The following is a 460,978-nucleotide window of genomic DNA, read 5'->3' as shown; positions in this document are numbered from 1 at the left end:
CAGGTCTCCGTCAGGATCACTGGGATGGGAGTGTAGTGGTCGTTGGGTGGCGCCCAAGCTTTGATGTTTTTAAAAGTACCCCGTGTAATCGCCAGGGTTAAGAAGCCCTGGTAAAACCTGGAACTGACAAAGACACTCTCCTTGGACCAAAACTTGAGTCAGGCTCCTCTGCTGGACTAGGCCTGACCTTGGGCTTCCCTGTAGAATCCAGTTTGAGCAAGAATCCTGCTAAGTCAGTCTGGTGAGAATCCCCCACCCAATTTGGTATCTGATCACCTTCCATATCTTACCACCCTGGCCTTTAGCAAGAATTCTGAGACCTTCCTAGCATTGCTATCCGTGGTATGAATGTTTTGTGTGTCTCAGAAATTCACACACTGAAATACCTCCAGAGGTGATGGTGCTAGGAAGCAGGGCCTTTGAGAAGTGATAAATCTCTTGAGGCACATGAATTGGACTAGTGCTCTTAGGGAAGACATCTCTCAGAAGTCCCTAGCCCAATCCACATCTGGAGAAGGGAGCCTCACCATGCTGGCACTCTGATCTGGGATTTCTAGCCTCCAGAACTGTGAGAAATAAATTTCTGTTGTTTATAAGCTACAGAATCATATTATAGCTGTCTGCAAAGACCAAAGACTAATTTTGTATCCGCTGACCCCTACTCTGCCCCTTGGCTATAAAATGCCCACTGTGCTTTTTGGTGTTTGAGTTGAGCTCAGCCTCCCCTACTGCAAGATTCCATTGCAATGGGTCCCATACCTATTGTGATGCTCCTTAAGGTCTGCCTTACCATCTTTAACAAGTGTCAAGAATTTTTTTTTTTTTTTCTTTAAGAGAACTCATGCTCTTCTGCTTCTCATGGCAGGCAGGATGTATGTGGGACTTTGAGGATCTGTTGTCTCCTTCTTCCAGCCAAAGTGGGGGGAGGGCAGGCAGTCATTCAGCAAATAATTAGCTCACTTGGTTCCATGCTCAGTGAAAGAGTTAGAGACTGAGATCCTACCACTCACATAGTTTTGGGTCAAAGTCAAAATGTTATACTGTGTAATGCATCCTCAGGTTTCACAGAAGTTTTGAAGAATGAGTAGGAGATAAAAGGTGTGGGGAAATCAGCGCGTGCAAAAGAACAGAGTAGCAAAATAACTGATATGATTGAAGTGTGGGATACAATGGAGAGAGCACAGCAGAAATGGTCAGGTGTGTGTTGAAGAACCTCCTATGACATACTAAAGAGTTATGGGTCATCCTGTAAGCAGTGGAGAGACACTGAGGGGCTTTACGCAGTCAGAGGAATGACAAGTCAAATTTGAATTTTAGAAATAAAATTCTGAGGGGGACGTGGAGAGGGCTAGGACTGCTAGTAGGGAGACCAGTCAAAAGCTGTATGCTTGTATAGTTAAGTGGTCCAGGAGAGGGACTTAACCCAAACTAGGCCAATTGAATCCCTTCCCTGAGAATTTGGAATTGGGGCAGAGCTATACCCTTACTCATGGTTGGACTTACAATGGAAATTTGAGAGCCGTGACCATCTTTTACTTTCCAAATGGCCTAAGTAGCAAAGAAAAAACCAGTTTGCTGAGAACGATCAATCTGTTGCAAAGAGAGGAGCCAAGTCTAGATACAAAGAGACTACTCCTCAGGTTCTTGGGTGATCTTCTAGCAGTGGGTTCCACTTCTGAGGTTCAGCTTGATTCCTGCCTTGAGTTCATGGCACATCTTTCTATCCTTTCATATAGTCTCATTTTTGTCTTCAGGAAGCATAGGTTACCCCTGTTATTTGTGTTAAGGGATACTTTTTAACAAGGTAAAATCATGAGTCTTATACAAAAGAAACAAAAACAAAAAAAGCCCACATATTAAATTCACTAATTAGTGAGGAAGCCAGTAAGATACTAAAACTGATTCAGATGAGGATTTGACTTTTGTAAATGTGTATTTTCTACCAGACAAAATTGATTTGCATCATCAGGAAAAGGAATCATTTGCATTGTCATGGGCAGAAACATTTTGCATCATTACCAGTACTGAAACAGATTTGCACTTTAGAAATCTCACTCTAGTAGGAGTGTGGATATTGAATTAGAGGAAGGTAAAGAGACCCAATTAGAAGATTCTGTGGTAATTATGATGAGAAGTGAGAAGGTCTAAATTAGAGCAGTAGCCGAGGGGTTAGAAAAGAGGTAGATTTAGGATACAGAATCAATAGGTCTTAACGGTTAATTAAATGTGTTGTTGGAGGCAGGGGGCAAAATAGAGCAAATAGAGCAAATGACTAGGATGACTCCCAGAGTATTCCAGGGCTGAATCTTCTCAAAAACTCTGAACATATCTTAAAATATTTGGGGCTAGAATTTCAGGAAAATGTTGGGGCTAAGAGTTGCTCCCTTGTTTCTCTCTTTCTGAAGATGGTAAATAAGGTTATTTCCTCTTCAAATTCTTAAAGAAAAAGGTGCAGGGTGAGCCAGTTGATCCTGTGACATTTCCCCATTCCTAAGAGGCTATAAATGAAGAAAGAGTGTAAACCTGGCCTGTGTAAACTGGAATTGTCTCTGTGATTCTGCTATTAGCAGCTATTCAATCTAGTTCAAGGAAAAAGATGACCTTACTGAACCCAACTTACTGAGCCCTCATGTGAAAGAGTGCCTAGTCTCTCTTTGGACATCTGCTTCATTCTTCTAATACAGGCTGGGTTTTTTGGCTCACTTACCTTTATAAAGCAAATCATGGCCACTTTAAAATGGAGGCCCCACTTCCTGAAACTCTATGACCTTTCAACTACTGTCCTCATCACTGACCTAGTTTATTGGAGTTATAATTCTAATTTCTAGAGAGACAGAAGCTATAGTGAGTTATATATCCATTCTTGGCCAAGTGTGGCTAGGGGTAGTAGAGTCAACTGGCATCAAACGTGACCATCTAAATTCACCCCCCCCCCATCAGGAGCTGTATGGGAAGGGTCAGTAATCCATGAATTTAGTACCCTAATTATCTGAGAAGAAGCCATTTCGAAAATCCATAGGATCATTTGATAAACCAGTGCTTGCATCTTTGGTAGTCAATCCATGAAATTCTTTGATTCTACCTTCAAATATATCCTCTATTCATCCACTTATTTCTCTGCTATTCTAAGACACCACCATGCCATACTTGGACAACTTTAATTGCTTCCTAGTTTTCCTGATGTCACTTTTGCACCTCTATGGTCCATAGTATAGCCTGAGCAATCTTTCAAACTGCCTTTAAAGCCCTCCACTGTTTTCCATCATATCTATCTAACTGCTCTACTCTCTGCTCACCATGTTTTGTCTACATTGGCTTCTTTTTCATTCACACAAAGCTCCTATCTGAGGGACTTTTAACTAGCTTTTTATTCTGCCTATAAGGCCTTTCCATCAGGTTTTTGCAGGGCTAGGTACTTCTAGTCATTTAGGTCTCATTTCACATGCTACTTTCCTCACAGAAAGGACTTTTGTGACTACTAAAGTAGCGCCCCCTTCCTCTTCAAAGTCCCTCACCGTTAAAGTATCTTCATAGCACTTATTATCTGAATGATCTTGTTTACTTTGTTATTGTCTCTCTTACTAGAATGTAAGATACATGATGAAACCTTTTTGGCTTTCCTTTCTTTCCTTTCTTTCTTTCCTTTCTCTCCTTCCTTCCTTTCCTTTCTTTCTTTTCTTTCTTTCTTTCCTTTTTCTCTTTCTTTCTTTTCTTTTCTTTTCTTCTTTTCTCTTCTCTTCTCTTCTCTTTTCTCTTCTTTTCTTCTTTTCTCTTCTCTTCTCTTCTCTTTTCTCTTCTCTTTTTCTTTTCTCTTCTTTTTCTTTTCTTTTCTCTTTCTTTTCTTTTCTTTTCTTTCTTTTCTTTTCTTTTCTTTCTTCCTTAAGATTTAAGCCCAAGGTGGGACTCCATCTCAGGTCTCCAGGATCAGGCCATGGGCTGAAGGCAGTGCTAAACCACTGAGCCACCCGGGCTGCCCCCTTTTTGGCTTTCACTGTATCTCCACATCTACAACAGTGCCTATATCATGGTGGATGCTCAATAAATATTTGTTGTATGTATAGATGAATGTGATGAAGGGAGGGAGTAAGGGAGAGAGAGAAAGAGAGAGAGAAACTGGAACCTTGAAAGAATGGGATTTGTGGGATGACTATAAAACCGTTTTATTTTGTCTTCCACTCTTTAAACCCATTCTATGAGACTGCATACTTTGAATTTTCTGGTCATTTTTAGGTAGCAACCAGTATTAATCAATTTATTTTACCTTAATAATTAAAATAGCCAGACCATGAAATAGTTTTTTAAATTTCAAACTTTAAAAATTACGGTTTTTCCTATCTCTGAGCTTGGCCCTACTATAGGTGCCCATGTTAGGTGGGAAAAGGGAGTGAGGCTTAGTAGATGTCTATCTCTTCTCCCTTACCCCACTTCTTCAGAGTTTGAGCAGGGTGGAGGGAGAAGAGATAAGGAAGGTTCCTACTTGTCTAATGCTACCACAAACTAGTTTTAGTGGTTGACAAGTATCTAAAAAGCGGACTCTTTCTCAAGGAGCCCTTTTGTAGGTTCTTCAGAGATTCCTTCTCTGTTGGCGGAGATATTTCTCCTATATTCTAATCACTTTAATGTAGGTGAATTCAGCTCTAATTGGTCACTTACAGCTCCTTTAGAAATCTCTAAGAATCAGCGGTGCCTGGGTGGCTCAGTCAGTTGCACATCAGATTCTTGGTAGTCTACTTCTCTCCCTCTGCCTGTCCCCTCTGCTTGTGAGCACTCGCTCTCTCTCTAAAATAAATACATGAATCTTTAAAAAAAATTCTAAGAATTAAAAAAAATCAACTTTATTGAAGTATAATCTATATACAATAAAATTCACAGATATTAAATGTACAGTTTGAGGAGTTTTGACAAATACATGTACCCATTTAAACACTTCCAAAATCAAGATATAGAAAATTCACCTCATGCCCCTTTACAGTCAATCACACCCTCAGGCAACCTTTAATCTAATCAGAAATCTCTAAGCATTTGATAGCAGATCTATTGCTTTTTTCTGCTGAGATCTCTTCAACTTTTCAGATGGTCTCTCTAACAGAATAAAGAAACCCTAACTAGGTCTGTTACATGGCCCATATGTGGTCTATGGGGAGTTCCCATTAATCCCTTTGTCCTGAAAAACAGTGGGAGTGTGGGCCAATCTCACCATAGCCACCTCTTCTATCTGGCCATAAAACAGATAGCTAGTTGTTCTCCTGCTTTTTAGATTTTCCAGGTACGAGTTAGGTATGAGTTCTCTGTATCCCCCAAACACATTTATTATATCAGTCTCTCCAAATAATATCCTTAAAACTCTCACAACTTGAACTGAGCTGCGGGTGGGACTCAAAACCCACTAGCAATTCTCTCTAAAGATCCCTTATGAATGTCTGAATTTTTGGCTCTTTTCTCAAAGTGGGTGAGGTGATTAAAAGTTGCATACTTGTTTTTCACATTCCCCTTTTTCAAGTCTTGCATGGTCATCTCACCCCTCAGTTTGGAATGTGGCATGTTCTCCTCTGCACAGATAGAGACTCCTATATCCTAAGATACATTTAAACCACCAGTAGAGGATGCTGATTGTTCAGGAGCTTTGGCAGATATTGTAGATTCAAACTATTTTCTTTTCTTTTTTTTTTAATTTTTATTTATTTATGATAGTCACAGAGAGAGAGAGAGGCAGAGACATAGGCAGAGGGAGAAGCAGGCTCCATGCACCGAGAGCCCAACGTGGGGTTCCATCCCGGGTCTCCAGGATCGCGCCCTGGGCCAAAGGCAGGCGCCAAACCGCTGCACCACCCAGGGATCCCTCTTTTCTTTTTTTTAAAAAAATATTTTATTTATTTATTATTTATTTATTTATTTATTTGAAAGGGAGAGAGTGAGTGGGAGAGAGGAGTTGGGGTGGGGGATGCAGAGGGAGAAGCAGACTCCCTGCCAAGCAGGGAGCCTGACTCAGAGTTCGATCCTGGGACTTCATTGTGACCTGAGCTGAAGGCAGATGCTCAACCGACTGACCCACACAGGTGCCCCTCCAAACTATTCTCTTACAAATGGCTTATAAGGGAGACCATGAGTGACCATATTTCATAAAAAGAGACCCCTAAAGTATAACTGAATACTAGATATCAAAGGATAAGATTCGTTTTGAAAGGACAGGGTAAGAGGCAAGTTTAGGACAAATGCAAGGTAGTAGATTTTATTAATTTACTATTTTCCTGAAAAACATTAAAAATCTAAATGTGAGTAGTGAATACAATAATGAAACAAAGTTCTTGTCCTTAAGGAGATGACCATGGTCTAGTAGAGAAGATGGAGAAGTAAACCACAACTAAAATAGGCATCTGAGTAATAATACATTCAAATCTTGGGAACTAAAAATAAGAAAAATGTACAAGGTGGTCCATACAAGGAAGGTCTGGAGCAAGGAAGAAGCACCCAACTCAGCATAGGAGGTTGGGTGTCAGTGAAGGCCCTTGGGGAAGTGACCAAAGCTGAGAATGAAGAGCAGTTAGAATTCACTAGACAAAGGAGGGAAGTTTATTCTAAGAGGAGAGAATACAAAGAGACAAAGCATAGAGGCTTCTGAAGACAATGAAATCTTTGAAGAATTACAAATAGTTTGGGCAGAAATGAGATCATATGGAGCAGAAAGTGATGATGAAGCTGGAGAGGTAGGCAGCATAGAGGTAGGAAAGCTATGATGAGTCATTAAAGGATTTTAAATTGGCAAATGACACGATCTGATTTGTATTTTGAAAGGTCATTCTCTGTGGTATGGATAATGGATTGGAAAGAAACAGTCCGAGGCAGGAGACCAGAGAGGCAGATGTTGCCATAATCTAGACAAAAAATGATGAAAGCAGTGGGACTGGGGACGAGTAGTAAGGGATTTGAAGGGATTGAAGATTTGAGGACATTTCTAAGATAGAGTATATGTAACTTGGTAAAGAATGGGCTAGATTAGAAGAAGGAAAGGGAGGAGTCCAGGAAGACTTCCAGGTTTCTGGTTTGAGCTAGTGGGAGGTGATGCTGCTCAGGAAAAGGATTAAAAATAATAATAATAACAGGCAGAGAAGCAGATCTCAATATCCTTTCATTTGTTCATTCATTCAACAACATTTGCTAAAGGCCTATTATATGCTGTGAACAGACAAGTATATCAATGATTCCGATGCCCTGTGATAAGTGTCAGTGAGAAAGGTATGCACAGGGAAACAAGTAAATAAAAACGACAGGTATATAAGTCACACTGAGGAATTAGAGTAAGCTCTTGGTGGAGACTGCCTAATCTGATCTTTCAAAAAAATATTGAAGGGAAATTCAATATAACATAAAATTCACCATTTTAAAGTATACAACTCAGTAGCATTTAGTACATTCATTATGTTGGGGTTTGACATGATCAAGTTTGCTGTTTATAAAGATTACTCTGGAAGTAGTACTGGTGATACTTTAGACAGGGGAAAACCAGGAACATGAGTTGGGAGATTTTATGCAACAATTCAGGTGAGAGATGATAAAAGTCTGAACAAGAGTAGTGATAATGAAGGGAATGGAAAACAAAACATAAAAAAGATGCAAAGTTTAAATTACTTGATGACTTATTAGACATTAGAGGGAGAATATAGGATGATTTCCATCACTGCCTGGGGTGACTGGGATGATGGTGATGGCATCCTGGGTGGAGTTTTGGGGAAAAGTGATTAATACAAGTTGGTGGATTGAGTATGAATTTCCTAAGATTCAAATAAATGAAGGATTTCAGAATCAGTTTAATAAATGGATCTGGTTCTAAGATAGAAAGCTCTAAGAAAGAGAGTTGAGAATCTTCTTTCTGTTGGTAAATGAACTCATGCATTCACTTGGGAAAAGCATACTAAGAAAGATAAGCAGAAAATCTAGTACTAAGCTTTGGGAACCAATATTTAAGGTGTGTAAAGGGGATAAAGCTATATGGTTAAAGGATATGGTCATACTGAGGCCGAGATAGAGTTTAGCAACAAAGGGCAGAAAAGTGAAATGGAGCTGAAGAAGGAGAAAAAGGAGGTGGGGAGGGTGGTGGGGATCTGTGGGCTAGTGATACTGTTTGGACATTATTGTCATTGAGATCCAACAGATCATACACATCTCTCCACTCCAAAATAAGCAATTTATTACTCCATAAACTTCTCAGAAACATTTCCCAAATACATACAATTTCTTTTCAAAGTAATTTTACAGGATGAAGAAAAATGTTCATCAATTGTGGCTTATACCACCCTCAAGAAAGATTTTTAAGCATTCCCAGCAGTCTCCTTCTCCCAGTTCTGATGCCTGAAAAGGTGTCAATTCTTGGGTCAAAGGGGTCAAAGAAGGGAAGAAGTCGAAATCTTGAGCTGTCTTAACAAGGCAGGAATCAGCTCCTTTTTTTGGGGGGGGGTATCCAGAAACTCTCCTTCAGCTTTTTATGACCAACTTGTCATAGCTGCCTCCTCCTTTTGAGATCCAAGGCCAGTAAAAGACTCACCCTGAATCCCCCAGTTAAACCTGAGAAGGGTGCCTGGGTGGGATATGTTTGTGTGGGGCCCTGGCAAGGTTTATGGTTGCTCTGGGTATAGGAAACAGCGCCCAAAGTAAGATTCTTAGGTCATATTTTCTTTTCTCTTTCCCACATTGCCCCCTTTACCCATCATTTCCATATTTGCTTCTGGATTAAAACTTGGAAGGGTTGGTGGGAGGCCTGACATCACTTTTTCTTGAAATTGTACAACTCTGACAGATATCTGGGGGCTCTTTCTTTACTGTTCCTTGCCTTACCTGGGCACAACCATCTAGGGAATGAAGAGGCTGAGCCTCTGGAGTGAGAGCAGAAGGGCAGGAGTGTGCTGGTTTCCCTGGGACTCTAATTCATCCTTATTAAGTTGTGTGAATACAAGGGATGAAGAGCAATGATTCCTTTGGGATTTTCCTAAGGGCCTCTACTTTTTAAAAAGATAGCTGCTTTTTTTTGAATACCTTGGACTTCATTGTCTTGCCAGAAGTGATGAGGGCCCCAAAGCCCTGTTTGTGGGAGAATGCATAGGCAGAACGTCGAGTACTTGCATGTTTTAGCTTAGTCCGCTTAGGGAGTGGCAGTAGAGGTCTTGTGCATTGATGAATTCTGTCCATAATCTGCAGCCAGAGCAGAGAGGACAGGGTTTTTATCCACAGAGGCAAAGACAAAGGCAAAGGCAAAGAAGGGCCATGAATTATATCTGGGTAGATTCCTTGTTCCACTCACCTTGTCCACGTTGGCAGGCCAGAATAGTGGTTTGAGAAACTGGTAACCAATCACGGGCAAAATACAGAGGACTACACTGAGGACAATACTCAGCCATATTTGTGGCAGGTTCAGAGTGTTTCTGGCCACACCTGTAAACAATAAGGTATGGGAGGGAGGCTGTCAGCCAGAACTTATCAATGCAGAAGAATTATAGTGAAGTCCTTTGTACAGCCAAAGTCTCTGTAAATTCACATACTTTTCTCCTTCTAAAGGCATGTGAATTCACAGAGTTCTACAGGGTTTTGGAGGGGAAAAATGAGTGGCTTGATGAGAGGTGAGAGCTAGATACATCTAATATCTACTTTCTCTACATTTTTTTCCCACCAAAGTAGAATGAAAGATAGGGAAATTAATGTGGGAGATAATAAAGCAGTATGCCACAGTAGAAAGGATATTGGACTGGGAACCAGGAGAGCTAGATTTGAGTAATTTAATTTTTAAAAACCCTCAGTCTCTAAAATGGTACCCTTTCTACCTCAAAGGATGCTTACAAAGATTAAGTTAGATAAGAAATTTGAAAATATCTTAGAAAACCTAATAGGATAAAATATTTCTCTAGATAGATTTTGAGTCCTTTTGGGGCAGAGACAATGTCTTATTCCTATCTATGAGCCTAGCACATAGTAATAACTGCTCAGTGAACATTTATTAAACAAATATACTTGGTTCACACTTCCCAACCCTAACCCCCACCTCCTTGTCACACACTGGGTGGGCATAGACTTACCTAGGAATTGGAAGACGTTGGGGAACATTAGGCACAAGCCATCACTGTACAGGAAGAATAAGATGCAAAAGTAGAAACCCAGGCTACCCCAGGTGAAGATGTGGCTTATTATCGTCCAATAGGTTGTATCCAAGGCAATCTGAAAAACACTCTCTTATGTGCAATACTCTACAACCTGGGATATATCAGCTACCTCCCTTCTCCAGCCTCATAGTAGAGGATGATCCCTCCTCACTTTCCCTCCCTCCTTCTTTCCCTCCCTTCCAGACAGGCGGCCCACCCAAGCCTCCCAGCCCCCTACTCCCCACTCCCCCAGCCACACCTGCATTGTGACCACCCAGAGCAAGGCAGTCTGCACTATCAGGGAGAAGGACTGGTAATCAGAGATCTCTTTCCCATCTTTGCGCACTGAGTTGTAAATGGTCCCCATAGGGATAAAGAACAGCACGAAGGAACTATAGATCCCATGCATTAAACACTTCACAAATTCCTTCTTGTTGAAATAGAGGTTGTGCTGGCCTGGATCATACAGCTCTGGGAAGCGTAGACTCCATGTTTCATTCACATCCTGGAAGTACCAGAGGGTAAGGAGGAAGGCTCAGGGTCTCTCCATAGAAGGTCCCATCTCTATCAGAGTAGAAGTTTCTCGCCTGACTGAGTCTGCTGACAGTCTGCCTAGGAACTTCCTCATGGATTATTTGAGAAGTGGAACCAGAGAACAGAGCAGTGGCCACAGACCCTTCCTGAAATCCTACACTCTAGGCAATGATCTAAGTACAGAAGAAAGCTAGGAGAAGGTCAAGATGGTGATAAGGACCTGGAAGCAATCAGAGTTGGGGAGATAGAGGGTAATTAGGGTTGGGGGTAGCTGGAAGGGAGAATGGGAGCTTGGGATGAGGGGGCAGTTGTGACATTAGTCCCCAGTTTTAAGTGTTCCTTTTGTGGAATATATATATATATATATATATATATATATATATATATATATATTTTTTTTTTTTTTTTTTTGCCTCAAAAGCCAGCGAAAGAAGAGGGGGAAGCAAATGGGGACCAGCTAATCACATGGGGGTATCCATGTTCTGTGATGCTCCTCCCATTCCCATACTACTAGTGAACTCAGATAACAGGATTCTCTATGTGGATGCCATTGGATCATCTTCATCTCCTAAATCTGAAACTTTGAATAACAAAGCTTGGGGCTTGTTTTTGAGAGGTTGTAGATCACTAGAATTAGCCAACTGAAGCTGCATAGGACAAAACTTGTCCCTCTTTTTGCTCTGTGGCTAGCAGCTACCTTGTGGAGAATTTTCCTTCCTACTCTGATGGAGACCAGGAACCATGATTTCACCATGTCCTCTTTTAGCTATTTTATTCCTCTTTGGAGGTTCTTTTCTATTCATTGTGCCCAAGACTAGAGGTTGGGATAGAAAAGGAGGGAGAGGTATGGTACCAGGACCCCCAATACCCAGGAAATTTCTGACAGGGACAGATGATATCCCCTAGACTGACTCCCTATGACTCAAAATATACCCACATTCTCATGCTTGGCCTTCAGAACTCTCAACTAGGCCATCCTGCATTGGCTTATCTTATCATCTATGTATGGGTCTCTCCTTTCTCTGTTTTTGTTTTTGTTTTTGTTTTTGGTCTCTCCTTTCTTGAAGCATCTTGCTTTACCTAGTCTTACCCTAGTAACTCTATTTCCTTTTACTACCTTTTATTTACACTCAGTTTACTATAAAGCACAATTTCTATGTTTCTTTTTATAAAAATAAAATTGACATAGAAAACTTGGATTTCTAAAACTGATGATTATTCTCTGGGAGGAATATTCTTTACTTTATCCCATGATACTTCTCCAGGTAATGAGCTCCCTTCCTTGCTCTATAAATTATTCCATTTACAATTGACTTTGTAGAACTCAGCTCTTGTTGTTCTCCCCACTCTTGAGAATACTCCTCAAGGGCACAGGGGCTTAGCCCTGAAGAGAAGCTTGCTGCTGGTCTTACCTGGTCAAACAGACTCAAGCCCAGGACAGGGAGGCAGGTGTAGACCAGGTTGTAGAAAGTGATAAACCAGGTATCATAAACCGTCTAAGAGAATACCAAAGAGATTTCTTAGATTCCTCTCTTTTCCAAAGTCCCAGCTCCACTTCCCAGGTTCAAGAGAGCCCCTTCTGGCCCCCACTTACCCACCACTACATTAACCTAGAGCAAGATTTGGATTTCAGGAATCTGATAAGGAGGCTGACCCCAGTCTCTATTTGGTCCTACTCTATTTAGAACCTTGGGTTACAGGCTGGGGCAAGGCCACATCAAGCTTGTTTGTGGCCAACCCTACAAGGTTGATTTGGACCAACTCTTCCATGATCTGCACTGCCCATCCCTGCACAGAGAAGATCTACAGTGCCTGTGAGGGAATGCTAGCTGTATCCCTCCACTCTCAGGCATATAAGCCTCTGGGTTCTTTTATCTGATTTATGGCATTCAGTAGCTTCTATAACACTGGACACTTTCAAACACAAGTAGGTATAATAGACTCAATGACTCTTTCCCAGCTGGGTGCTCCATCCTGGGGCCCAGAGAGGGCTCCTTTACTAGCCACAAGAGGTCAGCAAAACACATACATATACTTCACCTCTCACAAACTAGAATGGCTTTGTTAGACACTGGGGATATACAAGTCTATTTTCTGCTCAATAGTCTGTTTCCCCTGGAGCCCAAGGCAACAGAGGTAATAGGGATCTCTTAAGGTAATCGTTCCTGAGGTTGTTTTTCTTGGGAATCTTGGAGAACCCTGAAAAACTTCTCATAGGAAAGAGGAATTCTTATAGAACATCAAAATCCAAGTGCCACTTCCCAGGTGGGGGAGATTTCATACTCAAATGTGGAGTTAACTCATTAGAGCGACAACAATGTATATTTGGGGCAGGGAGAAGGGCTGTTGGGGTGGGGAAGTAGAAGTAAGGGGAGCTGTATTCTGAAGTATGGCTACAGGTGAACACCATAGCCAGCATGTCTGGCAAGACTCAGAAGCCCTTTGAGACTTAGCTTGTTCCATAAAGATTGCTTTGGATACTAAACAAAACAAAACAAAACAAAACAAAACAAAACAAAAACAAAAACAAACCCTCCAGGATCCAAGCATTTCCCCATATTATCTATTTTTGGAAACCAGGTCTCTCTGTCAGGTAAAAGGTCAAAATATCTCATGGGAGTTTCGGAGGTAAGAGTTAAGTCTAAGTTAGAGCCAAGCCAGAAAAAGTTAAGGTTTGGAAATCTAAGTTTCAGTTTAAGGCTAGGAGATGGGATCAGCATGGGTAAGGAGTTTTGTGCTTAACCAACTGAGCCACCCAGGTGCCCCCACTTGAGGAGCTTTATGGATGGATGGCAACATGTCTCTAGAAAAGAAACATGAGCTGGCTGAAGTGGGGGTGAGTACAGAAGATCCAGTTGACCAGAGTGGGGAATGCCATCTGACCTCCTACCTGTGCAGAGAACCCGCTGAAGAAGGCATACCAGAAGTGCACCAGGGTGAAGGCAAAGTTTTTGTAAAAGAAGTAGCTGAGAAACTTGCACATGCGATTATAGGACCAGCGGCCATGGACCAAGAGTAGACGCTGAAGATAGTGGAACTGGGAGAAGGCGTAGTCACTGTTGAGCATGGCCTGCATTCCCTCCTGGCCACTGATGCCAACTCCAATGTGAGCAGCTGAAAAGAAATCCCAGAAGCTTCTCAACCTCAGAGCTACTCTGCTGGGCTCCCAGGCTGGGAAGTGTAAAAGAAAGGCTGAGATCATGTTGTACAAACTCCTTATTTTACATTTGGAAAACACTGTTACGCTCAGCTCAAAATGGCATTTATTTAGTGGAGCCTTTTCTCCTCAGTGGATTGCTCTTTTCCCTAGTGGACTGTCAAAAACCAGCTCCTTCATCTTCACTTTGTTTTGGATGCTGCCACTCAGGAATGCCTGGCATGGCTAGTACTAGAAAGCTCTCCTGGATGGTCATGGCCTACTATAGCCACCTTGGCTCTTTCCTGCTGTCCAGATGCTGAGGTAAAAACCTCTTGTTATCTCTTGAAGCCTTTTACATCAATTATAGATGCAGGATGGATGTCAATCTAACATAATATTTAATTACCTAAGTTTATCTAAAGAGCTAAAATCCAACTGTTAGGAGGAAATAAGTGATGTTCATACTTTGTTAGTGAGAAGCAAGTTCTCCAGGAGGCCTCACTTTTCTGAATGACTTTTCTGAATAAAACAAGGATTATACTTGATGGAAAATAAGATTGAAGTTCCTAAAAGTTTTAATTAGTATGTTGTAGTGTAGGGTACATTCATTGATCTTCTGGTATATACCTGTGGCATTGCTTAATGGAATAATTGAAGCCTCTAAGGCCCTAAAAACCAGAGAAGTTCTAGAAAGTGGGGAAGAGAGCAAGAACATTTTCTAGAACTAAAGCTGAGGCTAGAATATCTGCTAGTGTTTCCTGGATGGGGAGAAAGTTTAGATTAGAGGACCTCTAGATGTTGTCCGTATTTCACAGAACCACAAGTTGCTGGAAGCTAACAACATTCAGCTAAAATTAAAACCAGTGTCAGCCATTTGCTTCTATTAGTCCAGAGCATCAGTAAGTCTGCTATTCTTTTCCAGTCAGGGGAGTCAGGGGAAGTACTCATGAACATTGCCTTAGGGAAGAAGAGATCCCTACACTGTGCCTCACAGCTAATTCTCTGGTTGGGCAGTCCTGTCTTTTGCCTAACATTGCTCAGGCATACATCTATCAGAAAAGCAACAGACTGTGACTCCCGCCCAGGGGTTCTTTACGTAGCCTTTGATGCCATCTTGGAAAGATGGTATGGTAGTTGCACATCCGGTTCTGTAAATACATGCATATGATTTTATGGGAGCCATCTGTATTTGTGTGTGTTAAGTGCATGAATTTGAATGTGTGTGTGTGTGTGTGTGTGTGCGCGCGCATATAGACTGATATATGCATGTGTAAATAAGTGGGAATGCAGGTATAGAGGAGCATAAATAAAGTTGCAAAACATTATAAACATACAATACATATATACATGAGTGAACCAACAACACAATGTCACCCAGGTTGGTCTTTGCCCATAGAGAAAGGAAAGGGCAAGCCCTTGGTTGAAGGTTACTGTTCCCCATCCCTCACATGCCTTTGATCATGCTGACGTCATTGGCCCCATCCCCGATGGCCAGTGTCACCACCTTCTTGTATCTCTTCACCAGCTCTACCACCTGGGCCTTCTGAAGGGGTGTCATCCGGCAGCAGATCACCCCCTTGCACATGCACGCTGTTCTCAGCAGTTCCAACTCCAGGTTCCCTTCTAGAGCATAGGCCTGCAGCACCAGGATACATCCACATTTCAGGTTGCCCAAAAAGGCTCTCAGGACAGGATCTTCCTAAGTCCTTCCCCCTCTCCATTCTCTCCTATACTATATAGGTCAGACATAGTGGCTCCCAGGTGCTCCACTCCCAAGGGAGGCCAAGTCCCCAAGTCAGTTCTAGGCATCCTTACATCTGACCCTGACTCCAATGGGAAACTAGTCAGCCTCTCTCACTAGGTCAAATCAGTTGATTAGGCTATAAGGCCAGCTGACCTTTTTGGAGGACCTGGTTCTGTTCACTTCCCCCTTTCCCCTAAGTGACAGGCCACATCAGTAATAGAATTTAGATAAGGAAGGAACATGCCTTTGGCTTCTCTTTCCTCATTATTCCTGTCTAGAGAAGGATAGGGAAAGGTGTCTGTCAGGAAAGAACACCAGAAGAGAGGGGAAGAGGTGACTCATGAAATAGAGAAGGGGTCTTAAAATTTCTCTGGAGTGGACTGGACCTAGGAAAAAAAACTCCTTGGGAGAAGAAGATAGAATTGTAGCTCTGTGTTGCCCACCAGACTGCAGCCATTGATGATCAAGCCATAGTTGCCATTGGGCACCTCCTCAGGTAATCTGAAGGACATTTGGGGCTTCGTGGTGAGGTAAATGTTTACTGGGTCTGATTCCAGTAGAGCCTCAGGTTTCATCTTGTCCCTTGCCGACCTGAAAGCCAAGAGGAGTGGTTAATATCTGACTGGAAGCTCCAGATTTTAGAAAGGAAAAAGTGTCCCAGAATGAAAATGGGCAAGGTGGATACAGAACCTCTACTAAACATCAGCCAGGACCTCAAACTCAATTGCCTTCTGAGAACTGCCATTGTCTTAGGTCCCTATACCTGAGTTCTTGCCGAATGGTCTCATCATTCTTGCCTTCCACAATAAACATCCCATCCATTTCATCCTCAAATATGTTACAGGCATAAGCAATGTTCACAGCAGTCTCTGCAGGAAATGGGGAACAAACATCACATTTTGGCCAGGACAGGGACTTTATGAAAGTGTACACATATATAGGCAGTAATGGTGGGCAGCAGAGCCCATTTGTCCACATTTGTTATGGATGTATCCAAATGTATTTTTCATGAGTCTGTGGAGACCATATTCAAACACACAGGAGACTGTCAACCTAGTGCAGACTTGTGAGTCACTTATCAATAACTAGGATCATTCTGGCTTAGCCTTTCTTTTTCTTTCATTTTTAAATTCATTTTCATGAATTTTTATGTCATCCTTGTGTAGAGGCCATGCTAACCTTTTCTGTATCATTCCAATTTCAGGATATGTGCTCCTGAAGTGAGCATCATTCTGGCTTAGCCTTCCAACAGAGCCTTCCCTTATTTCCTAAAACAATTCCAGTCTGTGTCCACTTCTCCAAACAGTCAGGATATATTTCCCTGTGCCTGTTTTTATGACAGATTTTATGGCAGACTGAGATAAGTTTCAGTTATGGTCTTTTCTTTACATTGAGAACTCTGAAATTTGAATAAATTCATACTAAGGAAAAAATTTACAAAAATTAAATCCTGAAGCCTTGCTGCAAGTGGTATCAAAATTCAGAGGAGAAACTTCAATTGTCATAGAAACTTTCTTGGAAAAAAGACTTTGAAGGATGTGTAAGACTTGTTTTGGGAAGGAAAAAACATTTCAAAGGGGAAACAACCAAACGGAGGCTGTGGAGTAGAAGCTGGATTGTTTGGGACACACTAAAGATAACAGTCACATCAGGATGGAGATAACTATATGTAGGCAGCAACAGATTATCAAGATCTTGAAGACCAGACAGTGGAATCTGACTTTACCACATAGAGCTGCTGAAGATACCTGGGCAGAGGAATAATATATAAAAGTCGTATATTTTAGTAAGATTAAACTGATGGTTGTATGTAGGCTATATTGAAATCAATAAGGAAATGAGACAGATATCAGTTTAAAAGTTTTTGCAAAAGTACAATCAATGGGGGACAAAGCATGAACTAGGGTGATGGCATAGTCAAGGGGATCATCAGAAGATTTGGTGGGACACAGTGAGACAATTAATCTTTGGGACAACAGAGAGGGTATAGTCATAGATAATTCCAAGGTTTTTAGCAAATGGGTTCCTGGATGACGAGGTCATGTCTGATTGAATCATCTCTGTGTCCTTAATACCTAATACAGCATCCAGTATAAAGTGTACTCTTAGCAAACCATGTACAAGACTGGGAAGGAAGGTGTCCTATCAGAACTTGACCTGGGTTATAAGGTATTTGTCAAATATATGGCTAAGAAGAAAAGAATATATAAAATAAAGAAATGGCTAAAGTGGATAGGGAGGAGGATTGGTCATGTGAGAACTCCCCTTTACCTTGCTTATCTCCAGTTAGGACCCAAATTTTAATTTTGGCTTTGTTCAGGGTGGCGATTGTCTCAGGTACACCATCCTGCAGCTTGTCTTCTATGGCTGTGGCCCCTAACAGCTTTGAACAGAGAGAGCAGTGAGTGAGGAAAAGGAAGAATGTCACAGCATTTAGTGCTACCCAACAACTCAACTGGCATCTTATCATCCTCTTTAGCAAGCTGGCTGTATCCTGACATGAGGATCCAAATAGTATAAAATTCAGCATATTCTGCCTCTCGATAGCTGTAGCTTTTCAACCACATAAATCAAATTTAGAAACAGAATATTAGGGGTCAAAGAGGGACAAGACTTGCCCAAGTCATACATGAAGCTGTGTGCCACTTCTAAACCATCTTTTTCTCAACACACTTTCACTTCTTTCTTGCTTCATTCACAGCATACTTCTTGGCTTCCAGTGTTGACCACAGGATGGGCATCATGACTCAGTCTGAGGAACTGACGGACAAATAACTGGCTGATTTCTCCTAGGCCTTCAGAAGGACAGACTAGAAATACTAACCATAGAACTGATTATGAAATGAGATTGACCTTTGGGATCTCTATGTTTTCCCATTTGGTATCAGTTATTTCTCTTATAGCAGATCCAGCCTGTATAAGTCTGCTCAGAAACTTTGGAGTCATCTTTAACTTTTCTCTCTCATATCCTATAATCTAATCCATTAGCAAATTCTGTTGGCTCTACCTTTAAAAAATGTACAGAATTTGACTACTCCTCACCACTTCCACTACTTGTATCTGGTCCAAGCCATCATCATCTCTCACCTGCACTATTGCAATTATCTTCTAATTGGTCTCCCTGGGTCTGTGCTTGCTCCCCTACAGTATAATCTTAACACAGCAGCCAGAGTGATTGTTTTAAAAAGCTAACTCATCGGAGTGCCTGGGTGGCTCAGTCAGTTAGGCGACTGACTCTTGATTTTGGCTCAGGTCATGATCTCAGGGTCCTGGGATTGAGCCCTGTGTCTGGCTCTGCACTCAGAGTCTGGTTGTCCCTCTCCCTATGTTCCTCCCCCTATTTGCACTGACTCTCTCTCTCTCAAATAAATAAAATCTTTTGAAAAAAGCTATCACATCACTTTTTTAAAAAAAATATTTTTATTTATTTATTTGAGAGAAAGAGCAAGAGGATCACAGAGGGAGAGGGAGAAGCTGACATATACCACAGAGTACAATATAGGGCTCGATCCCAGGATCCTGAGATCATGACCTGAGCCAAAGGCAGATGCTTAACCACCTAAGCTACCCAGGCATGTATATCACATCACTTCTTTGGTTGAACTCTTCAATGGCTTTCCATATCTCATTGTAAGATCTTACACTGGCTCATGAAGGCACTCTACTACTTCTCTGTCTCATGTCCTTTTATTCTCTCCTCCTTACTTACACCATGCCAGCCACACTAGCTGCCTTGCTGTTCAACTAGTTAGGCCTACTCCTGTTTTAGGGCTTTCATTCATGCCATTTCTTCTGTCTGCTTAGTTTGCCAGACTATTTCCCTATTTATTTTTTTTAAGATTATTTATTCGTAGAGACACACAGAGAGAGAGAGAGAGAGAGAGAGAGAGAGAGAGAGAGAGAGGCAGAGATACAGGCAGAGGGAGAAGCAGGCTCCATACAGAGAGCCTGACATGGGACTCGATCCAGGGTCTCCAGGATCATGCCTGCCATGGGCTGCAGGCGGCGCTAAACCGCTGCGCCACCGGGGCTGCCCTTTCCCTATTTCTTTAGGTCTCTACTCAGACTAAAGGAAGACTAACCATCCTATAAAAAAATACTAACTATACTCTGCCCTCTCCAAAACATACATGCATATGCTGATGCAGATACATCAGCTTTCTGATGCTTTCTCCCTAGCTTTCTTCCTGGATTTATTTCCTACCATAGCACTTTCATTATCTAACATACTATATGTGTTACTTTTTTGCCTATTTTGTCTGTTGCTGGAACATAGGAAGCACCTAATATAAGTATGTTGAATGAATGAGTGAGTATTTTTGTCTTTATTATTCTTTTAGTTCATTCTGGATTATCTAATCTGTGCATTCATTATTCAGATCCTCATTTCTCCCAGGTTACTTAGCTTCTGTGAGCAGCTTTGGGATAAAATTTACAACTAGTGCATTATCCTCCCCCGCACCACACCCCGTATGGATTTCAAAAATCCAGGACATCCTGAATCAGCTTGGATGCCAATATCCTGTATCCAGAGAGAGTCTGAACCTATTGATTTTCTGCAAGCCATTCTCAGAGACCTTGCTCAGTCTACTGACTGCCACTACCCATCCTGCTCCCAATCTGTGCCTGGCTTCCTCATACCAACCATTAAGTCTTTTTCTATCTCTTCATAGACATCTGATATCTTATCTTCCCGATTCTCCAAAGACAGGCAGGCTTCACTGTGCCTCTTGCTCCAGGCCTGGAAGAACGCATTATCCAATTCTCGGTAGGCCACCATGAGAGTGCGGAGGCCTTCAATGGCAAAATCCTAGAAGACATGTGTGTGTGCTGAGTAGGTCTGGGGTGGGTTAGGGTTGAGTTTAGGGAGAAGCAGACTGATCCCACCAGCCGAATGCCTACAAAATAGGGTCTAATGGCTAGTACCATGGGGTGGGAGGAACACCTAGCCTAGCCAGAAAACAACTACAGAGCTTTCTCAGCCAAATGTCCTAACGGTGGGGCCGGCATAAGTACTTACGAAATATAAAGTTCTAGCTTTTACCTGTAGTTAGATAATTTGCTGTATGACTCTGGGAAAAATTAAGCCTTCTAGATTTCTTTGTTGTAAAATTGGGATAATAATTCACTGCCTACAGAGAGGATAATGATGTCTATGAGAATGGAATACTAAAGTAAAAGGAAGTTGTTATAAAACATAAAGGAGCAACTATTTTTTATAAGCACACATTGATTTTATTTTCCTCTTTCCCTGCCTTCCTTCAAGCATCTAACAGGCACCTCAAAAGCACACACACGTGTATATTTGTCTACAGCTGATTGGCTCAATTGATTAGTCACAGCCAGTAGTGTTAATGATATTTCACTACTGAAATGCTCTCTGGGTGAATTAGTATTGTTTTGTTCTGTGTCCACCAATATATCCTAAATAACCACAGTTAACTATCTTGCAAGTATAGTCTTGGTCATAAGGAGAACTAGATTAGAGTGAGTAGTTTAAGGGCAGAACTCTAATCCAACTGAGGGTGGGTTAGGAGATTTTATGTACTGAGAACTGCACATGAATAAAAATTCTACATGATCACTATCATAGTGAACTGCATGCAAAATAATTCACTTTAGCATTATAAGAACAAAGAGAAAAAGAATTTATCATCTTGATATTCTGTATTAGTTCCCTGTGAAACTCCTGAGTGACATTAGCTGTCAGGTAAAATGAACATAAAACAGTGCATGTATGGAATGCCATCCCTTAAACCTCTGTAGTGTTAGCAGATGAAGCTATGAAAAGAAGCCTGAGAGAAGATCTCGGAGACTTCCTAGAAGGAAAAAATATGGCAGAAGCTGCTCTTGCATAGGATAGTAAATGAGATCTTATAAGCTAACAACACACTGATTCTTTTTAAAAGATTTTATTTACTTATTTGAGAGAGAGAGAGAGAGAGAGAGAGAGAACAAGCAGGGGGTAGGGGCAGAGAGAGAAGCAGACTCTTCACTGAGCAGGGAGCCTGACATGGGGCTGGATCCCAGGACCCTGAGGTAATGATCTGAACTGAAGGCAGACACTTAACCAACTGAGCCACCCAGGAGCCCCATACAGAGTCTTAATCCATTTAACAAATAATTTAGAGATCTCTGGGTGGCTCAGCGGTTTAGCACCTGCCTTCGGCCCAGGGCATGATCCGGCAGTCCTAGGATCGAGTCCCACAAAGCTCCCTGCATGGACCCTGCTTCTCCCTCTGCCTGTGTCTCTTCCTCTCTCTGTCTGCATCTCTCATGAATAAATAAATAAATAAAATATTTAAGAAACAAACCAAAAAAAAAAAAAAACCCACAAATAATTTAGCAGTTATTTCTTACCCTTTACTTGTGTTTTTTTTTCCTTTTCTATTATGGTGGGTAAATTAGGGCGCTGAGGCCAAATCCTGACTGCTCCTTGCTTTTTTTTTTTTTTTAAGATCTTATTTATTTATTCATGAAAGACACACACACACACACACACACACACACACACAGAGGCAGAGAGAGACACAGGCAGAGGGAAAAGCAGGCTCCATGCTGGGAGCCTGATGTGGGACTTGATCCTGGTACTCCAGGATCACTCCCTGAGCCGAAGGCAGGCGCTAAACCCCTGAGCCACCCAGGGTTCCCTGCCCCAAAATCACTGTTTGGTGATTCCTGTCTTAGAGGGCTTAGAGCTGTGCTTTTGTAGGAGTTTTTGAAGCTTGACTCCTAAGTATAAGCTTCACTCTTACAAGTTTATCATCAGCAGTTAACATATTGTAGTGTAGTCAGGCTCCATTATGAGTGTCGATTAAAATGGGTGGCAGGATGTAGGTTAAAAGACCTGAAACAATTTTATGCCCCCTTTGGAGCCAGCCTGCTCTCTGAGAAGACACTCTAATTAATGTGTTGTGGAAGGTTAAAAGATAAGTTTTTCAGAGTAGCCCATAAAAAATACTGAGGCCTCTGGGAACCAGGATAGGACATAAGAACTGTCCTGTATGGAATACTGCATGGACTTTTTTGAAAACTTGAAATATAATGTATAGATCATAAAATTCACACTTTTAAGGTATATAATTCAGTGGTTAAAAAATTATACTCATAAAGTTGTGCATCCATCACTACTATCTAATTCCAGAATACTTTGATCACTCCCAAAGGAAATCCTGTACCCACTAGCCTTCATTCCCATTTTCTTTTCCCCTAGCACTTGGCAATCACTAACCTACTTATTTCTATAGATTTGCTTATTCTGAATATTTCATATAAATTAAATTATACAATATGTGGCCTTTTGTGATTCTCTTATTTCACTTAACATAATGTTTCAAGACTCATACACATGTATCAGTATGTCATTCCTTTTTGGGACTGAATAATATTTGTTTAGACATACATTTTATTGACCTATTTATCCATGCCATTCATGATGGGCATTTGGGTTGTTTCTACTTTTTCACTATTATAGATAATGCTGCTCTAAACATTTGTGTACAAATTTTTGTGTGGATGTATATTTTCATTTCTTTTGGACTACACCTAGGACTGGAATTGCTAGGTCACATGATTACTCTATGTTTAACTTTTTCTGCCAGACTGTTTTCTAAAATGGCTGCCTCATGGAGTGCCTGGGTGGCTTAGTCCATTAAAATGGTTGCATCATTTTATATTTCCATCAGCAATGTATGAAGGTTACAGTTTTTCTATATCTTTGCCATTAATTATTATTATCTGATCATCTAGCTATCCTGGCAGTTGTGAAGTAGTCTCTTGAGGTTTTGATTTGCAGTTCCCTATGGGCAAATTAAACTGGGTATCTTTTCATGTGCTTATTGACTATGTGTTCTTTGACTTCTGATGAATTGTTAATGTGGATCAAGCCAAGCATTTTCTCCAACCTATTTCTTCTTAAAAAAAATTTTTTTTTCTGATCTGCCCTCCCATCCCATCCCATCCTCGGTACTATTCCCTTAATCCTTTATATACCTAGGTTTCTACTCATGAATAGAAATCTTGGAGGGTATAGATTTAGTTTTCCTTTCCAGTGCCAGAAGGCTGGAGCCAGTGTCTTTCAGATAGATCTCAAATCCTACTAACTAGATGGTGGAAGTAGGGTAGGGTAGTCGGGGCGAGAGGTGGAGGGGGGGAGTTACCCCTGGGGATTCTAATCTTGTGCTAACAGAAGACAGTGACAAAAAACATTTCCCTAAATAGCCCACATCTGGTGCTTTCTGCTCCATGCCTTCAAAGATGTGTATTCTCATCATAGTTGGTGAGATAGGGCCTCCCATATCAATATGCCCAATTCCAAAGCAAATTCTAGGTCTGACCATGGGACCTCTTGAGCCAGGAATCACAGAGAATACTAGTTGACTGTGGTAAGTGCTCCTACAGACAAACTCCTCATCCTGTGTCATCTAACTTCTTGACACAGAAATTGGCAATGTAGTCAGTAGGTGTACCACAGAATGAAGTAGTTTTTATTCTTGTCAATTAAAGAGACATAAACACATCCATACAGAAATACATGGATGTAAAGACATATGTGAAAACATAATCCATGTACAAAGAGCCACCCACAGCTTCCCTCCCCTGCAACCTTAACACTTACATCTAAATGTTCCATAGTCACATCTCTGAGGGATCCACAGGATGGATGGAGCAGCTGACAGAGGATGGTGTCTGCACCCTTGCAGAACAACATTACTCGATCTTCAGGTGTCCTCACTAAGAATAAACAAATAAAGCAGAGTAACTATATACATCCATTGTTACAAGAACTTGTTTGGGCCACTGAGGGATGGCATGAGGCTGTTCCCATGATATTTGTTTCTGATTCTTCTGGGGGCTAAGCACTCAATGAGTGGTCACAGAAGGTAAGGACTGGTGAGAGTGGGAGGAGACCTTACGGAACCAGCTTTTCTATGGGTTCAATATCATCTGTGGAAGTCTGATGCAGAATCACATTTAGCTTCCCAAGTCCAAGTTCCAGACCAAGGTCCAGATCCAGTAAGGACCAAGAATTAAAAATGACCTTCTTCCTCTTCAGTCTGAGGCTCAAACTAATTGAGAGTAAGACAGTATGAATTTCTCTTATATTGTGTGCCCCTATCTCTAAGTTCAGGGTTTATGGATTTATTCTCTGTTCTTATCTTAGCTTTGGGGGTTCAGACAAGCCATGACTCAGGAACAATAAAGAAGTATATGGTAGCAGACTCCCAAGGAGAAAACATATAGAGTATGTGAGGGAGAAAGTAGGAATGGCTATGTGTTTGTATTTGAGGCATAATACCTTTGAGAAAGCATGTGAGTGGAAGAAAACATTTGTGTGCATATAAAAGGAAGTCTGTATATGAATGTGTATAAAAGACAAATAAGGGGAGAGGACTGACTAGGAGGGGCACCTACCAATAACAGACATCCTCTTGCGCACATTGTTGAAGTCCAAAATAGCCAGCAGTTGGTAGACTTTGGTCTCACCCATTTCAACTACCATGATTGTCTCAGATGTGCGGGAACAGAACACAAAGCCAAAGTTCCTGGCTGCAGTGACAAGGGCACCTTCATCTGGGGACTGAGCCTGGTACACCAGGTTACCTGGAAGGAGAGAAGATGGCAACCAGAACCCACAGAGATGTGCAGCTGAAATCAATCCAGAAGGGACACCAAGGGGCTTATATAAAGATAGAGCCCAAGGGGGGCATTTTTCTTCAAACTTCCTCACAAGTTTGGCTCTAAGAGGCCAGGTTGTATACAGGTCAGTTTTTTTTTTTTTCCTCCTTTCCAATATTTTCAGTGTATTTCACAGACCTGAGTCAGTATTACAGAGGTACATGGGACATGCAATATACACAAATGAACAAAACATAGTTCATTCTCTGATTTTAATGGGTAAAGATGGGTCAGGGCGCTTGTTAAAATGCAAGTTCCTGGGCCCTACTCAAACTTACTGAATCTAGAATCATGAAACTTGGGAGGAGGGAGGAGGAAACTGAATTTTTAACAAATCTCCTGGGTGAGTTTCATGTAGGTTGTTCTGTGTAAATTGTTCCTACATAAGACTGGCTACACTTTGATGAACACTCCTATAAAATAGGACAATAAGGATAGGATATATAGAACATGACAAATGGAATGATGATAATAAGACTGAAAAAATATATATATGAGTATTGTGGGAGTAGGAGACCTTAGTTTTGTCTGGTCCCAGGAATTCAGCTAGGTAGCTATTAAGTCATTTTAAACACCTGCAAACTCAACTGGAAATCTAAGAAAAGAATAGCTGCAACCCTTTTCCAGGCGGCCGGGAAGATGGCAGACATTCAGACCGAGCGTGCCTACCAAAAGCAGCCAACCGTCTTTCAAAATAAGAAGAGGGTCCTACTTGGAGAAACTGGCAAGGAGAAGCTCCTGCGGTACTACAAAAACATCGGTCTGGGCTTCAAGACGCCCAAGGAGGCCATTGAGGGCACCTATATTGACAAGAAATGCCCCTTTACTGGCAATGTCTCCATCCGAGGGCGGATTTTGTCTGGTGTGGTGACCAAAATGAAGATGCAGAGGACTATTGTCATCTGCCAAGACTACCTCCACTACATCCGAAAATACAACCGCTTTGAGAAAACCCACAAGAACATGTTGGTGCACTTGTCTCCTTGCTTCAGGGATGTCCAGATCGGCGACATTGTCACAGTGGGTGAGTGCCGCCCCTTGAGCAAGACTGTGCGTTTCAATGTGCTCAAAGTCACAAAAGCTGCTGGCACAAAGAAGCAGTTCCAGAAGTTTTGAGGCAAGACTTCTGTCTATACCCCTGAAGAAAATAAAACTGTCTACACCCCTGAAAAAAAAAAAAAAAGAATAGCTGCAACTCTACAAAGAGAAAAGTGATCACTTTCTGCAAGGTAGGAGGTGTGAAGAAGTGAATCTGAGGTGATACATGGGAAAATAAACCTTGCGGGGAGGGACTGAGGGGGAGGGATCCTCCATCAGTTAGCTACCGGGACATGACATAGCAGCTGAGTGCAAATCAGAACTTTTAGAAGTCTGCTTCGGTGAGGGATGCCCATGCCTGAAAGGTGCTCAGGCAGTGAAGCAGAGGCAGAATCCTAGGTGGGACAGTGTGTTTCAGGAAGACCGAGGGGCGCCTGAGTGCACAGAGTTCCTAGACATTGGAGCGGGGAAGCCAGCTGGAATCAGTGAGCCCAGAAGTGGGCTCTCAGCTTGTGGCTGCCATAAACCTGGAACTGTCACAGTTGGCATGTCTGCTTTCAGAGCAGGGGCCTAACAAACAGCAGAACCAGTGAGACTTCCCTTCCTCCCCTGGGAAGAATGGTGCAGAAGTGTGTTGCAAGGCACACAAACAGGGTTGTGTGCCTGAGAAAGAAATGCTCAGTCATGGGTTGGGTGAGCACAGAGTGCAGACAGAAACCAGGGAGACAGGAGTGACTGACTGCTTTTCCCTGAGGGTGCACAGAAGGGGGGGCAAGCTTCCCGCTAGAGGCTAGAGATTGGGAGGCTGCCATTTGCATTCTCATCCTTTAAAGCTACACAGAAAGCCTTTGGGAAACAAAAGCCACATAGAGCAATCTGGAGCTGATTACTTAGCCTGACACCCTAGCCAGGGCAGTGCAATCTATGCTTCCTGCCTCCTCACCCCCATCACGGCCAAAGACACTTGAGAATCATCGCAAAAGGCCATGCCCTCAGAATATCAGTGAAAATATCCAGCCAAGACCATGTTTGCCAATCATTGAGAACTGCAAAAAACTCCAATGCCAGGGGAATATAGCATATAGAATTCATTGTTTATTTCCCCATGATTCTTTAGTCTTTAAATTTTAATCTTTTTCTCTTTCCTCTTTCAACCAATTTCTTATTGTATCAACTTTAAAAAAACTTTTTTAATTTTCATTTTTATAGTTATATTCTATCCTTTCATTGCATTTAATTTTATTTTTGTATATATGTAAGTTTTTCTTTACAATTTTGGGATGCAGTTTCTTCTAAGAGGCCAAAATTTAACCAGAATCTATTGTATGGCTCTGTTCTCTTCACCTGTCTGATCATATTTGCTTTTTTTCCTTTTTTTCTTTCTCCTTCTTTTCTGTTTTGTTCAACTTTTTATTTTATTTTTTTTTAGATTTTATTTATTTATTCATGAGAGTCACAGAGAGGCAGAGACACAGGCAGGGGAGAAGGAGGCTCCCTGTGGGGAGCCTGATGTGGTACTTGATCACAGGATCCCGGGATCATGACCTGAGCCAAAGGCAGACTGGTCAACTGCTGAGCCACCGAGGCATCCCTAGAGTTTTTTTTTTTTTAAGATTTTATTTATTTATTTATTCATGATAGACAGAGAGAGAGAGAGAGAGAGAGAGGCAGAGACACAGGCAGAGGGAGAAGCAGGCTCCATGATGGGAGCCCGACGTGGGACTTGATCCTGGGACTCCAGGATCACGCCCTGGGCCAAAGGCAGGTGCTGAACCACTGAGCCTCCCAGGGATCCCCCTAAAGTCTTTTTTAAAAAGATTTATTCATGAGAGACACAGAGGGAGACAGGCAGAGACATAGGCAGAGGGAGAAGCAGGCTCCCTGCAGGGAGCCCCATGGGGGACTCGATCCCTGGACCCAGGATCATACCCTGAGCTGAATGCAGATGCTCAACTGCTAAGCCACCCAGGCATCCCTTTGTTAAAATATTTTTAGATTTTCATCTTTACAGTCACATTTTATCCTTTCAATGTATTTAATTTTATTTTTGTATATATATGTTTTCTTTCTTTACAATTTTGAGATGTAGTGTCTTCTAACAGACCAAAATACACTCGGGATATAGTATATTGCTCTGTTCTGTTCACCTATATGTTTATATTCCTTTTTTTGTCTTTTAATTTTTACTTTTATAGTTACATTCTATCCTTTCATTGTATTTAATTTTTATGGACATATAAAGGTTATGGACATATAAAGGTTTTGGACATATAAGATTTTCTTTCATTAAAATTTTGGGATCTAGTTTTCTAACAAATGGACCAAAATACACACAAGATCCAGTGAATTGCTCTATTGTGTTCACCTGTCTGATTATATTTTGTTTAAAAAAATTTTCTTTTCAGTTTCAAATCTCTTCTGAGTTGTTTAGTGTATATTTCTCTGAGGTCATTGTTGCCATTTTAGTATTTAAAAAAAATTTTTTTTTTAATTTTTTATTGGAATTCAATTTGCCAACATATAGCATAACACCCAGTGCTCATCCCGTCAAGTGCCCCGCTCAGTGCCCATCACTATTTTAGTATTTTGTTATCTCATTCATCTATTCTTCTCTGGAAAGAATGAGAAGATGGAGAAACTCACCTCAAAAAAAGAGAACAAGAGGCAGTACTGACTGCCAGGGAACTAATCAATATAGACATAAGTAAGATGTCAGAACTAGAGTTCAGAATAACAATTATAAAGATACTAGCTGGGCTGGAAAAAAAGTATAGATGACACTAGAAAATCCCTTTTGGGAGAAATAAAAGAATTAAAATCTAGTTAAGTTGAAATAAAAAAGGCTATTAATAAAATGCAATAAAAATGGAGGCCCTAACTGCTAGTATAAATTAGGCAGAAGAGAGAATTAGTGACATAAAAGAGAAAATGATGGAGAATAAAGAAGCTGAGAAAAAAGAGAGATAAGCAACAACTGGATCACGAGAGGAGAATTTGAGAGATAATACCATAAAGTGAAACAATATTAGAATAATTGGGATCCCAGAAGAAGAGAAGAGAGAAGAGGGAAGAAAGTAAACTGGAGCAAATTATAGCAGAGAACTTCCCTAATCTGGGGAAGGAAACAGGCATTCAAATCTGGGAGGAACAGAGAACCCTCCTCAAAATCAGTAAAAATAGGTCAACATCCCAACATACAACAGTGAAACTTGCAAATCTCAGAGACAAAGAGAAAATCCTGAAAGCAGCTAGGGACAAGAGGTCTGTAACCTACAAGGGTAGAAATAGTAGACTGGCACCTGACCTATCCACAGAGAGCTGGTAGGTCAGAAAGGACCAGTATGATATATTCAGGGTGCTAAATGAGAAAAATACACAGCCAACAATACATTATCCAGCTAGGATGTCATTCAAAATAGAAGGAGAAATAAAAAACTTCCAGAACAAACAGAAACTAAAAGAATGTGTGATAACCAAACCAGCCCTACAAGAAATATTAAAAGGAATCCTTTAAGTGAAGAGAGAGTCCTGAAGTAACACAGACCAGAAAGGAACAGAGACAATATACAGAAACAATGACTTTACAGGTAATATAATGGCACTAAATTCATATCTTTCAATAGTTACTCTGAATGTAAATGCATTAAATTCCCCAATCAAAAGACACAGGGTATCAGATTGGATAAAAATGCAAGACCCACTGATATGCTGTCTGTAAGAGACTCATTTTAGACCCAAAGACATCTTTAGACTGAAAGTGAGGGGGTGGAGAACCATTTATCATGCTAATGGACATCAAAAGAAAGTTGGGGTGGCAATCCTTATATCAGACAAATTAGATTTTAAGCTAAAGACTATAATAAGAGATGAGGAAGGACACTATATCATAAAGGGTCTATCCAACAAGAATTTCTAACAATTGTAAATATTTATGCCCTAACATGGGAACAGCCAATTATATAAGCCAATTAATAACAAAATTAAAGAAACATATCAATAATAATACAGTAATAGTTGAGGACTTTAACACCGCACTCACTGCAATGGACAGATACTCTAAGCAGAAGATCAACAAGGAAACAAGGGCTTTGAATAACACACTGGACCAGATGGACTTCTCAGATATATTCAGAACATTCCATTCTAAAGCAATAGAATACACATTCTTCTTGAGTGCATATGGAAAATTCTCCAAAACAGATCACATACTGGGTCACAAATCAGGTCTCACCTAGTACCAAAGAATTGGAATCATTCCCTGCATATTTTCATACCACAATGGTTTGAAACTGAAAATCACAGAAGGAAATACGGAAAGCACTCAAATACATGGAGGCCAAAGAACATCCTACTAAAGAATGAATGGGTCAACCAGGAAATTAAAGAAGAATTTAAAAAATTAACAGAAACAAATGAAAATGAAAACACAACTGTTCAAAACCTTTGGGATGCAACAATGGTGGTCCTAAGAGGGAAGTATATAGCAATACAAGCCTTTCTTAAGAAATAAGAACCTTATACCTAAAGGGGCTGGAGAAAGAACAGCAAATAAAGCCTAAACCCAGCAGAAGAGAATTAATAAAGATTTTAGAGCAGAAATCAATGAAATAGAAACCAAAAGAACAGTAGAATAGATTAATGAAACTAAGAGGTGGTTCTCTGAATGAATTGAATGAATTAATAAAATTGATAAACCCCTGGCCAAACTTATCAAAAAGAAAAGAGAAAGGACCCAAATGACCCAAATAAATAAAATCATGAATGAAAGATGGGAGATCACAACCAACACTGAAGAAGTACAAACAATTATAAAAGCATAATATGAGTTACTATATGCCAACAAATTAGGCATTCTAAAAGGAATGGATGCAATCCTAGAGACATATAAACCACCAAAACTGAAACAGGAAGAAATAGAAAACAGGAAGAAATAGAAAAGAAATAGAAAACTCAGCAGACCTCTAACCAGAAAGGAAATTGAAGCAGTAATTAAGAGTCTTCCAACAAGAGTCCAGGGTCAGATGACTTCCCATCTTGGAATTCTACCAAAAGGGAATTCTACCCAAGGGGAATTCTACCAAACATTTAAAGAATTAATACCTATTATTCTGAAGCTGTTTCAAAAAAATAGAGATGGAGGAAAACTTCTAAACTCATTCTATACAGCCAGCATTATCTTGATCCCAAAACCAAAGACCCCACAAAAAAGGAGAATTACGGACCAGTATCCCTGATGAACATGGATGCAAAAATTCTCACCAAAATACTAGCCAATATGATCCAACAGTTCATTAAAAGGATTTTCACCATGACCAAGTAGGATTTATTCCTGGGCTGCAAGCATGGCTCAATATCTGCAAATCAATCAATGGGATACACTACATTAATAAAAGAAAGGATGAGAACAATGTGATCCCCTTAACTGATGCAGAATAAACATATGATAAAGTACAGCATCTTTTCCTCAGTAAAGCTCTTCATAGAAGGAACATCCCTCAATATCATAAAAGCCATCTATAAAAAAACCACAGTAAATATCATTATTAATGGGGAAAAACTGAGAGCATTTCCCCTAAGATCAGGAACATGGCAGGGATGTCCACTACCACCACCACTGTTCAACATAGTACTAGAAGTCCTAGCCTCGGCAATCAGACAAAAGAAATAAAAAGCATCTGAATTAGCAAAGAAGACATGAAACTTTCACTCTCTGCAGATGATGTAATACTCTATATGGAAAACCCAAAAGACTCCACCCCCAAAATTGCTAGAACTCATGTAAGGTTCAGCAAAGTCACAGGATATAAAATCAACGCACAGAAATCAGTTGCATTTCAATACACTGACAATGAGACAGAAGAAAGAAATTACGGAGTCAATCCCAAATACAATTGCACCAAAACCCATAAGATACCTAGGAATAAACCTAACCAAAGAGGTAAAGAATCTGTACTCAGAAAACTATAGAACACTCAAGAAAGAAATTAAGGAAAACAAAAAGAAATAGAAAAACATTCTATGCTCATGGATTGGAAGAACAAACATTGTTAAAATGTCTATGCTACCTAAAGCAATCAATGCATTCAATGCAATCCCTATCAAAATTCCATCAATTTATTTCATACAGTTGGAACAAATAATTCTAAAATTTGTATGGAACCAGAGAAAGATCCCAAATAGCCAAAGGAATATTGAAAAAGAAAACCAAAACTGGTGGCATCAGCATTCTGGCCTTCAAGCTGTATTACAAAGCTATAATCATCAAGACAGTATGGTAGTGGCACAAAAACAGACACATAGATCAATGGAACAGAATAGAGAACCCAGAAATGGACCCTCAACTCTGTAGTCGACTAACCTTTGACAAAGCAGAAAAGACTATCCAATGGGAAAGACAGTCTCTTCAACAAATGGTGTTGGGAAAATTAGATAGCCACGTGCAGAAGAATGAAACTGGACCATTTTCTTTCACAGTACACAAAAATAAATTCAAAAGGGATGACAAACCTAAATGTGAAACAAGAATTCATCAAAATCCTAGAGGAGAACACAGGCAGCAACCTTTATGACCTTGGCTGCAGCAACATCGTACTAGGCATGTCTCCAAAGGCAAAGGAACAAAAACAAGAATGAACTATTGGAACTTCATCAAGATAAAAAGCTTTTGCACAGCAAAGGAAACAGTTGACAAAACCAAAAGGCAACCTACAGGATGGGAGAAGATATTTGCAAATGACTTGTCAGATAAAGGGCTAGTATCCAAAATCTATAAAGAACTTATCAAACTCAGCACCCAAAGAACAAAAAATCCAGTCAAGAAATGGGCAGAAGACATGCACAGACATTTCTCCAAAGACTACAAATAAATGGCCAACAGACACATGAAAAACTACTCCACATCACTCAGCATCAAGGAAATACAAATGAAAACCACAATGAAATACCATCTCACACTAGTCAGAATGACTAAAATGAGGAAACAACAGGTATTGATGAAGATGTGGAGAAAGGGGAACCCTCTTACACTGTTGGTTTGAATGCAAGCTAGAGCAGCCACTCTGGAAAACAGTACGGAAGTTCCTCAAAAAGTTGAAAGCAGTGCTACCCTATGACCCAGCAATTGCACTACTGGGTATTTATGCCAAAGATACAAATACAGTGATCTGAAGGGGCACCTGCACCCCAGTGTTTATAGCAGCAATGTCCACAATAGCCAAACTATGGCAAGAGCCCAGATGTCCACCAACAGATGAATGGATAAAGAAGATGTGGTATATATATATAATGAACTCAGCAATAAAGGAAGAAGAAAGAAAGAAAGAAAGAAAGAAAGAAAGAAAGAAAGAAGGAAAGAAAGAAAGAAAGAAAGGAAGAAGAAATGTTGCTATTTGCAACAATATGTTTGGAACTAGAGGATATTATGCTAAGCGAAATAAATCAATCAGAGAAATACAATTATCATATGATCTCACTCATATGTGGAACTTAAGAAACAAAACAGAGGATCTAGGGGAAGCGAGGAAAAAATAAAACAAGATGAAATCCGAGAGGGAGACAAACCATAAGAGACTCTTAGTCATAGGAAAAAGCTGGAGTGGAGCAGGATGGGATGGCATAACTGGGTGATGGACATTAAGGAGGGCATGTGATGTAATGAGTACTGAGTATTATATAAGATTGATGAATCACTGATCTCTACGTCTGAAACCAATAATACATTATATGTTAATTACCTGAATTTAAATAAAATTCAAAAAATAAATGACTATTTTTACCTTTGAAACTCTTACCCTGGGAAGCTAAATGACTCACTCTGTTGAATCAGTCTTTCAACTTGATGGGATGAGCACTGGGTGTTATTCTGTATGTTGGCAAATTGAACACCAATAAAAAATAAATTTATTATTAAAAAAAAAGAATGAGTCTTTCAATCTTACGTTACTCAAGGTATTTCTGTAACTCTTCTTTAATTTTTTTTACAGCAGAGTAAATTAAAATTTATTCTTTCCCATTTTGCCATTTATAAGGTGATTTTAACTCATAGTTTTCAGTGTCCATAGTTGAAAAAATACTTTCCTAGATTGTGAAGAAACATTTCAGAAAATTAACAACAAAAATCCTTGAATTCAATCCTCAGTTGTGACATATACTATTTTTTTCTCTCACAAACCACTGTATTCTAATAACTGCTTTAAATTATTTTGGTCAAAAAATTATTTTGGTCATAAAGAGAATGGAATGAAAAACTGCACTGTGGGGATCCCTGGGTGTCTCAGTGGTTTAGTGCCTGCCTTTGGCCCAGGGCGCAATCCTGGAGTTCCGGGATCGAGTCTTGCATCAGGCTCCTGGCATGGAGCCTGCTTCTCCCTCTGCCTGTGTCTCTGCCTCTCTCTATGTCTATCATGAATAAATAAATAAAATCTTTAAAAATAAAAATAAAAGAAAAACTGCACTGATCAATGCAAACAATGTAGCACCGAAAAATGCATAACCCATCTTTTAAAATATCACCACAACCTGAGGTATATTTTGGATCATTTCTCTTCTGAAGGTTAATTTGAGTTTTAAAAACAGTTATGTATCATTATAGTCTTATAATTGTGAATAAGGCATATGGGACATATATTTTGGGTCAGACATAAGATGTATCTATGGGATAATGAGACTATTTACTTGTTTCCTACCTTGTCGCTTAAGGCAATAAACAAGGACAATTCCAAATATAATTCAAATAATAGCAACTTGCTAGACCATCAGGTCCAGAGACACCTGTGGTGGGGTGGGATCTCATGGTGTCAAGAGACATGAGATTTGGCTTCTTATCTCTGCCTTCTTAACTATAGGATTTTAGGCAAGTCATTTAATCTCTTTTAGCTTCAGTGTCCTTCTCTATACTACTGAGGTCATTTTTCTTGTTCTGTTTACTTAAGAGGGCTGTTATGAAGATTGTGGATATAACATAAATGCAATCAATTTGTAAAACTCTAAAGTTATATACAAATATAAGGTATTACTAAGGGTAGTATTATATTAAAGGTATATTGCCTTTAAAGGATATAATTTATTTGGTTGCCTAAATTCTTATTTGTTACACACACACACACACACACACACATACACGTCTTCCTAAATTTTTAAAAAATTTTTATTTATTTATGATAGTCACACACACACAGAAAGAGAGGCAGAGACATAGGCAGAGGGAGAAGCAGGCTCCATGCACCGGGAGCCCGACGTGGGATTTGATCCCGGGTCTCCAGGATCGCGCCCTGGGCCAAAGGCAGGTGCTAAACCGCTGGGCCACCCAGGGATCCCCAGTTTTTTTTTTTTTTTTTTTAGTAGATTCCATATCCAGTGCAGAGCTCAACCTGGGGCCTGTATCTATGACCCTGAGATCAAGACCGGAATCAAGACCTAGAGTCAGATGCTCAACTGACTGAGCCACCCAAGTGCCCCAAAAGCCTTAATTTTTAATCAGTCATTTCCCATTCATTATTTCTAAAAAAGGTTTGAATAAATTCATGGATGTCATAGTCATATTGATTACTAAAGAAACTAGAAACTAGGATATGTGGGGATACTGTAAAAATGTGAAGCAAGAAGAGGACAACTGAACTCATCCTTTAGGAAGTCTTGTCAGAGAAAATGGGGCTGATCTTGGGGACAATTCAGATAGGGTCTGTGACAGAACACTGCTGAATCTCAAGAGCAGAAGCTCTCTAGGTATTATCAAGTTTGACCCCTATCCAATGACTGAATCTTCTTTAAGAATAAGAGGTTGTCTTCTACATGAATATCTCTAGTGACTATAAACTCACTACTTGCCTATCCATTTCATTGCTAGACAATGTTCCCTATTAGAAAGCTCTTAGATTAAGTCATTACAAATGATATCAAACCAAGCCCCCTTTAGCCATCCTAGATTCTATGACATATGCTCAGTCAGTGAGGCCTTAGACCCCTCCTCACCTTCCACTTTTTCTTCCGACATCACAGTATGGCACAATGAGAGTGAGAGGAAAAACAGGTGCACCCAGCGGTCTCCTGTTTTCACTGCTTCCACCAAAGTCTTGTCATAAAATGAAAACTTAGGATCAGCCAGTTTGTTGTAGGAGAAGTCGACCTTTTCCCTTTCCTGGAACATAAAAGCCAGAACAAACTTCTCAGTGGCAGTCTGATACTTTACAGAAGACCGATGTGGGGACAACTTCTGTAATATGATGAGAACTCTGAACTCTTAGGAGGAGGATGGGAAGAGAAAATCAAGATAAATGGAGGAAATTCTGTGCTGGTTTCTAAGGCCTTTGTAGCTCTGACCTGGACCATCCATTCACTTGGGCCAGAAAAGATCCATCCCACAGAAGACAAACTGAGCACTGCTTGGCAGACCCTTCTGGTTCACTTTCTTCCCCAGCTACCCGGAATGATCAGTGGCCATCTTTAGGTTCTACTCTTCCAAGTCCCAAATCCATGATAATCAAACCTGAGGATATAAGGGTAGGTAATTGCTCCATAATAGTAAATGGGGTCTGGAAAAAGTTTTTTCTCTAGCTGCCCTGATTTTGGGTGCTGAAAAGGGAACAGAATTTTAAGTACAGTGATATCACTGTGTTGCACTACTTCTATTTAACTCCACACAGGGTTAGAGAGGAATACTGTATGATAGAGGTAAGGTTGTATCATTTTACTTAACCCATCAGCATACCTGGTTCCTTATTGCTTCTAATCCTCATGGTCATTGCCCTTGTCTCAATCTTTGGACCTAATATTCACTAACATTTTCCTGGCCCCTTTAGATACAGACTCTCATTCTCCATTTCAGCTAGGCTTTTAGGTACCTTGGGTAAATATTTTTTCTGACTCAATTTGGCCCGAAACACTATTATCTCCATCCTGGAGTGTCATGTTAGTAACAGACTTCTCCAATCCATACCAGAACTCTCAAGGATATTTCTCCAGTTCTTTGTAGTTGTGGTGCTACCTGTGTTGGGCCCCAATATGTCAAGTACAGTCAGAACTGTCCTCGTTCATGCTATGTTGGGAAAAGGGAGTTTGTATTAAGCTATATTGGCTCTTTTCTATATCCCGCCTAGAAGGAGTTTTGTCATAGCAGTGATCAAGTATGGTCAGGTTCAGAGCCAAGCCCCAGACCTGACCAATCACAGAATTGTGAGCTCTGGAAGTTTGTGAGTTCAGTAATTTAAGATAATTCATTACTTAGCATCTCCTGAGGCTTTTCTAGAATTGGGCTCTTAAACTGGCATGTTCTTTGAAACTGAAGCTGGTGAGTGATGAGAGAAAAGTTGGAGAGGTAGGCATGAGGTAGATCCTGCATTGCCATTTACATGCAGTCCCTAGTCATAGCAATTTTCTGCTGGAAGTGACATAATAGATTTGTGTCAGAGAAAGTCCTCTGGTAGCAGCATGGAGAATATATTGGAACTAGCAAGATGAGAAGCAGGGAGACCAGTTAGGAGGCCATTCAGTAATTCACAAGAGAAATGGTGCAGTAACAATAAATACTAAATTAAGGTGATGATTTGAAAATATAGGAAGGTAGAATTGATACAACATGGTATGAGGGGTGACAGAGGCAAAGAGTTAAGAAAAATTTATATTTCTAATTGGGCCCCTGGATAGATGATAACACTATTCACTGAGATAGGATACCTATCAGGAAGAAGTTTTTGACAGGCTGAATTGGAGATACTTGAAGGACTTACAGATAGCAATGAAAGTAGACGTATATAGTTTTGAAGCTTAGGTAAGATGTCTGAGCTGGTTTCTAATCTCCCCTTCCAGACAAGTAATGTTTGAGAACATTGGACCTGGCTGGATACAGGAGTGAGGCAGGGTGGGCTTGGAGCTGCAGTATAGCACAATCTGAGAGGCAGCATTTATGCATAATTCTGAAACTGAAATCAAACATCCAGTTAAGGTTGAAAGGCAAATCCAGGTACTAGACAAAAGGATGGAAACTGGGATATCAGGTGAGAGGAAGGGGATTCAGAATGGAGGGTAGAGGTGGCAACTGAGGAAACTCCTTGAGGTGCTGTGACATAGCTATAGACAGTTTTTATAAAATATTTTTAGTTTTGGCTGTGGGTGGGAGAGAGCTACAAAGGATTCCTTGGATAGATGGATTTGGAGGTCATTAGTAAGTAGGTGGTAGCTAAAGCCATGTAAATACATGAGATTATTCAGGGGAATTATACAGATGGGGAAGAGGTTCAATAAGAGAGGCTTGAAGAACACCAGTACCTATGGCCAAGCTGATAGGAAAAAGCAATCAAATAGGAAGAAAAAAACAAGCATTATTTAACAGAAGCCAATGGACAAGAAAACTTTAAGAAAAAGTGGAGTTTAAGTGTTAAAATCTGCAGAGAAGTTGGGTAAGGACATAAGAGCAAGGTAGTCATTAGTGACCTTGGCTAGGATAGTTTCAGTGGATATGACAGGACAGAGTCTGATTACAGAGAGTAGGTTGAAGAATGAAAGAAAGGTGAGGAGTTAGAGATCTCTGTAATTGCCTGTTTACTTATATGGCTCCTCCTTGAGTAGGCCAAGTCTTTGAAGGTAGGGAACAAGTCTCTTTTGTTTTCCTCCAACCACTAATATTTACTCAAAGTCTGACATATGGTTGATGCTCAGTAAGTATTTTGGACTGATGGAGACAGGTAATGGCCAGAGGGTAATGCAGGAATCGCTCTAAGTGCTTTTAAAAATATATGAATAAAGTAAAATATAAAAATTATTATTACTGGTTGCCTCTGGCTAATGGACTAAGGGTTATTTTAACTATTTTATTTTAAATTAATAGTCTTTTTATTTTTATCTATTTATTTATTTTTAAAGATTTTATTTATTTATTCATGAGAGACACACAGAGAGGCAGAGACACAGGCAGAGGGACAAGCAGGCTCCCTGCAGAGAGCCCAATGCAGGATTTGATCCTGGGATCGCATCCTGAGCTGAAGGCAGATGCTCAACCACTGAGCCACCCAGGCACCTCTAAATTAAGTCTTTTTTAAAATAGTCTTAGGTTATAGAAAAATTGAGCAGAAGTACATGGAGTTCGTTATACTCTCTCCTTTCTACTCCAATATCCCACATTAGTGTAGCACATTTGTTACAATTGAGGAACCAATATTGATACATTAGTATGAACTAAAGTCTATCGTTTACATTAGAATTTATTCTGCATTGTATAATTCTATGGGTTTTGAAACATGCATATTGTAATTAATCCACCATGATAATATCACACAGAATAGTTTCACTGCCCTAAAAATCTCCGGTGCACCAATGCTTCATCTCTCTCTCCACCTCTCCCTAAACCCCTGGCAACCACTGATCTTTTTACTGTCTTTACTGTTTTACCCTTTCCAGAATGTCATATAGTTGGAATCATACAGTATATATAGCCTTTTCAGTTTGGCTTCTTTCATTTAACAATATGCATATTTTAAAAGATTTTGTTTATTTATTCATGAGAGACACACAGAGAGAGGCAGAGACATAGGCAGAGGGAGAGAAGCAAGCTTTCAGCAGGGAGCGTGATGTGGGACTCAATCTCAGTACCCCAGGATCACGACCTGAATCAAAGGCAGATACTCAACCACTGAGCCACCCAGGCATCCCTAGCAATATGCATTTAAAGTTCTTCCTTTTGTGTCTGTGTGTGGCTTGATAGTTCATTTCTTTTTACTGCTGAATAATATTCCATTTTATGGATGTGCTAAGTATTTTTTTAAAGAAAGGGAAAACTTGAACTGAGGTGAAAAAACCACATAGGAAGATAAGTTTCAGGTATTAAGAAGGAGAACATAGGAGGTTCCTGCTGAAGTAGGAAGGGATGGAATCTAGAATACAGAGATGAGTATTGAAAGAAAAAGTGATACCCTTTCCGGGGATGTAAACGTAGGCTATTTATGAATGGAAAAGGGTATTTAGCTGATAGTTGGAATTTTTCTCAGTAAAGTTGAAGACTATCATCTGCTGCATATTGAGGGTAGACAGGGGCATGGTAGAAGGCCTGAGAGTGGTGAATTCTTTAATAGTTAATGTGCAGAATTAAGTATGAAGCTGATCACAAATTAGTAAAAAATCATCCAAGTGGCACTGGAAGCCTAGAAGTTGTTGGAGTCTCCGAGTTTTTAATGAGTCTCTGACCTCCAAAAACTGCTTGGTACTCTGAGATTAGGAACAGAGGTTTGGTTACTTAAAAGATGAGATTTGCTTGGTGATTAAAGAGAACAAGGAGTAGTAAGGTATTGAGAATGTTTATGATCTTGGTACGGACAGGGGGCAAGAAAGGAAAGGAAGTCAAGTCATGAAGGATTGACAGACTGGAGAAAAAGAGAGTTGAGGGTTTGTAAATCTTCCTAAGATAAGAAAGCAGGCATAGCAGGAGTCAAGTACCAATAGGGATGGACAAATAAAGTGTGTGATCAGAGATCATGACAAGGGAGTACCATTCTGGATGGTGACGTGGAAATGGGAGATTAAGGTTTTTTGAGTACAAGAGATCACCTGAAAGACATATTTTTTCAGACATCTGAAATCATCCACGGTGATAGATCTTGCATAAAAGAAGCCAACACTACCTAAGATAATAGTAGGGATTGAGTGGAGAGGGAGAATAGGAGCCAAGTTTCAAAGTCCTCAGTGAATGAGGTGAAGAAGCCAGAGGCTGTGTAGATGTCAACGACAAGAAGAATGAAAAAGGAGTATTGGCAGAAGTCATAAGCATCACAGGAGGAAAGACTATATGAGGAAGAAAAAGTAATGGTTTAAAAGTGGTACAGGATAATGAAGGCAGTATTTTCAGGCTTTTGGTATGTGGAATAGGAGAGATGGAAGAAAAGGGATGTTCTCAGGGAAATTCATGTTTGAATCAAGGCAGGGAGAAAAAAGCATTTTTTTAATGAAGAACTAAGTCTATAGGTAAGCTTGTTTATAAGAGAACAAAGATTCTACTGATCCAGTGGAAAACATGTTATGGTTAGTCAGTAATGGAAAGAAGAGGTAGTGGAAAGAAACTCCAGAATAAGTACTTACTCTCTACAAACTATAACTTTGTTTATATTACCAAGGTCATTATCAGAGTGCCTGGAAGAAGACTGAAGGCAAAACAAAACAAAACAAAAAAAGGATTTTCTTTCCCTTTTCCAATCTCTTTGGATAGATATGGATGAGGCAGTAGTTGGGAGCTGGAGTTAGCTATTTGGTACATAAGTCAAGTGGCTGAGGGTATAGAATTGGTTCTAGAAGGAAAGGGATAGAGTGAGGAGTACCATGAAGGTAACAGAGAAAGCCCTATGAAGGGATGTTAAAATCAAATCCATAAACAAAAGCTGAGATCCCATACTGCAGAAAATAGTCAAAATGAACTAGTTAGAAAGAGAAAAGAATGAAAAGGAAGATATTTTTATAATTGTGTGGGTTAGGACTATTGAATATGTCACAAATCCTAAAGCTATAAATCCTTAAAAGCACAAATCCTAAAAAGACGGACAGATTCGATCACATATATTAGAAACTTCTACACAGAAAAAAATATATAAACAAAAAACAAAAGACAAAAATGGGGAAAGTAACTGTAATGTATGTGCCAAAAGAAGAGCTATTATTTTTTACTATATACAGAGTACTTTCAAATAAGAAAAAAGGGCAAATAATATGAACAGGTGACTCACAAAATAACTATAAATAGGAAATAAAGTGGGTAGAGGAAGGAAAATAAACACAAAAAATGATTCAACCTGATTAGTGATCAAAGAAAGGTAAGTTACATGAGATGCCATTTTGCACCAATTAAATTTCTAAAGATTAAAGGATTATTAATATCCAGTACTGATAAGGATGTGGGGAAAAAAGAATTCTCATATATTTTTGGTGGGATTATAAATTTATGTAATCTATCTAGAGAGCAATATGGCAATATTAAGTGCATTAAGGGATCCCTGGGTGGCGCAGCGGTTTGGCGCCTGCCTTTGGCCCAGGGCGCGATCCTGGAGACCCGGGATCGAATCCCACATCAGGCTCCCGGTGCATGGAGCCTGCTTCTCCCTCTGCCTGTGTCTCTGTGCCTCTCTCTCTCTCTCTGTGACTATCATAAATAAATAAAAATTAAAAAAAAATGCAGCTACCCTTTCACAAGTAAACTTCACTTCTAGGACTTTATTCTAAGGAAATAATTATCAGAAGAGACAAAAAAATGTATGTACCAGGGCTCTTTCCACAAATGGTATTTATGTTAGCAAAAGAAAATGAAACAAAAATAGGGGATTAGTTAAATAAATTAAGGTACACCAACACAACTGGATATGCCACTCTTTCAAAATGATGTTAGAGACCTAAATTTTTTTTATAGACCTAAATTTATGGACATGGAAAGAAGACTACAATATATAACCAGTAAATAAAAAGGAAGCTGAAAACATGCTATAATGTTTCCTCTTCCTTCCTTTTTTTCCCTCCCATTTTCTTTCTTCCCACCTCTCTCCCATCCTCCATATATCTATCATCAGATCTCTATGTATACATGTATGCATATATACACATGAAAACTATCTGAAAGAATATATTCCCAAATTTTACATTGGTTTTCTACAAGGGATTGAGTAATTTAAACTTTTTCTTCATACATTTCTGTATTGTTTGGACTTACTGAGCATAGATTTTATCTTTTAAACAGAAAAAAACCAAGAACATTATTTTCATTTTATTTTATTTTTATTTTTATTTTTTTAAAGATTTTATTTATTTATTCATGAGAGACACACACACAGAGAGAGAGGCTGAGACACAGGCAGAGGGAGAAGCAGGCTTCATGCAAGGAGCCTGATGTGGGACTTGATCCTGGGTCCCCAGGATCACACTCTGGGCTGCAGGCGGCGCTAAACAGCTGCACCACCGGGGCTGCCCCATTATTTTCATTTTAAAACATGAATCCAAATACCCTCAAATAGACATAGGCCACTTAATATAATGCTTTCTGATATTTTGGGGTCAATAAAAACTTTACTATTTCAGGGGCTAAGGGACTCCCAATTTGTGTCAAAGATGCTGCTATGCAGCATGGCCTCAGCAACCACATGCATTTCACAGGGAGCTTTTTTTTTTTTTAAGATTTTATTCATTTATTCATGAGAGACAGAGAGAGAGAGGCAGAGACACAGGCAGAGGGAGAAGCAGGCTCCATGCAAGGAGCCCGATGTGGGACTTGATCCTGGGACTCCAGGATCATGCCTGGGCCAAAGGCAGGTGCCAAACCCCTAAGCCACCCAGGGATCCCCCTTGCAGGGAGCTTTAATCACTCACATCAGAGACATCCACATTCTGTTCATTCTTATAGCCACCACCTGTTGGTAAGGAAATAAAACAGAGACTTGACAAGGGTTTTAGAGAAAGGTTTAAATTTTGTTGTGTGGTAAAATATATATAAAATTTTAATCCTTTTTTAGTGTACAATTCAGTGGCATTAATTACATTCACAATGTGCAACAATCACCATTACATATTTCCAAACTTTGTTTAGCATCCTAAACAGAAAGTCTCCAATTCCTCCCAGTCTGTGGTGAACTCTACTTTTTGTCTCTGTGAATTTGTCTATTCTAGATATTTCATGTAAGTAGAATCATGCAATATTTCCTTTTGTGTTTGGTTTATTTCACTTAACATAAAGTTTTCAAGAATCATTCATGTTGGAGCATGTCTCAGAACTTCATTACTTTTTATGACTGAATAATATTCCTATGCACGGATATACTGCAATTTGTTTATCCATTCAACTGATGTTGGAAACATGGTTGTTTTTACCTTTGGGCTATTGTGAAAAATGCTGCAATGAATGTCAGCATAGATCTATCTGTTTGAATCCCTGTTTTCAATTTTTTGAGAGGAATAAACCTAGGAAACAGCTTATTTCTTCTGATTCTATCATCCTAGACTTCCAGTCAAGCTACTTCGAATACCCTCAGGCCACCTAGTCCTCTGTGCCCTGATATGATCTACTCCCCAAGCCAATAGTAAGAAAAGGTCATTTTCTTGGGCCCCAATTCTTCTATCTTAAGTGCAAGTGAGGTTAGGTTGGAAGTTATCGCTGGATCTTGGAAAGACCTTCTACCTCAGGAAGACTTCCAATCAGAAAAGTTACCTAGAAGAGATATGAAAATAGTGCAAGAATGTTTAGAATTCTTGGCTAGGAGATAGTACAGACAGAATGGTGGTGGAAGACAGTCTGATGTCAACCACACACAGAAACACTCATGGCCCTTTCAACTTTATCCAGTATATTGTCACATCTTACAATGAGCCAAGGAATTAAGATCCTCACTCAAATCAACTCATCTAAAAATAGGCTTTCAGAATTTATACATATGAAAACTTGTTTGACAGGGATAACAGGAAATAGTAGAGTGCGCTAGCTTTTTTTAACCTTAAATTTTTAAGTTTTTTTTTTTTTTTAAATTTTTTTCTTTATTTATTTATGATAGTCACAGAGAGAGAGAGAGAGAGAGAGAGAGAGGCAGAGACACAGGCAGAGGGAGAAGCAGGCTCCATGCACCGGGAGCCTGACGTGGGACTCGATCCCGGGTCTCCAGGATCCTGCCCTGGGCCAAAGGCAGGCGCCAAACCGCTGCGCCACCCAGGAATCCCATTTTTTTAATTGAGGTAAAATACACATAACATACAATTAGCCATTTTAAAGGGTACAATTCAGAGGCAGCTAGTGCATCCACAATGTGTAACTACACATCTCTCTAGTTTCAAAGCTTTTTCATCACCCCAGAAGAATGTCCCATGTGCTTTAGCTTTTTAGAGGTAATCACCCTTCTCAGCTAGTTAGTGCACTGGGCATGAATGTTCACATACTAGAAGACTTAACATTGTCACAAAAATAAATTTATGCTTAAGGCATGAAATGAATATGGAATTGGTCATCAGAGACACTGACCAAAATGACTATCCTTTGATGGCTTCTCTCAAGACTGATTATTGGTCAAAAGGGGAACCAGGAGATTAGCAGCTTCAACAATATGCTGGTTTCTCTGTCTGATTTAATAAGCGAGTGAACTGATACTCTCAAGACATCAGGAATTTCTCTGAGGACAGAGATTAAGTCTTGTACATCTTGGTATTTCCAATGTCCAACACAATGGATTACTTCTATAAGGTGTTAAATAAATACTTTTTGGTAAGCAACTGAATAGAGTAGGCGATCTTTGCCTAGTGAATAGAGAAGGTTGTGAGAATAAGAGGTAAATGTGAATTTCAGAAGCATATAGATTTAGAGGTAGATTAGTCCTGAAAACAATTTGCAAAGCAGAATTTCCCGAGGACTCAGGGAAATCAGGAAGACATGCATACCGTAGAATATCCCATTAATAGAACACTTATTGAAAACCATGATGTTCTGAGTCAGGGTTCCTGTTTTGTCAGAGAACACGTATTTGACCTGGCCGAGCTCTTCATTAAGAGTGGTGGTGCGAGCCCGTGCTGGTGTGTTCTTTGGTGCATAAAACATCTTCCGATCCCAGTTGATATAGCAACTGTTGCCCAATCTTATTATCTCAACACTATAAAGAAAGCAAGAAAAGAAGGGTCCTGCATTAGAACAGATCAAATACATCATCCTGGTTTCCTTCTTAATAGTCCTGTGATAGGTCAGGGTGAGCATCTGAAAATCAGAATATCTTCCTTGGGAACCTACCATGGATTTTGAAGGATCCTTCCCACCAGCCAACCCAATATAATTCTGATTTTGATCATTATTCAGGGCTTTCCTACCTGAGGCATACCTGATTACTTTTGTTGGGGCATAAGCCTCCTTTCATTCTTTCTTCTTTCAAAACATACCCAGGAAAAGTAAAATATTTTGAATTTCTACAGTAATACAAGGCCTGATAGAATTAAGAATTAACTAACAAAAGGCTGCCTAGGTCTAATTAGAGGATTACTGTGGCTGTCATGTTAATCCACTGGTGAGGAAGAGAGGGAAACTTGAAACACTTAGAAGCTTCTTTGTTTCAGAAGAAGAGAAGGATCTGTGAAAATCAGAAACAGCTATGGAAGCAGACCTTCTGATAAATTTCCTGGCTGACCTAATCTGCCTGTGGGGTAGCTTCTCCCTCTTTCCCACCCTCAAAAGTGTCCTCTTCACTTTATCTGAATTTTCCCTATTGTCTTTGTCAGATTCCTCATCTGTTCCAAATAAGGTACATTATAGATTTTTTATGGTTATCAAGCATCTGCATTTTAAAACAGTTAAGATTTTAAAGGGGCCTCCTTCCTATCATCATTCATGCTTAATGTGTGTTTGTTCAGGTTGCTTCTAAGAGACAGCTGCATTGAGCAACATGATTTTTTAACTTAGGGGAGGTAGGTGGGCTCTAGCCTGCATTATTGACTACTAGACCTTATGCATTGAATCTTGATCCCTCCCTTCCTTTGCTATACTAACCATCATAGCAATTTATCTAAAATCAAACATTTAGTCATATTATTTCTTTCCTTAGAAAGATCTTTGCTGCTTTTAGGATAAAATCCAAACTGCCTGGCCTGGCATTTAAGGCCATCTAACACTTTAGCCTAGGCTACTCACTTGTTCTATGACCAGATCAAGCTTTTAAAAAATACCAAACCTTCCTACATGCTGATCTTCCTGTTTACAATATTGTTTTGTTATTTTATACTTGGTGAATTCTACTCTTTTCTCAAATACCAGTTTATTACTTTTTCTGTAACCCCCCAAGGTTCCAGGTAGAACCAACCCATTCCTTTTCTAGTCTCCCATAGCATTCCCATACATATTTCTATTACATCATTTTCCATATTGTACCATAATTATTTAAGTATTTGTTTCCATGTCTACATGTTTATCTAGAGAAACAGTTGCCTTATTATTCACATTTCTATTCTAGCACCTAATATAGTGCTTGGCACATAGTACGTGCTTAATCAATATTAAATTAATAAGATAGTCGTTTATGGTACTTTTAAGATTGGAATGTCACAGAGCAGAGTTTAAGAAACTTGGGAAGAAGGATGCGAAAACATGTCTGGGTGTGCGTATGTGAAAGGGAATGTTGAAAACAGAAAAAGGAGATCAAAGATTTCTTTTACCTATTTCAAATTTTTGCTCATGAAAAAGAGGAGGAAACATCCTTCTTTTATTCAACTATTTTTTAAAAAGATTTTATTTATTTATTTGAGAGAGAGAGAGAGAAAGAGCATAAGCAGAGGAAGAGGGAGAAGCAGACTCTCTCACTAAGCGGGGAGCTCGATGTGGGGCTTGATCCCAGGTCTCCGGGATCATGACCTGAGCCAAACACCTAACCAACTGAGCTACCCAGGTGCCCCTCTTCTCCAACTTTTAGAAACCAGAATTTAGGTCATAATTATACTTACCTACCATTTGCCACATTGTTTCTACGGGAAAACAAATTGTGAGTTCTGATGAACTGATTTACAAATGAATGTTTGGAACCTATCTCACTGATTAACTAGGGGCTGCCTGGTTTGTGCTTCAACATCACCAAATTTTTGTGCATTTTTTCTAATTATCGCATATGTTTATATGTCTTATTTAGCCATTTACATTATAAGCTATTTGAGGGCAGGGACAATTTTCTTTTTGTTTAACTCACATAGTATCTAGCACAGTATTCTGGATATGGAAAGTACTTAATACAATCTCTAGACATTTTTTTAAGCACTTGGACAAGAAGTTTGGCAGTTTCTTATTATCTTTTTTTTAAGATTTATTTATTTTATTTTGGTTTTTTTTTTTTTTTGGAAATCTTGCATAATGGATTTTACTTTAAATCTAGACATGTGCCAGATAAGCATCAGGTAAGGAACTATGTGCACAGAATTAAATCTAGAGGAATTACAAATTTTCATTCATCCCCAAGATTTTGTCTTGGTAGTCCTTGCTTAGTTGTTGTCATATGGCTACTGTTGATGCATAGATGACATATCCCAGGAGAGCAATACAATGGAGAGGAACAACACTGAATAAATCCAGTCTAGGGTGCAGACTAACTGGCTTTATAGTAAGGAGGTCGTGCCCTGGGGAACAGAGGGAAACATCAAGTCCTTTAGGTCCCTCTGGGCTGTGGCTGCCTAGTGGTTACAGCCATCTTTCAGCCGGGCGTTTATTTATTTATTTCAGAGAGAAAGAGAGTGAGAGCAAGCACAAAGCAGGAGGGAGAGAGAGAGAGAATCCCAAGTAGACTCCACACTGAGGGTGGAGCCACATGTGGGGCTCAATCTCAGGACCCTGAGATCATGACCTGAGCTGAAACCAAGAGTCAGATACTAACTGACTGTGCCACCCAGGAAACCCTATCTCTAGACATTTCTCAGAGTGTTTTATACACTCAGCACTGTGGAAAGTAAAGAGTTAAGGAGCACACCATCTATGCTTTCTTTAAAAATGTTTCTTAACGCACTCTATTTGGGGAATTAAGCAGGAAGTGTAAAGTCAGCTCCCTCCCCCTATAACACAAAGTAGTCAAAAAAAGCCTACCTGACATAAAGGGAAATGGGCACCATAGTGTTGAGAATAATGAAGTAGGACCAGAATATGAGGATGGCAGAGGCAACTGATGAAGACACATATTTTTTCCATGGCAGAAAACTCTGGAAGTAGTAGCCTTTCTTGTGCTCCCAAATGCCATGTCCAATTGCTAGGATAAAACACATGCTGCCTAAAAACAGGAAAATCTGGAAATCAAAAAAAGAATTAAATTAACATTTCATCCAAGGTATATGGTGCTTCAGATCTACCTTTTGGAGACTTATCTCTCAACAAACTTCCCTCTGTTCTTTGAGGTCAGGGGGGCCCTATAGGTCATAGGCTTTAGGCAGTAGCGTACTGGATGAAAAGAAAGCCTAGCAGGAGCCATCTTTGAGATCTTGAAGGGAGATAAAAGTAACTAAACTATATTAAATACCAATGAAGTATCAGGAACTGTGCTAAGAACTTTACATATATTATTTAATATTTATAATACCTATCTTTTAGTAATATATGAAGAACTTGATATTAAGAGTAGAAAAGTATTTTGCTTCATGTCACTTAGCTACTAACTAGGAGAGACAGGTTTGTTTATTTATTTATTTATTTATTTTAGTAATCTCTACACCCAATGTAGGGATTGAGCTCATGACTCCAAGAGCAAAAGTCACATGTTCCTCTGGCTGAGCCAACCAGGCAGGCTGAGGGGACAGGTTTTAAAACAGTTCCAGAACCCAAGTTTTCAATCATTCCATTATTGAAGTTAGGTGCAGTTTTAGCCAAAGTCTAGAATACGTAGCAATGGCTTAACAGTTGGAGGTAGGTGGGTGGTAAGGAAATGGATAAAAAGGCTGAAAATATGGCAATTATGTCTCTAGTAAAGATTTGGTAAAACTGGAGGACAGATCATGTGCTTCCTGAGCCTACAGCTCTGAAGGAAGTGGTTAGAAATAATTAGAATATTAGTGTGTGTTGGCTGCCTCTGAACAAAGGGAGTAATTGACCAGTTGATAAACAGAAATGAAAAGGAATAGAGAGAAATTTGGGTCATCAAAGGACTGGAAAAGCCTATTGCTTTTAGACACCAAAGATGAAGAGATAAAATTGAGATCTTAAGCAAACAAGGCCTAATAATTATTTCCAATTGAATAAAGTGATTCAGCCTGGAGGCAAAGTTCAGATTAAAGATGACACCATTTTTTTTTTTAAAGATTTACTTGAGGGAAAGAGAGAGAAGAGGAGGAACGGGAGGGGCAGAGGGAGAGGGAGAAAGAATCTCAAGCAGACTCTGCATTAAGTGCAGAACCTGATGTGGAGCTCAATCTCACGACCCTGAGATCATGACCTGAACCAAAACCAAGAGTCAGCCACTTAACTGACTGTGCTACTCAGGTGCCCCTAAACCTTCTTACCCAAGGTTATAGTTTCAAATAATCTCAATCTGCTATCAGGTTGAGAGAAAAGGACATAGAGGGACAAAGAAGCAAAAAAAAAAAAAAAAAAAAAAAAGACAAATTTGAGAATGATGATTGGAAAAGAAGTTTGGGAAGAGGAGATAACTTTTCTGAACTCATTTTACAAGGCCAGCATTACCCTGGTACCAAAGCCAAACAAGGATACTACAAGAAAAGAAAACTGTAAGCCAATATTCTTGATGAATATAGATGTAAAACTTCTCAACAAAATAGTAGCAAACAAATTCAACAACACATTACAAGAATCATACACCATGATCCAGTGGAATTTAGACATTAATGAGAGAAAGTGAAGACACAAATAAATGGAAAGATATTCTATGTTCATGGATTGGAATAGTAAACATTGTTAAAATGTCCATAATACCCACAACTATCTATAGAGTCAATGTAATCCTAATCAAGATTCCAATGGCATTTTTTTTTTTTGCAGAAACTGAAAAAATCATCCTAAAATTTCTATGGAATCCTGAAAGATCCTGAATAGCCAAAGTAATCTTGGGAAAGAAAACAAAGCTGGATGTATCACATGTCCTGATTTCAAACTACATTACAAAGCTATACTAAGCAAAATAGTACTGGTATAAACACAGGTATGTACACCAATGGAACATAATCAAGAGTCCAGAAATAAACCCATGCACATATCTCCAATATTGGACAAGGGAGGTAAGAACATGCAATGGATAAAAGGCAGACTCCTCAATAAATGGTGCTGGAAAAACTAGATAATCATATGTAAAATAATGAAACTGAACCTCTATCTTATACTACTCATAAAAATTAACTCAAAATGGATTAAAGACTTAAATATAAGACCTTAAACCACAAAACTCCTAGGTAAAAAACAGAGCAAAGCTCTTTGATATCAGTGGCAATGCTTTTATGGATGTGACAACCAAAAACCACAAGAAACAAAAGCAAAAATAAACAAGTAGGATTACATCAAATTAAAGGCTTCTGTGCAGCAAAAGAAATAAACAAAAGGCAATCCATGGAGAGAATATATTTGCAAACCACATATCTGATAAGAGGTTAATATTAAATATATATATAGAAGTCATACAACTCAATAGCAAATAACAACAACAACAAAAAAACCCCAAATAATTTGATTTAAAAAATGGGTGAAAGACCTACACAGATAATAGATTTCAAATATTTATTTTATATTTAGATTTCAAATGCCCAATAGGTACATGAAAAGATAATCAACTAATCATCAGGGAAATGCAAATCAAAACCACAATGAGATGTCACCTTAGAAAGGTATAATCAAAGAATGTTAGAATGGGTATAATAATAATAAAAAAAAAAAAACAAGAGATAACAGGTACTAGGGAAGATGTACACTGCTGGTGGGAATGTAAATTGGTATAGTCACTATGAAAACAGTATAGATGCTCCTGAGAAAATTAAAACCAGAACTACCATATGATCTAGTAATTCCACTTCTGAGTATATACCCAAAGGAAATTAAATCACTGCCTTGAGAAGATATCTGCACCTCCATGTTCACTGTGTCATTATTTATAACAGCCAAGACATGGAAGTCACCTAAGTGTCCACTAACAGATAAATAGATAAAGAAAATGTCACACACACACATACACGAACACACACACACTGGAATATTATTCAGCCATAAAAAATAAGAAAATTCAGCCATTTGTGATAACAGGGATGAACTCTGATGGCATTATGCTAAGTAGAGTAAGAGAAAAACAAATACCCTGATAGTCTATATGTGGAATCTAAAACAAAAACAAGGGCAGCCTGGGTGGCTCAGTGGTTTAGCACTGCCTTTAGCCCAGAGCATGATCCTGGACCCCAGGATTGGGTCCCACATCGGGTTTCCTGCATGGAGCCTGCGTCTCCCTCTGCCTGTGTCTCTGCCTCTCTCTCTCTCCTCTCTGTATATTCTCATGAATAAATAAATAAATAAAATCTTTAAAAATAAAATAAAATAAAACAAAAACAAAACATTGTAAAAACAGAGAACAGACTGGTGGTTGCCAGGTGCCAAGGGTAAGTGAAGAGGAGTGGGGTGAAGATGGTCAAAGAGTATAAACTTCCAGTTTTAAGACAATTAAATTCTGGACATGTAATGAACAGCTTGGTGACTATACCTAACAATCTATACCTAACAATTTGAAAGTCACTAAGAGAGTAGATCTTAAAAGTTCTTACCACCAAATAAACAAAAGAACTGTAACTCTGTGAGGTGATGGATGTGTTAATATATCCTTATTGTAGTAATTATTTCACTACATATTTGATATACACATATATCAAATCACAGTATCGTACACCTTAAACCTATACAATGTTATATATCAATTATATGTTAAAGATGAAAAAATATCAAAAAAATTTTATATGAATGTAATCATATAGTACATGCTCTCCTTTTGACGAGATTCATATACTCAGCATAATTATTTTGGGATTCATGTATGTTTTTACATCTACTGATGGTATTCCATTGTATGGATACTGCACAATTTGTTTACTAATTTATCTTTTGTTGGACATTTGAGTTTTTCCAGTTAATGGCTATTATAAACAGCTGCACTGAACATATGTGAACAAGATTTTGCATGGATATATTCATTTCCTTAGTGAACATCTAGAAGTGGAATTGCTGGATCCTACAGTAAATTTATATTTAACTTTTTAAGAAACTGCCAAATGCTTTCCAAAGTGGTTGTACAATTTTACATTCCACTAACATTACATGTCCACATACCGCTAGAGCAAATAGATGTGATGTTATTATTGAACCACCTCTAAGTCTAATCAATTGTCCTCACACCTGTGTTCTTTGTCACAAAGTGTGGCTAGCTCAAAGCAACACATCCCCACTGTTAGATGACTGGAGTTCTCATCTTTGAGTCACTGACAGGAAAAGTGTTTTTGATGGGAAAGTCTTTGAAAAGAAGAATATAAGAGGCAGGAGGAGTAGGTCTGAGACTATTCTCAGAAAATGAGATTTTAAAAAAACTTATTATGAAAAATTTCAAGCACATATTAAGCTATTTAAATAGTATAATGAATCCCTATGTACCCATCACCCAGCTTTAACTACTATCAATTCAGGGTCAGTCTTATTTCATCCAAGCCCTCTCTTCTCCTTTTGTTTTAAGCAAATTTCTCACATTATATAATTTTTTAAAGATTTCTTTATTTATTCATGAGAGACACAGAGAGAGAAAGAGAGGCAGAAACACAGACAGTGAGAGAAGCAAAGCATCTCCACAGAGGGAGCCCAACACGGGACTCGATCTCGTGTCTCCAGGATCACACCCTCGGCTGAAGGCAGGCACTGAACCGCTAAGCCACCAGGGATCCCCTCACATTATATAATTTTATCTGTAAACTGTTTAATATATACCTTTAAAGGGTATTATTTAAATACATAGCCATGTGTTTAACATTAATTTTATCACTTAAAAAATTAAAAATAAATCCTTAGTATCATTCAATATTTGAGATTTGAGTGTTGAGTGAGTAATAGGATTGGGGAGAACAAAACAGAGGAGGGTTGAGAAAAAAAAGGTAAAACCTACCTTTATTTCTAGCCAAATGCAGATTCATACTGAGTAGTTCAGCTATTTGTAATGGTCTCTCTGGGGCCATAAACCTTTCCTTCTTAATCTTATTCCTACTTCTTATCCTTTTCTTCAATGAGTCATGTGGGAGCAAGGCTATCCTCATTATTTAGATCAAACCTCAATGATGAATTTGACAATTCATCAAATTCCTTTTTGGATAGTCTATATGGCCAACATTAAATTGGGGTCCATATTTTTCTACCTGCCACTCTTCCAGGCCCTATATCATCAGCTCTAACGGGAAAAAATGGGACAGGTGAAGTGATTAGAAAAAAGTATTATTTATAACTAGAAACTTATTTATAATTTATTTGTTATAAATTATTAAAATAAATGATTTATTTCAAAGTTGTGGGAAAATATTGCAGGGGGACCTTCAGCATACTCCATCTCTGTTGCCTGGATAACTGAGAATTACCCATGATTTCCAGTGATATGTCCTGCCTTACTGTTGGACCAGATCTTTCTGCTCAGATTAAGCCACCAGAAAGGAAAATTATGTCTATCAGACCAAATCCCTTAGGGCAGGACTTGTCCATCGGTGTGAGGCTACCAGGGGCAGGACACAGTTTGCTCTTTCCTCATTCCCAGAACTTTTCCTGCCATCTCAAGGCTTTCTAAGTCCTTGTAGATGTTCTATGTCTCTTATTATTGTGATGGAGTTTATTGGTACATAGTTTCTAAAGATTCACCTCGCTTCCATTCTACAGTAAGAAACAAGTAAGAAATTGGTTGTGGCTACAAACCCTAGAGGTTGCTTGTTTATTATCAGAGCCAGTCAGAACCAAGAAGAGTGGACAGACTTCCATTGAGCAAAAAGTGATACCAGTAAATCACTGTTGACAAAACTGACAGAGAACTAGTAAGGCTGTCACTGTCACAGGGGAGCTCCCAGGCTTCATAGGCAGCAGGTAAAAAGAAAGTACTCCTTGATTCTTTGACCTTCACATCTGTGCTTTTCATTGTTCTTCACCCCAAAAGTAGATCCTGGATTTCTGGCACCACTCAAATTTCAAACACTCTGCTTCTTCTTCTTCTTCTTTTTTTTAGATCTTTAAAAAATTTATTTATTCATGAAAGACAGAGAGAGAGAGAGGCAGAGACACAGGCAGAGGGAGAAGCAGGCTCCATGCAGGGATCCTGGGACTCCAGGATCACGCCCTGAGCCGAAGGCAGGTGCTAAACCACTGAGCCACCCAGGGATCCCTAACACTCTGCTTCTTTACCCAACAGACATACTCTTACTTAATAGACTAGGGTTCAGGAAGCATTGTCACTGTGAGCTCTGGTCACTGGGGAGAGAATGGGGATCAAACTTCATCTCAGCTCTGGGCTCATCAGGAAGCAGCTTGGCTAAATACGCTTCTTGTATCTGCCAGATTTTCCCCGAAGAAACATTTCCAAAAATGCAGAAAAAAAATGAAGTGTTTAAGCCAGGAAAGATTTCTGCTGCAGCTTCAAGAAATGAAAGTGCATTACATCAAACTACATTAACAATGTTCTGGTGAAAAATAGCAAAATACTGCACCTCGCTAATTCAAGAACTTTCCTCATTTAATAACCACTCAAAAGATACTTGTTGAGCACTATTTTGTGTAAGACATTTCCAAGAATATAGAGATGGCTATGATCTAATTTCTACCTTAGAGGCTTATAATTTGGTAGCTCATATTTTCATTCATTTTTTTCCCCCAACAAATAATAATAAAGCTCTGTTATATGTTGGGGATAGTTCTAGGGGCTGAAGATAAAGTGGTTAAAAAAAAAAGACAATGTCTTTACTCTCAAAGAATTTACAATCCTGTGGAGATAGGTGGCCAAGAGGTAAGAAATTAAAAAAAAATTAACTAGTGCTAAGTGCTGTGATGAAAATAAAATAGGTTAATAGAATAAAGAAGGTATTGGTAAGGGTGGTTACTTTAGATAGAAAAGTAGCTTCTCTGAAAAGGTGGCATCGAATGACAAATAAGAAATAAGCCATGTAAAGATGTGGGGCAGGCACTGTCAGCAAGGGTAAAGGTTTAAAGGTAGGAACAAGTTTGCTTTCTCACTTGATTTGTAGTTTTCCTAGGTATAGATTTCTAAGTCAAATAACTTTCACTAAGAACTCTGAAGGGATGACCTTACTAATTCCTAGGATCCAGTGGCATGGGTAAGAAGTCTAATGTCAATCTATTGTTCAATTTTTGGGTTGATATCTTTATTCTTAACCCCGTGAAAATTTTGAGGGACTTTTGAATACCCTTGGAGCTCTAAAAAATCATGAATTCTTGTTGGACACGTTACACTTTCTTCAATTCTAGGAAATATACTTCTGTTTCTCTTTGACAATGTCATCCCCTCCGTTTTCTCTGGTAGATTATGTTGGGGGCTCTTTGTTTGGTTTTATATTAAAAAGAAGTATTTACCTCATATATTTTATCTTTTTATTAGAGAGTTCTTTGACTCTTTTTTCTAGTTCTTTTATTGACTTAAATTTCAGCTAATTTTACTTCCCCAAATTCTTTTTTTGTCTTTAGATTGCTTTTTTCCTTTCCTTTTTTTAGCAACCCTATTCTTATTTTATTTATGCAATTGTGTCTTCTAAGAATAGTGATAAGAATTTTTGGAAGTTCTCTTCTTTTCTCTTCCCTGAATTGTATCTTTTCCTGGGTCAGTTATTCTATTTGTTCATCTTCATCCTCCTCGTTTGTGTTCCTGACTTCCCTCTGGTCCACTTAAAGATGGGAGTAAAAGAGTAGCTTAATTATTATAGGTTGGCTTAGTTTCCTTTGGTTAATTTTGTTTCCCCAATAGGCCACTCTCCTGAATGGGAACAAGTAAGCACGAATTTTGTATAGGTAGGCAGCATGTGTCATTTGACGGGTCTCACCCTCAAGTGCGCAAGGAGCATGCAAGCACATGTGAGCCCCATAAATTAATTAATGATATTATTTATTTATTTGAGAGAGAGTGAACATGCGTATGTGTACATGCACATGTGTGGAGGGGGGATAGAGGGAGAGGGACAGTCCAAAGCAGATTCCCGCTGAGCACGGAGCCTGATGATCCCACAATCCATGAGATTATGACCTTAGCCAAAATCACCAGTTGGATGAACCACCCAGATGCTCTGCCCCTTAAATTGAACCACCAGGGTGCTCAACCAACTGAACCACCCAGGTGCTCTGCCCCTTAAATTGAAAATAAAGTGGGTTTTACTCTGAAGTGATGATACCCACATTAGAAGGCCTTGTTCTCTGAGATGTCTCAGAGTCTGCTGATAGTTCATCCTCTGGCAGGACTATTAGGTATTTATTTCCTATTTGTACTTCTCTACAGTCATTTCATTAAACTTCTCAATGTACTTCTTCTTCTTCTTCTTTTTTTTTAAGATTTTACTTATGTTCTTCTTAAACTGGATGCCCCAAAGTGAACACAGGTACCCCAGATAATATTTCATATTTTCTGTATATGTGCTGCCGAAGCAAGCACTATTTCATATTTTCCGAATGAAAGATTGATAACATGAATGGCCATGCAAATATAGGAATTTATAACAGCTACTCTGCCAGCTTTGCTGCCCCAGCATTTGCACTGACTCTCTGTTGCCTCTATCTTGTGAGAACCTGAGCAGAGAACTATATTCTCTCTCTGGAGACCTCCACTGCAGGTACCAGTATGTTCCTGCTCTAATCGGCATTGGAGTTCTCCAGGCCTGCTATTCAGCTATCATCCTAGGACTTCCTTTCACTTGCTCCCATGTTTCCTGGCTTCCTTATCTTCTTTCTTACTTTACTTTCTTGTTTTGCCTGAGTATACACACTAGGAGCTTCCTAAAAGAGGAGACATGATGAATAAATTTTTTTGAATCTTTACACATATGGATATTTCTTTATACTTGAATTTATTGATAGTTTCACTACATTTAGAATTATAGGTTGCAAATAATTTTCTTGCACACTCGGCTATTCTGACTTTTGATCCTGGTATATGGATATGGAGGCTTGTGGGATTTTCTTTTTAGTCTTATAATTTCTTCATATGTGGCCAATCTGCCTTTTAAACAGGACTTGTCTTTTAGTTTTGTTGACTGTATCCTTTGCTGTGGAAAAGCTTCTTATCTTGATGAAGTCCCAATAGTTCATTTTTGCTTTTGTTTCTTTTGCCTTCGTGGATGTATCTTGCAAGAAGTTACTGTGGCCAAGTTCAAAAAGGGTGTTGCCTGTGTTCTCCTCTAGGATTTTGATGGAATCTTGTCTCACATTTAGATCTTTCATCCATTTTGAGTTTATCTTTGTGTATGGTGAAAGAGAGTGGTCTAGTTTCATTCTTCTGCATGTGGATGTCCAATTTTCCGAGCACCATTTATTGAAGAGACTTTCTTCCAATGGATAGTCTTTTAGTCTTTCCTCCTTTATCGAATATTAGTTGACCATAAAGTTGAGGGTCCACTTCTGGGTTCTCTATTCTGTTCCATTGATCTATGTGTCTGTTTTTGTGCCAGTACCACACTGTCTTGATGACCACAGCTTTGTAGTAAACCTGAAATCTGGCATTGTGATGCCTCCAGATATGGTTTTCTTTTTTAAAATTCCCCTGGCTATTCGGGGTCTTTTCTGATTCCACACAAATCTTAAAATAATTTGTTCTAACTCTCTGAAGAAAGTCCATGGTATTCTGATAGGGATTGCATTAAACGTGTAAATTGCCCTGGGTAACATTGACATTTTCACAATATTAATTCTGCTAATCCATGAGCATGGAATATTTTTCCATCTCTTTGTGTCTTCCTCAATTTCTTTCAGAAGTGTTCTATAGTTTTTAGGGTATAGATCCTTTACCTCTTTGGTTAGGTTTATTCCTAGGTATCTTATGCTTTTGGGTGCAATTGTAAATGGGACTGACTCCTTAATTTCTCTTTCTTCAGCCTCATTGTTAGTGTATAGAAATGCCATTGATTTCTGGGCATTGATTTTGTATCCTGCCACGCTACCAAAACTAAAAGACAACCTACAGAATGGGAGAAGATATTTGCAAATGACATATCAGATAAAGGGCTAGTTTCCAAGATCTATAAATAACTTCTTAAACTCAACACCAAAGAAACAAACAATCCAATCATGAAATGGGCAAAAGACATGAAGAGAAATCTCACAGAGGAAGACATAGACATGGCCAACATGCACATGAGAAAATGCTCTGCATCACTTGCCATCAGGGAAATACAAATCAAAACCACAATGAGATACCACCTCACACCAGTGAGAATGGGGAAAATTAACAAGGCAGGAAACCACAAATGTTGGAGAGGATGTGGAGAAAAGGGAACCCTCTTACACTGTTGGTGGGAATGTGAACTGGTGCAGCCACTCTGGAAAACTGTGTGGAGGTTCCTCAAAGAGTTAAAAATAGACCTGCCCTACGACCCAGCAATTGCACTGTTGGGGATTTACCCCAAAGATTCAGATGCAATGAAACGCCGGGACACCTGCACCCCGATGTTTCTAGCAGCAATGTCCACAATTGCCAAACTGTGGAAGGAGCCTCGGTGTCCATCGAAAGATGAATGGATAAAGAAGATGTGGTTTATGTATACAATGGACTATTACTCAGCCATTAGAAACGACAAATACCCACCATTTGCTTCAACGTGGATGGAACTGGAGGGTATTATGCTGAGTGAAGTAAGTCAATCGGAGAAGGACAAACAGTGTATGTTCTCATTCATTTGGGGAATATAAATAGTAGTGAAAGGGAATATAAAGGAAGGGAGAAGAAATGTGTGGGAAATATCAGAAAAGGAGACAGAACATAAAGACTCCTAACTCTGGGAAATGAACTAGGGGTGGTGGAAGGGGAGGAGAGGGGTGTGGGGATGAATGGGTGACGGGCACTGAGGGGGGCACTTGACTGGGTGTTATTCTGTATGTTGGTAAATTGAACACCAATAAAAAATTAATTTATTAAAAAAAATAAAAATAAATAAACAGGACTTGTCATGTGTTTTAATTTTGTCCCTGCAGAGAGACAGCAAGTATAGCAGAAAGAGCATTGATTCTGAAAAGTGATGCCTAGATGGATAGATGTGATAATTAAATAAAATTATATATGTAAAGCATATGGCACAAAATAATGCCCTTTTATATAGAGGGCTACACCCAGATCTTGTAAATCTTTAAGATTCTCACATCTGGCACATACTAGGCACATAATAGATTCTCAATAAATATGAGTTGATGAGTCTTAGATCTGTCTCTGCCATTATTTATGATATTTATCTTTACTGTGTCTTAATTTGCTTATTTGCAAATGAGGAAAATACTTCTTGTTTATTGTCATGGATGCAGTGAGGCTCCAGTAAGTGAATGATGAATATTCTAAAAAGTTAATATCACCCTAACAGATGTCAAGTATTGTCACTGACCTTCAGATAGGTAAATAAGTACGTGCACCTTCCTAGGCATATGGGAGACATCCCATTTTGAAAACAAGCCAACCCTAAATGACCTAACTTAGTGCTTAATGATACATGTTTCAAATACTCTCAGAGGCATATTTACCTATGTCACCTTCCTGAATCCTCAAATATGATTGTCTTCCTCATTAAGAAACCAGAAAATGTCACTTAGTTTCAATTGCTGAAAGCTATGCAGACAGTAGTAGAAAGAGAAAAAGTGGATACTAGCTTCTGGTCTCAAAGCTGAATAAACTTTCCTATTTTTCTAAAACCCCATTTACTAAATCCAAAGGATTTAGGAAAGAACTGTGATATTTCCCATAATAAATAATAGAGGAGAGGCAGTTTCTAATTCAGATATTAATGAGAGATATACAGAAAGTAAAGGCATTTTTGAAAATTTCAGAGTCTAAGCAATAGAGTAAAAATAAAAATGAAAAATCATTGAGTTAAGTATAGGAAGCCCTGAAACTGCTCAGTTATGCAAACAAGTCTATATCTAACAAGAATAAAGATAACCTGTATAGGACAGCATGGAAATAAGTCTTCATTTTAAACTCTTATCAAGCTGAGTGAAGTAAGTCAGTCGGAGAAGGACAAACATTATATGTTCTCATTCATTTGGGGAATATAAATAATAGTGAAAGGGAATATAAGGGAAGGGAGAAGAAATGTGTGGGAAATATCAGAAAGGGAGACAGAACGTAAAGACTGCTAACTCTGGGAAACGAACCAGGGGTGGTGGAAGGGGAGGAGGGCGGGGGGTGGGAGTGAATGGGTGACGGGCACTGGGGGTTATTCTGTATGTTAGTAAATTGAACACCAATAAAAAATTAAAAAAAAAAAAACTCTTATCAAAGTTATTACTGTCTATTGAGTGCTTTTCAAATTTCATTTCTTAGCAGCGGAAGATCTATTTTCCAACTGAAATCTTATAGTACAGACAAATGTGAAGTTGCTCTTCTGGAAGTAAGAACATCAGAATGAGGGGAGCCAGAACAGAACTCACTTGATCCTCTCTATTTTTCCTACAGCCGACCTTAGACTTACTTCTCTAAGAAAACAGTTTGAAAATCACCCAGCTTAATTAAGTTAAGGTGTTATACTAGTCCAAATAAAGTTTTATTAAAGGGCTCATGGGTAAAACAGGCTATGAGGAAATAAAAATGTGTCAGTTTCTTAGGCAGGGTCCTTGATCCATTCCAGCAGCACTAATCAGAGCATGAGATCTTAAACAAATTTTGACTGTCCTGTACAACAGAGGTGTAAATTAGAGATTCCTTGTCAATTGGGTCTGTTCTTTTCTGCTTCTGGCATTAGTAAATAGGGTACCAAAACTGCCTGAGTTTTTCAAACAACTAAAGTCTAAGTCGGAAATGTCAGCTACTGCCATGGAAGGAAGAGAAGAATGTCTATTTATTTATTTTTTTTTAATTTTTATTTATTTATGATAGTCACACAGAGAGAGAGAGAGAGAGAGGCAGAGACACAGGCAGAGGGAGAAGCAGGCTCCATGCACCAGGAGCCCGACATGGGAATCGATCCAGGGTCTCCTGGATCGGGCCCTGGGCCAAAGGCAGGCGCCAAACCGCTGCGCCACCCAGGGATCCCAGAATGTCTATTTATAAAGAAGCAGAAAAATGACTTTAACTTACCCAGAGCACAAGGACATTCAAGAGATGGTCCATGTGTGTCCGTTTAAAGGTGGACTTTCCACAGTTCTGCATTAATTTGGTGTCTGGTCCTAAGTGAAACACAGAGGTCAGCCCTTAGAATCACTGAATATACTCAGATGATTGAACATTGATTGAATTATACCTTTATGATCATCTAATGAAACCTCTTGCCAGGGGATAAAGCCCTGGAGAAAGGCTCATAGTTGGTGCCAATAACTCAAAAGATAAAAATTTTGTTTCTAAGGATAATTCCAACTATTTACGCAAAGTGCATCAATGCTGACCCATCTTTTTGCAGCACCTTAGAGAGTCTAGTCTTTCATAGATGAGTTAAGTCAGAAGAGGAGCCCACAAGCTTCTTCTTTTTTTTAATTTTAATTTTAATTCCAGTTAGTTTAAATAGTGTCATATTAGTTTCAGGTATACAATATAGTAATTCAACAGTAGAAGCCACAAGTTTCTTTCTCATCATCATCCAGTTTATTTAGTTTAGAAAAGAGATTTTTTGATAAAGCAATCTCTACCTTCTTTTGAGGAAACTCTTTGCTGAGACAGGATCCATTTCAAGTTTCTAATTGGGAAAGGAAGAACAGAAAAGGCAATGGCAGTGGCTTCTTCTGAGGTGGAAGCTGGGACTTTTCTGGGGCTGCGAGACAGAGGCTGTATTTCTTCATATTAGGACAAATGGTAAGTAGAAGTAAAGAGTTCTTTTATTTTTTTTTTTTTTAGAAGTAAAGAGTTCTTAGTGGACAATGGGACTAGAGTTGATATTACTGAACAGAGATATGGCTGTAGAGAAAATGTAAGAAGTGGGCAGCCCTGGTGGCGCAGCGGTTTAGCGCCGCCTTGCAGCCTAGGGCGTGATCCTGGAGGCCCTGGATCTAGTCCCACGTCAGGCTCTCTGCATTGTGCCTGCTTCTCCATCTGCCTGTGTCTCTGCCCGCCCTGCTTGGCGTGTGTCTCTATCAATAAATAAATAAATAATCTTTTAAAAAAATGTAAGAAGTTTAGAAGAAAGTGTAAGTAGCAATTTCCTTGGGAATGTTACTCTTACATATACTCTAATGAAGGAATTTCATTAATGTTTACACAGGAGCGAATTGGAACTTCCCTGACAATGTGGGCAAACCCTGAGAATGGAGGGCACAGCTACACTATTCATTCCTTCTAAGGTATTTTGTGAAGGCCTGAAGTCATGAGAAGTTTGGCTCAAAGCCAGGAAGCTACAAGGGACAGAATCTTCCAGGGATCCTTAGAAAGAATGACCTACCTCATGTTTCAAGAAGAATGTGGAGCTCATGGTAGAATGTGGGTATCATGAGCAGGAAAAGCAACTAAATTCTGCACTGAATACTCAAGATGCTCTTAAGTGGTGTCAGTTCTCTTCTGCTGAGTTTCCCAAAGTCCCCAAAGATTTCTCACTACCGTGTAAACCAAGAGTCAGAGAGAAACCTTAACTAAGTTTGTGCTTGTTGGCAACCTCACTGCCATTGCTTAGGGAGAAAAATCTTTTGTTGAAAAATGAGCTTTTTTTGAATGGCAATGTGTAGGGGTAGCTGCCAAAGTACAGTGAAGAAAATAAATGTACTTCAAATCTTTTGAGTTTGGGACTAGAAGTTGTCACTATAGCTCAAGAACCAATGAAAAAATTCCACCGAGGCCTCCTTGGACTCTAAAGCTTCTTTTTAGGGGTTTGATCCCATTAATCTCCACAGAAGTAAAGCAGCTAGGACTCCCATGTCCAGGAATGAATTCTCTAGAAAGGGAGCTCAGAGTTGGATAGTAGTCACTGTGGTAAATCTTCCCTGATGCTTTCTTCAGTGTTCCCCATCTTCTTCCTACAGTTATGTCATCAATGCCCATTATCACCAAGGGCACAAGGTGGCACAGAGGCTTCCTCCATTTTCCCAAACACATAATCCCCTCCCCCAAATCCCTCACTAAGCATAAGGGACTATGGCTCTAAATGACTTCTCAAGAGGGGCCACTGCTAATGATTCACATGTGCCTTTTCTGTGGCATGAATCCCTCACATTTTATTTTATATTCTTCTCCATAGTGAGCATTCTCACCAAGAGCATTCTATGTGTATTCTCTGCTCGAAGTAATCCACATATATATACACTCTCCTCTCATATGTTCCCCTTTCACATGTTAACTCCATGTGTACTCTTTCTATATGTATACCTTCTTTTGTGTCCAGATATGACTGGAAAGACTCATAAGTGCCCTGTGCTCTTTGAACACAAAGACTGCCTTTAACAAAGGCAGAGCTGATAATGTTAGCAGCTCATTGCTTGGGGGAAATGTCTTTTTTTTCTTTTTTCTCAGAAGAAAGGTTTTTCTTAAACCTTCCATCCATTCATCTATCCATCTACTTACTTCCTTCCCTTTCTATCTGTTTCAAAGCCATAGTGTGTATGTATGTGTGGTGGTGGTGGTGGTGGTGGTGGTGGTGGTGTGTGTCTATCTCGCATATCTACATCCTGGAAACTGAGTACCCACAAATTGATCATGAATGGAATCTAGCATGTTGGGGGTCTGACTGTGACTGAAAGGAGACTCACCAGTATAAATCACCAAGCCATAGCACCAATCTGTATTCCTGATGACACAGCCTCGGAGTAGCAGCTTGTCATGGTTCAGGAGGTAGTTTTTTCCCTTATAAGTCAGTATTCCTGTGAATTTGTCCAACTTGTTATTGGGAGACTCACATTTCACTTTTCCTAAAGAAAAATGAAGGAGTGAGAATTCTGCTTCTGTAATCTTAGGCCTTTCCTAATAGGAGGCTTAACAGAAAAGAAGAAAAAATCTTCTTTCAAAATACATACACATCTTTTTCCTATCTTCTCTCAGTTGCTGCCCATTTCTCACCAGCTCCCTTTAGAAAGGCAAAGGTTTCTGGGCATCAAAGAAGAGTAATTCTGTATGTGATATGGGTCATCCAGAGAGAGAAAAACCCACATGATAACTTATCACCTATCAGTACTGTCAGATCATATGAGCTCTGAATCTAAAGAAATTTTAAAAACTACTTAACTTAAAGCAAATCTAGTATTTTTTTTTCAAAATGGAAATAATTTGGCTTTTTCCTAATCACTGAAGTAAAATATGTCCCTTGTAAATACATATACAATACTAAGAGGAGAAAGTAAAATTGCCTAGAGATATATGCTATTAATCTTTTGAAGTACATCCTTCAAGTTTTTCTATACATGGATTTGTAAACATGTATGTTTCCAAAACTAAGCTCAGTTTATAGACACTATGCATAGTTGGCTGTAATCCATTTTTTTTCACTTATTAATATGTTGTGAATATTTTTCCATGTAAATAAATATCAACTTGCATATTATTCTTAATAAGTTATGAAGGATTCACTGTATGGATGTACTATATTTAACCAGTCCTCTACTGATAAACATGTGAGTGGACAAACTTATTTTCTGACTTACCATCAAAGGCAGAGAGCAGCCCCAGGTTATCTTCCAAGTTGCTGGTAACTGAGATGGCCTGCTTCACTTTCAGGTTGGTTTCGCTAGAGCAAAGGGAACACAGTCATCAGAGCATAGGAAACATGCATAATTACAACAGCACAGGGCCAGCTTCTCCCATTTCATCTTGGGATTTTAAGAATATAGATACTGCCTATAGAGCTTGGACTACAGGTTTGAGCTTTAAGAGTCACCTCCACTCTGTTCTCTCTCAAAGACAGTACTGAGACAGACAGCTCTACAAGGAAGCCAAGTGTTAGCCCACTTGCTCCCCTCTCTCTGCTCTCATTCCCTGAAACACACCACCACTGCTTTAACTGATCCATGAAATCTTGCTGTTTAGGTGCTCTATCTAGAGGTTGAAGAGACACCACAAAACAACCTGAAGGTGGCACTGCTCCCTTCAAGAATAAGGAGCAGCTCTTAGAATAAGAACCTTGTACACATTTCCAAGTAAAAATACTCCTCACTTCATAAATATTTATAAGACCCATGAAGGAATTCCAGTTAACCATTTGCGGATATAGGAATTCAGAGACAGAAACAAAAATGGAAGCCACATTTCAAAAAGCTTGCAGGTAACCAAGAGGAATAGTTGTAAGAATGCAATTGATAGAAAACCCCAGAGGACAAGCTCTCTGAAGATGGCTTCTATTCTCCTAAGACCTTAGCTTTTGCATGTTAATGAATTTCTACCTTAAATCCTTTATAGAACGTGGTATTTCATCAGTAAATAATTACCTCCATACTCATCATCCCCATGCCTTTAACCCCCACTGGAAACTTCAGAACTCTATTCTGAAATTTTACATTCTATTAACCTCTTTCCTGTCACTCAACATTAGTGAATACAGCCAGAGTGTCTCCATTTTAGAGACGGAGAAAATGGAGTTTATATGTCCAGATTCTTTACCCAGTGGATGTTTGATCATGGAATGTTAAGTGCTCAGCCTTAGACTTGAGATCCCAAGGGTCTGGCTTCCTATTTTTTCTTATCTGAATATTTCTAGCATCTTTGGCACTTCCATCTGGGAATAAAATTTATTCTCTGCATCATGCTCTCCCTCTCAGTGAGAAGTTAAGCTGGATCAATGGTCTTAAATGATTATCAGGAAGAAACACTTACCCATCCAGTTCTGCTGTTTCTATGTATGTCAGACCGTATGGCTCACTGCTAGAGAGTAACAGTACATCAGCCTGTAGTCAGAAAAGCCAGAGAAGATGAGGAAAGCAGGAAGGAGAGTTTTAACATTACAGTGTGACAGAAGCAACTACCTCAGGAACAGATGTTCATCCTAAAACCTTATAGATATTTGGTTTATTTCGTCTAGGGCCTGCTGCTGCTACTACACACTAGTCATATTTTATCTGTAGCTGTGGTAAGACGCTGGCAAAAACAAGCTTACCACATGTGCTCTCCACATGTGAAGTAATGCAGACAGAGGTCACCAAAAGCAGTGGCAGCAGAAGTGCTAAAATAGTTCCTTTGTACTCACTCAAGCAAAAAAAGAAAAAAGCCACAGTCCAAAGAGGTACTCACCGTGACAGACTGATTATTTTTTAGTTTTATTATATCTCCCACTTGAATATTCATCCATTTGTCCTCCTTTATCCTGTAAGAAAATGAGCCTTGAATACCTGCTTTGAGAATTTCCCCATAGCCCTGCTTTGACAATCTAATTAATTAATTAATTAAAATAAAAAGAAAATAAGCTGAGATGAAATCAAGGCTTATAGGAAACTCAAACTGGTTTGTGAGACATCCTTGCTATAATCAAGAATGGGGGCCATTTCTCTTGACTTCAGGTTACAAGGGTTTTCTAAAACTCTATAAAAGCATATGTAGTCATATGTGCACATAATTATTCTTTAACTAAAAGTAATATATGCATATGGTAAAAAATATTTCAAATAATAAAGAAGTATGAAAAGGAAAAACTCTCTCCCCATATTTTAGTTTTTCTTCTCAAGTAACAACTGTAATTTTTTTCTTTTTTTTTTTTTAAGATTTTATTTATTTATTCATGGGACACACAGAGTGAGAGAGAGAGAGAGGCAGAGACACAGGCAGAGGGAGAAGCAGGCTCCATGCAGGGAGCTGGGACATGGGACTCAATCCTGAGTCTCCAGGATCACTGGAACTGAAGGTAGCGCTAAACCGCTGAGCCATCTGGGCTGCCCTATTTTTTTTTTTTTATTTCTGTCTAGAAAATATCAATCCAAATAATATCCAAATAATACAAGACATACATTTCAAAGTTATATACTAGATACATAATTTGCTGTACTTTCCATTTTTAATGTAATAACATATCTTGCAGAGGACTTATAGAAAATGCAGCTCATTCTTTTTTGATAGATTGTATTCTATAATATGGTTGTAACCACTTTTATTTACTTATACAAAAATTGGATTACTTTTTAAAAAAATTTCAAGTAGTTAACATGTAGTTTATTACTAGTTTCAGGGTAGAGTTTAGAGATTCATCAAGTTGCATATAATGGCCAGGGCTCATTCTATCATGTGACCTTAAAATTGGATTACTTTTGCCTCCTCAAATCCTCACTTCCCACAAATGGCAGCTGGCAATAGGAGTAGATTCCACAATAATACTGGCTCTCTTCCTTTCTCTTTTTTGTACCTCAATTTCCCCAATTGCACAGGCCATGAAGCTTTCCTTCCTGATAAAGGACTAAGCAGTGCCACGAGCATATTGGAAATACGAGCTACTTCTCTGCAACAATTCTATTATGTCAAGCACCCAAAATGCTGACATAGAGAAGGCATACCTGGACACCATCACTTGTTTCGCATTTGAATGATGCCTTGTTATCTGCAGGCATGACACACATCACTACTTTACCAGACACAAAAAAGGCATCAGTTTTCCCAGAAAATCTTTTCTGGGAAGATAACTTCTTTAACAAGGGCCAAATTTCTTTTATAAAAAAAAAAAATTTTTTTTCTTTTATTTAAATTCACTTTATTTTAGATAATTTTCTTCCAATTCCTGAACTATATTTCTTCATGTCTTATTCAATCCAATTTTCTCTGCACATTATTATGTTTTTAAAGATATATTTATTTATTATGGGGGAGAGGGGCAGAGGGAAAGCACGAGAGAGTCTTAAGCACTTTCACAACCCTGAGTACATGACCGGAGTAGAAACCAAGAGTCAGAGGCCCAAACAACTGCATCACCCAGGTGCCCCTTCTTGCATTTTATAATACAAAAGTCTTTCTTGTAAAACCACTATTTATATATCCTTGTATCTCCTTCCCTTGGATTCAAGTGTCATCTCTCTGCAGATAAAATCCGATATGTTTACTAATTTTTGTCACTAATTTTCAAATCTGCTTTATAGTACTGAAAGGGAGTAGCTACAAGACTTGAAGAAAAACATCTGAATATCTGTTTTTGCTTTGTTTTGATTCCATGTTCACTTTTGCTAGTTCTCTGGCATTCTGTCTGTCATGATTTTCATCAGTAAAATGTAGTAAGAAGGGCTACATCCTGGCTTCTCCTGAAGATTTAAAAGCTTATATTTTATTGCATAAGTGTCAAACTATTACTAATCTGTTTCTAGACATTATAACAATCATGTGTCTTAGATTTAAGAGAGGAGAAGATGTTTCCTTCCAACTTAAAATATTCAATCCTGTTGTGCCATAAGCATATTTTTAATTTCCACACATTGCATTCTAACTTTTGGTTTAGAAAATACGATCAGAGAGCTAGAGAAGGCAGTCCTTTGACTCCAGAGGAAACTGTTCACAGTATATTGTTTTAATGTGAATGGTACTTCCTAGAATTCTGTAACACTGGTATTTTTCCTACTACAAACACTTAGAAATGCTAGATATACTAAGGCAAACATTCTTTCAAAGGCATGGCTACGCTTACCATACAGTAAGGAGCCAGGAGGAGAAAAAAAAGTCTGAAATCCAGAACAGTCAGCATGTTCTAAAGTTGTTCTTGCTCTGAGTGAAGGAAGGAATTACCAATCTAAATTAGTGACTTGAGTTTTATTTTAGCACACTGAGGGACAGGATATGAAGCCTTAGGATCTTGAGAGGTAGTGAGATGCAACTAAGAACCCCTCATAAAGCCAGGACTCTGAAAGGGCAACACCATTAGGGAAAGGGTGATCTAAAACAAATCAACCCACTGGCAAGAAAGTTTGTCTATCTTACTCTGGAGGGCTGAGGGTTAGAGAGTAGAGAACTCTCCTCCAAGAATTTATAACCTTGTGAGGTATGGGATTCAAATTTATAACTCTTCAAAATTAGGTCTCATTAGGTGATATCCTTGAGTTACCTGGCGGAAGTAAACACAAACCCCTCAAAAGGGATACAACCTCAACTCGGTACTTTTTAAAAAGATTTTTTTATTTGAGAGAGAGAGAAAGAAAGCACAAGCAGGGGATGAAAGAGAAGGAGAAGGAAAAGCAGACTTTCTGCTGAGCAGGGAGCCCAATGTGATGCAATGCAGGGTTCCACCCAGGACCCCAGATCATGACCTGAAAGAAGGCAGACACTTAACTGACTGAGCCACTCAGGTGCTCCCTACTCAGGGCATTTAGAATTCTCATAAAGAAAGTTCCGCTAATGATATACTTGTGTGTGTGTGTGCGTTTTAAGATTTTATTTATTCATTCATGAGAGACACAGGGCGAGAGGCAGAGACATAGGGAGAGGGAGAAGCAGGCTCCCTGCGAGCCCGATGTGGGACTCAATCCCAGGACCCTGGGATCACGCCCTGAGCTGAAAGCAGATGCTCGCTGGTTAAGCCACCCAGGCGTCCCTAATGATGCACTTATAACCAAAATTATTGAGAAATGAAATGACAGAAATTTGAACTTGCAAAACAGACAAACCTTTTCAATAGCAGCTCTACTCAAAACCACGTGTACTAGAAAAAGAAAGCTACTGAATATGGACTATTTCAACAACAGCCTCATTGAGTATTAAATTGAACACTGGCTTATAAAGTCTAACCAGGGCCCTACTTCTGATCTCCCACCCTAAAACCACTCTATGACAAATGCTTTTCCAAGTTTTTTCAAAACCCAAGTGCTCAAACTACTTGGGGAGTTCATTCACCTAAATCCATTTGGTCAGTGACTCCCTACCCTTGCAAATTTCTAATACACTCAGTTTTGTCTTTTCTTTTTCTTTCCTTTCTTCCTTTAAATTTTCTTTTTAATCACAACTGACTTTTTTTGTGGTATCTTATGAGAGGCTTAAACAGACCAAAAAACACTTGAGGAAATAATCCACTACAAGTAAGAATCAGCAGCCACAACAAATAACAGGATTAGGTGCCCAAGAACCTCACATAAAAGAATTAAATATGATTAAAACTATAGCACTTGGATGTTCTGTAAGGCCACTGTGAACAAAGACTGGACTTCAATTTTGAATTCCTTCAGGTCTGTACTTATTTGCAATCATGCTACTGTATACACTGGTCATTTTTCCTGTTTTTTAATCTCTATTTGTTGAATTCTTCCCCATCCCTTAAGGCCTAGTACAGATATTACCTCCTCCAGAAAGTCTTGATTCCTTTAATCAGCCATGGTTGCTCATTTTTATTAATTCCTATAACTTTTTGTATCTCTTATGATAGTCTCCATTATTTTGTTTTATATAGGAATTATGTCTGCCTCCCGCATTCCTGCCAAAGGTAAATTGCTCAAATTTTGTAGGACACCATCAAATACTTATCCATTGAAAACACTTGAGACAGCATGACCAAGCTCCACAGCAATGGGGTCAACACCAATACTTTATTTTATTTTATTTTATTTTTATTATTAGTTTTTAACCAATACTTTCTTTAGATTGTTAACAACAAAAAATAACCTGATCAAAAGTTATACAGTAGAATGGCCATAGAAGCCGTGCCAGAATTAGATGATGTTCTAAAGACAGATATCTCCATGCTGAACACTACACTAATAATAATCACTTGTATGTCATAAATTGTTAATTGTCTTAATATCTATTATTTCATTTTAACCTTTACAACATCCTCTAAGGTAAAGAATATTATCTTCATTTTATAGATAAGAAATATGAGGATCAGAGAGGTCTGAGGTCACATGGCAAAATCAGGGTATACTAGACCTAGAAACAAATTCTTATGTTCAAACTTAAGTTCTTTTCACTTTCCTGAATTACCTTTCCAAAGCACCCAACCCCATCAAGCTTTAGCAAGGACAACCTTCTTCCAGAGCTGGTCCTATCTAAACTGGTTTCCCTATGACTTACCTGCCATTCATCACCACCATAACAGAACGGTTGTTGACTTGATTGTCATTTTGATGCCTTTTCTAAAATTACACAAAAAAATGTTAAAGAAATTGGCAAAGAGCAAATAGCATGTAAAAGGTTAATAAATACTACTCAATGTAGTTCTCTTTATTTATAATTTTCCTTTAGCTTCCAAGCCTTTCTATCACTAAAACCAGGGTAAGAGGTTGGTTGTCTCAGAGAAGCTGGGAAAAGAGTTCAGAGAAAGAACCCAGAAAGAAGAGACAAAATCTTGGCTCTGAATTTCAAAAGCCAGAGCCTGGGGGAAGGAGAACAAACAACTTAGTCAACACCACAGAGGAGAGAATAAAAAAAATGATAGACAGGACTAGAGTCTCACACACCTTGGTAGGAGCAGGGAAAGTTAAGAATTCTCAAGCATATGCCCATCATAGTCAACATACAGAAGCTTCTACAGTAGATGCACTAAGGAAAGAGCAACAGAGGTCTTCTATTCAAAGACCAAATAAAAGGGGGACAAATACAAGGCATGTCCTGATGCTCACATAAATCTTCTACTTCCAGTTGAGATTACTCCCTGGGAAAAAGGCAGGACTAGGAAGAGGGCAGAAAGAATCTTGAATTTGTCAGCATGTGTATCTAAAGAAATGGAGTTCTAACTCAGGAGTAACTGGGTTATTCTGAATTGGCAAATTTAGCTTTAAGCTCTCATTAAAAAAGTTTGGGAGGGTAGGGTAGTAGTTGTGAGATAGATTGAGTTTAGTTATAGAAAAATAAAGTTAACATTTTTGCACATCTGAGTTGGGACTAAAATTTCAACCACTACATGGCTAATTCTGAATTTAAAAGAGTTGCAGAGTTAAAAAGCTAGAGGAATATCAAGCTTGTAAACTTTGATCTAAAAATCTATCCTAAAAGAAAAACAAAACAAAACAAAACACGGAAGTTCCTTGACTTTCCCTGGAACTTGTCCGTCTAGCTGGTCTTCTACGACCCAGCAATTGCACTGTTGGGGATTTACCCCAAAGATACAGATGCAATGAAACGCCAGGACACCTGCACCCCGATGTTTCTAGCAGCAATGTCCACAATAGCCAAACTGTGGAAGGAGCCTCGGTGTCCATCGAAAGATGAATGGAGGGATCCCTGGGTGGCGCAGCGGTTTGGCGCCTGCCTTTGGCCCAGGGCGCGATCCTGGAGACCCGGGATCGAATCCCACATCGGGCTCCCGGTGCATAGAGCCTGCTTCTCCCTCTGCCTGTGTCTCTGCCTCTCTCTCTCTCTCTGTGACTATCATAAATAAATAAAAATTAAAAAAAAAAAAAAAGAAAGATGAATGGATAAAGAAGATGTGGTCTATGTATACAATGGGATATTACTCAGCCATTAGAAACGACAAATACCCACCATTTGCTTCGACGTGGATGGAACTGGAGGGTATTTTGCTGAGTGAAATAAGTCAATCGGAGAAGGACAACATTATATGGTCTCATTCATTTGGGGAATATAAATAATAGTGAAAGGGAATAGAAGGGAAGGGAGAAGAAATGGGTAGGAAATATCAGAAAGGGAGACAGAACATAAAGACTCCTAACTCTGGGAAACGAACTAGGGGTGGTGGAAGGGGAGGAGGGCGGGGGGTGGGGGTGAATGGGTGACGGGCACTGAGGGGGGGCACTTGATGGGATGAGCACTGGGTGTTATTCCGTATGTTGGCAAATTGAACTCCAATAAAAAATAAATTTATTATTAAGAAAAAGAGGAAAAAAAATAAAAAATAAAAAAGAGGGAAACAATAAAAGTAAATGTTCTAGAAGAAAAAAAATTAAAAAAATAAAAATCTATCCTAACAAAATGAGAGGACACTCTTAGGGAAGCTGGAGGCAGGTCAATAGGTCTGACTTCCCAAATCCCACTAGTAGGCATGGTCCTGGGGCCTCACCTGGCCTTCTATAAGGAGCAAAGGGGATGCCAAGCAGCACTCACTGGGAGCCAGTTTCTCCCTCCAAAGCCAGGAAAGGAGTTGGCCTCTGTTTATGACCTAAGGTGTTCTAAACCCAAGGGGTTCCTACTGTACATATCTGATGGAAGTGAAAGTTGGAAATAGGGAGAGTTAGAGAGGAGAAGGGGATGTGGAAAGGGAAGAAGAAAACTAAGAACAGGACAAAGAGGGAAGAGGGGACAGGAAGAGAAGATGAATATAAAAATGGGAGAAGGGGGAATGGAGGAAGAAAGATGAGAGCAAACTCGGAGAAAGCCAAGTGAAGGAAAAGGTGGGTTATTAAAAAGGACCTGGAACCTGCTGGGGATTTATCCCAAAGATACAGATGCAGTGAAACACCGGGACACCTGCACCCCAATGTTTATAGCAGCAATGTCCACAATAGCCCAACTGTGGAAGGAGCCTCGGTGTCCATCAAAAGATGAATGGATAAAGAAGATGTGGTCTATGTATACGATGGAATATTACTCAGCCATTAGAAATGACAAATACCCACTATTTGCTTTGACGTGGATGGAACTGGAGGGTATTGTGCTGAGTGAAATAAGTCAATTGGAAAAGGACAAGCATTATTGGTCTCATTCATTTGGGGAATATAAAAATTAGTGAAAGGGAATAAAGGGAAAGGAGAGAAAATGAGTGAAAATATCAGTGAGGGTAACAAAACATGAGAGACACCTAACTCTGGGAAATGAACAAGGGGTAGTGGAAGGGGAAGTGGGCAGGGGGTTGGGGTGACTGGGTGATGGGCACTGAGGGGGGCACTTGGTGGGATGAGCACTGGGTGTTATGCTATATGTTGGCAAATTGAACTCCAATTAAAAAAAAAAAAAAAAAAGGAGCTGGAAGGAAGCCTGGGAAAGGGAATAAATAGTGGCAATGGAAGACAGAGAAAGGCCTCACACTGCCCCTTTCTGGAAGACAGAGAAAGGCCTCACACTGCCCCTTTCTGGCCATGCATAGACTACAAATCTTGAGGCTCAGGGAATTACATTTTCTTCTGGGATGGATAAGAAAGCAAGGAAAGGAAACATCTCTTTCCATTCAGTGCTTCTTCCTTACACTAGGTAGTTTTGAGAAGTTTTTTTGCACTCCCCGCCCGCCCCCCCGCCCCAAACTAGGTAGAGTGAAGGACTAGAAGTCAAGGAAGCCATTTCACCATGTCATCGATGGCATCCTTCACTGCTGTTATGGACAGCACCACCAGCAGGGGTATCACAGTTGTGTACCATGCCAAGGAGGAGATCTGGGGAATCAACTGTGAGAGGGAAAAAGAAGAAACTCTGGTCAGAAAGTTTAAAGGACAATATATTTCCTCCCAGCATCACACCCCCCACCTCTTTCACCGCCACAGGTTCCTAATAAATTCAACTATCCTAGTTGCTTTCCATTGTTTTGGAAACATAAGCAATATAAGTAAATATATAATAGAGAAGTAAATATAGGTAAACCTCTCTAAGAAAAGACGAAAGAATAGGAGATGATAAGTTGCCACCTATCCGTCTTAAACTCCACTACTTTTGTCTTGACAGCAAAGGGCTATTTATTTCTCCTCTGATAATAAATGTTCTGGTGAAAGGTAGGGTAAGAGTGCACTTCGGAAAAGAACATCCCCTCCCTCATCCCTTAGCATAAGGGAAAATGAGACAATCTTTCCCTCACTAAATTGGGCTTACCCTGCCCTGCTTCCTTGCCCTGTGCTGGTACTTTTATGTTCTAAACCATTCCCTTTCTCAGAATTCCTGCATGTTAACTTTCTCTCAGGGAGGCTGGGACAATGAATGAGAAATGGAGTTGTAGTTGTGGTTGGGGTGAAGAGTCTGTGACCTCCTGTAGTCAACCTGAAGAGTGGACATGGAGACATGATGAGGGAGCTCCACTTCACTGGGATTCAGTGACCTTTTGTCCTTCCTCTTATAGAGATTGTTTCATCCTGCCTAATCCTGACCTATTCTATTGGACTGTCATGACACTCCAGTCCATCCACTTGCCTGTTACCTAAAGAGACATTTCTTAGTTTAGGGAGGAGAAGAACTGATTACACAATCAGATCCCAGAGGTATTGATAAAATGCTCTGTGGAAAAGATCCCAAAAGTTAATACCTGTAGGAATAGCAAAATGAGGAAATATGCATTTGCAAGTCTCTGGAATTGTTCGAATAGGTTCAGAGGCAAAAAGTTAAAGACATTATATCTTGAGGTCTTGATGGTATTGTTCTGTGAGTGAAAAAAAAACAAAAAACAAACAACAACAAACCCAAGCACAATTAGAAGAAAAAAAGACCCCATCTCCCACTCTTAACAAAAAGCTCCAAGACCCACTCCTTGAAATAGGGAAAAGCCACAGTTCTTCCACCATGGGGTGAAGGGGAGGGTGGGAAGAAGTGTTTGTCCCGGACTTTTCTTGGAGACCTAGAGAATGCAAAGAAGGCAAGGCTGATAAATATGGGATTTTTTTGAGGCACAGAGTTCTTTGTTTATTGATACTATTAATAATAATGATAATAAAATCAACAATAAAAACTTACATTTATTGAATACTACATGCAAAGCATTGTTTTTTTTTTTTTTAAGATTTTATTTATTTGTGAGAGACACACAGAGAGAGACAGAGGCAGAGACACAGGCAGAGGGAGAAGCAGGCTCCATGCAGGGAGCCCAACATGGGACTCTATCCCGGGTCTCCAGGATCACGCCCAGGGCCGAAGGTGGTGCCAAACCACTGAGCCACCTGGGCTGCCCACAAAGCATTGTTCTAAAACATTTTATATGTAGCAGTTTATTTATTCCTCACAATAACCCTATAAAGAGAAGACTATATGATTGCTTTTTAAGGATAAAGAAACTGAGGCACTGAGGTTATTTGCCAAAGACCACATAGTCAATTGCAGAGTCAGGACTGTGCTGTCCTGGGTTCAAGTTCACTTGTATAGCTATCCAAATGCCTTCTTATCATAGAATCAGAGATCTTTCAGTATTATCTTACCTCTCACCCACTAGTCCTTCTCAGTCCTAAATAGTAGGCAAGTCTGTCATTTTTACTAGCTCTTTTCCAGAGCTAAGAAGTTTTTCTAAGCCTGGCAAATTCAGTTTGGTCTGCCTTTTCATACTGTTTTCAATACTGAAGGATGTCAGATGCCAAAAACAAATTACTCTTTCAACTTTAGGCCACTGGGGGTTCCTACACTGGTCCCTGTCATCACTGTGAAGTCACTTGCCTTTTAATTGTCCTGAGAAGGTCTGAATAGTTTTGGTTTACATCTGAGCTATGATTTTGTTGAGTGAAAATGGGAACTTGCTACCTCCTCAATCCTAATCTCAAGATGTTGACAGGGTCATTTTACTTTCTATCCTTGAGTCTTCAATAATTTGACTTAAGACATCAGAGCTTAAATATAAGAGCTCAAGAAAAGCAAAAGAATAAGACCAAACAATTTCCTAAGGACAGGGCTTCTCCCCTACCTCCTCCATCTATAAGGCCAAAACAGGAAAACCCCACATGCAGTCCTAAAGTTTAGATACTGCTCAAGTATTAAGAATCTTGCTGGATTGCCTTGGGAAAGCATCAGAGACCTTCTCCTGGAGAACCAAAACCATTCAGTCTTAAGGCTAAAACTTGCCTAAGAGGGCTAGCTAGATAGGCTTTTTAGTCAAGACTTACCTGTCTATTTCCCTAAGGAAGAGAAGCTGGTCATAGAGCTTATTAGGAATTTAGAGATCCAAGCTACAACTAAGATTTCCTTGGTGTCTTCTCTATGATTTTCTAGTTAATAATCAAACACTATAGATTTCTCAAGGCTTGCTCTGCTCACAGCCCTATTCTGGGCTATCTTAGTAGAGGCTGGAAATAAAATTAAATAAGGTTTCTCTCAGAGAAGCACATAGGTCTGTCTTGAATGAAGTTCTAACTAAATGATCTCTATCGGCCCTTCTAACCCTGACAAAATGTTATCCTAACATAGAAATAGTTTTCTTTGATCATGAGATACTCTGAATTTGTCAGCTTCTAAGCCCAGATGGTTCTGATACTTGGAACCAAAGACCATTTTTGATCTTTTGCCTGACTGAAGCACCTGGCCTTCACTACTGATTTTCCATTTGATTTCATAACTAATTATCATATTTCAGATTTCTACTCACTTGGTAGCATTTGTTTAGCAAACAAAGGTAAAAAAGCCTTGCTGATTTTATCTCAAGATAGAAATATCAGTACTTCTTTACTAACTTGGCAACCAGAGTGTTCTGCTCTATTCTTTAATGTCAAACCAGAAACAATATCCAAAGAATGTAGAACATTCTGCTTAAGTATGAATTTCTTCAGTGTTTAGTTTATTTTTTGGCAGAGCTATAAAATGTAAGCATGATAGAGGTGGTGGATTTTGGTTTGGGCTGTTTGTTTATTTATTTAGATAGTAAAACCTGACCATTGGCTAAATGGGGGAATAGAGAAGAACATAAGGTCAAAGTTGTAATGGGAATCAGAAGTTAGGGGTTGGGAAGAGGAAAAGAAGTAGGAATGGAAAAAAGTAGAGAAATAGGAGGAAAATTAGCAATGGGCCATGGAAATTAAATGGTTGTTAAATACATAAGAAAAGGTCAGATCTGCTTATTTATTCAGCATATATATATATATATATTTTAAATTTTTATTTATTTATGATAGTCACACAGAGAGAGAGAGAGAGAGAGAGAGAGAGGCAGAGACATAGGCAGAAGGAGAAGCAGGCTCCATGCACCGGGAGCCCGATGTGGGATTCGATCCCAGGTCTCCAGGATCGCGCCCTGGACCAATGCGCCACCCAGGGATCCCCTATTCAGCATATATTTATCAAATGTCATTTATGTGCCAAATATTGTGATACAAACTATGGATACAGAGATGAACAAACTTGTACCCTTTCTTCAAGGGTCAATGGTTTCCTGGAGAAAGAGAGAGAACATTATTCACAACTATATCTAACTCCTACAACCACCATGTAAGCTGAGTTAGGCTCTTTTCATAAATGAGGAAACTCAAAGGATAGAGAAGTTAAATAAAACATGCCTAAAGATGCAAGTTTAGTAAGGAGTAGAGTTGTGCTCAAATTCAGGTCTGTCTGATTGTCAAAACCTAGTTTTATTGCACTATAGTGCCTCTCACACATGTCTAGAAAATAGAAAGGGGGAAAGAAGGGGTACCTGGGTGGCCTTCGGCTCAGGTCATCATCCCTGCAGAGTCCTGAGACTGAGCCCTGCATCAAGGCTCTCTGCTCTGTGGGGAACCTGCTTCTCCCTCTCCCTCTGTCTGCTTCTCCCTCTGTCTCTGCCTGCTTCTCTCTCTCCCTCTAGTTCTCCTTCTCCCTCTGCCTGCTTCTCCCACTCACTCTGCTTTTCCCTCTCCCTCTGTCTGCTTCTTCCTCTCCTTTTGTCTGCTTCTCCCTCTCCCTCTGCTTGCCATTCTACTTATACGTGAGCTCTCTCTGCTAAATAAATAAATAAAATCTTTTGAAAAAGGAGGGGGGAGAAAATCTGTTCCCATGGCCATACCCTGAACACTGTTATTATCCAGAACCTAACTCAGAAATCATAAACTAATGTCTTACAGAGACTACAAATATGTATAGTTATGTATGTATTTATATACCTATAGCTATAGATAGATAGAGCTGCACATGCACAAAATAATGCATATAAAAACATTGCTTGCAACTGTAAACAACTGGAAACAACCCAAAAGTCAATTTTAAGAAACTGGTTACATAAACTATGCTATATTCTACATAGGAAATACTGTGCAGGTAAAGAAAGAAAAGAAGGAAAAACATCTATTATGAAAATATCTTCAGGAGATATTGTTAAGGTTCAGAATAGTGTAGGAAAGTGGATTTATCTGCACAAAGAAACACTGGTGACTATACAAGAAAGTAACAAAAGTAATTCCCTACAGAGAGCAGATAAGGCCAAGGATGGGTGCTGGAGTATGAATTTTAAATATCTGTCTTTCTTGAGTTATTAATAAAAAAGTGAAAAATAAACAATCTGAAAATGCCCAATAGAAAATGGACAAAGAGATAGTTTCCATAAGAAGAAATACAAAAGGTTAATTAACATGGAGAGATTATTGAACTGACTTGAAATTAAGGAAAGACAGATAACAAAATATCTTGGGGTCCTGAGATGGACCTCAGCAGGGAGTCTGTTTCCCCTCCCTCACCCCACCCCCTCTTCCCACTCTTACATTCTTTCTCTAACATAAACTTATCTTTAAAAAAAAGGATATATTCACACAAATATGCCAAAATATATGTATAGTGGAGTTCATTCAGAAACATTTATCATAGAAAAAAAAAAGAAGATTATTATTTTTTTGAGGGGGTGCCTAGATATGAAGGGAAGCATTTTATTTTATTAAGATTTATTTGTTTTAGAGAGAAAGAGTGTGTGCGTGAGCCAAGGGAGGGGCAGAGGAAGAAGGAGAGAGAAAATCTCAAGCAGACTCCGCCCTGATGTGAGGATCAATCTCACAACCTGAAGATCATGACCTGAGCCAAAACCAAAAGTTGGACACTTAACTGACCAAGCCACCCAAGTGCCCCTGAATGGAAACATTTAAAATGTTCATCAATAGGATACTGGTAAAATAAACTAAGGTATGTTGAAAATAGTGGAAAACTATGCCACTGTTAGATCTGTATGTATTGCCATAGATGTTGAAGTAGAAAAATATTGTTGAATTATTATTTCATTTGTTCAAGAAAAAGTCACAGTATCTCTTTTCTAGAAGTTATATATGAAACTCCAAATCTGAATATATTCTCTCATGAGCCTAGGTCACTAGAATCAATTTTGGTTTCTGATCCCTCACTATACCAGCTTGAAAAAAGTAGAATCTATGTTGTAGGATCTACATATACGATGAATTCTTGTCCCAGTCACAGAAGGGAATATTAGAGGAGAATATCAGCCTCCTTCCGAAGTAACTAGAGGCCTGATACTCACAGGATATCCAAACACAATGTTGAGTTCTCTGCTGTTGGCTTGCAGATATCTCCCTTGTTCTGAAAAAGAAGAGAGAAATAATGAGAGGGATAACCCTCTATAGATCAACCTGGGATGCTGGCTGCAGGACAAGAAGCTGTTGACAGGTTTTGTACCATGAATGTCTCTAGTAATCTAGATTATGTTTCCACAGACAACAGGATGGCTGTACCAATGTTACTGCTAAACATAGAAACCCAAGACCTCTTCAATTAGTCAATTCCAGCACCTTATTTTAAGGTATCTGAGATTCTTTCCAAGGCAGCTTTTCCTAAGTCTTGCTTAATGAAATTTAAATCAATATATCATTATTAGGCATTTATTGCATAGAGGCCAGGGTGTTTGATGCTATGGGGGGATAAAAAGATGAGTAAGACACAGCCCCTGATTTCAAGGGACCTGCGGTTTTGTAGGAGTGAGCCTGATAACTATAACACATGACAAAACCATCACATCAAAACGCTTTGTTCATTCAGAACAAAAAGATCTATTGATAGAATATATTTTAAAATATATTAAAATATATTTTAAGGTTTTTCAAAACACAATTATGGGCTCACTATTTGTAACAGTTCATAACACCTATGTGTTTTATTTTAACCATCTGAGTGGACATGAAGTAGTATCTCATTGTGGTCCTGATTTTCATGTTCTCTAGTGACTAATGATAATGTTGAGTATATTTTCATGTGCTTATTGAATATTTATATATTTATTTATTTTAAAAATATTTTAATTTATTCATTCATGAGAGACAGACAGAGAGAGAGAGGCAGAGATGCAGGCAGAGGAAGAAGCAGGCTCCATGCAGGGAGCCTGAGGTGGGGCTTAATCCTGGGACTCCAGGATCATGTCCTGGGCCAAAGGCAGGCGCTAAACCACTGAGCCACCCACGTATCCCCTATTTTATATATTTATATAGTTTTTTTTTTGGAGATATGTCTCTTCAGATTCTTTGCCTTTTTTTAAACTGGGTTGTTTTTTTTTTAATTTTTTTAAATTTTTATTTATTTATGATAGTCACAGAGAGAGAGAGAGAGGCAGAGGGAGAAGCAGGCTCCATGCACCGGGAGCCCGACGTGGGATTCGATCCCGGGTCTCCAGGATCGCGCCCTGGGCCAAAGGCAGGCGCTAAACCGCTGCGCCACCCAGGGATCCCTAAACTGGGTTAATTATCTTTCTATCACTGAGTTATAAGAGTTCTTTACATATTCTGCATAGAAGTCACTTATCACATATATGATTTGCAAATATTTTTCTCTTACTCTGGTTTCAAATGTCATTTTTATAATGTACTACATTATAATGTATTGAATATTATTTAGATTTTCTATTTGTTCCATTGTTCTACCCATCGTTTAAATTATGTAACTTTTTAAAAATTAGTTTCCGGGGTAGAATTTAATGATTCATCAGTTGCATGTAACAGCCGGTGCTCATTACATCAAGTGCCCTCCTTAATATCCATCACTTAATTACCCCATCCCCACTACCACCTCCCCTTCAGCAACCCTCAGTTTGTTTCCTATAGTCAAGAGTGTCTTATGGTTTGTCTCTCTCTGTTTCACCTTACTTCTCCTTCCCTTCCCTTACATTCATCTGTTTGTTTCCTAAATTACACATGAGTGAAATCATATAGCATTTGTCTTTATCTGACTTATTTCACTTAGTATAATATCCTGCAGTTCCATCTATGTCATTCAAATGGGAAGATTTCATTCTTTTTTATGGCTGAGTAATAGTTCAGTGTGTGTGTGTGTGTGTGTGTGTGTGTGTGTCTTCTTTATCCACATCTTCTTTCATTCATCTCTTGATGGACATTTAGGCTCTTGCCATAGTTTGGCTATTGTGGACATTGCTGCTATAAACATTGAGGTACATGTGTCCCTTCAGATCACTATATTTGTATCCTTTGGATAAATACCTAGTAGTGCAATTCTGGGTCATATGGTAGTTCTATTTTTAACTTTTTGAGGAACTTCCATACTGTTTTCCAGAGTGGTTGAACTAGTTTGCATTCCTACCAACAGTGTAAGAGGGTTCCCCTTTCTCTGCATCTTCATCAACATCTGTTGTTTCCTCATTTAAGCCATTCTGATCAGTGTGAAGTGGTATCTCGTTGTGGTTTTGATTTGTATTTCCCTAACGCTGAGTGATGTGGAGCATTTTTTCATGTGTCCATTGGCCATTTGTATGTCTTCTTTGGAGAAATGTTTGTTTAGGTCTTCTGCCCATTTCTTGACTGGATTTTTTGGTGTGTTGAGTTTGATAAGTTCTTTATAGAATTTGGATACCAGCCCTTTACTGACAAGTCATTTGCAAATATCTTCTCCCATCCTATAGGTTGCCTTTTAGTTTTGTCAACTGTTATCTTTGCCGTGCAAAAGCTTTTTATCCTGATGAAGTTCCAATAGTTAATTTTTGTTTTTGTTTCCCTCGCTTTTGGAGATGTGTCTAGCAAGAAATCGCTGTGGCTGAGGTCAAAGAGATTGGTGCCTATGTTCTCCTCTATGATTTTGATGAATTCCTGTCTCACACTTAGGCTTTTCATCCCTTTTGAGTTTATTTTGATGTATGTAAGAAAATGGTCCAGTTTTATTCTTCTGCATGTGGCTATCTAATTTTCCCAACACCATTTGTTGAAGAGACTGTGTTTTTTCCATTGGATATTCTTTTCTGCTTTGTTGAAGATTAGTTGACCATAGAGTTGAGGGTCCATTTCCAGGTTCTCTAGTCTGTTCCATTGATCTATGTTCTGTTTTTGTGCCACTACCATACTGTCTTGATGATTACAGCTTTGTAATAGAGTTTGAAATCTGTAATTGTGATGCCTCCAGCTTTGGTTTTCTTTCTTCAACATTCTTTTGGCTATTCGGGCTTTTTTCTGGTTCCATACAAATTTAAGAATTGTTACAGTTCTATGAAAAATGCTGATGGTATTTTGATAGGGATTGCATTGAATGTGTAGATTGCTTGGGTAGCATAGACATTTTCACGATAGGTAACAATAGTTGATTCTTCCAATCCATGAGTTTTTCCTCAAATTTCTTTCATAAATGTTCTACAGTTTTCAGAGGACAGATAGATACTTTACCTCTTTGGTTAGGTTTATTCCTCAGTATCTTATGGTTTTGGGTACAATCATAAATGGGACTGATAACTTGATTTCTCTTTTTTCTGTCTCATTACTGTTAATGTAATATAAACAGTATTTACATTACTGTTAATGTAATGTAAATGTAACTGCATTTCTGTTAGTGTATAGAAATGCAATTGACTTCTCTGCATTGATTTTTATCCTGTGATTTTGTCAAATTCCTGTATCAGTTCTAGCAATTTTGTGGTGGCACATTTTGGTTTGCTAGAGTATCATGTTGTCTGCGAAGAGTGAAAGTTTAACTTCTTTGCTGATTTGGATGCCTTTTATTTCTTTTGTTATCTATGTTGAACAACAGTATGGAGAGTGGACATCCCTGCCATGTTCCTGACCTTAGGGGGAAAGCTCTCAGTTTCTTCCCATTGAGGATATTTGCTGTGGGTCTTTCATATATGGCTTTTTTCTCCCTTTTTCTTATGCACTTTATTTTTTATTTTTTAAATATATAGTTTATTTAAAATCAATTTGCCAACATATAGTATAATACCCAGTGCTCATCTCATCATGTGTCCTCCTTAACACCTATTACCCTATCCCTGAACCCACCTTCCCTTCTGCAACCCTTTGTTTCCCAGAGTTAGGAGTCTGTCATGGTTTGTCTTCCTCTTTAATTTATCCCCCTCTCAATTCCCCCTCTTCCTCTATGGTCCCTTTCACTATTTCTTATATTCCACAGGAGTGACATTTGTAATTGTCTTTCTCGGATTGACTTATTTCACTCAGCATAAAACCCTCCAGTTCCATCCATGTCAATGTAAATGGTAGGTATTCAACCCTTCTCCTGACTCAGTAATATTCCATTGTATATATGTACCACATCTTCTTTATCCATTCATCTATTGATGAATACTGTGGCTCCTTCTACAGTTTTGCTATTGTGGACATTGCTGCTATGAATACCGGGGTGCATGTGTCCTGTTGTTTCACTACATCTGTATCTTTGGTGTAAATATTCATATACAGCTTTTATGATAGTAATGTATGTTTCCTCTATTCCTACACAATGGAGAGCTTTTATCAAGAAAGGATGCTATATTTTGTCAAAAGCCTTTTCTGTATCTGTTGAGAAGATCATATGGTTCTTATCCTTTCTTTTATTAATGCGGTGTATCACATTGATTGATTTGTGAATGTTGAACCACTCCTGTAGCCCAGGAATAAATCTTGCTTGGTCATGGTGAATAATCCTTTTAATGTACTGTTGGATCCTATTAGCTAGTATCTTGGTAAGAATTTTTGCATCCATGTTTATCAGGGATATTGGTCACTTTTTTAGTGGGGTCTTTGGTTTTGGAGTCAAGATAATGCTGGCCTCATAGAATGAGTTTGGAAGTTTTCCTTCCATTTCTCTTTTTTGGAACAGTTTCAGAAGAATAGGTATTCATTCTTCTTTAAATGTTTGGTAGAATTCCCTTAGGAATCCATCTGGCCCTGGACTCTTGTTTGTTGGGAGATTTTTGATTACTGATTAAATTTCTTTGCTGGTTTATGGGTCTGTTCAGCTTTTCTATTTCTTCCTGTTTCCTTTTTTTTGGTAGTTTATATGTTGCTAAGAATTTATCATTTCTTCTACACTGCCTAATTTGTTGGCATATAATTGCTCATAATATTCACTTCTATTTTATATCTTCTATGTTGGTTGTGATGTCTCTTCTTTCATTCATGATTTTATTTATTTGGGTCCTTTCTCTTTTCTTTTTGATAAGTCAGGCTAGGGGTTTATCAATCTTATTAATTCTTTCAAAGAACCAACTCCTAGTTTCATTGATATGTTCTACTATTCTTTTTATTTCTATATCATTGATTTCTGCTCTAATCTTTATTAATTCTCTTCTGCTGGATGTAGGCTTTATTTGCTGTTATTTTTTTTTAGCTCCTTTAGGGTATAAGATTAGGTTGTGTATTTGAGACTTTTCTTGTTTCTTGTGGAAGGCCTGTATTGCTATATATTTCCCTCTTAGAACTGCTTTTGCTGCATCCCAAAGCTTTCGAACAGTTGTGTTTTCATTTTCATTTGCTTCCATGTATTTTTAAAATTCTTCTTTAATTTCCTAGTTGACCCATTCATTCTTTAGTAGGTTGCTCTTTACCCTCCATGTATTTGTGATCCTTCTAAATTTTTTTTCTTGCAGTTGCTTCAAGTTTTATAGCATTGTGATCTGAAGATTATGCAGAGAGTGATCTCAATCTTTTTGTACTGGTTGAGACCTGATTTGTGACCCACTATGTGGTCTATTCTGGAGAATGTTCTATGTGCACTTGAGAAGGATGTGCATTCTGCTGCTTTAGGATGAAATGCTTTGAATATATCTGTTAAGTCCTTTGGGTCCAGTGTGTCATTCAAAGCCCTTGTTTCCTTGTTGATCTTCTGCTTAGATGATCTATTGCCATGCATGGGGTGTTAAAGTGCCCTACTATTATTATATTATTATCAATGAGTTTCTTTAATTTTATTATTAATTGGTTTATATATTTGGCTGCTCTCAAGTTAGAGGCATAAATATTTGCAATTGTTAGATCTTCTTGTTGGATAGACCCTTCAACTATAATATAGTGTTCTTCTTCATCTCTTGTTACAGTCTTTGGTTTAAAATCTAATTTGTCTCCTATAAGGTTGGCTACTCCAGCTTTCTTTTGACACTCATTAGCATGATAAATGGTTCTCCACCCCCTCACTTTCAATCTGGAAGTGTCTTTGGGCCTAAAATGAGTCTCTTGTAGGCAGCATATTGATGGGTATTTTTTTGTTGTTGTTTTTTGTTTTGTTTTGTTTTTTACCCATTCTGATACCCTATGTCTTTTAATTGGAGCATTTAGTTCATTAAACTCAGAGTAATTATTGAAAGATATGAATTTAGTGCCATTTTATTTCCTGTAAAGTCACTGTTCATGTAGATTGTCTCTGTTCCTTTCTTGTGTCTGTTACTTTTAGGCTCTCTCTTCACTTAAAGGATCCTTTTTAATATTTCTTGCAGGGTTGGTTTAGTGTTCACAAATTCTTCTAATTTTTGTTTGTCCTAGAAACTCTTTTTCACTTTTTCCATTGTGAATGACAGCCTTGCTGGCTGCATATTCTTGGCTGCGTATTTTTCCCATTCAGCAATTTGAATATATCATGCCAGTCATTTCTGGCCTGCCAGGTCTCTGTAAGACAGGTCTGTTCCCAGCGTTATGTGTCTACCCTTGTAGGTTAAGGACTTCTTGTCCTGAGCTGCTTTCAGGATTTTCTCTTCATCTTTGAAATTTGCAATCAGCACTACAAAATGTTGAGGTGTAGACCTATTTTTGTTGATTTTGAGAGGGTTCTCTGTGCCTCCTGGACTTGAATGCCTGTTTCCTTCCTCAGATTAGAGAAGTTCTAATAATTAATCTTTTGTCTGTTTTTCCCACTTCTCATCTTCTGGGACCTCTATAGTATGGATAGACATTATTTGCTGGGTCACAAAATAGTTATATATATATTTTTTAAGTAAGGTCCACACCTAGCGCAGAGCCCAATGCAGGACTTGAACTCACAACCCTGTTGTTTATGGACATTATTTATAAGTCTCCCTTCATGATCTAATAGTTTTCTTTCTCTCTTCAGTTTTCTTATTTTCTATCTTCTGTATCACTGATTCACTCTTCTAATTCGTTCATCCTCATTTTTATGGCCTCCACTTGGGACTGCATCTCAGTAATAGCATTTTTAATTTTGACCTGACTAAATTTTAGTTCTTTTATTTCTACAGTAAGGGATTCTCTAGTGTCTTCTATGTTTTCAAGCCCAGCTAGTGTCTTTATAATCATTGTTTTAAACTCTAGTTCAGGGGTACCTGTGTGGCTTAGTAGTTGAGTGTCTGCCTTTGGCTCAGGCCATGATCCCGGGGTCCTGGGATTGAGTCCTGCAGCAGGGTCCTCACAGGGAGCCTGCTTCTCCCTCTGCCTATGTCTCAGCCTCTCTCTGTCTCTCATGAATAAATAAATAAAATCTTAAAAAAAAACCCTCTAGATGTTCAAATACCTTACTTATATCCATATTGATTAAATCCCTGGCAGTGAGTACTACCTTCTGTTCTTTCTTTTGAAGTGAATTTCTCCATCTCATCATTTTGTCCAGAAAAGTAGAAAGATAAAAAACAATAATAACAACAGAAAATAAAACAAAAACAAACAAAAATACTAGACCCTGAGTGTGTTTTGGTCTGCTTGTTAAAAGAAATTAGATCCCAAAATAAGAAAGTAAAACTTACATATATATAAAAATAAAATACAATTAAAGAAAACAAAAAATAAAAAGAATATAACGTATATATAAAATAAAATTTAAAAATAATTTAAAAAGAACCGAATAAATAGGAAAATAACTGAAAAATAATGCTGCAAGACTAAAGAATAAAAATACAAAGGATGCCATATACTATTTTATCCAAAAGCTGAGGTTTTGCAGCCCTCTGTGATGAGTAAACTTGGTACTATCTAGTTGTTTGTGCTGATCTTCTCATGGAGGAGCCTGTTGCCCTTATTCACCTTATTCTCAGGTGGAATTGCCTTATTGGAAATGTGTCTCTCTTGCACAGAGGCTAGGCTTAGTGTAAGCAGCTCTGGATTCCACTAGTTCACTATGTAGCCTGTTTTGCTCTTTTGCTCCTCTCAGCACCAATGGGCAGGGTGAACATGGAAGTGTCCCACTTTCTAGCCCTGAGCTGGAAGTTCGCACCCTCCATTCTTCAGTGAGCCCTCACAGAAAAGCAATTAATCACTTTTGTCTCCCTGGTTTCCATCAGAACTCTGTGTTCACCTGACCTGTGACTTAATGTTTTGATCTCAGGCACACGACCGAATTTCAAAACTCCAAATTTCATGGATTCCTTTGGTGCAGACTTGTGCTGTTCCTCTGGGGGGAGGAAGGAGGATCTCACTACCCTCTGCCTTATGCTGGATCCTTCCCAGGAAGGAAAGTGAAGTGGGGTAGAATCTCAGGTGTGACAGCATGGTCTCAGGATCCCCAGATCACAAGAAGTTGGGGGGTACCTAGTGGAACAGAGTGCCCAGACATAGGAGTGGGGAAGCCATCTGAAAACAGTAAGTCTAGGTGCCAGCTTTCTGCTCTATGTTGCCATAAACTGGGAACTGCTGCATAGTCATGCACCCACTTTCCTGGGAAGGATCTAGCATAAGGCAAAGGTAGTGAGACCCTCCTTCCTGTCCCTGGAGGAACATCCCTCACTGTAGGAGACTTGTAAAATTCCCAATTTTGCACTCCACTGCTTGTAATACTTCGTAGTAGCCTCTGTAAGCAGGCTCCATTCTCTCCACCATATCCTCAGCTATATCACCGCTGATTCAAGTCTCCACACTTCCTACCTTCTAAAAGGTGGCCACTTTTCTGCTTATAGACTTACAGCATTTCTTTTCTAGATCTGTGATTGGTTTTCAGGTGTTCAGAATGATTTGGTAACTAGCTGTATTCAAGGGATGAGACAAATTTAGAGTCCCCTTACTCCTCGGTTATCTTAACTCCTCTCCATTTTTTTTTTTAAGAGAGAAAGGGAGGACAGAAAAGGGGAGGAAGAACCCTAAGCAGGCTCTACACCCAGAATGGAGCCCAATGTGGGGCTTAATCTCATGACCCCGAGATCATGACCTGAGCTGATATCAAGAGTCAGATGCTTAACCAACTAGCCACTCAGGTGCCCCTAAATCATGTAACTTTTTTTTTTTAAGATTTTATTGATTTATTCATGAGAGACACAGAGAGAGAGAGGCAGAGACACAGACAGAGGGAGAAGCAGGCTCCACGCAGGGAGCCCGATGTGAGACTTGATCCTGGGTCTCCAGGATCATGCCCTGGGGCCGAGGTGGCGCTAAACATCTGAGCCACCTGGGCTGCCCTAAATCATGTAACTTTTAATACAGGATAGCAAGTCTTGTTTAAAGACTTCTTGGCTCTTTTGTTTATTTTCTCTTCTAGATCAACTTCAGAATAATTCTATCCAGTTCCGTTGAGATTGGGGTTTTGATGAGAGATAAAGACAGAAAATTGTATTCACTAGAATTCTGGGGATGAGTGAAAGTAGGTTATTAGATGAGGCAGAACTATGTCCCATGAGAGAAATAGTCAGCTCTGGGAAACTACATCGCATTTTATTTGAATTCCTGTTAGTTAACACTTAGTGCTGTATCAGTTTCAGGTATACAATATAGTGATTAAACAATTCCATATATTCCGCTAATGCTCATCACCAATTTTACCCATCCCGTACCTACCATCTCTCTTGTAACCATCAGTTTGTTCTCTATAGTTAAGAGTCTGTTGCTTGGTTTCTTTTATCTCTTTTTCCCCTTGCTTATTTGTTTCTTAAATTCCATATGAGTGAAATCATATGGTATTTGTTTATCTCTGATTTATTTTGCTTAGCATATCTGGCCTCCATCCATGTCACTGCAAATGGCAAAGATTTCATTGCTTTTTATGGCTGAATAACATTCCATTGTATATGTATACCACATCTTCTTTATCTATTCATTCATCAGTGGACTCTTGGGCTGCTTCCATACCTTGGCTATTGTAAATAATGCTACTATAAACAAAGGGATGCATGTATCCCTTTAGATTGGTGTTTTGTATACTTTGGGTTAATATCCAGTAGTGCAATTGCTGGATCATAGACTAGTTCTATTGTTTTTGAATGAGCCCTGTTTAATGCAGGGCTTGAACTCACGACCCTGAGATTGACACCTGAGCTGAGATCAATAGTTGGACTCTTAACCTACTGAGCCACTAAGGTGCTCCAGGGTAGTTCTGTTTTTAACTTTAAGGAATCTTCATAATGTTTTCTAGAGTGACTGGACCAGTCTGCATTCCTCCTAACAGTGTACAAGGATTCCTTTTTCTCCACGTCCTCGCCAACACCTATTGTTTGGATCACAGACTTTTGAAAAATTGCTGAGGAGATTTTACGGCAATGATAAGGCAGGGACTTTTATGGTTTGTCATGTAATCTCCTCTGCTCTTCTGGCCATCAGCAAAATTTACTAAACATCATGATGTCATAACATGAGTAAATTTCTTACAGAAAATACCTATGTGGCCAAAGTCTGCACATTGGGCAATACAAAAATAGAGAATTATGAGGAAGTTTAGGGATTTGCACAAATTATAGGAAAAGTGAAACGGGGATGTCCAGTTACTTTTACCCCAGGATTTGAGAGATTATAAAGATTAAGTAGGAAGGAGCTGACATTTTTGCACTACTAGTCCCCCACTTAGTGACATATTATAAATCCCTGTGAGGAAGATAGACAGTTGTTGGCGTACCTCTGGGAAGCCATTCTTTTTTTTTTTTTTCTTAAAGATCTTATTAATTTATTCATGAGAGACACACAAGAGAGAGGCAGAGACATAGGCAGAGGGAGAAGCAGGCTCCATGCAGGGAGCCTGATGTGGAACTTGATCCCGGGACTTCAGGATTGCGCCCTGACAAAGGCAGGCACTCAACTGTTGAGCCACCCAAGTGTCCCTGGGAAGCTATTCTTTTGTGCATTATGATCATGTCTGTATAGTTATGTTGCTAGCAATACATATGAGTCTTCCTTGGGCTAGGTTTCCCATCCAGCTATGCATCTTGTAGTATGTTCTACTGAACTAGTGCATTTCTTTCTTAAGGTTTCATTCTAGTGATTACTAGGATTACATGAACAAAGATGGGCAGAGTTGAAAAGGAACTGATAGAATCTTTTGTTGTGCATTGTTTTGACTAGTTAGTAGCTTATTTACAACCTTGTGATACAAGAGCTTCAGCTAACCATTGTGGCATAGGTTACCCAAAGAAGTGGAAGATGTATGGCTCAGATAATTTAGTCACATCTAGGATTTAGAACTGCTAGTTGGCCCTTGCTATTTGTGCAGGGTCTTTTTTAGGGTCCCAGTAGCTGTCTGATTAGGGCAGAGTATCAGGGCAGTGTTGGTGTTTCTACCAGTGTTAAGGTTATTCAATCCCTGAGTAGGCTAATCTACTATGTTCATACTCAATCAGTTTAGGCAATGATAAGTGAAATCAGTCTCCCCCATGACATTTGCCCCTCTAATCATACCCAACAGATCAGCATAGCCTCTCCATTTATTAAAAATATTATTTTAAAACTCTTCATAAAGTTCTAATATTTTCTTATTGAATCTTACATTTCTTATCAAATTTAATCCTAGTTTTTACTGCTTATTTTTTAATTTACAAAGGTCTAACAGGTTTTTCCAGCAATTTATCTGGGTGTAGCAGACTAGTCTCTCTAAGCCCCCCCAGCCCCAAAGATGTACATGGAGTCCAGGCTCTGTACAGCAACTTAATACAAACCTCCCTGTTTGAGAGTAAAGTAAAGCAGGTAGATCCCAAAGTTCAGAGCCTGAGTTCATGGAGACAGACTGAGACTCCAAAGTAGGGACAGGAGTAATCTTCATCTAGTTCTGGCTCTTTGATATTAGATCTTCCGTGAAAGAGAAAGGAGAAAAGAAAGTAGGATTTCCAACAGGAAAGGAAGAGGAATTGAGGGCTACAAAGTCAGACTTCTGAAGATGTCTCTAAAAAGGGAAAAAACAAGAATGACAAGAAAAGTGGTTAAAATGTCAGTTGGCACAATCATCTAGGAGAAGAAACTCAAAGTTTGAGGGAGACAGAAGACAAGTGTAAGGAAAGAAAGTAGCCAGTCATGTTTGAGATAATAAAGGCAGGTAGACAGATTCCAGACTGGATAATAAAAGATTAATTCAAGATTCACCAAAACAACAATGACAACAACACCGATTTGCTAGGGCTTGTGACTATCATTGAAAAAAGATTGGGATGACTAAGTGTTTTCCCCATTACTTGTTAATTCTGGGTTTATTTCTGTTTGGCTGAGACAAGAGTGACAAAATGTAAATTATGGATGAGAAGTTAGAACTATGGAAGACTAGAAATTAGTTTAGACAAGGAGAGTCTAAAAGATAGTCTAGTTGAAGAGGTCCGGACTATGGAATTCAAGGTCACAAACACTAGTTCAGACTCAGGTGACTAGAAAATGCATCCATCTTTGGTAACTAAGGGTTGAATCTACAGCTTATTGAGTAAAGGCCTGGTTTCAAAGGGATCTGTGTTGAGATCAGAGCTGGACTGTGGGTGGTAAAATAATTGAACTGAAAGTGCCAGACATCTTGGTGAAGCAAGGCAACTTGGTATTATAAAATGTGCAATGGACCTAGAGTTTAAAACTATGGTAGCCTCCAACAGTGGTTAACATGAGCAACTGAGCAGGTTGCTAGGGTTCAAATCTCAGTCCTCCACTTACCAGTTATGTAGCCTTGAGGAAGTTACTTAACCTAAGACTCATTTTCTTCATCTGTAAAATTGAAGTGATAATAATACCTACTCATAAGGTTTTTGTGAAGATTAATAAATTAAGGCATACAAAGCATTATTTTATTTTATTTTATTTTATTTTATTTTATTTTATTTTTTATTTATTTTCTTTTTTCAAAGCATCATTTTAGACCAACTGTTGACATAAAAATTGCTCAGAAAATTCTGGCTATTCTAGATTGGGCTTTGTGACTAAATTGTTAAGTGATTTAGAGCAAGTCAGTTTCTGTTTCTGGGCTTTAGTTTCCTCATGTATAAAATGGGGTTGTAAAATGTATTTAATATGCTAATGTAAGGGTTAAATGAGACGTTAATTAGAGTGCCTATATAATTTCTGACACATCAAAAATGCTCACTAACTGATATTTTTTGTCCTTTATCTTATACTATGTCAAAGAGAGTCCATAACCATCACTGATGGTTTATGCCCAATGGATTTTGAACTTCAAGCTATCTCCTGTGGATATACAAAGCTGATCTAGTCAGTAGAGAAGGAAGGGTACAAAAACCACAGTCTGGGGAGAGGAACTCTACTCAATCTCTTGGTGGCATGGTAGTAGAAAGGAAGTGTTAAAATAGAAGAAGCCTCTGTCTAATAGTGTTCTTAGCATTTTGATTCAAATACCAGGGTGAAAAAACTTAGTTCTTATTCAATCTTGATATAATCCAATCTCAGGTTTTAAGGGTTAAAACTACAGAAGATTGGAGATTAGCCTAGACAACAAATAGCAGAAACTAAAAAGGAAAATGAGCTCTGTAGGAGGGAACTAGAGAAAAAGGCACACTGAAAAATAAGTAACCAGGAAGAAGGTGGAGGAAGGGAGAAAAAGGGAGGAAGGCCAGTTGGTCAGGTGGCAATCAGGCTTAGAAAGATCTCAGCAAATATCTCCTTGCTCACAGTGGGAACTCAATCACAAATGGAATTTTCCAGCTAAGAAAAAAAAGCAGTAAGATGATTTTTAGGAGTGCAAGTTTCTAGTAGATTCTCCAGGCCCTCTCTCCTTATACCATCAGACTCCCAAATAGAAACTCAATCATGACCCCTTGTTGTCATTCTAGATCAACAGGCCTACCTGATTTCACCCAAGTCACCTAATTTATGTGACTAAAATTTTCCCATCTCTAAAAAGTGAGGATAGTTGACAGAGGAAGGATAATTGGCCAATTTCTGGTCAGATTAGTCAGCATCAGTTTGCTTTACGAATATTGTAATTTCTTAGATTCCAAATGATCACAATTTATCCTTTTGTAGTCAAATAGTATAATCTAAAACATGATAGCTACGGGTAAATTTAGCTAACCATATGACTTCCAGTCTTGGGTACACATAAAAAAAAACTTCTATTTCCTCTCCTCAGACTACATCTCTGAAATATCTGGTGTTTAGCCAACAGATGATATCTCCATCTAAGGAATGGTAAGTAGAATAGCTAAATGACATAGAAGAGAGTCACCATAAGAAAGGTCAGGGCCTGTAGTCCTACAGAATAAACAGTAACTCATTTGTTTTCTCATCACCACTTCATTATATTTCAGGTTCAGTCTATTCACTGCTATGTCTCATGGTTTACATTTAGCTCTTTTATCATATTTATTTATAACATCATCTTCTCCCTCTAAACAAAGAACTGCTTAAAGGTAGAGATCCTATCTTTCTTTCTTTCTTTCTTTTTTTTTTTTTCTTTAAATCTCTGTATCCCATTACTTAGATTAGGCCTTGGAGGGCAGCCCCGGTGGCACAGCGGTTTGGCGCCGCCTGGGGTGTGATCCTGGAGACCCGGGATCGAGTCCCACATCGGGCTCCCTGCATGAAGCCTGCTTCTCCCTCTGTCTGTGTCTCTGCCCCTCTCCTCTCTCTGTGCCTATGAATAAATAAATAAAATCTTAAAAAAAAAAGATTAGGCCTTGGATTTAATAAAGATTCATCAAATGAACAAGCACACAAGTAAATGTTTAAAAACATGTTTTGTTAAATTGTGCTCAGATTTCTGTCTAAACCTCTCCAATGGAGGATAATCACCTCCTCCTTGTGGGAGTATCTACACAATCACAGAACAGCTGGGCTGAAAGAGAAATCTCAGCTAATTCTTTGTTGATATTTCTATGCTCAGGTCAGCAAACAGGAGGATATTCAGCATGGTTGAAGAGGATGGTTAGAGTGCAGTGTCAAAAAGGACCTAGAGATTTATTCATTCCATAACAGGAAGCCTGTATTTCCTAAATAAGTCATGGGAATAAAAAGCACAGCATCAGGAATATAGTCAATAATATTGTAATAGCAATGTATCAGGATAGATGCAGGCTACACTTGTAAATGTAGCATAATGTATAAACATGTCCAATCACTATGTTGTACACCTGACATTAATGTAACATTATGCATCAGCTATACTCAAAAAGAAAGAAGGAAAAAAGTTAAAAAAAAAAAAAAGAGGTAAAACTCTTGAGGACATGAAAAGCAAGGAAAAATAAAGAACAGTTTCGCACTGGAGGAGGCAGAAGAGATAACAGTAATACATGTTACTGGAAGGTATAGTGTGCCTGAAAGGAAGAAGAGACATTATGAGGGAGGTTGGTAAAATTTAAATGGGGGTGAGGTCAGGGGTATAAGAGTCTATAAATTGTATGATGGTTTTCTAGTAATGCTGATTTCCTAACGTGGAGGGTTATATGGTAGTTAAAGTAGCAAAATGTCCTCGATGTGGAGAAATACACACTCAAGTATTTAGGGGTGGTAAGACATCATGGATGCAACTTGTTCTCAAAAGGCTCAGAAAATGGAGCACCTAGGTGGCTCAATCAGTTAAGCATCTGCCTTTGGCTCAGGTCATGATCCTGGGGTTCTGGAATCCAGCCCCACCTTGGGCTTCCTGCTCAGCTTCTCTCTCTCCCTCTGCCCCTTCCCCCTACTCCAGCTTTCTCTCACTCACTCACTCAAATAAATAAATTCTTTTAAAAAGGTTCAGAAAATAAGTAATTATTATACATAGTTATATAATAATGTTACATATAAATATAATATATGTGGTATGTATACTCACACAGATGGAGCAAATGTGGTAAGATATTAGCAATTAGGAATCTGGATGAGAAGATTCTGGATATACTTTGCATTATACTTACAATTTTTTTGAAAGTTTAAAAATAAAATCAAATTTATTTTTAATTAAGAAAAAAAAGAATCTGGAGAGGAAGCTCACCAAAGTCTGGAATGTCATGAGAAGTTCAGTTCTTGAGCTACTACAGCTTTTCTGTTACCTCTGCCTCTGCCCATCCCCTCCATACCTTCACTAACTTTCCTATCCAAGTTGAACAGAAACAAGACTAGAATTGCTCAAAGGGTAATCAAAATAGTAATAAAGAAAATAAAATAGCAATAAAACAAATGGAAAATCAAAATTGTAATAAAAGCAAACAAAACAAAACAAAACACCCACCAAATTCTAATTTAATAACAGAGTGCCATAGAAGATTGGTCAGTTGGCACAGTTCAGAACATGATCAAAACTAAAGAGGGGGGGGGGGCACCTGAGTAGTTTGGTCAGTTAGGGGTCTAATTCTTGATTTCAGCTCAAGTCATGACCTCAGGGTCAGAGAGATGGAGCCCAGCATCAGGCTCCATGCTCAGCAGAGAATCTGCTTGAAATTCTCTCTCTCCTCTCTTTCTCTCTGCTCCTCTACCTTACCCCCCACTCATGCTCTCTCAAATTCTAAAATAAATAAATTAAAAAAAAAAAAACAAAGTGTTGGGATGCGTGGGTGGCTTTGAGCGCTGAGCATCTGCCTTTGCCTCAGGGTGTGATCCCAGAGTCCCAGGATCAAGTCCCACATCGGGCTCCCTACATGGAGCCTGCTTCTCCCTCTGCCTAGGTCTCTGCCTCTGTGTGTGTGTGTGTGTGTGTGTGTGTGTGTGTGTCTCATGAATAAATAAATAAAATCATTTAAAACAACAACAACAAAGTGTTGCAGAAGGGGAGGTGGGGGAATGGGGGTAACTGGGTGATGGGCACTAAGGAAGGCACATGATGAGATGAACACTGGGTGTTGTACTATATGTTAGCAAATTGAATTTAAATAAAATATTTTGAAAATTTAAAAAAAAAACACCCAAAACAAAACTAAAGGCCCTTCCCACTATTCCTGTTGGAGATCTTTGGTTTCTTTCTTCTCCTATCAAGGGAGATGCTGACAGGAATATTATTCATATCGCTCCACATAGATATAAATTGGGTGGTGGGCTTTGCCATTCTGACATCATTTGGAAAGTGGAACCATGATTTTTTTTTTTTATCAATGTGGTAAAGGTAAAATTAATCATGTTTGATTGAACTGCTAGATATCATTTTCAGGGCTTCCCAATCATAAAACCTTTCTTGGGATAGGAGAGGAGAGGTTGGGAAGCTTACAATAAAGGCTATCAGTTAGAAACAAAATGCTAGTTGCACAAAGCTGGATCTAATAGTAAATCATGGTGATGCTAAAGAAGCAACTTCACTCTAAGAGATTCAAAATTTAATTCCCTTTGGGGTTGCCAGATTTAGCAAATAAAAATACAAAAATAAAGCATGTCCCAAATATTTACATAGGACATATTTACACTTAAAAATTATTATTTATTGAGATTCAAATTTAATTGGGAATCATGTATTTTATCTTTTTACCCTGCTCCTGTTACTGAGGTCAGGAAAAGTTCCTACAAATTCACTTGTTGCTTTAAATTTTCTAAAGAAACATAATTCTAGGGCAGCCCGGGTGGCTCAGCAGTTTAGGGCCGCCTTCAGCCTGGGCCCGATCCTAGAGACCCAGGATCGAATCCCATATCGGGCTCCCTGCATGGAGCGTGCTTCTCCCTCTGACTGTGTCTCTGCCTCTCTCTCTCTGGGTCTCACATGAATAAATAAATAAAATCTTAAAAAAAAAAAAAAAGAAACAGAATTCTAGAAACTAACTCTAAAAACTTTAGATGTCTTTTTTATTCTAAATAACTTTATTGAGATGTACATACCACATAATTCACTTATTTAAAATAAAATGTACAATCAATGGTTTGTAGTATGTTCACAGTTATGTAACATGTACGTCTACTTTTTTGTGTTTAAAAGTGGTATTGTATAGGATTCTATTACTAAAGCTCTGATTAATTTTCTGCTCTAAATGCCATAATATCTATGCCCCTCCTCCTTCATATTTTTTCCTTTTTTTCTTTTTCTGCCCTTTCCTTTTAGTTTCTCCAACTTCTTTCCCTTTGTGATTATACTATCTTCTTTAATGATTTTTTAAATAATCCAAAATAATACATAAATATATTTTAACTGTAAAAGATCTAAAATCAGAAATATAAAGAGAAACTAAGTTTCTTTTCCTCTCTTTCTCCATTTCCCAAGGAGAGCACCATTAACAGATTGCTGTATATCCTTTGCATCTCTTCCTTTTCAGGGTATTTATATATATAAATGTATACATACTTACTTTCCAGAACAGAGGGAAATCTGTAGGCACTGTGCTAGGCAAACAATTTAGTAGAATTATACAAGATATATCCCAAACAGCAAAGCAACAATTCAAAATAGGATATAAATAAGACTTAAAATGAATTGTAGAGACCTAAGAGAATTGAAATGATATGTTCACAAAAAAGCTTATACATTAATGGCTATAGCAGTATTATTTGTAATAGCCGCAACATGGAAACAACCCAAATGTCTATCAACTGGTAAATGGATAAATTGTGGTATATACATATATTGGAATGGTATTCAGCCTTACAAAGGAATGGAGTACTGATACATGCTACAACATGAGCCTTGAAAATATCAAGTGAAAGAAGCCAGTCACAAAAACCCAGATATTATATGATTCTATTTATGTTGTGTCCAGCATAGGCAATTCGATAAAGATAGAAAATAAATTAGTGGTTACTAGGGGCAGGGGAAGGCAGGAATTGGGAGTGACTGCTAATAGGTATGAGGTTTCTTATTGGGGTGATGAAAATGTTCTAAAATTAAATCATGGTCATAGTGGTACAATTCTGTTCATTATTTAAAAAAATCATTAAATTGTATTCTTTAAAAGGGTAATTTTATGGCATGTAAATTATACCTCAATAAGGTTATTATTTTTTTATTTTTGAAAAGATTTATTTACTTGAGAGAAAGAGAGAATGAACAGTGGGGAGGGGCAAAGGGAGAGAGGGAAAGAGGGAGGAAGGGAGAGAAAGAGAAAGAGAGGCAGATTCCTTGTTGAGCACGAAGCCCAATGCAGGGCTCAATCCCAGGACCCAGAGATCATAACCTGAACCAAAGGCAGATGCTTAACTGACTGAGCCACCTGGGCGTCCCAAGGCTATTATTTTTTAAAACTGCAAAGGCCAAGCACTGTAAGAATTCAAGATGGAAAGATAATGAGGGGGATGGGGCAGGGAAAGTCAGTGGCTGGAATTGCTGGAGAAGGCTTCATGGAAAAAAACTTGGACTAAACCTAGAAAAATAAATATAGGTCCAATATAAATATAGGAGACAGGCATGTAGGTAGGAAGATGCACCTAATGAAAAGTTTGCATTGATATTAGACAAGTTTATGACAGTACAGAGGTAAGAAGAGTCTAAAGGAGGCAGGAAACAAGACTATAAAGTCAGGGTTTTAATGTTAGGCTTATGACCTTAAAATGATTAGTAGCTGACAAGGAATCCCAGAAAGATTTTGAGCAGAGAAGAATACAATAAAATTGGAATTTCAGAAGGTTTATATGACAGATTTATAGAGGAACAGATTACAGATATAACGACTTGAAAGATTGCTGTAATAATAGTCAACACTTCAAAATGATGACAGCCTGAACTAAGAAAGTGGTGAAAAATAGAAAGGAAAGGGTAGATAAGCAAGATACTAGAACCAGTCTATATTCACTTTAAGGTACTGTAAGTTTTCCAAACAGAATAGGCTGATAGCCTAGATAAGGGCAGAAGCCAATTACTGGGTTTGCCACTCTTATTTTGTTGACTAAAGTCAAAAGGCCAACATCTTGGATGAACCAGTATTAATTGCTCACTGCTCAAAACAGCACAAGCAATAACTCTATCGTAGTTGGTAGGCCAAGCTTACTCAAAGGGGTGCAGGCCAGGAAAAGTGTTTTCAATTATGTTTCACTGGCAAAACTTTGGACTTTTGAAATAACTTCAGAAATAATTTTATCAATGTTCAAGTTCTTAATTACCTTCCTGAACAACAATAACAACAAAAGCATCAAAGCTCCTATTAACTATTTTTTATATAAACTACTGTACCAGGTACTGTCCTAAGTGCTTTACAAATATTGCTTCATTTAATCCTCACAACATACTTATGAGGTAGCATTATTGTTAGACTGGTTGCATAGATGAGAAACTATAGCATAGAAAAATTAAGAGATTTGCCCAAGATAATGTAGTAAGTGGCAGAGCTAGGATTCAAACCTAAACAGTATGGCTCCCGAGTCCATGTCCTTAACCACTACGCCCCTCATATGATTTTTACTTCATCGCATTTATTGTAGATATAATTTGATATTTTTCTGTGCTATTACTTGATGTGCTATCACTTAAAGGCTGTCTTTCACTAAACCTTAATTTCCACAAGAATAGGGATTCTGTTGAGTTTTGTTGCCATTATATTGCCAGCGTGTAGCACAGTAGCTCACATTCATTTGGTGATCAATAAATATTTGTTGAATAAGTATATCAGTCTTTATTGATGATTGCCACATTTTTCTTCTGCCTTGAATTTACTACTGCCTAGAGTGTCTGCTCTTCCAGATTTTATGTTCATAAGAAGATACAGGAGAAACTGGTCAGTTAACTTGTTTTCCCTAGCCTTCTTTCCTTTAGCAGTTCTGAAAGTTGGAAAGGACTCTCTGGTTTTTTCCTTCAGTTGGGATGGTCCCTGACTTCTTCTTCCTAGAACTAATGCCTGTACCTTTGGGATGGAATTCTTTCTGGAACTAGGGCTTGTGCTCTTGAAATGAGTTCCCTCCAGGAATCAGAAAATTGCATAATGGCATAAAAAACGTTTAATATGACCCAAAATCAGTGACCTAATTTCATTTTCTACACCTTCTTCATTCCTCAAAAGGAAGCCTAAATATAGAACTACATTCTGGCTTGCTTTTTCAAAGTTTTATGTTAGAATTTTTTTTTTTTATGTCAGGCAGTTCTAAATATAGAACTACATTCTGGCTTCCTTTTTGAAAATTTCATGTCAGAAAAAATTTCTTTTTCTTTTCTTTTTTTGAATTTCTTTTTCTTATATCAGGCTTGGGTGTGATTACCCCAGCTCCCTAAGTACTTGCATTCACCACAGGAGAGCATGGAATTGGTATAGAAATCCTAGCACCATAGTCAGATCTATTTGCTCTAGGCACAAAGAGGCTGCAAAGGATAACCTTACCCATTTCAGCAACCTCTTTTCAAAATGACCACTTCTTTTTAGCAGAAGGCAGTTGTGAAGGATGGGGAGAGGAAAAGGAACACAGACCTTTCTGGTGAGCTTCCAAATAAAAGTACAAAATAAAATGAAAATAGAAATAGAAGTACAAAAGGTAAAAGACTGGAACTACTCAAATAGAATTTTCAGATAACCAAACAGTAGGGCTTGTACTTTGTAAGTACAAAGTATTTACTTCTGCAAAATATATTCCCTTTCCTGGTAAGTTGTTTGGTAGATTGGTGGTTTGACTGATAGATTGGCCAGTCTTTTTATCTGTCATATGCACACTCACATGCACACACATTTGCTTTTTAGAGGCAATAATGACATACAGACTTAGATATTTACTGAGTTCACCCACCTTCATTTTGTCTGTCCTCACTTTTGCTTTCAAATAGAGACATTGCAGAATAGTACCAATTATAATTCCATGGAATTTCTGTAAAGGAAATAAAAATATTCAGAATCAGAATTTCTCATTCCAATACCATTTCACTTAAATATGTGCTTAAGAAACTTGGAACTTGTTCTCTGAAATCCAAAATAATCTACCTCTAAGACATATATGCTAAATTTTAGAATTCATTTCATACGTGTTCATCAGAAAGTTATAATTTCAAAGCTTGGCAAACAGATTCCACTTTCTGGCAATCAAATCTAGGCTAATAACTACACTTTGTCAGAAAAATCTGTAACAGATCGTTGGAAACAGGCAAAAGAATTATTGGGTGGTCTCTTAGTGCACCACTTCTGGATTTCTGCCTTTGATTAATTTTCTGTTTATTTAAGTATCTTATAATTCTGTAGGCAGAGATTAATTTATAGATTTTAATCCCATGGGGATAAAAATATTTTATGTCTGGTGAAAAAGATAACCTCAAAGACTATGACTTAGGCACTACAGGACTTCAATTAGTTTTATGTATGATTCAGAAATCTTTCTTAACCTTTTTTTATAAAACTGCCTGTAAATACTTACCTCTTACATTTTCATTTGAATTGGTCTTAACATCTTACTGATTACCTCATTAATCAGTGAGTTCAATAAAATATTTGACACCTGCTCATTGTATTTATATGAGTCATGTTTTTCAACCTTTTGAAAATTATACTTTATCAAACCCCATGAGTTTGATACACAGGAAAACTCTTCTCTTTATCCTTTTTTTTTTTTAATGATTTTATTTATTTTATTCATGAGAGATACACAGAGAGAGGCAGAGACATAGGCAGAAGAAGCAGGCTCCCTGTGGGAAGCCTGATACAGGACTCAATCCCAGGACTCCGGGATCATGACCCCAGCCAAAGGCAGACACTCAACCACTGAGCCACACAAATGCCCCTCTTTCTCCTTAACTCAACCCAGAAAAGATCAATAAAGTATATTTTAATAAGTTTCTTTCAGGTCTCCCAAGCCGCTAAGTATGGATAAGCAAAGACTAGAAAACCTTATAGGTGTTTTCATCTTAATCATCCCAAACAGGATTAGATGGGAAAAAATTCAAATCTTTAGGGAAATGTAATCTAAGTAAAAGGTTATTTCTAGCCAAAAGATCTTTAGCTATCAGAAAAAAAAAAAAAAAAACTAGCTGGACAACTGTGATTTGGAGTAACAATGTATCTTCCAACTAGTTCTGCTCTCTGTGAGGCTCAAGTGACCTCATTAAGGATAAAATTCTTATTTTGGGACGCTTGGGTGGCTTAGCGGTTGGGCATCTGCCTTTGGCTCAGGGCGTGATCCTGGGGTGCCGGGATTGAGTCCCACATTGGGCTCCCTGCATGGAGCCTGCTTCTCCCTCTGCCTGTGTCTCTGTCTCTCTTTCTGTGCCTCTCATGAATAAATAAAATCTTTAAAATAAAAAAACAATTTAAAGGATAAAATTCATATTTCAATAATCTAGGCATAGTTGCATCAAATAACTTTAGAAGCCAGGAAGTTAATAGCAGTTAGATGTAAAACAATTGGAAATGAAATTCTGGCTACTGTGACAAATTGGAGAGTTCCTATAAAAGTATCCAAATGAAAAAGAAAGAAAATTAAATATTGTGCAGGCCAAACAAAATTATTTGTGCTTGTTGGCTACAAGGTTTATTCCAACCCAATGTCTGTTTCCTCTGTCAACAGAATCAGTGTTTTCCTAACAATATTTTCAGCTATAATATCACCATTCTCTAGGCACCCAGTACTATTGTAAGTTGCCTACACCTTCACAGTAGGCTTGGGGTTTCTACAGCTGCCAAGAAAGAAGAGCCAAGGATGGGATGTCCTGAAATTCTGCTTCTCTCCATCACCTACAAGGCCATCAGCAGCTTTGAGAGGGAAGTCTGGCCAAATCCACACAAGAATCATAGCTAGGAATGTGAAATGGTTATAAGGCACTTAATGGGGCCTGAGTAATGACTGTTTAGCTAGAATCAGGAACTCACCCAATGTGGTGACATTCTCTGCATGTACATCACATTACATAGCAGCCAACTAGAAAGTATATTTAAACTGTTAAATTCAGAGGAGGAAAAGAAAAACAAAACAAAAAAAACCCAGAGGAGAAGAATGTGAGGAAAGGGAGAAAGAAATGGAATGTGGGAGGAAAAAAGGAAGAGAAGGAGGAAGAAAGGAAAAGAGAAAAAAAAAATTAGGAGCTAGAGAACCAGGTTTAATTTCAGTCTGCTCATAATTAATGACAATGTGACCTGAAGCAAGATACTAATTACTTGGAAACCAGAGAACCTTCCCTCAAATTTTTTCAAAGTGAGATTTTAAAAAAAGAAACAGGAGATAAATTAGGGAGATACAAGATGGAGAAGACCCGCTAAGGAATAAATTTGTCAGGGACGCCTGGGTGGCTCAGCAGTTGAGCATCTGTCTTCCGCTTGGGGTGTGATCACGGGATCTGGGATCGAGTTGGCTCCCTGTGAGGAGCCTTCTTCTGCCTCTGCCTGTGTCTCTGCCTCTCTCTGTGTCTCTCATGAATAAATATAGCAGCAATGTCCACAATAGCCAAACTGTGGAAGGAGCCTCGGTGTCCATCGAAAGGTGAATGGATAAAGAAGATGTGGTCTATGTATACAATGGAATATTCCTCAGCCATTAGAAGCGACAAATACCCACCATTTGCTTCGACATGGATGGAACTGGAGGGTATTATGCTGAGTGAAGTAAGTCAACCGGAGAAGGACAAACATTATATGTTCTCATTCATTTGGGGAATATAAATAATGGTGAAAGGGAATATAAGGGAAGGGAGAAGAAATGTGTGGGAAATATCAGAAAGGGAGACAGAACATGGAAGACTCCTAACTCTGAGAAACGAACTAGGGGTGGTGGAAGGGGAGGTGGTCAGGGGGTGGGGGTGACTGGGTGGCCGGCACTGAGGGGGGCACTTGATGGGATGAACACTGGGTGTTATTCTGTATGTTGGCAAATTGAACACCAATAAAAAATAAATTATTAAAAAAATAAAATAAAATCTTGGGAAAAAAATAAATTCATCAGAGAGACAGAGTTGGGGGTACTTTTGTATTACAAACTAAGTACATTAGTTTTCATTATAGGACTGAGAAGAAGAGTTATCAGAGGATTAAGTTAAATAAGGCATGAAAATGTCTGCCACAGGGCTTGATCCAAAAAAGTCAGTCAATAAATGGCAGTGTTTTAATTTTATTTTTATTTTATTTATGATAGTCACACACACAGAGAGAGAGAGAGAGAGAGAGAGGCAGAGACATAGGCAGAGGGAGAAGCAGGCTCCATGCACCGGGAGCCCCACGTGGGATTCGATCCCGGGTCTCCAGGATCGCACCCTGGGCCAAAGGCAGGTGCCAAACCGCTACGCCACCCAGGATCCCAGTGTTTTAATTTTTTTTTTAAGATTTTTATTTATTTATTCATGAGAGACACCGAGAGAGAGAGAGAGAGAGAGAGAGAGGGAGAGAGACAGGCAAAGGAAGGGAGAAGCAGGCTCCTCGCCGGGAGGCCAATGTGGGACTCGATCCCTGATCCCGGGATCACGCTGAGACAAAGGCAGATGCCCAACCGCTGAGCCACTCAGGCGTCCCGCGTTTTAAATTTTTAATATACATGCCCACTAAATTGGTTTTAAAAAAAGTTTAATACTGTGCTAGAGAAAAAGTGAAACCAGTGGAACATTTACAAACTGTTGATGGTATTGAAAATTGGACAACTACTCTGGAAAACAATTTGGCTTTATCTTACAGAGTTCATGGGGGGCATTTAACCCTCTAACCTCGACAGTCCATTTTTTGTATATAACCTAGGGAGACTCTCATAATATGTCATATACAAGAATATATATGGTAGCATTCCTCATAACAGCCAAAATTAGAAACCAACCAAAAAGCTATTAATGGTAGAATAAAGAAGTAACCTACGGTATGTTCATACAATGGAAAGCTATATAGTAGCAAAAATGAATGAACTACAGTTAAACACATTAACATGATTAAATTTCAGGAATACAATATTTAGGGGAAAATTGTAAAAGAATACATATGATATTCCACTTACATGAAGTTAAAAATTATGCAAAACTCTATCATTAAGGACACATACTTTCAAGGTAAACCTATAAAGAGAAATAAGAGAATGAAAAGTATAAAATTCAGGATAAAAGTTAGGGAGAGAGGGTGGGGAGCATGGAAAAGGCATACTGAGAACTTCAAGCTACACCTGTGTTCATGTTATTGTTACTTTTTACAAGTTACACATTTGTTATAAACTTTACATCCATTCAACAAATAATAACAAGAGAACTGAAAAATTAAAGTGAATATACCAATCATAGGAAATACTCTTCCTATCTTATTCAGGAGAGTAATTTTTTAATAACCCTTATTGAAAGAATAGGCCAATTTGGGTCACCATATTTAAAAGAAAAATATTTTGAGAGAATTTTAAACTTAGGGAAGAGTTGAAAAAATTGTATAGGGAATTTCCATATACCCTTTACCCACTGTATTCTTATGTTAACATCTTACATACCATTATGGAGCAATTATACACTAAGAAATTAACCTTCGTATAATACTATAAACTGAAGTCCAGAAATGTTTGTTTTTTAACCATTTCTTTCCACTAATGTCCTTTTTTTTTGTCCCCGCCTCCTCCAGGACCCAATCCAGGATCCTACATTGCATTTAGCTGTATGTGTTCTTCAACTTGTGAATGTTCCTGATTCTTTCCTTGTCTTTCATGATCTTGACACTTTTTAAATATACTGCCCAACTGTTTTGTAGAGTGTGCCTCAACCTGAGTTTATCTGATGTGCCCTTCTCAGAGCATCCTATTAGGGGATACATGCTGTCATGTGTATTCCTGGTGACATAAGCCTAGCTTGCATGGTTAAGATGATGTCTGCCAAAACTCTCCACTGTAAACTTACTTTTTTTCTTTTTGTAATGACTAAATATTGAGGGGGGGGGGGACTTATTACCTTTTAAAAAGAAGGTTGAAAAACACTAGAGTCATAAGAAGAGGTCTCAAAGAGAAATCAAGGAATAGCATCAGCTTCTATAAACCATAGTGATAGGATACGGGAGCCTAGGTGACTCCATAAGCAACCAACTCTTGATTTCAGCTCAGATCATGATCTCAGTTATGGGGTCAAGTCCATGTCAGGCCCTGAGCTGAGCATGAAGACTGCTTGAGATTCTCTCTCTCCTTCCCCTCTTCCACAACTCTCGCATGTGTGTGCATGTTCTCTCTTTCTCTCTCTCTCAAAAAAAAAAAAAAGTCATGGTTATAGGATCTAAAACTCTTTCATTTAGACTTGAGAATCAAAGGTAGAAATAACAGGTCCCATCTTCACCTGATAATCTCTAAGCTGCCTAGACCTTAAATGAGTCATATAACATAGAAATAAAGACAACCTTACTGAAACTTGGGGCTCAGGGTGGAGTATGGAACTATCAATTCCCAGTCTTCCAACTGGCAAAACAGTGCAAACCAACTTCGAGTTCCTTTAAGCCCTAGCTGTGATTCTGTGCTTCCAGCATTCTGCATTCCTCCAGTTATTATACACACAAAAAAATAGTAAATTTAGTAAGTATAAAGGTTTGGAAAAAGTCTTTATATTTAGTTCAGTCCAAAAACTACATAAATTATAATAAACACAATCATGTCTGGCAGTGGTGTATTTGTGATACTAGCATAGTTGATGACTCTTAGTACTAGAATGTCATAGACTGCATGCATATAAGTCATAACTGGCTCTCAGTGAACAAATCTGTCTTTCAGAGAATAGAGTTCTTCACCAGCAAAGGAACAAATTTCTGCATATTGGAATCTGAGGATAGGACTCTCACACAGAACCAGATGTGCCCATCATCCCCTGATAAAACTAAGAGCTATTTTTCCCCCAACTGTTGTATAAAATCATGAAAGCTTTCAGTCTATTCCATTAAGGTTTCTCAGAGTTAGCTATCATAACCAACGCACAAATCCCGTTACTCCAGAAATCAGGTTCCCTATCCCAATTCATATCACATGAATCTCATCAAACCTAACAAAAGTTTTTTTTTTAAAGCAACAGAAGCACATACACAGAAAAATTAAGTTTACCCCAAAATGCTTTCAAGAGTCACAGTCCAAAACTCAACAGCGCTCCATACTCTGTCTTTATTCTCAGTTATAGTTCCCACTTCATTTTATTTCAATCACAACTACTTTCTGACAGGAAAACACTTTAGAAAAACAAGAATCTTCTTTAAAATTCTGGGAGGTTGGGCAGCCCGGGTGGCTCAGTGGTTTAGCACTGCCTTCAGCTCAGGGCCTGATTCTGGAGACCTAGGATTGAGTCCCACATAGGGCTCCCAGCATGGAGCCTGCTTCTCCCTCTGCCTGTCTCTGCCTCTCTCTTTCTCTGTCTCTGTCTCTCATGAATAAATAAATAAATCTTTAAAAAATAAAATAAAATTCTGGGAGGGGTGGGAGGATGTTGAAACATCCACTAGTCTATGAGGCCATTTAAATTACTAAATTTCCTTCAGTTTTCTACTTCTAACAGCTTCTTGGCTTTTAAGAACTTGCCACATTGCTTTCTTGTGGATTTTTTTTCTTCTGTTTCCTCTTGATAAGGAAATTAAAGTGCTAAATAAATATAATATAATATAAAATATAAAATATAATATAAAATTAAATAAATCTTAGTACCATGATTTACAACCTGCTTCTTCCAAAGGTGATTTATGGACCTCTAATAACCTTTCAATTAGCTTCAGGTGGTTTAAAACAAAATAAAGATTGATATAAAATAAACTTAAAATACAAAATCCTTTCCTGTAAAAAGGAACCTACAAAATACTACAGTTTCTTCCTAAATTATTTGTCTCTAAAGCAAATGGCTTTTTCCTTCAGTTTTCTAATCCATAAAAATAATCACTTCCTTTTCTAAAAAAAAAAGAAAGAAAGAAAGAAAGAAAGAAAGAAAGAAAGAAAGAAAGAAAGAAAGAAAAGAAAAAGTACAGCAGGGATTTTCAAATGGTGTTATGCAAAGCAGGCAGGTTTCTTGGGCTGAAATACAGTTATGGGTAGGAGCATGTAGAGGGCACTTCCTTTCTCTCAACCTGAATAAATCTACTACTTTCTGGGATTTTCCTATATTTTATATTTTCCTATATTTTATATTTAAAAAAAGAAATTTCTCCTGCTAAAAACAAAGTTGGAAAATCATCTGGATGCTTCTAGGATAAGTGTTTGAATAAATTAAAATGTACAATTGCAGATGGAACTCAACCTCTAGCTAGACCAAGCACAGTTCAAAGTCCCAGGCAGCCTTTCTTAATATACCTAAGTCTGCCATCTATGTGGCCTTGGCACCAATTCCTAGCAAAAGCTGGAGCTCCTGGGAGCCATTTGAAGACATTCATCTCCTTACCTCAGTCTTTTCTATCCCATGGACATCATATAGTTCATTTCTTTCTTTGTTCTCATGACAATTCATTTTCCTCATTTTTCTTCCCATACCTCTTTGATTGCTTTGCAATGTGACATAGCAGTTAGGCTGACCTAAATTTAAACCCTCGAGCCAACACTCATTAAATACGTAACCTTTGGGTAATGAGATAATCACTCTGAACTTCAGTCTTTCATCTCTTACATGAAGATAATTGCCTCACCTTGGTTGCAAAGATTATATAAAGTATACCAAGCATTTTCTACAGTGCCTCGCACATGGGCTATTCCCCAAAGGATTGTTCTCATCCCTGTTGTCTGTGTGCGCTTTCCCTGAATTATGATATCAAATCCTCTCATTGCATCACTACCCCTGGCTCCTAAAACCATCTTTAGTCCCAAACCCATACTGTTGGACATTTCCTCTTAGGTGCTCACTAGTGTCTCAGGACAATCATGTTCCAAAATGATGTTTCTCACCTTCTCTGATCTTATTATTTTAAAGTGTTCATGAAATCTAAGAATCACCTTCAGTTCCTCCTCTGATTACCTGCCAGGTCCAAATATTCCATCTGAGGATCTCTTAAAGCTATTACTTCCCAACTATACCATTTCAGATTCTTTTTACATTCCTTCTGGATTCAATGCCCTGTTATCTGTTTCTGGCTTTTATAAACTATCCACTGCTGCCCAGAGTGGAACACTGATCATGTCTTCTTGACCAGCTCAAAGCCCACAGTGGCTTCCCATGGATTACTGAATGAAGTCCAGATACCAGCCACACATTCAAGATGCTATTTGAACTCTATTCTTTCATCTTTCTTTTCCACTATTTGTCTTTATTCAAACTGGCCTATGTACAATTCCCTAAATACAGCCCAGATTTTCCTGTATCTATGCCATTACTCACCTTCCGAGAGTAATGCCCTTACTCTTATCAGTCAAAATCCTTCAGGCTATCTTAACAAAGATAAGCTCAAATTTCATGAATCCAATCTAGTTTCTCCCTTTCTCTGATCCAGAAATAACTCACCACAACTGCCATTTACTTCATTGGTATTATTCTCCTAATCATTTGTTCTTCCTTGTATCATAATTATTTTCTGAATTTTATCTCCTCTATCGGATTGGCTGGTGTGAACATGTCTAACTAATTTCTGTGTCTTCTAAAGAGACACAGAGCCTGGCTTCTAAGTAAGGGATTGGATAAACTTGAAAAAAAAGAATGAAGACAAGCAATAGGTAATTATTAAGAATAATAGCCTTTCTGAAAAATACAAGTTATAAGATGTGATAACTTCATCAAGACAATTGCTATAAAGAATACAAAACTTTGTCTAGTGATATTTAAAATAAGCTCTGGGATCTGTACACCTCTCAATTAAAACCAATCCAAAGACACATTAGCTTAGCTTAATTACCTAAGCTGCCCTACATAATTTTTTATTTATTTTATTTTATTTAAATTCAATTTGCCAACATATGGTATAACACCCAGTCTTCATGTCAACATGTGCCCTCCTTAATGCCTGTCACCCTGCTCTACTTTATTAGATATACATGTGGCAGCCATGAAGTGGGGAGTATCTGTGATTCACAGGATCCAAAATTCTAAATTGTTAGGAATTTTCTGGGCCCCACATGTCAGTTCTTTGCTAGTAATTTGTACTCTACTACTCTACTCCATAGCAGAAGGCAGAACATTCTTAATGCCACCAGGTCAACAAGCTGTGGGAGCTTGTCACTCCAGCATTAATTAGGCTTCCTGCCCCTTATATCCCCAGGAAATGCTGGCTTTGAGACTAAACTGGGAATATTCCTGGACCAGAGTGCCAACTGGAGTTGCTAAGTGGTTTTCTCATATCATAAGGGGTTTTACTGTGTCTAAGGAGAGTCACTGAATTACCAGAGTGAACTAAATCAAACTAAGCCCAAGTAAAAATAATTACTTGAGCAATTTCAGAATTGCCCTCCATTCCAATAGGAATGTCTGTGCTAGGGCAGCCCGGGTGGCTCAGTGGTTTAGCGCTGCCTTCGACCCAGGGCGTGACCCTGGAGATCCGGGATCAAGTCCCGCATTGGGTCCCCGCATGGGGCCTGCTTCTCCCTCTGCCTGTGCCTCTGCCTCTCTGTCTGTCTGTCTGTCATGAATAAGTAAATAAAATCTTTAAAAAAAAATGTCTGTGCTAGGAGCCACCTCGGATCTTGGATAGCTTCTCAGAGTTACTCTGATCCTGGAAATTACAGAATTTCACAACTCGAAAGGGACTGAGAGATACCTAATCATCCTCCCTCCAGAGCAGTCATTCCTTGTGTTTAGCAACCCTGGCTGCCTTGCTTAAATACTTCCATTGCAGAAAAAAATCATTCTTTTAGGATGGTCTCTACATTTTCATACAGCTCTATTTATAAATTCCTTTATTCATTAAATTGCTATAGATTCCTATAAGTCTTGGAGGCAAGTGAGAGCCAAAAGTAAAGCCTGCATAAGTTCTATCTTTATCTCTTCCCAGCTGGTGAGTACTGAAATGAATAAACACCTAGTACTTGAGCGTGCTACTTAATATAGTGCCATCCTCACCTTCCAGCATATGGTAATTGTGGTGACTGCACTAGGTGTCCAGGGTCCTGAGCCCTAAAAGTGGCTGATCCACTTACTTACTGTATGAGCAGCAGCCAATAAAATGAATTATGAGCACTCTACTAGTTTCTCAGTGTAGATCTAGGACATCTTACCTTTGCTGCCTAAATGCACTCAACTCCAAGCTTATTTGACCTCATACTCTTTTAGGAATTTCAATTCTCCAATTTATCTTTCAGATATTTCCAATATCATTACTGACATTCACTTTACATATTTTCATTCTAGTTCAAGAATTCCAAATCACGTGGTAGCCCGTCAGTTAAGCCCAACCAGACAAATGCTGTCTAAAGCAAGAGTAACAGTTCTAACAAAAGATTGAGCATGTGCACATGATTTTTTTTAAATTTTTATTTATTTATGATAGTCACACAGAGAGAGAGAGGCAGAGACATAGGCAGAGGGAGAAACAGGCTCCATGCACCAGGAGCCCGACGTGGGATTCGATCCCAGGTCTCCAGGATCGCACCCTGGGCCAAAGGCAGGCACTAAACCGCTGCGCCACCCAGGGATCCCTGCACATGATTTTTAATTCCTACAGGCTTCCTCAGTAACTCCACCCTAACAGAGAATCCTAACAATCCCTGAATTTCAGTAATTTCAGGCTGTGCTTAGTGATCAGTTTTATAGTTGATGTCAAGCTATGTTATGTTTGATAGGGAGGCTATAGGACCCAAAAAAGGTATATATATTGAATTTAGGAAGCAGATTTTTAAACATACCCACTTATGCCCTTGAAAGGCAGTTAACAAGAATCAACATTAATAAATGTCTAACCCATATATGGAAATATTTCTGAAGTAATCTACTTAAGAGATGATGGGGTCCCTGGGTGGTTCAGTCAGTTGGGCATCTGATTCTTGATTTTGGTTCAGTTCATGATCTCACATGCTCCACAATGAGTGTGGAGCATGGAGCCTGCTTGGGATTCTCTTTCTTCCTCTTCTTCTACTCCTCCTCCCCCAAATAAGTAAGTAAGTAAGTAAGTAAATAAGCAAGCAAGCAAGCAAGCAAACTGGTAAGATTAAATTATAGCCCAAATCCATTTCAGCAAGGGGCTTAGGGTTCCTCTCTAGAAAGGAAGCCATGAAGTTAAAATAGAGCTAATCTAAGAGAAGCGCTACTCTTTAAAACTAACAGGTTGGTCAGGAGAGAGTGAAGGAATGACAGTTTTTAGAACAAAAGATACTGAAACATTTATCACTCTTTCAGCCTTTGCCTGAGGAAAGGGTTCTCTGATTGTAGTGCTTATCAGAGTTATTTGGAAAGATAGAGCATTAGATATTTATGTAATATCATCATTAGAACAGTAAAGCTTATCAGATTATCAGAATACCACACCTTAATGTAAATACCATATAAAACATCCAGTTTCTCTTTGCTATAATTCTGGGATCTCTAATTTGGTCTCCTGGGTAGAGCTAGCCGGGAGAAGACAATGCCCTGGATGTTATTAGATTTCCCATGTGAAACTTCCAACTTAGCTGTCTTGTTGATAAATTAGTCTTTCCAGAAAGAAAGGAGTGAATTGATTTCCTAACCCCTGGTCACTCCTAAGACAAGCTGTATGTTGAATTTCTGAATTTGTAAAGCTTGGATTGGTTATAACCACATCAAGATGCAGATTTGAGAGATCCAACCTTAGTAGGCTGTTGTCTCAGTCTTGCTCCCTCACTTCTTTACCATATTTTGTCAAACTCAATGTCTAGAGATTCATAAGATCTAAGATTTCAATTCAAACCTGTTTGGACTACTCTGAGTCTTATCTGTACATGAGAAAGTTGGACAAGAAAATTTCCACTGCCCTTTCCAATCTTAGAACTATTCCATGACTCTAGAAATTATTAGAAATAACAAGATTTTGGTAAAATGCCCAGTTGCACAATAAATTTACAATGAAATAGTCTTTTTAGATACTTATAATAATTAATTAGAAAAAATAATGGAGAGAGTACCACTTAAATAGCAACAAAATTTAAAATATTTAGGAATAAGCTTAAGATACAAAATTTTACAGAGAGCTACAGAAGATCTGAATTAATTTTTAAAAATACCATGTTTCTTGATAGGGAGACTCAACATTGCAGAAATACAAATTATCCCTCAGATTAATCTATAAATCTAATGCAATCACATTCATTATTCAATAATTTAAAATTATAAATAATTAAAAAGGTATCTGTAAAGAGAGCATTCATTTACTGCCTTTTCCAAATAGGATTTCCTAGAGGAGGCAGAAATTCATAAGTCCTTTGAATAAAGGGAAATACCTGTACACTTGAGGTAAAAAACAATCATAACTTACATTGTTTTAAAACATCATTAAGCCTAGCATATACATGTAGTACTGTAAACCTACCATTCTCAGATTTAATGTTTGTATAACTTCTGTAAACAATCTTGAAAGCTCACAACACCCTAAAAATCACTTCATTTTTTGTTATTTTTTAAAGATTTTACTTATTCATGAGCGACACAGAGAGGCAGAGACATAGACGGAGGGAGAAGCAAGCTCCTTGCAGGGAGCCTGATGCAGGGCTCAATCCCCAGACCCAGTATCATGATCTGAGCTGAAGGCAGATGCTCAACCACTGAGCTACCCAGGCATCCCTGAAAATAACTTAAGAGTGATTTTGCTGAAGTATAAATCTCAATTGGATGCTCTGTGTAGTATGAAGCATTAAGGTAGTGGGTGAGCCTAGCCAATTGCTTAGGATTTGCATCTCAAATATATATATATATATATATATATATTTTTTTTTTTTGGTCTACTTGGTATCCTTTGTGTAGTAATTTTCATTTAAGAGCCAGAGGTTACCTACATTTTCAATTACATTTTATCTAAATTATTTTTATTCAGTCATACTATATTCCATGGGAGGAATTATATATTAAAATGATATTTCACAAACTTAGTGATACCTGACAACCTCATTCGTTAATGGATACACATGCACACATGGTGGTTTGTTGGTCATACGGCTCTGAAGAAACAGAGCATGACATTCAAAGTGGGGAAAAAGTAGCTAGGGATAAATGTTCAAGGATCAAGAAGGAAGTGCAGATTGGAAGAGATGAAAGGAGACTGCAGAAACTTGCTGGAGTTTAAATGAAATGAATAAAGTTATGAGAGGTTCTTAAATTCATTTAAGAAATAATCAAGTATTATACTAAGAGCTAGGGAATATAGAAAAGAATCAGACAATATACCCATCACTGCCTTGAACAAATCACTGTAGGGAAGCCATATGAGTAAACAATTGCTCTACAGTGCAGTGGATAGTATGATAGAGGTAAGGATGAGGTATCATGGAAGTGCTAAAGAGGAGAATCTAAACTAGATTTTGGGGTCAGGTAAAGTTCTTGGGGCAGATCCTCAGCTGAGTCTTAAAGTATAAATATAAGTTAGCTTAATGAATATAGGGGATAGAATTTTCCAGACAGGGCTGAGTAACAACATATGAAACAACATAGTACATTGCAGAATGTCATTAAATACTTTAAAAGTTAATGTAATGAGACTTAGGGTTAAAAAAAACATTTTTTTTAAGGATTCTATTTATTTATTCATTAGAGACACACAGAGAGAGGCAGAGATATAGGCAGAAAGAGAAGCAGGCTCCCTGCAGGAAGTCTAATGCAGAATTTGATCCCAGGACAACCTGAGCCAAAGGCAAACATTAAACCACTGAGCCACCCAGGTGCCCTGACACTTAGGATTTAAAGATGTATCAGTGTAGAGTCTAGTTTGACTGATGACCAGAAGATGAGCTGAGATGCTATGATTGTAATCCAGAGGAAAAATAATAAACAGATAAATTAAGGCACTGGCAATGGGGAAGGTGTAGAGGGGTTCCTTTGACAACTACATGAGGTAAAATTCAACAAAGTAGAATTTATCTTGTTGAATTCACTGAAGTACAGGATCTAGACTTCAGCTTTTAGGCTCAGAAACTTGGTTTTGGTTCTCTACTGAGATAGAATCCACAATTCAAACTAACATTAAAAAGAGTTCAGAGGCTGATATAAAACCAGAATGGTAGATGATTATTTGCAATGAAATAGATTGACTGTCATAGTGAGAATAATATTTGCTTTGGTATGAAGTTGAGACATTTTCTCCTTATAAAAAGATACACCTGAGTAATGAGTCATAATCAGAAAGAAAGTTGCTTGAACATGGAATTTGTGGTAGGGAAATTAAAGTGCATTTTTCAAAGGTTTAATAGCATCAGGCCACAGATGGGAATGTTCAAGTTGATTGGCTATATTCTCTCCCTTGGACAGTTAGATAGACACAAAAAAATATGCTTCTTGCTTTCCTGTTTGTATGTTGCCACTGCTAACCAATAGTGCTTCAATGAATATTCTTTATATAAATATCTCTACTCAAGTCTTAACATGTCCAGTTTTCCTGTTTAAGGTGGTTTTTTGATAACTTTGCCTTGATATATGTTAATGCTACAATTTAATTCTCAGTCACAAATCTAATTTCCCTTATTTCCAAGATCTTAGAGATGGTGGAGTAACAATTGGCTTTTCAGTCACTATTTACTTCCTACAAACTCCAGGTGAAAGATGAAAGACAATGAGATAGAAAGGGAAATGGGCAGGATCCAAAGAAAATGTAGTTTACAAACAGAAGGCTCTTCAAGTTGCCTGGGCCATTCAATAAGCTGAACATGCAACTCTTGATCTCAGTTTGTAAATTAAGCCCCATGGAGAGTGTAGATTACTTTAAACAAAACAGAAAACAAAAAACAAAACCCAAAACAACAACGATAAAATAAATAAAGAGAAGGTTCTTTTTTTTTTTTTTTTTTAAGAATTAAGAAAGAGAAGATTCTTAAGGGTAATGAGCCATACCATAGGCTGAATACATAAATTCATCATTTAAGTGAATCAAATCCTAATCCACATTTTACCACTTAGCCATCTGAAGAGATTGTCCTTGGTATAGTCATCTAGCCAGAATCCTTGTCAAAATATACCTTATTTATATTAACACCTCTATCATTTATTAAATACCCACAATGTCCCAGTCCCAGGAACTATGGGGAAAGTGGAAATTATGAACACATAATCTTTATCCTTAAAAAGCTCACTATTTAGGAGGGAAGACAAACACATAAAGTAATTATACAACAGTGGAATAACAGAAGCTACTTCTGTATATCACTTCTGTCTGGGGAAAGACAGGATGAGGACCGTAAAGAGTTATGTCACAAAGGACATAATGGCTATGTGCTGACTCATTATCACTAAAGTTAAACTTGGCAATTGGTTTATTGAAAAGCTCTAACTGAACGGCTACCGCTAACATAACAGAAGGATTTAAACCACAACCTCTAACCCTGGTCATAAAACACTTCAAACTGTTCTAGCTTTTTCTCAAAGAATGAAGAGATCCTAAAAATTAAATCTATTAAAGTTCACATTTTAGCTTATTAAAAATGATAGAAATAACAGTAGCAGTCATATGGGATCATTTTAGGGAGTTTGATAAGGGGCACTATACTATCAAAATCATAGTTATAGGACATCACAGCTGCAAAAATGATAGGAATCCCTGACAATCTTATTTTCTTCATTTTCTAATTTAATCCTTAGTCTATTAAATATTCGCTTAGGACCTACTACATGCATCCGGCAATATATATCATACATCTTAAACCTACACAATGTTGTATGTTAATTATATCTCAGTAAAGCTGGGGACAAACAAACAAAAACCCTGCCAAGTACACTACAACAAGACACAAGGAGATACAAAAATGAAGTCTGTGAATGGGGAAGGGAATTAGACCTAATGGTACTAACAGATATAATGCAAATGGTAATTGCCTTAAGGAACTTGGAAGAGGGGATAGTAAACAAAGTGCCAAAATGATAGCCTGGAAACTCTCCCAACGCCACATAGAATTTCATGGAGGCTTCCTCACCTAGGCCTGACCAATTATTAATTCCGTTTCAACTCTCTGGAGGATGGGGGAGTAGTGTGGAGCTGAAAATTCATGTAGGCCTTACAGAAAAGGTGAGATTCAGCAAAAACTTGGAGTGGACAAGGGAGTTAGCCAAAGGCCTATCTGGAGGAAGATTGTCTGCAATCAGAAGGAATAATGACAACAAAGATTGTTTAAGGAACAGCAGGAAAGCCAGCATAGCTGGAGCAGTGAGGTAAGAAGCAGAATGGTAGGAGAGAAGAGATCAGGGAAGGAGGGGCAGAACACGCTCGGTCTGAAAGGCTATTGCGAGGACCTCAACCTTCTTTTTTAATTGAAGCATAATATACAGTGTTATATTAGTTTCAGATGTATGCTATAATGTTCAACAATTCTCTACATAGTGCTCATTACGCTAAGTGTACTCTTGATCCCCTTTATCCGTTTCACTCCTCACTCCATCCACCTCCCCTCTGGCAGCCGCCAGTTGGTTCTCTGTATTTTAAAGGTCTCCGAGTTGTTTGGTAAGGACTTTGGCTTCTACTCTGAGTGAAAATGGGAGCCACTGTATATCACTGAGGAGCATGCTCTGTTTTGCCATTTATTCAGGCCAACTTTTTGTCCCTTAGTAGTCTTACAATTTTTTTTTCACATAGGTTTTGGGCATTTCTTTTCATGCTTAGTCTTAGGTATTTTAAGGTTTGGTTGCTAATATGAATGGAATCTTTCTTGCATTATATTCTCTAATTGGTAGTTGATATTAAGAAAACTCGATCTCAGGACTCGGTCCCGAGTCTCCAGGATCAGGCCCTGGGCTGAAGGCGGTGCTAAACCGCTGAGCCACCTGGGCTGCCCAAGCATTTGACTCTTGATTTCAGCTCAGGTCATAATCTCAGGGTCATGAGATCCAGCCCCACAGAGAGCAGATTCAGATACTAATAACCACTTAAGCCAGGGGTAAAGTTGATAACCTCCTTGTGAAAATTAAGAGACCTCCAGATATACAATCAATATACAAATCAGTTTTTTTTTTGTTTTTAAGATTTATTTATTCCAGGGACGCCTGAGTGACTCAGCAGTTGAGCATCTGCCTTCTGCACAGGGCGTGATCCTGGAGTCCCCGGATCAAGTCCCACATTGGGCTCCTTGCATGAAGCCTGCTTCTCCTTCTGCCTATGTCTCTGCCTCTCTCTGTATCTCTCATGAAGAAATAAATAAAATCTTAAAAAAAAAAAAAAGAAAGATTTATTTATTCCAGATAGAGAAAGAGCACACAAGTGAGCAGGGGATAGGGCAGAGGCGGAGAATCTCCAGCAAATTCCCTGCTGAGCATGGAGCTCAATCCCCAACCCTGAAATCATGACCTAAATAGAAACCAAGAGTTAGTTGTTCCACTGACTGAGCCACCCAGGCACCACTCAGGGTTTTTTGTTGTTGTTGTTGTTGTTAATCTTATTTTATTTTTTGAAGATTTTATTTATTTATTTAGCGCTTGCACGCACATGTGCACAAATAGGAAGAGGGGCAGAAAGGAGGAAAAATCTCAAGCAAACTGTGCTGCAAAATCCAATGACCCTGAGATCATGACCTGAGCCCAAACCAAGAGTCCAAAGCTTGACTGACTAAGCCAACCAGGTGCCCCTGCTTTGTGCTCTTAATACCTCCTTCCTCATACACTGGTGTCTTAAAAAGTTCTTAAAATGTGCTATAGTCTCAGAGTATCTTTCCAAGTTTTTTGTCCCAAACCTACTCCATTGCACCCATTAGGATCACTACTGTTAAAAAAATAATAAATACTATCAAAGATGAGGCGAAATTAGAACACTGTGCACTGTTGGTGGGAATGTAAAATGGTACAGCTGTTATGGAAAACAGAATGGTGGGTCCTCAAAAAATTAAAAACAGAATTGCCACAATCTAGCAATTTTGCTTCTTGGCTTATGTCCAAAAGAATCGAAAGCAGGACTGGAAGAGGTATTTGTACACTCATGTTCATAGCAGCACTATTCATAGTAGCCAAGGAGCAGAAGCAACCCAAATGCCCAATAACACATGAATGGATAAATGAAATGTGGTATATACATACAATGTAATATTCAGTCTTAAAAAGGATATTATGACATGATACAACATAGGTGAACACTGAGAACATTATGTTGAAATAAGCCAGTCACAGGAAAGATCTATCACATGATTCTACTTATATGAGGCACCTACAGTAGTCAAATTCACAGAGACAAAAAGATTAATGGTGACTGCCAAGGACCAGGGGTTGGAGGAATGGGGAGTTAGTGCTTAATGGGTACAGAGTTTCACTAATAAGATGAAAAGAGTTCTGAGATGAATGATGATAATGGTTGCCCAACAGTGTGAACACACTCAATGCCACTTAACTGCACACTTAAAAATGGTTAAGATGGTAATATTATGTTTTAAAAATAAAAAAAAATAAAACCTTTTCCATCAGTAATTTTGTGTTTCTTGTTGCCTTTTTTATTCTGTGAGGCCCAGTTTTATCCTCTGCCTAGTGCTTTGAACTTAACCTTCCTCACTGACCTTTGTCTCTAATGTCTCCTCTATCTGGGCCTGGAACTCCTTGAGTCCCTCAACACTCATTTTTGCCTGGATTATGGTTTGTTCCCCTTTTCTTGGAGCTTGTCAGCTTTTTTTTTTTTTTTTTTTTTTTTTTTTTTAAGTCCAATCTTGCTCCTAAGACCCTCAATTTGGGCCAATCTCACTTTTAAAGAAAGATCTGAGAAATAAAGCACACAATTCTAGAATACAGACTATCTGTATTCCAGGTATAACTACAAACTTAATGCTGTTTAATATAAATTGGGAAATAATATTTATGGAGAATTGCTTAAAGGATATACTATTTATCCACTGCTCAGAATCAGTGTTTCCTTATTTTTGTTTTCTATTTTTTTTTAAGTTTTTTATTTTAGTAATCTCTATACCCAACATGGGACTTGAACTAAGAACCCCAAGATCAAGAGTCAAATGCTCAGGACACCTGGGTGGCTCAGTGGTTGAATGTCTGCCTTCAGCTCAGGGCATGATCCTGGGATCCAGTTTTGAGTCCCACATCAGGCTCCTGTCATGGAGCCTGCTTCTTCCTCTGCCTATGTCTCTGCCTCTCTCTGTGTGTCTCTCATAATTAAAATAAAATAAAATAAAATAAAATAAAATAAAATAAAATAAGAAATAAATAAATAAAATCTAAAAAAAAAAAAAAAGAGTCATAATGCTCTATAGACTGAGCCAGCCAGGCACCCATTTGTTTTCATTTTTTAAGCCAAGGCTCAACAGGTGAGCTCTAGAAACATTGTGAACTTCCAAAAATTGTCTGTAAAAATCTGTGCATTTTTTTTAGAGGTCCCAAGATTTTAAAAGTTTTAATATGCTCTATTATCTACCCCCCAAAGAGTTAAGAATCTCTATATATATTCTAAAATTTTTTATCTCTTGGATTGAAACAGATTATCAAACCCTTACCTCAACTGAAATGTTCTGCCTCAAGCTCAGAATGGCTTTTGCTGAACAATGCTTTGGCACTATGCCAACAACCCACATTGAAGGACATTTAAAGGAAACAGCCACAGGCCTAAAAATCTGTTGAGGAAACTATCATAAAAGCAAAGAAAGCAAGACAAAGATGGGCACAGATCTGCCTGGATATCTCAAGATCTTAACCAGGTAATATGTCTGTAAAGGCAGAAATATGCTGATGTTGGGACATCTGGGTGGCTCAGTCAGCTGATTGTCTGTCTTTGGCTCAGGTCAAGATCCCAGGGTCCTGGGAATGAGCCCCACATTGGGCTCCCTGCTCAGTGGGGAGCCTGCTTCTTCTCCCTCTGCTACTCCCCTTGCTTGCGCCCTCCTCTGTCCTCTGTGTCAAATAAATAAAATCTTAAAAAAAAAAAAAAAAGAAATATGCTGATGCTATCATGAGAAGAACAGATTTGGAACAAGCCCAAAGAGAATTACATACCCCATGTAAAAACTGAGTGAAATGTAATGGCAACACTAAAGGTTCTTCCTTCATAAACGTAAGCATGGGATTTGGAGAGCCAGCAATGCAGATATTAATGGCAATTTTTAGATAAATGTATATAACATTTTACATATATGTTGAGTATACCTAAGTTAAAGAAAGGTTCAAACTATAAAAGATATCATGTGAAATTTTTAACAATTCTCCCTTCCCAATTTCAGGGTAATTTTCTTTTATGTAACTCTCACATTCCTTGATTTAGCTAAAATCCATCCACCCATTCTTCAAAGCTCAGTTTTTAAATTTTATTATTTTCTTAAAGGCTCCACACCCAGAGTCTCATACTTTACTGACTGAGCCAGCTAGACACCCCATCACCTTTTAAGATTATGACAAATGTAGTTCAAGTAGAATTGTTTTTGTTTCATTAAACTAAATGGAGCTACTCTCTCCTCCTCCTCCTCAAACACATATACTTATAGCTCTTATACTCTTTAAAATTTTTAAAAAACATATCCACAAAGAACTATGACAAAAAGTTTTCTTTTTGTTGGAGGTCATCCTCCCAAATAGTCAGCAGTCATTTGGTTGAAATTTTGTAGAGAGGAATGCCTGGGTGGCTCAGAGGTTGGGTGTCTGCCTTCAGCCCAGGGAATGATCCTGGGGTCCCAGGGTCGGGTCCCGCATCGGGCTCCCTGCATGGAGTGTCTGCCTGTGTCTCTGCACTGCCCCCCCCCCCACCCCGTGTGTGCGTGTCTCTCATGAATAAATAAATAAAATTTAAAAAATTTATTTATTTATTCATTCAGAGAGAGCGAGAGAGAGGCAGAGACACAGGCAGAGGGAGAAGCAGGCCCTATGCAGGAAGCCGGATTCGGGACTCGATCCCGGGTCTCCAGGATCACACCCCAGGCTGCAGGCGGCACTAAACCGCTGCGCCACCGGGGCTGCCCAATAAATAAAATTTTATAAAAATTTTGTAGACAGTTTAGTTCCAGATCTTGGTAGCAAGTCTGAAATTTCTCCAAATTAGCCACAACATTAGCTGCAACAGAAACTAATATTAATGAGGCAACCTGTGATATAAGGATACAAAGTATATGTTCTGAGATTGGCAAAATGAGTTATTAAGTTACATCTTTATAGAAAGGGAAACAAATTCAACAAGACTGTTTTGATCATCTTAAACTCACATGGAAAAAGGAAGAATGCTGAGTGTTCAAATCATGATTCATCTTACTATAATATCAATAATTACAATTAAATCAATTAGCCCAGTGAAGGTCCGTTGGACTATTCCTATTTCCCTCTGAAAGTACACAGATGAGATACACTCACTCAACTTTACCTTTTGCTAAAGATACTTACACCATGGTTTTCACAGCAGAACTTTGGCTTTCTGTTTAAACATCTTCAAAATTAAATCACTTACCTGTCTGCCTCAAGTCTTTAGGTAGAATGTTTCTCTCACTGCCCTCTAAAAAAAACCACTCAAACATTACTCTTTATGTGAATTAATGTGAACTAGTATCATCAGTGATTATAACCAAAGACTTTCTATAAAAACCTCAAGTTCAATTTTTTAATTTTTTTCCCTTCCACTCTTGTAGCAACAATAGTCACAAAGCCAGGTCAGAGGGAAGTCTAGCCTGTGTCCTCCCCTATGAAGTTTCTTTGAGATCCAAAATTTTAAGAAGCTTCTTGATGGGCTTCAGTCCCTTAATGAGTGATAAGCAACCAACTTCCTGGCTTTGTCGATAGAACATGGTACTGTATAGTAGTAAGCAAAGATCATTATTGATGTTGAACTTGAGAATCTCAGCAGATATAAGCTAAGCACTTACCTGAAATAAAACATTTCATGTATTTCATTTCAGAGAAACACCACCTAAGGATAAAACAAAAACTCCTTATCAGTCCCTGCCCTGCTGATATAATACTATTTATCAAAATTCACTGTGTGCTGGACACTTTACTATGTGTTTTACATAGATCTTATTTAATTTTCACTAAAATCTGGGCCTAGAGAGTTCAATTCTTTCCTACAGATGAAAACCCTGAGGCCTAAGATTAAACTGCTTGCTCAGGGTCATATAATCAGAGAGCAGCAGAAAAGTCACAGCGGTAGAGATTCAAGTCCCAGCTTGCTTGACTGTTCTTGACCACAATTATCATCTCTCTTGTAGACTTGGCCACAGATGAAGAGACAACTGTCAAGTGCATTTCTAGGGCGGTAACTGAGAACTGTGGTCAAATGCTATGGTTCAGAAGTACAATTTACTGTGGTCAAATGCTATGGTTCAGAAGTACAATTTAAGGTCTTAAATGCCCACATGCTTCTCTTTGGTAGATCTGGCAATGAGCTCAGGAGAAAATCCACTCTTCCTCTATGCACCCACATTTTAGCACCCCTTATTTCTTTACTTTTGACTGAGAATCTCTTCGAGCAATCATTCCCAAAAGCATGGTCCATGAACCAATTGTTTCAAAAACATGAAAAGTCTTTGTGGAAAATATAGACACCTGGCCCCCACTCTGGAAATACTGACTCAGAATCTCTGGGAGGGGTGGCAACAAGAAATCCAGGAGGTCCTCTTGCCTATTAAATTTTATACTGTTCATTGCCTTGCAGCAAAAGAGCTAGTGAGGTAAATTGAAAGCTAGCCTCCTTAATAATCAGTCTGACATTGGGTCAGATTGGTGTTAAGTCAAAGATAGGACAGAGATCTTATGAGAAGGCATAGGATGATAACACTGATTTGGAGCTGGAAGAGATTTTGGAAATGTTTTTCTAACAGTGTTCTATGAAGCCTTAGGAGTTCTAAAATGGGATATGGGGAAAAAAAAGATTGGCAGTCAGGGCTTAAAGTGCTTAAAAAATGACTGCAGAAGCTCCACTCATAACCTGAATTTTTGTGTAAGATTGTATCTGAATAACGGTTTTGCTAATTTAAACAAATAAACAAACAAACTTTGGCTGTAGAAGAGGAGTAAAGAAAAAAATTGAGGCCCAACATGTATCCCAAACCAATTAAATCACTTATGCTAGTTTGTTCCAGGCACCAGCATTTTTCAGTACCAGATGATTTCAATGTGTAACTAAGGATGGGAACTACCATATCAATTTGTTCTGTCCTTCCTCATTTGAGATAAAAGAAAATTAAGACCCAAAGAATCTAAAGGAGATCAGGATTAAAACCAGCATCTCGACTTTTAGCTCACTGTACTGTTGTTCTCTCCACTCCAGAATGAACCAATTATTCCTCTAAAATAGTGTATAAACCAAGACTATTTTGTAACCTCACATTTATAGAGTTCTCTGGACGTTTAAAGAGTATTTTACATATATTTCCTTTTTAGATTCTTATAAAGATACTGGGAAGTAGGCAGGGCAAAACTATATCTGTTTCGGATGTGAGGAAAACAGAGGTCAATTAAGTTAACTCAGTGACTTAGCAGTAAAGCCAGAATTAAACTCTTTATTTTCTAACTTCTAGATTAAGTAAATCTAATTTGGCAAGTGTTTGAGTGCCTAGTATGTGCTAGTTAAAACATGGTCAAAGATAAGACATCATCCATGCCCTCAACTAGTGTACAATCTTCTTAGAAAAACAGAAGTAACTAAAATACTGTGCTGTCTGGCTTATCCCTTGGACTAGCAGAAGGGGAAAACACTCCCTGATTGGCCTTGATAACAAAGTCCAATTCTTTTCAAATTCATTCTGTAGCTTCTAATTTCTTTCTGACAATGGTAACTAAGATTACTTAAGGGATTTGTATATAGCTATTGCATCTCTAGGCAAGGCCACATAGCTGAGAAATGTCTTTTTTTTTTTTTTTTTTTTTTTTTTATGATAGAGAGAGAGAGAGAGAGAGAGAGGCAGAGACACAGGCAGAGGGAGAAGCAGGCTCCATGCACCGGGAGCCTGATGTGGGATTCGATCCCGGGTCTCCAGGATCGCGCCCTGGGCCAAAGGCAGGCGCCAAACCGCTGCGCCACCCAGGGATCCTGAGAAATGTCTTGATAGGGGTAGAGAAGAGAGAAGAATGCAATTTCAGTGAGGTCCATTTCATAATCTCTGAAGCCAAGGGTATGACTCAGCAGAAGACTAGGAGATTCCAAAACAAAGGGCTGAATGGATGAGAGTATTCACATAAATAATTATTTCCTTTTCCAAAGCATTTTAATAACTAGACAATTTATAATTTACATTGAAGATAAGTACTACACACCAAAGGTAATACTATGTAGGTAATAGTATTTGTGTTAGTAATTCAGTGGTGGAGAAGGTCATAGACAAGAATGTTCAGTCAGCCTTTTTCATGAGGAACTCATCAGACATTGCAAAATGTTGCCATCCATATTTTACCAAATAAAGGTAACAAAATAATGAGGAAACCATGTTTTATTTATGTACTGAAACAAGTTAGCCAGGAATGGTCTACCACAGTTGTTCTCAAACTTTAACTTGCATCAGAACCACCTGGAAAGCTGGGTCCCCTGAGTTTCTGATTCAGCAGGTCTGTAATAGGGCCCAACAATTTATTTTTCTTACAAATTCAGGTAATGCTGATGCTGTTGGTTCTGGTTCCATACTTTGAAAATTGCTGGTTTATCATAAAGTCCATAATATACTAGACACACAGAGGTACGCACACACGCTTATTGCAAATTATGGTAATTTAGTCAATTCTCTATTATTGACTTTGTAAATGATACTCTCCCCACTAACCTAATGGCCAAAAATAAGACTAAATCAGGAAGAAGTTATGGCTAGTCACCTAAATAGACCATCTATTTAAGAGCACAAATGAATGAGTTTATGAAATGAATGGGTGTTTGACAAAGGCAACAAGTGAGGTCTATCTAAAAACTAGGAAATGACATTGCCCTTTAAAAGCCTTCACTCATCTTGAAGAAGACATGAATTTTAATTCTTGTGTTTAGACTTCTTACTTCCCTTTGGACCTCTCTATACCTTAAATGTTCCCCAAGGTTTCATCTTCATTCTTTTCTCATTACTCACTTTCCCTAAGTTTTCTTAACCACTTCCCCCCACACTCCTCCCGGCTTTATTTACTATATAACCATCAGTGGTTAGTAACTTTGTTCAGGTTAAGGAATTCTTTTGAGAGAATTTTCTTCATAAAAATAAACATACATACCTATCTACATTTTACATCCAATTCAAGACATTCAGAGATTTTCAATCAAGTCCAAAGGTCTCAGGTTAAGAACTCCCTCTTTACATGATAATGATTCAAAAATCTATATCCTTTAGGCTGAATTTTTATCCCGAGCTTCAGAATTACATATCCAAATAGCTACTTATTGTCGGTTTTTGGATGTTACACAAATGTCTCAAAATAATAATGAGGGACTGCTTAATATGGATGGGGTTTCCTTTTGGGGTGCTAAAAAATGTCTGGAACAAGTACTAGGGATGAATGTACAATATTGTTAATATACTTAATTTACCAAATTCTGGTTATATTTTTATATGGTTAAAGTAGTAAGTTTCACACATGTATTTTACAATAAAAAAAAATCTACACTTACAAAACTGAAATAATTTCTATTCTACATCTCTCACACACCCCAAATCTGTGCTTTCTCTTCTATTTCCTGTCTTTGAACATCAGTTACCCGTCTTACCATTCACCTAGTGGCCCAAGCCAGTAACCTAAGAGTCATCTTTGACCATGCTCTTTCACTCTCCCATTTGTAATTAATCACAAAGTTCCATACATTCTCCCTCATGAATAAAGAGTTAACTTGGGCTAGTCATCTACTTCCTCTATCCCCAAAGCTTCTACCTAAGTTCAGGCCACTGTCATTAACCTCAGAGTCTCGTTTTATTCCTTCCCACCCTCCATAGAATCCTCACAATCATCCTGGGACAAAGGCATTACTATCCCCATTTCACAGCTAAGGAGACTAAGCCTTAAAGTGGATTTTGTTTTTTGTTTATTTATTTATTTATTTATTTATTTATTTATTTATTTATTTTAAAAATTTTTTAAATTATATTTATTTATTTATTTATTTATTTATTTATTTATTTATTTATTTTTAAAGTGGATTTTGAATTTGAACTTAGGTTGAACTTTCTTGGGAAGAGCCTATGTGGTGACTTTTCCTCCCTAGATCCCTTGTATGCTGGTTATTCTGTGTGCTGTGTCTCTTCCCACCTAACTCCCCTGCCCTGTTCTGGGAAGCTGACCTCTATGAACTATGTCATTCAGACTATCTTGCCTCTAGGTTTCTATTTGGCTTTTGCCAAAGGAAAGTACTTGTTAGAGACCAGAGAGCAGGAAGAGAGAGAATGATTAGAGAGCATTTATTTCTTTACTTCATTTCTGCTTATAGCAGCTGCTTAGTCCTTATGGCCATAGCTCTTGTCAGGCAGTCCGTCTTCCAGATTGTAGCTGTAGGTAGGCTCTCGTAACAACACTCCCTTCCCTTTTTCTTCAGGTCAAGAAATCCTGCTAACTTGGCACTCACTCTTGGTGTGTTTTGCCATTCTTCTCTAGTTCTTGTGAATACTCATCATCTGTAAACAGCCCTTTGGTTCAACTCTCTACAGTTAAACCCTTTTGAATGCACTAGCTGTTTTTCTCCAAGGATTCTGAAGGATAAACTAGGAAAACAATAAATGGCATGTTCTTGCACTTCCATTCATTCAATTTCTAATATCTACAATAGAGTTTCTTTCCTTTCCTCTGATCCAAAGTTTTCCATCCTTGTGGGACTCCCTGGTCTTCCAAAAAGCCTCTCTGTTACCTACAGAAAAACACTGTTGTTACCACTATTGTGCTGTATCTAGTATGACATTAGTACTCTATTCTCCTACGGTTCTATGATCATTCAGTTTTGTCAGTCTGATCATCCCTGTAAGGCAATAAGCTCTTAGCAGTAGGGAACTTCAGAAATTAGAATCTCTAATGAATGACAAACATATTTTAGAAGGAAACTTAGAGGTTACCTTGTCTAACTTACTTATTTTATAGATGTGGAGGTTTAGGTTTATGCAGCTATAAAATAGTGGCAAACCTAAACCCATAATCTAGATTCTTCCTATTGCCTAATCATACCGTGATACTGCAATGAGTATTAGTGGGCACTCAATATGCTAATTACTCACTCTTAAATTTATACAGCTTTTGTTTTGTTCAATGGTAGGCCCTGTGCCTAATTATCTCACACATAGTATGCGCCCAGCAAATATTTGCTTATTTTGAACCTGCGACACAAGACTAATTTCTTAGAAGTTAATCAGAACTTGAAGGATCATTTATAATAATCATCCCTTATACACCTAGAGAAAGTGTATAGTTTGCCAAGTGCTTTCACATTTAAATGAGCCCATTTGTCCCTCTGAGGCAGACACGGCAGGAATCATTAGTTTAACAGCTGCAGATAATTGAGCTTCTGAGAAGTTAAAAATCAAGGTCCCTTTATTAGTATGTAGTAGAGCTGATACCAGTATTCATCTTTCTTTGACTTCCACTTCAATACCATTTCCATTATTCCATGTTCCTTCTTCAGCTTTGCTATTCTACTTCTAGGTATAGCAGTTTCATTCAGGGTGTGAGTCTGAATATTCACAATGAATAGGTAGATCATACACTTGTGCTCAAAGAAGTGATTTTACTTCTTTAAAAATCTGTTGAGGCACTTGGATGGTTGGTTAAGCAAAGAACTCTTGGTTTCTGCTCAGGTGGTCATCTCAGGGTCATGAGATGTCAGGCTCTGCGCTCAGCATGGAGTCTGCTTGCGATTCTCTCTCCTCCTGCCCTTCCCCTTCATGTTCTCTCTCCCTCTAAAATAAATACAATTTTTTAAAAAATTCACTTCTATTCTACTTCTGTTTAGAAGTAGACTGCAGATTATCACCATTCTTGATTATTATGAGGCCTGTTATTTCCCTCAGGGAGGAAGGAGGGTTACTATCTGTCTGTTTTGGAACAAGGGAGGCAGCACTTTTCAGACATTACTTCCTATACAGACCAGAGTCAGGCACTTTTATAACTAGGTGTTCAAATAATCTCTTGTCCTTGGCCTGACCTCACCAGAGATGGGTTGGGTACACTGGCTTTCTTCAAGATCAAATGCACCAGAGAGCTACCTATAAATATTTTTTTTTATTTTTTATTTTTTTTATTCATGATAGGCACACAGTGAGAGAGAGAGAGGCAGAGACACAGGCAGAGGGAGAAGCAGGCTCCATGCACCGGGAGCCTGATGTGGGATTCGATCCCGGATCTCCAGGATCGCGCCCTGGGCCAAAGGCAGGCGCCAAACCGCTGCGCCACCCAGGGATCCCATACCTATAAATATTTTGATTGAATTCTTACCACAAAGACTTTGGTATAGATTTCACCCTGGGTTTTAGCTACTAGGACAATTTCTGATCCTAATCAAAACATTGCAGAAACCAAAAAGAATCTAAACATGTATTAGCCGTCTTCTTTGGATTTCAGTTTCCATTAAGAGCTCAAAAATACTGGGTCAAAAAAAAAATGACCCAAACCAAAGTCCTACATCAGGGGCACAAACTCAAATGCCTGTCACATGCCAGGCAAATAAAGCAAAGCCTACTGCAAGAAAATGAGTAATGGAGTCTGTAATAAACTACTGTAATTTAACAGTTGCTTCTCAGCTCCAATCACCAGTTACTTTGTGGGAATGTGAGTTAAAAGTTAGCAGGTCCTCCCACCCCTTTTAAACTAGAAATCTGCATTTTTAAAATGTAAAATCTGGTTTTAAATAGCTACTAATTCAAACTTGCAAGGCTGTTGCAAGCCATGGGTAGCCAGCCAGAATTGGACTTTTCTTTACCAAGTAGGTCTCCTGTGCCATATGAGAGAAGGATAGCAAATGTGCCACTTTCAATTCAAATGTGGTATAAGATTGATGCTGCTTCTCAGTGAATCTGGATAGTGCTGGAGAAGTGGACAAACTCCATGAGTTAATAGGAATGCGCCTTAGCTAGGGACTTGGGGGTATCTGTTTCATGAGTAACCGGATAAATGTGTCCCACTTTGGGAAGTATTTGGTGGAGGATAAAGATCCCCTTTGCTAGGTATCTGGGCAAAAATATCTTCTCTGGGGTGTCTGGGAAACATGTATACTCAAGTACGGGGAGGGAGCAATAATCTCGGGAAGTATCAGGAGAACAGTTACAAGAAAGTGAGAGGCTGGACAGTATTACTGGGAAGTTCAAATAGCTGTACGAGTGTCAGTTAGTATGAGGGTAGTCTCTTCAGTGCTGGGAGGGAGAAGGCAGTAACCAATTCCTCCGGCGCCACCTTCGGGCGCTTCTTGCTCACCATTCCGCTGCGGGCGCCAACTCCAGCAACCTCCATCTTAACGCTTTCTGCGCTGGCGCCCTAAAGCCCCAGGTTCAAGCCTAGAGCAGAGCCCCGCCTCTGACCACGCCCCTCCCACCACCACCTCCAGCCACGCCCCACGTCCCAGGCGCCCGCCAACGGCCCCTCCCCGCCGCCCCTCCCCTCGGGGTTTCCCCAAAGGATCCTGCAGCTGTTGGCCCGGCTCAGTACCTGAGTGCCCTCTGTGCTAGCCACTGGGGAACAGAGATGAAATACTATGACCCTGCCTTTGTGGATAGATCACACACAGGCTTATGAAGGAAGACAGTGAATTAAATTATAACTATGTAAAGTGCTCTGTGAAGGGGGATCAGGGTTGGTTGGGTCCTAATGGCTGCCAGGAAGTTTCAGAACTCAGCAGGCCATGGAAAAGTCTGCAAGGGGAAACAAGTGCAAAGGCACACAGGGTAGGAGTGCACAGGGTGGGGGTGCGGTTGGAACTAGGGGTAAGTGCTTTAGAATAGCCACAGGGGGGGGAAAAAAAAAAAGAATAGCCACAGGATGGTGAGGGGATTTATGCACTGTCTTGGAGGGTCTTAGAACTTCAGCATGAAGGCTATGATAAGGTAACCACCCAGTAGCTTTAACAGGAGGAAGATTAACCAGAGTATGTGAAGAGGGCAGCAGAACAGAACAGAGGCGGGTGATTATCAGTCAAGAGAAACTAAAAGCCACTATTCCAGTTGTGGTACTGTGAACTGAGGTAAGAATGGATTCAACAGGTAGGTTTGAGGCAGAAATGACTGAGGGCAAATGATTTGGGAAAGAAGGAGGAAGTTTAAAAATAACTGGGGAACTGAATCGCAAGGATTTATTTAGCAAGTAAATGGAAATGAGAAACTGGAAGGCTGGAGTTAATCCCCTGTCCTGTGCTCTCACTCAGCCCCCACCCTGCAAGGGCTAAGAAATTAAGCAAGCACTTCTTGTGTGTCAGCTTCTCTGATTCCCATGCCAGGAGGCCTCACTATTGTCTTGTTTTTTCCAATATCAGGGGTGATTTTCTACTCCAGCTTTCCTTCCTTGAATTTTCCCAAATGAAAGGCCAATTTCTACTCCTAGGCCTACTTCTCTGTCCTGTACATGGCAGCCCTCTACCAATCCCCAGAGGCACACTTTTCCCCAGGAGACCCTTACTTTGTCCTCACAACATGGACTAGTTTTCACTGGCACATGACATCTCTTCTCGATCTACTCTTCTTGATCTTCTGCAGGAAGCCGATACTTTGGGTCCCATGACTCTGTTAATTGGGGTGGTGGTCTCTAGTCAAGGCCAAGATACTAGTCCATTACCTGCTTTACTGCTTGGTGCTTATCCAGAGCTGCTTTAGGTTCCATCATTTGTCAGGAGGAGGAGGCAGTGAAGGGCCAGATACAAAATCTACCATTTTACAGGGTTATACAAGATAGTCATTTCTACAACTTTCCACACCTTAACAGAATTACCAGACCCCAGAGGTTGCTATAAGAGAATTTATTAGAGACTAGCCAAAAATGTTCTGTAACAATGGCACATACAATAATTAACAACAGCAAAGATGCTTGGTTTGTTGTTTCATGTAATGGCCAGTACAGCTGTGGACAACACAGAGTCCTCAGGAGGTCCAGGAGGCTGCTACTAAGGATATCCAAGAACCACGTCACATCTCTGATCAAGGGCCTGAGAAGTCCATATGACCTCCTGAAAGAGTTTGTCTCTGACTTCCCAGAGAATGTTGAAGCCTCCTCCATCCAGCCTTGTAAAAGGGATGATAGATAGTCCAAGCTCCTTCTGTAGGGTTGAACATCTGTGAGGGGAACAGCAGCTGACCTAGATGAAGAGGGGTGAGGCCAAAGACTAGATTCTTTCTGCAAAGTGGAGGACAACCAGAAGGCAGGAGCCTTAGGTAAGGAGGACTGCTTCTAGACTGGTTTCTACAATTTTTGGCTTTTTTCAGAGCCTACCCAAGAAGAAAACACAACCCTCTCTCCTGGATCCTTCAACTAGCCCTCAGGTACATACACAAAGGAACAGCCTCTCATGTCTGAAAACATCATTGCTCCCCTTCTTACAGGAGTGAGGGAGGGGGCTCCTGAGCAGGGGGCCTCTGGTGCCTGGGTTCCAAAAGTATTCGAGCTCAGGGCTCGAAGTACCATGTGAACCTCATTCTACTCATGACATATAATTTGGGGGAAAGGATTAGCACAGCTCATTTCTAGAAGGTATCTTGTTCAGTCTCAAAGCCTTGTTTTCTTTTTCTTTTTTTTTTTTTTTTAAAGATTTTATTTATTTATTCATGAGAGACACAGAGAGGCAGAGACACAGGCAGAGGGAGAAGTAGGCTCCATGCAGGGAGCCCGATGTGGGACTGGATCCCAGGTCTCCAGGATCAGGCCCTGAGCTGAAGGCGGCACTAAACCGCTGAGCCACCCGGGCTGCCCTCAAAGCCTTGTTTTCATGGAGCTCCACAAAACTAGTGGATCCTGCTCCCAAGGTATGGTCTAAATTCTGTTCTGTATGTTCGTGCCCTGGTCATACTCCCAATCCAGACTATAGGGCTCAGCAACAACTGTAGGCTCAACTGACTATTTAGCTAACCAGGTACATGCTCCAGGCTCTCTGTGTTCTTCTAATGGTTGATATGGATAAGTCTAACTGGATAATGTATGGCATGGAGAGGGGTAGAGATGGGGTGTGGGGTGAAGGGGTGTCTACCAAGAATGGCTAACACTCTTAGAAATGCCTGTCCCTCCCTTTATGGAAAACCTCCCTATGCAGTAGCCCCCACAGCCCAGCTCCTAGCACCACAGACCTACTGGTCAGGGATTTGTGACTCTTTCTATGAAAAGACATATTCTGATCACCCCAATTTTTCCTTAAATTTCCTTAAACTGAAGGAGTCAGCCCCTTGACTATGAGGACCCTAAGCTGGCTACATAGTAACTCTCACTGGCCCTGACTTGTGGAACTGATGCCATTTGGTTGGCACAGGAATCTAGGTGCTCAGCTCCCCTCTTCCATGGAACGAGACTCCGATTTGAGCTTCACAAACTCTCGAGCCACTTCGTCATTGCTCCTTTGAGATAGAATCCGGAGAATAGTCATGCCTGTCTCATCCATGTGGATCTTCCGGCCCAAGGGACACCAGCAAGCACAGCTGCCCTTGGCTGCTACATCCCTCAGAGGCATCACAGCCAGCCCCAAAACACGATCCTCACGGGCAAAGCAGTAATCCTTCACACATATTTGCAATTCATAGGCTTCTGGCCCTTCTTCATTTCCCAGGAGGCTGTGAGCACAGGGTAGGAGGAAGGGAGGAGGCCAGAGCTGAATGTGTTCAACTGAATTTACCCCATTCAACCCATCCCTCCTCTCTCCTCTCAAGTCTTACTCCCCAACTCACCCCCACCCCAGAGTCCTGCAGGTTCCCTACCCCATAACTCACAAGTGAAATGTCTCATTGTACTTGGGAGCCCAGTTGTTGCTTTTTGACTTGGTTGTGAACTTCCTCTTCTTTTCACTTTGGTGTGGGCCAACCATGGTCACTTCCACAAAGGGCCGGAACATACCCGCTGTCTGCCACTTGAGGTCATTGGCAGCTACCACTGCCCAAACAAGGGAAGTCTGTCAGAGATCCCACCAAGTGTTCCCAGTTCTGGAGCCCCCAGGTGGCATTCCAAGGGGGCTAAGTTGGAGGACTGGGATAAAGCAGACTCTGCCTTCAACTGTTAAGGCCACTGCATAAGAAAAGATCTGAGACCTCTAAGTCTGTGCACTCACCTTTCACTGTGACCTTGTGCTCCCCAGTTCCAGGATGTGTAAACAAGTCCACCTGAATAGAGACTTCTCCCACAGGATCATCCACACCAGATCCTGAAGGACAGATGGACAGTTGTTCCTATACTGGAGAACTCTAAAACTTCAGGCCTATTATCCCAGGTAAAACTGAGGAGTTATAAGGCTACCACCTTATTCCCTAAAGCCTAAAGCAATCACTCAAAGTAGCCATGGGGAAGTAAGCAATGGGAGAAGGGAAAGCAAGGGGATAAAGAATGAGGCTGTGTATTAAAATGCATTAGGCTGACAACATCTTAGGTGAAATGTTTCAAAAATGCACCAGGAATCTCTTAACATTCCCCAAACCTCTTTTATATCCTAGACTGAAGAATTTTTCATTGGAAGATACTGGAGGATAGTATTGCCACCCTGTATCTTTGGAAATCATGTCCACCCCATGGTATCTCAAGGGAAAAATGTGGATCCCTTCTAGTCAAAGGCAGTATACTCTGCCACCTATCCTCAGATTCCAGAAGGCCTCCAGTTGGGAGGCTGCCTTGCTCAGACTATGTCCTATTAACACCTGGACCTCTCTACAAGCAACTTCCCAGTCCCAATCTCTGGCCAGTTTGTAGGCTCCCCTCAGCAGAGGCTTCAGTCTTTTTTGAGAAAATACCGGTTCCATGCACCCCAGATAAAACTTCTTTGTCCTCAGGTATAGGAGCAGGGGAATCCTGAGGACAGTACTACTGTTAACCTAGTCTGAGACTGTATGAATACATCACTCATCTCTGAGACTTAGGATAGAGCTTCTGAACTTTGACACATGGCTCCCCTACTGTCAGCCTAAGCAGCTCATTCTAGTTCACAGGGAACAGTGTTAGCCTATGTTAAATTCACATGTGAAGGTGTACAACATACCCTTTTCCGGCCGAATGTCCTCATTAGCAGTAAACCTAATACCTTTCCCATCATGCACTGAGTGAGAACAGGCAAGTCAAGAGGTAGTAGCAGCAGCAGGACAGAGAAAGAAGAATCAGTTAGAGGTCTAAGGAGTTAACAGCCATTCAGCGCAGCTCTACATATATCCTGAGGGAGCACAGAGATGAGGTGGAGAAAGACAAAGTGCTGGGGTCAAAGCCTGAATGCTCTAATTTAGACTTCATAGGTCAAAGATCAATCAGATCATGGGGAAAACAGAAGAACATACAGAGAGAAGGTATTTGAGACCAGCAGGGCAGGAAAGAAAAACATAGGCTCTAATCTCCTTGGCTTTAAATGAAAGGGTAAAAAGCAATGTGTATAAAATGTACACACATACACTCGGATCCTCCCTGCAGTACCCACCCCTGCTCTTACTGCATATATGTCCATTTCAGTCTTTCCTCATCTTTACATGTAGTCTAAAGCTCAGGTTTTCTAAAGACTTAAATCCTTTCTGGATTAACTCAGATCCTCCTCTGATGTTACAAGTCTTTCCACATACAGCTATGTAAAAGATCTCCCCGTCCCCTTGACCAAGGTTTGTAACTTCTTGACCAAGGTTTGTAACTTCTTTACTCTCTCTTCTTCCCACCCAGACTTTAAATAAGAACAGATGTGGAAAATGGAGCAGTACTGCAGGTCCCTTGCATCTTTTCACCTTTCATCTACTCTAGTCTAACTGCCTAGATCCCTCCTTCCCCATCAGGTCAGCTCTGGATCCACAGCTCAGAAGGCCTAAGTCCTCTTACTCCCTCAATCAGATTCACTACTCCAGGTATCACACCTGGGTTTCCCTGGAAGAAGAAATAACAGATGTGTCTGAATGTCTTTCCTGGGAGGGCCGTGCTCCAGGGCCAGGGGCAGAATTTCAATCTAAATCAAATCTAGGTCGATGTGTTTTGTTATAGAGAGGCCTGCCTAGAGACAGGGAGGGGTTCTGAGAACTAGAAGTCGCAGGGAGAAAACTAGCTGACTGCGTCCCTGTGCATTAGCATTACCCATGAGGCTGGAGCCTCAGCTATGCACAGAGGCCCATGATCCACATCCTCTCTTCAAATGCTCCCATAGTATGCCTCTTCTAGTCTTTTTTCTCATCCACACTAGACTATAGTATTCTGCTTTCTCTCCCCAGGACAATTTCTAAAAAGATTTCCAAAGCTGAGTTTTCACGAGTGTCTCAACCACTCATTCTCAAGGCTTCCTGACAGATACTTCCTAAAAGATAGGGTACACTCCTTGATAAACATGCACTAGCCAAGCAATGTCTGAGAAAAGAGTCTCAGGCACATTTCCCAGGTCCCTATGATATACCTGTCTGGTATGGGTATGCTGTGAGAGTGAGTACTGGGGTCCCTCAAGAAATCCTGGGGATCAGAGTCTGGCTCTCAGAAGAAGTAGCTGGATCCTCCCTAAAGGCTGGAAGATACTGACTCCCTAGAGGCAGAAATGTTGCAAGAAGTAGAGACAGGGACTCAAAGTCCTTAGGCCTTACCCTGGGCAGTCTGTGAGCGTACAAAGGTTTTGATGAGTGTATCTGTGGTCTGTGTGTAGAGAGACAGGGCATAGCGTAGAGACTGCAGATCTGAGCTCTTCTCCAGGAAGGTTTTCTTCAGCCCATTACCTCCTGCATGAAAGTATTGCTGAAAGACAAAAGAACACCTGCTATAGCCTCCTCCCCTTATAGAGAGGCAGCTTTCAACACCGTCCTCAGAGAAATCACACAGAAGCTCAATGAAGATGCCAAAAGAGGATGATGAGGACAATAAACCATAAACAACAAGATCTGAATGCCACGTAGAGTCAGAACCTCTCAGGTGAAGAGTATTACTTGAGTAGGAGCAGTAAGGGATGACCACACTCCTGGATGTGGTCTTTAAAGTATGGATCTACCCAGACAGGCAAAGATATGCCCTTTTACCCCCCTGAACCCTTAGAAAAGTGCCCTTTTACCCCCCTGAACCCTTAGAGAATATTATACTTACGACATACCTCTCCCAAGTGACCTGCATCACAGTTCATGTGTATCTTCCTTATTACAGCCTTACCAAATTATAAGCTTCTTAAGGCTAGGAACTATATCTGATTCTCTCTGTATCCTTTATAGCACACAGTGCCATGTGCATATGTTGCCTGGTTGAATGAATGAATGGGTAGTAGGAAAAAAATAATTTAAAAACCCAAGCAAATTTATGCTAAAGTGGAAGAGGGAAATTTCTGCCAGATCTAGGGTATAAGGATATGAAAGATTAATTCCCAGTGGAAAATATTCAGGAATAGCAATGAGGAACCAAGTAAACTGAACTGTACTCAAAACCCAAGAAAAAGTGGTGCTCTGGTCTGTGGTAAGTCATCTGAGACCATAAAGGAGGTAACTTTTGGTTGCTTCCAAGCAGCAATATGGACATAGCAAAGAAAGAAACAGACATAAAAATCACTCCCTTCTGGATGTGAGGGGGCAAAAGCCCATGGGACACCAGTCTGGCAGACTAGAATGCCAGCGCCAAGAGGTGGTGTTACTGAGGTAGGGTAGTATGACTGTCTGAAGAAGGGGGAGGTCTCCACCTTGATAGTGTCCAGAGCGAGGTCAAGGACTTCACACTGCTTTGGAGTGAGACTCCGTGTTTCCTCTCGCACCATGTGGTCCTGGAACCGCAGAGAAAGCAATAGCATCAGGACAGCTTGGGGTTATCATGGAAGTTTTTCCCCCACCCACCAGCTCACACTACATGTTCCTCTCATTCTCTTCCTCTTCTGTTTCCAAAGCTCACATTTCCTTTCTCCTGGCACCCTGTCACCCTCAGCCTCAGAAGGACTCCATACATCCATATACCTTGAGCTTAGAAAGATGGCTCAGCTCCTTGGCAGCAGTAAAGATCAGCTGGGTGCCCTGGACAGACAGAGGATTAGTCGAAAGCAGAGGACTCCAAACTCAGGAAGTGTGGAGCAAGGTAGGGGAGACAGAAGGACAAAGTGGAAGGGGAGTGTCCTTACCGTCTGGTCAGTGAGTGGGGGCAGAACAATCATTCTTTCCATTGTGTTCATGACCACCCTCCAGAGCTCCTTCAGTACACGCTTCAGGACTGTCTTCTCACACACAGTGGCAAAGAGTGTGAGGCTGCAGGCCCATGTAACAGGTAAGACTGGGGTGAGGATTTGAGAGCCCTCCCTCCTTGACAGCTCCCCCATCTGATTGCCTCTGCCTTGCTTGTCCCACAGGACAGTTGAATGCTGTACTCACTTGCCATCCAGGAAGTCCATGAGAGGCCGGAGCACACTATCTGCATCCTGAGCCACAGAGGCCCTGGCGTTGGGGGATGCATTCCCTGGGCCTCGCACCTGGCCCAGGATGTCAGCCATTTGTCGAACACACTCATCAATCCGCACCTGAAAACTACACATGTGCCCGCAGTGCAGCCCTTCCCTGCCCAAACACACAAAGTCCTTGGAACAGCACCAGCTATTCAGGCCCATTCCAGCACACTCCTGGTACAGCTCCAGCAGGGACAGCCAACAGGAGGAAAGGGAAGATCCACACACCTGCACTGGATGGAGGGTGTGGAGCAGGGGCTTTGGGATTGGCCAGGGGCCATAGCTGGCTCTTATGACTGTGTGGGGACACTGACCTGTTTCCAAATACCATGCTGAGCTCATCCAGAACTGTATTCAGTTTCACCTGCAGCTCCTTCAAACTGTCTGCAGCTTCAGGGTCCAACTGTATCCAAAGAAGGTGTGCTTGGCTGAGCTGGTTTTTGTGTCTTTTGTTCCCCTCCTGTGCCACTAACTCCTCCCTCCAAGAGCCTTTACCCCAATGCCTACTTTGATCCTTCAGCTTAACCCAGCCTAGACCCTCAGCTAAATTGCTGATGAGTTCTACACCCAGGGAGCTCAGGAACAAAGGGAAAGTGCAGCAATTCCACACCCTGAGACCTACCTCCTTGCCTCCCATGGCCTCAAACATTTTCTCCAGCTGGACCCTCAGTTGCTGCATGTTGTTCATCAGGATGCAGGGCTTTGGGGACAAATGGAGCTGGTGAGTCTTGGCTCCTTTTAACATAGGACCTATCTAGCCTAGGATACCTCTCTCATACTACTTCAAAAGCCACAGGGAATTTATAATTCATATTTTATGCATCTGTTCCTAAGCACTGAGATCTAGAACCAGTTAAGACAGTTCTCCTTGAATGAAGAATAGAAGCAAATGTTTCTGTTTTTAAGCTGGGTGGTGGGTCTCAGGTGTTCATGGTATTATCCTTTATTTACTCTTTGAACGTCTTAAATTTTATTTTTTTATTAAAAAAGAAAGAAGGAAAGATTAAGCAAAGCTCTAGCTTAGTAGAAAATAAAGTACCAAATGGAGACTCAGAGGAACTCCTAGTCAAGTTCTTATTTTGTGACATAATCTCAAAAGAAGCCCCATTGGGAATCAAGTCAGAAGAAGCATCACCCCACCCTCAGCTTTGAGAAGAGACAGCCTCAAAAGCAAGGATTCAAATGTCTTTCACTTCTACCCAAACATCTTTAAGGCCGCAGGGCCTAACCCTCACCATTTTCTCCTTTGTGCAATAATCTGGGAAGCTCTTTGATAAGATGTTTGCATACTGCATCAACACCTTCCCGATGGTCTGGGGGAAAAAAGAAAAGGAAAGGAGTGGGACCCTTTAGCTCTCCCTACAGGGATCTTGCCTGAGGTCATACCTCTCATCCCAGAACAATAGGGAAGTAGAGGGGAATCTCACAGTAAAGGACAAAACCCCCTCTCAACCCCAGAACAGCACCAAGACAAACCCACCAGTCTGTCCCAGACACAAGCAAATGAGAATCCTTCATTCATTTGAAAACTAGACTTCACCTGAAGGCCACCATGGAGAGGAATTGAGCTCAGGCCTATGATGAGGTTGTGAACATGGTAAAGGCGAATGAAAGGGAGAAAGGAGGGTCATGGTCACCTTAGCAAATCTCCTCATGTAGTGGGCAAGGATGTTGGGGTCTGGGCACTCCAGCTTCCGGATGATCTCAAAGCTCTGGTTGAGCTGTGTGAAGACATCCACCACAGAGCAGGAAAAGAGTGCATGCTCTGATGTCTGCTGGAACTAAGGAAGGCCAACAACAGGATCATCATCTTCAGCCACTACCCTTTCCCAAGTGTGTAGGGTACAAAAGGGCTCTGCCCAGCAGGGATGACTCTTTGGCCCTCAAAAGTCCTCCTTATGAACTCAAAGGGAAGAAAATAAAGCCCTGGAACTTCTGCTGGCTGCTAATTGCTGGGAAACCTGGCCTGACCTCTGTGTAGTCCAAGCCTCCAACTTACCCCATCCTTCTTATCTCGTTCCAGAGCCCCACGCAGGAATTCCAGGGACACATCCTCATTTTCATCCAGCCATTGCAGAACAAACTGCTCAAACCACCTGCAGCCAGACAGGAGAAATGGGGGTAGGAGCCAGTGGCTGGCATATGCCATGTGTCTAATAGCTCCCCCAGACTAGGGTCTTCTGGAAGGTAGGGCATGGTTTGATGCTTTTCTCTTTCTACAACAGAGCCTAGAACTGGCAGTCTCAACACTGGCTTGCTAAACTGAATTGAAGACACAAGTCCTGCCCACCTTGCCCTCTAAGATGGAGGGACCCCCCCCCCCTTCCCTGTGTAGGGCCCAAAGGATGACTCACACTGGGTACTCAGGCACCTGCCCCTGCAGGGCAGGCAGATCTCGCACGTATTCATTGTGGAGCCACTTCACCTTGAAGTGCAGGTTCATGTAGTCAGCACTCTTACATAGCCGGTCCTTCTCATGCTCTAGTGATGGGGAATGAGGCTGGGTCAGGTCCCAGCAGTAGAGGCCATGGTTCCTGAGCTTTCCCAAAGCAGCAGATCTGGTCAGGCAGCTCTATCAGATGTCTTAGAACAAGGTGACTCCCAACCACTTCCTCACAACCATCTCCCCCTACCAGTACTCTGCTTTCCAAGAGCCTGGCCCAAATCTTCCTTCAGAAACTAAGCCAAACTCCCAGACAAGGTCAGTAGTTTTCTTGCTCTACCTTCTGGAAGTATCAACTGAGATACTGGCCTCTGGTGAAGAAGAAGAGAAAGGGATGTGGGGGAAAAAAAAAAAAAAAAAGAAAGGGATGTGGGTGCTAATGTTGATTAGTGGGGAGACTGCCCAGGACTAGAGAGGGATGGTGGTTTCCTAGGACTTCTCTAATCCTAGTAGCCTCAAATAGGCTTAGATGCATCAATGAGGAGCTATACATGGCATGATGGGTCAATGACAACTACACAGAGACAGGAAAAACCAAAGTGGGCCCAAGCTGGTAGCAGTTAAGCAGCCAGAGTTTAAGAGCATCTTGAGGTAAACTGAAAGACCCCAGAACAAAGCTGAGTCACTTAGAAAATGAACTCTCTAAGAGGTATGCAAATAAGAATAGTCAGTTTGGAAACCATGGAAACACAGCCAGATGAAAGGGCTATCATGCTGGAAAGAATGGGATGCTTATTATGGACTTTTAAGGTCATGTAGTTGGATCTCGAGTCTTCTGGAGAATCCAGGGCAAACATCACCTCTGCCCAGAATCCCTGGAGCGCTGGCTACAACCACAAGTTCTCTGTACCCACCCCCTTTATAGATAAAACTTTAACTTGAATAATAAAAGCCAACTGTGTGCTTACATATAACGGTAAAAGTAGACAAATGGGAAAGAGTACCGAGCAACAGAGAAATGGTCAGGGTCCTTGTGAACTCTCTGCTCAACTGTGAGTTGCTATGGGTGATGCTCCTTCACATCAAGGCAGAAATCCAATCTGGGGCAGTTGGCCCTTGTGAATTAGTACAACAGACACTTGAGGAGATGGGAGCCTAGGATTCCTCAAAAGGCTCCCAGTCCCAGGAAATTTCACCTCCTGGCATGGCAGGCAGCACCACCTCTGGGGACATCAGAGAGGCTTCTCAGGGCTTGCCCCTTCTCCTCCACCCCATACTCTACTATCCCTAAAGCAGTCCATAGTCCATGAACCTGGAGATATAAAAAGGTACCATGAGGAGGGGTCTCCTTCCTTCCAGTTCAGTAACCCACTAGCAATGGAGGCAGTATTGCTCTATCAACCCAAAACTCTCTAATTGCTTCCTTCTAGGGACTGTCAAGTTACTGTATTTATATAATTTTCTCTTTTTCTGTCAATCCTTTATCTGTACTCTGGTCCCAAAACCCAATTTCTCTATTAATTTCTGCGGTATAGAAAGTAACAGAAAGACCACTGAAACACTGGTCATACTTTATTCTAACAAGTCCCATACAGTCATGCTCCAGTAAAGTTGCTTGAGGTTGCTGTTGTGGGGTAGTAGTACAGGGGTGGTTAATCTGTCAAAAGGGCCAAGGGCAATCAAGTCTCTAAACCTTCTCTTGGGGACACCTGGGTGGCTCAGCAGTAGAGCATCTGCTTTCTGCTCAGGGCGTGATCCCTGAGTCCTGGAATTGAGAACTGATCCCTGAGATCGAGTTCTGCATCGGGCTCCCTGCAGGGAGCCTGCTTTTCCCTCTGCCTATGTGTCTGCCTCTCTGTGTATCTCTCATGAATAAATAAATAAAATCTTAAAACAAAACAAAACAAAACAACAACCACCTTCTCCTGCCCCTGATTTCCACATTCTTCCTTCTATGCATCTTTGATCTTTGAAGAGTTCTTTCAACCTCAAGATTTCAATTATCCAGCTTCCTGATATCTCCCCCAAATCTCTCTTTGGTTCTGGTACTATTTGTCTAAGGCTTTGATGGAACATCTCACTTTGCCAGAATTTAACTCTAGTCCCCATCTTTCGCCATTTAACATCTCCAGCTGAAGCTGAACAGAGTATACACACACTAATTATAGCCTCTTGTTCAATGCTGAGCAGCATCCTCAAGTCTTCTGTTTTGCTCTTTATTCCCATCCAATTAAATCACCAATCCCTATTGATTTCACCTCCAAAACTCTAGAATCTATCCATTTTTTTACACAGTCACCTGCTTAGGTCTTGTTCCCACCATCTTTAATCTGTATTACTACAATAGTCACCAATCTGGATTTCCTCCTCCAAACCATTTTCCATACCATAGCCACAATGAGTGGCCTTTCTACGTTATACACTTGATACACATGGGATTGCTGTTCAGTGACTCCAAACTGCCTTAGGATGGAGTCTAAAAGCTTAAACATGGCTTACCACCTTCTTTATGATCTGGATGTCCTACTTTTCTATCTTCATCTCCTATTTATCTCTTCCCCCTACACTGTAATGTGCCAGTCATACTAAACTACTGCTTCCAGTTCCTCAAGCATGACAGGTCTTTCTAGACCTCACATCTCTGAACATACTGTATCCTCTGCCTAAAATGTTCTGCGTCTCTCCTTCCCATAGCCTACAACCTCCCTTCCCTACTGGCCAAGTCCTACCATCCTTCAGGTTTCAGTTTGTATATCACTCCTCCAGGAAGCCTTCCCAGGTCCTCCTAGAAGCCTTCCCAGGTGTGGATTACACTGTTCTCTCAGCACCTTACCCTTATTCCTTTTGTGACATTTATAATTTTGAACTAGAACTGCCAATTTATATGTCTGTTGTCTAGACTGGTGTGTGAGCTTCTCAAAGGGCTGGGTCTATGCCTCATTCATCTCAATGGGGTTCCAGCAATTAGCACAGTACCTGACATAAAGCAAAATATTCAATAAGCCCTTAAGTGAATGGTCTGAGGATCTGCTGCCAAAGGGCATGAAGAAACTTTGTTCTATATTTTAATTAGGATAGTGGTTATACAAGGGTGTATATTTGTCAAACTCATCAAATTATACTCAGGGTATTTTCATTTTATGTATGTATATTATACCTCAATAAAACGGACTTAAAAAAATTGGGCGAATGATAGCATTTTCACAGTTGGAGTCAACACTATCCTTTTATCATCCCGGTCTCCAAACTCTTCCCATTCTCTTGCTCTCCACTTTCTGACAATCATGAAGTCTTGTTACAACTTCCAGTGGCTATCAAAACCCATTCTTCCCTTTCCAATTCTCTGCTCTAACCCCAACCCCATCCCCTCAGCCCTAAATTACTACAGTATCATTTGCAGTCGCTGTTTCTAATCTCTCCTTGTTCCAGGTGCCCCATTTTCCACTGAGGTGAAATCTTATAAAAATGCTACTGTGTAGGATGCTTGGGTGGCTCAGTCAGTTAAGTGTCTGCCTCTTGGTTTTAGCTCAGGTCATAATCTCAGGGTCATGAGATTGAGCCCTGTATGGGGCTCTGCACTGGGTATAGAAACTGCTTAAAATTCTCTTTCTGCCTCTCATGAATAAATAAATAAAATCTTAAAAAGAGGGGGAGAAAGAATTTTTTTTTAAAGATTTTACTTATTTATTCATGAGAGACAGAGAGAGAAAGAGAGAGAAAGAGAGAGAGAGAGAGAGAGGCAAAGACATAGGCAGAGGGAGAAGCAGGCTCCTCGCAGGGAGCCCAATGTGGAACTTGATCTCCGGATCGGGATCATGCCTTGAGCCAAAGGCAGATGCTCAACCACTGAGCCACCCAGGCATCCCTCTCCCTCTGCTCCTCCCCACTCACACACACTCTCAAAAACAAAAAAATGCTATTTGGCTCACACTGCATCTTTGCTCATGAGCCTATGGGGTTTCTTACTGTCTTTAGTAAGATGTATTCAGTGCCAAGTAAATGCCAAGCAATATGCTAAGCATGTTACATGTTACTTCGTCAGCTCAATGAAACAGATTTTATGGATAAAAAATGCAAGTTCACAAAAATTGGTCTAAGAACATATTGCTGATTAGGTGGTGAAAGTGAGATTTGAAACCAGGTCAACATTATTTCTTTTAAAGCAGCTTTCAATCCTTTTGTGTTTGTTGTAAACATTAGCAGAACTCCCCCTTCAAAAGAAATCTCACCTAGAACTCCATGTAAGATTGATAAAAGCAGAACTGACTTAACTAGCACCAGGTAAAAGGCCTGAAGCCTAGTAGCCCTCTCTTCTCTCACCCAGGTATTCCCTTTTCACTTAGCTCCTAAGATACCTGTTTGAAAACCCCTGCCCTACCTCATACTATCTGTCTTGTGAAATTGATTCACTTTTCAGGGGTATTTATCTCCCCCCACCCCCAAAAAAGAAAAACCCCACCAGAGCTGAGCTTCTTTAAGAACTGGGACCATGCTACCACTATACCCCCGCCCCCCATTTTAGGCTTACTGAGTGCTACTTGCAGAGGGGACAAGTGACTTCTTCACTGACCTGAAAGGCTAAGGCCTGGGCTACAGCCACAAGCTTGAACCGGTGTGGGCAAGAGGGAGCCACTGCTCTGGGGCAGAGTTACAGAAGATGCATGTTCAGTCTCTGGCTGTCTCAAACTTAACACAGATCTTCACGGTTTCTTTTGACCTCAAAACTTACTGCTCCTAAACCTCAGAAGTTTAAGTCTGAGGGTTACCCATTTTCCCTGCCACTCCACCAACATAAAAAATCCTAACTCTGCTTTGTCCTTGCCTCAGACTGCTCCCCTTCCTTTTAGGTCCACTTGCACAGATTGAGGAGACAGACTAACATATAAAGACAACGAGAATGGCAATAAATAAGTGAACACAGAAGGGTACAAATGGGAAGACTGGATACAAGCAGACCGTGGTATCTTTGTGAACCAAAGTGGGAAATGAATAAAAGAATAAGCTGAATGAACAAGATGAATAATAATTTTTCCATGATTCTGCTTTATATGAGAAGAGAGGGAAGGAGTATCTTTCTGGCTCCATCATACCAATCTAGAACAGCTTTTAAGGAAAGCCAGGCCAGGCAGTCTCTAATAAGAGAAAATAATCTTATCTGTGTATTTTAGGTTCTATGATTCTTTAAGACTATAAGGATAAACCTCATAAGATGTTTCATACTCCAGGGAGGGGGCCACTTGAGAATACCCAGCATAGGAAGAGTTGATCTTTGGGCTGGCGAAAGTCTTAAACAGGCACTTGCTCTAAAGCTGGAAGGGGGGATCCCTGGGTGGCGCAGCAGTTTGGCGCCTGCCTTTGGCCCAGGGCGCGATCCTGGAGACCCGGGATCGAATCCCACGTCGGGCTCCCGGTGCATGGAGCCTGCTTCTCCCTCTGCCTATGTCTCTGCCTGTCTCTCTCTCTCTCTCTCTCTCTCTCTCTCTCTCTCTCTCTCTGTGTGTGTGTGTGTGTGTGACTATCATAAATAAATAAAATTAAAAAAAAAAACTTTAAAAAAAAAATAAAAAAATAAAGCTGGAAGGGAAAATCCATATCTACACAGCCATTTCTATTATTAATTTAGCTGAACCTCTGCCTACCTAAGGACTCCTAAGGGGTAGGCCTGAAATTTCTCTTTTCTCACCATACCATGCACCCAGAATTTGTAATTGTCTGGGAGAGTAAAGGGATAGAAAACAAGGTGCTTGGGCTGGAGGCCTACAGCTCATTGCCTTGGGCACACCCTTACCCTCCAGTGCATATTTCATGTCTTGGGCAAAGAGCTGCCACATCACTTCTGCGCTGACTTTTCCCACATTCAATTCCTGAGGAAACCTGGATGATGGAAGAAGCCACAGTCAGAGAAAAAAGCAAGAACTATTTGATTTGACTGATTCCAAAGCTAATGTGCCTAATCTCATAGAGGTCAAGTTGAAGAGAGGAGAAGCCTGGGAAACAGGACTAGGCTCAATCTGGAGAAAAGGGACCTAGGAGCCAGTGGAAGGACAAGTGGGGGCAAAGGATTTCCTCAGGCAAGTTGGGCCCAGGGAAGAGGATGCCCAGGAAGCAGGGATTTGAGGCCCAGAGGAGGAGTTGAGGCTAGAAGGCAGGCCCAGTGTAAAGAAGATGGACGAGAAAGTGCAAGGAGGTGGGCATCAGAAAGCCCACTTTATTCACAGTGGACAGACACATACACACATGGTCTCTGGATCCCCTGGGACTCCTATGGTAGCCATTCCCAGGGGCCTCTCACTCCAGGGAGGCTGGCTCAGTCTGGGCAGGGCCCCCCATTACATTTCCACACCTGTCTCCAGAAACAGTTACTCAAACAGATACAAGGACAGAGGGACAGATGGACGTACAGGAGGAAGAGGTGGCACTGCAAACACACAGAGATAGGAAAGAAAGAGGCTGTTAGACAGATCAACAAGCCAACCACCAACCACATAGGGCCAAGTGGGTTGATACGCACTGGTTCAGAACGAGTGTGTAGGAATTCTTATCTTCCTCTATGATTGACACAATGAGCGTGATGAGTTTGGGCCAAAAATCCAGGTTCCGAATGCTGGGTCCTTGTTCCTCTGGAGGTAGCTCCTGTTTCTTGTTCCAAAGGAGATAGTGAGAGTCAGAGTAGAATGCGGAGAATGCCTCCAATCTTCCTCTTTCTCATCCCTTACCCATACCCCTTCCTCTAGAATCAGGTACCATTCTTCTCCTAGGGCCCATCTTCCTCAAAACTGCCTATGTCTGTCAGAGGGGTGACTGTTGGGAGGTCCTCATACACAGAGAGTCCATCCGAGAGAACTTCTCTCCCCAGCTCAAGGGGAGACATGATATGATAAACTTTATCAGTCTAGGAGACATAAGAATGCCTGTCCCCCTTCCTCATTCTCTCAGTAGCTGTGAGTATAGTGACTCCTCAGCCAAAGTAAGTTGCCCCTCCAACCTCACTAAATAGGTCTAGTTCTGGGTGACCCCTACTGGCAGTCTCCTGTGACACCTCCCCTACATCATCATATACACACATGTATATATATATACATCTCATCTTCAAGTTCTACAGGAACTACTGCACAGACCTAGCATGCAACTGGTCCAACCTTCAGTGGGTTTAGAACTTCCCTTAACCTCATGAATGCTATTAAGAGGAAGAACTATATCTAGGAAGGTATTTGCCTAGCTGGATAAGAAAAGGTCTTGAGGAGCCAAGAATATTCAATGGGACAGGATAGTTTCTTCAATAAATGGTGCTGGGATAACCAGATATTCACATGCAAAAGAATGAACCTGGACCCCTATCTTATATCACTCACAAAAATTAACACCAAATGGATTAGGGACTTAAATACAAGACTTGAAATCATAAACCTCCCAGAAGAAAACATTGGGGAAAAAGCTCCTTGACAATGGTCTTGGCAATGATTTTTTGGATATGACACCAAAAGTACAAACATCAAAAGCAAAAATCAACATTTGAAACTACATTAAACTAAAAAGTTTCTGTAGAGCAAAAAGAAACAATCAACAAAATGAAAAGGCAACCTACAGAATGGGAGAAAACATTTGCCAACCATATCTGGTAAGGGATGAATATCCAAAATATAATATCCAAAATATTAGCAGCAAAAAAAAAAAAAAAGACTCTGATTTAAAAATAGGTAGAAAACTTGAATAGACATTTCTCCAAAGAAGACATACAAATGCCCAGCAAGGGGTACCTGGATGGCTCAGTCAGTTAAAGACCTGACTTTGGCTCAGGTCATGATCTCAGGGTTCTGGGAGGGAACCCTGCATTGGGCTTCCCACTCAGCAGGTAGTCTGTTGTCCTTATCCCTCTGCCCCTCCCCTCTTTGTCCAACCCCAACCCCCTCAAATAAACCAACAAACAAACAACAACAAATGCCCAGCAAATACATAAAGAAGTACTTAGTATCACTAAACGTCAGGAAAATGCAAATAAAACCACAAAGAGAGGTCACCTCACAACTGTTAGAATAAATATTTTCAAAAAGGTAGGAGATAACAAATGCTGGCCAGGATATGGAGAAAAGGGAATCCTGGTGCACTGCTGGCAGGAAATGTAAATTGGTAGAGCCACTATGGAAAACAGTACTGGAAGTTCCTCAAAAAATTAAAAAGAAAACTACCCTATGATTCAGCAATCCTACTTCTAGGTATATATTTAAAGGAAATGAAATAACTATCTTTTTTTTTTTTTAATTTATGATAGAGAGAGAGAGAGAGAGAGAAAGAGGCAGAGACACAGGCAGAGGGAGAAGCAGGCTCCATGCAGGGAGCCCAATGTGGGATTCGATCCCGGGTCTCCAGGATCGCGCCCTGGGCCAAAGGCAGGTGCTAAACCGCTGCGCCACCCAGGGATCCCTGAAATAACTATCTTAAAGAGATATTAGAACCTCCATGTTTATTGTAGCATTATTCACAAGAGCCAAGACATGGAAACAACCTAATTGTTCACCAGTAGATGAATGGATTAAAAAAATGTGGTATATAAATATAGCAGATTATTGCTCAGCCATAAAAAGACGGAAAACCTGTCATGTGTAATAACATGATGGACCTTGAAGGCATTATGCTAAATTAAATAAGTCAGAAAGAGAGATAAATACTGTGTGATCTCATTTCTATGAAAAAATCTAAAAACATCAAACCCATAGAAAGAGTGGAATGGTATTTGGCAGAAGATGAGGGGTAGGGGAAATGATGATGATGCTGGTCAGTTCAGATGAGTAAGTTCTGGGGATCTACAGTACAGCATGGTTGACTACAGCTAACAGTACTGTACTATATACTGGAAAAATGCTGTGAGGGTAGAGCTTTAATGTTCTCACTGTAACAACCAATTATGATAATTATGTGAGGTGCAGACCCTACAGTGGTAAACCTCTCACAATATATACTTGTATCAAATCATTACATTGTACACCTTAAACTTACACAATGTTATGTGTCAATTATATCCCAGTAAAGATGGGGGAAGAAAAAAGACTTGGTTGGGTAGAGGTAAAGGAATACAGTGGTGAATCTCAGGAAAACTCTACATTCAGATCCTAGACAGGACAAGTAGGGGACACTGCACAGACACTGGAATGGACATTTATCTCTCACCAGGACAGAAGCAAAGTTGGAACCATCCAGAAGAAGAGGAATAGGACTTTTACGTGGGATGTCATCACAGTTTCCACAGTCCTTAATAAGCCTGTATTACAAGGAAGTTACTAGAAACCAGGACAGCACCCACAGAATGTGGATTCTGCCTGCTTAATATAACTTAAATACATCTCTTCAACTTTTTCTGCCACTATCTATCCTTATTATTCGATGGTCTCCTAATTGGTCTTTAATCTGCATTCCTGTCCTCTTCCACAGTTAGTAATCTTTCTGCAAGAAGAATCTCACAGTGTGACTCCTCTGCCTTCAATGCCCTTCAGTCAAGGCCTTTAATAAGTTTAAACTCCACTCCTTGACACAAAAGGCCTTCAGGATATGACCTCTCTCACAACCCCACACCTTACCAACTCTCTTTCCTTATAGCCATTACCACCCCCCCCCCCACCACTTAGTGCTTATTAGGTGCCAGGCACCCTAAGAACATGCATTATTTCATTTAATCCTCCCAACAACTCCATTGGGTAGAAATTATCATCTTCATTTGACTGAAAAGGAGACTGAAGGCAGTGAGGTTATATGACTTGCCCAAGGTTGTGTAGCTATAAGTAGTAGTACCAAGATCTGATCGCAGATAGCTGAACTCTAAAGCCTGACACTGTAACTACTCTAATTAAATTGCTTATATTTCTTCAAAGTAACATACTCATTCACAATTCTGTCCCTCCAAATGTTCCACTACCTCTATCTGGTATCCCTCTCTTCCCCAACCCCTTTCATTAGCCAACTCCTACTCATTCCTCAAAATTCAGGTTGAGCTTTACCTTTTCTGAAAAGTTTTTCCTGATACCCCTGGTCTGGTAAGATGCCTCTCTTCTGGGTTCCCAGAACACCCTCCATGAACCTTTGGCAACTACAGTGAAATGCAGTAATAATAAATAAAAAACAATAAATCTAGTAATTTGTGTCCCTACCCCCCAACAAACAATGAGCTTGCCAAAAAAGAGATGTGTCTTAACCAACTTTATATCCCTACATGTTCAATTTGTTAAGGGAAGAGATGGATGAATGAACCAATGACTGAAGGTGAGTAGAAGGGAAAAAAAGACACCAATGGTTAACTTCAGTGTAAATATACTGAGAAAAATGAGTAAAAAAGTTGGTAAGATTCAAAGGCTAAATAAAGTGCCTGAATGGTTTATAAGCTCTCTTTCAAAGTCTAGGTTCATCTCATTTAGGGAATAGAGACTATTCAGATAGATCCCTGCATAGTTGAAAAATCAAAGCTGACAACAGTGTCTTCAAAGCTGAGAACAGTGTCTTCCCCAACCATAGATGAGTGACAGGAGTCCAGAGTGTGGCAAGCTAAACAAAGGCCCCGGAAAATCTCCCATGAATTTCAGAATAAATGGGATGTTTTACAAAACGTAAAAGGAGGAAGCCTTAAAGATAGGGCTGACACAAAAAATACACTTGGGAACAGGAGAAGGCAGTGTGAATCAGATTTTAGTCTTTACTGAGGTGTTCCAAGGAAGCATTACAAACTGGATATATTCACCAAAGGGTAAATAAATGTCCAAGAGATTTAAGTTGTCCTCCCATCATTTGCTGTCCAAATCCTACTGCCTTTTAAGGTATATGTCAAATGTCTGTGTTTTATGTAGCTTTTCCCAATACCTGATCAAAAGTGACTTCTTTCTTCTTGGAATTCCTTTAATTTTATTCTCCTTTCAAGGCACTTCAAACAGACTGCTTTCATTAGAGTGATATATATGCTTATGGACTTATTGAAGGAGCACTATGCTTTCCTCAGACCTGATTCAATGCAATACATATTTATTGGACTAAAGGAAATCTGTTTTGCAAATGTATGGTCTGCAAGAATTATTAACACAGAAACTCTAATCTAGTCCTAGACCCAAAAAGAAGTCCTGGCTTTGAAATGAGAAAATAAAAGATACTATTTGGAAGGATCTAGAGAAATAGACACAGTCACCAGGTACTAGGTTAGGATGTCAGCGTAAAACAGGTGAAGCAGCTCAGCCTCACAGAAGGATAGAGTCAGCCTTGATAGTCAGCTGATGAATATATCTCAGAAGACCATGCAGTGCAGAGAGAAGTGGTCAGAGGGAAAATAAAACTTCCACAAGCAAGTAGAGAGACAGCTATGGATCTCAGAGGAAGGCAGCCTGGAACAAATTAAGCTTGGGGGAGAAAACAGATTTTGAGATGGACTGAGAATTCACCTACTCACCCCCTAAAACTGCTGAAATTTTGGTCATTTACATTAGCACCAAACTAAAACTTACTGTTGCCACTTCTGTTCAACTCAGTTATGTCACATCTTGTCCAATGGTGCTTTATCAATCCACAAATGCCTCACATGGTCTTGAAGGTCCTCACTCTACACTTTATTCACCCTCAAGAACATCAAGGACTTTGTCTTGAGCTCCCTTCCACCATAACCACAGTAAAGAAAAACTGAGGATCCAAGAGCCACTGACAGTCCCTCCTGATCTTGAACCTCTTACCAGCTGGTACTGGCGACTATACAAGTCATGGCAGTTGTTGAAGATATACTCATATGTGGAGTTCAAACAGGCCTTCACACAATCCTTTACCACTTGGCTGGCTCTTGGAGGGCTCTGCAGTTCTTGTACCTGCCAATTAATAAAAGAAATATGGGCCCATGGTCCTCCTCATCTGAGTGGGATCTCCTCCTAGAATTCCCCTCAAACTACTCCAGATCCCATCATCTCTCGATGGGTCCCTGGACCTTGCCCTAGGATGAAATTGCTAGGATATCTGATTGACAGAAACACCCAGTCCATCCCTGTTGATCCATGGTCTTCTCAGATGTAACCCAGGGGACAAGTGTATGGAAATGTGGACTTAGAGGTGATGAATACCATAGCCTCAGATTGTGCCCAATGATTCTTATTCTCCATGTTCCCATGCCCAGGTGCCCAGTCCACCATCATCTAGCCCAGTTTATCTCTTACCTTCATTCTGAAGAAAGTAATGCTGGTCAGCAAATCCACTGTTGACTTTAAGTCCTGAAGCCGCTCAGGGCTTCCAGCAGGGAAATTATTCTGTTGCAAATCAAGCACATTTAAGAAAGGAACAGAGAAATATGACAGCCTTCCTTGCCAAAAGCAATGACATAAAAAGCTTCCTTAACTGCTACCCACTGGGATTTTCCCCAGTTAAGCTGAACAAAAAAGCTGTAAAATTACAGGTCTTTCTCTATTTTCTACTGACACAGAGAGGCTCTTGCCAAAACAAGGGGTTAATAATCCCCAGCCCCGAAAACAACATTTACTACACCAGCCCTACTTCCCCTGCAATGTGTGAGCATTTGCACAAATCAACACAGAGACACATATACACTTATATACACACACTTTTCTTGGGTGAAGATTCTTATACTCAAAAGTTCTTCAAAAGTTACAATGTAACTGTATATTCCACAATATAAGTGGAGCCACACTATAGACCAGACTGAGATCAAGGATATATACTTTCTATGCAAGAGACCCTATCTATTCCACATTCCAGAGCCAGAAAATGAAAATGGCAGAGCTCTGAGCAGATCTGCTTTGGATTGAGTTCCTTAGGACCTTCCCACCATGCCTCACTTCATTCCCCTTGGCATGAGTTTTAGGAGGAAGCTGCCAAGGAGAGCTGAAGGGAGATATTGAGCCACTCTCCATTTTAAGGGTTGCTTTTTTAAACCTTCAAATGGCTACTTATATGCCAAATATAAGATACACAGTCAACTCTCCATTATTCATGCAAATGGAGGACACTGAAATTGCAGATAATTAAAACTCCACTTCTTTTTGACTTTGAGGTTATTTTTATACTTACTTTTTAATGTGGATATATTGCCTGTTCCGGAAATTCACTTTAAGGCAAGTAACAAAGCCATTCTAAGAAGATCTAACTTAGGAAGAATTGGGAAAGGGAAACTGCCTATTTTCCTGTCCTGCCCTGTCCCAGGTACCCACCCTCCTAGTAAATCTATTTCCTCTCTCCATTCTAGGAATGGACATGACCTCTGCTTGCCCAAGCCAAGCTACTCTTTCTTTCCCCTTAGTCAAATTCTCATACCTCCCTTGAAAACTAAGGAGAATATGGAAAAATACAAAAAAGAAATATATGTATCTAATTTTTAAAGGGGCATTTCTGGAAGAGATTATCCTCAGGAGACTCCCTAATGAGAATGTCATCAGAAAGTTTGATAGAGGGACATTAGTGTGGTTGGAAAGCCAACTACCCATTAAAAAAAAAAAAAAAATCAGCCACACCTGCTACTATTTACACACTGAATGCACGGTCCTTGGAGTTTGAAGAACCACAGACATCAGTGGCACTGGCCATTTATGTAGGTGTGATGACAGGGACCAATTTTTCTTGCCTTCAATCTTTATAGCCAAGATTGGACTAGTCTCCCTAGACAGAGCTTGATATTATCTGTTTTTCCAACTCACAGTCATGTCTTCACTCACCCTGTAGGTAGAGAGGTCAATCCTCAGTGAGTTGTGCAGCTGGTCCAGTAGTTTTACAAATCTCTCTTTCTGAGGGTAGGAAATAATAGGGAAGAGAGAAATAATCTGAGTTCCCTAGACTGTAGCAGAAACAAAACCATCTCTGGATGAGGAAACAACTCTTTCTATATAAGAGTCAACAGGAGATGACCCATGTACCTTCATCCTTTTGGGACTCTAACTTCTCTGAGTCAAATAAAAGGAAATTCAAAACACATTCTCCAACTTGTTCCTGAGTCTGTGGTCTCGTGACTTACCTTGAGGTAGCTCTTACCAGTTAAATAGCCACAGCCTACCAGTAATGGTAAGAGGAGGAATAGTGATTCATTTGGAAGGTGATCAAGCAGACCAGAGAGTATCTCTCTAAACCATGTTCCACATCATTTTCCCTAGTTTATACTTTTTTAATGTTAAAACAAGTAATACACACTTTTAATAGTTGATTTTTATAGAAAAGGTCTAATTAAATGTGGAATCACATGTTATATAGGCTGTTGGTATAGCACTCCTAGAATTCATATGTTGATTATATTATAGATCATTAGGTCTTAAGTAAATATATATAATGGGATAAGATAATGGAATACATATTTGAGTAGGTTAATCAATGATGTTAATTATCCATAGACTCTATCAAAATAAGAGAAGGTGGTTACTAACAAAAAACAGGGCTCAGAGACCCAGTAGACTTGGGAGTATCAGTAATATTATTCCTAAAGAGGTAATCTTTGTGGTGGGTCAAAGATATTTCATTCAGTTTATACTGAATTTATGTCAGGTGACATTCCAAATAAAGATTCAACTTCTCAAGTGACTTAAAACAAGGAAAGGACATATCCTAGATAGGGTAAATAGTCCAAACACTAGGAGATGGGACAGGCTCAGGAATATACTGGTATCTTCACTTAGACATCAGTTTTGAGTGGTATGAGTCAGAGTGAAACAAAATAATGTTAAGAAAGGTCCATTTGTGGACTTGCAGGACTAAGCACTTTGGTGACTCAACCAAATTCTTGGCCTAGAGAGGTTCTGCTTGAGCCCAGGTGGCGCTCCCATAACCACAGTGATGCTATTCCACTTTCTCTCATTTATCCATATCTGAGGAGAATCCATTAGGTCTACCTATCTATAATGAAATAAGGATAGTCTATCAGCATAGTCTACATACCCATAAGGAAACAAGTTAATCTAAGTGGCAGCTCTCTGAATTTTAGGCAAATCAAACAACTCTATAATACCCACTGGGAAAAATCAAATTTTATTAACTGATAACAAATGAGTAAGTAAATTTTTACATCACACTCACCCCAAAGTTGGAGGCTGCAAAGCGATCAGATGCAGAGACGTTGGTAGAGGCAGTTGTATGGGCATAGTAGGCATTGATGTTGGCCAATAAGGTGCTCATCACCGCAGGCACACCAGGACACATGTACTTGGATGACAAACATGCAAAGTGCCTGAAAAATAGCATCATCAGCCTCAAAGACTCTTCAGGACTTGCAGCAAAAAACAAGTAATTAAAAGAGCTCACTGGTATGTATAAGCTTCTAATCACCTTGGCATACATGGATCTTCATAATTTATTCATTCAAATATACAATCAATGAATGCCTACTACGTGCCAGGCCCTGTGCTAGGTGCTAGAATCCAAATATGTGATAGCCTGGCAGAAAAAGCAAGTTTCAGAAAGTCAATAAGCCAAAGCATGCTATACAAAACCACTGTAAAAACATACAAGATGATCACCTCAATCAGAATGGCTGGGGGCTGAAAGGGATTAGAATAAGGCTTCTCAAAGAAGAGAGGGTTGAACCAAGTCTTAAAGGATTAGTAGTAAATAATCAAATGGAGAATGTACAGGCAAAGGCAAACTGAATTGCAAAGACAAATATATTCATGAGGTGGATTCATTTGGGAAACCTTAGTTATGGCTACTGTTCAGGTGTTTGATAGAGAAAGACCAATAAATGAGAGAAGTGAGGCATAGAATAGTTAATAGAAGAGTTTATCCTCAATACCATGGTAAATTTTAATATGAGGCACAGTGTGATCAGATTAGTCTTTCAGAAAGGTCCCTTTGATGATAAATTGGAAAAGAAGGCTTGGAAAGAGATAAGACTAGGAAAGAAAGAGCAGTTGAAGAGTTACTGCAATCATTCAGAAAAGAAGCAATGAAGCACTAAATGGAACAGAGAAATGGTTAAAAATACAGACTCTAGAGCAAGAGTGGGTTTGAATCTCAGCTCTACCATTTACTCGGTGACTTTGGATAAATTACTTAAGCTTCTCTATGCCTGTTTTCCTACGTATAAAATGGGAAAGATAATGATACCCCCTCATAGGGTTAATATGAGAATTAAATGAGTTAAAATTCATAAAGTGCTTAAGCCAGTGCCTGGGACATAAGTAAATGCACAAGGGAGCCTGTTATTATTACCATTATTATTGTGCTATAGCAACAGTGATAGATTAAAAACATTTTTAGGAAATAGAATCCAGGTTTTAGAGTTTGGATGTTAAGAGTTAAAGAAGTAGTAATTAATATTGAAAAGTTTAGGCTGATTCCTAAATTTGTTTGGACACCTGCACAGAAAATTGTTCCATTTACTAAAATAGGAAATAAAGGAAGATATCAAGTATTTGGTGGAAATGATGTTGATTTGAAATTTAGCCATACTGAGGAAGCAGCTGACAATGATCTGAAATTCAGGAAAGGGTGTGATTTGGAAAAAGAAATTGGGAGTCCCAAGCCCAGAAGTAGTGGTTAAGGTCATAGGTTTGGAGGAGATCATACAGGGAGAATAAACAGTAAGAATGGTAGTGAAGCCATTCTCAAACCTCAACCCTCACCATATTTCTTCTCTCCATCTATAATGAACTTGTAATTCCTTGAATATGCTATGGTTGGCTGTATCTAAGTACTCTAGCACATGCACTACCAGAAATGCTTTTCTACCTTTCTTATTCTTCAAGACTCAGCTCAAATATCAACTCTTTAATGGCTTCTCTTACATGCCTCCCCTAAAAATTTTGATGCTTTCATAATATCCTGTTATTACTTCTATCATAGTACTTATCAAATTATATTGTAATTGTTTGTTTACTAGTCTCTCTTTCCTACTAGACTGAGTTCCCCAAGCACAGAGGCCCTATCTTATTCATCTTTGTGTTCTCAGCACCTAGCACAATGTATGACACATAGAAGGAACTTGATAAAAGTCTATAGAATAAATGAAGCACATCCAAGGCAATAGTTATCCTCTGCTTACCTGGGGCTGCTTCTTGAGCACAGCTCTAGTGGCAGCCTCAGCAATACACAAACAATACCTCTTCTCATAGTAGGCAAAAATTTCTGGCATAGGAGTCTTGGTCAACTCCAGATACAGCTGCTTTCCCTATAGTTTAGTGACCTCTGTGACATCTAGGCCAACCTATGAAAGCTTGTCTATCACATACATATACATAAGCACACATGTGGTACTTCCTCAGGCATGTGATGTTTGGGCAAGTTTGTCCTGGCATACTCTCTTATGCCCTCTGCCCCTCTTATCTCTGACCTGTGGGGGAGACAGATAAATACCTTCTACTTGAATTAATGATAAACATACTCCCTTTATACATATGTTTTCTTTGCCTTGGGGTATAGATTTGTCTCACCTCTTCTCAGGGAGGAAAGCAGCAAGTCACTGCATTCTATCCCACTAAGGACTTGTTTACTCTCTCGGTGTGCCTTCATTAGCCTCCCCAAAAGTTAGCCACCACTTCCCAAAGCCCCAGGAGAGTCTCACGTCATGGCCTGATATATGGACTCGATGCCATAGCGCATGGCAAATTCATCCACAATTTCTTGGGCAGTCTCATCAAAGTACACCTTCCATGCATCGTCTCCGCGAGCCTCAGGGATCAGGACTCCTCCACTACCCTGAATGTCTGTGAGGTAATGGAAAAGGTTCTGCAGGAGACAAAGCAAAGGGAAGAGTTAAATACATATCAAAAACAAAACCAAAATCTGGTGGTAAAGTCCAGGAGAATGTGAATAGAGTTCCAAAGAAATTCTGTCTTTCAAGTCATTGATAGTTCCTCCTGTGGACCCAATAGGCTGTTTTTATATTAGTGAAAGAAAACTAAGGCTAGGACTATTACTTGGGCTGTCCAGGGTAACACAGTGAATAAAAAACAGGACTCAGATCTTCAACCATCCAGCAATCTCATATACTGTCAAGGGCCCTTCCCAGCACAGTTTTCTGAAACCCCATCTACCAATAGCTGGCTCACCTCATGGAGACACGTATACTGCACATGATATGGCGCTACTTTCTCCTCTCCCTTGATCTCCACACTGATTTGCAGTCGGATAGCCCCTGAGACAGCTGATTTATCTGTCCTCTTCTCTAGGAAGAAAAGAAGACCCGAGATTGACGCCAATGCAACTACAGATAGCACAGACAGCCCCCATCCTGGCTTAACCCAAACAAAAAGAGGCACTGATCTAAGGGTTCACCTAGTAGGGTGAACTTACTTCAGCAACCACATCGTCCACAAATACCCCAAATATTCCCCATAGAAATTCTCTTATGCCAATAAGAGAATAAGGACCTAAAGACATTAGAAGTGAGCATGAAAATTAAAAGGGCTTCTGAAATCTGAAGAATGTTCAGCCAGAGTAAGTTCCAGCCATTTCCACTCTTCTGTCCTCCATCTCTACTCATGATCAGTTCTCTGTTGGTAAGGCAGACTCTGTATAGAGGAATGCTGTAGGGACTAAAATCATCATGGTTTTAGTAGATAGGATTTTCCCTAGATTTTCCATTCATGCTGTCCCTTCTCAGCAACTTTCTCTGGTCCTCTTTTCTTACCCAAGTTGTACCAGACGTCCATTTCGCCACTCAGTGTCCGAACCTCAATAATGGTTTGGCCAAGGAAATCATCGGACTCTCGCTTTAGCCGTTGCTTTACTCTTGACTTGATGTCATCATCCTCATCCCATACACGTACCTTAATGCGGTCAGAAGAGTTGTGGCACTCACTGTGAAAGAAACAGGCCAGCTCTGTTAGGGACCTTGATGGAGTTTTGGGAGGGAAATGGAAGTACTAGGAATGGGTGCTGCTTGATTGGTCCGTCTGCAGAGGAAGAGAGGAGTCAGGGAATAGTGGTACTAAAGTCGCAAGTGAGTCAAACTATCCTAGTCAGCCTGGGTGGCTCTACATACCATTATCCAGTCCTTATTTCCTTGACACAAGAAGAGTCGGGGGGGGGGGGGGTGAGTAATTAGGATCAATTCTGATTACCTCCACAGCTAGCTGTATTAATACAAACAACAGGTGGACAAATGCTATACAGCCCTAGGAAGCAATTGCTAGTTCCCTTCCCAGTCAAGGTGTTACTGGTCATGATATGTTGACCTGGTCATATCTGCTTAGGATTCCATGTAGCTCCTCCCATCTATCTAAGTAAGTGCTTGTGAACTTCAATCATTCTTTAAAACCCAGTTGAACTGTCATTTTTCTCTATGATGTTTGCTATGGAAAAGGAGTTTGGCCAGGTACACCCCCATGCTCTCCTTCCCTCTCAGGTGCTTACTGGGTCTTATTGCCTCATTCAAGAGTTATACTGGATAGAATTTGCTGCCTCTTTCTCTGTGTTCTCATATCTTTGCACATTCCATTAAAATAATATAACTAATGGTCTACTGAAAAATGGGCAAATCAACAAGGAGCTTCTTGAAGGCAGGAACTATCTTACACATTTTTTTTTAAGATTTAATTTATTTGAGAGAGTGCATGTAAGCAAGCACAAGCAGATGGAGGGGTAGGAGGAGAGAGAGCAGCAGATTCCTCACTGAGTAGGAAGGCAGACACAGGGCTCAATCCTAGGACCCCGGGATCATGACCTGAGCTGAAGGCAGATGCTTAACTGACTGAGTCACTCAGGCGCTCCACATCTTATATATTTTAGATACACAATATCATCTAGTGTCTTATATGGAATAGAGGTTTAATACGGTGTTTGCTAACTGGATAAAAGCAGGCAAAAGTGACTACAGAGTCAATTCATTTAATCATAAAAATAATTCAAGCAGAAACCACTCAGATTCTCAAAGAAACTGTGTTTGCCCCCACCCCCAAACTGCTGCCTCTGGAGTGGAGGCCCATTGTACTAGGCCCCAATCTCTTTCCACATGAGTTCTCCAAGAAGCCAACAGAAGAAGGTCTCTACATAACCAGCCTGCTTAGACTCATTCAGACTCTAAGTCCTGGTCCTAGGCCTTGGTGTAACAAAGCATCTGGATTCTCCAAACATTAGTCCATGTCGTAGACTAGAGCATGCCATTTTTCAACAACCATCCCTTAATGTCTTATGAACTAGTCTGTAATAAAGTGAAACAATGGAAAAGGAGCAGGAGTAAGAGCTGAGGCACGAAAAAAAGCAGAGCCTCTTAAAGGAAATGGAAACTTCTCCAGATCCCAGATTTCTATCTTTAAGACAGAATTACCCAGTTGTAGGACACAGACATTCCTTCCCAACTCCCCAGAAGAGTCTAATCCTTCCTAGGCAGGATGGCAAGGCTGAGAGATACACAATAGGTTAGCCCTTGGTTTTGTCATTGAGCAGAAGGAAAATCTTTCTAATACTAGAAAAAGCAGTATGGAGTACCCATAGGCCCCTTTAATAGCCCTAGTTAAGACAAGGCCTGGATAAACTAACCCTGATACAATAGTCCATTCAAAGAAACCCAGGAAATAAATGGTTGCTGTCAATTGAAGCCTGCAAGAAATGGGTTTTCTTCAGTGCCTCTGCCCCATCTCTCTTAGAATCCAAGCCAAGAAAAATAGGATTTAATGCTGCTTCTAAAATACATACAGTCCCAGGTAAGACAAAGCTCTCTGTGACTTACAAATGGAACTTCTCTTCCCAAACAGGATTCAGGTTCCCAAAAATAGTCTTGGTACGCTTCTTGGTTTTGCCCACTTGCACAGTCACATAAGGGTCACTGGATCCTGTCTTGTCCTTGGCTTGTAGGCCCTGGGCACACACCACTGCAACCCAAATAACAGAGGAGGAGGCTTTACAGTATGCTCTAGAAGTCAGAAGTCCTCCATAGCACCACTCATATGTTCTCCATCTTAGAGCAGTCTCTATCTGCTCCTTCAAACGAATGCCAATCTCATTCTTCCACAGCTACGCTTAGTCCTGGGCCACCAGTCTTTCTCTCAAAGGTAGGCCCAGAATCCCACCTCCTCATCAGAGCCCTAACTGACCACTTATCCCTGTCTTGATACATACATGCTTCAGCCACACCCACTCAACTAGTAAGCACTAGTTTAACTATTTCCTGATCTCCTACCTAACTTCTTTCCTCCACCTTCAGCTCTTGTAATATCAGTATATAACATCAGATTGTTACCAAATCCTTCATTGTCATTCATATTATTTGTAGATGCTACTCTTGTTCTCCCAATATCTAATGGCTCCAGGGTCTCGGAGAGGAGGGAAGCCCTCCCTCTTCCCTCAGTTCTATCTTCTTTCTCTCTAGCTCCTTGCTCCCTCAAACTCAGGATGCTTCTTCCCCAGGTCCCTCCCCATAACCTGGCTCTTCCTGTCCCCTCAAACTGTGGTCTACTCACCAGTGATGGTAATTTTGGCTGACCATTTGGAGGTGCCATCCAGTACACTCTGCTTCACTGTTTTCATCTGTTGCACATGGGCAACTTTGCTCACGGTAAAGACATCTCGGATAACCTCAAAGATCTCTGGCTTATTCCGCTCTCGGATCTTCATGCGGTCCTTCATCGCCATGATTATGTTCTGGGTCCGGTCCTCAGCTCCATGTTTAGAACTCTTTTCTGCAGCCCCTGAAGGATGGCCAGAGATGGAAAGTAAGTAACAACAGGCCACCGATCAGACCAAGGGTCAAGCTGAGGAATGAGGCCTGGGAGAGGTCACTGAAAAATGGAAAAAGCTTAAGAAGACTGGGATAGCTCTGGGAAAAGTTTTTTTTAAAGATTTATTTATTTATTCATGAGAGACACACAGAGAGAGGCAGAGAAGCAGGCTCCTAGCAGGGAGCCCGATGTGGGACTCGATCCTGGATCCCGGGATCACGCCCTGAGCCGAAGGCAAACGCTCAACTGCTGAGCCACCCAGGCACTGAGTGCCTATTCTCCCAATTCCATGATAGCAGCACAAATTGTTTAATTGTTTAATTATTTAATTATTTAATCAGAGCCTTGGGAGTCTGGCACATTCTCCTCTGGGACCTCTCTGCCTGATCCATTTGATGCTTCTGTTCCTGACACTGTTGTCTAAAAGCTGCCTCTATAAGCAAGGAAAAAATGCTGCCTTCTCCAGGTCCTAGAGTCTGTACTTCAAGAAGTTCTTCTGTGAAGCCTGGAACCTCACAGAACTCTCTCTTCTCATTAGTTTTGGTTCCCAATTGATGCTCTAGTAAGTGGGCAATATGGCCACTGCAGTGTGTATAGTACTCAAGCAGATTCTCATTCATCTGAATCCTAGAAGAGATCTAGTTCTGCCAATGGTTACAGAAACCACAAAATATATTTTTCTAAAGGAGTCAAGAGTGCAGTAAGACCTGTTATTTGGAAAGGAAATGCCCTTTGACTCAGGACCCTAGTTTCTTTGAAAAAAAAAGAGCTTCATAATCAGGTAGACCAGAGTCATGACAGTTTAGCCATCCTAGCTCTTTGTTGCAAGACTATTTCAGAGAGGCCCTGCTGCCCCCTGCTCTACACCTCTCACCACAGGGACACTCACGCTGCAGGCAGTCGGCGTTGAGCAGGTCTTGGCACTTCTCATGGCACTTGACTCCACACTCGCTGCAGCGCATGCCCTGCCGGGCAATGCCCCAGAGCAGACCTTCACACTCATAGCAGTAGGTTGGGGTAGTGGCTGTCCAGACTTCAAAGTTGTGGGGTGTGGTGCACGAGATTGGGTAGATTAAGGCCTGCAGGGTTTTCTTATACACATGGGATTTCTGAAAGACACAGACCCCCATCACCAACCAACAACTTTAGGTCTCTCTGAGAGATACCAGAACTGAGATCCTTGCAGGGCAATCAAGACCCTGGTTTCTCCTCTGGCAATAAAGGAGATACTCTACCTTGGCCCAGCCCATAGCCAAGACTGGAAGAAAAAAACCCCTTCAATGTCATGTGCTCCTTGTCATCCAAGAGTGATCTGACTTGAATGCTATGTCTGAACCTTTTCTCAGCATTCAAACTTCCTAGGGAAATAGGGTACTAGTCCCACCATAAAACCTTCAGTTCACTGGCCACATACTCCCATGTGAGACTTGGGCTTACCTCTGTTCCAGCCCCTTGCCTCTTCCAGTGTGGAAAACTCAGACCCAAAGCCATTTAGCTGTTTCATTAATGATGTGTGTCTAACACTCTAGAATTCTCAGTTAATATGGTTATAAAGATGATAACCAGTTTTTAGGCCAGTGGATTCATGAAAACCCATGGGTCACTTACCAGCTCTTCATCCTTCAGAGAGGTACGTGTAGCCATTGCAGAAGTAATTCCTGCTTTCCGGGACTGGACCAATGACTGTGAGAGAAGACCTGTTGTCAGCCTCGGCTACTGCCAAGATCTGACAAAGTCCTAGGAAGCGAGTTTCAGTGACCAAATGACTACTTGACTTACTACCTTCTAATTTTACTGTTCACAGGGACTGCCCATGGGTTATAAGCAACAAGTCTCAAGTTAAGATCCAAAACACAAGACCCTTGGGGACTGTTCTAACAATGTTAGAATGGCACTTCTCGTAGGGTATTTATTATCCAAAGAGTTTCCCTTTCCTTCCCTATTGGTTGGTTTCCTACCCCTCATTTATAGGAAGGCAACGGAAAATGACAAGTTTAGAATTAGAGCAGAAAATAGGTCATTAAGAACAGACTAAATTATGTCAGAATCATACTTAGAACCATCACTGAGAATGATTCCATGCTATCCTTTATCCCTGGGTACCACCCCACACCCACACAATCCCAGATGGTTACAGAGGCCAACAGCTCAAATAAGTATGACACTTGGAAAGTGAAAGGGGCAATATAAACCTTAATCAATCAAGGCAGGGGATTAAGTCTGAGAGCTGGGACTGCTTTGCTAGCCAAGCTCTTGTGTAGAGGAACCTAATATATCTGCTAAGCCCAAGCTTTAGGGACAATCCCTGGAAAGGCACATGGTTTCCCTAAGGCAGTAGACATTGGGCAGACAGGAGGTATAGTATCAGCCGAAGCAGGAGAAACAGTTGGGAGGGGCCCAGGTGGTTTGAGATGTGGATTCTTACAGAGGATAGAAAGGGACTCTGGAGACACTCACCATAGCCTGTGCAGAGGACAGCAGAGAAAGGAACAACACAATGTTAAAGCCACCTCCAAGAGCATGAAAACATTTGCAGAGGCAACTGAAAGGTTCTTCTCTGTAGTCTAATCGATGTAGGGAATAACATCCCAATCCCCTCGGCCTCTATTCACTAAAAATTATCTTCAACCCGGTCAGCTGTCCAGGGCCTAGAGCTTCTACTATAAGGAAGAGTTATGCCAAAAAGTGAAATATAGGCAAGGTTAAAAGATGGAGTATGGGCAGGAAATGACTAAGTCACTGTTATCCAACTAGTTAAGCAAAGAGGGGCTGGTGTACAAGAGACTGGAGAGGGCAGAGGTTGAGAAAAAGTAGGAAGAGAAGAAAAAGGAGATGGAAGATAATGAGAGAAAGTAATAAAGAGATGACTTCAGAACTTATTTTCATCAACCAGCTTGATGGTAGGTAAGAGGAATAGGAAGGAGGAAAAAGAGAAAGGAGAAGGTACACAAGCAGTAGGAAAGAAAGGAAGAAAGAAAAAAAAAAGACAAAATGGCAGAGGATAATTCCATTCAGCCAACTAAGGATAGAGAAACTGGGTGGGAAAAAAAGAACAAGGAATAGAGGAGAAATGGGAAAAGCAATAGGTTAAAAAAAATAGAATGAATTGAGGGGGGAAGCAGGAACAGAAAATGGTAATAAGAAAGGAGGTTCAAGTCTTACTGAAATTCTAGCTTTAGAGCTCTAGGACTCTGGGAAAGCCTGGGCCCCACTCTACCTTCCTACTTCATAGGAAGGTAGTAGGTACTTCATACCTACTAGGCTATGGAAAATTCTTTGAGTTGATCCTGCCTCAGGAGGCATGACCCAAGATGGGATCTTCCAGTCATTCTGGAGGTCCTGAGATCTGCTTTAACTTCTAAGTTTGTTTCAATTCAATTCCACAATTGTTTTATCATTACCTCTCAGTGTCAGACGCTAAGTTAAGTACTAGAGACACAGAAATACTCTAGAAAAATCTATCGTAGGAGGATACTGTCACTTGACCTCCAAGGAGTAGCATCAGTCATGCTCATTATACACTAAACTCATGATTTAGGTCAGGGCTAGAGGCAGTTTCCATTCCACATCATTGAAGAAGGTTGTAGAGAAACCTAGAAGAACAAGATACCTAAAAGACAACTCTAGAGCCCAGCTTTAAGGCCCCAAGTTACAGTTCCAGGTAGGAACTTTAGCTAATGAGGAATCCAGGGCTCTAATGAGGGAGTAAGGTAGAACAGGTCCAACTAAGGTCTTATCACTAAGTCTCAGTAAAGCTTTAGATGATAGATCTTCAGACCAATACTTGTCACTAAATGAACCACTACCAGTCCTGATAATATGCCAAGGCCCAATGGGGGATAGATACCTCAAGCCTACAGTGTAAGTCTGCAAAGAGTCACTCACCAGATCACTGACAAGTGGCAATGGTTTCTTTCTGCGTAGATCTGGCATGCTGTCAATGCCATAGAGCCCTCCAGCAGGCCTGAGGAGAGAAGAAAATATGTCAGGAACTCCAGTCCTATCTTGATACTGGCAGGTTCAGTGTTCTATTCTCCTTGCTCACCTTCTCCTCAGAGGAAGATGAACTGATTCCCACCATGTGTCTCTGAGAGGGGTGAGGAAGACACAAAGTGAAAGAAATAAAGCCATGAAATGATGAGCAACAGAATCTGCTCTCAGGGGGCCCTCTCTAAGTCTCCTATAGTTTTAGACACAAATTGGGAGCTCTTTTATCCCATATTAACACTTCAAGGTACCTCTGTTTATTTGAAGGCCCTTGTGCTCCATAATGCAAGGAAGGAATTGGTAGATAAGAGGGCCCCTCCCTAAACTCGGGCCAGAGCTCATAGGAATGGCTCTACAGAAGAGCTGCTTTGTGACCAAGACTGCTAATGACATGTAAGAGGTGACCTTCTCCATCCTGAGTAAAAGGTAAAAGGGTCCCCAGTTCTGTCCATCCATGCCTCCTGAAGAAAAAGGAGGGTTCCATGGAAAGAGGAGCCTGCATAACCAAGTAGAGACAGGGATAGTGGGATAGAAGACTTCTAAAAGGCCACTTAGGAAAAAAAAAAGACCATTCAAGAAGGAAATAACAAAAGGATTCTGAAAGTCTGGCCCTAGCCCTATGGATACATCAACAGGGACCAGAAAGAAAAAATTACAGCTGGAGCACTTGGGTATTTTTAAAACTTTTTACTTTTTCTATGCTTATTAATTTTGTCATTCTTTGCCATTTCTTCCATAACTATATGCAATAAAAATACAGAGAATGTCCCAGAACCCCATTCTCACAATGAGATAACCTGGAGTTTATCCTACTCTTCTACTAATTTACTACATATCCTCTGCCAAAATTACTTCCTCTCTTTGGGTCTTGATGCCAATTCTACAAAAAGGATGAACTACAAAATTTCTCCAACCTCTTAGAAGCGGTCATTCTGAGCCTCAATGAAAAGAACTCATGTACTTGGCTTTAATGAAAACAGAGAGACAGGGAAGGTGGTAAGATGGGTGGTACAGCATAACTGGTCTGAAAAGAGACATGTTGCAGGAGAATAAGTAGGTACTGCCAGCTAGCTATGCAGGCAAAGAACAGAGTCACAAATTAGATCAAGGCCAAAAGTTTTAACAGGTAACCTGGTATGTTGATTTCTAGTAAAATAGCCTCCTAAACACAGGAAATGATCTTTGCTTTTAATGAGACTACCAGACCTAGGGAAGTTCTAAACCTGTGGCAGCTTCCAAGGACTGAGCTAAAGGAAAGGAAAGATAACAACAGCAAGGCTTTAGAGAATCATTGCAGGGCTCCATTTAAAAATAGCTTAAATAATAAAAATAAAAATAGCTATGTTCCATTGTTATGTATATATTTTACAATCATTAGGGAAAAAAAAGCTAATGTTCTAAAGAAGGGCTGTAGAAAAAACAAGTGGTATCACAAGTTTGTGGCTAATTCTAAAAACTATAATATGTACCACTTAAGGTTTTTGCAACATAAATGAGATTCAGACAACAGAAAAAAGGATAGTTCATTCACATAACCAACTCTTGATTTTAAAAAGACAAATCACAAGGAAAAGGAGCATGTAAACATAGAGTGGATAACTTTATGATCTGATTTTATTTCTTCCCTGGGAGAGGAGGCATCCACTGGGAACTTTCATGTCAGAAGGCCTTTATGAGACAAGGAGAGAAGGAAGATCCTGAGAAATAATGGGCAGTTTATGTGCCAGGGAGGGGTGGGGGAAGCATTTAATCTTTTTCCTCTCTTAAGAACAGTCATTATAGACAGCAGTTGAGCACCTTAAAATGACTCACTGCTGCAATCACATGATCTGACACTCCCAAACAAGAAGCACAGAGAGAACACACTGAGCTCATAAGGGATGCTACTTATGTCTTGACTAGAGTGGAATGAAGTGAGTTGGTGATTCACAACAGTTGAAGTTAGGACAGAGCCCAGAGAGTAATCTAATTGACTACACTATCAACAATAGAATAAAAAAAAAGTGTGTCAAATGCAGATATTTCTCTAGTTTCCTCTTTCTTCTACCTAAAGGGTATATCATTACTAAGATGCAATCAATCAGAAATTCTAGAGGCAAGGATAGGAAAGCCCCATAGTTCCCTTCCTTGCTCCAGGGAAATGACTCTATAAAGCTCTCTCTTCTATCTCTGAGGAATCAGTTTACAGAGTTCTCTCCTCTCCCCAGAGAACCAACCAATTTCTATAGCAGTCTCTTCTTTCCCAGGATCCAACTTATGGAGCTTTTTCTACTGCTTCCCAGGGGAAAATCTAGAAGTTGCATGACAGACTGTAAATTCACAGAATCCGTGTAGCGAATCACTTACCCTTCCGGAAGCCACTGGGGCAAAGAAGGGTGACCATCATCCGGAATCTTTAAAAGAAGATAGGAAAAAAGTTAGATCCTAGAAAAAATGGGAGACAGCCATCTTTCTTTGGTCAGGCAGTGAGCAGTAAAGTAGGAAGCTCAGAGAAGTGTAGGCCACATACACAATGTGGCAACATCGCCAGACTGATGCCTAAGCCAATGCTCTCATCAGCCAGAGCAACAAGCAGGTTGCTGAAATGAACACTACTTTGTCTCCTTTCTTCCTACTGAACCAGAAGGATATAAGGTCAAGCTCACTGAGATCTCAAGGCTAAGGTCCACTGGGAATGTGAGAGGTACCAGAACTACTTACACCCCCCAACACACACACACACACACACACACACACACACACACACACACACACAAAATCTACTGGTATATGTAACAGAAGCCAAGCCCCAAAGAAAATAAGGTCCATTTGGGCTTCCAGGCTTCACTTAAGCAAAAGGACAACTTCATATAAAGTCTTTTCTAGTTATGTTCCTAGGTTCCCTTAGCTGTCACAGAGTGGTGAATTTCTGTATTCTCATCTCATCTTATGATTTGACTTGGCTTAGGTTCTTTGAAGCCCTAACTCATAGACACTCTACATTTGATAAGCTCTCTCTATTTAACAAGAGAACCCAGGATAGATTGGATACTTAGATTATCTTCTGGTGGACTTTATGAACTTTATAATGAGAAATTAAAACCTGAGGTACCAAATAATTCAAGGAAGAAACATTTAGAAAGTTTTTAGAGGTTTCTCTAGAAACAAATACACACACACACACACACACACACACACACACACACACACAAATCCTTTAAGCAGTGTACAGAGAAAAGTTCCAAAGTTTCTAGGGCTCTCTCCAGACAACCAATGGTAAATGCTGTTTAAGCTCAATAAACCTAGTGCTGGCAGGTCTGGGGCATCCTGCCCCTTGTTCTTCTCTACCCCACCCCCAAAACTTTCCTACCCCCTGAGACCTGAGCTCCAGAACAAGGGAGGCAGAGGTGAGGTGTTTAACTTTGTACAGGGGGTAACATTTTGGGAGAGCCCCAGATGGGAGAATTAACAGACAAAATTAGGCAAGACAAAGTAGAAAAGAGAGAGATAGGGCAGCCGTGGTATAGGGTGATATAAAAGTAGGTAAGAATTACCCTGGATCAGCAGTAGGCTCCAGATGAACTTTGGGTTTAAGACCCTTCTCAGGTTGTATTCTAGGCAAGCCTATCTGCCTATTGCCTACAGCCCTTCATGAACCCATTTCACCTTATCTGGCTCTTGCTCTGGTTCTATGGGTGGGATAACATTGGCAAAAGGAGAGCCAGGCCCAAAAGGAAACCAGAAGTGGTTAATACACATCTCCTAAGGTTGCTTCTGAGCCTATCCCCAGATTCTACCACCCAGGACTTAAATTCCCTATGAAAACAGTCACTGTACCGAGCAGAATTTTTTTCCCAGCTAGAATTAGATGTTTGCCAGAAACCATGGATCTTAAAGAAACAAAGTCACGAAAAATCTCTAAGAACCAGGGTTCAACAAGCTCAGATTATACACATATCCTGTGCTTAGAGGAGATAATGGGTCTGCTAAAGCCTGCAGACAAAGCATAGAACATACACACAGATATACTGGAAGACTGAGAGTGAGAGGAGGTCTAATAAAGTACCTACAGCAGATACATTCATAGACACTACTTACGCCTGAGGGAAACACAAGGTGATCATGGATCCTGCACATAGGGTGATAAAACATGTGTGCACACCCATCTGAAGGATCCAGTGTTCACCAGGGCCTGAATCACGGGCAATAGCAAACCCTCACTGTCTTCAAGAACCAGTGCTTACAGGCACAGAGCATTAGTTATACTGTGCATTCACATGGCATGGGGGAAGCACATCACAGGTTGACAGAAGCTTAGGCTCACAGAGAGACCAAGAAACCTGCTCAGAAGCACAAAGCACATTCACACTTAGGACCCCAGGCAAGAGGTACAAAACGTCCACAGCAACTCCTTATCCCAAATACAAAGTGTATGCATGCTGGGCTCAGCCAGGGTTTACAGCAGATGCCAACCTGCAGTAACAAGCAAAAAATGGACAAACACTGTGCAAAGTAGAAGAGGAGGGGCAATCAGTGTTTGGGGTAGTCAAACTGAGTACAAGTATAAGCACACACATGCTACATTGAATGTGCACCATGCTGGCACACACATTCTCACACTGTGCTCCAGGGATGTCTGCAGAGGCACACACAAGAATGGAGCATGCCCACAAACTGCTTTCAGGAAAAACAGACTATCTGCATGAGCCAAAGCTCAGAGATACAGATCACAGATGTGTGTGCGTATGCGCACACGCATACGCATACACACACGCGCACACACTCACGCACACCGTGCTCAGGAGAAGGGCAGAAAATAGACAACAAAAAGGGCCCAAAGGGCCAGAGGCACAACCTGAATGGCTCCTCGCTTTCTTTCTGCAAGGAGAGAAAGAGCAGAAAAAAAGGGCAGAAAGGTTAGTAGATTCAGTCCCATTGCATGGAACCCAAAGAAAATGCCAGCTAAATCTCAAGAAACATAGAAGAAAGGAAGAGGTCCAGTTCACAGAGCCTAGCTTCCAGAATCCTTACCTCCTGTATTGGCTGTACCTGCTTTTAGTTTAGATTATTTCCGGTTTGGCTACTCAAACTAAAGGACAAAGTCTACCTGGGGATTTCAGTCACCCCTTTTTTCCCCCTTTCCCAACTGGCCTGCATGCAGCGTCACAGAAACCAGGGCCACAAGCTTTGTTACCAAAGGCCACTCCAACAGACTATCTGAACTGGCTAAGCACAAAGTGAGTTCCTTCCTCAGAAGCTATATGAGCTCACTCTGGGTCTGGGATAAGTTCTCAAACCCCAAAGGCCTGGTGACTGAACCCTTTCCATTTTACAGTGCAGGCTTGGCCATGCATTTGCCCAGCAAACCCTGGCCTGTTTTCCCAAAGCCTAAGTTAACTTAGGCCAGGTTCAGGCCTGATGTTAAGGCTAGGACCAGGATGCTCAAAAGCTACAGATGGGTGCATCAAATGGCCACTGCTCTAACAGAAGTCACCATAATCTAGATGATAAAACCATGACAGCAACCCCAGACCTGATTATCTATTAAATCCAGAACAATGCACCAAAGGAAACCGATGCTTCCAGAAGAACCTTAGCAAGCCACAGTAGAGGAAGATGAAGTCCAGAGATTACTCCTTCTCCTATTCATCAGACTACGTTGCCTACTAGGCCACATGTGGATAGCTCCACAAGTTTTCTTCTCTAAGGCAGGTTCATTCACCTGGGCCAATCAGCTTCCCCTCCATTTTTTCCCCTCCCTTTTAAAGACCACTGATATTACATAACAAGTAAAAGGGAGAATCATAGACACTAATTCTTTTTTTTTTTTAATAGACACTAATTCTTAAGTTTCCACTTTTTCACCTATTTCTAATGGCTTAATGGGTCACCTGACTTGACAGAAGAGTGAACTCAGGAATAGGAATCCTTAAAAACAGTGTAGCTACAGGAGTGTGGATGAGATGCAAAAGACACTTATTGGAATGGGGCCATATTGCCTCTGCATCTACTCCCACCTCCCTTACTGTATTCTGTTCTCTTTGAAAAATAAAATTAGGCAAGGAACACTTTAACTGACCCTGTGATTCAAATTGGAAAGGTTTCACTCTATCTCCACTATCTTAAAAATACACCCTATTCAACAAGTCAAACTTACTTTGTGTCTATTCTTCCCAGAGTTCCCCATAATGCCTAAGAATCTGCTGACAAGGCTGTCAAGGCTCTCTACATATATATAATTTTACCCTTGTAGCCTGAGGGCTTAGCATATCTTCTAGCATTTATATATAGTGAAAGGAACCTGAACTTTCAGGACTTAGGAAACAACAGCTTCTAAGAAGAACATGTGTTTTGCCCGTCACCAGAGAAAACATAGGTCTCTTAGTCAATAGTCTGTACCATTTTCCAGACCCCAAGGAACTGATGTACCGGCTCTTCAGTTTGTTCTACCCATTGGACAAACTTAACAAACCCTTTTCTTGTTAAGAGTCAAACTTTTTGTGCTTCCCAATTTCCTAAAATGCCTTAACATTTTTCCACTCAAATTGAATTTTCAGTTCAAGTGCAATATATCTATAGGACACTCATTCTGCAAGAAAGAAAAAGATACCTCATCCCTAAGGATGATGGCACTCTTCCAGAGAATACATTTTATAAGGAAGTGACATCCTTTCCCATTATTAAAACAATCTTAACTCCATTGTACTTAGGAGTCAAAAGACTTGAGACACTCAATTTCATTTAAGCCTGCATTTCCTTATCTGTAAAAAGCAGATAAGAATGCTACCTCCCAGGGTTATAGCGAGGATTCATTTCTTCAACAAGTACTTATTGAGAACTTACTGCACACCAGGCAGTGTTCTCAGTGCTGGTAATGAAGCAAAGTGAATGAAACAAACTCCCTGATCTTGAGAAGCTTCTATTCTAGAGGAGGAGCTGATGATTAATAATGATGAAGATGATAATAGTAGTTAACACTAAGTGTTATCTACATATCTAACATATCATGTATCTGATATTTTATTTAAATAAGCTCACTTATTTCTCCCAACAACTCTACTGGGTAAATACTATTATTATCTCCATTTTTTTATTGATTAAACTGAAGATCATCAGAGAGGTTAAGAAATTTGCCTGAAATCACAGCAAGGGGTAAAGCCAAAATTCAAAATAGGCATTTGGTTCCAGGATCTGGAACTATACACACACCATATCACTCGTGATAGAGACTCTGCTGCAAAATTCAAGGAAGGGGAAAAGATAATGCACCCCCCATGGTGATGTTATAGTTACTATTAAAATTCTATTTTTTAAAAAGATTTTTATTTATTTGAGAGAGAGTGCAAGTGAGCATGAACAGGGGTGGAGGGGCAGAGGGAGAAGCAGACTCTGCACTGAGCAGGGAGCCTGGCGTGGAGCTTGAGCCCAGGACCCTGAGATCAGGACCTGTGCCAAAGGCAGACATTTAACCAAGTCATCCAGGCACCCCACTATTAAAATTTTATAGAAGGTTGTCACAGGGAGCCCTCAATGATAATGTGACATCTAAGCAGAGACCTGAAGGAAAGGGTAAAGAAGCTATTCAGATTCTAGGAAAAAAGTATTCTAGTCAGAACATAGAGCAAGTGCAAAGCCTAAGGTGAGAACATAATTGGTGTGGAGGAACAGCAAGTTTTCAATAGAGTAGCAGTTCAGACAGGGTTCTACAAGCTCATAAGCACTTTGGTTTTCATTCTGAGATAGAAAACCAACTGAAGCTTTTGAGCAGAGAAGTGATATGATCTGACTCATGTTTTGTAAGCATTACTCTGATTACTGTAGGGAAAACAGACTGAGGAGGAACAAGGATAGAAGCAGAGAGACCAGTAAGGCTACTGAAATCACTGGATAAACAAAATGGTGAGTTAGACAAGAATAATAGTAGTGGAGGTAGAGATACTGGTAAGGTTTAGGTTACTTTTTTAAAAAATTCTTTATTAAAATTCAATTTAGTTAACATATACTGTATTATTAGTTTCAGGGGTAGAATTTAGTGATTCATCAGTTGCATTTAACATCCAGTGCTCATTACATCAGGTGCCCTCCTTAATGCCCGTCACCCAATTATCCCATTCCTTCCCCCTCCTCCCCTCCAGCAATCCTCAGTTTGTTTCCTATAGTTAAGAGTCTCTTATGGTTTGCCTCCCTCTCTGTTTTCATCATACTTTATTTTTCCTTCCCTTCTCCTATGCTCATCTGTTTTGTTTCTTAAATCCCACATGAGTGAAATCATATGGTATTTGTCGTTCTCTGACTGACTTATTTTGCTTAGCATAATACCCTCTAGTTCCATCCACATCATTGCAAATGGCAAGATTTCATTATTTTTGATGGCTGAGTAATATTCAGTGTATTACTGTGTGTGTATGTATGTGTGTGTGTGTGTATATACATCTGCTTTATCCATTCATCTAGTGATGGACATCTGGTCTCTTTTCATACTTAGGCTATTGTGGACATTGCTGCCATAAATATTAGAGTTTAGGTTACATCCTAAGTTACAATAAGCAGATTGACTAACTGATTGGATGTGGGCTATGAGAGAAAAGGAAAAAACAAGAATGACTCTATGGCTTTGGGCCTGAGCATCTGCAAGAATGGAATTGTCATATACTGGTAAGGAAGATTATAGAAAAAGCAGGTTTGGCAAGGGCTTGGGGAAAAGGACCAGGAGTTTGGTTTCAGATATGTTAATGTAAGGTGCCTATTTACATCCAAATGAGAATGTTAAGATTTAGAGTTTGGCGTTCAAGGAAGAGGGCTGGGCCAGAGATATAAATCTGGGAATCCTTATGAAACTCATGATATTGAAATAGATTACTTAGCCCATGAGTATGAATAAAAAAGATGAAATCAGGATTGAATCCTGGGATTCTATAAGGTTGGGAAGATGAGGAAGAACCAGTAAAGATGGCTAAGAAGGAAAGGTCAGTAATACTGGCATAGAACCAATACAGAGAGGTCCCATGGAAACCAAATGAAGAAAGTGTTTCAAAAAGCAAGAACTGAGGCATAAGGACAGACTAAAAGATCAGTGGAATAGAACTGAAGGTTCGGAAATAAACTCTTAAATTTACTGTCAGTTGATTTTTGACAAGGGTGCTAAGACCATTCAATGGGGGAAAGAAATCTTTTTCAACAAATGGTGCTGGAACATCCTTATGCATATGAATGAAGTCAGATCCCTATCTCACACCATATACAAAAAATTAACTCAATATGGATCAGATAGATCTAATGAGCTAACACTAAAGAACATTTAGAAAAAAACAGGAGTAAATTTTTATGACCTTGGATTCGACAATGGTTTCTTAACTATGAAACAAAACCATAATCTACAAAAGAAAAATAAATTGAATTTCATCAAAATCTAAAACTTTTGTACTCTTTTGCATACCCATTATAACTGTTATTACAAAAAAAGAGGGAGAATTAACAACTGTTGGCAAAGATGCAGGAAGATTAGAACTTTGTGCACTGTTGATAGGAATGTAAAATGGTGCAGCCACTGTAGAACACAATATGGCAATTCCAATTCTAGTTATATACCTAAAGGGAATGAAAGCAAGGACTCAAAACAGATGTTTATACACCCATGTTCATGCCAGCATTATTCATAATTGCCAAAAGGTAGAAGAAACCCAGATATCAACCTACAAGTGAATGGATAATCAAAATGTGGTATATATACGCACATCGGAATACCATTCAGCCTTAGAAAGGAAAGAAATCCTGACACATGCTACAACATGAGTGAACCTTAAGAACATTACACTAAGTAAAACAGGCCAGTCACAAAATGACAAATATTGTGTGGTTCCATTTATATGAGCTACCTAGAGCAATCAAATTGATAGAGACAGAAAGTTGAATGTGGTTGCCAGTGGCTGGGGGGGGGGGGGGGGAGGGAGAATGGAGAATTAGTTTAATGGGTAGAGAGTTTCAACTGAGGAAGATGAGAAAGTTCTGGATATTGGATGATGGTGATGATTCCAACAATGTGAATGAACTTAAAAAGGTTAAAATGATAAATTTTATACGATGCAGATTTTACCACAATAATTTTTTTTTAATGAAACATATATGCTTCAAAAAAACACCATCAAAAAAGTGAAATGACAACACAAAGATTGGAGGGAAATATTTACAAATGATATATGTGATAAGGGGCACATCTCCAGAATATATAAAGAACACTCACAACTCAAAAACAAAAAGACAACTCGATTTGAATAGACGATTCTCGAAAGAAAATATATAAATGGCCAATATGCACATGAAAAGATGCTTAACATCATTAGCCACTACGGAAATGAAAACCAAACCACAGTAAGATACCACTTACACTAGGATGGGTTGTAATAAAAAACACAGATATTAGTAACTGTTAGCAAGAATGTGGAACTGCCATGCCTTGCTGGTCAGAATGTAAAATGGTGCATCCACACTGGACATAGTCTGACAATTTCTCAAAAATGTTAAACTTAGAGTTACCATGTGACCCAGGAATTCCGCTTAATAAATACCCAAGAGAATTCTAAATATATGTCTGCACAAAAATTTGTACACAAATGTTCATAGTAACATTATTTGTAATAGCCAAAAAGTAGTAAAAAAGAACAAATTAAATACCATCAAATAATGAACAGATAAACAAAATATGGTGTATCCATATGATGGAATATTATTCCACCACAAAAAGAAATGAAGTATTGATACATATTACAACATGGTTGAATTTTAAAAACATGCTAAGAGGAAGAAGGCCACATATTATATGGATCCATTTATATGCAACGTCCAGAATGGGCAAAAAACCATAGAAACAGAAAGTAGATTAGAGGTTGCTAGAGGCTGGAAGCAAAGGGATTGGAGAGTGACCACTAATAGGTAAGGCATTTCTTTTTGGGGTGTTAGAAATGTTTTGGAGTTGATGGCTGCATAATTCTATGAATCTACTAAAAAATAAATTATATACTTTTTAAGGGTGAACTTTATGGTATGTAAATTATAACTCAATAAAGCTGTAGTAATTATAGGAAGGACATAATTATGTCAGGTTGCTGATTGATTAAGAGGAGGACTAAAAAAGGATCAGGAGTTTGGCAATATGATGATCACCTGATGGCCTTGACAAAAGCTATTTTGGTAGACTGTAGAAATAAAATAACTGAGTTTTCATATAATGCATGTAACAGTACTTAAAACAGTACCCCCCAAAAGAGAAGGAAAAGGATGAAAAATAGGAACTCAAATTAACAGTAAGACTAGTTAACTTAGGCCCTAAAACGTCCCAAGCAGAGCAGCAAAAAAAAAAAAAAAAAAAAAAAAAAAAAGCTGATTTCTCAAATATTTCATTGTAGTAGTAGCCACTAATACCGAATCAGCTTATTAGCTTAGGGTGACTGCTTTTGTGGGCTCTCCCAACAAGAGTGTGTTAGTGAAAGCCTGTCTGTCCCCTATGAGCTTACCTTGCTCTATTCTTCTTACCCTATGGAATGTTCTGGAGTCAGGCCTGGACCCAGCACCCCTCCACTAGTCCCTCTGCAGCCCACAGACCAGACTTGATCTTGGCTAGGACCCAGAACTTTGGCTTGCTTTCTTATTGGTGCTTCAGAAAACCTACTTTTGTCTCATTATCACTGCTGCTGCCACCACCTGCTTACCACAGGTACTACAAGCTCCTCATTGCCCACCAGGATATTAGCTCAGAAGGGGAATTCTGCAAGCTGAAGAGCCAGCCCAGTGTGCTGGGTGCTCATGCTAACATCAATTCCCACCAAGGTTTAAGGAGTCAGTAAGGAAGTACTGCTTTGATATTTGTTATTTCCATTGTAATGTAATAATCTCTAAGTGCCCAGGGAGAAGGAAAGAGGGCTGCAAAGTTAAGAGGAGAAAGAAATTCCTTAAAGTTGAAGAATTATAGAAAGTTTCCTAGAAGAGGTGATACTTTGGCTGCATATTAAAGAACTGAATAAATTTTGCTAGGCTGATTTGATTAACACAGCACCTTAGGCTAAAAGAAAGCATGTATATGTGAATATGCAGAGAACAGACAGTACAAGGTGAATTTATGACAGTATAGTTTCCTTTTGGGTGGAGTACAGTGGGACAACCAAAGATAAGCCTGGAATTGTAAACTAGAGACCAACTGTAGCAGTCCTGAATGTCAAATGAAGGAATTTAGACTTTTCTGATAAACTATAAGGAATAGCTCTAGGGATATTTGAAAGGAACATGATGTGATTTTAATTTATTTTTTAAACTTAATTTTATGACTTGATATGACATTTATTACTCAAATTCTAAAAAATGTAAAAAAAGGTTTACATTAAAAATAAAGTCTACTTTTCATCTCCTTAGTTTTTCACCGAATACCCTTCCTCTGGGCAATCATGAAATCAATCTCTTGCATATCTTTGTTAGATATTCTATACACACAGACACTATGCATTTATGTATTCTCTCTCTTTTTTATACAAATGTAGGCATCTTATACATACTGTTCTGTACCTTGTTTTTTCATATGGCAATATATCTTAGATATCTCTCCATTTCATTAAAGAGCTATCTCATTCTTTTTATAGCTCTATGGTACTGTAGTCCACTGTTAGGATGTGCCAGTGAATTATTTAACCTGTTTTTCTTTCTTTCTTAATTTGAGAAAGAGAGTGAGAGAGAGAGAGGGGGCATGCATGCACACAATTTGGGGCAGAGGGAGAGTCTTCAAGCAGACTTCCCATTGAGGGCAGAGTCCTATGCAGGGGGTCTATCCCATGACCCATGAGATCATGACCTGAGCAGAAACCAAGGGTGAAGCTCAACCGACTCTGCCACCCAGGTGCCCCTAATGAGTGTTTTTTTAACATTTAGGTTGTTTTCAATCTTTGCTACTAAAAACAATGCTTCAAAAATATAACATATGTCCTTTCCACATGTGAAAATAAACCTGTAAGATATATTCCTGGAAGTGATTTTGGGGCTCAAAGGGTATATAGAATTCTGATACATTTTGCGAATTGTCTTCCTTAGAGGTTATACCAATTTACACTCCCTTCCCATCAGCAATGCAGAAGTGCCTGTTCCCTCACACCTTTGTCAACACAATATGTTTCATAATTTTAATTCTCCCTTAGAAACATTAATCAGGTTATATGCATAGGAGGACAACCCCATTTACATTTAAAACTGGATGAATACAGCATATGCTCTTTGGATAAATTTAATTTTGATCGGGAGAAGTAATTTTAAAACTACATATCTCCATGCTGCCTAGAAAAAAAGTACTCTCGTTTCTTAAGTCAAAACCATTCCATACTCCAGTTTAGGTGAGGAGCCTTTAGCTGGAGATGGAAGAAAAGGAATATGTATGACCTATGAAATGCAGAGTCAGGTTCTTGGGTAGGGCAACCACTGGATAGCTTCAAGTTGAAAATAAGGTTCTATGTTAAGTCCAGTACTGGGAAGAAGAAAGGTCAGGATAAGGGAAATTCCCACAATGGCCCATCAGGTCCTGGGGAAATGGCAATCTTATCTCAGCAAGAAATGCACAAAGAATAATTTTAAAATGCAGTGTAGGATTGCCATCAGCCCCTCTAGTGCCTGCAAGGAATATGGCCATTCCTGCCTCTGACATGACACCTACTTTACACCAGCATATCCTAAAGGTCCTGCAGCTATAAACTACTCCTGCCCACATGTTCTTCCCTTTTTTGAAAAGGTAGTTTCTTAACCTTGAACCCCCTCACAGATTGGAAGCTCCCTGGAGGCAGGAATTTCTTTCCTGTTGCTTTAGAACCCTCTTGCATTATAATTCCCACAGGATTAGCTTAAAATCTGTATTCAAGTAATTTAGACTAATTTAAGCTGTGGACCTCCCACATCACCTTGTGAAACTCACCACCAACCTGTGTCTCATGCTAGCCTGATAGAGGCCATACCCAGCCAGCTATTACCCCATTAAACATAGATTTTGAATACCTGAGTGTATGTCTTCTACTGAGAGATGGTTTGCCTTCTGTACTAGCTCATGCAAAAGTTTTTTCTGCCTCAGTCTTTTCTCTCTCAGAACATTTTTAAAATTGTTGATGCACTTGTTGAGGTAGACAGTCTCTGCACACACTTGCTCTAGGCTTAGTCTGCCCTGCTTGGGAGATTCAGGCCTGGAACAAGTTTCACTTCCCAGACATGGAGCCAGAGAAAAACCTGGCAATGAATATGCGATAGGCAAGGAGGTAGAAGCCAGAGAGAAGTTGCTAGGATCCTGAAAGGTTTGGTCTCTCTGTGTAGAAATGCCCACTCCACCAGATACCATACTGAGCAAGCTCTCACTCTCCTGACTCCCAGGGCTCTCCACAGAGAAATCTTGCGCACCTTCTGAACTCATTGTACCAAGAAGTCTATCACTGTTCTCTGACTGAGAACCACTCTCATTGCTTTCCAGGTCCTCAGGACTGATGGACCCACTATTCTCCAGCTTCTGAAACACACCCTGTAGAGCTGAACGAAAATGGTTAATTGCTCGGCCCAGTTTGCTTTTGTAAAATTTAATTTCTACATCTTCATCCTCCTGCAAACCGACCAGCCCACAAGATGACTTTTCAAAGACATCTTTAAGGACCTGAGTAGCATGCTCCTCCTCTTCATTCAAGTCAATATGAACCATGTCACTGAAAGTCTCAGGCCCTATGATAATTTCCTCCATCATGCGGTCACGGCTCAGAGTTGCAAACCTTTTGGACTTATCTGTCAAAAGGTCCTCCAGTTGCTTTGAGCTCAGAATATCAAGCCCAGCTTCACAGGCCAGGAGCTTGTCCTCCGTCTTCAGCAATCCAGACAGTGACAGGCAGCTACCAGCCTCACTTTTATTGCTGCAGTTGTTTTCTCTTTTTGCTATACTACATGCTTCAAATCCTTGGCTGGACTGTTTCAAAACCTGGGGTTTCCCAGAACCCTCCTCTCCTGAGATTAATACTGGGGAAGGTTCCTCAAATTGATGGAAGGTGGACAGAGAAGCCTCTCTCCCTGTCATCTCACCCAAACTGCCACCAATAACTCGGAAGGCTCCTGATGTTCCTTCTACTTCTTCTCCTGGCTTAGATACACCACTTGGCTTTGTGAAATTATTCTTGGGTGGGAAGCAAAGGCCTTGCTGCTCAGTGGTTTGAGGTTCTCTGTGTTGATTTTGAGATGCTCCTGTTATGGGTCCTGTGTCCCCTGTTTCCATCTGAAGAAGTGGCTCATGGTGGTTTAAAGAATTTGCATTATCATCCTGAAGTTGTTGCAAAAATGACAGAGACTCCTTTTGGGGATTCTTATAGCACTGTGGCCAGCTCGGTTCTTCTTTGGTGGCAATCCGGACTCCTACACTCTGCAAAAGGATGGATTTCTGCAATATGAAGTCTCTATGCTCTAGATGGGCAAGTTTCACAACAGTAGGCCTGGGGGCTGGAGCTTTGCCTGCCCTGTAAGCCTCTTTGATGTACCTGTTGCATTGCATGCCATTAACACAGAGGTGCATGGCCAGGAAGCTGTGTACCAGCTCCATGGTATTTTCCCCATCTTGCTCAGGAAGTCCATACAGATACAGAATGGCTTCTTCACTGGGTCTGTCCATATGGGGTTCCTGGGCCATTTCCCCCGCACACACCTTGGCCAGGGAGCTGCTGCCTACCTGCAAGCCTTCTATTTCACTCAGAACTGAGTCTACACAGCTAGACACTTCATCCACAGAACCCCGGACTTGGCTCAAGTGTTGCTGCAGTTCAGCAATTTCAGTTTGGAGACGGCTGATGCCTTGTAGCTCTCTGATTATATAGTCTACTACATCCCCCAAAGGCTCTTGCTGTTCACAGCTGCAGCCTTGGTGAGGGCCTCTGGACAAAAGGGACTTGGCTTGATTCCTTTCTGAGGGCTCTTGACAGCTTGTGGTAATGCTGACAGATGAGAGATCCTGAGAGCCAGATCCCAAAGCACAGGCTGTAGAGCCCAGAGGAAACTGGCTGCCGGCCTGCTGCTCAAAGTTGCAATGCTGGGCCAGGCCCCCATCTCTATCTCCACCAATGGCTGAGGCTGTTGACCCACAGTGAGGGAGCAGGGATCTATCTTCTGGTAAGGATTCAATGGGGCCTGAGTACTTGCTCTTGATGCCACACATAGTCTCTGACTTAGCTTTATCTGGGGAAAGCCTGGAGGGGGGTCCCAGGGTGACCATGATTTCTTCCTCTGACTCTTGCAACAATCGTTTCATTTTCTCCCTCAGGGTCTGAAGAATTCTCTGCTTCTTCCTCTAATTTCTGGTCAGGATGCTTAACAGAGATTGTCTTGGAAGACAATATACTGTCCTGCTCTTTTCAGTCTATTTCTAGCAATTTTGACTGGCTGATGCCTTGGGCTTAGCCCATAGAGATGCCTGGAATGATCCCATGTGTAGTCTCCAAACCTGGCACATGTCCCTGGATCCTAGCTCAACTGTTATCCTGCAGCTAGTGAAAAAGGAAAAGAGTGCACTCAAGTCAGAAAGCCATAGGATAATTTTAATCTGAATCAAGCTGTCAACCAGAAATAGGAACATTACCTTCTAAGATTGTAGAATTCAACCCTGACCTATCTCCCAATGCTGGCCTTCAAAGCTGTAGGCAGTCACTTCTCCTTCCTTGGCTTCTCATCAGAGCACTGATGTATCAATTCCTTGTGTTCTGGGCAAGTACCCAAAGACATCAAGATTAAAACAAACTCCTGGGAAGTAGGTGAATAAGGTCAATGAACCTTTACAAAATTCAACACTAGGGTCTGATTCAGGAATGAACAAATAGATGCTTAACTACCAAAGCTCAAATTACATACACAGTGAAAGACAAAGACAAAGACAAGACCTGGAATGTTTCTTTGTTTTCCCAGTTGGTTTTTCTGCTGAAAACTCAGCAACTCCAAAGTTGGTTCTTGCCTGTGCTTACTTATAGTGACAGTAACCCTTCACTTGGAGAAAAGACCATGGCAAGTATTTTAAACTTGGAGAGAGAAAAAAAATGTTTCCTAAACCTAATTCTAGAATAAGGTGGCATGGCATAAGCAAAGTCATTGTCCAGACTCAGGTGCATTAAGCATGTTTGGATCTAGTAGGGCATGTGGCCAAAGACACACATAAGGTGGACTCACAGCTGGGGATGAAGGAAGCTCAGAAACAGCCTGGGTTCTGAACTCCATTTAATAGTCCCCAGGCCCCCAAGGGCTTGGTGCAGCCTCAATGAACACACAGGTTTGGCTTTCCTCCTCCATAAGACCTCTGGTCTAATGCCTCTGGAATACCAGTGTAAGTGATTTTTCAGCACTATCCCCTCCTGGAGTAACAGATGACTGCTCTAGCTCTCCAATGGCCTGGAGAGAACAATGCAAGGGACAGGTGGGGAGTTGGTTATATCACAGAAGACTTCAGGGTACTTTGCTGTTCTCCAAAAAGGTGAAGAGACTCTGCCACCAGTCTTGCCCCTATACTCTAAGCTGTCAGTTACTACTATAGGGGTAAAGATGACTATTCCCTTATATGGGGTGGGTATCCATTCCCTTTTTACTGGGAACATGCAGTGTAGGGAAGGAGGGAGAGTAGAAAGTACAAAGGGAAAAGCTAAGGGCCCAGGAATGCATGGAACTGCTGATACTCTCTGGGTTACCCTGGGAGGGGTAAAATTGGTTGGTGGGAGACATGCAATCCTTGTAGAGACATGTTCTCCAGAGATGATTTCCCCCTTTTCTAGATTTGATCTAAACTTCTAAATATTCTAAACTCCTACCTCCTTCTCTTTTCACAATACTCAAGTTAACCCTAAAAGGAGAAAACTGTCTGTGAAGAGCACAAGCTGACAGCTCCCCCAGCAATTCATTTTCAGGAAGGGCCACCATCTACAGTTTATGGGCTTAAAAGTTAAAAGCTTTCCCAGACTAGGAAGAATCAGAAGCATGAGTCACAAGTCTTAGGATAAAGATTAAGCTGACTCCTTTTTACTGGAAACAACCAGGCCAAGAACCAACAGACAGAAACTAAATTAATTCCCATTTCATGTCTTCCTTTTCTCTTTGCAGTTCATCTAAAAACTACTTCATCTAGGAATTCCACACCTAAGAATGCTACCTATTGGGCACTGCCGAGGCCCAATTATTGCTTAAGCACTGTTGCTTTACTCCTATATCTCAAGGGGGCAGGATCAGCCATACCCCTAAATCCAGCCAACTCAGTATAATTGGAGAGAGAAAGAAGATGCTGTGTCCACAATCAGAACTGCTGGGTCTTGGGCTTAGCACCTAGCTGCCTAGAGAGCAAAACCCCCAATTCTAGGACTGACTCCTCCAATTATTTCTTCTCTTCTTCCACAAGTGCACACTTGCATTTCCAAAGCTACCTCTCTCTTCCCAGCTCCCTCAACTGTGCAAAGTCTAGGTTCCCCTGATTTGGCCTTGACACCTGGTATTAGCTTTGAACAAGGTCCCTGGCCTGATAAGGGCTGGAACTGGTAATTGGCCTTTCAAGTTTGTCTCCAAGGAAAAGACTGCTTACTAAACCAAGATGGAAGGTCTGTGTATGACCACATGAAGCCATGAGCAAGTGCTACTAGACTGGTTATCAAAACACTTAAGTTTGGGTCTTGCTTCACCAGTGACCTTGGATTAAACACTTGACTTCTCTGTTCCCTTGTTTCCTCATCTATAGGGTGGGGAAGATAGTCACAGGAATGTTGCCAAGCCTCCAACCACCTATGAAAAGAGTATGATTTGAGTAAACCACAACTTTAGCCCAAAACCCATCTTTCCCAGTCTCTTTAAATGGTCTGTAACATTGCCTGGAACCATAAAACTGAAGTGTGTCATTCTTTGTTAATCTTGTTTTCTTCTAGAAGTTTTTTCTTCAGATTAAAAAAAGAGAGTAGCAAACATTCAGTTCCCAACATTTCATTCAGGTGACAAGAGGGTTACCATGCTCCCTCAGGCAGTCTGAAAGCACAAGGAAGGAGCAAATAGCTATTTAGGAGGCAACCTTTCCTTTCCAATGCTGGTGAGGCCCAGAACTCATTGCCAGGTCCTCCAAGACCAGCTCCATTTTGGTCCAGAAAAGGCACTTTTTAGGAGCAAAAATGAAGCTGATTCTCCTGCTGTTGCTTTAGTGCAGGCCAGGTTAACTTCAGGCCTATCTCTGCTTTTCAGACCAATATTCCAGATAGGCTTGGCTTAATTTCCTAGATAGTCCTGTCAAGTATTCCCCTCTGAGTGCAGTGCCTTCAACATTGGCTGGCCAGGCATACAGAGGGCAAATGGCACAGTCACTGTGTTTAGAGCCCTTTCCTACAATCTCCTGAAGGACTGAAGGCAAAGCTGCCTGGTTTTCTATGTTACTAACAAATAAAAAATTTTTAGCTAGAGCTGCCATAGCAACTTCTCCCAGCCCCAAAGAAAGATGCTTGCTTCCATATTAAACAAACAAACAAACAAACTCCCCCCAAACCTTCTTATGAATTGCTAACCACTGCCTGTAGGTGAACTTAAGAATCAAATCCTGGGGATATGGGTTCCCTAAGTGCACCAAACCTATTCAGTCATCTAGATATTTAGGTTTTGAAGCAGGGGATAGAGTTTAATGTAATGATCAGAAATTCAACCAGTCAGGCCATCAGGGAAATACAAATCAAAACTACAATGAGATACCACCTCACACCAGTGAGAATGGGGAAAATTAACAAGGCGGGAAACCACAAATGTTAGAGACGATGTGGAGAAAGGGGAACCCTCTTGCACTGTTGGTGGGAATATGAACTGGTGCAGCCACTCTGGAAAACTGTGTGGAGGTTCCTCAAAGAGTTAAAAATACATCTGCCCTACGACCCAGCAATCGCACTGCTGGGGATTTACCCCAAAGATACAGATGCAGGAAATGCCGGGACACCTGCACCCCGATGTTTCTAGCAGCAATGTCCACAATAGCCCAACTGTGGAAGGAGCCTCGGTGTCCATTGAAAGATGAATGGATAAAGAAGATGTGGTTTATGTATACAATGGAATATTACTCAGCCATTAGAAACGACAAATACCCACCATTTGCTTCGACATGGATGGAACTGGAGGGTATTATGCTGAGTGAAATAAGTCAATTAGAGAAGGACAAACATTACATGGTCTCATTCATTTGGGGAATATAAAAAATAGTGAAAGGGAATAAAGGGGAAAGGAGAAAAAATGAGTGGGAAATATCAGAAAGGGAGACAGAACATGAAAGACTCCTAACTCTGGGAAATTAACTAGGGGTAGTGGAAAGGGAGGTGGGCGGGGGTGGGGGTGACTGGGTGACAGGCACTGAGGGGGGCACTTGATGGGATGAGCACTGGGTCTTATTCAATATATTGGCAAATTGAACACCAATAAAAAATACATTTATATAAAAAAAAGAAAAAGAAAAATTCAACCAGTCAATTGGCTCAGAACTCTAAAGGATACCAGAAGCCAGAATAGGCTGAAAGGACAAGCTTCAAGGCCAGGACGTCTAAGTCAAGTCCATCTCTTTTCCCAACTGCTCTTTGCTACTACTGTCTACAAAAAATGAAATTAACAAGGGCTAAAGAGTGAGGACAATTTGATCTCTAAATCAGTTCAAGGCACTATCAGGCACTAAGCTATGTGCCAGGTGTATAAGACACTGTCCTTGCTTTCTTATTTAGGAGGTCTGGAAAGGGGAAATGGCATATAGACAATCACAAAATTAAGTGAAACATGTTATTAAAAAATTTGTAACAAATCATAAATAATAAGCATTTAATTTCAGTAACAGATTGGAATGAGAAGACTGTGAGAGGCCCAGCAGAAAACCAGGACAGGGAAAGCCATAAAGAAGAAGTAATATTTGAGCTGGAATGGGATAGTGAGGCACTGGGGTCCACCCAGCTCAAAGCTGACACTCTGGATTCCTTCAAGGGGTCCAGTGCTCTCATTCTGCCCTGTTCTTTTTTTTTTTTTTTTTTTTTTTTTTTCATTCTGCCCTGTTCTAATAGCCTATCTACTCTAGCCAACTCATCAAATCTCATACATACACCCTCAAAAAAAGACCACACCTTTCTGGTATCTTTTCCTAAGGAGTGCCTAACGCTGGGAAAAATAAGGCATCCTATTCAAGGAATATCTATGTTTGAAAAGAGAGCACATCAAAACAAAATTTATCAATCTAAAGGAGTAAGTTTCAAGGACAGAAAGCTGAGAACTATGGCAAGGAGTAAACCCTTAAATCACATCAGCATCAGACTACCAAAAAAAAAGTCAAGAGGAAAAAAATCCTTCTGCTTTCTGAAATGGCTGATTCCTTTGTTTCTTTCTCTGACTTATCAAATAAATGTGATTAGGAATATAAGTATTCCTTGTAAAATTGCTTCCGGCCCAAATCTTGGCCAGGAGGAAACAACTGAGGACCTCTGGGAATAGGCCAGGACTCTCTGCACATATATCAAGTGGCCTATCATTTTGTGTGAAACAAACCCAGAAGGTGAAAGCCAAAAACTCTGAGCACACCCCTTCTACAAAGGTCAGAACATTCCTGGGCCATTTACCAATTATGCTGTATAGCCAATATGGTGAGAGGAATGGATTTCTAGGACTACAACAGGTAAGGGTACTTTTAGGATGTTAATCTTTGGGAAAGAATCAATGCTTACAAAGATTCTTGTCAGAGAAAGTGATCAGAGTCACATGGTATGAAAAGTGAGATTAAGATTAGCCAAAGGGAATAAGGAATGCCCTAGATCAAATGCATAGCAAGGCCCTAGTACTTACAGTTCCTAGGACTTGCCATCCCTCCTCATCAGCATTAGAAGGAACCCCATTTATAGGCCAGAAGCTGGGATGGTAAAGGGGAAGAAAACCTCAAGCATTATATTCAAGAGGGGAGACAGAACCTCTGGTAACATACACTACCATGTGGGAGGATGCAGCTTTCAGAGGGTTAAGACCTCAAAATGAAGAATGAGAGCTGGGTATTCTTGCCCTGTCCAGGGCTCCCTTTCAGCAGTACCAAGGTTTACTATACCAAGAAATATAACCAACCATAAAACAAAAACATATGTACCCAGAATCAGATATTCATGACAAAGAATCTCTCCTCTGACCAAACCTGAGTCTGGTTGCACTAAGTTCTCTTTCTAACTAGGCCCTGACCTTGAGCTCTGTTTAGTCCACTTTTACCAATAATCCTGCCAGGTCAGTTTAATGAAAATTCTTCACCTCTGACATCTGACCAAATTCCTTACCTACCACCTTGGCCTGCCTCCAGCAAAACTCATGTCCAGTTAGTCCAAACTTTGCCTTACCCGTGATGTTTCCTCTTAGTAATTTTCCATCTACTACCTTCAACCTGCTCCTTGGCTATAAATTCTCACTTTTCCTTATATTCAGAGTTGGGCTCAATCTGTCTCCCCATTACAATACCCCAATGTAATAATCACTTTGAATAAAGTCTGCCTTACCATCTTTAACAAACATCACAATATTTTTTTCTTAAGCATTCATCATACTCTTTTTTTCCTTACTACTTCATGGTTCTTGTGAGTAGACTAGCATGTGACTAGGAATCTAGCTAGCCTTTGAATACTAGCTCCCACACACATACAAAAAACCCCACATTCTCTACCTCCTTACTCTGCTATATTTTCTTCAGAAAACTTATACCACCTATCTGATAGATAATAAACAAGCAACCACCTCTCTATTCTGGAATGTAAGCAAAGACTACTCTGTTTTGTTCATTACTCTATCCCCCACACCTAGAACAGTACCTGGAATATATGGTACTTAAACAAACAAAATCTTGCCATTGAATAAAAAGAATCAGAAAAGTTCAGAGTTGAAAGGGTCTTTTATAGACTATAGACCTCAAATCTCATACTACATTGTGATCCAGAAGTGATTAGAAAGTAGTTTTGTTTACATATCACAGTGTTTTTCTAAATTTTAAATGTGTAAGAATTATATGCAGGACAGCTATTCTAGGTTCTCAGAAGCCCTATTACCCAAGGTTAAGCCCTAGACCTAAAATAGCCTTGTTGTTGCTAATCTGTTTTACTTTGGCAGACCCCTAAGTGGGAAGTTCTTCCTTGAGGACCCACAGTGGATATGAATTCCATTACACTGGGATCTGTGCTTTGTTTTTGAATTCCCAAGGCCTAGTACAGGGCACTACTATGCTAAGAATATGACCTGGCACACAGTGAGAACTCAGCACCATGGGAATAATAAATGAGTGATGGCAGGTCTGCATTAGAATCCAAGTCTCCTAATTTCTAGTCCATTTTTACTCCCATAACAATATGCTGCCTTCAAGTTCCAGGTTTATTTCTAGATTAATGGCATACAAACCCTTTTTATTATAAAAACTAAGTTGGAAACTTCTCCCCCAAACATACTTAAATTTTCCTGACGACTCACTCAGGACAAATAAAGAAGGTAGTAACAGTGTCTGTGCCATGGTTCCTGTCATTCCCAGAGTTGCTATCATGGGGCTTCCGTGTGCCCTTCTAGCTGGAAGAGCTACCCAATCCTTGTGCTGATGATGGGTCTAGAGTAGCACAGTCTATTAGAAACATAATATGGTCACATGTGTAATTTAAATATTTCCAGTAGCCACATAAAAAGTTTTTTAAAAAGTAAAATTTTAGTATGTTATGTAATTCATTATCCAAAATATTATCATTTCAACATGCAATTAATATAAAAATTTTTTCATCATATATTTGCATCCTTTTTTCATACTGAGTCTTTGAATTCTAATATATATCTTACATTTACAGCACATCTCAATTGAAATCAGCCTGCCTGCCAAATACTCAACTACCACACGCGGCCGGTGGCTACCATATTGGACACACAGGTCTGGAAGGCTAAGATATGGGATATTCTAGAAAGCCTTCAAAACCTGGCAGCAGATGCTCACTGTAGGTTGCCATCTCAGGGGCAGCAGAATTCTCTGTTCTTATACTCATCTTTTCACCTGCTCACTTTGATCTTAGCTGGAGGTAGCATATTTCCATTTTGTGACAGGTCAATCAATCCTCAGGACTACAAAGAACAAAATATTAAGGCCCCAAACTGCAGAAGATGAGACCTCTTCTCTCTGAATCTTAAGCCTTTCTAGATACTCTGTAGCAATAGGTAGCTTCTTTCCAATACTCTGGACAAATCTATAGGTTAAACATAATTACTTCAATAGAAGCTACCCCTTTGCAGGGAAGACTTAGAGACCTCTCACAGACAAGAGCATAATCTCAATGCAGCCGAGTCAAAAACTATCCTACACAACTCTCACTAGAGGGACATGTAGCAATAGTAAAATTATATTTGTTCAAGATTTTACAATTTACATGATTCCTAACTTTATCATGATATATTTTATCATCATAACCCTATGAGGCAGGAAGAAAGATTATTCTTATTTCACAAATGAGAAAAATGAAGCTCAGAGAGGTTAAATGACTTGACCAAGGTCACTGAGTAAAGCTAGGATTTAAAAGGGGGGCTTCAATCTATAGTTAATGCTATTTTTTTATCATACATGCATTGCAAAATGGAAAGCTTATTATGCATGTGTGTATACACCCAAGACTGGGAAAACTCAAGATGACCTTTCTGCCTATATGGCATATGCACACATGAGAGGGAAGAATTAACACATCAGACAGAAGGACTGAATACACACTCACACACTGGAAAAATAGAAAGGTTTCTTAATATATATAGACATACCAAAGAGCAAAGTATATATAATATACATGTATGAGATAAAGAGATTATATCTATACATGTATGCACATGGAAGGAGATATGACTTGTGTATATTCATTTAAAACAAATGAATGAGTTTCTATTTTGTATGTACACACAAGAAAGGAATAGTCAGTTTATAAACATTATGGACACATCAAGAGGGAGAAACAGATTATTCGTATATAAGTATGTACACATCAGAGCAGTGGCTAAGTTATTTATATACATTCGGGAGAGTACCAAGGAAGCACGGATAGTCAGATTATCAGCATATAAACACATGCACGTGAAGATTCTACCCTTAGTGCTGAGTATGCTATTTTTCACTCATTCTAATGACCCCCACCAGCAAGTTGGCTCAAACAGTTATGTAATTAATGTAGCTACTCTGTATTCCACCCAGAAATGCTCTGCTTTTGTCTCTGCTTGTCGTTCAGAGTCAGTCATACACTCGATACCACTTACCTTGCTGCTGCAACCAAAATAAGAGTTAAGGAAATGAAAAGAAAAAAAAAAAAACGTTAAAACCACAAATTCTCAAGTTTTAGAACGCAAGTGCTGTCTTTAAGCCGTTCAGGAGCACTCCTTGGTTTGACAGAGAAGCCATAGGATGAACTTTCTAAGCCACAGCATGGCTGCTTGCCCAACGGACAAACAGAGCCAAGGAGCTATTATTCTCAATTGCACCAGCTGGCTGGCTCCACGGTGCAAAGTTGATGATAGGAACAATAACCAGCAGAGAAATCCCTTCAGTGAAAGGCTGGGCAGGAGTCTCGCTGGCTACAAATCTAGGAATCCAATCTGGTCCACATGTCTGCTGAGGGGGACTCTGATGACCAGCCTGCTGAAGGCAATAGCAGCCAAACTTCAATGGGATGTGGAATTCTAACCCAATCGATTCCAGGATTTGAGACTGAGACAGAAAGCAGGGCAGCTACTGCTCCTGCTGCTGCTCCTCCTCCTCTCCAGCTGCTTCCTGCCTGCAACCTCCCATAGGGCACCAGCCCTCCTCACACGTTCCTGGCGCACACACCCCCTTTCCCAGAACACTCACGCACATACAAACCTCGCCAGCAAGCTCACTCACACACCCTTGGTGAGTGTCTCTCCCTCTTGCTAAATATAGATCTTACTCTCTCCCCTCCCCCATTTCTTCCTCTCGTTCTTCTCCCTCCCACCTTCTTCTCTCCCTATCTACCTCTCTCATGTCTAGGCTATAGGATATAAAGAGACATAAGACCAAAGACTATACTTTGAGGACCTCCCAGTCTCACAGAGAAGACAGAACACAGCAAGAAATTGCCAGAGCACAGTACAAAGGAAGTCTTGTCTTCTACTGAAACAAACTCTAGGTTTTTTTGCTTAGTTAGTTGTTCGGGTTTGTTTTTGTTTTTGTTTTTCCATATATACGATATGCTTTCTGCATTTGGCAAAGCTGGAAAACAGGTGAAGTACTTAAGTTCAGTTAATATCAAATAGCACTATGTTCTCAGAGTAGATACCTAGTCCAGTTCTTCCTGAATATCCACAGCAAATAAAAAAAAAAAAACAAAACAAAACTGGAAAACAAGAACTCCCTTAGGCTATGCCAAGGCAATGAATAAAGAGAAGTAGGGGAAGCTGGATGGGCTGAGGTAGACCCCACTGCAGAAGTCTGGGCCACAGATAATTTTGGGATCCAGAATTAGGAACTAAACAGACTAAAGTAAAATCACATTGACAAAAGCTATTTAAGATTCAAGGCCCTGGTTTCGTGATCTCAAATTTTGCAGTCCCTCTTTGCCAATGGCAGTCCCATCTCCGTGGAGACTTGCTAGTCAGGTGGCTCTCACACGGCCCTAATTCCTAATAACTCAACAATTCTACTTAGGACTCATCAGGAAATTGACTGTCCTTATCTTCAAAGAGCACTCAAGTTGCTGACTGCAACATAATGCCAAACAGAAGTCAGGAACCCTTGAAGCCATGGAGCATAAAATGCCAGATACATCAAATATATAATATACCTTTCCACTCAGGAAAGGTAAAAACACCCACAGAACAGGAAAAACACTGAGTCCAAAGAACCACAGAATTCTTCTCAATATAGGGCTCCAATTAACTAGTAATCCAGTTAAGCCATTTCTATTTCTTCTTCTAGAATAGAAGAATTTCGATTCTACCTCCTCTGAGCCTGATCTAATGAGAGAAGGTCCTTCTCTTCTTTAGGTCAACGAAAGGTGGACAAGTTTGATTCACCCAGCATATCCATGCCAGGCTCTCAAAACTTCCTACCTCTGCTGCCCTGCAACATTCTTCATGACAATCCACAATAAAACATGGCCTTGTTAGCCAGGAATCAGGCACTCAGTCCATGCAGGCCACCCTAGAAATTGTCACTGCAGAACAGGCAGCCCTATATGGTAGATAAAATAAGCCTTTAAATGAAGAATGATTTCCTTGGCTTATCCAAGATCCTGAGGAGAAAGTGTTGATTCCAGAGCCAACATTTGCCTCCCTACTGCCTTTTTCCAATAACATTGCTTCCCCCTCAACCCAGGAAGAAAATTTAGATTCCAAGAGAGCTAAACAACCCATTTTTTAGCCATCCACCTCATTATGCAGCCAACACTAACAGCAGAGCAAATACCTCCTAACCCAGTCGGGAGCTGGCTGGATGACAGAAGAGATAAGGACTGACAGTGCAACTATACCCACATCTAAATATAGAAAAAAAAATCACTTGAAAAGTGTCAAATTTCAGTGGAAGTCACAGCCAATTTACTGAGGAGCTTCCCATATTTCAGCCAGAAGAAAAGAGGTAAAGGGTTTAAAACAAGAAATATAGGGAAGACTGATTAAGTCAGAATTCCCTCCCACTCATAAAGAGACCAGAGAAGTGGCTGTCATTATCAGGTTTGGATCTAGGCTTCCTATTCTGAGAAGCTCAAATTCTGAAGAGGTAGGAATGATCCTCAGAGCTAGGACACTGCCTAAAGAATATACTTCTTCTTACCTTATCCACCAGTGGCTCCAGGATCTGGCTGAGGCTTCTAGATGTTATACCTGAGGTTAAAGTGACCCTGTTTTGGTCATTTGCCTACTCAAATGCATGCAGCCCATCTTCTATTCAACTAGGGTTTTCCAGAAAAAGAAAGGCTCAGACAGGAGAAGATGGGTTTATGACACAAGGCACAACATATCTGCAATCTCTAGTTATGGTCTTCAAACTTCACAGGAGAGTTCATGTGGCTTTGATCATAAATTACCGTTGTTACCTTTCTGCTTTCCTATGCTTCAGCAAAAGCATGGAGAGTAAGTGGGAAAGTGATAAACAGCTGTCACTACAAGCTCTAGTAAAAAAGCAGGCTCCAAAAAAAAAAAAAAAAAGAAGGCTCCTTCTACCATGCATCAAGGCCCATAGACTGTCAGGTGTCACATGACCAAAGGACAGTTAAACCTCTTCTGTGGACTAGCCTTTTGGGATAAATGTAAAATTTGCTTCCTGAGCCATGTGAGGAACAATGCAGGCCCCTTGTCACAGTGAATCCGGCTTTTGGGAATCCTAGGCAGGCTAAAAGGATGGGGGTGCTTTTTAGAGTTAAGAAATAGCACAAGCACCCACCTCAGTTGGGAAGCTTCCTCAAAGCAGGGGTTTTCAAGAGCTGCTGGGCAGAATTGGAAAAACAGATTGGGTTAAGAAGGAAAAGGCATTTATCCAGAAGCTGTGAAATGCTCTGAACAGACATTCTCAAGGTCTGGTTCCCAATTTAAATCTTTGCAGGGATCTTCGCCTAGAGATAGATGAGTCAAGATGGAAATTCAACATGAGACATTGACACTCACGCAGAGTTGTGGGAAGGTTCAGAGCTGCAGGAGCTCTAAAGGGGAACCAAATGGGTGGGTTAGTCAGAAGACCACCTGGCATATGAAATTTATCCTTAGTTAAAGTATCTGAGTGGAGTCATAGGGATACTGGAGGAGGGGCTCATCAACTACAATTCTCCCCTTTAATATAAACTAGTCTAAGTCTCCCTCAAGCCATATACAACTGGGCCAAAAGCAAAGAATAAGCCTGCTCTAAACTTGGTCTGCCTTTTCAGATGTCACTGCTAGGTTCCTACCTCATCTCCCAATGTTGACAATCACCAACAAGGATGCAAAGGATAGGTGGAGCCAAAGTCTGACCTACAGCAGAGTAAGTTTTTGACTCTTTTTCTTCTCTAAGTAAAAAGCCAGAAGCAACATGAGAGGCTGACATGAGTCACACAAGTAGAATCTGTTTCATGAGGAAAATGGTTTGTTCTGGTGACTGAGAAAAGTCTTTTTTTCCCCTTAGAATTATGCCCTCTATAAACTACTCAGAAATTGCATACAGAAGAGAATGATGAGTGACGGGAGGTGATTCTCCTTCTTCCCTCAGGAACATGCCACTCTAGGGAAGTGATGAGCCTGGCAGAGATGTGCTGACTTCTGATGTGCGGAGGCATAGTTGCTACACAGACTAAATCAGACCTGACAAGCTGCAAGGCAGGCCTACGGAGTCACAAATTGCTGACAAATTTCAGTCCTATAGTCAGGTCAAGCACCAGCCCTGCTTAGCAAAAACTTAAAGAAGGATAAACTCAGGACTGCCAAGCTAAACAGGTTTTTAGCCTGTACCTCCAAAGGCTGTAACCCCATTTCCATTCCAGGACCAAACAATTAAAAACTTATAATTGAAGTAGTCTATGTCTCTACCGCTCTCTCACATAAACCTGTTCGAAAGTCACAGCTCTCAGATTTAGAACTAAGGCTGGTCCTGAACTAGATCTACTTATATACATCCCAGTCCAATCCACAAAGTACACTGGCCCTAACTCAATCTCTATACCCCAAGGAAGCCAATTCTCATTGGGCCATTTGTGGAGGATTCTCTAATAAGAATCCAAAATTTGAAATTTTTTTGAGAAAAATTTTATTTAAATTCAATTTGCCAATAACTAGTATAACACTCAGTGCTCATCTCATCCTGTGCCATCCATAATGCCCATCAAAATCTGAAATTTCATGGGGAAATTAACCCTTTGTATTATAAAGAGACTATATTCTAACTGGCTTAATATTGATCGAATACCTCCTTTGGTTCTTTGTAGCTGAGATATACCTGAGGGTAAACCCAAATCTGGAGACTTCTCTTGGTGTTCAAAAATATCTGGCATGAAGCACTGAATTACAAAAAGGTAGCTAATGTTCAAAGGGAAAGAGAGGACTTGAGACAAATCTCTTAAGGATCTCTGACAAATAGCAGGGAAGTAGGGTGGGGAGAAAGGGAAGTACTTAACTATTTGAGTGGAGAGAGAGCTAGACTTAGCTTGCAAAGCAAAGAATGCCAAGGGAAAGCCTGTTGGTGGCAGCAGCACTGGAGTCCTACACTGCCAGCTCAACCCATACCAATCACACAGGGATATGACTTCTCTGCTTAGACACAAGACCCTTAAAACTTCTATATTCTAGTTCTCCATCCAGTGACAGAATCGCCTGCAAAATCTTTTGCGCCCATATCACATGTCACCAAGTCTAATCTATTGTACCTTCTTATCTATAAACTCTGTCCCCTTCTCTACAACCCTTAATCTAGGCTTATTTCTCACTTGAGTTACTGTAAAATATTCATCCTCCCTAGTCTACCCTCCTGCAAAACCACTTCTCTACTCCCAATTCATTTTTAACAAATTGTTAGAGGAATACCAAGCTTTTATATAGCCCTTAGAAGGAATTAACCCTGCTGACACCTTGATCTTGGACTTTCAGCATCTAGAACTATAAGACAATATACTTCCGTTGTTTAAGCCACCCAGCCTGTGGCACTTTGTTATGGCAGTCCCAGCAAACGAATACAGTACATTTAAGGACTACTAATACAATCCTGAAAAAAAAAAAAGTTTAAGTAGTAAATGAATACTTATTAAGTACCTAGATGTTGTACCAGGCATGATGAAAAGATATGATCCTTGCCCTTAGGGAGGTCATAACCTAAGAGGGGAAATGTTTGGGCATCGGCATTATTATATCCATACTATATATCCTAAGGGAGAGCAGTATTAGGTTTTGTGCTTGGGTGACCAGTAGTGGCATTGACTGAAAGGATATACAGGAGATGACGTGGAGGAGAAAGAAAAGACAATGAGTACAGTTTGAACGTACTGCATGTGGTGCTTATGAAAATTCTGGAAGCAAGATCCATAGGCAGCTAGATATATGCATATGGAACTCATGAAAGAAGATTGAGGTGAGATAACAATTTGGGATTCATCAGCTTCTGGGTAAAGCCATGGATGAGATTATCTAGGGCAGAGAAAGAGATGGAAAACAGAGCCCTAGGAATCATCAAGTTTTAAGGGGCAGGCAGATAAGGAAAAATGCTGTAAAGGAAACAAAGATGGAGCTGTCAGATATAAGAAAAGGGCTTGGAGGGAAAGATACCACAAAAGTCAAGAAGGAAGACTGTTTTAGGGAGAAACCAGTCAAAAGTTTTTATCTCACCTGTCATAAGAAATGCTCCAGGATGCTCTAAGGACATCTAGAATGCCCTTCCTAACCTGTCATCTTTGTCTATTTATGTTTCGATGTCCTCAGGTGTGGACCAAATAAACACATTTCCCTAGCATGCTTGAAGATGACAACTAGTAAAGGGAAGTAGAAGCCTAAGGAATTATGGAAAATTGTTACAATTACCTTTTCCCTTTGGCTTCAAGAAGTCTTATTTTATACACAATGACTGTACTTCAGGATATGACTATTTTGGAATGGTGGTAAATCTCACTGCATTGTTTACAGAAAGAATGTTGCTTATAAGGAACCATGGATCTCCTTAATAACATATGTTGATAAATACAGAAAACAAGTTATCCCTTGATTTCCATCTTTCTAAACTCACATTATTTCATTTCTTGGACATTTTCTGATACTTAATAATTGCTACTTAGTACTCTCTGGGAATTCTTCTGACTTTTCTGACCACCTAACTCACAGGGTTTGCTCCCTCCATTCTCTAAGTGTTAATCATTTCCTTTACAACTAATTACTTATACTGCCTTGTAACATCACTTCAAAGTTTAAAGCAAAAACAAAAACAAACAAACAAAAAACACCCAAAGTTTAAAGCAAAGCTTTGCGGGCTGTTTATTAAGTATCAGAAGCTAGAAACTCATTACAGTTCCTAGCAAAGGAGTTAAAACATAGATATGGATATGAAAAATCCAAGTAGAAAGTAGAAGTAACAAGAAAGTAAGTGGCCAGGAATAAATCTAAATCTTTGAACTCTGTTTTCTACCTATGTGTACTAGGCCCCCAAGATGATACTCCAGGTGAATATCCACTTGATTCCTAAGACTTCAGACTCCTGTATGCCTCATACCTTAATGTGCCAGGCTGGGCCATAAAGATGTCTTTCACTGAAGATCAATTCAAAATACAGGTTGAGCAGTTTGCAACTTGATCCCTTGTTCCTGGGTCACATCCTTGACTAGACATCTGAATTTCTCCCAGTGCAAGAGGAGAATATACATATAATATCAAAGGCCTAAAGCAGTTTTCTTAACCTGACTTTTCATGCCCCCAGTTTATTTCAACTGGCAGAGCTCCTGCCTCCAGCATTACAGCCTAATTAAAGTGCCTATCCTTTGGGCCTAGAGTGAGAGGGCAGCTTTTAGCAACCCTTTAAAGGTTAGAGTGAATGACTAATATTTATCATAAGAGACATAGTTAAAATGTGGGAGAATTGGAGAGAGGAAAATATTTCTAGCTTTCAAGGTTCTGATTTGGATAGGAATCAGGAAGACTCTCTGAAAGAGGTGATATCTGAGCTTAATTCTAAAGGATAAATAATATTTGGATATGTGGAAACTGCACAGAAGAAAAGGTATTAGGACAGAGGAAACAAGATGAGCAAAGATACGAAAAGGAGAAAAAGGAAGATGTTGTTGGAAAATAAAGGAAATGTATATTTAGTGAATACGAACAACATGCAAGGCCCTGCTCTACATGTATTGTCTTATCTACTCAATATTCATCTGCTGAGGCAAATGATATCCAATTCAGGGATGAGAAAACTAAGTTTCTAAGAGACTAGGTGACTTGTCCAAGCCTAAGGGTATATAGATAAGTAGTGGAGCCATATTTCAAACTCTGGCTCTGGCTCATTCCAAGTCCCAACATCTTCCAACTATACAATATGGCCTCTGGGTTAGCAAAAGTTAGAAACATAAGTTGGACTAAGTCGTAAGTAGTAATGGATGCCAGGCTAAAGAGCTGGGACTCTAATTTAACTACTAATAGAAAGAAAAAGTAACCTTCCTTCCTCCTCTTTCTTTCTTTAAGGAGAAACCTTCAATCATTCGCTCATTTACTCTCAGATATATGTTAAGAGCTTGCTGGGTGACAGACATTAGAGAGAGAAAGTTAAATAGACTCTATTCTGTATTTCCATGCTATTTTTATTTAGCTTTTATTTAAATTTCTTATTGAATTATATAGAAAAGTACACAAATCAAAAGTACATCAACATAAACAGAATCCCAGTCAAGAACAGAACATTGTCTGAATTCCAGAAGCTCCCTTGTACTCATATCTTGTCACTACCAACGCCCCCTCCCATTCCCCTACAAAGGTAATCACTGTCCTACAATCTGATCCCACAGATTACTTTGACCTGTTTCTGAGCTTAATATAAAAGGAATCATACAGTATATATTCTTTTTTTTTAAGATTTTATTTATTTATTCATGAAAGACACACACAGAGAGAAGCAGAGATACAGGCAGAGGGAGAAGCAGGCTCCATGCAGAGAGCTTGATGTGGGACTCGATCCTGGATCTGGGGATCATGTCCTGAGCCAAAAAGGCAGACACTCAACCGCTGAGCCATCCAGGCATCCCTACAGTATATATTCTTTTAAGAAATATATAATCTTGAGATCAAATGCTCACAGATTTATTTTTTTTAAGATTTTATTTATTTACTCATGAGACACACAGACAGAGAGGCAGAGACACAGACAGGGAGAAGCAGGCTCCCGGAGGGAAATCTGATGTGGGACTCGATCCCGGAATTCCGGCACCATGCCCTGAGCCAAAGGCAGATGCTCAACCACTGAGCCACCCAGGCATCCTTATTCACAGATTTCTAGGATAATATGATAAACACCAAAAATGACTTTATGAAATACTATAGAAAAATAGAAAACTGAGTAACTATCTGGGAACTCTGAGGAAGGCTTCAAAAGATGTAACATCGAAGTTGAGCCCTGAGCATAAGTGATAACCATGAGTAGTGCTCTGTTTCAGGAAGACAATGCTGGCAGTGGTATACACAATGTAGTCCAAGATGAATAAATAAAAGCAAGAAAAGCTTTGGAAGGCTAACATTATAGACTAAGCCGTAGAGAGGATCTGAACACAAAAGGGAACAGAGAAGAGACATATAAAAGAAATCATGGAGAGAAAAAGAGCAAGGTCTGGCAAATGATCCAATGTGGGAGGCAAGAGAGAAGGAAGAATGACACCATGATTTTGAGTGGGTGAGTAGCAGAATGACGGTGATTTTAATACAAACAGAGAACAAAGAATAAGAATAGGCCTAGGAGGGAAGTTTCAAACATTGGGAAACTGTGAAAATATCTAGTAGATAACTAGACATGAAGGATAGAAACCAAGGAAAAAGGAGGATTAGAAGTATAGATTTGGCAATTATCTGCTTAGAAAAGCTATCTGGGGGGCACCTGGGTGCCTCAGTGGTTGAACATCTGTCTTTGACTCAGGTCGTGATCCCGGAGTCCTGGGATCGAGTTCCACATCAGGCTCCCTGCGCAAAGCTTCTGCCTACGTCTCTGCCTCTTGTTCTGTGTCTCTCTCATAAGTGAATGAATGAATGAATGAATGAATGAATGAAAGGGAGGGAGGGAAGGGAGGAAGGAAGGAAGGAAAGAAGGGAGGGAGGGGCGGGCTAGCCAGAAGTCAACTGGCAGCCTAGCACAAAAGCCAGGATCAAGCACAGTACCAGCCATACAGTAGTTGCTCAATTAAGGATTCTGGATTAGAGGCAGATTCGAGATGGGGGGTGGGGTGGAGGAGTCCAAGAGGAAAACTGTAGAAAGAGACAGGCAAGGTAAAAAAGGAAGAGAATGGGAGAATCTAGAATAATAGAAGTCAGGGAAATAGGAAGTTACAAATAGGGAGTTTTAAAACACACACTGGAATGCTGCAGTGAAAAATGACAATAAAAACTGAGGAAAGTATCTGGGGGAAAATGTAAATATTAATTATTTCTATCTCCCCTCTGGCCTATAAGCTCCTAAATGATAAGAAAATGTCTTAAAATAGCCCCAATACACCCAGTGGTAACAACTTAATAGTTGGTTTGATTTAAAATGGAATAGTTTTATCAGTCGCTTCCTTTTGCATAACTTTGGCAACAGGATTTTCTCTCACAGAGGTAGAGTTCTTTCCTAGCCCATCAAATATTCCCATTGGATGGATAATCAAACAAGCATTAAGAGTCAGAGAAAGTAATAGAAAGCAAGAAGAGCTGCTTTGTTATCTGGAAACAAGTAATTTTAAATTTTATACACAGGTATCAATCAGAGTTGTTACTCATAAGAATTTACTAAATACCTTTCTTTACTGATAGGATGCCCAGAAAATAGTATCAGCTGGAGCTAAGTCTGCTACCAGTATCTGATAACCTCCTCTGACTCTAGGCAAGTCAACGGTATCATGGCATCCCCAGAGATGTTTTGATATGCACCTCAGAAATGAGAGCCAATCTCCACTCCTTCAAATAAGCTGCCTCAAATCCCAAGCACAGATGTGACATCTTATAATTCACAAGGTTCAGTCCCAACCTAGAACCAGATCTAAGATTTATAGAAGACCAACCACTGACAAACACCCAGATCCAGGCCCATAAACATGACCAGAACATTTTAGGGGGAAAAAAATCCCTGAGAAACATTATACATTTCTCCTGAGAAGCAAACAAAAGCAGCTCTTGGAAAACATTCCCACCAGGGCCCATGGTAGCCTTTGTCCACCTCCCCTAGACTCCTCAGGGCAAGGCATTCATTTCACTGACCTCTTCCTGCCAAGCCTCAGAGAAGCATCAGTGTAGTAGATAGATAGCCTCCTCTGAGTGATCTTTATAGTTATCCCAGGAATCCTATGCTACCAAGGAGTCCAGATACCTATAAAAACCTGAAACCCTAGGGCACTGGCTCCTTGCTTCTTTAACCATCAGAAGCACTTTCTCTGTGTTCCTCCTACTCAGTAGCAAAGGCTCCAGCTGTGAGCAACACCTCTGGCAGGTCACTCAGTCCTAGGCTAAGGGAAGTCATGCGAGGGCCCTGAAAACCAACAATTCTGGTAATATGAGGCTTGTTGGTGACTCTCTTTTTTTTTTAAATTTTTTTTAAAATTTTTATTTACTTATGATAGTCACAGAGAGAGAGAGAGAGAGAGAGAGAGAGGCAGAGACACAGGCAGAGGGAGAAGCAGGCTCCATGCACCGGGAGCCCGACGTGGGATTCGATCCCAGGTCTCCAGGATCACGCCCTGGGCCAAAGACAGACGCTAAACCGCTGCGCCACCCAGGGATCCCTGTTGGTGACTCTCAAACAATTTTCTAGAGCTTTACACTTAAAAAACGCATTTTTCTATGATCTCACCAGAACTGTGTTAAGAGAGGACAGCTATCCTTACTTTTACAGCTGAGGAGATTGAGAAGTAGAAAATAGTGTTTTGGGACACCTGGGTGGCTCAGTGGTTGAGCATCTGCCTTCAGCTCAGGGCCTGATCCCAGAGTCCTAGGATTGAGTCCCACATCAGGCTTCCTGCATGGAGCCTGCTTCTCCCTCTGCCTGTATCTCTGCCTCTCTCTCTCTCTCCTTCTCTCTCTCTCATGAATAAATAAATAAAATCTCAAAAAAAAAAAAAAAAAAGAAAAGAAAAAAATAGTGATTTGCTCAAGTTCTCTCAGATTTCAAGATTGAGTACTGCAAGGACCCAGATCTTTCTATTTCCAGTTTAGCCCTACATTTTAGTAGTAAGAGGGATAATTCTAAATGGACACAAAAGACATTGTATATCACAAATGGGGCCCCATATACCAGCCTGGCAACCACAATTCCCACCAACTAGATCTCAGGAAACAGATTCACAGGTGACAGACACAGAAGCTTCTATATTATCTTCTTTTCCCTTCTGCCTTAAAGGCATTATTAGTTTGTTAGGGCTACCCTAATACCACAGACCGGATGGTTTAGGCAACAGAAATTTATTTTCTTACAATACTAAAGGTTAGGAGTCTAAGATCAAGGTGTCAGCAAGGTTGCTTTCTTCTGAGGCCTCTCTCCTTCGCCTCAGATGGCCATCTGCTGTCTTCACAGGCTCTTCCATCTGTGTCCTAATCTCTTTTTATAGGAACACCATTCAAATTGGACTTGGGACCACCCATATGACCTCAATTTACCATAATTAGCTCTTTAAAGGCCCTCTGTCCAAATATCACATTCTGAGATACTGGGTATTAAGATTTCAGTACATGAAGTAGGGCGAGGGAGCAGGTGGTGGCACACAATTCACCCCATAACAGAAAGAAAAGGTAAAATCAGGGTTTTGGTGGTACTCTGGATTTAAAAGGCAGAGGAAAAAAGGACACAATCCAGAATCAGAAGCCAGGTACCCTGATGTTTTCCTTTCCTTTGTAAGGAAACTTTGGAATGGAATAGAAGAAACATACTGGCTGGTCACTTTATAGAGAAAAAGAATTAGGCCAGTCTCCGCTTCCTTCTCTGTTCTGGCCTGCTTCCTAACAAACGTGGATAACATGGGCAGGAGAATCAGGTGTGTCCTTTCTGGGTACTCCTGCTCTGTTCAATGCAGGTGGGAGTAGGAAAGGTAGAGGGCCTGTGTTCATGTGTATAAAAATAAATTTTAAATTTTAAAAAATATTTTATTTATTTATTCATGAGAGATACACACAGAGAGAGGCAGAGACACAGGCAGAGGGAGAAGCAGGCTCCAGGCAGGGAGATCAATGTGGGACTTGATCCTGGTACTCCAGGATCACGCCCTGAGCTGAAGGTAGGCACTTAACTGCTGAGCCACCCAGGCATCCCAAATTTTAATTTCTTAAGAATATCACAATTATTACTCACTCAGCTTCATCTTTGGAATTTCTTTCTACCTAAGATTTTAGTTTTACCAAAGCAGTTGAATTCCAAGCACTGAGATAGATTTGTGTATTAGAAAAATAGAAAAGGAGGAACAGAGATAGGCTGTAGGAAAAACTGGCAGCTCAAGAGCATGCTTTGTTACTGAACAACTGGGCAAGCTACTTCTACACCCTGTAAAAAACTTATTTCAGAGGCTTAGATAATATTGCCAATTTCTCCGCAGACAGGCAACAAAGAGAAGAAAGAAAGGTTGCAGGTTAGGGAACAATTAAGGCAGAATGAGGCAAATTCAAGAAAGGTCCAAAGAAGTTTAAAAGGAACAGGGCTGCACAACAAATATCATTCTCAATGGGGAAGCACTGGGAGCCTTTCCCCTAAGATCAGGAACAAGACAGGGATGTCCACTCTCACCACTGCTGTTCAACATAGTACTGGAAGTCCTAGCCTCAGCAATCAGACAACAAAAAGACATTAAAGGTATTCAAATTGGCAAAGAAGAAGTCAAACTCTCCCTCTTCGCCGATGACATGATACTCTACATAGAAAACCCAAAAGTCTCCACCCCAAGATTGCTAGAACTCATACAGCAATTCGGTAGCGTGGCAGGATACAAAATCAATGCCCAGAAGTCAGTGGCATTTCTATACACTAACAATGAGACTGAAGAAAAAGAAACTAAGGAGTCAATCCCATTTACAATTGCACCCAAAAGCATAAGATACCTAGGAATAAACCTAACCAAAGATGTAAAGGATCTATACCCTCAAAACTATAGAACACTTCTGAAAGAAATTGAGGAAGACACAAAGAGATGGAAAAATATTCCATGCTCATGGATTGGCAGAATTAATATTGTGAAAATGTCAATGTTACCCAGGGCAATATACACGTTTAATGCAATCCCTATCAAAATACCATGGACTTTCTTCAGAGAGTTAGAACAAATTATTTTAAGATTTGTGTGGAATCAGAAAAGACCCCGAATAGCCAGGGGAATTTTAAAAAAGAAAACCATATCTGGGGGCATCACAATGCCAGATTTCAGGTTGTACTACAAAGCTGTGGTCATCAAGACAGTGTGGTACTGGCACGAAAACAGACACATAGATCAGTGGAACAGAATAGAGAATCCAGAAGTGGACCCTCAACTTTATGGTCAACTAATATTCGATAAAGGAGGAAAGACTATCCATTGGAAGAAAGACAGTCTCTTCAATAAATGGTGCTGGGAAATTGGACATCCACATGCAGAAGAATGAAACTAGACCACTCTCTTGCACCATACACAAAGATAAACTCAAAATGGATGAAAGATATAAATGTGAGACAAGATTCCATCAAAATCCTAGAGAAGAACACAGGCAACACCCTTTTTGAACTCGGCCATAGTAACTTCTTGCAAGATACATCCACGAAGGCAAAAGAAACAAAAGCAAAAATGAACTATTGGGACTTCATCAAGATAAGAAGCTTTTGCACAGCAAAGGATACAGTCAACAAAACTCAAAGACAACCTACAGAATGGGAGAAGATATTTGCAAATGACATATCAGATAAAGGGCTAGTTTCCAAGATCTATAAAGAACTTCTTAAACTCAACACCAAAGAAACAAACAATCCAATCATGAAATGGGCAAAAGACATGAACAGAAATCTCACAGAGGAAGATATAGACATGGCCAACATGCATATGAGAAAATGCTCTGCATCACTTGCCATCAGGGAAATACAAATCAAAACCACAATGAGATACCACCTCACACCAGTGAGAATGGGGAAAATTAACAAGGCAGGAAACAACAAATGTTGGAGAGGATGCGGAGAAAAGGGAACCCTCATACACTGTTGGTGGGAATGTGAACTGGTGCAGCCACTCTGGAAAACTGTGTGGAGGTTCCTCAAACAGTTAAAAATATACCTGCCCTACGACCCAGCAATTGCACTGTTGGGGATTTACCCCAAAGATACAAATGCAATGAAACGCCGGGACACCTGCACCCCGATGTTTATAGCAGCAATGGCCACGATAGCCAAACTGTGGAAGGAGCCTCGGTGTCCAACGAAAGATGAATGGATAAAGAAGATGTGGTTTATGTATACAATGGAATATTACTCAGCTATTAGAAATGACAAATACCCACCATTTGCTTCAACGTGGATGGAACTGGAGGGTATTATGCTGAGTGAAGTAAGTCAATCGGAGAAGGACAAACATTGTATGTTCTCATTCATTTGGGGAATATAAATAATAGTGAAAGGGAATATAAGGGAAGGGAGAAGAAATGTGTGGGAAATATCAGAAAGGGAGACAGAACGTAAAGACTGCTAACTCTGGGAAACGAACTAGGGGTGGTAGAAGGGGAGGAGGGCGGGGGGTGGGAGTGAATGGGTGACGGGCACTGGGGGTTATTCTGTATGTTAGTAAATTGAACACCAATAAAAAATAAATTAAAAAAAAAGGAACAGGGCTGGGAGATAATATTTGCAAATCATATATTTGGTAAGAACATATTAAGAAATCTTACAACTCAACAAAAAAAAAGACAACCCAATGTAAAAATGGGCAGAAGGTTTGAACAGATATTTCTTCAAAGAAGATATACAGATGGCCAACAAGCATATAAAAAGATGCTTAACGCTATTAGTCACTAGGAAAATGTGAATTGGATTCATAATGAGATACCGCTTCATATGCACTAAGATGATTTTAACAAAAAGATTAACAGGTACTGGTAAGGATGTGAAGAAACTGGAAAGCTCATATATTGCTTATGGGAATATAAAATGGCACAAGCCATTTGGAAAAGTCTGACAGTTTCTCAAAAGGTTAAACATAGTTACCATATGACCCAGCAATTCCATTCCTATGTACATACCCAAGAGAATTGAAGACCCATGTCCACACAAAAAAATGTACATGAACGTTCTCAATGGCATTATTATAATAGCCAAAAGGTGAAGGCAAATCAAATGTCCAACAATAAGTGAATGGATAAACAAAATGTGGTATATCCACAGAATGGAATATTATTCAGCCATATAAAGGAATGAAGTACTGATAGTTGCTGCAACACAGAAAAACCTTAAAAACATGTTAAGTGAAAGAAGGCAGATACAACAGGCTACATATTGTGTGATTTCATTTATATGACATGTCCAGAACAGATAAATCCATAAAGACAGAAAATAAATTAATGGCTGCCAGAGACTAGAGCAAAGCAGGGAATGAGGAATGACTTATTATGGGTATGATGTTTCCTTTGGAGTGATGGAAATGTTTTGTAATTAGATGATGGTGATGGCTGTACAACCTACTGAATATACCAAAATACACTGAGTTGTACACTTAAAATGGTGAATTTTATGTTATATGAATTATACCTCAATAAAAAGATATCTATTACTTAAAAAAAATAGAAGATTCCTTTTCCTTTTTTCAGTCCATGAAGGGGAAATGGTATAGAAATAGGGCTAGAATGAGAAGGCTGGAAGAATACACAAAGCACAGTGTACCTGTCTCTAATTCACCTTAGGACAGTGAAACCATGAGAGACTCCTAATTCTAGGAAATGAACAAAAGGTTGTGGAAGGGGAGGTGGGTGGGCAGATGAGGTAACTGGGTGATGGGCACTGAGGAGGGTACTTGATGGGATGAGCACTGGATGTTATACTATATGTTGGCAAATGAAACTTCAATTAAAAAGAAAAGTACAGTGAAAAGAGATGGAAGCCGGCTCTGTATGAAGGAAAAAAGGAGTCATAGTCATAGGTGACTGGAAAGATGAAATCTCGGAATTATAAAATTTCCTCAACCCAAAGTGACCAAGTATGAGTATGACCTCTCCTTTTTTTTTTTTTTTTTAAAGATTTTATTTATTTATTCATGATAGTCACAGAGAGAGAGAGAGAGGCAGAGACACAGGCAGAGGGAGAAGCAGGCTCCATGCACCGGAGCCCGATGTGGGATTCGATCCCGGGTCTCCAGGATCGCGCCCTGGGCCAAAGGCAGGCGCCAAACCGCTGCGCCACCCAGGGATCCCCTCCTTTTTTTTTTTTAAAGAAATTTTTAGGTAGGAGAAGCTTTCTCATTCCTCTCCAAGAAACAATTGCCCAAAATGAGAAAGGACTAGCTTCCCTATTCTACATCCTTTGCATTCATCCTGTCAACAGATATTTATGGAGTATCTACTATGTGTACAACAAGACAGCTACCTATCCTTCCCTCCCTTTAAAGTTAAATGAAACTCCTACTCCTAATTACTCTACATTATAGAAGGGATGGTTCAGCTTTCTCTTACTTTTCAAGAGGCCAATCATATTTAGTAGGTTCAGGGTTGGTTCAGCAAGCATTGAAACAAAATACAGGAGACACAAAATAAGTTTTGAGAGATTATGTCTTTTGGTTAAATGTGTTGGATTTTAGATCTGATGGGACAAGAGAGTGCATAAGAAGTGGCTAGAAACACGGGTCTACAGTTCAGGGGACACATCTGGGCTAGATACACAGATAGGCGAGTAATCCACATCTAAGTGGTAACTGACATAATGAATGAGATTTCATAGAAACAATGTAGGGGTTATATGAAAAGAGGATTGAGCAGAGAATACCAGAAAGACCAATATTCTAGAAATGAGCAAAGAGAAATCAGAAAAAGGAGACTAAAGAGATCAGAGAATAGTGGCAATGGGGATGGTTTCTTAAATGTCAAAACACAAAGGAGTGTTCAGTGTTAAACCCTACAGAATGACCCAATAAGATTTGAAAGCAACCACTAATTAGGTAGCTATGAGTTCATTGATGACCCTCACAAATGCAGTTTTAATGAAATGATAATGAAATCAACTGAGACTTTCTTCAAATGTATTTCTTGGAAAATGAGTGCTACAGAATGCTTCTCTAAAACAGAATTTCATGGTCAAATAAGTTTGCAATAACATTGTGTACATTATATCCTCCTCTTTAAGAATCATAACAAGCCTACAAGAGAGTAATCTATTAGTGTTATACTCTACTGGAACCCATTGTTTCCCAAATTTCTTTGACTATGGAACTCTATCACATAATAGAGGACCCACTGACAGTTCCAGAAACTGGAGTCCTGCAGAACATTGTTTTCACACTCTAGAAAACAGAGTTCTAAGATTATGGTGGTAATATGGTAGAAAATAGTGTTAAAAACACAGACTCTAGAGTTAAATAGACCTAGGTTTGAATGCAGTTCTCTTACCAGCTAAGTGACCCTGATTAAGTTTCTATCTTTCTAAACCTCAATTTCTTAGTCTATAAAATGGGCCAAATAACAAAGCCTAGTTTGTAAATTATTGTGAGGGATTCATTTTGATAATGCATGTAAATAAAGTACTTATGTGGTGATGTAGGTAATAAAGTTTTTGTTCAATGAGGAGTTATGGAACAGATGGGACATAATTGCAACAAGGAAGGGGAGTATGAGAACAGGTTATGTGAAGATCTAGTAATGGCCTGGAAGTGGCAGAGAGCAGGTGAACACTAAGCCTCCCTCCTGACCCAGTAATGGGGCATAAAAAAGGCATATCCTCCTTAGCAAGGACTTCAGTGGGCTCCTGACTGGCTCAATTGAGTTAGTAGAGCATGTGACTTGTAGACCAACAAGATCAAGAGGATCTTGATCTTGGGGACATGAGGTCAAGCCCCACGCGGAGGGTGGAGTTTACTTTTAAAAAGGCCAGGAAGGGGTTAGCAAACAGCCAGGTTTCAGTCAGTAAAGAATATATTGATTCCAGTCTCAGACGTCAGTAAGATTTCATAGAATTTGCAATTTGCAAATTGCAGGGCAGAAGAGGCCTCTTAGAACAGCTACAGCCCTTGTCTAAGAGAGCTTTCTCCAGGTTGTGAAGCAGTAGGGCCTGGTCTTGGGTAGAGATGACCATGAAGTTTGAAGAGAGATACTAAAAGTTGTGGTTGAGAGATGTCTACAAGTATTCAGGATATTACTACAGGATTTGAATTTCAACAGTGTAAGTAGTAGCACAAGATAAACAATTTAAAAATCCATCAATAGAGCACACAGTATACAAATTATAATACAATCACCAAGAGAAATATTATGTAGCTATTAAAGAGAATGCAGTAGCTCTATACTAATAAGGAAAAATCTCCAAGCTATAACATTAAATTTTAAAAGGTAAAGGACGATGTATGTAATACACATGCATGCTATGCACACACACATGCTTATAAATGCACAGATTATCGTAGACTGATTCACAAAACATAGATAACAAAGTGATAAGGAAGATAGGGAGACTAGAGGCCTGGAAGTTTAAAATAAGAGGGAAATTTTGCATTATACATGTTTATGTTTCTATTTTTACACGTATTACTTATTCAAAACATTCTTTAGTTTTTTAATTGTTGAGAGTAGTGATGGTTCGGGAGAGGGCTGACAGATTATGAGAAAAAAAAGAGCAAAAATGGTGATCTCCATGAGAGCAAAGAGGAGAGGTAGTAAAAGGTAGTCATACTCAGAGCGAAATCTTGAAGTTTAAAATTATACAAAGAATGCTTTCCTGATACAACTAAATCTAAGAGATGAGGTCCTCAGAGACTCCCCTTGAGCATCATTTTTCCCCAAGGAGAATACCTTTTTCAGAGCTTCAATAATAGCATGAGAAGGAAGTCTCTGGTAGGGAGAGAGTCGCAAATACAGAACAGTGCTTTGTGGGAGACAGTCGATTCATTCCGTCTTAATGATCTTCCCTGAGAAAATGCTGATATCTCTCAGGCTGACCAGCTGCAATCTTGGATCCCATGAGATTGCTCCATTTAAACACGGGCCTTCTAATCTATTTGCTCAATTCTATCTCTGCTTTCTAAATAAGGCTCTCCTTCTTCAGCTTTCTTTAGCAACCTAAAAGCTTCTGTCAAGGCTTCCTCACGGCCTACCTCCATTTCTTCTCCTTCACTGTCCCTTCCACCTGGAACACCCACCCACCTGCTGCCACCACAGTCTCTGTTTCTAGAGCTAAAAGTCTCACCTCCTCCCCCAGATTTTTCTGCAGCTAAGCCAAATAAGGTACAGAATCATATCCATTCCACCCACACTACTAACATTACTGCAATGTCATCAAACACTTATTAAGTACATATGGCCAGGTACTCAGCCAGCCCAGATACAGAGATGACCTATCTGATCTCTCCCCTCAAGCTGCTTACAGGAATGGCATAAGGGAGGGTGGGGGGGGAGCAGCCCAGGTGGCTGAGCGGTTTAGTGCTGCCTTCAGCCCAGGGCCTGATCCTGGAGACCCGGAATCGAGTCCCACGTCAGGCTCCCTGCATGGAGCCTGCTTCTTTCTCTGTCTCTGCCTCTCTCTTTCTCTCTCTCTCACTCTCTCATGAATAAATAAAATCTTTAAAAAAAAAAAAAAAAAAGGGATGGCATAAGGGTAGCTAGGTTCCTATGGTAGTTCCTCAAAGTCTATTGAATGCAGTTACCAGCTGAGAAAGTACGAATGTCCCACAAATTTATGGGAAATAGTCATATCACAATCAAAGAAATCCAAATTAAAATAAGGGGATACCATTCTTCTGTCAAATTGGCAAACATTTTCTAAAATGATAATATTCAGTGTTGGTGTGGCATGTTCAAATACCGAAAGCACAAATTGGAAAAATCTTTCTGAAATCACATGCAGAAGTTTATCAGAAGCCTTTAAAAGATATATACTCTTAAACTCAGTAATTTATTTGAGAATCTACTTTAAGAAAGCCAAGTTAAAGAAATAATCAAAATCAACAGATTCATGCACAATGATGCTCATCACAGCATTATTTATAAAGAAATAGAAGTTGGTATAAAACATCAACATAATGGAATAGTACTAATCTATTAATAATCATGAAATCACGTTTTCAAAAAATATTTAATAACCCAGAATAAGGCTCACAAAAATAACCTAAGCAAGAAAAATTTTAAATGCACACACAGTATGGTCCAAATTCAGTAACTTTACATTTAATGTATATAAAAGTTATATAAGAAAACATAACTAATGCTAATATTTTATAGTTAGTAGGCTCTGGAAAAAATTAAAAATAGAATTAATTAAAACATAAAGAGGCACACAGAGACTTTGGTGAAAATACCAACAGAAATGTTGGGGCACCTGGGTGGCTCAGTCAGTGAAGCATCTGCCTCCAGCTCAGGTCATGATCCCGAGATCTTAGGATTGAGCCCCATTGTCAGGCTCCCTGCTCAGCAGGGAGTTTGCTTCTCCCTCTCCTCACCACCTGCTTGTGCTCTCTCTAGCTCTCTCTTTCTCACTCTCTTTTTCAAATAAATAAAATCTCTAAAAAGAAATGATGACAGACTTTTCTGGCTAGGTAAGCATCCATAAAAGGTTGGCTAAACACTCTGCCAGGTTCTATACTGGGCTCTAGAACATCAGCAATAAAAAGCATAACCCCAGCAATCAAAGATCTTACAAGTACATAGAAAAGTTAGATCAAAGAGTAAAAACAAGTAATTCCATTACATCATGGTAAATGCCAATCTAGAAAAAGTATGCACAGAGTCTGGAATCTTAACCCCCAAAACTGACAACTGACTGGGTTTTAAATGTAAGAATTTAGCTAAGTGGAGAAAGTATTCCATGCATGGTAAATAGCAAGCGCATAGTCTCTGAGATTTTGAAAAATATATAGTCCTGGATGTTGGAAATGTTAACTAAACAGAGTAGCAGAATGAAATAAGACCAAAATGGTATATAAGGTCTGTATCAGTGCTTTTCCAATTCTTTTTGTAGAGTATCTGGGTGTTTTGTTGTTGTTGTTGTTGTTGTTGTTTTTATTCCAACATGTCATGGACTGATATTTTTGGTCTATATACTACTCTATGAAAAAAGGACATTATCATGTGCATGGTATTACAGCAATCCAAATTGCCTCTAAATCCTCCCTTAGAGTACTTATTTCATCAAAGTAGAAACAAACAGTTCCTGGACTGGGGTGGTCCACGAACCACACTGGGAGTCGCACGGAGCTAGACAGATTATGAAGGTTTTATTTTATCATGAAGGCAATATGGAGTCACTAACGTATATTTTTTCTGATTTCTTCTTTTTTAAATCATAGTTTTACTAGATGATTCACAATCCTTAAAAAAAAAAAAGGTACTATTATTCTCCCCATCTTGTGGATTAGGAAAATGTAGCTGATTAACGTTAAAAAACTTTCTCACAATGATACATTGAGAAAGAAATATGGCAACCCATATCACAGGCAAGGGTTAATGTCCCTAAAACAATAAAAACTCCTGGGGATCAAAAGTTCAACAGAAAAAAAATGGGCAAAGAATACGAATAGACCGTTCACAAAATAGTAAATACTAATAGCCTTTACTTGTATGAAAACATGCTTTACTGTACTAAGATATGCAAACTTAAATTCTACTGAGACAACACTGCCTAGCAGACTAGCAAAAATCCAAAAGTTCAAACAAATCACTCTACTGGTGGCTTTAGGAAGGAAAAAAAGCACCCTCAGGACATTATTAGCAGGAGTATAAATTAGTACAGTATCTGTGGAAGGCAGATACCCTTTGAGGTAGTCATTAAAGCAGCTCATAAATATCCTTCTCTTTCTCTTTCAAGGTATATTATACTGTTTCACTTGAGGTTAAATATGGTTATACAATTTGCTTTATCCAGGGAAATGTGAGTAAAAGTGACATTGTATCTTCTAGGTGGAAGTTTTAAGAGCTAGAGTACAAGAGCTAGAATGCAATTTACTATGTTCTCTTTCATTGATCTTTTCTTTCACTATACCATCTATACTGACAATATCCTAGATGCAGGCTGCTCCATCACCCTGGACTGCAGAGAGAAGACAACTTAAAGCAGAACTCCTTGACATGCAGGATGACAAGGAGCATAAGAAAAATACACTTTTATTGTTTTAAAGCACTGACAAATGGAGGAAATGTAGCAATATTTATCAAATTTACAAAGGCATATATCCCCTCAAATATACTTGCAAAATGATGTATGTAAAAGGTGCTCGTTTACAGCATCGTTTGTTAAAGCAAATGACCACACTGTTAAATCAAATGAACCAAATTAACACCAAGAGAAGACTAGTCAAATACTTGCAGTACCTTCATACAATGAAATATCTGTAGTTATTAAGAAAAAATTCTCTTAGAATATGGAAGGATCTCCAAATGAAAAAACAAGATATTCTCAGGATGTATGTATATCAATTTCGTTTTTAAAATAAAGTGAGAGGGTTACAACATATATTCATATTTTTTTGGACTTGCACAAAGCAATAAGAAACTAACAATTATTACCTTGGGCAGAGTGTTTAAGCGTGACTGGGTGGAACTTCCAATTGCTCAGGAAAAAAAAATTGTGTGCTGTACTTAACTTCCTACTGTCACAACCTCGATAAATCAAGCAAATCTCATGTTAAGTATAAATACCATACACCTGCCTCTATCTTAAATTGTTCTCACACCCTTCACTAAACTCTGGCTTATCTCTACCCTCTTGGCCATCTAATCAGCTTCCAGTTACATTACCTGTGTTAAGAATATATTTACTATTGTTCTCTTATTCAATTAAGTAGGAATGATTCTTAGTTACCCTTAAATAAACCATGCTTTTTCTCTAAATGATTCCAAGCTTTGCCAACAGTTTTTAGCTATTCTTTCTGAGACTCTGAATTGCCTCTTAAAACAAACACTTATTAGTGTTTGTCTCCAATATATTCTTGTTTTTCTCATTCAGAACTTTTTTGTGGATGTTATTTCTTTTACTTTCCTCTATAACAAAGAATTATAAGAAAATTAGAAATAAAAAATTAGTATTATAACATTGACTCCATAAATGTTTACTTTAAATGTTTATTTCATGTGAGTCTAGATCAACAGACTCCAAGTGTTTATGATTAGGCAGCCCAACCCATAGAAATATTTTTAGCACAATCTCAAACATATATATTTACTCATTTAAAACCTATATATATGTAACCATATTCGTACATTCATACATTATAAAAATGTAAAAAGTTTTTATAAAAGAAACAATCATTTAAGATTAATGATAAAAATATTTTTTGCTGTCACTAAAAATATTAGCAGTAATATTTTTAGTGAAAGCAATGTGATACAATATGCCTCATTATTTTTTAAATCCTATTTAACATTTTGTTATAGAATTATTTGAAAGTTTGGTTCTACATTCAATTATTTCAATACATGGTTTTCAAAGCTGTCAAAAAGATACAGATATGTCAGTCAAATGAAAGATGTGCAATTGGTTCCTACATAGCAATTTTTCAAAGATTTTGTTGAAATATGTATAAATAAGTTCTCATTTTCTCTGATATCTTACCAAATAGAAATATTTCTAATAAATAAATTCAAACCTCACTGAAATTTTTCATTAGAAATATTTTTAAGTATGTTAGTAGTTTCTTCCCAAGATTTTAGAACATGCAATTATGAGTTTTTATAGGTAACACTCATTGTTTCGGATTTAAAAAAGAACACACACACAAAAGAAAACATTTTCAAACATCTGTATTTAAAGCAGCTACCTTTTCAATCATTATTAAAACATTATCTTCTCCCCAAGGGTCCAATTAGCAGTGCTTATAAGAAGCTAGAACAATACAAGCAAAAAAAAAGGCGCAACAAAATAAATGGTAATGATGGATTCTAACTGTAAAATGTAATATCTAGTCCATGAGTCCATACTGATATAAATAAACTGATGGGAGAAAAAAGAAATCTCTTCCTTATAGAATGCCAACTAATGAATGTAGAAAGTATAATGGAAACAGAAAGTTCCCATTTGGCAACTACCATTAGTGGTGGTAGATTCAGATAGGAGTCATCAATGAATGCTTAGCTTGTAGGTAGGAGGCGACGAGGAGTAAGATATTGGCATAGTCTCAGAGTACACAAAACACTTATCAATTACAAAAGGAAAAAAGGTGCCTTGACAAGTTGGAAACCTGGCCAATAAAAACTTAACTAGGTGATTGAGGTTAACATTAAGAAGGGTAATACAATTCACTAAAAAGAGCCCAGCGTCAATTTTGTGTAATTCCTGCCAACAAAGCATGGCCCAAGTCTGAACATGAGGAAACATTGGATGGACCCCAAATGAAGAACATACTACAAAATAAAAGCCCTGTACCATCTGTCCAAGATAAAAATGAGGAAGTGTTCCTGATTAAAGGAAACTAAAGAGATATGACTACTAAATGCAACATGGCAGCCTGAATTGTATCCTGGACCAGGAAAGAAAAAATGGTATTGTTGAGACAGCTAGCAAAGTTTGCGTAGCATTTTGATGATGGTGTTGCTGTTGTTGATTTTTTCTTGTGGATGGTTACATCGTAGTTGATAGGAGAGTCTCTTGGTTTGTTGGGAAGTACAAATAGGACTATTTATGAGTAATATGACATCTCTCCAACTTTTTCTCAAATGGTTCAGAAAAGAATTAATCATAATGGAAGGAGGGTTTTGAAGCAATTTTGATCATGTCATCAATTGGGGCATCTTGGCAAGAAAGATTTAAGCATTCTTTATATTGCTATTTTGGCAACTTTCCCCTAAGTTTGTAATTATTTCAAAATAAATTATACTTTAAGTGTATTTATAAATGTGAGCATGCTTGCATTTTTAATATCTGCCTGGTATTATACTACTGACAGCCACTAATCATCATTTAAAAATAACCTTTCTGTGTATATCATAAAGGCCCTCTGTAATAGGCAGTCAGTGGCCTTAAACTGGGTAGCCAAGGGAGACAACAACTAACTAGAGGCCTTATAATAACTTAGGCCCTGTCCTAAGTTCAAAATATAATGGCCTCAAAGTGGCAATGGTACTGAAAATAGCATTTAACTTAAACTTCAGGCTCTCAACCCACTAGGTCTATTTGATTTCCATTAATCAGCATAGAAGGAAGCCAAAAGCCAACTCCCATCTCTTAAGACTCTAGCTTACTTGTCATGCATTTCCAAAAGCACACTATAAGAAGATGACTAATCACTGACTGCTTCTTTAGGACCATATGTCTCCCAATTTTAAAGGAAAAATTGTCCCAACTAGTACTAGAAAAACAGATTTCCTACCTCCTGCAGCTGGAGTCGAACCTTGGTAACTGCTCGGATCCAGTGAGCTCTTGCTTGGGTAAATGGTGAAGAACCATTCTCCTCAGGAAAACTTGTAACAAAGAAAATAATGTTTCTTAAAAATAGCCCAGGCAACAAGGTGACTACTCAAGCAAAACTGCCAAGTATCTAAAGTAAAATGGTTTGTATTCATGCCTAGACTTATTTTGTGAGTCAGGCCACTAAACAGAATAGTACTGAATAGCCAATGTGGAAAAAAAAAAAATCCTCTCTAAAATGACAACTCCTTTTAGCTTTTTATCCATTTCCTCTCTCCTTTCCCCTTTATTCACTCAACCAATGAGCCAAATCACTAGGATAGTTTCAGGATTCCAGTAAAAGTAATGGCAAGGGCCCTGAGTCAATGTTAGCACTGAAATTACATAGACATGTGAACTAACCCTTGCACCTTACCTCTCAAGACCACCGAGTCTCCCTTGGGCATTCTGTATATCATCCATCCTTAGAGCAGAATTTTGTTCTTACAAATCTTTCCTGCTCCACTAAGAATATTGGAAGGCTTATCATTCCTAGACTACATCAAAAACGCTAAGTAAAAAAGCACAGCTCTTTTCCTGCCATGGTCTTTTTCCCTGACCTGCCTTAGGGACACATTCAATGACACAACAATAATATATAACAAAGTAGCTTTGGGGCAGAAACACTAGGCTGTATTAGAACAAATCATCGCCCAGGTTCTTAACTGTGGAATACTGGTCAATTCTTGGTGATAAAGCTTCTCCTCTCTCCCACGGAGGTCTAGTGCCAAGGCAGCAACCAAGCATCCACCATTTAGATATCTGAAATATATGCTAGGCTCTGATGCCATCTAACTGAGTCAACTGTATTAAATAAAATACTGTGGGCACTGCTGACCATGATAGAACTGCGCCTCATCTGCATAGCTAGGATTTGAAAGGACATAACCATTGGAGGACAAAAACTCATGCTGGGCACTTCTGCTGCTCTACCAAGAACTCTATCTAGACAATAGTATCTGCCAAGTACAAGGTCTACAAAGAGCCATTTCTCAGTGGGTCATCAATCACAAATCTTGGATGTCTTGTCTATAAGATGAGCCAAGAGAGATGACCAAAAATCAGGAAAAAGGAGAAAAGAAAATAAGTTTGTATCTTCAGTGGTGGAGTAGATACACCAACAACCCTTCAAACTTTTACCACATATAACAGCACTTGCTGCTCTGATCTGTTGGTGAGAGGCTTTATTTTTAGGCCTTGAAATCTGAGAATCCAAGTCACACCTAGCTCTTATCACTCTACCCCAGTGATTTTCAACTGGGGGCAGTTTTGTCCCCTAAGAGAAATCTGACAAGATCTAGAGACATTTTTGGTTGTCACAACTTAGGGTTACTACTGGCATGTAACATACAGAGACCAGGGATGTCATTATACATTCCACAATGCCCAGAACAGCTCCACATAACAAAGAGTTATCTAACCCCAGATATCAATCATGCCAAGACTGAAAATCCCACTCTGCCCTAACCTATCAGCAAATCTACTGACCAATTTAGCTCAATAACAATAACATTCAAACACTGTACTAAGATTCATTATAAGACTGTTAAAAAACAAGTTTAAAATTTTTCTTCTCATGGGTACCAATTAATTCCAGACACACTGTTAGACCTGAGGAGGCAAAAGGGTGAGATCTGGCTTTTAGACCAATTCTTTCTTAACTCTGTCCTGGTGTTCTCAGCCAGGAAAAACAAAACAAAACAAAACAATGTTCACATAAAAAGTTTAAACATTAACTGGCTGAGAAGCCTATTTCATCCAAAGCATCTCCTTTGAATGAAGTAAGTTGCAGGGCTTGGGTTGGTTCTAGACTCAGAGGCTACCATACATAAGTCCTAGTAGGCCAATAACTGCATATTCAAGAAGGCCTAGGTACACTGAAGCTAACTACAAAGAACCCAAGTGTTCTTCAGAGATCCTCAAAATATCTAGGGAATTATATACCAAAAATCAAAGGAAGCAGCACATAGCCAAACCTCAGTTTCTCAATCACTACCATACCCAGCTATAGCAAAACAAATGAAAAGCACTTACATCCAGCAATACCACAGGCAGATACTGAGGAAACCACATGAACTCCTTAAGGAAACTATCACCTACCTCTCCTGGGGGCCTAGGACGTGGTCTTTGGGTAGCACCAGATCTGGGGGAAGATGGGTTGTGGTATCTTTTTTCTTGTCCTTGGGTTCACACACTCTCCCCTTCTCTTCTTCACCTGTTACCTCCAAGGCTTTCTCTTGTTCTCCAAAGCCCACCTGGCCGTCTCTGGAGAAGCTGCCAGAGCTGTGGCATGAATGAATTGAATCCCTCTCCCGACGGTCATCATCTTGTTCGTGACACTGGTCTAGTTCACTCAACTGAGAGCTTCCTTGACTCACATTACAGGATGAGCCATACCTACTACTGCTGGTGGGGCTGTGAGAATGAAAGAAAGACAGGTGAGTACTTACATGCAAAGAGGGACCAGGACAAAAGTAATGGACAAATCCAGAAATAATGATTCTTTCAGTGGGAAGAATCACAAATAGGAGGTTTCTGGGAAGACAAGACCAAACTTTGTAATCTAGAAGAACTAGTTTCTAGTCAGCAGAAGCACAACAGGAAAAGCAACGCTGGGTTCTCTAATATTAACCTCAACCTGTGACAGACTTTGAAGCATACTTTTTCTTAATGTGATTTTTGTAAGTTGGATTGAGAATTATTAATATTTAAGTATTAAATATAAAAATACCCTCTTATTTATGCCTAAAATTCTTTACTCAGACTTCTAAAGAAACTTGTCCAGTGGCTGTGATTAAAGTTTTCTAATTTCCATAAGGCAAAATGGTGAACTCTACTCCCTTCTTCTTTTATTTACTAAATTGATGTCCCCTTTTCTTCCTCTATAATTATAAATGTGAATGTCTGTTCCTTAGGATGAGCAAAGGAGACTGGAGATGTTTCTTTAATTATCTCTCAGCTATCTACATGATGAGGTAATGGAAGCCATTGGGAGATGAAGTCTATGACCAAAAAAATTTGTCTGGGGAATGGTCTCATCAACATGAATGTTACAATGAAATCCCTGGCAGCACAGGCAATGTCCCAAAGATGAACTTGCCCATCTGTAATGGAGTTGCTCTCTGGACACAACAAAGTTTTGGAAAAAGTGGACAAAATCCAACTCCAGGATCTGGGTCAGGACCACACTAATGCATTTCTATACTTAAAGAGAGGCCAGCCCAACCCTTTCTCAACCACCTGAATTCCCATACCCTGGGAGGAAATTTGTGCGCCTGTTATGAGAGACAGCACCAATAGCAGAGAAAGCGCAGTGAATTATGATTAGAAACCATGATTAGGGCAGCCCGGGTGGCTCAGCAGTTTAGCGCCTGCCTTCAGCCCAGGGTGCAATCCTGGAGTCCCAGGATGGAGTCCCACATTGGGCTCCCTGCATGGAACCTGCTTCTCCTCTGCCTGCGTCTCTGCCTCTGTGTGTCTCTCATGAATAAATAAATAAAAATCTTAAAAAAAAAAAAAAAACATGATTAGAGCAGTATCCACAAGTTACTCCCTTGAGCCATATACTAAATTTAAGAGTCAGTCCTACTCAAGACAGAAGTTCTAGGTGATGATCTTTAAGATCTATCCCAGAATAGTTCACTGAATAGTATCACTGAATAGTTCTATCCCAAGTCAGGGGCCCTTCTTTCACTTCTGGTATCATGCTAGAAAGCCTCCATGCAAAAGGACAAAGAATTTCCTTGCCACAGAGTCAAGTCTTTAAAGGGCTTATGTTTACCCTTGGCCAAATGAAGATAAATCATTACTGTTTTCCAGTGATATTCTCCCTATGGATCCTCCCAATTACCTGGTATTTTCTGACTAATTTCTGATCCTTCATCCCAAGGCAGGCTGCTATGAATAGTTCCTAACACATGTGTGTACATGAATGCACACACACACACACACACACACACACACACACGATCTCTAAAACCAGCCCCTTTGGACAGGTTTGGGTGAGAAGTCATGGCAGCATTCTTAAACTGTACAGTACGTGGTGCTTCTTCTTAGGGGAAATAATAGTATCTTTTCCAAATGGACCCTGCACAATGCTCCAGAATAAAGAACTACAGCAAAGGATAGCCCTGAGCTCCCATGACACTTTATTCAAGGCACTTATCAGACACCAGTCTCAAGGTACAAAATGGCAGACCAGAAAGAGCTATATAAACCCATGTGGAATATAGAATATAAATTATCCCAACCTTCGCATCTAGCATTTTACTTAATAACCTCATTGCCACTGGAGAAAGCATCTTAGAAGACTTGGAAAAGCACAGCACAGATCTCTCCCCAGCTATTAGAGATATAAGTGCTGAGGGCCAAGGAAGCATCCTAGCCTATCACATGGTTGTAATTAATATATGCCACACTACTACTTGCAGCCTCTTTCTGCCCTCCATTCTCCATTTCACTTTCACAAGACAGAGCAAACCAGAATGAGTAAATCCTAAGGCCCAGCCTTTCCTTTAGCAGTAAGTTCCTTCTCCCAATTAATGAATTCCATTTGGCTCTAGAGAGAGGGAAGAGGATGAAAAGACCCACACATTACTCCTTGTTACTTAACCCCTAGTTAACATGAAGCTCGGGTGCTAGAAAAGACATAGGAAAAATATAAAGCAGCCTATCATTAAGCTACCTCTAAGTCACTGCATCATAAATGGTCAATTCCTTAAAATCATTTATGATGCTTAGGTTGAAAACAGGCCTTTTGTCGGTCTTTGGTTCCTTGACGTCATGGAGAGTAATTGGTTGCTGTATGTTTGAAAGACAGTCAGTGCAAGGAGGCATCACCTCTTCCTCTTGTGTTTCTGGCTGGTGAAGTAACTCAGTAACAGTGCAGTGCTCTTCCTTATGACTCCCTGAAGGACAGGTGGAGCTAGAAAGGTTGCTTTTGGAACCCCAGTGTTCTCCAGATGCTGAAATTCCCTGCTGCTTTTCCATTTCTCCTGACTCTGAAAGCTCATGAGCACATACACTTGGCCTGGTCTCCAGATGCTCATAGGTCCCAGAGGGTTGAGTAGCTGGTTCAGCACTAGCCTCAGACATTTGAGAAGACTCTAAAGCTTTATCAGCCTCACTAAAATGAAGGTTCTGATCACTGCTGATAACTAAAGCTGGAGAAGAGGATTCTGCAGGTACTTGTTCAGGGCCTCCTTTGTTCTCTTTTGGCCGTGTGAATGAAAGATCCAGCTTCTTTCCAAATCTCAGTTTTAGATCACTTGCCATCATACTCCCTTTCCCATCACTACCTCCCTCAAATAGAGTTGACAACTTTTTAAAATTGGCCATTAAACCAGGCTCCGCTCCTCTATTACCAGAGGAAGGAGATGGGGAAAATAGAGAGCTCAGTGGTTTCCCATAGTCAGTGGCAGAAGATGGGAAATGGAGTTTTGGCCAATTGGTCATGTTTGGGATCCCAAAATGAGGTCTTGGCTGCTCTGTTTCCTGGGGGACTGCAGGTGGATCTTTCTGGGTACCAAGTATCCCATAACTTTCTTTGGCACAATACACAGGCTCCTCCAGTACAGGATGAGAAAGGTATCCTTGGGTTTCTGGTGTGGCACTCTGGCCAGCACTTGCATCACTTAACAGTGGACTACTGGTTTCCAGTGAATTGGTTGTCTGTAGTTCCAAGAAATCTTGGTTTGTGGAGGCTGACTGAATAGCTGGCTTTGCCTCAAGAGGAATAAGTGGCTGAACTGGAGAAGGAAGCTCTTCGGCAATACAGGTAGGATCTGGATCCAAATTCGATAGCAATGAAATATGCTCTGCTTCCAATGATGTCTCTGTATCTGTGCCCTGCAACAACCCCATGTCTCCTTCATCACTCAGAGACAATACTCCTTGCCCAGTATCGTCCCCTGAGACAGAAGGTGTAGCCCCAATTGTTTCAGAATCTTGGGGTTCTAGAATATTGTCAGGAATATCATTGTTTTCCATTTCAGTTGTTAGTTTAGTATCATCTATCAGGGTCTCTGAGTCTGACTTTGCACTAACTACAGTCATTGTACCACCACTGAGAGTAGATTCTGAATTGAGTGTTGGAGAGGAAGCTTCTCTCCACAAATTTTCTGTAGGTACTGATCCTATAGTATCTCTGCAACTACCATTTTGAGGCTTTGCAATAGCTGGGACAGGTGATTCTTGTTTGTATGTCTCTGGTCTGGGACTTTTAAAAACTCCAAGTAACTCACCTTTGAGGGACTGAGATGATGCACCAGAAGAAAGGGAGAAAAAGGAGTTTTTCTTTGGAGGTTTAGGAGAGGAGAAAAATCCAGAGAAAGTTTTGGGAGGTTCAACTAAGCACCCAGAGAAAGACTTCACTTTTGTCACAAACCCGGAAAGCATCTCTACTGAAGAGCCCAACACTGATTTGTCTTCTTCTTTATCTGCCTCTCGGCTCTGGAAGTGCTCTGTATACCCTGGCTCCACAGAGGGAGAGGGTGGTTCTACAATCTCTGTTAAGACCTCATCAGGGACCTTTTCTAATGGCAAGCTCAAAGGGTCACTAGTAATTATTTCAATTTGGTGGTGGTTAGTGCAAGTGTCTGGACTGTTGAGCTTTTCAGTCAAATGGTTATCATGTGAAAAAGACTTGGCCAGTGAGCCACTAGGGAAGGCTTCCTGTATGAAAGTCTCTTCTTCATCAGGAGTTACCCCAAGGGACTCTGGACCAATGAGCAATGTTTCAGTCTGTGCCTGAAATTCTGGTGAATTAGAACCAATGTCATTTTGCAACTGATTCATCTGGATATCTGCTAAAGATGTCCCTGGTCCATTACTAGAATCTTGTTTTTCCTGATAGTCCTTCTCCACATTGAGCTCATCTGTAAGAGAAGTAACCTCAACAGTGTTGCTACAAGGATGCATTTGCTGTTCATGAACTCCCTCCTGGACTATGCTAGCTCTACTGCCACTAGAACCTTCTCTAGTCATTGTGCCACCCATGTCTACAAAAGCACTTGGCTTCTTAGAGGGCTGGGAAGTCACTGGAGCAACAGTTGAAAGGCTGTGTTTTTCCCCAGGAGTCTGCTGCTTTCCATCCAAAAATGACAAGTTGAAGAAACTAAAAGAGCTAGTATGAGAGGCATCCTTCTTGCTGCTTGAGTTAGTAGTCGAAAAAAAGGAAGGAAGTGTAAAGAGCCCTTCTGCTTGAGATTTGGTTCTTGGTAGAGTAGCAGAGGCTCTATTCTCAGATTTTTCAGATCCAGTCAGGAAAGAAAATATACTTTTTCTGGTTTGCAACTCTGGTTGAGATGAAGAGGTTGTGGCAGTTGAAAAACTACAGCGTTGATCAGAAAAATGATCTTGTTCCTTTGAATTCCTTTGGCTCGGAATATCAAAAGTTGGTTGATCACTTCTTGAAACTTCTGTCCCTGTAGACACACCACTAGTTTCTACTGAAGAATTTCTGGAAGACTCTTTGAGACAATTTGCTGAGAAAGACTGATTTGGTGATTGCTGGATTAGGTGATCTCTGGAAGGTACCTCTTTTTCAGTCAAATTATTACTCTGTATATCGGTAGTCGATGGTTCTTTTAGCCCACTGTCATCAATAGTAATCTGCTTGTTCAGACTCCTAACTCGAACCTTCCTTTTAGAAGCAACTGGTGTAGCAGGAAAGTTCCCAATATCCTGGTTAATTGCCTGTGGAGGATTAGGACTTGATTTGACTTCATCCTTATTAACCAAGGAAGAAACAGGCATATTTTCAGTTGTTTGTATAGAAGATACATTGGTTTTAAATAAATCCCCAAGAGTACCAAAAAAATTGGAAACACCAGGAGATTCATTCTTTTGTTGATAAGGTATCTTTCTATTTTTATCATCATTCTTTTCTAAATTTGGTGATCCTTCTTTATTCACCTGGGTTTTAAAGAGGTTCAAAAATCCAGATGCCTGTTTTCCATTTGATACTGTACTTACTGAAGAGTCTTCTCCCCGACCAAAGAGTTTCAATGCACTTTTAAATAATGTTCTCTCAGATTCTTTGGAAGACTGGTCCTGGGGAAGCTCACAGTTCTTGTGTTCATCCCTACTAAACTGTGATGCAAGAGGAACTGAAATAGAGTCAGCTGTAATGATTTCATTATCTTCCATATCTGATTTAGGCCGAAGAGTTGTTTGGCTTACCTGGACAACAGATTTTAACAAACTTTGTTTTTTCACATGAAAATTTTTATTTGAAGGGAACTCTTGCTTCATATTTTTAGTAAATTCTGGTCGTTGAACATTGGATCCTATTTGTCTTTCTAAATCCTTCTTGAGAAGACATTCTTCTTCATCTTGAGAGTTACTCTCTAATTGCTTATTCAAGATTAATGACTGAAGACCATCATTTGTGAGCTCTGCTAAGTCTGAATGCTGATCCATTTTCTTCATGACCAAAGACTCTAAGGATTCATTCTCAACAAAATTCAAAGTATTTCCAACCAAAGCAGAAAATAATGAAGTTACTTTGTTCAATGATGACATCTCTCCTGTTTGCTGTGGACTGTTAGTCATGTTTTCAGGATGAACCAAAGAGGTAGCTTCTTCAGAAGACTGAACCCAGTGGAAACTGGAAGGGTAAACAGATGAATCCTTTGCTAGAGGCTGGTTCTTATCATCCTCTATAAAATGATTTTTACTTAAGTCATGATTTCCAATAGTTTGGGGCTTATTTCTGAGATCCAATATGTATTTAAAGTCTTCAGAACAACACACCTTTTCTTCAAAAGATCCAAAATTTCCTTTAAACTTCTGAAGATTATTGCCTGAAAAATCTAATGGTTGATCCTTTTGGTCACAACTTGACTCTTCAAGTACTTGTGAGAAGGTTCCTAAATTTAGATACACTGGTCCTTCACCTCTTGGCAAAACTACAGATAAATCAAGAGGGTCATCAATTGGTTCCTCTTCAACACACCAGACTAATTCATCTTCCTTGTCAAGCACTTTAAAACTATAGGCAGAAATAATGCTGTCATCCAACATAATACTTGATAGATCATTTGTCTGTAAACCATAATTCAAATACTCTTGATAATAACAATCAGGCATAAATAAATATGCATACTGCCCAGTAGAATCAGTGAGGAGATAATACATATACTGACCATCATGGAACATATAATATCCATAATCCCCATCCTCCGATGGCCACCACACTCCATTTTCAAGACATGACAACCATTCCTGGTATTCATAACTAACACTTGAAAAAACAAAGTTTTCATCCATCCTTAATGATTCTTGTTCAACTATGGAACATGTAGTCTTCTTATAACCTGAAGAACTTAAGTCAATGGGCAGTTCTTCTAGTGAATTCTTAGTCTCATTAATTGGAAAACGAGAATTTCCATATAATGAGTTAGCTGCCCACATATCACTTCTTAATAAGTTGTCTTCATTAAATGCTAACTGGTCCAATGATTCATATGGTAAGTCATGCCAAATGACACTGTTTGGATTTGTTTTCCATTCCAAGATATTTGCATTTTGAGCCTTTTGGCAAAAATTTATTGCTGAGTTTTCTGAGTCAGGCCACAGGAAAACATCACCTGATGGGAATGTATTTTGATTCCACATATAATAAACTGGCTGAAGTTTTCTGGAATTTTTAGAGAAATCTTTTATATCAGAGTCCCATTTATAACAGAGAGGATTATTCATCTCTTCAAAAGCCTGACAGTGGTTTGACAGAATGCTAGTACTTAATATGGGTGGATTTAACTTGTTTGAATTTTCGTGTATTTTCCCCTTAAGAACATGGTGTGGTGTCAGCCTCTCAGCCATGGATTTCTCTAAGAGGCCTAGCTGAGCACTTGGAGCACAGTGAAGGACTCTGTTCTCAGAAGAGGGGCAATTATTTTCACTTTGCTGATTTTTCCATGTAGGAGGGGAATGATGACTATCAACCCAAATATCAGATAATGGTGTATTTTCTTTAGGTAAAGATAAAAAGCTTTTTATGAAGCCAGATGTTTCTTCTTTTTCAACATGATTCTTCTGGTTCTCAGGAGTCACACACAAAGTAACAGGGATCTCATCCAAGGATAAATGTTTATTTCCATTCAAACTTTTTATGTTGCCTGAAGACACAGACTTTGCTTCATCTGGTTTACAATCAGTCACACTGTTATTGGATATCAGGTTAAATATTCCAGAGAGTACGCCTGGGATATTATTCTTATGATGAGAATCATCATTTTTCAAATTTAATTCTTGTTGACTAGACAAGTTTTCAAGAGAAGAAAACTTGTTAAGCAGACCAGAAAGGAGGCCTCCTTGGGTTCTTTTCTTCAAAGCTTTATCTACAAGTCTGTCTTCATTAATCTCACTAACCAGGGTGGGTTTTGAAATGGGAGAAGTAAATGCTAATGAAGAGTATGACACTGTTAAAGGTGTCACTTGTGTAAGAGTCTTACTTTCTTCTGAAGAATCTGAAGGAATATATTCTTTGGACACAACTTCAGGGATGGCTGAGGTATCTCTCTGACAGGTATCTACTGCTGCATGGTCACTTGAATTTAATTTGTCTATATTCCCAAATTCCCCAAGATCATTATTAATAACTGGAACTGAATTAGACTTTACTTTATCAAGTGTGGCATCTTCAGGACAATTTATTTGATCATTTTTATTAAATGCTTCTGTACCATCAAATTTCCCTAAATTATTATGAATATGTGGAACTGAACTAGATGTTATTAGACTAAGTTTGGCATTTTCACGGCAGTTTCTTTGGATCTCTTCATCAATGGTTACTGCTGAGTCAGGAAAACTCTGGTCATTGACAGTGATACGGCTGTCAGTGAAAGGAAATTTAAACAAAGGAAAAATGCTTCCTTCCTCTCTTAAATCCTGCTGCTTTTCAGAATGACTAAGAACTCTGAAAAATGGAATATGTAGTTTTCCACTAAAAGAAAAGGAACGTCCATCTTTCCTAGGGCCCCTTTCCCATCCATCTTCCTCTAACTGGTGAATTTTCATAGATTCTGACACAGTTTTCTTTGAGCAGGTCTCAGGTGAAGTGAGCAAAAACTGGCTAAAAGATTTTCTGAGTGGCTCAAGAAAATCATCATCTCTAGTAACTTTGTCCTCCTCAATCGGTGTTGCTGAAGACTCTTTATTTGCAATTCTACTGCCAGTTATACAAGATTGTCCTGGAGTGTTTTTGGCACAGTTTTTTGGTTGATCCGGTAACAGAGACAGATCTGTACAGGATTTTCTTTCCAAGAGACTTTCAGTATCATTTTTTTTATTTGCAGAACCACCTAAGTTTGAAGGTTCATTGGTCGATTGGGAAGACAGCAACAAATCCTTACTTAGGGGCATTTGGGTTGAACCTGTAGTTTCTCCATCATTCCTATCAAAAGTGATGACATTACTGTCATTGCCAAGAGTGTCTTCCCTTTGATTTGACTCTAATCCACACCCAGTGACATTTTCCTTTCTTATTGGCTTGTTCTGGTCATCATCCTTTTTGGTTTCATCTTTTTCCGAAAAGATCTTTAATGGATTCAGCCTGCTGAAAACAGACTTTATAACTGAACTCTGACTCTGTGGAAGGGAGTCCCTTCCAATAGCCTCTGTTGCATCCTGAAAGCTTAAATTTCCAGTTTTACTACCTGTGTGCTCATTTTCAGAGGTTTTGTGATTTCTGCCAAAATCCTCATTATCAACTGCTTGAGAGGATAATGGAGATTGTATGGAAATATCCTTCCCCAGTACTGACTTGGCTCTGGGTTTAGATCCTGAATTAATCATCTCTACTTGATTAAGAGTTTCTGTTTTCTCTGGAACTAAATAAACCAGCTTTTCCACAGAGGTTGTTAGCTGCTTTGTGCCTGAACCCATTTTTTCTGTGAGTGAACTGAACAGAGAACCAACAGCACATTTCACTCCATTCAGCTCAGGGAAAAATATAGCCTTGTCTTTGTCATTCTTGACAATGGCTGAAGGTGCTTTTTGATCCTCAGGCATTTTGTGCTCTGCGTTATCAACAGTACTATTGTGTTTAAGTGATTTTTTAGTTTTTGGAAGGGAGCCAAATCGATTAATCTCTTCTTCCTTCTCTGCTAAATATTCTGACACTGTTTCTACCAAACACTGAAGCTCATCGATTGTATCAACATAGTCCTTCTTGGGTCCCTCAAGAGAGGAAGGGGTCATCTCTTCCATAGGGCACCCAGATTGATCTCCAAGTGTGTTTGCATCACACTTTAACTTTGGTAATGGGAATACTGGATTTGTTACATGATATTCTTCAGGAAAGCCTCCAACATGATGGACATCGGATGGATGATTTGTTGGTGACAATAAACCTTCCTGTTTATCAGTAAGAGGAGAACTCAGAAGTTCATCAGAAGTACTACTGGCAGAATCTTCAAGAATATCTAATGGAGTGAAATTAGTGACATATTGGTTTAAGCCAGATGACTTTTCATAGTTCTTAAAACAACCAGAAAGATCATAATTATGATTTTCCAACTTAGTAGTCCACATGCCACTCTTAACCACAAAACCATTTTTGTAAGGGCGTAAAATTGGATAATTTTGTTTCTTCTTTTCAATGTGGCAAACGTTACAATTTTCAGTGTTAGGATATGTACTTTTGAAGTTAGTCTTAGTTCCTGATCTATCATCATATGGTCGTCTTTCACTGCCTTCAAAATGACGGTATAAGGGTTTGTTTTTCCTTCTCCTATCTATTGTATATTTCTGAGGATATCTGGAGAATACAGAGGTTTCAAACTCAAGGTCAAAATTAAAGGCAGTAGAAAATTCACTTTCTTGACCCAGAGATGGTATCTTTTTCCGATTCTTACACTTCAGTTGTTCTTGTTGGCTGTAATATTTACCAGTTTTTGAAAGAGTTCTAATCTCTTTTGCTTCTGCTTCCTTTAAATTTATGTTACTGTTTTCTAGAAACTCTTGTGATATTTTCTCCTCTATCTCTTTATATATATTTTCTTGCTCTTCATAGTCAGTATCAGAGAAAGTTGAAATAACCTTAATTTTGTCATTTTTAGCCTGCAAGCCTTGTCTGATGTAAAAGAATAAAATTGGAGGAATAGCAAGGCCAAGAAAAGAGAAGAAACAGGGAAAGGGAAGAAACAAATTATAAAATTTAGTGCACATTCAATGAGAAAACTAAAATAATATAAGGGAAGAAACAAATTATAAAATTTAGTGTACATTCAATGAGAAAACTAAAATAATATAATAAAAATTACCATTCAGGCTGAAAAAATATGATAAAGAAATCTATATGTTCTTAAATCAGTATTAAAGTACTTTAGCCAAATAGTTTTTTCCACTTCAGAAAAAGAACAGCTATGATAATAACCATAGCTACTTGCTACCATGAGCTTTTTAGGATCCTTTTATTTTCCAAGATAGAAACAAAATGAAAATGTTTCCTCGATATTTAGAATGTATTTGCAACACTCAAGTTGAACTGTTAAGTATTTAACAAAAATATATTAAGGGATTTCAAGAGACCTAAGTTTGTTGATTAATATGGGTCTGAAAAGAAGTCAAGCTGATAACTTGCTGAAAGTTATTATTTGAGGTAGTATAGCCAAGAATATGGTCAAACATATTTCTCTTAAAAAGAAAAAATATATAGGGGTACCTGGGTGGCTCAGTCAGTTAAGCATCTGACTCCTGATTTTGGCTCAAGTCATGATCTCAGAGTCATGAGATTGAGCCCTGAGTCAGACTCTATGCTCAGCATGGAGTCTGCTTGAGATTCTCTCTCCCTCCCTCTTCCCCTCTATGCCTCTCTCCCTATTTGAGCTCCTGTGAGCGCACTCTATCTCTAAGAGACAGATAAACCTTAAAAAAAGAAGGGAAAAAAATACATAATAAAAATAATCTTTGTCAGAAGTCAAACCTTACGGTATCAACAAGAGCAAATTATTTAAAGCATTATAATATGCAAAATCTAAAAGCTATATATGCATTGAGGATCACAGGGAAATGAATATCTTTCCCTATACTAACACTAGAAGCTGTATTCCAACTTAAGTCCATAAATAAGATACCTGACCTTTCTTTCAGTTAGATCAGAAACTGCCTGCTTCCTGTGTACTCAAGTGGGGGTATACAGAGGACCTGTAGACTAAGTGCTTGTCGACTCATGTTCTTTATAGATTTAACATCCAATTGCATTCATATAGGAAATACAAACAAGATCATGGTGGTCACTTAGTCACTAAAAATCTTCAAGAGAGAGAGACTTGAAGAGACAGTAATAATAAGCTTCAAGAGATATTCTTTTGACCCCCTTCAACACTAGAGACACTTTGGCTATATATCTAACAAAGTCCAACTCTATTGTCAAACCTCAAATTATGTATTTTTATATAATTTATGTAAGATCCCAGTTATTTTGGACTCATTAGACAAAAGCCCATTTGGTTGAGCAAATCCAATATAACATTTTTTTACATGCAATTTCATTATCCTGCAGTATCCTCAAAAACTCAAACCAAACTAGCTTCAGCCTAGAAGTTTTTATACTTCAATTTAAATCAATACATAGCCATTGCTGTAGTGAATGAAGCTATTTATTTTTATACTTCTAATTTAATGGAAGATACTAAGAATGTGTTTGTTCCCTTAGGATTTTAAAAAACTAACTTAAGGATTTAGACCATCTCCAAGAACTTGGCATCTACAGTAAGAGAGAAGTTTAAAAATCAATGTTAGTGACAAATCAACTTCAAAAATTTTTAATGGATAAATATTTTCAAGAATTTTAGTTAAAAATGTCTATGATAAAAGGTTACTTAAAAGTCATGTAATTTTTTAAATGCCTGGGTGAATCAGTTGGTTAAGTGTCTGTCTTTGGCTCTGGTCATGATCCTAGGATCCTAGGATTGAGCCCTGCATTGCACTCTCTGCTTTGTGGGGAGTCTGCTTCTCCTTTCCCCTCAGCCCCTACCCAGCTTGTGCTCTCTCTTTTGAATGAATGAATGATCATGTAATTTTCTTCTCTGCTGGAGATAAAAAAATATTTACTCTTTAATCTCATTTCATATACTGATACACTAAAATCAAATTTATAGGGGATCAATTAAAAAATTTCTTAGGAAAAAATTTACAATTTAAAGTGTATCACTAATGCTCCTCTAAGTATTATTATAGTGGTAGCCCAGGAAATAATCAAAATAATAATAGGGTAATAATTAGGTAAAATGAAGTACTCTAGAACAGTATGTAGTCATTTAGGTTGATGTGCCATTATTATTGCTGGCTTACACATCTAATACTTGCAAAGGAGGGAGGGAAAAGTAGTGGGGGTTTTGCTGTTATGTTTTTTTCCCCTAAAGTAGGACAATATAAACAACTAAAATTAAAAACATAGAATATACAAACATTAAGGGGTGTCTGGGTGGCTCAGTTGGTCAAGAGTCTGCCTTCAGCTCAGGTCATGATCTCCAGGTCTTGGTACAGAGCCCCACATCAGGGGAGTCCCTTCTCCCTCTCCTCTCCACTTGTGCTTTCTCTCACTATCTCTGTCGCGATCTGTCTCTCTCAAATAAATAAGATCTTTCTAAAAATATGCAAATATTCAGTTAATAAACCAGCAAGGAGTAGAGACTAACTATTGTAAGATTCCTGGCATGTTTCTTCCTAGAATCAGATCATAAACAGTAAAAACTCTGTGATGGTTGATATAGGAAAAAAATTCACTGAAAATATTCTCAGAGATAATAGTAAACTGAGATAGGAATTTTAGTAACAAAAAGTATGAGCTAAACTGGAATGGTTTTTAAAATATTAACCTCCAACTAATACTTGATTCAAGCTAGGATCATCAATGGATGCTAAAATCAATGGGGAAAATGTTGGGGAAACTGAATAATGATACAATAAAAATAAAATAATCAATGTGATAGAATATTAACCCAGCTGAATCAAGGCAACATGAATATGGATGTTGATTATAATATTTTTCCAAATTTTGTTTGAATTATTTTTTAAACAGGGGGAAAGTCAGGTGAGTATATATTTGTTTCTATACTCATAAACATATGACAGTAGTCTATAGAAAGGTACATAGGAAACAAACAATGGTGGTGTGAGAACTAGGAGATAGGAAAGAGACCAAGAGGACACGTACAGGTGGGAGATTCTTCACTATATGTTATATTGCACCTTAACATTTTTTAAACCATGTTAATGTTTTCTATATTTAAAATTTTTCTAAAGTTCCAGCAAAAGTTATTGAATCTGCTTTGAAGACATCATCTGAAGTTCCCAGGGAAATATTTAGGTAGGAAAGGTTATCCAAACATTTAACACCTGTGATTTTCTTTTTTTAAATCTTGGTAAAGAGTGTTTCAGAATTGCTGGGCTGGGCAGAGGCGTGTGCTGTTTTTTTTTTTGTTTTTTTTTTTTTTTTCAGTTATCTATCCTAAGTGAGCATGCTCTCACCCGTTGAGAATCACTGATCACAAAGAGAAATATTAATGACAGAAATATCTAAATGTGAATGTATAGCAGAGAAAAAAAAACTGAGATTCTAGACAAAATGGCTGTAGCTTGGACTATTATACTGCTATACCTCCACTACCACCTCAGATTAAAGCATCTATATTCTTAGTTACATCTTGGAAACTACATTCTAATAAGAGAAAGTGCTTTGTTTTCAATACCCACCTAAGGGCCCGCCGCTCTGGATAATCAAGATCGTAACTTTGCATGGAGTCATTGCAAGAATCCCGGGAATTGCCCTGAAGTAGCAGCTGCTGTGGCAATCGCATGGGCACAGGAAACTGGTGCACAGAAGCGTTGGGCTGGGAAGTTGTATGATAAGGAGGTGGGATGCTATTGCTGGTCTCACTGCGATAGTCACTATCCCGGTCATCAACAGCACTATCAGGATCTTCAAAAGCTGTGGAATAAGCACAGTCAATCAAGACATCCTCGCTTTACTTAGTTTTTTAGAATTTTTTTCTGCTTCTAACTCAAATAGCCACAAGCCTGGACCTTGAGAACAAGAGCAAGCTGAGCTGAATGTGAGCCAAGTGACCTCAAATCCATGTGGAAACCTGTTTCAGTTAATACCTACAAGTTTCTTTCCTTATTTAATAAGACAAGAAACTTGCTTTCATTTTAGTGTTGATTCCTAGAGGAGTTCTAAACTGTATTTTCCCAATGCAGAATTTCCTGGAATTTTTGTTCTCTAGCTCTCATAACTCTAATGAACAATCTGCTTTTAAATGTCATAGATTCTAATCCTCTATTATTATCAAAATGGGCAGAAGAGAAATTTTCATTTAGAGTTGGCTTGCTGTTTTTAGACTTTAAAAATACATGGCTAGGGACGCCTGTTTGGCTCAGCGGTGGAGTGTCTGCCTTTGGCCCAGGGCATAATCCTGGAGTCCCAGGATCGAGTTCTCCCTAGATGGAGCCCACTTCTCCCTCTGCCTGTGTCTCTGCCTCTCTCCCTCTGTCTCTCATGAATAAATAAATAAAATTAAAAATACATATGGCTGAACCCAATAAGCAAGTCCAACATCAGAAGGTGGCCAGAGAATCAGGAAGTTCAAAGCCAAGGCTCTGAAGAACCAAAAGCTCTAGATACAAATAAGAACAGTGGCTGCCTTTATTTAAAGTACTATGACAAATTTTATTTGTATTTTTTAAGGTAAGCTCTATAACCATTATAGGGCTAGAACTCATGACCCCAAGATCAAGAGTCACATGCTCCACCAACTGAGCCCATCAGGCACCCCAGAACAGTAGCATCTTCCTGTCTTGCTGCAACAACAGATTTTTCTAACAATTCCTATCAAGTACCTACACCCAGAGTCTCAGAATTTCCATCCAAAGTCTGGGTTGAAGGAGAAGAGGAAAATATAAGCACTAGGAATGGGATCTTGTTGACAATGCAGCCAAGTCTATCTAACAACAGTGACTATAATTTCAAAGAATTATTTCTGCTTTTCAGACCAGCACCTGCCTGGTTGGTTTTAGTCTTGCTTGATGATAGCTAAAATGACCACAGTTACAAATCCTGCCCCAAACAAAAATAAAAATATTTAACACTGTACTTAGAAAGGGAGCTCAACCTTAGAGTCTTTAAGGTTTATTTTATAGAGAAGCCATTTCTGACACCAACTCCATATGTGTATAATTAACAAGGTCCCAGATGTCCTGTCTTGCCAATTTCCTATTTGGCTCAGTGAGGAAAAGGAACATTCATTATCCCAAAATGGATATACTTTTAGCAGATGATGAACTCCTCATATCAGTAATTTTTTTTAAAAATCTTGGTAAATTATGTAGGCAGTGAGAGCCTTCTGAAGACCATAAGATTAGGCTTTCATAATTGCTTGTGTAGGAGATAAGAACCTGCATCCATGTAGTGGAAATGGAAAAGAGCTGATGAAAAAAAAATCTAGACAAATGATAAAATGTGGGGACAAATGGAAGGTAACAGGAAAATGACATCTTGGCTTGCAAATCAGACTACCTGGTAGATAATAATTCCACTAAAAGAGATGAGGGGGCACAAACATGTGGGTTTTACAAGCAAGGGAGAATATGTGAACACTGGATTCCAGACATTTGTGGGTATAGCTGGGAGTACAGATAGATCTCATGAGCTTTTCCCTTTTGAGTTTAAGGCAACAATGTGAACATAAGAAGGAGAGTAATCAGAATCTCAGGAGAAAAAGTCAGTATGAGAAAGAGGCTAACTTCAAGTGGTCAGGAAAGGTACTTGTCAAACAATAGGGGATGCAAGGCATTCTGCTCAGAAAATATTCTGGTCACATATTAGGGGGAAAAAAGAAAGACTTCAGGGGCATTGGTTTCTCTTGATGTATCAGATCTTGATGTATTTGTTGTTCTGAACACTAGAAAGAAAGGATCAAGGGACAAAAACCAGTATGTCTTTCAGACTTAATTCTTTCTGAACCCACAGAAGGAGTCAGTGTGAAGAAGTCAGATGGATTTTTCATGCATACAGATGAGAGAGCTGGGGCAACAAAGGAGACAAAGCTGAAAGTCTTTTTAAATTCCAGCAGAAGTATCAACACATAACCCAGAGAACCAAAGAGGGAGCAATGATAGGCAATCCCACTGATTATGAGGCCAGTCAGAGTTAGGAGCATTCATGATCCAGAGCCATAAACTATGATGGATGGACCCTTAGTTTTTCACTGCATCTAACCTGTTACTCCTAAATAATGCTCTGCTTTTTTAAATTTTATTTTGCTAAGGTAAGGGGATAATACTCCAAAACTTTCCTAAAAGCTGACAATATTTTTATACTAAATAAATAAAGGGGGATCCCTGGGTGGCGCAGCGGTTTAGCACCTGCCTTTGACCCAGGGCGCGATCCTGGAGACCCGGGATCGAATCCCACGTCAGGCTCCCAGTGCATGGAGCCTGCTTCTTCCTCTGCCTGTGTCTCTGCCTCTTTCTCTCTCTCTCTCTGTGTGACTATCATAAAAATAAATAAATAAATAAATAAATAAATAAATAAATAAATAAATAAATAAAAAATAAAGGGCAAATATTAAGAAATAAAGTGTTCAAGGAAAGAAGAGGTTAAGAGTAGAAGAGAATATGAAAAGTAGAAGAGGGGACAGGAAAAAAGGAAATACAAAAAAGTGAGGTGAGACAAAGAGAAATAAAAAAAAGTAGATGAGGGCAAAGACCAGATTTTTCTCCCCTGACATCATCCCTGAACTCCCTAGAAAGTAACCCTCTTGGCACCACCAAGGCTGATTAGAAACTAACAAGGGAAATTAAGAAAGAACCTTGAATGAAAAAATTGTGCTTTTGCGGCAGCAGTAATAATCCCTTACTGGCTCTACTCTACTCCATCACACCACTACAGTTAAAACAGAAAAATCCTGGCTTCACTGAAAAAGAGAACCTGAGTGCAGGTTTGGTTACTCAGTCTAAGAAGGACTTGTGAGCTAGCTTGAAGGTGAAAATTAAAAAGCCCTTGGAAAATTAAAAGGCTGGGAAAATTAACTCATTCAAGTATTTATTGGGTGCCTATAAGTACAAGGCTAAACACAGAAGATTCAGAGTACAGAGTTGGTCTGAAAGGAGAGAGAAATGGATACAAATACAAGAAAGTAACTATCATGAGAACAGTATAAATCAAGTGCTATGTGAGTTGAAGGCAAGGTCACTTCCAATTACGGTAAGCAGGGAAAGCTTTATGGCAGAGACAACTTTAAAAGACTGGTAGGTTTTCAACCGGTGAAGTTCAGAGGGGGAGGGGAAATACCTTCTAGAATCTAGATAAAAACAATGGCATGAGTAAAGACCCAACAAGGTTTTTTTTTGTTTTTTTGTTTTTGTTTTTGTTTTTTTTTTTTTAAGAAACATTTTGTAGCTCATCTGGCAGGTGCATAAAAGGATATGGAAGGGAATGCTAGAAAATAAACCTGGGGAGAGTAATCTAATCCGGGGCAAAAACGGGCCCCAAGTATAGTGCAGTCATTCAAACAATACTGAATGAAATACTGAATAATGAAGCTTTCTGGTATGTCCTATTCCTGGATTGAATCCCTGTCTTTAAATCCAGAGTACAGGTAGAACTTCATCAGCCTGAGTAAAAAGGCAAGAGAATTCAAACCATTCTTTTCTATGGCTTAGTTATTTTTTTCCTACTTGAAACCCTAAGTTATCTCAGCTCTCTTAGGCTGCCTTTCAGCAGGTTCCTAGTGGAAACACTCAGGATGCAAATCACAGAAAGTACAAATTCATAAGAAATTCCAGTGACAGAACAAAATTTGGCTCCTCTTAGCACCTGCTGGATACCTAAGAACTGGGACTCAACCAAATTCCCTGTAAGATGGGTAACACAGCCAGTAATGTCAGCTTAAGGTTGTGTATCTTGCTGGAAAGAACTGACTGCCCACTCAAAGCTGTAGAATGAAGCTGGCCTCCCGCCTACCTGGGGCTTCAAGGAAAGTCAAACCATGTCCTCAGTCTCCTGTTCACAAAAATAAACTTCCAGAAGGAAACTTCTTCTAGTCACCCCATTCCTTATCCAAAAGACCAAAGGAGAGGGTTCCCTACACTAGGTGCTGATGGTATCACTTATCCCTGGGAAGGAAAAAAATCAAGAGATACTGCCAAGATTATAATTGGGACTTGGGTTGAAATCTCTCTCTCTCTCTCTTTCTCTCTCTCTCTCTCTCTCTCACACACACACACACACACACACACACACACACACACACACTGTCTTCAAAAAACCCAGCCTAAAAGGATATAACATTCCTTGCAAGTAATGGTCTTTGAGTTTTAAGTAGGGGAGGAGAAAGGAGTGGAATTATATATGCTTGTATGCATGAATATATAGCTTCATAGTTCAGAGGGAGTGTGTTAAAGGGTAAAATCAAGAAAATTATAAGGAATTCAATTTCTTACGTACTCTGCTGCTCTCCCCAGCCCAAATAGGTCCAGTGACCTAAGAAAACCGCAAATGGTAGCAAAAAAGAAGAGTGACAGAGACAATTTTAGTAATAATTCAAAGACTGTTTCCCCATCCCACCAATGATTATACACCTTACCATGCTTGAACCTGCCCTACTTGTATTCCATTAATTTTACATAACATGTAGAGAGCCTTCTGCAAGGCTCTATCTAGCATGAGCCTTCTACCAAGCATGAGACAAACCTACAAAGTACTCTTGTTCTAATTTACTATATAGAGAATAACAAAAAAACTGCTTTTACACTCTTTTTAAAAAAGTTTTCTTTATTTAAGTTACCTCTACACCCAATGTGGGGCCCAAACTCAGGACCCTGAAATCAAGAGTCACACACTCCTCTGGCTGAGCCAGCCAGGCATCCCTGCTTTTACACTCTTAAAACTCCTTCTAGCGTAGGACTCAGAACATTATCGTTTAGGAGCTGATATACTCTTCCCTGTTCAAAATGACAAAAATTCAATCTGTCTTTAAGAAATCCTTCCTGTATCTTTGGTCACCAAACCAAAGAATGAGAATCTCAGACCTGACACAGTGGAAAAGAGAGTGATTCCCTTGTCTAGGAGCAATGATATCTAATTTTGATGCTCTCTACTGAAAATTAAAAGGCCAAAGAATAGCTTTAACATCTAATCTCCCAATATGTAATAAAACACTGTAGCATTCTGCTCAGAATCACTTTTTTCTAACTGCCTATACAATTTAATAAAATCCAATAAATACAGAAGCTTTCAACGACAAGAGAAAATTGAACACTTTCTACTCATTTTTCAAAATAAAAAATTCAGTATTAATTACATTTAAATCCTATTCCATACCCAAAACTGAATTTGAGGCAACTAATGTCACACTCACACACACACACACACGCACACTAAAAATAGGCCTTTATCCCAAGAAACCAGGAGTAATTTAGCTTCATAATTAAGAACATGAGTACTCAAGCCAAACTTAAGTTCTTCTAGCTCTGTCACTACTAGCCATATGGTCTTGAAAAAATTACAGATATTTCTTCAATTGTAATATGAGAATATTATGAGTCTCAGCTACCATAGGATTTTAAGAGAAAATGCACGTAAAGTACTTAGTACAGGTCTCTGGAACAGGGCAAGCAATTGGTATTTTTTTGTTTGTTTTTTTCATGTTGCCATGTTTTTGCTTGCCTTACAGGTTCTTTAAAAATAGGTAACAGGAAGATCCACACACTAATATCTGTTGAGGGATTGTCTATGTCTGGGTTAGAAAGTCCTCAGAGCTCTGAGGGTGCAGTTCCCTTCAAAATTTGCAGTTAAGACTCAAAATTCTGGAAGCACTGAATAATGCCAACATAGGCTGGTTTCATTACCTGAGCCAACTCCCAAACCTGGGGATAAAGGACTACTAATCGGTCATAGTCCATTTAATGTAACTATACACTAAGAGTTTTCTTCCTATACTTACCTTCCTCCTACTACCTCCATCTCTTCCTATCCCTCAGAAAAGATATGTTGACTTACTGTGCCATTTCTTAAATTTTAATAATTTATCTAACTTCCTAGCCATAGAAAAAGAAGGAGTTAAAGAGAAAATTCTCCCAGGCTACAACATAGTTGCCATAACAACTCTGGGAGAGTAATTACTTTGCTTCCTTAAAAAGAAAGAAAAAAGAAAAAAGAAAGAAAGGGAAAGAACCGAACTTTAGAACATGCCTAGCAACCTAGATTGCTCCGGGCAAGTGACAATGCTGCTTCTCACTGAAACTCTGGACCCAAAGAAGCCTCTCATTGCAAGACACTGCCTCATCTTTGAATGCATCACAGCAGTTCCTTATACATAGTAGATGCTCAATAAGTATCTTATAGAACTAAATCAAATGATTTGATTCCACTCCCTAGATCCAATCCCAAGCCATGAAAATAACATGCTCTCTGACCAACCAGTTCCCTATTGTCACTTCAGTGTGGTACCCATTATAAGAGAAAGAACATCAGTTTAATTAAGCAAGTTTCCTTCCTCACTCTAAAAACACACTAAAACATCTCACTAGCCAGAAGGACAATTACTGAGGATAGTTAGATTTTGCTAGGTGTTAAGTACCAATAAAGGGGTTGAAGGATGATGTTCCAGGAAATGTAAATCATACACACAAAAGCACATTCAGTGAACTTGCAAATAGTTCTAGCATATCTGAATAGGACACTGAAGGGTTATGAAAGAACTTAATCAAAGGAAGTCCTAAGTAATGGTTAGAAATTTAGTAATGTTAGGAATTTGATGTTATCTGGAGGTTAATGCAGAGCCATCACAGCTTTTTTTTTTTTTTTAATTCCAGGATAGTTAATATACAGTGTTATATTGGTTTCAGGTTTATAATAAAGTGATTCAATAATTCTATACATTACCCAATGCTCATCATGACATCAAGTACACACTTAATCCCTTTCGCCTACTTCACCCATCCTCCATCCACCACCCCTCTGGTAACATCTGTTTATTCTCTATAGTTAAGAGTTTGTTTTCTGGATTATCTCTTTATTTTTTCTTTGTTAGTTTGCTTCTTAAATTCCACAAATGAATTGGTATAAAGCATGGGAGAAATGAATCAGATTTGTCATTTTAGAGGATCATAGTACAGTGTGGCCACAAGTTTGTAGGATACGTGGACTGGAGACTGGTGTCAGGGAGGCTGATAAGGAAACTACTGTACTCACCTAATGATGGATTGAACTAGGAAAGTGGTAGAGGGAGTAGAATAGATACATTCGTCAGATAAAATCAATAGGATTTAATAAGTAACTCAATGTGGAAGCTGAGGAGAATAAAGCTGAGGAGACTAAAGGAGAATAAACAATTTTAGCTTGAGCTATTAGGTGGATATGACACCATTCATCAAGAAGAGAAATACAAGAGGGGCAGGTTGAAAAAAATTATGAATTTAGTGTAAGATTACTGGCTGTGAGGGGATCCCTGGGTGGCACAGCGGTTTGGCGCCTGCCTTTGGCCCAGGGCACGATCCTGGAGACCCGGGATCGAATCCCACATCAGGCTCCCGGTGCATGGAGCCTGCTTCTCCCTCTGCCTATGTCTCTGCCTCTCTCTCTCTCTCTGTGTGACTTCATAAATAAATAAATAAATAAATAAATAAATAAATAAATAAATAAATAAAATATATATTTAAAAAAAAAAAAAAGATTACTGGCTGTGAGTTATCTATGAGGTATTTCAAATGAGTATATCTGGGAAGACAGCTGGATATATGGTTGTAGACCTAAGGAAAGATATGTGGAGTTGTAAGTTTTCAGAATACAAGCTGCCATGAAGACAGATTTTTCTGCTTTGTACCCTGCTGTGTCCTTACTGCCTAAACAGTGCTTGGCACAATACAGTAACTCAACAAATATTTGTAAATTAATGGATAAAAATTAAAATGTAAATATAAAAAAAACAATGAGGCAGGGGTACCTAGGTGACTCAGTTGGTTAAGCGGCCAACTCTTGATTTCAGCTCAGGGTCATGTTCTCAGGGTCATGTTCTCAGGGTCCTGGGATTGAGCCTTGCATCAGGATCCACATTCAGCAGGGAGTCTTTTTGGGATTCTCTCTCTCCTTCTACATCTGCCCCTCTGCCTCTTTTCTCTCTCCAAAATAAATAAGTCTTTTTAAAAAAATTTTTTAAATGAGGCAGAATGCAGGATAAAGAAAAAGACTGTACAAAGGGGATCAGGGGGAATCTACAGAGTAGCCATATTTAAAAAGCAGACAGATTTTTTTTTTAAAAAGCAAAGAAAGAAAGAAAAGAATAAATGAATGAACCGACAAGACAAAGTGTTGGTGAGGCTGTGGACACACTGGAATTCTCACACATGGTGGGCAAGAATGCAAAGTGGAAGGCCTCTTTGAAAAATAATCTGAGCATTTCTTATTAAGTTAAATATATACCATAAAACCCAGCATTCCCTCTCATATGTATTTACCCAAGGGAGGAGGGGACATGTTACATAAAATCCTATACATGAATGTTCACAGTTGCTTAATTCATAATAAACTGTAAACAAAGATGTCCACCAGCTGAAAAGATAAACAAACCATGGTATATCCATATAATAAAGTGGTATTCAGGAATAAAAAGTAATGAATGGACACACACAGATGAATCTTAGATGCAATATGATTAGTGTAACAAGCCAGACTCAAAAAGCTAAATATAATATGATTCTACTTATATGACTTTCTGGAAAAGGCAATACTACAGGGGCAGAAAACAAATTACAGTTTTCATGGGCAGGAGTGAAAAGGGCTGACTACAAAGGGGTTTAGAAAATTTTTAGAGTTGACAGAACTGCTTTATATCTTAACTATGGTTGTAGTTACAAAACTCTGTTGTCAAAACTCATAGAACTGTATACTAAAGGGGAGAATTATTTATTCTATGTAAATTATACCTTAATAAATCTGACTTAAAAAAAAAAAAAAAAAGGAAGAGTCTATGAAGGAGGCTGGGAAAAAGCCAGAGACGAAGAAAACCATAGTGGTGTGGTCTCTGAATCAGAAAAAAAAAAACAATGTTTCAAGGAAGCAGTGGTTAATAAATGTCAAGTGTTATGGGATAGTCAAAAGTGAAAATGGTGTACTGGATTTAGAAATAAAAAGGTTACTAAAAACATTAATAGCAATTGTAACAAATGAAAGCTGGAGTATAGACTACTTAGAAACAAATGGAAGCACATACAATAGAATAAGGAGAAAGAGATTCCACAATTCACACAGTAAAACACTGAATGTGAGCAAGATGGTAGACGCTGCTTATCAAAGGATGCCAAAAAGAAGCAAGCAGAGAACAGACAATGGCCAAACGTGTTACACACAAAACTCAGTACCTTAAGAGCTTCTTACAAAACCAGCAACATACTCAAATTGGGTATTCACAATTTTGGCCCAGGGCGCGATATCAAATGTGTGTCAAACTGACAATTTTAATGAGCATGCTAATGTTTCCCACCTCCCTAGAGCCTCAAACCTCTTTAGTTCACATATTAACAAGTGAATAACCAATTACACTGCAGCTCAGTGGCATCCGATGCTTAGAGTCAGGCAGTCTAGAAAACTAGAGCCTCCAACTGGCAATGACAGTGTATTTACAATGTTGTGAGTTCTACGCAGATTAGCTTTGCGAAGTGTACCTCAAGCCCAAAACTCCAACACTTAAAACTCCCAACACTTCAAAACCAGAAGCCACAAGACCATTCCAAAAGTCCTCTCTACTTTATCTCCCATGCCCAATCCATCAACAAGCTTAATAGTTAATTCTACTCAAGTCTCCTTCTTCAGTTGACAAAAAAAGACAAAAAAGACAAAAAAAAAAAAAAAAAACATACAAAACAAAACAAAACATCTCCTTCCTCACAGGTTTCACAGTCCTTATCAAGAACCTGTTACCTCATGCCTGAATTATTGCAGATTTTGGCAGGATTTATGACCTTCTAATCTCTGTCCCATTCAATCTACTCAGTGCTTAGTGCAACTAAGCACTAATCTCAGGAACTAATTTTCCTAAATCCAGCTTCTAATCACATTATTACATTAAAATTTTTTTCTTTATTTAAATTCAATTAATTAACATACAATATATTATTGGTTTCAGAAGTAGAGGTCTGTGATTCATCAGTCTTTTTTTTTCTTTTTTAAAGATTTTATTCATTCATGAGAGACTCAGACAGAGAGGCAGAGACATAGACAAAGGGAGAAGCAGGCTCCTCACAGGGAGCCTGACACAGGACTCGCTCCCCGGACCTGGGATCACACCCTGAGCCGAAGGCAGATGCTCAACCACTAAACCACCCAGGTGTCTCCATCAGTCTTATATAACACCCAGTGCATCATTACATCATTACATCACATGCCCTCCTTAATGTCCATCACCCTATTACCCCAGTCCCCCCATCTCCCTCCCTTCCAGAGACCCTCAGTTTGTTTCCTATGATTGAAAGTCTCAGGGATCCCTGGGTGGCGCAGCGGTTTAGCGCCTGCCTTTGGCCCAGGGCGCGATCCTGGAGACCCGGGATCGAATCCCATGTCGGGCTCCCGGTGCATGGAGCCTGCTTCTCCCTCTGCCTATGTCTCTGCCTCTCTCTCTCTCTCACTGTGTGCTTATCATAAATAAATTAAATTAAATTAAAATTAAAAAAAAAAAGAAAGTCTCTTGAGTTTGTCCCCTCTCTGATTTCATCTTGTTTTATTTTTTCCTCTCTTCCCCTATGATCCTGTTTTGTATCTTAAATTTCACCTAAGAGTGAGATCATATAATTAGCTTTCTCTGACTTATTTCACTTAGCATAATATCCTCTAGTTCCATCTATGTTGTCGCAAATGGCAAGATTTCATTTTTTTTATTGCTGAGTTGCATTTCTTTATCCATTCATCTGTTTTAATTTTTTTATTTAAATTCAGTTTGCCAACACATAGAATAACATCCAGTGCTCATCCCATCAAGTGATGTCCATTCATCTGTCAATGGACATTTGGACTCTTGTCATAGTTTGGCTATTGTGGACATTGCTGCTATAAACAGTGGGGTGCAGGTACCCTTTCAGATCACTACATTTGTATCTTTGGGGTAAATACCCAGTAGTGCAATGGCTGGGTCCATCACTACTCTTCTAATAATTTATAACCACTATGCATAAAAGAGTATATTTATCTTCCCGGTTTTCAAAGTCCTCTATAATCTGATACCAAATAAATATCAAATCACACTGCCAACCATTCCCCCAAAACAAAGTCATTATTGGCAAACAGGTATTGTCACAGTTTCTATGCCTGCCACACTTGGGAAATAGAGGAATGAGCCTGATTTCCCCTATTTGAAGCTGGAATGTCCTTCATTTCCATTCCTTGTTGGTATAATGGAAATGGTTTTGAGTTTTGGAACCAGATAAATCTAGGTTCAAAGTCATCACTTACTAGCTGTGTGATCCTAGGCTAGTTAACTTCTCTGCCCTTGTATTCATCATCCATAAAAAATGAAGAGTAATACCACTTACCTCTCAGATTTGCATAAATCTAGAAAATCATGTATGTAGTATTTAAATCCATGTGCTAGACAAATTATAATTACTCAGTAAATGTTCCTTATTCTCCCTTATTTGGCTGGTTACCCATTCTGAAGTTCCTGTTAAGCATTTTTCCATAAACAATGCTCAATGACTCTAGTACAATGTCTCTTAACAAAACAAAAATTATCTGCCCATTTCTTAAAAAGTTAAACACACATCTACCCATATGATCCAGCCATTCCACTTCCAGGTATCTAACCAAGAGAAATGAAAACATAAGATCATGAAAATGTTCATATTATTCATAATAACTAGAAACAATCCAAGAGCCTATCAACAGGTGAATTGATAAATTACAAAAGGCATGAGAAAAGATTTAGAGGTAAAAAAAAAAAAAAAAAAAACCAACACAGAGGTAATGGAAATGTTCTACATCTCGACAGTGGTGGTAGTTTCACTGGTATATACATCTATCAAAACTAATGCAACTGGACCCTTCACATGGGTGTTTTTTTGTGTGTATATATCTCAATAAAGTTGATTTTTAAAAAACACCCACTTTAGAACTTATTTTATTGCTTGCCTTTATCCAATCCATCCATTCCTAGCCTTGGTTGTAAGTTTTTTGAGTGTAAGATTTAAGTTTTATACTTCTTTTATATTCCTCCTAATGCCTGGCACAGAAATCCTATACTAAAGGAGATAATAACTGAATAAAAGCAGGTTCCTCTTAATATTACAAAGCAGGGTCTTTAAATTTTAATAAAAATTACTTGACTGGATGCCTGGCTGGCTCAGGCAATGGAGCGTGCAACTCTTGATCTTGGCGTTGTAGGTTTGAGCCCCACATTCAGTGTAGGAATTACTTGAAAATAACATTAAAAAAAGAAGAAGAAGAAGTGGTGCCTGGGTAGCAGCTCAGTCAGTTGAGTGTTTGATTCAATTTTAGGCCAGGTTATGGATCTAAGGGTCATGAATCGAGCTCTGTCTTAGCTCCACACTGGGCATGGAGCCTACTTGAAATTCTCTCTATCCCTCTTCTTCTGCTCCTCCCCACTCAGGTAGTGCTCTCTCTTCCTAAAACAAAAATAATAAAAATAAATAAAAATAAAAACACACTTTTTTAAAAAATTGAGACTCGTTTATAAAATACAGATATCTAGACCCTAAACCCAGAGATTCTAATTCAAAATGCCTGAAATGGCTTAAGAATCTGTATTTGTTGTTGTTATTGGAATCTGCCTTTTCAGTAAGAGGCTGAGGACTCTCCTGCCAATGATTTTGAATTACAATTTGAAGAATACAGCTATAGAATTTCCTAGATGAAAAACGCTTCTCAGTTAAAAGCATAGCGGTGATCCTGCACCAATGGAAGAAGAGGAGCCAGATGCATTATCCCACTGACTAGTTCAATGTGAGCATACATGTAAAGTGAAAAAATTCTAGCAGGTCTAGGACCCAATTAAAAATGAATCCTCTTAAAATTTTGAGTGGGAAATGTCAGTGAGGGTGACAGAACATGAGAGACTCTTAACTCTGGGAAACAAACAAGGGGTGGTGGAAGGGGAGGTGGGCAGGGGGACAGGGTGACTGGGTGATGGGCACTAAGGGGGACACTTGACAGGATGAGCACTGGGTGTTATGCTATATGTTGGCAAATTGAACTCCAATAAAAAAATATACAAAAATATACCCATGAACAATGGGTAAGTCTTACTGAGCCATTTTGAAATGTTCAACATCCATTCCTTATTTTTAATATAGAAGCTCTACTGAAGTATAAGATGCAGAGTACACAAATCCTAAGTGTATTAGTCAATGAATGAATACAGTGAACACACTCATGTAAACAGAACACATGAAGAAACAGAACAGACCAACACCCAGAAGACCTCTTCCTACTCCCTTTGCAGTCATTCAACTAGCCTTTTTGTTTTTTTTAAAGTAGGTTCCCCCAAAAAAAAGAAAAAGTAAGTTCCATGCAAAGCATGGAGCCCAATGCAGGGCTTGAACTTATAATTGTTAGAATGAGAACTGAGCTGAGATCAAAACTTGGACGCTTAACCCACTGAGCCATCCAGGTGCCCTGCAACTAAGCCTCTGAACCAGCTATTTCCTCTGCACATCACGATCTCCCCAGGAGCCACAGCCCTAATTCCCTCATCTCCAAGTTTTACTCAAAAGTCTTCTTCTCACTGTGGCTTAAACACTAACAGTCCTATTTATAATTACAACTTAATTTCGGTTCTAGCATTCCCAATTGTCTTTTAGTATCTACTCCTTTATTGGTCGCCTCTCTAAATTCCTATATAATTTCCTTATTCATTATATTTACTGTTTCTGTCCATCCAGGATCTTGGTGTCTTTTGCTTCCTGATATATCCCAAGTAGCTAGAACAGAATCAAGAATGTACAAAAAAATATTTGTAAGGTGCCTGGCTGGCTCAGTCAGAAGAGCACTCAACTCTTGATCTTGGGATCATGAGTTTGAGCCCCACAGTAGGTACAGAAATTATTAAAAATAAACTTTAAAAACAATGTTTGTAGAAGGAAAGGATTAAGAGATAGAGGGGAAAAGGGAGGAGGCGAAAGGGGCAGTGTGGCTAGATGTGAGAAAGAGTATCAGCAGTAGAAATAAAAAATAGATACAATCTTTCTAGAATATAATTTGAGGGATGCCTGGGTGGCTCAGCGGTTGAACATCTGCCTTCAGCTCAGGGCACAATCCTGGGGTTCCAGGATTGAGTACCACATTGGGCTCCGTGCATAGAGCCTGCTTCTTCCCCTGCCTATGTCTCTGCCTCTCTATCTCTCACGAATAAATAAAATCTTAATAGATAGATAGACAGACAGACAGATAGATAGATAGATAGATAGATAGATAGATAGATAGATAGATATTACACAATATCTAACAAAACTTAGAATGTGTATATTCCTTAACTCAGTAATTCTACTTAATAGAACTGCACTAATTCAACTAATATTATTGAGCAAAGGTACTGAGAATACTTTTCCTTACTTCTAAAATTTATGGCTTAGAGAAGAAAAATATTAATTGAATAATCATACATACCAAGTACTATGAAGGAAAGGTACATAAAAATACTTAAAGGAATATATAATAAGGAAGGGGAGATCCATTTACACATTTACCAAAAACATATTTGCACAAAGTTGCTCATTATAGCACTGCTTTAGTAGCAAAAATTTGGGGAAAATCCAAATAGCTGCCAACAGGGGAGTTTTAAATTACATATTTCAAATGGAACATATCAAATTTGAATTTCATCAATCTTCATGTGCAACTACCAATTTATAAAAAAAATTTTAAAAGACAGAAGAGTAAATTTCACTATGGGAATATATGGAGTGAAATTCACAATATGGGAAACTATAAAGTCAAAGACATGTAGTTAAATGGCCTCATTGCCTCAATAAAAAACTGTAAGGAAAAATTAAGAGATGGAGGAGGAACCCACATATTTAAAAAAAGAATGATAAGCTATATCAAAAAGATAAAACAGGCAAAAATAAATTCTTTTTTTTTTTAAGATTTATTTATTTATTCATGAGAGACACAGAGAAAGAGAGGCAGAGATATAGGCAGAGAGAGAAGCAGGCTCCTCGCAGGATCCTGGGACATGCCCCAAGCCGGAGGCATGGGAGGCATGCCGGAGGCAGACGCTCAACCACTGAGCCACCCAGGCGTCCCAATAAATTCTAATGTTTAGTGAGGCACACTTGAGTGATAAAACAAAGCAAGGAAGTCATTGTCATAAAGGTTGATAGGGCAGTTACTTTCAGAGAGAAGGAGATTGGAATTGAGATTGGGAAGGGGCATATGAACAGCTTTCTGGGGCACCTGACAAAGGTTATTTTTTGCCTATCTTATATGAATTCATTAAACTAAATGTTTGTTTTATGAACTTGTGTATCTGTGTTACATTCTACCACAGATTTTTTTTAATGTATAAAAAAAACCTGGGTATATCACTATAATTACCACCATCCGATTATTTCATTCCCCTGAAGTCTTCAAATGCTTCTCACAGTCTTTGAGATAAAATATAAATAGCTTGCTACTTTCAAAGGATGCATGATATGAAGACTCTATGCCTTATCTATAACACCGCCCCACAGTTATCTCCCCTGCCCTCAAGCCATCCAGAATTTTCAACATGTTTGTAAATCATGCTTTTTCATGTTAGTGTCCTAGTATCATGAACTCTTGTCTCCTTTATTTGACTGACTCCTACTCATCTTTCAAAACTCAATTTATGCCAGAGGCTTTGGAGGAAGGAAGGATGAATAGGTAGAGTACAGGGAAATTTTAGGGAAGAGAAACTATTCTGTATCATATTAGTGGGTGAAGACATTTGCCAAGACCCACAGAACAACAATACAAAGAGTGAACTATATAACGTGACCTATGGACTTTTGTTGACTTTTAAATTCTTTTCAATTTAAATATCATTTTCTCTGGGAAGCCTTTCCTAACCATCAAGAAATGGGATTAAGTTTTCTTACTCTACTATTCACTTAATCACATGATAGTTAAATTGTTTTTCCTCTCTGACCTAAGCTCACTAAGGTCAAAGACTTTCATCTCTACACCCTCAAGTGCCTTGCATGGTTCTTGGCATGAGGAAGAGGTATCCAATAATTACTTGTAAATAAATAATTCTAACAATTGCTGATTTCAACAGTATTTCTGTTAATCATGTTTTACTAATCAAATCTATTTCTTACCACTCTGAACCAATGAAACCAATAATAAGAAACCATAAGATGACCATGTTTTTATGGGAATAAAAGACTGTTGGATTTATACAACAAATACTGTGTCCAGGTTAGGCACTTAAGTACTATAATCAAATGAAACTTTAAGATTTTATTTTTTATTTTTAAAGTAATCTCTACACCCAATGTGGGGCTCAAACTCACAATTCCAAGATCAATAGTTGCACCGAATGAGCCAGCCAGGCACGTCTCAAACTTAATACATTTATCTGACATTTTTAACATGCGTAATTTTGTGTTGTAGTAATTGAACAGAAATGATAATAAGTTGATGTAATAACTACAATTAGCCACCTCAAATTCTTCCTGGAAAAAGATAGGATAGAAATAAGTGAGTCAGAAGACTACAATTAACATTATTTTCAGCCAAACCATATTGTTAAAATTTCTCTCTTTTCTTTGTTAGTTTGCCAACACCTATAATCATCATCAATATCAACTGCATATATAGATACCACATGTACAGGATAAAACTCATTACCCACTCTTACTGACAGAAGTCTCAGACTCACTGCACTGCCCTATTACTAAAATAAGACTCCCTAAACACTCTGTGGAGTCTATATCCAGTATATTTTCCTGACTCTGAGAGTCCTAGCCCTGGAATAAAGGTTGCAAAACTATGAACTGACTATCCTACTACCCAGGGTAAATGTTCCAGCCAGTTATTGGCCAGGACTGAGGGAGTGGAGTGGGCTATCTTCTGAATCCTCCCTTAATACTTTTCTTTTATCCTATGATGAATATCTTTCTTTTATTTTAAGATTTTACTTATTCATTAGAGACAGAGAGAGAGAGAGAGAGGCAGAGACACAAGCAGAGGGAGAAGCAGGCTCCTCACAGGGAGCCTGATGAAGGACTCGATCCTGGACCCTGGGGTCACGCCCTGAGCCAAAGACAGATGCTCAACCAGGTATCCCTGAATATCTTTCTTTTAAATCAATACATTCCAATTAGCTTTTTCAAAAGTCATCTCTAAACTCAGGTCTTCTGGAAAGCCTTCCTAAACAAACTACACGCCATTTGCTTCTTCTTAACCATTTGCTTCTTCTTCCTCAGCCACCTCAACACTTCCCTCTCTACTTCCAAGGTATTACTATTGAAAATAAGTTGAAAGGAATTGTCCAGAATTAAAATATAAGCAGAAAAACAGGTTGATAAACCAGAGAAGGGGGCATCCCTGGGTGGCTCAGAGGTTTAGCACCTGCCTTTGGCCTAGGGCATGATCCTGGAGTCCCGGGATCGAGTCCCATGTCAGGTTCCCTGCATGGAGTCTGCTTCTCCCTCTGCCTGTGTCTTTGCCTCTCGCTCTCTGTGTCTCTTATGAATAAATAAATAAAATCTTTAAAAAAAAAAAAAAGAGAGAGAGAAGGAAGTCTGAACAGCACACCAACAAAGAGTAAGGCCTACTTATCAAGAGTCAAAACAGAAAGAAAATAAAAGGACCAGGATAGCAGATAGGGAAAGACATGTTAAGCAGGGAGGAGATTCTGAGTGAATCACGGAACAAGAACTATCACTTATGGCTGTTTTCATTAAGCTTTCTGCAATATGATTTGTAGGAAGGCTGGCTATACCTCAAAGCCAAGAGAAGAGAAAACAGTCCCATGCTTTGCTAGTAAGGGCAAAAACAGTATAGCCTTTATAGAAGATAGTTTTGTAAAATCTTCCAAAATGTTAAATGCATTGTTAAATGTACAATGCTATGACCCAGTAATTCCACTACTGGCCATCATCCATATGTGCACATGTAAGAAATTATACATGTAAAATACATCAACTTGAGCAATGTAATAGCCAATACTGAAACCAACTTAAATGTCCATTAATAGCAATTCTAATCCTTAGTATGTACCCCAAGGAACCAAAAAAACAGATATTCAAAACAAATATTTGTAATAGTCATTCATAGCAGCACTACTCATAATAGCCAAAAGCTAGATATAACCCAAATATCCATCAACTGATGAATGAATAAACAACATGTGGTATTCCCATGCAATGGAATATTATTCAGCCTAAAAAGAAAGGATATCTTAATTAAGAAAAAAGGAAACAAAAAGACTCTTAAATAAAGAGAACAAATTAGTGGCTACCAGAGGAGAGGTGGGTGGGGGAGGGAATGCACAGGATATGTGAAATAAGTGAAGGAAATTAAAAGCACACTTATTGTGATGAGCACTGAGTAATACATAGAATTACTGAATCACTATTTTGTACACCTGAAACTAACATAATTAGTATTATGTTAATTATACTAGAATAAAAAAAAATTTTTAATATGGAACACTTCATGAATTCATGGGTCATCCTTGTACAGGAGCTAGGTTTCCTGGAATCAAGTTTTAAAATAGGGTTGCCTAGGTGGCTCAGCTGGCTAAGTATCTGCCTCAGGACATGATCCTTGCTCAGGAGGGAGCCTGCTTCTCCCTCTGCCTCTCCCTGTCCCTCTTCTTCTGCCGCTGCCCGTGCTCTCTCCCTCTCTCTCTCTGGCTCACAGTCTCCTGAATAAATAAATAAAATCTTAAATAGTTTTAAAATAAATAAAAATATAAAACAAACTAAACAAAAAAAGGAAGGATATTTTGATACATGCTACGACATAGATAAACCTTGAAAGCATTATGCTAACTGAAGAAGGCAGTCATAAAAGGTCACATATTATATGGTTCCATTTATATGAAATATCTAAAATACGTAAACTGTAAAGCCAGAAAGTAGATTAGTGGTTGCCAGGAGCTGGGGGTGGGGGAAGAATGGGGAATGACTGTTTAATAAATGCAGAGTCTCGGGACACCTGGGTAACTCAGCAGTTGAGCGCCTGTCTTTGGCTCAGGTCATGATCCCAGGGTTCTGAGATCGAGTCCTGCATCAGGCTCCCTGCAGGGAGCCTGCTTCTCCCCCTGCCTATGTCTCTGCCTCTCTCTGTCTCTTGAATAAATAAATAAAATGTTTAAAAAAAAAAAAATAACAAACAGGGCAGCCCTGGTGGCGCAGCAGTTTAGCGCCGCCTGCAGCCCAGGGCATGATCCTGGAGACCCGGGATTGAGTCCCACGTCAGGCTCTCTGTATGGTGCCTGCTTCTCCCTCTGTCTGTGTCTCTGCCTCTCTCTCTCTATCTCTCTCTCTCTCTCCCTCTCTCTCTCTGTCTCTATGAATAAATAAAATCTTTAAAAAACAAAAACAAATAAATGCAGAGTCTCCTTTAGCAGTGATGAAATATCTTGGAATTACATAGAGATGATGATTACACAGCACTGTGAACGTACTAAGCATCACTGAATTATATACTCTAAAATTAATGTAAAATTTTATGTAAATTAATTTCATCTCGATCTTTAAAATGCCTATTAATAGAGACTGGTTCCCTACATGTAGTATATCTTAAATATATTAAGTGAAAAAAATCAAGGCATGTTAACACTGTGCAAAGCATACTACCATTTGTGAAGGGGTCTTTAGATTATGTTTGTGAATGCATAAACTCATTCTAGAGAAATCCACAATAAATGGCAATAGTAGCTGCTTCAAGGCAGAAACTGATGGCTAAAGGACAGGGTAGAGAAAAAAAAGTATTGTTTTTCATACCATACACTGTGGGTTCCTTTAAAAAATAATAATAAAGGAGCAAGGAGGGGGTCCGAGGTTCAAGGTAACCAAGAATCAGCTATCTAGGGAACACCAACATGATTAGGATACGTTAATGCAAGAGCCAGAATAGGAGAAATAAAAGTGATAAACATTGGAAGAAAGATGGCAAAAAAAGAATATAAGCTCCAGATCTCTGCCTTCTGGGATTTTAGAAATGAGAAGGGGGAAAATAAAGGAAATTGATGAGGTAGGAGAATCTGCAGGAAAGAGGCCAAGTGGTCAAGCACTCCTTTTTCCTGAAGGGCTTGTGGTTCTAGATAAATAAGTTGAAGCAATTAGTGACAGAACACTTGCTCTTTTGCTTCCATTGCTCACAATAGGCTGTCGGTCATAAGCCACAAAATTTTAAGTGGCTTCAATTCTGTCACAAATTAAAAAGGATAGAGGGTAATAGGTGACAAGAAGGACACTGGGTTCCTAAAGTAAGAAAGGGTTCCCCCTGCCCCCACCAAAAAAAAGGAAGGAAGGAAGGGAGGGAGGGAGGGAAAGATATATATATATATATATATATATATAGAGAGAGAGAGAGAGAGAGAGAGAGAGAGAGCGAGCTCCCCCAAAGGAGGGAATCTGCCAAATTGGGCCAGCCCTGTATATCTTCACTCTTTGAGGAAGATGATGTACAAAAGAAGGATTCATTTCCTTCTGCAGAGTAGCAAGTATAACTTTGGTATCACTCTATTCTCTCCAAGCCAATATGGTTGGCATATAATTTGGCATCTTTTTAATCCTCTCTCCATACTTTACATTTATTCTACTATGAATAATCATTCCTTTCAATCAACACATTCAATTAGCTCCTTAAATATCATCTCTAAATTCATCTCTCTGGAAAGACTTCTTGAAACTTTATGCTATTCTTAACTATTTGCTTATTCCTCTGCCACCTGAGCACTTTCCTCTATTTCTAGATTTCTGCTATGCACCTGAAGATCATCACATAAATAATATACTCAAGTTGCTGCATTTGTGTATCTGTCCTCCTCTGACCTATATATATGTTATGAGCTAAATCTTCTGATTCTTTCTCCATTCTCCTGCCCTTCTTCCTTGAACCCCACAAATATATTCTCTGGACTATGTATCTACTCATTAAAAACACGAATACTCCATGAAAATAAATATAGAAGCCTTTGGAGAGGAGAAAAAAAAAAGTGTCATGTATAAACTTATACCCAGAAGCTTTGAGTTGCTTCTCTGTAATGTTTGTCTGGAGTTTCCCAGGAGAAGTTAAGAAAAATATGACAATTCTTTTTCTGTTCGGCATCTGCTACTAAGTCTTTATTTCTACTAGAAATAAACATGAACACTTTAATGCTTATAAACTACCTTATAATACAATTGACAAAGTTTTAGTTATTGCCAATATCACCTATCAGTTGCCGAATTATGAGTCTTAACACCAGCCCTAAGTACAGACTCATCCTAGGAAATCTACACACTCTGAAGCTAGATTTTCAGCTGAAAAGAGTACTCCCTTCCAAAAAATACTATAAATTACACTCTTTTTCAATAATAATTTTTCTTTTTTTCTCTCCAGAAAAGTCTTTCCCAAGACTTTCAGCCACATAGACTGAAGTCTCTCAGAGGCCAACAACCAACCTTCACTCCCTGCTATCCAACACATCAGAGAGTGAGACATAGCTGCATAGATTCCAAAAGAAAAAAAAAAAAAAAACCCAGGGGACTAAGTCCTTGTTCCTGCAATTCACCAGTCTAGTGAAGAAAAAAAATCCTATAAACTAGGAAGGAAAGTCCAAGAAAACATTTACAGTACATTATACTAAATTCTACTAGAAGATAATGATGGTGGTGGGCTCATGGGTATTACCTCCATTCTTCTCCAAAATTTAAATATGCTACAGGTATTCTCTCACATATTCAGATACTGCATAATTAAAATTCAATTTAAAAAAAAGAAAAATTAAGATGTTGGAAGAGTACACACCAAACTATGAAAGCTGTTATCTTGGAGTGGACTGGGGAGAGAGTATCACAGAGAACTATCACTTTTTATATTATACGTTTCTCATTAAAAATTTTTACAGTGAAGAGGATACATATTTTAGGTTTTTAAGTTTAGACTAAAATGGGACTGATTTAGTATGCTGCGGCGGGGGCTGACAATTCTTTGGAACACCCTGCAAAGGAACCACAAAGTTTCCACACTAATTTTGAATTCTAGCATGTTATCTGGACATAAACAGTCAAAATTTCTTAATCCAGCAACAGATGTGTGAAACACATTCTAGCAGGGTGAATGAGGACAGAAGAAACATTCCTATTGTATTCAAGGCCAGGATTTCAGGGAAACATATCTTTGCGATGGGAAGGAACCCAAAAAATAATCTATTTCCTATGGCTTCAAAAAAATTTTAAGGGCAGTCCGGGTGGCTCAGCGGTTTAGCGCCGCCTTCAGCCCAGGGCCTGATCCTGAAGACCCGGAATCAAGTCTCACGTCGGGCTCCCTGCGTGGAGCCTGCTTCTCCCTCTGCCTGTGTCTCTACCTCTCTCTGTCTCTCTCATGAATGAATAAATAAATAAAATCTTTAAAAAAAATTTTTAACATAATAAGAACCCAAAAGGGACACTGATGGAGGAGTAGTCAACTCTGAAATATAAATTAGCTATGAATGTTGTATTATAACAAATGGTTATAATGGTTTGACTTGACTCAAAGGCCAAGTCAAAGGATGGAAAAAATAACAAAAAAAGTATCTCTGATGTATGCACACATATGTTTGGACATGTGTAAAATCTCTCAAATGATTCATAAGAAACTGCTAATGAGGACTACTTCTGGGGAGAAGATCCAAGTAACTGGGTAAAGGAATGGAAGGAAGACCTTTTACTGTATTCCCTTTAACATTTTAAAGTTTGTGTTTTCCTACTTAATAAATGAATTAATTTTAAAACAAAAGGCAAATAATAAAAGTATTTTTATGAAATTATATCCCATGACGTTTTTGTCATCAAAGGGTGTTAACAGTGAAAAGAACATGGACCTTAAGAGTCAAATAGACAGAAGTTTTAACCCCAGTTCACCACTTCCTAGAAACAAGTGATACAAAACAAAATAATGGGTGGGAAGACCTCTGACAATAGGATTCTGAGCTGCTTTCTTCATGATACCATGCAAAGTGGCCACGAAGATTCATAATAAGGAAAGCAATACATTGCCCAAGCCCAACTTTTTTTTTTTTTTTTTTTAGATTTTATTTATTTTTTCATGAGACAGAGAGAGAGGCAGAGACATAGGCAGAGGGAGAAGCAGGCTCCATGCAGGGAGCCAGATGTGGGGACTCAATCCCTGGACTGGGATCACACCCTGAGCCAAAGGCAGGCGCTCAACCCCGGAGCCACACAGGAGTCCCCACTGTCCAACTTTTAATCATAAGTGACTTGAAATTAGACCAATTTTAATTTTTAGGATATTGAACAGAACCCTCAAAATTCATGATATTGTATTGAAAACCACATTATGACAAAAAATGACTGAGAAAGTTATGGAGCTAGAACTTATGAGGGAGTACCACAATGGATGGAGCTAAAAGCCAGCTAGTATAGGGAGTAAACAGCCCCCTTATCAGGCTTTGAATTTAAGTCAACAACATAAGTATTATGGCTTTGAGGAGTGGATATATTTGTAATTAAATACAAAGTGGCAGTGTCCCAGAGGAACCTGGGACAAAGGAGCTCGATAATTTCTCAGGTGTCCCAGGACTGTCTTGGGTATCTACCACCCAATTTCAATGCAGGGAATAGTTTAAGAGAGTTATCAGAAGTCCTAGTACACCATGCTAATATATTGAGCCTGCCCTGCAAGAGCAACATGGCATTGCAAAAGGATATAAAGGACCAGCTGAGTTCTGTCCGTTCAAAAGTTATGGTGAGGGATTCCTGAACTCATCAAGACACTGTTGGAAACAAGAATTCACCCCATATATGCTCCTAAAAGGATGCTAGTCCTAATTGAGACTGTAAGGCCATAACATTCTCTAAGAGTTATATCTCCTGATGGGTAGGGGCTATTAGCATGGTGGCTACTGTAATCTGGACATAGCAATACAGAAAAGAAAATTACTGGAGAACAGGCCACAGGAACTAATGCCAACCAAGTTTCCTTTTTATCTGGAGCTGTGCAAGGTGGTTAAGTTTTATGGTCAGGAAGTATAAGGTCCTCTCAAGTTGGTATAAAATGGTATAAAATGCTGGAGTGACAGTCTTGTCTTATATTCTCCTCATATGATCACACCCTGACAACACAGTAAGTACTTTTTTTTTTTTGAAACTACGTATTCATTTATTCACTCCAACTAGATGATAATATTTACATGTAATCAAATTTGAAACTTTTTTTAAAAACTTATTTTTTATTGGTGTTCAATTTGCCAACATATAGAATAACACCCAGTGCTCATCCAATCAAGTGCCCCCCTCAGTGCCTGTCACCCGGTCACCCCCACCCCCCGCCCACCTCCCCTTCCACCACCCCTAGTTCATTTCCCAGAGTTAGGAGTCTTCCATGTTCTGTCTCCCTTTCTAATATTTCCCACTCATTTTTTCTCCTTTCCCCTTTATTCCCTTTCACTATTTTTTATATTCCCCAAATGAATGAGACCATATAATGTTTGTCCTTCTCCGATTGACTTATTTCACTCCGCATAATACCCTCCAGTTCCATCCACATCGAAGCAAACGGTGGGTATTTGTCATTTCTAATGGCTGAGTAATATTCCATTGTATACATAAACCACATCTTCTTTATCCATTCATCTTTTGATGGACACCGAGGCTCCTTCCACAGTTGGGCTATTGTGGACATTGCTGCTATAAACATCGGGGTGCAGGTGTCCCGGCATTTCCTGCATCTGTATCTTTGGGGTAAATCCCCAGCAGTGCGATTGCTGGGTCATAGGGCAGATGTATTTTTAACTCTTTGAGGAACCTCCACACAGTTTTCCAGAGTGGCTGCACCAGTTCACATTCCCACCAACAGTGCAAGAGGGTTCCCCTTTCTCCACATCCTCTCCAACATTTGTGGTTTACTGCCTTGTTACTTTTCCCCATTCTCACTGGTGTGAGGTGGTATCTCATTGTGATTTTGATCTGTATTTCCCTGATGGCAAGTGATGCCGAGCATTTTCTCATGTGCTTGTTGGCCATGTCTGTGCCTTCCTCTGTGAAATTTCTGTTCATGTACTTTGCCCATTTCATGATTGGACTGTTTGTTCCTTTGCTGTTGAGTTTAATAAGTTCTTTGTAAATCTTGGATACTAGCCCTTTACCTAATATGTCATTTGCAGATATCTTCTCCCATTCTGTAGGTTCTCTTTTAATTTTGTTGACTGTATCTTTTGCTGTGCAGAAGATTTTTATCTTGATGAAGTCCCAATAGTTCATTTTTCCTTGTTTCCCTTGCCATCATGGATGTATCTTACAAGAAGTTGCTGTGGCCAAGTTCAAAAAGGGTGTTGCCTGTGTTCTCCTCTAGGATTTTGATGGAACCTTGTCTCACATTTAGATCTTTCATCCATTTTGAGTTTATCTTTGTGTGTGGTGTAAGAGAATGGTCTAGTTTCATTCTTCTGCACGTGGCTGTCCAATTTTCCCAGCACCATTTATTGAAGAGACTTTTTTCCAGTGGATAGTCTTTCCTGCTTTGTCGAATATTAGTTGACCATAGAGTTGAGGGCCCATTTCTGGGTTCTCTATTCTGTTCCATTGATCTATGTGTCTGTTTTTGTGCCAGTACCACATTGTCTTGATGATCACAGCTTTGTAGTACAACTTGAAATCCGGCATTGTGATGCCCCCACCTATGGTTTTCTTTTTTATTTTATTTTATTTTATTTTATTTTATTTTATTTTTTTAAGATTTTATTTATTTACTCATGAGAGATACACAGAGAGAGAGAGAGAGAGAGACAGAGACACAGGCAGAGGGAGAAGCAGGCTCCATGCAAGGAGCCCGATGTGGGACTCGATCCTGGATCTCCAGGATCATACCCCAGGCTGCAGGCGGCGCTAAACCGCTGCACCACCAGGGCTGCCCTGGTTTTCTTTTTTAAAATTCCCCTGGCTATTCAGGGTATCTTCTGATTCCACACATATCTTAAGATGATTTATTCCAACTCTCTGAAGAAAGACCATGATATTTTGATAGGGATTGCACTGAATGTATAAATTGCCCTCGGTAGCATTGACATTTTCACAATATTAATTCTTCCAATCCATGAGCATGGAATATTTTTCCATCTCTTTGTGTCTTCCTCAATTTCTTTCAGAAGTGTTCTGTAGTTTTTAGAGTATAGATCCTTCACCTCTTTGATTAGGTTTATTCCTAGGTATCTTATGCTTTTGGGTGCAATTGTACATGGGATTGACTCCTTAATTTCTCTTTCTTCAGTCTTGTTGTTAGTGTATAGAAATGCCACTGATTTCTGGGCACTGATTTTGTATCCTGCCACATGGCTGAAATGCTGCATGAGTTCTAGCAATCTTGGGGTGGAGTCTTCTGAGTTTTTTATGTACAGTATTATAGTATCATGTCTCTGCAAAGAGGGAGAGTTTGACTTCTTCTTTGCCAATTTGAATGCCTTTTATTTCTTTTTGTTGTCTGACTGCTGAAGCTACGACTTCTAGTACTATGCTGAATAGCAGTGGTGAGAATGGTCATCCCTGTCTTGTTCCTGATCTTAGGGGAAAGGCTCCCAGTGCTTCCCCATTGAGAATGATATTTGCTGTGGGCTTTTCATAGATGGCTTTTAAGATGCTGAGAAATGTTCCCTCTATCCCTACACTCTGAAGAGTTTTGATCAGGAATGGATGCTGTATTTTGTCAAATGCTTTCTCTGCATCTATTGAGAGGATCATATAGTTCTCTTTTTTTCTCTTGTTGGTATGATCTATCACATTGTTTGCTTTACAAGTGTTGAACCAGCCTTGCATCCCAAGGATAAATCCCACTTGGTCATGGTGAATGATCTTCTTAATGTACTGTTGTATCCTATTGGCTAGTATCTTGCTGAGAACTTTTGCCTCTGTGTTCATCAAGGATATTGGTCTATAATTCTCCTTTTCGGCGGGGTCTTTGGTTTTGGAATTAAGGTGATGCTGGCCTCATAAAATGAGTTTGTAAGTGTTCTTCCCTTTCTATCTTTCAGAACAGCTTTAGTAGAATAGGTATTGTTTCTTCTTTAAACGTTTGAAGAATTCCCTTGGGAAGCCATCTGGCCCTGGACTTTTGTGTTTTGGGAGGTTTTTGATGACTGCTTCAATTTCCTCCCTAGTTACTGGCCTGTTCAGGTTTTCTATTTTTCCTGTTCCAGCTTTGGTAATTTGTGTTTTTTCCAGAAATGCATCCACTTCTTCTAGATTGTTTAATTTATTGGCACATAGTTGCTCATAATACGTTTTTAAAACCGCTTGTATTTCCTTGGTAGTGGTTATCTCTCCTTTTTCATTCGTGATTTTATTAATTTGAATCTTTTCTCTTTTGTTTTAATAAGGCTGGCTAATGGTTTATCTATCTTATTCTTTCAAAGAACCAACTGCTGGTTTTGTTGATCTGTTCTTCTAATCTCTATTTCATTGAGTTCTGCTCGAATCTTTATTAACTCTCTTCTTCTGCTTGGTGTAGGTTTTATTTGCTGTTCTTTCTCCAATTCCTTTATGTGTGAGGTTAGCTTGTATATTTGAGTTTTTTTCCAATTTTTAGGGATGCTTGTATTGTGATGTATTTCCCTCTTAGGACTGCTTTTGCTGTATCCCAAACATTTTCAACAGTTGTTATCTTCATTCTCATTAGTTTCCATGAATCTTTTTAATTCTTCTCTAATTTCCTGGTTGACCCATTTATCTTTTAGCAGGATGATCTTTAACCTCCACGTGTTTGAGGTTTTTCCAAATATCATCTTGTGATTGAGTTCAAGTTTCAAAGCATTATGGTCTGAAAATATGCAGGGAACAATCCCAATCTTTCGGTATCAGCTGAGACCTGATTTGTGACCCAGTATGTGGTCTATTCTGGAGAAAGTTCCATGTGCACTTGAGAAGAATGTGTATTTAGTTGCATTCAGATGCAAAGTTCTGTATATATCTGTGAAATCCATCTGATCCAGTGTATCATTTAAAGCTCTTGTTTCTTTGGAGATGTTGTGCTTGGTAAATTTGTCATTTGCAGAAAGTACCATATTGAAGTCTCCTACTATTAGTGTATTATTATCTAACTATGTCTTTATTTTGGTTATTAATTGATTGATATACTTGGCAGGTCCCACATTAGGGGCATAAATATTCATGATTGTTAGGTCCTCTTGTTGGATAAACCCTTTAAATATGACAGAGTGTCCCTCTTCATTTCTTACTACAGTCTTTGGGATAAACTTTAATTTATCTGATATGAGGAATGCCACCCCACCTTTCTTTTGAGGACCATTTGAATGGTCAATGGTTCTCCAACCTTTCATATTTAGGCTGGAGGTGTCCTTAGGTCTAAAATGAGTCTCTTGTAGACAGTAAATAGATGGGTCTTGCTTTTTTATCCAGTTGGATACCCTGTGTCTTTTGATGGGATCATTTAGTCCATTCACGTTCAGAGTTACTATTGAAAGATATGAATTTAGTGTCATCGTAATACCTATTCAGTCTGTATTTATGGATTATTTCTTTGGGCTTCCTCTTTTTTTTTTTTACACAGCCCCCCTTAATATTTCTTGCAGAGCTGGTTTGGTGGTCACATATTCTTTCAGTTTCTGCCTATCTTGGAAGCTCTTTATCTCTCCTATTCTGAATGAGAGCCAAGCTGGATAGAGTATTTTTGGCTGCAGGTTCTTCTCATTTAGGACCCTGAATATATCCTGCCAGCCCTTTCTGGCCTGCCAGGTCTCTGTGGAGAGGTCTGCTGTTAACCTAATACTTCTCTCCATAAAGGTTAGGGATCTCTTGTCTCTTGCTGCTTTAAGAACTTTCTCTTCATCTTTGGAATTTGCAAACTTCACTACTAAATGTCAAGGTGTTGAACGGTTTTTATTGATTTGGGGGAGGGGGGAACCTATCTCCTGGATCTGAATGCTTGTTTCCCTCCCCAAATTAGGGAAGTTCGCAGCTATGGATTTATTCAAATATGCTTTCTGGCCCTCCGTCCCTCTCTGGAACCCCAATTATACATAGATTTTTCCTTCTGAGGCTATCATTTATTTTCCTTAACCTTTCCTCATGGCCTTTTAATTGTTTTTCTCTTTTTTCCTCAGCTTCCTTGTCATCAACATGTCTTCTGTCACTCATTCTTTCTTCTAACTCATTAACCCTCATCATTAGGACCTCCAGTTTGGATTGCATCTCATTTAGTTGCTTTTTAATTTCGGCCTGAATAGATTTAAATTCTGCAGTCATGAAGTCTCCTGATTCCTTTATGCTTTCTTTCCAGAGCCACCAGTAGCTTTCTAATTGTGCTTCTGAATTGGCTGACTCGAATCGTAATCCAGATTCTGTAACTCTGTGGCAGAGAGTACAGTTTTTGACTCTTTCTTTTGTGGTGAGTTCTTCCTTCTAGTCATTTTGCTCAGTGCAGAGTGGCTGTATGAGCAAGCTGAGTTAAGAATATCAACCATGACCTAAGTAAATTTCACCCTAGATGATTCTGCCAGGGTCAGAGACCAGAAATTAAAAACAAAGATCAGAATGAAATAAAGCAAAAGGACCACTAAAGTGAAAAAAAAAAATTAAAACAAAGTAGTAAAAAATAAAAGGCCAAGAATCCCAAAGAAAAAGAGAAAAAAAAAAAAAAAAAGAGAAAAAGGGGGCAGACGGGGTGATGGTGGTGAAGAAGTTGTAATGGAGGGAGAATGTAGTCTACCTGAGGGGTTCTAGAGGGTGATCCTCGTTTCTGAGTATATTAAGTTCTGTATGTTAGAAGACGCTCAGTCCCAAATTTACTGCGCCCAAGGCAGCAGGGCACCCCTCCACCTGGAGCACCCACCTAACCGACCCACTTCTCCTGATGCCCCGCTGGGGGCATGCTCCAGCCCTTTACCAAGATCAGCCCACAGTCTGTGGCGTGCTTTACCCCAGGGCGCACTTCCTCTATTAGTGACTCTGGGAAACTGGAGGCGCTGCACTGCCCCTCCTGCAATTCTGCTTGATTTCCCTGCTAAGTGCCTTTCCCAGGATCCAACTTTTTAAAAATAAATATCACATAAATATCTCCTTTATCTCGAGCTATTTAAAAGCATAATACTCTATCACATGGAAATGCCACAATTACCCATTCTTTCAATATTTTGGCAACATTTCTTCACTATAAAGTCTACACACAAATGTTCCTTTGCATCTCAAGTTCTTTTCCTTGAATATCTCCTAGAAATGAAATTATCGAGTTAGAAAGGTTGAGCTAATTCAGACACCCAAGCAGAATATGTGGATAGTCATTTCATCAAATCCTTGCCAGATACTAAACCACTTTTGATCCACTTCTCAACTGCAGCAGCTGATACCATCATCGATAACACAGCAGGTGGGCTGTAACAAACAAACATGTATAAAAACTGAAAATAGCAGGGGGTGCCTGGGTGGCTCAGTCAGTTGGGCGTCTGACTCTTAATCTCAGTTCAAGTCTTAATCTCAGAGTCATAGGTTCAGGCCCACATTGGGCCCCATGCTGGGTTATGGAGCCTACTTCTAAAAAACTGAAAATAGCAGAAAGTTGTAGAAATTAGTAGTCCTATGTCCATTTTATGTGGTAACATGGTATGCTGTTTCATTCTTTCACAAGGCATAGGTAGAAATATCCTTAATGAAGAGTGAAATTTGAATACATTAGAAAACTTAAATATCTCTGGAAAAGGAATAAACCAGTTTATCTCTCTGTACTAACTTCCTATTATGTTTAGCTCTATGACTAAGGTAAACATTCACATTGTACCATCTGCTACATGTGAGGTTTGTATCTTATATGCAGACCAAATTGCACAGCCTCAGAATTATCTCAATAAATTGAGCAAAAATTACATAAATATGAAAAAGCTGGCATGCAGATAAGACCCACACAAGTAAATTTGAGGTTCAAGCATGCAAAAAGCATGCAGCTATTGATATCTGCCACCAAATCTCAGTTGAGTTTAAGAAAGTATATTCATTCTCTTTTATGTGACTCTTTAAAATTAAATCTGCTAAAAAGTCCTGGAACAAAAATAATAGACTATTAGGGTGCTAATGAGAATGATTTGAAAGATATAAAGATATAAAGGCAATTCAATGGGGAAAAAATAAGAGCCTTTTTAACAAATGATGCTGGCACAATTGGATAGCCACATGCAAAAAAAATGATCTTAGACCCTTAAAATACACCACATATGAACACAATGAATGAACCTTAGTTGGATCCTAAATTAGGACAAAAGGGCAAAAATCTTTTTGGGAAAATTGGAGAATTTTGTATAGAGAGTAGATATCAGAAGCCACTATGAAATTTTGTCAAATTTTTAGGTGTGATTATTTTGTCCTATGTGAGCTACATCCTGAGGTGAAAAACAACTTTCAAGAACCTTGAACTTTGGGATGCCTGGGTAGCACAGTGGTTGAGCATCTGCCTTCGAATCAGGGCATGATCCTGCAGTCCCGGGATCAGATCCCGCATCGGGCTCCTCGAGGGGAGCCTGCTTCCCCCTCTCCTCTGTCTCTCTCTCTCATGAATAAATAAAATCTTAAAAAAAAAAAAAAAAAAAACCTTGAACTTTAATTAGGAGGCCTATTATTAGTAATAGCATTGGTATATTAATCCTGAAATGTGCTTATGCACATTATAGGACAGAACAAATGAATACATAATTTGGTATTCTTCGGAATAAGGATTCTCGTTGAGAGGAAAAGAAACATACAAATATGAAATGGGAGAAGGTGAGGGAAAAACCTTGTGGTGAGAGTGTTAGTTGGTAATAACAGTATGAACATATGAGTTAGGTATGTATGTTTTCCTAGCTCTGTGCATTCAAAGAGCCAAAAAGCAATAGTACTACAGTAGCAATGAGCATGACTACTTCTAAGATCTTGATTTCTAAATACCATTTTCCATAAAAGCCCAGGGCTCACTGGAGAAGTAACTTATTCTAATACTGAGGCCAGGAAAGGACAAGAGGAGCCTGGAACATCTAGCACCAGGAAAGGAAGGAAGTATTAAAGAATGATGAGGCCATGTCAAAAGTACACAGGATCTAGTTTAACTGGACTCCATAGGCCATATTTGGGACAATCTGAGCAAAGACAGTAACAGAACTATACTAAAAAACACTAAAAAACAGCGAGGGATAAAAAAATATATATATTCATGAGGGGTACCTGAGTCGCTCAGTTGGTTAAGTGACCCACTCTTGATTTCAGCTCAGGTCATGAACTCAGGGTTCTTGAGATCAAGCCTTATGCTCCACACTAGATGTAGAACCTGCTTAAGAGTCTCTCTTACTCTGCCCCACCCTACCCTCCTGTGTGCTCTCCCTCTCTTAAAAAAAAAAAAAAGTATATCCAAATAATTGGAGTCAGAGAAACCTTCAAATCAAAGCTAAAGGTAATGGCTTCTTTACAGGTGTAGTCCAGTCATTTGTGAAAATACTTTGAAGACATCTCACAAGTAACTGCAAAAGACTGACCCTAAAACAAGGTAGTGGGGGGATCCCTGGGTGGCGCAGTGGTTTGGTGCCCGCCTTTGGCCCAGGACACGATTCTGGAGACCCGGGATCGAATCCCACATCGGGCTCCCAGTGCATGGAGCCTGCTTCTCCCTCTGCCTATGTCTCTGCCTCTCTCTCTCTCTGTGACTATCATAAATAAATAAAAATTAAAAACAAACAAACAAAAAAAAAAAAAAACAAGGTAGTGGAAGAACCATCCATGTGAAGGTATCTCAGGACTAGGAAGTTATGGGGTCATGTGATATGACAGCTAAAGGAAACATAGAGACCATTTAGACCAACTCTCCCTTTTTATAAATCAAGAAACTGAAATAGACAGTAAAAAGATTTCCAAAGTCACTCAGAGAGATAGCAGCAAACTTAGATCTAAAACAAGGACTCAAGGGGGGCGGGGCAAGATGGCGGAAGAGTAGGATCCCCAAGTCACCTGTCCCCACCAATTACCTAGATAACCGTCAAATAATCCTGAAAATCTACGAATTCGGCCTGAGATTTAAAGAGAGAACAGCTGGAATGCTACAGTGAGAAGAGTTCGTGCTTCTATCGAGGTAGGAAGACGGGGGGGGGGGGGGGGAATAAAGAAACAAAAGGCATCCAAGGGGGAGGGGCCCCGCGAGGAGCCGGGCTAAGGCCGGGGCGAGCGCCCCCAGGACAGGAAAGCTCTGTCCCAGAGAAGCAGGAGCTTCACCAATCTTCCTGGGCGGAAAGGCACTGGCAGGGAGTTAGAGCAGGACCCCAGAAAGGCGGGGATGCCCTCAGGCTCCCAGGGGCACTAACAGAGCAACTGCGCACGGGGAGAGTGCGCCGAGCTCCCCAAAGGGCTGCAGCACGCGCACGCATTGACCCGGGAGCAACTCGGAGGGGCTCGGGCGGCGGCTCCGTGGAGAGGGGGCTGCGAGCCCCGGGAGCAGCTCCGAGGCGGCACCGGCAGAGGAAGAGGCTGCATGCGGAGGGGGCTGCGCGGCTCCGGAAGCAGCTGGGAGGGGCTCGGGCAGCGGCTCCGCGGAGAGGCAGTTGCGTAGCCGGAGTGCGAATCCAACAGCGCAGGGCCGGCAGCACGGGGCGCCGGGGACACAGCCCAGGAACCGGCCTCCCCCGGGACAGGAAGAGGCCAGGAGGGCACAAGACCGCAAGGACGCTCCTGCCCCGAGCTGAGTAGATCAGCGGCCCCGCCCCTGGAGCATCCAGGCCCCTGCAGACTGAGAGCTCTGTAGTTACTGCGGGAGCTGAAGCCAGGGCTCCAGAGCTGGCCACCGCCACTGCAGTTGTTCCTCCTGGGGCCTCACGGGGTAAACAACCCCCACTGAGCCCTGCACCAGGCAGGGGGCAGAGCAGCTCCCCCAAGTGCTAACACCTGAAAATCAGCACAACAGGCCCCTCCCCCCGGAAGACCAACTAGACTGACAAGTTCCAGGGGAAGTCAAGGGACTTAAAGTATACAGAAACAGAAGATACTACCCCCCGCCTTTTTTTTTTTTTTTTGATTTTTTATTTCTGTTTGCTTCCCCCACCCTTTTTTCCTTTCTTTCTTTTTCTTTCTCTTTTTCTTTTTTTTTTTCTTTTTTTCTTTTTCTCTTTTCTTTCCTTCTTTCTCTCCTCTCTTTTTCTCCTTTTCCCAATACAACTTGGTGACTTCAATCTAGCGCTTTCTATACTTGAAACGTCTTCTAAGCACAACATCTCAAAAGAAACAAGAGCTTTATTTTTTTTTTAAATTTTGTATTAATGATAGTCACAGAGAGAGAGAGAGAGAGAGGCAGAGACATAGGCAGAGGGAGAAGCAGGCTCCATGCACCAGGAGCCCGATGTGGGATTCGATCCCGGGTCTCCAGGATCGCGCCCTGGGCCAAAGGCAGGCGCCAAACCGCTGCGCCACCCAGGGATCCCCTAAGAGCTTTAAATAATACACTGGACCAGATGGATTTCATAAATATCTACAGAACTTTACGTCCAAACGCAACTGAATACACATTTTTCTCAAGTGCACATGGAACCTTTTCCAGAATAGACCACATACTAGGTCACAAATCAGGTCTGAATCGATACCAAAAGATTGGGATCATCCCCTGCATATTCTCAGACCATAATGCCTTGAAATTAGAACTAAATCACAACAAGAAGTTTGGAAGGACTTCAAACACATGGAGGTTAAGGACCATCCTGCTAAAAGATGAAAGGGTCAACCAGGAAATTAAGAAAGAATTTAAAAGATTCATGGAAACTAATGAGAATGAAGATACAACCGTTCAAAATCTTTGGAATACAGCAAAAGCAGTCCTGAGGGGGAAATACATCGCAATACAAGCATCCATTCAAAAACTGGAAAGAACTCAAATACTAAAGCAACCTTACACCTAAAGGACCTAGAGAAAAAAACAGCAAATATATCGTACACCCAACAGAAGAAGAGAGTTAATAAAGATTCAAGCAGAACTCAATGAAATCGAGACCCGAAGAACTGTGGAACAGATCAAAAAACCAGGAGCTGGTTCTTTGAAAGAATTAATAAGATACATAAACCATTAGCCAGCCTTATTAAAAAGAAGAGAGAGAAGGCTCAGTTTAATAAAATCATAAATGAGAAAGGAGAGATCACTACCAACACCAAGGAAATACAAATCACTTTAAAAACATATTATGAACAGCTATACGCCAATAAATTAGGCAATCTAGAAGAAATGGATGCATTTCTGGAAAACCACAAACTACCAAAACTGTAACTGGAAAAAATAGAAAACCTGAACAGGCCAATAATCAGGGAGGAAATTGAAGCTGTCATCAAAAACCTTCCAAGACAAAAAAAAACAAAAACAAAAAAAACAAAAACCACCCAAGACACAAAAGTCCAGGGCCAGGTGGCTTCCCTGGGGAATTCTATCAAACGTTTAAAGAAGAAACCATACCTATTCTACTAAAGCTGTTTAGAAAGAAAGAAAGAGATGTGGAGTACTTTCATACTCGTTCTATGAGGCCAGCATCACCTTAATTCTAAAACCAAAGACCTCACCAAAAAGGAGAATTATAGACCAATATCCCTGATGAACATGGATGCAAAAATTCTCAACAAGATACTAGCCAATAGGATACAACAGTACATTAAGATTATTCACCATGACCAAGTAGGATTTATCCCCGGGAGGCAAGGCTGGTTCAACACTCGTAAAACAATCAATGTGATTCATCATATCAGCAAGAGAAAAAACAGGAACCATATGATCCTTTCAATAGATGCAGAGAAAGGATTTGACAAAATACAGCATCCATTCCTGATCAAAACTCTTCAGAGTGTAGGGATAGAGGGACCATCCCTCAACATCTTAAAAGCCATCTATGAAAAGCCCACACAGCAAATATCATTCTCAATGGGGAAGCACTGGGAGCCATTCCCCTAAGATCAGGAACAAGACAGGGATGTCCCCTCTCACCACTGCTATTCAACATAGTACTAGAAGTCCTAGCCTCAGCAATCAGACAACAAAAAGAATTCAAAGGCATTCAAATTGGCAAAGAAGAAGTCAAACTCTCCCTCTTCACCGATGACATGATACTCTACATAGAAAACCCAAAAGACTCCACCCCAAGATTGCTAGAACTCATACAGCAATTTGGCAGTGTGGCAGGATACAAAATCAATGCCCAGAAGTCAGTGGCATTTCTATACACTAACAATGAGACTGAAGAAAGAGAAATTAAGGAGTCAATCCCATGTACAATTGCACCCAAAAGCATAAGATACCTAGGAATAAACCTAACCAAAGAAGTAAAGGATCTATACCCTAAAAACTACAGAACACTTCTGAAAGAAATTGAGGAAGACACAAAGAGATGGAAAAATATTCCATGCTCATGGATTGGAAGAATTAATATTGTGAAAATGTCAATGTTACCCAGGGCAATGTACACATTTAATGCAATCCCTATCAAAATACCATGGTCTTTCTTCAGAGAGTTGGAACAAATTATTTTAAGATTTGTGTGGAATCAGAAAAGACCCCGAATAGCCAGGGGAATTTTAAAAAAGAAAACCATAGGTGGGGGCATCACAATGCCCGATTTCAGTTTGTACTACAAAGCTGTGGTCATCAAGACAGTGTGGTACTGGCACAAAAACAGACACATAGATCAATGGAACAGAATAGAGAATCCAGAAGTGGACCCTCAACTTTATGGTCAACTAATATTCGACAAAGGACGAAAGACTATCCACTGGAAGAAAGAGTCTCTTCAATAAATGGTGCTGGGAAAATTGGACACACACATGCAGAAGAATGAGACTGGACCACTCTCTTTCACCATACACAAAGATAAACTCAAAATGGATGAAAAATCTAAATGTGAGACAAGATTTCATCAAAATCCTAGAGGAGAACACAGGCAACACCCTTTTTGAACTTGGCCACAGTAACTTCTTGCAAGATACATCCACAAAGGCAAAAGAAACAAAAGCAAAAATGAACTATTGGGACTTCATCAAGATAAGAAGCTTTTGCACAGCAAAGGATACAGTCAACAAAACTCAAAGACAACCTACAGAATGGGAGAAGATATTTGCAAATGACGTATCAGATAAAGGGCTAGTTTCCAAGATGTATAAAGAACTTATTAAACTCAACAGCAAAGAAACAAAAAGTCCAATCATGAAATGGGCAAACGACATGAACAGAAATCTCACAGAGGAAGACATAGACATGGCCAACAAGCACATGAGAAAATGCTCCACATCACTTGCCATCAGGGAAGTACAAATCAAAACCACAATGAGATACCACCTCACACCAGTGAGAATGGGGAAAAGTAACAAGGCGGGAAACCACAAATGTTGGAGGATTTGGAGAAAGGGGAACCCTCTTGCACTGTTGGTGGGAATGTGAACTGGTGCAGCCACTCTGGAAAACTGTGTGGAGGTTCCTCAAAGAGTTAAAAATACATCTGCCCTACGACCCAGCAATCGCACTGCTGGGGATTTACCCCAAAGATACAGATGCAGGTAATGCCGGGACACCTGCACCCCGATGTTTCTAGCAGCAATGTCCACAATAGCCCAACTGTGGAAGGAGCCTCAGTGTCCATCGAAAGATGAATGGATAAAGAAGATGTGGTTTATGTATACAATGGAATATTACTCAGCCATTAGAAATGACAAATACCCACCGTTTGCTTCGATTTGGATGGAACTGGAGGGTATTATGCTGAGTGAAATAAGTCAATCGGAGAAGGACAAACTTTATATGGTCTCATTCATTTGGGGAATATAAAATTAGTGAAAGGGAATAAAGGGGAAAGGAGAAAAAAATGAGTGGGAAATATCAGAAAGGGAGACAGAACATGGAAGACTCCTAACTCTGGGAAATGAACTAGGGGTGGTGGAAGGGGAGGTGGGCAGGGGGTGGGGGTGACTGGGTGGCGCGCACTGAAAGGGCACTTGACGGGATGAGCACTGGGTTTATTCTGTATGTTGACAAATTGAACACCAATAAAAAATAAATTTATTTAATAAATAAAATAAAAAATAAAACAAGGACTCAATTATTCCATTACTCTTCCTAATAAGTTTTAGCTATTAAAAGTAGTACATTGTTGGGAGAGCCTGTCTGGCTCAGTCAGTAGAGCATGTGACTCTTGATCTCAGCTGAGGTCATGAGTTTGAGCCCCACGTTGGGTGTAGAGATTTCTTTGAAAAAAAAAAAAAAAAGGTAGCACATCGTTAAGTATTTAAAAAATTTAAGATGCAAAAAATGCAAAAAGGGATCCCTGGGTGGCGCAGCGGTTTGGCGCCTGCCTTTGGCCCAGGGCGCGATCCTGGAGACCCCGGATCGAATCCCACGTCAGGCTCCCGGTGCATGGAGCCTGCTTCTCCCTCTGCCTATGTCTCTGCCTCTCTCTCTCTCTCTCTCTCTATGTGACTATCATAAATAAATAAAATAAAATTAAAAAAAAATTTAAAAAAAAAAATAAAAAATAAAAATAAAAAAAAAAAAACAAAAAAAAACAAAAAATGCAAAAAGAGGGTTAAAAAGTCATTAATACCATAGATGAATGGATAAAGAAGATATGGTATACATATATAATGGCAAACTACTCAGCCATAGAAAAAGAATGAAATCTTCCATTTACAATAACATAGATGAATCTAGAAGACATAATTCTAAGTGAAATAAGTCAGAGAAAGACAAACACCATATGATTTCACCGATATGTGGAATTTAAGAAAATGAACAAAGAGAAAAAAAGACAACAAAAAGCAGACTCTTTATAGAGAGCAAACTGGTAGTCACCAGAGGGGAGGTGGGTGGGGGAATAGGTAAAATAGCTATAGGGAATTAAGAGTACATTTATCATCATGTATAGAATTGCTGAATCACTATACTGTACACGTGAAACGGATGTAACATTCTATGTTAATTATACTGAATTAAAAGAAGAAAGAAAAAAATAGGTAGTACCATATAAACGTTATAAGTTTTTGAATCCTTCAAAATAACCTGCTGGAATTTCATTTCTAACTACTTATTGATTTCTTTTAGATTAGAATTGGAAAGGGGCACCTGGGTCACTCAGTTGATTAAGCGTCTGCCTTCGACTCAGATCATGATTCGGATCCTAGGATTGAGCCCTTCATCAGGCTCTCTGCTTAGCAGGGAGTCTGCTTCTTCCTTTCCCTTTGTGTTTTCTCTTTCCTTCTCTCTCTTACTCTCTCACATAAATAAATAAAAATCTGGGCAACCTGGGTGGCTCAGCGGTTTAGCACTGCCTTCGGCCCAGGTCGTGATCCTGGAGACTCGGGATCAAGTCCCACGTCGGGCTCCCTGCATGGAGCCTGCTTCTCCCTCTGCCTGTGTCTCTGTCTCTCTCTGTGTCTCTCATGAATGAATAAATAAAATCTTTAAAAATAATAATAATAATAAATAAAAATCTTTAAAAAAATGGGAAGAACCAAAAAAACATGTCAATCCCACATACCAGAGACAAATTTGATTAATATTTTGGTACTTCTATTTCCAGATATTTTCCCCCTAAATATATAAATACATTTATATACATATATATGTGTATGTGTGTGTGTGTGTGTGTGTATATATATATATATATACACACACACATACACTTTTGCTCCACTAAAGCATTTTACTTGCACATATGAATTACAACCTTAGAAAAAGAATCCCAGGATTTTCCCTCCTGTGTGTTTTTGTCTTACTTCTTCTGATCCATGATCCCAGCTGAGGTTGTCAGTACAATGAAACCAAACTGGCGGGATGAGAGCAGGTTATTCTACCATTTTTCTAGATCTTTCAGTTGTACATCAAATCTGGGGATGATCACTCCAAACTTGTTTAACCTGCCCGTAAGGTTCACAATTTTCCCAGCTCTGTGATCATCAATGATTTCAAATCCGCCAATGTAACCATGCTTTATTATCACAGTGAGAAACCAGATGATGACTTTGGAGCATGGCCTAATAAGAACCTGGCATTTGTCTCTCTTTTCAGCATTGTTAATGCTCTTGAGAGCCTCTGCCAGGACATTCATGCACACCATCATGATGGCATGGAAAGATGGCAGTTATACACATAGATTAATCTGCCGGGGCTGCCATAATAAAGACTGGGTGCTTAAATAGTAGAAATTTATTTTCTCACAATTTCCAGAGGCTTAAAAGTCAAAGATCAAGGTTCTGGCAGGGTTCAATTTCTAGTGATAGCTCTCCTACCTTGGAAACCTTCTTGCTGTGTGCTCATATGGTAGAGAGGGTTCTGGTGCCCTATTAGACTAGAGCCCCTCCCATGACCTCATTTAACCTTTAACACCTCCTCATAGGTTCTCTCTCTAAATACAATCACATTGGGGGTTTAGGGCTTCAACATATGAATTTTAGGGGACTATAATTCAGCCCACAGCATTCCACCTCTGGTCCCCCCAAAATTCACATCTTTAGCGCACACAACATACATTTTTTCCACCCCATCAGCCCCACAAGTCTTAAATCCAGTTCAACTCTAAAATCCGAAGTCTCACTTAAATATCTACTAGATATGAGTGAGACTCCAGTTATGATTCATCATGAGGCAAAATTCCTCTCCAGCTGTGCACCTGTGAAACCAAACAAGTTATTTGCTCTCAAAATACAATGGTGGGACCTGCATAAGAGAGAGATTCCCATTCTACAAGAAAGAAAAAGGAAAAAAGGAAGAGGTAACAGGTCTTAAGCAAGTTCAAAACCTAGCAAGGCAAATCATATTAGATCTTAAGGTAGTAGAATAAGCCTCTTTGGTTGATGTCCCACCTTTCAGGCCCACTGGAGTAGCAGCTCATCCCTTACAGGATGGCCCTGACCCCGTGGCTCTCTTCAGTGGCCTCCCTCTGAAAAGAGAAGGAAACACAGCATTGCCCACTAGGCCTGTGCTCGGAGTGGCAGCTCTGATATTCTCTAAGTCACATTCCAGGTCGTTCTTCTCTTTCTTCAAGAAAGGCACATGTTCATAGTCAAATAATGTTATGGTCTGATCCTGTAGAATCCAAAAAGTCCATCACCTTTCATTGCCTCCCTCTTTTTTTATCCCTGTTAGTTCAAACTGGCAGTGTCTCTGCTGGTATAATCCATCTCTACTCCTGTATTCTGCTGAGTTTGCTAGTTAACTCCATAAACCAAAGCCATGTTCTCTTTACTGTTCTCTTCAAAACAAACTTTTTTTTTTTTAATCAATATAAATAGGCTAAGAATATTCCAAATCTCTAAATTCTGGGTGTTTTGTTTTGTTTTTTACTTAACAATTCCTTCTTCAATTCAATTCTCTCCTCTGTCATTTTACTATAAGCAGTAAGGAAGACCCAAGCCACATCTTCAATACTTTGCTTAGAAATCACCTTACAAATTCTACCTTTCATAAACAATTCAGCCAAGTTTGTTGCCACTTTGTAACAATGACTGCCAACAAACCAACTGTTCCTTACTTCCACCTGAGTCTACTCCAGAATGGCTTCAACATCCCTATCCCTTCACAGCTATCTTGGCTTTTTCTAGCAAACACCTTGAAATTCTTCCAGGCTTTCCTTATCACCCAGTTCTAAAACCACTTCCATATTCTTAGGTATTTGTTTGTTGCAGCATCCCACCTCTTAGAACCAAAATCTCTATTAATCTGCTCTGATTACCATAACAAAATAGTGTAGAATGAGTGGCTTTCACAACAAATATTTGTATCCCACCGTTTGGAAGTTGGGAAGTCCAAGATCAAGGTACCAGCTAATTTTATTCTTAGTGAAGGTTTTTTTTCCTGGCTAGCAGACAGCCAGCTTCTATGTCCTCACACAGAGTCTGTTGTCCTTTCCTCTTATAAGGGTACTGGCCCTATCAGATTAGGGCCTCATTCTCATGATCTCAGTTAACCTTTATCACCTCCTCAAAGGCCCTATCTCCAACAGTCATACAGGGCCTAGGGCTTCAAGGTATGAATTTTGCAGGTATGCAATTCAATCCATAGCAACAAGCTTTAAATTACACACACACACACACACACACATACACACACAGTTTTATATATTTTTTTACAGATTTTATTTTTCAGTAATTTCTACATCAGCATGAGGCTTGAACTCACAACCCCAAGATCAAGAGTCACAGGTTCCATTGCCTAAGCCAGCCAGGCACCCTAGTTTTATATACTTTTTAACTTAAAGGGTTTTTTTTTTTAAGGTTTTATTTTTCTTTTGAGAGAGAGAGAGAGAGAGAAAATATGAATGTGTGAGTGAGGAAGAGCACAGAGAGAGAATCCCAAGCAGGCTCGATCTCACTACCCCGAAATCATGACCTGAGCTGACACCAAGAGTCAGATGCTTAACCAATAGAGCCACGCAGGTGCCCCTTTAACTTAAAGTTTCATAAAAATGTCCCTTTTATTATTCAAAGCATAATTTTAAACAAATGCATAATGCCCAATCTTATGATTATAATCATTTACTGTTAACTATAGTGATTTTCAAACTTTGTTATTTAAATAATCTGTAATCAACATCTTTATGCACAAATCTTTATCTGCCTCTTGATTACTTACTTTAATAAACTTCCAAAAATTTGACTGCTGAATTGAATGATTTTCTAATTGGAAAAAAATAGCTATAATTTTAATGTAAGTTTAAAATATTATTTACCAATGTCATAAATGTCCAAAACGGCAAGGATTCTTTTGTATGATTATTAAAGGATATTAAAGAATCAGGACAACCAAATAAAGTGTGCAATTCTGACTGGATCGTACAGTGGGGGGAAAATAGCTATAAAAATATTTGGGGGACTGGGACACCTGGGTGGCTCAGCGGTTGAGCATCTGCCTTTGGCTCAGGGCATGATCCTGAGGGTCCAGGGATCGAGTCCCACATTGAGCTCCCTGCGAGGAACTGGATTCTCCTCTCTGCCTATGTCTCTGCCTCTCTCTCTGTCTCTCATGAATAAATAAATAAAATCTTTTTAAAAAATATTTGTCTCTCATGAATAAATAAATAAAATCTTTTAAAAAATAAAAAAAGAATTAAGGAATTCTTTTTTTTTTTTTAAATTTATTTATTCATGATAGTCACACGGAGAGAGAGAGAGAGGCAGAGACACAGGCAGAGGGAGAAGCAGGCTCCATGCACCGGGAGCCTGACGTGGGACTCGATCCTGGGTCTCCAGGATCGCCCTGGGCCAAAGGCAGGCGCCAAAGCGCTGCGCCACCCAGGGATCCCGAATTAAGGAATTCTTAATATGCACTAAATATTAGATATATTATTGGGTCAGTGTTAAACTTCTGGAGTCTGATCATAGTATTTTGGTTACATAGACTGTCTTACTTCCAAAGAGATACATGCTGATGTGTCATGAAGTCTGAAGATTATATGATTCAGAAAATACATACAGTTTTGTGTATGTATATACCGAGACAGAGATAAAGACATGAGAGAGAGGTGGGAACAAGTCAGACTAAATGTGGCAAAATGTTTACCACTAAAGGGTAAATGGGTGCTCATTATATTGTACTTTCAACTTTTCTGTTGTAAATTTTCAAAATAAAAATATATGAGGGAATAGTCAAAAGACAGGAACAGACCATTCATAGAAAAATAAATTAGCCCACAAGCTTATGAAAATTAATAAACTTGTTGATTATTTATGGCCTTTTATTTCCTCCAGCTCTCTTGGCATTTGATCTCTAATCATTTCAACTGCACTTCATCATATGGGTGCAGGACAGAATGGGAAGTGAAATCTCAATCATTCCATTTATCTCATTAGAAGTCCTGGAAAAAGGTTCAAAAGATTAAAAAGGTCAGGGTTGCCTGAGCGGCTCAATCAGTTAAGCGTCTAACTCTTGATTTTAGCTCAGGTCATGATCTCAGGGTTGTGAGACTGAGGTCCATGTCTCAACCAGCTCTGGGCTGGTTGTGAAGTCTGCTTAAGATTCTTTCTCTCTCCCTCTGTGTCTTGTTCTCACTCTGTCTCTCTCCCAAAAATAAATAGATAGATAGATAGATAGACAGACAGATAGATAGATAAAAATTTAAAAGGTCAAAATTAGCTCATTTCAATGAATTCTGGAAAGGACCTATAGATTTTAATTTATAACCTGGTTTTCAATTCAGATTCTTCTGGTCTCCTATGACCCTAAATGTTTGATAAATTCTTAGTTCTATCTATAAGGAAAGGGGGGAAAAAAGTGAGCAATAAGTCAGAAAAAATAGAAAATTTTCTTTAAAGAAAGAAAATATGTTGAAGTCTGCCATTGGTCTTACTTTTATCAAGAAAGTAGCCTATAAAATGGAAGACAACCTATGGGATTTACAAACCATGAATGGAGGTTTTCCTTTTCACTATGAAGGTTATAATGGTTGCAAGCATAGGATATGGAATCAAGTTGTCTGTGTTAGGATATTTACTCCACTATCTACTACCTATATGATTTGTGGCAAATACTCCATATCTTTATGCCTCAGTTTCCTCATCTGAAAAATGGGACAACAGTAAAAACTGTCTTAGGGTTATTGAAGATTAAATAAGTCAGTACATAATTTTAGTTCTGATAGCAGCATCTGGCATATTGTAAGACCCCAAGATATGTTAGTTACTATGGCTCTTATTTTTACCAGTATTACTACAATAACTACAACTATCAAATAGCAGTTGTAAAGAGTTTAGCATCTGGTTCAGAAAAACTATAGTAACACAAAAGAAAAACATACACACACTCCCAGAGGTTGAAAAAGTAAAGACAACAGATACCAAGTCAATTCGTTAGTGTCACCTCAGACTATTTTGAGAGAAACTGAGAAGGTAGAAATATACCAACAATACACAGCTCCTTTCAAGAATGAATTTTTGAAGTCTGGATAAATTAATTTCAAGAAAAATGACGAGTTCTCTCAATCATTTATCAAACTTCATTGAGGCTTACATTATATGTATCAGATACTGAGAAAGACGCTAGAAATAAAATGGAAGAATGTCTATGCCTTTAAAAACTTTGTGTTCTTGTCAAAGAAATATACATAGATTATAATGTATAATGGGTTATATGATGAATGTATGTACAGGATACTATGGAAGCAAAAGAAAGACACCTAAGCTAGACCTGGGGGAAGGAGGAAACAGAAAGAAGACTTCCCAGGAGGGATGACATTATATTGACATTTAAACTGAGCTTTAAAGAACAGTAACAGGTAAAGGGGATAAAATGGGGGGAAAATTAAAAGAAAAATGGGGGGAAAATCATTCCTCCGTGGGTAACAGCTTGCAAATGGAGATAAAAGATGAGCATCATTGCCCTGCCTACAGCCACACAAAATCAAAAGGACTCTTCTAAAGCTATGGTCAGATAACCACTGGAGATATAAACCTGAATAGGTGTGCTTCCAGAATATCTTCTGTTTACATCTCCAACCTCCCCAACTCAAAAAAAGTCATGTTTGGAGAACTGACAGAAAGCTGTGATTAAAGACATTCAGAGACAAGTTTCTCACTTACAACACTGGGCGGCAGCAGTGGGCAATGGCTTCCTCTGGCTTTCTTCTTGAATAGAATACTAGAAGCAGAAAGGAGAAAGAAAAAAAAAACACAGATAAGAGGTCCAAGTGGGGGGGGGGGGGGGATCACAGCAATATGTAAAAGGCTTAGGTTTTGACTAGAGTTAAATTTTTACTGAACAGAAACAGATCATCCTGCTCATTCACCTACGTGACCCTGACACAGAGGCCAGACTATGAAATGTGGCTTTTGCCCAATGCAACAGGCTAAAGCAGGATAGCAGAGATTGTTCCAACCAAGGGCACCTGGGTATGAACCAGCTCTGCCAGGCAGCTGTAGAAGACTTAGAGGTGCCTTAGAAAGCTTGAAGCTCAGTCCTCTGAGTTTTCTTATGGATCTTGTATAAATTTCTCCATTTGGGTGATGGAACTGAAAATCTCTCTAAAAGTGAGTTTTCTCATCTTTAAAAATGTAATAGCACTTCTCTCACAAGGTCATGTGGGAAGGGAAATTACTTAAACACGTAACACAATATCTAAAATCTACTAGAGTCCTCTTCCAACTTATACTCTAGTCTCCCCAACCCAACACCACCATCACAACCATAAAAACAGATTATTGAAGCCAAAAAAAAAAAAAAGTTCTATAAAAGAGATCAGAACTGGGCAGCCCCGATGGTGCAGTGGTTTAGCGCCGCCTGCAGCCCAGGGTGTGAGGTGTGATCCTGGAGACCAGGGATCAAGTCCCACGTCGGGCTCCTTGCGTGGAGCCTGCTTCTCTCTCTGCCTGTCTCTCTCTCTCTCTCTCTCTCTCTCTCTGTTTCTCATGAATAAATTTTTTAAAAATCTTTAAAAAAAAAAAAAAGAGAGATCAGAACTAAATGTAAGTCTTAAGGATGAGCAGGTAAACAAGTTAACACAGGGGTGCCTGAATGGCCCAGTGGTTGAGCATCTGCCTTTGGCTGTGGTCATGATCCCAAGGTTCTGGGATCAAGTTCTACATGGAGCTCCCCAGAGGGAGCCTGCTTCTCCCTCAGCCTATGTCTCTGCCTCTCTCTGTGTCTCTCTCATGAATAAATTAAACTTAAATTTAAAAAAGAACAACAACAACAACAGGGGCGCCTGGGTGGCTTGAGATGCCTGGGTGGTTCAGCGGTTGAGCGTCTGCCTTTGGCTCAGGGCATGATCCCAGGATCCAGGATCCAGTCCCACATTGGGCTCCTTGCAGGAAGCCTGCTTCTCCCTCTGCCTATATCTCTGCCTCTCTCTGTGTGTCTTTCATGAATAAATAAATAAAAGGAAAAAAGGAAAGAAAAAGTTAACACAGGTATACAGTCTGAAAAATAGTTTGATTCAGAGCCTATTGGAGGATTCAAAAAATATAATTTGGTCCAGCAATTTGTAAACATGAGATCTGGAGTTCTCATCCTGACTCTGTCACTTATTACTACACTCTGATGTACTAGGCAAGATAGAGCGCTCTAACACTGCCAATGAATGAGCCACTCATTCAACAGATACCTCTTGAGTACCCCATTATACACAAAGGCCTTGACAGAGGTCATGGTAAGGATTATGGACTTTAGTGTATTGGGAAGTCATTTATAATTTTTTTTAAAGTTTTTTTTATTTGACAGACAGAGAGAGCACAAGCAGGAAGAGCCACAGAGGGAGAGGGAAAGGGAGAAGCAGACTCCCCATTGAGCAGGGAGCCCAATGCGGTGGATCCCAAGACCCTGAGATCATGAGCCGCGCCAAAGGCAGACATCCAACTGCCCAACTGACTGAGGAATCCAGGCACCCCAAAGGAAGCTATTTATGCTTTTAAACCCAAGAGAGGTATGACTTGACTACACTTTAAAAGTCCTGCTGCTCAATGTCCACAATAGCCCAACTGTGGAAGGAGCCTCGGTGTCCATCGAAAGATGAATAGATAAAGAAGATGTGGTTTATGTATACAATGGAATATTACTCAGCCATTAGAAATGACACATACCCACCATTTGCTTCAACGTGGATGGAACTGGAGGGTATTACGCTGAGTGAAGTAAGTCAATCGGAGAAGGACAAACATTATATGGTCTCATTCATTTGGGGAATATAAAAAAGTGAAAGGGATTAAAGGGGAAAGGAGAGAAAATGAGTGGGAAATATCAGAGAGGGTGACAGAACATGAGAGACTCCTAACAATGGGAAACAAACAAGGGGTGGTAGAAAGGGAGGTGGGCAGGGGGATGGGGTTACTGGGTGACAGGCACTGAGGGGGACACTTGACGGGATGAGTACTGTTATGCTATATTTTGGCAAATCGAACTCCAATAAAAAATTATATACAAAAAAAAAAAGTCCTACTGCTGTGTGAGATAAACTGTAGGGAACAAGAGGGAAAGACTAATTACTGCAATAATCTCGACAAAAGTTTATGGCAGCTTACATAGGAGTATTAATGGTACAGGGCACTACAAGTAGTTGAATCCAAAACACAAAACACTTTTTATATGTAAATACACTTTTATATGTGAAGTACTTTAAAGCAATAAACTATGATACAAGTATCAGAGGTAGATACTGCTATTACTAATTCCAATAAGGAATAAAAGACAGATCCCTCTGCTGGTGGGAATGTAAACTGGTGTAACCATTGTGGAAAACAGTATAGAGGTTCCCAAAAAGTTAAAAATAGAACTACCATATGATCCAGTAATTCCACTATTAGATATTTACCCAAATGTATAAAAACACTAATTTGAAAGGATGTATGCACCCCTATGTTTAAAGCAGCATTATTTACAATAGTCAAATTATGGAAGTAACCCAAGTGTCCATGGATAGATGAATGGAAAAAGAAGATGCGGTATATATACACAATGGGATATTAATCAGCCACAGAAAATAATGAAATCTTGCCACTTGCAACAACATGGATGGATCTAAAGAGTATATTAATAAGTGAAATAAGTCAGTAAAAGACAGATACCATACAACTTCACTCATATGTGGAATTTTAGAAACAAATGAACAACAATAAAAAAAGAGACAAACCAAAAACCAGATTCTTAAACATAGAGAACAAACTGATAGTTATCAGAGGTAGGGGAGATAAACTAGGATGAAGGGGATTAAGAGTACACTTATCGTGATGAGCACTGAGTAATACAGAGAACTGTTCAATCACTATATTGTACACTTGAAACTAATATAATGCTGTAATTAAAATTATACTGTAATTAAATTTTTTAAATTGCTGAATAAGATCAATACTAAAAATGAACAACAAAGCTTTGCCTTATAACAAAAATGAACTATTAGAAAATGTAATTTTTTTAGAATACCATGATTAGGAATGAATATCTAACAAAAAAAATGCAAAACTACCTGGTGAAAACAGGTTTCCCCCCATAGCACTTCTCAAACTTTAACACTTACTATATTTATTACGATCCTACTTATTGTCTGCCTCCTCCTATTTGATCTATGAGAACAGGGCTCTTTGTTTAACCTTTGATGTTTATCAAGCATCTAAAACAATGCCTGGTATTTAGTGTTTGGTAAGTAATTTGTCAAATAAATGAATGAATGAATGTTATCAATAAACAGAGAAAAACAGATTAAAACAACAATGGTTTAAACTTATTAAATTAGCAAAAATTTTTAATCTGGTAATATCAAGTATCAGTAAGTATACAGAGAAGCAGGAAAATGGAATATAAATTGGTAGAGTTATTTTGGAGAACAATTTACAATATCTAGTATGACTAAACAGGGCATACCCCACAACCAAGCAATTCTACTTCCTGGGTATATACCCAAAGAATCTTTTATACATAAACATGGAAAAATAGACTCAAAAATGTTCACTGCAGCATACATTTGTACTAGTGAAATTTAATTGCCCATGAGTAAGAAAAGTAATAAATGGTGGTACAATTCAACTCTATCAAGTGGGAGATCCCTAAGCTAGTCTTAATTTAGTGTGTCTGACTCAAGGGGTTCCTGGGTATGGGAACTGCTATATACACATCAGAGAATAAAAAGATAAGATTCTACATTGTGTTTTTTAAATGATTTTGCAGCCAAATGTGACAAAATCTTGATAATTACTGAATCTTAGGAGTAAGTGTACAAGTTTCATTTTATTATTCCCTCTATTTTTATATCTCCTTAAAATTTTCCATGATAAAAACAGGGAAAAAAAGCACACAGAATCCAACTTGAGGGACGCCTGGATGGCTCAGCGGCTGAGTGTCTACCTTTGGGTCGGCGTGATCTCAGGGTCCTGGGATCTAGTCCCACATCAGGCTCCCCATAGGGAGCCTGCTTCTCCTTCTCCCTCTGCCTGTGTTTCTCATGAATAAATAAATAATATCTTTTATTTTTTTTTATATCTTTAAAAAAAAAAAAAAAGAATCCAAGTTGAATATCCCACTAACCAAAGATGAGATGATTTTAGTATCAAAAAGAACAATGACTGCAATGGATTAAAAACAAATCAATGATATCAAAATCCACAATTCATGGTGATACACCACTTAAAAAAAAAAAAAAGAAAAGAAAAGAAAATGTATTTGCTGACTCCAAATGCACTTATGTTCATGTATCCAAACTCTATGCCTATAGCTCCTCACCCTATCTAATCCTGACCTTCATATTCTTTAATGAAGTTGCTTATCAGACATTTCCATTGAAATATTTGCTGGCACTCCAAATTCTACCTTATAATCAGACCAATTTTGTAACAGCCCAACATGTCCAAAAATGAAAATCTGATCTTTTCCCTCCACCACCAGTAACAAAAACATTCCCCATTGCTGATGGCCCAGACTGAGTTCCCTACTGTGCACCAGATTTATCTCTGGAGAGAAGGATAGGACCAAGCATTTAATAGCCCAAGCATCCCTAAAAAGAACATACAAATAACAATATACAGTTGACTCTTGAACAATGGGGGACTAGTGGCATTGACCTTCCACACAGGCAAAAGTTCACATATTAACTTCCGATCCCCCAAAAACCTAGCTACTAATAGCCTACTGCAGATGGGAAGCTTTACCAATAAACAGTCAATTAAAGCATATTTTGTATCTTTTATGTATTACATACTATATTCTTATAAGCTAGAGAAAAAAAGTTAAAATCATAAGAGTAAATACATTTACAGAATTATACTGCATTTATCAGAAAAAAAAAAAAAACTGTAAGTGCACCCACACAGTTCAAATTCCTGTTATTCAAGGGTCAATTGTTTATCCAAAAATCTGGGAATTGGAAGAAATGTTGTCTGTGTAACAAGAGGACAGTTTCCCTAGTATAAGTTCTCACTTACTAGAGCCAGACTAAAAGCCAACTCAGCCATTTATGGGGGACAATGAGAAAAATAGAAAAAGTGGGAGTTAGATCTTTCTAATGAATGATTCCTTCCAGCTCCCTTTGTTCTTTAATGTAGCTTAAATTCTTTCATTTTTCGTTTTTTTTTTAATTCTTTCATTTTTCAACATGTTTCTGGGCCCCTCCCTTAACAAACTATAAAGCATCCTAGAAAGAAATTTTCTCCATCTCTCTGTATCACAAATAAGGCAATTCCTACCTCACTGTCAGTTTCCAAGACATTGATTTGTTCCAATTTGTAGGTCCAATATCTGGCTTCCTCCTCTGGGATATCTACCACAAAAAAGAAGAAACTATGTTACTAGATTATTAATTTGTTTGTGGGTCAATAATCCTTTTTCCATCAAATAATCAAAATTAGAAAGTGACGGACTAATTTTACTGGTGACTTGGTTCTTGCCATAAACATGATCTTGAATCTTCACAGAAAACAAAGTAATGTACTATTATTTCCATTGGATTAGGACACTTAATATTGTTAAAATGTCAACACTACCCAGTATGATTTACATAATGCATCGCTATCAAAATCTGTTTTTTTGCAGACATAGAAAGTCTCATTCTATGGAAAAAGAAGATGTGGTGTGTGTGTGTGGAATGGAATATTCCATTATACAATGGAATATTACCCAGCCATCAAACAGAATGTAATCTTGGGGCACCTGGGTGGCTCAGTCAGTTAAGCATCCACCTCTTGATTTCGGCTCAGGTCATGATCTCAGGGTTGGGCTCTGAGCTAGGCATGGAGTCTGTTTAAGATTCTCTCTCCCTCTGCCTCTTACCCCCACCCCCACCCAACTCACATGCATGTATACGCTCTCTCTCCTTCAAAAATAAAAATAATTTTTAAAATAATAAAAAAGAATGAAATCTTGCCATTTGCTACAATGTGGATGGAGCTAGAGTATATTATGCTAAGCAAAATAAGTTAGAGAAAGACAAATACCACATGATTTCACTCATCTGTGGAATTTAAGATGAACATATGCGAAGGAAAAATAAAAGAAAGAAGGGAACAAACCATAAGAGACTCTGAAAGATAGAGAACTGAGGGTTGATGGAAGGATGTGGGTGGGGGATGGGCCAGACAGATGATGGACATTAGGAGGGCACTTGTTATGAGGAGCACTGGGTGTTTTAAGTAACTGGTGAATCACTGAATTCTACTCCTGAAACCAATATTGCAGTGTATGTTAACTAACCAGAATTTAAAATAAAATTTTGAAAAGAAAAAGAAAATAAAGTTACCCATTAACTGGAAAAAGAAAAAAGAAAGGAAAGAAAACCTCATTCTAAAATTCATACAGAATCTCAGTAACCCCAAATAGCTAAAACAATCTTGAAAAGGAAGAACAAAACTGGAGGACCCAAATTTCCTAATTTCAAAACTTACTACAAAACTACAGTAATCAAAAGAGCATGGCACAGACATACAAAGCAATAAAACAGCCCAGAAATAAACCTTCACATACACAGTCAAATGATTTTTTTGACAAGGGTACCAAGAACACTTAATAGGGGAAAATGTCTTTCAAATGATGTTAGGAAAACTGGATATCCAGATGCAAAAGAATGAAGCTGGACTTCTACCTAATACCACAGAGAAAGATTAATTCAAAATCAATCAAGACCTAAATTTAATACCTAAAACTATAAAATTCTTAAAAGAAAACATAGGGCAAAAGCTGCATAACTATGGATTTGGCACTGATCTCTTAGAACACCAAAGGTACAGGTCACAACAGAAAAAACAGACAAACAAGACTTCATGAAAATAAAATTTTCTGCATCAAAAGATAGTATCAAAAAAAAAAAGATAGTATCAACAGAACAAAAAAGTAACCCATAGAATGGGAGAAAATATTTACAAAATGTATCTGATAAGGAATTAATGCCCACAATGATAGAGAACTCCTAAAACTTAAGGACAATAAAACAAAAACTCAATTCAAAAATCACAAAGGACTTGATGGACATTTCTCCAAAGAAGATATACGAATAGCCAATAAGGAGCAGCCCACGTGGCTCAGCGATTTAGCACCACCTTCAGCCCAGGGCATGATCCTGGAGACCCGGGGATCAAGTCCCACCTGGGTTCCTTGCATGGAGCCTGCTTCTCTTTCTACCTGTGTCTCTGCCTCTCTCTCTCTCTGCCTCTCTCTCTCTCTCTCTCTCATGAATGAATAAATAAAATCTTTAAAAAAAGCAAATAGCCAATAAGCACATGAAAAGACGCTCAATATCACTGATTATTAGGGAAAATACAAATCAAGACTACAATGAGTTTCCACTTAACACCCATTAGGATGGCCACTCTAAAAAAAGAGAAAATAACAAATGTTGATGAGGATGTGGAGAAACTGGAACCCTTGTATATGGTTGATGGGAGTATAAAATGATAAGCCACATGAAAAACAGCATGGCGATATCTTTAAGAAATTAAAAATGGAATTACTATATGATCTAGCAATTCCATTTCTCAGTATATACACAAAAGAATTGCAAGCAGAATCTCAGAGAGTTACTTGTAGACCTAAGTTCATAGCAGCATTATTCACAATAGCTAAAATGTGAGAGCAACTCAATTACCCATCAATGAATGAAAGGATAAGCAAAATGTAGTATATACATTCAATGGAATATGACTCGGCCTTGAAAAGGACACATGCCACAACATGAATGAACCTTGAGGACTTTACACTAAATGAAATAAACCTGTTACAAAAGGACAAGTACTATATGATCCCACCTACATGAAATACTTAGAGCAGTTAAAATCTGAGACAGAATGTAAAATGGTGATTGCCAGGGGTTGGAACAGGGAGAGGGGAGAATGGGGAAGTTAGTTTAATGGGTATAGAGTTCCAGTTTTACATGATCGAAAGAGTTATGGATGTGAATGGCAGTAATGGTTGCACATCATAAATGTGTTAATATCAGTGAACATTACACTTAATGATTAAGACAGTTAATTTTATGTTATGTGATTTTACAACAATAAAAAAAGGAGTCAAGAAAAAAATTATAGTACATCCTCATTTCTATATGTTTAAGACTGTAACTTAAAAAAAAAAAACCCACTTCTAAAAACATCAAGTAAAAAAAACGAAAACAAAAACAAAAAACATCAAGTATATTCCATATACCTAACACAACAGTGAGGCAATATATGGATCAGATCAACTTTGGAGACATTTAAACAGACTTTCCAGTAGTCCACATGAAGAAATCAAATTCAGCCCCTCTCCTTTGTCCCTCTAATCCAAAATTTCACCTCCTTCCCCTCAAACAGCTTTTCACCAACTGGTGCCAATATCTTCATGTTTTGTAATAAAACCTTCAAGTAATGGATAACCTAATTTATAGAACTACCTCATCCACAAAATGTGTATTCTGCACTTATTAAAAAGAAATGACAGGGGAAGAAGGGCTGTTTATATGTTCTGATGTAGAATGATTCTTAAGGTACATTATTAAGTGGAAAATAGCAAGATACAACAAATATCCTACTACTGTATTATAAAAAGAGGTTGGGGCAGTTAAGCACTGGCTCAGGTCATGGCTCCCTGCTCAGTGGGGAGTCTGCTTCTCCCTCTCTGTTCTGCCCCTTCCCCCTGCTCATGTGCTTGCACGCTACACTCTCTTTCACTCTCAAATAAATAAAATCTTTTTAAAAGTAAATAAATAAATAAATTTAAAGGTTAGAATTTATATATGTACTTATATATTCAAAAATTGACTGAAAAGATACACAAGAAAGTACTAATCATGGTAGTCTATAGGGAAGAGAACATATTTGTGAGGAAGACTTAATTTTTCCTCCCATGGGTAACTTTAAAAAAAAAAAAAAAAAGACCATTGTGCATGAATTATTGCCTCAATCCTCAAAATAGTTTTTTTTTTTTTTAATGTGGAGCTACAAGGATCTTTCTTGTAGTACTATTTTTTTCAAAAAGATTTTCTTTGAGAAGAGAGAGCATGTAAGCCCACACACAAGGTTGGGCTGAGTACCAGCTGAGCAGGGAGCTGGTGGCAGGGCTCCATCCCAGGACCCTAGAATCATGACCTGAGACTAAGGCCAATGAAGGCAGATGTTTAACTGACTGAGCCACCCAGGTTCCCCTTGCAGTACTATTTATAACAGTACAAACTTTGAACAATCAAAATCCACAGCAAGAAAAATGGTTAAATGTATTATAGTTTAAATTAAAAGCCCAGTTTCCAAAGCCAAATCATTCAAGTTTAAATCCTCACTTTCCTACTTACTAGCTATGTGATCTTGGGCAAAGGATTTAAATACTCTGTGCCTCCATTTCCTCATAATCAGATCATAGTTGGATCTACCTTGAAGGATTGAAATGAGGATTATATGAGATACTATGTAAAAATGTTTAGTGATATACATACTGGCACACAGTAATCGGCCAACAAATATTATTATTATTATTATAAGTTCATACAATAAAATAAAATCAACCACCAAAAATATTATAGAGGAATAGCATTTATTTTGTGAGCAATTATTTAACTATGTAATTAGTGAGTAAAACAAGTTAAAATATAATATATTTGTACTATTTTATAGGAATAACTATTAAGTGCATTAAAAAACTAAAAGAAACATATCAGGGGTGCCTCAATGTTACAGTTGGTTAAGCATCTAACTCTTGGTTTCAGCTCAGCTCATGATCTCAGGGTCATGAAATCAAGCCCTATGATGCACTCAGCATGGAGTCTGCTTGAGATTCTCTTTGCCTCTCTCTCTGCCCCTCTTCCCCTATCTCAAATAAATAAATAAATAAATAAATAAATAAATAAATAAATAAATTTTAATTTTTTTTTTTTTTTTTTTTAATTTATGATAGTCACACAGAGAGAGAGAGAGGCAGAGACACAGGCAGAGGGAGAGGCAGAGACACAGGCAGAGGGAGAAGCAGGCTCCATGCACTGGGAGCCTGACGTGGGATTCGATCCCGGGTCTCCAGGATCGCGCCCTGGGCCAAAGGCAGGCGCTAAACCACTGCGCCACCCAGGGATCCCAATAAATAAATTTTACGTGTCATCCTTGCGCAGGGGCCATGCTAATCTTCTCTGTATCGTTCCAATTTTAGTATATGTGCTGCCGAAGCGAGCACCCAATAAATAAATTTTAAATAAAAGAAACATATCAACACATTAAAAAATCTCCAGTTCGTGAGATCATATGTTAATGTTTATTTGTTATTTTTTTTGGTTTTTTTTTTTTGCGTACATGTATTTTCTAAACTTTGAACATAATAAAAAAATCACGGGACGCCTGGGTGGCTCAGTGGTTAAGTGTCTGCTTTCGGCTCAGGGCATGATCCTGGAGTTCCACGATTGAATCCCACATCGGGCTCAATGCATGGAGCTTGCTTCTCCCTCTGCCTATGTCTCTGCCACTCTCTTTCTGTGTCTCTCATGAATAAATAAATAAAATCTTTTAAAAAAATCACATTACAAAAAATAAAAAATAAAAAAAATTTAAAAATCACATTACTACTTTTAAAAGTTAATGGTATATAACTGAATAAAATATTTCATGGGCTTATGAATTATCCGAAAAAAAATTTCATTGCCAAAATATGGCACACTGTAAGCTAAAATTCTTCCTTTAGAAGGACTCTTTATTTTTTATTATCTTTTAAAACTTTTATTTATTTATTCATGAGATTAGAGAGAGGCAGAGAGCCATGCTTATGTCTCTGCCTCTCTCTCATGAATAAATTTTTAAAAATTAATTTCAAAATTTTTAAAAATTAAAAAAAAACATTTATCAGACACTATTACATGCCAAGCAAACTCTAAAGATATCAAAATAAGGTACACAAGAGCCCTCATGAAACTCAAAATCTAGATAGAAATGTATACTGCCAGCAATGACACAATATAAGTGATACAGTATTGTAAGAGAGAAATATCTGTTTAAAATGCAATGGTGGGGAGGGGACGCCTGGTTGACTCAGTTGATGAAACATGCAACTCTTGACCCTAGGATTGTGAATTCAAGCCCCATGACGGATGTGAAGCCTACTTAAAATAAAAACAAACAGGGCAGCCCGCGTGGCTCAGCGGTTTAGCACCGCCTTCAGCCCAGGGTGTGATCCTGGAGACCTGGGATCAAGTCCCATGTCAGGCTTCCTGCATGGGGCCTGCTTCTCCCTTTGTCTGTGTCTCTGCCTCTCTGTGTGTCTCTCTCATGAACGAACGAACGAATGAAATGAATAAATAAATAAATAAATAAATAAATAATAAATTAATAAATAAATAAATAAATAAATAAATAAATAAATTTAAAAAGATAAAAATAAATAAATGAAAGAAAATGAGGGATGGACTAACAGTGTGTGGAGCTCCACAGATCTACTCTCCAGCAAAACTATATATTTTTTAAAAAGCCTATTTTTGCCATGAACGTGTATTTTTTTGTTTTCTAAAAATTGTTTTAAATTTTTTATTTAAATTCAATTTAGTTAACATTTAGTGTATTACTAGTTTAGGGGTAGAATTTAGTGATTCTTCAAGTTGCATATAACACCCAGTGCTCATTACATCAAGGGCCCTCCTTAATACCCATCAACCAACTACCCCATCTCCCCACCCACTATCTCTCCAGCAATCCTCAGTTTGTTTCCTAAAGTGAAGTCTCTTATGGTTTGCCTCCCTCTCTGTTTTTAACCTTATTTTTCTTTTACTTCCCCTCTGTTCATCTATTTTGTTTCTTAAATTCCACATATGAGTGAAATCATATGGCATGTGTCTTTCTGACTTAAAAAGTATTTTCAAATACTTTTCTATTTATCAATGCTATTTCAATATTAAAATTGACAAATCACAAGGTATATATTCACTTTAAGCCAATGAATGTTAAATTATTAAAAGAACAAATTACTGATGTTCTCTAATAAGCATTTCCTAAGTTATTAAAATAGAGAAACCTAATGACTTGAAGAGAATGTACTTAGTGTGGATTCTTTACTGAGTATCATTCTACAGTTTGCACCATTCCTAGGGTAGTGTTATAGGGACTAGGGCAGAAGACAAAATGCCCTCAAAGGAGATAGATGACAAAACAAAAAATACAGTAATGAGACTAGCAAACAATTGTTAACCATATGGTAAAAAGTATTAAATGGTTTTCAAAGTCCAGTTCAATAAACTCACCAAAAGGCAGCTCAAATCTTGTATCAAGCAAAATCTTATGAGGAGTTGGGTTTTTAGTTCCACAGATCTCATCATCTTTCATCAATGTCTCTGCCTCCAACGTGGACCACTCCCCAGGCCCTTCCTAAAAAAAAAAAGATCTAAGATTAAACTTAATTTCTTTAAGCCTCCCTTCCTCCTGGTTTAAGAGCTGGTGTTTTTCTCTGAATGTCCTTATTGGAGAGCTCCTGGGGACCACTCACATCCTGATAAGGCAAATATACCAGTGTCACCACCTGCTTCTACAGCCAGGTGGTTTCTGTTCTCCCTCTTTGGTAGACAATTAGCTATCACTTTGCTCAGCTCTCTGAAAGACCACTGAAGATAGAATTCTGAAGTACCAAACTCAAAAACCAAACATCTCCATAAATTAATATTTAATCTGCACAATTTTTAAAGACTGTGTCACTTAATAAGTGCTGCTACTTCTAATCAGTAAAGAGCTACTAACATTACTAGTTAAAGTACACCTGAACTGGAGCCACAATAAAAATGAACTACCCCTCGGCCTGGGGAAGTAGAGACTTAGCCAGAACTAAAAGAATTTAGGAAAGGGAGGCACACTTGCAATATCCATACTCCTAGAGAAAACACGCAGTCAATGTTAAAACCAAATAAGAAAACAATACATTTTTTCCAAGTTCAGAGTAACTGTCTATCGGGGAAATGATGCTGAGTTGTTTTGATCTGGGAAAATGAAGTAGAAAAGCACTCTTGGAATAATGTATAGAGATAGTATGAATAACAATTGCCCCACATAGTAATTCCTTAAACTCTGTTAGGGTTATATATGGAAGACAGAAGATTGAAACCAATTCCCTGGGAATTGGTGATTCAAAGAAATAAAGAAGAGAACAGGATCCAGGCTGAGGAATTTTAATGGGATCCCTCCCAGGATAGTATCTTAGAGGGGAATACAGAAACCACAGGTATCCTAGATCACATACACAAACATACTCCCCCTCTTTTTTCCTTCTCCCTCCAATCCCTCTATCCTTCTCTCACACACAGTCCTGAAAAGGGGATATCTATCTGATATGGCTAAAAAAATGTTCTGGCACCTCTGAGTTCAGTCATAGGACAGAGAGAAGACAAGACTTAAATAAAATCCATTGAACCTCTGACTGAGGTTCATGCTCAATAGGCTGGTTGCATGCTCACTAATTAGAAAGGGGGGGGCAGAACAATCTAAGATGCATGGATGAATATTAGCTGAATGCAGCTAGGATGGGGACAAGCATGGGCTAGAACCGTACCTCCAAATTGACAATGCATTGACTGACCTCATCCGACTGACGAACAGTCTTCAGTGCAATCCACACAGTCCCAACCATGGTGTCCCAGATCAGTCCTTTGTTCCATACTTCCACACTTAGACCCAGGTCCAGGCGACTAATCTCACTGAAGGAAAGAAGAAAGCCCTTAAAAGAAAGCCAGATAAGGATGCCAGGCAGGCTCAGTAAGAACATGTGACTCTTGGGATCCCTGGGTGGCGCAGCGGTTTGGCGCCTGCCTTTGGCCCAGGGCGCGATCCTGGAGACCCGGGATCGAATCCCACATCGGGCTCTTGATGCATGGAGCCTGCTTCTCCCTCTGCCTATGTCTCTGCCTCTCTCTCTGTGACTATCATAAATAAATAAAACATTAAAAAAAAAAAAAAAAAAGAACATGTGACTCTTGGTATCAGGGTTGTGAGTTTGAGCCCTATGTTGGGTATAGAGATTACTAAAAATAACTAAAACTTGAAAAAAAAGCCAGATAATATGCAATATACATCTCCTACATCTATATCTCCTGTTTTGCTAAACCTTGAATACTTTCTCACAAGGATCCTGTTCTTGGGGAAAACCAAAATGTCCCAGAATGCTGCAACCATTCTTTAGGTTCCTAGAAAACTATTTAAGTATCCATAAAAAAATTCCTTTGTTCATCCATCCTCTCTCCTCTGGAGCTACAAATATGGTTAGATTAATGCATTTTCTCACATACACACACACAAATGGGGGTAAGTAATGAGGGCATTACTGCCAGGCCTGCAAGCCTAGAATTTCTACCCTTACTAAGAAGTTTCATATGTTTATTATTAATAGTAACACTACCCTCAACTTACATTTACAAACTGTACATAGGAAACTTAGGGAAAGGCAAGGCTTCTTTACAAGATTTATGAAAGGGGGTTCAAGCAAAAGTAAAAGGGCTCCTGAAGAGATCCAGGTCTGACAGGAACTTGCGGTCAAAGCCAGGTAAGGGACACTAGGTGTGCCGGTTCACTCCACTCAGCTCCTGGAGAACCCATTAGTCATTATCAGTTAAAATAAATACTGTCACTTAAACAAAATGTTTTTCAGAAGATAGTGATAAACACAATGATTTTCCTGTAATACTTTGGAAAAAAAATTTTTTAAAGAAGTCATTCCATGTCTTTTGCCCATTTCATGATTGGATTGTTAGTTTCTTTGCTGTTGAGTTTAATGAGTTCTTTATAGATCTTGGAAACTAGCCCTTGATACGTCATTGCAAATATCTTCTCCCATTCTGTAGGTTGTCTTTGAGTTTTGTTGACCGTATCCTCTGCTGTGCAAAAGCTTCTTATCCTGATGAAGTCCCAATAATTCATTTTTACTTTTGTTTCGTTTGCCTTCATGGATGTATCTTGCAAGAAGTTACTGTGGCCGAGTTCAAAAAGGGTGTTGCCTGTGTTCTCCTCTAGGATTTTGATGAAATCTTGTCTCACATTTAGATCTTTCATCCATTTTGAGTTTATCTTTGTGTATGGTGAAAGAGAGTGGTCCAGTTTCATTCTTCTGCATGTGGATGTCCAATTTTCCCAGCACCATTTATTGAAGAGACTCTTTCTTCCAGTGGATAGTCTTTCCTCCTTTGTGGAATATTAGTTGACCATAAAGTTGAGGGTCCACTTCTGGATTCTCTATTCTGTTCCATGGATCTATGTGTCTGTTTTTGTGCCAGTACCACACTGTCCTGATGACCACAGCTTTGTAATACAAACTGAAATCGGGCATTGTGATGCCCCCACCTATGGTTTTCTTTTTTAAAATTCCCCTGGCTATTCGGGGTCTTTTCTGATTCCACACAAATCTTAAAATAATTTGTTCCAACTCTCTGAAGAAAGTCCATGGTATTTTGATAGGGATTGCATTAAACGTGTACATTGCCCTGGGTAACATTAACATTTTCACAATATTAATTCTTCCAATCCATGAGCATGGAATATTTTTCCATCTCTTTGTGTCTTCCCTCAATTTCTTTCAGAAGTGTTCTGCGGTTTTTAGGGTATAGATCCTTTACTTCTTTGGTTAGGTTTATTCCTAGGTATCTTATGCTTTTGGGTGTAATTGTACATGGGATTGACTCCTTAATTTCTCTTTCTTCAGTCTCATTGTTAGTGTATAGAAATGCCACTGACTTCTGGGCATTGATTTTGTATCCTGCCACACTGCCAAATTGCTGTATGAGTTCTAGCAATCTTGGGGTGGAGTCTTTTGGGTTTTCTATGTAGAGTATCATGTCATCGGTGAAGAGGGAGAGTTTGACTTCTTCTTTGCCGATTTGAATGCCTTTGAATTCTTTTTGTTGTCTGATTGCTGAGGCTAGGACTTCTAGTACTATGTTGAATAGCAGTGGTGAGAGTGAACATCCCTGTCTTGCTCCTGATCTTAGGGGAAAGGCTCCCAGTGCTTCCCCATTGAGAATGATATTTGCTGTGTGGGCTTTTCATAGATGGCTTTTAAGGTGTTGAGGAATGTTCCCTCTATCCCTACACTCTGAAGAGTTTTGATCAGGAATGGATGCTGTATTTTACCACTCTCTTACACCATACACAATGATAAACTCAAAATGGATGAAAGATCTAAATGTGAGACAAGATTCCATCAAAATCCTAGAGGAGAACACAGGCAACACCCTCTTTGAACTCGGCCACAGTAACTTCTTGCAAGATTCATCCATGAAGGCAAGAGAAACAAAAGCAAAAATGAACTATTGGGACTTCATCAAGATAAGAAGCTTTTGCACAGCAAAAGAAACAGTTAACAAAACTCAAAGACAACCTACAGAATGGGAGAGGATATTTGCAAATGATGTATCAGATAAAGGGCTAGTTTCCAAGATCTATAAAGAACTTATTAAACTCAACAGCAAGGAAACAAACAACCCAATCATGAAATGGGCAAAAGACATGAACAGAAATCTCACAGAGGAAGACATAGACATGGCCCACAAGCACATGAGAAAATGCTCCACATCACTTGCCATCAGGGAAGTACAAATCAAAACCACAATGAGATACCACCTCACACCAGTGAGAATGGGGAAAATTAACAAGGCGGGAAACCACAAATGTTGGAGAGGATGCGGAGAAAAGGAAACCCTTTTACACTGTTGGTGGGAATGTGAACTGGTGCAGCCACTCTGGAAAACTGTGTGGAGGTTCGTCAAAGAGTGAAAAATAGATCTGCCCCACCACCCAGCAATCGCACTGCTGGGGATTTACCCCAAAGATACAGATGCAATGAAATGCCAGGACACCTGCACCCTGATGTTTATAGCAGCAATGTCCACAATAGCCCAACTGTGGAAGGAGCCTCGGTGTCCATCGAAAGATGAATGGATAAAGATGTGGTCTATGTATACAATGGCATATTACTCAGCCATTAGAAACGACAAATACCCACCATTTGCTTCGATGTGGATGGAACTGGAGGGTATTATGCTGAGTGAAATAAGTCAATCGGAGAAGGACAAACTTTTTTTTTTTTTTGGAGATTATGTTGTGCTCTTTATTGCCAAAAATAAAAGCTTTTAAAAAGACATCTCCTGGGATCCCTGGGTGGCGCAGCGGTTTGGCGCCTGCCTTTGGCCCAGGGCGCGATCCTGAAGACCCGGGATCGAATCCCACATCGGGCTCCCGGTGCATGGAGCCTGCTTCTCCCTCTGCCTATGTCTCTGCCTCTCTCTCTCTCTCTCTATGACTATCATAAATAAATAAAAAAATAAAAATTAAAAAAATAAAAAGACATCTCCTGTTAATAAATATCCCTTCCTTTCTGTACCAGATCTCTGGTTTGCTCCTGGCTTCTCCCACCGACTAATTAACTACTTTAGGTTACAGAGTCAAGGCCAGACCTTCAGTAAGGGCCTCACTCCCCAACTCCCAAACTTAAATCATCAGGCCACTGGCAGTGAAGTTCATAACTGATGAGTAGAGAATGAAATACAGTGTTTATCTGGGGTGGGGGGCAGCCAGAGTCTATGGTCTCATTCATTTGGGGAATATAAATAATAGTGAAAGAGAATAAAGGGGAAAGGAGGAAAAATAAGTGGGAAATATCAGAAAGGGAGACAGAACATGGAAGACTCCTAACTCTGGGAAACGAACTAGGGGTGGTGGAAGGGGAGGTGGGCGGGGGGTGGGGGGGGGGGTTACTGGGTGACGGGCACTGAGGTGGGCACTTCACAGAATGAGCACTGGGTGTTATTCTGTATGTTGGCAAATTGAACACCAATAAAAAATAAATTTATTATTAAAAATAATAGAAAGAAAGAAAGAAAGAAAGAAAGAAAGAAAGAAAGAAAGAAAGAAAGAAAGAAAGAAAGAAAGAAAGAAAATAAAGAAATCATTCCAGAGGAGGATCCCTGGGTGGCTCAGCAGTTTAGCGCTTGCCTACAGCCCAGGGCCTGATCTTGGAGCCCCGGGATCCAGTCCCACATTGGGCTCCCAGCATGGAGCCTGCTTCTCCTTCTGCCTGTGTCTCTGCCCCTCTCTCTCTCTTTCTATGTCTATCATAAATAAATTAAAAATAAATAAATAAAAATAATAAAAAGACAAAACAGAATTTAAAAAAAGAGAAAGAAACAAACAAACAAACAAACAAACAAATCATTCCAGAAAGAGCCACATAACCACTAAGCAAAAGCAACATCATACATGGTGGAATATCAGTGGAAGGGCCAAATCAAATGTAATTACAGTCTTAGAGTGGAACAAGTAAACACTTATATTATGCTAAAAACATCCCCCAGAAAGCTCTTATTGAAATATAAGATTATTTGAAAGGAAATCCGAGAAAGATGAGAAAAGGCCAATTCTAGCAGAAAAAGCAGAAAGGTATTCTCAGGGAGACAACAGCTATTCATCACATGAAGTTTCAAGTTCACACTTTAGAGAAAGCTTGGTTTCCCTGTTCTATTAAGATACATGTTCTCAGATTCACAAGTTTAATATGTGGTATAACAGCCATAGACTTCTCATTAAGTGTGTTGAAAACAAGTGAAGCAAAGAAAATCCACCCCTTTTACATAAATACAATAGAACAGATAATGTACTAATGAGTTCACTTAATTAATGTTTCCTCAGCACATATAATATGTACGGTTTGGTACTCTGAGCAAAATACACAGTAGGACCCAGTTCCTATTTCTAAAACCTTCCAAGCTATCTTGAGAGCTGTTCAAAGCCACAAAGTAGGTTACTAAACCCAGCCAGTAAGTTAAGGTGTTCACAGTGTGAGAAAACTAAGCTTTTGTCATAGTTTCATTCAACCTAATTAATCAATTAGCCCTGGAAAAGACATCTGATAATCCCAAATCTTTTGAATCTGAAAAAGAAAAAAATTGCTTAGGAATACATACATAATGTTCCTCAAGTAAGTCCTAAGCAACATCTCAAGCCAATAGATGAAAGAAACAGCCAGAGGTCTTTACAGCTTGAATTGGATAGAAAAAAAGTTCTTAGGGAACTCTGGGGAATAAAACTCAAACAATAAGGATATCTTCTGTAAGAAGCTTCTTTATCTAAGAGAGACAGATCATGAAAGACTCCTAACTCTGGGAAACGAACTAGGGGTGGTGGAAGGGGAGGTGGGCGAGGGGTGGGGGTGACTAGGTGACAGGCACTGAGATGGGCACTTGATGGGATGAGCACTGGGTGTTATTCTATATGTTGGCAAATTGAACACCAATAAAAATAAATTTATAAAAATAAATAAATAAATCAATAAATAAAAATAGAAGCATCTTATCTCATCTATGTGTGTTCAGCAGGCCCAATTTAAAAGAAGTCTGAGATGGGACGCCTGGGTGCCTCAGTGGCTGAGCACCTGCCTTCAGCTCAGGCTGTGATCCCAGGGTCTAAGATTGAGTCCCACATCAGGCTCCTTGCTTCTCTCTCTCTCAGGAATGAATAAATAAATAAAATCTTGGAGAAGAAAAGAAGAAGAAGAAGAAGAAGAGGAGGAGGAGGAGGAGGAGAGGAGGAGGAGGAGGAGAGGAGGAGGAGGAGGAGGAGGATGATGATGATGATACTACTTTCTTGCCTGTGTCTCTGCCCCTCTCTCTCTCTTTCTATGTCTATAAAATAAAATCTTTCTTCTCCAAGATTTTATTTATTTATTCATTCCTGAGAAGAAGAAGAAGGAGAAGGAGGAGGAGGAGGAGGAGGAGGAGGAGGAGGAGGAGGAGGAGGAAGAGGAAGAGGAAGAGGAAGAGGAAGAGGAAGAAGAAGAAGAAGAAGAAGAAGAAGAAGAAAAGAAGAAGAAGAGGAGGAGGAGGAGGAGGAGGAGAGTAGTCGTCGTCGTCGTCGTCGTCGTCGTCTGAGAGCTCTCTCTTTATGCATCATCCCCCGGAGCTCTGGGGAACTCCTATCCTCTATGAATCAATCAATAATATATGTGCATAAACATATACAACATTTTGGGCTAGGCAAATTCACGTAAGTAAAGATGCCCTACTTTCCCTTAAATGAATAATCTAGTCCTGGAAATAAGATACAGAAATATTAAAGATAAATAATGAGAAATACAAAACTGAGTATTAGATACTGCCACATAATATATCAGAAGAAAGAAAAAAGGAGAAAGGGAGATAAGAGACCAGCAATGGAGCTGCCAGTGACAAAAGAACAGAGTAGGAGGAATAGGAATAGGAGCATAAAAGAGGAAAATGTAGCTAATAAAATCTATGTGTAACAGGAGAGAGCAAAGTCAAGGTGGGAGATGAAAAAAATTCACACAATCACAGAAGGGTTGAAAGAGGAAGTGCTATGGGAAATTGAAAAATAAAGCACATAAGAATAAAGAGCTAGCTATGCTGATGAGAGGCTGTAGAAGATCACTAGGTTTCACACAATGGAACAATTGTAACAGTAAGTGATTATTATTGCCAACTGGAAGTCAGAAGAAAGTTGGATTGCTGGATTTTATATGTCAATAGTCATGGGAAGAGACCTGAATAAACCACTCATAGCTGACTTTGCCATTACAGGTATAGAGAAAGGAACACACAGTCTTACTCTCATGTCACTGTAACTGAGAAAGGGAATGAACGAGGTTTATAATCTTGAGAGGCAACCAGTGGAGAAATGTTGACAACACTAGCCCTCTTTCTTCTTGAAGCCCTAGTTCTCTCAGTTTCCTGTTTCCCCTTCTCTCTCTCTGCTCATTCCTTTTTAGCCCCCTCTGTCCCACTTTAAATGCTGGTGCCCTCCAGGCTTTACCCCAGGCCCTGTTTTCAATTTACTCACACTCTCCCTAAACTTCCTCATCTAAGCCTACAGCTCCAACTGACTAAAATATTTCTCCAATCCAGGACTTCCTTCCTGAGTGCCAGATTCAAGTCCCTAATTATCTTCTGTACCTCTCTTCCTACCAGTCCTGTAAGAACCTCAAATATAAGCTTATTCATTACTGATCTTATGTTGTCCCCTATCTTAATAACTAGCACAACAACTACCCAATCATGCAAGACAAATCTACCTCCTCAACACCTTCTTTCCATCCTTTTCTATCTATAGCTTCTGGTACTGTCCCTCATAATGTTACCCTTTAACTACTTATAATGTAGTTTCTTAAATGGTACTATAAGAAGCAATATATTAAAAGCCCAAAGGACTGAAAGGAATCTACATGAAAATAATCATCTCTACGTGCCTCTGAGATGCACCACAAAACTTGGAAAGCAATTTCACTTCCATTTCAAAACTCACAGCAATTTTAATACATTTTCTTGTTTGGCACTCTCATGCCTAACTTCCCAGAAAACAAGCATAACCTCGTAAAAAAGATAGACCTTTACAGGTAAAGTAACTGTCACTCAGAGAAGCTCAATGATTTGTATAGTCTTTCAGAATGATATTCTACATTTTTCTCCCCTTTTCTAGAGCAGAAAAAAATTCCTGAAACTTCAGAGGAAAAAAAGAAGTGTCAAGTTTTTAAAGCCAGAGTTTACAATCATAATATACTACATTTTGTGTTATATGTGAGAAATTCTATTAGTGGTCACTCATTTTTATTAATTAGAGAAAGTATGACATTTCACTCCATAAAGCAAAAAGATTTTAAGCACAGAAATCCTCATCTTCTATAACAGGTAACCTGGGTATACATACATGCACACACTCAAATTCTCTCTCTCAAACACACACATACATACACAGACACACACAGACACACACACACACACACACACACACATAACCACATTCCTTCAAGGAACCTTCTGAGAATCAAAGATTTAAATTATGTTTAATATCATGCCAAGTATATTGTACTATATCCTAATTCTGACCACTGGGAAAATCTTACTAGACAGTGTATTTACCCACATAAATGAATTGGGAGTTTACTTGTATTCATAATTCACATAATGTAGAATCAATTACACATCCAGGAAAGAACAAAACTGCAGATGTACTTCACCCACCTCACATCTCACTTGTTCCTGCAACTCTGTAGTTTTCATAAAGAATATTGTAGGCTGCTGCTGCTGCAAAATACTTACAACATAAAATCTTGTTCCCAAGAAGGTTGATCACCACGAACTGCTACAGTTGTGCTCTTCACATTCTGCACTTTCAGGGTCACATATGTGTTAAATTTATCTTTAAAAAAATGCAAAATGAAGAATAATACTTAGTGCTCAGATTGTTACTCAATCTCACAAAACCTTTGGAATTGAGTAACCCAAACTAAAGTATTATATGTTGAAGAAAAATATAAAACTATATTGTGTACCATATGGCATCATTCTAAGCATGCAGAGCTATAAAAAGTTATAAAACACATTCTAGTCTCAAAAGCATAGGCTTTAATAGTTTTCCAAATTTTAGAGATAAATATTTGACCCTGTAGACACACATACACACAAATGAAAACAAAAGTTCATGAAATACAAGATGTAATCATTGGTATTTCTTATTCTAATTTATTTAAACTATTCCATTAATCACAACCAAATTGATTTTATAGACCATCTTCAGTTTGAAAAAAAAATCTAATTGATCTAGTAGAAAAGTTAATAAAATGATGAAATAAGTCTATCAAATAAAATCTTTAAAAATATATAAAATAAAATAGAAATAAGTATCATAAGAGAAAGAGAAAAGTGGTAAAGGATCAGAGAGGAAAGGGTTACCTCTAGCTGTTGACAGGGACAAGAATTGAGAAAAGGTCCTCATAAAGGAAAGAGATTCCAAGCTTGATCTATTAAGGCTAGACGAAGCCACATCTTACATAAAAAGCAATAGTGGGACACCTGGGTGGCTCAGTCCTTTTAGCATTTGACTCCTGATTTCAGCAGGTCAGATCAAGCCCACCTACCCACAGCTTCTATGTTCAGAAGGAGTCTGCTTAGGATTCTCTCTCCCCCTCTCTTTGCCCCTCCCACACTGTGTACTCACCCTCTCTCTCTCTCTCAAATATATAAATCTTTAAAAAAAAGAAAAGTAGGGGTGCTTGGGTGGCTCAGTCGGTTAAGCATCTGCCTTCAGCTCAGGTCAAGATTCCCAGGTCCTGGGATCAAGCCCTGCTTTGGGCTCCCTGCTCAGTAGGGAGTCTGCTTTTCCTTCTGCCCCTCCTCTCCCTTCACTTGCGCACACATGCACTCTCTCTCTCTCTCTCTCTCTCTCTCGCTCTCATAAATAAATAAAATCTTAAAAAAAAAAAAAAGGCAGAATCAGACCTACAAAAACAGAGAATAAACTGATGGTTGCCAGAGGAATGGGGAAGGGTGAAATGGGGAGTGAGAGACAGAGGCTCCCAGTAATGGAATGAATAAGTCACAGGAATAAAAGGCACAGCAAAAGGAATATAGTCAATGGTACTGTGATAGTATCATATCGTGACAGATGGTAGCTACACCTGTGAGCACAGCATAATGTATATACTTTACAATCACTATGTTGTACGCCGCCAACTATAACATTGTATTTCAACTACATTCATTTTTTTTAATTAGATTCTTTTTTTTTTTTAATTTTTATTTATTTATGATAGTAACAGAGGGAGAGAGAGAGAGAGGCAGAGACACAGGCAGAGGGAGAAGCAGGCTCCATGCACCGAGAGCCCGACATGGGATTCGATCCGGGGTCTCCAGGATCGCGCCCTGGGCCAAAGGCAGGCGCCAAACCGCGGCGCCACCCAGGGATCCCTCAACTACATTCATTTTTTTAAAAATTTTAGATTAAAAAATTTCATACTACCTAATATTGATAAGGGTTTGGATAAACAGTTATATATATTTTAAGTATAATCTTCCCAAAACTTTCAGAAATACAGTGTGGCAGCAGCTACCATATTTTGTTTTTAAATGCATACCTTTGGCCCAGCAATTCTCTATTTTTGGATTCTAGTGTATAAATACTCTTGCAAAAGCAGATAGTGATAAATGCACAAAAACATGTATTGCTTCTAATAGTAAAAAAAATGGAAACAACCTAAATATTCATCAATCAGGAACTTAGGGTACAAATTTATAACAAAATTCTGTACACTTAAAAAGAAAGAAGCAGAGGGGTTCCTGCCTGGCTCAGTTGGTAGGGCATGGGATTCTTGACTTCAGAATCATGAGTTCCAATCCCACACTGGGCAGAAGGTTAACTTTTTTTTTTCTTTTTAAGATTTAATTATTTGAGGGATGCCTGGGAGGCTCAGCAGTTGAACGTCTGCCTTTGGCCCAGGGCGTGATCCTGCGGTCCTGGGATCAAGTCTCATATTGGGCTCCCTGTGGGGAGCCTGCTTCTCCCTCTGTGTCTCTGCCTCTCTCTGTGTGTCTCTCATGAATAAATAAATAAAACCTTTTAAAAAAAGATTTATTTATTTATTTGAGAGAGAGAGAGAGAGAAAGTGAGCACACATGCAGGAAGAAAGGTAGAAAAAGAGGAAAAAAGAAACCCAGTACATGATGCTGAGCATGGAGCATGATGTGGGGCTCAATCTCACAATGCTGAGATCATGACTTGTGCTGAAACCAAGAGTCAGAAACTTAACTAAAGTGCCACCTAGATGCCCTCAAAGTTAACTTGAGATAAAGAAATAAAAACTAGATATATGTACCCATACACACTCAAAGTGATCTGTTGGAATAAAAGCAGGTCAAACAAAGTTAATCTATTTGTTTATATAGGCTTATGCACAGACAAAACCTGAGAAGGTATACACAAACCTCTAAATAGTTACTGCTGAGAAGTAGAATTGAGTTGGCCAAAAAGTAAGGGGACTTTAAGTTTTCACTAGATATAGAGATAGATTTCCTTAATGTTTTACAATAGCATTGACTTTTTCCAGCTTTATTGAGGTATAATTGACAATTTAAAATTGTATGTATTTAAAGTGTACAACTTGATTTGATATACATTGCTAAATAACCACCATAATCAACCTAATTAATATAGTCATCACAACTCACATAATTACCATTTTCCTTTAAAGTGTGTGTATACATTGACAGCTTGAGATCTACCCTCTTAGCAAATTCCAAGTATACCATACTCATTAATTATGAACACACTATATGTTAATTCACCAGAAATTATTCACTTTGCATTACTGAAACTTTGTACCCCTTGACCACATCTTTCTATATTGATTTTAAACAATAAATTTTGTGAATTTATGTGATCAGTGAATTAAATGAAATTAATGACTGATTAAACATTCAGTCATTCATTTATTTGACAGAGAGAGGGAGCACAAGCAAGGGGAGTGACATGTAGGAGGAGAGGGAGAAGCAGGCTCAAGGGGAGTGACATGTAGGAGGAGAGGGAGAAGCAGGCTCCTCGCCAGCAGGGAGTCAGACTCAGGGCTCAATCCTAAAACCCCAGGATCACCACTCCAGCTGAAGGCAGACACCTAAATAACTGAGCCACGGAAGCACCCCTTAATGACTGTTTAAAAGATTGATTTTTAGGGGCAACTGGGTGTTTCAGTTGGTTAAACATCTGCCTTTGGCTCAGGTCATGATCTCAGGGTTCTGGAATTGCCCCACAACAGCCTCCCACCTGGGCGGGGGAGCCTGCTTCTCCCTCTCCTTCTGCTGGGTGCACATGCTCTCGCTCTCTCTCCCTCTCTCTCTTAATAAATAAAACATTAAAAAAAAAAAAGATTGATTTTAAATCACAGCAAGTAAAAAAAAAAAAAAAAAAATCACAGCAAGTATGAAGGGAAAAGACATAATAATTAAAGACTGGCCTTACCTGGTGAACCCTGGAATTTGGCTCTTTTAACTGCAAGAGAAAAAAAGAGGACACCATAAAGAACTTTTGCAAATTCATTAACTAAGCAAACTTTTCTTTAGCACCCACTATATGCCAAGATTAGAGTTAGAACTAGATTTGTAAATCTAAGTCTAAGAGAAAAGAAGCTGGGACCTCCAAACAAAGCTTGAAGGCAAAAAGTTAGAAGGGCCCTTATGAGTAATCCAATCTAATCTCATCCTCAATGCAGAAATCTCCTATAGCCTCCTGACAAAGAGGTAGAGGAAATTAAATTACTCCTATGGCCAGCAACCAGTTTCATGTCACATATCTAAGGTTTAAGTTATATATGTTTTTCATTTAAAGCCCATGATAGAAGGGCACCTGGAGTGGCTCAGTGGGTAAGCGGCTGCCTTTGGCTCAGGTTGTGATCCTGGGGTCCTAGGATTGAGTTCCGCATCAGGCTACCCACAGAGAGCTTGCTTCTCCCTCTGCCTATGTCTCTGACTCTTTCTCTGTGTCTCTCATGAATAAAAAAAAAAAAAAAAAAAAAAAAAAGCCCATCATAGAAATCCCTCCATTTCATTTATGCCAAAAGAAGAGTTCAATAGTCCAGATTTAGATAATAGGTCTTAAACAAGGATGAGAAGTAATTTCTTCTAGGAATAACAAGATAACAAGAGAAGCTCCTATCCAAATGACCACAAAGAGCTATTTACAAAACATCAGTGAAGAACTGATGAAAGAATCCCACACTAGGATTGTAGCATGCCAGCTTCTAGAAAAGGTCAAAGACCACAAAGATGCAGGAGAACTGCTAAATTCCAGTAAACACCAAATATTTTCCCATCAATGAAGATTAGGACTAAGTGTGCAGGGGTGGGGGGAGAAAAGGAAATACCAAGACAATGCCTAAAAAGAATACTTAAGAGTACAGACCTGCCACTCTCCTTGTGCTACATTACAGTTCAAAGCTCCACCTTAGCTGACATCCAAGCCCTGCCCAATACATCCTCGAGATGGGTAATTCAGTACATTTTTACAAGACTCTCTCCACTTTCAGGTAACACTTAACGCTAAAATCTATTTTGAATCAAAGTATGTTTCCCACTGGACTGCCCCTTGTAGTCTCACATCAATTCCTATTCTTAAGTATTTTTTAATGATTTCATTTAATCTAAGACTTACTGTAAAACTACAATAATCAAGACAGTGTGGCATTGGCATAAAAATAGACACAGATCAACAAAATTGAAATATATATGAAATATATAAATATAATCTATATATTATCCTTACACTTCATACCAAAGGCAAAACTTGAAATGATTCATGAATAGAACTAAATAGACTGAAACTATAAAATATCTAAAAGAAAACAGGAAATCTTAGTGATCTTGGGCTAGGCAAATATTTCTTAAATTGAATACAAAAATCATGAACTTTTTAAAAAAATGGATAGACTAGACTATTTAAAACGTGTATTCAAGGAACTGTTAAAAAGGCAAGTATGGGGTGTCTGGGTGGCTCAACTGGTTAAGCTTCCAACTTTTGATTTCAGCTCAGGTTGTGATCTCAGGGTCAGGGCATCAAGCCCCACATCCAGCTCCACAATACACATGGAGTCTGCTTGAGATTGTCTTTCTCCCTCTTCCCTTCCCCCCTCTCATACATGCATATTCTCTCTCTCTCTCTCTCTCAAGTAAATGAGTAAAACCTTAAAAAAGAAAATAGTTGGGGTGCCTGGGTGGCTCAGTGGTTGAGCGTCTGCCTTTGGTTCAAAGTGTGATCCCGGGTCCAGAGATCAAGTCCCCCATCAGGCTCCCTGCTGGGAGCCTACTTCTCCCTCTGCCTGTGTCTCTGCCTCTCTCTCTAAATAAAATCTTTAAAAAAAAAAAAAAAAAAATCTTTAAAAAAAAAAAAAGCAAGTTTAGGAGGAAATATTTGCAAAACATGTATGGTCAGTATGATCAGACTGATAAAATTGTAAGAAAAAAAATCTCACAACTCCGTATTAAAAAAAATCAAAAACCCACATTTAAAACTGTACAAAACAAGGGTACCTGGCTGGCTTAGTTGGTAGAGCATATCAACATCTCAGGGTCATGAGTTCAAGCCCCACATGGGGTGTAGAGCTTACTTAAAAAAAAAAAAAAATTTTTAACCACACTTATCAATTTCATTAGCACCAAAAAAAATTTTTTTAATACTTAGGTATAAATCTAACAAAACAAGTACAAAATCTAGATGAGGAAAACTACAAAACTCTGATGAAAGATATCAAAGAAGTAATTAGAGAAATAACCCATGCTCATGGACAGAAAGACTCAATATTGTCAAGATGTCCATTCTTTCCAACTTGACCTAGAGACTCAAATACAATCCTAATCAAAATCACAGCAAATTAATATTAAAATTTCCTCCATCACTTAAAACAAACAGTTCAAGGGGCAGCCCCGGTGGCTCAGCGGTTTAGCACCGCCTTTGCCCCAGGGCGTGATCCTGGGGACCAGGGATGGAGTCCCATGTTGGGTTCCGTGCATGGAGCCTGCTTCTCCCTCTGCCTGTGTGTCTCTGCCTCACTCTCTGTGTGTCTCTCATGAATTAATAAATAAAATCTTAAAAAAAAAAGCAGTTCAAAAATACTACTTTACACCACAATTTTGCAGGATTGAGATTTTGAACATCTAAATTGATGGTTTTTACCCATGAGTTATTCAATATTGTTAGCACTATGATTTCCTTATATTTGTATTATCATGTGATGAACTGTAACTATGTAATTAAACAGAATTCTGACAATCATAGTCTGCTAACCTTTAAAATGTCACTCATTCCTGCATTCATTGGCTATTTTCAAAATACAGTAAGAAGTCCCTTTCTTTAAAAAAAAAAAAAAAAAAAAAAAAAACCCAGCAAGTTATCTTGTGGATATGAACAAACTGATTGTAAAGTTTATATGGAAAAACAAAAGATCCACAATAGCCAACTCGATACTGAGATTCAATACTACCCAACTTTCAAGACTTATTATAAAACTAATAGTAATCAAGACAGTATGATTTTAGCGAAAGAACAAATAGATCAATGGAACAGAGAGCCAGAAATAGACCCACATAAATATAGTCAACTAAATTTTTTTTAAGATTTTATTTTTAAGCAACCTCTGCATCCAATGTGGGTCTCAAACGTACAACCCCGAGAGACACATGCTCCACCAACTGAGTCAGCAAGGTGCCCCAGTCAACTAATGTTCGACGAAGGAGCAGAGGCAATATGATGGAGCAACAACAGCTTTTTCAACAAATGGTGCTATAACTATTGGACATGTACATGGGGGGAAAAAAGAAGAACCAAGAGACCTTCACAAAAATTAACTCAAAAGGGATCATAGACCTAGATGTAAAACACAAAATCATGAAGATAACAAATGTCTAGAAGATAACACAGGAGAAAATTCAGAAGACCTTGGATATGATTAGGACTTTTCAGACACAACACCAAGGCACAATTCATGAAAGTAGCTGATAAGCTGGACTTCAGTAAATTAAAAATTGTTCTCTGAAAGGTCATATCAAAAGAATGAGAAGATAAGCCACACACTGGGAAAAGGTATTTGCAAAAGACACATCTCATATAGAACTGTTCTCCAAAATACCCAAAGAACTCCTAAAATTCAACAGTAAGAAAATACACTACCTGATTTTAAAATGGGCATAATACACTAACAGATACTTCACCCAAGAAGATATACAGGTAGCAAGTAACCCCATAAAAAGATATTCAACATCATATATCATTAGGGAATTACAAATTAAAACAGGGTTAAGCAAGAAAGAAGCTGCCTAAGAACTGAATTAAATGGATAGCTAGCTATTTGTCTTTTGTGCTCGTTAGTATCAAAGCACTCTTCCTCTTCTGAAGGAATCCTAAGAGAGACGGGAGGCAGGATCTAAAACCCACTACAAAAATAAATAAATAAATAAATAAATAAATAAATAAATAAATAAATAAACAAACAAACAAATAAATAAATAAATAAAACCCACTACAGAAGCCAAAGGCAGCAGACTTAGATGCAGTAATCACATGGTCCCAACTTCAATTTTGAGGGAGTGAAACTAAGATGCAGGGTTGGTTAGAGAAAACTGCAGAGAAGTTGGTATTCCAAAGGAAAGGCATGATGTCTAAGACAGTAGAGTTCTAAAGGACAACAGTATGTTTCTAGCGGTTTTAGAGTACTGCCAAGAACCCTTCCTGTTAATAGGTGTTGGGAGCTTATGCCAATTTTCCTTTTTATCTCCATTTTATAGATTAGAAAAGTTAAGCTCAGAGAGTTTCTGTGATTATGAAAACATTTTCTTGAGAAAAGAAACATAAGAAACAGTATTAAAAAGCCATGGAAAGAATCACAGAGGAGCATGTTTTTCTACATGTTTGTCATGAAGATAACAGCACCTAAAATCTGAGTGTTTCCCAACCTTCCAATGAAAGGCAAAGTCCACTATCCCCACAAAATGTCCAAGAGTTTGGGTACAGGTATTTGGGGCTAGTCAGACACAGGGCTAAAACAAAAGAATTATAGTATCTTAAATCAGAGCTTTTCCTATTTATAAATAAATGTAAAAAAAAAGAAATCGTTCTAAATCTCCTTTGGAAAGACAGCACAAGAGGATAACCAGAAAGTCCAGAAATGAAATAGATACATTTTGTTCACTTTTCAGTTCTTCCTATGCTCTATTATCATTGCTCCTTCCTGAAACTGTGCCAACATGCCTTTCCTCCCATCCTGTATTACTGTAAATTCTTAACCTTTTAAAAGTCAGACTCCTTTGATAATTTAACAAAAGCTACAGATCTGCTCTCCAGAAAAATGCACAATCTACAAAACAGTGTGCATATCATGGAGAAATCCATGCAGTTTAAAATCATCTGCTAAAAAAAAAAATAAAAAATAAAAAAAATAAAATCATCTGCTAATAAAATTCCTTTTTCCTAAAGTTACCAATGTTGTTGCTCTCCCTAGATTTTTCTGTTTAAATCTGCAGAAGTTTACTTTTATTGATTAATCTTATGTTTATTTGTTCTATTAAAACGAGCTAATTACATGGTGTTTGCCCAATGATATTTGCAAGTACCTCTTTGGAGTTGGATGGAATCATTGCTAATCCAGGGTCTACTCTAGCCCAAGTAATAATAAACATAGGCCCTTGAGAAAAATCAAAATCTATGTTTTTTTAAGTTTTTGTCATGAAGATACAGTGCCTAAAATCTGAGTGTTTCCCAACATTTCAATGATAATTCTTGAGATATTACATTAATCCTACAGAAGTGGAGCAAAAATAGCAGCAGCTAATGCTACAAAAGCATTGCAGTTATTTGGGAGAAGCACAGGACAAGGAACCAGGTCTTGATTCTAGACTTGGTTCTGACACTTCATTAGTGGGCCCTTAGACCAAAAGAAAAAAAAGTAATTATCTTGGCCCTTGGGGTTTTTAAATAGAAGGCAAATATTATGTCTGTTCTGGAAAACGAAGGTTTTTATCTATTGAGTTTCTGTGTAAATGGGGGGAGGAGGAAATAAAACAATTGATGTGAAAGGACACTGAAATGTAAAAAAGCATTCATTTCAGTTCCCATTTTTAAATTAACTCCTATTTTTATAAATTAAAATGTTTTCATGACATGCATCAGGTTTTAGTAAAAAGAACCACACAGAAATTCACTTGAAAAGTCAAACTGCACTGATGTTACCTGAAAAATAAAATCCTCAGAAGTCTTATTTACCTAGTTTTAATGATTTAATCTGGAATTTGGATACTTATACCAGAGAGTAACAAAGACTGCTTCAGGTATCATTATTTTAAATCTTAGAATACTATATTAAATTTGACTTCATTTCTATTTTTTACTTTACTTGTCATAATATATGTGTATATTTAAGTCTCATACACTTTTTTTTTTAAAGACTTTATTTATTTATTCATGAGAGACCCAGAGAGAGAGAGGCACAGACACAGGCAGAGGGAGAAGCAGGCTCCATGCAGGGAGCCTGATGTGGGACTCGATCTGGGGTCTACAGGATCACACCCTGGGCTGAAGGCGGCGCTAAACAGCTGACCCACCGGGCTGCCCACTTCTTTTATTTTTAAAATCTTGATACCAGCTAAGGTGAGAGACTCCTGCCTACTTCTTTAGTATTTGGCTTACTCTTTTTTTATGTGTGTGTGTGTTGATATGATCATAAGATTTTCCCCATTAATTTTTTTAAAGATTTTATTTATTTATTCATGAGAGACACAGAGAGAAGCAGAGACACAGGCAGAGGGAGAAGCATCCTCCATGCAGGGAGCCCGATGTGCAACTCGATCTTGGGACCCTGGGATCAAGCCCTGAGCCAAAGGCAGACGCTCAACCACTGAGCCACCCAGGCTTCCCTCCCAATTAATTTTTAATGTCGTTATTACATAAACAGGTTTTCAGATGATAACTAAACCTTTATAAATTTTGGAATAAAATGGCAAGTTCCCAAAATCAGTGTTAAGATTGATCAAAACTACATTTAACATCTCTAAATCAAATGAGGAAATTACATTTTAAAAATATTTAGGTTTCCGCTGGAGGATGGCACAGGAAAAAAAAATTTAGGTTTCTTACACTTGAAAACAGCATGTCAGGATCCCTGGGTGGCGCAGCGGTTTGGCGCCTGCCTTTGGCCCAGGGCACGATCCTGAAGACGCGGGATCGAATCCCATGTCGGGCTCCCGATGCATGGAGCCTGCTTCTCCCTCTGCCTGTGTCTCTGCCTCTCTCTCTCTCTCTCTCTGTGACTATCATAAATAAATAAAAATTTAAAAAAAAAGAAAGAAAGAAAACAGCATGTCTATTTATTTAACCCTTCGTTAATGTCTTGGTTTTCAATTTCCTACGAAATTAACTTATTTTGGCCCCATACATCTTTTGCTATATTTCACAACAGCACTTTTTTTGTTGTTATTGCCAATGGTATTTGTACTTCATAGAAATGCAGCTAACTTTTGAAAATTATCTTAAATTCATTAATCCTGTTATACTCTTTCATTTTTAGGCCTAGATTCTCTAGTTTTCTATATAGAAAATCATATCATCTACCATTTTTTTCTTTCTTTTCAAACCTACAATCTTTTCATTATTTTTTTGATCTTATGGCATAGGTTAGGACTCCCAAAAAACTACTAAATGTAAGTAATAAAAATTGGCATTCATGAATTAAGTGGGAAATTTTAAAATATTAACTCCCTGAATTTAAATTTTTTATTGAAGTATATTCCACAGTTACATTAGTTTCAGGTATACAACCTGAACTTGATTGATTCAACAAGTACATATGTTCACAAGGGAGCTACCATCTGTCACCATACAGTGCTATTACAATTCCATTGATCATATTCCTTATGCTATATCTTTCATCCCTATAATTTATTCATTTATTCCATAAATATCTCCCACCCACTCCTCTTCACTCATTTTGCCCATCTCCCCCTACCCACCAACTAGCAACCATCAGTTTGTGCTCTGCATTTATGGGTCTGTTTCTGCTTTTTATTCATTTATTTTTTAGATTCCACTTATAAGTAAAATCATATGGTATTTGTCTTTCTTTCATATACCCTTTAGATCTACCCATGATGTTGCAAATGGCAAGATCTCATCCTTTTTTATGACTAAGTGATATTTCAGTGTACGTATATGCCTGTGTGTACATAAATGATTGTTTTTAATGTTTCAGCATTGAATACAATGCTTACTATAGTATTAACTTTTTATTTTGAGATAATTATAGATTTACAGAGTTGCAACAATAATAGAGGGGTCCAGTGTACCCCTGCACCCAGTTCCTAAGAGTTAAATCTTACGGAAACCCTATATAAGCTTACATAACCAGTACAATATGAAAACCAGGAAATTAACATAATGTTAATTTATGTTAATGTTAAACAACATATATGTTGTTCTATGGTATTACATATGTAGATCCACATAACTACCATTGCAATAAAGATCTATTAAAAAAAAAAAAAAGATCTATAAATATTCCATCACAAGATATCCTTCATGATACTGCTTTATAGTCATGCTTACCCCCTCCTTCATCATCTCTAACTCCTGGCAACCACTTATCTGTTCCCCATCTGCATAATTTTGTCATTTCTAAGAACATTATACAAATAGATTCATATAGAAAGTGGCCTTTTTAATAGTGCCTTTTTCTTTCTTTTTTTTTTTTTTTTTAAGATTTTGTTTATTTATTCATGAGAGACACAAAGAGAGAGAGAGAGAGAGAGAGAGAGAGAGAGGCAGAGACATAGGCAGAGGGAGAAGCAGGCTCCATTCAGGAAGCCCAACGAGGAACTCTCAAGACTCCAGGATCACGCCCTGGGCGGAAGGCAGGCACTAAACCGCTGAACCACCCAGGCATCCTGAGTGCCTTTTTCTAATCAGCATAATGCCCTCAAGGTCCATCCAAGCTATTATGTCAATATAAAGTTATATTTTTATAGCCACTATGCCAAACTCTTATGTACTTAGATCATTTACATTTAATGTAATTCTTAAACTGTTAGGGCTTAAGTCTGTCATTTTTTGTTTTGTTTGTTCTCAGTTTTTTTTTTTTTCCTATTTTCTTTTTCCTGCCTTCCTGTGGGTTAAACATTTTGATTTATTTATAGTGTATTTTAATGTATCACTTTAATACAGATTTTTTTAGTGGTTCCTCTTAGTATTACATTCTACAGATGTAACATCACAGTCTAATATCATCAACATTTCACCAGTTCAAGTGAAGTATAGAAGTTGTTATGTTGCCTTTATGTCACCTTACCATTTCTCCACTTGTAATATAATCATCTTAAATATTTCCACTACAAAGAGGAGAACCACATAGGACAATATTTCAATTGCTGAACATAATTTAGAAACTCAAGAAGTATATTATATTTACCCATTTTTTTCTTTCCATTGTTCTTTCTTCTAATGTTCCAAGATTTCTTCTTTTATCATTTCCTTACTGTTTCAAGAATCTTCTTCATCTAATAACATCTTCATTCTTCAAAGATACTTTCTCTGGATATGGAATTTTGAGTTAACGGTCTTTTTCTTTCTGCACTTGAAAAATTTTGTGCCACTTCCTTCTGGTCTCCAAGGTCTCTAATGAGAAATCCATTATCATTTAAATTGTTTTTACCCCAGGGACACCTGGGTAGCTCAATGGATGAGCCTTTGGCTCAGGGCGTGATCCAGGGTCCCTAGGATCAAGTTCCAAATGGGGCTCCTCGCAGGAAGCCTGCTTCTCCCTCTACCTATGTCTCTGCCTCTCTTTGTGTGTCTCTCATGAATAAATAAAATCTTTTAAAAAATTGTTTTTTACTCTATAGATATATTTCTCTCCTGCTGCTTTCAATATTTTTCTTCATCTTTAATTTACTGAAGTTTAATTATGATGTGTCCTGGTGTGGATTTCTTTAGGTTTATCATGTTTACAGTTTTTTCAGCTTCTTAAATCTATAGATGTATGCTTTTTGCCAAACTTGAAAAGATTTCAACCATTATTTTTTTGAATACTTTTTCATTCCCATACTGTTTTTCCTCTCCTGAAATTCTGATGACATGAATATCAGATATTTTCCGAACACCCCATAGGTCTCTGAGGTTCTCTTCATTTTCTTTGTCAGTCTATTTTCTCTTATTTAAACAGAACAATTTCTATTATCCTATCTTCAAGTTCACTGCATCTTTGCTTTCTCCACTCTGCCACTGGGCTCATCCACGGAGTTAATTTTGGTTATGTATTTTTCAGTTCTAAAATTCCACTAGGTTCATCTATAGACCTTCTATTTCTTTCCTGAGATTTTCTAGCTACTCATTTATTTCAAGTGCATTTGTAATTATTAACTGAAGCAGTGTTATGACGGCAGTTTTAAAATCCTTGTCAGATGACTCTAATCCCCGTATCATCTCAGTAAAGTTTGCACTTGTTAATTATGTAAAACAAAGCAACAAAAATATTCCCTTGAAACAGAGGGATAGTCTAACTAGTATGAATGGTTTCTATAAAAGGGCAATTATGTCTTAGATTGTGCCTCCCCAGTAGTATTTAACTCTACAAATAACGATGTTTTAGTTGATCCCAAAATAGACACATTAAAAGCCTGAAAGCAACTGGTCTAAAGTTTGGCTTTGAACAGAGTTTGGATCAATACTCAGCAGGCAAGGGTGACTACAGGTAAACTCACAGGTATCATTCATTACTCTAGAAAGGGAAGCTTATAAATTAAGAAATTATTCAGATGTTTAAAAATACATAAAGATATACTTGACCAGGGGGATCCCTGGGTGGCTCAGCGGTTTGGCGCCTGCCTTTGGCCCAGGGTGTGATCCTGGAGTCCCGGGATCGAGTCCCACATCAGGCTCCCTGCATGGAGCCTGCTTCTCCCTCTGCCTGTGTCTCTGCCTCTCTCTGTGTCTATCATGAATAAATAAATAAATCTTTAAAAAAAAAAAAAAAGATATACTTGACCAGAAGAGATAGCCAGGATGTATTATCAAGTAAAAATATTAATACATTTCATGTGATTCTGCTTTGTAAAAGCAAACCAAAACCTCATATCATATATAAAAATAACTCAAAATAGATCAAAGGCCTAATTGTAAAAGCTCAAATTATGAAAACTCTTAGAAAACACAGACATAAATATTTGTGACCTTAAGTTAGACAATAGTTTCCTATATAAAAGACCTAAAACACATGCAACAAAAGAAAAATAAATTTAACTTCACACTTTACTTTTTCATGCCAAAGGACACAATTAAGAAAGTGAAAATATAACCAGAGAATAGGAGAAAATATTTGTACAGCATATATAAGGGTTTTGTATCTAGAATATATAAAGAACACCTACAACTTAATAAAAAGAAATAACCTGATTTAAAAATGTACAAAGGGGGACACCTGAGTGGCTCAGCAGTTGAGCATCCTCCTTTGGCTCAGGGCATGATCCCAGCATTCAGCATCAAGTTCTGCATTGGGATCCTTACCGGGAGCCTGCTTCTCCCTCTGCCTATGTCTCTGCCTCTCTCTCTGTCTCTCATGAATAAATAAATAAAATATATATGGGCTCCCTACATGGAGCCTGCTTCTCCCCTATGTCTCTGCCTTTCTGTGTGTGTGTCTCTCATGAATAAATGGATAAAATCTTTTTTTTTTTTTTTTTTTTAAAAGGAATGCCTGGGTGGCTCAGCAATTTGACACCTGCCTTCCACCCAGGGCGTGATCCCGGAGTCCCAGAGATCAAGCCCCACACCGGGCTCCCTGCATGGAGCCTGCTTCTTTCTGCCTATGTCTCTGCCTCTCTCTCTCTGTGTCTCTCATGAATAAATGGATAAAATCTTTAAAAAATAATAATAATAAATTGTTTAAACAAAATATTAAAAAATGTGCAAAGGATTTGAAGATACTTCTCCAAAGAAGATATACAAGTAACCAATAAACACATGGAAAGATGCATACCATCATTAGTCATTAGAGAAATGTTTATAAAAACAAAAGAAAAATATAAATCAAAATTAGTATTCACAAATGAGATACCATTTCACACCCACTGGGATGGGTAAAATAAAAAAATACCCTGATAACTGTTGGCTTGGATGTGGAGAAATTGGAATCCACATTCACTGCTGGTTGAAAATGTACAATAGTACAGGCACTGTAAAAAAACAGTTCACAAAAAAAAAAAAAAAAAAAAAAAAAAAAAAACAGTTCACAGAGTGGCACCTGGGTGGCCTATTGGTTGAACATCTGCCTTTGGCGCACGTCGTGGTCCCAGGGTCCTGGGATCAAGTCCCACATTTCTCCCTCTGCCTATGTCTCTGCCTCTCTCTGTCTCTCATGAATAAATAAATAAATCTTTAAAAAAAAAAAAAAAACAGTTCACAGAAAAAAAAAATTTTTAACTAAATCAGTTCACAGTTCCTCAAAATGTGACAGAGCTACCACTTGGCTCCTAGGAACAATTCCACTCTCAGGGATACATCTAAGAAAAATGAAAACATATGCCCATACCAGAACATGTATACAAATGTTTATAGTAGTATTATTCATAATGTCAAGCAATATTCATAGTACCAACCCAAATGTCCATGAACTAATAAATGGATAAATAAAAGGTGATATATCCATACAGAATATTATTAAACCACGGAGGGGTGCCTGTGTAGCTCAGCCAGCTGGGCATCTGCCTTCGGCTCAGGTCATGATCTCAGAGTCCTGGGATCCAAACAGCCCTACACTGGGCTCCCTGCTCAGCAGGGAGTCTGCTTCTCCCTCTCCCTCTGCCTCTGCCCCTTTTCTCACTTGTGGTTTCTCTAACTCAAATAAATAAATAAAATCTAAAAAAATTTTAAAAAGAATAAAATACTGATAAATGGTACAAAATGGATAAAATATGAAAATATTTTGAAAATATGTTAAGTGAAAAAAGCCAGTCACAAAGGACTACATACTGTATAATCCCTTTTACATGATACAATATATCCAAAATTAGAAAATACAGAGAGACAGAAAGCAGATTAGTGGTTACCAGAAGATGGAGGAAGAGGGACTGATTACTTAATGATTATGGAGTGTTTTTCTAGGATGATGAAAAAGTTTGAAAACTCAAGAAAGGTGGTGATTGTACAACATTTTATATATACTAAATGCCACTGAACTATAATTTAAAATAGTTAATGGTATAAGGGTATTACTTTAATTAAAAAAAATATGCCGGGATCTCTGGGTGGCGCAGCGGTCTAGCGCCTGCCTTTGGCCCAGGGCGTGATCCTGGAAGACTCGGGATCGAATCCCACTTCGGGCTCCCAGTGCATGGAGCCTGCTTCTCCCTCTGCCTATGTCTCTGCCTCTCTCTCTCTCTCACTGTGTGCCTATCATAAATAAATAAAATAAAATAAAAATGCCAAAAAAATACACCTACACAAAAATTGTATGAATGTTCTTAGCAGTATTATTCATAATAACTCAAAAGTAGAAACAATCCAAACATCTATTAACAGATGAATAGGTAACAAAATGTGGTATATCCAAACAATGGAATCTTATTCAGTCATAAAAAGAATGATGAAAGCTAAAACTTGGGCAGCCTGGTGGCTCTGCGGTTTAGTGCCACCTTCAGCCCAGGGCATGATCCTGGAGACCCAGGATCGAGTCCCATGTCGGGCTCCCTGCATAGAGCCTGCTTCTCCCTATGTCTGTGTCTCTGCCTCTCTCTCTCTCTCTCTCTCTCTCTCTCTCTCTCGGTCTCTCATGAATAAATAAATAAAATCTTTAAACATAAAAAGAAAGAAAGAAAGAAAGAAAAGAAAGCCAAAACTTGAATAAACTTCAAAACCATTATGCTAAGTGAAAGAAACCAGCCACAAAAAAAAAAAAAAAACAATTATATAATTCCATTTATATAAAATGTCCAAAAAAGTAATTCTATGAAGAGAAAAAGTGGATTAGCAGTTGCCTAAGGCTAGGGAGGTTGGGGAAAAAAAGCAGAGTAACTGCTAATGGGTAAGGCATTTCTTTTGGGGTGATAATATTTTAGAACAGATTGCACTGATGGTTGCACAACTCTGAATATACTTAAAACCAATGCATGGTACACTTTAAGTGGATGAATTGTATGGTGTGTGACTTATCTCAAAAAAAAACTGTCTCTCTCTGTGTCTATCATGAATAAATAAATAAAATCTTTTTTTAAAAAGCTGTTATTTTTAAAAGGAAACAAAAAATCTAATATATGTGTATATATGCTTGTATATTATAAATAGGAAGAAAGGCATGAAAAGATACATATCAAGTGAGCTGTTAGTTACCTTAGGAAAGGAGATAGGGAAAATTGTGAGGTTACTGAATTTTTAAAAGTTTTTAAATCTTTATATATCTTCATATGTTCACTTATTAAAACAGGTATTAATTTGGAAATCTGCAAGGTTTAAAGTTTGAAAAACATTAGGTATGCATTTAAAATAAAACGTACAGCTCTACACTATCAACTATTTCCTCAAATTGTTAAAAAAAATTGATAAACCTGATATCTAATTATGAAATTTAAAAGTAGTATTCTCACAGACAAAACTAGGAACACTCCTATTCCTTTTATCATCTAATTCCACACTATTATATATTTTTAAAAAGGAGAAAAGCAAGATGTGAAGAAATAGTCATGACTGAACACTTAGTCTCTTTAATACTCCAGCAAACATGGAAACCCTGGAAGCCAAGGCTAAAGAGAGAATGCACAGGAAGAGCATTTGGTCCCAGGCTCCTTATAAAAAAAAAAAAGAAAAAAAAAGGAGACATAAGAGAAGATCACTGCACCTAACCCTCAAACTGTTAACTTCAGCTCATCAGTTTCTCTGACCTTGCTGAAGAATCAAATCTACAACTGGCACCCTTGAGATTACAGGAAATAATCCTATTCAAACTGACTCTGCATCCAGTGACCTGGTTCCTCAGACAGAGGGAATAGCTAACCTGCCTTGTTGAAGCCTGTCCTACTCAAGAAACAATTTCTAAAGCCTTGCAGCACTAGAGTTCCCTATTTGCAACCCTCCTACCTCAGAATCTAGCATTAAAGTGTGTCAACTCTCAAATATAGTAACCACAATTTCCTTTTTACTTAAAAGTTAACATTTTAAAAGATAGGAATCATATAATCCCACTGTTGCTTTCAATCTGGCACAGTACATATTTCATGCACCTGCAATTATTAATTTGCATATTTTGTTGTATTATACTTTTACATTTGTCAAATACTTGGACATAACATTGCACTACTGTGACCTCCCTGTCAGCCAAATGACCATAAAAGTTGAATCAGCTGTTATGACCAGCTAACATGTCTTTTCCTTTTCCTCTCCTTTATGAGTAACTATCAAAGTTGAACACTCTAAGAAAACTATACAGTGAAAAATCATTTTCCTCTCAAAATGACAGCAAATATTTTTTCATGGTTTTTTTTTTTTTTTTAATTATTTATGATAGTCACACACAAAGAGAGAGGCAGAGACATAGGCAGAGGGAGAAGCAGGCTCCATGCACCGGGAGCCCAATGTGGGATTCGATCCCGGGTCTCCAGGATCGTGCCCTGGGCCAAAGGCAGGTGCCAAACCGCTGCGCCACCCAGGGATCCCTATTTTTTCATGTTTATTCAGTCTTTACTAATGGTTCCCTAAAATAATCATGTTTTAGGTACTATATTATATATTGTCATTCTCCCATATATCACACATTAATTTTTTTACACATATGTCTTAAGCTATTCATTTTTATGAGAGAAAATAAAATTTGGTCCTGAAGTAAAAGATGATTTCCCTCTTTGTTAAAAAAAAAAAAAAAAAAAACATTTCTCTGTAGAAGATACTCAAGACTTCTTGGGATCACAGACTGAAAATGCAAGTCTGACTCCTCGCTGGCCCTGATAAATTCTTAATGAAATAAGCAAAGACATACAAAAACGGGGGAAAGCTTGCACTGGCAATCGAAATAAGGGAAAGGTACAATATGTCTAAGGCTTTTTCGAATTCCTGACAGATACCACACACATAGAACTAACAAGTTAGCAGGATTTGAATAGAATTGTAGACAGAAGCCCAAAGAGGAGCTTAGAGTTGGAGGAACATTCTTACTCAAGAGATGGGAGGGACCCTCCTCTCATAAGGTAAGGTACAGCACCTGGAGATTAATTTGGCAGAATCTTAAGAGTAACTGTACTGGAAAGCCTGGGACGTGAGAGTTAGTTGCACAGGTGGCAAGCCATTTTCCAATGTAGCAAAGGTAGCTACATAAAGCAGATCAATTCTCCAGGAGAAAGCAGCCCTAGTGTAGTACAAGCAGCAGGGTGGCCACAGTAGAGCTGAACCTGACATAGCAACTTTGCCACAAAACAAAATCCTATACAAAGATAAATTTCCCCTAAAAGAGTACCTTGCAGCCAGGGCTCCCTCCTCGCTCCCTTGAGTTTGCTGGATCACCTAACTTAAGGCAATAAGGACACTATGTTAAAATCTAAGAGGAAATGGAAGTAAAGTCATCTAAGAAATGGTCATTCACCCTGTTTTTTAGGGAGGAAGAGGGAGGTCAAAAGCCACATATGAATGAAAATCTCAGTATTCGTGGGAGGAAAATAAAACACCATTTATATTGTTTCTGTTTGTTTTTAAAGAAGGAGAGGAAGAAATAAAGGGGGAGACAGAATTTTAAGCAGGCTCCAAGCCCAGCATGGAGCCCAACACATAGCTTAATCTAAGAACTCTGGGATCAAGACCTGAGCTGAAATCAAGAGTAGAACACAAACGACTGAGCCACCCAGATGCCCCCATTTAAAATTTTAAGACAAATAAATAAATAAATAAACCATGAAATGATTCCAAAACAATGTAAGAACATAGCATTCAAAGATAAAGGAACACTTTGAAATTATGGATTGGAAAAAAAAAAAAGATTTTAGGTAGTATTTCATACCTTCTCAGTTTTTTTTAAAATGGAGTCAGAGAAGCAAGAGAGAAAAGGTCAAACAAAAGACTAAGATACTAACGAAGCTTGCTGAGAGATAAAAAGAAAAAAAACTCAGTGAGATAAGCATATTGAGGTAAACACGAGAAAAAATTTAAGACTTTTTTTTTAAGTAATCTCTACACCCAATACAGGGCTTGAAACTACAACCCTGAAATCAAGAGTCACATGCTCCACTGACCAATCTTAAAAATAAAATCTTAAAAAAGAAAAAAAAGCACCATCTATCTACATTCTTCTCTTGACAAAATATTACAAGCCAGGAACTCTACGCCCAGCCAGTTACCATTTCTCACATGAAAAAGGAGTCCATTATGCTTCCAGTGCTTCACTAAAATAAATACCTTATTATTGGCCCTGAGCTAAAGCAAAGCAGCCCAGTGTAATTCTTCACATTTTTAAGTACTTGTGCCCACAACCTAACCCCATCATTCTGTCACCTTTTGATCATATCAAGGATGATTCTCAGGTCCAAAGCAACCAATCAGTAGGCTACAAAGCAGTTCAACAAATGTCCTAAAGAAAACACTGTGCCAAAAGTAAACATTAAAAGGGGCAGTGACTGACCAAATATTCAGCAACTTACTTGGGGGAAAGAAATGTAACTCACAGAGACAAGTCTGAGAGTTGAGAGTAAAGTCAAATTAGGACAGAAAAAAAAATAAAGGAGAAGAACAAAACACTATGTCTCTGCTCCATATTGACAAATTCCTGAGGCGAAAGGGGTAACTAGATATCCTGTTTATTAGAATTGCATTCATTCCTGAACAACCTTTCAGTTCTCAAAGTTCTCTATACTCTGATGGCCTGATTCTTGTTCTTCCTAGGAAACCTAGTTTTGTGGCTTTGTTGGTCTTCATGAAGCTAGACTGCATATTTGACAGTTACCTTCATACTTTTACTTCTGCATGCATCATCAAAGGTGTGGGGGAAAAACCGTACCTTTGAGGAATCAGTGGTAATTTGATTTTAATCAGAACCTAAAGAGTGGTGGTAGAAAATGTTCAAAGTTAAGGAGAAAACCAGAGACAATCATGAAGGGCCTTGTAAACCAGACTAGGAATCTAAAGGATTTTTTGCAAGGTAATACCCTGATCAGATTTACCTTTTGAAAAACTTTATCTGGCTTCAGTTTAGAGAATAAACTGGAGGAAGGCAAGCTGACCAATAAGAAGGCTATTGCAGAATCCCAAGTTAGAGAGGATGACAACATGTACCTAGGCAATGAGAACTAGAAGAGAGGTGAAGCTAAGGAGGAAAAGGTGAAGTTCTTGACAGGAAAGCTGAGCAACTGCTGCAACCCATGGCTGGCATCTCCTTATAGAACTGGAGATGCACTGATGTCAGCCACCCTATACCCCAAGGTAAAGTACAGCATAAGGAAAATAAGCAGTGATGATCTGATGGGGAAAGCACAGCAAATATACCACTTTCCTTCCAATACTTTGCTTGCAGTAGCAAGCACTAAACTTAAAGAAACTTCTAATGGGAAGGGACAGGGGGTAGAGGAGTAGGGAGGGACTGATGTTTGTCCTAACAACATTTATAACATTTACTAATTGACTGTTCAAATTATATGAACATATAACCTTGATAAAATTGTAAAAGAAAAAAAAGCAACATCTAGCAGGAAAGAAAAAGGCAGAAAAAAAGATTATAAAGAGAAAAAATTTAAGGGCGCCTAGATAGCTCAGTCAAGTTGAGCGTCCGACTCTTGGTTTCAACTCAGGTCATGATCTCAGGATGCTGAGATCAAACCCTAAATCAGGCTATGCACTCAGTGCAGAGTCTGCTGTCCGCTGTCCCTCTCCTTCTCTCTCTCTCTCTCTTATTTAAAAAAAAAAAAAAAAAAAAAAAACCTTTAAAAAAAAAGAAAAGAAATAGAACTAGAGAGAGAGAACATCTAGCTTAGTAGTCAGTTGTAGTTTGCCCTAGAATCTTACTACAGAGGTTGGAACCCAAGCTACTTCCATTTATTACTGTGTGATCTTTGGCAATTACTTAATCTGTCTGGGTCTCATGTCTCATTTCCTTTAAAATGAAGATAACAGATATGTGAAAATTGAGTTAATAAATGGCAAGCACTTAGAACACATTCTGGCATAAAATAGGCAGTCAATAAATGTCAGCTATTATGATGACTACTAATGCTGTTATCAAACAGGCCAAAAAGGGGTGCCTCCATGATTGAATCAGTTGAGCATCCAACTCTTGATTGTGGCCCAGGTGGAGATCTCAAGGTTGTGAGAGTGAGCCTCCATGTAGGGCTCTGTGCTCAGCAGAGTGTCTGCTTGGGATTCTCTCCCTCTTCTTCCGTCCCTAACCCCCACACATGTGTTCCCTAAAATGAAAGAAAAAAATATTTTTTTAAAAACAGCCAAGAAGTAGATTACATATTATTAATAGGACTCCTGTCCTTGAGGACATTCACAGGAACACCTGGATGGCTCAGTGGTTGAGTGTTTGCCTTTGGCTCAGAGCATGATCCCGGGGTTCCACAATCAAGTCCCACATTGGGTTCCCCACAGAGAGGCTGCTTCTCCCTCTGGCTATGTCTCTGCCTCTCTCTGTGTCTCACAAATAAATAAATAAAATCTTTAAAAAAAAAAAAAAGAGCATTCACAATACACTTTATTTCCACATGTTCAAAATATTCCTCATTTTTCAACACCAAACATGAATATTATCTCTACTAAACTTCCCAATTTTTCCCCAAATACTATCATCAGTCAAAAATACTGTCTGTTTGGACGCCTGGGTGGCTCAGCGGTTGAGCATCTGCCTTTGGCTCAGGATGTGATCTCAGGATCTGGGATTGGGTCCCACGTCAGGCTTCCTGCATGGAGCCTGCTTCTCTCTGCCTGTGTCTCTGCCTCTCTCTGTGTCTCTCATGAATAAATAAATAAAATCTTAAATAAAAAAAATAAAATAAAAAAACCTACTTGGCCCTTCTAGCTTTAAAAAAGAAAAAAAAAAAAAAAAAACTGTTCCAAATTCCCACAGCAGTTTTTACGTACCTCTTGCTTTCTATCTCGCCCCCTGCCCAGCTGTTATTTATATCAAAATCTTAATTCCAATAATGAGCAAAAGCTCTTCAAGGTCAAGATTCTTTTTTTATTCATCATACTATTTCTCTAAAATTCCTTGAGTATAATCTTGGTAAGAAGTCCCTCAGAGATTTCCTTTTTTGGAAACTGTAACACTTCCAAATAACATAAATACCTTTTTGCCACAAAACTTTCTTTAGTAACCCAACTAAATAATTCCCTAACATAATTAGAAATCTATGGGCCTTACATATAAAGTTGATTGATGCAACCTCGTTATAAGAAAGCAGTTTTGGGCAGCCCGGGGCGCACAGTGGTTTAGAGCCATCTTCAGCCCAGGGCATGGTCCTGGAGACCCCGGATCAAGTCCCACATCGGGCTCCCTGCATGGAGCCTGCTTCTCTCTCTGCCTGTGTCTCTGTCTCTCTCTGTGTGTCTCTCATGAATAAATAAAATCTTTTAATAATAATAATAATAATAATAAATCAGTTTTGAGTTTAGGTGTCAATGCTACATATAAAATATAAACATACAATTGGTTTTTTACTTCCATATTTTTCAAGAAAAAAGGGATTATCTGTGCCCAGCATCTGCATGCCTGGATCTATTAAAGAGTCAAGACCACATTTAGTCAGCCCTATAAAACAAAAGGACCCATGGCCATTTAATTGGAACAGCCAGAGACCATGGAGCTGGTAGTTGAAGGGCTCAGGTCCTCTGGAGGTCCAAAGGCTGTCAAAAGAATTCTACCTATCCTTCTTTGATGCCATTATACAACAAAAAAATAATAACCCTCAATTTCCGTATTTAGCAAGGGAACTATCCCTTTCTTCCCCACTAGATCTTAGGAGGCAGCATTAAAGCTTGTTTTATCCATACTGTGCAAGTCTGTGTACTCTGTATAAAAGTCCGCTAATTTAGGGCAGCCCTGGTGGCTCAGCGGTTTAGCGCGGCCTTCAGCCCTCGGCGTGATCCTAGAGACCCGGGATCGAGTCCTGCGTCAGGCTCCCTGTGTGGAGCCTGCTTCTCCCTCTGCCTTCTATTCTCTCATGAATAGATACATGGAATCTTAAAAACAAACAAACAAACAAAAAAACGCTAGTTTAGAGGAACTCAAACGTTAAGTCTTTAAAAAAATAAACAAAAAACAACATTAGTCTTTAAAAAAAAAAAGATTCCACTCATTCACTCATGAGAGACACAGAGACACAGGCAGAGGGAGAAACAGGCTCCACGCAGGAAGATCGAAGTGGAACTCAATCCCGGGAGTCTGGGATCATGCCCTGAGCCAAAGGCAGACACTCAACCGCGGAGCCACCCAGGCATCCCTCAAACATTAGTCTTTATTTAGATTAACCCAAAAAAAGATGGTGAGTCAAGTTTACTAGGCACTGTGTAATACAAGTTTTAAAATGAGTCCCTTGAAGTCAATTGGAAACTAAATGTAGAAATACAAACTTACAACACAAATGCTGTAATGGAAATAAACACAACACATTCCTTGGAAGGGGATAGGATTATAGTGGTAATAGTGAGAACTGTGAAAACAATAACTACAACTAACATTTTTGAAAATACACTAACTACACTTAACCTTTTTAAAAGATTTTATTTACACATTAATGTAGTAGAGGTAGAGATGGCAAAATAAAATAATAATAATAATAATAATAATAATAATAATAATAATATCTGGGAAAATAAATTATTTGAAGGATTATGAATTTGTTCCTGGAGCCAAGGCAGAGCAGATGAGCATTAACAGTCTCTGATACACAGAGGATTTTCCATTTTCGTTCTTCATTTTTCATTCTTTCAATATTGAGTGCCTACTGTCAGGCAATGTGCCACGTAACAGAATAAGGGAGATAAGGATATTGTCTCTGCCCTCAAGGGTCTCAGAATCTAATTTTTTTTTTAATTTTTTTATTTATTTATGATAGTCACAGAGAGAGAAAGAGAGGCAGAGACACAGGCAGAGAGAAGCAGGCTCCATGCACCGGGAGCCCGACGTGGGAATCGATCCTGGGTCTCCAGGATTGTGCCCTAGGCCAAAGGCAGGCGCCAAACCGCTGCGCCACCCAGGGATCCCAAGGGTCTCAGAATCTAGTAAAGCAATGACTGCACCAGACACTGTACTGTTTCATGCCCAAATTGTTTGACTCTAACCACAAGAGCTGAAGGACATTCTTTTTCCAGTTTCAATATCAAATCAATAATTAAATTGGCATTCAGGACCACAAAGGGCTCAAGTAGCCAAGCCTACTTTGAAACTCAAAAAAAAAAAAACAAACAACAACAACAAAAAAAAAAAAAAAAAACCAGCAGAGTGGCAGGGGGGCTGAGTGACTCAATTGGTTAAGCACCTGACTCTTGATTTTGGCTCCGGTCATTATCTCAGGGTCATGAGATCAAGCCCCACCTCAGGCTCCACACCCAGCAGTGATTCGGCTTGAGATTTTCTCTCTCCCTCCGCCCTCTTACCCTTCAAATCGCATGCTCTTTCTAAAACAGACAAATCTTCAAAAAAAAATAGCAAAGGACCTGATATCTCAACTCAGGCCTGAATCGTTTGCTAGCTTCATCTTAAATTTAACTTCCCAACCTGTAACAGTTCCTTGGCTCCTTTCATATTTTCAGATATTCAACTCATTCCTACAATTTTTTGTCTTTTTCCTTTATTTATTTATTTATTTTTTTTTAGTTTTTATTTTAATTCTATTTGGTTGGGGTGCCTAGGCAGCTCAGTGGTTGACATCTGCCTTTGGCTCAGGTCATGATCCCACATCAGGCTCCCCACAGGGAGCCTGCTTCTCCCACTGCCCATGTCTTTGCTTCTCTCTGTGTCTCTCTCATGAATAAATAAGTCTTAAAAACTAGTAATAATTCCAGTTGGTTGACATACACTGTTATATTAGTTTCAGGTATACAAAATAGTGATTCAACACTTCCCTACATCACCCAGTGTTCATCACAACAAATGCACTCCTTAACCACCATTAAGGATTTCACCCATCCCTATTGGGTTTCACCCATCCCCCCACCCACCTCCCTCTGCTAACCATTAGTTGGTTTTCTATAGTTAAGATTCTGTTGCTTGGGTTATATCTGTTTCCCTTTGCTCCTTTTCTTTGCTTCTAAAATGACACATATAAGTGGAACCACATGGTATTTGTCTTTCTCTGATTGACTCCTTTCATTTCACATTATACTCTGTAGTTCCATCCATGCTATTGCAAACAGCAAGATTTCATTTTTTTAATATTTTATTTATTTATTCATGAGAGACACAGAGACAGAGAGAGAGGCAGAGACACAGGCAGAAGGAGAAGCGGGCTCCATGCAGGGAGCCTGGTATGGAACTTGATCCCCAGTCTCCAGGACCACGCCCTAAGCTGAAGGCTGTGCTAAACCACTGAGCCACCTGGGCTGCCCAAGATTTCATTTTTTATGGCTGAATAATATTCCAATGTGTGTGTACACACACCACACACACACACACACACATACTGCATCTTCCTTATCCATAGACATTGGATTATTTCCATATCTTAGATATTGAAAATAATTCTGAAAAAAATAAAATAAAAATTAAAAAATAAAAATAAAATAATTCTGCTATAAATATGGGGTGCATGTATCCCTTTGAATTAATGTTTTTGTATTCTTTGGGTAAATACCCAGTAGTGCAATCGCTGGATTATAGGGTAGTTCTATTCCAGAGTGGCTGCACCAGTTTGCATTCCCACTAACAATACAAGAAGGCTCCTTTTTTCTCCACATCCTCACCAAAACCTGTTTGTGTTTTTTAGTTTAGCCATTCTGACAAGTATGTTGAAGTGATATCTCATCATGGTTTTGGTTTGCATTTCCCTAATAAGTGATGATGAATATAATTTCCTACTTGGCTCACTGGAGAAGGAAAGCAGATAAAGGATCAAAGCAGATGCCCTGGTTTAGAATGAAGAGTGTTCATTAATCTGAATAACCTGCTGGATGTGTCTCCCCAAACACAGTAAAAAGCATCTAGATGGAGAGCACAGAAATGTTCAAGAAAAAGGAACACTAAAAGGAGAAGAGTAAAATGCTAAGAACTTCGAATACACTGGAAAGGAGGAATAACTAGCATAAACTCAACACCTAAAAACCAGCTTGGAGGGGTGTCTGGGTGGCTCAGTCAGTTAAGCATCTGACCTGTGATTTCAGTTCAGGTCATGATCTTATGGGATCCAGCCCCACACTGGGCTCCACGCCCTCAGATCAGAGTCAGCTTGAGATGCTCTCTCTCCTTCATCCTCTACCCCTCCCCCTGCTCGCACATCCGCCCTCCCTCGCTCCCTCCCTCTCTCTCTCTCTCTCTCTCAAATAAATAAATAAAAATAAAATTTTTAAAAAGTTCAAATTCTGGGGTGCTTGGCTGGCTCAGTCCAAAGACCATGTGACTCTTGATCTTGGGGTCATGACTTTGAGCCCTACTTAGGTGAAGAGATTACTTAAAAAATAAACTGTAAAAAAAAGTTCAAATTTTTTTGCTTTTAACCTAGCAATTCCACTCCTAGAAATGTATTATGGTTTTTTCTATTGCGAAACTGGTTTATATTCACTAAAAACATAAAAAAAGATTAATATGGTAGAACTGTAGAAAATGCTGATCTTAACAGTATCATGTATATATTTTTACCCTTTTATCAATATGCATTATTTTTGTTTTACCCAGCTAGTTTGGAACTTACTATATCTGGCTGGTTTTACAATCCATTTTTCCCCATTAAAAATGTTTTATGAAACATTTTTCCGTGTTACTAGGCATTCATTCATAACATGATTTTTATTAGCTATTACAGACTGAATATGTCCCCTCAAAATTCCTATGTTAGAAGGCTAGGCCTCAATGTGATATTTGCAGGGGGACCTTTTAGGGTAATTAGTTTAAATAAGGTCATGAGGGCAGGGTCCTCATAATGGGATTAGTATCCTTATAAGAGACCAAAAAGCTCGCTAGCTAGCTCTCTCTCTCTCTCTACAGTATGAGGACACAGTATGAAAGTAGCTACATGGGGATCCCTGGGTGGCGCAGCGGTTTGGCGCCTGCCTTTGGCCCAGGGCGCGGTCCTGGAGACCCGGGATCGAATCCCACGTCAGGCTCCCGGTGCGTGGAGCCTGCTTCTCCCTCTGCCTGTGTCTCTGCCTCTCTCTCTCTCACTGTGTGCCTATCATAAATAAATAAAAGTTAAAAAAAAAAAATTAAGAAAGTAGCTACATGGAAGCCGAGAAGATGGTTTTCACCAAGAACTCAACCATGCTAGAAACTTATCTTGGACTTCCCAGCCTCCAGAACTGTGATACATAAACATCTGTTGTTTATGCAACCCAGTCTATGTATTTAGTTATGGTAGTACAAGCTAAAACAGCTGCATAAATGGCATTTATATTGTTCCTTCAGGACTTTCACAATAATATTTGATAATCAAAAGCAAGGTGAAAAACAATCTACAAAATTGCAGTCAAATAAGAAATACAGTTTAATGGCTCTTAATAGGTAATATCCCATATGATGTCTTTTCTCAAGAGGCTTTCTTTTTAACATTTCCCTAGGATCCCCAGAGGTGGTTAGGGCAAGAATTATTAGTTGCATTTGACACACAGGAAAACAAGTTCAGGAAATTCACTAACGTGCTAGTAATCTAGTTTTTTTTTTTAAGATTTCATTTTTAAAGTAATCTCTACACCCAACAGGGGGTTCAAATTTATAACTGCGAGATCAAGAATTGCACGCTTTACCAACTGAGCCAGCCAGGTATCTCAAACCTAGCATTCTTTTCAATAAACTAGAGCTGCACTGTCCAATATGGTAGCCAGCAACCCTAAATGGCTATTTAAACTAAGCAAAATTAAATAAAATTAAAGATTCAGTCCCTAGGTCATACTAGCCACATTGCAAAAGCTGGATGGTTTCATGTGACTAGTAGCCATCATACTGAAAGAGCACCAATGTGGAACATTTTTATCATTGCAGAAAGTTCTATCCAATAGCACTAGACTAGAACACACCAAGAATCTGGAATGTAGGCTTACAATGCTTGGTTCAACAGATCTTTGAGTAAGTACTACAACTAGTTAACTAGGATCATCAAAAAATTGCTTATGACAATTCAGCAAAGGACATATGTGCCATATTAAGAGCTGGAGCCAAGCTAAAACATACTGAAGCAGAACTATAACAAAAGTCTATCTGAAAAACTACAGGGGCCTCTCAAGGATAATCACAAATACTGTGACTCATGCTTGAAGAGGAATGGGCAAATAATACGCATAGGAAGAAAGTAGATTCACACAAAGAAAAATGTCTAGGTTGAAGCTTTGGTTCCTTATTATGGAAATACATCCAACAATTCTACTAGATATATTTTTACCTATGTCTACCCTGAACTGAAATTTACTGGAAAGCCTGGAAGATCACCTAAGTAGGTTAAGTCCTTGTTCTTAAAAAAATTCACTATTCTCGGGAAGCCTGGGTGGCCCAGAGGTTGAGTGTCTGCCTTTGGCTCAGGGCATGATCCCGCAGTCCTGGTATTGAGTCCCACATCGGGCTCCTTGCATGGAGCCTGCTTCTCCCTCTGCCTCTGTCTCTGCCTCTCTCTCTCTCTCTCTCTCTGTGTGTCTCTCATGAATAAATAAAAATCTTAAAAAAAAAATTCACTATTCTCTAGACCATAAAACATGCTATTTTTAATAAATAATACTGTTTTATTGATGCCATGAATTGGGCACTAAACTTTTTAAGGAAATGTATGTTTTATTTCAATATTTAAAACATACAGGAAGGGGCACCTGGGTGGCTCAACAGGTTAAACATCTGCCTTTGGCCCAGGTCATGATCCTGCTTCAGGCTCCCCACAGGCAGTCTGCTCCTCCCTCTTGCCTACATCTCTGCTGCTCTGTGTCTCATATAAATAAATAAAATCTTTATAAATCAAATCAATCATACAGAGGGAAAAACAAAAAAAAATTATGACCATCCTGGTACATAACAGCCAGACTAGCCAGACCTTTATTTTGCCATATCTTTTTTTTTTATGATTTTATTTATTTATTCATGAGAGACACGAGAGAGAGGCACAAAGACATAGGCAGAGGGAGAAGCAGGCTCCACGCAGGAAGCCTGATGTGGGACTTGATCCCAGGACTCCAGGATCATACCCTGAGCCAAAGGCAGACGCTCAATCGCTGAGCCACTGAGGCATCTCTATTTTGCCATATCTAATTCAAATATTTTTGTCTCTCCAAGATTTATTTCAGATACAACTAAAATCTCTACTTAATCCCATTCCTTCCCTCCCTTTAGGTATCCATCATCCTGACACTATCATACAAGTCCAAATTTTTATTTTTATATTTGTATCCATAAGCAATACATGGTACTGTTCTTCAATGATTTTAAATGTTAAATATCTAGTGTTGGGGTGCCTGTGTAGCACAGTTGGTTGGGCGTCCAACTCTTTGGTTTCAGCTTTGGTCATGGTCTCAGAATTGTGGTATCAAGCACTCTGTCGGGTTCCATGCTCAGTACAGAGTCTGTTTAGGATTCTCTCTCCCTTTCCCTCTGCCCCTGACAGTCATGTGCATACTTTCTCTCGCTCTCTCAGATAAATTTTTAAAAATATATATATAGTGTCATATTGTATCTGTCTGCAACTTGCTTTTCTACCCATTTTGATTTGAGATTGATCATTATTTATAAATAAAGCTTATTCATTTAGCTTAGTTTAGTTTAGCATTTCATTTGATTAATATACCACATTTATCCAAACTTCTACCATGGGACTCTTGTTTCCAGGCTCTTTCTATTACAAACAATGCAGCAATGAACATCCCCTGCATGTCTCCCTTGACACAACCACAAGAATTGAAATCACTAGGGTGTAGTGTACCATATATTTTCAACTTCACTAGGCATTGCCAAATTGCACTCCAAGTGGTCATATAAACTTATCCTCCCACTTACTACATATGACTTCCCAAACAATACTTTCCCAAAACCTTTGTGTCAAACAATTTTCTAAATTTGAAGTAACAGATCAGTTTATTTCATATCTCTTGGAACAAAGGCCAAATCTGCATAAATAAAACAAAATACAAGAAGGCCAAAATATCCAATAAGACTTCTCCAAGGCCATCTTTCTCTCAGTGCCTATCTATGTTAGGCACTTAATCCTAACTTTATAGGAAAATATTTTTTAAAAATTTTTTAACCTTGCCTATAGTAAGAAATATACCTTACAATGCAACAGAATTTCCGTTTACCCACATATGCATTGTGTATGTATGTATATTATGAAACAAAAGTCTCACAAAACATTATTTTCCCCATATTAAATGCAAATCTGTATCCTTTTTTTCTGTATCCTTTTTTTCTGTATCCTTTTCTCCTTTCACCTGCTAAACTGATTTCAGAACTAATAAATCAAACCTACAGTTTGAAAAAGCACTGCTATTACAGTACACAATTTCCACTTTACGGATTAAAACAAAGATGTTAAGTAACTTGTCCAAGGTCTCAGACTTAAAACAATGGTATCTGAAATGCAAAGCCAGATTCAAAAGCCTATGCTTGTAGTCGCAGCTTTCTCACTGCAGTATTAATGCCAAAACCACACCAAACAGGTAAAGCTTTAACTTATGCTCACATAAACCAAGGCAGAGAAAAATAAATTCTGTAAAAATATGGTATAGAGTAATAAAAAAAAATCAAAGTTGCAAACAAGTAATATACCTATGATTTCATTCATATACGTCTCTGGAAAAGTCTTTTTTTTTTCGGGGGGAGGGCGTTTCTGGAAAAGTCTTAAAAATATCACTGCTAAGCCTCTACTTTACTTCATAGCTATTTATCATCAACAGAATACTAATGAAGAATAGGTACATATGCCACCACCCGGTCCTTGAAAAAAAATTTCAGCAAGAATCAACAAAATTTACTACCTATAAGCGTCTTCTCAAACCAGAAGACAAACAAGTACTTACGTCAAACTTCAACTAACAAAGCCAATGACTAATTCTAAAGTAAACACAGTCCAGGTTATAACTGAGCACATACAAGTGCTCAAATATACCTTTTTAAATGTTTTCTAAATAAATAAACCTTGGATGGAATAGAGTTTACATTAATGTACAATCAGATTTCTATGGTTACTATTTATCAGAAATAATTTAAGCTTAGTTATACATGGAAAGTACAAGGTCAGTCCAGCCTTTTATCCACCTAATTCCTTCATTAGGCAACTGTCTTACTGGCTAGAATAGAGTATAAAGAAAAGTCGAACATTATTTAATTCATTCAGCTTAACATTATAATTTCAATAGCTAAAACCATTATAGTAATATACCTTATCTTGCTCATAACTCGTAACTATTTCTTGATCTTTATTAAAACCCAGTAATTGCCCTACAGAGAAGTCTGCAGGATAATTGCTGATACATACATATATTAAATCAAATCACATGTTTATTGAACATTACTTATTCTGTAAAAGATTTCCTGGTCTTGTTTAAGATACTTCAAATTAGGGGCACCTGGGTGGCTCAGTGGCTGAATGTCTGTCTGCCTTTGGCTCGGGTCATGATCCCAGGGTCCTGGGATCACAGCCCCACATCAGGCTCTCAGCTTCTCCCTCTACCTCTCACTCTGTGTCTCTCATGAATAAATAAAATCTTAGAAAAAAAAAAAAAAACGTCAGGGATGCCTGGGTGGCTCAGCAGTTGAGCGTCTGCCTTCAGCTCAGGGCATGATCCCAGGATCCAGAATCGAGTCCCACATCAGGCTCCCTTCGAGGAGCCTGCTTCTCCCTCTGTCTGTGTCTTTGCCTCTCTGTCTCTCATGAATAAATACATAAATCTTAAAAAAAAAAAAAAAAAAAAAACTAGCTACAAGCTAGAACTCAAGTCATCAGAGTGTGTGCGTGTGTGTGTGTGTGTGTGTGTGTGTATGCATGCACGTGGGGCAGGAAGGAACTCTTGTCTGTGTTGTGTGTGTGTGTTTTTTTTATATTTAGTTTAGGGTAATACCTTGAAATGTTGATGCCATGTAAACATTATGAATAAAATTCAAAGGCAAACTACAAAATGGAAATGTTATTTGCAAGTACTATATAAATATGTCATTAACATACTGATTAATCATCAAAATATCAACAATTAATAAAGAGCTCTTACAAATCACTAATAAATTAATATAAAAAATTAGGCAAAAGGCATCAATAGGTGAATCACAAAGAAGATAAATGAATTTCCACTCTAACATAAATATTTCTTTAACTTCATACACGTAAAAGGTACTTTTAGAAAATTCGTGAAATTTACAAAACAAAAATAAATCATGAACAATAGAGACAGAAAACTGGATGCCAGTGAGGGTTTGATGAGATGCGAACTCTCTTACACAACTCAGGAAAATATAAATTGATATGAGGTAGTACATAAAACAAACTCCTTTTCTTTCCGCAAAGTAATTTGACACATTGTCTAAAGAACCTTAAAAAATATTCACTGAGATAGAATAAGCCCAACCTCTGGCACTTTGTCCTTGAGATATAAATAGAAATACAACCAGAATTTTATTGACAAGGATTTTTTTAAGTTTTTATTTTTAAGTAATCTCTACATGGAACATGAGGCTCAAATCCACAACCCCAAGATCAAGAGTTGCATTTCTACCAATTGAGCCCACCAGGTGTCCCTTGACAAGGATTCTTTTCTTTTTTGAGTGATTTTTTTTTTTTTTTTTTTTAAGTAGCTTACCTCCCTTCTCCAGTTGCAACAAAGCACATATAGACCTAGATCTCAAAAAATATAGAGAGTAAGTTTTCTGGACATTATAAAATAGTATTCACAGATCATAGCAAGAAATACCTGTTACTGCCCTGAACACCTAGAGGTTGTTAGTGACTCTAGACTGCAGTTCTGCTAGGAAGGGCTGGGTCATTCCAACCAAAGCAACAGATTCTGAGACATCAAAGACTTGTTTGGCATAATCCTCAAAGATTAAATATTGGTACCTTATTTCACTTCAGTGATTTGTTGTGGTTTATTTCATTACAGTTATCTCTTAAATTAGAATTAGAATTATTATCTAATTAATAGAATAGAATTATTATGTATCTTATCTTAAATTAGTAAATTAGAATTATTGATATAGCAACTAATACATGCCCTTGTCTACTTTGTTTATTTTTCATATACATTCTCAAACAGCTTATAAACTGCTATCATAACTTCAATAAATCATCCCATTGGTATATTCTAGCTTACTAGAGTTTTATCTTACTAGGTTTCTAAAAATCCTTTCCAATTTCCAAAAAGTAAAGATACAACCTAGAGAAGCTATATCAAATCCTAATCTATAAGATAATACTCCACAAGGAAAAAGAAATCAGGATAAATTGTACATAAAGTATGATCCAATTTTACATAAAAGAAAAAAGTTTATATATGCTCATATCATACACAGAATCATACATATGATTCTGTATGTATAATACATACCATACACATATACACAGAAGACTAGTGGAATTATGATTTTTATTTTTCTCTTGATGATATATTTCCCCAAATTTTTCAAGTGCACATATATGGCTCATATGAGAAAAAAACAACTGTCACCAAAGAGCATTTTCTCATCACTCCTCAGATGAAATCTATTCTATTTTAGTTGTTCCTCTATAATATCACTTATATTCCGTTCTGTGTCAGGCATATTCTCTCATATTTGTCTTCCCTGTTGGAGTGCAAACTAGTTGTAGGATGAACCACACGGGTTTATCTTTGTAAGCAACAAAATATGGTGTACACAATAAGGCTTCAGCTGAAACAGGCATATGAAGTTAACTTCACAGAGAGCATTTAGTCTAGAATAAACTACTAGATCCACAGCAACAAAAACTTTCATAGATTTAGATAGATAGACAGATAGATCTACCAACATTACAGTTCTCTTAACTAGATATGTTCAAGACTAGTATCATTTGCTAAAGCCAACAAACCAGCACTTTGCCAAACCTAGTCAAGTAGGAAAGTCTATAATTTTATCTCCTGAGTTACTTGGTATGGAATGCCCCAATATAATGACAACCTTTCTCATTTTACATGAAAGGTGGCTATATTTCAGTGGAAGCCAAATTAATTCCCAAGTATTTCTTATACCTTAGGTCAGGCTTTATTTTTTAAGATTTACTTTAGAGAGAAAGAGCACACATGCATGGAAGTAAGGTAAGGGGGTGTGTGCAGAGGGGGAAGGAGGGAGAACCTCAAGCAGACTCCACACTGAGCATGGAGGCCGACAGAGGCTTGATCCCACAACCCTGAGATCATGACCTGAGCCAAAACCAAGAGCTGGTGGCTCAACATGTGCCCCCTAGGTCAGGCTTTATGAATAGTTTCCAGCTCCTAAACTTTTCAGAACAATTATACCTACCACTTGGCACCATCTGAGTCTTTTTTAAAACTGCATAATTCTGGGCAGCCCCGGTGGCGCAGCGGTTTAGTGCTGCCTACAGCCCGGGGTGTGATCCTGGAGACCCAGGATCGAGTCCCACATCGGGCTTCCTGCATGGAGCCTGCTTCTCCCTCTGCCTGTGTCTCTGCCTCTCTCTTCGCTCTCTCTGAATAAATAAATAAATAAATCTTTAAAAAAATAAAAAATAAAACTGCATAATTCTTTTTTTACCTGTCATTTTGACCTTCACTCCAATCCAGTAAGACTGATACAGGTATCATCTTTCCCATAACAGATAATTCTTTTTTTTTTTTAAGATTTTATTTATTTATTCATGAGAGACACAGGAAGAGAGAAGCAAAGACACAGGCATAGAGAAAAGCAGGCTCCATGCAGGGAGCCCAATGTGGGACTCGATCCTGGAACTCCAGGATCATGCCCTGGGCTAAAGGCAGATGCTCAACCGCTGAGACACCCAGGCATCCCTGACTTGACAGATAATTCTGAATGAAGTTAAAAACTTATAGGTAAAAAAATTTTTTAATATTTTATTTATTTATTCATGAGAGACACAGAGAGAGAGAGAGGCAGAGACACAGGCCGAGGGAGAAGCAGGCTCCCTACAAGGAGCCTGAAATGGGAATCGATCCTGGATCCCGGGATCACACCCTGGGCCAAAGGCAGTCCCTCAACGCTGAGCCATCCAGGCATCCCGTAAAAAACATATAGATAAAATTTTAGACACTATCTAGTGAGACTCAAAACAGTGTTTTACTGAATCCAAAATCCTGGCTTTTCCATTACATCACATGCTGTCCCAAGAATAAAAGGAATTTAAGTTGTGAAAACTATTACAGTAGAGCCATAATGAACTCTCCAATCTATAAAACACCTGTTATTATACTGCCCCTGAATACATCCTAAGCAAACAGAAACCACAGCTATAGTGACACTCTGATTCATAGACAACAGTGCACCAAGTTATCTTCCCCTAAACATTATTTATAAGGATAAGTATTTTTCATGCTCCAAAGCACTACCCTGCATTATTAATTTTATAATAAGGCTAAAAAATCTAAATTCAGCTTTACACTATGTTAAAATAGTAACTTTGGGACACCTGGATGGCTCAGCAGTTGAGCGTCTGCCTTCAGCTCAGGTCCTGATCCCGGGATCAGGTCCCACATCAGGCTCCTTGGCGGGAGCCTGCTTCTCCCTCTGCCTAGGTCTCTGCTTCTCTCTCTCTGTCTCTCATGAATAAATAAATAAAATGCTTTAAAAAATAAAATAAAGTAATAACTTCTGTGAGTTCAGTGCCCTCATCTATAAAATGAGAATAAAGATAATTCAATTATTAGAATTAAATTATTGGGGATCCCTGGGTGGCTCAGTGGTTTGGCGCCTGCCTTCGGCCCAGGGCGTAGTCCTGGAGTCCCGGGATCAAGTCCCATGTCGGGCTCCCTGCGTGGGGCCTGCTTCTCTCTCTGCCTGTGTCTCTGCCTCTCTCTCATGAATAAATAAATAAAATATTTAAAAAATAAATAAATAAATTATTAATGCTTACCTACTTATTGGCAGACAACCTTGCAAAGAGAAAAAAGCTCATTAAATGTTAGCTTCAGTATTTCATTGATCCTAAGATGATGGAACATTTTCTCATTTAATAACTGAAATCAAAATGTGTCTCAAAATCAATTATGTCCTGGTTTTTTTCCAAAGATGATACAGAGATGACCAACAAATAAATACATGACAAGATGCTCAACTAGTCATTAGGGAAATGCAAGTCAAAAACGATGAGATATCTCCTCAAACCAGTTACAATCGCCACTGTAAAGAAGATAAGAAATAGCAAGTGTTGGAGAGGATATGGAGAAGAAAGAACCTTCCTGTACTGTTGGTGGAAATGTAAGTTGGTACAACCACTATGGAGAACAATATGGAGGCCCACAAAAAAATTAAAAATAGAAATACCATATGACCATTTACTGGGTAAATATCCAGTAATTCCACTATTGCGTATTTACCCAAAGAAAACAAAAACACTAATTCCAAAAGATATATGCATCTCTGTTTACTGCAGCATTATTTACAAAAGCCAAAATATGGAAGCAACCAAGTGTCCATGAATCAATGAATGAAGATGTGGTGTATATACACATGATAAAATATTACTCAGCCACAAAAAAGAATGAGACTTTGCTATTTGTGACAATATGTATAAACCTAGAGGGTTTTATGCTAAGTGAAATAAGTCAAAGAAAGATAAAAACCATATAATTTCATGTATATGTCGAATTTTTAAAATTAATTACAACAAAAACCAGAAACAGACCCTTAAGTACAGAGAACAAACTGGTGGGGAGGGAAGGAGGTAGGATGGGCAAAATGGGTGAAGGAGGTGAAGGACAGTGGGAGGTACAGGTTTTCAGTTACGGAATGAATAAGTCACAAGGATCAAAGGCACAACATAGGGAATACAGTCAATGGTATTGTAATAGCATTGTACGTGACAGATGGTAGTGTAGCTGTGATAAACACAGCATAACGTAAAGAGTTGTCAAATCACTATGTTGATACCTGAAACGAATACATCATGTGTATCAACTGCACTTTGACTAAAAAAATAAAATAAAGAATAAATTAAAAAGATTAAAGCAAAAAAAAGAAAGTCAAAGAGGTGGGATGCCTGGGTGGCTCAGAGGTTGAGCGTCTGGCTTTGGCTCAGGGCATGAATCGCAGGATGGAGTCCCACATCGGGCTCCCTGCATGAAGCTTGTTTATCCTCCCTCTGCCTGTGTCTCTGCCTCTCTCTGTGTTTCTCATGAAGAAATAAAATCTTAAAAAAAAAAAAAAAAGTCAAAGATGTGCTGTAGCTCAATCAATACAATGATGTATCTTATGATCTCTGGCTTTGTACAGTCGATGAAATGGAGCATGAGTAAATGTTTACCCTGAGACCATTCCTCCACCCAACAGATCCACAAAGACTAGATCCAATCCACACCTCTAACCATGATCTCCCTAGTCATGTTTCCAACTGTAAAACACAGACTGCAAACACCTCAAATTTAATTTGTTCAAAACCAAAATCATCATCTCTGCCAAATCTGTTATTCTTTGTCTCACATTCCAATTAATGACACTACAAGGAAAAACCTGACTCCACTTTTACCTCCTTCCTCCTCTTCCTTCCTGAGCTGAGAGGCTTTTCCTGTCTCTCAGTTGGAATTAAACACTCCATTTCTATACTGCATTTAATTTTGTACCTGTATTAGAAATTACCAAACTGTATCTTGCAACATGGCTATCTCACCATCTTGGCTGTTTCTTCAGGCCCATTTATTCACTTTTATACACCTAGGATGACTAGTTCAATGCCTCACCCATAGTTAAGTGTTCAATAAATGTTTATGGAACTGATCATATCCTCTTTGTTTTTAAATTCCAGAATACTTAGGGGTGCCTGGGTGGCTCAGTCTGTTAAGTGGCTGCCTTTGGCTCAGGTCATGATGCCAGAGTCCCAGGATCAAGGCCCCAGATAGAGTCCTGGCTAGGAGGGCGGGGAAGGGGGGTTCCCTGCTCAGTGGGGAGTCTGTGTCTCCCTTTCCCTCTCTTTCCCTCTGGCTCTCTCTCTCTCTCTCAAATAAATAAACAAAATCTTTTTTAAAAACTCAGAATACTTATTAAGCCTCTATGGAGAAAAAAACATCTATCCAAAAATAAAAGTTACTATAACTTACAAGGGACTTTCCCATATATGATCTCATTTAGAGTTTAACTGAGGTACACTGAAGAGAGTAACACTTTATTTTTATTATTTTTTTAAAGATTTATTTATTTATTTTTATTAATGAAAGAGAGAGAGAGAGCGCGCGGCAGACACACACGCAGAGGGAGAACCAGGCTCCATGCAGGGAGCCTAACATGGGACTCGATCCTGGGTCTCCAGGATCACACCCTGGGCTGAAGGTGGCGCTAAACCACTGAACCACCCGGGCTGCCCAACACTTTATTTTTAAATTGTAACTTAATCGGAGCGCCTGGGTGGCTCAGATCATTAAGAATCTGCCTTCCGCTCCAGTCATGATTGTTCCAGTCATGATCCCAGGAGCCTGGGAAGCCTGCTTCTCCCTCTGCCACTCCCTCCTGCGCATGCTCTCCCACTCTCACTGGTTCTCACTCTCAAGTAAATTAATAAAATATTTTTAAAAAATAAAACAGGGATCCCTGGGTGGCTCAGCGGTTTGGCGCCTGCCTTTGGCCCAGGGCACGATCCTAGAGTCCCGGGATCGAGTCCCACGTCGGGCTCCCAGCATGGAGCCTGCTTCTCCCTCCTCCTGTGTCTCTGCCTCTCTCTCTCTCTCTCTCTCTTATAAATAAATAATCTTTAAAAAAATAAAAATAAAAAATAAAACAAATTGTAATTTAATAGTCAAGAGGCTTACTGAAAGTTCTCAGTGATAGAAAAAATAATTCAAATTCAAATCTAATTACAAATTCCATGCTTTCAATTTATAAACCTCTTCTGCCCCTCCCTCAGTCTCATTCCCACTCAATTTCCACCCTAATGTGGCCTACAAGGGCCCTATAGTTGGGGCCTCATTTTTTTTTTTAAAGTAGGCTCCATGCCCAATATGGGGCTTGAACTCATGTCCCTCAGATCAAGACCGCATGCTCTACTGATTGAGTCAGCCAGGCACCCCTCTCTTAGCCTCATTTTGACCCATGTTTTCTCTTCCTCTGTGGACACCAGCAATACTTGCCTTCTTTCAGCTCCCCATCCGCACCACATGACCTTTGTACATACTATTTCCTCTGCCTAGAATAGTTTTCCCCTCCCTTGTCAGAGTAAGGCTTCTTCTTCCTCCAGATCTGAATTCAATTTTCGTTAGTTAAGCCTTTTCTGTACTAAGTAGGTAACTTTCCTTATCACATGTTCTTATAACATTATGTACTTGCATTTGTAGTACAAATAATAGCTGTATTTTTCTCTAGCTGTAATTATATTTTAATTGGTGTAATTCTTCTTGCTTAATGTCTAGCTCCCTCACTAATCTGTATAACTGCCAAGAAAGCAAGGATTTTGTTTCATTTTTTAATCACAACTCTGCCCCAAGTTCCTGGCACAATGGCTCCTGAAAGAGTGAATGAAACCTTTAGCACTCTTCTCAAGCTTGCAAAATCATCCCCACCACCTCATTTTCAGCTGATAATCTTGTATCCCATTTTATAGGGAAATCAGTCATCATCTCTTCTTTACACTCATCTCATCTTGATTTTCTCCTTCAGGCTCCAAATATCCAAGTTTTCTCTCTTTTAAAACTACACTCAAGCCACCTCTTTATTGTAATTCTTCTGAATGAGTAGCCTATACTTGCTAATTCCAATTCTTCACTTCCCAAATACTCCAGAACGACTGTAATATGATGCCTACCCTTCTACTACTCTAAAGAAACTGCTCTAGTTCTCAAATCCAGCAACCTTCGTTTGTTTATTCTCAAGCAGTATCAGTCATCTCTATCATCCAACCATTTATTCATGAAATTCCCTCTACTCCAAGCTCAGGCATTGACATTCTGACCACCCTATCAACTTGTCTTCTGCCCATTCCTTTAGCTATAGCATTAGCTCATTTTTCTCTTTTATCCTCTATACAGATACGCAATTGTATTCAAGCTAATGGCTTTACTACCAAATACCTACAACTCCCAAATATTTATGTCTAACAAGACTTTTTTTTTAATTTTTATTTATTTATGATAGTCACACAGAGAGAGAGAGAGAGGCAGAGACATAGGCAGAGGGAGAAGCAGGCTCCATGCACCGGGAGCCCGACGTGGGATTCGATCCTGGGTCTCCAGGATCGCGCCCTGGGCCAAAGGCAGGTGCTAAACCACTGCGCCACCCAGGGATCCCACAAGACTTCTTAATTAAGGTATAGATCTACATTTTCAGGTACTATTTTCAAGGGTCATCTGCAATGAACCGGATACATTCATCTCAACACATCTTATAGGTTACTGATAGACACCATAAACTCCACTGAACCTAACAACTTTTCTTCTCTGTATTTTCTTCCTCAATTGAGAGATTTAGGACAACTTCCAGCTTTCTGACTTAGATGAATAGATGGCATAGAGCTGGATAAGAACTACTAATACTATTTTTATAGTAAAACAAGTGCTCATTCTAGGCCTGGGATGGCGCTAATCATTTTCACAATCATCTCAGTAACACTTTGCTATATATATTTTCACCATCTCTCGTACTACATCCTAGTCCACGTCACTATCCATCTCTTATCTGGATGCTCCAAGTGGGCTCCTGCTTCCAGTGTTGCTAGCCATGGCTTCCCACCCAAGTTCATTCACCACAAACTTGTCATTAGTAAAATATAAATCAAAGCATTGATCTTGCTTAAAGCTATAGTTAGGTCCAATGCTGTTTAGAATAACATCAAACTCTTTGGTACAAACTAGAGGATCCTGTATGATTTAGTCTCTGCCTACCTATCACTATTCCTTCCAATAACCCCTTCTTTTTCTCCTTCCCCTCAAAATATTTGCTTCCAATTCCCTCTGCTTAAAAAATTTACCTCAGATCTCCGATGACTCCTGCTTATTATTCAAGTCTCAGCTCAAATGCCACCTCCTTAGTGAGACCTTCCTGCATAATCCTATTTCAAATAATTCTTCCACGCAAATCACTCTTGGTCCTTTACCTTACTTTCTTCACTGTACTTATCATTATCTGAAGCTTAATTATTCATTTATTTTATTCCCTTATCTTCTCTTAATAGAATAAAACTCCATTAAAAACAGGAACTTGGGGCAGCCCCGGTGGCGCAGCGGTTTAGCGCCGCCTGCAGCCCGGGGTGTGATCCTGGAGACCCGGGATCGAGTCCCACTTCGGGCTCCCTGCATGGAGCCTGCTTCTCTCTCTGCCTGTGTCTCTGCCTCTCTTTCGTTCTCTCTGAATGAATAAATAAATAAATAAATCTTTAAAAAAAAAAAAAACAGGAACTTGACGGATGCCTGGGTGGCTCAGCAGTTGAGTATCTACAGAGCCTTTGGCTCAGGGTGTGATCCTGGGGTCACGGGATCGAGTCTCGCATCAGGCTTCTATTATGGAGCCTACTTCTCCCTCTGCCGGTGTCTCTGCCTCTCTCTCTCTCCCTCCCTCTCCCTCCCCCTCATGAATACATAAATAAAATCTTAAAAAAAAAAAAAAGAGAGAGAGAGAGAACAGGAACTTAAGGAGCTCCTGGCTGGCTCAGTCAGTACAGCATGAGACTCTTGATCTCAGGGCATGAGTTCAAGCCCCATGTTGGGCCTAGAGCTTAATGAAAAAACAAGGAAAAAAGAATAGGAACCTAATACTTCTGGAATGGATAGATGAATATTAAAGATGTGGAAATTAAGATTCAATGAGATTACTATATGTAAGGACACACAACTCATAAGTGGTAGAGATGTATATTTACCAACTCAGTTCTAAAACCAAAGCTTTTTAACATCTACCCTATATTATAATAGTAAAAACACACTGACACTGAAAGCTAGACAGATATGAGAATACGATCAGACAGGTGATGAAATTTAAGATTCCAAAAGCAGAGCATCATTCCAAGGAGTGACATGCTTCATGTGATCATGGGTGCATGTGGATGACTGAAATGAGATGTACATAGATGTTTTTATCTGTATCATTACCCCCTTTTCCTTAGCAAACAGATTTCCTTCACCCTTTTGTACAAGAAAGCCCTACAAATCTGAATCATAATAGACAGAAATCATGTAAGTGACTAGCCTTTGAATAAATCACTTTTATCCCTTTAACCGCATATAAAAGCAATTATCTTCACATTATCCAACTACCAGTCTCTCCTTAGCTTCTAGGCAGATCTTCTTCACTCACTGTCCTCTAGCCTCTTTCTTAAAATCACTCACAATAAAACACTATAAAAATTATTAAAGCAGAGGCACCTGGGTAGCTCAGTCAGTTGGGCTCAGGTTGTGATCTCAGGGTGTGAAATTGATCCCCACATGGGTGGAATTGGCTCCTAATTCTCTCCCTCTGCCCCTCCCCTCTGCGCTTTTGCAGGCTTGTGCACGTGCTCGCTCTCTCTCAAATAATTTTTTTTTAATTAATAAAGCAAACAGTTCAAGAGAAAATTAACAGCCCAGCATCAATCCAAAAGCCTATCTGTTCTCCAATCACAAGTAAGTACTTACTGCACAGAAATATAAGCAACAAAAGCAGCAATAGAAAACAAAACAGGTTTTTCTTGGAAATCTTTATTTCCTAATGACTCAGAATGGCTCTTCCCTATTTATAACATTCTTTTTTTTTTTAAGACTTTATTTTTTTTAAGATTTTATTTATTTATTCATGAGAGAGAGAGAGAGAGAAAGAGAGAGGCAGAGATACAGGCAGAGAAAGAAGCAGGCTCCTCGGTGTCCATCGAAAGATGAATGGATAAAGAAGATGTGGTCTATGTATACAATGGAATATTACTCAGCCATTAGAAACGACAAATACCCACCATTTGCTTCAACGTGGATGGAACTGGAGGGTATTATGCTGAGTGAAGTAAGTCAATCGGAGAAGGACAAACATTGTATGGTCTCATTCATTTGGGGAATATAAATAATAGTGAAAGGGAATATAAGGGAAGGGAGAAGAAATGTGTGGGAAATATCAGAAAGGGAGACAGAACATAAAGACTCCTAACTCTGGGAAACGAACTAGGGGTGGTGGAAGGGGAGGAGGGTGGGTGGTGGGGGTGAGTGGGTGACGGGCACTGAGGGGGACACTTGACGGGATGAGCACTGGGTGTTATTCTGTATGTTGGTAAACTGAACACCAATAAAAATTATTTTATTAAAAAAATTAAAAATAAATAAATAAATAAAAATTAAAGAAGCAGGCTCCATGCAGGAAGACCGATGTGGGACTTGATCCCAGGTCTCCAGGATCACACCCGCGGCCCGAAGGTGACGCTAAACCGCTGGGCCACCGGGGCTGCCCTATTTATAAGATTCTTTAGGAGAAAAGAGTTTGTATACATACACACTAAAACAAATTTGTTCCAGGCAGCCCCGGTGGCGCAGCCGCAGCCGTTTAGCGCTGCCTGCAGCCTGGGCGTGATCCTGGGGACTCAGGATTGAGTCCTGCGCCGGGCTCCCTGCATGGAGCCTGCTTCTCTCTCTGCCTCTCTCTCTCTCTCTCTCTCTCTCTGTGTCTCAATAAATAAATAAAATCTTAAAAAATTTTTTTTTGTTCCTGTTATAATATCTTGACCACATTTTTATCACTCTGGGGTTCACACAAAAAAAGAAGCCCTCATGACTCTTCCTTTGATGCCATGCGCCTCTCTCACATGGTCAGTGGATAGCTGCTTTTGGAGATAACACTTGAGAAGGAATATTATATTTTTATTGAAGAAGATAAATAGAAAAATAGTTTCCTTGCTAAATTGAACGCAAAAACTCTACTATATGCCAACATTTTTATTCCATTTCTCAGTAATCACAAAGAATCTTAACAAAGCAGGAAATGCAAAGCTGGTTATCTTAACTTTCCTCATCTAGAGCAGCTACACCTAAGTATTCCATATAGAAGGAAACAGGGCTTATTCTTAAGAGACCTAGAAAACTGACTCTCACTGCTTTTCTGCAACAGTTCAAATCTCATTGAGAAATTTTAATTTACATTTAATCTAAATTACTCCTATGACTTAAGTGCCTTTAATTGCTCCTCCACTTAATCCAGTATACACACTGTGACCAGAATAATAAAATACACTAAGCAATACTTTCATCATGTCAGGCAGACTCAAATTTAACAAACTCATATGCATGACACTGCCTTAGCCACTTGGACAGATATTGTTCTATTTAGTCCTTAGTTTTTTCTTTTGGAAGTAGGCTCCACACTCAACATGTGGCTTGAACTCATGACCCTGAGATCAAGAGTCACATGTTCTATTGACTGAGCCAGCCAGCGTAGCGTCCCTGTTCTATTTAGTCCTTATATTTGAATGGTTTTTATGCAGAATACTTGAATGGTTTTTAAGGATCTTCTAAAAGATACATATAAGTTTGAGGGAGCAGAGAGGACACAGAAGAAAAGTCAAACAATATTTGACCAGGTAATCAAAATTTATATCACCAATGAGCATGTATTTTCTAATGTTGATACCCTAAGAAGGACAAAACATCAACTACATAGTACTCCAACTCAAGATGCCTAACATCAGACAAACCAAAAATGATGAACGTGCTACTGAAAAAGGAGAGGTGATTATATTTTTTTTATTTTATTTTTATTTTTTTTTTAATTTATTTATGATAGTCACACACACGGGGGGGGGGGAGGGGAGGTAGAGACACAGGCAGAGGGAGAAGCAGGCTCCATGCACCGGGAGCCCGACGTGGGATTCGATCTCGGGTCTCCAGGATCGCGCCCTGGGCCAAAGGCAGGCGCCAAACCGCTGCGCCACCCAGGGATCCCTATATTTTTTTTTAAATGCCAACGTTACCAAAAAAAAAAAATTGTTTTAAGGCTATGGAAATATTCCATATTGAAGAAGGCTATAGAGACATGACCAGTAAATGGAAAGCCAACTCTTAGTTTGGATCCCATACTGGAAAAGAAAAGTTATAATGGATATTTGACAATTAGGACAGTCGACAAAAAAAATGAATGTAACTGACAGTTTAAAGTATTGTATCATTGGGAAATTTACTATAAGATACAACTGCATTATGGTTATGTCAGAGACCATCTTTATTCTTAGGAAATATACTATGAAGTATTTAGAGGATAGAAGTCAATGTCATCTAAAACTTGTTGCCAAGTGATCGTTCTTTGTATTATTTTTATTTTTGCAACTTTTTTTTAAAGATTTTATTTATTTATTAGAGACAGAGAGAGAGAGAGAGAGAGGCAGAGACATAGGCAAAGAGAGAAGCAGGCTCCATGCAGGGAGCCCGATGTGGGACTCGATCCGGGGACTCCAGGATCATGCCCTGAGTATAAGGCTCAACTGCTGACCACCCAAGCGTCCCTATTTTCACAACTTTTCTAGCAGTCTGAGATCATTTCTGGATAAAAAGTTTATTTTTTTTAAGATTTTATTTATTTATTCATGAGACACACACACACACAGGCCGAGACACAGACAGAGGGAGAGCAGGCTCCATGCAGGGAGCCCGATGTGGGACTTGATCCTGGGACTCCAGGATCAGTCTTGGGCCAAAGGCAGGCACTAAACTGCTGAGCCACCCAGGGATCCCATAGATAAAAGGTTTTAAAAAAGAATTACTGACATGAAAAAATGGATGTGAAAACTGAGCTAAAAAAGGGGGGGGTAGAAAGAGTAGCCAAACAATATGGGGAGGGGGGAGGCAGGGCTAAAATGATACACAATAAAATATGAACAGTAGGAAGCTCCTAGTGGCCAAGATAAACAATTTGTATATCAATAAGATACACAACCCCAACAGACAGAAATATGCTTAAATCTATGACTTCATAATAGTACTGAAAACTATTAATAGCAACTAATTCGTCACTGATAGAGGATGCTAAGGGACCAAATCATTATTTTGAGAATTGATAAATAAAAGGAAAGAACCAAGCATTTATTCTGACTTTCCTGTTAGAACCCACTGAGTAGCTAAATGGTAAATATGAGAAAGTTTCTTGGGGCACCTGAGTGGCTCAGTCAGTTGAGTGCCCAATTCCTGTTTCAGGCTCAGGTCATGAACTCAGACTAATGGAATCAAGCCCCCAGTTGGGCTCCACACTTAGTGGGAAGTCTGCTTCTCTCTCTCCCCACCCGCACTTTTGCCCCCTCCACCACTCGTGCTCCATATCTCTAAAATAAATAAATAAATCTTTTAAAAAATATGTGGGGAAGTTACTCTTTATTGAAATATTCCAGCTAACAAGTGAAGGAATTATTAAATTAGAATATCACTATTTTGCAGCCCCTAATGAATTGACTAGATATTAAGCATCAACAGGCACCAACATCACCAAAAAAAAAGAGACAACCAGACACTCTGAGCCTTTTAATGAAGAATACATTACCCATGATGTAGCCTTCACAAAAAAAAAGTAAAAGAAAGGAAGAAGGAAAACAGTATGATCAAGCCTCTAAATCTAACATCAACATTATAGGAAATATATATAGTTTAAGACTCCAGAACACTTTAAACTATGCCATAGGGATACAACCAGCAAAATCCAGACAGAGACAAGACAATGATCCAGTTTCTTCAACAAAGAAGTTGTAAAGAACAAAAAGAAAAAAGAGAGAGAGAGAGTAGGAGAAATGGAGATAAAACCTAAAGATTAAGGGATCCCTGTGTGGCTCGGCAGTTTAGCACCTGCCTTTGGCCCAGGGCGTGCTCCTGGAGTCCCGGGATTGAGTCCCGGTATCGAGTTCCGCGTCAGGCTCCCGGCATGGAGCCTGCTTCTCCCTCTGCCTGTGTCTCTGCCTCTCTCTCTCTCTCTCTCTAGGTCTATCATGAATAGATAAATAAAATCTTAAAAAAAAAAAAAAAACTAAAGATTAAAAGAGGCACAAAAGAACTAACAACCAAAAGCAATGTATAGACCTTATTATGGTCTGATTCAAACACTCAAACTATAAAAAAAAAATTGTATTTATGAACTATAAATTCAAACATTGGATATTTGATAGAATTAAGGAATTTTCTAAAATGGGATATTGGTTTTGTGGGGGTTTTCTAAGTTTTAATTTAATTTTCTAAGTTTTAAATTCTCAACAGTAAGTTTACAAAGCAAACAAAAGGGGCTCCTGGCTAGCTCAGTCAGTTAAGCAACTGACTTTGGCTCAGTCATATCTCCCAGGCCTTGGGATCAAGCCCCATATAGGGCTCCCTGCTCAGTGGGGAGTCTCCTTGTCTGTCTTCCTCTGCCCCTCCCCCTGCTCATGCTCTGTCTCTCTCAAATTTTTTAAATCTTTAAATAAATGAATATTAGAAAAACAGTTACTAGGAGAATAAACTAGTAGATTTTGGAAACTGTTTTATGTTACTAACTACAGCTAAACATAATCATAACCTGTGACCCAGAAATTTTAATCTTGGATACATATACACCATATATATAATCCAACAGAAATATACACAAGGTAGGGCCAAAAGATATAAATGGTAAGATGGGGAAAAAATGTCCAAAGATAAATAAACTGTGGTATACTCATACTATACTCATACTATACATAGCAATTAATAAAATCAATGAACTACAGCTATACATCTAGTGGAAACATCTGACAAGCATGTTAAGCAAAAGCAGCCAGTCCAAAAGAAATACTGTATAATTCCATTTATTAAAAGTTCATTGTCGGGACGCCTGGGTGGCTCAGCGGTTGAGGGGTCTGCCTTTGGCTCAGGGCGTGATCTCAGATTCCCGGGATCAAGTCCCGCATGGAGCTCCTTGCATGGAGCCTGCTTCTCCTCCCTCTGCCTGTGTCTCTGCCTCTCTTTCTTTTCTGTGTCAAGAAGAGAGAGGAGGAGGATGAGGAGGAGGAGGAGGAGGGGAGGGGAGGGGAGGGGAGGGGAGGGGAGGGGAGGGGAGGGGAGGGGAGGGGAGAGGAGAGAGAAGTCAAGTCCATTGTCAGGGTCCTGGAATAGAGCCCCAAGTTGGGCTCCCTGCTCAGCAGGGAATCTGCTTCTACATCTTCCTCTCCCTGCCACTCCCTCTGCTTGTGCTCTCTCTCCCTCAAATAAAATATATGTTTTTAAAGTTCATTGTCGGGATGCCTGGGCGGCTCAGCAGTGGAGCGTCTGCCTTTGGCTCAGGGCATGATCCTGGAGTCCCAGGATCGAGTCCCACATCTGGCTCCCTGCTCAGAACCTGCTTCTCTCTCTGCCTGTGTCTCTGCCTCTGTGTCTCTCATAAATAAATAAATAAAATCTTTTTAAAAATAAAAATAAAAAATAAAAGTTCAGCTGAGTGAAGTAAGTCAGTCGGAGAAGGACAAACATTATATGTTCTCATTCATTTGGGGAATATAAATAATAGTGAAAGGGAATATAAGGGAAGGGGGAAGAAATGTGTGGGAAATATCAGAAAGGGAGACAGAACGTAAAGACTGCTAACTCTGGGAAACGAACTAGGGGTGGTAGAAGGGGAGGAGGGCGGGGGGTGGGAGTGAATGGGTGACAGGCACTGGGTGTTATTCTGTATGTTAGTAAATTGAACACCAATAAAAAATAAATTAAAAAAAAAAAAAAAAAAAAAAAAAAAAAAAAAAAAAATAAAAGTTCATTGTCAAGCATTTCTTTTTTTTTTAAGATTTTATTTTGGGGACGCCTGGGTAACATAGCAGTTGAGTGTCTGCCTTTGGCTCAGGGCGTGATTCTGGGTCTGGGGATCGAGTCCCACATTGGGCTCCCTGAAAGGAACCTGCTTCTACCTCTGCCTATGTCTCTGCCTCCTCTCTCTATGTCTCATGAATAAAAAAATAATATCGTTTTTTAAAAAAAGTTCACAAGCAAATTTTATGTTCAATTTTGCTATGAAGCTAAAACTGCTTTTTTTTTTAAGATTTTATTTATTTATTCATGAAAGACACACAGAGAGAAGCATAGACATAGACATACAGACATCCCTCACAGGGAGCCAGATGCAGGACTTGATTCCCAGACCCGGGATCACACCCTGAGCCAAAGGCAGATGCTTAACCGCTGAGCCACCCAGGCGTCCCGCTAAAACTGCTCTTAAAAAATGAAGTGTTAGAGTCAGATAATGTTAGCTTTGGGAAAGTAGAAGGAAGTAATGACTGACAAGAATGTTAAGATGGGCTTCTGAGGTGTTAGTAGTGTTCTACTTATTGACCAAAGTAATGGTCGCATAAGTATGTTCACTTTATGATAATTCAGTGAACCATACACTTAAGATTAGGGTACTTTTCTGTACATATACTATAAATCAATTAAAAAATTCTGCTATACAATAAAAAAAAATTCTGCTATACAAATAGCAAGTCTTCCCTGACCTTTATTTTTTTTTTAAAGATTTTATTTATTGATTCATGAGAGACACAGAGAGAGGCAGACACAGGCAGAGGGAGAAGCAGACTCCCCAGAGGGAGCCCGATGCGGGACTCGATCCCAGGACCCCAGGATCATGACCTGAGCCAAAGGCAGTTGCTCAACCACTGAGCCACCCAGGTACCCCTTCCCTGACCTTTAATAAAGAAAGTCCATTACGGTGTATAAAACATTACCCAAACTTAAAGAATACTGCTTTGAAAGTTAGAAAAAATACTGCAGTATCTCCCCACTCCCATAAGAACTTATTCTGCTTATCCTAGGTCAGAGTCAATAGTCCGAATTCTGGCTTTATCTAAGAGAAGATTTTTGTTTTGTTTTTTAACTTTCATTTGCATTTTGTGCAGATTTACCCCTGGACCATAAGTTTCTGTTTCTTCAGAGGTATCTTTTTTCTTCTGTGCAACCTCCTCTCTCGCTTTAGGAACAACCTGCTCTTTTCAGTAAGAATCATCTCAATGCAGCAGGGAGAGTTCATGTATGGGTTAACCCAACCATGAGCTCTGTAAGCTCTGCATCTTTGTTTACCAGAGCTTTGTTCACCTGGATGTGCTCAATGACCAGAGAATCTACATTGAAACCCTTAAGTTCAGCATCACTCTGCATTTTTAAGCATGTGCAGTAAAAACTCAGCACTCTTTTTAGGCCACAACCCTGTGTCCAGCCCCACTGTTTGGCCTGAACATATCTACCAACTCCACCTTTCTAGCAATGAAATGACACACATTTCTTCAGTAAAGTGACATTCTTCAGGTACTTGGTGGCTTTTCAGATATGCATACCCTTGATGGCCTGGGCAGTTTCATGTATATTCTTAAAGTGAACATGAATACTTGAACCTCTTGATTTGCATGATTTTGTAGGATTTTCTGAGTCAAGAGAATAGGAAAACATATTCAGAGATCACCTCAGGCTGCTTACAAAAGAAAGATGTTTTAAAACCAATCTAGATTCCTTGGGCTCTTGTCTACTATATAGATATATATCATAATCAGGCAGAGAGAAGGTACTCAACAAATATTTACTAATGATAACAGCCCAAACTTTAAACAAATTCACATAGCAAAGTCTGAAATACATAGCACAAGCAAAATAGGATAAAAACTCAGCTTACTGACCTACAAAGTACAACTTCCAGAAACCCTACTTCTAGAAACTAAGAAATTACAGGATGTACTGCTTTTTAGGAAGAGAACAATTCATAACAATAGCTATCCATGGCAGAGGAAATTGGTCCTTTCCCCATTCACTACTGCCTGGCTCAGACAAGGCACTATCAACTTCCTAACGCCATAGCTAAGTGAAAGGAACCCAACAGCGACTCTGCTTTTAAGGGCAGGGACTACTCCAACCATGATGTAATGGAAATACAGCAGCAAGCAGTTAGCAGAGGCAAGTAACAATTAGGGAAAAAATAAGGTGTGAAAAAAATACTTGACTAACCTGTTCTTATGCCTGAAAATTCTAAAATCATTACTATTCTGGGACACCTGGATGGCTCAATCAGTAGCATGCAAATCAATCTCAGGGTTGTGAGTTCAAGCCTTATGTTTGGTTTAGAGATTACTTAAAAATAGATAAAATCTAAAAAAAAAAAAAAAAAAGGAAGGAAGGAAATGAAAACAATTACTACTCCTGCTTCCCACAGTGGTAGTAAACCAAAATATATCTGAGGTCTTCCCAGCCTAGAATTGACCTACAATCAATGTGTCCTGAAAGTCCATCAGAATTCACTTGCTTTTTTTTATTTTTAAGATTTACTTGAGAGAGTGAGCACGAGTGAGCACCAGCGGGAGGGAAGGGAAAAGCAGACTCTCCATTAAGCAAGGAGCCTGACCCGAGGCTGAATCCCAGGACCCTGAGATCATGACCTGAGCCAAAGGCAGATGCTTAACCAACTGAGTAACCCGGGCACCCCCAGAATTCACTTGCTAAGAGTTTCCCTGTAATATTCTTTCAGTTAGTTAGGTAACTAATAGGTGATGATAAATACAAGCTTTTCTAAGGGCAAGTCAACATAAATGAGTTGGTATAGTTCTCATCACTAGTGACAGTGTTCTGTTTTAAAAACACAATGTTCAGGGCAGCCCCGGTGGCACAGCGGTTTGGCCCCGCCTGCAGCCTGGGGTGTGATCCTGGAGACCCAGGATCGAGTCCCACATCGGGCTCCCTGCGTGGAGCCTGCTTCTCCCTCTGCCTGTGTCTCTGCCTCTCTCTCTATGTCTATGAATAAATAAATAAAATCTTTAAAAAAAAAATAAAAAAATGAAAAATAAAAACAATGTTCAACAGGGAAAATAATTTTGCAAGAAAAATTTTGGCAATTATCTTTTTAAGTTTTTAAATTATTTTAGCAAGTGTAACATTAGTTTCAGGTGTACAATATAGTGATTTAGCACTCCCATACATAACCCAGTGCTTATCACAATAAATACAACTCCTTAATCTCATCACCTATTTTACCCATCCCCCACCACCTCCATGCTGGTAACCAACTGTTTTCTATAGTTGAGAGTCTGTTTCTTGGTTTGTCTTTTTTTTTTCCCCCTTTGCTTGTATGATTTCTTAAATTCCACATTTGAGCAAAATCATATGTCTTACTCTTATTTTGTTTAGCATAATACTCTCTAGCTGCCTCCATATTGTTGCAAATGCCAAGATTTCATTCTTTTTTATGGCTGAATAATCTTGTGATTGTGTGTGTATGTGTGTGCTTGTGGGTATATACACTACATCTTTATCGATTCATCAATCGATGACCTGGGCTGTTTCCATAATTTGACTATTGTAGATAATGCTGCTATGAACATTGGGCACATGCATCAAGATGGAATACAAAAAAGATTTTTTTTTAATTTTTATTTATTTATGATAGTCACACAGAGAGAGAGAGAGAGAGAGAGAGGCAGAGACACAGGCAGAGGGAGAAGCAGGCTCCATGCACCGGGAGCCCGACGTGGGATTCGATCCCGGGACTCCAGGATCACGCCCTGGGCCAAAGGCAGGCGCCAAACCGCTGCGCCACCCAGGGGTCCCCAAAAAAGATTTTTTTTAAGATTTTATTTCTTTATTCATGAGAGAGACAGAGAGAGAGAGAGAGAGAGGCAGAGACATAGGCAGAGGGAGAAGCAGGCTCCACTCAGGGAGCCCGATGTGGGACTCCATCCTGGGTCTCCAGGATCAGGCCCTGGGCCGAAGCCGGCGCTAAACCACTGAGCCACCCGGGCTGCCCAGAATTTTTTTTTTTTTTTTTTTTTTAAGAAGAGTAGGGGCACCTGGGTGGCTCAGTCAGTTAAGCATCTGCCTTTGGCTCAAGTCATGATTACCAAGGTCCTGGGATCCAACCCACTTTGCTCCCTCCTCAGTGGGGAGTTTGCTCCTCCCTCTCCCTTTGCCCCTCCCCCCACTTGTGTTCTCTAATAAATAAACAAAAATTTTTTTAAAAAAAGGAGTCCATGGAAATCACAGGTCAAACTTACAAAACCTGAGGTCTTTGGTCTTCTTCATAGGCATAAAATATTACCTACTGGTAAGGATCTGCCTCTATAGGGGATGCTGATCTGAGAGATGCTGAGGCATTTGATTTGCTAATGGATCCAGCTGAGTGTAACTATGCCAGGAAAACAGCAATGAGCAAATCACACACAAATCACAATCTCCAGGCATAACAAAACTATCCACAAGGATGTTCATGGTAGTATTGTTTTAATAGCAAAATGAAAAAAAAATATGATTGTCCATCAACATAAAACTGGTTAAATTATGTATGCTTGTAAAATGGAATTCTCTGCAGCTATTAGAAAGAATGATTTAGGGGCACCTGGATGGCTCAGGTCATAATCTCTAAGTCCTGGGATCAAGCTCCACATGGAGCTCCCTGCTCTCTGGAAGTCTGCTTCTCCCTCTCTCTCTCTCTGCCTTTCCCCCCTTAGTGCTCACATGTACACTGTCTCAAAAAATAAATTTAGATTCACAGAAGCTGACAGGAAAACATTAAATGTTTTAACAAGTTGAATATTATATACATCCAGTTGTAAAATGTGTGTATTCATTTGTAATGAAAATTTCTAGGATATGCAAGAAACAGCAATGAGTAGTTACCTCTTAGAGAACAGAAAATAAGGGAGAGGACCAATTTCTACTTTCACTTCACATCCTAAACTGTATGAATTTCCTATCATGCATATATATTACATTTACAATTTAAAAAAACAAAGAATGGTATGCCTGGGTGGCTCAGCAGCTGAGCGTCTGCCTTTGGCTCAGGGCATGATCCCCCGGGTCCCAGGATCAAGTCCCACACTGGGTTCCCTGCATGGAGCCTGCTTCTCCCTCTGCCTCTCTCTGTGCATCTCTCATAAATAAAAATATACATAAAAATGTTAAAAAATAATAAAAACAAAGAACAAAAAAGTTAACCATGGTGTTAAGGGAGTGGTAGGACTATGGTGATTTTTATTTTCCTTTCTAAACTTTCCTTCATTTTGCCAGTTTTCTATAACAATATATTGAGTCACCTGACTGATTTGGTCAGAAAAACATGTCACTCTTGATCTCAGGGTCCTGAGTTTGGAGCCCCAAGTTGGGTGTAGAGATTACTATTAAAAATAATAGGGATCCCTGGGTGGCGCAGCGGTTTGGCGCCTGCCTTTGGCCCAGGGCGCAATCCTGGAGACCCGGAATCGAATCCCACGTCGGGCTGCGGGTGCATGGAGCCTGCTTCTCCCTCTGCCTATGTCTCTGCCTCTCTCTCTCTCTGTGTGACTATCATAAATAAATAAAAATTTAAAAAAAAATAATAATAATAATAATAGGGGATCCCTGGGTGGCTCAGCGGTTTAGCGCCTGCCTTTGGCCCAGGGCACGATCCTGGAGTGCCAGGATCGAGTCCCACGTCAGGCTCCCTGCCTGGAGCCTGCTTCTCCCTCCTCCTGTGTCTCTGCCTCTCTCTATGTCTATCATAAATAAATAAATCTTTAAAATAAACAAATAAATAAACAAATGAATAAATAAAAAAAGACAGTATATTAGCATATATTGCTTTTTATATCCCCAAGACTACTTTTCGGTTTTGATTTTTTTTTTAATTTTTATTTATTTATGATAGTCACAGAGAGAGAGAGAGAGGCAGAGACACAGGAGGAGGGAGAAGCAGGCTCCACACCAGGAGCCCGATGCGGGACTCGATCTCAGGTCTCCAGGATCGCGCCCTGGGCCAAAGGCAGGCGCTAAACCTCTGCACCACCCAGGGATCCCTCGGTTTTGATTATTTCATAAGTGTAGTCACTTCTGGTTCAAAGGGTATGGAGGGCGGGCGGGGGCAGCCCCGATGGCGCAGCGGTTTAGCGCCACCTTCAGCCCGGGGTGGGGTCCCAGAGACCCGGAATCGAGGCCCACGTTGGGCTCCCGGCGTGGAGCTTGCTTCTCTCTGCCTGCCTCTCTCTCTCTCTCTCTCTCTCTCTCTCTCTGTCTCATGCATAAATAAATAAAATCCTTTAAAAAACAAAGGGTATGGGGGTGAGGAGGATCCATACATAGCTCAAATTGTCAACACTGTGGCAATTAAGAAATACAGAAAGGGGTGACTGGGTGGCCAGTCAACTGGTGGCTCAGTTGGTTAAGCATCTGCTTCGGCTCATGTCATGATCTCAGGGTCCTAGTATTGAGCCCCATAGCAGGCTCCCTGCTCAGCAGGGGGTCTGCTTTTCCCTCTCCCCCTGCTTCCCACCCCCGCCAACTCATGCCCTCTAATAAAGAAAATCTTAAAAAGAAAAAGAAAAAAAAAAAATAGGGGAAAGACTCAATTCTCAAAATGCTTATAACTTGCTCGGAAAAACTAGTCAAAAATATCAAGACACGGGCAGCCCGGTGGCTCAGCGATTTAGCTCGGCCTTCAGCCCAGGGCCTGATCCTAGAGACCCGGGATCGAGTCCCACGTCGGGCTCCCTGCCCGGAGCCTTTTCTCCCTCTCCCTGTGTCTCTGCCTCTCTCTCTATGTGTGTCTCTATGAGTAAATAAATAAAATCTTAAAAAAAAAAAAATACCAAGACACTAAAAGTTAAAGAAAATCCCTGATTTAGTTTAGTGGAGTTGCTATGTGGTATTGGCCCCTATGAAAGTAAAAAGATATCAGTATTATGAGGAAAGTTGTGCCAAATTTTTAAAGAAAGACTAAGTGAATTCTATGAAAGGGTGGTTTCTTAAAATTCATCAAGTCTAACCTCCCACTCAATGCTGACATCTCTTTTAGAACATCCTTACCACTCATTCAGTTTCTGCTTAAAATGTCCTAAAACAGGACACCTGGGTGGCTCAGCAGTTGAACTTCTGCCTTCCGCCCAGGGCATGATCCTGGAGTTCCAGGATGGAGTCCCACCTCAGGCTCCCTACATGGAGGCTGCTTCTCTCTCTGCCTCTCTCTCTCTGCCTCTCTCTCTCTCTATCACTCTGTCTCTCATGGAAAAAAATAAAAAACAAAATCTTAAAAAAAAAGTCCTAAAAAAAAAAAAGAAAGAAACCCTAAGTAGTCCATTTCATTTGTTAAGAACAACTAATTTAATGTTCTTCCTTACAATAAACTACAATATAGTTTCTTATAATTTTCATTCAATAGTCAACTTGTCCCATTCATTAGGAATGAAGTTTTGTGTTTAAGTAATCTCAACACTCAACGTGGGACTCAAACTCACAACCCCAAGATCAAGAGTAACTGACCAACTGAGCCAGCCAGGAACTCCTAAAATGTTTTTTTTTTTAAATAATAATAATAATAATAATAATAATAATATTTTCATCTATTACAATCCTACACCTCTTTTTTTTTTTTTTTAAGATTTTATTTATTTATTCATGAGAGACACAGAGAGAAGGCAGAGACATAGGCAGAGGGAGAAGCAGGCTCCATGCAGAAAGCCAGATGTGGGACTTGATCCCACAATACTCCATCCTGGAACTCCAAGATCACACCCTGAGCCAAAGGCAGATGCTCAACCGCTGAGCCAGAGGCATCCTCATTCTCCCCCTCTGAGAAGAGGCATCCCAATTCTCCCCCTCTTAAATCACCTCATAACTAAACCTCTGGGGACACCTGGGTGGCTCAGCAGTTGAGCGTCTGCCTTGAACTCAGGCCATAATCCTGGAATTCCAGAATCGAGTCCCGCATCCGGCTCCAGAGCCTGCTTCTCTTCCCCCTCTACCCATGTCTCTGCCTTCTCTCTGTCTCTCTCATTAATAAAAAAATAAAATCTTTAAAAAAAAAAAAAAAACTAAACCTCTAAATTACTCAAATGTTTTCTACATTTCTAATGATTATCCTCTAAAGAAATTCTACTTTCTCACTGTGCCTCTTAAAACCAAATACCCCAAAAGAACACAAAATTCCAGATCTGATCTAACCACTGTCATCATCTTTTTTGTCTGGGTCACCACAAACAGTACAAGACAAGTTGCCAGGCAGTACACAATTCATTGCCAAATTTTAGTAGTACTATTCAAACCATAAGTAATTTATATTTAAAGGAGTTTAGAGTTTAAGACTGTGTAGGGGAAAAAGATCACTGAGGACAGAACTTAGGAACTTTTCAACCAAAAAAAAGTAGACTGTATGCTAGGAAAAGAATATATTTAAAAAAAAAAAAAAAGAATATATTTTTGACAAGCATAAAATTCAAAAAAGAATATTTCAGGGAGTACCAATGCAGAATACTGGTACAGAGGCAGTAACGAGCAGAGTTAGTGCTAGAGCTAAATATCTGTATAAAGATAGGCAAGAATATAGGGCCAAAAATGAGGGCTAGAATCAGACTATTGAAAGCACTTAACCTGTAGGCAATAAGGCATGATTAAAGGGTTAAATCAAGAAACTGACTTCTTGAGATGTTTGGGGATAATTAAATACGTTTGCCAGTTTCTACATCAGTTTCTACTACTGTTTGAACTCTGACTACAGGGAAAAAGTTTCTAATTCAATTCTACTCCAAGATGAACTGAAACTGAGTTATATAGTATTCTTACACAAGCTTCTCTCATAACATGAACATTCATAACTCCAAAATATAATGCAGGAATATCATTTTAGAAAGACTTATTTTGATCCATTTCTGTTAAGTTTTCCCAAAATGGATACTTTGCCATTTTATATGAATACTTCTCTGCAAGGTACCTGCTAGTTTCAGTAATTAATCATCTTCAGAATCTCCACTCAAGGGCAGGCAGCCAGGGTGGCTCAGCGGTGTAGCGCTGCCTTCAGCCCAGGGAGTGATCCTGGAGTCCCAGGATCGAGTCCCACGTCAGGCTCCCTGCATGGAGCCTGCTTCTCCCTCTACCTGTGTCTCTGCATCTCTTTCTCTCTCTCGTGAATGAATAAAATCTTTAAAAAAAAAAAAAAAAAAAAAAAGAATCTCCACTCAAAAGACAATGACCTACTGGTCTCCAATCCCCCAGGTTCAAAAGAGAGATTCAACTAATATAACATAAAAAGTGAAAGAGGTTAGCTAAATAACAGAATTTGTAGACAATGAAAGTTGCCCAATATTAGAACAAGTGAAAACAGCAGCAGCTCCTTCTCTGAAATTATTTAAATGCAATTAATAGGAATTTCTGGCTTAATAGTGTTCCTGTCTAATAAAGAGTCTTCCATGAGGACTAGCACCATAATACAGTATAGCAGTAGAGATTTAAACTATCCAAGGGACATTGCAAAACCCAACCTCTCCCAAATCCTGCTACTCAACAGCAGGGATCTAAAGGAATAAATAGATTCCCAGCTGCTAAGAGAAAATGTCTTACTAAAAGCAAAGCAAAATTCTCATTAATGAAAAATCAACCATGAAGAAAAAAAATTGTCTCGTAATCCCTAGAAATAGCCAAATCCATTTTGGGTTAATGAAGATTTAACAAAACAGTGGAGGACAACAGTGCAAAACAGTTACCTTTGCCAGCAGCTGGGGGAAACACCCATCAGAGAGATCACAAATAACAATGCTGCTAATCCACAGAGCCAAAAGAAACATGAACTCTATCCAGTAAAGGGTACCAGGAAAAGGCTAAGGAAAGATAAATTCTCTCCCTCACCATCAAGCCACCTTATCCCATCTTGTTGAACACTGATATGATAGGCTGTAACTTGAATTTTCCAAGATCAAGTTCAATGGGTAATCCAGACCCTGCTTTTTCTGATCAGATAATCTCTAAAATCACAGTCCTCACATGCATTTATTCAAAGCCAGTACTGAGCTTCTCTGTCAGGCACCAAGAATACAAAAACTAGTAAGAAACAGTCTCTACCCTCACAGAGCTTAATGCATACACCTTGCCTCATCTTAAACCCCAAAGCTCTTCCCTTAAAATATCTTCTTAGGTGGGTCAACTGTCCTCAGTGAAAAAGCAATAAAGGCCTTTTACCTACTGTAATAGAAGCTAAAAAATAAATACACGTATAGGTTATACGACTTATGTTCTCCAAAAGGAGAGAAGACAACACACTTTTCCAAGTCGAATATTAGAATAATCTTAGCCTAGACTACAGAGAAGCCGGGAACCAGACAAGCAACAGAGGGTGCAAGCCAAGAAATACACTGGAAGAAGGGATGTGACAGCTGTACCACGTCGCGTTCAAATATCGATAAAAAGAACCTTCTACTAATCCGCCTGCAGTTTCACGGTGCAAGGAAAAGGAAGAAAAGAAAGGGAGACTGCCCGCTGTTGACACCCAACTATTCGCGGTCTCCTGGCTAGTGTACTCTCACTAGAGAAGAGACCCGGTCACTGGTTAATAGGATCTGGGCCTGCCGGCCAACAACTCTGTCACATGGCCACCGAAATGGAGAGAGGTTAACAGTCCCTCACAGGAGAGTGAGGGAAAACAAGGCAGAGTGAAAAAGAACCTCCTTAAACGTTTATTTTTTTTATTTTTATTTTTTTTATTTATGATAGTCACAGAGAGAGAGAGAGAGAGAGAGAGGCAGAGACATAGGCAGAGGGAGAAGCAGGCTCCATGCACCGGGAGCCCGACGTGGGATTAGATCCTGGGTCTCCAGGATCGCGCCCTGGGCCAAAGGCAGGCGCCAAACTGCTGCGCCACCCAGGGATCCCTCCTTAAACGTTTATAAATGAGTTAACACAATCGCCCACCGAGGCGCAGAGGAGAAGTGAAGTTTGGAAAAGGTGGTAACCCGACGCCCACTGGATGCGTGTGGGGACCCCTCGGCGACCCCTGCCCCCCCCCCCCCGCCCCACGTCCACACACTCACCGCGTACACAGAGCAGCGACATGGCCGAGGCACTCGCGAGCCTCCGTCGCACCCCGCCGCGCCGCCGCACCCGGCGGCTCCCTCTTTCCTCTCAGCAGGTGCCGCGGCTGCTCCCGCTCTCGGCCGCACAGGTCTGAAGGCTCCTCATGGTCCCCGTGGCAGGCAGCGTCCCGCCGCTCCCTCGGACCCGCTTCAATCCTCACCGTCTGACCGTGCTCCCAATAGCGGCGAGTACGGGCGGACAGGCAGAAGACTGGGCGCGGCACAGCGGCGCCATCGCTGGGAGGCAGGAGCTACCGGGACTACCCCCCTCCTCTCGCTGCACCGGGATCCCGGCGAGCGCCTGGAAGGAGCCAACCCGTGGCGCCCCGCCTTCTAGCCAATCAACTCACGCCCAGTCCGCCGACCCCGCCTCCTAAAGCACGTAAGAGGCGGGGTTTCCTTCCCCTTTCCTTACGTGCAAGAATGAAGGCAGCTCCGCCCACTAATAGGTCTTGGAACGGCGAGGGCGGACTTGCCCTCACCAGTGTGAGGAGGTAACTAAAGTCTTCTGCTCCTCCCACCCAAGAAGATTCTTTTCATTGAAGAATTTCCGTCGGACTTCCTTAGTCTATCCCTTACAGCTAACCGAGATCCTACCTGTAATAATTTAACAAGATTGTACCACAAGGCAAGCATGTTTTACTCAGCAATTACAGCACAACAAAGGAAAATAACTGAGTGAGCATGAAGTAAAGTGTTTGGAGACTATAGTTCTCATCTAGACCCTTTTTTCTTAAGATATTGTTTATTTATTTATTTATGAGAAACAGAGAGAGAGAGGCAGAGACACAGGCAGAGGGAGAAGCAGGATCCATGCAGGGAGCCCGACGTGGGACTTGATCCTGAGACTCCAGGATCACGCCCTGGGCTGAAAGCGGCGCTAAACCGCTGAGCCACCTGAGCTGCCCCTAGGCCTTTTTTTTTCCTTGCATGCCATTGTATCTCCAATTACTATAATAGTACTTGGTATGTAAAAATCAGTCCGTTCCTATTTACTGAATGAAGGAGAGAGGGAACACAGGTCTTTTAAGCTAGGACTTCTGGTAAGATGACAAATGCACATGCGAGGAACTAAAAAAGACCAGAGCAGAAACCCGGAAGATACATAGTGTATTGTACAGATGCAACATCTCTTCCAAGACACAATTCTACTTTAATTGGCTTGGGGTAAAGCTCAGGAATCTGTTTTGAAAGCTCCCCAGGTGATTCTAATGTGATGCCAGGGCTGAGCACCATTGGAGGAGATGCTTTCGAAGGCCTCATTAGCCCACCTCAGGTTTCAGCATTTGCAAACTCTTGGCCTCATGGGATTCTACCTGCCAGACTGGGAGGGTCAGTCAATCTAACAGGGCCTTTGCTCTCCAAAAGCAAACCTAGCTATCATATGATTTCTTTCACTGGAATAGTTGCAATGAGAGAGTGACACTCCAAATGCAATAGCAAGCAATAGCAAATGCAATGAAAAAGAAAACTTGATCATTCCAGGTTCATCCAAATTTGGAGCAATACCCTGAGGAAGATTTTGACTAGGACAATTCAGCCAGCTTAGTCAATAGAGATGTTGACCTTAAAAAATGAGCGTTCTCTGGGCTGCTGGAGGTTGTGCTGCCTAGCTGTCCTTTATAAAATTGAGAAAAGCATGAACTTTGAAGCAAATCAGATCCATCTTGTGTATTATCAATTATGTAATAAATTACTCCAAAATTTTGTGGCTTTTTAAAAAAAGATTTATTTATTCATGAGAGACAGAGAGGCAAAGACACAGGCAGAGGGAGAAGGAGGTTCCCTGTGGGGAGCCTGATAAAATTCTGTGGCTTAAAACATTTATTATCTCACTGTTTCTGTGGGTCAGGAATCTGAGTATGGCTTGATTGTATCCTCTGGCTCAGGGTTTTGTTTGTTTGTTTGTTTGTTTTTAAGATTTTATTTATTTATTCATGAGAGACACGGAGAGAGAGGCAGAGACATAGGCAGAGGGAAAAGCAGGCTCCCTGTGAGGAGCCTGATGGGGCACTGGATCCCAGGACCCCAGAATCATGGCTTGAGCCAAAGACAGATACTCAACCACTGAGCCACGCAGTTGTCCCAGGTTCAGGGTTTTATATAGACTGCTATCAAAGTGCCAGTTTGACTGTAGAAGGATTCACTTCCAAGTTCACTCATGTGATTGTTGGCAGGACTCAATTCCTCCTAGGCTTTTGGACTGAAAGCCTCAGTTCCTTATTAGCTATTGGCTTGTCTCAATTCCTTGTCATTGAGAATTGACATGCAACATGGCTGGTTGCTTCATCAAAGCATGCAAGCTGAGAAGGCAATAATGTCTATTAGCAAAATGGAAGTCACAATCTTTTTAACCTAATCACAGAAGTGACATCCCCTCATTTTTGTTGTATTCTATGCATCAGAAGCAAGTCACATTCAAGGGATGGGGATTACACAAGGACATGAATACCACCAGAGCTGCTTCATTGGGGCAGCCATCATTGGCCGGCCATCCTAGAAATCTGCCTGCCATATCTGGATTTGAGTTCTAGCTCTGATACTTTGACCTTGGGCAAGCTACATGGCCTCAGTTTCCCAAAGAATAATAATAGAAACTACTTCATAAGATGATTTTGAGGTTTAAATGAGGAACTGCCTTTAAATTATCTAGAACATAGAAAAATGCCCAATACATGTTTGTTGTTACTTAGGTTGTGGATATGAAGGGAGGAATGTGGCCTGGGAGATACAGGGAAGGTAAGCAGAGCAAGAGTCACTGTCTAAAGGCTGTGATGGGGATCCCTGGGTGGTGCAGCGGTTTAGCGCCTGCCTTTCGCCCAGGGCGCGATCCTGGAGACCCAAGATCGAATCCCACGTCAGGCTCCCGGTGCATGGAGCCTGCTTCTCCCTCTGCCTATGTCTCTGCCTCTCTCTCTCTTTCTCTCTCTGTGACTATCATAAATAAGTAAAAATTAAAATAAAATAAAAATAAAAAAAAATAAAGGCTGTGATGTAGGGGCGCCATCTGCCAGTTAAGCATCTGCCTTCAGCTCAGGTCATGATCCCAGGGTCCTGGGATTGAGCTCCAGGTCAGGCTCTCTGCTCAGTAGGGAGCCTGCTTCTCCCTCTGCCTGCTTGTACATAGACCTGCTCTCTCTCCCTGTCAAATAAACAAATAAAATCATTTTTTAAAAAATAAACAAAAATAAAAGTTGTGATATAAGCTCTGAAGCATCCCAGTTTCCTAGTCAAAAGTTCAGAGGAAAAAGGCAATGATGTCTCCTGCCCTCTAGGCACTTGACCAGCACAAGTTCTACTCATCAGCAAGATAAGTGTATCTTCAGAAGCAATTCAAACAGACATAGAAAACCAATCTTCCAGGATGCCTGGGTGGCTCAGTGGTTGAGCATCTGCCTTCAGCTCAGGGCATGATCCTGGAGTCTCGGGATTGAGTCCCACATCGGGCTCCCTGCATGGAGCCTGCTTCTCCCTCTGCCTGTGTCTTTGCCTCTCTATCGGTGTCTCTCATGAATAAATAAATAAAATATTTTAAAAAAATAAATCTTCCATGTCTCACAGTCTTCATTAGTTTTTCCAGTAGAGTACTTGAAAGTTCTTTAGTATTTGAATGGAATTCATACTTAAGATTTAGCTGTCAGGTAGCTGAGAGCTAGGACTCTGAAATCAGGAAATGAAAAGGAAGGTGGGAGGGATCAAGGAAAGAATGTAATGAAGAGAACCCAAGAATCTCAAGAGGTTAAGAACAAAATACCCAGGTTTGGCTCTATTGCTGCCTTTTTGGGAGCCCTTAGGCAGAAGAGAAGGAGACCAGATAAGAACCCTGATGCAGGAGAACTCTCTATCAACTTTATGACTATCTGTAAGCCATGATCCAAGGCCATTGAAAGTTTTCTCTTCCAGCAAGTTCCTTATCTCTTGGGAAATGTCTCCTAATGCCTCCAAAGAGAAATCTAATATAAATAACTAAATTAACAAATATTTACTAAATATCTTCTAGGTCAGTCTTAATGAGAGGATACAAAAGTAAACAAATTACTATCTGTAAATAGTTTACAAATGATAGGAAAGATCTGTGAAAGAAAGAGAAACTAAACGAGGACAGTGAATATGGAACTGAGGAGGAAGAAAAAGGACAATCTCTTTAATACTTTTCAATGTTAAGGAACTAATGTGATAGAACTTGGCACAAAATGACCAGTAATATAATAGAGAATAAAAATTTCCTTTCTTTAGCAAACCACTAGAGGGAGAGAGAGAGTTTTAAAGTCAGCTTTACTAAAAGGATGATGCTACAGTTTACTTTGGGGAGAAAGATGTTTCCTTTTGGACACATACATTAAGTTTGAGACTGTCAGGTATATTCTTGCATATAGAACCATTAGGCAGATAATGTGGACTTGAACCCTAAGAAGGCAGTCCAAGCTAGAGACAGAGGCTTCAATAAATTTATTGAGCATTGGGATCCCTGGGTGGTGCAGTGGTTTAGCGCCTGCCTTTGGCCCAGGGCGTGATCCTGGAGACCCAGGATCTAATCCCACGTCGGGCTCCCGGTGCATGGAGCCTGCTTCTCCCTCTGCCTATGTCTCTGCCTCTCTCTCTGTGTGTGTGACTATCATAAATAAGTAAAAAATTAAAAAAAAAATTTATTGAGCATCTACCAAATACTATACATGGTGCTACAAAGAAGAATAAGACAGTCCTTCAAAGAAAGCACAGTCTGGAGATAAACAGCCTGTGAAAAGTGCTAATGATCATGATTAAGAGGAAGAAGTGGGATGTTTGCATATAAACCTGGAGGTTTCAGATTGTTTATACTTAGTAAGTTTAGGGGCATGGTTAACTTAGCAAATACATAATCTTCATAAGGGAAGGGATGTGTGTTTCTCATTATTGGAAAAAAGTATCCAAGACTTGCAAACAAACAAATTACTGGGTGTTCTTGCAGTTTTAGTACTGAGCAGAGACCAGCAAACTTCTATAAAGGACCATTCAGTAAATACTCAGGTTTTAGGCCAAAAAAAGCAAAATTGAGGCTATTGTATAGGTATTCGTAAACAAGAGAGAAAACAAATTTCCACAAAATTTTAATTAGTACTATTCAAAATAAACCAATAATTATTAAATACAAGTTTTGGTACAATAGGTTTACTAATGAGAGGGATAAAATTCCTTTGGGGAGTATGCATTTTGCTTAGTTGGGTTCCAGCATTATCAGAATCAATTGCAAATGTTCAACTAGATTAATGTTGATCTGTAATGAGATTTTATGTATCTCATCTGTCTTTTCACACAGATAACTACTGTCAAATACTGCTGTCAGTCCACAAGCATGTGATTCAACTGAGCATATTCATTGCTTGGAAAGCATTTGTAGAATTCTGTTAGCTTCTCCTCTGGATATTTGCTCAATTTTTTAAATTAAGTTTTTATTTATTTTTAAAGTAATCACGGGTGCCTAGGTGGCTCAGTCAGTTAAGCATCTGCCTTCGGCTCAGGTCATGGCCCAGGAATCCTGGGACTAGGGCCTGCGTTAGGATCCCTGCTTAGCAGGTAGCCTGCTTCTCCCTCTCCCTCTCTGTCTGCTTGTGCCCACTCTGCACGTGCACTCTTTCTCTATCAAATACATAAGTAAAAAATCTTTAAAAACATAAAATAAGGGGATCCCTGGGTAGCTCAGTGGTTCACCGCCTGCCTTCGGCCTGGGGCGTGATCCTGGAGTCCCAGGACCGAGTCCCACATCAGGCTCCCTACATGGAGCCTGCTTCTCCCTCTGCCTGTGTCTCTGCCTCTCTCTGTGTGTCTCTCATGAATAAATAAATAAAGTCTTTAAAAATAATAATAATAATAAAATAAAATAAGGGCACCTGGGTAGCTCAGTCTGTTGGACATCTGCCTTCGGTTCAGGTCATGATCCCAGGGTCCAGGGATTGAGCCCCCTCTCAGGTTCTCTACTCAGCGGAGAGCCTGCTTCTCCTTCTCCCTCTGCTATTCCCTCTGCTCATGCTCTCTGGCACACTTTCTCTCTCTTAAATAAAGTCTTTTAAAAATTAAAATAAATAAAATAATCTCTATGCCCAACATGGGGCTCAAACTCACAACTCTGAGATCAGGAGTCATGGTATACCAGCCAGGCCCCCCCTGCCCAGTTTTTGCTCAAAAACTCATAATAAAACATTACCAATGCTAAGCCATCAAATTGCTGTGTGGTGGGGCAAATCAAGATATTCAGCTTCTATTTCTGACAAAACAAAAAAAACAAAACAAAATAAAACCCAAAGAACTGATGATGGTTGTGTTTACGAGATTGAATGAAGTCAACTATTGACACTAGGACTTTATTTTTTTAAAAAAAAGCTTTTATTTATTTATTCATGAGAGACAGAGAGAGGCAGAGACATAGGCAGAGGGAGAAGCAGGCTCCCAAACATATGACTGAGAGAGAGGGGCAGAGGGATAGAGTCTTCAAGCAGACTCCCCACTGAGCATGGAGCCTGATGTGGCTGGATCTCACCACTCATGAGATCATCACCTGTCATGATGAGTTGAGTCAACCAACTGAGTTAACTAGGCACCCCGTGAATAACGATACACTTTAAATATATTACATTTTCATAAGACTTGTAAATTTGTTGAACTAAGCCCTTTTTCTGCTCCACATATATTTTTGCCACCATCAGTTGTGAAACAATTTAGCAGATTTCAGGTTGTGCTGAATTAATGTTTTCTCAACTTCCTTAAAAACATTTTTACCTGTAATTGTTTCATGCAGATTATTCAGAGAGGCTAATTCTTCAGTTGCTTCAAATTCAGCATTAACTTGTCAAATAACAACCAAACACTATTGGCAACTATGGACTATCAAGAGCCAAGGAAAACCACTTGAAATCATTTGCTTTGGTTTTTTTGTTTTGTTTTGTTTTGAGTAATCTCTACACCCACTGTGGGGCTTGAACTCACAACCCTAAGATCAAGAGTTGTGTGCTCTTCTGACTGACCCAGCCAGATGCCCGTAAAAATAAAATTGTTAAGAAAAAAAGACATTCTCAAATTTTAAATTCTTAAATCTACCAAAAGTAGATTACAACGCATGATCACATAAAATGAACTTCACTTCAAAGCATCACAAACATTAGAATTCAAAAAGTCCAAAGATGGATATTACAAGTAATGTACAAAATAAATTTTCTTAAAAATAATTTTTAAAAGTTTTATAATTGATTTTCCCCCCAAAGTCCAAATAACTGTGGTCTATCTAGGTAACCATTAAAGCCTTTATATGACCCTTCCTTTGATAAGATTAAGTTTATGCAGGGGGGCCTGGGTGGTTCAGTTGGTTAAACGTCTGACTCATGATTTCAGCTTAGGTCATGATCTCAGTGTCTTGAAATCCAGCCCTGCATCAGGCTCCATGCTGGGTGTGAAGTCTGCTGAAGATTCTCCCTCTCCCTCTGTCTCTCTTCCCTCTGTCCCCCACACCCAATACTTTCTCTAAGAAGAAAAAAAAAAAGTTCACGCAGAGCTGTATATTCAAGTATGTGTACAAGAGACACTCACATGCATCACACACAAGCACATACATCCAGAGGGGCAGAAGCACAGTTGAGTTTTCATTGTTTTTTTTTTTAATTTTTTTTTTTTTTTTTTTTTATTTATGATAGTCACAGAGAGAGAGAGAGAGAGAGAGAGAGAGAGAGGCAGAGACACAGGCAGAGAGAGAAGCAGGCTCCATGCACCGGGAGCCTGACATGGGATTCGATCCCGGGTCTCCAGGATCGCGCCCTGGGCCAAAGGCAGGCGCCAAACTGCTGCGCCACCCAGGGATCCCAGTTTTCATTGTTCTAGGCACTTCCTATCCACATTAAGTCTGCCACCTTCCCATTACATTTAACAAATTCCTTCTTTGGAGGCAAGATATTTTCTTCAAAGAGGCCTAGTTGACAACATTCCCTGCTAGGAAGTATCAGGCCACCATGAAGGAAGACCCCTCACTTGCAAGTGCCTTCCCTACTCCCATCTTCTTTGTATTCTTTGATATCATCTGTGAAGTACCCAGTCCTGGAGATGAAGTCAGGCTGGTGAAAGTTGTAGTGCTTGATTTCACTGTACCATCTATCAGCCATCTCCTTTTCTGTCTGATCATAGGAAGCCCATGCCAAGTTCTCTCTCCAAACTGGCTGTGACTAGACTCTAGGCTGGGCTTGAGCATCCTTGGGCTGGCCAGGGCTTCTGAATAATGCTAAGCCTCCTGGTTGGTCTTCTTGCAGAGCTTCAGTGCAGGGGGAACACCATGCTACTCTTGGCAATTGTGGGTCTTCAGGACCTCATTATTAAACTGTTGGAAGCTGATTTGCTCGTGGCCCACTGGGTGCTTTCCCCAGCTCCCACTGCTGCTGTACTGTGCTTTCTTGCCTGGATCTGGGCTGCTGGAAATCAATTCCTATCTTTATGAACCTGGGCAGATGAGCAAATCCAGGTACCTAGAGGAAGTCAACCTTACTGGCAAAAAGAGAACAGTTGCTGATTCCAAGAGCCAAAACACACAAAGGGCCAGGAAAAGGAGTAGAGGATTAGGGGTTGGGGGGTTAGTGGAAGATGTGGTAGAGAGAAGGAACTTGGAATTAACATAGCCCTGCCCAGTGGTCAAGGCACTATAAAAAGCTCTATGGAGAAGACCAAGGCCTGCCTACACCCCAACACATATACAAACGAGATCTAGGGGCCCTTGCTCCTTAATCTACTGTTACTCAGGTTCATTTTCCTCCTCAAATTAGTTAATATAGACATGAAATAGAGCCCCAAGTTTCTGTGTACAGCCCATTTTTTCCTTCACAAACTCTAACCTTGCCCATAGATATTTGCTATCTATATATATCAATAGATTCCAAATCTATATATTTAGCTCAGACTGTTCTCATTAGTTTCAGACCCATATGTCCAATAACCCGCTAGATTTCTCTACCTGAAGACTACTCTGGTACCTCAAACTCAACATATAAAATGTTAAAACCATTGAAATATATTAAAATTTATGTTCAATTTGTTGACCCATAAATTCCTCTAGGCAAAATTAAATCTCCCTCAATGTTTTGTTTTAAAAGAGCAGTGTACTTAGAGCTGCCAAATTATTATTTTTCCTTTGAGCCTAAAGTGAAAAGATTCCCATAAAGTCCTACAACCTCTTTATTAAATAAAGGAAAGTTAGTATTTATTTGTAACAGCAAAAAACTAGAAACAACCTAAATGTTTTTCTATAAATTTAACACAATCATTTTTTTTTTATTAAAGATTTTATTTATTCATGAGAAACACAGAGACACAGGCAGAGGGAGAGGCAGGCTCCCTGAGGGGAGCCCGATAAGGGACTTGATCCCAGGATCCTGGGATCAGGACCCAGGCCAAAGGCAGACACTCAACCACTGAGTTACCCGGGGGTCCCTAGATTTAACACAATCCTAATGAAAATCCTAGTAGATAGGTGTGTGTGTGTGAGTGTGTGTGTGAAATTTTTTTTTTAATTTTTTTAAAAATTTATTTATGATAGTCACAGAGAGAGAGAGAGAGAGAGAGAGAGGCAGAGACACAGGCAGAGGGAGAAGCAGGCTCCATGCACCGGGAGCCTGATGTGGGATTCGATCCCGGGTCTCCAGGATCGCGCCCTGGGCCAAAGGCAGGCGCCAAACCGCTGCGCCACCCAGGGATCCCTGTGTGTGAAAATTGATAAGATCTTAAAATTTATATAGAAGGGCACCTGGCTGGCTCAGTCTGGAAAGTATACAGCTTTTTCTTTTTTCTTTTCCTTTTTTCTTTTTTAAGATTTTATTTATTTATTAGCAGAGAGAGAGAACACAAACAGAGGGAGCAGCAGGCAGAGGGAGAGGGAGAAGCAGGTGCTCTGAGGAGGAAGGAGCCCAATGTGGGGCTCAATCTGAGGACCTTGGGATCACAACCTGAACTGAAGGCAGATGCTTAACTGACTGAGCCACCCAGGCATCCCATTATATAACTCTTGATCTTAGAGTTTGCCTCCACATTGGGTATAGAGTTTGCTTAAAAATTTTTTAGATGGAAATGGAATGGCCAAGAATAGTCAATATAATCTTACAATCTTAAAATTGGAGGCCATAGACTACTAGATATCAAAATTTATTACAAAATTATAGAAGTGACGAACACTTGTGACAAACACTTGATTTATAAAAAAGGAGACACTATAGAGCACTGGGAATAAAGATTGTTTTGTTGACACAAATCATCCACAACTTGGAAATGCTATAAAGAAGAGTCAGTAGGGCTAAATAAAGATGAACTATCTTTTTTTTTTTAATTTTTATTTATTTATGATAGTCACAGAGAAAGAGAGAGAGAGGCAGAGACATAGGCAGAGGGAGAAGCAGGCTCCATGCACCAGGAGCCCAACGTGGGATTCGATCCTGGGACTCCAGGATCATGCCCTGGGCCAAAGGCAGGCACTAAACTGCTGCGCCACCCAGGGATCCTGATAAAGATGAACTATCAAGGTAATATACTTGTCTTTAACTCATTCTCTATTTATTATTGATTAAAGGCTAAAACTGTGAAGTCACGTGATAACTTACAGATTTTTGTTTGGTAATGATGCAAAGGATTTCTGATGAGTGGAAAAGGTTATTGGGAACCTGGCTGGCTCAGTCAGAAGAGCATGCAACTCTTGACTGTGGGGTTGGTTGTGAGTTTGAGCCCTATGTTAGATGTAGAGATTACTGAAATAAATAAATTAATTATTTTTTTAAAAAGGTGGGGGTGCCTGGGTGGCTCAGTCAGTTAAGTGTCTGAGTCTTGATTTTGGCTCAGGTCATGATCTCAGAGTGCTGAAATTGAGCCCCATGTCAGGCTCTATGCTCAGTGAGGAATCTCTCTCCCCTTCTCTCTTCCTCTCTCTCCCTGCCCCCCCAACTCTTGCTCATGTGCACTCTTTTTCTAAAATAAATAAATAAATCTTAAAAGAAAAGGAAAGGTTATGGTGTTATTATCCTGCAGACATTAACCAGTTTTAACTAACTTTTATCTAACATACCTTTTTCAAATGCCTATAAATACTTGTGATGGTTAATTTTTTGTGTTAACTTGACTAGGCCACAAAGTGCCCAAATATTTGGTCAAACATTATTCTGGGTGGATGTTTCTGGATGAGATTAACATTTGAATAGACTGGGATCCCTGGGTGGCGCAGCGGTTTGGCGCCTGCCTTTGGCCCAGGGAGCGATCCTGGAGACCCGGGATCGAATCCCACATCGGGCTCCCGGTGATGGAGCCTGCTTCTCCCTCTGCCTGTGTCTCTGCCTCTCTCTCTCTCTCTCTATGACTATCATAAATAAATAAAAAATTAAAAAAAAAAAACATTTGAATAGACTGAGTAAACCAGATTGCTCTTCCTAGGTGGGTGGGCTTCATCCAATCAGCTGAAGCCTCACTACAATATAAAGGCTGAGTCAGAGAAAATTTCTCCAGGTGCTCGGTTGGCTCAATTTGTAAGGTATGTGACTTGATCTCAGGGCTATGGGTTTGAGCTCTATGTTGGCTTAAATTACTTAAAAATCTCTAAAAAACAGAGAGAGAAAACATTTCTCTCTGACCGGCCAGTTGTTTCAATTGGGACATTGGTCCTTTATCTTGCCTTTAGAGTCAAACATCAGCTCTTCCTGGGTCTTCAACCTGCTGGCTTTCAGACTACAATCATACTGTCAGCTTTTTATCAGGCCTTTGGATTGGGACTGGAACTATACCATCACCTCTTCTAGGTCTCTAGTTTGCCAGCCTTAAAGATCTTGGGACTTGTTAGCCTCCATAATCCTGTAAGCTAATTCCTTATAATAAAATCTCTCCATCTCTATGTATGTGTGTATGCATATATATGCACATATGTGTATGGTTATGTATATATATGTGCATATATATGCATACATATAAACATATTGCCCCCCCCACCATAACTCTAATACAATACCTAATTTCCTTAGGAGCCTTGGTGTCCATTGAAAGATGAATGGATAAAGAAGATGTGGTTTATGTATACAATGGAATATTACTCAGCCATTAGAAATGACAAATACCCACCATTTCCTTCAACGTGGATGGAACTGGAGGGTATTATGCTGAGTGAAGTAAGTCAATCGGAGAAGGACAAACATTATATGGTCTCATTCATTTGGGGAATATAAAAAATAGTGAAAGGGAATAAAGGGGAAAGGAGAAAAAATGAGTGGGAAATATCAGAGAGGGAGACAGAACATGAGAGACTCCTTACTCTGGGAAATGAACAAGGGGTGGTGGAAAGGGAGGTGGGCGGGGGGTGGGAGTGACTGGGTGACCGGCACTGAGGGGGGCACTTGATGGGATGAGCACTGGGTGTTATGCTATATGTTGGCAAATTGAACTCCAATAAAAAAATTAAATTAAATTAAATTAAAAAAAATTTCCTTGAACGCTCATCAAACATGCTTTATCATCTTCCTTATTCCTTCAGTAATGAGTTAAATGAATTTGTCATGCATTCATTCCATATAATTTTTTTTTAAGATTTTATTTATTTATTCATGAGAGACATAGGCAGAGGGAGAAGCAGGCTCTTTCTGGAGATTCGATCCCAGACCCCGGGATCACGCCCTGGACCGCAGGCAGTCACTCAACCGCTGAGCCACCCAGGTATCCCTCATTCCATATCCTTATTAGAATCTTGCTTTTAACTTTTTGAAAGTTGTACTTTGATGATGTTTTTTAACAAAAAGTGTTGGATCAGTTCCATAACCATATGGGGAAAAAAATGAATCTTGACTCCTACCTCACACCATACACAAAATCTATTGTAGATGAGTTATAAAAGGTAAAATAATAAAGGTTCTAGACAATGACATAAGAGAATATATTCATTAACTTGGGATAGGCAAAGACTTCTTAAATAGGTATAAAATAAAGTCATTATCCACAAACAATGAAATAAATTGGACTATATTAAAGTTAAGAACTTCTCAGACCACCTAGGTGACTTAGTTGGTTAAGCATCTGGCTTCCCCTCAGGTCATGATCTCAGGGTCCTGGGATCAAGCCCCACATCAGGCTCCCTGCTCAGCAGGATGTCTGTTTCTCCCTCTTCCTCTGACCTTCCCCCCTGCTCGTGCTCTCTCTCTCTCTTTCTCAAATAAATAAATAATTTTTAAAAATAAAGTTAAGAACTTCTGTTCATTGAAAAACACTACTTAGAAAATAAAGAAAGCTACAGAATGGGAAAAGTTATTTGCAATAGATTTCTCTAACAAAATAATCATATACAGAATATACAAGGAGCTCTTACAAATAGAAAAAAGACAGACAACCAAATATAAAAATGGGCCAAGGGAATCCCTGGGTGGCTCAGCGGTTTAGTGCCTGTCTTCCACCCAGGGCGTGATCCTGGAGACCTGGGATTGAGCCCCGCGTGGGGCTCCCTGCATGGAGCCTGCTTCTCCCTCGGCCTGTGTCTCTGCCTCTCTCTCTCTCTGTGTCTCTCATGAATAAATAAATAAAATCTTTAAAAAAAGAAAAAAGAAAAATGGGCCAAGGACTTGACCAGGCAAATCACGAATGGTAACCAGTAGGCATATGGAAAGGTGCCCAAATTTACTAGATATCAAGGAAATGCAAACTAAGGCCACAGTGAGATACTTCTGCATATACACTAGAATAGCTGAAATTAAGAAGACTGACAACCTCAAGAGTTAGCAAGAAAGTAGAGAAACTAGACTTCACATATATTGTAGCACCGTGAACTGTTGCTACAATCTCTTTGGAAAAAATTTTGGCAGTATCTATTGAAGCTGAACATATACATGCCCTATTACTCAGTACTTCTAAGTATATATCCAATAAAAATACATGTACATCAGTCAATAAATTTATTTTTTTTAATGTAGAGGAAAAATAAATACCAATTTGGAATAGTGGTTACTGCTGGAAAGAGAAGATGAGGAGCAAAGAAGAGAATGGAATGAGATTAGGAAGGAGTATATAAAAGCTCAACTTATCTGAAATATTAATTTTCTTGAGAATTTAAAGCAAATGTGGTAAAATATTAATATTTGATAAAGCTGTGTGAAAAGAATGTGGGTGTTTGTTATAGTATTCTTTATAACTTTCTCTATGCCTAACATATTTCATAAAGAATTTTTTTATTTATTTCCTTTAATTTAATTTTATTTTTTATATGAGCTTTATACCCAACATTGGGCTTGAACTCCTGACCCTGAGATCAAGAGTTAATATGCTCTACCAACTGAGCCCCTCATAAAGACATTTTTTTAAATCTTGGAGAATACTCAGAGAATGTTTAAGAGCCATTGTAATATGAATATTATTCATATTAATATGAATACCAATACCAATATTGTATATATAAATATACTACATACACACACACATAGGTTGATATGATGTGATAAAACTGGCACTTTGAGCACCTGGGTGGCTCAGTTGGTTAAGCGCCTACTATCGCCTCAGGTCATGATCCTGGAACGCCAGGATCCAAGTTCCAGGATCCAGCCCTGTGACCCAACAGCTCCCTGCTCAGCAGGGAATCTGCTTCTCCTTCTCCCTCTGTCCTCCCAGCTCATGTTCTCTCTCACTTGTTCACTCTCTCTGAAATAAATAAATAAAATATTTTTAAAGGAACGAAAGAGATACAGAAAGAAAGAAAAGAAAGAAAGAAGCTGGCACTTTAACTCATGAGTCTTCCTTCCCAAAACCCATAACCCCAGTCTAATCAATCAGACAAATCCTACTGAAAGATATTCTGTAAAACATCCTATGGTAAAACCATCAATGCCATTGAAAACAAGGAAATCTGAAAAAATGTTACAGCCAAGACAAGTTTAAGGAGACATGACAACTAAATGCAATGTGCTATCCTGGATGGGATGCTGGAACAGAAAAAATGGCATAAGGAAAAACTAAGGAAATATCAGCAAGGTATGGACTTTAGTTAATGATATGTATCATTTAAAGTCAAGTAATTTAGCCAAATTCATACAGCTAGTAAATATCCAACACCCAAAGTTCAGAGGCCTATGCTTTTTCCACTACTCCAAACCCTTCCACCTTTACTCTTTGTAGGATTATCAAGCTATTTGTCTGACAACTTAAACAAGTTCCTTGAGGATAGAGAAAAACTTTTTTTTTTTTGAATATCACTGGTGTTCAGTAAACCAGCTTAAGTTAACTACTTACCGAAAAAAAAAAAGTCCCAGAAACCTAAAGAATCTGAGACTTTCAGAGAACTTTATCAGGTTTGATCCACAATCTATATCACCAGCTCCACGGAGAGGCCCGATAGACCCTGGACTCAAAGCCCTTCAGTTCTGCAAGGGTCCTGTGCTGCCATCTACAGGTAGCTGGTGAGCGCTGACTTTCCCTGCGGTATCTCGGGAAATCGTGCGGCGAGTGTAAATCGGAGAGAAGACTCAAGCGCTAATTAAATTACAGAACATTTGTAACTGTCACAGAGTTCACTTGACATTTGTACAAAGCAAAGGCCCTACTTCTCTCCGGCGATTGCAGGCTCTTCTACCTCTGTATTAACACGTACGCTCCTAAAATTCACAGAATTCCTTACTGACCCACCTTCCAAAGGTAGAGATCTGGCTGTCATTGCCCATCTCCCAGAACTCAGATTCTCCTGCACAGCGTAGGCTGCAGACATTTGCTCGACCTCACAGACTTGAGACCCTAACAACCAGATTGTCGCATCTTCACAGACCCCTGCGAGTCCTCGCACTACCTTGCAAACCCCACAGCCCTCCCCCATTAGGGCAAATGCATGCGCTAACCCAGACGTTTCCATAGAAAGGCTCGAGTTCCGCAGGCAGCTCACACTAGCCGGAAAGCCCGGGAGAGCCCCAGTCAGGCTCGGTGCCCTCAGGCTAGCGCTTTGATGCCAGCTCGGGCTCCCTCACCCCAAGCCGGATCCGGTCAGCCTAGGCCCGCACCCGGCGGACCAAGGCCCCGCCCTCTAGACCTGTCATCACAGAAGCCGCACGTGGCCGGGGTGGGACCTCAGGCGACCTGCAGCCATCACTTTGTCTCCTCCGCCATCCATTGGGGCCGCAGCCGCCAATCAGAGCCAGCGGATCCGGGCTGGAGCACAGGCGCCCGGGTGAGGCGAGCGGGAGAAGGGGCGGGGGTGGGTGAGTCTCTGAGCCCGACCCTGGCTCGCGGTGGAAGAGGGCCAGGTCCTGGGATCTGCCAGGCTGGAATCCGAGGGGCGGGTCCTAGCGAAAGGCGGAGAGACCAGAAGGGGGCGGGGATCAGGGAAGGGGCTAGGGACAAGCGGATGTTCCTGGGGGGACGCAGAGAAGACGAGAAGGGGCGGAGCCATGGGGGCGGGGCCTGTGTCACAGGGGAGGAGCCAGAGGCATTAAAGAAACTAGGAAGGGGGACGAACCCCGAGAAGGTGGGAGGTGGGACAAGGGAGGGGGTGGGCCTGGGCGTTGCGGGGGCGGCGCTCTCGGACAGAAGGGGTGAGGTTTGCAGGCCGAGGCTGCTGCTAGGGCCTCTCTGTAACTGCCCCAACCCACTACCTCCTCAGGTGCAACGGGACTCACGGAACTACAGGTGTGGGGTGGGGTGCGCGTGGAAGAGGGACAAGGATGGGGGTGCGCTTGGGCAAACAAGAAGGTGGGGGCACGTTAGAGAAGGAGAGAATCTGAGGATTGCTGGGGGTGGGGAGGAAGACACAGAGTTGGAGGAGGTCTTGGGGGCTCAAGCGTGTGGGTAAGCAGGTGCATTCTCCAGGGGCTCTTGTGGGGGAGACACAGGAGTGCTTTGCAGAGGTTGGAGGTACAGTGTGAGGGGGCGAGGTCGCTGTCTGACGTGGAGGGTTGGAGGCTGGCTATACTTGAGGGGGAGGGGATCTGAAGTTGCTTGGGGGGAAGCAGGCGCTGTATGATGGAGAAGAGTTGGTGGTCCAGAGTGTGGGAGAGACGGAGGGACACAAGGATTATGTACAGAAAGAAAGGATGGGGTTTTGGGCACTGTGTGAGGGAAAGGGGTTGTAGGCCCCAATTGAGGGCGGAAGAACCCTAGTCCTTTGAGAAAGTCTTGGGGCTTTGTAGAGACTCCAGGGAGGGGCTTGTGTTCTGTGTTCTAGAAATGGCATGATGGAATTGGTGGAGTAAAGCCAGTCCGTAGTGCTCCTGGCTCTTTGGCACCTAATTTCACCTTCAGGCTTGAGGACTCTGAGGGAGGATCCAGGCCCCACTTGCTACTAGGTCTTCTGTGACTATCCCCTCAGTCGGCTTTGGATATGTCTGGCTGAGACTAGAGTTTCTTCCCCCAGCTGGTGTTCCTGTTAACCCCCACTCTAGTTCCTGTTCCTCCCAGAAGCCAGCCTTGGTCCCTGTCTTTCCCCTCCCCCACTTTGCCCTGCCCTATACTCTGGGTGTGCTCATTTCCCACTTCCTTCCTCGCCCTGGGGCCTGGCCTGGGACTTGCCCGTCTAGGAGCTGTGCCCTGCCTGTGCCCTGCCCGGAACTTTGTGCTCAATGGCCACAGACCCTAGTTACCAGCAGTAAGGCCCAGACCTCACCCACTACTACCAAGATCTCTCCTAACAGCCCCCACAAGTGACTGCTACTTTTTTGCCACTTGGCATAAACTTATTTTCCCTACCCTTTTCATTCTCTTGGATGGGGAACCCTAGGACCCTAAAAAATGGGCTTCTGTGGGAAGGGTGAAAATTACTGAGTCTTTGATGTATGTTTTGAGACATGGGCTACTATGGCAGGCTGAACTCCAGAAAGGATAGGAGGTTCCAGCCTCAGCTGGAAGAGGAAGAGAGAATGGCTCCCCACATTCCTGGCTTGGAAACTGATGGTCAGAATCCGAGACTAGGGCCTAGTCCTCTAGGGAGTTCCTTGGGTTCCCTGAGGGGCCTTGATGTAGTGCCAAAGTTCTGTTTGCCCCTGGGCTGGCTAGGAGAGGGTGGAAAAGGCCTGCCTTCCACACAGTGGCTGGATGAGTGTGACAGTGTTACTGAAAGGGGCCCCTAGCCAACCTCCTTCTAGCTGTGACTGGCTGGGGAGGGAGGGGGTACTGAAGCCAGACAAAGCCGTGGGGTAGGGTGGGGTAAGGGAGGGCAGGCTGAAGCCTTTTGAGGAGGAGCTGATTGCTATGGCAACACAGCTTCCCAGACTGTCTCTCAGAGAGGCGGGCCTAGGGCAAACACTCCAGCTTCCTCAGGATTGAGGCATTTGTGTGAGTGGGTGGGGCGTGAGGAGAAAGGGCATCAGTTTGCTGTGCTGAGGCTGAGTATATTGCCTCTCTGCTTCAATACAAGCAGGAGGGCATTCAGACATTTGGGTCCATCCTCTGAAAATGGATTTGAGTGAACAATAGCCATTAGAATCATAGCAATATAAGGCCAGAGTTGCAGAGGCCCTCAGTGGCCATCATCTAATACAACACCTCATCTTACAGAGTTGAAAATTTACAGCCAAAGGAACTCTGACTTTCTCTAAGTCTCACAGTGAAAGAGCAGGAATTAGGACCCAGGTCTTCCGAATGCTGTTCACTCAGCCCAGGGCTCATCATTTCTTTCAGCCAGTGTTTATTGAGCACCTATTATGTGCCAGGCATGGAATACCACCATGAACAAAACAACACTGCTGCTCTCATAGAGCTTCCATTTTAATAGGAGGAGAAAGAAGTGTGTATGTTTATGATGACAGAGAGAGAGACAGAGGCAGAGAGAGGCCAAGTGGTGATAACTGCTATGAAAAAAAAATAAAGCTGGGTTAAGAGTTTGGAGCAGCTAATTAAGGCTCTTGACTGTACTATGCTGCTTTCCAAGGGTACACGGTGGCCTAGAACATCTTTGATCCTTCCCACTGAACTATTGCCCCTCTGACCTTTGCAAGTAACTGAGGCCTGGGCCTATATTAATGGCAGTAAAACAGAACTTACTGCCTGTTCTGTGGTGTCACCAAAGGACTATTAATTTCCAATAGTACTCTGTGTCTATTTGTCTTCCCAGTAAGCTTTTACTAAGGGAAGTAGGTTCTTATTTTGGTACTCTGCAATTTTGTTCAGGATTTTGAAAATTTCCTGAATCCTATTCTTTTGCCTCAGGGAACCAATGAAGAAGTCAATCCAGGGCAACTGGGTTCTTTTTCAGGGTTTTTCTCCTGGTCTAAGGTGAGGAGAAGGGAGCCTAGGGGAAGGGTTACTTACTTATCTTCCTAAGTCTAGGGTACAAGGAGGAAGTACAGGGAAGGGAACCTTTTCTTTACTGTCCACTGATAACATAAGGGCCCTTGGGGCCTACAGCAAAGGCAAGGTAGAAACAAGGACCTTGGGCCTTCTTCTGTAGGCTCTGAACTATGGAAAAATGGAACTCCCCCTCTTCTGGAGACACAACCAGGGAGCCTAACCCTGGCTAATGCCAGTTCTCCAGGCATCATTTTGAGTTGTCCCTCTTTGTTTTTTTGTTGTTGTGGTGGTGGCTGTTGTTGCTGTTTCAAAATTTTATTTTTAAGTAATCCCTACATCCAACCTGGGGTTTGAACTCACAACCCCAAGATCAAGAGTTGCACCCTCCACTGACTAAGCCAGCCTGGTGCCCTCAGTCTTCTCTCTTTTGACTCTGGTATTTGCTTGCTTCTGGGGATGACTGACAGAAAAAGCTTCCTAAGTTTAGAAGCTGATTAGGGATACCTATTTTTCTTAGCTTGCCCCTAAAGCAGCCCCTCTAAAAAAGTGTCTTTTAATGCCTCATCCTTGCAGAAGTTTCCATCCTGGTCGTTTAAAGAATAGGAGGACAATAATTAGGATCACTGATTCTGCTGCCACTTAATTTGGCTGGTTCTGGCCTGAGCCTGGAGCACAGTGACTCAGGGGGAGGGTGGAGAGTTTCGAGGGAGCTGTGAGTCATGGGAGTGAGCTCCCTCGCAAGAGTTGGGCACATCTCCCCCACTAATGGTAGAAGCCTTTGTATCCCACTTCCCCTGGATCCTTGGTCTCATATGAAGAGAGAGTACTGGTAGAAGGGATGAAGCAGCCTGATCTCAGGATGGTAGTTCTGAGACACAAAAGATGTTTAGGTCCCTGAACTAAAATATGTCCCTATCTCAGGAGTCCTTTGGGGCCCCTCTATTGAAGACAAAAGAACATCAATATAGAGGAAGAAAAGGAAGAATATGTTTCTCAATGGAAGGAGATAAGATCCCACTTCTGGACTATTTCACCTGCTGTGGTATGAAGGAAGCTTTCTAGACTTCAACAGTCCTCTGGTCTCTGAAACTCTGGTCTGCAAGGAAAGGAGAGAGAAATGGGAGTGGGGATATTTGGGGTTTGGTGTGGGAAGAGCAGGCTGACTTTGGAGATTGTCGGAATTGTGTCTATGAAAGCCCTAGGGCGTCCTATTAAACACCGTCGGAAGAGGAAGGGCGGAGATGAGAAGCGGGAGGCCTACGCCTTTGAAAGGGTTAAAAGGCAGGGCTGGGAGCTCCTTGGGATTCCGGCAGATGAGGGGTTAAGAAGATGGGCGGGGTCATCCCCGGGTAGGCCTGCCCCCTTGTGGACCAATGGGCCTGCGTCTCTTGGAAGGGGCGTGCCTCACACTTGAGGTCGTGGAGAGGCTGGACTCCTAGGGGCCAATCAGCATGACCGCCGCCCACGGAGGGTGTGGTCTTAGGGGGGCGTGGCGGCCGCGGGCGCCGCGGCGGGGGTGTAGGGGCATTGGGCGGGGCGGGCGGCCCCATCAGCTGGTAGGAAATGGCCTGTGAGTCAGAGGGGCAGCGGAGTCGGCAGCGCGGAGCCGGGGCGGCCACGGGGAGGGACAGTCGCGGGGAGGGGTGCGGCAGTGGCTGGGGGGCTGCGGGCTCCAGAGCCCGCTAGTGTTGCACACGAAGCTGAACAGAGAACAGCCTAGCAAAGCAGGGCTCTGTCTGAGCCACCCTTTGTCTGGGTTGGGGGCCCGTGGTGGGGAGGACCCGAGATTCGAGGGGAGGGACCGGGACGGGACGGAAGGGCCCGGAGCAGCGGCCGCCGCGGCGGAGCCAATTTAAGAGCGGGGTGAGTGTGCTAGGGGGAAAGAGCAAATCTCCGAAGCTCCAGGAGGGAATGGGGCCTGTCCCAGGCTCTGGGGAGGTGAGGGGTGAGAATGGACCTGGGAGACTAAGTAGGGGGTGGGGGAATCGTCCAGAACCAGGAGTCCAGGGGAAGGGGTGAGTCTGCCTGGCTCAGTTTGGAGAAGGTGCTGACATCTGCTCTCTCTCCATTGAGGATAGAGGGTTTTAGGCCAGCGGTCAAGGGGTTGGTGAGAGTGCAGAGTTTGACCTTCCTACCCACAGTGTTGGTCCAATGGAGTAGCCCCCCTAGCTTGTGTGGACATGTTTAGGGACAAACTGCGGAGCAGCTGGCAGTTCTCTCTGAACAGGATGAGGGTGGAAAGCACATGGAGAGGAATTCTCCTTCCTGTCACCCTCCTTGATCAGTGTAGAAATGGTATCTTTAATACTGAAAGGAAGGGGAGAGTGAACCTGGAAGCTTGTACTTATACCAACACCCACCTACCCCACCTCCCAGGCCTAGCAGGTGTCTGAGGTACAGAACCCATGGTATTCTGGGACTTGTTGTTTTTGCTGGCCTTGCTCCCTGGGCATTTTGGGAACTGTAGTCCTTGCCAGCCACAGCCTGGCACAGCTGTTTGACGCCAGCTGCTGCCCATCCCCTGCACAGGGAATGAGGTTTAGCTTACCCTGCCCCCCCTTCTCCACAGTCCTGCCCCGTGAGTCAGCTTGAAGCCATGGTCTAGAGCCAGACAGACTGGGTAGCAGGGAAGTGAGTCTTAGAGCTTCCAATTGACAAGGCAGGAACTGAGAGGGCCGCGGGGTAATGAACAGATGCCAGGCATGCTAGGGTCAAGAGGCATCATATCATCACCTGGCTTCCCCAGGGCAAGGGCTCAAGAGGGCAACTTGGATGACCAGGGGGTGGAGTGCTAAGGAAAAGGCCCTTTCTGAATCTGTATGGCTTGGGTAGAGGAAAGGAGGGGTAGAGATGAATACAGGTTGTATCTCTGAAAATGCTGTCATTGGAGTTCTGCCCTTTCCAGACACCCCACCCACCTGAGGGAACCAGAATTTTCTTAGGGGTCTCACTTCTAATGAGAACTTGGTGAAATAGGGTAGTGTGGGGTGCAATGATGGGAATTTGGTATAGGAGAGCCTCCCAGGTGCTACTCTAACTTTCTCCGTGCCCCCTACTTCCACCTCTGTTGTTGCCAATTCTCTCTATTACAAGTAATCTCTCTGCTTCTCTCATTCTGGGAGTTTTTCTCTGCATTGCCAGGACTGATGCTGAGCTCTCTGGGACTTCCATTCTACCTTTTTGAGCCCTGCTATGTGCTTAATCCCTATACCTGGAGTTTGGTGGAGGAATGGACCACAGACCTATCCTTAAGAACCCCATGGTCTGTGTAGGAGATTTCTTTTCCCTTTTTTTTTTTTTTTTTAAGATTTACTTATTTATTTCAGAGATAGAGAAAGCACAAGCAGGAAGGGCAGAGGGAGAGAGAATCTTAAGCAGATTCTGAGCTGAGCACAGAGCCCAACACAGGGCTCCATCTCATGATGCTGAGATCACGACCTGAGCCAAAAACAAGAGTCAGACGCTTAACTGACTGGGCTACCCAGGCACTCCTGTCTAGGAGATTTTTTTCCTATAAGAGCAAGCAAAATTGTCACTGGGTTACAGTAGATAGTGATACTGCCTTAGGTGGAATCTCAGAGGAGAGAGAGAGAGATTTATGGTTTAGGGTGGCCAGAGTAGGGTTCCTGGAGGGAATGGCATTTGGCTTAGTCAAGGAGGAAGGACAGGGCTTAGGTAGGCATGCAGAGGACATTCTTTGAAGGGGAAAAAGACATTGTAGATGGCAGGCAGTACAGGCTACTGCCCAAAGGAGAAGCTTGATGTTGGAGGCAGTATTTCCTCCCTTAAAGGAAAATGGCCTTCAATTTGACATTCCCCTCACCCAGTATGGGTTCCTGGAGGTGAACTAGTCAGTAAAGACCATCTTGTACTCTGGCAGAAAAACAGTTTGGGGGTTTTGTGTGTTGAACATGTTGTGGCAAAACAGAGAGGTAGTCCTAGTCACTTCTAGCTGTCTGACTGCCTCTGGCTTATCTCTAGTTTGCAGTGCCTAGGGGGAGGGTAGGTCCTGGAAAGTGCCTTCTGGCAGTGCCTCCTCCACTCCCCCTCCACTTGTTTTTGATTAGATTTGTTGCCTCGTGTTAAAGGGATAGACTGCTGGGGGGCAATTAGGAGTTTAAGTCCAAAGGGCTACTTTTGAACTGACCTGAGGTTTGTACCTCTGAGGAGTGCTCAAGGGGTGTGAGTTTCTGCAAAACCTCTGTCCTTAGGGCTTTGGGGTAGCACTATCCCTTGGGAGATAGACAAATGGGAAGGAGTTATACAACTCCATGGCCTTGACTAGGAGGGCTGAATTCTTTCCCTGACCAAGTCTCAGGCAGCATGATCTCTTGGATCCTGGGGTAATGCACCCCCCGCCCCTCGCACTGAGAGCAAAGTTCCTCAGCTGGTGGCTCTGATAAATGGACATCCTGGCACAACTTACTTCTCACATCCTTATTCCACTGAACCGAGACCCACCTCTCTCTGACTCCTTAGGTAGCCCAGCTCTGGATCCCAAGACTGCACCTTCTGTTTCTGAAGAGCTTTTCACATAGGGGAAGAGTATCCTAGGAGGATACTCTAGTAGCCCACAATTACCACTGGGTCCAGGGATCCTGGCTTATGTCTGTTCTTCTTTCCTCAGGGTCCAGCTGAGCCCAGGAGCTGCACGGAATGGTGGCAGTCACCTTGCCAGTGCAGCAGGAATGGACCAGACTGCAAGCTAGGAGAGCAAGGCGTCAGTCAGGAAGAGGGAACACACAGCTAGGCTTAAGGCCTCTTCATCGGGGTGAGTGCTAGGGAAAGGGAGGGGAAGCAGGTCCAGTAAGAAACCTGAGCTAAACATGTAACTCTATTAGAAGTTCTGGGACTGGTCTGTATTATTAATGGGTTGATATTCCATTAATCTTTCTGGGGATTTGGACACCTTTACCCCCAGGAACCCCATAAGGTCACCTCTTCACGTGGGGGGAGGATCTGAAACTCAGGTGGAAGGGAGAAGTCTCATTGCTTCCTCTAACTGCCTTTTCTTCTCTTCTCTCCCACAGATGTCCCCAGGCCCCCCAGCCCAGGCCCAGCATAAAGGCTGTGTGGGGGGGCCCCCCTGACCCAAGGGGGGGCTTCATGCGCCACGTGCAGGCGGAGCCGTCTCCATCCTCAGAACCAGAGGCTGGCCCTTCGCAGCCTGCAGTCAGGCAGGGGGCCTTCCAGGGTGGTCTGCTCATGGGCTACAGCCCAGCAGGGGGGGCGACATCCCCCGGGGTCTACCAGGTATCCATCTTTTCCCCTCCAGCTGGTGCCTCTGAGCCTCATAGGGCCCTGAAACGACCAGCCCCACCCACCGAGGTTCCCAGGGAGCTGAAGAGAGGCCCTGGGCTGGGGGCCAGAGAGGGACTACCCCCTGAAGAACCTGTGAGGCTACTAGGCCCAGAGGGACTGGGGCTGGGACTGGGTGTGACCAGCCAGCACTTCTGCCATCATGGCCTCTGTGTTGTGGAACAGGGAGGTAGCTCCACCTCACCTTGGACTTCAGGGGCCCAGAGTACCCCTTGTCCCCCATCAAATGCTTCCTGCAATAGTTTGCACACCAGAGACTGGGCTTCCCCAGATCCAGGGGGACAGGGGTCCTTGGGGGAGTCCCCAGGGCCAGCCCCTCTGGGCCAGCTGCACACATTTGACACTGATTTGCACAGTCTTGCACAAATAGGGGGCAAGAGCCCAGTGGCTGGGGTGGGCAATGGGGGCAGCCCTTGGCCTAGGGAGTCCCCTGGCACTGCCAATGGGCATAGTCCCGAGCACACACCCCCTGGCCCTGGACCTCCAGGCCCCTGCCCCACCAAGCGAAGGCTGCTTCCTGCTGGAGAAGCCCTGGATGTCAGCTCTGAGGATGAGGGGCCAGCCCCTCGGAGGCGCCGGGGAACCCTGGGCCACCCTTCTGCTGCCAACAGTTCTGATGCCAAAGCCACACCCTTCTGGAGCCATCTGCTGCCTGGGCCTAAGGAGCCTGTGCTGGTAAGCCAGGAGAGGAGATGGTCTATTCTTAAGTAGATATGTGTGTGGGAAAAGGTGAAGGCCTGGGGGGATGTTCCTGTGAGAGCTTGTAATGAACTCCTGCTTGCAAATATACCTGGCCTCCACCCAATCTCTTTTTGTAATCTTTTCTCTCCATAGGACCCAACAGACTGCAGTCCCATGGGGCGGAGGCTGAAAGGTGCCCGTCGCCTGAAGCTGTGAGTGATTAGCTTTTCCCTCAGCTCTGTCCCTGCAAATGGGGCAAAAGTCTGTAATCCTTTTTCCAATTCCAAGGTCGGGGACCTCAGGGCAGGAGCCCTAGATAGTGGCAAAGGGTGAGCCCAAGGACATGAGTAAGCATACCAGAATTCTGTAAGCCAATGTACTCACTGTGTGTCCCCTTCTCTACCAGGAGCTCCCTTCGAAGCCTCCGGAAGGGGCCAGGCCTGCTGAGCCCCCCCAGTGCCTCCCCTGTTCCTACCCCTGCTGTCAGCCGTACCCTGCTGGGCAACTTTGAGGTAGTTTCCCTTGGATTCTGTGATTGGGGGAAGTGAGATGATGGAATGTTGATTGGATGAGTAAGGAAAATGGCTGGCACCTGTCTCCTAATACTCTCCCCATCTCCACCCCAGGAATCATTGCTGCGAGGACGCTTTGCACCATCTGGCCACATTGAGGGCTTCACAGCAGAGATTGGAGCTAGTGGATCCTACTGCCCCCAGCATGTCACGCTGCCTGTCACTGTCACCTTCTTTGATGTTTCTGAGCAAAATGCCCCGGCCCCCTTCCTGGTATGACCTGACCTCAACCCTAAGTTAGCTTGTGAGGAGGATGAGGGGTTGGTGCCAGGAGGGATTCTTTAGGTGTTCTCATGTAGGAGAGGGTTCAGGGCCAGGTGGGGAGAACTCTAGTGTGGGGCAAGGGCCAGGCCCAGAGTGAAAGATGATGGAGATGGAGGAGTATTCAAAGGTTTCCTAGACTCCACCTTAGCTGATGGCTTTATGGCCTTCCTAGGGTGTCGTGGACCTGAACCCCCTGGGGAGGAAGGGTTACAGCGTGCCCAAGGTGGGCACCATCCAAGTGGTAAGTATTCCCTGAGGGGGAGTGGGAGTAGAGAGAGGAAAACAGTCACTAGGCCCTACCAACTTTGTTCTGTCCTGCCCCCAGACCTTATTTAACCCCAACCAGACTGTGGTGAAGATGTTCCTCGTGACTTTTGACTTCTCGGACATGCCTGCTGCCCATATGACCTTCCTGCGCCATCGCCTCTTTTTGGTGCCTGTGGGTGAGGAGGGAAATGCTAGCCCCACCTGCCGCCTCCTCTGCTACTTGCTGCACCTCAGGTGAGGACAGGGGTAGCTGGGAAGGCCCAGGGAAAGGATTTTCCCCTCCCCATGTTATCTCTTCCCTGAGTAGTATCTCTCCTGACTTCTCTGTCTGGATTCTCTCTTTGATCACCCTGTCTTCCCTCAGGTTCCGGAGCTCCCGTTCAGGCCGCTTAAGCCTGCATGGAGACATCCGCCTGCTTTTTTCCCGCCGGAGCCTGGAACTGGACACAGGGCTCCCCTATGAACTGCAGGCAGTGACTGAGTCCCCTCACAATCCACGTTATTCACCTTTGCCCTGATTGTCAGTGCCCTGAACCCATGTGGGCCAAGTACCAGCCCATCTTGCTCCATTCTGAACAGAGCAAATATGTGGAAAGGTGGCGAAAGACCCTTCAGGCTTGAATTAAAGCCCTTACCATGCTCATGCCCAAATTGATTATTTGGGTATTTAAAGCTTCTGATCCTTACCACACTCTGCTCTACTCTGGGTACTCCATGTGCCTCCCCACTCCCTTGGATTTCCCAGGCCAGCTTAGGTAGTGGGGAGACACCAGAGCTACCCTGAGGTTGTCCCAAGTTCCCAGGCAAGTCATGCCAGCGTTGCCTCCCTGTCCTGGGCAGGGGCCACTTATTATTTTATTTATTTTTAATTTATAATTTATTCAAATTGGATTGCCTTGGTAACCTCCCAAACCTGATAATTGGCATCGCCCCTCCTCCATTCCCACTCTCAGATACTGCTCCAAGCTCAGGAGTTGAAGAAGCTGATGTGGGGGTTGGGGAAGAACTGTTTTTCCTCAGCTGAGGGCAGAGAGGTTATCCCAGAAGGACTGAGTCACTAGCCAAAGACTCAGCTTCCCTTGTCCTACCCTGTACCTTTCACTTCCCCTACCCTCTGATCCCTCTCTGATAGTCAACTCTGTGTGTGTGTTTGTGTGTGTGTGTATACACGTGCACACGTGTGCGCATATACAAGCTTGCATTTGTGTAGTATGTGTGAGAAAGAGCTTGCATGCATGCACACACACAGAGGTTAACTACCCCTCATCCAGGTCTCCAGATTCCACTTGTCCCTCCCCTCCTGCCTGTGTCTTCTTGCTTTGGGGTCCTGACTGAGGAAGGTGTTCAGGGGGCAGAGTCAGGGCCAAGGACTGGGGTGCCTCCTCTCACCTGGCCAGACTCTGACCCACCTACCTCAGCTGGGGTGAGGGGCACCCCTCATACTCAGTCATGTGATTCCCAACTACCCTATTCCCCACACCAGACTCTAAACCAGCCTTAGCCCTGATTCCTGGGGCTGGGCTGAGGGAAACAAGCAATTGCTTGAAACTTGAACAAAAAGAAAAAAAAAAAAAAGAAAAAAATTGTACCTGGTACTTTTTTTCAAGAAAAAAAAAAACAAAAACAAAAACAGAAATAAAGAATAAATTCTTGTTTGGAAACTTGAGCAAAACCTATTTTTTCTGTTGGGGAGAGTATGGGAATGGGGATGGAGGGCCTATGTGGAGCTCAGACTGCCTATTCTCCCAAAGAGGCCTGAGGCCTAAGGCGATGAAGTCTTAGGCAAGGCCTTAATGATTTTTAGGAGCTCTTTTCAGATAATGAGGTGGGGTGGTGGGAAAGATGAAGCCATAAAAGCTGAACTCTGTGAATGTGGACCTGCATTTCTTTTTTCTTTTCTTTTTTTTTTTTTTTTTTGGACCTGCATTTCTATACTGGTTCTATTGTTAACTGATTTTAGCCCCTCTGAACTTAACTGTCCTGAGATGTAAAATGAGAGTGATTATGCAAGTCTCTTAAAAGATGTGCCAGAGCATCAGGGATGTGTGCAGTGACATGATCCAGAGAAGGCTGAATATAGGGGGCTGTGTGCTGGACTTTATGCAAGGGGACCAGGCCTGATAGACCCTGATTGGAAAGAGGTAGAAAAAAAAAAAAAAAAAAAAAAAAGGAAAGAGGTAGAAAGAGGTAGAAAAAGCTATGGTGCCTTGGGAAAAGAGAGGGAGGGGAAATCTCAGTTCAAGCACCAGGCATTGTTAGGCCCTGGTTACCATGGCAACGGGAATGGGGTCAGTCCCTAGTGGGAGGGCTGGGTACAACACAGCAGGACTACCTGACAATGTCACTATGGTAACCGGGGCAAAGAGTCCGCTCCAATCCCCCGGTCGCTATGGTGACGGGCGTTTACAGGCTCGGAGGAGTAAACTGAGTCTCGGGTGGAGGTAAAGAACTCGGTGGGAGGTGCTTCTGGGCTACTTGCACGTGGAAAATAGCTTCTACGATCACCATGTCCTGGATCTTGGGCTTGATCAACGGGAACCAGAACAAGTTTCAGCTTCCGGTCTTCGCTAGAAGGTCTGCATATCCAGGGAAACAACTTGATACACACTTTAGCCAAGTAACGCTGATTGGCTGAGGTTGGGGGCGGGGGACACACGGCCGGAAGTACGTCTGGGGGAGAGGAAATACAGGAGGAAAGGCTCCGGTCCCGGCTACTAGAGCGTCCTCTCTGCTCCCCGTCTCGTTGGTTCCGGAGGTCCTTCGGCGTGGGAAATGCTGGCGCGCGCGGCGCGGGGGACTGGGGCCCTTTTGCTGAGGGTGAGTGCGAGGGGAACCTTCACCAAGGGTGGGGCCAGAGATCACCTGGGTGCTTAGCTGGGAAGAAGCGGGATTCTAAGTTTGGTGAGAGAACTGGGGTCAGAGGTCATGGTACCCACGTGAATTCCTCTCTGAGAACCCTTTAGGGTCGCGGTTTGGGGAGATGCCCCCTGGATAGGCGCCAAGAGGGGCAGGGTGCCCCGCCTGCTGGGGGTCTCAGCTAATCCTTGTCTTCTCTTTAGGGCTCCACACAGGCCTCTGGTCGTGCTCCGCGTCGCACCTCCTCTGGATTGCCCCGAAACACCGTGGTACTGTTTGTGCCGCAGCAGGAGGCTTGGGTGGTGGAGCGAATGGGCCGATTCCATCGGATCCTGGAGCCTGTGAGAATCTCTTCTGCCCACCCAGGGGCAGCCTGATGCCGAATTGCCTCTTGCCTCTTTTGACCACTCAGGGCCAGCCTGATGCTGAATTCCCTTTTGATGTGGGCGGATGGGGTGGGATCTCCTTTGAGCTTGCCCCCACCTTTGGCTTCCAACTCCCTCAGCCAGACCTTGCAAGCCCCAGGCTGAACTTCATACACATGTTACAGCTTTCTCCTATTTGCTCTGGCATCCTGCAGGCCCCATTCATGGTATTTCCCGAATCCACTCTCTCAGGTCCACCTGTCTGCTACTCTGGTGGCTCCCATTCCCTTGACTCTCCCCTCCATTCAGTTGTGTAGCCTTGTATGCCTATCCTCTTGGGCTTCCCTACCATTGACACCCCATCTTTCTGCTTTACTTGAAATGTTCCATATGTCGAGTCCATACCCACTCCAGGCCTAGCTTGGATCCCAACCCTGCAACCCCCATCCTTCTGAGGACCCCATGACTCCTCTTCCCAGGGCTTGAACATCCTCATCCCTGTGTTAGACCGGATCCGATATGTGCAGAGTCTCAAGGAAATTGTCATCAACGTGCCTGAGCAGTCGGCTGTGACTCTCGGTGAGGGATGCAGGGTGACATGGGTGCTCTGAGGCCATTAGGATTTGGTTGCAGGAGATCCAGCCCAGGAGAAAGAGTTGATTGGAAATTGAAGGCCTGATTTTCTTCCTTTTCTCTCCCATTATTGTACCTGTAGACAATGTAACTCTACAAATTGATGGAGTCCTTTATCTACGTATCATGGACCCTTACAAGGTATCTGCTACTTGTTTTATGCCGCTTTTGAGTTGCTTTTCTCACTGAAATCCTGGACTCAAGCTTTTTACACTATCCATGCTCTTTTCAGGCAAGCTATGGTGTGGAGGACCCTGAGTATGCTGTCACACAGCTAGCTCAGACAACCATGAGATCAGAGCTTGGCAAACTCTCTCTGGACAAAGTCTTCCGGGTAAGGGCATCTGAGCCAGAGTTAGTGTTGGAAGACACATGCCTCTCTCTCTCTGTCCTTTCTAGGAGTCAGAGGCACTTCTTAGTTTAGACCCTTGATGAATGGATTGAAGCCATGGAATTTATACCTCTCTTTCTCCAGGAGCGGGAGTCCCTGAATGCTAGCATTGTGGATGCCATCAATCAGGCTGCTGACTGCTGGGGCATTCGCTGCCTCCGTTATGAGATCAAGGATATCCATGTGCCACCCCGGGTGAAAGAGTCCATGCAGATGCAGGTGGGGGCCAGGGAAGGATGGGGAAGAGGACTTCAGGATGCTCCAGTCTCATGGGGACCTGGACTCCCTTCCCTAACTTGATGGGTACAATTGCAGGTCTGTGTAAGAGTTTAGCTTTGTTAAACTAACAAAGTTTGGAACTTTGGATTCTTGTTGATGGGGCTTGTTGGGGGCTTCTAGGTGGAGGCAGAGAGGCGGAAACGGGCTACAGTTCTAGAGTCTGAGGGGACCCGAGAGTCAGCCATCAACGTGGCAGAGGGGAAGAAGCAGGCACAGATCCTGGCCTCCGAGGCGGAAAAGGCTGAACAAATAAATCAGGCAGCAGGTCCGCAGAGGGTAGAGACTGAGGGAGGAGCAGGGTTGGTGCTGCGACAGGAGTTTTGAGGTACCCTGACTTCATGAGTAAAGCTTTGTCATTTTTCTTCCAGGAGAGGCCAGTGCAGTTTTGGCCAAGGCCAAGGCTAAGGCTGAAGCTATTCGGATCCTGGCTGCAGCTCTGACACAACATGTGAGAGTCCCCTGGGTGGGAGTCGGGGACAGAAATTGACAGTGGAAGAGGTTTTCTCATCTGCCCTTGGGAGAAGTTCTTGTCTTTGGGTTCTGTTGAGCCAGATTACATGATCTCTTGTATTGTGATCTGATCCTCTTTCCCAGGATCTGACTTCTTTTTACTCCTTTTCCACCACCTACTCCCTGCCCCACCCAAGTCTGTGATCTGTGATTTTATCTCTTCTGTGGCCACAGAATGGAGATGCAGCAGCCTCGCTGACTGTGGCTGAGCAGTATGTCAGTGCGTTCTCCAAACTGGCCAAGGACTCCAACACTATCCTGCTGCCTTCCAACCCCGGCGATGTCACCAGTATGGTAGCTCAGGTTAGAGTGCCCTGAGGATCCAGCACAGAACACTAATGCCAGAAACTGAGACCCCACCACTACCATCAGCACACACCATAGAGGCCTTCAGAGTGAGGCCTAGACCTCCTGTTAATCTCTGTAGAGAATAAATCTCTAAGAATGAGACACACACACACACACCCCACCTTTGGAGATAGGGGAGCTCAGTTATTGAGATGTCCTTTTTTTGGGCAGATACATGTACCAGTATTCTGAGGGTGACCCTGCCCTGATAGTTTATAAGATTTCTAGAATCAACTCTAAAGTTTAAGTCTTGAGAGAGAAAAAAGGAAGAACAACCTTATTGGCTTCAGTTCCACTTTGTTTTTAGGCATTGGTGGGTTGGGCTATCCTTTCTGCCATGTGTCCTCATGGCTCTCTCTCTGTCCGTCTTCTTAGGCCATGGGTGTGTATGGGGCCCTCACCAAAGCCCCAGTGCCAGGGGCCCAGGACTCAGTCTCCAGTGGGAGCAGCAGAGATGTCCAGGGCACAGATGCAAGTCTTGATGAGGAATTTGATCGAGTCAAACTGAGTTAACGGAGCTGGGCTTGGCCAGGGAGGCTGAGGACAGGAAAACAACACTCCCAGACTCGCTCTAGCTTCCCTGCCAAGATTTTGTTATTTTTTTATTTGAACTTTAATCATGTAATAAACTTGCCAGTGGCAAATCAGAAACTGTCCTCTTTGATTGGGGAATGAAGTTGGGAAAGTCACCAGTGTTTTCCTTGGATGTCCACTTCCATCCTCTAGTCCCCTCAGTACTTGGAAGCTGATTCCCCCACGAGTAAGAATGAACCTCGTGTAAATGAGATCATCCTTTCTGTCTTCAGGAGAAGTTTTGGGATAGGGTGGAAGGATTAAGCCCCAGATCTACTAAGCTGCCAGCTGGGGAGTGTAGTTCCCCCTCCTGCTAAGTATGGGGATGTAAATTTAGCAGGTGTTTGGAGGGATTGGTTTTAAGTAAGCTCCATGCCCAATGTGGGACTTGAACTCACAAGCAGAAGGTAAAAAATCACTTGTTGAGGGAGGCGAGATGGCTCAGTTGGTTAAGCATCTGCCTTCAGCTGAGATGATCCTGGGGTCCTTCTCCCTCTCCACCTGTCCCTCCCCCTGCTCGAACTCTCAAATAAAATCTTAAAAAAAAAAAAAAAGTCATCTGCTCTGAGCCATCCAGGAGCCCCTGGGGGGATTTCTTATGGGTGACAGAACTACCTTGGCATGATAGTACTGCTGAATACTTAAAGGGTTTTCAGAGACTGAAGACATTTATTCCTTCAAAAATGTCAATGATGTCTACCATGTGTCAAGCTCAGTGCTAGATGTAGGTTACAAACGCAATTTAGACCCTGCTTTCACAGACTATCAAGTTGGGCAGGGAAGACAGACAGAGGGAAAGTGGTAAGTGCTAGGATGGGAGAAAGTTTTGATTGAGGGATCCCGGAGGGAGGTGCATGTCAGTTTGTGGGCAGCAAGGTGGCCAACTCTGCCATTGAGCTTGTGCTGGAAAAATTCCTGCCTTTGCCAGGCAGAGTTTGGGACTAGAATATGCAAAGGCCTACAGTTCCAGAGAAGTTGGAACATTCAGAGTTTGGTGAAGCTGAAGGGTGGGTTATAGTTACACACTCCGATGGCAAGGTCTACATCACAGGGAGAGGAGTACTGAGGAGTTTGGACTTTAGCCTTAGGGTAGTGAGGGATCTGTGAAGGGTTTTTTCCCTCCTACCATGAATTCTTTTAGGTAGATTAAGGTTTTAGTATATGTGTTGCCAAAGTGAGGGGAAGATTAAGGTTTTAGATATAGCTGTCCTGTTGCAATGTGGACAGGGTATTTGAAGGAGAAATGGGAGGCTGAAGGACTGTCAGAAGGTGGCCTCTACAATCCTGAGGGGGTGGGACGCCTGGGTAGCTCAGTGGTTGAGTATCTGCCTTTGGCTCAGGGCATGATCCCGTGGTCAGGTATCCAGTCCCGCACTGGGCTCCCTGAGAGGAGCCTGCTTCTCTCCCTCTGCCTGTGTCTCTGCCTTTCTCTGTTTCTCATGAATAAATAAATAAAATCTTAAAAAAAAAAAAACATGGGACAGCCCGGGTGGCTCAGCGGTTTAGCGCTGCCTTCATCCCAGGGCCTGATCCTGGAGACCCAGGATCAAGTCCCACGTCGGGCTCCCTGCATGGAGCCTGCTTCTCCCTCTGCCTGTATCTCTGCCTCTCTGTCTCTGTCTCTCATGAATAAATAAAATCTTTAAAAAAAAATTTTTTTTTTAAGTTAAAAAAAAAGGGGATCCCTGGGTGGCTCAGTGGTTTAGCGCCTGCCTTTGGCCCAGGGCGTGATCCTGGAGTCTCTGGATCGAGTCCCACGTCAGGCTCCCGGCATGGAGCCTGCTTCTCCCTCCTCCTGTGTCTCTGCCTCTCTCTCTGTCTATGTCTATCATAAATAAATAAATAACTCTTAAAAAAAAAAGTTAAAAAAAAACAAAAAACAATCCTGAGGGGGTGATGAGGCCTGAACCGTAGTAAGGAACCATTAGGATGGATGTGGAAGGATGATATTTTTCAAAATATATCTGAATTAAAATTTATTCATGTATCCATATGATAACTTGAACCCCAAATACTTGTCAGGCATTGAGGATATAGTAATGAAGAACTAAATTCCCTGTTCTCAATGAATTTAAGGTTTTTTTTCTTTCAAGATTTTATTTTTATTTTATTTTTTTAAGATTTTCTTTTAAGTAATGTCTACACCCAAACTGGGGTTCAAACTCAAAACCATGAGATCAAGTCACACGCTCTACTGACTGGGTCAGTCAGGTACCCCTCAATGAGTTTTAAGTAATGTTTGGAAGGGACAAACCATTAATAAGATGTTTAGTATTTCACATGTTGGTTAGTTGTGCTGTAGAAGAAATTAAAGAAAGGAAGGGAGGTGGGGAGCTGGGGAGGGGACTGTAATCTGTAACATTAAGTAGAGAGTTCCAGGAAGCCTCTAGATGTTACATTTGAGCTTAGATATGGAGATGAGGGGGAAGACCCATTTGGGCACCTGGGAGTAAAGCTGACTAGAAGTACCCCTGGGTGCCTCAGTTGGTTAAGTATCTGCCCATCTGCCATCAGCTGAGGGTCATGATCCCAGGGTCCTAGAATGGAGCCCCACATCAGGCTCCCTGTTGGTGGGGAGCCTGATTTTCCCTCTGCCCCCCCCCTCATGTGCTCGCTTGCACTCTCTCTCTCTCTCTCTCTCTCTCACAAATGAATAAAAAAATCCTAAGCAAGCTAGCTAGCTAGCGACTGGAGATTCTAAATGCAGCGGCCTTGAGGTCATTATAAATGGGAGAGCAAAGAAGCTACAGTAGTTGGAACAGAGTCAAGAAAGCAAAGAAGTGGCAGCTAGATAAATCAGAGGGAAGCCCAGAACTGATGTATAGATTTGTAGGGCTATGTAGGACTACTACAAGAGCTTGGGTTTTACTGTGAAATGTGAGACCAATGGGAAGGGGTTTTGTTTTGTTTTGCTTTTATTTTATTTTATTTATTTATTTATTTTTTTAATTTTTATTTATTTATGATAGTCACAGAGAGAGAAAGAGAGAGAGGCAGAGACATAGGCAGAGGGAGAAGCAGGCTCCATGCACCGGAAGCCCGATGTGGGATTCGATCCCGGGTCTCCAGGATCGCGCCCTGGGCCAAAGGCAGGCGCCAAACCGCTGCGCCACCCAGGGATCCCTGTTTTGCTTTTAATAGCTTTACTGAGATGTAATTCACATAAAATACAATTCACCCATTTAAAATGTAAATTCAGTAATTTGTAGCATATTCAGGTTTGTTCAACCAGCACAATGTTAGAACATTTTCATCATCTGTCCTCCATCCCTCCCCACCACCAAAACCTGGTACCCATTAGCAGTCACTCCTCTTTCCCCAGGCCTAGGAAACCACTAACGTACTGTCTCTATAGCTTTATGTATTCATGTAAATGGAATAAAATAAAATGCTGTTTTGTGATTGGCTTCTTTCACTCAATATTTTTAAGGTTCAAGTACCGCATGTAGCGGTACTTCATTACTTTTTATGGCCAATAATATTCTACTGTATGATATACCATATTTTGTTTATCTATCAGTGAAGGCAATTCGGGTTGTGCTGCTATGAACTATCATGTGCAAGTTTTTGTGTGGACATATGCTTTTCATTTCTCTAAGATATATGTCTAGGAGTGGAATTGGTGGGGCATGTGGTAACTCTATATTTAACCTTTTGAGGAACTGCCAGACTATTTTGCAAAGCACCATTTTACAATCCCAAAAGCAGCGTATGAGTGTTCAAATTTCTCCATATCCATGCCAATACTTGTTATTTGTCTTTTCTATTATGGCCATCCTAGTGAATAAAGTGGTATTTCTAGTATTCCCCTGATGGCTAATGATGTTGAGCATCTTTTCCTGTGTTAACTGGTCATGTGTATATTTTCTTTGGAGAAATATCCATTCAGATCCTTTGCCTATTTTACTTTAAATATATTTTTGTTTTAAAGTATTTATTTAAGTAATCTCTACACCCAACATGGCTCAAACTCACAACCCTGAGATCAAAAGTCATATGCTCTTCTGACTGAGCCAGTCAGGCGCCCCTCCTTTGCCCATTTAAAATTTTATTATTTTTTTTAAAGATTTGATTTATTTATTCATGAGAGACACAGAGAGAGAGAGAGACAGGTAGACACATAGGCAGAGGGAGAAGCAGGCTTCCCCCAAGGAGCCGGATGCGGGACTCCATCCCAGGACCCCGGGAACATGACCTGAGCCAAAAGCAGACGCTCAACTACTAGGCCACTCAGGTGCCCCATTATTATTTTTTTAGAGTAAGCTCTATGCCCAATGTGGGGCTTGAATTCATGACCCCAAAATTAAGAGTTGCATGCTCTACCAGCTGAGCCAGCCACGTGCCCCACCTTTGCCCATTTTTAAATTGGATTATTTTTTAAATCACTGAGTTGGAAGATCTGGTGAAAGACATGAAGAGGGGGAATAATAAAATCTATCAGTTGGTGTCAGCTAAGCAAAAAGGAGAAAGTAAATATTATTTATCCCTATTTTACAGATGAGTTAAGCTCCACAACGCCAGTGAGTGGCAGAGTTAGGATTCAAGCTAAGTTTGATTCCAAAAAGCCAACTCTTAGTCTTTTTTTTTTTTTTTAAAGATTTTATTTATTTATTCATGAGAATACACAGAGAGGAGAGAGAGAGAGGCAGAGACACAGGCAGAGGGAGAAGCAGGCTCCATGCAGGGAGCCCGACATGGGACTCGATCCAGGGTCTCCAGGATCACACCCTGGGCTGCAGGCGGCGCTAAACCGCCGAGCCACCAGGGCTGCCCCCAACTCTTAGTCTTAACCAAGAATGACCAATGCTTCTCTGAGCTCTTCTAGCTTGCTTCCCTGCCCCTAATTCTCCTAAACCATGATCCCATCAAACTCTGCGTCTGTGGCCAGCGCTGCGCTCCTTGGCGAACTTCTTCGGAGGCGCCGGCAGATGGCGATGGGGCGCCGGCAGATGGCGATGGGGCGGGGGGCCCTCGGGCCGCTCTGTCCCGCGCGTGCTTATCTGTGGTGTCCGTGTGCAGGCGTCGCCGCCGCGCTTCCGGGCGCCGTTCAAGGTGAGCCAGGGTCTCCGAGAAGCTGCTCGCACTCCGTACTCTTAAGTCCCCTTTCCGGAAGGGACCCATACCCCGCAGCTCGCAGCCTAGCGTGCCAAGTGCCCAAGCCCGGGTGCCCAGGAGAAGGCCAGGCAGCCACCAGAGGAAGCAGAGCCGTGGGACGTGTGGGTCCCGGCGAGGCCCAACCGCCTCTAGACCCTGCGAGTGGGCTTTGCTGCGCGGGGTAGGTCGCGACTCTGATCTCCTGGCGAGCCTGGCCATCCGGAAGCGGAGCGTGACTCCTCCCCTTGGTCCTCTCGGCCCCCACCAGGCGGCGCCGTCAGTCCAGCCCGGGTTCCCCTGTGCCTGCGAGCCCTCGCCACCCCAGGGGTATTGAGATCGGCAAGGGAGAGGGAGAAGTGATCTGTCAGAGAGCATTCTACACTAGGAACAGGTTTCCCTGGAGAACTGTGCTTTTCATTATGAGAATCTCCTGGAGTACATGTGCAAATCTCTATGCTCCCTCCCCAAAGATCCTGATTAAGTAGATCTGGGGTTGCGCCTGGAAATCAGCATTTTAAACAGCTGCTCCAGGTTGATGCCCATAGTCTGCGGACTTCACCTTCAGAAACACTGATATAACTGGTGGAGACGAACGTTCCATTGGGTTGGCGAAGGGGCTGTTTATCTTCCGGAAAGCTTCCAAGAGGAAGTGATTCTAGCTTGGCTTTGTATTGAGGGATAAGAATATCCACTGGTTCTTTACCCCCACAGTGATGAATTCCCTCCCTGCTACCAGTAGGATGCAGAAGATCTCGGTGCTGCTCTTCCTGGCCTGGGTCAGCTTCCTCTTCTACGCCGGCATTGCCCTCTTCACCAGTGGCTTCCTGCTCACTCGTTTGGAACTCACCAACCATAGCAGCTGCCACGAGCCCCCAGGCCCTGGGTCCCTGCCATGGGGGAGCAAAGGGAAGCCTGGGGCCTGCTGGATGGCTTCTAGATTCTCTCGGCTTGTGTTGGTGCTGGTAGATGCTCTGCGATTTGACTTTGCGCAGCCCCAGCCCTCACACGGTCCTGGAGAGCCTCCTGTCTCTCTGCCTTTCCTGGGCAAACTGAACTCCTTGCAAAGAATCCTGGAGATTCAGCCCCACCATGCCAGGCTCTACCAATCTAAGGCTGATCCCCCCACTACCACCATGCAGCGCCTCAAGGCCCTCACCACAGGCTCACTGCCTACCTTTATCGATGCTGGCAGTAACTTTGCCAGCTATGCCATAGTGGAAGACAATCTCATTAAACAGCTCACCAATGCAGGTTAGTTTGGGCCTCTTTGGAGGTAAGGAATACCTTAGCATATTTTCTCTTTAGAAGTCAGAGAGCCAGAACTTTGGGTGCCCAGCTGCATGCTGGACTATGCTGTGGGAGGACAGGGGAAGAGAAAAAGACCAGGGCCCTGCCTTGAGCAAGTGCAGGTGTGGGCTTTGTCATTCTGGAGTTTCTAATATGCATGGAGTGTTGATTTTTACATTTGGGGAGCCCTCAGTAAGGGGCAGTAGAGCAATGAAGAGGAGAAGATGTGAGTCTGGTATCCTCACAAGTGTGGAGGAGAGAGCAGAGGATCCACACCCTGTCTACTCACTGACTTGTTTAAAAGTAACATATACCCAGGAAGAACAGAGTAGCAAAGATAGCCAGGGACTGAGAACTAGCAGAGCCTCTTGTAGAAACAAGAAGTCTGGTTATTGGGAAGAGTAGGTTATCAGGGAAAGCGTCCTGGCAGAAAATTTTAGGCCTTGAAGGATAAAGAATTGCTGGATGGAATTGCTGTGCCTTAGAGTGCATGTTGGAGATTTCTGATAAGTCTTTAAAGGGCTTCCTCTTTTTCCCTGCTTTGACTCCTGCTTGGGCTCTGACCCCTGCTCAGTCTCTGACCAGTCTCATGTCCCTGCAGGAAGGCACGTGGTCTTCATGGGAGATGATACCTGGAAAGATCTTTTTCCTGGAGCTTTCTCCCAAGCTTTCTTCTTCCCATCCTTCAATGTCAGAGACCTGCACACCGTGGACAATGGCATCCTGGAACATCTCTATCCAACCAGTGAGCACGGGGCCAGAGGCAGGCCCGATTAAGACTGGGAGCTCAGGGCTGCTTCAGGTCACAAATTCTGAGCCTCCCATGGGTGCAATGGCCTGGGCTTGTGTCCCTTCACTAAGCGTTAGAGCTGAGCCAGGGTTGAGGAGTGGGCCTTAGTCCCCTACTGTGCTCAGTGTTCTTCCTTTCGCAGTGGACGGTGGTGAATGGGATGTACTGATTGCTCATTTCCTGGGTGTGGATCACTGTGGCCACAAGTATGGCCCTCACCACCCTGAAATGGCCAAGAAGCTTAGCCAGATGGACCAGGTGATCCAGTGAGTGTGGGATATTGGCTGGGCGAGTGGGTTTGTGTCTGAGAATCTTAGGATATATTGGCCCAAAAGAAAAAGTCTTTATCTTGGAGCCTTTTTCCTTGCTGAATTCTGTCTTTTCTAGGCCTTTTTCTGCAACTAGGGGCCTCATCCATCTTGAGTAACTCAGCATGTGGCTTTGGGCAGTAGGGTCATGACTGTAGAGGTATCTCTTTGCCAAATGTCTAGGCCCTCCTAATGGAAGTTATGGCTGGGGGTGAATGGCTCTCCCAGGAAAATCTTTATCCGTTCCTACCTCCTGACCTATTTCTTGGCCGTCAGGGGACTTGTGGAGCGTCTGGAGAATGACACACTATTGGTCGTGATTGGGGACCACGGGATGACCATAACTGGGGACCACGGAGGGGACAGTGACCTGGAGATCTCAGCTGCACTTTTTCTGTATAGTCCCAAAGCCCTCTTCCCCCGTGTCCCGCCAAAGGTGAGGCCTGGGTTTGCTTTGTCTGGTCTCTTGGTATTCAGCCGAATCACAATCACAGCATTCTTGTGGATCCCTCCATTTTAGGCCCCCAAATTCATGACTATGGGCATCCCCCACTCACTTCCTACCTAGGTCCCTATGTCTTCCATTCCAAATCCTGACCTCAGCTCTGTGGTGAACCCATTGGCTCCTCTCCTTTTCCTCTAGGAGCCGGAGATAGTTCCTCAAATCAGCCTTGTGCCTACGCTGGCCCTGTTGCTGGGCCTGCCCATTCCATTTGGAAACATTGGGGAAGTGATGGCTGAGCTGTTCGCAGAGGCTGAAGACTCTCAGCCTCACTCCTCTGCTCTGGCCCAAGCCTCAGCTCTCCATCTGAATGCCCAGCAGGTAGGTGATGGGCTGTGCTTCCAGGTGACAGAGCTAGGGTGGGCATAGGAGAAGCGTAATGATCACTCCATTGTTGTTTGTTCACTCTTAGTCCCACTTTCCATAGCCATGTCCTCCTTCCAGTATCCCTTCCTTCACCCCTGTCCTGGACAGAGTTTAGGTCCCTGATTTCTGAATTCCCCTCTTGGTAACACCTATCCTTGCCTCTGTCCTGGTTTATATCTGATGTGTTCTCTTGGTCTCTAACCATTTTTGCCAGGTATCCCGGTTTCTTCACACCTACTCAGCTGCTGCTCAGAACCTTCAAGTGAAGGAGCTTCATCAGCTTCAGAACCTTTTCTCCAAGGCCTCTGCTGACTACCAGCGGCTTCTCCAGAGTCCCCAGGGGGCTGAGGCAGCACTACAGACTGTGATCACTGAGCTGCAGCAGTTCCTGCGGGGAGTTCGGGCTATGTGCATTGAGTCTTGGGCTCGTTTCTCTCTGGGTCGCATGGCCGGGGGTGCCGCTCTCCTGGCTGCTGCCTGCTTTCTTTGTCTGCTGGTATCCCAGTGGGCAACATACCCAGGCTTCCACCCCCTCCTCCTAACACCCATGGCCTGTGGTCTGGCTAGTACCATAGTGTGTGCTGGACTCCTGGCAACTACTGGGCTGAAGCTGGATCCAGTGGTTCTAGGGGCCATGGCTGCAGTGGGCTCACTCCTGCCTTTTCTGTGGAAAGCCTGGGCTGGCTGGGGGTCCAAGAGGCCCCTGGCAGCCCTGTTTCCCATCCCTGGGCCCGTCCTGTTATTCCTGCTCATTCGTTTTGCTGCTTTCTTCTCTGATAGCTTTGTTGTAGCTGAGGCCAGGGCCACCCCCTTCCTTTTGGGCTCACTCATCTTGCTCCTGGTTGCCCAACTTCACTGGGAGGGCAAGCTGCTGCCACCTAAGCTTCTCACAATACCCCGCCTTTGCTTTTCAGCCTCGGCAGGCCAGCCACGGCACAGTGGCACACATGCCTTAGGACTTGGAGTTGGGTTGCTTTTATGTATAAGGCTAGCTGGGCTTTTTCATCGCTGCCCTGAAGAGACACCTGCTTGCCATTCCTCTCCCTGGCTGAGTCCCTTGGCATCCATGGTGGGTGGTCGAGCCAAGAATTTGTGGTATGGGGCTTGTGTGGGGGCTTTGGTAGCCCTATTAGCTGCTGTGCGCCTGTGGCTTTGCCGCTATAGCAATCTCAAGAGTCCTGAGCCCTCTGTGCTGTTTGTGCGCTGGGGGCTGCCCCTCATGGTACTGGGCACTGCTGCCTACTGGGCACTGGCATCAGGGGCAGATGAAGCGCCCCCACGTCTCCGGGCCTTGGTTGCTGGGGCATCAGTTGTGCTACCTAGGGCTGTGGCAGGCTTGGCCGCTTCGGGGCTCATGCTGCTGCTCTGGAGGCCTGTGACAGTGCTAGTGAAGGCTACGACGGGTACTCCCAGGACCAGGACTGTCCTTACTCCCTTCTCAGGCCCCCCCACTTCTCAGGCTGACCTGGATTATGTGGTTCCTCAAATCTACCGACATATGCAGGAGGAGTTCCGGGGCCGTCTAGAGAGGACCAAATCCCAAGGTCCCCTGACTGTGGCAGCCTATCAGTTGGGGAGTGTCTACTCAGCTGCTATGGTCACGGCTCTCACCCTCTTGGCCTTCCCGCTTCTACTATTGCATGCAGAGCGCATTAGCCTTGTGTTCCTGCTTCTGTTTCTTCAGAGCTTCCTGCTCCTGCATCTGCTTGCTGCTGGGATACCCATCACCACCCCTGGTAAATACATTTCTCAGCCCTGATTCATCCAAGGACAGTAGTGATGTGACTTTGGCCCTTCTTGTCTTCAGGGAAGTGTTGCTCCTCAGATTCTTCACACAGTTGGGAGGGTCTTCCTGATGTCCTCTTATCTTGCTATAGCCAAGCAAATTGATCCTTGCCACTGGCTCTTAAGGCCAGCAAGGTTCACAAAGGAGGGAGACAGGAATACTCCAAGACTCATTTCTTATGGAAATGCTGCATCTTCATGAGTGCATTTCCTGATTTTCCAGTGATGGGAGTGGTGAATTATGAGTATGTAATGTCATAATGAGCTGTAGGTATATGAGATGGAGCACAGTTCAGATTAGAGAAATGGAGGCTTAGTGCCACAGAGGGAATTAGAATAGCAGAGTGTTGAATGTAAGGAGGTTGGGGTGATGGGCATGTGTGTGTATGCAACATTGAGGTAGTAGGAGTATATGACCATGAAGCAGTAGGCTATGGATTAGGGAATGGGATATGACTGTGAAGTATCTTTCTCCGCTCCCCCACCCCCAGGTCCTTTTACTGTTCCGTGGCAGGCAGTCTCTGCTTGGGCCCTCATGGCCACACAGACCTTCTACTCCTTGGGCCATCAGCCTGTCTTTCCGGCCATTCATTGGCACGCAGCCTTCGTGGGATTCCCAGAGGGTCATGGGTCCTCCACCTGGCTGCCTGCTCTGCTGGTGGGAGCCAACACCTTTGCCTCCCATCTCCTCTTTGCAGGTACCTTATTCCTCCCCTGCTTCCATTGTTTACTCTTTCTGGAAGGAGAGGAAACTCCTGGATTTGAGTGGGGAGATGTGGTTTTGTTGGCCCTTTGGCACCCCGTAGGCAATGCTAATTGGTGCCTCAGTCAAGTAGGTTGGTTGGGGGCCAGGGTGGCCTGGTTCCTAGGTCCTCCACTGATTCTAGCCCTGCCTTTCTCTGAGGCAGTAGGTTGCCCTTTGCTTCTGCTCTGGCCCTTCCTCTGTGAGAGTCAAGGGGCCCGGAAGAGGTGGCAACCCCTAGGGAATGAAGCTGAAGCCAGAGTCAGGCCTGAGGAGGAGGAGGAGCCACGGATGGAGATGCGGCTCCGGGATGCACCTCATCACTTCAATGCAGCGCTGCTACAGCTGGGCCTCAAGTACCTCTTTGTCCTTGGTATTCAGGTGGGTGAGTTAGTGACCTTTTCTCATGATCACATTCCTTCTTTTATACTTTGCTAACCCAACCTCCCACCCCCTCCAGGAGAGAGCCCTGACTGAAATACAGATAAGCAAAATGGTTGCCCAAGGCTGTGGCCTCAAGGGGGTGTATTGAAACTTGAACCTGGGTCTCCATAATCCTATCTTGGACTGTTACCTCTCTACAAGCTAGATCTGGACCCTGCTGGTTGCATTTGGGGATTCCTCCTTTAGTGGACAGACTGGAAAAACTGAGGTGATAGACAGGATTCTTTCCCAGGCTATGGTCATGGATTGTCCTTCTCTTCAGAGGCAGGAGGTGTGACTCTGACATCTTCCTCCATCCTGGGAGGCAGAGCCTGAGTGTAATCAACACAGATGGATAGTGCTTGACCAAGGTCACACAGTGAATCATGGTGGGGCCAGGAAGAAAAATTAGTTCTCCTAACTCCTCACCCAGGTTTCTTTCCACTGACATGCACTACTTTCCTACTCCTCCCTTCTACACAGAGGCCTACAGCAACTCTCCCTTTGACCTGTTTCCTCCTCCCCAAGTAACTTGACCTTTCCTCTCCTCCCTAGATTCTGGCCTGTGCCTTGGCAGCCTCCATCCTCCGCAGGCATCTCATGGTCTGGAAAGTGTTTGCCCCCAAGTGAGTGGGTTTGCTTGAGAAGTATTGGTGTTGGGGAGGGGGAAGCTTGGAGGTAAGAATAAACATCAGGGTGGGCAGGTTTTGTCTCATCAGGGAAAAGGCTCTCAACCTACTCTGTCCCCTGAGAATTCTCCACCTTTCTTTACAGGTTCATTTTTGAAGCCATGGGCTTTATTGTGAGCAGCGTGGGACTTTTCCTGGGCATAGCTTTGGTGATGCGAGTGGATGGTGCCGTGAGCTCCTGGTTCAGACAGCTAATTCTGGCCCAGCAGAGGTAGCCTAGGCTGCAAATGCTGGCTTGTGGCCACAGGGAGAGCTGGAGAACAATCTAGCCTGGCCTATATAGGTGCTGGATCATCTGCAAGAGAGGCTTAGTCGCACTTCTGACCACCATGCAGCCAAGAGCTACTGACATCTGGGACTTCATTATTTTATAATTCAAAATCATAGTGGGGCCTGCTCCCTAACTCCTGCTTTGGAGGGTAGCCTCCAAAGGAGAATAAAATAATAATGTAAATGTGTTTCTGAGAGGTGGGGGAGCCCCCACTGTCCTACAGGGACTGAGGAGGTTTACTCTCCCCTCCCACAAAGCACAGATGACACCAGCCATCTTATGCAGACCTAGCTACACCTGAAAACCTTTGGGAAGTTGTTAAAGTTGTCTGAATTCGTTTCCCCTACTTCTTCTCAAATCACTCTTGTTATCCCACCTGCGGGGTTTTTTTTTTTGTTTTTTGTTTTGTTGTTTTTTTTTTTGCCATGTAACATACTTTATTAAATTCTTATGCTTTGGCTGATAGTAGAGATGGCTGGAAAGACAAGCCCAGGCTCATGGAGTACACAGAGTCACTGTCTAAAACCCCAAACAGTGCTGTATTCCCTCCTCTATTGGGTTCTTTCACTCCAGGACACCCTTTGCCCTTCACTTCTGTGGAGGCCACCCTAGTTTTCCAACCTTTGCTGTTCATTTATGAGACCTCATTGCCCGTCTTACATAGCATTGCATCTTGTCCCATTGATTATTCATGATTTGAAGCCACAAGTATAAATCTAATACATGTCTCTTGTGTTCTCCATCTACTGTGTCACATTGAAGTGCTGCCATGAAATTCTCATGGAAATGTCCATCAAAGGAATGTATTGGGGGAGGCTCTGCAAAGGGTCAGGCCTGGGATTTGATGTTTGAGAATGCCCAGGACAAGAGGAGGTGAAACAACTGAAAGAGAACAGATGGCAAATTGGAGAATAGCACTTTTACTTGGCAGAAAGAAGTCAGGCTGAGTAGTAGTGATTATGAAGGAAAGATGTTCACTGCTATGGTAGCTAAAGGAAGAGTTGGAATTATTAATGGCTAAGGGTCTCTAGGGCTACAGAGGCCACAGGGAAAGATGATGAGATGTGTATACTGTTTCAGGCAGTTAGAGGATTGGACATTGGTATCCCTGGCAGGAATAGGTTTCATAACACAAGAGAAGTTAGGCCCCAACCAAGACTGAAAGATTAGAACAAAGTCCCTTTGCCTCCTTCAGTCTGGCAGACATCATTCCCAAGCATCATTTAATAAGCACACTACCTCTGTGAGAAGAAAAGACACTTTTCCATTCCTAGGACCCGGGGGAAGGATTTCAGACTCTAGTCCCTCACCTTGTCTTAGGTTCCACCCCCTCCTTTTCCTTTTTGTCAGAGAGCCTTCTCTGGAGCCTAAGGGAAATCTGCCGATCTGCCAGCCATTGGCTATTTCCTTTTCTTCTGGTCTAACTATAAGATCCTTTTGCAGAAAGATATATTATTAAAAATTCTTATCCCTGCCTCTTCCTTGACATCAAGGTGCCCTTTCCACACTAACTTATTTTTTTTAAAGCTTTATTGGGGTAAATTCACCATAAAATTCAGCCATTTAAAGTGTATAATTTAATAATTTTTGGTATATTCTCAGAGTTGTACAATTGTTACCACAGTCAATTTCAGAACATTTTCATCACCCCCAAAAGAAATTATCAGTACGTTTTCCTATCACCCTCCAATCTTCCCCACCTCCAATTCCTAACCTTAGGTAACCACTAATCTGCTGACTGTATTTTCTATTCTGAACATTTTATATAAATAGAATCCTACAATATGTGTCCTTTTCTGTCTGGCTTCTTTCACTCAGGCTAGTGTTTTCAAGGTTCATCCATGTTGCGTTATGCATATTTCATTTCTTTTTTATGGCCAAATATTCCATTATATGGACATATCACATTTTGTTCATCCATTGATGGCCATCTGGGTCCTTTGTACCTTTTGATTTTTACCAATGCTGCTATGAACATCAATGTACAAGTTTTGTTTGGGCATATGTTTTCATTTATTTTTGGCTTATACCTAGTGGTATATTGTGTAATTACTAGGTCATATGGTACACCTATGTTAACTTTTTGAGGAACTGCCAGTTTGTTTTCCAAGGCTGCTGCATCATTTAATATTCTCATCATTGGTGTCTGAGGGTACTAATTTCTACATATCCATGCCTTTACTTAAAACCATTTATTTTTGATTCTGACCATCCTAGTGGGTATGAAGTGGTATCATTGTGGTTTCGATTTGCGTGTCCTTGATGACTAAAAATATTGAGCATTTTTCTTTTGCTTATTGGAAAATTGTACATCCAGCGACCTTCTCTGTTTATTGACTGTCCTTCTAATTTTTTTTTTAAAGATTTTATTTATTCATGAGAGACATAGAAAGAGGTAGAGACACAGGCAAAGGGAGGAGAAGTAGGCTCCATGCAGGAGCCTGATGCGGGACTCGATACTAGGACTCCAGAATCACACCCTGAGCTGAAGGAAGATGCCCAACCACTGAGCCACCCAGGCATCCTAAGTGTTCTTTTAATTTTTTAGTTATAAGCATTGTTTATATATTCTAGATAGAAGTACCTAGTCAGATACATGATTTGCAAATATTTATTCATTTATTCACGACTTGAGCCAAAGGCAGACGCTCAACCACTGAGCCACCCAGACATCCCATCTTTTCATCTTCTTGATAGTGTTCTTTGAAGCAAATTTAAAAATTTTTTTTTATTATTTTTTTATTTATTTATGATAGTCACAGAGAGAGAGAGAGAGGCAGAGACACAGGCAGAGGGAGAAGCAGGCTCCATGCACCGGGAGCCCGACGTGGGATTCGATCCCGGGTCTCCAGGATCATGCCCTGGGCCAAAGGCAGGCGCCAAACCGCTACGCCACCCAGGGATCCCGCAAATTTAAAATTTTGATGAAGTCCAATTCATCCTACTTTTCTTTTGTTGCTTGTGTTTTTGGTGTTTGTATGTAAGAAACCTTGTCTAGGGCAGCCCAGGTGGCTCAGCGGTTTATGGCCGCCTTCAGCCCAGGGTATGATCCTGGAGACCCAGGATTGAGTCCTGCGTCAGGCTCCCTGCGTGGAGCCTGCTTCTCCCTCTGCTTGTGTCTCTGTCTCTCTCTTTGTCTCTCATGAGTAAATAAATAAAATCTTAAAAAAAAAAAAAAAGAAAGAAAACTTGTCTAATGCCACAATTTAGTTTTAGAAAATTTTCATCATTACCACAAGGTCTCTATCCTTTGTTTACAATCAATCCCCAATTTCACCTTAGGCCACTGATCTATTTTCTGTTTTTCTAAATTTATATTTTCTGGACATTTCATACAAATGGAATCATCAAATATGTGGTCTTTTCTTTGACTTAGAATGTTTTTGAGGTTCATGTTGAAGCATCTATCAGGTTTTGCCCCTTTTTATTGCTTAGTCCTAGTCCACTGTATAGTTATGATCAGCTAAGGGACATTTAGATTTTTACTTTTTTTTTTAAGCTATTATGAATATTTTTGTAGCTGCTATGAGCATTTCCATACAACTCTTGGTGTAGACATATATTTTTGTTTTTCTTGAGAGGATTTCTCAGAGTGGAATTGCTGGGTCATAAGTAAGCTTATGATTAACTTTTTAAGATATTGCCAAATTATTTTCCAAGGTAACTATAACACTTTATATTCCCATTATGTATGAGAATTCTAGTTGCTTTTATCTGTGGTAAGGGTCACAGTTTTGTTTTTGCATATGCATGTTCAATTCTCCTGGGTCCATTTGTTGAAAGGGGCAGGTAGTGCGCGAAGCACAAGCCCAGGGCTGTGTCGCCAGCAGTCACACTGCTTGGGGTTGAGTAGAATGTGGTAGCTCCATGGTGAGCAAAGAAAGGATGGGTTGATAGCCTGGGTCATCAGGGATCCGTTCCTCTTGGAGAGTTTGTGCCGGGGCTGGGATTTCTGGGGCGGCTGTGGGCGTACTACGATTCCCAGGATGCCCTGCGCGGGCCCGCCCCCTGCGGAGGGGCAAAGCTGGGCGGACCTGGAAGCGTGGCTGCGAGCGGAGGGCTGGGACACGGTTTCCGGTACCGAGATCGATTGCTCAAGGTTTCGGCCTGCGCGAGGGACTGGCAAACCGAACCGTGAGAAGTACAACCTCCCCACTCAGACGCACCCCCATCCTCTGGTCCGCCGTCGGCTCCCTTTTCGGATGGAGAGCCCACACGTTTCTTCCTCGAGTTTCCCGCGAGGACTAACCCTTGAGGACGACCAACCGCAGCAGAGAGTTTTGTCCGCGGGGCCAACCAGAGGCGAGATGGAGGAGGCGGGGGTGGGAGCCGGCACAGAGTCCCCGAGAGAGTCCATTTCTCCCGAAAAGGCCGATTCGCCTCTGCGGGGGCCCTCAGGGGAGCAAAAGAGTCGCGGGAGGGTGCGGAAGCGCAGGGACCTTTCCCCGCTCGGGTGGGGACCGCGGCGGGACCGGCCTTACCCTTCAGCAGACCCTTCCAGGTGTCCGGGTCCAGCCTCGGCCACCATATCGCATCAGACCCCTCTGAGCTCCTCAGGGCCACACACCAGCTGCCTAGACTTGTGGAGGGAAAAGAATGACCAGCTAGTTCGACAGGCCAAGGTAACACGGCTGCTGGGACCCTCACTTTGGAGCGCCAAAATACCGGAAAGAGGGTTTCCAACGGACTTAGCACAGTTGATGGGGAGGGGTGGAGTTTGACTCCTCTCCATCAGGAGCCAGGAAAGACTGGAGAATGACATACCTTGCCACAGTTGCAAGGGGAGAAATAAGGATTGATCCCTAATGATAACCTCATCCCACATTTGTCAGGTGGCTCAGGACTCGCGTCTGTATGTGAGGCGACAGCAGTTGGCTCAGGATGCACTGGAAGGGTTCAGGGGACTCCTCCATAGTCTGCAGGGTAAGCAGGATCCTCCTCAGGATTGTCTGTTACCTTCCTCCACAGCCAGAGACCAGTTCCTCTTCTGAATTTCTGGGACTGAGAAAATTACTCAGGGGGCAGGGGAATCCTATTTAAGTCACAGAAGGGATTGGAGTGGAATTCTTTTTGGTACTGGTGAATCTCTACGCCCTGCAAGGCCCCCCCCCCCCCCCCCCAGTGGTTTCCGGGATGGTCCAATCTAAAGGACTTTCTGCCCTTTGTGTGCAAACGGTGATTTCTTTATTGAGGCCATTTTGGTTGGGGTGAGATGCCCTTTGAGTTTGGTTCTTATTTGGGGAATCTTTCTGGAGGGGAGTGGTCTATAAGGCCAGCATGTGTTGCTCCAGGACTCCCTGCGGCTGTTCCTGTTCTCCCCTTGGAATTGACTGTTACCTGCAATTTCATTACCCTGAGGGCAACCCTGGCCCAGGGTTTCACGGAGGACCAGGCACAGGATATCCAGAAGGGCCTGGAGAGAGGTGAGGGTCAGAGATTGTTTTCCATGTGTCTGCCAGCCTGACTGGGTTTAAGTCCTTGCAAAGTGGACAAGAGGAGCAATAAAATTTGTCATCTCTATGGAGAGAGATGCCATTTTTTTATCCTCCAAGTGCTCCTCAGACCAGGAGCACTTTTTTGACTTTTGGGCTCCTGTAGAAAAAGAAAACCGGAGATGAGGACCCAACCTCAGCTATGTGTGTTTCCTCTACAGTGCTGGAGACCCAGGAGCAGCTGGGGCCCAGACTGGAATGTGGGCTTAGGGGGCTGTGGGACTCTGTTTTCCATTATTCCTCCCTTCTGCTGGAGCTGCTCCCTGTCCTTCACCATCTGGCTGGCCTGCAGGCTGCCCTCTGGCTAAGCACTGACCATCTTGGGGACCTGACCTTGCTATTGCAGACCTTGAATGGCAAGCAGGTAATTTGGGAAAAGTAACCTAGATCTAAGGGTCTCTTCTCATCTCTCACCTATCTTAGCTGCAGTAGCATTTTGTGCTGGAAAGGCTCCTGGGTTGGTGGTCAAAAGACCTGAGTTCTCTCCAGGACTCTTGGTGACCTTGCTCTGATTGGTCCTTCATCGGGGGAATTCTCTTGAGTGTTTTTTTTTGTTTTTTTTTTAAATTTATTTATTTAAGAGAGAGTGAGAGAGAGAGTGCATGTGCAGGTAAGAGGGGGGCGGAGGGGCATAGGGAGACTGAGAGAATCTCCAGCAGACTCCCTGAGTGTAAAACCTGATGTGGGGCTTGACCTCAGGACCCTGAGATCATGCCCTGAGCCAAAATCAAGAATCGGATACTTAACTAACCAGGCCACCCAGGCGCCCCTTGAGTTGTTGTTGTTGTTGTTTTTTAATAGCTTAATGATCTCTGATAGGGCTAAGGCTTTTACTGACCTTGCTGAAGTCATCTCCCAGCCTCAGTCTTCTCATCAGTAACCCACACATGGTCCTTGCCTTGTGTCCTCATGAGCATATACTGGATGAGGAGGCACACTAGAGTAGATCGTCAGTGCCCCCAGGTTTTTTTCCCTCCTTTATCCTTGTCTCATACCTATCTATCTCTTAGAATTGAGTGAACAGGAATCAGGAGGACCCTTGATTTATTTCAAAATCCAGCTAGGGTAGATTGAGATAGAAGAAGAGATGATTATAGGCTTACAGCCTCTAATCACTCTTCTTTCCTCAGAGTGAGGCCTCTGAGAATCTGCTGCTGCTTCTGAAAACTTGGAGCCCCCCACCTAAGGAATCGGATGCTCCACTGACCCTGCAGGATGCCCGGGGCTTAAGAGATGTCCTTCTTACAGCTTCTGCCTATCGCCAAGGTCAGCTAGCAGTCATATTCATCCCCACCTCCCCACTCCCTGTCTTAAGGGGTCTTTTGGCTCATACCTTCCCTGTCATGTCCCATTGACCTCAGTGGAGCTTCTCTGTACTCTTGTTCCCTATCATGTCACCTGCCCTATGGGCCTCTATAAGTTTATACCCTGATTGTCATCAGGCCTCCAGGAGCTGATCACAGGAAGCCTGCCCAGGGCACTGAGCAGTCTGCAAGAAGCAGCCTCAGGTCTGTGCTCACGGCCTGTGTTGGTCCAGGTGTACACGGCCCTGGGGACCTGTCTCCATAAGATGGTAAAGACAGTGCTAGGGTGGGTTAGGGAAACTATGGGTGTTATAGACAGCTTTCTGCTTTGTGAGGGTAGCTGAAGCCTGTGTCCTCTCACCCCTCTAGGGCAATCCACAAAGAGCTCTGCTGTACTTGGTTGCAGCCCTGAAAGAGGGATCAACCTGGGGTCTTCCGCTTCTGGAAGCCTCCAGGCTATATCGGCAACTGGGGAACACAGCAGCAGAGCTGGAGAGTCTGGAGCTGTTGGTTGAGGTAAGGAACTGAAGATATAGGGATTGCTGAGGTGCTTGTGTTAGGAAGGCTAATCAAGTTGTAAACAGAAGAAAATATGGCTCCCAAAGATTATAGACATATAGATGTACTTTTTTCTTTTTGTCCCTTTTAGGCCTTGAATGTTACTCACAGTTCTGAAGCCCCCCAGCTTCTCATTGAAGTAGAGTTACTACTCCCCCAACCTAACCCAGGCTCACCCCTTCATTGTGGCACACAGAGCCAGGCCAAGTACTTGCTAGCAAGCCGATGCTTACAGGTAGGAAGGTAAGGTTCCACTGCCTTGCTCATCTGAGCTTCTCTTCCCATTTCTGATGTCTTCCCTGGGGTGTGAGTCTGCTTCTGTTGCAAGTAAGCTATATGGACAAGTCAGTGGTAGATCATAGGTTCCCGTTCCTCAATCTCCTGGTGGACCTGAACTTAAGACTCTTCACTCAGACACCAAGCTCTTGCATCTTTAAAATACTGAAATCTCCCAAATCCATTCTGTAAGGAGGGTGGATCCATATGAGCTGGGATTGGAGCCCCAAGACCCCACTCTCCCCATTCCCCAGGGCCCTTGAGCATCCCTTTGTTAGCTAAGAGCCCTTGAAGGACCCCTACTAATAGCCTAAGGTGAAGCTAATGGGCTCTGACTCCTCAGGGCTGAGGACGCTGCAGAGCATTACTTGGACCTGCTGGCTCTGTTGCTGTCTGACTCAGAGCCAAAGGTGAGTATATCGTCAAGGTTCTCTATAATTGGGTAGGAGGGTTGGAGTCTCCTTTGGAGTACAGCAGGACTGCTGTTTTCTCTTTTTATTTCTGCTTTTCTGTCCAAGTTGGAAGGCCAGACCAGGAAGGTTCCCAGAGCAAAGGGTCCAGTGTAGCAAGCAATGGGTGGTCTCTGTGTGGTACCAGAGCCTGGTTGAAGAGGTTGGGGATGGCTAATGCCTCTTTAAGACACTGCATCCTCCTCCCACCCCAGTTCTCCCCACCTCCTACCCACCCAGGGCCCTGTATGCCTGAGGTGTTCTTAGAGGCAGCAGCAGCGCTGATCCAGGCAGGCCGAGCCCAGGATGCCTTGACCGTATGTGAGGAGCTGCTCAGCCGCACGTCATCTCTGCTTCCCAAGATGCCCCAGCTGTGGGAAGATGATAAAAAAGGAACAAAGAAGTCACCACACTGCCCATCCTGGGTTTCTGCCACCTACCTGCTTCAGGGTCAAGCCTGGGTGCAGCTGGGGGCCCAAAAAGAGGCAATTAGTGAATTTAGCCGGTGAGCCCAGGAAGCCAACGAGGATCCGAGGGGAAGTATGGTGGGATAATTTGCTGATTGGGACCTGAGTTGGTAAGCTCCTTCTTACCTACTCACCCCAGAATTTCTGAGGTTGACTCCTCTTCACCCCTATTCTGTATCCCACTTCAGGTGCCTTGAGCTGCTTTTCCGGACCACACCTAAGGACAAAGAACAAGGTGATCTAGACTTTTAATTTTCCTCTTCCCTCCCAAAGTGGGTATGGTGAATGTGTTGCCTTTCCATGCATCCTAGCCTACCAGGAGACTTAAAAGAAAGGGACTCCAGACACAAGAAGAGTAAGAGGAGTACTTGGGGTTTCGGTGATTATATGGCAGGGACACATTTTTTGACTTTTGGGGTGGTCCCTAGGGCCTGCTTCCAACGGTGAGCAGGGGTGTATGTCAGATGTGGCACTACCACAGCTTCGGGCAGCTGCCCTGATTAGTCGTGGACTGCAATGGGTAGCCAGTGGCCAAGACACCAGAGCCCTACAGGACTTCCTCCTTGGTGTGCAGATGTGCCCAGGTATGTGTATTTGTGTGGCATCAGCTATGCCCAGATGCACGAGGGCAGAGAGGTCCATGGGGGAGGTACTTGGGAATTAGTGGGAGAGTGATGTTCCCAGATAGAAGGGGATGAATAGGGTTGTACTGTATGTACCTAGGGATATACCTAGGTTTGAAGACATATGCAAGTGTGTATGAAGGTTCTCAGGAGTTCCTCAGTCTTCTCAATGTCCTCAGACACAAAGATCATAACTGCGCTGGGAGTATGCTGGGGAGAAGCAGGGTCAGCTGAGCCCTTTGTCTTGGGCAGGCAGTATGCAAGGATAAGAATGGTTGGGACTGATCTACCCCCTGGTTTTTATTTTTAAATAAGATTTTATTTATTTATTCATGAGAGACACACAGAGGCAGAGGAAGAGGGAAAAGTAGGTTCCTTGTGGGGAGCCTGATGTGGGACTCGATCCCCAGACCCTGGGATCATGCCCTGAACCAAAGGCAGATGGTCAACTGCTGAACCACCCAGGTGTCCCTCTACCCCCTGGTTCCTTTTTTTTTTTTTTTTTTTAATATTTTATTTATTCATAGAGAGAGAGAGAGGGGCAGAGACACAGGCAGAAGAAGCAGGCTCCATACAGGAAGCCTGATGTGGGACTCGATCGCGGGTCTCCAGGATCACACCCCAGGCTGCAGGTGGCGCTAAACCGCTGTGCCACCGGGGCTGCCCTACCCTCTGGTTCTATGTGTGACTGTAGAAAAGATACTTCTCTGCTCTAGGCCTCAGTTGCTCCTTTTATAAAATGATGCTTAAGGCTGTGTCAAGTTCTTTTTTTTCTTTTTTTAATATTTTACTTATTTGAGAGAGAGATAGTGAGAGAGAGCACAAGCAGGAAGGAAAGGGAGAAGCAGGCTCCCTGCTAAGCAGGGAACCCCATGAGGGGCTTGATCCCAGGACTCTGAGATCATGACCTGAAAAGCTGTGTCAAGTTCTAAGCCTCTCTACCCTGGGGTGGGGCTACAGGTAATCAAGATGCTTCATTTCACCTGCTTCAGACTCTGAGGAAGATGGATCGGAGGGATGAGGCCTCTGCTCTCTGGTGGAGGCTAGAGGCCCAAACTAAGTTGCCACAGGAGAATGCTGCATGGTGAGCCTGAGGCCTGAGGGCTTGGGGCTCAGGGCAGTTGGCATCCTGGAGTCCTGGAGTCTGTTGGGGATGGTGATGAATGAAAGGGAGGGAATGTTTGTCCAACCTTATGCCTCTCCTTCATCCTTAGACATTACTCTTTTTGTTCTCCAGGTCTCTCCCCCTGTACCTAGAAACCTGTTTGGGCTGGATTTGTTACCCTGACCGTGAAACCCTTCTTGAGGAATTTCGGACATCTCTGCCGGAGCCTTGTGACCTGTAGCTGCCACATTTTAAAGAGCCTGAGCTGGGGCTCCAGTGACCCTTTTCTCCATGGGGAGGGCTTTCTGCTTTACCATTCTTGGGGAATGTGGGTGAAACTAATCATTCCTGTATAATTCTGGCATTGGAGAGATTGGTAGTAGTCCTGCAAAATTTGGCCTAGTTACTGCCATTCTGGTTCCAGAGGAAGCCCCTTTGTCACCAAAAAAGCATTAACTTTGCTTATGACACCTTTTTCCTGTTTTCCCTTTTCTCAAGTTGAGTAAAATCTCGTATTTATCTCTTGTTTGCCTACTACATATACTTGAGTGGGAAGGCTCACAGCTGCCTGATTCAGTGCTGGTCATCTAAGATGTCCTCTCCGAACATCATCTACCTTATGAGATTGAGTTCTTGGTAGAAGGGGCCACAGGAATCCTTGCAGTGGCTTTGGTTCTATCTGTTGCCTAAAAGCCAGAGCGCCAAAGCCCAGGATCTTGTGCAAGTTGACAAAGAGTGGAGCTGGGTCTGGAAGGTGGTCTGGACAGGGCTTTCAGGACAAGGGCGGGTATTTGATTCATCTTTAGAGGGGAAGGACAAGCAGACTTCTGAGTCTCTGAGTGACTCCCCACTCCAGTCCCAAATTTCTGCCTTCAGTCAACCATGTCAGTGTGGATAGGGGATGAAGGATGGATTAATTTAATCAGTGTGGTGCCAAAGATGATTATTGAATTTAGGGCTAGCTCACCATTTGGGCCCCAAGGATTTCAGGTCTCAGCATGCAATTTTATTGCTGCTTTGGGTTCTATGGCATCTACTGTGTTCTGTGGTTGCCTTTTGACCTTTTTTTGGACTTGAGTGCCCTCCCCCTCAAGCCATTAACTTAAAGGCTGAGTGGTAAGAGGAAGCATATACCTCCAAGCCCTGAAGAACTGTAAAGCCTATGGGATTAGAGTTACCAGAGGGTGCCAAGACAATAGGGTGGAGTGGATTAAGAGTTGGGTTGCCAAAGGGTTCAGAGCAGGGATGGCTAGAGACAGTTTTGGACACAGGAGAAGGGTAAGGGTAGATGCTTAGGTTTGGGAAGAAAATGAGCGTGTAGGTTATCACTGCAATAGGAGTAGACTAATACAAGGGTTCAATCTATTGTGCCAGGTTCTTGAACAGGATAAGATCAGGAGCCAATGAACTGGAGCCAAGTGGGAGAGTCCGCCTCCCGGGGATTAAAGGCCCTTCTTTCGCCAGTCGCTCTGGCTCTATCCTTTTCGTTGATTGGTCGCGAGTCCCAATCCGTCGAGGAAGCGTAGCGCTGCGGCCAATTGACGTGGCGTTACTAGGCGTGTTGCATCCCTGAGGCGGGAGCCAGGCCGCAGGCGAATTTCCTGATTGGCTCTGGTCCGCGGGTTGCTGGGGAGAGGCGCGGAGAGGCGGGCGGGAGTCCCCAGGGCAGGCGCTGATTGGCTGAGGTGAAAGCACCTCTCCTTCCGATGATTCGGCTCTTCTCGGTTCAGTCTCAGCGCAGCGTCTGCAGCCGTCGTTTGAGTCGTCGCTGCCGCTGCCCCCTCCCGGATTAGGAGCCAGTGTATACCGCCCGCCCACCGCCCCGGTGCCTCTAGGAGGAGGCGAGAAGGAGGCCGCCTGCGGGTTTGTCGCCGCTGCTCGCCCCCCTGCCAGGGAGAGCCGAGCCCCGGCCCAGTCGGTCGCCTGCCACCCCTCGTAGCCGTTACCCGCGGGCCGCCACAGCCGCCGGCCGGGAGAGGCGCGCGCCATGGCCTCTGGAGCTGAGTGAGTGTGTGCGCGCGCCCGCCCGCCCGCTGCGGGTGCGCGCACCTGGGGACTCGCCGCGCTGGGTAGGCCCGGCCGAGCCTGGCCGTGGGCGCGTCTGAGAGGTGGAGACAAGGAAGGAGGGAGAGAGGGGAGAAGCGGGGGGATGAGGGGCCGCGGTCCGGTCTGGGCCTGGCTGCGCACCCGCGCGCCCCCTAGGCCGGGCTTGCGTTGGGCCTGGGTCGGGGCCTGGGCCAGATCGTGCTGTGTCATGCAGGCCCGGGCGGCCTGATTGGCTCCCTGGGAACCGCTCTCCGGTTCTTGTGAGGTCTGCGGGCCCACATTGCCAGCGCGGAGCCCCGGGGCCTTAGGGCGCCCACCTGCGATCAGGTCTACTATCCGTTGAAGGCCTTTGGTCCCCGGAGAGAGCAGGCCCTGCGGGCCCGACGCCTGAACTGGGCCCAGTGGGCGTGGACTTTTGGCCACGTGAAGGCCTTAGGAGCCGGGAGCCAGGCGGAGGCCGGAGCGGGGAAGACTCGGCGAGCTCGGGGAAGTTCACGACGGCCTTTTTGGAGCTGGGTCGGCCTGGCCCTTGGTTGACATCTTCACGACCTGAGCAGTGAGGGGCTGTTAGGGAGAGGGCGGGCCCTGCGTTTCGTTTTTGGCCTCCTTCGTAGGTTTGTTGTTCTTCACATGAGAAAGCTTTGGTCAGTTTTTCTTAATATTATGAAATGGGGGCGGAGAGTAGGAACTTTACTGTTCGGGCTTTTGGTAAAGTTCGAATCTCAGTTGGTAATTTGCAGGGCTCTCTCAGTTTCAGCCTTTGTGCTGAGAAGGTTAGAGTAGCCCTGACTCTTTGAACACACACGTTCCTTTCCCCAAAATGCTGTGTTGAGAAATCTTGGGTTCTCCATCCCTCAGGAAAGCATCAGATAAAATCCTACCACCTCTGCCCATCCTGCCCATTAGATTTAGAATCAAGAGCTTTAGCTACTGAGGGAAAAAAAAAAAAAAAAAAAAAGACAGCCATCCTGTGGAAACTCTTCTATGCAAATCACTTTCCTGACTTGAAGAAAATTTAGTTTTTTGAGGTGTGTTCCCTTTTTTTTTTTTTTCCCCCAAGTTTCTAAACGGAGATTGAAGTATTACCTAGGTGTCTATTTAAAAGGACCACTACTTATTAATACTTACTCTCTTAGGTCTAAAAATAAAAATTCAAAATTCTTGGAACCTGGCATCATAGATGGTTTCTAACCTCTAGGTCATCTTGATGACTCTTACCTGAACTCCCTCCAAGTCCCCTGTGGCCCATTGGAGTTCTGGAAAGGGCCTGACTCATGCAGAAGACAATGGGGATGTCCCCAAAGAGCCTCCAGGACTGCTGTTGGCCCACGATCAGGCTGAAGCTCTCTTTTAGAGGTTACTTCCTTTGATCTTAGTAGATAGATTTGGAAGTAAAGGTCTTTGCCTTAAGGGAAGAGCATACTACTCACCTCCATTGCTAGGGTCAGGAATGGTAAGCAGTCAGGAAGTTTTTCTAGAATGCAACTTTGGGGTTAAAATACAAACTATGCTGACTAGAGGCATCTGGCATTTTATTTTTCTCTAGCCCCAATCCTATAGATTAAACGGAAAGGTGCGTAGTCCTTGGAAGGTATTTTGATGTGTGAGAGAAAGGGAGAGTTGATGGCTTTAAATTGCCTTCAGCTGCCACATTGACTATGCTTATTCTCCAGAGTGTTGATAAACACTGGAGGAGTCTGCCTGTGATGGAACATTGTGACCGGAATGCTACACTTTTTAGGTTGAGGAGGCAAGTTTAAGCTGAGGAAACTCCACTCTTTGAAATTAGTTTTAAGGTGATGATTAAAGACGCAGCCTTTGTGAGAGGATCAGCAGAAAGCTTACAACTTTGTTAGATGAATGGAATTTGTACTTCTGTTGGGTAGATCAAGACCAAAAGATGGAGAAACACCACAACTTCCTAGCTAGTATTCTGGAGTATAGGCATCTTTTTTTCTTGTAAGTTGTGAAGATACAATTTTTTTTTTCTTGTTTGTTGATTGATGTATTTCCAGATTATAGGATGGTGCCTGGCCTGTAATGTATACTTGCTAATTTGTTAAGTGAAGGAATAGTTAATGGAAAATATTCTTTTTTATTTCTTCATTTCCTCCGTTATTTGGCCTCCCTGTTTGTTAATGTTCAGGTTTTCCCGAGCCTTAGTAAAAGGAAGTAGCTTTTTATTTTTTTTAAAGATTTTATTTATTTATTCATTCATTAGAGATAGAGAGAAAAAAAGAGGCAGAGACACAGGCAGAGGGAGAAGCAGGCACCATGCAGGAGCCTGATGTGGGACTTGATCCCAGGACTCCAGGATCACACCCTGGGCCAAAGGCAGGCGCTACTGCTGAACCACCCAGGGATCCTGGAAGTAGCTTTTCAAAGGGAGAGCCCACTGAGTCTAGTTACTGAAGGTTGGAGAGAAGCTAGGTAAGAAGTTGGTGTCAGGTGAATGATCTTCTAAGAAATTATTGAAACTATTTAGAGGGTTTAAACTGAGCTTGGACTTAGCTTTGGTCTGGGTGAGGGATTTGGATTTGCTTCATGCCTCAGCATTTCTAGGTTTTGACTTTCTGAACCAATATTGTGGAATTGTATGTCTTTGCAGAGATTTGTCAAGCTCTTTTTGAGCTTGGGCCTCTTTCTGAAGGTTTCAGATCTATTAGTTTAGTTTTCCCCAAATGTCATAGTCTTTGTGCTTGGCATTTCTGTGGTATATAGAATGCTCTGGAATTTAGCAGGTTTAGCCAGTAAGGATGGTAGTGCTAATGATTCTACTTCATTGTCCCCAGGCTTGGTGGGACTTGGGGCCTCCCTGAGTCCTACAGGAAGTTGTCTTGCTCACTTCATTCTCCAAGAAGGTTAGCAAAGAAGAGTTTATGCTTTCTTCTGCAGTGGTAATCATTGTGACCATTAATACCATGTGCCAGGCATTGTTGCATTCATTATCTCACTTAAGATAATTCTTTAAGATAGGTACTACTGTATTTGCTTCTTTTCAGATGAGGACATCATCATCCAGAGAAGTTAAGTAACTTGCTCAAGATGACAATTAAACAGTGGCAGGGTTGGGATTCAGACCCAGCAGGTCTGACTGCATAGCCCCTTCTCCTAATCACTGTTTCTTTCATACTAAGATTATTGTCATTTCTCTAATTGTTACTTAGCCTCTACTTTTAAAAAAAAAATTTATTCATGAGGGGCACAGAGAGAGGCAGAGACACAGGCAGAGGGAGAAGCAGGCTCCCTGTGGGGAGCCTGATGCAGGACTCAATCCCAGAACCCCGATCCCAGGACCCCAGGACCATGACTTGAGCTGAAGGCAGATGCTCAACCCCTGAGCCACCTGGGTGTCCTACTCAGCCTCTACCTCTATTTAGTCTTCTCAGGCCATAGTTTCCTGACTCTGGGGCAAGATCACTTGGGGCCTTAACAGCTAGGATACCAGTGCTCAGAATACTAAGAGATGCTGGAATGGGAATTGTATGTGCTAAATGTTACTCTTCGTGACCGTGGCTGAATATCCTTTATCTGACCTCTCTGGCATAGGGACAGCTTCATATATCCACTATTTCTTTCGTAAGTGTGAATTTTAAAGACTGGTGGGGTCCCTGGGACTGGAGTATGTATTGGGACTAAATTCATTTTCTCTTTTTAGTTCAAAAGGTGATGACTTATCAACAGCCATTCTTAAACAGAAGAATCGTCCCAATCGGTTAATTGTCGATGAAGCCATCAATGAGGACAACAGTGTGGTGTCCTTGTCCCAGGTAAGTTGGGTCAAAGGTTCAGTCTTTCCTTATTGCACTTAACCTGAGGACTTTTCCCAGGTTTCTTTCCTCATTTTTTTTTTTTGCAGTGACCACAGATAGAGTGGGGTTTACTGGGAATTCCAGCCTCCAGGGCTGCTGCCTACCCCTTGGCCCAGTGACCCAAAGGCCTTAACCTTCTTTTCTCAGCCCAAGATGGATGAACTGCAGTTGTTCCGAGGTGACACAGTATTGCTGAAAGGAAAGAAGAGGCGGGAAGCTGTGTGCATTGTGCTTTCTGATGACACATGTTCCGATGAGAAGATTCGAATGAATAGAGTTGTTCGGAATAACCTTCGCGTACATCTAGGGGATGTAATCAGGTGTGTGTGGGGTTCTTAGCCCCTCAGGGATGGGAGGCCAGAGACAGCCTGAATTATAGACAGGACTAATGAAGTTCTTGGCAGCTACCCATAGCAGAATCCTTCTAGCCATGGGAAGACTTAATATAGCAGGGCTATCTTTAGGTTTTGATTCTGCCTCCCTGAGACTTCAGAATTTACTTCTGCATGACCCTTGGGACAAGTTGCATTTCTGTGACTTCTGTGATACCTTTACTTATTTTTTTTGCCAGAGGTATGATTTATAACATGCTGAACGCTGGTTTAGGATACCATTTGAGAGTGTCTATGAAACAATCTCACTGTTATGTTGAAATAATGGCTTGTGTTGGGACCAGAATGAGGTAGGAGTGTGGGCATAGAAGGCGAATTTCCGATTAGGGTTTTTTTATGGATCAAAGTTAATATAGAATAGAAGCATAGTTTGAGTCAGACCCTGAATAGCTTCAGCTTCTATCTGAGTGATTTTTTTTTTTTAAAGATTTTATTCATGAGAGAGAGAGAGAGGCACAGACACAGGCAGAGGGAGAAACATGCTCCATGCAGGGAGCTCGATGTGGGGCTCAATTCTGGGACTCTAGGATCCTGCCCCAGGCTTAATCACTGGGACACCTAGGGATCCCCAATCTGAGAGATTTTAAACTTAACTTTAGGCAAGAAGCTTTCCCATCTTGGAGTCATCACTAGCCACAGCTATCCAACCCCCTGTCAGGAACATCTGAGACTGGCCAGGAACATCTCAGACTTCTGATTATTTTTAATGGATTCTAGATTTCATGTAGCCTTCTGGAGGTGCTTAATCACGTCAAGTTTCTCTGACCACCTGGCTGAGATGACTTTTTTTTTTTTTTTTTCAGTTTTATTTTTTTGATCCTGATACTTGTCCCACTACGGCCTCCGTAATTTTGGGTTACTAATATTAGCCAAATGGGTCATCTTTGGATATCTCTCACTGAAGATCCTTGCTCCTATTTCTTCATTTTGGGGGCTTTACATGTGTGGGTCTTCCTTTTGGCTCACTGATTGGGAGTGAGCAGCCCCATTTTAGTTCAACTTTAAATTTACCTAAAAAAAATAAAATTTTAATGTAAATTTGTAGCTTCTTCTAATGGCTCCTACTACTGCCCTTCCCCCAAGTATGACTTGGTCTTAGTTCTGTTTGGCTGCTCTTTTGTCCTCACTCTCACTCTGCCCTCCTTCCTCTCTTCACCTAAAGCCATCCCTACCTTTTTTCTTTTACTTGCCGTCAGCTCTCTGTGCCAGGCACTTTCAGACGCCCAGTGTTTGGGGCTACATTGTGGTTGGTAATGTGGAGTCTGCTTGTCATCCTCAGCATCCAGCCGTGTCCTGATGTGAAGTACGGCAAACGTATCCACGTGCTACCCATCGATGACACGGTGGAAGGCATCACTGGCAATCTCTTCGAGGTATACCTTAAGCCATACTTCCTGGAAGCTTATCGACCCATCCGGAAAGGTGAGAGATAATTCTAAAGACTGAGCTTAAGGATAGTTGTTTGTAGGGATACCTGGGAGTAAATCTTAGAATGTCTTTATCTCATTCTCATATGTGTGCTTACACACACATTCTGCATACACGCTCATGTGTACTCTCCTTCCTTCCTCCTCCTTCCCACTCCTCCATTTCCCTACTATCATTCCCTGCTTCAGTAGAGTAAGCTCTCTTCTCCTTTGTCCCAGAAGGAGGACTTGGGCACTTTTTGGCTGTGTCACAGTCCAAAGTGTATTTAATATTTAGCACAGTCTGATCATCTGTGGTTGTTGTGAAAGCTTGGTTACCTATAGCCCATAAGATTTTGTTCAGTGTCCTCTTGAATGGCAGAGGGACACTTCACAGTTTAGCTATCTCCTCTTGCCTGATGCTTAATAAGGTAGAGGTGGGAAGGGGAAAGGGGCAGTATCTAGTGAACTTGGCATTTTAGACAACAGGTTCTGGTGAGGAACTCTCTCTTGCTCTGGTATTTGACATCTCTGACTGCACTTGTGCTAATTACTCTCACAGGAGACATTTTCCTTGTCCGGGGTGGAATGCGTGCTGTAGAGTTCAAAGTAGTGGAGACAGATCCCAGTCCTTACTGCATTGTTGCCCCAGACACAGTGATCCACTGTGAAGGGGAGCCTATCAAACGAGAGGTGAGTTCTCTCCTTTATCCCAGTACCCAATTTCATGATTACAAAGTGGGGCGGTCATATGGTAACTACTAACTGTGAGTGCTCTTTGGGGGCACCTGGGTGGCTCAGTTGGTTAAGCATCTGACTCTTGATTTCAACTCCGGTCATAATCTCAGGGTTGTGAGGTTGAGCCCTGTTTTGGGCTCCATACTAGGTCTGGAGCCTGCTTAAGATTCTCTCCCTTTCGCTCTGTAGCCTGCTCCCTCCGCCCCTGCTCCCACCCATCTCTGTCTTCCTCTATTAAAAATAAAACTGAGTGCTCTTTGGAACTAAGCTTTTTTCCAGAGGTTGTGAAAATGTTTCAACTATTCATTTCTGGGCCTGTGTGTTTCTAGAAGTATATGATACCAGTAATTTTTAAAATCCAGATTGAACTCAAAAGATCTAAGTGGTTGGAATAATTTTTGTAGAAGTGACATTGATGATGGCATCCAGACCTCTGTCTGTTTCCCAGTTTCTAGCTTTAGTCTTAGGGTGGTTCTTTCCAGTAATACTAAGGGCAGTGTAAAAGGGAAAGACTATGCTGAAAATCTTTGCTTTGGGATTTTTAGAATTGTTCTTTGAGTCAGGATCCCCCTTAGAGGAGAATCCTCTCGTAAAATAGGTTTCTCTATACCAGATTGTAGAAGGATTTGGCGAAACTCAACTTTTGCTAATAATAATAATATTCCTGCCTTTTTTTTTTTTTCTTTGTCTTCTCTGTATTCAGGATGAGGAAGAGTCCTTGAATGAAGTAGGCTATGATGATATTGGTGGCTGCAGGAAACAGCTGGCTCAGATAAAGGAGATGGTGGAGCTACCTCTCAGACATCCTGCTCTCTTTAAGGCGATTGGTGTTAAGGTGAGTATCCTGGGACATAATGTAGGCTGGTAATTAACAAAGACTCGGGTCAATTCTTGTTGCATTATTTTTTATATTATGGTTATTTAAAAATGTAAAAACCATTTTTATCTCACGGACCCTATAAAAACAAATCTCATCATAGTTGCCTACCTGTATGTAACAATGTCACCCAAGAAAAGTTTAAGGAAATTTGCAGTGTGTGAAGGGTCCTGAATCCAAAACATGTGAGAACTGCAGACCTACAATGTGACTTCCTAACTGTTCCATATCATGGGCACAGTGAAGATGAAATTACCCTCTTCTCTAGTATGTACCATACAAATAATTTTATCTTCTATATGGGCATTTCCCATGTGCAGCCTGTGGATAGGCCATAAAAAAGACAGCTTCAAAGAGAAAAACTTGTGGTTGTTGGTGGTAAGGAAAAGCATTCAAATATGATAGATCCTAGAGGGTTGTGATTATTGGAATGAGTGAGCCTGTGGCAATACTCTTCCTTAGATAGCTAAAAACTAGTCCTGGCCCTTGTCTGTCCAAAGTCAAAACCTTGGCCTATTGGCCTCTTGCTTTTTTGTAGTCCCAGGATCTTCAGACTTAGCCATACTAGAGTTTCTTAGGGTGGTTTCTGTGCTCTTAGTCTCCTATGCCAAGGTATAATCATAAATGTCAGTTTTCTAGGGATCCCTGGGTGGCTCAGCAGTTTAGCGTTTGCCTTCAGCCCAGGGCGTGACCCCGCAGTTCCAAGATCGAGTCCCACATCGGGCTCCCTGCATGGAGCCTGCTTCTTTTTCCCTCTGCCTGTGTCTCTGCCTCTCTATATATACCTCTCATGAATAAATAAAATCTTAGAAAAATGAAATAAAATAAAATAAATGTCAGTTTTCTGCTAATAAGAGGAGTGAGTATGGCCTGAAGTAAACTTTCTTAGTAGTTTATGCTGAGGGCTCAAAACTGATTCTCACTCTCTATCTAGATAGAGCCACATTCAAACCATTTTAGAGTGGGTGGAGTTGGGAGAAGGTAGGAGTCTGAACCTAATCACTCTCTCTGTACTGGTCCTTAGCCTCCTCGGGGAATCTTGCTCTATGGACCTCCTGGAACTGGGAAGACCCTAATTGCCCGAGCTGTGGCAAATGAGACTGGAGCCTTCTTCTTCTTAATCAATGGTAGGAGAATTGGTTCACCTTGTATTTGGCTGGATCTTACACTGAGCTGAGCATGATCCAGTCTCACGAGCTGGAGAACTCACGGACACATTTATTTGCATACATACCCTCATGTATATTTCATCATCTTTCTTCTGCTGGGTTACATTGTGGACAGATAAGCAACAAGGGGAAGGTATTGTACTCTGGTGTCCCTGATCTATCCTCCCTTGAGAGAGAAAGGCTGAAGACATTTAGGGGTAGCAAGTTAGAATGAGAACTCAAAAATTTTGTCTGCTAGTTTATTTGAGAGGGTTTGGGGGAAGATTGACATTAGCTGCCTCTTTGAAAATGATAGAGGTCCATCTGGTATGCTGGTTCTCTTGCCCTGGCCTGAGGGTCCAGGGCATGTGCTGGCATCTTGACATTTAGAGCTTGACTGAGATAGGTGTGAGTTCCTTGTGGTTTCCCTCCAGCCTAGTTTGTGCCTATCCTGGGATAGTATCTGGGAGAGTCTGTGAGAAAGTAGGCAGAGGTTACCACATGTTTACATAGCACCTGTTTCTGGACCAGCCAGATAAGAGATCTGATTTATCTTGGGATTGAGGGAAGGATGTATTTTTGTCATTGTTTCTATTCTGTATCCTTTCAGGTCCTGAGATCATGAGCAAGTTGGCTGGTGAGTCTGAGAGCAACCTTCGTAAAGCCTTTGAGGAGGCTGAGAAGAATGCTCCGGCTATCATCTTCATTGATGAGCTAGATGCCATCGCTCCCAAAAGAGAGAAAGTAGGAACTTGCCCAAGGGGATAGTGGGGGTTAAAAGGTCCTCACTTCACTTCTGACCAGACATCCTGTCCTGACAGACCCATGGGGAGGTGGAAAGGCGTATTGTATCACAGTTGTTGACCCTTATGGATGGCCTAAAGCAGAGAGCACATGTGATTGTCATGGCAGCAACCAACAGACCCAATAGCATTGACCCAGCCCTTCGGCGATTTGGTAAGGACCTCAAATTTCTTCCGACCCTGTTCTTGCTCATAGGGAATCTATAGCTCTACTAAGCTTAATCTCTTTTAAGAGATTCTGTTCTTCATCTTAGTCCTAATCTGAGGATTTCTTGAAGCTCCTTGCAGTGATAGGGCCCAAGGGTCCTTTCCCTTATCTCGTGTCCTATCTATAGTGACAAACCATCCTGGTTTGTCTGAAACTGAGGGATTTTCTAGAACTTGGAACTTTCAGTGCTAACACCAGGAGAGTCCTGGACAGACAGGGATGATTGGTCATGTGAGACCTGTCCCTTCTTTCCTGTAGCCCAGAAATGAGCCCTGTCTATGTTCACACCCTGTTCTGCAGGTCGCTTTGACAGGGAGGTAGATATTGGAATCCCTGATGCTACAGGACGCTTGGAAATTCTTCAGATTCATACCAAGAACATGAAGCTGGCAGATGATGTGGACCTGGAACAGGTGGAGTGATGATGAGAGATGGCCTTGAGTTAGGATATCTATTTCCAGGCAGTTAAAGGGAACTAGCTAGGGACACAAGCTTAAGACGTAAAGAGACTGATTTTGATTCTTGGGCAGGGGAAAGGAAGTGATCTGAGATTGAATCCAGGAAACTGGAGTTGATACCACGTTAGAGTAAACTAGAACTTCGGGGTCAGCTTTATTTCCAGGCCCCAAGTCTAGGCCTCACTACTTAAAATCCAGCCAGTGAAAGAACTCCTAGTATGTGGTCAGGTGAAGGGGGCAGGATTCTAGTCTCTGAGCCTCCTAAGGCAGCTAGGTCTTAGAGTAGTAAGTAGATCTTCTCCCTGCAGGTGGCCAATGAGACTCATGGGCATGTGGGTGCTGACCTAGCAGCCCTGTGCTCGGAGGCTGCTCTTCAAGCTATCCGTAAGAAGATGGACCTCATTGATTTAGAGGATGAGACCATCGACGCCGAAGTCATGAACTCTCTGGCAGTTACTATGGATGACTTCCGGGTAAGGACTGCATCCCCATCTCACATACACAGACATGCATTTCGACCTTTCCCTTGGCAAGTCTCATCCCCAGTTTTTCTTTTTAGTGGGCCCTGAGCCAGAGCAATCCATCAGCACTGCGGGAAACAGTGGTGGAGGTACCACAGGTGACCTGGGAGGATATTGGGGGCCTGGAGGATGTCAAACGTGAGCTTCAGGAGCTGGTCCAGGTAGGATAACTTGGTCCAGAGTGAGTCACTGCCTCAGTACATTGTAGGTGGCTGGGGGTGTTGGCAGTTCAGTGCAAGAATTGTGAGAGCATACTTCATGAACCTGCTATTCTCAATTTGGAAACACTAAGGAGCCTGCCCCTAGAAAACCTTATCTTATACCATGGGGTGATTAGACGGGATACTGCTGTTTTGTTAGGTTTGTTTCAAACTATGGGGGTATGCTAAACCCTCTTTCCTTTTCTTCCTAGTATCCTGTGGAGCACCCAGACAAATTCCTCAAGTTTGGCATGACACCCTCCAAAGGAGTACTCTTCTATGGACCCCCTGGCTGTGGGAAAACCTTGCTGGCCAAAGCCATTGCTAATGAGTGCCAGGCCAACTTCATCTCTATCAAGGGTCCTGAGCTGCTCACCATGTGGTTTGGGGAGTCTGAAGCCAATGTCAGGGAAATCTTTGACAAGGTGAGCTACAAGCAGCTGAGCAGATAGTTCCCTTGCTTGGCAGCAAGGTAGCTAGCTGTTTCTTTGGGAGATTGAAACCATCTTGTTCTGGCAGCTCAGCTGGAGCAGTGAAGGTCACTTTAATTTCCTTTCCTTCTCAGGTCTGAGAGACCCAATTGTGTTAATACTTGAGTCCATGTGTCCCTTCCATAGGCCCGCCAAGCTGCCCCCTGTGTACTGTTCTTTGATGAGCTGGATTCAATTGCCAAGGCCCGTGGTGGTAACATTGGAGATGGTGGTGGGGCTGCAGACCGAGTCATCAACCAGATCCTGACAGAAATGGATGGCATGTCTACAAAAAAGAATGTGTTTATTATTGGCGCTACCAATCGGCCTGACATCATTGATCCTGCCATCCTGCGACCTGGTCGCCTTGATCAGCTCATCTATATTCCACTTCCTGATGAGAAGTCACGTGTTGCTATCCTTAAGGCCAACCTGCGCAAGTCCCCAGTTGCCAAGGCAGGTACAAGGGCATTGGTGCTGAGGACTTCTATGAGTGCTCAGCCTAGTGTGGTGTTTGGTTCCTGGAAAAGATTCCATTGGGGATTTCCAGGTTTAGGGTTGTAAAGGAAAAATGGAAGATTTGAAGGCATTAGGAAAATCCAGAATCAGGAGTAAAACAGTGGTGAAAGACACACAAGCTGAAATTAGGAGTGTTTTGGTGGATTAGAGATCTGTGTATTACAGGGGAGGAGAGGCTAAATGTTTAGGTAGCTCAATTGCTTCCTTTAGGATGTGGATTTGGAGTTCCTGGCTAAAATGACTAATGGCTTCTCTGGAGCTGACCTGACGGAGATTTGCCAACGTGCTTGCAAGCTGGCCATCCGTGAATCCATTGAGAGTGAAATTAGGCGAGAACGGGAGAGGCAGACCAACCCATCTGCCATGGTGAGTCTGCATCTTTTCCCCATATGTGCCAGTTGTGGGGAGCCAAGGGCAATCTCTGCCATGCTCTAGAGTTAAGACTGTAGGGTTTTGGAAAGATACCTGACAGATGCCCTAGTAGGGCATCAAAGAGAAAGAATACTGAGGGTTAATCTTTTCAGTCTGGAATTATAAAGGCTGAGGAGAGATGGGTAGTCTATATGCTCAGCCCTCACAGTAGACTCTGTGAGGTGAAATCAAAATACAATTTTGCACATAAATAAATAGGGCAGGTTTAGAACCTAGAATCCATGGGCCTGTTCTTGCTTGGTGGTCCATGGACCTCCTGTAATTAAAGTGTGTGTGTATGTAATAATGTATGTGTGCATGTAAGCTTCATAAAGATAGGGAATCTGTATCATCTTGCATGTTTTCCGGTGTATTTTGGCACCATGTTAAAAAATGAATAAATGAATAAATGAATGAATGACTTTATCTTTTGTAGGAGTTCTGAGACATTCCTTCTCCCTCCCATAAAAGCTTAGAACCCATTGATAACACTTAATCCTACGGAGCAATCTCATAAGTCATAGCAATTGAAGTGGCTTTTTTTTTTAATTAAAAAAAATTTTTTTAAATTGAAGTTCAGTTTGCCAACATACAACACCTAATGCTCATCCTGTCAAGTGCCCTTCTCCGTGCCCGTCCCCTCACCCATCCCCCCACCCATCCCCCCACCGCCTCCCCTTCCATTACCCCTTGTTCGTTTCCCAGAGTTAGAAGTCTCTCATGTTTTGTCACCTTCTCTAATTTTTTCCTGGAGAGGCTTCTTAGTGGAAGAGATAGGGTTTGAGCTGATTTATGAAGAGAGACTATAAGGGCTAAGGAAATAAGCAGCTCAAATAACTGGCTCAGGAAATAGGATTGTGGGAATTGGGAAAAACCTGGGTAGATTTAAGAGGGCATATGTTACTAGAGGTGAAGCCACTAGGTAAGGTGTAATCCGGGTTTGGTAAGCGCTAAAAGTTATTTTATCTTTTTAAAATTTAGGTGCTTAAAAAAAAAATAAATAAAATAAAATAAAATTTAGGTGGTTTAGTTTATCTTGTTTTAGAAACTTTATTTTTAAAATTTAAGTTTATTGATATGATTCACAGATAGTAAAATTCACCCTTTTAGGTATAGTGCCTCCATGTATCTTGACAAATGCATTTAAGTTCTATAACTATTACCACAGTTCAGATAAATTTCTGTCATCCCAGAAAGTTCCCTTATGCTACTTTAGTCACCTTTTTTTCCACCCTAAGCCCTTGGCAACCACTAATGTGATTTTGTCCATACAGTTTGGCCTTTTCCATAATGCATTGACAGGTTTTTAAACATAGTGCACTGACTTAGTTTTAGGAAGATTGGCCTTGCAACTTATTCAGGTTGGTTTAGAGAGACAGGGATGGGGGCAGGAAGGCCAGGGGAAGAATCCAAGCTGGACTTTAGCCCTGGTGGTCTGTGTTTACCAACCTTATAGGAGGTAGAAGAAGATGATCCAGTGCCTGAGATCCGCCGAGATCACTTTGAGGAAGCCATGCGCTTTGCCCGCCGTTCTGTCAGTGACAATGACATTCGGAAGTATGAGATGTTTGCTCAGACCCTTCAGCAGAGTCGGGGCTTTGGCAGCTTCAGGTAATCACGTTATAGTGGGCAATACTTAAGTTGTCTTGGGTAACTGTACAGCCAAGGTTGTGGGAGTCCTAAGGAGGCTGGGGTTAGTTGTGAAAATCCTACATAGGCCCTATCCTAACTCTCTTTTTTGGCTCTGCTTTTGTGCATGCAGATTCCCTTCAGGAAACCAGGGTGGAGCTGGCCCCAGTCAGGGCAGTGGAGGCGGCACAGGTGGCAGTGTATACACAGAAGACAATGACGATGACCTGTATGGCTAAGTGGTGGTGGCCAGCATGCAGCGAGCTGGCCTGGTTGGACCTTGTTCCCTGAGGGTGGGGGCGCTCGCCCAGGAGGGACCAGGGGTGTGCCCATGGCCTGCTCCATTCCTCAGTCTGAACAGTTCAGCTACAGTCAGATTCTGGACAGGGGTTTCTGTTGCAAAAAAAAAAAAACAAAAACAAAAAAAACAAAAACAAAACAAAAGAGATAAAATAAAAGCGATTTTCATTTGGGAGGCGGAGAGTGAATTACCAACAGGGAATTGGGCCTTGGGCCTACCCATTTCTGTTGTAGTTTGGGGCAGTGCAGGAGACCTGTGTGGGTGTGAACCAAGGCACCACCGCCACTCCCCACAATAAAGCATCTGCACTTCGCTCAGTGCTACCCAAGCCCTCCCTTCTTCCCTCTACCCAACCTGGGCAGTAGGACGAAGGGCCACAGTTGCTGGGTGTTTATATAGAGAGTAGGTTGATTTTATTTTACATGCTTTTGAGTTAATGTTGGAAAACTAATCACAAGCAGTTTCTAAACCAAAAATGACATGTTGTAAAAGGACAATAAACGTTGGGTCAAAATGGAGCCTGAGTTCTGGCCCCTGTGCCTGCTTCTTTTCCTGGGAAGGGCCTTGGGCTACGCCTTACTGTCAAGGCACTCTTCAAATGTGAAGTACTGAAAGCAGGATTGCACCCTCTTCCCCACCTGATTAACAGTGGTATGATCTGCTGCCTAGTGCCTTGCCCCATGACTGCATGGGAGGTGGTGCAGCCTGCCCTGATGGAGCTCTAGTTGTGGAGAATATGGTATTCCTCACCCGTGTTTGACGTGGATGGTAAAGCTAGGCCTACAGAGCTCTCTTTTCCTGACCAAGGACTGAATTGGGGTGCCCTCCCAAAATAAGGGTTGTAGAAAGATAGAACTTCTGAGGTGGGTGTTCTTTTCATGCATCTAAAAGTCCTAAACATTTATGCTCTGGTTGAGGATCACTTATAATTATGTCCACCTTTACTTTATGTAATTTGTATTATATAAAAAAAAAAAAAAACAGTTTTTTTCTAATATGAAATTCTAGTATTGGATGTGTTTTTTTCTAAACTTTATAAACATCCTCCCCTGCTCAGTTTTTCGGATGATTGCTTCCGTAGTCTTGTCCATGTCCAGGTATAGAATATCCTTTTTGTTCAACAGGTAACAACATAATCACCTAGTGCTTTTGGGATTAATATTATGATGCTTTACCCAGAGAGAAGTGTGGTATATAGAGAAAACAACCCCTAGACAAATTTTTATTGGTTGTCCTAGTACTTAAACCAGTAGCTGGTATGGATTACAAAGATAGGATATCTGTAAGGATACAAGATAATTATATTGGCTGATGAAATGGGCTGATGAATTTTGAATTCATGTACTGTGAAAATAGATTTTTTGCACATTGGAGATTGAGTTACTTTCCCCATTTTTCATGACAGACACTTTTTCTCTACCATATTCTGCCTGGTCTTCTGGTTTTCCCACCATTTAGGTGTTCTGATTGCTAGCCTTCAGTCTTGTCTTTTTTTTTTTTTTTTTTTTTTTACGATTTTATTTGAGGGAAAAGAGGATGAGCAGGGGAAAGAGCAGAGGGAGAGGGAGAAGCAGACTCCCTGCTGAGCTAGGAGCCCAATGCAGGGCTTGATCCCTGGACTCTGGGATCATGACCTGAGTCGAAGGCAGATGCTTAGCTGACTGAGCCACCCAGGCACCCCTAGCCTCCAGTCTTGTTTCCACTTTGAACCCTATTCTCTCATCCATATGGCTCATATAGGTTGGTGGCCTAACCTCACTGTGGGCCGAAGACGATCTTTTGAGGGAAGGACATTTGGTTGGTAGCTCTGTGTTAAGCTATAGGAATAAATAGAAGGCAAGTGGTATTTTCCTACAAAATATTGTAGGGATACTGGTTGATAATGTGAGAAATTTGTGTTGGAATGATTGATTTGCTTTTGCATGACATGCGTAATGTGTCTGTAGATGACAGTTGGAACTTTATAGATCTTTTAGGAAAAACCAAGAACAGACTTGTAGTGAGAGGTCTGGTTTTAATTCTGGCATTTGAGCTTATAGCAGTGTAGCTTTGAACAAGGCACTTAGTTCTTTTGGGGCCTCTGATAAAGTAATTGGCAGTGCTTTGTAAACTGTAGAAAACAGTGTGAGGGACTGTTATCTTACACCTGTAGACATCTGCATACTGAAACCAAGAGGCAAGTTATATAGTCCATTTTTTTTCACTTCCAATGTTCCCAGAAAGAACCTGGATTTTATTATTATTTTTTAAAAGATTTTATTTATTTATTCATGAGAGACACAGAGAGAAAGACAGAGACATTGGCAGAAGGAGAAGCAGGCTCTGCAGAGAGCCCATTGTGGGACTCGATCTTGGGACTCTGGGATCACACCCTGAGCCAAAGGCAGATGCTTAACCACTGAACCACCCAGGCGTCCCTGGAAATGGATTTCTAACCAAGAATATGGCATGAAAGATTTTAGAGGACCAACATCATACCACAGATGTAAAAGCAAAGATGGAGCTATAAACCTAACATCTTAAAATAAATGTTTTTTTTGTTTTGTTTTTTAAGTAGCCTCCACACCCAGCATGGATCCCAATACAGGGCTTGAACTCATGACCCTAAGATCAAGAGTCAGACACTTAACCCACTGAACCAACCCAGGTACCCCAAGATGTATTTATATTCCAAGATACTGATTCTATAAGAGTCTAGTCTAGTGCCAATCATAAATTCAGCTGAACTGAGCAAATGTTAAATGGTTTGTTTCTGTTGTCCATGGAGGGCTTAAAAAGACTTAAATAGAACTTGGATTTTTCATAAAACTACCCAGATATACATAGACTTGTGAAATGTTCCTGTGTCAAGTAGAAATTTAGAATTGCATTGTGTTTGGGGTACCTGACTGGTTCGGTTCGAGCATGCAACTCTTGGTCTCAGGGTTGTGAGTTCTAATCCCACAATGGCCATGGAGCCTACTTTAAAAAAATGAAAAAAAGAATTGCAGTGTCTTTGAGACTATTTAGTGGGACGGGGGCAGATAGGTCGGAAGAGGGAAAACACCTTCAGTTTCACTTCTGGCCAGCAAGTGGTGAGTTTTGGACTAAACCCTCTAGACAGGTTTGGGATAAATAAAATCTTCGGAACAGAAGAATAACAGAAGAGGTAGAATAACAGGATTACTTTGTTTTTCTCAACCGTATATATGGAGTAGAGGGAATACTGAAAAAGCACTAGATTGGGAATGTGGATTTGACCTCATAGAACTTCAACTTATTTTGAGGAGCCTGATAGCCATACTATCAGGGAAATGGTGCTGTCAACAAGGTACAAATTATGGGGATGCCAAGGAAGGGGACTCCATATCAAGACAAGAATCAAAGGCTCTGGAGGTAGTCTGAGCTGGGCATTAAAGGAAGGTGGGAGATGACATGAGAAGTAGGGGAGAGCAATTTGAGCAAAAGGCACAGAAGTCAGAAAATATAGAGCATGCTTAAGCATCAGGTTCACTAGCAAGGGAGTATATTTGAAGAGATCAACCACATCATGAAGAACCTTACATTCTAGGAGTAAAGTTTTTTTGTTTTTTTAAATTTTTAAATATTCTCTATACCCAACCTGGGGCTTGAACTAAAAACCCTGAGATCAGGAGTCACATACTCTACTGACTGAGCAAGCCAGGTGCCCCAGGTGAAGTTCATTATTTTTCCTGCTACATTTTATAAAAGATTTGTTTAGGAGTATGCATGCGCACACTCGTGTGCAAATGGGGGAGGGGTAGAGCGAAAGGGAGAGTATCTCTGGCAGATTGCCTGCTGATTGCAGAACCTGATGTGGGGCTTTGGGGCTTGATCCCATGACCTCGATCAGGACCTGGGCCAAAATCAAGAAGTGATTAATTGAGCCACCCATCCAGGAATGTCTCCAAATAAAGTTTATTTTAAAAGTTGTGGGTTTTCTGGGTCATTTAGGCAGGAAGTGACAGATTTCAGTGCTAAGACAGTTCATTTTTTTTTTCCTTTTAAATTGTAGCAAAAAATCAATTTCTGAATGTATATAATATTGTCACCTATATGTGCATTATGCATAGATAATTCATTTTTTTTTTATAGTAGTGCCCAGGGTACCTGGGTGGCTCAGTCTGTTTGGTGTATGCCTTCTGTTCAGGTCATGATCCCAGGATCACCACTGGTCAGGCTCCCTGCTGAGAGAGGAGACTGTTTCTCCCTCCCTCTGCTACTCTCCCTGCTTATACTCTCTCTCAAATAAGTAAAATCTTAAAAAAAAAAAAAAAGTAATCATGTCCAATATGGGCCTCAAACTTACCACCCAGAGATCAAGAGTTATACCCTCTACCAACTGAGCCAGCTAGGCGCTCTGACAATACACTTTTAAAAAACCTTTTATTTTTAGAGAAGCAGTAAGGTGTATTGTAGAATTTTAGGAAAATAAAAGCAAATTTTATGGGGTACCTGGGTGGTGTAGTTGGTTGAGTGTCTTGACTATTGGTTTCAGCTCAGGTCAGATCTCAGGATCGTGAGAGTGAGCCCTGCATTGTGCTCTGCACTCAGTGCTAAGTCTACTTAAGACTCAACTCTCCTCTCCCTCTCCCCCTCCCTCTTTCCTCCCTTCCTGTGCTCTTTCTAAAATAAATAAATCTTTAAAAAGATATAAAAACACATTTTTTAATAAGTTTATTTTTTATTGGTGTTCAATTTGCCAACATATAGAATAACACCCAGTGCTCATCCCATCAAGTTAAAAGCACATTTTAAAAAAAGATTTTGTTTATTTACTTGGCAGAGAGAGAGCACAAGCAGGGGGAGCAGCAGGTAGAGGCAGAGGGAGAAGCAGGCTCCCTGCCAAACAAGGATCTGGGTGTGGGGCTTGATCCCAGGACCCTTGACCACAACCCCAGTCAAAGGTAGATGCTCAACTGATTGAGCCACCCAGGCACCCCCTAAAAGCAAATTTTTAAAGTTCATGTTCCCAAGGATCATCATCCAAATAACTTCCTATCTTTCTGTGTTTATATGTGTAATATTGCTTTTTTTAGGATAATGATTAATAAGATGGAATCTTTTAATACTTTAAAATGTTCATGGAATTACATGCTTACATGTCATAGAATCATTGAATCCTATTTCAAGAAAGGGTTTGACAAAACCTTTATGTAAGAAATAGAATCTTACTCTATCCTGAAATACACTTAGTTATAATACATAGTCTTTATTGTTAACAGTCTTCGCTGTTAATTAGAGCAATCTCTATAACAAAAAATTTTGCAGTTAGGGATGACAGGAGACTCCTTACCATCCTTAGCGCATATATATATATATATATATTTTTTTTTTTTTAAGATTTTATTTATTCATGAGAGAGGCACACACACACAGAGAGAGGCAGAGACAAGACAGAGGGGGAGAAGCAGGCTCCATGCAGGGAGCCTGATGGGGACTTGATCCCAGACTCCAGGATCACTCCCTGGGCCAAAAGCAAGTGCTAAACCGCTAAGCCACCCAAGGATCTCCCTTAGCATATATTTAATCAGAACTGTATTTACATTTACAACAGACGGGTATGCATACTATTCTACGGGAAGAAAGTGGTCTCACTTGGTCCAGTGGCCTTTGTCCATTATACCCTTATGGTGTACATTTGGTATTTTAAAATCAAAATGAGATCATACTGGGGATCCCTGGGTGGGTCAGCGGTTTGGTGCTTGCCTTTGGGCCCAGGGCGTGATCCTGGAGTCCCGATTGGGCTTCCTGCATGGAGCCTACTTCTCCCCTGCCTGTGTCTCTGCCTCTCTCTCTTTCTCTCTGTGTGTGTGTCTCATGAATAAACAAAATCTTTTAAAAAAAACAACAAAAAGATCATACTGCTTTGTCTTTTTAAGTTGATCTCCACCTTTTTCTTTCAGTAAATTTTCATTTAATCTGATACTCCTACCATACTCAGTTTCTCAAGTGATCTGAATATGTCATTCACAATTTTTGTGTGTGTGCAAAGGGAATTTAAGGACATTTATTAGTGGGTTTTGTTACTCATAGTTCTTGATCAAACCAATACCCAGTCTAGGACCCAGGTTGCATCTGGTACGTTCCTTTATTCAAACTTCTGTGACACTTGTTGAAGAGTGTAGGTCAGCTGACCTCCAGAGAATTGTAGCCATGTGGAGGATGGACTAGAAAGAATAGGGCAACCAGTCTGATGAGAAATGACTGAACTAAGACTGATGGTGGAGATGGAGTGGCGAAGATGGATTTGTTGCAATACGTTTCATAGGTATAACTGACAGGGTTCTAATTGATGACTAGATTAGGAAGTGAGGGGAAAGGAGGAGTCAGGGATGAAAGGCTCTGACTTCAGTATTGAGCCTTCAATAGGAATGGGCATATTGGAAAAGAGCTTAAAGGGAAAATTATTTTTGGACAAATTGAATATGAGATGATATCTCATAGGCTATTGTATACATAGGTCTGAAGCCTACATAGATGCTTTTAAAATGACCCATATTTTGGAATATGACACTTAATGGGATGAGTTGAAGACATCTTTTTTTTTTTTTTTTTTTTTAAGATTTTATTTATTCATGAGAGGCAGAGGGAGAAGCAGGCTCCCTGCAGGGAGCCTCACGAGGGACAGTCTCCAGGATCATGCCCTGGACTAAAGGTGGCACTAAACCACTGAGCCACCAGGGCTGCCCAAGTTGAAGACATTTTTAATGGTATTGGTAAAAGTGGACCTATATTTTGGGGTGGAGGTAGTTAGGTTCTCACATCACACCATACTCAAAAAGTAACAATCTAAACATAAATATATGAAACTGCAAAAGTGCCTGAAGGAAGTATTTTAGAAGCCATAAGGAAAATGTCAGTCGATTTAATTATATAGAAGATTTTCAAGTTTGGTACTGTAAAAGCCATCTTAAAATTCGAAAATAAACTACAGATTGGGAGAAAATATTTGCAGCCTACATAATAGGATAATATCTGTGGCAAGTAGGATAATGGCCCTTCCAAGATGTTCACATCCTAATCCCTAGAACCTGTGAATATATTATTTTACATGAAAAGGAATTAAAATTTGCAGTTGGAATTCAGATTGCTAACCTTAAGGTAGTTAGACTTTGGGACGCCTGGGTGGCTCAGCGGTTGGGTGTCTTGACTTGGGCGCAGGGTGTGATCCTGGAGTCCTGGGATCGAGTCCCGCATCATTGGGCTCCCTGCATGGAGCCCGCTTCTCCCTCTGCCTATGTCTCTGTCTCTCATGAATAAATGAATAAAATCTTAAAAAAGATATAGACTTTAAGATAGGAATAGTATCTTGAATTATCCAGATGGACCCAATGTAATTACAGGGGTCCTTAAAAATTGAAGAGGGAGGCAGAAGAGATCAGTGATGTGGAAAAAACTTGCCTTCCTTTTGCTAGCTTTGAAGATGGAGGATAAAGGCCAGTAGCCAAGGAATGTGGGCAGCCTATAGAAGCTGGGAAAGACAAGGAATGAATTCTCAGTGCCTACAGAAACAAATGCAGCCCTGCCAACCTTGGTTTCAGCTCCATGGGACATGTCAGACTTCTGACAAATTTGTGTTGTTTTGTGGTAATTTGTTAGGGCAGCAGCAGAAAAGTGGGTAAAGGATATGAATAGGCAATTATAGAAGAAATCCAGATGGTCATTAAACATATGAAAAGGCACTTGTTTTTGTGGTCTTGGGGATGGATGAACTGACCCAGGGAGAGAAAAAGCAGAGGGCTGAGAAGAAATGGTCAGAAGTGTAGGGAACTTGTGGATAAGTGGGCGAAGGGACCAAGAACAACTGCCTAGCCTCAAACCAATTGTGTTCATGTGAATGGATGTATTTTTCTTCTGTTCACTTGCTGTGAAGTTTTTCTCAAGGGCAACAGTGGACTCTGTTCTGGCCTTACAGCTTCACCCTGTACAGTAGGGATGTGTGGACTCCAGGCTAATTATTTGTGAGGGGCTTTTTTTTTTTTTTTTAAAGATTTTATTTATTTATTTCATGAGAGACACAGAGAGAGAGAGAGAGAGAGGCAGAGACACAGGCAGAGGGAGAAGCAGGCTCCATGCAGGGAGCCTGATGTGGGACTGGATCCCAGGACCCCAGGATCATGACCTGGGCTGAAGGCGGGTGCTAAACCACTGAGCCACCCGGGCTGTCCTGTGAAGGGCTTTAAAAGTTTAGCCTGCAGAATCTTGAAAACTCTACTTCTCTGTTCCTGAGGGAATACAGCCATAGCAGAAGTTAATAGGGAACTGACATTACTAGTACCTCAGACTAAAGATGACATGAGAGATACTTGTCTAGTTTAGCTAGTTTATTATTTCCACCCCACAACTGGTTTGGCTTCAGGTCTTGGGTTATGGGGTGTCAGTACTACCAGTCTTTCCTCCTCTTACTGGATTTAGTTGGCAGGGGCCATGGGTACCCAGAAACTTGGCTAACATTCTTTGGAGACTCCTGGTAAGTGGAACCCGAGGTGTGGGGGAAGAGAGATGCTTTTCCATGTGGACCCAATGGCAGTGCTTACAGTGTTGAGGGGTCAGGATGTCACCAGCTCTCAGCCCTGCCCCTTGCTGAATTGGGGGACCTGCAGCCTTAGAGTGAAGCTGCTGAGGGAAAGCAATGTGTCGAGAACTCTGGTCCTTATGCTGAGATCTTTGGGAAAGTCTGTTTAAAGGACCTTCCACTGGTCTTCTGGCCTGGGCTGGGTGGCTCTTCCCTGTAACTGTGGATGACACCAGTCTTGCATCCCCTCTTCTGTGGTCTCCTGCTTTGGGTTTCCTGGGTCTCTCTCTCTTTTTGGCTGAAGATAGGGTTGAAGCCTTGTTCTTTCCATTGCCTGAGGCCAGAACCTCAGGGTTTAAGGGTTCGCTTAGGTCTGGGCCATTCTCACCAGTCTGTATGCGAGCACATGGCCCCTGGGATGAGACCTGGGCCACCATCTTCACCTTCACTCTTTCCTCTTTCTGAGACCCTTGTTCGGCCCTGCCAGACCTTTGTGGCAGAGGCTGGGAAGAAGAGTGGGAGTGATAACAGTGGGAGATCTGGACAGGCTGAGCTACTGTGCTGTGAACTTTTGGGGGATGACAGCTTGAAGAGTGGGGGCACAAATTAGGGGGATTATTCTGCTGTGGGGGGCATGTAGAGAGTCTCCAGGAGCCTGGAGTTGTGGAGCTCAGGGCAAGGGAGCTGCCAAATGATTGACTTGGGTCAGGGGATCTGGAAGCGGGGCTCTGCTGTAGTTTTTTTAGCCTGAGTCCCAACTCTCTACTCCAGTGCCAGGCCTGGATCCCAGAGGTGGAGGGCACCTCTGGGACAGCCTCTCTCTGGGAGGATGGAGTCTCTGCCTTTGCCCCTGGGAACAACTCTCTCTTGGGTATGTCAGACTGGTTGGGCTCAATCTTCAGAGCTTTAGCTAAGGTGGGAGGCCAGGGTATTGGATGCAGGAGATCCATTGCTGGAGGGCTGGAGTCCTGGGGGATCCCTCTTGGTTGCACATTCCTCCACACAAACTCAAGGTCAATATGTGGATCTAGTAGAGGAGCAGAGAGAGATCTGGGGGTTGAGGCTGGGAGCTCAGTGGCCCAGCAGTTGTCTCTCTGCTCCACTGCTTTTCCCTTAGGCTTACAGGTACATTGGTCTCTAGGAGGCTCACTTATGTGAGACTTTGACTTAGAGTTTGGAGGTGGACTGGGGTCCCACAGTGGGGACCCAGGAACACAACAGGTTTCTTTCTGCTTATTCCCTTCAATAGGTTCACACTCAGACAGGGCTCCCAAAGATCTGGTTCCATGTGGGTCTTGGGGTAAGCTGCAAACTGGAAGCTCAGAAGTCCAAGAGTTCTTTCTCCTTTTTATATCCCCATATCTAGCCTCAGAATCAAACAGGACCCCTGTGGGGCTAGCTATGAGGGGCTCCAATATAAGAACTGGGGGTGGGCTGAGGGCCAGAGATGGGGGCTCAGAAATCCAGGAATGCCTAGAATGTTCAATGTCCTTCCATGCAGCTTCTGATCTAGTGAGGCCTCCCATAGGATTGATTCTGCGGAATTCTAGAATGGAAGCTAGAGATGGGCTATAGGCAGGGGCTGGGGACTCAGAGGTCCAGAGGTTTTCTCTCTGCCCTCCCAACGTTTTGGACTCAGACAAGACTTCCTGGGAACTCATTTCTAGGGATACCAGCAGAGAGGATGAGGGAAGACTGGGAGAAGAAACTGGGTCTGCAGAGACCCATAGATTATCTCTACTCTGCTTACCTTCCCATGGAGTCTCTGATCTTGGTGGGACACATTCAGGCCTGGTTCCATAGAGCCCTGGGCTGAGGTCTAGGGCTGAGGGCTTAAAGGCCCAAGGGTTTCCTGAATTTTCTCTGTGTCCACATTGGAGCTTATACCTAGGTGAATCTCCCAGAGAACTGCCTCCCTGGGGTTCTGGCAGGGGATCTAGGGGAGGGTAGGGGGATGGCATTGGAGACCTAGAGATCTGTGGGCTCTCTCTGTGACTCATGGTTTCCCAGAAGTCCTTAGGTGCAGAAAGTCCTCCTTCAGGGATGACTTTCTGGAGTTCTGACAGAGCATCTGGGAGTTGGCAGGGAGCCGTCATTGGAGGCACAAAGGCTTGAGAATTCTCTTTACAAACTGTGGTTCTCCACTGAGTCTTATATCCAGGTGGAGCTCCCAGGGGGCTAGTTCCTTGAGACTTTGTCATGGGGTCTACAGATTGGCAAGGGACCAGGATTGAAGGCTCAGAGATCTGAGGATGCTCTCTTTGTCCTGTGGTTTCCCAGAGGACCTGGGATCCAGGCAGTCCTTCTATTGGGCTGACTTCCTGGAGTTCTGAAAGGGAGGCCAGGGTTGAGCTGGGAGCTGGCTTTGCAGGCGCAGAGGCCTTGGGGTCCTTGTTTTGCTCCATAGCCTTCCATGGGGCCTCAAACCTTGTCAGGAATCCCAGAAGGCTAGAATGATATAGCAGAGAGGCAGAGAGTGAATCTAGAATGTGTTGTTGGAGTCTGGGATCCTGTGGTACATCCCACCAGACCTCAGAGTAGGGGGAGAGCTTGGAGCATCTGGTTCTTTGGAGTTCAGGTTGTAGGTGCAGGGTTTGATCCTCAGAGACCCAAGGGACTTCTTTCTGCTGCATAAACCACTGTGTATGTGCCTTAGCACAAGACAGGACTCCCTTGTGGTCCATGGGAAAGGACTTAGGATGAAAGGGTAGCGATGGGACAGAAGGGGAAGGTGGAGGAGAAAATTGCTGAGGATCAAGAGCCATCCCTTCCCTATCTTCTGTAGTATGGATTTCATGGGTAGGAGGCTGAGTTGGGGAGCAGTACTGGGGAAGCAGAAGGTTGGATCTAGGCAGGAAGGCAAGCTTGTTGAAGAAGGCAGAAGGACCAACAGACAACTTTAGGGGAGAGGGGCCACCTGAGCTCAGCAAGATGGCCTCCAAGGACTCACTATGCAGAGAGGGGAGACCCCAGAAGAACTGGCTTTTTCTCTGATGTAGATAGTTTCCTGATGCTGTTTTGTGCTTCATAGGCAGGTTGGTCAGGATCTGAAAGGTGGGGAAGGATCTGGAAGGGCTTGGGGTGCGTGTATGTACTTGCTTTGGTGTCCGTATGGCTTTTTGGAGGTCCTCAGGACCACAAGGTGGTTGAGATGGGGCTGTGGTGGCTTCTTCTCCAAGGGGAGCTTCTTTGGGAAGAGAACATGGCTTCAGTGGATCCAGAGACACATCCTCTTCTTCCTCCTCTTCTTCCTCTTCCTCCTCTGACTTCTGCTTCCATAAGTGATCAAGGAAAGCCACATGGTACAGAAGTGGTAGGCTCTGAGGAGTAGAAAAAGATACTTCAGGCATGAAACCTTTCAAAGACACAAAGTATGTCATGAAGCCCTCAGTCTTTTTTCCAAATTCAGAGGGAAGTTACTCACCATATCTGTAGCCAATAGTCACGTATGCATCTGATATCAATGGCCATTACCCAGCCCATATTTGGAGATACGCATTCCCTTACATAACTACATCTAGGGTCAGTAATTACACACCTGTCTTCAAATATGGTATCAATAGTCATCATCCAGCCTCACAGGTAAGACTTAGAGTCATTCACCTGGGTAATTGGCTTCTAGTCATTCCATATCAGTGATTTTTCACCTGAACTCATATGTGGTATCAATAGTCATTCACCCAGCTGTATATCCATGTCACCCACCTTGCTTTGCATCATGTCCCCAGAGTACCAGAGTTGAAGCTGTCGCCAGCTCCCAAGTTGCCACCACCTCCGAATCTGCCAAATCATGAACAAGAATAGTGTTACCAGATTCCCTGGACTCTGGAGGCAGCTGCTGCCACAGTGTCTGCAGGCCAGGGCATGGGTCAACTGGCTCCAAAGAAGCCCCATGTCCCCTTCAGTCCCAAGCAGGCCTTCTATCAGCCATTCCATTTTCCTCAGCCTAGTGGCAGTTTATCCCGAGGTCATCACTGCATCACAGAACAAAGAACTCCCATCCCCCCACATGCCTAACAGCCTTTTCCCTGAATTTAGAGTAAAAAAATTGCCTGTACCAGGCAACTAATACTTCATAACACTGAAACCTGAGTGATCTCTTTTGTCTTTGTCTGGCCAAAGCCAGAATTATGCTTCAGGCCTTGTCATTAAGGACATGGATTCTAGCATCAAACTGCTTTATTCAAATCCTACCTCTGCCACTTCCTATCTGTGAAATCTCAAACTAATTAATCTTCTAGTGCCTCAATTTTCTCACCTGTAAAATGGGAATGATATTATTACTTGCCACATAGAGTTGTTTCGAGGATTAAATGAACAAATTCATATTATTAGGATAGTATATAGTATATGCTATATTAAAAAATTATTTCTTGGGATGCCTGGGTGGCTCAGTGGTTGAGCATCTTTCTTTGGGTCAGGTCGTGGTCCCAGGGTGCTGGGACGGAGTCCCTCATTGGGCTCCCCACAGGGAGCCTGCTTCTTCCTCTGCCTTATGTCTCTTCCTCTCTGTCTCTTACGAATAAATAAATAAAATCTTTAAAAAAATTATTTCTTTTGGGGCAATTGGGTGGTTCAGTTGGTTAAGTGGCCAACTCTTGGTTTCAGCTCAAGTCATGGTATTGGGGTCCTGGAATCAAGTCTTGCATTGAGCTCCACATCAGCAGGGAGTCTACTTGTCTCCCTCTCACTCTGTCCCTCCCCCATGCTCTTTTGTTTGCGCTAAAATAAATAAATCTTTTAAAAAATTGTTTAAGGTTCCTAATTACAAGACTTGTTCCATCTTTAATATATGGAGTCTGTTCTCACCCTCCCCCCTTTTTAAATCTCATGTCAGCTATGAACTGTCTTATTTGACTTTAGGTTGCTTGAGATCTTTTTGGCAAGCATTAACGTTTAAGTTGACAAATTAAATGCACTTGAGTATTTTTCCTCATTTCCCCCTTTTCTCCTAAAACAACCACTCTGTTCCACATTGACTCTTTCAGGGTCAACTTTAATTTCTGCCTTCCCAGTACATTTTAATGCCTCTCTTCTCACCTCACCCCCATCAAAGGCCAGTTTAGGTCTGATTGAACACTGAGCTGAAATTAAGATTTGGGTTCTCTAACTCTAAGCTATGTGATTTTTTTAAAAGATTTTATTTATTTATTTATTTATTTATTTATTTATTTATTTATTTATTTATATTTTATAAATTTATTTTTTGTTGGTGTTCAATTTGCCAATATATAGAATAGCACCCAGTGCTCATCCCGTCAAGTGCCCACCTCAGTGCCCGCCACCAAGTCACCCTCACCCCCCGCCCACCTCCACTTCCACCACCCCTAGTTCATTTCCCAGAGTTAGGAGTCTCTCATGTTCTGTCTCCCTTTCTGATATTTCCCACTCATTTTCTCTCCTTTCCCCTTTATCCCCTTTCACTATTTTTTATATTCCCCAAATGAATGAGACCATATAATGTTTGTCCTTCTCCGATTGACTTACTTCACTCAGCATAATACCCTCCAGTCCCATCCATGTCGAAGCAAATGGTGGGTATTTGTCATTTCTAATGGCTGAGTAATATTCCATTGTATACATAAACCACATCTTCTTTATCCATTCATCTTTCAATGGACACCGAGGCTACTTCCACAGTTTGGCTATTGTGGACATTGCTGCTATAAACATCGGGGTGCAGGTGTCCCAGCGTTTCATTGCATCTGTATCTTTGGGGTAAATCCCCAGCAGTGCAATTGCTGGGTCGTAGGGCAGATCTATTTATAATTCTTTGAGGAACCTCCACACAGTTTTCCACAGTGGCTGCACCAGTTCACATTCCCACCAACAGTGCAGGAGGGTTCCCCTTTCTCCACATCCTCTCCAACATTTGTGGTTTCCTGCTTTGTTAATTTTCCCCATTCTCACTGGTGTGAGGTGGTATCTCATTGTGGTTTTGATTTGTATTTCCCTGATGGCAAGTGATGCGGAGCATTTTCTCATGTGCTTGTTGGCCATGTCTATGTCTTCCTCTGTGAGATTTCTGTTCATGTCTTTTGCCCATTTCATGGTTGGATTGTTTGTTTCTTTGGTGTTGAGTTTAAGAAGTTCTTTATAGATCTTGGAAACTAGCCCTTTATCTGATACGTCATTTGCAAATATCTTCTCCCATTCTGTAGGTTGTCTTTGAGTTTTGTTGATGGTATCTTTTGCTGTGCAAAAGCTTCTTATCTTGATGAAGTCCCAATAGTTCATTTTCGCTTTTGTTTCTCTTGCCTTCATGGATGAATCTTGCAAGAAGTTACTGTGGCCAAGTTCAAAAAGGGTGTTGCCTGTGTTCTCTAGGATTTTGATTTTATTTATTTATTAATGAGACAGAGAGAGAGAGAGAGAGAGAGAGGCGCAGAGACACAGGCAGAGGGAGAAGCAGGCTCCATGCAGGGACCCTGATGTGGGACTCGATCCCGGGTCTCCAGGATCAGGCCCTGGGCTGAAGCTGGCGCTAAACTGCTGAGCCACCCAGGCCACCCTAAGCTATGTGATTTCAGGCCAGAAAGATTTCTCCCCTAGGTATCGTGGGTTGGACTTGATTTATATATTCATTCATTCATTCATTCATTCATTCATTCAACATGTATTTATTGAATACCTACTATGGATCAGATATTGTGCTCAGTCTTGAGGAGATAGAAATAAGACAGTCTCTGCAGTAAATAGGTCTCATTTCAGTAGGGTGAAAACAGTCAAGTAATAGACAAAATTGAAGTATGCATGGGGTACTATCGGATAAGAGGAGGATATCTAACTAGCCCAGGGAAGGGGTTTGCTTCTCAGGGGCTGCTTTTTATTTTTATTTATTTTTTTAAAGGTTTTATTTATTTATTCACAAGAGACACACACACAGAGAGAGAGAGAGGCAGAGACACAGGCAGAGGGAGAAGCAGGCTCCATGCAGGGAGCCTGATGTGGGACTCGATCCTGGGTCCCCAGGATCACACCCTGGACTGTAGGCGGCGCTAGACCGCTGAGCCACCTGGGCTGCCCAGGGGCTGCTTTTTAGAGGAGATGATTAATGCTTGGTTTGAGGAACCAAGAAAATGAAAGCATAAGGAGCAAGAGAAAGACAATTCAAGCAGGAGGAACAACCTGTATTAGGTGCTAGGGCAGAGAAAGCATGTATCATTAGGGAAACTGAAGGCATTTAGATGTGTGGGGGTTGGGGAAGTGGTAAAAGATGGATCTGGAAAGATAAGTTCACCAGGGCCCCTCAATATCAGTCTAAGAAACTGAAATTTACCCCGAAGATGATGGAAGTCATTGAAAAGTTTTGAGCAGGAAAGTGACAAGATTAAGTTTGTATCTTGGAAAGAACACTGGCTCTAGTGAGGGCAAAGAGATTGAGGTGAGAGATTAGTTAGGGAATTCTTGCTTTAGTTTAGGCAAAACAAAAGATGAGGCCTAAACCAAGACAGTGATGGTAAGAATGGAGAATAATTAATTCAACTAGAATACCAAAGATATAATTGGTTAGGCTTCATTACCAATGGGATAGAGGAGTATGGGAACTGAGAATGACTCTAGGGTTTCTAACTTAAGAAACAGGGTGTATATATTAGTGCCATTTTACTGAGATAGAGAACACAGACCTGGGAACCAATTTATGGGTGGGGGGAGGTAATGGGCTCCATTTAGACATTTGTATTTGAGGTTTCTGTGACAAGGAAAAACTAGGTAGGAGGCAATTAGATATGTGGATCTGAAGCTTGGAAGAACAGTCTATGGTGGAGATGTAAAATTTTATAGCCAGTAGCATATATGTAGCAGCTGAAACCATAAAAGGGCTTAAAATGATGTACTGATATGTAATATTTGGCTCGATGTGGCCAGCATTAAAAACTGGAGTAGCCAACACTGTAAAACTAGTAGATTGTGCATAATAGTATTTCAAGTTTAAAACCTGGCAGTACTAGACTCTCATTTCCACAAAATAAGAGCTAAGTAGCAGTGGCTCCCCTTGTAGTGTACATGTGCCCTTCAGTTCACCATGGTTCTTACCATGTTCTCATCATTAATACCAAGCCTAAGGCTAGTTGTGGTTTATCATTGTACCTATGATTTTGTTTTCTTATACTTGTCCACTTTTACTCATTTGTATTACCTGCCTGGTATTTGAGGTAGCAATACCTCTGGACGAAGAAGGTAAGTTGAATCCTAATAGGAAACAGGGAAAAGAATGTTGAATACCTATATACTTACATTTATGGTAGACATTTTACCAAGCTCTTAATTGTTGTCTTCTACTCCTTCCCAAAGGAGACATCTGGTAAGATAAAAAGGTAACTTAGCTCTCCTCTCCTCCAGGAATTCTAGATTTCTTGTCTCATGGAATTGGTAATAGAGTTTATGTTTTCTAGTCCCAAATCAAAGTTTCAAGACACCTAGTCTACAACCTTATACAGGCTTTTGTGTGGGAGGGGAATTTAATTTAGCTAGGTGTTCTTGAGAAGAAGTTGGGAGATGATTGAAAGAAGCAATGCCAAGGATAAAAGTGTGTCTAGGAGTTTGAGAAAAGAGATATAGCAATGGGTTCCATGAGTGTTAGGGTCTGTACAGAAGAGGCAGCAGGACTTTTTTTTTTTTTTTTTTTTTTTCAGCAAGACTTCTAATGGGGAGAACCTATTTAATGGTTAGAGAACTATAGATCCAGCCACAGTCTTGGGAACTGCTGCAAAAATGCTGGTGTGCAGAGATGCTGTGGAGCCACCTGCCTTTGAATAGACCATATGCATTTATACGATGCACATCCCAGTGGCAACCATGATAGACTTAAGACCAGAGGTTATTTTCTAAGTGTTTTGGGTTTTTTTGGGGGGTGGGTGGAGAGTTGTTTTGTTGGTCGATGTATATAATTCTAAAGAAGAAAAAAGCTCCCCCCTGCCACATCATGATTTAATATTGGACATCTTCCAACACTAGTAAATGAGATTTTTGAACCAGATTTAATTTAGAAAAATTAAGTAACGTGATGTATCTTGTTCCTCAGTGTTGTGGAACAAATTTATACTCCAACATTTATAACTCCATTTAATCTTTACAACTCTTTGAAGTAGGTATTGCTACTTTTTTCACATAAATGGAAACTGAGGCACAGAGAAGTTAATATATATTATATATTAATATATTAATACATATAAATTATTAATTTATAAACACACAGAGCTATCCCAGAAGGCAGGGCCAGAGTTTGAGAACCCCCTTGCATTGTGATGAATTATTTGGATATGAGTGACAGAAAATAAAATCCAACAGGTATAAGCAAAACGTGTATATATTGACTCATATCTGAATAGTCCAGGATTAGGGCTGGTTGGCTTGAGGTAGTAGGGTTCATTCGGGGACTCATTCCAATGTCATCAGGATTCAATTTCTATTTCTTGGCTCTCTTCTGTGCTGACTTTATTCTCAGGTTTTGTGTCCTAGCAGGTTCAAGTGAAGCTGAAAATGTGGTGGTGTTCTGACAACATTGTGCTTATGGATTCTAGTTGGTCGTGAATCTATCCCTGAACTCCTGAACTGCTCACAGGTCAGAGTCATACTGTACTTGCACATGGACTGAGACTAAAGAAGCCCGGATTTGGTGGTAGTCCCTTCACAGGAAATAGACATGCTGTTTTCAGAAAAGTGTATGCATATTTATTTTATATCAAAACAAAATAAAACAAAATAGATGTCCACTATGGCCCTCTCTAACTTCTCCATTCTGTTTTCTGGTTCAGCCATGCCATTACCATTTTAGGATCTAAGACTTAAGTTGAAGTGTAATTGCAGATCCTCTGAAGATTGGGGAAGGGGCTGGATGGACCCAGGGCAGCATCTTAAAGAGGGGGAATCTATGGGATATCTAAACATCTGAGTGTATAGCCGATTTAGTGACTCTCAATTCCTAGACCTTTTCATCTTAGAGTCCTTTACCTTGGCTCCAATCCAGCTATGGCCATATCCGAAGCCTCATCATTAGGAACTATTCTGTCTTCTGAAATAGTTTGGCATCCCACCCTCTGACTTCAACCTCTAGATTTGTCCAAGAGATGCCAGTTCTTCAGCCTTGTTAGGACATCTATTCCACTTTCTCCTTGTCCATCAACAACCTCTTGCCTTCATTTCCTCCTTCTCTATGCTAGACTTCAAGGTCCATCACTTAATCGCATCCTAAATACTTCTCAGTTCTTCCTTTCATCATTTTTACCTGGCAAAATCCCAATTCTGCCTCTAAGACCTGCCTTTAGGAAGCGACTCAGCCCTATTGGATAAAATCATATGCGTTGATGTCACTGTTAATTAATTCATGGTCTACAATTAATGGTCAGCTCCTCTATCACTTGAAAAGCATTTATTCACACATTCCATTTATTAAGTGTGTACTATGTGCTAGACACTGAAATAACTAACCACATAAGTACCTACTGACTACCTGAGAGAATCTACTTTAGAGAATAACACACATAGTCATTAAAAATGATGGTTAGGGGGCAGCCCTTGTGGCGCAGCGGTTTAGCGCTGCCTGCAGCCCGGGGTGTGATCCTGGAGACCCAGGATCGAGTCCCAAGTTGGGCTCCCTGCATGGAGCCTGCTTCTCCCTCTGCCTGTGTCTCTGCCTCTCTCTCTCTCTCTGAATAAATAAATAAATAAATAAATAAATAAATAAATAAATAAATAAATAATTTTAAAAAATGATGGTTAGGAAGGGTGTTCAGTGTGTAGAAAAGGTTTACACTAAAATATTAACTGCTTTCCTACCTGTTCTAAATACTTGGAATACATGAGTATTCAAGACAGACAAAATTCCCTGGAGCTTACTGCATATTCCTTAAAAACTCTCCCATCCTACTCAAAATCAATTCAGACTTTTTAACTTTCTTCAACTTCTCTTGCCCCTGCTCCTAGCAGATGTGCCAGATCTCCACTTTTCAAAGGAACCAGAAGCCATCATATGGAACTTTTCATCATTAAAAACTCTTGCGTTCAGTCTATCTTTCTGCTACGTGAAAGTGGCCCTCTGAGAGTCCTTCCTTCACCTTCCTAAGCTAGGATGGTTGCTCTTATTCTCCCCTCCCTCACCGACACTGTCCACACCAGATTGTAACTAGTGCTTTAAATATCTGAGGGCAGAGATCTTGCCTACCCAGCCCACAGCTTTAACCCTAGGAGTGGCCTAATAGTATTTGGTTAGGGTTCAGCATCATGAACAACGGGCAGGATTTCTTGGAGTGGCTCCGCCTAGGGCCTCCTCCGGGGCTTCCGAACTCTCCTCAGGCTTCCTAGTAGCTATCTCTTGAGGCATCACCTACCTTCAGGCTGGACGCTTCCCGTCTGATCAGCCTCCATGGCTTGCGTGAGAGGTGAGCGGGGCAGTGAAGCTCACAGCCGAGATATTGGTGGGGTTCTTCCCACGCCCCAGGCGCTTTCCGCCGCGGGATTACCCCACCTGGACTTCAGCTGAGGCCTCTGGGTGGGGCGGCTGCGCGGAGGACCCGCCCCGGTCAGAGCGTTGAGGCGTGGACTCCGCAGCGTCTTCACCTTCACTTCCCAACTCGCAAGCCGCCTTAGTCTCCTTTCCCCTTCCCCTCTCTTTGCCCTCCGGTCCCCGCCTCCTCGTTACGGAAGTCTTGGTAAGGGCCCCGCCAGCAGCCTAGCCCCACTAGCCTAGCCACGTGGACATGGTCTGGTCCAGTGTCCCTGATAAGCCGGTGTCCTGAAAATGTCTGGACTCGTCAGGGGACAGTGGGACCTCAAGGAGCCACTCCTCCAGGAGAGGTCATTTTCTCAAGCTACTCTTGGTTCAGACTCATCCACGCGAGGGATGATGCCGGTCCTGGCCCCAGGCAAGTTTTTTCAGAGGAGATGAAGGGAGCTGTGAGGCCGCATGGGGGTGCCAGTGGGAAGGATGGGAAGGAGCCAGGCACCAGCCCATTATGGCAGAGTGTCTGGAGGACTGGGGTGGGGCGCACTCATGGAGGGGCAGAGGCAGACCCGGGATCCCTTCTGTGGAGGCCCACCATGGAGAGGCCTCTAGCAGACAAGCAAGATCTGGGGTGCCTGGCTGGCTCGTCGTTAGAGCATTCGACTCTTGATCTTGGGATTGGGAATTAGGAGCCCCACGTTGGGTGCAGAGGCTCCTTAAAATTTTTTTTTTTTTTTTTTTAAGGAAAATCTGAGGCATCTGCCTTCAAATTCCAGGTATTGATACTTTACTGCATTTATTGAGGGGCTACTATATGTCTGGTCTTGGGTTTGATAGGAACTTTAGCTATATTCTCATTAGAAGTAGGAAGAAATATTGCTGTCTTTTTTTTTTTTTTTAACAATTGTTCTGATTATGCTGGTATCATATACTGACCTTAGAAAATATGAAAAACTAGAAGAAAGAATCCCGTAGAATTCCAATCTCAAAATAATTTCCATAGCGTTTTGACATATTTCTTTCCAGACTTTGCTATTTATTGCTATTCATTCATTCATTCATTATTAGTCAATTTTTATATTGACTAAATAAATATAAGTTTTTGTAAGGTAGGAAAGCAGTTCATATTTTAGTGTAAACCTTTTCTACACACTGTACACTTTTCCTAACCATCATTTTTAATGACTATGTGTGTTATTCTCTAAAGTAGATTCTCTTAGGTAGTCAGAAGGCACTCATGTGGTTAGTTATTTCAGAACTGACTTCTATGGGCTTCAGTCTAGTAAATTCCAGTTGCTTGCTAAACATTCACAAGCTCAATTTCCCACAGGTATGCCAAGCCTATCATCTTTGTAACTACATCATTTTCTCCTTCTGTCCCAATCTGCTCTTCCTGTTGTGTTCCCTAAAGCAATCAGTATCACCTACTCACCCAGTATCACCTACTCACCCATTCTACACTGCTCCCCCTTTATTTTTTCCAACTTTTGCTAATTTTATCTGCTGTTTCTTAAATCTGTCTCTCTGCTCCATTCTTATTGTCACCCTGTTAGGCCAGGCTGTCATCATTTCTCCCACAAACTGTGCAGTTTCCTCCTAGCTGATCTCCATTCCTCCAGCTTTGTCCATCTTAAATCCTCTCCCCTCATTACTCCCAAAGCAATCTACCTAAGACAAAAATGACCATGGTATCACGCTCTTTAAAATCCTTCAATGAGACCATATTTCCTACATGGTATAGAGAACCCTCCATCTACAGATCTCTCTCTACTTCTTTAACCTATCTTGCCATTACCTACTTGCATTTGTTGTTCTAATAACAGAGGAATGTTTGTAGTTTCCCCTCAGCCCCCTGTGCTCTTCATTGCTTTCAAATCCTTGCCCATCAGAATTCTGATTTCTCTATCTAGAATGCCCTCACCACTTTTTATACCTAGCTAATTCTTAAGTGTCCTTCTGTCCTAATTCAGGCATCATCTTCTTGGGTTAACCACCCTGAAGGTCCAGGTTGGACTAAATGTCCCTTCTCTCTGTTCTACATAGTGATTATCTCTGTCTCTTCAGTTAAAACATCCTTAAAATACTTCAAATCTGTTTACTTGGTGTATTTTTTCTTATAATTTCAGTATCTACAGTCTGAACATCTTATTTTTCTGTTTTTAATTTCTGTAGACTTTTGCTTATGGAGGTCTGATTCCTTGTATGTTTGATATGCATATTATTAGGAGCTTGTATTTGGTTACATTTTAACTTTGTGAATCTTGAAGAGCCTGGATTGGGGTGATTTGTTTTGGTTTCTCCTCGGTGTTAGGGGACACTACCAACCTAGAACTGTTTCTATTTATTTCTAGTATTGGGATTTCTCAGTCTGTGAGCATGGTATAAATTCAAATCCCAGGACTGCATGAGACTAGGACTATGATTATAAATTATTAGGGAAAAATATTAACATTAATGTTGTTAGCCTTTCCACTCAGTTTTGCTAATTTTCTCTATTTTTCAAATTGGTCCCTCCTCCCAATTCTTAGTGTCACCAGAGACAGATTGGTTTTCTTGTTGGTTCTTATTGCCAGCGTGTAGATTTTTCTGGTCACTTCTTCAAGACACAGTCTTTTCAGGTGCTTGGCTTTATGTGCTGTTCTTGGATTCAGCTCCCTTACTTTGTCAAATCTAAATACTAGTCCTTAGTGAGGCTGATAACCAGCAAAGCTTTAGGTCTCTGGTTAGGGCATATTTTAAGGCAGCCCTAGTGTCAATGTTGGCTTTCCGTCTAATTTTGGCTCTAGAATTTTTTTTCTTCCTTCCTTCTTTCCTCTCCCTCCCTTCTTCCTTTCCTTCCTAAGATTTTATTTTATTTATTAAAAAATTTTTATTTATTTATTCATGAGAAACAGAGAGAGAGAGGCAGAGACACAGGCAGAGGGAGAAGCAGGCTCCATGCAGGGAGCCCAACATGGGACTTGATCCCGGGTCTCGAGGATCACACCCTGGGCTGAAGGCGGTGCTAAAGCACTAAGCTGCCCTAAGGGCTTTTATTTTTAAATGATCTCTACACCCAGTGTGGGGCTTGAATTTAAACCCAGAGATCAAGACTCACATGCTGAGCCAGCCAAATGCCCCTCCCTTTCTTTTCTTTTTCTTTTTCTCTTTTCTTCTTTTTTGTTTTTTGAAAGCTTCCCTTATTTTCTTTTGAGCTCAGGAATGCATTTAAAAATAGGATTTGCTCTAATTTATCCAGCATATGGGTGTTTTGCAGTGGAAGGACATTTCATAATATCTAGCCGAGCTAAATGCCAGAAATGGAAATCTTATAGACTTCACTTTTTAAAAGATTTTTATTTATTTATTCATGAGAGATACAGAGACATAGGCAGAGGGAGAAGCAGGCTCCCTGTGAGGAGCCTGATGTGAGACTCCATCCCGGGATCCCAGGATCACAACCTGAGACAAAGGCAGACGCTCAACCACTGAGCCACCCAAGTGCCCCTAGACTTCATTTTTATTTTATTTATTTATTTATTTATTTATTTATTTATTTATTTATTTATTTATTTATTTGAGACAGAGAGAGATTGAGAGAGAGAGAGAGAGAAAGAGAGGCAGAGACACAGGCAGAGGGAGAAGCAGGCTCCCTTGGGGAGCCCGATTTGGGGCTCGATCCTAGAACCCCAGGATCATGACCTGAGCCATAGACAGACACCCAACAACTGAGTCACCCAGGTGTCCCATCATTTTACCTTTTTTGACTCCACCTGACTTTCATCTTTGCTCCTGGATCTCTGATACTAGACCCTACCTTCTCCTGCAGACTTTTTTCTTTATATACTCAAGACTGGGCTTCTCTTTGTAACCAGTCTTTTTATTCCTCTCATCACAAGGTTCCTTTAGCCACCATCCCTTTTTGCCACTGAATCCCACTTTCTTATTGGATTGTCTTCTACCACAAACACTTGTCTTTTCCCCTCTTCCTTCAGAGCACAATCAGACCCTGTTCTCCAGCTGGACCTTGTGTCTGGACCATATTACCTCACCTAACTTCACCTTTTCTCAGGATACCAATCTCTCACCCATGGCTCCCTCTTACTCATATAAAAAAATATTATTTTAAAAATAATTTCCATACCGTAGAATTCACCCCTTTCCATAGTTTTTAGGTTGTATAATAATCACCTCTAATTCCAAAACATTTTCATCATCTAAACAAGAGGTGTACCCATGAACACACTCCTTATTCCTCAACACACACCATAAGATTTTGAATGTTCATCATGTTGTACCATGTATCACTATTTCATTACTTTTTATAGATAAATAATATTACATTGTATGGATGTGCCACATTTTGTTTTTTCATTCCTCAGTTGGTGAACATTTGAGTTGTTTCCATCTTTTGGTTCTTATGAATAATGCTGTTCTAAACATTCATGTATAAATTTTTGTGGGAATGTATGCTTTCATTTCTCTTGAGTGTGTGCCTTGGAGTGAGATTGTTCCGTCATAATATAATTCTATGTTTAAATTTTTGGGTGACGGGCACTGAGGGGGGCACTTGATGGGATGAGCACTGGGTGTTATTCTGTATGTTGGCAAATTGAACACCAATAAAAAATAAATTTATTATTAAAAAAATTTTTTTGAAGAACCACAAAATTGTTTTCCAAATTGGCTGCATCATTTTACATTTCCCAGCAATGTACAAGGGTTTCCTAATGACCAATAACATTGAGATCTTTTCATATGTTTGTTGGTCATTTTTATATCTTATACTTTGGCAAAATTTCTATTCAAGTCCTTTGCCTATTTTTATTTTATTTTATTTTATTTATTTTATTTATTTATTTATTTTTTAAGATTTATTTACTTATTCATTCAGAGAGAGCGGGAGAGAGGCAGAGACACAGGCAGAGGGAGAAGCAGGCTCCATGCAGGGAGCCCGACGCGGGACTCGATTCCGGGTCTCCAGATTCACACCCCAGGCTGCAGGCGGCACTAAACCGCTGCGCTACCGGGGCTGCCCTTATTTTATTTTAAAAAAGATTTTATTTATTTATTCATGAGAGACACAGGGAAAGGTAGAGACACAGGCAGAGGGGGAAGCAGGCTCCCTCCAGGGAGCCGGATG

At 40.7% G+C, this 460,978-nt stretch overlaps 9 protein-coding genes, 1 long non-coding RNA gene, 1 other non-coding gene and 3 pseudogenes across 71 annotated transcripts; 7 read left to right on the top strand and 7 right to left on the bottom strand.

Moving 5' to 3' along the window:
• Positions 1-8,163: 8,163 nt before the first annotated feature.
• Positions 8,164-131,701, bottom strand: LOC112649895 (phospholipid-transporting ATPase FetA-like). Of its 5 annotated transcripts, XM_025432443.3 has the most exons (31): positions 131,593-131,699; positions 124,104-124,147; positions 106,296-106,353; positions 102,132-102,209; positions 80,741-80,799; positions 75,866-75,979; positions 74,922-75,020; positions 71,758-71,819; positions 67,024-67,096; positions 66,610-66,680; positions 65,445-65,527; positions 64,557-64,715; positions 61,969-62,057; positions 48,795-48,991; positions 45,632-45,840; positions 43,583-43,623; positions 36,227-36,392; positions 24,956-25,144; positions 24,159-24,274; positions 20,187-20,351; positions 17,813-17,924; positions 16,305-16,410; positions 15,985-16,132; positions 15,250-15,433; positions 13,549-13,772; positions 12,071-12,154; positions 10,384-10,629; positions 10,062-10,200; positions 9,293-9,423; positions 9,028-9,183; positions 8,164-8,346 (listed from the first exon to the last, which is right to left on the bottom strand). In XM_025432443.3, the coding sequence occupies exons 4-31, from the start codon at positions 102,172-102,174 to the stop codon at positions 8,272-8,274; spliced, it is 3,540 nt and encodes a 1,179-aa protein (XP_025288228.1). In that variant the 5' UTR covers positions 102,175-102,209; positions 106,296-106,353; positions 124,104-124,147; positions 131,593-131,699; the 3' UTR covers positions 8,164-8,271. The 5 variants fall into 5 exon arrangements, with proteins under 5 accessions (XP_025288228.1, XP_025288227.1, XP_025288230.1 ...); XM_025432442.3 differs by lacking the exon at positions 106,296-106,353 and having other exon boundaries at positions 131,593-131,701; XM_025432445.3 differs by lacking the exons at positions 20,187-20,351; positions 106,296-106,353 and having other exon boundaries at positions 131,593-131,701.
• LOC112650655 (U6 spliceosomal RNA) lies at positions 16,663-16,769 on the bottom strand. Its single transcript, XR_003130347.1, has one exon. It is a non-coding gene; the product is annotated as a U6 spliceosomal RNA (small nuclear RNA).
• On the top strand, positions 25,835-26,399 carry LOC112649898 (40S ribosomal protein S11-like). The gene has a single exon (XM_025432454.3). It carries the CDS (start codon positions 25,859-25,861, stop codon positions 26,333-26,335), a length of 477 nt encoding a protein of 158 aa, XP_025288239.1. The 5' UTR covers positions 25,835-25,858; the 3' UTR covers positions 26,336-26,399.
• LOC112649901 (uncharacterized) lies at positions 131,536-140,131 on the top strand. 31 transcript variants are annotated; one of them, XR_007414073.1, is made up of 8 exons: positions 131,709-131,939; positions 132,243-132,355; positions 133,225-133,643; positions 135,485-135,568; positions 136,987-137,165; positions 139,154-139,338; positions 139,446-139,524; positions 139,607-140,131. It is a non-coding gene; the product is annotated as an uncharacterized LOC112649901 (long non-coding RNA). The 31 variants fall into 31 exon arrangements; XR_007414072.1 differs by lacking the exon at positions 136,987-137,165 and adding an exon at positions 135,789-135,866 and having other exon boundaries at positions 131,710-131,939; XR_004803898.2 differs by having other exon boundaries at positions 131,712-131,939; positions 133,587-133,643; positions 135,437-135,568.
• UNC13B (unc-13 homolog B) lies at positions 133,109-365,495 on the bottom strand. Of its 14 annotated transcripts, XM_049116234.1 has the most exons (41): positions 365,111-365,471; positions 307,629-307,658; positions 303,938-304,037; positions 295,426-295,543; positions 294,104-294,227; positions 287,121-287,194; positions 281,538-281,595; positions 240,316-240,351; positions 235,566-235,800; positions 220,962-221,276; positions 218,785-218,875; positions 170,015-170,061; positions 167,567-167,645; positions 165,290-165,364; positions 164,571-164,790; positions 163,424-163,651; positions 162,694-162,835; positions 160,654-160,823; positions 160,073-160,188; positions 159,586-159,749; positions 157,104-157,254; positions 155,759-155,827; positions 154,250-154,339; positions 153,779-153,907; positions 148,594-148,721; positions 147,871-147,956; positions 142,054-142,180; positions 141,699-141,795; positions 141,337-141,480; positions 140,935-141,012; positions 140,322-140,399; positions 140,014-140,102; positions 139,629-139,781; positions 139,382-139,505; positions 139,221-139,277; positions 138,953-139,033; positions 137,883-138,030; positions 136,328-136,384; positions 135,410-135,502; positions 135,075-135,234; positions 133,109-134,918 (listed from the first exon to the last, which is right to left on the bottom strand). In XM_049116234.1, the coding sequence occupies exons 1-41, from the start codon at positions 365,130-365,132 to the stop codon at positions 134,633-134,635; spliced, it is 4,869 nt and encodes a 1,622-aa protein (XP_048972191.1). In that variant the 5' UTR covers positions 365,133-365,471; the 3' UTR covers positions 133,109-134,632. The 14 variants fall into 14 exon arrangements, with proteins under 14 accessions (XP_048972191.1, XP_025288220.1, XP_048972186.1 ...); XM_025432435.3 differs by lacking the exon at positions 240,316-240,351 and having other exon boundaries at positions 365,111-365,495; XM_049116229.1 differs by having other exon boundaries at positions 140,014-140,399; positions 365,111-365,473.
• LOC125756064 (40S ribosomal protein S15a-like) lies at positions 275,561-277,699 on the bottom strand (annotated as a pseudogene).
• On the bottom strand, positions 291,963-292,056 carry LOC112650641 (U6 spliceosomal RNA; annotated as a pseudogene).
• Positions 365,496-371,020: 5,525 nt separating the features above from the next.
• LOC112649716 (Golgi-associated plant pathogenesis-related protein 1-like) lies at positions 371,021-380,817 on the bottom strand (annotated as a pseudogene).
• Positions 380,818-381,163: 346 nt separating this feature from the next.
• ATOSB (atos homolog B) lies at positions 381,164-393,131 on the top strand. Of its 5 annotated transcripts, none has more exons than XM_025432449.3 (9): positions 381,164-381,314; positions 388,995-389,138; positions 389,398-390,361; positions 390,521-390,579; positions 390,774-390,879; positions 390,994-391,152; positions 391,376-391,444; positions 391,529-391,704; positions 391,835-393,131. In XM_025432449.3, the coding sequence occupies exons 3-9, from the start codon at positions 389,474-389,476 to the stop codon at positions 391,986-391,988; spliced, it is 1,611 nt and encodes a 536-aa protein (XP_025288234.1). In that variant the 5' UTR covers positions 381,164-381,314; positions 388,995-389,138; positions 389,398-389,473; the 3' UTR covers positions 391,989-393,131. The 5 variants fall into 5 exon arrangements, with proteins under 5 accessions (XP_025288234.1, XP_025288236.1, XP_048972180.1 ...); XM_025432451.3 differs by lacking the exon at positions 381,164-381,314 and adding an exon at positions 381,589-381,611; XM_049116223.1 differs by lacking the exon at positions 381,164-381,314 and adding an exon at positions 381,627-381,772.
• A 998-nt stretch (positions 393,132-394,129) lies between these two features.
• On the top strand, positions 394,130-397,503 carry STOML2 (stomatin like 2). 2 transcript variants are annotated; one of them, XM_025432452.2, is made up of 10 exons: positions 394,130-394,287; positions 394,530-394,667; positions 395,171-395,270; positions 395,407-395,465; positions 395,557-395,658; positions 395,800-395,934; positions 396,115-396,259; positions 396,363-396,442; positions 396,679-396,807; positions 397,228-397,503. In XM_025432452.2, the coding sequence occupies exons 1-10, from the start codon at positions 394,243-394,245 to the stop codon at positions 397,363-397,365; spliced, it is 1,071 nt and encodes a 356-aa protein (XP_025288237.1). In that variant the 5' UTR covers positions 394,130-394,242; the 3' UTR covers positions 397,366-397,503. The 2 variants fall into 2 exon arrangements, with proteins under 2 accessions (XP_025288237.1, XP_025288238.1); XM_025432453.2 differs by lacking the exon at positions 396,679-396,807.
• A 4,504-nt stretch (positions 397,504-402,007) lies between these two features.
• PIGO (phosphatidylinositol glycan anchor biosynthesis class O) lies at positions 402,008-411,467 on the top strand. 8 transcript variants are annotated; one of them, XM_049116212.1, is made up of 12 exons: positions 402,008-402,700; positions 403,256-403,770; positions 404,408-404,551; positions 404,739-404,862; positions 405,181-405,340; positions 405,548-405,727; positions 405,987-406,841; positions 407,457-407,508; positions 408,049-408,255; positions 408,466-408,680; positions 409,278-409,348; positions 409,497-411,467. In XM_049116212.1, exons 1-12 carry the CDS (start codon positions 402,282-402,284, stop codon positions 409,624-409,626), a joined length of 3,072 nt encoding a protein of 1,023 aa, XP_048972169.1. In that variant the 5' UTR covers positions 402,008-402,281; the 3' UTR covers positions 409,627-411,467. The 8 variants fall into 8 exon arrangements, with proteins under 8 accessions (XP_048972169.1, XP_025288150.3, XP_025288149.3 ...); XM_025432365.3 differs by having other exon boundaries at positions 403,259-403,770; positions 405,987-407,508; XM_025432364.3 differs by having other exon boundaries at positions 405,987-407,508.
• Positions 411,468-413,653: 2,186 nt separating this feature from the next.
• Positions 413,654-420,475, top strand: FANCG (FA complementation group G). The gene is made up of 14 exons (XM_049116214.1): positions 413,654-414,304; positions 414,515-414,605; positions 414,974-415,105; positions 415,336-415,538; positions 416,305-416,440; positions 416,617-416,747; positions 416,848-416,994; positions 417,128-417,279; positions 417,656-417,722; positions 417,977-418,266; positions 418,417-418,463; positions 418,657-418,812; positions 419,812-419,935; positions 420,089-420,475. Exons 1-14 carry the CDS (start codon positions 413,669-413,671, stop codon positions 420,195-420,197), a joined length of 2,421 nt encoding a protein of 806 aa, XP_048972171.1. The 5' UTR covers positions 413,654-413,668; the 3' UTR covers positions 420,198-420,475.
• Positions 420,476-421,654: 1,179 nt separating this feature from the next.
• LOC112649655 (valosin containing protein) lies at positions 421,655-436,419 on the top strand. 2 transcript variants are annotated; one of them, XM_025432040.3, is made up of 17 exons: positions 421,655-421,960; positions 425,661-425,772; positions 425,962-426,134; positions 427,486-427,628; positions 428,175-428,305; positions 429,054-429,185; positions 430,252-430,354; positions 430,986-431,119; positions 431,197-431,332; positions 431,687-431,799; positions 432,153-432,317; positions 432,404-432,526; positions 432,778-432,990; positions 433,183-433,491; positions 433,765-433,920; positions 435,422-435,576; positions 435,728-436,419. In XM_025432040.3, exons 1-17 carry the CDS (start codon positions 421,944-421,946, stop codon positions 435,831-435,833), a joined length of 2,421 nt encoding a protein of 806 aa, XP_025287825.1. In that variant the 5' UTR covers positions 421,655-421,943; the 3' UTR covers positions 435,834-436,419. The 2 variants fall into 2 exon arrangements, with proteins under 2 accessions (XP_025287825.1, XP_035553048.1); XM_035697155.2 differs by lacking the exon at positions 421,655-421,960 and adding an exon at positions 422,005-422,025.
• Positions 436,420-444,266: 7,847 nt separating this feature from the next.
• Positions 444,267-448,379, bottom strand: C11H9orf131 (chromosome 11 C9orf131 homolog). The gene is given in 3 exon segments (XM_025432834.3): positions 444,267-444,325; positions 444,328-447,733; positions 448,119-448,379. Coding segments are annotated over 3 exon segments (3,681 nt in total). The 5' UTR covers positions 448,350-448,379; the 3' UTR covers positions 444,267-444,281.
• Between the last annotated feature and the right edge of the window lie 12,599 nt (positions 448,380-460,978).

The sequence above is a fragment of the Canis lupus genome, chromosome 11, assembly GCF_003254725.2.
Source record: "Canis lupus dingo isolate Sandy chromosome 11, ASM325472v2, whole genome shotgun sequence".
NCBI classification, from domain to species: domain Eukaryota; kingdom Metazoa; phylum Chordata; class Mammalia; order Carnivora; family Canidae; genus Canis; species Canis lupus.
Note: the sequence above shows the minus strand (reverse complement) of the source record. Positions and strands in the feature narration are given on the sequence as shown.

Bases quoted from the DNA above. Each gene is read 5' to 3' on its own strand.
- LOC112649898 (XM_025432454.3), top strand. From the start codon at position 25,859: ATGGCAGACATTCAGACCGAGCGTGCCTACCAAAAGCAGCCAACCGTC.
- LOC112649895 (XM_025432442.3), bottom strand. From the start codon at position 124,131: ATGAAATACATGAAATGTTTTATTTCAG. The intron at 67,097-71,757 runs GTAAGTCATAGG...ATTTTCTTACAG, and splicing joins ATGGTGGTGATGAATGGCAG to GATAAAGGAGGACAAATGGA. The intron at 24,275-24,955 runs GTAGGTGCCCCT...GTTTATTCTTAG, and splicing joins CAAGAGGATGTCTGTTATTG to TGAGGACACCTGAAGATCGA.
- UNC13B (XM_035697163.2), bottom strand. From the start codon at position 183,935: ATGAAACGATTGTTGCAAGAGTCAGAGGAAGAAATCATGGTCACCCTG. The intron at 162,836-163,423 runs GTGAGTAGACCA...TTTGGGTTGCAG, and splicing joins AGCCAAAATTACCATCACTG to TGGTGTGTGCCCAGGGCCTA. The intron at 142,181-147,870 runs GTAAGGGTGTGC...CCCCATCACTAG, and splicing joins CATGAAATATGCACTGGAGG to AGCATGAGAAGGACCGGCTA.
- ATOSB (XM_025432449.3), top strand. From the start codon at position 389,474: ATGCGCCACGTGCAGGCGGAGCCGTCTCCATCCTCAGAACCAGAGGCT. The intron at 390,362-390,520 runs GTAAGCCAGGAG...TTCTCTCCATAG, and splicing joins GGCCTAAGGAGCCTGTGCTG to GACCCAACAGACTGCAGTCC. The intron at 390,580-390,773 runs GTGAGTGATTAG...CTTCTCTACCAG, and splicing joins GGTGCCCGTCGCCTGAAGCT to GAGCTCCCTTCGAAGCCTCC.
- STOML2 (XM_025432452.2), top strand. From the start codon at position 394,243: ATGCTGGCGCGCGCGGCGCGGGGGACTGGGGCCCTTTTGCTGAGG. The intron at 395,935-396,114 runs GTGGGGGCCAGG...GGGGGCTTCTAG, and splicing joins AAGAGTCCATGCAGATGCAG to GTGGAGGCAGAGAGGCGGAA. The intron at 396,443-396,678 runs GTGAGAGTCCCC...CTGTGGCCACAG, and splicing joins CTGCAGCTCTGACACAACAT to AATGGAGATGCAGCAGCCTC.
- PIGO (XM_025432364.3), top strand. From the start codon at position 402,282: ATGATCCCATCAAACTCTGCGTCTGTGGCCAGCGCTGCGCTCCTTGGC. The intron at 402,701-403,255 runs GTAGGTCGCGAC...CCCTGCTACCAG, and splicing joins AGTGGGCTTTGCTGCGCGGG to TAGGATGCAGAAGATCTCGG. The intron at 407,509-408,048 runs GTAAATACATTT...CCCCACCCCCAG, and splicing joins GATACCCATCACCACCCCTG to GTCCTTTTACTGTTCCGTGG.
- FANCG (XM_049116214.1), top strand. From the start codon at position 413,669: ATGCCCTGCGCGGGCCCGCCCCCTGCGGAGGGGCAAAGCTGGGCGGAC. The intron at 416,441-416,616 runs GTCAGCTAGCAG...GATTGTCATCAG, and splicing joins AGCTTCTGCCTATCGCCAAG to GCCTCCAGGAGCTGATCACA. The intron at 418,464-418,656 runs GTGATCTAGACT...GGTGGTCCCTAG, and splicing joins ACCTAAGGACAAAGAACAAG to GGCCTGCTTCCAACGGTGAG.
- LOC112649655 (XM_025432040.3), top strand. The intron at 432,318-432,403 runs GTAAGGACTGCA...TTTTCTTTTTAG, and splicing joins TTACTATGGATGACTTCCGG to TGGGCCCTGAGCCAGAGCAA. The intron at 432,527-432,777 runs GTAGGATAACTT...TTTTCTTCCTAG, and splicing joins AGCTTCAGGAGCTGGTCCAG to TATCCTGTGGAGCACCCAGA.